We start from the raw sequence: 489422 nt of genomic DNA on the forward strand, positions 1-489422 counted from the left end.
ACTCATACGTCACAAAGACGAGGGTGAAGGACACAGAAGGCATTGAGGGTGTCAGGCAGTGTGCTATGTTCTGACTATCTGAAGGCGCTTCCTCAGAAAGAAGGGGGAAGTGGGGACAAAAATGGCTACAAGATATTGTATGTGACACCCTGTGCAGCCGAATGAGACGCGTGTAACGGCACAAGTGATATAGACCCAACGTTATTATTCTATAACGATGAACGCACGTGGCTCCCATTGGAATTAATGTATTTACAGCACTGGAATGCCAGGTGCTCTGCGATTGGCTGGCGACCAGTCCAGGGTGTACCCCGCCTCTCGCCCGAAGTCAGCTGGGATAGGCTCCTGCATACCCCGTGACCCTAATGATGATAAGCGGCATAGAAAATGCATGGATGGACGGAATGCCAAGTGGTGCTGTAAGAAAACCACTTAGCTGCGGCCTTCCTCGGCAGAGCGCTGGTCCGACTTGAGCTTGACAAACTCCTTGGCCACGTCGTCGTTGTTGCGCTGCGACAGGATGCGCAGCACGGTCAGACCCGTCTCGTCCATGTGGATGCGCTTGCCCAGTGGCAGCCAGCAGGCCACGCTGCCCTTGGAGGCCACATCCTTCAGCTGTAGCACAGCCATGCCCACCGTGCGGTCCTCGCGGGCAAAGCAGTAGTCCTTGACGCACACCTGCAGCTCATAGCACTCGGGGCCCACCTCGCTGCTCAGGGTGCTGATGGGGGGAGGACAAGATAAGTCATGCAAACGTCTTTCTTTTTGTACTGAGCAAAAGTTGATTCTGAAACTGTGGTACAAGTACTACTGATGGTACGCTCTAATGGTACTCAGGAGCACCAGACATTTCTTTTACTTTTAATTATCTAAACAGACGTGTACATGTGAAATAATCGTACAAATGCATCAGTCGCTGACATTTTTATTCAAATAATCATTTCCTTGACCAACTCACCTCATAAATAAAATGTTTTATAGTAGTAAAATTTTACATTTTTTCTATCAAATGTACAACTTTATTCTCGGAATACATTTATTTTATTCTTATTTTTCTCATAATATTTTATTTATATTATCTATTTATTTTCATGATGACATGCCTTGACTCTGGTACTATTTATTATTTTTAATACACACAAAAAGAATGAAATGATAAAAAAGGTTCTAGTGTAGGTATGTCCAGTGTAGGTACGTTTTTTTTACCTTTAAACTATTTAAACTTTCTTTTTAAACAATTTTTTTTTCTCATAATATTTTGACTTTATTCCAATAATATTATAACCTATTCCCCAACCAAAACTTTATTTTGTTGTGTTTGTTTCCCATAATATTACAACTAAAACATCTTTAATATTTCAACTCTATACTAATAAAATGACATGCTTTATTTTTCATAATAATACAAGTTTATTTTCATAAAATTGCAACTTTCTTTCTCTTAATATTTGGACTTTATTCTCATCAAATTACAGCTCCTGTATTGTTTTCCATTTTTGCTTTTGTTTTCCACCCCAACTACTTCAACTTTCTTCTTGTAAATTTTCCTGTTTTTAGTTTTCTTGTTAAATTATCTTTTTGGAATGTGCACCAAGCCAATAAAAAACAGCTGCGGGCCATAAATGGCCCCCGGCACGCACTTTGGACACCCACGTTCTAGTGTCAAGCATTTAGTGTGACCCAGTGGTAGGTTTTTGCATAGCGCTGTACATCAATTATCATCATTATGCTCACGACTCACAAAGTGAAGGTTTCGTTGTATTTCGGAGCCCAGCTGTTGTTCTTTGACTTGGTGGCGTACTTCCTCTTCTTGTCGCTGAGGTGAGGGCCGATGATGAAAACCTCCACAAACGGCCGGAATATTCCCTGCGTCTGCCACCTCAGGTCGTTGGCAGCCACCACTGTTACAGAGAGAGACAGAAGGCGAGGCCGGGAGGGCAGCCATGAAAGGAGAGTTCCAAAAGGTCACCATAATTCTTTTGCTCTTGTAAAAGAAATAATTTTCCTGCAAAGGTACAGTTTTATTCTCTAGTCTCTTTACAATAGTATGACTATCTGAAAATACAACAATAAAAGTACAACACTGACTGAAGTTTGTTTTATTTTCTAAAACAATTATTACTCTTATTACTATTATTTTAACTTATTTTTATTTTATTATTACTTATTATTCTTGCAAAAGTATATATTTTCTTACAAATGTTAACATCTATATAGTAATTTTTAAATGATCATCATTTCATTTTGGTAAAATAGTTCTACTTTATGCTTAAAAATTACTTTATTCTCATACAAAATACCATACTACTAAAATATACAAAATATTTTTGCAAATAACTACAATGAATTTTGCATAAATGCATATATCGTAATTTCCAGACTATAGAGCACACATACTGTATATATAGGCCGTACCTGTGTATAAGCCGCAGGTGTCCACGTCGTAACACAGGACATTTAGTACACAAAAATATCGAGGAAAAGGCTTCTTGAGACGTCATCTGTACTTCTGTGTAGAAGGTGTCGGACGTTTCGCTCCTCATCCGAAGAGCTTCGTCAGCAAACTAATAAGTGCTGGTAGCTTAGGCCTTAAATACAGTAAGAGTGGGCGGAATTGGTGTGCCAACACCCTCCTCCTATTGGTTTGTTACACTAAGCCTGGGCGGAGCAGTGGTATAATCCTATCCTGTTATTCACACCTACGATAAAAGGGAAGTGTCGCTCCCTGAATTGGGTATGAACGACTCTGATACTGGCTTGTAAAAACAGTCTTATCCCCATTGGTAGGCAACACTGATCATCATATAGAGAACACAAAAGGGTTTGTGGCGAGCATCAAAGACCTCAGATTGGAGCCAGAGGAAACTTTGGTGTCTTATGATGTGACTTCACTTTTCACATCTGTCCCCACCTCAGCAGCAGTCTCGGTGGTGAGGAAGAGACTGCTCGAGGACTCAACTCTGCATCGGAGAACAAAACTTAGTGCTGACCACATCTGCCAATTACTGGAAATTTGCCTTAACACCACATATTTTCAGTTTAGAGGGAAATTCTACAGACAAATTCATGGTTGTGCTATGGGCTCACCAGTCTCACCCATAGTGGCGAATCTGTACATGGAAGAGATGGAGAAACAGGCTCTCACATCCTTCTCAGGGACAAAACCAAGGCACTGGTTTAGATACGTGGATGACACCTTTGTCATAATCAAAAAAACAAGAAATTCAGTCTTTCACAGATCACATCAATGCGGTGGACACCAATATCAAATTTACTCGCGAGGACACTAAAGAAAACCAACTAGCCTTCTTAGACTGCAAGGTAATTATAGGAAAGGACAGACAGCTACTTACAGAGGTCTTTAGAAAGGCCACACACACTGACCAATACCTGCTTTTTGAATCAAACCATCCACTACAACATAAACTAGGGGTTATTAGGACCCTCCAACATAGAGCGGAACAAATACCAACTAGTGCTGAGGGAAAGAAAAAGGACACACAACATGTCCAGAGAGCGCTCTCAACCTGTGGGTACCCACGGTGGGCTTTTAACAAATGTCAAAAGAAGAGAGTAGGGAAAGAAACCCAAAAGCCCACAGAAGCAAAAAGGAGAGGAGTGGTAGTCCCTTATGTAGCGGGGGTCTCCGAAAAACTCCAGAGGATCTTATGGCAACACAAAATTCCTACCTATTTCAAACCAGTAAATACCCTGAGACAAAAATTAGTGCATCCTAAAGACAAGGCTCCAAACCAGAAACAGAGCAATGTGGTCTATTCCATCCACTGTAAAGATGAGGAATGCAAAGAGCACTACATTGGGGAAACTAAGCAAATGCTCCAAAAAAGGCTTTATCAACATCGCAGGGACAATGCTAGTGGTCCTCAATCAGCAGTACATCTACACCTGAAAGCTACCAATCACTCTTTTCAGGACAGCGAGGTTAAGATTTTGGCCAAAGAAAACAGATGGTTTGAAAGAGGAGTAAAGGAAGCTATTTTTGTCAAACAACAGAACCCATCATTGAATCGGAATGGTGGTTTGAGGTTTAATTTGGACCCTGTGTTCAGCAGGTTACTGAGACCAAAACCCACAGCTCTTAGTCTTGCAAATGAGGTGAAGGCAGGGCCGAGCCAGAACAATAGATGCTAACAAGCCAGTATCAGAGTCGTTCATACCCAATTCAGGGAGCGACACTTCCCTTTTATCGTAGGTGTGAATAACAGGATAGGATTATACCACTGCTCCGCCCAGGCTTAGTGTAACAAACCAATAGGAGGAGGGTGTTGGCACACCAATTCCGCCCACTCTTACTGTATTTAAGGCCTAAGCTACCAGCACTTATTAGTTTGCTGACGAAGCTCTTCGGATGAGGAGCGAAACGTCCGACACCTTCTACACAGAAGTACAGATGACGTCTCAAGAAGCCTTTTCCTCGATGGACAACTCCTGTACGACTGAGAGCCTACACAGATACACAAAAATATGCCACACAGAATTTTTTTTTTTTTTTTTACTTTTGATCAAATAAATGCATTCTTCCAAAGAGTGCCAAACAGTGTCTTGTAACATAGCTAGTTAAACGGCGCAGTGAGTGTAAGGTGGCTAAAACAGTAGCCTGCCAGAAAAGTCATTCATCGCCATCCTTGTCCTCCTCCTTCTGGGAACTAAAACCACTTGGTCATCTTCACAAGCATCACATTTGAACAGCCTCATAATTCCTTCATCACACACTTTGTCAGTCTCTCTCCCTCAAACTCCCTCTTTCTTTGTCGCTCTTTGTTGTCTGGAGGCAAATTAGCCATTAAGCTTGGCCAATCCTCTTCATTCAGTCCAGCCTTTCAAAACCCGTTGGTGGTAGTGGACGGTTGGCGGTCCGAGTAGCCCGAACAGAAGCAGTAGTAATTCTACACTTCAGCAAACTTACTTAAGATTTGTGTGAGAGATCGCTGCATAAGACTTCAAAAGGTGATATTGGCTTCCACCTCACTCGTCCAGGTCACACACGTTTTGTTTCAGTATGTTTCACCAGGTTTTTATTCCCACTTTGTTGTCGCTCCTTGAGCGTTGTGTGTAGTTGTGTGCTCCAAGACAAAGTGACAGTAACTCTCAGATACTCACATTTTACACACTCTTCTTTCACCTCTTTGTTGTTCCCAAATGGTACTGCTATGTGTAAATGCATAAAGGTGAGCTTTGATGATGTTATTATGTCTGTGTTGACTGCTAGTGTGCGTATTCGTTGTGTGTCAAGTTAATTCATGCCAGCACAATGCCTGTCACTCACACGCCAAACAACAATGTGATCATCTTCTCGCTGGAAGACAAACACCATGCTCATACCATTGGTGAGTCTGTATTCATTTTGTGCTTTTAATTTGATGTTGTTGGACGATACTTTTTTGAGACCCATATTGTGTTCAGTGGAGTCAGACAGAATGTAACACACTTTTATTGTGAAGGCTGGAAGTGTGATGTCAGTCTTTGAGCTCTTGACGGCTGTAGCGTATGATGGGAAGACGTAGATGGGTGTCAGTAAAGTGCCTCCAGAGTTCAGGAGGTCACTCGGTTACACACACATACCACTTACCACCACCACCTTGTTCCTTATTAGCCTGTGGTGCTGCATTTCACACACAGTCAAAGGACCTTGGCAGAACAAATGATCTTACCTTTCACGGTGACCTTGTGCTCTCCAGTGTTGGGGTGAGTGAAGATCTCCACATGGATGGACACTTCTCCCACAGCATCATCCACCCCAGACCCTGGTGGGGGACAAGACACACACACACAGTTAGCAAATGACTCCTTATTTAGACAACCAACCATGAACACAAGCTGCACCGTGAGCTCTGGTTCAAGTCTCCTCCTCCAAGTCTCAGGTAAATTCAGAAAAGATTCAAGTGCTACTTTTGTTAATGCATAGGGACATTTACATACATATTTTTTGTTATGGGAGGACTTTAAGAGAGTCACTGGGCTTCTTGTGCATGTGTGCGGATTTTGACAAATCAAATGCTGCTATGAGTGGTACTTCTTCACTATTCACAATATTACTTTTTGTCAGTCTGCACTGTTAAGATCTGCAGATATTAAGATTCATATTCAGCATTTCGGTCGCAATTTTAACACTGACACCCACTCATAGATGCAAAGGTGTGTGTGTATGTTAGGATGTAGGTAAAGTTAAGTAGGAACTGGAAAGGGTCAAGTGAATGGAAGCCCTGTCCCTACAGCACAGGTAAGGTCAGGACATGCTCAGATGGATCGAGACATGTGGACACACAATTATGTTCCTAGGGGAACCCAAGACGACCAAACTCTGATTCTATTACATCTACATTGAACCCGACCTGCAAACAATTCCAGGAGGATATGGCAACAGATGGATATTAATTTGCAATGTTTTAATTAGTGTCTTCATTCCATCAACAGGAGCTTTGTGGCGAATACCAGCAGCCTGCCTTTATGTGTGTGTGTATGTGTGCTGTTTCAGCCGGCCGCCCACTAAACAAGGTGTCGGTGGGAGTGAGACGGCAATGAGTGTTCCTGGCACGTTTTCTGGCGTTCAGCTCTCATCTCGTCTCTCCAGGGAGGATTATTGGATTGTGGCTCTCGCTGCCAACTTCCAACAAGACGAAAGAGAGCAGCAGGCGTCCATCTGGACCGGTTTACTTGATGGGGAATGTTCATAAGAGATGACAAAGAAAGTTTTTGGGCTGGAGAGCAGGAAGGCTGTGCCAACAAAACATAAGCATTTTTTCTTTAAAATAATAAGAAGTAATAAGAAGTGCTATTTTAAGAATGATAACAGACGTCCAAAGTACCGTTTTAGCAGCATGTCTTAAAAATAACATGCTGATGGCATCTATTAAAATATAAAATGAGAAGAAATTAAACACTGGTTTAGTTTGTAGAGTGCAGTACAGTACAGTGAAACCCCAGTTTTTGAATACCCTGGTTTTTGAATGATTCAGTTTGACAAACATTTTTGCCAACATTTTGCTGCGGTTCTGGTACCTGGTTATCGTACGATACTGCGCATAACAAACATGTATTTTACCCTTTGGCACATTGATTCTTGTGGCCTGAATAAAGATGTGGATGGACTACTCCCAGCATCGCTTGTTTATTCAGCCATCCTAGATTACACTCCCAACACCAAATCCTGACATATCCATTGTTTATCGCGGTTAATTGGTTCCAGACCCGATTGCAATAAGTGAATTTCCGTGAAATTGGATTCATTATTAATAAACAATAATATTTTCGTAGGTAAAGCATAGAAAACCTATTTAGGACTTTCAAATAGAATTTTTACCATTATTAGAGCCCTCTAGTCATGAAATAACACCCTAGAGTCACCTTTAAACTCATATTACCCAATATAGTAGATATAATCAGAAAAAATAAGCCATGTAAGACATAAATAGCACTCACGCTTCAATAAATGTCTTCTGGACATGAGGACAGGAAGTGATGTTGGGGATTCAGAGTTGAGTTTTAGCTGGAGTACGGCCACAACAGTAGCTCGTGTTATTATTATGATGATGACTATTATTACTATTATCATTATTGTTATTATTATTATTATTATTGTGCCTGTTGTGAGAGAAATCATAATATATACAATATATATACAATAATAAAAGCCTGTCATTGCCAATCAAGACTAGTACTATTGACACTTAGTATACACGCTAGTGACACTATTACTAGTGACACACTAATGTATTGCCTGAAATTGTATTTGTATTTTAGTTCATTTAGAAAAATTTTATGCTTAAAAATGCTTAAATGTGCATTTTTTTTTTACTAGTAATAGGCTGTAGTCAACCACAAAACAGGGATCGTGTATTAATTAATTTTTGAAAACCTGCAATACAATGAGGGAGCAATGTACAAACCCTGATGGAGCAAGGGACAACTGTACTTAGTTTACACAATGCTACGGTATCCTGTAAGGCACATTCATTTGGCAAACTCAAATTAGAATGTTAGCATGTGAGCCTGCTTTCAACCGCTACAGGGAAGTCATTGTCCCTCAGCTCTGTTGCCCATCTACAGTATGACGTCATCATCGGTTGACTGTAATACTTTGCTAACTAACACAGTTAGACCACAAGGATCTTATTGATCACGGCTGCAAAATAACTGACAATGGAGCCACAGAATGTTGCAAGTGCCTGCATTTTGATAAAGAAGGTGAGAAACCCTGTTGAATTCAAGAAATAACTCATGGCAAAATAGGAAGGTGTCGTCCGTGTGGCTGTCTCCCCCCTCCTCCCTTGCCGCTTTGTCATCGGCGTCACTGTCAACAAAGGTCTTCAATCAAGGTAAATGTGACATTAAATGTTCATTTATCCCTTTCATTTATCATTTATATGCATTTTGAATTGGTTTCGGCATGTAAAACTGTAATTGTTCTATATTAAGAGTGTTTTGTTGTCACATTTTTGGGTGTCTGGAACGGATTCATTGGATTTACATGGTACACAATTGTTTCACTTCGGTTTTAAATGGAGCCTTTGTAACAGATTAATCACAAAAACTGAGGTTCCACTGTACTTGCTTGGTTTAAGTGTTTTTGTATCAAGGAATGAGTCAACCAGGCTTATGGTGGACAAGAAGGCTTACCTCTCCAACATCTGTTATTATATGAATATGACACACAAATTGTTTTAGCTGTCACTAAATGTGGTCATTTCAACAATAAGCCTGAGGCATTCCACCAGTGTTACTTATAACATTCTGTTATCATATGCAGTTGATAAGCAAACATTGCCTTCATCAAATGAGTGAAGTTCAACAGACTGAATTTAACAAATTAAGATATTGTACTTTGCTGGAGAAGGGCCATGACCACACATGCACTGCGTTTCACCATTTATGCTTCAATAATGTTTCCTTCAACAAAACTGCCCTTTATGGCTCAAAAACATTGTTTTCATGTCAGTGGTCAAAATTATTATATTAGATGTAAATCCTTTAGGATCCCAACAGGCTTTGGGTCCGGTATAAACCTTTCAACTTAGATTAACTACTGCACGCAAACTCAGAGAATAAAAATAAGGGTGGGATCAGCCTATAGCTTCTTTGTACAAATACTCAGAAGACGTAAGTAATGTATTTTAAATGAATGAGCTTTTACTTGCATGCTGGTATTGTTTTTCTACCATTGCATGTCTTGTCCTATATCTTCGGTGAAGCCTTCCAATAATGTTAATCTTGCCATGTTCAAATCATTCACTTCTGTATGAACTATCCAGTGAAATACACATTATGGAGAAGATGCTAAATGTGTATTCAATATTACAGTCAATATTTATATCCCATGTCAGCATATACTGTACCAGTAAAAAAAACAACAACAACACATTCTACATCCCTATCTCTCCACCACTGTAGTCGTCTAATATATCTTGCTCCCACCTATTGTGAGTGTCCGTTCTTTTGACACCGGTCCCAAGTGATAGAAATCAGACCACATTACATGTTGGGCAGCTTGTGATTGGTTCAGCCCGCAAAGAGACTGCTGTAAACAGAGCCATCATCATATTCGTAACAAGCCTCAACAAAGCCAGTGGCCTGGATAGCTGGAACATGCACAATGGACAGTGTCACCCAACCCTCCGCTGTCCTCTCACCCACGGGCGAGCACGCACGCACACACACACACACACACACACACACTCACACACACACACATGCACACATACACACACACACACACACACACACACACGCTCTTGTTCGGCCCTCGGGCCCTTAACAATGATGTCATGCTCCTCTACGCTTTGATGCATTTCTATTGTTGCCTTTGATGTCCGCACATCATGCTTTAGTGTCTGCTCATACATACAGAGAAGGGCGTATGTATCAGTGCAGCTCCATCCATACAGACATCAGTGCATGCATGAATGCATAAAGTCCTCATGGTGTGAGTGCACTTAACAAGACGGAGAAAGGCCGAAGTAGGAAAAAAGAGGATCAAGTATGTTCAGTCTATGCAGGCAGGGAGAGTTTTGGGATGCATGGAGGTGCTGGGGGAGTGTGAAGGTCTGGACGCTTCCTGGATGTCTCAAGAGTCTGAACCTGGGTGCAACGTACCCTTGTCTGGGTAAACATCCTCACTAGTGGTGAACCTCACCCCCTTGCCGCCAAACACTGGCCCACAGACGGGTCAGGAGGAAGACAGAGAAAGCAGAAGACATGTAGAAAAGTCACAGAATGAAAAACATTTATGTGATTTAAAGGGGATGACACTGTTCTTTCTTCTTCTTCCTTCTGCAGCATGCAAAAGACACTATTCCACTCCCCCGCTTAAATTGTTTCTCAAGCAGAGGTGTTGGAGGACATTTTGTCAGCTGCAGCACCACCACAAACATGACGGCTGTTACATGGCAGCCTGACAGTCAAAGGGGGGCGGATGTGTGTCTTTTCTTTGCAAAATAGGAGCCGGGACATCTAAATCCTCTAAGGAGCATGTAACAGTTTTCAGCTGCTAGCCTCCATATTTTTACAGAGTGCTGCATCTGGGAAACACTAGACTTCCATGGCACTCTTAAAGAGTGACGTCTACATCAGAGAATGAACATGTGTCATAGACAGAAAAAGTGGTTAAAGTGGTTACCTTGTGCATTCTGTGACTGGACAAAGGTCTTAATAAGTTTGTCTGTGGCTTGTGTGTAGAGGGACAGGGCGTAATGGAGGGACTGCAGATCTGGACTCTTCTCCAGGAAAGTCTTCTTTAGACCTACACCACCAGCATGGAAATATTGCTAAAGGCAGACACAGACACAGACACAGACATCTGTTAACTCACTGTAGGACAGTCACGGAAGAGAAAACACTGACATTCATTTCAATTACCTTGCTTAGCATTTGTCTTTACAAAAGTTGAAAATCACAGAAATACTGTATATACAAGCTGGCTCTGGGTGTTCTAAACAACAAAGGCTGTTTGAATTTTTGACTCTTTAGGGTCAGTGGTTCTGAACTAGTGGGAGGAGACCCAAAAGTGGTTTGTGTATGCATTCTGTTGAGTTGCGGACTGCTGATTACTTTTAAATTTGTAAATAAAGACATTTTGATTTAGGCATCTTCCATGAAACATTATACATAAAACACCAAATTTTGTTGTCTTAGTGCATGTTTTATTTTGTCCATTACTGTATTTTTATGCATGCAATCATTTCCTTAATAATGTGCTCTGAAATGCACTGTGCACATGTAATTATGTGTATTAATCTTTAAAAGGATTGCATAGGCTATTTAAAAAAAACTAACTAACTGGCTTGATTTGACACTAAATATGGATTGCGACCATGGAATGACCATGGAAAAATGTAGGTACCCGGGTGACACCAGTTGAGATCCCTTGCTTTAGGTACATACATGTTCTGTGTGATAGAATCTAGCTGCTGAACTTTTGTTATTTTGTGATTTTCCTGTTCAGCACTTTGCTCAGTGGTTGATGTTTTTAAAAAGTGATATACAAATAACGTTGGCTTGGCAATTATTCTAAATTCCACCGCAGAAGGGTGCAAAAGATTGCAAACAAAAGCACAAAAAAAACCTGCCATATAACTGAAAAAGTGAGAAATTGCTACTTACACACTCTCTGACCTGGCTGCTCATTACAATATGGCTGACAAAAATAATAATGGTAAAAGAATTTTGACCTGATGGTGCAGTGAAACATTGTTTAACTTCTCTTTAGATATAAAAAATGAAAATAAAACAATGCCTGTACATTTAATAGAGGTTTTATGATGGTTATAAGTTTTCATCTAGAATGTTTTATTCATATTGCTGTTGTTTCTTAAGCGGAAGATTCATCTTATGATGTCTGGCATTGAGGTCCAGTTCATGCAATTTCATATATAACCTCTTCTGACGTGCCAAAATGTAATAAAGAGTCTGCACCAATCAGTGCTTCCCTACTTTGATGGTGTCCAGCGCCAGTTCTATGACGGCACACTGCTTGGGTGTGAGTGCTTTGGCCTCCTCACGAACCATGTGCTCCTGTGCAAGACGGCAGGAAGTAGACAGCAGTATAATTAGGGTCAAACTATTTAGTATTTAAACAGACAAGCTTATCGTACCTTCAGTTTGGACAGCTGACCCAGCTCTTTGGCAGCATTAAAGATGAGCTGAGTGCCCTGCAAGAAGACACAAAAAGGAAGAGGACAGGAGGAGAAAGTTGTGTTAGCTATCCGCTGAAATTGTGACTCTGATCATGATTGTACAAGGCAGGGTCACATAGAGGACAGTGACATTTCCAACACGCACATACAGTACATAGACAGTCAGCTCTTTACACAATGTCATTGCACTTTTTTTTGTCTTCATGTGCCGTCAACACACAGTCAGTACAACGAAAGGTTGACATCTACTTGCGTTCTTGAACACAGACACACACACGCATACACACCCCACACACACACACACACACACACACACACACACACAACTAGCCGCTTCGCAAGAGTGTGGCACAGGTACAAAAGTACATTCTGCTACGTGAATAAATCACTACCACCTTCCCTCCCTCTTAAAGCTGAACGTCTACACCTCCATCACATCTTGATTGCTTCATTTCAAATCCATTGTGGTGGTATATAAAGGCAAAATCATAATAAAAACTCTCATTGCACAAGTATTTCTGCACCTAACTGTATGTCAATGTAAGGAAGGCATCTAATATGGTGAATATTGTGTGAAAACAAGGTAGTGTGGGGGATCAATATTTCCACGGCTTTGTTTGAGTGAGGAGCTCAGGAATAGAGACAAAGACACGGAGAAGACATATAGAAGAGATAGACGAAACACATTGATCTGAAGGGGTTTAATCCTTACATCGCTGTGAGAAGCACTCTTCAGCCTCCCCTGGAAAGAGAGCATGATGTTAAAAACATAGAGCAGTGGTAGTTATAGTAGTAGCCATTTGCTACTTCATTCTCAATGGCTAGATGCCTTCAACAAACATAAATGCCGGAAACATAGTACGGGTGTACCAATTCTTATTAGTTTTAAAGGGGGCAAACTGGTTCATGTCCTGTGATTTGAACTCGGATCAAGTCTCGAGTGCTAACCATTACAGGATGGAATCTGGGGGGGTGTAGGAGTTTGGGGGAGAGGACACATGAAGCTCTAAAAAGATGATCTGCAAATGGTTATTTTGACTTTTTTGGGAGGTTATTTTTTTTACAGTTATCCAACACTCCGGAGAGTTTTCTGCCTAAACGTGCTGCAGAAGCAATAAAAAACAGGGAGTTAAAAAGTACATGTTTGGTGCTGACACAGTCAATAATGTTTAAACAGCAGTCAGAAGGCAGGACTTGCTTTCTCATGTGTAATATAAATTATAATAATTTTTTTTTGCTCACACGAGTAGTTCCATATGTTTTTTTCTGGTACCAAAACTAAGTCAATTAAATAATAATGAAATAATCCTGGAAACAAGATTTTATGATGTGGTACAAATATGCTTTTTAGCATTTGCTGTCTATTTCTTTAAAAATCAATATACAAATGAATTATCACAATAATTTTTAATTTTACTGGTTTGTGTTTGTCAAATTATCCCACCCCTGATTTAAGTGTACATCACAGCTTTAAGGATACTCTATTAAGAGCATGTTTTTTGCCCAGCACATCCAATACACCTTCTTTAACCATAAACAAATCTATAAGCCTATATAGCTCAACAATTTCTTACAATAAAGCGAACTGTGTTCATGAACAATACTGACATGAGACCAGCATTTACAGTCACCCTAGTGAACAACAGAACATGAAACCAAACCAGGACAGACCAACATGAAAGGTCTTCAGAGAGACAAACATCACAGTACAGCATAGTACAATTTACTGAGAGAAGATTGCAATGTTGAAGAGAGATCAGATGCAAGCAACAAACCCACAGTGGAGGACTTGGGAGGTGGGGGGCACAGTTCAAACAGGTGAGAAAGGTGTGAGGGATAGGTGGCAGAAGAAGGTTGGGAGACAAGACACCTCAGAGGGATCACATTCCCCCTCCCCAGCACCGAAGGTCCCAGTTGCAAAGGAAAAGGAACAAGGCTACATCAGGCACAAGCGAGGAGTGCCACTTGCTGTTTGAGGGGTGGGCTCAGGAACAGGAGACAGCAGAATGACGGCAGTGATTGGTAGAAATTGGTTTTGAGGAGGGAGCAGGGCCTATCACAACCAGAAATGCACCATGCCTCTGTCTTGTCAAAAGTCAAGAGTTGAAGGAGAGAAGAGGACGGAAGAGCAGTGTTAACCTGATAATCTAAAATTATGATGGAAATGTAGCGCTTTCTCTTTTTTTTTTTTTTTTTACATATGTGTCTGAATAATGTTTTTTAAAGTTTGGGGTAATATTTTAAATCTGTCAGTGTTATTTTGAAAAATCAATGTGTGCATGTATCAAAATAAAAGAATGAGTATATATACTGTATGTCCCAAGTGTTAAAGGAAAACTGCACTTTTTAAAAAATTTTGCCCATCATCCACAAACCTAAAATGAGACATGAACACGCATGTCTTGCTCTTTTCTGTGTGTTCTAAAGATATAAAAACAGATAAAAAGAGAGCAAATTATTGCATGTAATGGGGCACACCTATGTCGCCTACAAAGACCGCTATTAAACCTCCAACAAGGTTTTATGGTTTTATATTTGGGATGCTCCGATCAGGATTTTATGCTGCCAATACTGATACCGATCATCCAGGACTGAAATCGTCCGTTACTGATCACATGGATTAATTATACATTTTTCAATTTATTTATAAGGAGTGCTATTGGCCAGCGGTGCCGTCCCTTTACTGCCAGGGGACTCAAAAAATAGGTAATTACTAATAAAATGAGTAATTAATTAATAAAGGGGAAGAGGGAATGTGACTTTTTTTCATGGGACCCAGAATTTCTGGCTGCACCCCTGCTACTGGCTATATGATATGAAAAAAGAACCATAAAATCATGTTCATTTAGACAAAAAAATATTTTACTTACTTTTTGAAGAGAACATATATCACTGCATGGTGAAACTTCCAGAGGATGACGCGCCTTCTTTAAGTAGACTTTGGATGTGAGAGTACATTGGTGGACCTTCCAGATATGTCATAAAGCACTTGGCAAACTCTGTGTCTTCCATTGCTGAGAAAGGCTGGTCATCTCATCCGATGAATTAAATGATTTTTCGGGTTCGCCTTCTGACTGTCATGCACATTGACAGGCATTTATTGGCATTTTGCCGATACTGATTGGTGGCCGATCGATCGGCGCACCCCTATTTTATATACATGCTGTGACCATGTAATAACAGGTACATTCATGATAACATGTAATACAGTATTTTGTCATATTTTGGTTCTTTTCAGCATTACTGGAACTTCCTTCTTGGGGACATTGATTTCACATAGCAACATAGAAACAAACGCCTACACTGAGCATTAACTTTTCCAGATTATATATATATAATACGCTTAATAATATAATATATATATATATAACGCTTAATAACAATGTCGCTGTAGCTTGGTGAATATGCATGTCACATTATATGAAAATGGAGCGTTGTTGGTGCTTTTTGGAGTTTTTTTCAGAAGACTTTATAGGCGGAATAAGTGTTTCCCATTACATGCATTCTTATTATTTGTTATCTATTTTTATATCTTTAGAACGCACAGAAAAGACATACACATACAGTATGTGCTCAATGTCTCGCATAAGGATTGTGGATGATGGGCAAAATTCTTTTTCCACTAATTTGCTTTGTCACCTATAACACAAAGCTTCGATGCCAATGTATTGTTTAGATAGCTTAGCACATAGTGGCCCACGCATCCTTTTATATTTCTGTATGCGGCTCCCTGTGGAAAAAAGTTTAGACAACTATGAACTACAGTGAAAATTCAGTTGGTGAAGTAGCTTTTAGTAAAAACTTGCAAAAACAAAAAAAATTCACAACAAATATACAAATACAAATATATTACTTTTCTATTTTTTAACATTGCAAAGCTGGACATTTTTTGACATTTTCTGTAGATATTGGATTGATGTTAATGACACAACATTTATAATTATGCAGAATGTGAGTATATAAACAGGTGTAAAATTTCTTGCTGATTGTTTAATTAATCATATTATAATAATTAAAACAATAAAAAACAAAGCCCTTTTTGCAGACCATACAATTGTCACTGTGTGCGTATTTTTTGCCACAATTTTCGTTACCACTGAGGGGAACTAACACTGCAGGAAGAGAGAAGACGTAAGAGGCTGGTGAAGGTGAGATGCGGGGTCAAAAAACTAAAAAAATTAAATAAAACAGGGAAGATCACAGCCACATATAGCAGAGAACTAAACCACCGCAGACGGACAGACAGACACACACGCAGGAGTGCTGTACTTACAATCATCTGTGGAGGGAGAGCGGTGGGAGCAGAATGTAATAGTAATCACAACAACCAGAAAGAAGGGTCAGTCAAGCTGCAAAGAGCCCCACATCAATCACAAATAAACCCCAACCAAATCCTGGCTTCAAAACTGGAGGAAACAATTGACTCCTCTGTCTGAACCAGCAACTTACAGGTTGAACTCTTACCCTCTTATCACTGATATGAGGCTCTTCCATTGATATCCAAACACAAAAAGAGCACACATATATAAAATAAAACAAAAAAACAATTACAGTCTGCTTTCCAAAATGTATGCTACTTTTCGGAAGAGGGCCACATCCTTTTGGGACAAAACTGGCTGACATAGTGGAGAGCAGACCTGAGCTGGTGTAATGATATGATGCACTTTGGAGTATAATACAGTATGTGTGGGTTGAGCGCAGGTTGCAACACACTCAAGGCGCCTTTGTTCCTCCTTATGCACACTCTGCCCCCATCTTTCTTTTGTTGCCAACTTAGCAGCTGGAGATGTGTGTGTGCATATGTGGATTCATGGCATTGTTCTATAAGTTTCATGCTTATTTCAAACAAAACAGACCCTCTCGATGTGATTGTATGACTATGGGTTACAACTGTTTTTCATGCTCTACAACATGGTGGCATAGTGCCCCCTATTATGTGTCTCTGCATGGCTGTTGTTTATGCATGCCTTGATTAGTGCACTCACCGTTTGATCTGTAAGTGGTGGCAGAACGATCGTCTTCTCCATGGTGTTCATGACCAGCTTCCACAACTCCTTCAGTACACGCTTCAGCACGGTCTTCTCGCAGATCTTTGCAAACAGAGTCAGGCTGACAGAAAAAAGCAGAACTTATCTTGATACAGGTCTCAGATGGTATCTCATTATATTGCAACTCCTGCAGTGGACTATGCAACCATGGTTTTAAGATGCAGCTAAACATAATAGATTGACTCACTTGCTGTCCAGGAATTCCATGATGGGCTGCAGGACGTTGTCAGCATCCTGGGCAACGCTGCTGGCATTTCCTACATTTGACGTTCCTTTTACCTGAGCTAAGATATCTCCCATCTGCTTCACATTCTCCTCAATATGAGGCTGGAAACTAAAAAAAAAAAAAAATCAGATGTGACATGTTTAATGAATGTACTGTAGACATGTCTGTGAGAAGCATTACAAGTGTTAGCGCGTCTCCGTAAGTACCTGACTGAAAAGACCCTGCTCAGGTCATCCATAACATTGTTGAGTTTAACCTGCAAGTCCTTCAGGATATCGCTGGCCTCCACACACAGCTGAACATGCAAAAAAGCACACAAAAATGAAATAAAACAAGTTTTCTGGATCTAACTGTACAGGTATGCACCAACAGTGCGAGAATGAACTCACATCCTTTCCCCCCATGGCCTCAAACATCTTCTCTAGCTGAACCCTCAATTGTTGGATGTTGTTAATAAGGATGCAGGGCTACAGAACAAAAGATGACACGTTTTTACAAGAGCATGATCAACGAGAAACACAACACAAAGTCTCAGAGTGTATTAAGCCACTCACCACTTTCTCCATCGTGACATAGTTGGCAAACAACTTAGAGATGATGTCAGCATATGACAGAAGCACGTTGCTGATAGTCTGAAGAGTGGCACAAGAATTGAAAGAGTTGGAACAAACTATAGTGGTGTCCCTACTGTACCTCAAAGCTCACTACTGGGCCATTAACTCTTTCAATACCAAAGACGTATTTATAAGTTTTTATAATCCCAAACACCCGATCCCAACAATGCATTTATACGCCTTACATTTTTTTCTGCGAGAGGCAAAAAGAGGTGATGATGCAACTTTGCGCTAATATTTCAGAGCACTTTTAAGCCATAAAAACAGCCACAAGTTGGCAGAAGTGCATTTGATGAGAGCTTATCATTTAAATGGAAGAATCACACATGACAGGGAGGAGAAAGTGAGAGAGCGTGGAGGTGTGCATCGTGCAGAAGGCTGCGCATTGTAGAGAAATTTTAACGCATGCACACGCAGACACACACACACACGCACACACACACACACACACACACACGCACACACACACACACACAAAGCTGTTTTTCTAGTGCTGATTACTAAAGAACGGAAAAAGGTAGAAAAAACTTTTTTTTCTGATGATAGACGGGAGTCTAATCTTTTGGTAGGTTCCATGTTTAGATAGCCAAAGAACAGAATATTCTGTGTGCCTTCAAAGATCAGTCAAAATCGTCTAAAATGACCGGTACTAAAGTGCTTGTCTTATGAAAAATGGCTGGGATTGAACGGGTTAAAGACAATTTTAAACTGTGCACGACTTACCTTTGCAAATCGTTTCATATAGTGTCCAACAATCTGCGGATCCGGACACTCTAGTTTCCTGATGATCTCAAAGCTCTGATTGAGCTGGGAAAACACGTCCACCACGGAACATGAGAAGAGGGCATGCTCTGATGTGACCTGGAACTGTGGGATGGAAAAGGCGAATGAAGACATTAGAAACTAAGACTAGCAATAAAAAGAAAGGGGAAAAAATATGATCGCTAAGTAGTAGGGAGAACTTTTATCCATAGGAAAAATTACATTAGGGTCAGGACTCAAACTAGGTAAAATAAAGTAAGCTATTTTATCAATCATCAAACAAACTCACATTTTCTTCCCAAAGCTCTTTATTAATTCATTATAATAATTATATTAATAAATATTATTCATTCATTTTGTCTGCCACTTGTCCTCACTAATAATTATATTAATTTGTTATACGGTAGTAGATTCCTTAGCATTAGTATAATGGGCTCCACACAAGAGAAGCAAAGCTGCCTCCAGACCATTAAATTTCAATGGAACCTGCACGACAGGGCGATCACCGTCCAGCCAAGCGACATGCAAATTTTGTGCTTGTGCATGTCAGCGTGCACACGCTGGCACGATCCCAGAAAGTAAAAAAAGAAAACAATCTGTCAACCAGACGAGGACCAATCAGCGGGTGTTTCATTGACCGACCAATGAGCAGACAAGATGCTATGCAGTACTGCCTAAACATGGAGGAAAAAATAATACTTGCCCTGTCAGATTTCTATTTTACATATCTAAAAAACAGATTAAACATATCAGAGTAAACATATCAGGTAAGTTTACATTACAAGTTTATCCTCGATACTAGCAAGATTAGCAAGATCTGGGACTAGCAAAAGTACTCGATCAACACCGACCGCTTTTCCTCATCTGAACTACTTTGATACCTCAAAATTCCCTCCAAATTTGACAGCCAATCAAAATTGTGGGAGACTTGTAATTCGCTCTGGATGTGAGCACGTCGCTTACCGGTGTAGCTGGCCACAGCCGCTTGTCACCTCCCGTGTGCAAGGTTTGCTACGCGTTGGCGATGACTTTCACCAATCGTGGTCGTTTGTCACCTGCCGTGTGTGGAGCCCATTAGTGAGCATTATGGTAATACATGATGCTCTTTAGTAACTTTGGGTCACAGGATGGAAAGTCTGTCTTATACTAGGTAATTATACCACCTGTATGCTTTATAATGTGTCACAACTGGATGCTATTTAGTATCTATTTCTGCTCCGGCACCCTTCCAGGGTGTCTCTTAATAATGAGGTAAGAACAGTTTTCCTGCTGTGAAATCTCTGGGATGAGGTCTTTAATCCACAGCATTTCACAGTTCCGTAATAAGCAACCTCCTTTAAACAACTCCCAAACACAGCTTTTTGAAGGTTACAAGAACACTACACATTGCTATATCTGTGCTATTAATGTTGAGGAGCCTTTGAAGAAGGAAGGGGAGAGACAGTGGGAAGTGCGTTTGCAGGGAGTTAGCTAGTTAGTGAGGCTAGTGATAGCTTTGAGAAATCCCAAAGTGACAGATTACAGTAATTCTGCATGGACAACAACTCTGCAATTCCTTTGAAAAGGTGTTTACCCCATCTTTCTTGTCTCTCTCCAAAGCACCGTGCAGAAAGTCCCGAGATACTTCCTCGTTTTCATCCAGCCACTGGATCACAAAAGGCTCAAACCACCTACAGGGTTTTTAAATACATTTTTTCGCACATTTTTATATTTACCACTAAATTTCTGATTTCTATTGCTGCAGGCTGCAACTCACGCAGGATATTCAGGCACTCTGCTCTTGAAGAAAGGCAGGTCTTTGCAGTACTCGTTGTAAAGCCACTTGACCTTGAAGTGCAGGTTCATGTAATCGGCACTCTTGCACAATCGGTTTTTCTCATGCTCTGAAAAAAAAAGACAGCAGGCAATGGATAATGGCTTACATTTCTTCCTGTCGTATGTCATCTTACAACTATGACAGATACTGTATACAGTATACTGAGCATAATGTTAGATTTAAGGGGATATTTGCAATATATTCATTAACATTATGAAAGCAATAATTGTGTTTTTGCTGGTTCTCATGTTTTACCATTGGTGGCCAGTCCTGTTCATCTCATAAATATTTTATTAAAACAGACTTTTGGGGGGTTTCGTACCTTGGCTCGCAAGAAAAATTTACAGTAAATCAGATATAACCGTAAGGTTGACATAATTACTTTAGCCTATCATAAAGACTAATGCAGTGGAACCTTAAAACTATTTCCCACTGAAAATAATGGAAATCAGCAATAATCTGTTTCACAGCCAAACTGTTTCCATCATAAAACCCACTGTATCAACTGTTCAGACACCGTTAAAGCAACATTTTAACATTCTTAACTGTCATACAAGTGTAAAAATATGTAAATTAGGGCCCTATAATTTCCGTGTTAACAAATTCTCAGGCAGCCAATGAAAACGGAATCTATCGTTAAATGCGGAATCTCGCGGAAATTGACAGTGTGAACGAAATGCTGAAACCGTGTGGGGAAGGAACGTTAGTGTGGTGAAATATTTCACCAGTGCACCGCTCATTCATAGCAGCCTGTCCTCACAAACACTAACCAGCACCCTACTGAACTAAACATGTCGAGGCGGCAACCGGAAACATCGGCTATGTCCTCGGAAAAACTTTGAAACTCTTACTTGTCACCGGGCGTGAGCTTTCATACAGCGATAGCCAGTGTAAGCTAGCTGGGTTAGCTTGGTTTAACGGAGCACGCTAATGCAGCTGTGTGTATGAAACTCAGGCTGTATGAGTTGTGCTTTAGTGCTGAATTTGAAAAAAAAAAATAAAACAGATTTGATAGGGCCCTAGTTAATCCACATGTAATAAACCCCCCCCAAAAACTCATCACCCTTTCATGACATGGCATTTGGCTTTTCCGCATGACATAGGGAAAAATTTAAAAAATACAAACAAAAACAATAGTATACCTAAAGCTCACTATTTAATGTCTATGCATACGTATGCAGTATCGTATGAATCATCAATTGATATTCCGGTGGAGTTGGTGTTCCCAAATCTTGTCATCAAGTTTGTAACTTCTATTTTAGACAGGTCGAAAATCATAGTGGAGTAATTTAGGCTGATGTCGACAGAATTAAATAACACATCATATTTTAACGTCCCCAAAGCAAGGCATTAGTATTGCTGTTTTTAATGGCCATTAACACTTTCAAACAGCAGTAGTTCTACAAAGAGCAGAAGCTCAGTACTGTATGCGTTAACTCACCTTCCATAGCATATTTCATATCCTGGGCAAACAAATTCCACATCACTTCAGCACTGATTTTACCCACATTAAGTTCCTGGGGGAATCTGGATGGTGAAAACACATAAGAGCGTCATGGGGGGAAAAAAACAAATATAGATTAAAATAAGAGGGTAAAACATTTCATAAAGGCATACTGGTTCAGACAGGGAGTGTAAGAGTTCTTGTCTTCTTCAATGATGGAGACAATAAGGGTGATGAGTTTGGACCAGAAGTCCAGGTTCTTGATGCTGGGGCCCTGTTCCTCTGGAGGTACTGCACCCTGCTTAGCCTGGAAAAAAAGAGAAAGAGTGAATGCTTGAATCATACAGATGCACACACCGAAATCCCATTCATACAGAATAACAAAACATGGCAAAAAGCAGGACAGTATAACTGGCAGTAAGATGAGAGTTTAAATGTGTTTCATTTTGAATTACAACACATATGGATGCTAAGGAATTAAGGTGTGCATGTTGTCATGGTTAGACTATAAACTCCTTTTGCCACAAACAGAGGAGGCAATATTATTGGCTAGGATGCCCCCAAGCACATATTAAAGTCAACCACGTCAACATTAAAACACTGCTTACAGGGTCTGTCTGATACTCGCGGCTGTAGAGCTCGTGGCAGTTGTTAAAGATGTACTCGTAAGTGGAGTTGAGACAGGCTTTCACGCAGTCCTTCACCACCTGGCTCGCTCTGGGCGGAGACTGTAGCTCTTGGACCTGACAGAAAGCCTTTCAGTTCTCACACACACACAGAGGATATGAAAAGATGAATGAGGAAGAGGTGTCACCTTCATCCTAAAAAAGGTGATACTGGTGAGTAGGTCCACCGTGGACTTGAGGTCCTGCAGCCTCTCAGGGCTGCTGGCTGGGAAGTTGTTCTGCAGGCAGAAAAAAAGCACATGCAAACTGCTGAGTAGTGTCCCAACACATTTGTTCATAATGTCTGTTCTGTGAGGCAAATCTCCCCTTCCGATGACCCCCTTAAGAACAATAATTCCATCCACCTGAGCAAACAAGTGGATAGAGAGCAATCTTACTCGGTACATGGAGAGGTCGATCCTCAGGGAGTTGTGCAGCTGATCAAGCAGCTTGACGAATCGCTCTTTCTGTGGAGATTATAAAGTGAAATATAGGAACTCAAACAGCAAACATCCATCAAACGTATTGTTTTTTTAGTTATAATGATGCATTGCAAATTATTCTATTATAATATTGCATATATTATAATATATACAGTATTATATCATAAAACTGTATTGCACGACATTTTGAGAGGTATTGCTAATATTTTGCCCATCTAATGTCTCATTAATACCTCTTTTAATGGGCAGAAGATTTGTTTTCAAGTGTTGTAGGTGTACCTAATGTTCTGGTCAGTGTTCCAATAGTAGACATTAAGTGAAAAAAAAAAACGTTGCATTTGTTTGCCGAGACTCACCCCAAAGTTGGATGCAGCAAAGCGGTCCGAGGCAGAGACGTTGTTAGTAGCCTGGGTGGTGTGAGCGTAGTACGCGTTGATGTTGGCCAGCAGGGTGCTCATGACAGCAGGCACGCCCGGGCACATGTACTTTGATGACAAGCAGGCAAAGTGACTGCAAAAAAAAAGAGGCATGCTCATGCATTATGTGCTTTTGCACCCAACCCACTGTCTTTTAAGGTTAGGTGACCAGCAGAAACATACGTCATGGCCTGGTAGATGGACTCCACTCCATAACGCATTGCAAACTCATCAACAATCTCCTGAGGCGTCTCTTCATAGTATACTTTCCATGCATCATCCCCTTTAGCATCAGGGATCTTCACCACACCGTTGTTCTGGATGTCTGTCACAAAGTGGAAGAGGTTCTACAGGAAGGAAAACAAAAAAGGAGCGAGGGAGAAGTCAAGGAAATGATCATTCACACTTCCCTTTATTTTGTAATCAATACTTATAACCTCAAGGGTCCCCAATAATATAATATAAAATGTACTCTTAAATGATATTATCTCAGTAATATGTGTCCCAAGAGCTTGTTTATGAGCACCAAACATGAGAACATGAATATGATACCTCCTCTGACCCGTCTCTAGCTAGATGAGCCCGCCACATGTATATTCCCACCATTTCACGGAGGACAGTTTTGTGTGTAAAAAAAAAAAGAAGAAAAGCTCTGCAACAGTTAGCTGCAGATATGGGAGTTGTATGTGTCATCATTTTTCTTCAAATAGGCTAACCTAGCATGATGTTGTGACTGTAATGTTAGCACTGTAGCTCACATAGCTATGCTAGTGTTGCTAATGTTTGTGTCCTCCTGTTCCGCTCCTTAATGCTATGTTGTATTATGTGACATATGCCATCTATGACATTGGACGAGTGCAGAGTTAAAATGTATGCTGTATGTCAAAAGCAGGGTGACGGGTGCATGCTGCTGGCTACGTGCGTGCGACTGTGGTGGCCCGTGGATACTTCGCCACAGCATCTTGGGGCGGGGTCTATCTGGGGTGCAGTGCTCTTTCAGGTGCTTGGGTGTTTGACCCAGTAGGTCCTACTAACACTTTTAAACTAAATTCCAGCATCACGGCTAGATTTTGGCACTTCCAATAAACTGTTGTGGGACCTCTGAGACTTATTTGTTGAAAAGTAGCGTAATATGGGTACTTTAAAGGTTTCATTGTGCCTTGGCCAAGCAACATAAATCTCTATTAAACTCCATAAGAAGGCAAACACGAAGCAGCGCCTTGCCTGTGAGGCCATAAAGTATTGTGCTGCGTTAAAACATTCCAAATTCACCGTGCGGTATACGACCACTTAGGCACCGCAATAATAACAGTCGTCATTTCTTGTTTAAGAGTCAGCTGATATGCTCCGCTGAGTAATTAGCAGAGTAATGAATTCATTCCGGGCAGCGAATGGTCTACAATCAATCAACGGAGTTTTCCACAGCGAGAATGAGGGGAAATGCCTTTTAGGTGTATGCTGTCAAGATGTGCCCTTTATCTCGCTTGATCAAAGACATCTCTCAAGTGAAGTGCATTTAGTAGAGCATCCATCACAGTACTGATCATTAGTAAAGAGCTGTACTGATGAATAGACTCTTGTGGTTCTGTAATACCATCCATCCATTTTCTATATGCCTTCTCCTGTGCTCAGGGTCACAACAAGGGCTGCAATCTATCCCAGCTAACTTACAGCGAAAGGCACACAACACCCTGTAATACGCAAAGGAACCCGTTCTCTCAGCCTACACAAGTCAATAATAAAATAGTCTTCATTTTTCATAAACAGTTGTTGCAGGTAAGTTGGCAACCATAGTAGAAATACAGAGATGTAATTGTTTTTATGCTAACAGAGTAAAGGATTCACAAAAATGACTTAGGTGCTAACAGCAATCGTAAAAAAAGAGTAGTCTTACTTCATGCAAACAGGTATATTGAACGTGGTATGGCGCAACCGTCTCCTCGCCCTTAATCTCTACATTGATATGCATCCTGATGGCCCCTGACACTGCTGATTTGTCCGTGCGCTTGTCTGAGGAGAGCAAAAGACAAACAGAGGGATGTTGGTAGTTGGTAGAAGTCAAACACTTGAATGACATAATGCCGTACAACTCACCCAGGTTGTACCACACATCCATCTCTCCGCTCAGAGTGCGGACCTCGATGATGGTTTGCCCCAGGAAGTCGTCAGACTCCCGCTTGAACTTCTGCTTCACGCGGGACTTGATGTCGTCGTCCTCATCCCAAACTCGCACCTTGATCCGGTCGGAGGAATTGTGGCATTCGCTAAACGCACACGATCAAAGAGTTGGACACAGTTTAGCAATACAGTATTACATTGATGTACGTAAAAGATCCACAAGTTTTAAGTGAGGACTCACAAATTGAAAGTCTCTTCCCAGACAGGATTGAGGTTGCCATAGATGGTTTTGGTCCTTTTTTTGGTCTTTCCTACCTGGACGGTGACATAAGGATCACTGGAGCCAGTTTTATCCTTAGCTTGTAAACCCTGTGCACACAACACTAGAAGAGAGAATAAGAAAAGTCAGTTTGTGTGTGTGTGTGTGTGTGTCTGTGTGCGTGCGTGTGTGCGTAGTGTCACAGAGGTGACCACCTTAACTCCAATCCACCCACTCACCTGTGATGCTGATCTTGGCAGACCATTTGGAGGTGCCGTCAAGCACACTCTGTTTGATCTGCTTCATCTGCGTGCCATGGGTGGCCTTGGGGACAGAGAAAACCTCCTGAATGAGCTCAAAGATCTCAGGTTTGTTCCTCTCACGGATCTTCATGCGGTCTTTGAGGACCATGATTATGTTCTGAGTTCGGTCCTCAGCACCGTGTTTGGAGCTCTTTTCTGCAGCTCCTGGTCAGTGGGAGAAATATAAGAAGAAATATTAAAAACAAGATTTTAAATGAGCAAGTCCTTTACATAGTCAATCAAAACTAAGTATTTGAAAATAGCCCTGAAAAGACTTTGAAAATGCCTATCGGTAATTTTTTTTGAACACCTCTTGTATTGGATCTTATTAGTTTGTGATAGCAGGCATACCTAAAGTTGTGGCCAGTGAGTGCATTTAACTGTCTGGTGAAGTACATTTCAGAGAACAAGGAGAGGCAAACAAATTAAAACATATTTCATGAGTGACATCTTTGGAGAGCAATAAAATGCTGAGTAGCAGAGGAAGATGACAGCAAACGATGAATAGCTTTTAATATCGTCTCAAGAAGAGAAACAATAAAAATGAAAAAGTCAAAGTGATAGAATAGGTGGTGCAGATAGGATACGAGCATTAATGAATAATTCATATCTGTTGTGTTAATATTTTTGTTATAGTCTTACTTTGCAGACAATCGGCGTTGAGCAGGTCCTGGCACTTCTCGTGACATTTGACCCCGCACTCTGTGCAGCGCATTCCCTGGCGAGCAATGCCCCACAGCAAACCCTCGCACTCATAGCAGTACGTGGGAGTGGTGGCTGTCCACACCTCAAAATTGTGCGGAGTTGTGCAGGAGATGGGATATATGAGAGCCTGGAGGGTCTTCTTGTAGACGTGACTCTTCTGCAAGGGGAGACGGGATGGGCAGCAGAGTTAAAGCAAAGCAAACTTGCGGGACTACAGCTCAGTGTGCATCTAAACTTCATACGTTTTTTTGTTTGGCTTTTATTTTGTTTTGATTTTTACCAGGGAAAAAGGGGTGACAACCATAGAACGAGAAGTGAATCTTATTCTGACATAGCATCACAGTACAAATGTTGGTCAAGTACAATATGGCAACAACAAAACAAAAGAAGGATGCACACCGGGAAGTCAGCAGCATTTACAACAGTTATTCTAGGTACAACAGTTTGAACCTAGGAGAGATTATTTCTTTTGACCAGCATTCTGGAACCGATTGCCCATAAAAGTTTGCATGTTTATTTTAATGATGATGTACTGACCAGTTCTTCGTTATGCAGTGTGCTGGACGTTAGGGCTGAGGTGATGCCAGCCTTCCTGGAGTTCTGGACTAATGACTGATTAACAGGAGAGGCAGGGGTTCAGCAAGCATATTTAAGTTAAGCAAGAATAATGTGTTAATAATGAGTGGTTGAATTTTTCAGGAAGCAAGCTACTCACCATAGCCTGTGCATTGACGTGAAAGTGGGAAGAAAAAAGGAGACTATTAGGCAATATTTGTTGAAAATACCAAGCTACGGCAAACATTGCAAACATTATAGATTATATACAGTATTGCTGTCTTCCTGAGGTCTGGCATTTTTTTTTTAGATTTGTTTAACTACATAGTGCAGTTGGCTAAAATACAGAGTGGAGAAGAGTGGAGGAAGTCAAGAAGGGTAGCAATGACATACTACAGATGAAATAAGATCACGAAGAGAACAGTTCACTGCTGAAGCTGAGCAATAAATGGAGATGGGAGAATATAAAGAGATTACACACACCAGATCTCTGACCAGAGGCATCGCTTTCCTCTTCCTGAGGTCTGGCATACTGTCGATGCTGTAAAGAGCACCACCCATCCTGAAGAGAAAGCATGCACCAATCAGGATTTGCTCAGTTGTAAACCTGAGTGTGTATGACTCTGTTAGAAAGGTTAATAAAAGGTTTGGCTCTCTGTGTCATGGTTTCCAGTACTCACCCCGCTGATAAAAGTAGAGAGGCGATGCCAACACTCTCTCCTCGGGCCTGCAGAGAAGACAAAATAACTAAAGTGGGAACACAAAGTGTATACGGTGCAAGCTGGGTGCCATTAGAGCAATTGCTAAAATATTAACAGTATTATTGTGTCATGTGTGGCATTTTAGCTTGAGTACACATAAATTATTATTAAGTGTGCTGTTCTGTGTTCAATAAACTTCTTCCACATTTAACAAAGCAGTATATGGAGATACTGTAAGCGGTATAGCTAAATTGTGTGTGGGTGTTATTGGAGATGACACTTAGCATCCCACCATCTCAATGAGTTGTACAAAAAAAATTAAAGGTGGCTTTAACACACAACAGGCTGTACCTACCTGAGACTCTGCTCCAGCCAGGGGAGAATCAGAACGGACTACATGCAAATCGCTATGAGGATGGCAAACAACTGAAAAGAAAATAATGAAATGGCAAAAACAAGGCTATAGGGGTAAACAGAAACGACTGAATAAACACAAGACAATATAATCCACTGTTGTAAAAAAACAAAACTACAGGAGAAACACTGGACCATTCCACAAAAGCTGGTAAAAACCATGCAGGAACAGAACTTATAAACAAACTTATGACAGAAGCCAATCACTCAAGAGGAGTGCATGGGTTTTTTCTGTGCACACACTGATACAGTGCACACAAACACACTCAAGCTGTACCTCTTGCAACTGTAGCCGTACTCTGCTGAACAATCGGAGCCAGTTGGCTTTGGCTCTTGCAGGACCGGGTTCCATGATTTCCCGCTTTGGGAAACTGAGATTTTAGATGAGTGACAAATGTGTTATTAATTGTGATACATTACAAGTAAATTTTGTAATGGCAAAATATAAAGGTCCCCTATTGTGCAACACTTCTTAAAATAGAGTCTGGAGCTGTGCCAACTATCAGTCAGACATGGGAGCTGTAAGTTTGATTATTTTGTTTTCCTTCAGCGAATAGGCTAACTTAGCATGATGTTGCTGTTAAAATGTGACTGTAGCTCACGTAGCTATAGTAGCATTGATAATGTTTGTGTCCTTCCCACCTTGTTGCATGTAAGAAATGGAATCTATTACGTTGGACAAGTGCAGAGTTACCGTATATATGTAAAACATAGATTAAGTACACACACATGGAGCCACACATTCACCATGGACAGACTCAGCTCATTAGCATTAAAGCTACAAACACACAAAACGACATGTTCCCAGTCAGGCTTACTAAAAGCACACCTAGATTTCACACCTCCTGTATTGTACACAATTGTGCAAAACAGTGTTCACCTTGGGACAGGAGGTTCCTCTGATTTCTCCTCAGCAGCCGGTGGGACGCTCTCCCCAGCCATTTCTTGCTCAACCGGTGGGGGTTCCACCAGGGGCAGCTCAGACTTTGACTCAGACTCTTGGAACGTGACATCAGGTCCTGGAATCTGTGCTATCGTTGTGGTGGTGGACATGCTGTTGATGGTAGTGGTGGTGGTAAATAAGTCTTGCGGGGCGGGTGCAAAGGGAGCGGATTCTGCGGTGAAAGGGGAAAAGGTGTCATCTTGTTTGAGAGGAGGGTGTATAGTTGGAGCGGTGCTTGAGGGTTGGAGCTGATCGAAAGGTAGCTGCTGCTGATGATGCAAAGATGTCTGCTTTTCCAGTGGAGGCCTGCTGGAGGACACGCTATCAGACGGTGTGAGGAGGGTGGTAGCGGTGCTCACTGAGGTGTAAGGTGTCGCTTTCTCCTCAGTGAGACCACCATCCAGTGGGTATGTATCCTCATCTACGTCATATGGTATCTCCTCCTCATCTTTGTAGTTGTACTCCCCTTCCTCCTCATACATCTCACCCTCCCCATCATCATAAAGCGCCCTGTCTTCGCCGCCATCTTTGACGTAGCTTCCCTCATCGCTGTAGACACCCTGCTGATCCTCCCCATCCCAGCCCGGGAAGTCCTCCTTGCCATAGCTAATGGAGGAGTGGCAGGAGTGGTATGAGTCATTTTCGTCATAGAACTCGGAGCCTCGCAAGCTCTCGCCGTCCTCGGGGATGAACTCCTCGCTGAGCTGGGAGCTGCCTAGACTCAGCTCGCCTGACGATGCGTAGCGACTGTCTGTGGGACTGAGGGAGAAACACACACACAGGTGTTATATTTAAAATAAAGCTAAGGAATGAATAAGCAGCAGCATCCAGGACTTGGTGTGTTAGTGTGACATTTATAGGGACTTGTGTTGAGGTTGAGGCCAGAGAGGGGAGACTGTTAGCTACTAGAGGGAAAAGGAGTGACTGTTAACCAAACCAGCAAGCTCAAGTGAAGGTGGGAGGTGATGCATCTATGGTCTTCACACTGCAGGGAAATCCGATTTCTTACTCAAATCAGATCTCAAGTGCTACTGCTGTACGCAATAGCATTTGCAAGACAACAAAATTGTTGCCTCCGTACATAAGAGCACTGTGAAGCAGAAGTGCCGCACCCCACATAGTGTTGTTTTTTTTCATGATGTATTTGATCTACAATACAGAGGAAAAATTTGATAGAGCAGTTACATTGTATGGAAAACCTGGTTCCTAATATATTGTTGTTTATAAAAAAAGTTTCCTTTGTGTTAATGTGTTATTTTTTCATCGGCCTAAGATGCAGTTATATGATAATGGTCCAGGAATTCTGCCTCGCAACAACCGTAAACATGATGGGGAAAAATATTTCTCAACATTAAAAACACTGCTGCGGCTTCTGTGGAATAATTACACTTTTAAGTTTTGTTGTCCATCCATCTTCTATGCCACTTATCCTCACTAGGGTCGCTGGTATGCTGGAGCCTATCCCAGCTGACTTCGGGCGAGAGGCAGGGTACACCCTGCACTGGTCGCCAGCCAATCGCAGGGCACATATAAAGTTTTGTGATACACAGGTAAATATTTGTGATGTCTGTGCAGCTTAATATATTGATGATAGAATAAAAAAAATAATCAAGACTTTGGCAAGTAGCCTAAAGTGGTGTTGCGAAGTATTTTTTTTTCCTGGAGAAACATACAGCTCTATGTGGTTGTTCTTCAGTCAACATTTACAGCATAGGTAGTTTTATTAACCTGTTTTTTTAACAGTATGAAAGTCGGCATGTATTCCAAATGCAGAATAACACAAAAACAGGCATTAACAATAGAGTCAGAGATCTGACACAAACACTTACTTTCATGCATGGACACACACTGGCACTTTATTGTATCGCTGCTATTGATTCGGGTGATGTCAGTTCAATAGGACACGTTGTAGGAGCGTTTGGACTTGTGAGAAGGCTTTGGGCTTTGAGGGTGGATGAATGGACACATAAACATTGACCCGTGTTCCTTTTTGTTTAAGAGCTGCACAATCTCTCTCACCCAACGTAAAGACTGACAGCAGCACTGACAAATGCTTACCCCATGTTTAACTGTAAATTTAATACATGGGAAATGGGCTTTTATGGCCTTTCAACTGACTAGCAAATTACCGAAGAAATAAAATAAATAACGCTAACTTTATATTTTTCTATCATACGGTTCTATGCAGTTGTATACTAGTTCAAAAAATATGTTAGACAAATCCAAATTGGGATGGGCATATAAAGTGGTTAGTCCATTAATTGATTGTTAGGAATGATGACAAATGAATTGAATTGAATGGAAGTGATTTTTCATTTTCATTTTTGCAAAAATGGACTGCAATACTTGGCTGCAACCAGCAGTCGCGCTTTCAATTCAATCACAACTCCAGCATTACCCGATGAATAAGAGCAAGATGACGGCTACGGCCCAAACATACATGCAACGCAATACAACATTTTCATGGAAACAGGAATTCAGAACATTGAAAGAAATCCTCCTGTAGCTCAGTTGCAACCTTACGCACTAACGGAAAGTGAGTAGAACAACCTCCCAATAGCCAACAAGGAAATTACCCAACAAATGCCCACCCAGACGCAAAAATAAGAATTTTTTTGTGTAGGACAAAATACAATTGTATGAAATCGGTTGAAATAAAAATAGGGATGTCAAAAATAACTTTAATAAACAAATTTATTTTATTACCGGTAATTACGTTAAAATGTTTACCATCATTAACACATCACCACACACCAAACCTCTCCGTTATGGCAGATGGAGGCAAATTTCGCATCCCCACAGATGTACACAGAGTCTTGACACTATTTTTTAACTTTATTCCTACTTTAATACATAGACAACAGTGCTCAATTCCAACACCATTGATGTACAGTAATCCCTTCTTTATCACAGTTAATGGGTTCCAGACCCAACCCTGAGAAGTGAATTTCTGTGAAGTAGGATTGCTTCTTTATAAATTGAATTATTTTGTAGTTAGAGCATAGAAAACCTGTTTACAAACTTCTACATACGGTTTTGACTTGAAATAACACCCAGTCACTATTTATACTCGTAGTACCAAATAAAGTAGACATAATAATAGAAAATAAGACATCTTAGACACAAATAAGATATAACGTAGACTCACATAACACAGACTCACACATTAGCATTGACAGCATACTTCCAGAGGTGGCTATTGTCTCATCAATGAAACATGACTGACACCTAGTGACCAGTGTAGAATACTACTGTAATATCGCTGTGGTTGTGGTTAAAGAGAGCATGACGATGCACTTCGACTGATTTATTAACCCGCAGAGAACAAATATGCAGTCAACATTCATACAGGAGCTGCTGTCAGCCACAACTCACGTCAGTCACTGCAGTCATAGATTTCACTTCCCAGGCCCTGCTTCTTAAAGGCGCAAACAAGTCACAGATATTGCACTAGATATCACGTCTTCTGAATGCCTTGTATTTGTATTTTTGTTCATTTAGCCATTTTTATCCTTGAAAATGCTTAATTTTGGACAAGAAAATGTAATATTTGCTTAAATATGCAAAAAAAAGTTTCTCATAATAGGCCGTTCTCAACCACGAAACATTTATTAATTAGTTAATTTTTGAAAAACCTCTGAACAACACTCTGAACTCCAAATATTAACACAGCGAAAGCAAATCGTAGGAGACTGTTGGACGTCAGAGGGTAACAGCTACTGAAGTTCCGCCAAGCAATCTTCTATTTTCCACACAAAAAAGAGCTATGGCTAAGATTGCCCAATTTAATTGTATGAGAAAAAACGTTCCTGCGTTTGAAAATTACAATACTGTTCTAAATACCTGTAAATAGCCTAGTTCACAGGAATTGCAGAGAGACATGCAAGAAACATTGCAAAGAGACAGACAAATTATATTGTGCTGTGTAGTATGTTTTCGCTTTATTTAAAGTATCAGTTAATTTGGATCTGTTAATAAACATAAATTATGATAAAAATACATAATTGCGTCTGTCATTCATCTTCCTGTTAAAAAAATCAATAAGGGCATATTTTAGACAGAGTTGCAAATAGAGATCAATCATGATCAATTAATTTATAAACAAATTAATATGATTAAAAAAATGTCATTTGACAACTCTAATAAAAATATTTAATTTTACAAGAAAATGTCCAGTTATTGCACATCCAGTTACAGTTTTGATCCAACACTTATGACTGTGATGCTGAGATTTAACCATTTAGGGAGCAAAGAGATCCCGCCAAATTACAGCATCAGAGCCGCGTAACAGAAGACCTGGCATTTATTCACCTTTGCCTTTCACACAGCAAAGTGCAATATTAGCGCAACTGTGCACACTATTAAACAGCGACATGGCGTCCAGCAATCAGATAATTAGATGCATGACATCATCAGCGGCAGCGTCTTGTGTGATGTATAAAATACCAGATCGACAGCGACAATCATTTTCAACATAATAGGACGGGAGAAGTCAGTCCATGGCGTTAGATTTAACACGTCAGTCCCAGTAGTGAGGACTTCGCTTACATACGGGCCTGGTTCCACCTCCTCCTTTTATACAGAACAGCGACACGAAAAAAGGCAGGAAACAAACTAACAGTGTCCATACTGACTTTTTTTCATCACCACTTATCCTGACGATATAAGAAATCATTTGTGTTTTATGATATTTTTATTATTCGTTTATCTTCCAGATTTAATCATTTATTTAATCTTGCTTGTAGCGATCCCATGTAAATATGATTACATCCTTCCTGCAAAGCTGCTGTATGTCTGGTACAGTGACAATAACGTCTGATTAGATTTGAAATGTCTCACATACAGAATGATGCTGTAATGACAGCCTGTTCTACTAACACATTAGAGGTCTTCCACAGTCTCTTAACAACCGACAATTAGTAGGTTTCTCTGACTGTGCCTGTAGCAGAGGAGCTCACACATACAGTACTGTATGTGCATTTAGCAAATCGGTTGCTTGCCAACGCACTACACTGCACCAAAACATGGATAAGATCACCATCATTTGTGGGATTCATTTGTGATTTGAAGATAGATGCAGGACAAGCATTAATAGTGCTTTTAAAATAATACGTACATATACAGAGAGATAGGGTAAAGAGCGCATGCATGCAAGCACAGTGAGCGAGGAGGACGGGACAAGTCCACCACTGACGTCACAGCGAGACGGAGTCACAGGCTGGAGAGCAGGAGAAAAGAGGAGGAGTTGGAAGGAGTTACAGAGACCTACCTATCGGACAGCGAATGCCTACTGTCTAGAGAATACTGACGACTGGTGCGCCGGCTCGACCCTGAGCCTGAGTCGATATCGCTGTGCCCGTTGGTGGCCGAGTCTAAACTATCATAGCGTCTGGTAAGGGGAGCAGGGGAGGGGAAAGGGAAGGGGGAGAGGTAGGAGAGGAGCATCAGTAGAGCTCAAATGATACAAAGAAAGTGTGCTACTAAAGGTGAGCACTTATTTCAGTCACCCACATCCCATTCATTAAAAGGATCCTCACATGCACACATAATAAAATCACCACCACAGCCCACTTCATACACAACCTGTATACAAGAACTGTATGCCCCCAGCGTGCTTGTATACACTGAAGCCTCTAAGGGAGGAGAGCACAGTGGGGACAGCATGTTACCATGTACAACAAAGTGAAACAAAACATGGCCGCCAAGGCCAAGCCTTCTCAGGGGCGTTGCGCTTGCAGACTTCAAAGTGACTCATTCATGAAGAAATGCTGTTGTTTAAGTGATTGTACATTTTCCACATTAAGGCAGTCTTCCCAGCAAAACAAACACTCACAGGCCACTTCATTGGGTACACAATCTTAAGCGATACTGTACAAGAGCTGTATCAAATATTTTGTCTACAGGGTTCCTATGGATTTGACATTTCAAAATTCCATACTTTTTCCAGACTCAGTATATAGATGGGTATCATTAGAACTACAACAATTAATGATTACGATTTTGGTATTTGATGGGTTTTTTTATTTTAAAATGTAAATATCTGCTGATTTTAGCCTCCTAAATGTCAATATTTTTTAATTTCCTTAGTCACACACATCAGCTTTGACTTTGAAAACAGTGATCAACATGTTTGCATCTTTTCTGATATGTTGTGGACCAAACCAAATATGTTGTGTTTGATTCATGTTTATTTGGCCCATCTTGGGCCTAACAGATTACACGATTAATCAAAACAGCAATCTCGACTAAAAACATGTGTTTGTTAGTTGCAGCTCTCGTATCATGTAAATAAATTAGGCAGGGACAATATATATTTTTTCAAACCTATAACCTCCTGCTTCTCCAGACCGATACCGATAACCAAAAGCTTTTTATATGTATTATTTTTTTAAATTTTGATTAACTGTAGTTTGTGAACACCTGGAAGTAAGAATGACTCAAACAAAGTTGGATTTGACAAACTGTATCTGTAGATTTGTCCTAACCAAATATCATGACATGCTACTATTAACAAATTTTTTAAAATTTTTTTGAAATTGCGTAAGTACAAACTGTGGCTCCAAGGGTTTTTTCTAGCCAACAAAAGCCGGTACAAACTTTTTTGCACTTTTCGAACGCAGCAGAGATAAGAACAAGCTCTGGGCCCCGGACGTTGTAGTGGTGCTAGCGTTTCAGATGGCTGATAAGGTTTGGCGTGCTGCGGCTCAATGTTTTTTTTTCCCTCATTGCAGAATGTTTGCAGAGCATTTGGCGAAATGTCTTCCCCTGAAATACTGAGAAGTCCCACACGATCGACAGCATGTTTGATTTCTTCTCAGGGGAAGCCTGTTGCAGCACGTGACAGAAAAGGAGCGCTTGATTTGCTTATGCCAAGCCACCTACAGCACAGTACGGGTAATCTCATCTCATTGAAGCATTTTTTTTTCTGAGCTATTTTTTAATGTTATCAGTAGAGAACAGGAACCGGGCTACAAGCTGGAACTGTTAATGCTGCACTTTAGGCAATAAGGAACTTCCATTTATTAAAAATATATATTTTTTATAATTCACACTGTTAAAGCAGTTACAGAGTTCAATTGCACTTTCCTATAAAATAAATGCTATAAACAAGGGATGACAAAAGTGCCATTTTCAGCCCAGAGCTTTTTAAAACTAACATTAGATAAAGTATTAAATATTACACTAATTTGTTTTGTCACCTATAACACAAAGCTTATATATAGGTTATAATGCATTTTTCTTTTTTATTTGAGAATTGTAATTTTGGAGAATTACCTGCAAGCATATTGCATTTTTGTATGCTTCATTTTAAACTACAAAATCTAAGCAGTTTTATGTTTTGCATTTTGTTCCAAAATTGTACCGAAAACTAACCGAACTGTGACCTTAAAACCAAGGTACGAACAGTCATTATGCTGTTCCGTTACACCCCTAGTTTTGAGTGATACTAATTTAACAATACAGAATGATTATTATCATGGTTGATCATTATTTTGACCTTTTGAAGTAATTAACTAAGGTAACCAAAATATAAGAAACAGCTCTCCTTAAGATGCAGTGCAGGCCTCTGCCACTGCAAACTACAACCACGATAATAATCATACTGTATTGTTACATTAGTATCACTCAAAAATGTCCTAAACACCGTTTAGGGGAAACCACTAATGTAGCTTGTGCATAATCTTACTAAACTACTAAGTAACCTTCAAATGGCAAGAGAGGTATTATTTTAACAATGTCAAAATATGAGAAAAAACTCTCATTATGATGCAGTTCTATACGACAGCAAACAACAATGGTCACAATAATAAACATATTGTTAAAATAATACTTCTCTTGACCTTTGAAGGTTATTGAGATTTTGCACAAACTACATTAGCAATTTCTCCAAAACTGTGTTGAATAAAGGTGCAGATCAAGGAATTTACTGGATTGAAAGTCCACTAGCAAGTGGCGCAATGACACATTATATCCAGGAGATGCTGCGGTGAAAAAAAGTTTGCTGTATGTGGCACTTTTTAATGTTTATGACAGCCACCCACAGGACTGGAATAGAACAATGCCTCTACTTCAGTCAAACGTCTCTACTGAATGACATACAGTACGTATAGACGTAGAGACTCTAGTTTATTTTAATTGTACAATACTACAAAATTAAAAGTGCACATCACAGTGTATTTAAAGCCATACCACCAAGTCACAGGCAAACAACATAAAAACTGCTGATAAATATGAATAAATATATTGGACTTAGTATCTTTGCAAAGTCATCGTTTTTGATACAGCTCTCGTATCGAGTCTTACAGTATTAGTTTGTGTGTATGTGTACCTATTGTAGTAACCAAAGAGTACATTCTTGTATATCTGTATTAACATTGCCAACAATCTCCATAGTAACCTGGAGGGTGTGCATTAAGAAACTCCTGGACATGCAATGACAGCGACAGTTATGCGTTACCTCATGTCTCTGTGGTCATAGTCCATGTCGTGGATGTCGTCATTGTACGCGTGTCTGTAGTGGTGTTGCCTGATGGGATACTGATGCATGGAGGCATTGGGCTGAGAGGTGGTGTAAAAGGGAGGAGGCATGCTGTTGCTGGTCTCGCTGCGGTAGTCGCTGTCCCTGTCATCCACGGCGCTATCCGGGTCGTCATCTGTTTGCACAACACAGAACGTGTGAAGAAGAAAAGGACTGGATTGTGTGGTTTTCACATGTTACTGTAACAGCTTTACTTTCAAAAATTATAAGTAAGCTGAAAGAAACTTGAAGTGAGGAGGGGAAAAACATTTTCATAGTAACTAATGGTGTCTTGAGGGACAAATTGCACAAGGAGATCATTACATCAGGTGAGCCACAGACAGTAAATGAATATTTATTAGCAGAAATGCAAAGACTTACTCTGCTGATCTCCCCACAGACTCCAATTACCTGCGAGGAGATAAATGGATGCGGAAAAACACATTAGGACCATAAACTAAGCATATGAGCAATCCAGAAGCTAAAGATGTCTATAATACACAATTCTTAGTCATCAGGAGGCAGACAGGGAGGAAGAAGGCTGTGTCTGACAAACTGTGCCACTTCATATCTGTCACACAAGTCATCGTAGGCCTGCTCTCACACAGTTTGTCAGCATCACTCTGTTTTATGCCTCATTTTCAGTCTCTCGTCTAGTTGACAAATGAGCAGGGGAATGAGGGAGTGGAGAGGGCACCCAAAGGACACAGCATGACATGCCACAAGAAGAGGTGGATGCGGCGCTTTAGGCTTGGTCGGTTCACTCACAGCATTGTGTGGATGGAGCATGGAGCGGCCTCTCTTGCTCCTCTTGGTAGGCATACTGATGTAAACGCAGAAACACAAAATTATAAAAATATTAGTATTGAGACAAATATAACACAGTGTTTTTTCCCTAGAAACAAGTCAGACCTTCCTATATTCAGGGTTAATATACACTGCTCAAAAAAATTAAAGGAACACTTCGAAAACACATCAGATCTAAACTGAGGGAAAAATGATCTTGAATATCTTTACTGATAATAAGTGGGTGATGTATTAGTAACAAAATGATGCCACATAATTTGATAGAAATGAAAATGATCACCTTATAGAGGGGGGAAATCAAAGACACCCCAAAAATGAAAGTGAAAAAATTATGCAGCAGACTGGTCCATTTTGCCAAAATGTCATTGTAGCAACTCAGAATGATTCTCAGTAGTTTGTGTGGCCCCCACGTGCTTGTACGCATGCCTGACAACGTCAGGGCATGCTCCTAATGAGACTACGGATGGTGTCCTGGGGGATCTCCTCCCAGATCTGGACCAGGGCATCACTGCGGTACCTGGACGCATGGAGGAGATTCCATGAGACAGGTAGTTACTCCAGGAGAGCTGGGCAGAGCTGTGGAAGGTCCTTCAACCCTCAGCAGTATCGGTATCTGCTCCTTTGTGCAAGGAGGAACAGGATGAGCACTGCCAGAGCCCTACAAAATGACCTCCAGCAGGCCACTGGTGTGAATGTTTCTGACCAAACAATCAGAAACAGGCTCCATGAGGGTGGCCTGAGGGCCCGACATCCTGTAGTGGGCCCTGTGCTCACTGCCCAGCACCGTAGAGCTCGATTGGCATTTGCCATAGACCACCAGAATTGGCAACTACACCACTGGTGCCCTGTGCTCTTCACTGATGAGAGCAAGTTCAACCTGAGCACATGCGACAGACGTGAAAGGGTCTGGAGATGCCGTGGAGAACGTTATGCTGCCTGCAACATCATTCAGCATGACCAGTTTGGTGGTGGGTCAGTGATGGTCTGGGGAGGCATATCCCTGGAAGGACGCACAGACCTCTACAGGTTAGATAATGGCACCCTGACTGCTATTAGGTACCGGACCCATTGTCAGAACCTACACTGGTGCAGTGGGACCTGGTTTCCTCCTGGTCCACGACAATGCCCGACCTCATGTGGCTAGTGCATGTAAGTAGTACCTGGAGGATGAAGGAATTGATACCATTGACTGGCCCCCACGCTCACCTGACCTAAACCCAATAGAACACCTCTGGGACATTATGTTTAGGTCCATACGGCGCCGCCAGGTTGCTCCTCGGACTGTCCAGGAGCTCATTGATACCCTGGTCCAGATCTGGGAGGAGATCCCCCAGGACACCATCCGTAGTCTCATTAGGAGCATGCCCCGACGTTGTCAGGCATGCGTACAAGCACATGGGGGCCACACAAACTACTGAGAATCATTTTGAGTTGCTACAATGACATTTTGGCAAAATGGACCAGTCTCCTGCATCATTTTTTCACTTTCATTTTTGGGGTGTCTTTGATTTCCCCCCTCTATAAGGTGATCATTTTCATTTCTATCAAATTATGTGGCATCATTTTGTTACTAATACATCACCCACTTATTATCAGGAAAGATATTCAAGATCATTTTTCCCCCAGTTTAGATCTGATGTGTTTTCGAAGTGTTCCTTTAATTTTTTTGAGCAGTATATTTATATATGGCGACTTCTAGCCAATGAAATCACTGCTTTTCTTCTTGTCACTCACACACACCAGTACCATGGAGAGATGTAGCCAAGCTTAAAAAAAACAAAAAAAGAACTGATGCACATTGGAAGGGGGGGCTCATTTTCCCTAGCCTTTTGTGGATAACAAATATTGAACACAAGAGGTGAACAAATTCATTGCTGTCACACGGAGAAGGAGTAGGACTGAATAAGCTGTGCTTCTTCCTACTCCTGTTTGGGCATGTTGAATTGTGAAAGTGTAAATATGAGATGTTCTCCAATGAAACCTTCCTTGTATGCATGTTTGAAATAAACTAAACTAAGCAATACAGGTAATGGTGTTACAATTTCTGTGTTGGGGACTATAAACATGGCTAATCATCCATCATAGCATATTACAGTTTTTTTTTAATTGCTTACACACAAAACCTTAATGTAGCACACATTTCTAAAACCTTTCACTCAAATTTCACAACTCCACATCAAATCAGCAGAACCATAAGCTACTGTAATTCTCAGCCTTGACAAAGTTTTCAAATTAGCTTTTAACTTTTTGCATATCAATGCACACAATTCTCTACCTGACACTCCAAAATCTATCAGGAAGTAACTTGATTTCCTATTTCAAACACAACCAATCAAAATGCCACACTTATTCATCAGTGCCTCAGACTCTGCCCTCACATGTGCAAGCAATAGTTGCTTTACTGAACACCAACCAAACACTAACTTTAGATGAGAGGCGGGTTACCCCCTGGATTGGTCGCAGGGCACATATAGACGAACAACCATTCACACTCACATTCATACCTATGGACAATTTAGAGTCGCCAATTAACCTAACATGCATTTTTTTGGAATGTGGAAAGCGGAGTACTCGAACAAAACCCAAGCACGCACGGGGAGAACATGCAAACTCCACACAGAGATGACCAAGCGGAGATCAACCATCCAAGTCATAAACTTGCCTCCATATTTACCTTTACTAAACCCAATTGAGGAATTCTTTTCAACATGGCACTGGAAAGTGTATGATCGCCGTCCCTATGCCAGCCTGCCACTTCCCCAGGCAATGGAGGAAGCATGTGGTGACACTGACGCTGCCTCTATCCAAGGTTGGATAAGTCAAATAAGGCGGTTCTTTCTTCAATGTTTGGCAAGAGAAAATATAGCATGCAAGGTGGATGAAGAATTGTGGCCAGATCCAGTCCGGAGGAGAGATGGAACCTAAATACACACCCAACTAGCTCTCTCTCATCAACACACGCATGCACACACACACTCTTTTTCATACAAATCTCTAATTTTTGGTTCCAGTATTGCTTGGGTTGAGTTCTATTTGCATGTTACTGTACTTTCACTCTTATATGGTAATATAGTTTTAAAAAATCCATAAAAACATGTGAATGACATACAGTACATAAGTATATAATACTATGGAAAATGTGTTTATGATGTGAGACAAATGCTTGCTTGTCAGATCTGTTTAGAGTATTTAAAATACTGTGTTTCATTTTTCAAGACATAGGGCACTTTTTGAATTTCGTTTGAGCAATAATTGAATTTGCATGTAGAGCTTTGAGAAAAACAGACAGAGCTTTGAAATTGTGCGTAAGCAATTGAAAAAAAAACGTAAAGCCATTTCCAAATACCATGTAAATAAGCCCCATAGAAGCTGACAGCAGAACTGGAGTGATGTAGAAGTAATACTGTAGCTCACATGTACAGATGAGCCACATATTTAGTAATCCAGTTAGCATTTCTGTTGGAGAATGTTACAGACACAGACAGACACAGATAGACACAGATAGACAGACGGATGGACAGACGGACGGACAGACGGACGGACTGACGAATGGATGGATAGATGGAGGGATGGATGGATGGATGGATGGAGGGATAGACAGATAAGATAACAAGACATAGAAAACTAGATGATAGATCTTACATCTTGGTCTCTCATAGCATTGAGTTGCTCAAGCTTCTTGGCCCAGTATCTGGCCTCATCTTCTGGAATGTCTACAGTGAATAACACACATCATGATTCACACAGTTGAATTGACAATGAGCTGTGTTGCTGCAGAAATTGAAAAACACAAAGAAAATGACGAAGAATAAGACCAAAAAGGCCAAACCTAGTGGCAGTTCGAAGCGGGTGTCCAGCAGTAGCCTGTGAAAAGTCGGGTCTTTTGTGCCGCAGATCTCATTCTCAGCCATGATCACGTTGGAGTCCAGGGTTAACCACTGACCTGGACCCTCCTGGAAATAAAATAGGAGAAACAATGAAAGAAAAAAAAATACTCTGTCATTTCAAGCCAAACTGGTTCTGGTGGTCTTAGAAAAATTATTTCAATACAATAGATTTTGATAGACCATATTGCCCTGAATATAGGACAGTATTTATTTCCCTTACACAAAAGTCTAAAAAGGATGAGTAGTTTTATATTTCGGTTTAGAGATTAATATATGCAAACCTTTCTTCTTGTCTCACACACACACACAAACGCACACACACACACACACACACACACACACACACACACACACACACACACACACACACACACACACACATCAGTGTCCTGCTGGAAAGAAGTGTTTAGTTGTTAGCAACTTAGCAAACAACAGAGGAGTTATGATATAATTTTGAAGTGGTCCTATCCTGCTCATTTCAGGGCCATTTGAAACGATATTGGATCCCAGTGGGGCACTTTTTAAAAAAAATAAAATACTCCATGAAAATCTGCATTCTTCTCCACTTAGCCGGAATGCTCAGATTCTGCAGCCTGCTGCACCTACCACGCCTACCCTGTTGCAATCGAGTATAAAAAAAAGAAGCGGCCAATGACACCAAAACACATGTTAATCTTGTCACTTTTGCTATGCAAAATAACATCAAAAGCCATATTTCTGGTGCTCAAACATTTTTACCCATTTTTATATTTTTCACCACGGAAAAACAATCTTGTCGGAGACTGTAGAAGGAGGAAGAAGTGAAGTATTTTTTTGGTGTCATGAGCTCTTTAACACTGGGCAAGCGGCCATACAGTATATGGACTTCCTAAAGTTGCGATACCAGACCATTCACAAGATTTAGCAGTGGCATAAAAATGAAGCACAGAGCCACCACATGACACTTCGGGAAATATACACATCAATTTGTAGAAAAAAGTAGAAAATGTAAGATTAGGACCCCTTTAACATAATGGTGCTCAATGAAGTCAATTTAAAAAACAACAACAATTTCATTGCTATTGACAAAGCAGTTCAAAGGATTCATTTTGTCTTAAAAAATATTTTAAGAAAACAATTTGGAAAAGGTGTCACCTTATATTCAGGGTTGTCTTATACTCAGGTTAGTACGGTTTCACAGACTGGGGACTGTACTTTTGTGTTGTTCACAATACTTTTCAAGCATACACATCAATAACAGATGATATACCTCATTGGACTGCCGTATGCTACTCAGAGGGATCCACAAAGTGCCCACCATGGTGTCCCAGATCAGCCCTTTGTTCCACACCTCCACTGTCAGGCCCAGGTCCAGCCGGTTTATCTCACTGTACAGCACAATGAGATAGAGAAGGGTTAAAACTAAGAACTGTAACAACGTCATAAATACCAGACAAAATAAATCTTGGTTATTACATCTAAACCCGGACTGTTTACGGTTACGAATGTTTCAGGCAGATGTACAATGAACGGCATAAGGATCTGCACTTAACTTTGTTGATGGATAAAGACTGTGATTGAATCTATAGCGGTAGAAGAAGCTTTGAAAAGGCATGATGATTGTCAAGTAGGTTACCGGCAGGATATAAGAGGCAGCAAGCAGGAACACTCTGTACAGTGTCTGTCTGACAAACAGCAGTGAACTCAGTGCCTTTTATCTACCTAGCAACAGTAACACATACACTCACTGGACACTTCATTAGGTACACCGGCGTTCACCTAACCACAGCCAGTAAGTATTCATTTAAAACGTTTACTATTGTGGCTGTAGTGCCGCTCATGCTGAAAAGGGTTTCTGATATTTTGGTGACCTTATTTAGCTAGACTAGAGGGAGAGTAGTATGAATTTATAATTAACATTGTAGAAAAATAATAACAAATAGACAATATTGTACTTCGTTTTTTTAATACAAAACTATAAGGGCTTAGGGTGAGGAGCTCAGTCATCCGGGAGGAGCTCAGAGTAGATGTAGTTGAGCTCGGGGATCTAGCCCGAATGCCTCCTGACCGCCTCCCTGGTGAGGTGTTCCGGGCATGCCCAGCCAGGAGGAGGACCCAGGGCAGACATAAGACACTGACTGAAGACGAGAATGGATGTAAATAGTAGTAGCAATAGCGCTAGCGAGTCACCGCACAAGAGAATACATCAGCTAAACAAAAATCATTGGGAAAAAAGTTTGGAACCGCTTTGATTTTACAAGAAGAATAAAAAACTTGACAAAAGCCATGCCATTTGTAAGCTATGCAGAGCAGCTCTGAAGTACACTGGTAGCACAACAAATCTTGACCAGCAAGACGGCCGGTATGGTACCCATTTTTCAAGGGCTGCTGCTTACCAAAAATCGCACTGCCAAAAAATCGTACATCTGGTTGTGACCTAGACTTTAGACAACATTCTCACTGGACCCACGTGTCATGTAGTGCTATTTACTTATCTTTGCTTGGACACATTTTTGCCACTTTTAAAGAAATGTGTCATTATTTGAGGGGCTTTGCACTATTTATTTATTTATTATTAATGATTGGAATACAGGCTAAGACTGCCCTGAATGCAAACTTGAGAATATAATGTGGTCTTTTACACATAGGGTAAAATACGGTAAGAATGTCACTTTTATAGAATTGGCTTCTTTATTTGATAATGTAACATTAATGTCTACATCAACAAATGTTAACCGTAGAATCGTATGGAATCAAATCATATTGAAAACATATTTTTACATGCTCAAATTGTATACTTATATAAATATTTATATATATTTATATTTTCTCATATATAACATTATTACTTTTGCAATTGTGACAATTTGATACAGATTTACCTAATGTTGTGGGCAATGCGTGTAAAGAGACAATCCCCACTGGAAATTACATTTACAGTCAAACCTGTCTATAGCGACCACTGAAGGGAAACGGCAAAACTGGCCACTATAGACAGGTGGCCGCTATAGACAGGTTGGCGGCCATTTTGAATTTGTGCGCACACATATTAACATGTATTCACAAAAAGACTGTGGAGCAAAACCAAGACACATAGGGGAAAACGCTTTGTTGACACATAAACCGGTAGGTAAATCTAGGCAACAGCTCTGGTGAGGAAACTAGTAAAATCAATAACAACAATGAACCAGCGCCGCACATTCGACGGCGCTGGCCTTTTATCCACCACAAATGTTAATTGACCGCAGCTGCGCGGCCACCAGGCATAAAGCGGCTGCCTCTTCTTCCCCGGAGAAGGCACAGCCCACCAAATAAGAGCGCAGGACACGGGATGCTCGCTCCTGTCCTGCAGAACGTCACAAATTTCCATCTTTGATTTTTTTTAAAACCCGATTTTAAAAGCAAGAAATAAAAGTTTTAGTGAACGAGCCCGAGGATATATGTACAGGATACGCGTGAAGCAGTCATGAATGTGTGCGTGCGTGAACAATTGAGTGTGGAGGAGGTGCGAAGATCGTCGTAAACTAACAATACCATCACTCCTTTCTTACTGAATCGGCTTCTAATCTCTAATTAGTCAGCAATTAAGTGATATTTTAGATGTTTTATTTAGGTGTTTTGGCTATTTTAGAATCTATTCACGGCATTGCAAAGTGGGAAGATTACAGTTTTGGCCGTCATTGAATCTTTTCAGGGCGGCATTGCAAAGTAAGAAGACGGCTTTTTTATGTCGAACTAGGACTCAGTAATTAAAGTCTACACACGACGGCTTCATTGCTTAAAAAACAAAACATTTTCGTGAAGCTTCTGCTTGAGTCGGCATTTTGGCCGCTATAGATAGATATTCAGATATTGACCAAGGGATACATAATGGGTGGCCGCTGGCTGCGTTAGACAGGTGACCGCTATAAACAGGGTCTATAACACGTAAATTTTCTGCGGGGAATTTTTTCAGTGGCCGCTATAGGCAGTTGGCCGTTCTATACAGGTGGACGCTAAAACAGGTTTGGCTGTATTTGCAAAATGTAAAAATTTCTATATGGATGGCCCATTTCAATAAAGCTATTTAATTGCTTTTTTCTTGTTGGCTCATGCAAACTACTGCAATTTTATAAACTTTGCAAATAAATGTAATTTACAGAGGGGGTTGAATCATTTTGAGTGTTTTGTCTAGAAAACCCCAAATCAGCTGCCTTTAACATCCCTTGTCAATAGTCGAGCCTTCGCAGGCAGGGCTTGGCTGGCAGTTTTAACTGATTCAAATCCTAATAATAGCCTTGATATGAAAATGCATCTCCGTTTCCCTGGAAGCCGAGGATATAATCTGGCAAATGGCAGCATTGGCGTGCTGCTTCATAAAAGGAAGAAAAAGGGAGAAGAGGAAATGAGCAGGAGAGGTTGAAATGAAGGACAGAGTCAGGTATTTAGAGAGAAAGAAATCTTATTTTCCTTTAACTCCTCGGATGAGTCAACTGTTTTTGCATTTGGAATTTTATAGCCATAAGACGCGTTCTGTTTTTAGCTGGTTTATCACATCATTCAATCATATTTTAACCAGTACTAGATGGCAGTAAATACAAACATGACAGATTATCCATCATGAATTAGTCATGAGTTGACTATATACTCAATGGCCACAAAAATGATGCTCAGTGTTTATTGACGAAACACTGACACTGGCAAAATGCTTATTATTATAGTTTATCATGGTACAGAATTTAATATTGCGTCATTCATGTACTACAAATTCTTCTTGATTTAAAAGTGAACATAGTCCAAACTAACATAGAGGCTTGCATAATCCATCCATCCATCCGTTTTCTATACCGCTTCTCCTCATTAGGGTCGCGGGGGCATGCTGGAGCCTATCCCAGCTGACTTTGGACAACAGGCGGGGCACACCCTGGACTGGTCGCCAGCCCATCGCAGGGCACATATAGACAAACAACCATTCACACCCGGAGAAAACCCATGCACGCACGGGGAGAACTTGCAAACTCCACACAGAAATGTCAAGGGGAGAATCGATCCCTGGTCTTCCTGTGGCCAACATGCTAACCATGCAGCCACTTGCATAATCATAACAGCAATTCTAGTTTCGTTAGTGTCATTAGCCTGTTTTGTGCTCTCTGTTGCCTTTTTTGGAGTTGCGAGGAGGAGCCACTGCTGCAGCCTGCTGCACACCTGTTTCACAGTTCCAATTAGGCCTACTTAAGCACACTCCTGAGTGCCCTCAGGTGTTGGACTGTCTTCTTGTGCTGTGGCATTTCATGGTCTTTGTCTATGCTTTTACAGAATACCTTAGAACAGGGGTGTCCAAACTATTTCCACTGAGGGCCGCATACTGAAAAATCAAAAGATGCGGGGGCCGCTTTTCTTTCTTTTTTTTTTAAACCAACCCAAACTAAATATTTAATATAATGTACAGTATATATATATATATGTACACATATAAAATATATTTACTCATTTTATCAGTGACAAAGCGTATTATTATTATGAACTGTTTCTCCTTATATTACTTTTGGGCTTTTTTTTTTTTTTTTTTTTTTTTTTTTTTTTACAATTTTTCAATGTTCTACTTGTACATTGTTTTCTCATACTAATATGACTTATTTTATTAGTTATTTATAAAATTTTTATTATTATTTCTGACAAAAAAAAGAATATTGTGGCATATTGATTTTTTCCAAGATGATTATTTAATGCAAAAATAACTTATTTTTCTGGGAGGATAAAAGAGAGGCAATACACTTTATAATGAGTCACTGCAGTGAAGTGCCTATAGCAGACACTTGTGGTTATGACCACAGTTGTACCTGTTCATCATGTTTACAAAAGTCCGAGTTCTTTCTAGAGCTCCTTAGTCATGTTGATGAGTCACTTCTAAATAAATCACACAGAAGTAGCTGTCCAAGCCAGGCTACTCAACAAGAGGAAATATTGCATCTGCTCACGCCCACTCATCTCATTCTCCCAGTCATTACTCAAAGCGCAGCAGCTGAACATAAATACACGACAAAAGTTACACACAGACTACTGTTTAATAACTATGCATTTGTTAGCCTGAAAGTTCAATGCCAATGATGCAAATGACCAAAAATATTCAGGTAGACTATGTCTCTAAAGTTGCCCATGGCATATTGACTGAGAACTCAGCGAGCATCAAAGGCCTCATTCTGTGTGCATTTTTTTTTTTTTTTACAGTACTTTGGCATTTTGGGGCATTTTTTTGTTAAGAGAAAACATTGTGAGAACAGAAGTCAAATTAAAATGCAATAGCAATCCAGCAGCTCCTCCCTGAGCTACCACCTTATCGTGGTGGAGGAGTTTGCGTGTCCCGATGATCCTAGGAGCTAAGTTGTCGGGGGGGTTTTATGCCCCCAGTAGGGTCACCGATGACAAACAGGTCCTTGGTGAGGGGCCAGATAAAGAGTGGCTCAATAGACCCCTATGATGAAACAAACCATTGGAACACGTTTTCCCTTGCCTGGACGCGGGTCACCCCGGCCCCGCTCTGGAGCCAGGCCTGGAGGAGGGGCCCGATGGCGAGCATCTGGTGGCCGGGCCTACACCCATGGGGCCCGGCCAGGCACACCCCAAAGAGACGACATGAGTCCCCCCTCCAATGAGCTCGCCACTTATCGGGGGGGCCAAGGGGTCGGGTGCAGAGTGAGCTGGGTGGCAGCCAAAGGCGGGGACCTTGGCAGTCCGATCCTCGGCTACAGAAGCTAGCTCTTGTGATGTGGAATGTCACCTCTCTGGTAGGGAAGGAGCCTGAGCTTGTGCGCGAGGTTGACAAGTTCCAGCTAGATATAGTCGGACTCACCTCAACGCACAGCAAGAGCTCTGGGACCAGTCCTCTCTAGAGGGGCTGGACTTTATTCCACACTGGCGTTGCCAGCAGTGAGAGGCGACAGGCAGGGGTGTCAATTCTTGATGTGACCCGGCTTGTGACCTGTATGTTGGAGTTTAACCCGGTGAACGAGAGGGTAGTTTCCCTCCGCATTCAGGTGGGGGGATGGGTCCTGACTGTTTTTCGTCATTTCTAAATGAGACGTGCACGAGAAAGCACTGTGACCAAGCTGAAGAACCATCCCGGACTAAGAAGTGTACACATACATTGACGTGAGGAGCCATTCCATCAAGTGTGCCTCGTGTGAGCTCCGATTGTTTTTTCTTGAGGACTGTGATTGCACTTGAATCTGAACCGTGAGGGTTCAGTGGCGAGCCAAACCCAGGAACAGACAAGGGGACAGGACGGGGCCGTGGTGTGGCCAGCTGCGGCATCTGCCCTGAGGACATCAGACTACAAATTCACTCCACACGTGATTCAGATAAGACACACAAAAACTTCCCGGGTAGTAGTAGGAGTAAGAGTAACATAAGTGTGCATACAAAAATTCAAAAGGGACATACCCTCTTTTTTCCCCCCATTTATTTTAAGAGCTCGACGTTTTATTTTCATGTATTGTATATATTGTTCACGTTGCCAAGGTACTGTGTTTCATTAAATGTTAATATTGCTCAACTTTTCCACAACTCACTTGTCCGACTCGTTATGGGAGTCATTCAAATGAACAAGGGTATCCAGCTCTTCGAACCTAGCATGAATGTAAGTGTCATTAGCTTTTTGGTTATTGAGTAACACTAAGGCCGCTACACATGCAAAAAAAAAAAAAAAAAGAAGACGTCAGGAAGGGGGGGCAAACACTTTTTCACACCACTGTATATAGCAGGCATTAACCTCTTTTTATACCTTCATGGCAGTTAAGAATGTTAAAATGCCGCTAACAAATTGCCTGGACTGTATTTAAAGATTTTATAATGGCAACAATTTGACTCTAGAATTTCTCTTTCCAGTATTTCTTTAGGAAACATCGCTGCAGATGCTAAACGTGCTAGCATTTCCTTCCACAAACTCTGCAGACATTTCATTAGGTACACCTGCACAATGTAGTACGCAAGATTTTGCACACAAAACTGTGTCCTTAATTGTGTACTTGTGTCCATTTGATTGACAGCACGTTAAACGACAAACTAAAGATAACTGACATCTCTCACCATGTCAATCAAAACTCAACATTATTATTTGTCTTTGTAAAGGCAGAATTTGAGACACAGCACTCGTTGGAACCTGTGGCTGGAGCATTTCAACCTGCCTGTCATGCAGTTCTAAAAATAAATAGAGGTACTGTTATTAAAAGCCCCAAAAACATTTAACCCACAATTTGTCACAATACATAATAATAAACACTATTTTGGATTGTGCAAGTGTACCTAATGAAATGTCCAGTGAGAGCATATACAGTAATGCCTGCTAAGCTAAATAATGTGAAGACACAGTCTTGACTGGGTGATTGAACTCTAACATCTCCTGACACGCACATGCACGCACACACACACACACACCACATGCATGCAGTCTTTAAAAAGAAATGAAAGGATAAATAGCTCCTTTGGAATAAGTTATAAATGCCACAGCTGAGCACGCCTGCTGAGCTCTCCCCCGGGGTGACATTTGTGTTACCGTGATCTATAGCTTCCACACTTCATCTTGCTAACAGTTGCCTATATCAGCCATCTGGTGTGAAAGCTAGCCGTAGTTAACAGAGATTTCCACCTACACACAGTACAGTATGTAATAACCATGTGATACACAACACACAATAACAAGAAATCCCTCCATTTCCCCCTAAAAAAAGAACACTATTAACATTTGTATCTTGAAGCAATGCAAACATGTGGCTTATTATATGACAGGTGCAGCGGCAATAAAGCTGCAATAGGGAATGACTCACAACATAAAGTCCTGCTCCCAGCACGGCTGACTGCCGCGCACGGCGATGGTCGTGCTCTTAACATTCTGCACCTTCAGCGTCACGTAAGTGTTGAATTTTTCTGCAGGAGGCAAAAAATACACAAACAAAATCAAGTCAAAGTTATGGCACAGTGCCAGCTTATTGTAGCGCCGCTTTGCCACTGCACAGTACTAAAAAAGACCATCGCATGTCATTCATTCTCAGCAAAAGAGGAGAATGAGGGCAGTGGCTAAACGAGTGTGGACATATACTCCTGCAGTGACATGGTAAGCTAACATTAGCATGCATGTTATGTTGGACATTTCCTGTGGCGTATCCTCAAATGTTACAACAGCGCCAATTGTGAATGCAGGCATTGCCGTACGTACCATGCAGTGGAAAAAACATACAAGTGAGGAGGAGCTTACCTTGGGGTCCATCAAGCTTGGCTTTTTTCACTGCAAAGAAAAAGAGAAAACAAAATGTATCAAAATGAGCACATATGGAACTCATTAATAACAAGTTTAAATATTTTTCACAAAATTTTACATCAAGGGAAAGTAACGCTTCCTCTGCAGCAATTGTAACTTTTAATGTCGATGACCAAACCATTCAAGTGAGGTAGCTGAATCCTGTGGCCAGAGTTGCCAAGAAAACCGCATTGACCATGCATCATTTCCAGGGATAGGTGTCACAAATCAATCTAGCCCCACCTATTCTGCCTAGCAACAAGTATGATGTGATCAGGTAAAGAATCCAGAGCACATGCGTTGAGTTCCATTGCTGTGCCTATTTGCTAGCTAAAATGTTACACATCATATACTGTAATCAATGCGATTGCTCACACGACTCAAAATAATCCACAGTCAGGAAGGTTTCAGTAATAGAGTGTATAATGAAGTGATAGCAAACATAAGAACAATAATACGGTAGAGCACGGTGACCGTGATCACCCAAATACAGCAGATAGAGCTGTGGTGGGTGCTCATATGATTTAGTGCGATTAATTTTGATATTGTGGTGGGGTGTCCAAAGTGCAGCCTGATGGCATTTGTGGCCCAGAGCTTGTCTAGTTATCAACCTGGAGCATTTTTTTTTTTTATGTAATAAAACAGGGCACACATTTGTGCATTACAAAGGAGGATTAGGTTCACACTGAAAAGAAAAACAATTTGATTAGTTTATTAGTGTTTATTTATTTATTAGTGTTTAATAAACACATGGGGAAAAATATCAAAGTGGCACCTGCAACTTAAAATTATTCTGTATGCGGCCCTCACTGAAAAAACTTTCAACACCCTTGCATTAGATTCTGCCCATCATTGACCACATTTTACATTTGCAGATACAGCTTTCAAAAGGGAGCGGGAGACAACCTGCTTGGCTGGCTGAGGGTCAACACAAGTACTGCATCAAAATCTAAAGTGAAATGATACCGCCCTCAGTACTCCTCCATGCAAGGACGTCTGGTGGTCGTAGAAGGACTTTTTAAACCACAGTTTGAAGCCAAGCTACAGCCCTTTTATTATTAATTCCATCCAGCGCCATGCCGATACCCTTCACTCCCTGCATTCAGAGGTATGGCATTAATATTCACAGCTCTTCATCAGCTTTTCATCCCCGCTGCTTCATTGATGTTACCTTTACATTAAAGACAAGGCTTGTATTATGTTGCATGGCATAAAAACAAGTGTGGGACTGGCATGATACCGTGACTGACTTTCATTGCAACAACTTAATTTGAAATCTCTCATTGTTTATTGTGACTAATTGGTACAACTGCAATGTCTTTGGTAATTAAACAAAAAGTACTCACTATAACCTTCATGCTAACGTGCAGTTTTGTGCATAAAAATCTCGCCTAATAAGGGAACTTTCTGTAAAAAAACGAAAATAAGTCATGGTGTAGAAGCATAATGATTCATCATTAAATATTATTAAATATTATTAAATATGGGTCTAGTGGTTAGCATGTTGGCCACACAGTCAGGAGATCGGGAAGACCTGGGTTCGAATCTCCGTTAGGCATCTCTGTGTAGAGTTTGCATGTTTCCGTGTGTGTGTGGGTTTTCTCCGGGTACTCCGGTTTCCTCCCACATCCAAAAACATGCATGTTAGGTTAATTGGAGACTCTAAATTGTCCATAGGTATGAATGTGAGTGTGAATGGTTGTTTGTCTATATGTGGCCTGCGATTGGCTGGCGACCAGGGTGTACCAAAGTCAGCTGGGATAGGCTCCAGCATACCCGCGACCCTAGTGAGGATGAGCAAAATAGAACATGGATGGATGGATTATTAAATATTACATGTTATTAAATATTAGCAATAATAATACACTTAACGATTGCATCAGAAGCATACAGTACAGTATATTATTTAGGTTTTTGTTAACCTAGCACAGTATAAACACCAACTTTGAAGTATGAAAAGCAGATCTGAGTACACCATAAACTGTCAGTTTTAACAGTATTTAAACTAAAATATGTATTCACAGAAATGTCTGTGGCATGTACACACACACCAACCGTATTGTATCGTATGTATGGTTATGATAGGCTATACAAGAAATCGGCAACCCGCGGCTCCCTTCACAAAGCTCTGTATTTTTTTTTTAACACCGAAGTGGAGGAAATCGGCATTTTCGAAAAGAGTTTGAAATATCCAACTCACCGCAAGCCATGAATGCATCGATGTTTTGACTGCTGATTGGATGCGCATGGGAAGGGGGGGCCAATGTATGAGACAAGCGAGACAAGAAAAAGACGTCTTGTTGAGTGCGCCGGCCCTGCGTTAAGCAAGCCACACCCATGAATACGTCACTAAAAAGAAAATTCTCAGAAGACAATAAAGAATTTATGTCTGAATGGACATATACCTTTGCCTTCACTGCCAATGACACTGGCTTACCCGCCCGTGTGCTTGATATGTGGCGAGAAATTAGCAAGCGACAACAAATATAACATTGAAAGACCTTTTCTAAAGAAGCACTCAGCTTTTTCTGAGGACCCAACTGCAGATAGGCATAAGAGATCCATTTCGGAACTACTACAAAAGAAACTTACTTTCAAGAAGAGCCTCCAAGGCTCCAAACTCAACTACAGCTGCTCGTGTTGTGGCTGCACTGGAGATCATAAGGAGGGGGAAGCCGTTTCACAGATGGAGAATACATGAAAGAATCGTTCATAAACATATCACAGCAACTATTTTCTGAATTAAAAAATATACAGGAAATTATTCAGAAAATTAAAGAAATACTGTACCTCTCTCTGCAAAGACAGTCAAGGACAGGACCAATAGAATGGCAATAAACATTACCAGTAGGCAAGTCGATTAGATTAATTCAGTGCAAGCATATTCAATTGCCTGTGATGAGTCAAGTGATGTAAACGATATTGACCAGACAGCACTGATATGCAGAACTATGATTGGCTGCTTTATGTTAAAGGTGGCTACATTTTGTTTTAGTTTTACCCAAATACGGGAACGACTCAAAAAGGCATAGCTAGTTCAATGTTTAAATTATTTCAAAGTAGGCCTACACATGCACACTGCACTTCTGTTAGTTGAATTTTATTGCTTAAAATGTTAAAATGTTTATAAGTTGTGTAATGTTTCACGGTTCTTCTTTCTTTACTAGAAGAGGAGGCAAAATGGCTCTTTTGATGGTAAAGGTTACCGACCCCTGGCCTATATAATTAATGATCGCTAACGTTAGTAGGTAAACTTAGACACATCGCTATTAGTAGCTGACAACAAACATACATAACTAATGCATGTGCCTGTGTTACGTCTTACCTCCACCAAGTAGGAAGCGGTGGGATATAATGCTATTCATACGTTCGAATGTTGGTGCCCACTAAGCAGCTGGAGGCAGCTGCATCCAGTCCCCTTGAGGACTGCACATGACCTGTGATTTCCCCGAAAGAATTGTTGATCTCACTCATCGAATAAAGTATTAAAAATGAGGTTGGGGGGATACACTGCTGGCTACAACCCAAATAGACCAAGACAAAGAAGCTCATTGTGAGTCATTCTCCCGGCGGTGACATCATAATAATCATTGTGGACAAACTGGGGCTTTCTTAAAATAGCAGTGTCACCCGACAAGGCCCTTGAGATAATTAATGCCCATCAGATATCCCTCTGATTAATGAGTCAAGTGGTGTGGTGGAGCATGTGCTTGCATAAAAAAACAAACCCTCTTTCTGTTAAGTTAAGCATTACATTATGTTGGGCTAATAAGCGTGGCAGTACGTTATTCAGTAAAGGGATTAGCATGGGAAACAAAAATATGATATGATATAGCAGCGGTTTCTTGAGATTGGTGCCAATTCCTAATTGATCTGTAAAGTGCCACAAAAGCCCAACCCCCAACTCCTGCATATCCCGAAAGTGTGAAGACAAGTTAAAAGCAGCATTCATTAACAAGCAAAGCATAGTAGCTGTATGGTTGGTTTTCAAAGTGTGGTACTCTCAGGGAACATAAAAGGGATAGGCCCTCTCTGACTCCCCGCAAAACTGAATTTGTGCTGGATAATTTGTGGAGTTTTCTTCTCACCTCAGACTCTGTTTACTCTCTTACTGTAGGAACTAAAAATCGATTCATTTTGCCTTAAGCATAGCTCATTGGAATTCAAGTTTCCCCTTGATGATGAACCACAGCTCCCTCCGTGCTGGCAGCACTCATGCAGTGTCAAATGATAATGCTACCACCACCATGCTTGGCTGTCGGAAAGACACAATTACCTTGGTACTCATTTATGTTACAGTATGTTTAGACAATAATACTCTCGACTAGGGCTCTCTTCCACTAAGGATTTTCATAGCTAAATCCGATTGGTTGGATTTAGTCAACTGATAGTCGATTATAAACAGATCTCATTTCTGACTTTTACATAGACAAACGACCTGACGTTAACGCTAGTTAGCCAGAAAGTTGACCAGACCCCACGTTAAGCGTTACTTCATTCACCGTACTTGTTTGATATTCTCCATGCAGGTTAGTAGTCGAAAAGTCTCTTACCTCGAGTGATGTGGAATCGTAACTTGTCAATTTTATTCATTAAAGACCGTACATTAGCAACAAAAATGATTGGTAAAGAGAGTTTGTGCGGTGTGCTAGCTTGGTGTTAGGTTGTATTCCACCGCGCCTTCCTCAACTTTGTTTACTTCTCGATGCGGCTTGCAAGCACTTCTGTCCGGCTGGGTGGTGTGTGTAGACTCCAAAAGTTCTTGTTGAGTGTAAGATGTTAAACCAGACCCGAACAAAATAATAACTATAAAACTGCAAATCTGGAAGAGACGCTGGGCTTTGCTGTGTGTACGCGCCACCATCTTGCATAAGTAAAGGAAAACTGCACTTTTTTGGAATTTTGCCCATCATCCACAATCCTCAAATGAGAGATAAACACATATGCCTCTCTTTTCTGTGTGTTTTAAAGATATAAAAACAGATAAAAACCGCTCAGTGGTGCACATAATAGGATACATCTATGCTGCCTACATAGACCGCTATTAAAACACCTCCAAAAACTTCCAACAATGTTTTATGGTTTTATATACATGCTGTGACCATGTAGTAACAGGTACATTCATGATAACATGTAATACTTGCAGTGTTTTGCGTATTTCGGCCATTCTAAGGATTACCGGAACTTCCTTGCGTGGTGCATTGATTTCAGATAGAAACGTCGTAGAAACAAACGCCTACGCCTAGCGTTAACTTTTCCAAACTCAGAAATAAAAACACAACAGCGGTGGCGGCATCTCGGTGTGGTATGGCCAAGTGTCAATACGCCAGTAATGTAGTTCAATCGGCGTAACAATGATAATAATAATAATAACAATGTCGCTGTAGCTTGGTTAATATGCACGCCACATTATATGTAAATGAAGCGTTGTTGGCGCTTTTTGGAGACTTTTTCAGACGACTTTATGGGAGGAATAGGTATGTCCCATACTTGCTGGCTCTTTGAATCTGTTTTTATATCTTTAAAATGCACCAAAAAGAGAAGTGTGTTCATGTGTAACTGGTGCCAGCCTGTGAGGTTGCTCAAGTGTACGTTGGTAAAACCTCACTCCCTCTGCCTCAAGAGCTGCGCTGAACGCGCGGCCAACAGTCTGGGCTTTTGGCCGTGTGGTCAGCGCTCTCGTCTCCCGTCATGAAGGTCCTCTGTTCGAGCCCCGGAGCGGGCAGTGTGAAGTAGGGTGGTTTACACATGTCTCACATAAGAATTTTGGATGATGGGCAAAGTTTTTTTTAAAGTGCACACATCGTTTAATTCAATTCTTACATTCTTATAGTCTTCAATTCTTTAATAACACAAATGAGGCTGAATTTGTATCAAAATACGCTATAACAAAAACAAAGACATTCTATGTAAAAATGTCTGTTCAGCGGTTACCGTGGGAACCCCCATGTAATCAGAATGATATAATCTTGATCACATGACATTTTCATATGATTCAATGGCGAGATTGATAGTCGAATCACACTCCTCCGAATACAATCGTCAAATAGCGGACTATTTTAAGGCACACCAACTATCTACTTTTAATGCCCTATTTTTATTTATTTATTTGCTTCCTTTATTATCTAGTTTCTCATCTGTCAATACTACTGAACATGCTATCTAGAAACTCAACAACTGGACGAGGGGTGGCGAACCCGCGGCTCTCGAGTCGCATGGAGCTTTTTGCCCGTTTTCACACAGCTCCTATGAAGGCATGAAAGCATGTCAAAGTTTAGTTCATTATGATATTTGTGTGCGCGCTCTGCTTGAGTTTATTACGGTATTTTTACTGGCATGCACACTGAATGAAAACAGCTCGAAGTTTCCCAGTCGGATCACGATCTTTCGAGAAAGTAATTTGTCAAATTCTCTCTGAAATTCTCTCTGCAGGGAAAAAGCACAGTTCAACGAAAATATGTGGATGAACACAGGACGTTTTTACCAGAGTGGGAGAGCTCATATTTTTTTGTTGAGCGCAACGGCAAGCCACTCTGCCTTTTGTGTCAGGCGTCTTTATCATTTCAAAGCATTTCAAAGCTTCAAATCTTCAACAGCACTTCAGCTCACTCCACGCCAACATCAACCTGGAATTTCCGAAAGGGACTGAACTTCGCAGTCACATACATCAGGCTGAGCAAAGGTACTGTATGTGTGTGAGGATAGTCCAGTTACTGGACTATCAAACATCTTTATGGTTTTTCATTCACTATTACAACAAATGGGTAATGTGGTACAAATTAAAAGAAAGGAAGTGCACAACTTACAGTAAATGCTGAAAAATGGGGATGGGGATGAATTAAATAAGCTTTGCTTCTTCCTAGCCCTTTTCGGACATCTTGCAAATGTGCAAGTGTAAACAAGTGATGTACTGCAATGTAAATGATGTACAGTATGTTTGAAATAAACTAAACCACTACCTTTGCCATAATGGCTTTGTGTTGACTCATTTTCAGTGGATAATAATTCGATACTGCAATACAAGGTGTGCTGCTAAGTACGATATGCGGTATTCAAGTTACATTTCTATAGTATTGTCCCATGAGGATATATTGTAATACAAATGCTTGTTAAAATTTTGAAAAAGCTTTATTTAATGTTCAAAAGTAAGTGTAGAATGTCTTCTGTGTTCATGAAAACCTATGTTAGATTCTCTCTTAGCTCCAAAACCCCCACCTAGTCTAGGCTCCAGCCTCCAAATGATATTGTAAATAGAAAATGTATGGCTGGATTAATGGAAACCACAAACTTCCACTTTTACAAATTACTGTACATGTGGAGTACATGACATTTAGCATGAAATCCTACTAAATTCTCATGAGAACACAAGCTCATTTGCTGCTGAAGTGGTCACACCCCTGTGGGGGAAGGACCGTCTATTCCCTAGAAGCTCCTTGCTTTGCCTTCCTTCCCTTGAAACCCTCAGCAAATGGCAGATGCACCTCGGTTGCACCCTTGCCAACACTCCTTCTCAAACGCTGCTCCCTCCTCTTTCGGTTCATCACCCCCTCCCCAGCATCCTCCTCACCCTCAGTCATTCGCTGCCGCTGCTGCCATGTGGCGAGCGTGCACGTGTGCGCCTGCATCTCCCTTTCTCTTGTGCTCCATTAATCTCTCTATGTGTGTGTGAGAGAGCAGGCACAGTGAGCTGCATCCCCAACTCTAAAAATAACCACTTCAGCGTGACAGGGTTGGGGGGTGCCAGAAAGAGGGATGGGGGGTTTTGGAGAGGGAGGTGGTGGGTTTCTGTACTTGCAGCTTGCAGGCATATAAAAGACTAAACCAGCATTATAGAGGAAGCAGAGAACAGATGAGGCATGCTAAATGTTTTCCCCAGAAAAGGCTGATTGTGAAGCACAGTAATTTTCTCTCCTAAAGAGAAAATCCAATGGCAACAATGTTCTGACGTAGACATGCTCCAGTTAAGATGTTACATCCTAGACACTCTCCCAAGCTGCAGAATTCAGGTGTAGAGCAGGGATTCTCAACCGGTGGGTCGCGACGCAAAAGTGCGTAGCTGAGCCATTTTCAGTGGGACGTAGGTTTCTACCAAAAAAATAAAAATGTAATGACCCAATGTCCCTGAGCGCCCGGGGAAGGACATCAAGTGTGGCCTTGACACACAGCTGCATATATAGTATCTGCTTGAGAAGAGATTGTCATGAAAAGAAACCACATCTCATCGTTTTAGTACACGTTGAGTTGCATGGGGGAATTGCACCCAAAATGTAGACTTCCAGGTACAGTATGACGGGCTAGGAGGTGTTTCATGCCCGATTTGATCCATTGACCTGGGCAGAGGGGTGGTCTACAGAAGAAATTATTCTCCTATTATTAAACTTACCTGCTGAATTATCAGAAAAAAAAGTTACATTTGTATATTTAAATCTTTGGACTAGCACTTTTTAATCTGAAGAGTTGCATCAGAGCAGCTCGACTCGCTTGATTTTCTTGAATGTTATGTGTTATGTGTTTCTTGAACGTTATATGCTAAGTGGTTTTAAAAAACAGATTTGACAGAAAAAATTATATTTATCACAATTACAAATTAAATTGCATAGAAATGGTCTTTCGGCCTGAATAAGATGACTGAAGTTTATGATTGGCTCTTACACACACACATGCGCGCATGCACACAAAAGTAGTCCCAGATATTAACTTAAATGTTTTACTGAATTTGTACTTGTCCTTTGCATTAGATATGAGAAATACTAGAAGGATGTTCTACATCTACACCTTCACACTGCCAGCGTTAGCAAAGGCTCCTGCCTCCAGTTACTTTGGGCATAGCTTACATGTTCGAAGCAGGAAAATGGCGGGGTATAATGCTTGCAACAAGTTCAAAAGTTAGCGCCCTCTAGGCAGCTGTGTAACCCTTGCAAACAGTCCCTATAAATAAAAGATATTTGAGAAGTTTGAGTGTAAAAATGTTCTGCAATTTGTGTCACCGCTTGTCATTGAGGGGTGATGGTGGGTCCCGCAGCCAAACTTCAGAACCACTGGTCTAGAGCAAAGATGTCCAAAGTGTGGCCTGGGGGCCATTATCAGCCCACAGCTTGGTTTTCATTGGCCATCAACATATTGTAAAAATGTAATAAATTCATGATTAATGTTAATGACACTAATTTTCCTTGTCATCTACAATACAAAGCTAAGATGTGGCTGTTTTGTTCAGTTAGATATACTGACCTACGTTGGATTGGTGTTAGCATCTTTAATGTATAAAAAGTGTCATCCTTCAGTTTTCTATCTCGCTGGAAAAACTTTGGACACCCCTGGTCTGGATTCAGTATTTTCTCATTTAAAGTTACTAAAAGCTTCACTCATCCAGATTTATTACTGCTACTATACAAAACATACTATTGGATATGAACGCAAGATCGACAGGCGGATTGATGCGGCGTCTGCAGTGATGCTGACTCTGCATTGGTCCGTTGTGGTGAAGAGGGAGCTGAGCTGAAAGGCAAAGCTCTCAATTTACCGGTCGAGCTACGTTCCTACCCTCACCTATGGTCATGAGCTTTGGGTAGTGACCGAAATGACAAGATCGCGGGTACAAGCAGCCGAAATGAGTTTCCTCCGTAGGGTGGCTGAGATCTCCCTTAGAGATAGGGTGAGAAGCACTGTCATCTGGTAGAAACTCGGAGTAGAACTGCTGCTCCTCCGCATTGAGAGGAGCCAGATGAGGTGGCTTGGGCATCTGGTTAGGATGCTTCCCTGACTCCTCCCAATGGAGGTGTTCAGGCCTCCGGGAAGACCCAGGACACGTTGGAGAGACTATGTCTCTCAACTTGCCTGGGAACGCCTCGGGATTCGCCGGGAGTATCTGGGCGAAGTAGTTGGGGAGAGGGAAGTCTGGGCTTCCCTGCTTAGTCTGCTGCCCCTGCGTCCCGATCTTAGATAAGCGGAAGAAGATGGATGGATACTGTTGGATAAGCATGCCAAGTACCACCAAAAACCCTTTTTGCTTGGCAAGTACCACCGTTTCCGCTAGCCATCATGCATTAGCTTGGAACACTTGCTGGTACTCGCAGGTAAATGGCTTATGGCATATGGGACCAGTTAAACATAGGTGTTCAAAGTGCGGCACAAATGGGCTTCCCCTCAATAAACATAATACAGTCCGGACAACCTTTTCTGTTTCTGCTCACCCCAAACTCTAGGAACTAAAAAAAATCAATTCATTTTGGCTTTGACAGAACTGCAGTTAGCTTAGCAGGTTTGAAAACGATGTTTTGTTTTATTTTGTTCAAGCTGCTGTGCCTCTCCTCAAGTCATCAGCTGTCCCCAAGGGGAGGGCCACCTCACATTCTAAAGTAAAAATTCATTTGAATTCAACTTCAGCAAATCTTGGGTTAATAAATTTGTATTTGTACGATTATTTCAATGGGGCAGCATGGCTCAGGTGATAGGTTGTCTCTCAACCTGAGGGTTCGATCCTCCGTCCACCCGTGATCATGTCGAAGTATCCTTGCGCAAGATACTGAACCCCCAGTTGCTCCTGATGCTGCGTCATCAGTAGGTAAATGTGCTAACTGTGTCAAAGAGCTTTGAGTGCCTTGAAGGTGGAAAAGCGCTATACACGTGAAAGGCCATTTACCATTTATACATACAGTATTTCATGTATACCATTTCCAATACAATTGAATTTTTATTAAAAAATAAAATAAAATCTTTGGTATTCCTGCATACCCACCTACAATGTTTCCAACAGTCTGAGAATGCTATTTTTTTTTTTTAATACAGATCTTGTATTGGACCTCAGTCGTGGCTAATAAAGTGGCAATAAGTGTATTTGCAATGTATGACTTCTGCTGCTACAGTGTGTACTGTATTATATAGTCAGGAACTAATCAGATTTGACGATTGTGTTTGAATTAATATATCTCTATAGGCCGTACCATGCCTTTATCCCTGCGTCGGAACATGCTTATTCAGCATCTGTGCCAACACAATCCATCATATCACAGCCAACATGTCGTGTCGCATCACTGACCCAATCACTACCGCTGCCATGTTTATCACCTCAACATAAAACACAATTTAGCTTAGCCTTGGGCTTATACAGTGGTGTTCTTAATGAGAACATACCAGTGCAGACTGAGTGTTGGTTGCCATGACAACATAGGACATAAAGGGACAAGGCTGTGTCTCAAACCTGACGTCCACGCAACAACCTGTACAAACACAATGATCAAACATCAATGCTGCTGGGTTTATGGATACAGTATATAACAATTACTGTAGTGCTATTGTCAATGAACTCCTAGATTATATATGTATTTTACATTATTAACTATTATACAAGAATGTAAATTCATCCAACATTAAGATGTGAAAACAGTTTTAACTTAAACGACAAAATTGTAAAGCATAGATGACTCGCGTTAATTTGTCACACAATTGTAAAAGGAGGTTACCTGCTTTACAAGTGCTTTATAAAAGGCATAATGTGTAGTTAACTTATCAAGCAAGTGTAAAAAGAAATTAAGCCCTATTTCTTCTAAGCATAGAAACACTGCAGCACTTTGCAAAGGTGTAATGTGTACGTCACACATACGTAACTTGTCACACAAGTGTAAACAGAAGTGCTTGTTGTATTGTATCATATCTGTTTCAGAAGCAGTGCATGTACAACAAAAACTCAACAAAAATATAAACGCAACGCTTATTGTTCACAAATCTGTGATAGTGAGCACTTCTTTGTCCAGCTAGTCTATCCATGTCATAGGTGTGGCATATCAAGATGCTGGTTAGACAGCATGATTATTGTACAGGTGTGCCTTAGGCTGGTCACAATAAATGGCCACTCCAAAATGTGGGGTTTTGTCACATTGCACAATACAGGTGCATTTTATTGATGGCATTTTGAATGCACAGCTATGTCGTGACAACATCCTGAGGCCCATTGTTGTGCCATTCGTCAACAACCATCATCTCATGTCACATGATCTCACAAGATTAAAACGTGACAAGATTTGTTGTTCAGAAAAATACTATCTCGTGGGAACTAGGCCTGGAATGACAATAAATTAATTAATTAATCACATGAATGAACTTGATATATTGCCATGTGCATGAATGTCTGTTTCCCTCGTCTCCCACCTCCAAACAGGAAAGGTAGAGCGTTCACTCTGTCCATTGGTTTCAGCACCTTGGTGCAATTGCTTCATACAACAATGGCATGAACAGAGTGAGCCCTTTTGTCAGTCATACAGTCGTTATGTCTCGGTGGGTGGAGGCGGGGCCAATAGCATACACACAAGAGTGCAGAAGAGTGCAGCAATGCAAGGTAACGTGTAGAAAGACTGCAATATATGGTCCCATATTTTTAATATTTTACATTGTATTTTTAAAGTAATGTTAAAATCACATCTCGTCCTCGTAGACCCAATCTTGTGTATCGTCTCATCTCGTGAACTGAGTGTCTTTTGACACCCCTACCTCATGTTGCAGCATGATAATGCCCGCCCCATGTTTTGGATAAGTAAACATGCAGCGGGTCAAACTGATGAGAGAACATTATTGCTGTTCTCAACAAATTAACATAATAGGGGGGTTACACATAACAAACACAGAGCACGTTATAAAGGCGTAATGTGCAGTTTATTCGCATTAACTTGTCAACCAAGTGTAAAAAAAAAAAAGTCTTAACCACCATTGTTTCTTAAATGTAAAAACAAGACACTTCTTTACAAAAGGTGTGATGCCTGGTTGACCGCTTTTCATAATCGTAAACACTTTACAATGAGTCCACTTAGACTGTTGTATAGTATGTATAGTATATGAAAAACATCCACAAAGAAGACAAAGAAAAAGCAAAACACACACCCAGAGCTCATTGTTAGATTACGCGCCAAATATGAAAGGTTTAGTGTCTCATAATGCACAACAGTAGTTCTAAACCTTTACGTTTTGTGCACTTAAGAGGTGCATTTTCCCCAAAATTTGGATTGAATTCTGAATTGCATGTATGTTACTTTTATTTTTTTAAACCGGGCAGAGTATAAACCAACCAAAACTAGCATGAGCTTTGACTACAATGAATACTAATCAATGTTTAGCAGCCAATTATAAACCAGGAATCATTGTGGAGCAAGAACATTATGTCACGTGATGACGGACTCTTCAAGGTATCATTTGTGTAGTAATGAAAACACAATTGTAAATACCCCATAACAGCTGCCTGGGGTGACTGAGAGTGGGTTACATCTTGTTTTACTGCCTTTGACAGAAGCTGCCGGGACCTACTCCATAAAGTAAATCAATGTGCCATTCTCTTTTTCAAATAATCCAGTTTATAGTGATTTGTTGGAACTTGCTGTATGACACATGAAGAAATATTGGTGGTGAATTCCCCAATAAATGTGATGAGGTGACGCTAACACCAAGTGCAGGTGAGTGTCTTACCTCCAACACACAGCAATGACATCTCTCGAGGGCTCCTTTAGTGCAATCCCCGGTCTCTTCGCTACTTTCCTTTGGGTGTACAACCAAAGCCTTGCCTGGCGATGGAAGGAAGCTGTGAGATGGACCACTCCGCTAGCAGCACCGCGGCCTCACAGGCGTCGTGACGCAACACATGAGTGGGATTTCTTCACACTTTTGACTGTGAACGCCGGCGTCGAGGTCCTCTCTTAAATATAAAAAGGGCGCGTCCGTGTTGAAAATCAGTTCTTCTCCTTCTTCTCTCAGCTCTCCACTCCCCAGCGTTCAGCCATCTTGTTGGCTTTCAGAACCAGCGCGGCGCGGACAGCTCCCCCCGGTGGTGACGTCACAGCGGGAGAAGGAAAGGTAGGCGGGGCATTATGGAAGGACAGATTTTCGACCCCGCCCCCCACCAGTTTTACTACACACCGGTACAGTCCTTAGTTTGTTGCCATGTTATTTTTAAGTTTCTCTTAAAAAACGAACAATAACTATTACCTTAAAAATAGTTTATTATCATTAATAATACAGAAAAAATTTTTTTGCTCTTCTAATTAAATTCTATTTTTTGGGGAAAATGTACTAAAATAAATAATACAAAATAAATAATACAAAAGTACAATATTGCTGGTGTATACAAAACCAGTTTTAAAAAACAATACCTTTTTTCACCTCTAATTAAAAGAAAGAAAAAAAAGAAGTCATAATTACTGAAAACTTACTGGTAATTAAAAACAAAATACTGCCAAGACTTACAAAAATCTACAAAATAATAATAATAATAATTAAAACAAATAATTAACTTTAAAAAATATATTTTACACCTGAATTGTATGCCATAAGAACTGCAATACAGCATTTTGTATGTCTGAATGTGTGTCAGAAATAGCTTATAAATGCAACATGTGTCCCTCTCTCTTTTATAAAAGCCTTTGAGCATAGCTATATGTATAACGATTATATTGATTCTATTCATTTTTCCAATTGTTTATCACAGCAATGATGGTGTTCCGGTCCTGCAGCTGGATCACTTGTAAAAGCAAATCAAAATATTATCTGAACAAGTATTAATGCAAATTAACTGGTTGCATTGAACTGCTTTGCTTTAGCAAATAACAAAAAAGCGAAATGTTGTTGTTTAAACAGTTGAAAACTGTATGTCCCATGTAGGCCAATAGTGCCATCTGTTGAAAGATTTCATGACTTATAACTGATCAATGACCTACTAATTAATTTACTTATTTTACCGGGTTTCTGCAGGTTCCAACAAGTCAAATGTAAGACTTTTAAAGACATTTTTTAAGGCCATAATGAATATAATTTAAAACCCATTTCAGATCCATACTGCCAAAAAAGCACAAAAGACATGAAGGAAGCTCAGTTACAATGTATGCTATAACGTTGTTATAGCAAGACTAAAGTTTAAAATTTGTTTTAAATACAAGTACAGTAATGTCAATACATTTTAAAGACCTTTTAAATGTCGCATTTAAGACATTTAATACAATTTTAAGAGAATTTTAGACATTTTAAGGCCTTAAATTTGAATGACTGGATTTTCCCTGGCAAAAATGATGACATCACCAGTCTCGGAGAATGTTCATTCAGTTATTTTATTTTGTAGAAAAAAAAGCAGATCACACACATGGCACAAAATTAAAGTCGTTTCAAATGGCAACTTTCTGGCTTTAAGAAACACTAAAAGAAATTAATAAAAAAAAGTGATAGTAACAGTTACTTTTTGAAACCAAGTAGAGGGAAAAATTATGGAATCACTCAGTTCTGAGGAAAATATTATGGATTCACCATGTAAATTGTAATTCCCAAATCTAACACCTGCATCAGATAAGATCTGCTGGTTAGTCTACAGTTAAAAAGGAGTGATCACACCTCAGAGAGCTGTTGCTCCACGTGGACTGACATGAATCATGGCTCCAACATGAGAGATGTCACTTGAAATGGATTATCAAACTTCTTAAAGAAGGTAAATCATCATGCAATGTTGCAAAAGATGTCGGTTGTTCACAGTCAGCTGTTTCTAAAATCTGGACCAAGTACAAACAACATTGGAAGGTGGTTTGAGGCAAGCACACTGGTAGATCAAGGAAGACATCAAAGCATGAAAACTTTAAAGCAGTATGTCTTGAAAACAGAAAATGCACAGGAAAACAAATGAGGAACAAATGGGATGAAACAGGAGTCAACGTCTGTGACCGAACTGTAAGAAAGCACAGAAAAGTTAATTGAAAGACACCAGTAACACCTGAACAGAAAAAAACAATGTGGTGGACTGTGGATGACTGGATGAAAGTCATATTAGTAATGAAACGTCAATCTGCATTGGGCAAGGTGATGATGCTGCAACTTTTGTTTGGTGCCATTCCAATGAGATTTATGAAGACGACTGCCTGAAGAAAACATGCACATTTCCACAGTCATTGATGATATGGGGCTGCATGTCAGGTAAAGGCACTGGGGAGATGGCTGTCATTACATCTTCAATAAATGCACAAGGTTACGTAGACATTTTGGACACTTTTCTTATCCCGTCAATTTCAAGGATGTTTGGAGATGATATAATCATTTTTCCAAGATGATAATGCACCGTGCCATAGAGCAAAAAAAGACACACATGGTCAATGTCATGGCCTGCAAATTGCCCAGATCTCAATCCAACTGAAAATCTGTGGTGAATGTCGAAGAAAATGGTCCATGAGAAGGCTCCAAACTGCAAAGCTGATGTGGCAACAGCAATCAGAGAAAGTTGGAGCCAGATTGACTAAGAGTACTGTTTCTCACTCATTTGAGTCATGCCTCAGACTGCAAGCTGTTATAAAAGCCAGTAGGTGGTGCAACAAAGTACTAGTGGTGTGATGAAGTGTTCTTTTTTCATGATTCCACAATTTTTTCCTCAGAATTGAGTGATTCCATAATTTTTTCCCCTCTACTTGGTCTAAAAAAATAAATGTTGCAGACTACCAATGCTTTATTTTTTTTCTTGCTTTCTTTTAGTGTTTCTTAAAGCTAGAAAGTTGCCATTTGAAATAACTTTAGTTTTGTGTTGTGTCTGTGATCTGCTTTTTTTTTCCAACAACTGAATGAACATCCCGCGAGACTGGCGATTCCATAATTTTTGCCAGAAATTGTATTTAAGACATTGTGGATAACTTGTTTATGTACTGGCTACACCAGGAACACATGCACAAATGAATTAGATCCCATTTAAGAGCTAATCAAATACAATAATACCAATCAACTCTTAGCATTATTATCATTATCTATGGAAAGGCAGCCATTTTCATATAGAGCATTCACTGGATCTCTGTAGTACATTGAGTGTATGTTGTTTTGGAATTAACATGAATAGTTGTTTCTAATTGTTTCACAAGAACAAAAACACAAACTCGGTTTTACCTTCTGGTGGAAATATTTCCAGCATGGTTCAATCAGCATTTGGGAAATAAAAGTACAAAGACACTTTCACAAATATAAAATGACATGACAGTAAAATTCCATTATCCATGTTAGGTCAAAAGCAAATTCCTCAGCATTGAATGTGTATTTATCTACAGCTAAATAACTCTGCGTACACATTATCCCATCCACCAATGCCAAGCGGCATTACTTGTAAACTTAATTATAGCCCCACTGTCGGCTTAATGCATGTTCAGGAAGTAAGCAGACGGAACATAAACGTGGAAATGTTGTGTGCACACATCATGAAGTCACATAATTTTGACTGAATGCACCGCCCTTTCTTTCCTTCAGATGTCCACATCCTCAAAAGGTGCCAATTTGACCCAACAATGCCGTGCATTACATTTGTGCGCCTGGTGCAGGAATGACTCGGGGTGGGGGGCTGGGGTTGCCCTCCTATAGCTTCTCACTGGAAACATAAACATGTTGTTTGGGAATAGAGCACATTTAAACATGTTAGTGATAAGATTACTGACATATTTTATGAAACATTGGTAGGGTTGGGCATCGAGTCTTGAGCATCAATGGGAACCGGGACTAACATCAATTCTCCTGGGATAGTTAAAATTTTTTATTTGGATCCGTAGTTTCAATGCGCACATTGCCGACCAGAAGAAATAGTCGCAAACACAACAAAGACGAAACCAGCAAGCGCCAACGAAGAGGAAGCGGCTAAAAAGTTTGGCTTAACTTAATAAAAAGAAGAGTAGAAAGAACAAGAGTGCCTCGTCTTTGACGAGCTACTTCGGACTTCCTCTAAGCAGCCAGAATCAGGGAAGTCAAACAATAAATGACATCGGTCTCATGCTAATATTACCGAGGATTTCAGGTTGCTCACTGATGTCGTGGAAGTTTGGTGAACATTAAATAAAGGACGGGAACTATGGCTACAGCTTGGCAAGTTTATTCACGTGCACAGTCCGGCTCTATTAGCAACAGTCAAGGGAGCACACAAAACACTTCCGGTCTCAAAATAAGAACACTTTGGGCATCCTGTTTACATGTGTTAACAAAATAAGGGTGTTATTAAAAACTGCTTTGAGGCAGCAAACAAAATTACTCATTTTCAAAAGTAAACATCTTTTGTCAAAGTGCACTCCTGTAAAAGAAACTTCATAACATTTATATTCAAGCTGAATGGTATGATATTTAAAATAGCCCTGTGAGAAATTCATAGTAAAGTTGATTAAAAAAAAGTTCCTATCATTAAAAAAATTCAGACATTTCATCCACTAAGAATCGTTGAGAACCGGAATCGGATTCATTCAAATTCAAACGATGCCCAACCCTAAACATTGGCATCTGTTCTCATAGACACCCTGCCTCACCTAATCCTGGAGTGCATCCACTACTACTTAAAAAAAAAAGAAAGAAAGAAAAAATAAAAATGTTGTAATCTAATCAAAGTTAATTCTCGCTAAAAATATTTCAAATTTTAACGAGCATATATTGACCTATAGTGGATTGGTTTTAGCCTCTTTAATGTACAAAATGTATCAAAGTGGCCTCAGTCAGCATCCTTAAATTTTTCCTTATGCGGCGCTAGATGGAAAAAGTTTGTACAGCCCAGACCACGGACATGTAGTTACGCAGATCACATTTCAAATAATGTCAAATTTTTGAGACACCCTGTAAATGCCTCCCCTCAAACAGACAAGATCCATGTGACTGTGTGGAAACGCCAAATGCAATGCCTAATATTCTCTGCTGTTTGGTAAATAAATATCCTCTGCACTACAGTATTTCAGGAAATATAGTAATTAGAATAGTATGTGCCAGTTACGGTGTGTAGATATTTGAATGTGCTGGATGAACTGAATGAAAAAATAGTTTTTCGTGTGCAGCTTTTCAAGTTTAGCTTGTGCAAGAGAGGCATGAGCTACCTGTCCACATGAGAGAGGATGTCGCAAAGCTGCGTGAGCAAAGCCCGGTGCTTGTGAGGGTTGCCTTCCAGCACTCCGCTGAGACGACTGAGATACGAGTCCAGATTTCCGAGTGATGCCGTCTCACCTGTGCCTGTTAAAAGACAAAAGAAGAAAAGTGAAAAATGTGGAATTCACAACAGTTGTTAATTGTTGAAAAATAGGAATATAAATGCAACAGAACCAAAAACAATGATGGATCTTAAGGTTCTTAACATGGTTAGGTTACGTCACAATGCAGGCCTTATAGATGCTGTAGGACCCAACAACTGGCAATGCTAAAAAGAACCAATAGGGACTAAAATAAGTTATACAGTTGAGCTATGCTATGCTTTTCGTTCCTGGACCACCAGCAAATGGACAAAAAATTGAAACGCCCATCTATGTTTGGCTCTCTCTCCCCCCCTCCAAACCCTCCTACTGGCTTGACGCTGACCTTTTCCTCCAATTTTCTGTTAACATTTGCAATAAAAGTCACTGTTGCAATTATTAGATTGGATTCAGTTCGAGAATACTCCTCTCTTTCAATTGCTACTGTTAACTCAATACACACACTTATTAAACACATTTAAAAGTATCAAATGTATAGGTACTAACCACTATTGTGTGATAATGTAAGACGATCAACAAACAGATGGAATTAGATTCACAACTCAACCAAGTACCAAAATATCAATGCTTGATGAAATATATCAGTGGAATGTAAATATATAAACGTAAACATTGTGGGCTTTCTAACAGTGGTACATGGAAGTTGTATATTTTACTATTATTATAACATATTCATAAATGATTACTGACATCTGTTGAATAAGATGGGTGCTGATGAGTGTATTCTTAAAAACAGGGTCTCTGCAGGTTTCAACAAGTCAAATTTAAGACCTATTTCACATCCATATTGACAAAAAAGACATGAAGGAAAATCGGAGGCCCGACATTACTTGAAAAGTATGGCTATGTTCACACCACAGGGCATGATGCCCAATTCAAATTATTTGTTAAAATTTGATTGTTTTATGTAGTCATATTTGTGTGTAAACACTACATCACCCACGAATGTGCTTACGGAAGTAAACATGGCATCTCAGTCCTGGCGTATTTGTGGTAATTTCAGGAATTTGTGCAACCGGAGTTAGCATTTTCTTAGCCAAATTATTCTGCGTAAGAAATTAAAAAGGAATAGGGAAAAATTTTAGCTACGGCAGTTTGTGGAGAACTTGCTGTGATGTCTGTTCCTGTGTCGGAGCCAGGAACGGTGGGACATTGTTGAAGTGAGCCTCTTCACTGACACACATTTTTTAAATAATATCATTAGATTTAATAAGAAAAGATGAACTTGTGCCTACATCTGAGTAACTTTCTCTAACTCTCACTCGGCAAAACACGCCTTTCGCTGGTGTAAAGGTCAATGTACGCAACCCGAACATTCAGGCTGCAGTAGCATTGGATACATATCAGATTAATATTTACATACAAAAGAGGCCATTGTCACATTTGAAAAACAATCTGAATTTTACTGTTCACGCTGACATGAAAAAAAAATCAGACAGGTCACATATTATTTATTTATTTTAAACCAACAACCTACAAATTTGTGGGGTCATGAATACTGAATCGCAAATGTGCGAGTAAACTTGTGTGAAGTTACGCAGAAAAGTGAAGCTAGTGCATCATTTCTTACGCCAAACTGCAGCTTCTATATGTTCAGAAAGGATGTTTTCATCTTGTGGAATGACAGTCATGACGATGTGGGTTAGTTTATTTTGTTACATCTGGTTTTTATGAACATGACAGCTCTGAGCCTCAAGCTCCATTGCCTTTCCATTTAATACTAAATCAATCAAATCAAGAAATTTTAAATTGGACCAGAGTATTTGGAAAAAGAAAATAACTACAACAAGTTATTTTCCTACAACTAAATAAAACTAAATGTAGTGATGTCACCCTGGCTAACATAATAATTTGCATATTTTTTGTCCCAACTTGTTGCTGCAGTTTGTTCAGAGTGGATTTGAACAGGCTGTCAAGGTACTGCCAGTTACTATTGTGCATTTGAATGAATGAACATGTTCGCTTTTAATGGTGAAACTGAATCTAAGAGAGCCAATTTGATAAATGCGCCACTTGGAACAAGAAAAGAACTGCAATACAAGATATGTTCCTACAACTACAAGAAAAACATATTGAGTGAGGTGACCCAGGCTACTATTTTTTTCGCCACACCGGAGTTGTTGTATGTTCAGGATGGGTTTGGACAGACGAGGCTGCATGCTACTTTTTTAGTAACAGTTGGCTTTGTGCATTTCAAAGTGAACGTGTTAGCTCTGCACCTCAAGCTCTACTGCCTTTCCATTCTATGGACTTAATGTTGACACTAAATCAGGAGACCATATTTGATAATGTACCATTTGGAACAAGAACGTAACTGCAATAAGGCATATAGTCATCATATGGTTGACTATGGCCTGTTATTAGTAAAAAAAATATTGAAAGACAAGTCATATGTAGTATTCTGTTCATTAGGTGTCAGTAAGGTTACATTGAAGAGACATTATCTTATACACTAAGTCCCCAACCAACGAACACAATTGGTTCCAGACGACCATTCGCAAGTCGATTTGTTTGTAAGTCCAACAAAAGGTAATTTACCAATTATATAGGTACTACATGTATGTGTATACATATATACAGTACATATATGCGTATGTATGTAAAGATGAGTTTGGATGTAGTAGTAATATTAAACGAGGTTAATTAATGAAAAAAAACAATAATAATAAAAATGATACAATAATACGTAATGATAAATGTTATTTACCTTTGAAGAGAAGTGGTCGAGCATACGTCGTTGTGGTGGAGGAGGAGGAGGAGTTATTGAAAAAAGGACAAGTTGTCGTCGTTAGACTCTTCTAAAAGAGGTGGTGTTCTGTGGGTGGTGTAGAATTAAGCAGGCCTATTAACTCTTCAAAAACTTTAATCACACGCTCTGTCCGTGTTGTATCATACAACAACAACTTAGCCTTCCTCTCTCCTCTTCCTCTACCTGTTGGTCCCATTAGCAGTGCCACAGTGCCCTCTACTGGTCAAGCATGTACTGTAGCAGTAGAAATACTGATGGAGTTACTACAAGGCAAAATACATGAAAATATAGACCAGTCACCTTGCATTCGTACCTCCGAATGTTCGCATGTCGGATGTTCGTAAGTTGGGGACCTAGTGTATTACAATACCTTGACACTGCATGGAGTCAGCCATGGCAGGGTGAAAACAAGTTCTCCCCCCATTCTGTGTGGAAGTGATAGGTTTTTGGCTTTTTACTTTGTCCTTCTTCTCCACTCCATTTGAAACCTTTTCTTAAGTTTAGGATAAATAAATTGGAGGCTAACTAGTTAGCTTGGTAGCTTGTTAGGAGCGGAGGCCATCTCTTGCAGTGATCCCGTAGCCTGCACATACTGTAAGTGTTAAGCAATGCGGTGTAAACAAAGAATAATAGATGTGTAAAGGTGACTATATGGGTGTTATTTAATGTCTACAGGGCTCTAATAATGGTAAAAACCACATTTCAAAGTCAAACAGGTTTTCTATGCTCTAACTACAAAAATATTCAATTCATTATTATTAATATTGAATCCTACTTTGCGGAAATTTACTTATCGCGGTCCGGTCCCCAATAAACGAGGGACAACTGTATACCTACAATACAACTACAATGGAGTGAGGTTACCCTGGCAAGTGAAGTTCTTCAGTTCTGTATTATTTTTGTGGCCAACATGCAGCTTTTTTATCTTCTGAGTGGATGGTTTACTCTAGTGTAGTGGACAATTCTGCAAGTTACTTTATTTTTTACAGTTGTCTTGTGCAATTGAATGTGAACACAGTTATTAGCTTCATGTCCCCTGTCTTTCCCTGCTATGCTTGCACTTATTTACTTATTAAACTTTGAATGGCATCCCGAGTCTGTCACTCAAAGCAAGCACAATGTTTTAAGCTGTTTACCTGGTAGCGGAACTGCAGACAGACTGTTGACCAGAGTGTGTTTAATGGCCAGCAAGTGCTGATGAAGAACCTGCGTGCGCTTCTCGTCCTGCCCCAATTCAGCCTCCAAGCGCTCTTTGGCGGTGCACATGTCCTTGATGTGCCTCTGCAGCACCGCATTCTGCTCCTCAAACTCAATATTGGCCTTGCGAAGTCGACGCAGCTCCGCCTCTCGAGCTGCAGAAAGCAATGATAAAATCCAATTTTCTCATTGTCTTCAGAGTCCATACATACATTTTCTAAGTGTTGGAGGCAGGGGCTAGCTATGTAGTGATTGAATACACTGAGTACTAGCTAGCAGTTAGCAAGCAAACGCTAATATGAATGAAAACACAAAAGTGATTTTGTGAAGTTTCTAAGCCGAATGCCACAATTCCAGTTCATGTCAGTGTTTGGTGCTGTGGGGCATTTGTCCCGGCGGTTGGCGCTTGCTGGGGCGTTTGATCGGCAAAGTGAACGTATAGTGCCAGGTGGTGCAATACCCAGGGTATGTGAAGTGGTGGCCCCGCGATTCGTAAGTGCTGTAGTAGGCATCTTCTGTGCCTCACACAGATACACTACACTTGAGTACCATCTAGTGGCTCAAATGTGACATGACACAGTGATCACTGAATGATAAACTTAATGATAATATCGTCTAAAAAAAAAAAAAAGTCAAAATTATCGATTATCGTTGATAATTTATAGCACAATTATCGACCAGCAAAGTTTGCTATTGTGACAGGCCTAAGCACAATTATAACATATCCATTTACTCTCTTAACTTAGTCAGTATGTACTGCTCCTCTTGCTGTGACTAGGGTTGTTGTACACATCCCGCTTTCCTGCAGGGTTTGACTAACCTTTCAGTGATTATAGATCCATTATGGTACAGAACAGACAATAACCATGATAGCTGCTGCAGCAATGATAGGTTGTGATGTCACTCAGTGTGTGTACATGTTACGCATGCAATGCCTGGCAAATAAATATATTTACAGATGTCAAAAATAATGTCTTAACGGTGGTAACTACTTTAATTCATTAATTATGTTACATGACTCTCTGTTACGACGGCAGACGGAAGGAAGCACAGTGGAGCATCCCTACACAGTCACAGAGTATGACGCTCTTTTACAACTTCATTCTGACCTGAACACATCAAATGCAGTATACACCACATACTGTATGCATCTCCAACTCACACACGTCTGTAGTCCGTTCATCCTGGGAACGACACGTCCTCATTCTCATAACAAGAACGCAAGATGCATTCAGGGTTAATTCGGATGTACAATTTGCTACCTTTAAGTAGCGCTAGGCAATATGGACCAAAACTCATAATCCGATATATTTAGGTATTTAGGTAATATCAATATATGATATATATCCCCATATTTTTTTAAGCAAAATGAGTTTAGACAAAATCAAAGCCAAATATGCGTGTCAAGTTGTATTATTTTGATTTTTTTTTATTTTAAAGCTGCACATAAAGAAATTGTATCTAAAAATAGCCTCTAAAATAAAGTAGGCCATTCTCTTTTGAAATAAACATAGAAAAAGTCAAATGTAATCTTTTTTTTAATAACAAACCTTGAGCTATGCTCAAATCCTCAGCTAAAAAATAAAATAACACTATATGAAGGAGTGCCCGGTTTAAGAGGAAATTTTAAAATGTCAGCAACTCAAAAATACTAAATTGAACAGTAGTGCAGTGTAGAACAGCGAAGCTCGCTGGACATTGCAAGTCCATTGTTTTAAACAGATTTTTAAAGCCATTTTTCGTCTGCTGCAACGGGGACCACAACTAAACAATGTGATAGGACACCACTTTGCGTTTCCTTTCATGAGGATTGCAACAGGAGCGCAGCAGACAGTGCGCAGCTTCACACATTCCTCATATTGGGAGTTTGTACCAAGTTTTGAGGTGGTGAAAAATATTTTTTTATGCTCTGAATTTGAAGTACCTCCACATTACTGAGCTACCGCTTATTCCTTGCTGGCTAATTCTTCCACCGTAGACGCTTTCCCTTTGACTGGAGCCGCAGGGATGAGGGAAATACAGTGCAAATCCAGTCTACATCGATATCAACAATATGGCTGATTTTGATATCATACTTAACGTAAATATATATATTTTAAAAATATCGATATATCGCCCAGCCCTAAATTTAAGTATGCTGGGAAATACACCAAAAGCAAGTCAATTTACCTTAAATTATGTGATGACTTTTAAGGCAGCCCCTCATTGCTCATAATAACAAAAAAGTTTAAAGTGGGATTCCAATGTTCTGCTACTATTCAAGAGACTAATGTAAGACAAATTGATTTTTAGACTTGTGTGGTATCTTTTAGCTTGATAGACATATTCAATACATTTGGAGCAGTTAGTACATACAAACAGATATAATCCCGTCCTGTCATTTATCTTTCAGTTAATTAAATATAGTAAAAATAGGTATGTTTCAGACATACCATACATTTAGTAGTTGCTAATGGTGATTAATCATGATTAAGTAATTTTTAAAAAGTGATTAATCTGATTAAAATTTGTAATCATTTGACAGCCCTAACTATATTATATTTTTACTCTACATTTTCTGTTTGAAATTAGTTCATTTTGGCCCCAATTAGCTGATGTTTGATTTTGTGAAAAAGTACAAAAGATCCATTGAAAGTAGCATAACATTAGTTTTACTTGTAATGTATAAGTGGTACGTGCAATGAATGTATTAAATATAAAAGCCATACTGTAGAATTCAGCACTTCAGCACTACACAGAAGTAGTGCAATACATTACAGTTCAGAGAGCAGTCACAGTCGTAACTTATTCCAAATTACTCGACATTTTGGTCCAAGACTGCATGAAAGTGAACCACAACATGAAAAACATGTTTACCTTTGTTCTGATCAAGGAACTCCTCTGTGAAGATTGGGATGTCAAACCTGCTTGGGAGCTCAGACGCCTTCATAAGAAAAAAAATGTTTAGAAAACAGGAAACAAATTCATACAGATATAATTTAATGCAATCAAATACAAATGTGTCTAATAATGCTCAGGTTTGACATTGACAGTCATTCATTTGCCAATATGTTTATTGAGGCGTAGAACTGCACTGCATCATACTTAGAGCTATTTGCAATATTTTGCTTCACTCATGTAGCTAAATGGGGTAACCAAAATTAGGGGTGTCAAATTAGTGCATCGACTGTAATTATTTAGTCATATATAGTGTTTTTTTAAAATCACATTAATCTAATCAATCTCTAACATGACAGTTTCTGTATGCAAGTTGCCTTTTCATATGAATCCGGTTTTATGTGTTGGGCTTTTTGTACTTGAGTTGTTAGTGGTGGAACACAAAGGTCAGCCACAGCCTGCAATGGACTGATTGGCTGTCATTGTGTTTGGGCTTGTTTAGCCTAAGCTTTCAGGCTCCTGTTGTAGTTGGGAGGGCAAGGTGAGGAATGGCGAGTTGCAGCGAGGAGAATTGAAAATGGAGGTGCATATGAGAGTTGTCTGTCCAATGAATGGCAAATTTACATTTCAAAAACGCCCCGACGGCACCACTGATAAAGGTAGAGTGAAGTGGCTTCTTTGTAAAACTGAGTTTGCTTACTAGCGAAGCAGCTCAATTTTAACCTACCACATCAATGCAAAGGACCCAGTCATGAGTGCAGCCACATCTAACGTTAGCAGCAAAGACGTTAGCAATTTAGCGAGCCATAGCAAAGCTCTTCGCCAAACTAAACTCAGGGACAACACCCCAAGTATGAGCACGTCTGCGACCAACAGGGTGACGGATGTTCTTTCCAAGTGGATCGTGATGAACTGTATGCCATAGTAGAAGACAAGGGGTTAACAGAGGTGTTGCAAACTGCATCCAATGACCCATCATACAAGCCATTGTGCAACACTGCAGTGATGATCAAAATCAGCAAGATGTACGACGACAAAAACATAAAAATATTAAGATTTTGGTAGAGGATTCGCTCACCTATGTTGCTGTAACAGGAGATCACTGGACCTCAGCTGTTTGGAAGTGACTAAGCACTTTATTGATGGTGATGGCCAATAATATTTTTGATGTGGTCACTGTGACTGTTTTTTGATGTGTTAACTTCAGTACTTCATATGGATCTTATGTTTTATTTTATGTTTATTTTGTAATTATTTGGAGATTGGCAAAAGAACACAGCAATAGTCATCCCTCGCTACAGCATGGAACATCGCTCCTTCACTCTTTCAAAAATTAATTAAATGATCGCTTTTTCGTGGTTGACTAAGGTCCATTTTTAGTCAAAATATTGAACAACAAGTTATATGTAGTGGTCTGGTCACTAGGCGTCAGTAATGTTACATTGATGACACATGAAATTAGATTAGATTACCTTCACACTGCATGTAGTCAGCCATGACATGTCCGACATGAAAAAAAGTGAAAAAAAAGTTCTCCCATTCTGTGTGGAAGTGGTACGTTTTTGGCTTCTTCCCCACTCCGTTTGAGATGCTTTCTTAACCCTTTAGGCGCCAGAGTTTTTCAGTTTTGACATTACTATTTCAAAAGTTTGTAGCTAGAAAATGGTTGGAGATAAAGGTATACTGTAAATTAGAAAAATCGTCAATATGACCCAACGTTTGTGATGGGAGTAAATGTATCTAATGTGCATATTAGGACGTCAATTTGTCAGATCCCTGTCTCCACAATACCAGCTCATCAAAATGTCTGATCCAACTATGATACTCTTCCTCATCTCTCAAGCAAATACAGCCATCATCATCGTCATTTACAGCGGGATCTTGAACACCACTGCTGCCTGCACCGCCATTATTACTTTTATTATTACATAAATAGATAAAAAGTATTTAGCTATCTATTATTCCTGTAAATATTCTCATTTACCCTGGTCATTGTATTCTCAGGTCATATCTATCTATTAGCAGTGTATTTTTTTATGCCGAGGAATCTCCCATGGAGGTTACCACGTATGCTGCTATTTCCGAGTTTTTTTACATTCCCGTTACCCCCTCACTATTAGCAGTGTTTTGACAACCCACCACATCCCGTCCTGCTACCCCAAACACGGTTTAGCAAAGCATCAGCTCGATTATGCTGTGTGTGGACTGTCATGGCGAGCGGACACGCTGCCGCATGCACAAGGGGCTTCAAAGTCTATAAACTTAGAAACTTTGCATATAAACACCCACAAATGTTACCTAAGGGTCTCAGCAATTTTTAGGTGACATTAAAAAAGATTAATGAGATCAATTAATTACTGTTCATAAAATAATGTCTCCACTTTTTAAGTCTCCTGACAGCACTAACCAAAAATATTAGAAACACTTTTGTGTTCTGCATGTGGAGTTCCATACAAATTATTTTAACTGACGGTTAGGATGGTGTTATGAGAGTGTCACACACACCTTTGGCAATCCTGAACTTGCACTGATGATTACAGATGGACTGTCCTCTGTAAGATAAAATACTGATATGATGCAGAGTAAAAGACCACAATGCAAAGGGGACCACAATGAAGTCCACCTTTCTTAATCCTCTTGTCTTGTATCTTGGCGCTGGTGATCTGATACGCCTCAGTCTGATGATATTCCTTCAGCTCCTGAGCATACTGCATCTTCTCACGCTCCGCCTCATCCAGGTACCGCTGGTTAAGAAAAACAAACTCTTGTTGACTATTTATATAACTAACTGTTATATAACTTTACAGATATGCCACCCTCAGCCAACAGGATTTGTACCTGTTTGTCATTTGGTGCTAACCGCGTCCATTCTGCTCCAAGTCGCTTGGTAATTTCTGGGAAAGGCAGGTCAGGATATCGGGCCCTCATAACTTCGCGTCGCTCATTCAAGAAGCGGACATAGCCGGTGACTGGTGCCTTTGGGCCATTTGGAAGCACCTTCTTTCTTTTCTTGCCCTTTGGCCATCCTCTCTTCTTGGGCTGCAATGATGTTAAGCAATAAGCAGCTGAGTGTAATAGGGTGGTATGTTTTTCATTCATCAAATTGTGGCACAAGTAATCGAATGTAACATGATGAATCAGCACCCACCTCCTCTTGAGGGTGCTCTGTTGACTGTGAAGCTTTAGGCTGCTGCGGAGCATCATTCTGCTCCTGTTTTATCCCACCCATGATTCCTTGTCAGTCCAACTGGGTGTTCACCAAGTCAGACAAATTCCGTCGAAACTACGCTGTGACGGAAACATCTGCACAGAGAGACCAGTCAACAAAATGTGAATTTGAAAAAACAACAACGTCCCCGCATGGAAGATGCTTGTCTTGCTAGCCTGCCCGCTAGCAAGCCAATGAAGCTAATTACGAGACAGTTACACAGACAAAAAAACACAGACGGGGAGAAAATAGCAAATAAAATCAAACATAGTAATTTTATAGTTACGCGTAGGTGCTTACATGAAGTCGACCGATGAATATTATATATTTTTTTAATTCCGTTTGGATAAATATTATTCGTCTCACCGGAAAAAACAGGAAGTTGAGCCGGAAGGCAAGCCAGATCTGCACGCGAGTCGTCAATAACGTGATTCATGATTGGCCAATTCATTCTTTTCGTATGGTCAGTAACGTCACTGCTCATTGGTTAATACGATCAACCGTGCCTTTTCATACTTATTTTGAACAGGAGCTCAACGTCTTTTAAGTAGCTACTAGAGACCCTGCCGCGTTCGAATTGAGGCGATCTGCAATTTATAGATTGCCATTGCCATCTTTGCACATTTTAAATTGAAGGGGGAAAATATATAAATAAATAAATAAATATAAATATATATATATATATATAGGGCGTTTAAGGCCAATGGAAGTAGAGTCTGAGTGAGGCTGGGCCGCATCAAGTTTTGGGAGTAGGGCTGGGAATCTCAGGGTACCTCATGATATGATACGATACATGGCTCACAATAACAATAATATCTTGATACAGTAATAGGGTGGATCAAATAAATAAGTTATTTATTTACAGTTTATATTTTGCTGCATTCAGCTGGGATAGGCTCCAGCTTAACCGTGACCCTCATGAAGACAAGCGGTATAGAAAATGGGTGGAATTTTTTTACCACATTTTTTTAAGTGACTCACTCACTCTTAGTTCAGTGTAGGCTTATGTGTGCATCCTACGCGTAACACTGGCTTGTCGCAGGCCATATTACAGTAATCTTTGAAGACAAGTCGCGGGCCGCAAAATGTGACTTGGCGGGCTGCAAATGGCCCACGGGCCACGAGTTTGACACCCCTGATCTAGAAGTACTGGCTGTGCCATACATTTTTCATTGGTCTTATAAGTTGATACCTAAAATTTTATAGATGGCCAGTATATATATATATATATACTGCTCAAAAACATTAAAGGAATATACAGTATATATACTGCTCAAAAAAATTAGAGGAACACTTCAAAAACACATCAAATCTAAACTGGGGGGAAAATGATCTTGAATATCTTTCCTGATAATAAGTGGGTGATGTATTAGTAACAAAATGATGCCACATAATTTGATAGAAATGAAAATGATCACCCTATAGAGGGGGGAAATCAAAGACAACCCAAAAATGAAAGTGAAAAAATGATGCAGCAGACTGGTCCATTTTGCCAAAATGTTACTGTAGCAACTCAAAATGATTCTCAGTAGTTTGTGTGGCCCCCACGTGCTTGTACGCATGACAACGTCGGGGCATGCTCCTAATGAGACTACGGATGGTGTCCTGGGGGATCTCCTCCCAGATCTGGACCAGTGTGCTGCATCATTTTTTAGATCATTTTTAGATCTGATGTGTTTTCCAAGTGTTCCTCTAATTTTTTTGAGCAGTGTACTTGTCTCTATTTACATAAGGGCTATCTAGCTGTCCTTTGATATTTACAATAAAATAAAATATATTTAAAGACAAATCTGTTTTTATTAGTATCAATATCTTAGCTTTTTTTAGTTACATTATGCCTTTTGGCTCTATTTTTCCACTTTTGTTGAGTTTTTGTTAATTTTATTTCTGCAAAGAGCCACGCTCTAAGGATGGCCCCTGCGCCACACTTTGGGACCCATGCGTATTTCACCAGGAAGGCAAGGTGCTGGTAGGCCATGGAGGACTATGGCCAAGCTCTGGCTTCTTGGTTTCATCATGGTCAGGTGTTGGGTTGCATTTTGGAGGGGTTTATGTAGCTTTCAGACCCGCACTGCACGGTACAAAAGTGGCCAAGGTGTACAAAGGTGAAATAAGTTCAGTCTGTTAGTCGTTTGTGAAATGTACTTCTCCTGTGCATGTGACATGCTCCAAAGGGTTAATAGCGTTCTGCTAGTTCTGCACGTTTAGTTACTAAATGTAGCTATCATTGAATGTATAGCCTATCCTAACCACACAACTACAAATCGCTGGTCTCTGAGACCTCCACTTGCACATCAACACAAGACAGCAGTTGGTGAGAGCCATGAATATCATTCAATCCATTCTAGCCAAACGTAAGACGAATTTTAGTTACATTTTTAATTGACAAATACATGTATTTTTTTTAATCACTATTGGTAACATGCTAGACAGTGGTGATATATTTTTTGTTTTTAAATAAAGTGTAGCGCTGAAGAGGGACAGCATAATTACATATAGGTTAAAAAGCATTAGTTTGGGGTTTCTCAATCGGATATTTCAGACTTTGGGTTGCACTAAGAAAAAAAATCTGATTTCATCGGCCTCCATCTCAAATCGGCACTGATACGAGTAGTCCATTCCAGACTCCAGCTATTGTCATGTGTATCCCCCACTTGATCACGGTAACAGTGCGCTAATGTTCCAGAGGAGCAAGATAGGAGTGGTGTCGGTTGTTTTATAAGTCCCAAGAGACGTTTCAACTGAGTGCAAAACCGGGGAAGTTTAATACGACCAAACTCATCACACATTTGAGGATGTATCACACACACGGGTGATTGTCCCGTGACACTATCATTGGCTACAACCAAACAGCCAGCCTGTCAGTGGGGAGTAAAGCCAGGTTTAAACATTAGGTATAAGGAAGAGGTTGTGCAAAAACTGCCAGTATATTGGAGATTATATAAAAAACACCAAAACTATAGCCCAGCTGTATAAAGAATTAAAATGGTGCACAACTGCTGTTGCTAATATCACCTGATCAAGCCTTTTCTAACATTCCACGCTACAAAATAAAATGTTCATGCTGATATTGATATAGACAGATGCTTTGTAATAGAAAATGCACGATCAATACATTACATGTTCACATTACTATTTCCTTAATCACATGAATTTATATATCTTTAGAACAAATTTGAAATCAGACAGATACAGGGTTTATTTCCTTTTATTAGTTTACAATTTTTGTAGTTTATCCATTATATGTCAATCCTTTTGGCAAACTTTAGTGCTCACTGTGTTCTGTACAGTCCGGTCCCACAATGTGGACTAAAATTGTTGGAGGAATGAGGCAAAAAAAGCCAAAAACAGTGGTCCAGGATATTACAATTTGTCCAGGTAGTTGTCCAAGGCTGGGATTCCTTCCTTAAGACCCTTGCGTTTACGGGTATCAGCAACCACAATACCGGGCTTGGAAGTAGGATCCTTAGGGTCTCCCGGAAGGATCTGCCAATGGTCAAAGACACACTGGGGAAAGGCCTGGCCACCGGTGTTGGAACGAAGGTCAGCGGTGAAACCTGTGAGGGGACCGATGTTGCATTAACCTCTTGCCACAATGGGAGAATTAGGAAAAAACCCCAAAACAAAACACCTAGGCGTCGTTGGTACAAATATGCCAGTAGTTTTTCCACATTGTACCTCAACTAAGCAGCACCATAGCACAAAGTTACAGCTGCTATGCTGAATAATACTTACCAAAAGACTCATTGACAGGCAGATGGGCCTTGATAACACGCATGGGTGTGCCCATGACACTGGATTCATCAAAGACGTGACCACGCCTCTTTGTCAACACACCATAGATTCCACCCATTGCTGCCTCGGGACACTATATAAAAAAAGAAAAAAAAAAGAAAAAAAAAAAAAGTGTGAGGGAAACCATTCATGTAGTTTTAGTTTGGATGTTTTGTTTGTAGCATTCTTACCTGGATCTCCACCAAGTAGACTGGCTCCATCATTCTAGGCTCAGCTGTAAGTTCACAAGCATACAGAACTCTGCGAGCAGTGGGTATAATTTGACCACCACCACGATGAATAGCATCTGTATGTAGGGTGACATCATGGATATCAAAACGGATAGCACGCATGTTCTCTTCACAGAGGACACCCTGGGGGAGAGGGAGGATAAGAGTCCGCTAAGTTGTGGACCAAGAGTCACAGGATGCTTGTGTGATAGTCTTGCGTACCTCCTTGACAGCCCACTGAAAGCCAGCAACAACGCTGTCCTTGATCTCATTAAGGTACTGCACACCCTTAGTCACATCGACCAACAGGTTGGGGCCGGTTCCATCAGGTCCAAAGCACCAAATCTTTTTTGACTCGGCAACATCCCAGTCAAATTTGTCAGCAAGGTAGCGGGCACGGACCTTCATCTCCTGACGTGCAGTGACCTCACCCTTCTCAATGTCTTCGGCCAAACCGTCTTCAAAGGGACGGGCCTTCATAAACAGCCGGTTGTGCTTGTTGGGGGACTTTGACAGACACATCACACTTGACTCTGATTGAACAGTCTCTCTGTAGGACACCACAGGATCAGATTTCTACAAAAGAAAATTGAATGAGGAATGCAAATTCATAGTAGCAAACTAAATTTCTAGTCAGTTTTATTTTTTAAAATATAAAAATTCACCTTCAGTGGGATACAAGCGTGATCCTCCTCAAGATCTTTGAGGCAGATCTCCAGATGTAGCTCTCCAGCTCCAGCAATGATGTGCTCGCCAGACTCTTCAATGATGCACTGCACCATGGGGTCAGACTTGGACAGACGCTTCAGGCCCTCCACCAGCTTGGGGAGGTCAGCTGGATTTTTGGCTTCCACAGCAACTCTCACCACAGGGCTGACGCTAAACTTCATCACCTTCATGTTGTGCGCATGCTCAAAGGTGGTGATGGTCCCAGTCTTGACCAGAAATTGATCCACACCAACCAGACCCACAATGTTTCCACAGGGTACATCTTCAATGGGCTCAGTGTAACGACCCATCATCAGAATGGTCCTTGAAAAGGAAGGACATTTTAGTCATTGGGTGACAAGCGGCAACAACAGACACCACAGGAAAAACCAACCTCTGAATAGGTTTTAAATACAGGTCGTCTTTCTTTCCAGGAACAAAGTTGGGTCCCATGATGCGTACTTTAAGACCAGTGGAAACGCATCCAGAGAACACACGGCCAAAAGCATAGAAGCGCCCCTTGTCACTAGTAGGTACCATCTTGGAGATGTACATCATAAGAGGACCCTTGGGGTCACAATTTTTGATACCTAAAAGAAATGATCAACCATTAAGAAAAAAACAAACAAACAAAAAAAAAAAAACTACACACCCAGTGCTGTTTTCTTGCATTAGCCAAAACTGAATTTTGCATCTTACCAATGGCAGCTTCATCATCGTCCGGTCCTTCATAGAGAAGCTCACAACGGTACTTCTGGGCCGTGACAGGGGAAGGAAGATGGATGGTGATCATCTGGAGGAGAGCCTCTCCAGCTGGGAGCCAGCGACGCATGACAGCCTTCAGAAGAGGTTTGCCCTCTTTGTCCTTGTCTTCAGTATCCAACTTGATTTCCAGCTTCTCAATCAGTTTGGCAGTCTCTTCCTTCTTGAAGTTCATGATTGCATCAAACACCTGAAGAGTGATGAGTTCATTTGTCAATATAAAGTCAACCCATTGTTTATAAACAAACAATGTGTGCCCCGCTCAGAGAGATGGCTATCATCACTAATTAACTCAGGTCAAAGTGAAGAAAGTTAAGTCATCACTTGCAGGTATTTAGTAGCAACATGTATTTCCAGGGTCATTTTACTACAAATAAAATTGACATACCTTGTAGATGGGATCAAGGACAAGCTGCACAAAGCTGCGAGGGATCTTCTTGCCATCAGGTCCCACAGAAGACTTAGAAAACTTTCCAGTGTCAGGGTCGAAGAACCTACAATGTATAGAAGATCATACATCAGTCTGGAGACATATTTGAAAACTACTGTGAATGTACAACTAAATGACCACCTAGTAAAATTGTAATTTCAGTTAAAAATACTTGCTAGGAGACCCACCTGTCACCCCACAGCTTCTTCATCATGTCTTCCACTTTCTTGCAGCGCTCAACTGGAGACATCTGGGTGTTACCCTTGGCAGCAAACTTTGCAGCATACATCTCAGCAAACTGCTTCAGGGTGAAAGCCCATCCATGGAGGCCAGAGCCAAAGCCAACAGTACCTTTGACTGGCTCAATCTGTTGGGGGGGGGGGGGAATCCTGACTTAATATTTTTCGGCTCTAGACCAATTATATATTTGGTTCCACTCCAGTACACCATAAGAGTAAAACTGCACACCACACACACCTGGATGTTGCCCATGGGACCATTCTCCTGTTCACCATAGGTGGAAATGATGACGTTGACATTCTCAACAATACGCTGGAACGCTTGGTAAAGGTCCTCTGCTTCAAGTTGGAGCTCCAACAAGGCACGGTCCATCTTGTTCATCATCAGGACTGGCTTGATGCGCTCACAAATGGCCTGACGGAGCACTGTTTCCGTCTGGACGCACACACCTAGTATGAGCAGACATTTGGTTGAGAAGCCTGACGCAGCCCATTTAAACTGCAAATATTCGTTCTCCCGTTAATGCTTAGAACTTGCAATGTTAACCCTAACCCTAACCCAACTTGACTGTTCTTACCAGACACGCAGTCGACCACCACTAGAGCGCCGTCAGTAACACGGAGAGCAGCAGTCACCTCAGAAGAGAAGTCCACATGTCCAGGTGAGTCAATCAGGTTGATCAAGAAGCCAGAGCCATCCTTAGATTGCTTGATGAAGGCCAAGTCATTTTCACTCAACTCGTAGAACATGGAGATGGCACTACAAAATGGACATATGTAAAAATGGCACATTCAGGAGGTAGAAAAACCGCATAATTAGTAAAAAGCGTCACAAATCTCTCTTCAGACTCCTGAGATTTTTTTTAATATACACTGGAGTGAGAAAAATGTGCATTTCAAAAGAGTTTGAAATATCTGACAGTGTTTAAGACCATGAATGCATCGTGGCTGAGTTCTGACTGGTGAGGGGGGGCTGGCGTGTAGTCGACTGCCTGCATTCTGAGAGACATGAAAGTCCCTGATTCCCACGTTAACAGAATCGGAAAATTAAAAAAAAACGAATCTACTCTTTCACATGGAATCGACAAAATTGACATGTCAATGACTGCTGTCATGTGGAGAAGGAATGTTTGTGCTTACTACTCAACCATGGTGTATCTCCTCAAACACCAACCTGCCCCCTACTGAACTAGACACGTCTAAGTGGCCACCTGAAACACTGGCTAAGTTGTGAGGGAGAACTCTTTTGTTTTTACACTGTCACTAGGTGTCAGCAATGTTACATTGACGAGACAACCATCTTAAGTTTTAGCAATGTTCCAGAAAGCTACCCATTGTTCTGAACCGAAATGTGCACTTACGTAGACTTGATGGTAATACAGCGCTCTTGCTCATCCTTTCGTGTGTCTGTGAAGCGTGTCTCTCCAGCACGAGCTGAAGCGATAATGCCGGCCTTCGACACCAGGGAGTCAGTCAAGGTGGACTTGCCATGATCAACGTGCGCAATCACAGACATGTTACGGATGTTGGCCTTCTTGTCCATGATGGCACGGATCTGGTCGACTGTAAAGTTTACCTGCAAAGAACACCAGTAACATTTACACCCACAGGGTTTCCGCTCCATGCGATTGATAGCGGTGCACCGCCACGACAAAATAAAAGCTGCCACCTGCCTTGTGTTGATGTTCACTTTTTTCCTTATCGTGAGAATATAGTCCGTAAAATGTGGAGTCAATTGACGACAGCTTGTGACAGGCAAAGTGTATCTATGCCAGCATGTGTGATCACTCGTGTCGATCTCATTCAACTTTCTGGCATCTTTAACATTTTGACTGGCTCTCACGGCCTCTAATGGCAGCTAGCTAGCTCATTTTTGTCCAAGGCGAGCTACTAGTGTCAACTTTTTTCAAGTCACTTAATCGTGCTTGTGACAAAACGATATGTACAAGCGTGGACTTACTTTGGCTTTTATAGTGTGGATGAGACAAAAGAACACAATCAGCATGACGAACATGCATACTAGTCCTAACAAAATAAAAGCACATACAGCGACAGCCAAGGAGAAATGTCGCTTTTAATTCAAGTGGATTTTAAGTAAGTTTAACGCTATCCTCATGTCGTACATCACTGGGTGTGCCTTGTTATACATTGGTGCAAGACACTTTCTACTTGATAAGTCAAGTTTAAAATGGTGCGATTATCACACAGTAAAAAAACAAACAAAAAAACAACAACAACCTACTACTACAACAGTGTCATTGTTTGTATTCTGGATAAATGTTGCAAAATTTTAAATGTGAAATGCAGAAACCTCTGTTTTACAATGTAAACTTCATTCCCAGGATCCTTTAGTACAAGGTGTAGAGAATAGGTGCACGTACGCTCTTTACCTTGTGGTCCCATTACAAACGCAGCCTATACATTCAAGACATATTGGGAACAATTTGCTCAAAGCCAACTAAAAAAAACAAAACAAAGTTTTTTTTTTTTTTAACAGTTTCATTAGTGGGGGGAGTTTTGGGTCAAAACTGAAACATTTGAGGTCCTAAAGCATTCTGTATACTCAAATTTAAGGAGAAATTAAGATAACGTGCCTTCATTGTTATACATTACTATATATTTATTACTGAATTACAAATTTTATGTGAACTGCTCCATATTTATTCTTATTCTGTTTTCTCATTCTTTTATCTCACCTGTCTTGCTTTGGTTGTTTTACTTTGTGATTAAGTTTATTATGACATTTTTGCAGAGCTGTTGGAAATGTGAATGTGAACATTAATTATCCATCTAGTGCAAACTCAAGTACTCCCATTTAATTTATTCGTTAGATTAAGTGCTATTGCATAGACCTGCCGTTTCACTTTGTAAACTGATTTTCGATGTAATTTTTGAGCAGATAAAGCATATCTGAGGCTGCAATTATGGATACATAATATAGATTATTCAATAGAGTTTCATCATAGATCTGACGCATCATTGTATTATTCAGGGCGTTGGATCTGCCAGCACGTATTCTGCAATATGTATTCTCTCAACAAAACGTATACGGGCCTAGGTTCATACATAAAACATGTCAAGAACGGGTGTACAGACATCTGACGCCTGGTATCAAGTGCCGGTGAATAGGCCACGTGTACAGACTTTGACACAAAGCTAATTGCTAACATTAGCTTGGAGTCTAGACGACGATAACAACCGGCCGGAATGGCATTTACTCAGACTACCATTAACCCCTATAGTTACCTTTAAAATACCTGTGATGATAGAATGTAACTTTAGTCATCCTTGTGCTGCGCAATACAGACACCGCTCTGAACAGTCCGTTGAAAAACGTACTGGCATGAAAGGGAAACCGCCGGTGTCAGCTACCAAACGCTTAGCACCACTCTTACTATGCTTCCCTTATAAGAAAATGTGACAATACACATTTTTATCTAGAACGAGCCTATAATATGAGAACATTAGCGTTTTAACAACTATGTGGCCTTCAGCAAGAATCTCAAGATGGCTGCCATTTTCCCACCCATCGGTGAAATCTACGCCCATCCTGTCCAAATATAACCACTGCAGCACTAATAACAATGGTAACCACACCACGTCAGCTGCTTTTCCTCCATAGCAATTCGCTTAAGTCGGATCAACTCACCATTTTGACGGATGGTTTTGGATTCGCTCGGTGGAGAAAGCAGATACGAAATTTTACACTGCCCACCACACGAGGGCCGAGGCAGGGAAGAGAACGCTGACGTCAGACAAACATGTTTTATAATGCCGGCGTACAACGTCTACGTCATCACGTACACCGCTTCTTCTTCTTTTTCTTCTTCTCCTTGCTTTTTATTGGCGGTTGGCAAGCAACGTTTGGTGTGCATTATCGCCACCTTTTGATAAGAAAGTGTGGATTCCAAGAAAATCAAAGACAAAACAAACAAAAAAACGGCAATACAGGTATATATTTTTAAATTTAAACCTGTCTTGCGGATCATCGGGACACGCACCAAAATAACTCCTGCACCGCAATAAGGTGGTAGCTCAGAAAAAAAACTTGGCAATAAGTTGTAATAAAGAAAGATAAGATAGGCTGATTCTTAATAAAGAATTAAGTGGTAATATTATGAAAAAAAGTTCCAGTGTTACCAGATTAAAGTAGTAACATTTCAAGAAAAAAAATCTTACTTACTTCACAAGCTTACTTTTCACAAACATGTCATTTTACAAGAATAAATCTAAAATATAGCCACCTCAGAGCCCAGAAATACTAAAGCGGTTAAGGCCTATTCATACTTGAAGTATGACAATGTCTTTATTTTATTTGATATTGTTTTTTTTGTTTACCCTTCTTGTGTTTATTTAATCCCCTGGCGTATTTTTGTCTTTTCAGTTTGTTGGATAATAGTTCAAGTTGTTAACATAATAACTGATCTTTATCTAAATTGGCATTTTCGTGTATACTTGTATTGTACTGTGTTCTAACCAATAAATCTTAAAAAAAAGAAAAATACTGTAGTTGAGTTAGTTAGTTCCTGGTAATTTATGTTTTTATCCAGCAGGTGGAGAGCTAGCTTTAGTTATGCAACCAGTACAGTCATTTTATAAATCCATCCCATTTATTCCCATCTAAGATAATAAACTTTGCCTTGCGATCTTAAAAGCCACTTTATTCAAAATAGGTCAGTGTAGTATACTATATTTATGATTGCATCCTTATTATTCTGTCTGTAGGTAACATTTCCATGCATCCATCCATTTTCTATGCCCGATTATCCTCATTAGGGGGTATGCTGGTACATCGCCGGGGTATGCTGGAGCCTATCCCGGCTGATTTTGGGCGAGAGGCTCTGGACTGGTCGCCAGCCAATCGCAGGGCACATATAGACAAACAACCATTCACACTCACATTCAAACCTATGGACAATTTAGAGTCGCCAATTAACTTAAAATGCATGTTTTTGGAATGTGGGTGGAAACCAGAGTATCCAGCATGGGGAGAACATCCAAACTCCACACAGAAATGCCCAAGCGGAGATTCGAACCCTTGTCTTCCTGATCTCTTGACTGTGTGGGCAACATGCTAACCACTTGGCCAGGTAACATTTAATTTCTCCATTTTATTTTATGTAGCGTTAATACTAGTGATGTGACGCATAGCATAATAGAGTAATAATAATAACAGTAGTAATAATTCTCACAGTAAATTGCCTTTATTCTTCATTAATCCACATGCCTTAATTATACAATATTCATAATCCAGACTATTGAAGCGTAGCTTGCAAGGCAAGGCAAGTTTATTTATTGAGCACAATTTATACACAAGGTAATTCAAAGTACTTTACAAAAAAGCAGGGTAAAATTACTTCATAAAATCATTCCATAAAACTTAAAATCATTCTAAAATCATTACATAAAATTCCATAAATCATTCCATAAAAAAATATTTAAAAAATGAAGAATGCAGATAAAATACTTTCAGTTGTCATATGCCAGTTGAATAGAAGTGTTTGCAGCCTGGATTCGAAAATTGCCAAGGTTGAGGATTGTCGCACATCTTCTTGAAGACTGTTCCAGATTCTGGCAGCATAAAACTGAAACGCAGCGCCGTGTTTAGACTCTGGGCACCCACAGGTGACCACTACCTGAGAGCCTCATCTCAGAGCCCGAGATGGTTCGTGTGGCTCTAACATGTCAGAGATGTACTTTGGTGCAAGACCATGAAAAGACTTGTACACAAGCAGAGCTGTTTGAAAGTCTATTCTTCGAGCAACAGGAAGTCAGTGCTGAGTACTGAACTAATATGCTCATATTTCCTGGTTCTAGTCAGGACTCGAGCATCAGCATTTTGGATGTACTGCAGCTGTTTCACAGCTTGTTTAGAGAGCCCGGTGAGAAGGCCGTTACAGTAGTCTAGCCTGCTAGAGACAAAGGCATGGTCTCTCTAAATCTGGCTTAGACACTATTCCCTTGATTTTGTCAATGTTTTTTCGGTGGTAAAAAGCTGATGATGTTATTGATTTAATGTGGCTGTTAAAGTTCAGATCTGAGTCCATTATTACCCCTAGATTTCTAACCTGATGATTACGTTTTAGAGAAAACCTCTCAAGGTGACTGATAACACTCTCTTTTTGTTTCGGTAGAGAAAAGACAATGATTTCAGTTTTGTCCGAGTTTAGCTGGAGAAAGTTGTTTTACATCCACACACTGATCTGTTTGATGCAGTGACAAAGTAAATCTGCAGGACCATGTTCATCGGCCGTCAGTGAGACGTAGATCTGTGAGAGTGTTGCGTATTAGCTGGCCTTAAGGAACCATGTACAGATTTAACAACAGGGGTCCCAGGATTGACCCCTGGGCAACCCTACAGGTCATAGCCATTTGGTCTGAGACAAAGTTACCCATTCTAACAGTACTTCCTGTCCTCCAGATAGGACTTGAACCAGTTTAGAGCAGCACCAGAGAATCCCGCCCAGTTTTCTAACCTCTGTAATGAGGTCACATGGTCAACAATGTCAAAGGCAGCGCTCAGGTCTAGAAGAACTAAAAGTGAGACTGTGTCTGCATCTGTGTTCAGACAGATATCATTTGTCACCTTGATCAGAGATGTTCTCAGTGCTGTGGTGGGGCCTAAAGCCTGATCGGAAAGTATCAAACACATTGTTAGAGAGGAGAAAGTCACTAAGCTGTTGGTATACAACCTTTTCTAAGACTTTCCCCAAGGATGGCAGGTTTGATATGGGCTGATAGTTGTTCAGTCCTGTGGCATCAAGACTGTTCTTCTTCAGAAGAGGCTTAATGGCAGCAGTTTTTAGGGCCTTTGGAAATGTTCCAGTCTGAAGTGAGATGTTAACTAGATTAGTGAGTTGTGGTAGCAAAGTGCTCAGCACAGACTTTAGAAATCTAGTGGGTAACTCATGAAAGCAGCGCATTGATGAACTCAGACTGCAGATGATCTCTTTGACTTTGGCTGTTCAAGCAAGCAAAGACACGTCTGTACTTGACAGAAGAAGGAAGCCTGCCACACCTCAAAGCCAAATCCTTACACAATTGGCTATTTCTGCCCCCAAACATTCCAAATAATTTATTATCAAACTGTGGTAGGAGCAGGGGAGTGTTTAATCATTTGGGGGCCCAAGCCAAACCCTGTCATTGGGGCCCTCCACATCCCTGTAGTGCACTGACAAAAGTTTTATTCTATTTTGAATGTATTTATTTGATTTATTATTACCTGCAACCCTAATGAGGATAAGCGGCATAAAAAATGGATGGATGGATGATTTATTATTATTAATTTATTTTAAAACAATTTTTAAATATTAATGTTTATCATCTAATACCAAGCGTAAATATGGGAAAATTCTCCTGTTTCCTGACCTAGATAAAGTCTTAAAAAAAAAAAAAGTGAATAATCTCAAACCTTTTACTGTAATTGATAAGAACATTACGTTTATTAACATTTAATATAGTTTATCGTTTTAATACCCACATATTTGTGATGAAAAGCGTCACTTTCAGTTTCATCTCTAGAACTACTGCATTCTCCGTGGCTGACACTGACAGCAGTGCAGCTGCTGTCTTCCAGTGTCTTCCAATCTCTGCTGTCTACTGTAAAAATGTTTTTTCACAGTTTTTTTTGTTTTCCTCTCCCCTTCTCCTCTTCTACTCTGCTTCATTTTTCTCCACACCGCGCCAAAAAGTTTGTTTTGCTACCATCTTCCTGAATCTATCTGCGCATGCGCAGTAACATGGAATAGTCCACTGCATGAGAAGAGAGGGAGGAGCAGTAGATTAAGATAGACTACGCATTTTTATGTAGTTTTAAGCACGCAAATTAAGACTAAAACACTAATATATACTTAAAAAAATTAATAATAATTTTTTATGAGACGTTTGGGGACCCCTGGATATCTCTGGGCAGAATAAAGAAAAAAATATATATTTTATAAAAAATTAAAAACATAAACTGCAATATTAGAAATATCATAACCTATGTATATAATAAAACACATTTATGAAGCAAAAAGTAGCTGAAATTCAACTTTCCTGGAATAATGTTTAACTCACCTCATATGCCACAAGCCAACGAGTACAAACTACATGTTCAAAGCTAAACTGTCATGGTTAAGCATAAGTAGCAAAAATGGTTGTACTTGCCAAAAATAAATATTTTTGGGGTGCTACTTGTGAAAAAAGTTTGAGAACCTTTGTTCAAAATAATACTTTTAAAAATGGATGCATCCTCTTGTTAGTGGTGGCCACTAAACAGAAGATGCTATACACTGGTCAGAAGTGACACCGAATTTGTCACTCTCATGCTGAATAATCTGACAGTGTGAACGACAGCTACGGGAGGAGAAAAGCACATAAACCTGCATAGAAAAAAACCTATAGAAATCTATGATTATATCCTCTTATGGAAAAGTTGTCATCCATGACTGAATCATAAGTGACACGATTAAACAAGGCCGTAAAGCTTGAAACCAAATTCACAGTTTGTTCTTAACAATTGGGCATTCGGTGGAGGAAAACTAATACTCAAGGAGTTAGGTCAATAAAACTACCTTTGGCATGTTAATACAAAAATAATAACGATATTTGTATGCAGAATTTAGTTTTTGTTTCAATAGGTTTTTTTTAACTGTCTACAAATCAGTCTTTCATGAATTAGTGTACTTTAGTTAATTAGTGTATTTTTCAAGTGGCTTTGCCACTTGAAATATAAAAGGTATGTGTAAATATATACATTGCCTTCAACTGTGTAAAAGGGCAAGTGAGTTAACAGAAGTAAAAACTAACTAATTAAAAATGGCCTTGTTTAAAGAAAAACTGCACTTTTTTTAAATTTTCCCATCACCCACAATCCAATGTGAGACATGAACACATATATCCGTTTCTTTTCTGTGCATTCTAAAGATATAAAAACAGCTAAAAAGATTTAGGTAAGAATGCACGTAATGGGAAACACTTATTCCACCTATAAAGCCTTTTGAAAAAAAACCCCTCCATAAAGCGCCAACAACGTTGACTGCCAAAGACGTCTATTGACGTCTTTTGCTTTTTTTTCGTGGGAAATACAGATGAAAGTCTTATTCATTTTGTGTGTGATTTGCTGACTTGTAGGCAATGCATTTCTGTCCCAGTAGGGGGCAACAGTTGTCTTTTCCTCCAACTGGCAGCTACAGATTGTCTATGAAGAAGACGAATTGTGGTTTGAGAGAGGAAAATGGCGAAACACATGCAGAAATCGAGCAGAGACAAAAAATACAGGCAGCTAACACCGTCACAGAGCTTGCCTGGCGGTGGATCTGCCTGATGTAGGTCAGTGGTCCCCAACCTCTTTTGACCCACGGACCGGCTTGTGTACCCACAAATCTCCCGCAGACCGGTGGGGTGGGGTGGGGTGGGGGGTTGTGGGTGGTTTCGTACATTACAGCGATCTAATTTATCTTATTTATTATGTATTGTGTAAAAGTAAGACATGAATAACATCAAATTAAAAGCACAAAATGAATGCCGACCCACCATCCACCAGTTCAAGTTCCAGCCAAGTTTTTCCAGAGAGATTATTACATCACTGTTTGACGTGTGTGGTAAAAGGCAGTGCACTAGCATGAATTAGCTTGAGACAAATGTGCACATTAGCACTCAATAAGTCATCAAAACTTACCTTTATGCATTCCCACATAGTATCAGCATTTGAGACCAAATATGAGGTGAAAGAAAAATGGTAAAAATACAGTAGTAGTATCTGTGTACTAGAGAGTACTAGTAGAGAGTACTATCTGTGCGGCATGAGATAAAGTTAGCACACGCACAATGGACATGCGTCAAGTGAGACAAATGTAACAGAGAGAATCCGGCCACTTTTCAAAATAAAAAATTTAAAAAAATGAAATAATGGAAATTATTTTTTCTTTCTGTGCGGCCGGGTACCAAATGACCCACAGCCTGGTACCGGGCCGCAGCCCTGGGGTTGGGGATCACTGATGTAAGTGAAACGCAGTTGACAATGGCAGCCGAAGCAACAAGCTAGTGGTTAGCTTTGCTGAGCCATGTGGTGCGACACTGGAGCCTGACACTGGAAGCAGTTCAGAGTCGAGTGACTCAGAACCCGACCCTGATTCTTCTGATGAGTGGCTGCCGCCTGGATCGGTCAGCAGCAGGAATTGACCCACACATCCAGCAGACCCCAAAGTCACTCTGCTTGAATTTGCTTCTCTGCAGAAAAAGCTCTTTTTCTCTGTTTTTTGGTCAAAATCAGGTGTTTTTGCTGAAACTACCCTATGTTCTACCGCCAATATCTAAAGAACCAAAAAGGCTAGAAACTAACTTTTTTTTCTGATGAAAGAAGAGAGTCTAAATTTTCTTTAGATAGTTTCAATCACTGATCTAAAAAAAAGACTGGATCGAGCTTCTATTGTTTTATTTTTGAAGCCAATGGAAATTTGCGGCGGCCATCTTGGTGAGACCACTTTGCTGTGAGACAACAGTATGGCAACGCACTGGTAAAACTTCGATTGATCGTATAGCCACCAAAATCAACTGCTAAAGGTTATAACTACTCAGATTTATACGCTTTTGTGTCATTTATCAAGCTAGTAAGATGTATTTTAGCTTCGAGACGGACGAAAAATTGGCTGTGTGACAGCCTGCAAACATTGTTTACGTACGGAATTTAAAGTCTATCTTTGTCTAATTATTTTCCTACGGTAAACCATTATTTTTTTTTATCTCAGGATAAGGTTAACGCAGGAAGAAAGCAGAAATTTTGTCACATGTCTTCTACCTTTGCGTGAATCATGTGTGGTATCAGAATTAATGTAACTTGGTAGTTGTGGTAGCTTTTAAAAAAGCTGTTTTTTGGTACAAAAAGACATTAGATAAGTGCAAATACTCAAAGCCTACTGTAAAAAACTGCATAGAAATAATTTTATCATTGATTGCTAGGCTAGGCACCAAAAAAAGGCCTAGTTGTTACAGGAAGGTGTAACTAGAAAATTCTTGCAAAACCAAAGTTCATACTTTAACTTTTGGTTACATTTCGAGAACTTTTCAAAGCAAAGCCGTTCAAGTAGTGGCACATATATCAGGTCAAAAAAAGGTGCCAAGTAAAAGTACTTACGAGTGGAAGGTTCTTGGGAAGTGCTTTTTAAGTTGTGTTTCCTCATCCTCGCTTCCTTCACTGGCACTCCTGATGTTTTTGATGATTTTTCACTAATTCTGCGTTCGTATACCAGCACAATCACAAAGCTGTGGCGCGTAAGGTGGTCTCACCAAGATGGCGGCGATCGAAAAAATCTGGCTTCAAATTTTGGCGCGTGAAAACAATAGGTTGCTCGATCCAGTCTTTTTTTTAGATCAGTGGTTTCAATGTTTATGTACCGGTAGTCCTAAAACTCAATATTCTGTGGGTCTTGAAATTTCGGCAAAAATGCCCCAAAACTCTGGCAGTATGGAGCTCTCTGCTCTGAACATGGCTGGCAGTCAATCAGTTAACCAAGCTACAGAGACATTGTTATTATATTAACATTGTAACGCCAATCAAACTAGTTACTGGCATGTTGACACCTTGCCACACCACACCAACTAGCTATTAGCCGGCTAGCGACTAGCTTCACCACACACTCTCCTGCAGTGTGTCAGCGTCGCGCTCTCAGTGCCCCAGGCCACTACTAAAAGGTAATACTACTTATTGGAGCTGCTGCTACTGCTGTTTCTTTTTTGAGTTTGGAAAAGTTAATACTAGGTGTAGGCGTTTGTTTCTATGTTGCTATATGAAATCAATGCGCCCAGGAAAGAAGTTTCGGTAATACTTAAGGACCAAAAATACAGCAAAACATTGTAAATATTACATGGTATCATGAATGTACCTGTTACTTATATGGTTACAGCATGTATATAAAAGCATGAAACTTTGAAACCTTGTGTGGAGGTCTTTGGAGGCGGCATAGGTGTGTCCCATTAAATGCAGTAATGAGCTGTCTTTTTTTTAATCTGCTTTTATATCTGTCATGTGTGTTCATGTCTCACATAAGGATTGTGGGTGATGAGCATAATTCCAAAAAAAGTGCAGTTTTCCTTCAATGTCCGTCATACCTGATCTGCTTATCCAGTCTTTTTCCATTGCTCCTATGGTACGTTGTCATATGTGAAAGCGCTCTGGCAGAATAATTGACAGAGACAAAAGTCAGGCAGCTCACCCTGAGTAATTAGCATGAATTGAAATGACAGCATGATACTCCCTGTAGAAACTCAATGGCTCTGTGCTTTGTTTCTGAACAGTCTACAAAATGCTGTTTGAGAGGCTTATGATGAAGGAGTATTATGTCCTCACAAGAAAGTGAAAAAATAGTAAAGTTTCAAGAAAAAAATTGTAATGTCCAAGAATAAAGTGGGAATATCATAAAAAAAAACACCCAATGTTGCCAGAAATACAGTGAAACCTGGTTAGCGTTATTAATCCGTTCCAGAAGGTCAGACTCTAACCAAAACGTATTCTTAACAGAATCAAATTTTCCCCAAAGAAATAATGTAAGTCCCATTAATCCGCTCCAGAAAGCCAAAAATCAAGACCGGCGGCTTCTGCTAACATTAGCCTATTGTTCCTGCTAGTTTTTTCAGCAGTGTTTTATGTTGTACTTTCTATGCTAGTTTTTGGCAGCTCCCTTAGTTTGTATTTTTGTCGTTCTCTCCCTGCTATTTCCGTTCCGTGTACAGCAGCGCCTTTAGTTCCAGTGTCCGGGTGTCTTTGTGTTGTACTTTGTATTTATTTTTTCATCTGTGTATTTTGCCACTTCTGTGGACACTTTTTGTAATAAATTTTGTTACACGGACTGTCTCATCTCTGCGTTTGGGATCCACCTTTTCGGCCTGTGGCCAAGCCTAACAATGTACCTGTTATTACATGGTGACAGCATGTATGGAAGACATTGTTGGAGGTTTTCGGCTGTTGTTTTTAAAGGGCTTTATATGGTGAAATAGGTGAATCCCTATTATCTGCATTGTTAGTGGAAAAACTACCAGCACTAGGCAACGATCTCGAACGCACAAAAGGAAAGACGTGCTAGTCTCACATAGGGATTGTAGATGAAAAGCTTTAAAGCTTTCAGTATTTCCGTTGTAGTCAAGTCAATTCCTTTTCCCTTTCCATGACTCAGACTGCATATTGACGTTTGTCCTTTTAATAATTCAAAATATTCCTCATCATTTTCCATTTCAATGTTGGGTGGTAATCCTCTTTGATCATCGTACAGCTGCTGAATGTATTCCATTCATCATTCTACAAAATCATCATCTTCAAAGAGCATTTTGCCATTTCTACCTTCTATACACTTGCTACCATTTTTCTTTTTTATTTTGCATGACATTGCTTTGACTTTCCGGTGCAATTCTTTGCTGCGATGTTGTACATAAAGTTTTTAAACCTCCTCACACTTCTCATCCCACCACTTTTCTTTGACTTCTTTACAAGTTTGTCAAATTTCATTGGTATTTTTATGGTTCTACTTTTGTGTTTTTCGTCTCTTTTCCATTTTGTTTCCAATCTCTGCTGTCATCCATTCTTTTTTGGCTGGTTTCGGAAGAATGTTTAAAGCTGCTTCAGTCATAGATTAGATTGTCTGATTTTATTCAATTCATGCCCAATTTCTTTTTCTTCAATTTGCATGGGATTTTCACCAGTCAGCGAGTTATCTATTTCAACTGCATATCTTTGTTTAAAGTCTTCATTCAGGAGCTTATCAGTCTATGTCTGATGTCTTATTTTCATTATGTCATTATGTCTCACTTATCACGACTGGGTCTGAGTCTTCTTTCCTTCTCATAACTGGAGATTAACGAACACGTAAAGGTGACGTGAATTTGGCTTAATTAATTTTCTAAAGTGGTCCTTTGACCTTTTAGGAGGTTGCGGAAAATGTCATCTCCAACAGTTTCTACCTTCACATTACAATCCTATTGTCACAAATTCTTCCGCTGTACTTTGCTACGATTTCTTTCTTGAATTCAATAGTGTTTTTCACCTTGTTTATCAAAGTTAGGGCACTTGCACCTCCATATTCAGTTAAAAAAAAATACAAATTCATAACACTCAGAAATATGCACTGCTCTTGAACACCTCATTAGAGCATGCCACACTGCTTATGAGGAGGAAGAAAGGAGACAAATATAGAGTTCTCCATCATTCTGTGTGCGTTCTTTGAAAAAATAAGATCTTTGTGACAAACTTGTATATCACATAATTGCGATGCGCAAATGGGTTTAAATGTACATCACATTGTGATTTATACACAACAAACACAAAGAATGTATTCAACACTGTTTCCCCTGTTTATTCAATATATTAGCAGTATGTTGTCATGTGGCTATAGCTTCAAATCACTGTAGTCTGTGTGTCATGCGCCACTCTCTCTGGTACCCCTTTCAGGGGAATCACCCAGATGTTAATACATAAAAATACTATACAGTATATAATTTTGCCCTGTCATTTATCTTTCTGTTAATAAAGTACAGTAAAAATGAGCATGTTTCAGAAATAGTTGCAAATAGTGATTAATCATGATTCACTAATTTGAAAACTGTGGTTAATCTGGTTTAAAAATTGAAACATTTGGCAGACACACATGGTGACACACATGGTGAAAATTTTGAATTTGTGTCAGAATGTGCAAAGCAAACCAGAAATATCTCGCTTCCCTTTCGCTTTAACGAGATAAATATTGCTTATAGTACATTGTGACACATACCATATTGAGCCAAACATTAATTGAAGTAACATGCCTACAACGCAAGTATTGTGTGCTGTAGTTGCTAGGCAATGATAGCTAGTGCAGCTTTTAAATACACAGTCAGTGCTGAAAGAGGCTTTGGAAGTCATTCTTTCTACCTTGTATTTCCTGACAGCAAACCTGCATTGAGCCATTTTTATTTTTTTTAAAAGGTCACACTTCTTGTATTCACTCGACTTCTGCACACGCCACGCCTGCTCCCTGCATCCGCTCTCCTCTTTTAAGAGGCTCCCTGGTGGGGCTGCTCTTCAGGTTAAATGTTTGCCTCGCTCTCTACATTTATGCTTCAGTTATTGCTGCCATCATTGAACTTTTATTGCCTCTGGGGTGTTTGTTTATCTTGAAAAAAAGCAAAAAGCTATGAACGCATTTTGATGAAATTTTGTGCAGGAGTGGGCCTTTGATCAATGAAGACTTGATTTATGAATGGAAGATTTGTGTTTACGGCTTTGTTAACATTGAGTGTGAAGGAGGGCTCACATTATTTAGAACTAACATTAAAATCAAAGCACAGCTCTTCAGAAAAAAAAACTCAATATGTTTTCAGTCATGCAGGCAATGTTTTAAATACTATTTTTTCATTCTTTACTTTTATGGAAGTATCGAAAGAACTTAACCACTATTTCAGGAAACAAAATAAAAGTAAAATAAAGTCAAACTACCCACACTTGGAAGCTGTAAAAGGTGTTTGCAGTGTGATACTGTCACATAGCAGTATTAGTAAAGCCTTGTATAATGGTAAACTCTGCAAATTCACAGTTCGTTGAAATACATGACATGACATGACATGACAAATACCCCACTATAGTCACCTTTACACTTTACTTATTACCCAATATAGTACACATTCATTCATCCAGCTGACTGGACTCGTTGCCAGCCAATCGCAGAGCACATATAGACAAGCAACCATTCATGCTCATATTCACACCTATGGACAATTTAGAGACTCCAGTTAACCTAACATGCATATTTTTGGAAGCCGGAGTACCCGGAAAAAACCCACGCATGCACAGACACATGCAAACTCCACACAGATGCTCAAACAGCAATACGAACCCAGATCTTTCAGATCTCCTGACTGTGTGGCCAATATGTTAACCAGTAAGCCACCGTGCAGCCCTAACAGACATAAGATGAGAAAATAAGACAGAAATGAGACATAATATAGACTCACACGTTAGCATTAGGAGAGTCACAATGTCACCAAATACATCCTGCGGTGGCTCTTGTCTAATTAATGTAACATTACTGACACCTAGTGACCAGTGTAGTATACTACATATCATTACAACACGTGTACCCATAGCCTACGGTTTCTATCATTTAATACGCTTACTACAAGCTTATATAGCAATAATACTAACAACTACTCACAACCACTAACTTGTGAAAGTACTACAGCTTGTTCCATGATGACGATGATAATACAATGTGTATACTTGTACCCAGTCCTTTGTCTTTAAATGGGTGAGTACAGTATGTCTTCTGGATGCCTTATATTTGTGTTTTAGTTCATTTAGCCATTTGTATACTTGAAAATAATTAATTTAAACCAAAAATACATACCACCTTATCAGAAATGCTGGCAATAAGAAACCAATTGATTCCAATAGCCTGCCAGCTACTGTTTTTATAAACTGTGCTTCTGAATTATCTGTTGCTTGGTGTTCTATATTTCAGATATGCCTTGACTGTCACACTATTCCACTGCTGTGGAAAAAAATCCACAATCATTCCTGTTCTTAAAACACCTTGCCCATCTGATAATAGTGACTTCAGACCAATTACTTTTATAGCAGTGGTCGTGACGTGTTTTGAAAGGTTTATCGTGAACCTGCTTAGATGTGCTTCATTTTGCTTACAGGTGTGGGCGGAGCACTGAGGATGCTGTCGCTAGTCTGACACATCTCATGTCCAAAGATCTTGAGAACCCTACGGCTTATGCCACGGTTTTATGTGTAGATTTCTCTTCTGCCTTCAAAACAGTGCAGGCCCATCTGCTTGTTCACATGCTACCTAACATGAATGCTAATCCATTCATCATAACATTGCTATTGTCACGATCTATGAGTTAGCCTACGTGACAGTTTAGTGTGTTTACACTTTTATGCCTTAGTTCCTGTTCTATGCTCTTATTTTGGTAGTACTTCCTGTTTTGCCTGGTTTGTGTCTGCCTGCTTTGCTTTCTCCTTTATCACTGGCACCTGTTGCTAATTTGAGTTCTCCTTCTATTTAGTTCAGGTGCGTGCATCTTAGTTTGTTGTTGCATTGTCTGTGTCTGTGTAAGCCTGACACGCTACTGCAAAGCTTTCTTTATTGAGTTCCTGCCCCTGCGCTGCAGCCATCATTAAAAGATACGTTTTTCCTGCAACTAGTGCCTGCTTTCTGCATACTGGGGTCATTGCCACTATGCCAAAAACAAGACGTGACAGCTATCGCAGTTTTTCCAAAATAAATTATTTAATAAATGATCGCTGATCGCAAAATATGATTGCAAAATATTTCTGTCCCTCAGTGGGGGCATGACAGAAAATTAATGACAACCACTGCTCTATAAAACACTTATTTTGGCACCTAAATTGCATTTAGAAGAAAACAGGACCAAATTTCACATAAATAATAAAATGTTTGACTGTACAAACAATGAATGAACACGAGGCTTATTTTTAAGTTAAAACTGCATCAGATTCTCTGAAAAAAATCATTTTAAATAATAATTTAATAAGTGTCTCTTTAACAGAAAAGCTGCAACAGTACATTTTTCACCTTTGAGTAAGATCTCTGCAACAGAAGCACTCCACAACTCTCTCGGTAGCAAAACATGTTTTGTTTTGCTCCAATATCCATACAATCCTGAGTGCAATTTGCACGTTGCTGTGCTGTAAATTAATGTGCTATGACTATGATAGATTTTTCATACAGGGCTGTACAGTTTCAGAGCATATGAGACACAGCAAAGCACTGGATTCTGGAAGAATGGACATACAGTATATTGGTCCATCCTTTCACTTTTAAATGTTCGATTTTCTCGATCAACTGTTGTTGCATTTGAGCAAGCCATGGTTCTCATTCGAAGGTTAAGCACCATAGAAAATGTATGGCTGGATGGTTCCCATTCCCTCGGCAAGTACACAAACGATTTCATTGAGTCATTTTGAGTGACGTCACCGCATTTGCTGTCACCATAATAACTGAAGTAATTACGCAAACTGCCGCTGCGATCGGTCCGCGAGCATTATAATATGTTATAATATTTCCTATTTACATTACTTGGTCAGGGGTCAGTAAAGGGCCATCACTGTGTCCGGATCCGGACCAAGGTCCGCCATGGCTGTCATATGTGGTAATTCTGGTAACTAGGCATCAGTAATTACATTGATGACATGACATTATATCACATTACCTTCACACTGCATGGAGTCAATCATGGTATGTCCGTCATAATAGAGTGAAAATACCGTGTGGAATTGGTATGTTTTATACCAATTAGAAACACTTTCTTAAGATAAGAACAAATAAATTGGAAGCTAACTAGTTAGCTTGGTAGCTCGCTATATACAGTACTATGAGCCTCTTATATCCCTGCAGAGATCTCGTAGCCTGCACAATGTGGCGTAAACAAAAAATAATAGGAGTGTAAAGGTGATTATAAGGGTGTTATTTCATGAATACAGGCCTCTAATAATGGTAAAAACTAGGGATGTAAATCTCTTTGTGTTAGATTTGATTTTAATCTAGGTACACAGTTTACAATGCGATTCAAAAACGATATATTTTTAAAAACAATTCAATACGATTCGATATAGTGTATACAATTCTATTGTATTCTATTCTATTCTATAATATAATATTTTATATTATAATATTTATTTTATAATATAATTTTAATATTTGTTGATGTAGACATTAATCTTACATTATAAAATAATGATGACAATCATTAGGAATGTAAATCTCTGTGCTAAACAATTTGATACGCATCTAGATACACGAGTTACAATTCAAAACCAATATATTTTGAAAACAGAATGATTCGATACGATTCGATACAGTGTACAAGCGATGCGATTTGATACGATTCTATGGTTACATTTGATGTAGACATTAATCTTACATTATAAAATGAAGAAGCCAATTCTATAAAGGTGGCAGTCTTATAGTTTTTTCAAATGTGTAAAAGAGCGCATCATATCCCCAAGCATGCTGTAAGGTGGTGGTCCCCAATCGCCCAAACTTTCAGACGTAATAATAAAACAAAAAAAACACAAAAAAATGTAAACTACATCAGATTTGATGTACATGGATATAAATTTTGGAAATAAGGGCCATTATTTCATTCATAAAATAATATACAATTAGAAATCCCCCAATTTTGCATATGTTGTTTGTTGCGAGCGGCAATCTGTCCCACTTTGTTCGACGCACCATCCAACTTTCTCCTACGCTGCACACATAGACTTCTATACTGTACTTTTCCTGTTTTTCTTTCATCTCATATTTGGTCACAAATGCTGATACTATGTGGGAATGCAAAAAATATGTATATGTATGTAAAAATAGCAATCCAATACAGCCTATAATAATAAATGTTGCAGCCCCCTTTTACTTCCTCCGTGTTGGATGATGTGCTTGAACAGACACGCTGAACAAAATACTGCTGCTATTATAAAAGCAGCTATTATAATAAGCAGCTCCGATAGTAATCAGACCAAACCAGGATGACAAATAGATACTTTGCATGTAGTAAGTATGATTGTAGACTATAGCTTGTTAGACAGCATAAGAAAGATAAGAAAACGCGAGGACCAAGCCTGCACCTCTCAGCTGCCGAAGGTAAAAGGAGGCCACAGCACATTGTCCAAAAAAGATGGTTTCCAAGCTTTTCATCTCTTCTCCGACCCCACATTGACAAGGGTGCGCCCTTTAATACTTCCGCACACGCCCAGCAATGACCATGTGACCACGTCCTCCACACCTCTGCAGACAGCGACCTAAACTTGGCTCCTACGATGAATGTATCATTGTTGTTCTTGTTGTGCATAATTCTGTGTTGTCACAAAGTGTTGCTGGCTCAACAAATGAGAAACCAACCACCTTCTTTTTCCTGTCCATATTATTTACAATGCCCTCTTCTTGCAAGGCAGAGTATATGGCCCTGAACAGGAACAGGAAGTCAGACAGATACATAAAGGGAGTCAATCCAAAAACAGCCCTACTAAAGATAATGCAAGACAACATATATTTTGCAATTGTATCACTGCTCTGTATTAAATATAAAAACAATGTAAAAAGGACAAATTTACAGACAAAAGGACTGAAAATTCATCCCGTACAAGTGGCATTTTCGGTCATTTTGGGGTCACATGTTCATGTCAAAGATTTCTTGGCCACCCTGGCCCTAATGGGGCCTGTATCAACGCCTTAAAAAAATGTGGTTCCACAGTTTTGTTGTTCCCTTCCGCTCTATCGCTAATGCTTAGACATTTTGTCCAATGTTGTTTTACTTACGTGAATTTCCCTCATACTTGATGGTGTGCACAGTCCATTGGTAGCGCTGATGATGAGAAAATAGATTTGGCGACAAAGCTGATAGATAGAATCACTACATTGGAACACGGATAACAGTTTTATCCCTGTGTGTCCCTGTGTGTCACTGAGTGCAAATAGATTTAGCAGGCAGACAGCTCTCTGAACTTGTGACGAGTTAGCTCTTTTTCATCTCACTGCTTGGCCTCCTAATTGAAAATGAAAGATAATGGAACACAATTTTCACAAATCAACAAATTTAAATGCAAAGGGGCTTTTGTTTTTGGCTTAATGATCCAATAATTAGCAAACATTTTTCTGCTGTATTTCTGTCATTTTGCCAAACTAGGCTTTCTGAAATAATGGAAATAAATGAATAATGAAAACACGTAGATGCGTTTTTGAAAAATAGTTTAGTAAATAACTACATAAAATTGTATGTAAATGCATGTCTGTTTTGGAACTAAGGATGCTTATTTTTTTCGAAATATAATATGACGTCACATTTGTGTCAAAGTTGGACTCTTACAATCACAACCGGCAATTGCGAAAATGAAACTAAAGTAACAGAGCTTTCTCACCTCACTCGGGATGCTGAACAATGTGACAGACTACTACTCAGGATAATGTGGAGACAAGAAAGAAACTGAAATGAAACAGCAACTACTTAAAATACGTTTTTGCCGCTTCCATGCTAATGAGTGTTAGTTGCTTTTCCATTTTGGATTTTGAAGTTAAAATGAACTACCTGGGATGTTCCACAATAGCATGTTGCTATTCAAGTTTAAGAAGATGTTCCCTGACTACCAAACATTGGACGCAAAAAACACACTGCCTGTCACCCTCACATCAGACAACAATGTTAGAATTGTCTCCATGGAAAACAAACACCCAGCTCATATCGATGTTGAGCCTGTATTTATTTTGTGCTTCTAATTCAATATTGTGTTTGTCTACTAAAATATACGCCCCATACCCCTGTCACAAAGCGGATATTTGACTAGCGTAAATATATTGCTTCTGTTTCAGGCTATGCCCACATGAACACAAATATCCGGTGTAAAAAAAAAATCTTCATCCAAAGGAGTAAAAAAAACTTCGGTCCACATAAAAACACATTTACAGTCTAATCAGAAGCCTGAAAAAGCAACTACGGCTGACTAGGTCGCGCATTATTACGCCTCTGTTCATCAATACTCACTCACCACTCACTCACTCACCACTTGCGGTTAGAATTTCACGGATCCACTGTATCATGGTTTTTCCAAAATAAATTTATAAATTATTGCAGTTTCATAGTTGACTATATAATTTGTCAAAAAAAAAATTTCTAATCCAATTTTATGTAATCCGGGCTTAAATTAAGTGTTTTAAAGCATAAAAATGGCTAAATTACCAAAAATCCAAATATAAGGCATTCAAAAGATGCATTCAAAGACATGATATGTGGTATTCTATAATGGTCACAAGGTGGTCTAGTGGTTAGCACGTTGGCCAACACAGTAACAGCTTGGAGATCGGAAAGACCTGGGTTGTCCTGGGTTCGATTCTCCCCTGGGTATTTCTGTGTGGAGTGTGCGCGTGGGTTTTCTCCGGGTACTCCGGCTTCCTCCCACATTCCAAAAACATGCGACTCTAAATTGTCCATAGGTATGAATGTGAGTGTGTTTGTCTATATGTGCCCTGCGATTGGCTGGCGACCAGTCCAGGGTGTACCCCGCCTGTCGCCCGAAGTCAGCTGGGATAGGCTGGCGACCAGTCCAGGGTGTACCCCGCCTGTCGCCCGAAGTCAGCTGGGATAGGCTCCAGCATGCCCCCGCGACCCTAATGAGGAAGAAGCGGTATAGAAAATGGATGGATGGTGTCAGTTATGTTACATTGATGAGACAATAGCCACTAGTACGCTGTCTTGAAAAAAACAACAAGGAACTCTCCCAATGCTAATATGAGTATGTTATGTTATGTTCTATCCATTTTCTATACCGCTTCTCCTCTTTAGGATCACAGGGGCATGCTGGAGCCTATCCCAGTTGACTTCGGGCGACAGGCGAGGTACACCCTGGACTATTTATGTCTAATCTTATTTTCATTTATTATGTATATCAGATTGGGTGATATGCATGTAAAAGTGACTATATTATATTTGTGTTATTTCATGTCTAGAGGGTTCTAATAATGTTTCAAACCTTATTTAGAATGCCATAAACAGGCTTTCTATGGAATAACTAGGAAAATATTTCATTGATAAAACAGGAATCCTACTTTGCGGAAATGTACTTATCGCGGTCGGGTCTGGAACGAATTAACCACACTAAACGAGGGATTAGTTTAGTGAGATACTTGGTGTACAAGCATGTGTACATTATCTTTAAATCAGCGCACACTTACACAGAGCTCAGGGAACACCATGAATGCTTTTCTTAATCGGCCCTGCGTGCACAAAATGAAACCAAACCCCATACGTCAATAACTTCATGTTCTGTTGAATAAAATATGGTTTAAAAACAAGATCATGTGACGCATTTCTTATGACACAAATCTAGAACTTGTCCTTACTGTCACAAGGAAGCACAGTTGTGTAATGGGACGGACACAGAGAAGTAAAAATACCAAACTATATGGGTCAGTCTCCTGAAAGGGGTGCCAAAAGCGTTCCATAGTGCGAGATAGCAAGCAAAATTGAAAGTTATTTTCTAATCAATTTGCATTTTAAAATACAGTATATATATATTGCTATATCATCTAGTGTATATCTATCACTACAAATGCTTTAAACTTACCATAAATTGTCACAAACATACTCCGAAATGGTAACGTATCTTGCACATATCACAGAGCTAGTGGATGGGCTCCGCTTCCAACTCTGTGTGAGACTCAACACTGGGTTCTTTAAAACACTGTTACCGGTAGTTAGCACTGCAGTAACACACTTCACCTCCCATGGAAGCATGATGTAAAAAAACAGTTCCCCAAAGTGTACTGATAAGAAAAAATAGATCAGTAGAAATTCTGAAGGTGACACTTATCCGGGACTGATTTTGAATCAGTGTCACTTTCGTTATTGTCAAAATTTTGACGAAAAACCGAAAAAAAGCACACAAATACTCTGAAGTGTGTCAAGGCAGCGGTCAGGCCTTTTGCATCTAGTCTTCCGCGATTATATTTTAGTTACATTGTGTGTGGACTACGCTGGTTACGTTTGCAACACGTGCACATTTTGTCTAAGTTTGGTCAAAGTACAGGTTTTGGATGCAGCAAAATGTGTTTCTTGCACAATGAGGTGTTATGCTTTGGAAATCGCAGTAGCTGAAACGTAAGTTCCACCGTTTCTTCCATCGTCTTTGTGACACACCTTTGCATGGGGGATGGGCAAACACACTGAAATTGACATCAGATTGTGTTTTACACACCAGACCCGAAGAAAATATTCAGATTTGTTTCCCTTGTTTATTCAATGTGTTTGCAGTATATTTTTATTTATATATTACTCTAGTCTGTGAATCATGCCCCTATCAGGAGACTGACCCATTAACAAAAAGCGCACTGTTGCAGTGGATGAAAGCAGGTCAGAAAAGGCAAAAACAAAACACAACAGTGACATAAGGTCACTGTGAAAGACAACAGCAAAGTACAAACCAAAAACTAGGCAAAGTCACACAAAAAGAAAACCTAAAGCACAAAGGACAAGGACAAGAACCCGTGGGTTGACACAGGCACAAGAAGAAAGTCCAGCATCTGAGTGCAGTCAGGAGTGATCTTACAAAGGCTTAATTGGAAATGCTCTGCTGGTGTGTGTGCAGCAGCGGCTCTGCACAGGAACTCCAAATAGGCACTGTGCAGAACAGCAAAGAAGAGAGCGGCAGCACAGAGCACAAAACAGGATCACGACACACACGACAGCTGAAGCCGGAGTTTCCACTCTGTCTGGATTTTTCCACAAGCCGAGTAATTAAGGACAAAAACCTATGTTTCCATGTGGACGAGCGTTCAAAAAGTTCATTTTTAAAATATCCGTATTCATGTGGATGCAGGCTTAAGTTATGAATACATTTGTGACTCTGGGCAGATACATTTAGCCTAATTCCGTTGGTTTTACTTTCACATTGTGACAATCTGATGCCTGTTTTGTATCATTAGAGTTGCTATGGACAAATTCCAACAAGCAGAGTCTACGTCCAACTGTTTCTCCCACTGGCAGTCATTTGTTTCTGTGTAGTGCTCGCCTGACGGCGTCTTTCGTGACATTCAGTGATTCTAAAAAGAAAGAACCCCAAACCTTATTTGAAAAGCCTAACTGGATTCCGAATTCCATAATATTGAACACACCAGAGAATATCATACACAGTGCAGACATATGCGGCTTGATCACAACTAATTAGGCAACAAATGCAATATATTGAGGTTTAAGATGCGCTCATCATTAATGTAGTGACAGACTCCCAAGTGGTTAGCTGTGTGTGCGCTTCCATTGTCATTTCATTCTCAAGTATTCAGCAGGGGTTTTATTTGCATCGTCTTGCGTCATATTCATTGCCTTTGTCATTCTCTGCTTAATAAGCCATACTGAACACTGACAACGTGATGGAAATATTAAATGGGTGTAGTCTTATGGAGAGAAATTTGTGTCTTTTTATCCAATGAAACAAATAAAAAAAAAAAACGATTTGCAAAGAAAAAACTTATTTGCAAGCCAAAAAAAAAAGAGTTGCAAACAAAAATAATGGATTTACAAAAAAAAAAAAAACATTTGCAAGCAAAAAAATAACATTTGCAAGCAAAAAGGAGCTTTTATTTACAAATCTGGAAGTTTGGTTTGCAACTCTCAAAGCTTAGAACGCTGCTCTCAACCTTTCCTTTGGATGCAAATCTTCTGAATTTGCAGCTAACTCCCTGTTGTGGGCGGGGCCTCCTCTGGACGATGTTACAAGCCTTTGTATTGGTCAGTCTCGAATGCTGGGCTGACAACTTCTGTCCTCAAGAGAGACGAAAGGTAGTGGACACAAAACTGCTCACCACCTGAGAAATTGCTACTTATATGGTTATTCAGAGCTTTCATTTTAGTTGTATATTCAATGCATCTCTTATTATGCAAACTGTTGCGTCGTCTGGTCCCTGTTACCACTCAGAAGAGGCCGAAAACGAGACGAGCGAATAGCGCAAAGCTAGCATGCTAAATAATGCTTGCTAAATAAATAATACATGCAAAATAAAGCACAGGATAAACAACAGATCCTGTGCTGCGTTAAAGATATAACTAAGAGGAAAAAGTTACGAATAAACATAGCAATTTTTACGGTGTTGAGTAGGTGTACACCGTGTGTTGCTGGAAATAGAAAAGACGGAATCTGTCTTTCTTGCATTTTAAGCCCTAATAATGTTAACTACTTTATTACCTGTGGCATAATGTGGTCATTTTTTTATATATAAATATATATTTGAGTAGTAGTCTGTAAGTGAATTTCTGTGAAGCAGAATTCAGTATTAATAAATTGAATATTTTTATAGTTCGAGCATAGAAAACATGTTTATGACTTTTTAAATATGATTTTTACCATCATTAGAGCCGTGTAGACATGAAATAACACCCCTATACCTTTACACATCTATTATTTTTTGCTTACAACACATTGCTCAGGGACACAAGAGACGGTCATTGCTCTAAACATAGTATGCTAGCGAGCTAACTAGTTAGCCTTCAATTTATTTATTGCAAACTTAAGAAAGCGTTTCAAACGGAGTGGGGAAGAAGAAAAAAGTAAGAAGCCAAAAGTTTACCACTTCCACACGGATTGGGATAATAACATTTTTTCACTATGTCATTTCGGACATGCCATGGCTGACTCCATGCACTTTTAAGGTAATGTAATCTAATGTCATGTCTCATCCATGTAACACCTAGTGACCAGAATCCTACATAACTTATAACTACAACTTGTCTTTCAATATTTTGACTCATTATACTTGTAGTCCATAGTCAACCACAAAACAGCAGTCATTTATTTATTCATTATGCATCATGACAGTTTGATGACCATGGCATTAAAGGTAAAGTAAGTACAGTGATCAAATTTTTCTACTATCTTCTCTTTTGAATTTCTTAGAGTATGTTTTGTGGTTCAATCTAACATGAAAATGACCAACACGGATACACCCAGTCCCCCTGTAACAGTACAAATTCTTCACTTAGTTCAAAGAAGCTTCATTTTTGTCTTATCTTCTACATTTCTAACATTAACTGAGTCTTGTAGGTTTTAGCATAGGCCGTTGCTAAATAACAAATATTGTAATTTCAGTTGAAGATTAAAAAAAAAAAAAATCCAGCCAAGGACATGAATATCTTGTGTAAACTGAGTCACCCGCTTACCTTGCCAGGATGTGACGTTGGATCATGTAAAGAGGGGAACACAAACAAGCACTGACACAGATGCATGTAAACAAAAAGTCAAAAACCCAGAAGATGTTCGGCCATGGAAAAGCTCTCTAAGGTAAATTACATTTTTTTTCTACTACATATATTCTATGAATCTTATAATAATAATATGGGTTTTCATGCCGAGAAGCTAAACAGCGATTGCTGCTCACTGTCTTATATCATGCAGTCCATCTGTCAGTGTCAATCACTGCCAGTCAAACAAAATTCCTGTTGTGGCCCATTTTTTTGTGTTTTATATCATACTCATCACAACACAATATCCATCCATCCATCCATCCATTTTCTATGCCACTTGTCCTTACTAGGGTCGGTATGCTGAAGTCTATGACAGCTGAGTTTGGGAGAGAGGCGGGGTACACCCTGGACTGGTCGCCAGCCAGTCGCAGGCAACACAATATCAGTGAACGTTATTGTTGTGTTATTGTTGTGATGTTTCTCTTTTTTCGCTATGCTGTGCGTCCTCTACTTGATGTCACAGTCAAGATGGCGGGAGTTCAGAATACTCGCTTGAAGTTAATCTCACTTGTAATTTTATAGTTGTTTACTGGTGGATGACAGCAGTATGATACAAATATTTATTAACTGAGAACTTTAATTTGCTTTTTCTAACTTTTTTTGGTGAGACGAGCACTCGAAGCCTTGTGGCTACACTCACTATTTGCTAGACTGTTTTTCTGCTTATGCTATCCTGTAGGTATCTACTTCATGTATTTCCTTATTTCCTGCAGAGCACCTTTTGGCCTTGCCATTTAATCTGGGAGAATTGTGATTATTCTGGGTTTTGATTATTATTCCAGTTATTCTGGGTGATGATTAGCAAGATTGGGCATCTTGACAAACCGGTGGATTGGAGGGAGGGGTTTCATCGAATACCCTCCTCGTTCACCAGACCTAACACCACTAGAAATTTTGTTATGGGGACACCCAAAAGACAAAGTCTACGCTATGAGATCTGCAACAGTCGCTAAATTGTCATTGAACGTGAACGCATGCAAATATCAGTGGAATTGTTTGCTGATGCATTCGATTCCATCGCTTTGCGTTGTCAGCAGTGCCTGGACCAGAAGGGATGTCAGTTTGAGAAAATATGCATTGACAAAACAATAAAGTGATGTTTGTAGATTCCATTACATTTTGAAAATTTAACAAATTATAATTAAAGTTTACAATGATTTAAAGTGTGTATATGTTTTTTTGGGACACCCTGATCAAAAAAATTAGAGGAACACATTCAATGATCTTGAATATCTTTCCTGATAATAAGTGGGTGATGTATTAGTAACAAAATGATGCCACATAATTTGATAGAAATGAAAATGATCACCCTATAGAGGGGGGAAATCAAAGACACCCCAAAAATGAAAGTGAAAAAATGATGCAGCAGACTGGTCCATTTTGCCAAAATGTCATTGTAGCAACTCAAAATGATTCTCAGTAGTTTGTGTGGCCCCCACGTGCTTGTACGCATGCCTGACAACGTCGGGGCATGCTCCTAATGAGACTACGGATATGATAATACATTTTTTTCAAAATGTTCTCGCGATCGACCGGCAAAGTCCCAAAGATCGTCTAGTAGCTCACGATCGACGGGTTGGCCACCCCTGCTGTATATGAATATAAATATGAATGTAACCTCATGATATTTTTATACAATTGCCTATGCATTTGATTATTATATTTTTACAAACAAATTGATGGATAACTTGCTTATAAATGAGAAGTAAAGTGAGAATGTCAAGGTAACAAGCAGATAGTCAAGTATTTATTTTTGACAACAAAATATCTTGTTGCATGATCAGATAATATTAACATTTAGAAGAACTTAATGCAGCACAATTTTTCTGTCAAAATGAAAGAATACATACATTTAGAAGGAAAAAGGTGACGTGCATGATTTACACACATTATTCCCAGGGTTTGTGACTGTGTATTACAGTCACATTTTAACAGTGACATTATGCTAGGTAAGCTTATTTGCTGAAGGAAAAACATGATCAAACTTACAGCTCCCACGTCCCACTGACGGATAGTTAGCAGAGCTCCAGGCTTTATTTTAAGATGTGTAGCGAAGCCTGCTTCTTTTTTTTTTTTTTTTTTACAAAGCGGAGGGAGGATACATGGGGAGGTCTCATTTAGCTGAGGGGCGAGTCGGAGGCGGTATCATGTGCATGAGGAATTAGGTTTTTCCATCATAATGTAAAAACTTCAAAAGCGATCATCTAAGCGCTTCCTCTCTCAAAAGTGGAGCAAATGAGTGAGGGAGATGATAGATTTTTCTTCACATTTGGTGGTCATAGATAGGCTCTACAAATTACTTTTAGAACATCATTAAAAAGCCATAATTGAATAATAGAGCACACAACAGAATACAATAATAGAGGAGTTTCAGTCAAATTTAATAAAACGACAACAAAATAATCTTTTATTTCACACAAATGACTGATAGGCCATTATACTCATTGTCAATCACCAAAAATTTAAAGCAACGCTTTATAAAATAATGTGACATTAGGACAATTTTTCCACCAAACCAGCTTGCCATCATATGTCAAGGCAGTGCTCTGTTGTACGTGGGAGGGAGATGACAGGGTTGTACACAATATCTGCTCTCAAGGGTTATTGTAGCTGCAGGGTTTAATTTTCATCCAGCTGTAAAGCGTGCTGAACTCTGCAACCTGCACTTCTTTGGTGGGATAATTCTGTAAATAACCTTCAAAAATAGTAAATAACATCTACTGCAAGGCAATACATGCATAGAGTTTTCAATTTTCTCATGTCAAAGCCTTTGAGATCAACACAGACAAGCAACAATGTGACTTGTGTATTTCATTCTCTGATGACACTACAACCCATTTGTTTTGCTGCCAGGCGCCTTAACTAAACGCTTGTAAGAAATGTGTTTTTGGGCCAGTCTCCCTGCTGTGGTTGATAAATGTTGATAATCTTTTTTGATCTGTAAGTGTCATGACAGCATGTGATTAAACGTAACATTTCACTGCCGGCAGGCCTGGGAGGAGCCACCTGAGCACACCTGCAGCCAATTTCCCAGCCACTTCTTAAGCAGCACACTCTTGTCTAATCATTGCCAGATTGTTCCTTGCTACTTTCCTGGTCCCGGTCCCGGTCCCGGTCCCGGTCCATGTCGCTCGTGCTTACCTTCTTGTCAAACCGTATCTTGTATTGTTCCCTGCTTGGCTATTCCAGCAGCGGTATTTTCTATTGAACTTTTGCTAACAACATCCTGCTAGTTTTTTGCATTGAGTTTTTCATTCTTGTTTCTCCAGCCTCGTAGTTCCGGTGAGCATTTTGTTTTCTATGTTTCCCTGCTAGTCCGTGTAAGCAGCGCCTTTAGTTTTTGTATATTTTTTCCCGTGGCGTACCTTTTTGTGTTTTTCTCCTTGTGAGTCACATTTTGTTAAATAAAGTTTTTGTTACACGGACTTGTCTCTCCTCTGCTATTTGGGATTCAGCACCTTGGGGCGAGGCCAATCCTGACAATAACTCCACACAATAAGTTAGATATGGTAATACCAGAGAACAATAAAGAGTATGGAGTGATTTTTGGTCCAGAACAAATTTTGCTTTATTCAGTATTTGAGGTGTTTCTTGCCACATTATGTTGTATAATTTTCATGTTAGTTTTCTAGTTCAAATTATCATCTATCATCTATTCATTTGCGCAATCAATGAATTCTTCAAGCCGTTATATACTGAGAACTCCACTAGGAACGCCGGCTGAGGTGGCATAACTGGCATCTTCTGGCATCTTCCTGCATCTTGGGTGGCCCCATGGCTGTTAGCGGCCCTGTTGGTGGTAGCATTCTTTCCAGATGGCCTTTTCAAAGAATCTAAACCTGAGGTCTCCGCTCCTGAATCAAATACTTTTTTTTCTAGCCCTTGTTGCTAAGCAACCGCCTTGAGCTTTGGCAGTTAGCCGGTTAGCTTGCCTTGCTAACGACTGTCGCCGCTTATACTGTAATTCGTTTATTTTGACGAGTCCATACCTCTCACCAGTCCAAGTTGAAGTTGGAGATGTCAGCACACTATTCTTGTTGTATGATCACAAAGTGTAGTTAGGAAGACGCCAAAATAGTTGAAAACTCCGGTAGCAAAACTAGAGCTCCTTCCATTAATGTCCTTTCCGGCCAACAGGAATTGATGTACCTGGTCGACCAACGCCATGAAGCCACAATTTTACTCGTAGTAGTGTAAGCTATTTTTTATGACACTCTTATTTTGTTACCATGTTGAGAAGGTCTCTTCACTGCTAAAGAGATGCTAAAGAGATAAGCTGTGTACGTGAATAAACGTGCCGATGCCCCCATCCTTTATTTATGCCGAACTTCCACGACATCAGCGTAAGAAATAGGTGGAAGCAGTCGCCACACATGTTTTGGTCGCGTGCAAGCCTCATCAGTTTTTGGCGTCAGGTTTATGACACATTTGCAACTGTACTTGACATGGCTCTCAGTCCTGAACCTTGCACGGCTCTTTTTGGTTCCCCTCCTGATTTCTCAGTGACAAAGCTTTACATACAACTCTGCTGGTGAGTCACCTTATTTTATTCAAGTGGAAACATGTTCTCTCCCAGAATAGCGGGCTTAGGGAGGTCTTATTTAATATCAAATCAGAAAAAATTACAGTACATTCTCTCTCTGGCTCTAATAAGATGATTGCTGTGTTTGGCCGAGATCCCACTTATGTCCCACTTTCTTAATGTAACCCTGCAGTGAGTTATTCAGTGAGAGTATTTTATTATCAAGGACATTGCACACCACTCCTCATGTCTATAAAAGGGCTGTATAACAGTCCTTGACCACAATGTACTGTACTGACGCATTCACAGACAGAAACATTTCGCAAAGTCGCAAAGCGAAGACTGTAAAAACGGTGAACATTCAACCTCAGTGATTATACAAGAAGCAAACTGTATAATGTTTATTATCAAGCGTCTTCATCATCTCTTGGCAGAAAGCGGCCACACGACAAAAAGAAAGTTGTATTTATTATTATATCCTGTCTTCAGATATTTGTCATAATCCGAAACAAATTGCGTTCTGTTTCTTCCAGAGAGAGCTCTCTGATCAGCCATGTGGACATGATTCAATGTTTTGCCTGATAGCTTTATGCTTTCGATTTTTTGTTTTTTTCTTTTCAACCCCGCCAGTGACTGTCATCTGCTCCACTTTAGTTTGCCTAGAAAAGTCATCTTCCTGCATTCACTCGTGTCATGTTGTTGAGATTCTCAAGAATCCTGTTGATATTTGGACTGGTTAAAGCAGGGGTGCTCACACTTTTTCAGCCTGCGCACTGCTTTTAAAATGACCGAGTCCCAAAGATCTATATCCTACTATAAACAAACTGAATATTTATATTTAGTGTATTTATATTTGTAAATATGAATATTTATGTATTTATGTACATTGTACATGTACGTATATAAGGGGTGCAACAATTTCAGCATGCAAGGTATAAGTCAAATGATCTTACTCTTACTATAATATACCGTAAAGCAACGTGTATAAACCGCACTTTTTTTCCACTGGTAAGAAGCAAAAAATCAGGTGCAGTTTATACACGATGACAGGTCTGTGACCAGACGCAGAAAATGACGAGAAGCCCATTTTAGAATAGCCGTCTGTGGGTCAGACAGTTGCTTTGACTTTAGCGCCCTCTGCTGCACAGTTGCTGAAAATGCTCGTGTATGCAACTAACTTATCTGACGGCTGTCTGTATTTTCACAAAGTGAAACCATCTCTATATACACTGAAGCTAACCTAAGCTTCCAATGTAAAATACAATACAATGTGGAGTTCATTCAAATTCACACTGAAGCAATGCAATAAAATAATAATAGAGAAAAAGAGAAGCAGTGAAAGATAAGATATCAAAACATCTCTGAAAATGGCTAATTTCTTTATTTTGATTTGTTATTATTATTATTATTATTATTATTATTGTTATTATTAATCTGTGCTTAGCCATAATATTAAAGATCTAGATGCCGAAATTCAGATTTCTCCTTTATTCTTCTTTTTGAAATTGCTTAGTACCTTTACGCATGTTGATTTGAGATCAAAGAGTTGGAAAGCATTTATGAACTAAAATTTTTTTTTTCCTCGCCGTGAGCCTGAAAATGGGGGTGCGGTTTATACACGCCGCTTTACTGTATATAAAATGTAACCCCTAAACTTTTAAACTACTATGCTAAATACCAATGTTTAGTATTTCACATTCACAGCTTCAAAGTTTACAGGTCATCAAAATAGTTGAAATCATTCACAATTCAATTCAATATGGCAATAAAGATAATTACACATTACATAATTACATATATAATTCCTTAATAGTTCTGTACATAAACTGAGCATTATGTCAGTCAAAATAGCTATGTGGTGTTCATTACACGTACAGCTCATGTATTATGTCCGGTCAGCATTTCCTATCAAACACTACAGACATAAAAATGATCTGACACATTTGTAGGTTAAATAAAAGGCAAATAAAGTAAAGAAACAAAAAATCATTTTTATTTTGGAAAAGTACATATAATGCCTTTTTTTTCATATAATGCCATTTTGCTTTGTTTCTTTATAATGCCATTGTTTTTTGTTTCTTTTTAAGTTGCTGCCATGAATTGGACTGGTGAGCATCACGCTTTCATTGTGGAAACGTTCATCAAAACAAACAAATCTGTGACTGCAACACAACGAGCGTTCCGTTTGCACTTCAATCTTGGTAGACATGATCCCGTACCAGCTCGAAACAGAATCTTGTTATGGGTTACCAACTTCAGAGCTACTGGATCTGCATTGAGTATATGGATCCCATTTGACTGATTTAATTTTTAAAACATAATGAAACAGAATGGCACTATATGTACTTTCGAAAATAAAAACACTTTCTTGTTTCTTTACATTATTTGCCTTGTATTTAACCTACAAATGTGTCAGATCACTTTGCCTGACCCTGTACAAGAAATGAAAATTATCATGCAAAAGACAATGCAGCCGAAGTCAAGGCAAAATATTAAAAAGGTTTCAGCAATGGGCACACTTTACAATTACTCATGAAATAGCAGAATCACAACGAAAGTGAAGAAAATACAAATTTCTATAGTGGAGTTTAGGACGTGAAGCGCAGCCATCAACAATTGACTTTTTTCCGACATAACTAGCCGCTAAACCGATAACTTTTGTTATAGTTATAGGCATCTTACCGCTGAGTTAGTTTATCTGTAATTGGAATAACAAAGATGAAAGTTGCATAACTGTGTTGCTGGAGACATCTGTTCAACACTTACTTTGCCGTTGAGGCGCAAGAGCGAATCAGGAGGGGAGCTTAATGTCAGCTGACTGATGTCATATGACGTCTACAAAGTGACATTTATGATGTGGGTGACACACACGATCAACCCATACTATCTTGGGTTAAAATCTTCAACTTTGGCCACACTTGAAAACTAACCACCAGTGGGACTTTCTTTTAACACAGACTTGCTCTAATGGAGAGTAAAACAGTTGCTCATTAAAGTGCGAAGATTAAAACTGCACTCACAGCTGTCTGCGGTGTCTCGTCATGCTACTTTGCAACCTAAGAGAAAAAGAAAGCCACTGTAGCATGAAGAAGCAACGGCCCTACTCGGCCAGGTTGCATTTTTTTTTTTTTTTTTTTTTAGCTCAGTCCAAAGTTAAAAGTCTCAAGAGAAAACAAGTTCTATTCATGCATTTCTTTCTTAAGCTTTAGACTTTCTAACTTTTTTTACCTTACGTTAGATTACCTTAACACAGCATGGAGCCAGCCATGGCATGTCCGACATGAAAAGTTCTCCTCCCATTCCAAGTTTTTGCCTTTTTACTTTTACCTTTCCCACCCTTTTTGAAACCCTTTCTTAGGGGTAAATTGGGGACTAACTAGGTAGCTCGGTAGCATGCTATGCTTAAAGGAAAACTGCACTTTTTTGGGAATTTTGCCCATCATCCACAATCCTTATGACATGAACATGCATGTTTTTCTCTTTTTTGTGCATTGTAAAGATATAAAAACAGCTTAAAAGAGGCAGTTAATTACTGCACGTAATGGACACACCTATGCCGCCTACAAAGACCGCTATTAAAACACCTCTAAAAACCTACAGCAAGGTTTTATGGTTTTATATACAGTACATGCTATGACCATGTAGTAACAAGCACATTGATGACAACATGTAATACTTACAGTATTTTGCTGTATTTTGGTCTTTTTAAGCATTACCGAAACTTCCTTCCTGGGCGCATTGATTTCACAAAGCAACATAGAAACGAACGCCCACACCCAGTATTAACATTTCCAAACTCAAAAACACAGCAGCAGTGGCAGCAGCTCCAATATGTAGAGTTACCTTTTAGTAGTGGCCTGAGGCATTGTGAGTGCGGCGCTGACACACTGCGGGCGACTGTGTAGTGAAGCTTGTCGCTAGCTGGCTAGTAGTTAGCCGGTGTGGTGTGGTGAGGTGTCACTATGCCAGTAATGTAGTTCTTCGGCGTAACAATGTTTATAACAATAATAATAATAATAACAATGTCGCTGTAGCTTGGTTAATATACAGGTCACTTTATATGTAAATGGTGCGTTGTTGGCAGTTTTTGGAGGGTTTTTTTTCAGAAGGCTTTATAGACGGAATAGGTGCATCCCATTACGTGCGATCTTAGCTGCTTCTTTTTAGCTGTTTTTATATCTTTAGAATGCACAGAAAAGAGAAAGACGTGTGTTCATGTCTCACACCAGGATTGTGGATAATGGGAAAAATTCCCCCAAAAAGTGCAGTTTTCTGTCTCCTGTGTCCTTGCAGTGGTCCCCCGTAGCCTGCGTGTAAAAGTTGCGCAATGTGTTGTAAACAAAGAATAATAGGACTGTAAAGGTGATTATAGTGGTGTTATTTCATGTCTACAGGACTCTAATGAATCGCAAAAATCTTATTTATAAAGTCATAAACAGGTTTTCTATATTCTTAACTAGGAAAATATTCCATTTATTAATATCAAATCCTACTTTGCGGAAATTCAGTTTTTGCGGTTGGGTCTGGAACCATTCTCTGGCTTTTGGAGTGAAAATTTAATCCACTATGGGACGATATGGGTGTAATAGTGCAACTTGATAGAAGGCTGGAAAAAAAGCGCTTCAAGCAGTTTATTGAAACTCTACAAACTTTCCCCTGTGTGTGAGCAAGATATCAGGGGAATAGAGACTCTACGTAGGAGTCAGATGCTATTTGCAACGTTTAATTAGCTTAATTAGTCCTCCTTTAAGAAGATAAACCTTGGAAAGATGCAGTCACTTTTTCTTAAATTGAATTCATGAAGGAAGTTTCACAAAAAAACAGGGACTTCATAAGGAGGCGTCTACTTGAAGCAGCTTGGCTCCTTACATGTACTGTATAGGGCATATGTCGCTTTAGCTGCATGGGCTCTTTTAAAAGCTTTCATCATTATTAACAAGCTCACCTGCTTCCAAAATGATTCCACTTACAGCTGAAAAAGTCAACCCAGCATCTGATGGCCTTGTGTTGTCACACTAATTAGGTCTAATTCATTATTCCAGTAATGTAGGTGTTGTTAGGCCTGATCGTTAGGCCTCAGAGAAAGGTCAGCATCGTGAAGCCCCTGCTATCGCTTTGTGTCCTGGGGGAGCTGGGCTGACTATTGATCAAATGGCCTGATGTGAAGTGGATGTTCATGTCTATGTCTTGCTACTTGCTCAAATTGTACATTATAATCTATTTGTCCACAAATTTGTACAAACTCTGGCCAGTGTCTGCTTTTTCATCAGAATTTCAGTGAGGCATAAGAGCAAGCAGCATATCAAGTCAAAAACCTACGTAAAAGTGGCATTAAAGTAGGCCCATCAACTACTCCAGCAGCAATGTGATGTGATCCATACCTTCCAGTTCAATCATCTGACACCAGCATAGCCACACTTACAGCATATCATATTATAAAGCAACACAATGTCACGCTTGAATAAAGAAGCTCATTAGCTTAATAAGCACTAAAGCACACCTACACTCTCGATCCAAATTTTAAGACCAGTCGAAAAATTGCAAGAATTTACGTTTTTCACTTTTGGATGTTAAGGAGGTTCTAAGTAGAGCTCAGTAATGTGTAGCTGCACCATTCTTGTTAATCACCTCAAAAATGTATTTCGGCATGCTTGTGACGGGATTTCCAGGAGGCTCGTGTGAATGTTGCACCAGGAGGTGAAGATAGCTTAACGGAGGGCATCCACTGTCTGGAACTGTCCGTTTTTGGAAACTTTCCTTGCCATCCATCCCCAAATGTTCTAAATTGGACCAGGGGAACACGCAGCATGGTCCAAAAGAATGACATCATTGCTCTGGTAGAAGTCCTTTCACAAGCAGGCATTATGAGTTTCAAATGGCTGTCTTCCTGCTTCCCCCCTCAGCAGCAATGGCACGCTGCGAGAGGCCTTGCTTATGCAGCTCAACAATCCGACCGTGTTCAAAGAGAGAAAGCTTTTTTGCCTTTGCCATCAAATGATCATGACAGTGTGAATGACAGAAAATACCATTTAATCCACAATTTTGGCTTTTAAAGGCTGCGTTCTTAAACTTTTGATCAACTGCTAAACAGCCTATTTCACTTGAATGGTTGTTTGCAATAAATTGTTTACTCAAAAATGTTCTCCCAGCATTTGGAAGGTGAGGACAGCCACCAGTGAAGTGTTTTATTTACAGCACTGAAGGTGACATATTATTTTCCTAGTTTTCTGTATTGGTGTTTATAATACAGTATGCATTGCTGTTTCTATTAAGTTGTATTTGTATTTGTACTTTATTTATCCCACAGGTGTGCAGGTGTGTGTGATTGGCTCCGCCCCAGCCGGCAAGGTGGTGTACTGCAACACATGACAGACAGGCTGCATCAGAGCCACAAACACAGATCATGACAGGTTGGTTGGTTTAATTGATTTTGAACATGCATACATGTTACATGTTACATTGAACTACATGCCAAAGTACAATTCACTATTCCACTATTCACTATTCTACAAAAAGGAGTAGGAAGTAACAAAACTTATTGAATCCTACCCCCTTTCTGTTTCACATCAACTGCCAATACATTTGTTCAGGTTTATAAATCGACATGCAGTAAATAATGTACTTGTATATGACATTCAAATAAATAATAGTGAATATATAGCAATAATTGATGAAGAAATTAGTAGCTGACAGTAATGTAGTTGGTTCATGACTGAGTAGACAATGTAATACTTCTATAGTCCCTATAAATGTGAAGTAAGTAGTAAGTGCCAGAGTGATTAGACATACACGACCGGTCAAAAGTCTTAGAACACCCCAATTTTTTCACTTATTTATTGAAATTCAGGTCGTTCAAGTCCAATGCCTAGCTTGAATAGCCGGATCTATGTCATTGTCCAATTCCAATCGCTTGTGGTGCGGGAAGCAAAAGGTCTCCAATTCCGGATCCTCCTGTCCTGTTGGTGGTTGCATAACTCACTGTTTTGGTGCGCTGGTGCATGGATGAACAATTTGTCATGACGTAGATAAGCGATGTCTCCCCTTCCTCTCGCGGCTCTCACTCAGCTCAGGCATCAACTCCATCATTTTCCTCCTGACAAAGTCCTTGTTTATAAAGACGTTTGATCCCCCGAGCGATTTTGTACGCTTTAATATCACCTTTCCCGCTTTGTACCTAAGCAGTTTCACCACAATGGGTTTTCCCGTTTGGTGTACCGTCTCCACTTCCACATCCCATTGTAGCTGCAGCTAGTTAGACAGAACATTCTTTAGCTTATCCTCAGTTTTGGACCAGCTCTCTCTGGGTGATTCCTCTATCCCATCGAATGCAAGGTTGTTTTGCCTGGACTGCCCCTTATCTGTGATGGACAGCAAGCTGTCAGATTTTGCAGATGCCTGCTTGCATAGCGTTGCTGTGTTCAGTCTGCTTAGTGATTGCTTTTCATATCATCTACATCATTTTGATGTGGATGACACAAACGGCTTTTTGCGTATATTGAAGGCTTGTCTTAGGCTGAATCCCAATTCTATCCCGTAGCCCTTCCTCTTTGTCTTACCGCTTGTCTTACCGCTTGTCTTACCCCTTCCTCTACTCCTTAAAACCTTGGGCCGAGAGGAAGAAGCCACTGAGAAATGGGACACCATTTGATTCTCATTACATCATCAGACTTCACCCCTTGCTGGCTGTGACATAGCCAGATGAGATAATTAAATGGTTCATACTACATGTTTCCTTCCATAAAGTAAGGTGCATACATTTCTACATGATTTCATTGTTATATAGCCTACCTCACAACACCTTTTTTAAATAAAAGGCACACATTTTTACATAGTGACATTTATTGCAGAACAACAAACAACTCTAATAAATAACAGCTTACAAGCAGCACGTAACAACATTTATAAAATTATAAAATGTATCAAATATACATATGAAATTGAAATATCACAAACTTCAACAAATGTATTAGCCTTATCAAGCATCATTTCAAGGTTTAAAAACCTCCCCGTTTTTGCCTCGCTCTCCTCCTGTCGTTGAGGTTCTCCCTCAGATTGTTTTCTAAAAAGTCCAGAATTGTATTGTATCTGACTCTTCCATACGGAGATCGTAGCTTTTGAATGGTACTGGGGTGCTGTATTGTGTAGCAGAGGGCTGACTTCAGTTGGCTCAGCATCTCCTGCAGGAATGACACACGTGCTTGAATGATGGGCTACAACTATTAACTCATTGGAAATCCAATAATAGTAGTATAGTGACAGTGTGCCAAAAACAAATAGAGTGATGGTAAAACAAATAAATGGGACATTAGTCAACAAAAGTTGAATCAAGTTTGATCATGTGGTCGCCATAATGTTTACATCTTTTATTTAGCTCACTTCCTGACTATCCATACTGTATGCTGAATACAGTAAACATCTCACCATGACAATCGTTGGTGGACTATGGTGGCTGTAATTCACAGCAAGCAGACTTCACTACTATGTGCTGTGTTACATGAATGGTTAGATTAGAAAACGCCAACGTCACTGTACACTCTGGAGCGGGGATAGCCACCTGTCATGGCCGGGCGAGGTGCATTGTATGCGGACATATGTCCGGGCAGCAGTCCCGCGGAGCTCGGGGGCGCTTTAGTCGGACACAAACATGGCACTCTCTCGGCCAGTTCAGTAATGTAGATTCTTCTCGCTAGTGAGCGATTTTAAAATACAACTTACAATTAACAGGCTAATGTGGTTGCTATCTTTAGCTAATCATCTGATCATTTATGAAATGCAGTAGATTGCAGTGAAGTTAGATATTGGTGTGAGCCCGGCTAGTAAAAACTAACAAAAACAAACAATTCAAAACATGGCTAATATTTACATGGAGTAGCAAACGATTGAATATATAATAAAACATGAGTGACGTTACTGTGAAACTCAATAGTTATGCATAATTACTTACATTTATATGTTTCTTTCGATCTCTGTGGTTCTGTCTTCTCAGAGGGTGTCGTAGCTTCGCCTTTCCCTTCGTTTCAAGTGTGGTAGCCTATCGCACTCGTTTTCAAGGGGCATATACCGCTTAGCACATACCCCTCACCCCTCGGTTTTAAAGGAGAATTGGGACACCACTTGATTCTCGTGAAAACCTAGGGGTAAGGGGTAAGATGAGGGCTAAGGGGTAAATTGGGATTCAGCCTTAATTTCCTGCATGTGATGTCAAACCTTGGAGGCTACTGTTACTGTGAATTCGCTTTTTTTCAGTTGTATTCTGTTACCTAGACAAAAACAATAAATGAGCACAGTAACCATTGTCATTTAAGGACTAGGCTAAGCCTGGGAGGTGGACATGGGGGATATTTCAATGGGTCCGATGCCATAGTGACAAAACACTAAAACATTTTGACTTGCAGTGCTTACACAATGCCAAGGGTACAATGTATTTTGGGACCACTGACAATTTATATGGGAAAGAAATGTAGTTTTGACACATGAGTGAAGTGTTTAGGGAGATATGTGAGGTTTTGCAAGTGAACCATGGTGTTGTGCTGAACCACCCAAGTTATTTTGCTTAAAGAACCAAGAGTGTTGAGAAAGCCTGTTTCAGGAAATGAACCAAGGCAATTGAGGAGGATTTTTGCATTTTGGTGGGACTGTATTTACAGTACATGAATTAGCTTTGAAGCATGGGTGAACAGTTTTGGGATAATATGAGCTTTTGCAAGTGAGCTATGGTGTTGTACTGAACTGTTAAGACTGTTTGGCCAAATGATCTTGAGTTTTGAAAATGTAACTTCTGTTTCAAGAAATGAAAAACTACGGCTCGAGGAAAACACGACAAACACACAATCAGGAGCTAATGAGTGTACACAAACTGAAAGTGAACTTGAAAGAAGCAATGTTCGATCTTAAGTTCGATCACTAAGTTTAGTTCAAGCACTGCCCACAGCTAGCTAGCGTGGCTAGCACAACATGAAAGCTGTCCAGGCATTGCTATTATGTTGGGTCGCCATGAAAGCCACACAGACACTATTGTCATCATTACAAGCCCACAGTGGATCTGAGATTCTTACTTCAAGGTTAAAAATGATCACATACTGTGGCTTTAGTTGAACACACTGGCTGATGTTGTGGCAAACCCTGACAGGGAAAAACCGAAAATAAAAAAATATATACAAAGTCACAAGGACAACTGAAAGAAGCAGAGGGCAATATTTAATGTGTGGAAATTCTTTTTGAGCATGTGGCTGTCCACATGTAAACAAAAATAATGAGGTCAAGAGAAATACGGGTCAAATTTTTTTTTTCATCTCATTCCATTGTCTAAGGAGAGTAAATAATTCAGAGAAACATCAGTCCTTAGCCATTCCCCACAACTAATTCATGCTAATTCCTTTTGCTTTCAAGCCATTTTTGCTGGAGGCAAGGTAGCCTGTCGTCTGCAATGCCTGCTGAACATTTATTACGGAGAGTTCTTTAGAATCACTCAGGTACGGCAAGTTCCAAAATAGAGGGAGACAACAAACGACAACTTTTATTTGGGTTGTTTGTGCAGCACAGTGCATGCTGCTGATCATTCTCAAGAGTCTCAGCTGTAGAAAAGCAGAAAAGTCTTGCAAAAGCAGTCAAGACAAAGGCCAATAAAATCTTTCGTGACACATCAGATGAGGATGTCGCCTGTCAAGGCCTTTGTCTCCTTTACTTTCTAACTGCCATTGTGGAAAGCAGACAGGCATGAACCCACATCCTTTAATATTCAATACAAGAACTGTGTTAAAAAAAAGCCTTTACAAAGATAACTAGCATTGCACTTGATGGAGCACAGACCTCAACAGTGTGAAAACAAAAGTGGACTGTCTTTGCTGTGTGTTTGCTTGTTAGTTAGCACGATTCTTGAAGAAGCCATTTTAATTCAAGATCAGGGATCACTAACTAGCGGACTGTGGTCTAAGTCCGGACCCAGACGCTGTCCAATACGGTCCTGGACTGACAGTCAATGAATTATTTATGTATTTTAAGTTTTGATGGGGCACTTCTAATTATGACTGGTGCATCTTTTTAAGACTTTGTGCTACTGGTTGGTCAGCACAGGAAAACCACTGAAATCCACAATGACCTGCGAGGTAAACCACCCCATGTGATGTAACTCAGCCAATCGAATCTGTACAACAGAGACAGATGAAAAAGGAGAGAAGCGAAGCGAACGACAGAAGATAGAAACAAATTATAAATACAGATAAAGAGGACCATGGGATGAGTGAAATTTACTCCCGCCCTCTCGCGCCCTGGAGAAGGCGTTAAATGAGGAGTGAGAGGACAGCGAGACAAGTGAGCTGGAGACAACAGAAAAATAAACACACACGGCGCTCCAAGAAGAGAAAAGTTGACAGTGTTCTCAACCCAGAATGGACTCATTTGTGTTCGTTCTTCTCACTGAAAGCACAAAACCTTCTATGCTCAGAGACTGTGGCACTCCAAAAAAGTGCCAATGAGAAACTATGAGACAAAGTTTTTGACTGAAAGTCTGAACTAAAGTCACAGAAAATAAGCAGTCTCAGAGCACAATATGAACAATCCACCCCAAGCCTGATCCTGTAGGTTGGTGGTTCCCAGTTCTAACCCAGGGGGGTCCAAAGTGCGGCCTGGGGGCCATTTTCCGCCCGCATTTTGTAGTTGTGTGTGTGTGTGTGGTGGTGGTAGCTTAGCTTGAGTAAATCTCAAATCTCCATTTGGACCTATTTGAGTTTTACCTGACTACCCCTGCTCCAGAGAGCGGACTGTACCATTCCGAACCTGCTAGCTAACTACACAACTGACTAAATAATCAACTGCATTTCACAGTTTCTCACATTTTGCCCATCTAGTTTCGTGGAAAACAGGCAAAAGGTTTGACAATCTTTGCATCAGACTAGTGTTAAGATATTTTAGCATAATGTAGTTTCTAAATACAGTATATATATAACCAGTTGTATGCAGTCATCCATTGAACTGCATTCTAAATGTATTTTTCTGTATGATACCAGTCGTTTGTAACATTTTCAACGTTTACGTAAAAATGCGCATTTCCAGATCAATACAGGGCAGAAATCTGAGGAGGCTGCCGCAAGCTTCTCTTCTCAGCTTCGTGCGCAAGCTATACCAACCATCTGAGTGCGCACTGGGTTGGATCATGGCGCATGCCAGTTTGTTTGTCGGCATGTCACAAATAATATGTTGCAGAAACATTTATTATGCACCATGACTTTCTACCAGACACATGCACAGACATTTTAGGGGGCAGGTGCTCAAGCAAGAAAAAAAGGGCACCCATCGAAAAAATAATTCTTTAAATTATTATTATTCTAAACATATGTGTATACATGTATGTTTTTTTATTTTTATTTTTTTACATTTTTAGAACACGTCGGCGTAGTTGCGACATGTTTTCAGTGGCGCTAATGTTGTGGTTAATTTAGCAACAAACAACATCAGGGAATTGCAGAAAAAACAGCTGTCTTGTTATTACTAGTCTGTGGGTCAGAGAAGACTATAGCACTGCACGAGGAGGGGCGGGGCTTGTGTCGCCGAGCAGGTTGGGGTGAAAAGTCTCACAAGAACTCAAATAAATTCCCCATCAGAATTCAAAACATATTTTGGGGCAATTGATGACAGATAAAGTATTTTTTATTCTTAAAATAATAATAAAAACAATTGGGCTCCAGCAGAAAGGGCACTTTTCTCATGCAGGGCAAAAGAGCTGGTGCTTGAGCACCACGAGGGATCTATCTGTGCATGCACCTGCTTTCTACATCCCGTGTAATGTCTTTAATATAAGTGTGACATACAGTAATTATTCTTGCAAATAGTTTAATAAAATACAGAGAAATGTCAAACGGGAGGCACTTGCAGGACCGCTTCATCCTGAGAGTGTGCTGGAAGGTGCTTGTCACTGGCATTCTTCCATAGAGATGAAAAGCCAGAGTTGTTTTTGACAGCTAGAGGGTGTCCAAAGTGCGGCCCGGGACCACACAAAAAGCATGTGTTTTCAGAGTCCCTCATTAAGGTTTGTGTTTTGGTAAATGCTGCTTTCTCTCAACAGCGTAGTCAGGTTTACTTAAGCAATGTATACTGCGTTGATCAGTTTGTTCAAGAACGCTTTCTTGATCTTTTAGAAATGCCAGTCTGTGGTGGTCTCTGCTGCAACCACTGAAGACGCGTACTGGACGGTTGGAACTATAGTGGTGGTTGCACTAACCTCTCTCTCTCAGCCTGTGGGGTGTGGAATTGGGATCTTTTGTGGTCCAGGTTACTTTTGGTTCCTAGGATAGTTTGGATACTTCTTTCATCAGATTCTGTGGTAGCCGCAGGCTACACAGGCTTGAGTTGTTTCAGTCACCCGTTTTTGCAGGTCGTCCAGGTGTCATTTGTAGTCATCATGATTTACATCAGCAGGGGATAGTCACTTGACTATGTCACATTCTTTTTCAGCCCTTCAGATTACAGATGTAAGGCTACGCTTCATATGATTCGTCATTAGACTGGCCAGGAGGAGGTCCTTAGCTTCCTCAACCTTTACCTTTGCTTTCCGTACGTCATCTCTTAAGTGCTCTATAAGGGCTCACCAACCTTTTTGAAATCAAGAGCTACTTCTTGGGTACTGATTAAATGCGAAGGCCTACCAGTTTGATACACACTTATGAAATAGCCAATTTGCTCAATTTACCTTTAAATATATGTTGTTAATAATTAAAGATATTTATCAATGGGAAGAAACTGATCATGGTAATGATTTCTCACAATAAACAATGATTTCATAAGAAAAGAAACAGATAAATCAAGTGTTCAGATAGAACATTTTCAAATGATCACTTCTACAACAGTTATAGGAAATCACAATGTCCAATGTCCACTAGCCACTAACATTTTGTTACAAATCATGAATGACTTTGCACCATGTTTGTACAAATAATAAATCGTGTAAAACATCGCCTTACCATTGTAGTTACCCCCAGTTGAAGACCGGAGAGAGTGGAGATTACATCAGTTCCATATTTCTTGTCTTCAAGTACAGTTTTAGCAATTAGCATTATTACTTCTTTGGCAACCTCCCTGTCAGAAAAAGGCCTTTTTCTTAATCAAGAATTGCGTAGCTCTAAATGAGCTGTCACGCCTTGGAAAGGCGATGTGGGTGAATCCCAGGATGCAGACACAGGAGAGTTCCAGCAGTGAGAAGGGTTTAATAATAATTAGTCCAAGTAAGTGAGACAAACAGCAACTGAGGGCGACGGCGCACAAAAAGCAGAAAAGGCGCCGTGGTTACTCAAGAGGCACGAATAACCTTCGGCTACCTCTACCGTGGGAGCTGGACGGGCTACTGGGGCTGCAGGACGGCAGCTGGAGGGTTCCTGAAAGGAGGTGAGTCCAGAACATGAAAAACACATGCGGTTGCAGTAGCAAACAGAGACAATAATCCAGCACTGGCTAGGAGCAGCTGAGAGGATGATAAAGGGTGCTTAATGATGAACAGCTGCAGGAACCCAGTAGCTCCGCCCAGCTCAGGTGTCTGCTTCTGCACACAAGCACACAGGGCATGAGGAGACAAGACAATATAGTAAATAAACATAAAGCCGATAAACTTAAAAAAGGTAACAAACCTGTGTCACATGAGGCTTTGGTTGCTTTTTTGGGAGTTTTTAATAGCTTTTAATAGTGTCTGTGCAGACATTACACTGGTGTCAGAAGTGAAACACCGGACGGCATGGCTGCACAGCGTAGTGAAGGCGATGGACATTGTTGCTTACGGTATGTGGCAATGAGAGGCAGAGCTCAACCGTTCTTCGGAGCACGTTGCTTGCTTTGGACAGACAGCCAGGCGGCTCGCTTCAGATGCCGGCTTCGGCTCATTGAGCGCTAAGCGGTGTGCGGGAACGGGTGGTGACGAAGATGCCGACGCTCGGGGGGTAATGAAAGACCATGGCGGCCAAACCCAAAACAGTCAGACAACCAGAACACAAACATGTACATCAGCATAACTTCAGGGTTGCTACAATATTGTCATTTCTAGTTGACATGTAAGTGTGATTTAAACAAGAATAGCAACCAAAAAAAATTAGATGCAGCTCACTGGTAAGTGGCGCTATTTGAGCTATTTTTAAAACGGGGCAACCGAGTGCCCACGGCACAGTGTTGGTGACCCCTGCTATAGACGTTATGGTCTTTTGCCTCAGCTTCTCCATCAGCAGCTTCGATTTCAACAAGTTCAGTTCTGCAGTCTTCACTTGTGTCACTTACTTTCCAATAGTATCTGGTCAGCGTCGCAAATTCCCCTCAAAGCTCATTCTCCGTCATTTTGTCCGCCATGTTGTGAATTAAGTTCGTGAAGGAGCGTTTAGCAGAAGCTCATATCCTCTTAAAGGAAAACTGCACTTTTTTTGAAGTTTTGCCCATCATCCACAATCGTTATGTGAAACAAGAACACATATTTCTTTCCCTTTTCTGTGCGTTGTAAAGAGAGAAAAGGAGTTAGCATTAGGACGCTAACAATGGACATCATGGGACCCACCTATTTTGACAATAAAGCCCTCTAAAAAAAACAACAAAGTTTTATTGTTGTATATACATGTTGTGTTCATGCATTAACAGGTTCATTCATGATAACGTCCAATGCAGTGTTTCCTCGTTAATTGCGGGGGATAGGTTCCCAAAACAGCCTGCAGTAAGTGAAATCCGCAAAGTAGCCAACTTAATTTTTTAATTGTTATAAATGTTTTAAGACCGTAAAACCCCTCACCATACACTTGAAACACTTTTCCCAGACAGGCATGAGCATTTTCTCAAATTTAGTAATTTAGTAGTTTGATTAGTGACTCTTAAAAGACTTATAAGACTTCGTTGGAATGCGGATGTTTCAAATCTTAACGTTTTTGGTGGGGGGTTGTATATTGTTTTCCATAAAATACATTGACGAATGGCGTAGATTACACATGCCTAACATGTTATTTCCGAATCCCAAGCTGACCGGATGTAGACACGCTCTGCACATGCGTAGAACTGATTGCGTTTCCGGTATTGCGCATTTCCGTATTGCGTACCGTATGTCCGTATTGCGTAGTGACAGCGGTTAGCAAGCAGCTCACACAGTTAGCTAGTTTGCCAGAGATGACCAAACAGGAAATGGCATGAAAAGATGGATTGACAATGGTCTACAACCAATCAGGATGCAGAAGACAATGCACGGCGCAGACAGAAGAGAAGGAAGAGAGAGAGACACAGCAACCTTGTGCTAAAGCACAGAACTACAATCCAATCCAATCCAATCCACTTTATTTATAAAGCACATTTTATAAACACTGTTTCCAAAGTACTTTACCGACTAGCAAAACCACAAATAATAAGTAAATAAGGGAATGTAAATGTAAGTGTAAATAACACTCAACTTCGCACAATGCATTTCATCTTAAAGAGCCAGGCTCGGCCTGTAACAACGTTCATACCCTGTAAACCCCCCCCCGACTAAAATTGCAACAAAAAACAATCTGCAGTACAGCGAGTCCGCGAAAGGTGAACTGCGATGGAGCAAGGGAACACTGGGCCTCATTCACGAAACGTTCTTACGCACAAATGTGTTCTTAAAGCCTTCTTACGAAGATTTTTGGCATTCACGAAACGTGTTCTTAACTCACAGTTCTTAGATCTAAGAACAAGTTCTACGAACGCTCAGGAGGACTCTTACGCACAAGCAAAGCTTGCACTTTCAATGCGCAATCGCCCTCATGATGGATTTTGCAACCTGATCCCAAAAAATGTAGTGCAAATAAAATATCCCAACAATTATTTATCATCAAAACAACTAAAATATACTCCATCGATAAATATATATTCAAATCCCAATTCATCAAAAAAAAAGTAGCTGGCTGGACGTGCGCTGCGCAGAGAGAGAATGTAAAGGGACCATTAGATTTATTTGCTGAAAGCCACGAATATTTGATGTCCCGCTTCAGGCTTCAGGCTTCCCTCTCTGTTCTTGCAGGTGTGCAGAATCATCAGAATAACATCGCAATGAAACGTGGTGTGTCTATTGCGCACGTAGCACCCCCAGATAACGACATGCGCCCCCAGCCACGTCTTGAGACAGAGCATGGGACTGCTGTATTAATTAGGCAGCGTCTAATCAAATGTAACCACAGAAAAAATAAATTGTCACACACAAACTATGTATTTTGACTTTATTTTTCAATCATGATTGTGTAAATATTTTCTAGAGTTTCCCAAATGGTTTGGTTTCTGATTGATGGCCCGCCTCCCGTTTCCTCCAGATCCCTCTGGTGCAGTTCAATCTTTTTTTTTGAGTCTATTTTAAGTCAAACCACTTCTTTTTAACCTCTGCGGTGGTGCGTTTCTCCGTGGAAACGGCATTTATGTTTCCTGCAATGGTGCTCCATGCCGACTCTTTTTGGATGGCCTGATGACCGGTGGATACACGTGAAAATAAGGTGGTCTTGTGTTCGCTCACTCCTTGTAAAAGCAACTCTATTTCAGTAGAATTGAAGTTTTTCTTTTGTTTGTTGTCCAGCTGCTCCTCAGTCTTGCCCTTGCGCGTAGCCATCTCCGCCTCCAGCTGCCTGTTGCGCATGGCACATTTTTGACCTTATATAGGAAATAATAGGCGGTGACCTATGCAAATTAGGGCTCACATGCACGTGCATCGCAGTTGGCATTCATCAACCTAAGAACACCGGTGCGAACGATTATCCCTACTTAAGAACGTGTCGTGAATGTGGTGCAGTTTCCAACCCGTGCCTTCTTAAGTACACTTCTTAAGAAGACTTTTAAGAAGATGTTCGTGAATGAGGCCCACTGTACTTAAAGTATTTTGCCTTATTTTGAGCATTTTAAACATTACCGGAATTTTTTTCCTAGGTGCATTGATTTCACATAGCTGATTTCACATCGCTAACGCTACTTCTGTCAACAACCGCAGTATAGAAACAGCGTGTCTGTGCTATTACTAATCATGGCAGACTTTGTGAGAGCCGCCGCCACAGACGACTACTTTTGGACAAATGAGGAACCAGAACCTTATCTTTTGAGCCTGAATATACGGAGGATGAGCTACAGGTTATCAGGTAAGACGCCCCGTTAGCCCCTTAGCGCCATTGTTAAAATGTTACATGGATAACAGTATAATGAAAACAATCACTTACAATGTTTGTTTTCATTGGGATACCGACTGTTGGGACTTGTACTCGCCGTTGAGCTGGTAAATTTAGCATAGTCTTCAGGTAAAAAAACGAGCTTCTTGTTGAGTCTTCGTAACGATGTCATTGGGTCGTTCAAACTCACAAACAACACAGCTGCTTAGGTCGTATATGTAAACAGTGACTTGAAGTGTTGAGTCCAATCCAATCCACTTTATTTACGTATATAGCACATTTTATAAACACGGTTTCCAAAGTGCAAAATAGAAAACCAGTAAAAGTACAAATTTAATACAGTAAAACTAATATAACAAATAAAAACAAAAACATTTAAGACATTTAAACAACATTTAAAACAACAATAAATAAGAAAAACAGGTAAAACAATACAAATAAAAACGAGGATAAATAAAACCAATTAAAACTAAAAACAATAAAAGACACAGAGGACCACACAACTCACGCTCAGTTAAAAGATAAGATTTAAGATGACACTTAAAGCATTCAACTGTGGGGCCCGTTTCTACATGAGGGGGGAGAGTGTTCCACAGCTTGGGGCCGACTACAGAAAAGGCCCGGTTTCCTCTGGTCTTAAGTCTCGTCTTAGGTTGGAACTGGCCTTCTGACCTCAATGAGCGCGATGGGAGTGTAAATTTGGATGAGGTCCGAGATGTATTGAGAGGTCAGCCCATTCAATGCCTTAAAAACAAACAAGAATATCTTAAAATCACTTCTAAAATGGACAGGCAGCCAGTGCAGGGAGACTAGAATTAGGGTGCTATGCTCCCTTTTTTTGATTCTTGTTAAAAGCCGTGCTGCAGAGTTCTGGACTAACTGCATGTGAGAGAGTGATTTGTGGCTTATTCCAGAGTAAAGTGCATTACAGTAGTCCAGACGTGACGAAATAAAAGCGTGCGTGACTTGTTCAAAATGTCGCAAAGATAAAAATGATTTTTAGATAAAAGCCAAAGATGATAAAAACAGGATTAAATCAACGGCGTTGATTTGTTTATTAAGCTTAAGATCACAGTCAGTTTTGATGCCAAGGCTCGTGGCTGTGGGACGTACATGGTTGTGGGGGGGGGCCCAAATCCAACAGGGTACTGGTGTGACTGAGCAGGATCACCTGTCTTCCCGTCATTAAGCATTAAATAAATTTCAGCCAACCAGACCATTGAGGTCGCTTAAGCACTCGGAAAGGGGTGTCGGGGGGCGTGGTCATTTTTTTGTAAGTGGTAAGTAAATTTGGAAGTCATCTGCATAAAAGTGGTAGGAGATGCCATGTTTTCTAAATATTATACAAAGTGGGACCAGGTGTAGAGCAAATAGGATGGGCCCAAGAATTGATCCCTGGGGGACTCCACAGTCAAGGAGTGACGATGAGACTAGCTAGGCATTGTGTTACTTCGCCAGATAAATATAGTTCATGTTAGCTGCTACAATAACAGTATCTCTGTAGCTTGGTTAATATACAGGTCAGTTATGTAAATGGAACATTGGTGCAGTTTTATTGAGGTTTTTTGGGGGGGTTTTATCGTTGAAATAGGTGGGTTCCATGATGTCCATTGTTGCCCATGCTAACTCGTTTTCTCTTTTTAGAAAGCACAGAAAAGGGAAATAAATATGTGTTAATGTTTCACATAAGGATTGTGGATGATGGGCAAAATTCTAAAAAAAAGTCCAGTTTTCCTTTAAGTATTGTGAGTTCTGTTACTTGATCTTCCATTTTGATAGATCTCAGCCTGGTCAGCAGTTTGGTTTGGAACATTTAAGGAATTTCTTTTCCATCCCACAACTGCACCGTGGTTATCAAGTTCTTCTGGACTTAAGCCAGCCTGCACTTGACAAGGCCGAGAAGATCGTCGAGGACGCTTTATCAACTCATCTCCGGTAATTTTCTTGAGTTTTATTTCACACTTCAACTATTTACACGTGCTTGTCAGGTTAGGTTGATAACCTTTGAATCAAAGAGGAATAGCATCAAATGACGACTAATTACTACACAGTTGTAACTTAGGAACAATAATAGTTGTTACATGCCAGTGGTCTCTACGGTCTTTTGTTACAATCATTTGAACAGTCGTGACAATGATATTTGACCAGTCTTAGTAGTACTTTCTGTACTTTCATATAATGCGTGTCATAGTTATGTCACATGGGTATTGAGCAAGTCATCATGATTTGTATCAGGGGTTTGAAAGACATGCATTTTTTAGCATTGTAATTGTCATAGCAATTGTCATACTCTTTGATGAATACATGTACAGTCCTGTGATGCTTACTCTTTAACAATATATTCTCAAAAAAGCCAAATTTAACAGCCATTTGCAGCCTGCGGCTGGTTCTGTATTGGCCTGCAGGACACTAGGAAATTGTAATCCAATAAAAAAACAACAACAAAAAACAACAACAGCAAACATGAAAAGATTAGCAATGACTTTACATGAATAAAGTCAAAATATATATAAAAAAAGTTGTAATCTAACAAGAAAAAGTCCTAATTTTACGGGAATAATGTCATAATGTTATGACAAAAAGTAATGTCATTTTGGTAGCACGACGTTAAAATGTTGAAGAAAATAGATGTTTGTTTTTTTTAAGTCGTAATATTATGAGAAACAAACAAAACAACCAATAATTTTTTGAAAATTAGGTTGGTCAAAGAGTTATAATGCTCAGAGAATAAAATATCATGGGAATAAAGTCATAGTTACGAGAAGAAAATTTCCAAAAGGAAAGTTGAAAACAACAACAACATCAGAAATGGAAAAAAAACAGCTGTACTTGATGAAAATAACAGCAAAATATTAAGAGAAAAATGTAAACTTGTAATATTATGAGAACAAGAATCATGTCATTTTAGTAACATAGAGTTAAAATATTAAAGAAAACTATGTTTTTTTTTTTAAAAGTTGTAATATTATGAGAAACAAAACAAAATAAAGTTGTAATTTTTGGAAAGTTAGGCTGGGGGAAAAAGTTCTAATATTATGGCAATAAAGTCAAATTGTTATGGAAATTAAGTCTTAATATTACAAGAATAAAATTTACGAATATTGTTGAAGCAGATAGTTGAAATATGTGGAAAATTGAAAAGAAAAAACAACAAATATTGGAAAAAAAAGATCAAAGACCGAAATTCATACTACTGTAATAATGTTTTTTTTCCACATATATCACAAAGATGAGATGCTGTTTTTTCTTGAAATGTACTTGTATATAACTTCTTAGCATATCTACATGTGTTGCTTTACAGAATACAGTGGCCCTTGCATCCTTTCATTTTTCACTATGTGGTCCCAGGAAAAAGTTTGGACACCGCTAATATAAGTCAACAGGTGCCACTAAACAAATTCTTCCCATTTGAGTCAGAGCTTCTCTACCTGTCAGTCACACACACCTACACACGCGACAGTATTTTCAGTATTTCCACTGCAGCTTTGTATTACCATATTGACAGAATATAAGACATCATTTTTTCTACAAAGTAATAATTTTAAAAAGCAGGGGTCGGCAACCTTTACCATCAAAACAGCCATTTTGCCTCTTTTTCCAGTAAAAAAATTAGTCCGGAGCCACAAAACTGCTTATAAACTTGTAAAAATTGTAATCTTTTTAAATTGTTACCTGTTACAACCACAAAATTCAAGAAAGAGAAGTGTGACTACATGTATATGCATACTTTGAAATAATATAAGCACTTAACTCTGTAAGTCTTACTGAGTGATTCCCATATTTATGTAAAATTAAAACAAAATGTAGCCAACTTTAAGATAAAAACGTCCATCAGAGTTCACATACCTGCTCATCAGTGTTGTTTGCACAATACCGTTTATGCCTGCGCTGAATTGTCATCAATAACCACTCTATTGGTCCTGTCTTTGCAAAGAGAGGCATTCTTCCATTTTCTGAATCAATTAATTTGGAGAATAGATGCCCTGACATTTTTATGAATGATTCTTTCATGTATTATCCATCTGTGAGTGGCTTCCCAGCTCACGTGCAGCCCAGTGTTGCCAACTTGGCGATTTTCTCGCAAAATCTGGTAACTTTCCAAACCCTCTTGGTGACTTATTTTCTCAAGCGCGATTAGTGACGAATGTAAAGACTTTTCCTGACGTTGTTGGGAGATTTTTCTGGTGTTTGGAGACGTGAAAGTGAAAGCGGTGAGTGTACAGCCAGCTGTAGTGGCACACTATGTGCCTCTCCTGGAGTCCCCATCTCGGCGTTTAGCGTGTCACGAGCTCCGAGTGCATAGCTACAGCACGCTTCTCGTTATAAAACATATCGCTATGCTCCCATTAATTACACAGTGTTATTTTACTGCGCAGTAACTTGCATCAGACCCAACTCAAAACGCCCTCACCTTTTTTTCTCTCCCACGCAGTGAGACTCACTGCATACACTAGCCTCCCTCCCACTCCCTTGCTCGTCCAATCAGCAGTCAGAATGCAGTCTAGATGCATTCACAAACATGCGGTGAGTCCGTGAATGCATTCATTTAGAAAATGCACATTTCCCCTGCTTCGGTGTTCAAAAAAATTACCGCGCTTGGCAAAGGGAGCCACAACAAGGAGGCTGAAGAGCCGCATGTGGCTCCGGGGCCACGGGTTGCCGACCCCTGGCCTAGCGATTTCTACATTTCTACATTCTATATTTCTAGAAGGTAGTGCCAAATAACTTTCTTCCAAGCAAGTTAGAGTTATTCTTTCTGGCACACATGCACACACAATGTTCGTTAATGAAGCAGAATCATCCAACAACTTTAATGCGGCTAAAAATGTTCATGTAGTTTTGTCTTGCAATCTACCAGTTGTTATTTCACTGATATTGAAAACATAATGATTAATCTTGTGTTGAAAAAGATGGAGCGTGTTATGATTGGCATCGTCTTATATTCGGGTCAATACGGTATTCTGTTCAACATTTCCTGACTCTAGTGAAGATTTTTCTTCAGTACTTTCTTACTTGACAACACTTATGACTGAATGGGGACCATTGACTTTGCCATTTGCATCTGTTTCAAACATTCTCTTTTTAAAATCAACTTTCAGTTATGGGTTATGGGTTGTGCTGCTAGATCTCACAACATGAAATAACACACACCAAGAACAAACACAAGCAAACATCAGGACACCTTTCCGACGCTTACATTTCTTTCCCTCCATCACACTGTACAGTATGAGTCATGACTTCCCCATTCATGTCCCATCAGCCAGAAAGCTTCTGCTGTAAAAAAGCCTGTTACCTTTGCTCTCTCCACTCACTGTGTAGCAGATTACAGTACTTAACATCATCCCAGACAAGTGGCAACTTTGCTAAATGTCATTTCTGATTGACGTTTATACATATTCATGTTTGCATTCCGGAGGGGTGATGCTTGTCAGAGGGACAAATAGACAGAAAAGATCAGAGGTTATATAAGGAGTACTCGGAGGAAGCAGGGGGGAAAGTGGGGCACATCCCACTGCGTCTAGTATGTGTTTATTTGCACATAAGAGATATACAAGTATAATTAAAGATGTGCTGCTTTAGCAGAATTGAGGTGAAGGCATCCTTTCGCAAATCCAGAACAGTCTTCACCCTCTCCTTTAAAATGTCTTTTAGGGTCACACATCCATCTGGACCAACACCAGGACAGGTGGTGCCTCTGCCACTTTGCCTTTGCGCTGCAGCAGATGTGTCAGACCCCTGAAGGATGGCGTAGTGTGGAGGACAATCTCCTTGAGACCTGCTCGGAACTCGCGGCGAATCAGGCAATAGAGCACGGGGTTGAGGCAGCTGTTGGTGTGCGCCAGGCACACCGTCAAGGGGAAGGCATAAGCTTGTGCGTTGTAGAAAGCCTTGCTGAAGGGCACCAGGTCGAATTTTATGAGCACCCCCCACAGCGTCAGTGCCTGATTGGGAAGCCAGCACAGAAAGAAGGACAGAACAACGATCACAATGGATTTGGTTACTTTGGAGCGCCGACTTTGGCGGCATTGCTCCACTTCTGGACCAGCAGCCCCTGAAATGCGTCGGCTGAGGACGAGGCGCAGGAGAAGCAGGTAGCAGACGGTGATGATGATCAGTGGGATGAGGAAGCCCAGCAGGACCTTTTGCAGATGGTACAAGCCTAAAAGAAGCTGCGGATCCCAGTTGGCCGTGTCTGGGAAGCGCACCAAACAGAGCTCCTCATCCGACACTTGGGCAGTGGTGGAGTAGATGGCATGCGGCAAAGTGACGAGCAGAGACACAGTCCAGATGCCCAGGCTTGTCCACTTGGCTCTGGCTGCTGCTGTCTTCCTGCTGTGCATCTTGAGTGCAGAGGAGATGGAGTAATAACGTGCCATGCTCATTGCCGTGAGGAAGAAAACACTGGCGTACATGTTCATGGTGGTGACGGAACTGATGATTTTGCACATGACACGTCCAAACGGCCAGCGGAAATCCAGGGCCGTGTCCACCGCCCAGAAGGGCAAAGTCAAGACAAACTGCAAATCCGTGATGGCCAGCCCCATCACGAAGCAGTTGATGGACGATTGCTTCTGTCTGTAGCGCGAGTGAAGCAGATAGAGCGCCAGCACGTTCCCCACCAGCCCGAGCGCGCACACCACAGAGTAGACGCACGCTATCATCACACGCACCACCACGCTGGAGCTGTCTCCTTGGAACTCCATGGTAGATTCCCTGGTGAGCAGCTGCAGCCAGCAGTGCAGCGAAAGGTTACCGGTGGAACCAGTGCTGCAATTCCCAGCGCCGTTGTCCAAATCTAGTTGGATCTGCTGGTCACATGGCTCCGTAGCCAGAGTTTGAACTCCAGTCTCATTCATGTTGGATCCTCTTGGTATCACATATCTCCAAGCACTGCAAAGTTGGACAGATGCATCATAAGCAAAGAGAGAAGAAAACCAGTTGGGGAGGCTGCATATTCCATGTGTCAGATTGTCTCACAGGGTGCTGTAAATGCCGTCTCCCGCCTCGCTGAAGATGATGCTCCTCTCCTCCTGCCTCTCCGCTGCTGCTTGCCGCTCGGTTGTGCTCTGCCGCGCTGACGATGCTCATCTTTCGCATCCAGCTGGGTGACTGCTGTAGAGAGAGCATTTACGCTCTGATTCCCACTGCCACGTCAAAGTCTCCTGGCATGTCCATTACGGGGGAGGGGCGGTGGGGTAGGGGGTGTGGTGCGGGCGTGTAATGTTTTGGGTGACGCAGGCTCATATCTGTGCCTTTCAGTGGGAGCGCCTTTTAGCTACTTCCAAAATGTACTATTAGTTACTGCCATTTGAAAGTAGTTTGTTTAATTACAACATTGCTGTCTGTGAATTGTAATCGCTTTACTGCTTCTGCATTACTTTTGAATTACTCACAAAAAACTCACATCACCTTTGCTATTACATACAGACATAAACTTTTTTCATTCTTGACTCTCATTGAAAAATAATGGTAGACCTATCTTGCAAATGTAGAACAACAGAAGCCTGCACTGCACAAACTGAAATCGAAGCAAAATTACTATCTGGTTTTTTTTTGTTGCCTTGCCAGGCACTTCTAAGGGCTACTTCTTGGTCCAAGTACCTTGACTTGAATATGTAAGATGACCTCTCTTTTTCAAGACGCTATCATCCATTCATATCCATAATTTTTTAATTTTCTTATCCTGTTCAGGGTCACAGGGACATAGAGCTGCTGCAGTATATTGTGTACAGTATAAACAGACAACATCATGTTTTCAATGTCAGTGAAATAACTGGTAGGTAGGAGATTGCAAGCAAAAAAAAGATAGATTTCTGAGCTGTTGGACAGTTGTTTGATGACTCTGCTTCATTGATCACCATTATTTTAAAATTAGCATCATAACTCCTCCTCTGTTGTTGTATTTTGTATTTTATTAACAGCAAGCTAAATGACAGGACATGATTATAAATAATTGTAGGTATTAACAGCTCCAAATGAACTGAACATTTACTGTAAATCAAGCTAAAAGACCTCACATGTCTGAAAGTCTATGTGCCGAACATTAGTCTCTTCTTTAATCGTAGCACAACATTTGAATCACTTAATCACGAATCACTTTAACTGTAATTGTGAGCAATGAGGGGTTGCGTTCAAAGACACCACATAATTTAAGCATGCATTCATATGCTTTGAGTGTATTTTCCGGGCACAGTTAAATGCTGCAAAGTTTATTTCCGCATTCAGAGTTACGAAGTGAGTGACAAGAATATTCATCGCTGTCATTCTGTTTATTTTAACCACACATGTGCGCATAATTAAGAGGTTATTTTCGGAGTGTCCTTGAATGCATCTTGCGGTTGTGCGGCGAGAATAAGGAAGCGTCGTTTCAAGGACGAAGGGACTATAGAAGTGTTTGTGAGTTGTTATGATGCTAGAATTGGTCTGCAGTTGCTGTGTTCAAGTCAGAATAAAGTCATGAATGTGGATCAGACTCTGTGTGACTCTATGGCAGGGGTCGGGAACCTGTGGCTCGCGAGCCATATATGGCTCTTTTGATGGCTGCATGTGGCTCTCACACGTCACTGAGAGGTCATTGAGAAGTAAACTTCCCGCCTAGCTAAATCTGTAGCTAGCGCAAACAGTTTTGATGAAGAGGATGGCGAAAAGAAAGAGGCGTACCGTACATTTCAGCATGAATGAACCTTCGTGGAGAGAGCAGGTTTGGTGATGTGTCTAATATGCAGTGATAAAATTTTATCGATGGCGGTCAAATATAAAGCAGTACTTCGACACACGGCGTGCTCCATTTGCATCTAAATATCCAGTGGGGGACAGCCGGAAGAAGGCTTGCCGAGAGCTACTGTCCAGATTGAAAGCTCGTCAGCAGCAACTCTGTGCATGAAGCCGACAAAGCTGACTGGTCTTCGGCCAGCTTTGCTGGTTCTTAGGCAATATTGAGGAACGGGAAGCCATTCACAGATGGCGAATTTGCAAAACATTCATGCTTGATGTGGCGAATGAACTTACCATATCTTATCTTAACTTATCATGAACCACACACTGCAGCGTGTGGGTATTGCTGTATTGACCAAATTTGGCTCCGCGTATGCATGCAGCAACACAAGTCACATTAATGGTAAGAAGTATTTTATTTATTAATTAGCTTCAGCATAAAAACATTATTAAAAAGGATAAATGCAGAGACTTACTATATTCTAAAATTGTTGGTCTTGCCTAATAATGTTAAAGAAAAATATGATATGGCTCTCACGGAAATACATTTAAAAAAATGCGGCTTTCAAGACTCTCTTAGCCAAAAAGGTTCCCGACCCCTGCTGTACGGTGAAATGTCATAGTGCATTGTGAATTTTGATAGATTTGAAAAAGACAATGCTGACATTTGAAACCAATACAAATGGCAAAGTCAACGGTCGTCATGCACTCAAAGTACAAAACAAAAGTATTCGCTACAGTCATGAAAAGTTGTTGAACAATGCTCCTAAAGACAGTATTGACACAAATGACCCTGAATATAAGACAACACCTCTGTTATTTCTGACAAAAATTATACCTTTTCAAAAGTAATGTTTTCAATATCAGTGGAATAACAAATGGTAGCTTACAATCAAAAGTGACATATTTGTTCTGCTCGACAGTTGACTGATTCATTGTTCATCTTAAAATGGAATCATGAAATATTGTTGAACGATGCTGCTAGATATCATACTGTCTCTTGTATCTTGAGTATAAGACGACCCCTCTTTCAAGACACCTTTTTTGAAAAATATTTTTTGAAGACAAAATCAAAAACAAAATGCATCTTTTTCAAAAATCATCTTTTCAATATCTGTGGAAATCAGGGTAGATTGCAATTAAAAAAAGATTACCATATTTGTCAGCTGCCTGACAGTTTGATGACTCTGCTTCATTGATCACCATTATCTTAAAGGGAGCATATGCAAGTTGCTCCAAATGACAAAAATTATCAATAGTGGTATAAAAGAAGAGATTGTCCAAAAAAATGTCTATCCAATTCCACTTCAGGCTTTGACTTTTGGAGTTTCACATTTTTCAAAAATATATTAAATCATAAATAATGTGGTTTTGTAGTGGAATAGGGCCTATTATTAGTAAAAAAAAAATCATATTTAAGCAAATATTAATTTTTTTAGCCTAAATTCAGCATTTTGCAGCACAAAAATGGTTGAATTTGAAATTTCTACTTTCTGATAGTTTGCGGATATATGACTATGGTTGCTTTGGCGTTGTTGTTTGTTTCAATAAAGTGATTGTTGATTGGCCACCTCTTCATCATTCTCTCAGTGTCTCAAAAAATTCTCATTCTCTCAAAAAAAGCTACAGTATTTGTTACAGTTTGCATCTGTGGAATGGGTAGATTACGCATTCCCCAGCATGCTTTGTTGTAGTTAAAATGATCACTTTTGACTGTTTTATGCCTTTTTAAGGAGTTCCTTTGTACAGACAGCGTGTAATAGTGAAAGTGTTGCCGTTTTTAGTCATGTACCGTTAAATTATTTTGACTTTTGGTCTGAATCTGGCAACCTTATTAGGAATGGTTGTGAATTTTAACTTTTTAAATCAAAATGCCAGAGGAGTAGTTAATTCTGCAGATCAATGTAAGCACTTTGTTTGATAAGGTCCAAGAGGTGGGCCAACTCGATGCTATTTTCCAAACAGTTCCACGGGCTCGACAAAACTGCAGTGCTGGCTGGATTTGGCCCCCGAGTCTGAGTTTAATACTAGTGGATAAAAGGATCTGACTTGATCGACAGAACAACAGGCTTTTACGGCAGGCAGAATTATCACACAACAGGCACAATAATCCCTCACTTTTGTGGCCAAGCTAATACTCAACTCTGAACCCCGGACGTCACTTCCTGTCTCTCCTCTAGGCAACACAGATTGAGTCTTATTTATGTCTTAAATGGCTTATAAAATGGCTTCTATTTATTTTGCTTACTATATCGGGTATTACGAGTGTAAAGTTGACTATAGGGATGTTATTTCATGTCTAGAGGGCTCTAATAATGTTGAAAACCGTCTTTAGAAGGCCGTAAACAGGTTTTCTATGCTCTACATACAAAAATATTCCATTTATAAATAAGCACTACTACTTTGCGGAAATTCACTTCTCACGGGCGGGTCTAGAGCTAATTAACCGTGATAAATGAGGGATTACTGTATTTTTCACAATTACAAATTAAATTGCATCTAAATTTTCATTCAGTATGAATAAAGTAACTGACGTTCATAGACGCCCTCTCGGCAGCTGGAGGAAGCCACTGCATACAGGCCCTTTAAAATGAGCAGCATAACTCCGCCTCTGCTAACAGCTTTGACGCACTTTTTTTCTCAGTGGGTCTCTTGTGTCACGACTGCATCTCTCCAGGTCTCCTGGTGTGTGCGTATGGGAGTGACAGGAAGAAAATCTTTGACTCGTACGTGGAGAAGTCATTTGGTCCCACCCGTTTGCATGTATAAATCTCTACACGCCTACAAGTATAAGATGTTTGTCGTTTTGTAGGGATTGGATTTGGGTTAAATCTAAAATGTATGTCTGAAAAATAAGCAAATCATTAATAATACACTTACGATTTTACTTGTTTCAAGCATTTTGGCAAGTCAAAGTCTTCATTTTAATCTTTATCTTAGTCATCTTATTTATTTTTTTATTTTGCTGTTTTTGTTGGATATCATTACTGTATATTACTTATTGCCTAAGGCTTTTAAGCTATACGTGAGCCGGTGGTATTCTGTCAACCCATATTGTTGCGGTCCTGACAGCTTCACGGCAAGAAACGCTTTGCTATTTTTTAATTTTTTTTATACCTTGCACGTCAGCTTCCACTTTTTGCTACGAAATGGGGTTGTGTGTACACCTGTCAGCTCAGCTTATTGGTTCGCGCGCACACAAAGATGAAAGCCTTGGGCAGCTGACACTGGATGTTAATCCTTCAATGTAAGTTTTGTTGGGGTAAAAAATGCCACACTTTAATCCATTTTGACTCATTTTTTGTTATCTTAGCAAACCTCTCAAACCTCCAAATGTGCGACAGGGTTCAATGTCACAAACAGACATTTCACTGGGCTGGTACATAACAGACCGCTTCTCATCATATAACCTCAATTATGTGGCACTCAAGGATGCCACAGAGTTTTTCTACCTGCTGGAATGAATGGTAAAGCTCCTTGTAACAAGAATTAGAATATGGTTGTCCCTAGCGTTCGCGTTTTTTTTTAAATGAATTATTAAATGATCACTGTTTTTTGGTTGGTTATGGACGATTAGTGAAAAAATACTGAAAATAAGTTATGTAGTATTCTGGTCACTAGTATTGTTACACTGATGAGACATGAGGTTAGATTACATTACCTTCACGCTGCATGGAGTCAGCCATGGCAAAAAATTCTCCTCCCATTCCGTGTGGAAATGGTAAATTTTGGGCTTTTTACTTTGTTCTTCTTCCCCACTCTGTTTGAAACCCTTTCTTATGTTTAAAATAAAGAAGTTGGAGGCTAGTTACTAGCATGCTATGTTTAAACAAATAATAAGAGGAGTGTATAGGTGGCTATATGGGTGTTATTTCATGTCTACAGGACTCTAATAATGCTAAAAATCTAATGTAATCAGATTTTTGATGCTGTAACTGTGAAAATAGTCTATTTATTAATATTGAATCGAAATTCACTTATCACGGTTGGGTCTGGAACCAATTTACTGCGATAAATTGAAAAACGTGAGTTTCTCTTGGAGATTAATAAACTATCTATCTATCTATCTATCTATCTATCTATCTATCTATCTATCTAAGCGAGGCACAACTTTGTCTAAAATGGCGAGTCTCAAGGAAGACTTCATATCCCTGCAACACCTCCTTTATGTAGTCATCACCCATAATGATTGTCACTATGACAAGGCTGGATGGCACCGGATGTGTCAATATTGAGGTTACAATGTGTGACCTGCATTTTGTTTGTCCTACTTTACCTTACAACAATGGCTGCTTTTACTGAACAACACGACATGGTTAGTTATTATTCCAGGGATAAAGCAAAATGATGATACATCAAGTCGGCGTGCATTCGGGGATAAGTGTGGATTAATGATGAGAAAACAAGATGTATATTTAAAAGAAATAATCATGAAGTGGTGCTCAGGCCACGGAAATTGATGGCCACCGCTGGTCTGTTTTTTAACTCGTCGTCTTGCTATCAAATCAGTCTACTTATCACACTCAACTGACAAGTGTGTAATTACGGAGGGTGGGGCCTTATGATTCGGTTGCCTCAAGTGTCACTTTGGCAGAACAAATTTATTTGAGGACGCACAGAAATGGACTGGAGTCACACATCGGTGGGTCAACCATTAGTAAGCGTTTAGACAGAGCCATACACTGTGGGAATACTGATGGAGTGACAATTTGCGTAAAAAAAGACTGGTCACAAACACTATTTTACCAAGTCAAGTCAATTTAATTGCTTTAGTGCCGATATCTCCATATGAGCAAGCACTTTGGAGGTGGAGGTAAGGAAAAACACCCTCTCAGGAAGATATCTCAAACAGAAATGAGGTTGATCAGTGTGAGGCAGGTGTCTGCCTTGAGCATTTGGGTTGAGATAGAGACACAGCGAAGGACACACATAAAAACAATATTCTCTAATACTGCAACTTTTCCTGAATTTGTTTCTACTTCTGTTTATTCGTATTGCGCAGGGTGGCAGTTGTCATTAATAACAGGTGGGAAGAGTGATTACATTAATTACGATCCATATGTTGGCTGCACACATGGGCGAGTGATTATAAAGTAGAGTTAAACTTTGTGATTGATGAGAAGTAAAAAGTGGTTGTTATCATTAAGAACCAGCGAGAGCAGTGGTTGCACTAACTACATGTGGAAATACAAATGTGCTTGTGAGTGAGCGAATGAAACACGAGCTATAATTCTGTGGATCACTTAGTCATTCAAGTTTATTGATGTTGTGAAAGGTGGCGTTTGTCATTAATAACTGGTGGGAGGAGCGATCGCATTAATTGACATTCATGACATGTACAGTATGTTGTGTTGGGCATGGGCTTGTGAGTGAGAGTGCTTACTGTGGACTTTAACTTTGTGACTTTGTGGGTTTTTTATCTCTATGGTGCAAGGTGGTGGCTGTTATTAATAAGTTAAAATGAGCTCATGAATAAATGAGTGATTGCATGACTTATATTACATCTATGTTGCGTATGCATGCATCCAGATCCAGGTATGCCATGCTTGAGTATGTATTGCAAGGGTGTCCAAACTTCCAGCGATGGCCAAATATTGAAAACTGAAAGGATGAAAGGGCCACTTTGATATTTTGTAATAGATATGCTAAGAAGTTACATATATTTCCCGAAAAAAAAACAACCAAAAAACATCTCAGCTTTGTGATATAAGTGAAAAAGGCCATTATTACTATAAATTTCGCTCTTTACTCTTTTTTTTCCAAATATTTGCTGTTCTTTTTTTAAATTTTCCAAATATTTAAACTTTTTTCTTAAACAATCTTTGTAAGTTTTCTTATCTTAATATTATGACTTTATTCCCATAATATTTTCACTTTATTCCCATAATATTATAATTTTTTCACAAACAAATTTCCCAAAATTTACAACATTATTTTGTAGGGGTTTAACAATTCGTTTTAATAACGATTCGATTCGTATCACGATTCTTGGTTGCCAATACTATTCAAGGATGGTATTGGTTCATTTAGAACGATACTATCCAAAACGATTCAGTCACTTTAAATTGATTCAGTAACTTTTTAGCCATAAATTCAACCAGTGTGACTGTGAAATAAATACCTGGATACTGGATCACCAACTTCACACAGATCATGAAAAAATAATTCAATAATAAAGTCTTACAGATCACTTATATATAGCTGAATAATAAATAATAAATATCGCAACCTCTGATCAATCCATGTCAATTTCATACTTGAAATAATGTACTGATGTAAGCCCCACCCAGTTCCGTGTAAACCACGCCCACTTCCGGTTTATGCCTTCGTAATTTAGATAGGAGAACAGATACAGCTACAGATACAGATACTGCTAAAATTACATTATATTTCCTCATATTACAAATTTATACTTGTAAAATGTCGGCTTTTTTTCTCAATACAACTCTTTTCGCTTCATATTTTGACTTTATTCTCATCAAATTCTGGACGTTTTTCCATTTTTAAAAATTGTCCAATTATTTCAGATTTCTTCTTGTACATTTACTTCTTGTAATTATGAGTTTATTCCCATAATATTTTCACTTTATTCTTGTAACATTATAACTTTTTCCACAACCTAATTTTCAAAAACTTTTCAACTTTTCAACTTTACTCGTTTTGTTTTTTTTCTCATAATGTTCGACTTAAAAAAATATTTAAAATATTTAAAATATTTAAATATTTATTTTGAATTTTATGCAACTAAAATGACGTTATTTTTCCTTTATTGTAAATTATACTGTATATTATGATGTGATCCTTGACTTTTACTTTACAACTTTTTCTGGGGACATTACAACATTTTTCCTCTAATATTTTTACTTTAATATCATAAAATTACACAGCTGTAACTTTGCATCACTTTCATCACTGAGGAGACTTGAACGACCCCTGAGTCAAGTCTGCTTGTTAGACAAGGACATTTAGTCGGTGACTGCTCATTAATTGTAAATGACAGAATATTTATCAATGACAGAATAGATCGACGTTGCTTGATGGGCAATGTGCTCGAAGCGCCGCCTGCCTCCTTGAATGAACGAACAGTTTGCCCGCTTTGTCCCACAGGAGCCTCAAGTAGTGCTCAACGTGCACAGTCAAGTTTTTGGAAAGTATCCAAAATGACCTTGAGCCTGAACAGCACAAACTGGTTTAGACTGTCATCTATTAGCCTTCTGCTTTGTACCCCCAGTTTTTAAATTACTGATGATTTATGACACTCAATTATTAAGGTCTACTTTGTTTAATCCGAGCACTAAAACTGCTTCTGGTTGCCACTGGCAACGAGGATCAAACGGATATGTCCTCTAACACCTTTGTGTAGAGAATTATTGATTTAAAGAGTGCTGTAAACATTGTCACCGTTATTCCACTTAATGATTGATGATGATATGATGATAACATTTTGCACCGAGTACGTGTGTGTGTTTGGGCAGACTCCCACACTTTCCCAATCTCCAAATTCACGTTTATCACATAGCATCTGAGCGAAACTAAGGTGAAATCCATTTTATTCTTATCTCAATTTGCTTCTTAACACCATCCCTTATTTAACAATAATGAAAAACAGACCCATTTGTTACCCTTTCGTGACTTGGCTATTAATCGAAGAATCAGACGATGCCAATAGAAGAAATAATTTATTTTTTTGTATCTGTCTTCTTTAAATTCTCTTCTGTGCCACTTAGTCCTCACTAGGGTCACGGGGGTATGCTGGAGCCTATTCCAGCTGGGCGCGAGGCGGGGTACACCCTGGACTGGTCGCAAGCCAATCGCAGGGCACATATAGACAAACAACCATTCACACTCACATTCATACCTATGGACAATTTAGAGTCGCCAATTAACCTAACATGCATGTTTTTGGAATGTGGGAGGAAACCGGAGTACCCTCAGAAAACCCACGCACGCACGGGGAGAACATGCAAACGCCACACAGAGATGCCGAATGGAGATGGAGGGGAAGTTGAATGTACAAAATAATATCAGAAGTGCTGCTTATTTATTTTCTCTTTTATTCATCATTCATCAAAGACGTTCATCTCGAGCTGTAACAGCTATTAGTCTTGTCTATTGCAAGGCGTGCTGTTCCATGTTATGATTACTCCAACTGAAATTCTGCTTTAACAATAATGCTTAGTATTCGAGGTGTAACGCTGTGACGTGTGGTGAGGTTTATGGCTGGCGAGGCACTGACTCCTTTGGAGGTTTTTTTTTTTAATGTAAATGCAGTTGCTCATTATGAGGATAACCAAAGAGGAGAATAATCCACTTTGGTGAAAACATGTTAAAGAAATTTCAGACACTTGTTAGACCCATTTATTTATTTATTTATTTTTATAAACATACATTTGTGTTCTTACCCTTGATTTATGAAGTACACGCAGCCTTTCCTTCTCCAGCAAAAGTTTTGATGCTTTGTTGTACAAGTCTGATCACCTCCTGGTGAGCGTGGGTATATGTAATCCTCCATTTTAGCAGTCACATTCATTCGTTCATCCAGCAGATCATATCTTGATTGCATTTTAATTTGAATGAAGAAAATCACAATGAACGCCAGCAAGAAGGTAAGTGACAAGCGCCTTCCAGCTCACCTACGCCCCCACCCCATGACATTTCTACTGTATGTATTTCATTGTCTGATTAGCAAGAGTAATGACATCATACCTACATGAAAGACATTATACAGGCTGTAGAAAGTCATGGTGTATAATAATTTCTGCAACATTGTATTATTGGCTACATTGGCTGGCAAACACAAACTAGCAGGTGCCACGAGTCAGCTCAGTGTGCACTCAGACAGTAGGCGGGGCTTTCTCACTAAGCCGAGAGGACACGCTCAGGGTGGGTTCACCTTAAGTTTCTTCTTTCTTCCCTGTTTTTGATCTGGAAGTCTGCAAATTCAGCTAGTTTGACCATTAAATGTAATTTACTTGAAAATGTTAAAAACGACTGGAATCATACAGAAATACATTTATATTGCAGTTTAATGTACAAATATAAATATTTATTTTATGTTGTTATTTGTTTTTGCGGCTGCTGTTCTGGCTTGAATGACACTCTGGGTGGACAGACGCTGTGGCTATGGAATCACAGGAGTGCCAAAATTAAAAGGGCAGTCATGTTCTTTTTCCATTTTGTCATTGCTTTTTCCATTTGGTCATTGTTTTTTCTGTATTGTCTTTGTTTTTTCCATTTTGGCGCCGCTTTTCCTGTTTTGTCTTTTGTCTTTTCCATTTACTTTTTGTCATTGCATTTACTTGACGGCTCAAGCGGGCCAGTAAATGCAAAGACAGAAGATTGACCCGCCCACAGCAAAGCAACACAGCAAAATGGAAAAAGAATATGACTACATTTGTATAATTTTCTTATTATTGATTCTCTTTGTATTTCCACATTTATTCCCTTTTAATATGTCGCATACCACATTCCATAATGTAGTGTACATAAAGCGATGCCATAGCTCCATACCTCTATCTTTGATCCGATTCTCCACTTGTTCTTTCCTCTTCTTTCTAAATTGTGCACCTGATGACTCCGACGTTCTCTTTTCAATGTTTTGTTGACACTAATTAACGACACTTAATCATCATCGCCCACCGTCACTCAACTAGCAGTCAAGGCTAAACCAACACATATTGACTCACAATTCCCTCCTTTTTATTTACCATTTTAGTAGCGAAAGAACATTTGTTTGAGACTGTTGGTCTGCGATATAATTAACATAATATTAAGAATAAAAAATTTTTGATTTTTGAGCAATAACTGTGGTAATTAACTTTTTTTTACCCTGTAATTAACCTGAGGTCTGAGACCCAGCAGCGAACTCAACTTTGCCGAAGCGGACCTTAAAGGTATAGTTCCGATTTTTTGACATGAAGATGTATGACAGCCCCATCAGCAGTGTAGTCCATCAAAAGTGACGTACCCCGCTCATAGCGCTCATTATGTGACGTTCTGCAGGACGGGAACGAGTGTTCCCTGTCCTGCGCTCTTATTTTGGCGGGCTGTGCCTTCTCCGGGGAGGAAGAGGCAGCCGCTTCTCGCCTGGTGGCCGCGCACCTGCGGCCAATTAACATTTATGGCAGATAAAAGGCCAGTGCGTTCGAATGTGCGGCGCTGGTTCATTATGATTGTCTTTGTTATCCATGCTTCTCGTCTCCAAGTCAGTGCGGTAACTTAAACAATTTACTTACCTGAACTACTTGCACCTTTGTCACAGAGCCTTTCCTCTGTCGCCTTTTGTTTCTCCTGCTTATATAATTAAAGTACCCTTACTTTTTGCACTCCGTGGCTTCGTCTCTGCATATTGGGGTCCAAACCACACCGAGAACGTGACACATTAATACGAATGCATTAATACATTAATAAGCCAAACACTTTACTGAAGTAGCCCAGCAACTAACTGGAAGTACGTTTCTCATCACCGAAATCCGACCAGAACTGTGCTCATGGGACCAAAGTGTGGGGTAAGTCACTGATGATGGACTACACTGCTGATGGGGATGTCATACAACTTCATGTCAAAAAAAGGTCAGTGGTGTCCAAAGTGCAGCCTGGGGGCCATTTTCGTCCAGCAGCTTGTATTACAACAGTCATTTTTCTTACTATGTATATCAGACCTGGCAACATTGAAGAAATGTTATACATACTGGGCGCCATCCCCCAAACCCTTTTGTTTTAAAGGCTAATTTTGTAAATGTATTTCCGTGAGAGCCATATAATATTTGTTATAACACTGAAACACAAATAAATGCTTGCATTTTTAGGCAAGACAAAAAATTTTAGAATAGAGTAAGTACGGTGTTCCCTCGTTTAACACGGGGGTTAGGTTCCAAAAAATACCAGTGTTAAGTGAAATTCGTGTAGGAGAAGTTGATTTTTTTTCGTTTTTTATATGTTTTTTCTTTCACTATATATTTTTTCATTTACTAGATATGTTTTTTCATTTATTTTTTTTATGTTTTTTTGTTTAGAGTGCATGTTATTTTGTTTTCTGGATATATATTGTTGTTTATTGTATGTTTTTTTCCTTTACAGTATCTGTTTTTTCATTGATTATATATGTTTTGCGGCTGTAAAACCCCTCACCACACACTTAATACACTTTTCTCAGACATGACAAAATATATATTTTGCGCATACAGAAGGCCTTGAAAGCACGGATCACGCCTTGGTCAATGGGCTGAATCAGCGATATAGTGTTTCCAAAATAAGCCTGCCTCATCCATATTAAAAACTTGTTCAGGCTTATATCCCCCTTCTTGATGATGGATTTAAATTTGTTTATGTATGCCTCTGCCCCGGCATCCGCAGAGGCGGCCTCTCCACGGTCTTTGAAAAGTATACCGCTGCAGTTTCCTTCACTTGTGTTTCCTCCACTTGATTTTCCATCATGATAGTACGATCGTGAACAGCTCTTGCTGACAGAGGCATGTCTTTTATTTGTTTGATTATCTTGTATTTACCCAAAAAGTCGTCAAAAATTTCATTCGTCGCATCAAGCATGAATATTTTGGCAAATTTGCCACCTGAGAATGGTTTCCCGTTCCTCACTGTTGCTAAAGAACCAGCAAGGCTGGCCGAAGACCAGTCGGCTTGTCCGCTCCATGCATGGAGTTGCTGCTGGCTCGCTTGCGCTTTGGAGTAGATGCAAATGGAGCGCGGCGTGTGTCAAAGTGCTGCTTTATATTTGACCACTTCATCAATGAAATTGATCAGTGCGTATTAGACACACCGCCAAACCTGCTCTCTCCACGAAGGCGAATTCCTTTGTCCATTCGTGCTGAAATGTACGGTACTCCTCATCTTTCTTTCTTTTCGCCATCTTCATCAACAGTGTTTGTGCTAGCTACAGAATAAGGTAGGCAGGAAGTTCACTTCTTGACCACTCAATGACCCGTTAGGCTACGGCATTGTCCAATTATAATCGTGTTCTGGCGTCTGACCCGGAAACGGAAATCAGAAAACGGAAATCGGAAGCACAGTCATCGAGAAAATGGATAGAATGGATAAAATGGATAGAAAATGGATAAACGGGTTAAAATACTTTATAATGTTTTATATTTTGAACATGTTTTTAAACACTATAGTTAAATCATAGTGTTAAGAAACATGAGAGAGCCAGAGGCAGACATCAAAAGAGCCATTTATGGCTGGCGAGTGATAGATTCCCAACCCCTGTCCTAGCCATTTCACCACTTTTCTAACTGTCCCCCACTGATGGGATTTCTAATATTGTTACAGTATGTTTCAGGGGTGGGGAGTCATGCCCGATTAGGCAGCCTGGAAATAATGAGACAAGGCCATCTCTCTCGGCAGCTGTTGAGAAATCTTTGCATTTTCTCAACACTTTTTTTAGATCATTGTTGGGTCATAACACGAACCTACCTTTTTGTCTTTAATGTTTCTGGGAAAACATGACAGTTAGCATACTGTACTTTACACTCGCATCAAATAGATGAATGGGAACTTTGACCAGTGGCTCACAATATCGTTGTGTAAAGTCAGCATCTATATTTTACCTTTTGAATGCTGTTTGAATTGACGGACAACAAGGGATGCAGGTAAATGAAACTGAACACGCCTAGCACTTGCTATGAGTGGCAGCTGAGAGAGCTTTGAGAGAGCTTGTCACTCACCTACGGGTACCTGGAGGGCAACAAACGTACTCAGTCAAAATGCATGTTGAGTACCAAAAACGTGTACATGTTGGCAGGTCTGCAAGTTTATCATGTCATCAGTTTGAGCCTGGAACAGATTAATACTACTTCAATTATGTGAAATGACTAACATTTCACTGAATTTAAATTTGAAGTCACATGTTGGATTGCTATACATTTATTTTTGACCTGTGTAGGCTACTAAATAAAAATCCCAGTCCATACATCTTATGACTGCATCCATTCAAAGCTCATTTAAAACGCTTCGCTCTCCCATGAGGCATCTTTTGTGTTCGCTGGCTGACAGGGGCGACATTGAGATCAGAGGCAGAAATAATTAAAGTGACTCGTAGACGTCATCGGTCTGTCAGTGCCTTTTTTTCCATTTCTCCATCCATGCTTATGTGAGCTTTTATTGCGGTTGAGTGCTGTGTCAGAGACAACCATCCAAACACTTCAGAAAGAATGTGTGGATACGTAAAGAATCAAAATTACAAATGGGGTGTCAGTTATTTCTCACACAATTGAATTGCCTTATATTTGTATTTTACTTAATTTAGCCATTTTTATGCTTAAAAATACTTAACTTCTGCAAAAAATAAGTAACATTTATTTAAATATGCATTTTTTTTTACTTATAATAGGCCATATTCAACCAAGAAAGAGTATGATTTATTAATAGAGCAATCCCTCATTCATCTGGGTTAGCTGGTTCCAGACCTTGCTAGGTGAATTTCCACGAAGTATGATTCCTTCTTATATAAATGGAATATTTTTGTAGTTACAGCATAGAAAACCTGTTTACGATCTTCTAAGTACGTTTTTAACATTATTAAAAGCCCTGTAGATATGAAATAACACCCATATAGTCACTTTTACACTTGTATTACCCAATAGTAGACATAATAATAGACAATATGACACCTCCGGTTTTTAATCCGGCCTTTCTGAATCACGACAGCATGGTTTTGGTTGTCACTGAAGACCATGCTTTGTCGATACATCCAATGACTTCCAGGAAAGTTGCATGGTGCATCCTCCCGGTTGCTGTGAAGATGTGTTCTCCATCCGTCATCCATTGCTCCCACAGCTGACGCAAAACTGGCAACTACCTGGGCGTGGAGACATAACTGCACTGTTGACAAGCCTTTCCCAGCAGCACGTTGTTTAGGCACCCACTTGTCCCCAGTGTTGCCAACTTGGCCATTTTGTCGCTAGATCTGGCAACATTCCAACCCCCCTTGATAAAACATATTTTCTCAAAAGCGACTATCTAGCTACTTTTTCTGGCATCTTTGGGGAGTTTTCTGGTACGGTGAAAGCACATTTTGTTCTGCATTTTGTGTTTTTGCTTATGAAAATATTTCTGGAATTACTTCATTATGATAAGACAACAAAATATCAGGAGAATGTCGACTGAGGTGAGTCATGTACGGCGAAATATTCAGATATTATGTTGGCTTGTGTCAAAGGTCACTTCTGGTCATGTGACGGCGACGAAGCGATGGTGGGTCTGTGGCGTCATCGTTCTCATATCACCTCTACAGGTGTAGCAGATTCTGGCTGTGATATCTTCATATATCAGCTAAAAAGAGATAAACTTATCTCTTGTTTGGGTGGCTTTATTTCAGAGTGGACGGCAACATCTTGTCTCTAGCATAGTGACAGCACAACTGACAGCTCTTCCATACAAAACACAAATTCCAAGGATGCCATATTAGTGCCCTCAAGGGGCATTGAAGTGTAACAACACACACAAATACACTCAATGGCACACAAGTATAAGTCGCAGGACCAGCCAAACCATGAAAAAATGCGGAAAATACGGTATTAATTTTTGAAAAACCGTGATGGAGTGAGAGTGTGATTTTCGAACCGTGGTATAGTGAGAGTGTGATTTTCGAACCGTGATATAGCGAGGGACGACTGTATATTTAAAAAAAAATAACCTGATAGAATGAAATTGCAAAATTCAAAGCGTGAAGTGGCGAGGTACGGCTATACTGCTATACACTCTGAAGTATATCCAAGTTTACTTTCTAAAGTATTGTTCTTTGTGAAGAAACATTATAATACAATTCTTGCTAAAACCCATGTAAGATACTGTGTACATTTGGTCAAACTGCGTAAACGTCATTCCTCATTCTCTCAATACTCATGCATTCACGCAGTGATGAGATAAATGTGTGAACTTCTTGAATGTTACAAATCCTATGTCAATGTTACTGCAGTTTGGAAGAATTCACAAATTCATTTCCTGCATTGGACAGCTTACAGAGTTTAGCAAAGATGATAAGTGGCATCCAGACAGCAGACAAATGAGGTAGCAGTTAATACCCGCACAAGACTAATGAGGCGATCTCTCCCAATTATAAAATTAGCTCATAATTACACTCCAAGCAGTCCAAATCCTGGAAATCGAATTGGCGTGTGTGCAAACACTACTTATCCACGTTTTAGTCAAAGGCAGCTGCAAGCCTATAAACAAGACACAACAGACACTTTAAAATGGTGAAACACTTCTTTCAGGTGTTCTGCTCTCTTGTCTGAGGTTTCTTTAATTTCCTCTTTTGCTGAATGACATTGGGGGGTAAGCAGGGAAAGCAATGTTATTTTTGAGAAAGCTTGTGTCGGTCTTGAGTTTAGAGGTTTTACTGGGTTGAATCCCATTAGTAGATTAAAAAACTAAGATGAGGCTTTTCTTTTGATGCGCATAATTCCTTTTATGGCCCACCTGACCTGGAGGGAGCTCACCTCTGTGGAAAGGCTCTTCAGAGATTTTCCTTCATCAAAGCAATGCATTAAGGTACTGATGGGAGATGCTGATGATCCAGACACTTTCAATCTGATTAAAAAGTAAAAAAAAAACAAACAAACAAAAAAACTTCCATTCGTGGGATTGATGTAGTTTGACAATCAACTATAGATTATATGATGAAAAGTACATATGAAGAAAAGTGTCCTGTCAATGAGCAGTTGGTGAAACAGGGCTTTAGAATGTTCTCAGACTCATTCAATCATAATGAAAATCTTGCCACTATGGAAGCCCGTTTCCGCCGAAAAAAATATAATTCTGAGATAAAAAGTCAACATGAAAAAATGCGATTTCGCGACAAACGCGGACCTGAAAAAAAACGGACGAAAATTGACCAGTTGGAAAAGTGGCCTTTTTTGCCAACTTCGGGTCAGTGGCAAACTCCAAATTGTTTGAAGGAAGTGCTCTTTTATTTGCAGCTTAGCAAATACTCACCCCGCACAACGCAAAAGAACAGAGGGTCATCAACTCGAACCACTACATCACTCGCAGTGCAATCAACACAAACACAAGGCATGCTGAGAAGCCCACACGAACACTTTACCAAAACACTCTACCTTGTACTTCCTGCTGGTGGCGCTCCACTTCAAGAAAGCAGCACCAGAAAAGGTAATGACACTGCAAGACAAGGAACTTCTGCATAACAGAATAAATTAAATTGTAATTTTGAACTGGAGTCGGTGCTTAAGTGGTGCCAAAAACCAGAACTTAAAAAAAGGAAAACATCTAAATTATGTCCAAAAATAATGCTTGTTTTGTTTGAAAATATCTGTTTTTTTTGTTTGTTTTTTTTTTACAGAAAATTTGTAGTTTTAGAATTATAGATCTGCCATATACCTGTACTGTGCATGCAAAATAGTCATAATAATCTCAGAATACATTTGTTGGGGAAAAATGTTCTTATATACAAGTATTTTATATTTTTTTCCTGCTAAAATTACTTTTTGTAACTAATGCTTAACAAAATCCTCAAAGTTTGTGGATTTCACTCATTGCGGGCTACTTTGGGAACCTATCCCCTGCGATAAACGAAGGAACACTGTACTGCGAGGGACGACTATACTACCTTAAATAATAAATTATGATCGAATTAACAGCTGGAAGTTTTTCATCTCATCAGTGTCTGCTGTAAAGGTCAGATAGGCTTCTCTAATAAGAAAATATGTCAACATGTCAATAAGTGAGCTGTAGGTCATGTGATAAGCGGCTGTTCAAGTGACCTTTGGCCTAGTTTTCTCCCTTTTGTTGTCCCTACTTACATATTTGCCTTTTGAGAGATGCCTTGTCGAGACGTTCGATCACTGCTTCACAGACAAGCATTGAGTCCTGAAGCCTCCTGGGGGGAGAAGATGCCTTGCTGGCACAGCATTTGGACATCCTGCCTCTTTGTGACATCATTTATTTCAGGCTATTTTCTCCATCAAAGAAAGCATGCATTCCAAATTCCTCTCAATAGTTAAGAAATTATCCACTGAGATCACAGTGGCACCACGCTATTGGCTGCTTTCTTTGTTTTTGTTTTTTTTTCTCAAACGCTCCTAAATCACGCTGTTTGCTTATGAAATCTCATGAGGCCAGCTGACAGGCAATTTCATTTTAACACACAACACCCTGATACAAAACATATTCATGACAACATGATTAAAACCAATGGATGAGGACAATTGGTTCTACATGTCATCAGCATTCGGAGGCAGCCCAGCAGAGCGTTTAGGATCCAAGGTGACTGTGGCGACATGGCCAGTGATAGGGTCCAGGTGGAAATGACCCAGGCTTTCTTCCTGGCTGCTGTTTCGGGACACAGCGTCCAGTTCTTGCTTCAGCTTCATGTTCCCCATCAGACTGGTAATTTCCAATCCCGAATCTCCTGGGAAATGCAAGTGTGCAGGCTTCGCTTCGTCTTCGGTCAACAACGTGGAGTCGATAGCGTGCAGCACACGGGAGGATTGGAGGTTCTGCAGAGACCGTGACTGGACTGTAAGACAGGGAAGAAGCCATAATAATAAGCAAGAGCACACATGTGTGAAAAAGATGATTATGCTTTTATTACCCTTCTTTTCTGTAAAGCACTTTGAATTTCTATAAATAAACTTGCTTTGCCACTGCCTATGCTTTTTAGGTTGTGTGTACTAATTACTGTACTTCCATGCATCTTCTAAGCCTCTTATCCTCACTAAGGTCGCAGGTATGCTGGAGCCTATCCCAGTTGACGTCGGGCGAGAGGCGGGGTACACCCTGGAATGGTCGCCAATCGCAGGGCACATATAGACAAACAACATTCACACTCACATTCATACCTATGGACAATTTAGAGTCGCCAGCTAACAGGCATGTTAGGGAACCTAAGGAACCTGGAACCTGGAGAAAAACACCTGGAGAAAACCCAGGCATGCATGGGGAGAACATGCAAACTCCACACAACAGAGCTTTGAACCCAGATCTTCCAGATCTCCTGACTTTGTGGCCAACATGCTAACCACTCGGCCACTGTTACATTTTTCAAAAATATGTATCTTACGAAACATTTTTTACAGAAATAAATGTAATTTCGCTAAAACAAAGTTACTACTGCTACTACTACATGGTTTTGAAAGAAGTCGTCATCTTAGGAGAATAAAGTCATATTTTGAGAATCATATCTTTTTTTACAATAAAATGTAATCTCGCAAGCATAAAGAACAACAAGGCAACAAGAGTTGCAACAGGAGTCACAATATTGCTATGAAAAGTGACGTTTTTTATTGCGAAAAAACACAATATTTTTTTTTTAAAAGACGCCTTTGGACTTTCTTTGTAAAAGAAAAGTTGTAAATTACGATAATCGTATTTCCTTTTTTAATGTCATGATAAATGTCACAAGAGTAAAGATGTAATATCTTGACAAATATTTCAGAAAAATCGTATTCTCAGGGAAAAAAAAGGACCTTGCAAGACTGAATAACATTTTAATATTTTGAGTAAAAAGTAGTATTTGGGAAAAAGATTATTCTAAAAGGCATAAATTTACTGTAGAAAGTTGTAATACGACCCATGAAATAATATAAAATAAATAGAAAATGTAATATTTAGAATGTTTTTTATTCTTAATAGAATAAAGTAGTATTTAAAAAGTCCTAAAGTTGTAAGAACAAGTCTTAATCCCAGTTCTGTGTGAACAGGGATTGTTTTGACGCTGTTGTACAGGAAACTTAACAGTAAAAGTCAATTACTTTTTAAAGCGATTAAATTAGGTGCTGTGGAGTTGACAGCAAATCCTTGAACAGATGAGAATCTTCCCTGAGCTGGCCACATGTCACTCTTACTAGTCCAGGTCCGGGGGGGGGGTCACTCACAGGGGAGGTGGCTTTAGGTGTCAGGCGGGCAATAGGAGCTATTTAATTCTGAAGGTTACTCACTTCTGACTGGGCTGAAGTCTCCTTGGCTGACTTTGGTGTTGGCGTAGGGCTTGAGGCTGGGAAAGAGGATTAGGGAGAAGGACAGCAGAAGCACCTAAGAAGACAGGGCATAAGAAAAAAAAAAAAGGGCGTTAAAAAAAATGGCTTGAATTTTCATACAGTGCTTATTTATCCAATTATCCATCAAGTCAGATTAGAAAATAACATTTTAATGGATTATTTTAGGGATAAATTAATGTTGGCGACCAGTCCAGGGTGCTCAGGAGTCTGGTCAGGATGCCTCCCGGACACCTCCCTAGGGGAGGTGTTCAGGGCAGGAGGCCTTGGGAAAGACCCAGGACAGGTTGGAGAAACTATGTCTTTCAACTGGCCTGGGAATGCCACAGGATCCTCCTGGAGGACTTGGACGAAGTAGCCGGGTAGGGGAACACTCGGGCTTCTCTCTGCTGAGGCTGCTTCCCCCGTGATGGATGAAGATGGATGGATGTATAAAGCCAATAAATTGACATTTAGAATTTTTGTTTTAATAGTATTTTTATTTGTTATTTTGTCAAATAACTAATGAGTGAACTATAAACTATAAAAACATTTTATTGAACCTATTTATTCTTTTTTGAATTTCCTGACCAATACTTTTCTTTCTTTTCTTTTGATGTATTTCTTTACCTTTTCATTTATTTATTGATGTTGTTATTTATGTTGTGGAATTTCAAATTATTTTATGACATTTTATTTATTTAATAGGATTCTAATTATATAATAGCATTTTTATCCATTTCAATAAATACAATTAATAACAATAAATTGATCAAACTCTCCCATCAAAGAGGTGATTGGCAGGATCACATTATGATTTAGGGGCAATCTGATAAATTATTTGACCATTTCATTAATACATATTTTAACTATGCAATTGTTGTTATATTTATTTAATATTGGCACAAAACCCCTCGATAACAGTGCATTCTTGTATGCTTTGTATGTAGTTCAGTTCATGTTTTTTGTGCACTCTTTCTGTGCTTTCTTAGTGGACATTATAATGTATTCAGGGACTTAATACATATTCTCATTCATTAAAGCTCAAATATTGGAACACCCCTCAAGCCTGGTTGCCGGGGTGCAGCCCGCTGTTCTATGGCCATGATCAAAGGCGACACATGGCGTCCATTCAAGAAGCTGTGCTTTTATACAGGAGATTGTGCTTTTGTGTGTTTTGTCATGTCAATATAGATAGAGATTGCCTTTTTATTTTTCTCTTTCACGTTCTGGCTGGCTATCAAGATGTGTCGCATCTTGATGTCCGTTCTTACCAGCAAGCACGTCCCAGTCTGGGCCGGTTTGTTAGATGTATTCATAACCAGAGCTTGGAGCTTGCGCAACTGTTCCATTAGTGACCTGTGGAGAAAAATACGTGTAAAAACTATCAGAAAGAAGACCAAACAAATAAATAATTATGTTGGAGGGTAGACAGGAATGGATGTGAGGGCACAGTGAAATGTCAGTGAAGTGCTGCCACCATTAAGTACACAGCGTGCTCACAGGGAGGGGAAAAGAGAAGTTACATTTTCTAATCTCTTACATGTTGCATTTCTCTAGCTGGGACACTTTGTGCTGCAGCTCGTGGTTATGTGCATTGCATGCGGCCATCCTGAAAGCACAGAGAAGCATCAGCAACAGTAAAAAAATAAGCAAACACATGACCTTTTGCTTATATCGTTCGAACACCATTAAACAAAGCTAATTCAAATTGATACCAACACTGCATTCTACCTATACCTACATTCTCAAATATCTTTTTTATTCAGCAAATGCTGAATTTTAGGGATCGTTTTGAGACAATTATATCTGTTCTGTGATTATGAAGTTTATTTAGATCTGGGGTGCCTTCTCCTTTAATGGAACAATGCTGCAATGCAATGCAACAATGCAGCTGGCTGAGTGGAGATGTTGCAGGGCGCATCCCTCATGACTGAAGACCCCCGTCTGTGTGGTAATGACTGGGTTTTTCAACAGGACAACGCTGCAGTTCAAAAATTATTTTGTGTGGTATGCATGAACAATCACACTGTGGTGCTCAACTAATTTCTTCAGCTTTTTTGGTTAGTGGAATTCTACTGCAAAGGAAAAACCACCCCTAAAACGGATGCAGCTTTGGGTGTCATAACAAATGGCCCACTTGGCTGTGATGGATCACTCAGTGCAAGCAGGCCTCGTGCTTCTGTGAGCAAATTCTTAAAGGTTACTTTGTGACATTTGTGTTCGTGACAGTCGAAAAAGACATTAAACACGAGGGGTGAACTATGGAGTTGTGGCTGCACTGCAATCACACATACACAATGTAACTTAAACTATGTGCCTTAAACTATGTGTTGGCAAACGGTGAGCCGTAAAGAATATTGGAATTTGTGTAGATGTGCTGCATTGCCTCAAGCAATAATCATCCCTGCTTTGGATTGTTACCTGCTCTCCAGTCCATCAATGTACTCTTTCTTCTTCTTGCGGCTCTCCTGGGCCGACTGCTTATTGCGAATCTTTCTGCGTATTTTCTTCAGGATCCGTTCTTCATTCTGCTCGAGGGGAAAAAAACGTGTAGGAGTTGCTGATTGTTTGAATGGTTTAGGTCAGGGGAGGGCAAAGTTTGTGAGTAGCGGGCCACATTGTCTTAAAAAATTTAGCAGCAGAGCTTGGCTATAAACTGCACATACTGTATATATATTAGGGATGTCCAATATTGGCTTTTTTGCAGATAACCGATATGCTGATATTGTCCAACTCTTAATTTCCGATTCCGATATCAACCGATACAGATATGCATAACATCACGTAGCTCCTGTCGTGGAAGGACTGGACTGGACAGGACTGGACTTATTACCTTATTATGTATGTATGTATTATTATTTATTACCTATTATTGTTATTTATTATGTATTATTGCACTACCAATTTGACGTGATCTATTCTGTATTTATTTATTTATATTCTATTTTCTTATTTTTCTTCTCTCAGGTCTTGCCTTGGTTGTTTTGTTTTGTGATTAAGTTACATTTTTGACATTTTGACATTTTTGCAGAGCTGCTGGAAATGTGAATTGCGCTCAGAGATTAATAAAGTATCTATCTATCTATCTATCTATCTATCTATCTATCTATCTATCTATCTATCTATCTATCTATCTATCTATCTATCTATCTATCTATCTATCTAAACATATATCTGTTGTGAAGCTAATGGATACAGCATCAGCAATTGCTTTCTCGACGTTGCTTTAAACATTGTACAACTTGCGTAAGCTAACATCTGAGAAATACTTGGATGCTCGCATCTTCATCTGCGACGGAGCGCTGCGGCCATCTTGGCCACAGCCATAGAAAATGCAAGCGTCTTCATCACATACACGCAAATGCACGTCACACACATATCGGAGAGTGTTAGCCACATGGCTGCATTAGGTGCCGTGACTGTGGGCCTCCAAAACTCAAAATACTCTGTCGAGTGTTGTTCTTGCCGTATTAAAGCTTTTTAACGTGCTACCCCCACCCGGTATTTTTTGAAGCAAATGTTAGCATTTAGGTTTTGAAGGAAGTGGGAGGATGACACTGCCAAAGGCATTATTTAGATCAAGACACTACACTGCACGGAAGGGCGGCCGACCGTTCAGAACATCCCAACTATAAATCATTGAATTTCAAGAGTACTGCGTGTGAACATCCCTCCTTCTACTTCCGAGATGACCTCCTCGGCATATTTTGCAATCAAGCAAAAACAACAAAAAAGCATCAAACAAAATGGCCAAACACAAAAACTAACCGCATAAAACACCCACTAATTATAAAATAGCACTTTTCTGAACTTGTAGAATGCATGCTTCTCTGACCCTCTCCGTCACACAGGGTCAAGCTGCTCTGTACACAGTGCTTTCTATCAAAGCCCCATCTTCCCGGAGTCCCTACGATTACCATAATGACCCATATATCACTTGAAAGCACAGACTCTTTTGCTTCAGAAACCAGTGGAATAATTTTCATAGTTCAAGACTTATGGTAATTAAAAAATAACAAGACAACTCCGGCTTTCATGTTAAGGTTTTAAAATAAATAATTTGGAAACGTCCGGTGGATCATATCAAAATTCTTAACTGGTTGTGTATGGCCAAAGACCATAGTTTGCCCATGTCTGGTTTCGGTGATAATAACCAACCTTTGTGAGCGGCAGTTGGCTGGGTAAAGTCACGCCCTCCTTGGCTAAGAGCTTCTTCTCATCTTCATTGAGAATCAGTTCTTGAATATACTGCTGGAATGGCTGGGGGGGCTGACAGAAGGGACAGAGGAGAATGCAAATACTTGAATCATCACAGCCAGCGCTTGATTACATTTCCACTTTCCACTGCACTATTCGCCCTGCATCTTCATGCCGCTCTCCGGTGAAGCCTTGCAGGGAATAGTTGAATTAGCAGGCCACTCGCTACCATCGCCACTAAGACTCCAGCAATTAGGGAGCGAGGAACTTGAGTGCATTCTGCCACTCCTCTTGAATGGACTGCAAAATTCAAATTGATACTCTGCAGTTTCCTAATTGCCCTTGTGCCCAGATAGTTAGGACAAAAATGATAACATATCAGAGTACATCCACGAATAGTGGCCTTGTATGCCACTCACTGCATCTATGTGTGGCAAAACATAAGACCTATACAGCCTACGAATACAACCTATTAAACCAGGACATTTACAATTTATTACGTTATGATATTCTTGTGAATATGTTGAAATTGTACTTAGATAGCGTTATCTACTTACACATTGTTTAGGTAGCTGCATATCCAGGTAAAATCGACATCCACCCTATTGCGCGAAGGGCCGCGCAGTAGTGGCAAAACACAAGATAGTAATGGAACAGGGATTACTGTGAAATTTTGACAATGACACGGTTACGGTACAGATTTTGGGATACATTGGAAAAAAACATTACTTCGCAATTATGTAAAGTGAAGAAGGAAAAACTTGTAGAAACACATTAAACATATAAACAGCAAACACACACTGCTTACCGGTAATTTGCCTCATGAACTCGTTGTCCTGTTATGTTAATTTAGCCTATTCAGCCTCCCAGTATATTCTTTATGCTATTATGTAGCCAATTAGCTATTAATGGTTTTCAATAACATAAGGATACCAATTCAGCCTGTTGTTCTGTATACTATATTGTGGAGTCTGTTCTTGGAGGTAAATTTGATTTTATATTATTTGTCAAAAAATAAAAAGACAAAGGTATATGTGGTATTCTGGCCACTCGGCGTCGGTAATTTTGTTATTATTGAGACAAGACTGTCACACTGCGTGGAGTCAGTCACGTCATGTCTGACATGATAGAGTGAAAAGAAGTTCTCCTCCCATTCTTTGTCCTTCTTCCACACTCTGTTTTAAACCCTTTCTTAAGTTTAGAATACAGTAAATAAATTGGAGACTAACTAGTTAGCTCGCTAGCTTGCTAATGTTTAAAGCCATGGTCATCTCTTGTGTCCAGTGATCCCGTAGCCTGTCAAATATGGTTGAGGCATACTTTGAATGTATTGAAATTACAAGGCATCTTTGAATAAACTTAAAGTATCATTTGAGTATCTCATTGCCGGGCGGAGTGTCCTGGTTTTCGGTAAACGAAATATGGTTACCCTAAGTAATACCATATTGACGCCAATATAAGATCATATTTTTACCCATAGAACAAAGTCTGAATAAGACTGTTATGTTTATGTTAAGGTTTGGGTGGCGCCCAACAACTTCTCACCAACAGAGTCAGAGCTATTCTTCTTGTTACTCACTTACACTTACATACTAGTGACAAGACCCACTGGAAAAGTGTCTTAACAGTTGTATTACGCCATTTTAGGATAGTAGTAATCAATGATGGTGAGTCACCCAACAGCTGTCAAGCTGCTAAGAAATATAATATCCTTTTTATGGCAATCTACCAATTGTTATGTCACGAATATTGAAATATGACAAAAAAAATTTCCAAAATCGGAGGGGGTCGCCTTATATTCAGATCAAGATGGTAAATTTACAAAAAAAAATATCCATCCCTGTCAGCACACAGACAGTGCAGTGATAAGCATACATCCTATAAACAAAACAGATTTTCTTGACAAGGCTCGATAATGCACAATACGCAAGTGTAGTCGTTCACTTGCATGTGCAGCTTACACCCTTGATCAAAGCTAAAGCTAAAAAGGCCAAGTCAAGCAGCATGACAGATTATCAGCCATCATCCTCCCCTCCTGCTCCCTACCACCACCACCACCACCGCCACACTTTGTCTCACTTACTGGCTCTGCCATGCCAGACAGCAGCAGATCCTTAACAGTCAGCGGCAAGCCAGAGGATGACTGCACTCTGTTTATATCCGAAGGATATTGTGGCGCTCTTGTCTTCTCCGTGGGGAGCTCGGCCTTCCAGTCGTCTTTTCACACACACGCATACACATACACACACGCACACGCACGCACACAAACAGGGACGCACATAGTGGACATGCATTACTTGTGTAGATTTGTAACGTAATCACAAATGTCATTTGGAGGCTTTCCAAACAGTGCATATTTGAACAACCTTTGATTGTGAGTGTAGCAGCAGTTGTATCGGCATTGATTCATGGGCTTTAATTCATAAATTATCAGCCTAATTATTGCATTAAATCATAAATATATTGGGTTTATTGTGGTATAACAGTGCATTGAAGCATATAAAACAGAGCAAAATTACAAAAAAAAAAAATACAATTTATTTAATGCACCACAAGTGCTCAGTTAGACAAAAAGAATTATCTCTACATGTTTTTTTCTTTGACTTTTTACTTGGCTTTCTCTAATGTAATATACACAGAAAGTAAGCTGAGTCAAATTTAAAGCCATGCCCAACTTAATTCACATTGGCTATTGTTTTTAGATCTTACTATATGTAACTACTGTATGCGTTTTATTTTATGTCTCAATGTTAGCAGGGGTTCACTTATTTTTACACTTGTAAGGCTGTTAGTGGCGCATGAATTACCTTTACACTCTGTCTTTGTTAAAATTAAGACTGTTTTATTGCTTTTATGTCTAAATGTACTTAACTGAGGCTTTTAGTGTTTTTATGTCTCAGTGTTTACAATGGTTGACTTATTTTTACATTAAAGAAGTAAATCACATTTGCAATACGTTTTTTGGCATTAATGTTAAAGGCTCCCTGGAATGATTTATCAACTGTGCTTAAATGTGTTATATATTGTTTGTAATTATGTTGTCCGTTGTTTGATTTTTGAAAGCGAATGTTAAATTTGCATAAATTACATTACACACAAAGGCTTCTTGCGTTTGATCGTCGACTTGGTTCAGAATATTTTTTTAATCAAAAAGGTATTCATGCCAAAATGTTGTGTTGCTGCTGGACGTTCACGGTATCTGCACTGTAAGTTTGTTTTCTTTCCCAAAAGAGGATCATTTAAGACAAAATGGACAAAGTGCAGAGAACGAGAGACATGGAAGCCCATCTCAAGTTCTTTTTTTTGCAGTGTTCATTTCACTGATGAACACAGTTACAAGAAGCATTTGGCTTGAAAGTATGTATAAACGGATTTTGAAAAAGAATGGCTACTGGCTGGTACACAGGAAAAAAAACAAGACAAGAACGACCACTACGTCAAAATTGCCAAAGAACAAGTAAGTAAGTCATGTCTTGTTTACATATTGTATTCTAAACACTATTCCACCATAGTGACAAGCCTGCACAGCATTATACATGTTATATAAACATCTTTTCACAGCAATATGTTGACGGTGGGGGCTGCCCATTTAAAACAAGCCGATTTAAAACAATATTTGATGGAGAAGCAACTCCAGAGTAATTTGCACTTACCATTCTGTGTTTTGAAGACAGCCAATCTTCAACAAAGACTAATAGGAGTGTAAAAGTGTGAGAGGTGTTCCTAATATTTGGGTTATCTAATTTCGCCTCATGACAGCTGTGGTTTGATGCAGTGTGGTTCTCCACCACTGTTTTTACAGGTGTACCTAATGTGGCCCGTCCATCAATGATTGTGAGTGACTTACTGGACTTGATGGCCACTCGGGCCTCCAAGGCTGCTTTGCTTTGTGGCCTCAGACTCAAACAACGGGCATCGCCGGGGGGGCTCTCGGGTCGCTGTGGGCTATCCATCTGGTCCGAGGGCGGGTCCTCGCTGATCCCGCTGTCGCTGGGCGAGGGGGCCCAAAGAGGTGAGCCCAACATAGAATCACTTCCACTCAGGAGGGCGTTGAGGAAGTCGGCGTCCGCCTGTTCAGCCAGCTGGAGCATCTGCGTGGGAGTGTTAGCGAAAAGGGGGTTGTTGTTTTTCTTGTCTTTCCCACAGTGACAATATGCTGATAGAAGAATAAACATCTATTTGCATTTGACTGACAGTCCAACGCACATTCGGCTCCTGCATGGGCCAGTGGTGTTGCTGGTTGCCTGCTTGTCCCATTTTGTCGTGCCGGAGGGTGCCGTCGTTTTGATCAAACAGCCAGTCGAGCAGCTCCATGCCATCATAACCCTGCTGTCATTGTGACATTTAGTTACAACACACTTTGTACGCATTCAGAGGCTCACAAAGAGACAACAAAAGGTCACCAACAATGCCACAGCTGCTGTTTTTACCACTTATCACCGTTCTGTGTGAACAAAGTGTATGGTGCAATATGTTCCTGGCTTGTGTACTGTTCGACACTTAAGACACTTTTGAGGGTGAACGCAAGCCAATACAGGTTCATTTTAATGCTTGCTATCCACAACTGTACGATTCATCTCTTACAACAACTTTTACCAATAGCATACAGTGATTACCTGATCATGAATATAGTTAAAGAAAAGCATGTTGGAGTCACTGTAATAGGCATGTTTTTAAAGAATGGAAAACCTTTTGTGGAAAAACTCAAAACAGGATTTGATATTTCAGTATTTTACCACCGATAGTTTACCAATTGTATCATATGATCACAAGAGCCGTATCGAAAATTCTATCTATAAAGGATAGTCAAAAGTCTTCTCTTATGTCAGTAGCGCTCTGCTGTTTTTAAGGGCCCACTGCAAAAACACTAGTCAAAGATTCATTATATAACAAGAGCACTCTGCCGTTTATAAGGATCTAATGCAACAATAACAGTCAAAGATCTTCTACAGCAGGCGTCTCAAACTCGCTGCCCATGCAGGGAAGCCGTAAGCACCCCCAGTGATAGGAGTAATGTTGGCTCCCAGCATGCCCTGCGGTTACTTGTTTTCCAGTGGGTTGACAATGTTGCGAGTTCCCTTTTGGTTCATAAAAAGCAAATTCCTTGAACCAACCTGAAGTACCTCTAACCATCTCTTGAGCAACTCAAGAGTACCACAATAATTATATTTTTTACTTATATTATTACAGCTTTCAGTGGTGTTTATTGACAAGTTAAGTCATCTGGTTGAAATGGATCAAAGTCAATACTTGATGCGGCCCAGCGTTTAAGACCTGACTCCACAAAGATCCTCTAACTTGCTATATAAACATTAGTCATTCCCAAGCTTTGAACAGACCTAGCAGGCTGGTCCGATGTCATTCAAGTGCTAGATTTGGTCCGGGGGCTGCCAGTTTGATAGCCCTGCTTGTACCATTGCGCAGTTAGGCTAATACTTTGCTCTTTTTGAAAATACAATCTTAACTGACTGAACCACAGTTTTACGTTCACAATATGGTTATGATATTGATTCTATTGTCTATTTACCTGATCAGGATAGTACTCCATGGTTTCCTTGCTTGGGTGGCAAAGCCCCAAGACAAAAACCCCCAACCAAAATATCCCGTTTTGGAGAAGCGTTTGTCTCTGAAGAGTTTCTATATTGTATCACTCAGCTGAGCTCTTCTCTGGGTCCAAAGTTGAAACTCCAACACAACACACCCCACTGTAGCCAGACTGCTTTACCCCCATTGGCTCACAGCAGCTTTAAGCACACAACATGGCTGCTCTATCTGCAGAGTGTCTCCGCTATAAGATGAATCACATCAGAGAGGTCAAAGTCTGGTGCTTCATTTATTTTTGGTGGTTTACTTGATATGCAGCCATTTGACCTTAGCCATTCATTATTTTATTCAGTATTTCAATATTCATTTTTTGACCATACATTCATTAGACAATATATGGAATGTTCTCATCTAGAATAATAGCGTACCAAAGTAGCTAAAAAAGTTACAAAATAACCATGCGTTAACGGTGATTTAATTTTTGAAAATGTCACATTGAGACAATTTTTTGGTTTAATGTCAGTTTGTAAGAAAATGGGATTCTAGTCAGAATCATGCATTAGCCATCACCTCGACCCACAGTTTGAGTTCTGGAACCAAACTCCTAGAGAGGGCCTGGACCTTGCTCTACTCTGGAGTTGCTGCAGGGGAGAGGTGGTGTGGGCTTATTAATAGCCCCCCGGCTCGATGCCTCTGTGTTGGAGTCATCCCAGGTTAACGAGAGGGTCATTTCCCTACGCTGTAGGGTTGGGGAAAGGGTCCTGAATGTTGTTTGTGCGTACGCGCCGAATGGCAGTTCAGAGTACCCAGCATTCTTGGAGTCCATCAGAGGGGTGCTGAAGAGTACCCCAACTGGTGACTCCGTCGTTTTACTGGGAGACTTCAGCGCCCATGTGGGCAATGATAGTGTGACCTGGAGGCGCGCGATTGGGAGGAACGGCTTCCCCGATCTGAACCTGTGCGGTGTGATGTTGTTGGACATCTGTGCGAACCTCAGTTTGTCCATCACAAACACTATGCATGTTCAAACATATGGATGTCCACAAGTGCAACAGGACAGCCGAGGCCACAGGTCTATGATCGACTTTGTAGTCGTATCATCAGACAGTAGTTTAGCATAAATGCTTTATTGGACATTCGCACTCCACTCGCACAAACCAGCTACTGTAGCTATGTTTTGTGTATTCCTGCCAAAGGACTGCCAAAAACAGATGACAAAACACAGCGAGGGAGAAAAGCACAACCTCCTTGGCAGAGGTAGAATTTAGAAGGCAGCCAATGTGTGTTTCCATATTTATCTTCAGAACGGTGCCAGGACACGTAGGAGGAGGTAGCAGAAGCAGCAGCAGAAGCAAAGTGGCAACAGATGATATGAACATGGAGTCATTAAGTAGGCCAGCAAGTAAGTGAAAAAATGAGGATAAGTAAGTTTGTAAGATGATGGAAAAGACACTGAAATGGTGTCTGGACTAGTTTATCCCACAGAAAGAACATTACATAATTGCTTTATTATCTACCGCAGGGGGAGGTTTCCAAAGGGCGCTGCAATAAGGAAACAAAAGCACTACAAACTTTATTACATTGTTTTTTACTGTCATGATTGCTTTTTAACAACAATGACAAAAATCATAATACTATTTTCTTGCATTTAATTATCATTAATAATGATCATTATCTTTCTTTTCTGATTGGCTGTGAGACATCACAAGGTTCTGCTGTTTTATAATGAGACACATGGTTGTCGCGACCAGTTGAGTGCGGCATCATTTTGGAGTGCAAGAGCTGCACCCTGCATGGCGTCCATGCCTGGGCCTGGGCTCCTCTCAGGAGACATTTTTTCAAACAGATTTTAAAGTGAGAGGTCGACAAGTCAAATGGGGTGTGAAATATTCATTTGTGGGAGGAAGCAGTCAAGTAGTCTTAATACCACACCATTTTTCATGCATGTACTGTATGTCACACTTCCTAAAGAATTTTTAATGGTGGCATCCTAAATATGCATCATGATGGCATTGTTATCCTGCCTGTCGATGATGACATGATGTGACATTTGACTGTGAACTCCCAATTCCCCGTCTGTGCATCACTCCCTGCGCCGTTCTAATCCCAGATATGTAAAATGAAGGTCAAACGACAGTGGCGTCCTAATTGAAAATTGGGAAACAGATATGCTAATGTGCCTTAGGAGCCTCTGGAAAACAACATCATACTGAGATGCAGAGATGCTGAGACCCAAATGCCATTCATTAGCACAAATGCCAGCCTGACAACAATGGCAGGGTGCATGACCTCTAAGATGCATCACTTTGCCACAAGAATTCCCAACCCATCATTTGGAATATCATCTAGATAGACTACAATAGAGCTCCACTGTGACATGTGCTTTGATTGTTACACAACAGTGGTTATACATGAGCATGTTATTTATTTTTAGTTGATTACACAATTCCATTTCATATTCTGCTCATATCATAAAAAGGTTTAGTGTATGCACACGTCTAAAAAACAACAGTCCAGCATCACTTAACATCAGTGTTGTTATAAGGCGGATATGCCGGTGTTTTGGACCCCAAAACAGAGTCAGACGGAATAGAATATGCACAAGATTTAACAAACAAAAGCGCACTAAGAACAGTGGGAGAAAAAATACAAAAGCACAACAAAGATTTTTTGTTGCTGAGAAAACACAAAAATTAAAAAGTACAAAAGAAAGTAGCTAAATGAAAAGCCAGATAGAAAGCTAGATAAAGACACAGACAGGGCCACCCCTGGCCAAACTGGACCCCAAAGCAGAATTTTATTTGGAAGCCAGCCCCCCCATTAAAAATGGCACTGCCAAGAATTCTGGGCCCCATAAAAAAATCACATTGGGCCTCCATTGGGGAGCTGTGGTCACCACATCTCTAGGACCTTACTGACCCATTAAAAGCTATTTTTATACTGTTTGACCTGAGTCTGAATTCTGTTAGACGCATGTTTTGGAGTAATATGACTAAATGGGAAACAAACTGTTCAATAAATACATTTTGGTGCAAAATAACAAATTAACCAAATTTCAAAATAAAAAACATCCATTCCCTCTGCCTACAGCAGCTGTACCATTACACGACGAGGGACTGACAGGTGAGTGGGTGTGGCAGTGAGTGAGGTGAGTGGGTGTGGCAGTGAGTGTGGTGTCAGATTACACATCTTTTTATCTCTCCTGCCAGACCGAGAGATCTCAGTTCTTCTTCTTTTCCTTTCGGCTTTTCCCTTCAGGTGTCTCAGTTAATCTCAGTTATGTTTTAACTGCATTTGGTGTTCATTTGTGTTGCCATTGGCTAATATTTAAATTTGTTTGATGATGTGGAACATTTAAGTGTGACAAACATGCAAAAAAATCAGGAAGTGGGCAAACACTTTTTCACACCACTGTATATAATAGAGCTATCAAAGTTAACACGCTAATAACAAGTTAACGGAAATTCCCTTTCAAACCCCTATTTTTTTTTTTATGCACGATGAACGTGTGCATTTGTTTGACCCTTGGCCCACACCATAGTTTTGAGAAAATGCAGCAAATATTGAGCAGGAATGGATAAAGAAAAGGGTATTTTGCTTTAGCTTCAAAGCCCTAGCACGCGGCCCCCTCAGCAATACCAAAGTTATTTTTATCTATTGTTGCTGTTGAATTGTCACTGGAGTACGTCGAGTCTCAAATGTAACTTGCTGAAGAAGCTAGAGAATGTGCTGGAGCACTGCAGGTATTTTTATTGTCATTTATACAGTGGTACCTTGGCATACAAATGTCCCAACTATCGAGTGTTTTTTAGATACGAGCCATCTTTCAGCTGCGAGCTAAAATTTGGGTGACGAGCTTCTAGTTACTGTAAGTCATAGCCAGCTATTTGGAGGACTGCTGTCTCCTAAGTATGTGCGGACAAAGGCGGAAGTGAGTGAGCACACACACAGCGCTTATTGAGACGGTAGTAAAGACTTGCGAGAGAATTTATTGGCGTTATTATTTATTAGCGTTGAATTGCTGTGTTTGTCAAGGAGGACAAACAAAAATGCTGCAAAACCTGCAGTGTCATAATTCCACCTTGTTGAAGATCCAAGAAAAGTGTGATAAAGTGCATGTAAAAGAGGGTTTGTTTGTATATACCTTTCCAAAAAATTAGAATGTCATGGAAAAGTTGTTTAATTTCCATAATTCCATTCAAAAAGTTAAACTTTCATAGATTATAGATTCAGGGCCCACAATTTAAACGATTTCAAGTGTTTATTTGTTTATTTTTACATAATTTGGGCTTCCAGTTCATTAAATCCACGAAAACAGGAATTCAAAAAATTAGAATACTGTGAAGAAATCAGCCCAAATATTGCAGGGCATGAATGTTTTAAACTGAGTGTCACACACTAATCATCTACTACACTCAAATCACCTGCACAGGCTTCCCCCGGTGTCATTAAATTGCTTCAGTTTGGTTCAATTGTCTCATTTCGGTTCAATATGGGGAAGACTGCAGACATGACAACTGGCCAGAAGACCATCATTGATACCCTCCATAGGATGGGTAAGCCACAAAAGTTCATAGCTAAGGAGGCTGGTTGTTCACAGAGTGCTGTGTCCAAGCATATCAATGGAAAGTCGAGAGGAAGGGCAAAATGTGGCAGGAGAAGTGCACCAGCAAAAGAGATGACCGTGGGCTTCAGCGGATTATCAAACAGGGAAGATTCAAGAATCTGGCAGAGATCCAGAAAGAGTGGAATGAGGCGGGAGTCACAGCTTCAAAAATCACCACATCCAGACGCATCCGGGAGGTGGGCTACAACTGTGGGGTTCCTCGGGTCAAGCCACTTCTGAACCTGAGCCAACGTAGGAAGCGTCTCCACTGGGCCAAGGAGAAGAAAGACTGGACTGTTGGCCAGTGGTCCAAGGTCCTCTTTTCCGATGAAAGTAAAGTGTGCCTTTCATTTGGGAATCAAGGTCCAAGGGTTTGGAGGAAGACGGGTGAGGAACAGAACCCAAGCTGCCTGAGGTCCAGTGTGAAATATCCAGTCCGTCATGATTTGGGGTGCAATGTCCGGTGCAGGTGTTGGTAAACTCTGCTTTCTTAAATCCAAGGTCACCGCAACAGTCTACCAGAATGTTTTAGAGGACTTCATGATTCCTTCTGCTGAGGATCTGTATGGAGATGCAGATTTCATCTTCCAGCAGGACCTGGCCCCTGCCCGTACCGCCAGAAGCACCAAAACCTTGTTTGATGCCCATGCCATCACAGTGCTTGACTGGCCAGCCAACTCAGCGGACCTAAACCCCATTGAGAATCTATGGGGTATTCTCAAGACGAAAAAGAGGGGCACCAGACCCAACAACAAAGAAGAGCTGACAGCAGGCATCAAGGAAATCTGGGCTTCCATAACTCCCAGGCAATGCCACAGGCTGATTGCTTCAATGCCACGTGGCATCGAGGCAGTGATTAAGGCAAAGGGATTCCCAACCAAGTATTGAAGATTGACATATCGTTTTGAAAGTACCATATTTTGATTGATTTGATGTGATCCTAATTTCATTCTTTTTTCCTGCAAAAACTGAGAAGTAAATGGCGATTTCTTCACAGTATTCTAATTTTTTGAATTCCTGTTTTCGTGGGTTTAATGAGCAGGAAGCCCAAATTATGTAAAAATAAACAAATAAACACTTGAAATCGTTTAAATTGTGGGCCCTGAATCTATAATCTATGAAAGTTTAACTTTTTGAATGGAATTATGGAAATTAAACACATTTTCCATGACATTCCAATTTTTTGGAAAGGGTCTGTATGTCTCTGTAAAGGAGTGTTTTGAAGTGAAGTATAAGCTATAGCATGACTGCACTACTGTACAGCAGTGGTCCCCAACCAACGGGCCGCACAGAAAGAAAAAGTAATTTCCATTATTTCATTTTTTTATGTTTTATTTTGAAAAGTGTCCGGATTCTCTGTGTTACATCCGTCTGACTTGACGCATGTCCATTCTGTGTGTGCTAACTTTATCTCATGCTGCACAGATAGACTACTACTGTATTTTTACCATTTTTCTTTCACCTCATATTTGGTCTCAAATGCTGATACTATGTGGGAATGCATAAAGGTAAATTTTGATGACTTATTGAGTGCTAATGTGCCCCCCCGCCCGGTCCGCGGGAGATTTGTGGGAACACAAGCCGGTCCGTGGGTCAAAAAAGGTTGGGGATCACTGCTGTACAGTACAGAAGCGCAGTCCTAGTTCTGTAAAATACTAACTGTTCTTCAGCACTTTATTTCTTGTAAGTTGGCAATATTTATTTTCTTCTGTTTATTTTTCATTTCGCTGAGTTGGTGGGTGTTTTTGCAAAACTTTATTTATGTTAGTCACAATTCAATTTTGTGAGATTATTTGCTTGAAGAGAATTATATTTGAGTGATGGACAGTTAACCTTACCAATGACTACTTATTGTACATTGTGTTTGTTTTGTATACATTGATGTCAATTTTTTGTTGTGTGTTAAAAGACCTGAATGTTTAGTCAACAAACATTTTCATAAAGCAAACATATTAACCAGTCTCATGTTGATAGGTATACTAAATTTTTAAATGATCTTTTAAAAGGTAAAAACTTCTTTCTATCTGTGATGAATTGTGATTAACTATTAACTAACTTAATTGTTGGCAGACAAAATGTATTGTACGATTGTATGTTTATTTACAGTATTGTATATCTACTCTAAATTTATTTTTTTTAATTAGATAACCATTTATTTGTGGAAAAAGCCCCCAAAACTAATATGATTTTGTATTTCTATGAAAATGCATTTCTACAAATAAATACCTTGGCCCTAATAAAACTTTATTAATTCTACAATAACGAAGACCTTACTATGCATTTTTGCAGCTTGTCAGTCCTACTTGTTTGCAAAAGTAGTTGCATAAGTGTAACCCCCCCCCCCCCAAAAAAAAACACTCTAGCGCACATGTAGCAAGAATGTCTTTGGAGCGAGTCAGGTGTTACATTCAAAAACTCTCATTTGAGAGAGTCTCTGCTTCAAGGAGACACCTAGTGTGTGATGTCATACTTTGTAAGAGTCTCAATACTGTTTGTAGAAAGTTCCACGCATGTCTTGAATAGAGATTAGAAAAGAAACAGCACAGAAAGAAAAAAAGTTAAAGGTATTCATGAATTGGGGTGCCAATTGCTGTGGTAAGGTGATTAAACAATTACAAGAGTGCTAAATATTCCACTGTTAGAATATTAAAGTTGCTGTATGTCACACATTTTTGATGTTCCTTATTGTAACTAGTTAATCATGTCTGAAACAAATAAACCATACCATACCATAATACCATCGTCCTTTGCTATATCGTGGTTCCAACATCGCGCCCTCACTCTTAAGTGTTTTTTAAAAAATGTATTCATTAATAAATGATCACTGTTTCGTGATTGAATATTGTGAGGAACGGAGCGTGCCGCGGGTTGGATCCCAAGATGCGGGAGGCGACATGTGATTTGGACAGGTGTTTTATTTCCAAATCAGCAAGGGCAAAAGTGTAACAAAAGCAAAAGCACAACAAAGATGCAAAAAGACAACTAAAGAAGTAGCAACAAAAGGAGACCCGGATACTACACGGGAAAAAGGGTAGAAACAGAAAGAGCTACCAAAAGGGTAGGACGAAAAACAAAAAACACTGATGTGGGAGAAGGCCAATCGACCACCGCCTGAATCTTGGCGGGATCGGCTCGCAGTTTGCCCTTCTCCACTATGTAGCCCAGAAAGGTGACAGAGGCGGAGTGAAATTCGCACTTCTCGGCTTTCACAAACAATTTTTTCTCCAGGAGCCGCTGGAGAACTTGTCTAACGTGTTGCACGTGTTCCTGCGGAGAATTAGAGAAAATCAATATGTCATCCAAATAAACGAAACAGTATTGTCCAATCATGTCGCGCAAAACGTCGTTGATGAGTGATTGGAACACGGCGGGGGCGTTAGTAAGCCCGAACGGCATAACCAGATACTCATAATGCCCCATGGGTGTGTTGAAGGCCGTCTTCCACTCGTCTCCCTCCCGAATGCGGACCAAGTGGTACGCGCTTCTAAGGTCCAGCTTAGTAAAAATGCTGGCAGTGTGTAAGGAGGAGAATGCGGAGTCCATTAAGGGAAGCGGGTGTTTGTTCTTAACAGTGATGTCATTAAGGCCCCGATAGTCAATGCACAGGCGAAGGGAGCCATCCTTCTTGGAGACAAAAAAGAAACCAGCTCCCAGGGGAGAGGACGAGGGTCGAATAAGACCCGCGGCGAGCGATGAGGAAATATAGTCCCGCAGCGCATCTTGCTCGGGCTTAGATATATTATAGAGTTTAGCGCTGGGGAGGGACGCATCAGGGACAAGTTTGATGGCGCAGTCATAAGGTCGGTTAGGAGGAAGGCTTAACGCGGAATCCTTGCTAAAAACGGCCTCAAGGTCGTGATAAGCTCGGGGAACCCCCGAGAGGTCAATATCAATAGCGCGCCTCTTAGGTGGAGAGCTCTGGGGCACAGCGGAGCATAAACAGCGAGCGTAACAGTTACTTCCCCAGTTAATTACTGTATTAGCTTCCCAATTGAAAGTGGGGTTGTGAAGGCGCAACCAGGGAAGCCCTAACACGACCGGGGCAGATTGTGAAGGAATGACGTAGAATCTAATGTGCTCGTGGTGGTTGCCGGACAGCTGTAAAGATAGTGATTCAGTTTGGTGAGCGACTATGGCTAATAACTTCCCAACCAATGAGTAAACCTCCTTGGGCTTAGGTAGCCGAATAGTAGTTAGTCCGTGCTTCTTCACGAGGTCCGCATCTAAAAAATTGTCGTCGGCACCCGAATCTACAAGCGCGACCACGGAAATGCGCCGCCCCTGCCCTGTTATAATCCCCGCCAATTGGAGCCATAGCTGACCCGAGGAAGGCGTCTTATTGGCTGGGGCCCTCTCCACATACTCACACAGCGGCGATTTGGATCGATCCCCTCCCACGGATCGATCCTGCGGGGATATTGGACTCTCGGAGCTCACTGAGCCCGGGGGTGAGTCGGGTCGGCGTCTCGGCCTGTCAGGGCACCTGGACAGTTGGTGATCCTTTCCGGCGCAGTAGAGGCATGAGCGTTCCGCCGAGGAGAGGCGTTGTCCCCCAAGCTGCATCGGTTCCTCGGTGGAGGAGGAGTCCCAACCTGAGTCTGTCGTGCTCCGGGCGTCCCTCTCGAGGGGGGTAATCCTGGTACGGCGTATTGTAGTGGCAGTGGATCCTTCGTGAGAGGTCTGTTCACGATGTTGGCGGTCCCTCTCTCGGAAGCGCTCATCCAGGCGGATAGCAAGGTCGATTAGTTCATCGAGGGAAGTGGTATCGTCTCTAATGACCAGCTCGTCACTGACACGGACATTCAGTGCCTTGCGGAATATGCCGCGGAGGGCGTGGTCATCGTAGCCGCTCTCTGCCGCCAATACACGGAATTCTACTGAGAACGCGGCCACCGATTGGCTTCGCTGCCTGAGATCCAAGAGACGGCTACCCGCCTCACGGTCCCGCACAGGGTGTTCAAATACTTTGCGTAATTCAGCCAAAAATAGTGGTAGGGAGGAGCGTATCGCTGGCTTAGCCCTACTCAGTGCAATCGCCCACGCAGCTGCCTTGCCAACCAATAGGCTCATGATAAAAGCCACCTTTGCTTGGTCTGAGTAGTAGGTTTGGGGCTGCTGGTCAAACACCAAGGAACATTGGTGGACGAACTGATCACAGGAGGTCTCGTCACCTGAGAAGCGTGGCGGTGGAGGAATGATCTCGACGTGAGGCGGGAGGTGAGCGTGTGGACGAGGTCTCGCCGGCAGAGGTAGTGTCGGGGGAGGGGCTGGCATTTCCGGCGCCAGTGGCAGCGAGCACCTGCTCCATGCGCTGGTCCAGTGATTGGAGGTTGGCGGACATGGCGGCCAGTGCCTCCATGATCTCCCTAAGGGATCGAGAGTGTTCCCCTACGAGCTTTCCCTGGTGTGCAAGGGCGGCTCGGACACGGTCGAACTCCGCGGGATCCATTTCTTTGGCCAGATCGTTCTGTGAGGAACGGAGCGTGCCACGGGTTGGATCCCAAGATGCGGGAGGCGACGTGTGATTTGGACAGGTGTTTTATTTCCAAATCAGCAAGGGCAAAAGTGTAACAAACGCAAAAGCACAACAAAGATGCAAAAAGACAACTAAAGAAGTAGCAACAAAAGGAGACCCGGATACTACACGGGAAAAAGGGTAGAAACAGAAAGAGCTACCAAAAGGGTAGGACGAAAAACAAAAAACACTGCTGAGTACTCAAAGCAGGAAAGCACAGAAAATCGCTAACGCTGCCGGAGTGGCCGGGCAGGTAATAAGGAATACAGGTAGGCAGAATGACTAGCAGACAGAGGGTAACTGCTGAGCAACAGGAGCCTGAGTCGGGAAGCGAAGGGCAACGATCTGGCAACGGCGGAAGGTGTGCTTGCTTCTTAAGTGATGCCGTTGCCCATTAGTCCCAGGTGTTGCTCATCTGCTCATTATGGTGGTTTAGAGCGTGTACTGCAACAGAAATACAGGAGAGGGCAGTATCGCAGCACACGAGACACCACAAATATGGTCTATTGTTAGTTTTTAAAAATGCATATTTAAGCAAATTATACATATTTGCAAGTATAAACATGGCTAAATAAGCAAAAATACAAATACAGTGAGTTTATCACGGTTAATTGGTTCCAGACCTGACCGCGAAAAGTGAATTTCCATAAAGTAGAATTCCTACTTTATAAATGGAATATTTTCATAGTTATGACATAGAAAACCTGTTTATGATCTTTTAAATACATTTTTAACATGATTACAGCCATCTAGACATGAAATAACACCAGTATAACCACCTTTACATTCGTATTACCATTATCCACCTAACATGCACGTTTCTGGAATGTGGGAGGAAACCGGAGTACCTGGAGAAAGCCCACACACGCACGGGGAGAACATGGGGAGATGCCCAAGCGAACCCAGGTCTTCCCGATCTCCCGATCCTCACCGTGCGGGCCGTGACTTGTTGTGTGCGCATTTAAGAAGTGGGGCCTGGGAAGCGACGTGTGTGACATCAGTCAGCTTGAGTTGGCTTTTAGCTGAGTGCTAGCAGCAGGTTAGCAGTGTATAGTGTTGAGAATGTTCACTGCATATGAGTTCTCTGCTTGTTAAAGTGCTTGAAGTGCATCGTGAGTCTCTCTTTAACCACAAACAGTGTTCTGCGCTGGTCTCTAGGTGTCAGTAACGTTACACTGCCAGCGGGAAGTATGCTGACAATGCTAATGTGTGAGTCTATCTTATTTTTTTTATGTCTACAATGGCCTATTTTCTATTATTATGTCTACTATAAGAATACAGGGTACAGGATAATGCAAGTGTAAATGGGACTATAGGGGTGTTATTTCATGTCTACAGGGCTCTTTTAATGGCCAAAATCATATTTAGGTCATAAACAGGTTTTCTATGCTGTAACTACAAAAATATTGCATTTATATATTGAATCCTATTTTGCAAAATTCACTTACCACGGTACAGTCTGGAACCAATTAACCGCAATAAACAGGGACGACTCTATACTACGATCGACCACAGTTTGTCGTATCTGTGACGCACAAACACACTAGGAGCCTGTATAAGACAAACCCAGCACATCCTTGCTGTGTATTGAACTGTTTTCTTGTATTGATTCCGGCCACAGCAAATGACTATGCCCCTTACCATTGCCTGTCTCCATTCATTTTGGACAAATAGTCTGCACAAAATAAATACAATATGTCTTTTCAGTGACTTTTATTTTTCATAATGGCCACATTATGCCCTGCGGCAAAATAGGCACATATCTTGTTTAGTATCCACGTGTCCACACCTTTGTTAGCCACGGCAACCAAGCAACTTGAGCCAGATGGAGTCTGTCTGTGGTGTGTTTATAGGTAATTTGCACAAGGTCACTGCCATTAAACAAGCATTTTTCTTTGTGCTATTTGTACAAAAAGTCAGCCATCAACACAGGAAAAGTGCAATATTTTTCTTACCGTCTGCTGTGCTACTTTTTGTTATACAGCGAGCTTGAAGGCAAATTATTTCAAACTTATTTCCCCATTGGAAATTATGAAAACGAATGTAACTGTATTTCTTATATTTTTATAAACTATAACATAATAATAATAGGCATTTTTATATTTAAGACTATAACCAAAATAAGTCACACATTGTTAATATTAGGATGTAAAAACAATAAAACATTAATTCTTAACATAATTGCAAAGGTCATTTGTGCTATGGATGGCATTTCATTTTTCAACATTACTTGTCACAGAAGCGTAAAAAGAAGTTAACCCCTGCAACCGCCAAACTATCTTAATTGTTACACTGCAAAAACTGAACTTTAAGCTAAATTAAATCTGAATAAAATAGCTGAAATCTACGGTAGGTAAAAAAATATTTTCACCTCACAGTATATTTTTATTACTATATATATAAAAATCTGCTTTTTAATAATGCAGTATATCACTCAAAATAAGCAAAATAATTTGCCTACAAAACAAAAAGGCTTAAAACAAGTAAATGGACATTTTGTTAAGTCCATTTCTTTGTTCTGTTGGAAGGTTATGCATTTTTAAAGTATATCTAAAATCATACTGCATACAGTATTACGACAAGCAAATTGGTAAAACGTCCATCCATCCAGCTATCCATCTTCTTCCTCTTATCCGAGGTTGGGTCGCAGGGGCAGCAGCCTAAGCAGGAAAGCCCAGACTTCCCTCTCCCCAGCTACTTCGTCCAGCTTTTCCTGGTGGGTACCGACGCGTTCCCAGGCCAGGTGAGAGACATAGTCTCTCCAACATGTCCTGGGTCTTTCCCGATGCCTCTTAATGGTCGGACGTGCCCTGAACACCTCTCCAGGGAGGCATCTGGGAGGCATCCTGACCAGATGCCCGAGCCACCTCATCTGGCTCCTCCCAAAGTGGAGGAGTATCGGTTCTACTCCGAGCCTCTCCCGGATGATAGTTCTTCTCACCATATCTCTAAAGTTGAGCCCCGCCACCCTATGGAGAAAATAAATTTCGGCCACTTGTACCCGTGATCTTGTCCAGTCCAGTAGGCAACTGAAGAGGAGCGCGCCAGAATGACAGGAAATGACATCACAGCGATGTCAAAGTTCACACAACAGAAAGGAATGCAAATAAAAGAAAGACTGCCCATAAAATGGTGCATATAACAACAAATACATGTGGGAGAAATGAAAAATGAATTATTGGTGAAATAAAATGAACCTATTTAATTTGTAGCTCTCTACCAACTCTATGTCCGTTCCGTGGATGTTCACCGGTGTGAAGAGAGATGTTTTCCTCTGGAAGTTAATGATCATCTCCTTGTCTTGCTGGTGTTGAGCTGCAGCTGGTTAAGCTCACTCCAGCTGACAAAGTCCCTGATGACCGTCCTGTATTCCAGATCGTTCCCCTCTGAAACACAACCCACAATGGCTGTGTCATCGGAGAACTTCTGGATGTGACACTGTGTGGAGTTGTGTGTGAAGTCCGAGGTGTAGAGGGTGAAGAGGAAAGGGGAGAGCACCGTACCCTGAGGGGCACCTGTGCTGCAGAGTACCATGTCAGACATGGTCTGTTGGTGAGGTAGTCTATAACCCATGCAGTCAGGTGTTGGTCTACTCCCACACTCTCCATCTTCACTCTGAGCAGTGACGGCTGGATGGTGTTGAAGGCACTGGAGAAGTCAAAAAACATGACCCTCACAGCGCTCCCGCTGTCCTCCAGGTGTAGCAGTGATCTGTGCAGCAGGTAGATCACTGCGTCGTCCACTTCGATCCGAGGCTGGTAAGCAAACTGCAGGGGGTCCAGCTGAGTGCTCACCATGGGTCGCAGGTGCTGCAGGATAATCCTCTCCATGGTCTTCATCAGGTGAAGAGGCAACAGGCCTGAAGTGGTTAGGCTCCTTGGGACACGGTGTCTTTGGTATCGGGACCACACAGGAGGTCTTCCACAGGGCCGGGACTTTCTCCAGGCTCAGGCTGAGGTTGAACAAGTGCCTGAGAACTCCACAGAGCTGGTCAGCACAGTCCTTGAGGATTCTAGGGCTGATGCCGTCCGGTCCCGGGGCCTTCCTTGCCTTGATCTTCTTCAGCTGACTCCTCACCTGATCATCAGTTATGGAGAGGGGGGTAGAGGATGGCTGGGATGGGAATGTGGGGGTGAAGAGTGGTGAGTTGGTAGGGGTGGGAGGGGGGGCAGACTCAAATCTGTTGAAAAACAGATTGAGTTCATCTGCCCAGATCTTGTCCCCACTGGCTTGGTCTCTCCCCACTCCTTTACCATGGCCTGTGATGGTCTGTGATGGTCTGCAGGCCTCTCCAGACTTCCCTGGCATTATTCTCCTCCAGCCACTTCTCCAGTTTCCTCCTGTAGCAGTCCTTCCCCTTCCTGATCTTATGCCGGAGTTCCCTCTGGACTCTGCGCAGCTCCTCCTTGTCCCCCGAGTTGAAGACCCTCTTCTTCTTAGCGGGGCCTTAATCTCAGAGGTCACCCAGGGTTTGTTGTTGGGAAAACACCGCACCAACTTGGAGGGCACAGTGTTCTCCACACAGAAGTTTATATAGTCTGTGATGTCATGCTGTCAATGTCACTGCCATGGGGACTACAGAGCGCTTCCCAGTCTGTTGTCTGGAAGCAGTCTCTGAGCCTAGCACTGCTCTCCTCAGACCACTGCTTCACAGGCCTCTTCACAGGGGGTTGTCTATTCACTACTGGAGTGTAGTCTGTGACGAGACGGACGAGGTTGTGATCAGAACGACCCAGCGGGGGGAGGGGGGATGAGGTGTATGCATCCTTGATGTTTGCATACAGGAGGTCCAAAGTTGTATTGTCTCTAGTGTGGCATTTGACATACTGGGTGAAGGTGGGAAGAGCAGAGGACAGGGAAGCATGATTGAAGTCACCGGAGATGAGGAGGAGGGATTGGGGGTGCTGGTTCTGAAGTTGAGAGACGATGGTGTGGATCTGCTCTATAGCTGCAGCAGCGACCGCTGAGGGGGGGATGTACACAGTCATAGCAATAACATGTGAAAACTCCCTCGGAAGGTAGTACGGCCGCATGCTAACCGCTAACAGTTCCACGTCTCTGGTGCACAGTTGCTCCTTCACACACATGTGTCCCGGGTGGCACCATCTATCATTCACAAACACAGCGATTCCCCCTCCCTTCTTCTTACCGCTCTCCGTTGCCTTCCTGTCCGCTCGTACCAGCTGGAATCCGTCCAGTGTGACGTGTGAATCTGGAGAAAGCTCACTCAGCCACGTCTCCGTGAAGCACATGAGGCTGCATTCCCGGTACTCCCTCTGCAGTCGGGTCAGCGCCGTTAGCTCTTCCATCTTGTTGGGGAGAGATCTTACGTTCTCCATGATGACAGACGGTAGACATGGCTTGTACCGTCTTTTCCGCTTCTTACACTTCACTCAGGACCTGCATCCTCTTTTGCTCCTCCGCAGCTCCTTGGGGATCTCCGGCCTCTCCGTGCAGAGACGGGGTGTGTGGCACAGGGCTAACAGCTGATCCCGGGTGTAAACAATGGAGCCTTGGTTGAATGGGGAGCCGTGGCTGAAGAGGTTTCCCACAGTTGAACTGAAAAGTTCAAAGAGCATCAAGGCGCAGACTAGAAAAGTAACAATATGAACCTCCATAGCTGCACACTCGACCAAATGCGACCAAAAGAAAAAGTAAGAAGAAGACTAAAATACTATAAAAACACTAAAAGGTGGAAGAAAAGTACAGAGCTGCTGTAACCGGCAGCCACTCACACGGCGCCATTTTGGAAAAAAAAAAAAAGTTCACTTGTGTAAGGCGTTTTCTTTATTGTTTCGCTGGCTGTCTAGCAGCATACAGCATACAGTTTTGTAAGCACAGCACATCCTGTAGACATGAAATAACACCCCTGTAGTCACCTTTAAAATCCGTATTATTCTCTGTTTACAACACATTGCTCAACTGTATGGCGCAGGCTTACGGGATCACTGCAGGGACAAGAGATGGCCACCGCTTTAAACATAGCATGCTACCGAGATAACTAGTTAACCTCCAATTTGTATATTATAAATTTAAGAAAGGGTTTCAAACAGAGCTGGGAAGAAGGACAATGTAAGAAATCAAAAACGGAATGGGAGGAGAACTTCTTTTCACAATGCGTCTGTGTAGGCTCTCAGTCGTACAGGAGTTGTCCATCGAGGAAAAGGCTTCTTGAGACGTCATCTGTACTTCTGTGAAGAAGGTGTCGGACGTTTCGCTCCTCATCCGAAGAGCTTCGTCAGCGAACTAATAAGTGCTGGTAGCTTAGGCCTTAAATACAGTAAGAGTGGGCGGAATTGGTGTGCCAACACCCTCCTCCTATTGGTTCGTTACACTAAGCCTGGGCGGAGTAGTGGTATAATCCTATCCTGTTATTAACACCTCTGATAAAAGGGAAGTGTCGCTCCCTGAATTGGGTATGAACGACTCTGATAGTGGCTTGTTAGCATCTATTGTTCTGGCTCGGCCCTGGCTTCACCTCATTTGCAAGACTAAGAGCTGTGGGTTTTGGTCTCAGTAACCTGCTGAACACAGGGTCCAAATTAAACCTCAAACCACCATTCCGATTCAATGATGGGTTCTGTTGTTTGACAAAAATAGCTTCCTTTACTCCTCTTTCAAACCATCTGTTTTCTTTGGCCAAAATCTTTACCTCGCTGTCCTGAAAAGAGTGATTGGTAGCTTTCAGGTGTAGATGTACTGCTGATTGAGGACCACTAGAATTGTCCCTGCGATGTTGATAAAGCCTTTTTTGGAGCATTTGCTTAGTTTCCCCAATGTAGTGCTCTTTGCATTCCTCATCTTTACAGTGGATGGAATAGACCACATTGCTCTGTTTCTGGTTTGGAGCCTTGTCTTTAGGATGCACAAATTTTTGTCTCAGGGTATTTACTGGTTTGAAATAGGTAGGAATTTTCTTTTCACAATGTCATGTCGGACATGCCATGGTGTGAAGGTAATCTAATCTAATGTCATGTCTCATCCATGTAACATTACTGCTGCCTAGTGAGGAGAATACTACAAATGACTTGTCTCTTAATATTTTTTCACTAGTAATAGTCCATAGTCAACCACGAACAGCAGTCATGAGGGATACGTTTTTTTGATGATTTTCATGTGTCTTGTGTCTTTTTGTGCATACCGTATTTTGTGTCAATCAGTCACACACATGTATTTTCTAACCCTCCAGGGGGCACTATTTAGCCCTAAAATATGTAAACCTTTGCCAAAATACTCATGTTGGCAAACTTTGGTTACTTTTCAAGTATGTTAAAGCCAACAAAAAGGTGGTTTGTTACTGGAATAACAAAAATAATAGTTACAAATAATCATAAGAAGAAACAAAGCAATTCCAAGTGGGTATTTGCACCTCTATGCTCAGACCCTTAAAATCGTCCAGACACACTTACTGTGCAGCTTGATACACAGGGCTCTCCTGCCCAACACAGCAAGGAAAAGATAGGGAGGTTTGGCAGACTAAAGAGTGAGGGGGTACTCATGGTATGACAAAAAGGCTCTGGGGTACACAAGACAAAAAAGGTTGGAAAACACTGTTGTAGATGAAAAAGCAAATCATTAGCATATCATAGTAAGTAGCATCAATCGTTGCACGGTGGCTGAATGGTTCCGCCTGGGCATCTCCGTGTTGGACTTTGCATGTTCTCCCGTGCGTGCGTGGGTTTTCTCCAGGTTCTCCGGTTTCCTCCCACATTCCAAAAACATGCATGTTAGGTACCCCGCCTCATGCTCAAAGTCAGCTGGGATACGCTCCAGCATACCCCCGCAACCCTAATGAGGATAATCGGCATAGAAAATGGATGGATGGTGATATCTTGTGACATTCAAAGATTTCCCACATTATTGCAACTTTTCTTGTGTAAGCGTGGCCCTAATCCTCCTTTGCAATATTTATGTTTCACATAAAAACTAGTTGCGGACGACAAATGACCCCCAGAGCCGCACGTTGGATATCCCTAGTCTCCTAGTCTGTATGTGATGGAAATTTGTCATTGTCCACAAAGAATTTGGTATCTGACACGCCTAAAAAGACATAATTCATTTCATGAATAGAGCCTAAAGAGGAGAAGCGGTAGAAAAAAGGGATGGATGGATGGTGTGTGCTTTCTGGAATGGCTTTTTGGGGTAGTGTCGTAATTGACTTCTGTCAGACAGGACCTGATGCACAGATAGGACCTGATGCTACATCTCAGCATCCTCACATTTCAAAGGCAGAAGTCGGGTTGATGAGACTTTCATGTGTTGCACCAATTTCCTCAGTCCACCATTGAATTCCCTGCTGAACTGTGCTTCCACAGAAGAGGAGGAACTTCTCATCTAGATAGTTCCCGCCTGCATGTGCCCTCTTCAGCTAATTTTATTTCCTAGGTCTGATCTATAGCACATGTAGTATCTTTTTGTTCAACCATATTTCACCACAGTGCTGAAGCCAGGAATTTATTCAGAGATCAAAAGACGCAGAGAGTCCTTGTGTCAGGATTATGCATGAGATCCTTGCATGAGTCAAGTTTTTGGGCTAAGTTTGGGCAGAACATTTACACTGCAGGTCTTAATGCCAAATTCCGATTAGTGCTTCTGCGATTTTTCTACTGCTTGTTAAAAATTGACCCACTTCCACTTACCGAGAGGAAGCAAACTTGGCACAGCTATTAGTCTTTCTACACATACGCTGGGTACCACCAATGATGACACACTTATCCTTTTGCTTAATGCAGGAGGCTTTCATGAGTAAATGACAATGTTGATTAAATGGCAATTGTTAAACTGTCACTGTGTCATTTTGTAATGAAACATGCATGCACACCAAGTGCTCCCAGACAAAACAGTCAGTTTTCCTTTTTGTGTGGCTTTACAAAGTGACATGGCCAACTACTGGCCTGGCATGCATATGACAGCTTTACAGATGCCATTTTGATAACTCTGTTGTATATATGTGAAAACGTTTTTTTCCCGAGTGGACAAGCACTCAGTGTGCATTTATGTGTCTTTACAAAGTGACACTGCCAACTACTGGCTTGGCATGCATATGACAGCTGTACAGTTTTGATAACGTTGTCATTTATACGTGAAATTTTCGAGGTCGCCACAGCATAAATCTTCTCAGACTTTTGGTGCAAGCTGTATTTGCGCACATAATGAATGCACTGATATAAAAGTCAACACATGATGAGACCAATTACACCACATTTATCTTGATTAAAGCTGTCCTCTATTTTTTGGTCTGAATGTATTACTGAGAACTGTTGGTAAAAGATTAAACAAACACAGCGGGGGCTTCTCCTTGAATAAACACAGAGTGAGTGACAACAACACAACTGTGTAGATTACTTGCTGTGATAGCTGCCAAACAAAATGACCCAATTCAAGATCCAATTCATGTTTGGTCTCCAGCTGATGCCCCCCCACTACCAAACTCTTTCATGAATGTAATCTACAGCTGAGTAGAAAACAAGCTCACACACTGCTGTCACAATCAGTAAAATCACACAGTTATTTCTCTCTCTCTCTCTCTCTCTCTCTCTCTCTCTCTCTCTCTCTCTCTCTCTCACTCACTCTATATACTGTATATATGTGTATATATGTGTGTATATATATATATATATATATACAAGTATATATATATATATATATGTATATACACACATATATATATATATATACTGTATATGTGTATATACACATATATACTGTATGTGTATATACACATATACACACACGTGTATATGTATATGTACACTAAGTCCCCAACCAACGAACAAATTGGGTTCCAGACGACCGTTCGCAAGTCGATTTGTTCGTAAGTCCAACAAAAGGTAATTTACCAATTATATAGGTACTACATGTACGTGTATACATATATACATATATGCATATGTAAATATGAGTTTGGATGCAGTAGTAATATTAAACAAGGATAATAAATGAAAAAAACAATAATAAATAATGATATAATAATACATAATGATAAATGTTATTTACCTTTGAAGAGGAGTGGCCGAGCATACGTCGTTGGTGGTGGTGGAGGAGGAGGAGTTTTTGAAAAAAAGGACAAATCGTCGTCGTCGTTACACTCTTCTAAAAGAGGTTGTGTTCTGTGGGTGGTGTAGAATTAAGCAGGCCTATTAACTCTTCATAAACTTTAATCACACGCTCTGTCCGGGTTGTATCACACAACTACAACTTAGCCTTCCTCTCTCCTCTTCCTCTTCTTCCTCTACCTGTTCGTCCAATTAGCAGTGTCACAGTGCCCTCTACTGGTCAAGCATGTAGCAGTATAAATATGGAGTTCCAAAAGGCAAAATACCTGTACATGAAAATATAGACCAGTCAGCTTGCGTTCCTATCTCCGAATGTTCGCATGCCGGATGGTCGTAAGTTGGGGACTTAGTGTATATATATGTATACACACAGACATATACAGTAAAAGCGTTTTCGTACGCCCGTTTTTGTATAATTTGGTTTTTGGTAAAAAGGTCTTGTCAAAAATGTGCCTCAGTTTTCGTTCACTGTGTTGGTTTTTGGACAATATTGCACGTGTTTGCCCTGTACTGTATCTTTCTGTAAAATTGAGTGCCCAAACATTGAACCATAAATGTTTCTGACTCACAGTGCATTTTTTATTGAGTGTGACTGCTAAATAACATAGAAAGTTGAGAGTGCCAACACTTTGATAAAGAAGGTAAGAAACTGTAATGAATTTGGTCTCTTCGGGAGGGATGTACGGGAAGTCCTCATCTACAATAAGTTATATCCATTTGTCATTTACAGTATAATTATTTTTGCACTGTTTTCTGCAATTAATACGTAATAAGTATTCTTTATCAAATTTATTTTTTGTATAAGATCATATTTTGTAATGTTTTCGGGTGTCTGGAATGGATTAATTGGTTTTACATGATTTCCTATGGGAAGAGCTGTCTCGGTTTTCATGTGTTGCGGTTTTCCCATCTGACCTTTTGGAACAAATTAATGATGAAAACCGAGGTATATGCGTGTGTGTGCGTGTGTGCGTGTGTATGTGCGGCCACAGACACATATATAAATATACTGCTAAAAAAAAATAGAGGAACACTTCAAAAACACATCAGATCTAAACTGGGGGAAAAATGATCTTGAATATCTTTCCTGATAATAAGTGGGTGATGTATTAGTAACAAAATGATGCCACATAATTTGATAGAAATGAAAATGATCACCCTATAGAGGGGGGAAATCAAAGACACCCCAAAAATGAAAGTGAAAAAATGATGCAGCAGACTGGTCCATTTTGCCAAAATGTCATTGTAGCAACTCAAAATGATTCTCAGTAGTTTGTGTGGCCCCCACGTGCTTGTACGCATGCCTGACAACGTCGGGGCATGCTCCTAATGAGACTACGGATGGTGTCCTGGGGGATCTCCTCCCAGATCTGGACCAGGGCATCATTGAGCTCCTGGGCAGTCTGAGGAGCAACCTGGCGGCGCCGGATGGGCCTAAACATAATGTCCCAGAGGTGTTCTATTGGGTTTAGGTCAGGTGAACGTGGGGGCCAGTCAATGGTATCAATTCCTTCATCCTCCAGGAACTACCTACATATACTAACCACATGAGGTCGGGCATTGTCGTGGACCAGTAGGAAACCAGGTCCCACTGCACCAGTGTAGGTTCTGACAATGGGTCCAAGGATTTCATCCTGATACCTAATAGCAGTCAGGGTGCCATTATCTAACCTGTAGAGGTCTGTGCGTCCTTCCAGGGATATGCCTCCCCAGACCATCACTGACCCACCACCAAACCGGTCATGCCGAATGATGTTGCAGGCAGCATAACGTTCTCCACGGCATCTCCAGACCCTTTCACGTCTGTCGCATGTGCTCAGGTTGAACTTGCTCTCATCAGTGAAGAGCACACGGCACCAGTGGTGTAGTTGCCAATTTTGGTGGTCTATGGCAAATGCCAATTGAGCTCTACGGTGCTGGGCAGTGAGCACAGGGCCCACTACAGGATGTCGGGCCCTCAGGCCACCCTCATGGAGCCTGTTTCTGATGTTTGGTCAGAAACATTCACACCAGTGGCCTGCTGGAGGTCATTTTGTAGGGCTCTGGCAGTGCTCATCCTGTTCCTCCTTGCACAAAGGAGCAGAAATTGCTATATGGTTTACTCGTATGTGGTAGTCCTAATAAGACCTGGCGGGCACAGGAAATAAAAATGGAACATTGCTGTCATCTGGTGGTTTGAAACTGTAAAGGCATATTAACTTTTGCTGCTATATTGATATGAATGAATACTGAACCATTTCAAATACTGGGACCATACACATTTTGCACTGTATTTGTACATGTACTGCGTGCATTAGCACAGACTATTACTTTTACTTACTAATATTTTGATGATGTTATTATTTGAGTCGGGTCTTCAGGTCTTCAGTAAAAATACCCAAATACTAATAACGCAGCACAGTGAAAACATTTTTTACCCCCAAACCCGCTGTAGTCAATTTCCATATGAATGAGCTACTAACACTCTTAATATTTGTTTCAAATTGGCACCTCCAGTATGCTGTATATTGTCTTTAAACTGCCCCTTAAGCTTGATTCAACAAGCTACATATGAGCACCAACTAGGGTTCCCGTATTTGGAAACAAAAGTATGCCTCCCATATTGAGCTGAAAAGGGACACGCTTTGTCCTGTATTAAAAAATAGTTCATAAACTAGTTTGTAAAATGAGATTAATGAATGACAGGGCGCTTCATATAACCGTTGTGTCCGGACAGAGGCACACAGAGTCTGACGCTCTTTTTTTTTTTTAAACTTTGTTCCAACCTTAACACGTCAACAGCAGTGCTCACTTCCAACATCTACAACTTGTACACCATCTCTGTGCCCTGTCCACACGTCCTCATTCTCCCTAATCACGCTCACGCGAGATGCATTCATGAAAATTAGGGGTGTCACAAGATCCAAAAGGAGTAGGAAGAAGCAGAGCTTATTTAATACTACCCCTCATCCATTTGACATCAATTGCAATACATTTATTCACTTCCTGTATTTCGATGTAGTCTTTACCAGTTAATACATGGGAAATTATACACTGGAAAATGACAAGGTAGTGTAATAATGTAGTAATATAATTGTCAAGGTTTTCTTCAATCATAATTCCCTGAAGTCCCAAAGCTTTAGAAATGGCCTCATAGCCTTTTCCAGACTGATAGATCTCAATTAATCTCCGGTAAATTATGTTTTAATTGGGGGGGAGGAATCACTTTTTCGCACAGGGCCATTTATGTTTGGATTTTTTTTTCTCCTGTAATAATAAAATATTTCATTTAAAAACTGCATTTTGTGTTCAGTTGTGTTGTCATTGACTAATATTTAAATTTGTTTGATGATCTGAAACATTTAAGGATGACAAACATGCAAAAAAGCAAGAAATCAGAAAGGGGGAAAGCACATTTTCACACCACTGTATATGTATCTGCAAGTAACTGATACGTTCATGAAAATGTCTATTTCTGATGCGCTGCATTACTGATACCGACAGCAATGATATCACTGATACCAATACAGGCAGCAGATTTTCCCTAAAATAGAATCGTCAGGTCACGTCTTGTGTAATATAGCAATATGCAATACACGTTATGGAAAAGTGCCATATTTATTTCAATCATTTTGTCAGGATTAGCTTGCTGCTCTGCTGCCCCCTTCTGTTTTTTTCGTTGCAGCTCATCCTCCTCACCTCCTGGGGTCCTAATTGACGCACCTGCAGCTCATCTGGCACCTTCTCTTAAGCCTCTAGCAGACACCCGTTGGTGCCAGATTGTTGCCAGACTTGCCTTATCGGCCTCGTCGCTGTAGTGCTCCTCGATTCCAGGCTTGCTATCCTAGAACATTAGATTGCTAATCCTGCCATCTCCCGGTCCGTTGATTTCTCCGGCAGCGTGAGTGTTTTTCTGTTTTGCATCTTACCTGCTTGGTTTTCAGCAGTGTCTTTTTGTTCGTGGAGTTTAGCTTTTTATTCTGCCCGGTTTTCGGCAGCTTCCTTAGTTGGTAGTTCCTCTTTTTCCCCGTTTGCTTCCGGGTGATTTTGTGTTTCTTTTTTCCCATCTTTTGCTATTTATTACCCCCTACTGTTTGTAATAAATAGTCTTGATACAACCTCCTGCTCACACGTCTTGGGATCCGAGTTCCGGCTTCTGCCGAACCGTAACACATTTTGTCTCAACAAAAGTCATTAAAAGAATCATGACCAATAGTCAACTAAAATAACATGTTCTCCTTCTATCAACATGTAAGACAGTTTAGTCTTCATAAATTCACAAATAAGAATCCAATTAAATAATGTTGGCTGTGATACAATTTGAAAAGCTGCACAGTTCTATGTGGCACAGGATTATGCATAAGAACAAATTAAAGTGAAATGTATGAAACTCTAGACTAATACAACAGTGAAATTATAAAGAGGGCTCAATCAGCACTTCACCCATGAATACAGCTTACTAATATCGGACATCCCTCAAAAACGCAAAAAAAAATAATTCACCGTGCCGGTGGGGAGAAGACAATTGGGTCGGCCAGCCCTGCCAACAAGGTGTCCCTTATTCATTTTTCAGGGAGTTGGCAACACTAGCGCCAACGAGTGAATGTGCTGCCAGCAGAGTAGCAGTGGACACTAGAAATAATTCGTTCTGGAACTTGTACCGGTGGTGTGCAGTCATGGCCAGCAAAGCCTTCACTGCTGACCTAAACACTATCAGAAGCACTGACCTACATTTAAATGTTCAATTCCGGTCGTAATTCCTTGAAATTGTATTCATTTATTCTCAACAGTCCGTTATCTTCATTTTGTGGCGTGTCTCTTGGCTGCACTGCTTCCAGTAGTGTATATGTATGTTAGATTTTGTCAGATTTCAACTTCAATGTGTTGCCATGTCAGTCTAATCTGCCCAGGGTCTTCAGAATCAGGAGTTCTGGGCCATTTCACTTAAACACTTTTAACGACTGTTCTTTACCCAATCAGACTTCAGATTGGCTTCTCAAGGCCTAGAAGCACGTCAGCATTTTTCCGCCCTCTGATTTGTTGATCAGAGCAAAACAGCTGTACAACAAGTCAGGTTATGTCCACAATGGCCGGCTGAGGTGAAGAAATTGACATCTCTGGTGAAATGGTAGATGTATTTTATTTAAAAGTTTTATGCATTTTTGTATTTTAGACAAATCTTGATTCTGACCTGCTCCAGATTATGTTGTAGTGTAGAGGTTTGGAGTTGTCTGAACCCTTTGTCACCAGACCATTCCATTTACACTTGTTAAATTTGACTGAACACCAACTTTATAAGCATGACCAATCACCAGTGGTAATGCTCAAATTTACTAGCAGAATTGAAAGTCACGCCTACAGTGGATGACATTCATAGAAGGGTTTAGTGAATGTCTTGCTTTAATAGTATGGTAGCGACCTGGTAGTTATTTATCGTGTTATTGTGCTTTTTGTTTACAGTTGGGTATGCATCTGTGTGGCTCAGTGGGCACCAATCGTGACACTTAGCACAGTGGGCTATGTTTTAAATCCCATTCAAAGTAAATGCCATATTTATTATTCTAATTTTTTTTAACAATACTGGCCCTCGCAGTGTCTGCTGAGAATAATTATATTTGTTAAGTCCCGACTGTAGGCCCATGTACTAGATGCACTGTCTGCCACTTGTAGTGTGTACAAATTCCCCAGGTAAGACATAAAAACATATTTTGTGGACCAAATAAAAATCCAGGGCCACCAACATTTGTGTGTTTAATCCAATAACAAAATGTTCAGGATCCTTGAAGAAGAGAGGTTAGCTGACCCACGAAGCAGAGAAAGGAGTAGTGAGCTGGCAAGATGAATGTACCCCCAAAACAGCACTGTAAGAGTTATTAGTTATTAGTTTAATCCACAGTGTCACAATTGAATCATTGCTTCTTATGTATAAAAAAACTTACTGAAGCTACATAAATACCAAACTTTGGTAAGAATCTTGAGGTTCACCAATGCATTGTGCTTACACGTTACAGAACTTGCTCGTTCAGCTGTAAGGCAATGTCCAAGAAAATTAGGGTGCGATATGATGATGGCTTATCACACCGGAGAGACACCTTTATGGACCACTGACTTAAAATGCTGATGAGACGCGAGACGAGCCAGATGAAGGAGTGCAGCGCACCTTTTACTTCCAGGCCTTTGGCTGTCTGGGAGGAAAGTAGTACAAAACTTTTGCACGTTTGACGAGAACTTTTGACCGAGTGGATGGTCATGATGTGCTTCTTAAAAAGATTTTAAGATTCGGGTCTTAAGATGAAAAACCAGTTGAAAAATTGCTAGAATTTGCATCTCCTCATAGCATCTTAATGAGGTTTTAAGCAGAGCTACAATATGCAAAAGCAAGAAGGGGGGTTGAGACAAAAAGCATTTGGCACTTGTAATAAAAAAAACAAAAACAATCTGAAATAGGTTATTTATTACTTGATCAAAAGTTTAAGACCACAGGCTATAAAAGCCTAAATCTGCTCAAAATTTTCATTTTCTGTCAGGCATTCACACTGTCATGCCCTCCTGATGGCTAAAGCTAAGAAGCTTTCTCTTTTTGATTTGATTGAGCTGCATAAGCAAGGCCTCTCGCAGCGTGCCATTGCTGCTGAGGTTGGGAGCAGTAAGACAGTCATTCAAAATTTTTTGAAAGATTCTGAGCATTATGGAACAAAAAAGTCAAGCGGTAGACCCAAAAAAATCCCACCTATGCTGAGCCGGAGGATCAGATTAAGTGTCCATCAAGACACAAGGCGGTCTTCAACCCAAATTAAGGCCCTTACTGGTGCCGACTGCAGCGCAATGACCATCAGACGGTATCTGCGGGAAAAGGGTTTAAAAAACAAAAAACGAAAAAAGTTTTATTCTCTAATGAGAAAACCTTGACGGTCCAGATGGCTTCCAAAGTTGCTGGCATGACAAGGAGATCCCACCTGAGATGTTTTCTACCCGGCACAGTGGAGGGGGGTCCATCATGATCTGGGGTGCTTTTTTATTCAGTGGAACACTGGAGCTTCAGGTGGTGCAGGGTCGTCAAACGGCGGTTGCTTATGTGCAGATGTTGCAGCGGGCATCCCTCATGACTGAGGGCCCTCGTCTGTGTGGTAACAGCTGGGTTTTTCAACAGGACAACGCTGCAGTTCACAATGCTCACCTGACAAAGGACTTCTTCAGGGAGAATAACATCACTCTTTTGGACCACCCTGCATGTTCCCCTCATTTAAATCCCATAGAGAACATTTGGGGATGGATGGCAAGGGAAGTTTATAAAAATGGCCATCAGTTCCAGACAATCGATGCCCTTCGTGAAGCCATTTTCACAATGTTCCCACTAGCCCCCTGGAAACACTCGCATCAAGCATGCCCAAACGAATTTTTGAAGTGATTAACGAGAACAGTGGAGCTACGTACTCATTACTGAGTCCTACTGAGAACATTTTTTGTTCTGGTTTGGAGAGTTTTTTTGTTATTTTTTGAGCGATGGTTTTAAAGTTTTGATTAGCTGATAAACAGCTTATTTTAGTTTCATTGTTGTTTTCAATTAATTACTTTTTCAAAGTGCTTTTTGTCTCACTCCCCCTTCTTGCTTTTGCATCTTGTAGCCCTACTAAAAACCTCATTAAGACCCAAATGTGCAAAAACAAATTCTAGCAATTTTTCAACTGGTCTTAAGATTTTGATCAGGAGTATATATATATATAAGAAAAACATATTTTGCATTAAAAATAATGTAAATATCAGGTGTATAAGCCTCACCCAATAAATTTAGAGGAAAAAACAGATTTGTACATATATAAGCCGCACCTGTGTATAAGCCACATGTGTCCACATCATAAAATGGCATATTGTGTCGCACACGAGTCCGTGAGGACCAGGCAGCTCTTCATGTGACAAGAGCCAATCCATCAATTGTCAATCCATTGGAAAATGCTGGAGGTCATTGCTCAATATAACAGTCTGACTCACTGAACTCATCGCACAGTAACTTAACACTCAAAAGGTATACCTCAGAAATATACAAACATGTACCGATACGAGTAAAAAACACGTTTTCCGAGAATGCATTTTGTTTGAGCAAAACATTTAATTGGAGGACAAGCAGCATAGAAAATAGTGGATGGCGGGGCCCAGAGATACTGTAGATTGATGCATTGCGTCTGAGCAAAAACGTTACAAGAGTTGTTTTTTTCATTTTAAACTCTTATTGGTGCATGTTTGTATATTTCGGAGTTGTACCTTTTGAGTGTTAAGTTGCTGTGTGATGAGTTTAGTGTTGTTAGCAAAGTGTTCTTTGGAAGCTGACATTGTGACACTGTTATGTTGTTATACTGTTATATATAATGACCTCCTGAGTTTTCCAGTTGGTTGACAAGCTTGTTGTGAGTGCACTGAGAGCTCGTGATTGTCTCCTGCCAAAGAAAGAGCTACCGTTTCCTCACTACCTTTGGAGCAGCACAGTATTTAAACAATTAGTAGTAGCTCTAAAGTAAAGGGCATGTCACGAGATTAGAAGCCGCACCGCTGTATAGTAAATTTTAAGAAAATCTAGCGGTTTACATGCTGGAATTCAAGGTAATAAAATAAAATCTTTGTGATGCAGGGCCTATTTGTTTGATTTACAAAAAAAATCTATTGTTGCATTTAAAAATAAAATATCTGTGATATTTTGTGTAATGTCTTTTAATTTTTTTTCAACTAAAATTCAAATAACATCCTTGATGTCGTACCTCACCAGTCGATATCATTATGACGTATTTGCAGCCATCTATAGGAGTCGCTAGTATATAGAACACTTAAAAAAATGAGGCAGCTTGTCTCAGTGTCTGCATATCAACAAGTACACTCGCACACAATGTAGAATGACCTCCCTCAGGGCCGTGAAGACTTCACGGGCTTAAGAGATCGACACAGGCTGCCTTTCCACTGGGCGGTACAGTCTGGTTAACAAGCCAGCAGACTAAAACGACAGCCAGTGAGATTGTATGTAACTTTTTAGTTGGCTCTAATAGTGTGACCTTTATTGATTTCTTGTCTCCGCCTTGGGCCCGGCGAAACACTAATGACATTGGTCAATAAAAACCATGAAGTGGAAGTTCTCTCCCGCCTGTGTGCTGACCACGTCCCTAAAAATAGCCAGAGAGACAGCTCAGGGCTCTTATTCAATTGGAGGGGCCTCAGCTTTGTTGTGGACAGATGTAAGCATGGCTAACATGTTGAGACATCCGCTTAGTGCTTATTTTGCTTTCAGCCCATTCAGAAGGGCCTGACACATTCAGCAAACACCCTGCCTCTTTTAATCAATACATTTAAAACACAGTGGACCTGGCGCAAAATAAAGCTGTAAGTTGGGCCAGCAAATTGCTTATTTTCTGCATACCAATCTGGGAGGGTGCAGCTAAAAAAAAAAGTTCATGCCTGTCAAAAATAAGACATTTTTTCACATGAATGTAAATAACATTTGTGGTGCCCCTTATAGGTTGTGGTCAAAATGTTGCTAGCATACATGTAATACAGACAGGTTCATGGCTAGTGAGGCACTACTGGACTGCCATGCATATGCTTCTTCTGAAATAGTGGGGCAAGCCAAGGGGGGTGGCGTTGGGGGTCGTGTGTGGTGGAGGGGGGGAACATATTCATAAAATTTCTTCAAGGTTTGGTAGATATGTATAAGTGTTTGTCTCATTAGTATTTCAAATCAAACGGGTCGTACGGGGTCTTTCCCTAGGGGGCGTTACAGAAAATAATCGAGAACCACTACAAAACTACAGTATAACTACAGTATAATCTTGCAAAAAAATTGTTGCAAAGTATTGGTGAAATTGGTGAAATATTAATGGGAGAATTGTTGGACATTGTGAAACAATGTGCGACCACCAAAACACATTCCGACTGGTTTTGCTTTGAAGTTGGCACTTTAACAGGCTCAAATTAAAATGTTTTCCTTATTTTATAAAGATGCTGCGCTTCACACTTCACACAAAACTGGATCTGTCTTTTTCTGCCTTGCTCTCTTAAACTGTAGAAATCAAAATGACCACTGGGTGTCGCTCCAGAGCGTCTAATATCGCTTGTATACTCTCAGTGCTCCACCATTCCGCTCGTCATTGCCTTGTTCTCTGCCTGTGTGTGTGTGTTATGTGTGTGTTTTGTGTGCGTGTGTGTGTCGGCTAGAAAGTCAGCCTGGTTTCCAGCTGAGTGCTTGCTCTCTCTCACACAGTGTGTGTGTGTTGTCATTATTATCCACTCTGCTCCCAGCTCAGAATGGCCAGATTCACTCAGACTGAAACAAGAAGGCAGCAGCAGCAGCATCCTCCTCAGCAGCATCCTCCTCCTCAGCAGCAGCATCCTGCTCCTCCACACTATTCCAGCCTCTTTCTCAGCGGACACAGTCAAGCTTCACTGCTCCTGATCCCGCACCAGCAGCACCAGTACCCGCCGATCACGTTGCCCAAACCCATGAACGGCTCGGAACCCATTTCACTTCATCCGGAGAGCGGCGCCATGAAGGACCAGGATGCCATTAAGCTGTTTATCGGGCAGATTCCGCGCAACTTGGAGGAGAAGGACCTGAAGCCTCTCTTTGAACAGTTTGGGAAGATCCACGAACTGACGGTGCTCAAGGATCGCTACACCGGTATGCACAAAGGTACCGTGGCGACCCTCCAACTCCATTAATTGCCTTTTTAATTTTTTTTTTACAATCACATCACTTTATCACTTTTGCTTACGAGTAACTGTAACAGGGTCAATTAAGTCATTGTAAATATGATCATTTAAGCCATGATGATGCGCATTACGCATGCTCGGTTTGTCCAATTACGCGCAGGTTCCTCCCGCATTTGGTGATCATTGTAGCTTTATGAGCAAGTGTTATTTATTGCATTCGCACCCTTCTAAGTGGGGCAGAGGCGCTTGGAAGGGATGCATTTTTAAAGAGCCAGTGCCATCTTTTCATCATTTATTCATCCATGCTTCCCTCAACATCAGCTGTACATACTATAGGCGCTAAAGCGACCAAAATCAGTTCAAAGCCTCGCTGACCCACCAGAGGAGCATAGTAGCAGAGGAAGAAGAAGGCTCCCCAAAGTATATGACAACATGACGGATGTGTCCACGGAGAGTGGACCCCCCCCACCCCAGCTTCTCTCCCAGTAGGAGGCAGTGGGTGTAAATCCACGCTGCTCACTGTTCACACTTGACAACTTCCACCTTCCGTAATGAAGTTGGTTACCAAGGGTAGGCCTCAGTGCGTAAATCACCAAAGGGAGGAATTCATTTCTTAAAATGACTTCACCCTTTGCAGTCCATCACAGAGTTCTCCATCCGCCACCCCCATCACCATCATCACCACCATCATCATCAGCTCTTTCATGATTTGCACTTCCCTGAAGCTAACGTTGCAAAAGTCTTCACACAATTGAGATGCATTGATGAGGTGATGGAGTTTCTTGGTTTCCATAGCAACCATTATTATAAAATTTCAATCAAAGAGTGAAACGATGTAAATGAAATGCATGTATGTCCATGTATTATTGGTTTTTGGATACCCTCTCAAAATTTGAACAAACATGCTTTTCATTGGACAGCAACAATACCTTTCATTTAGTAATTTAGTTTTTATGACAAAGTAGTTAGTTTTCCACATGTTTCAGAAAAAAAACTTTCAAGGTAGGTGTTCAATTGGGTTCAAGTCTGAATGAGGCATACTTGGCCACTCCATCACTTTCAGCTTCCTCAGAAAGGCACTTGTCGTGTTGAAGGTGTGTTTGGGCTCCTTATTGTGTTGTAAAACTGCCATGCGGTCCACTTTCCCAAAGGAGTGAATCTTGCTGTGCTTCACAGTTTCACAGTACATGTTGGAATTCATGTTTCCTCTCAATGACCTAGCTCCCCAGTGCCGGCAGCACTCATACAGCCCCAGACCATGACGCTACTACCACCATGCTTGACTGTAGGCGAGATACAATTATCTGGCTCCTCACTTGCGTTGCCAGCTATTTAGACAATAGTGGTTGAGTCATTTTTAGTTGGTAGTAAATCTATACAAACTGTACACCGGCTACTTTAAAGTGTATCCACATTTACTTTCTGCAGAATCGTCTCTTGAGAAAATATACATTTGGAGTTTTACAGCTTTGAATGTGAGTCTGCTTACTTGACGTTGTACAAAAAAAAAAATAAATAAAACAAAAACAAAGAAAAAGCGAACTGGGTGAACATCATCTACAGGTCTCATGATATTCTTAGATGACATGAGGTTCTAATTTTATATTTGCTATTCAAGACATGCACAGGGCAATACTTTTTATTTATTCATTCATCCGTGTGTGATTGTGCTATGGAGTGTGTGCAAACACGTATGAAAGTGTCATTACCCTGTGTTGTGTAATGATTGCAGTATTTAACTGTGGAGTGATTGTGGCTCAATCACCAGCGGGCTTGGGTGGCAGATGAAGTAGCTTTGACATTCTAATTGCATCTCACCTTGGCAATTAAATAAACAAATTGTAATATTATAAACTATTCATTGTCAGTTGTGATTAATATAAAATAACTATCGATAAAAAAAAAAACATTTTTATTAAGAAAAAGACCTTCATGTACCACCATGTATCCCTTAAAATTTAAAAACAAAGGTACTGGACTTAAGAAAATAATATATAAATATAGCATATATTTATATATGTTGCTGTAAATTCCATTTGCACAATAGCATTACATGACATTAATTGTCAATCTGTATTGCTTCCTAAGTGGACAGGTCGATTTCCCAAAGGTGTGATTGATTTGGAGTTACATTTTGTTGTTTAAGCTTTCCCTTTGTTTTTTGAGCAGTGTATATATACAGTAATTATAAATATATATTTGTATACCGTATATTCCCTTGCTATACCCCTGTAGAAAATTGAGATGATAGCAGTGTGATTGTATTTTTGTTTGTGTTCATTTTATCAGATCTTTACATGTATATATTATTGATCTATTCATCTAAAATTGTTATTTTTAAATTGTAAGTACATCCGCTAATTATCTCATATTACATACTACTACGGCTAATCTTATATTTGCTATACAGTAATCTCTTGTTTATTGCGGTTAATTGCTTCCAGACCAAACCGTGATAAATGAATTCCCACAAAGTCGGATTCCTGATTTATGAAGGGAATATTTTTGTAGTTAGATCATTGAAAACCTGTTTATGACTGTCTAAAGACAGTTTTTAACATTATTAAACCCTCTAGACATAAAATAACACCCATATAGTCACCTTTACAATATATATTACCCAATGTAGCTGAGAAAATTTAAGATATAAATAAAACTTGTGCTTGTGTGTGTTGCTGTAAATGTGTTCCAGACGTGTGGAGGGCAGGAAGTAACGTCGGGGGTTCAGAGTTGAGTTTTAGCTTGGCACGGGTTACGGCCGCAACAGTATCCCATATTATTATTATGTTATTATGATTATGATTATTATTATCCATCCATCTTCAGCATACCCACGACCCTAGTGAGGATAAGTGGCATAGAAGATTGATGGATGGATGGATTATTATTATTATTTTATTTTTATTACTGTGCCTGTTGCAAGATAATTCAAACCTGCAATAAAAGCCTGTTGCTCCAGCAATCAAGTCTGGTGCTTGGCTCACCGAACATTACAGTAACATTACTGACACCTAGTGAACAATGTAGAATACTACATATCACAGTGACTGTGTCTTCTTAATGCCTTATGTTTGTATTTTAGTTCATTTAGACATTTTTATGCTTGAAAATGCTTAATTTACCATGAAACAGCATGATTTATTTATTTATTTTTGAAAAGCGGTGAGAGAGAGAAGCTGAGAAATTTAAACCACAATGTGGAGAGGGACGACTCTACTTGAATGGAGAGAAGGTCTTGCATATCAAAGGAGGGACTTTCCATTCTTGTTGATAAAGTTACATCTTATTAGGTTTGCACAGAAGCATTTTAGCCACTTAGCAATCTCCCAATTAGTGATGTGATTAACAATACATAATCAATCTGCTATGTCACTGTCCATCGCTGACATTGTGTTTTTGTACAGTAAATTATGTTATTAAGCAAAATGGATTATGAGGTATGGATCGTGATGGAAATGTGAGTTATCCCCCTCACAAGGACACACACACACACACACACAATTCATCAGCAGCTTTTGATTGCAGTTTGCTCCATCTTGTCCTTTGTCTGTTATTTCCTTGCATGTATTTTGCCCGTGGTAATCCGCGAGGGAGAACATGGAATTAGTTTGTAAAGCGTGATAATAATGCATGGCCATAATAAGTTGACTCAAGAGGATTAGCAAATGTGCATTGTCTGAAGCGGCGCGTCCCTTGGGTGATCAGCTGGTTGCCTTCCCTAAACAGTGACTGCCTCTGCCAATTAAAAATTCCGTCTAGTCTGCCTCCTCCTCCTTCTTCAATGATTAATTCTGCCCACGATGTCTGAGGCCTGCCAATTATTGTTGCCCAATTGGTATTAATAGGTAAAGGCTTTCCTCATGTACAATACATTACAGGCACAAAACTTTTCCCTTCGGCTTTAATTAGAAAAAGTTTTTTTTTTCACGGAATGCAGATGTCACACAGTGGATGGAGTTTATAGTTCCGCTGGGATAAACATACATGCATACTGAGACAGACAGATACTGCAGATAGGCTAGGTTGCAGATAGACATGCAGGTAGAAAGACAAAACTAGCAGAAGAACAAGACCGGAAGTCAGACCGCCATTAAGGATAGCTAGATAGACAGGTTGGCAAGCAGATGCAGCGAGATGGGCAGCAAGAATAATAGAAGGGCAGCATGATGAACAGACAGGGAAGACAGGAAGACACAGACAGGTACAACCGGTAGGCTGTTGATAGGTGGTGCGACAGACAGGTATAAAAGCAGACAAACTGGACGCCACCAGGTGGGTAGGGAGGTATGCTGGCAGACAGGTGTTGACGGTGAGTAGACAGAGCGGTGAGTAGAGAGACAGACAGGCAGAGACTCAAGCTGTCAGTCTGACACCCAGTCATTGCCAACATACTGTAGAGCCAACAGGCCGAGCAAAGTGATGTTTGCATCAGTATGAAGGCAGCGTAGTTTTAATGCATTAGGAAAACTCAGCAGAGATATTGCCTTAGACTGCAGCCAAGCACGAGCATATTAAATCATAGAATAAGCTAATCAAATATTTATTCAACTTTTGACTTTTTTTCTTCGTCCTTCTCAGCTTGAAGGATACGGTATATTGGTAGCTCATGTGACTCATTTAACAAACGGACTTTCAAAATAATGTCCTTAAATAACTTGTATAAGTAAAGGTAAATGAAGTTTTAGCCTTTAGCCTTAATCAAAAGACATATGTGTGTGTAATTGTTCAGTCAGGCATGTGTGAAGGCTGCCAGTTATAAATAGAATCTGTGTGGTATTTCCAAAAATAGGTTAAGCTGCCATTGCTGCGCTGCTGGCATGACATCACTGAGTGTGCCCGCCCCTCACCCCCACTTTCCCCAAAAAACACTGCACTATGTATCCATCCTACTCTGAACAGTATTCATTTTTAGATGATTTTGAAATATGGACCTCATGTATGCAATTGACACCTGCAATTAACAACAATAAGAGCACAAAAAGACATGAGATAATAAAGCAAATATGACCGAAAACAGAAAATACACAGTGTAACAAATAAGTGCGACTTTCTTTAGTGTGTGTTTTTCCTCTCACCTTTCTCACACGATGATCCTCCTCCCATCTGAGCAATTGTCGTTTGAAGCGTCGTCTTTGAAAAGGTAGCTTTCAATTTGCGGAATCAAAGCCACTGAGCACCTGATCCCTTTGTTAGCAGACAGTTTGACGCCCGCCGGTCAACCACGATTGTGTCTTTGCGCTGATCAATCGATCTTCCTCAGAGGTTTAAACGGCCTAAAAGAAGGTGAGCATTGACAGGAGTGTCACGTCTAATATAGCTACAGTAGAACGGAATACACTTTTCCCTTTGCAGGGTGTGTTCACATTGCTGTTTGTTGTTGGCTTGCAGGATCATGCAAAAAAACCCAACAGATTTATATGAAACGTTGTGAAGTGAGCTTTTTTTTTTTGCAACCAAATATAAACTAAAAGAAAAAGCAGTATCCAGTTTTTGCTAATCTAAGCTGTTTCATTTGCGAACGACCCATGACTAAAATGTGCAGTTTCATGGCATCTGTTTTATATTTTTTACTGTACAGTGATCCGTTTATCATGGTTAGTTCTGAACCTGACTGTGATAAGGAATTTCCGCAAATTAGATTCCTTCTTTATAAATGGAATATTTTCATTGTTAAAGCATAGAAAACCTGTTTATGACCTTCTAAATATGGATTTTAAACATTATTAAAGTCCTCTAGACATGACATAACACCCTTATTACCCTTATTTTTTTCTGAATAGCGGTCTCATCAAGGTAACATTACTGACACCTAGCGACTAGTGTAGAATATGTCATATAATATTTTGCCTCATATTTGTTTTTTTGTTCATTTAGGCACTTTTATGTTTTATGTTTTTAAGCTTAATGCTAAAATGCTTAATTTAGGCCAAGGCCAATAGGCCACAGTCAACAACAAAACAGCTATCATTTAATCATTAATTAATTTTGAAAAACCTGATAGAGTGAAGCTATGAAATTCGAACCGTGAAATGGCGAGGGCTGACTGTAAATTGCATGAGCACATGCACAAGCACCTAATATTGAATGAGCAATGCGATCGTTCCTCCCGCCACTTATTAATGATAACCGCCACCTTGCTTAATAAAAATAAACACAACGACTTGAAAGAATGCACTATGTCAATTCGTGAACCCAACCTCAATGTGATTGTGCCTCCCACCAGCTACGTTAACAATCACACAATAAAATTAAATAAAATGACTGTACATAATCCACAAAATCAGGGAGGATTCCGTACTATAATGTCAAATCTCAAAGGCAAAGTTTAAGAAATGTATGATTTCTGTTTATGTTCTTGCGTCTTTTCCCAAAAGATGCCGTTTTTCGGCATTTCCCCTGCAAAGGTTGGAGGGTGGTGCGGGGTATTGATTTTTGTGGAAAAAAAAAAATCCTGCAAGAGCTTGCTCGTTTGTAGGGAGGGAGTGACATGTCGGGGCTGTAGAGACGGGACTTGGCAGGTTCACTCTCTTTGGCCTCCCAGAAGTAAAACAGCAGGAGGCGCTAAGTGGCAACCTCCACATTATTTACAGCTCTGAGAAAGTCCATCCATTAACTGTGTCAATTAGCTCCCTCATCGGGGGATGCTGGCCATGAGATGTATTTATAGAGCTGGCGCTGACTTTAATAGAAGAAGCAGGACAGAGTACTCGGAAAGTCGACAACAAATAAAGAGCAAGGATCGGCCAACGTGCTCTCAGGGCTATAGTCACAGATTGAAAAAAATTCTGGCCGACTTGACGACGGATGACCACTTGCAATCTGTCATGTCATCTCTCAAAGAGGCAGCAATCCCCCCGGATAACTTTATTAGGAGGCAGTTGGAAATGGAATCCAGTCGTGCTATAATGTTGTTATACCCGCAGTGTATATAGTCTTAAGTATTGGGAGAATTACTCCCTGCCTCACTGTGTCAGTGCATCCTTCTTTTTTATGATGGCTTCTTTACCCCAATATTGATCCTCCTCGGACCGCGGAGCATCTCAAAAAAGAATTTATTGCCTTTGTCAGCCTTATTACACCACGCACGCCTCACCCTAACACATGTACGGCATGTAAGTACACGACACGGCGCTCCTTTGGGATGCGCCGCCTATGGATCTGCTTGACTGCTACTGGGAGGCAAGTGTAGTGAGTGTAGTGAGTGAGTAGCAACAAATCAATGGTCCAGGTCTTTTCTCTCAGGGGTCAGAAAGGGTCCCACAACTATTGCTGCATTCAAGCCTGCCCAGAGGTCAGAACTACTACTCTAAGGCCTCATGTAGTGGATATTTACTCAACCGCAAGGAGTACCAGTCGTCTATAAAGGTAAAGCGTTTACTGTACGAATGCAGTTTTATAATAATTATTTTTGTAAATGCTCTAATGAAAGCCAGAACATTTATTTACCCAAACCGCAAAGAGGACTTCAATTGGAAACAGACTGTTACGTAACTCATTATACTGTATATACATACTTATTTTTAAACTTCAGTAATGAGTTGCAGTGCATGAGAAAGTGGAAAGAAAAACCTAGCTCATTTATTAACAAGTAGATATACTGAACAACACAGCACATGTTGTAATAACGGTAAGGAGCAAATTACTCAGCCAGCATGAATAGCGCTGATGAGTTCGTTGTAAACAACAGTACGGCAAGTGTAACATGCATGAGTTTCACACCAACAGCTGAGTATAAATACAAATAAAGTTGTAGTAGAAGTTCCACAAAAGAAATATGAAAAGTCATTATATATAACAAGTTATTTTGTTCAACTTTAATAACAATTTGGAGTCAATGGGAAAGTGGAAATGGAAAACGTAGCTCTCTTTGACCACAAGATCATTTATTAACAAGTATATTGCACAACACAGCAGCAACAGAACCAATATTGTAATAGTTTTAAGGAGCAAACTGCTCAACCAGCATTAATTCCGATGATGAGTTCACTGTAAGCAACTGTTCGACAAGTATAACACGCATGAATTTTACATCAACAGCAGAGTAGTACAACCAGCATTTTAAAGCACATGCAGAGGTAGATAAAGGTGCTAAATTCTGACCACTCGTAATGCATCAAATACAGCTACTGCCATCTTGAGGTTGCCTCAAGCCACAGCTGTTAATGCCTTTTTTTTATAGACAGACACCCTGGCAGTTATTTGCTTTTGTAGACCATGCATCAGGCAACGGTAGGTTAATTGAATAGAGGCATTAATATAATATTATTTTACGGTACTTTTTTTTGTAATCATATTTTCCACAAATAAATAAAACTATATTCTGACAAATATAATATATAACATTATGGATGGTATTACACCCTGCGATTGGCTGACGACCAGTCCAGGGTATACCCCGCCTCTCGGCCAAAGTCAGCTGGGATAGGCTCCAGCATACCCCCGCGACCCTAACTAGGATAAGCGCCATAGAAAATGGATGGATGGATAGTATTACAGTCAATCACTGAAGGGTTGCGCTACCTTCTTAGGACTTGAGGCTGTCTTGTGTCCAAACTCATACTTGTTTCTTAACAAATATTTAGCAAATATTTTCTTTTAAAATGCTCCATGCAGAAAACAGTTTTTTAAACTACAGTGGAAAGGTCGGCTTTTCTGATGCTTTCGAGTTTGCCACGTCGATTTGGAAGGCGGTGTGCATTGTGGTAGTAAAGAATGTGGAGACCCAAGGAGGTATCAGATGTCGTGTGTTTTGGTGTGTGACACCGTATGTAATCTTTTCTTTGAAACAACAAATATAGTATAATGGTGTGTCTATGTGCTCATACACCCTTGATGGATGCCCGTGCTCCATTTTTTGTGTTCCGCCATGCATGTTCATTAATTCCAACCATAGCTCAAGGTGAAGGGTGACTGGGAGGGGGTCAGTGAAAGGAGAGATGGGGGAGGACTTTGGAGCCTGAAGCTTGAAAGATGAGTGGGCTGGAGTGATTTATGACGCCCTGATGGAAGGATGTAGTGGGCTTTGAGATCAGGCGATGGTGACTGAGCTGTGCTACTGACCCCTCCTTCAGCCCTCTTTTAAGGTGGCTGTCTGACTTCATTAAGGTTTACAGGTTACGCAAGGCTACAGCTTATATTACAGCGCTCATTACAAGGCCATTAGGCCCAGGCAGAGAAAATATTGTTGTCAGAACAATGAGTGAGAGCATTTCGGTGGGCCGGGGAGGACCATGCTCCTCTTCTTTTATTACACTCCTACCTTTACTCTTTTTGGGACCGTGATCAGTTCGGGAATATTTATTCTTCCAAGGTAAGCGAGTGATTATAGGAGTTAAAAGCTTCTCAGAGACCACCATGATTACGCCCCTCATGGTCAATCTGCACCTCTGAGCCTCCCTCTTGCTTCCCCTACAGCCAATGATTCAGGTCATAATCACGTTCTTTCAGTGCTGATGATGCGTGCTTGGGCTTCGATCTATCTATCCATCTACTGTATCTATCTATCCATCTATCCACCCACCCAGCATCCCACCCCCCTATCTGTCTATCCATCTATCTGTCTATATACCTTTACAGTATATGACAACTCTTGTGCTGGTTGTCTTTTTCAAATCTTTATGTAAATACTCTATATAGCTATCACTTCAAATTAGTTGCACATTTAGTCAAATAACATAGAATCTGTATCCTACTCAAAAGCATTGTAACATTTGTCAAATACATCCACACAGTCACATTTTCCTTATGCTCTTATAAAGCTCCCCCTCACCTGTAATGATGAAAAATACAAAGACGAATAATAATACGAATAATTATTCGGTTACGTGCGTAATGTGCCTCCTGCTAGATGACCTGGATTATTATTTAACAAAGTGCAACACAAGTCATCTAGCTGCACTGATAGCATTCTCCAAAGATGGCAAATAATGTCTGGAAGGGGAGGAAATGAGCAACATGCGTTGCCAGCAGGACCGCTTCACTTTTTTTTTGCTACCTTCACACTTTTACCCCCATGTAGTGAGGAAAATGGCACGGTATGAGCGAGTTCACACTTTTTTTTATTACCTGGGGCAGCTTGGCTCTCTGCCGGCCTCTGGAAGGGGCGGTCAACAAAGGGAGTGGAAAGCAGTTCAGTCTGCCCGAGAACATTTGACAATGCTGTGCTATATAATTTATGCTTAATTATAGATGCTATAATTATACATCTGTTGTGGAACTATATTGTATATTGTTGTATAACTATTGTACAACTATACATTCATGGAAACATTATTAGACAACCTGTGTTTTTTCAGTTTCATGTTCATTTTAATGCCTGGTACAACGAAAAGTACACTTGTTTGGACAAATGTAATCATGACAACAAAAATAGCTCAAGAGTGACATTTTTAGCTATTGATGTAAGAACTGATATGATTTTGGTCACTATCAAGAAAACCATGGAATTTGCTAGATATCGACTCTTAAACCCTCATGAGCTATTTTTGTTGTCATTATCCATTTATTTTCTATGCCGCTTATCCTCATTAGGGTCACGGGTATGCTGGAGCTTATCCCAGCTGACTTCGGGCCCTTGACTGGTCGCCAGCCAATCCAAGGGCACATATAGACAAACAACCATTCACACTCACATTCATTTCGATTCGCCAATTAACCTAACATGCGTTGCGCACACGGGGAGAACATGCAAACTCCACACAGAGATGCCCAACGGAGATTCAAACCCAGATATTCCCAATCTCCTGACTGTGTGGCCAACATGCTAACCACTAGGCCACCGTGCAGCTGTCATCATTATATTTAATTATATTTGTCATCATTGTACCTCAAAGTGTGCATTGAGCTGTGTGAGAAACTTCAAGTCAATGACTGGCTTTGAGTTTGGTTTCAAATCTGGATAGAGAGAAAAAAAAAGAATTATTTTAAATAGACTAATTCCCTTGACACAGAATGCAAATGGTTCCTGTCTGTCCAATTTCTAATTAAAAATCTGATAAATTAGCAAATACAAATTACAAAATTTAGCCTCTCTTGATGCCTTTTGACTTACTATTAAAGCCCCCGACCCGCGCCTGAATAAAAACCCATTATCTTATGACTAATTTGTGTTATGGAGTTGTTTGTGTTAACGTGTGTTGACCATCTACTATCTTGTTATTGTCAGAGCGCACGAAACAGCAACTTGCCGCAGCATGAATGTGAATTTCTCTTGGAGATAAATAAAGTATCTCTCTGACACGTAGCGCTCCATGTTTATTTTTTGCAACTAGTTAAACCTTGGCAGAGGTCCGTCCATCTCTAGTTTCCTAATTGCTCGATATACAGTATTTTATAAAGCTTGAGGCTAACGGAACCTCACATAGACAAGAACCAAGAGATGCTAGTAAACTCTTCTAGCATTGCTTCTGTGCTAGACGTGGTTTAGGCTAAGGACAAAGCAATTACCAGAATATTCTACATGCCAAACTTTGCTCATGGTGAGCTTACAAAGGCCTCCCTGGCTGCATGCTTCGTCTCACCGCGCTCCCTCTGTCTCACTCACTTATTCACTTTTTAATTACATGGCAATTCAACAGTGGAGATGAAGAGACTCGGCCCTATTTCCCAGTACCACACACACACACACACACACACACACACACACACACACACACAGTGCGGTGCACATGAAAATATATCATTAGGAAGCTGGGGCGCGTTGCAAGGAAGAGATAGATTTGGCAGCTGCAAAGAGAAAAGCAGAGGAGGAATTTGTGAAATCAATGTGGTAGATAAGGCTGTTTAAAGGTTTCTATCAGACGATGCACAGGATCATCTCCTCACAATAGGAAGGTTTCCCCGTTGCTTTGTCAGCAGGGTCCCGATGCCGCCGTGGCTTTCTTGTTGGATTTCAAACTATTTCATCATGCCCCCAGCCCCTTCTCTCACACTTTGCTATGCCATGCAGCACTGCGCCTGTTTGGCTTCCAATTATGCTGTCGTTAAAGCAAGTTTGCCTGTGGCCTGCCAATTCTTATCAAGCCATATATTGAAGAGCACAGAATCTCATGTAAATGGAGTTCATGATTTTGCTTTGTTTGCGGCTGTTAATATATTCTCTGCACAACAAATACAATATGTTGCAATTGTAATGCAAAGAGCGAATGTAAATTCCCTCCCCTTACCCTCAGCCATTTGAGAAACAACCCTTATAGCAGGGGCGCCCACAATTTTTGCACTGAGGGCCGCGTACGGAAAATTTGAAAGATGCGGGTGCCACTTTGATATATTTTGTACATGCTGAAACCAATCCAATATAGGTCATTGAAGAAAACATCAATATCTTACCTTTAGTTTTATAGGTGATAAAGCAAATAGTGTAATATCTTATTAGTAGGGCTGTCAGTTGATTAAAATATTAAATTGTGATTAATCACATTTTGTCCATAGTTAACTCATAATTAATCACACTTACATTGCAGATAGAAATACGTTTTATCCATAATAAGTTGGGATGTAAATCTCTTTGTGGTAAACAATTTGATACGCAACTATGAATACTACATCACATTTTATGTAAAGGGACATACATTTTAGAAATATGGCCCATTATTTTATTGAGTGAATAATATACATTTGGAAATCCCCCAGTTTTTGCATGTTTAATGCGAGCGACACTTTGTCCCATTTTGTTTGACGGCCCTTGAACGCACTATGTAACATTGTTCTACGCTTTACAGATAGACTAAGTAAAAAGTAAAAATACAGTATACTTAACAAGCATACTGTTTTTTACCCTTTTTCTTTCCCAAATGGTGATACTATCTGAGAATGCATAAAGGTAAGATTTGATGCCCTTATTGAGTGCTAATGTGCATATTTGTTCGGTACACAACCTCCCTGAAAAACAGTAATATTGAAAGACCAGGCTTATACTGGAGGATGGTGGGTCTGTATTCATATTTATTTAATTTGATGTTGTTCCTGTGTTAGTTTTACACAATACATAATGAGATAAATTACATCGCTGGAATGTACGTATGTTTTACTGATCATCTTTCCCGGTGACTAGCTAGCCGCTGCTAATGCTAGCATTGCTAGCTCTTAAGCCATGGTACCACCATTGACATAAGCCCCTACATAGCTGTCCTTGGTTATGCCTGCCGTTAACTAGCAACTCGTACCCAAATTTTAGCTTGCAGTTCAAAGCAAAAAAATCAGTCGAGAGACGGCTTACATCTAAAAAAAACACTCGTTAGTTTGGACACTCGGATGCCGAGATACCACTGCATAAATGGCAATAAAAAATACCGGCAGTGCTTCAGTACCTTCTCGCAGCTCGCTTCTGTCTGACAGGTCGACATAGTCTGTGACAATTCAAATCACAGCGACAGTAGATACAAATAACTTTGGTCTCGTTGCAAGAGCCATCTGCCAGGACTTTGATGCTAAATTTATGTTTTTTTTGTCCATTTCTGCTCAATATTTTTTCTCCCTTGCGGCTCCATTGTTGCAGCTACTTCCTCAAACTACGGTGTGGGCCGAGGGTGAAACAAGACGTGTGCACCTTAATCACGCATAAAAAAAATTGTGCCGTTTGACAACCCGACTTATTAGTAATGTTTTAATGTAACTCTCAGAATATCCAAGCACCAATAAAAAAAGAAAAAATCTGCGGGCCACACTTTGGACACCACTGCTCTTTTTAATGTTAGCACACACAATGATGCATACAGAGGAGGCAGTGTGAGGTCGAGTGTGAGTGATTGAGTGATTTGCATGGCGGCCATTGGAAATCATTAGGTTAGGGCTGCAGTGACATTCTGGAGGCCACCCTGACACCACTTTTATAGGCAGCCACCTCAAAGGTCATGACCCTGGATGAGGGGGCGTGTCTGTCTTACCCAGTCATAGCAAAGGGGAAAGGTATATTGGAAAAGTGTTTTAAAAAATTCAATCTCCGGGTGTGTGGTACACTTGACTGATGATATGAGTAAAAGCATTAATGAGCTGTGTTTGTCCATTAGCTTGTGACTCCAACAGGCGTTATTGTACACTTTATCCACTTTTTGCATGTATTGTGTAGCTCTGTACTTGGCAATAGATGCCATATATCACATACAAGAATATAACTTTAAGGAGTGGAACAGGAGGACACAAACGTGAGCAACGCGAGCACAGTGCTAACATTACACTCGCATTTTAACAGCAACATCATGCTAAGTTCACCTATTGACTGAAGAAAATAAAAGTAAAATAAAAAACTTACAGCTCCCATATCTGTAGCTGACTGACGGAGAGTTGTACAGCGTTATTTTAAGATGTGTAGCGAAGCCATTTTTTTTCTTCTTACCAAGATGTCCTTCCGGCCAGACTGTGGCCGAGTGGTTAGCATGTTGGCCACAGAGTCAGGAGATCGGGAAGACCTGCGTTAGAATCTCCACTTGGGCATCTCTGTGTGGAGTTTGCATGTTCTGCCCGTGCGTGCGTGGGTTTTCTCCGGGTACTCCGATTTCCACCCACATTCCAAAAACATGCATGTTAGTTTAGTTGGAGACTCTAAATTGTCCATAGGTATGAATGTGAGTGTGAATGGTTGTTTGTCTATATGTGCCCTGCAATTGGCTGACAACCAGTCCAGGGTGTACCCCATCACTCGGCCAAAGTTAACTGGGATAGGCCTCAGTATACCCTCGCAACCCTAATGAGTATAAGCGGCACAGGAAATGGATGGATGGAAGGTGTGTGGTATCATGTCCATGTCATAAAAAGCCATAACTTCAAAATCGACCACTTCTTTCAAAAGTGGAGCAAATAAGTGAGATCTTTCTCAAGTTTGGTGCTCATAAACAGACACTAGGGACATCTACTACTGTTATAACATCATTAAAAAGTCACTTTTGCATAATAAGGGACCTTTAGTACATTACCACCTGCTTGAATGCACTCGAAGGTGGAAAACAAGATCCAGTAAAGCATCATCAGGAGGGGCAGAAAATCTGATGCACGGTAACCCATGTGAACCTCATTAGTAGAACACAAGCAAATCTATTTATTCAGACAGTCACGAGGAAAATGATTGCCTCAATACTCCATCTGGTTTCTCCTCATCGCTTGTCTCTTCTGTGACAGATGTTGTGTGGCGTGTGCACGAGCGTCCATTAGTGAATGCACGCATACTCTAGCAGCCTTCGCGACCCACTTTTAGAGAACTAAAACCAAGCAAATTGATCCATTTTGAAACATAAATAGACATGTTTGTGCTACTGTATTCACACCATTTACTATGTATCATTGTTGTGTGGCTTTAGCAGGTATTTGGGGCTCTGCTGAGAGCTCTTATATGACCCTTTTTGCTTATTTTTGTTCTTAACGTTGTGTTCCTATTTTACAGGTTGCGCCTTCCTCACCTACTGCGCCCGAGAGTCTGCCATTAAAGCCCAGAACGCCCTCCATGAACAGAAAACACTCCCAGGGGTAAGTGCTGTCTCCTCCACCTCTCTGCTCATAAAATATATGAGATGAGAAACACTGGAAAGCAATTCAATCAGCAGCTTCAGCCTTTGAAGGTCTTGTTTCTACGATTGCATTGTGTCTTGTTCTCTAGAGGACATATGCTGCCTCATTCTTGTGAAGCCATTCAATACAGTGATTCTGTGCTTTTCCAGAAAGGTTATGACAAGGGTAGAAGCATGCGACAGAAATGCATCATTTGCTCAAGAGATTTGCAATGCTACACTTCAACCCCGCGTGGAGGCTCAAGTCGGTTGCGAAGCCACATAGTAGGAGAAAAATCTCCCATTAGCCATATACAACACTTTCTAATACAAATAATCAAGTGAGAGGTGTGCATCTACGGATTCACATTTTCAGCTGACTGGCGAGAGGCGGGGTACAACCTGGACTGGTCGCCAGCCAATCGTAGGGCACATATAGACAAACAACCATTCACATTCAACCTAAGGACAATTTAGAGTCTCCAATTAACCTAACATGCGTGTTTTTGGAATGTGGGAGGAAACCGGAGTATCCAAAGAAAACGCACGCATAGACGGGGAGAACATGCAAACTCCACACAGAGAAGCCCAACAGAGATTTGAGCCCAGATCTTCCCAATCTCTTGACTGTGTGGCCAACAGGCTAACCACTAGGCCACCGTGCGGCCCCCTTCAATAGGATAAGGTGTGCAAACCTCATACTGCCAGTTTTCCGTCGGTGGCCACTTACAGTACTGCAGTAAAAGGATAAACGATTTCATAGAATAACAGAATAGAGATGCATATTGACACATATAGACACATTTATGTCTCTAAAAATGTTGGACAGGTAGCTTACGACAGTCAGATGCCCTTTTTGTGACATTATTATTTTATTTTTCTATGTACTGTGTGTAATGTTAAGTGACTGCTTCTCGACAAGTTCTCCATTTTTAATGGAGTGATATCACTCTTACATTACACATGTTTATTTAATTTGAAGGTCACCATGATGCCATTTTTACACCGCTTTGTTTTCAAATATAGCTTTGCATGTTACACCCAAACACACACACACACACACACACACACACACACACACACACACCCTACACCGTACACACCTTAGAAGACACAACATTGACAGCATGCAGTTTGAAACCCTTTTCATGTACCTTGTTCAATCGTGCTTCATATAACCTTTCATGCTGACTTCTCGGACATGTCCACACCTCCCATCTCCCCTCTCTTGCTGAGCTAGAGCGTGTCATAGAAATAGAACAAGCCGACGTTGAAGGCTGTCGGAGGGTTCACGTGCTGTATGAGGCTACTTCGCTGTAACCGTTCTTTCAGCTTCAATTAGTGTGCACAGGAAACATGAGGCAGAATGGGCCATTAATATCATGTCATTGGGCTTTTTGACCTGGGGTCTCCAATACTGTCGGTAGACCCCGGTCCGGATTTGGACTCAGATGCCTTTCTATAGGAACCCCGACCATATTTAATGCTGTAACTAGCGCAAATGTTTAAGGATTTTCAGCAAAGTCACATGCTTTGTAGCTCCTCCCACGTGTCCCCATGCACTCCAGCCAAGAGGAGTTTTGTGAGTGGTTATTTTGGTGGCAGAAGAGAAAGAAAAAGGATGAATGTTGTGCTTTAACAAAAAGAAAAACAGTGAAGAAAAAGCTGCTTAAAGCACTGTAGTTGTTCATATTAGTTCATCTTGTTGATAAAAATACAATAAAATAGAATATAAACTAAGACTATCCATCAATTCATCCATTTTCTATGCCGCTTGTCTTCACTGCGGTCGCGGCGGTATGCTGGAGCCGAGACTTTGGCCGAGAGGACAGGTACACCCTGGTACACCCTGGACTGGTCGCCAGCCAATCGCAGACTAAGACTAGTGGAACAGTTTATTTTTACGTTGCCAGACATTTTAGAATGCCTTTATTTATCATACATTCAGCAATGGCTTTGCTAGTCCTTCCATGTGAGTGTGAAATAGGCTTAGAATACAATAGATCATGTTGGGTTGACAGTTTTCATGTCACATATTGTTTCTATGAGGAAAATACCGTATTGTCGTGCATATAAAATGATCCCTAATGTAAAACGACCAAGACCAAGGGTGTCAAACTCAATCACAAATGTGGCCAAAACTCAAAGCCTACTTTAGGTTGTGGGCCAAACTGGACATTACCCCCCACCAACCACCCACATGGACATTTTTTTCACATCGGAGTTGGGGAAATGTGCATTTTTTTGTGTCCATGTCCATTCAGCCAGAGGAATAGTTTATCCAGGAGGAATCACTTAATTACGCAGTTTGCTGTAAGCACTTTGTTTCATGAGGTCCTCAAGGCGAGCCAACTCAATGCTATTTTCCAAACAGTTCGGCGGGCCGGATTAAATTGCAGCATGGTCCGCATTTGGCCCCCGAGCCTGAGTTTGATGTCCAGCATTTTCAAGATCAGTTTAGAGAAACATATTTTTAGCCACAAAAAACACATTCATGATATTTTATTAATCATATTTTGACAGTTGTCTCATTGCTTGATCATTATTATGCTAAACTTGGCATTATAACTCTGTGTTGTTTGCCAACTTGCTAACCTTCATGACACTTTATTTTACCTTGGCTGCATCTCTCCGGGTCATGCCTAAGAGACCGGAAGAAAAGCTCTCACTCACATGAGCAGACATTGTTTGACGCCACATGTTGGTTTGCATGTATAAGTACCTACAATTTAAGATGACACGATTCATTCAGACTATTTTCAGGAGACAAGAGAAGATGACAATAGAAGACAATAGAAGCATTACTTTTGATGATTTGCTTTGTTAAAACCCTCTTTCATAGTTCATAACCTCATCTAGCAATCCCATTGTCTGTCAATCAGCATTAGCCACGGTGGCCAGAATGAACAATATGTCACATAGCACAAGTAAGAGACAAGTCGACACGTTTTTATTGTTGGATAACGTATTTGCTGGATACCTACTAGGTTCTGTCCATATGGAAACCAGAAGGCACAGATGGTTTGATCCAAAACATGAAGCGGGAAGCGTCCTTTTGCTGACAGGAGATCTGATAGCCTTAAAATAGATGTTTGGACCCTGCTGGGAGTTCTTGGTTGTGCCTTATTTGTGTTACCCACTCTGTAATCTTGTTAGCCGCTGAAAGGAACAGCATGGCCTAATGAACATGCATTGGACTGGAATATAGTTCTGATATCATGAGGAACCCCAGGGACGCCAGTGCCTGACATGTAAGTTTGGCTGCAAAAAAAAACAAAAAACAAAAAAAGAGAAGCTCTGACAACTGAACAGGTGTGTATGTGCGCACTGCTTCAATCTATTTGCAGCCAGTGCGGCTACAGACAGGCAGGGAGTAAAACATGCACATGTGGCAGCTTGCCGGAATGACACACCACCCACCACTTTTGAATACATTATTTGTCTTTGTATTTGAGCTACTTTTTCCATTACGTAATAACTGCAAGTGTGTTTTCATCCTCCTGTGGCAAATTAGTGCATGAAAGTCTTTATTCATCGAATGAACACAAAACCTTGGAATGAATATAAATAAGAGCAAGCTTCTGCATGAGTCTAGAGCCTAGCATCATGACAAAATCATCCATCCTCTGAGTGTTTCATGTTTTTTTTTTTGGCAACTTCCTGCTAGGGCACCAACCACTTTGGTGCGGTACCTAAAGTGTACATCCAGTACAATGGAAAGAAGAAAATGATGGTACGGTTTACTTTGGTTTAGACATTACACTGACACCCATTACACATTTTTATTAGATTTGACCATTTTCAAATTTGGTAAGAACTTTTAAGGATTATTATTCTCACACTGAAAATAAAAAGACAAATTATATTATGAAAATGAAGTCATAAACCTATGAGACATAACTACTAACACGACAAACATAAAAACATAAAACTAACATAAAAAACATTTGGAATTTCACTTTTGAAAAATAAAATTTTTCCTTCTAAAATATGATGTTTTTCCTTGAAAAATGCAGAAAAAATATCACATTTTTAAACAAAAAAATCAATTAACACAATAATAATAATAATAATAATAATAATAATAATAAACATCTAAAAGATATTACTTTTTTTCTTAAAAAAAATTATAAAAATAAAAATAAATTCTCATAATGTAATTTATACATGAAATTATTTGTATGGCTCTAATACTTTTTAATATTATTACTTTTAACACTTCAAGGTGTATAAAAAAAGTTGTAAAGTTACAATTTCATATTTTCATGAAATTTCTTTATTTGCATATGTTGGTATGGACGTCATCCTTCGGTCCACACCAAAATGTATTGCATAATTGCATGCATGACTGAACACAGGCCTGTTTTCCGGTGGACAAAAAAAAAATTCTCCAAAAAATTAAAGGGTTAAAATTTAAGGAAAAGTCATACATTTTTGTTCTTCTACGCTGTGATACCCAGATTAACCGTTATTTGCACTGACGTACTGGATGTTTTTGTCAACTTAGTCCTCAACATGACCTACATTTCTTTGGATGCGCAGTTGCGCTCTCCTGTGCTTGTCCTGCACTGTTCGCCTGATCATTCCCCTGTCCCTCCGGAGGATGTTAACTTCAGCTCTGTTCAATGTCGTCGAGGTCATGTGGTGGTGTCACATACACTTTTGATTTGAGATGGACCCACAGAAAAAACGTTCAGCGGTGTAAAATCAGGTGATCTCGGGGGCCATTCCATTGGGCGGTTCAAAGCAATAACATGGTCACCAAAAAGCTCTGTCAGTCGATCAGTTACAATTCTCCTCCGCTGTGGTGAAGCACCATCTTGGGCCCACCAAGCATGTGCCAACCGTCCATTTCCTTGAAGACGAAAACACGGCATTCCTCTGAGAGTACGAACTTGTTGCGGAAAAAGTACGGTCCAACAATTAAACCATTTCCGTCAAGATTGGTCTTGTCGGAAATGGCTTAATTGTTGGACCGTACCGTAATCTGGGTATGACAGCATAGAAAAAATGTCTCATTTTGCGTCACAGTTTATGACTTAAATTTTTTGGATGAATTTTTTTTTTTGCCCACTGGAAAACGGGCCTGTGTTCAGTCATGCATGCAATCATGCAATAAAGTTTGGTATGGACCAAAGGATGATGTCCATACCAATATATGCAAATAAAGACATTTTATGAAAATATTCAATTGTATTTAGTGGCTACTTTTTGGAGTCTACTTTTTTTTTATACACCCTGTATTGCAGAATGAACATTTTACCGCAGACTGACTGTATAAAGCATGTGTTATTAAGCTTTATGTACAGTATATATGTTTTTGTATTAGTCTTGTAAGTGCAAGAACTTTACAGTCGATCGACAATTTTAGAATTTTTAGAATTTTTTAATTTTTAAAAATTGAATTTTACTTGTGAAAAATACAACTTTTTCCCCTCAGAAAATGTATAATTTTTTTTTCTAATTTTCTTTTATTTTTTTCCTCTCAAAAGTACAAAACTTTATTTTTGAAAATAGTAGGAAGAACATCATGCAAATTTGACTTGCAACGTCAAAACAAGGAAAATAGACCTGTTAACATGTGAGAAGTTTTCTTTTTCTTTTTCTTTTTTTGCGATGCCACCACAGAAGGGTGGCAGTGATGTGTGATGATAACCATCGGGACACAAATAAAGGTTCCACTGTACACATTATGGAGTCGCTGTATTTACATGGAAACATTGAAGTGCAACTTACGGATTTAGTGTTCTTTACCGTGGCGAGCTGAACTAAACCGTACCGCTTGGTGTAAACGTGGCTCATCTCACCCATAGTGTCCTCACGCCCCCAAATCCTGGTGACTTCAAGACCAACATAATCTCAGTCACATCCGCATGTTGGCTCCACATTGCGGGGCTTTTGTATCATCTAGTACACTATTAAACTGTTTCTGCTGCATACATTCAGTAGCAGGCCTTTTTATTATTATACTCGACCTAGGATGGGGGTGCAAGTGTAAGAGTCTGGCAGTGATGTAGGAGGCAGGTTTATGGAAATAGCACCCGCATTAAAACCCCAATGAGAGCAGGGAGAGGATTATGTTGTGACACTAACATACACACATACCCAGCACACACACACACACACACACAAACCATACACACATAGCCTCCTGCAATGTCAACACACTAAGTAGATCCCACGCTCTCAATTGCCTCCCTCTTCCACCATTGCTCACTTTTTTTGTGTCTGGGACGTCTCCCTAAAAAGCTGCATACAGGTGCACGAGTATTACTATAGGTGGTACTATGCTGATGTACGAGGGAGCTATACAACAAGGCTACAAGGGAGTGTGGCCAACCTTGCAGCTGGGGGAGACGATGCTGCCGCACCACTGAGCTGTTCCTCGACACGCTGTCGAGCTTTGCTCTTGGAAAAACATTTAAAAAAAAACAAAAACGTAATCTTGCGTGCTCGGCGCCGTCCATCTGCTTAGCCGTCACATGAGCCAAACTTGCACTTGCTCCTCCGATCTGCTGCAAAAGTCTGAATTATTCAATGGTACACTGTGTGAAGGTTGGAGGTGTATGAGTTTGGATTGTGTGTGTGTGTGTGTGTTGAGTGGGGGTGGGAATAGAGCGGACTGGTCAGCATGAAGCCAATTGGTGCTGGCAGGATGTGAAGCCTTGTAGCAAGAGAGGGAGAGAACTCATTAGAATTTAGCCTTTGGAAAACAGGAGTGTGTGTGTGTGCATGTGGTACAAAAGTGTGTGTTCCTATCAGTAAAGTGATTGTGACAAAGAAGCATGGTCTTTCCTTCTTCTTGAGATTTGTTCTCTGAATAACAGCGGTAGCGTGTGTTTTGAATATAATATTGGTGTTTAAACCACAAAGCCCATCTTTACTGCTCAACCATGTTTGAATTTTTCATAGCGGCTGCAGTGACGTCTCTTAGTTTCTTCATTTAAATATTTTATCCCTCGGTTCCTCCTGGCAAGCATCCTAAAAACAGAAGCTGGACCCCATAATTGGTGAGAATTTGCTCCAAAAGAATGCTAAAGGTCTGTGTATTAAGGAACATGCATTTGTGAGATGCACAGCATTTATGTGAATTGCATTCATGCAAAATGTCCGGAATCTTCACAGCTTACTTCTTTTAACTCTTGTTTGGTATTCTTTGTATGAGTTGATGGTGGAAGTCTTACTAATAACAAAGAAGAAACTAGACTTACAGTATTGGCAATTTTAAACTGTCCAGGGCATCAGTAGGTTATGATATACAACCTTCTTTTAGGGAAACACTTGGAAAACACAACCAATTTTCTCAAAAAATCCAGCAAAAAAAAAAAAAAAACTTTTTTTCTTTTAAAAGTTACAACTTTTCTTCAAAATATACAACTTTTTTTTCCCTCAAAGACATTTTCTCATGAAAATATTTTTTTTCTCAGAAAAAAATACTACTTTTGCCTCAAAAAAGAAATTTTTCTTGAAAAAAAAACCACGTCTCCTAAAAATATCAATAATTTTCCTCATTACTTTTTTTTAAAAATAAAACTTTTATCTCAAAAACCATTTCTCATAATATATGGTAAATGGTCTTTCACTTGCATAGCGCTTTTCCACCTCCAAGGAACTCAAAGCGCTTTGACACGTGAGCACATTTACCTACTGATGACGCAGCATCAGGAACAACTGGGGGTTCAGTATCTTGCCCAAGGACACTTCGAAACAATGACAGGAGGACAGAGGAGCGAACCCCGCAACCTTCATGTTGGGAGACAACCAAAAAAACCAAAAACCGAAAAATGTAATTTATTAATTTATTTTTTGGTGTGATCCTAATACTTTAAAATGTCACCCTAAAATGTATTCTAAAAATATTTTATTAAGATATATGTACTTAAAGCTAAGACGTTATTATAGTCCATTTACAATTGTACAATTTATTAAGTAGCCCAAAGCTTCGGTAGCATGTGGCATGCAACCACTTCCTCATGCTGGTCACCCACTGGTCACTCCACTCTTCAACCAGGAGTTGTTGCATGCTAGCCAGCGTCATCATATTGGTCACTCGATAATGAACTGCACACAAAAGCTGATCTCAGTGTCCTCTTGGAGAATGGAGTTCATTTTCAGACTGTAGAGATTAATTTAGTGATGATAAGCCTTGCTTTTTCAGTGATGGAGATGTCCACACTCCTGGTTGGAGGAGTGCCATCCCACAGCAGTGTGTGACCGGCATGAGGAAGATGTGCTGGTGAGGTCTAAAACGTATTGGCAAATATAGTGTTAGAGCAGAAAAACACAAATGACTCATCTTTTAGTTTTGTGATTATTTCCCATCTAAAAGGGTTACATTACTTGTCTTATTTGTTGATATGCTACCTGTAAACCTGAATTTATTAGCTCCGGATGAGCAACGCATTGATGTTACTGAAATTATTTGCAAGGGAGCCACTATGGCACATTTCCTGTGTTCTGCTATATGTGATGCATGTGGCTCTGTGCGGCACTTTATGACAATGTGGCAACAGTGACAATGTGTAAACACAACCATTCCTCTGGTGTGTATGTGTGTCCGTGTGCAGCATGACGGCTGTCGTGGCATGTTGATGTAATGTGCTGCTGAGGCGGCTTGCAGTGTTGTGCTCCTCAGAAAACAGATGAATCCTCACACACACACACACACACACACGCGTGAGCACACACACACGCACGTATGCACCCGCTGGAGCAAAGAAGCAGCTAGAAATAGACTAGAGCAGATATATGGTGAACTGTTGGTGCCGTCACAATGTCGCAATATTTTCTCACTGTCTCGACATTGCTCCTTTTTGCTACACTACTGTGGCACACAAACACACACACATGCACACACCCCCACACACACACAAAACAATAGCCACATATTTAGAGAAGCCCCCTCTGGGGATTGACTTCCCTGTGTTTTTCAGATGGGGCAAAAAAATTAAAGGATTTGTTCCCAGTGCCTAGTCAAAGACCTTCTATACAGTATGACAGGAGCACTTTGCTGGACCCACTGCAAAATAGCTAATCAAAGATCCTCTATATGAGAGAAATCGTTTTCTGTTCATAGAGACTGACTGCAAAAGCACAAGTCAAAGATTGTCGATATGATAGAGCGTTATTATCTTGGTAAAGGCTGTTTTGATATGCAGGCGTACCTAATGAAGTGTTCAGTCACGATATGCCGTCTTTGCAAGTGTTTATACTGTTAAAATGCTCTAATCCGCACACCACCGCCTTCCCCACCCGTTGAGCCACTTCATGGCGAGAAGTGTGCTATTTTTTTCCTGAGGTACAGGTTACCAAAAGGGCTGAATTATTAATGTTGATATTTTTAGCCCATTTAACCTATTTCTGGTTGTGGCTGGAGACCGCTCGCCCATCTGTCTGCGAGATTCAATCATGTGACATGCCTGCGATCTGGGTTAGGCAGCTCACTTGTGTGAGTGGAGTGGAGTGGAATGAGCTCGGCAGGAGGGGAGTTTTTGGATGTGCACCTGCTACCTGTAGGAATATTAGCTTATGTGATGTCATGCAGGTCGGACTAGCTAATGTTAGCAAAGCATCACTGCGGAACCAGATGAGTCCGGTTTTGTCAGGACTTCAAAATGGACACAGGCGGTCGATCCATTAGCAGGTTCGTGCACAGGAGGCTTGTACTGGTGTGCCCTAGCCCCACAGGCACAAGAGAAAGAACATGGTTGATAAACTCTGGCCTTGAACGGCAGCTTGTCCATGTGTCTCTTGTGCCAGCGTGTGTGTGTCCTTGTGTGCAGAGTGAAGAGAAATGATTAGCCTACAAAAAAACCACACACACACAAACAGACAAGCCAGCAGATTAGCTGGCAGGCAAGCAGAACAAGCAACTTCTTGCCATAATGAAGGAAACATGTACACTTACAATACCGTGTCACTCAATACCAATAATCAGAAATGACATCTGACCTTGGGTGGGGGGGTGGCGAGTGTTGACACCTCAGAGTCATACCTTCTGAGCTGAAATAGCCGAGCGTGCGTCGTATATCTGACTGAAATGGCACACTTACGGTGGAACCAGTAGGGAGCTCATTTGTAAGGCTGCCTTTGGAGTGTGCAAGGTGGTGGTGGTGGCAGTGATGGCAGGAGGGGGGATGTTGCACAGCACGACAGCCAGCGATTGTCAGCAAAAATCAGGACTAATGAAATACAGTCCACATGGCTCAGGGCGTGGGGGAAAGGAAAGTAGAGGAGTGTGACTGACAGGAGGCGTGAGTGGAAAAGAGCCTGAGGAAAGCCTCCAATCTTTGAGTCCCAGCCCCCTTCTCAGCCGGGATAAGGGAAACAGCATGAGGCATAGGGGAGAAGATAGAGAAGAAGGACTGTGTGTGTATGAGGGTCCCCGGGGGGATATGACACGGAATACAAGTGCATAGGGAATGCTACTCATGGAGCCTGTTCATGTGGAAGTAGATATTATGATGGCAGAGGAGAGCTGTCAGTAGCGCTCTCTCAGGAAGTCAGTGTCAGGGCCGTCGCCGGCGGTGAAGGCTTCGTCTTGTTCTTCGCCCCGCAGGAGACCACAATGCTGGCTTTAGCTGAGCTAGCAGCGGTCACGTCGGGCACATCATGACTCGGAAAGTTAGTTTTCCCCAAACTTACATTTTTAACTGCCATTTCATTGTAGCGGCTCTGTCACAGTTACTAAGAGGTACAGTTTCTGGTACCGGGTCTGATTCCATACGGGCAACGAGAGATGCTTAGAAACCCCATTGCTGTTGTTGTTGTCAGTGCCTCTGGATCCAGCTGATACATACGTTCAATGCAGCCCGGTTTTCACAGTGCACAGCAGTGCTATTCAGAAGTTGAAAGCTACCCGAGCTGAAACGTTACTGTGGAAAAGCGTTGTTGACATAGCTTTTCATCCATACATCCATTTTCTACAGAGCTTACCCTGTTGAAGTTTGGATGAAAGGCAGACCACACCCACACAAGACACATGGAGACACAGACAACTAGTCACACTCACATTCACACCGTCACAGTCCGGTCAGATTTCAACTTCTATGTGTTGTCATATCAAAGTAATCTGTCCAGGGCCTTCAGAATCAGGAGTGCAAACACTGTTAGTAATGGGGCTATTTTTTTATCCAGTCATACTGTATTTCATATTCGCCTTACACGGCCAGCTTGCAGGCATACAGTAATGTCAGCAGTTTTCCGTCATCTGATTGATTGATGTCTGCAAGCCTATTCCCGAACACTCAGTTACCAGTGCACTTGAACGAATCATCACACGAGCAGCGCAGTGCTTAGTTGATCCCGGGTCGACAGAAAAAAAGCGCAGACACAGCGTTTGCTTAGTAATAATGGTATTCATCCGCAATTCTTTTGATGCCACGCATTGTTATGAGTTTTTCTATATTGATGGTTTTATACATATATGATGGTTACATTGATGGTTAGTATAACTGTGACACGATAGTGGTGATACAGTATTAACAGGTGGATAGGGTTGCTTAAATCATCACTGAAGGCCCACGTACGAAATGCACACCCGGCACTGGTCTATACAGTATGTGCACTGTGATTGACTGATGACCAGTCCAGGCTGTACCTTGCCCCTCACCCCAAAAGTCAGCTGGGATAGGCTCCAGCTCTCCAATCACCCTAAACAGGATAAGTGGTATAGAAAATAGATGGGTGGACTCTAAACACACATTTTTTAAAAATGCCAGCGCCATCAAATAGAAAGAGGCTGGGGATGGCTTGCAAGGAAATAAGCCCTATATATTTCTTTTTATATAAAATGTGATTTTTTACATTATTTAAAAATATTATTATTGAAAAAATAAAATAAAATAAGCCCAATAGTTTCATGCCAACAGCTATAAAGTATGGTCTTGGATGCACTGAGATGCCGCTTTCAAAATTTCAGAGTAAAACAACATTCTTGTCGACAGTAGGATAAAGCACAAAACCCTAAATAACACAGGGCCTTTTATCAAGGTTAGATGTTGGGGTGCTTTAAGTGTTTCTTTAGATACAGTAGACAGGCAAAAAATAAATAAATCTGCCTTTACAAATATAATAATCATCAGTTTTGAATAAGACTGCATTAACCTAATGACATGCTTATTGTTTTAGATGTACAACTGCGCTGTGTCAATCAAAATTGATTAAAAAAAAAATTCTTAACAGAGGTGTGGACTCAAGCCATGCGAGTTGGACTCGAGTCAGACTCGAGTCACAGTTTTGGTGGCTTTGGACTCGGCTTGACAATATCGTCAAAGACTTGCAATGGACTTGGACTTTGACGTCAATGATTCGGAACTTGACTCGGACTTTACAAAATACTTGAGATTTTCAGTGAGTGTGTTGAGTAAAATGTCCCCTTTCAAAGTATTCAACTAATGACACAAACAACCATTCACACTCACATTCATACCTATGGACAATTTAGAGTCGCCAATTAACCTAACATGCATGTTTTTGGAATGTGGGAGGAGACCGGAGTACCCGGAGAAAACCCACGCACACACGGGGAGAACATGCAAACCCCATACAGAAATGCCCAACGGAGATTCGAACCCAGGTCTTCCCGATCTCCAGACTGTGACTGTGTGGCCAACATGCTAACGACTAGACCACCGTGCGGCCCTGCATCTATTAATTATTATTAATCTATTAATGTCCAGTCAAATTTAAGAACAAACAGCGAGGGTGTGTGTTACATTTCTGTTAGCGCCACACTGATGGAGACTGATTAACACCGATACGTGTCAACATGCTGCAGAGGATAATTTCATTAGCATTTGCAAATTACAAGGTCATGGCGTTTTATTTGGTACAATCAACAGTGCCTACGTCTTACTTGTAAGGACTCAAAAATTCAAAATTTATAACTTCAGGCTTGTCTCAACCTGTCTTGTCTTGAGACAAGACACGGACTTGCACGTCTTTACTTGATACTTGACTTGGGATTAAAGACTTGAAACTTGCAAAACACTGCCTTTCTCTCACCTCTGTTTATTAATGAATCTGCAATTCACTAACCTCCCCACTAGCTAGGGCAAGTACACTTTGCGCTTACATGCATTTGATGAGAGAATTCACAAGATGCCCTTTGGCTTAAATTGTGGTTGTCTACAGTACCACTCAAAAGTTTGGACACACTTTCACTACTACTGTACACTCATTCCAATGAGCGTAATGTGTTTGCAAAAATAACTAGCACAGCTGTGGCACTCGTGCACATGTGATTTGTTCGACGGTTCCGGGTCACGCCACCCTGTTGGGTTGTCGTGCTACCTCGAACAGGAAGATAGCTTGACTGAAGAGAGTAAATGGAAAACAGGGAAGATGTGGATTAGACAGCAACGCGGGGGGGGGGGGAAGCAAAAGGGAGGAAATATATTTGAATCACTGAGTTGTGAAGATTAAAAATGAGATGGAGACAGAGGGGAATGGAGAGTGGTTGGTATTGATGGAGGGTTCTGGCTGCTTCATCGGACTGTTTTTTTCCACTTCTCTCTCCAACCTCTTCAATATGAATCAGGAGAAAAGTAGCACAGCTGCGGCCTGTCTGTCGTAGAATCCCACGGTGAAGTCCAAAGGCATCCCAGAGGTAATCATTATGTTGACAGTGTGGCGCTCACAAGCTGAATACAACACACGCATTTATAGGCTTGGCTGCAGAGAGAAGAGAAAAAATGGATTAAAATCAAGCAGGGAGAGTCAAAATGAACAAAAGATCTGTAGAAGCAAAGCAATCATGCGGCTTTTATTCCCGCCACATCCTGGATAATCCATGTTTTTCATAAAGAACCGCAGCGCCTGTTTTGTCAGTATATTAATACATAGTATTGATGAGGACCAGAAGACAGAAAAGAAAGCAAAAGTCTCCTTTATTGGCTGCCAAGGCAACGAATGCCCTTTTATCTACATGTCCTTGACAAATACACAGCATTATGTCTTACTGCATGTTCTGTGCTAATTAGTTTTATATTCATGTGCCAATGTGTCAGGGAGTCCAATCTAAAGTACAGTACTTTAGTTAAATATGACTGTTTTTCTAAGAATAATCAAGACAAAGAAAGAAAAAGTCCTGAGGATTTACTGTAATTCCTTAAATAAAAGCCTCTTCTCTAAAAGACTCTATGGATCAAGTAATTGCTGGGTGTGTCTCTTCTCAAAAATATGCCACTCTGTAAAAAAAAAAAAAAAAATGAGGGTAGTAACTATAATTACCTAATTTTATAGACATTATTGCTCACACACAAACATTGAAGAGTATTTAAACTATTTTGCTAGCCAAAACAGCAAAACCTACTGATGCAAGAAGATGAAGCATGGTGTCTAACTGGCTGCAAATTGGATGTTGTAAATGTCTAGTTTTCTCTACAGTTATGTAAACAAACACCCAGTTGTATGACACAGTGGCAGGATATACAGTATCTCCCAAAAGTCAGTACACCACTCACATGTTCATCAATCCTCTCAAGGGACAACACAATCGAAAACAATATAATTTAGAGCAGTCCGTCTACAACTTGTACAGCAGCATATGTTTACTGTGCACTGGAAATGATTCAACACACAGCCATTGTTGTCTAAATAGCAGGAAACATATGTGATCAGCAAAATAATTGTGTCAAGCATAATGGTAGTGTCATGGTCTGGGGCTGCATGAGTGCTGCCGGCACTGGGGGAGCTGCGGTTGAGGGAAACATGAATTCCAACATGTACTGTGGCATTGTGAAGCGCAGCATGATCTCCTTTCTTGGGAAACTAGGCTGCATTCCAACGTGATAACGAGCCCAAACACGCCACCAAAATGACAACTGCTGTAGCCTAACCAAAACAGCAGCACCTACTGGGGTATGTGAACTGTCTTATCGTGGCTGCAAATTGGGAGTTGTAAATATCTGATCCTCTCTACAGGTATGCAATTAAACACCCCAGTCATTATATAAGGAAAAAACACAACCGTTAGTTCTTAATTTAAGATTAATGAGGAATTATCAAACTGTATATAGCACAGTGGTATCAAACCACATCAACTACTTTTACTTTTTGTTCCCGCAGCTAATCTTCTTTATATTCCTTCTCGTCGCTGACATTTTATTCCATCCATAAAACATTTGGAATTACAATAATGACTTACAAATGTATATGAGATTAACGTAATGGGCTCAGGTTGTACCCAATAGCCTCGCGGGCATGCTTTTATTTATTTATATATTCCTGAAAGCATACACTTCAGTGGCCCTCTTCCAAGTCTGGGCAAAAGGGGGTGGGAGCATCCATCCTGCCATCGCTCCTCCTGCCTGCTCTAACAACCTCTTTTATCCCGCCAACTCCTTCCAAGTCTTCACCGCTCTGACCATTTGACAGGCTTAAAGGTACCCTGCGGACATGCGGGTAACGAGTGGAGATGTCTGTAAAGCACAGGTCTGATAAGTGGACTCTGTATTGCTTGTGTGGCATGTTCTGACATCACACAAAGCCATGAGCAGGTATGCTGGAAATAGGACAAGAGGGAAGCGATAATGGCTTGCAAAGCAGGGAGATTCAGCCCCACACATTTGTTGGGGCCTTAAGGATGCGCAAGGCGTGTTAGTGAAAAATGTTGTATATAAACAAAACCATGATTGTTGGCAGTTTAAACTCTACCGGGAGCCATTAGCTGACTTTAGCCAAGATGAATAGCAAGTCATCAGTGGGCCAGTGGACGTCTGTCATGTCCTCTGACACATCTAAAAGCACTTAGGCTGAGTTTGCTGAATGACCAGAATCTGGTAATGCCAGATTTATGATGGTGTCCGTCTGTAGCGCGATCCCAGTGGGGTATATGTGCCGCCCAGCTATAGTTACACTGCCTCCAGTTGATTTGATATTGTGGCAAAGGAAGAGAAAATAAAAGCCTTTTCTGTTGCTTTTTCCCTGACATTTCTGCCCAGACCTTTATTGAAGATGCTAGATAGTGGGCTGGTTATGGTTTGCAAAAATGGGATATCATTTACAGGAAAGAATCAAAGCAACAGCATGCAAAAACCAAAATGTATGAATTTATAGAAAAAATAGAACAACTGATCTATTTATATGTGCTCTGTCAATGAGGGTTCTCAGACAAAACTGTCAGGTAACGTATACATATTTACCAAAAAATATTTTCCCTAGTGCTGTCAAGACATTATGAAAATTGAGAGATTATATAACTATGATCTGTAATGAATTAATGAAATTAATGTATTTTGCAACCTCACCTTAAATTTGCTGACAAAAGCCCTCCCCTTGAGGTATTTTCATTTCAATTCATTGTATAATTGTAACAGATCAAATATTGATATATAACAAAAAAGTGGCTTTATCAAGTAATTCATTTTTTTTAACAGACTTGAACAGATGCAGTCCTAGCCAATGCACTGACAGCCTTTTTTTGGCTTGTCTTTGAAAGACAAATCATTGCAGCATACTTTGATATAAAAATGCATAGAGGTTGGCGGGGTTTGCATCATCTTCTAAAAAAGTGAAGCTAAATAAAAAATAAAAACACTATAAATAATAAAACTGTCGTCCATATCTTTAAGGAAGGTAATAGGCATGAGTCGGATACTTGTTTTAGACAAGTATCCGTTACGGATAATGCATTTTTGCTGAGTATAAGCATGAAACGAGTACAGCTCGTCATTATCCGTAATTGTGATGAAGGAAAATCCTCATTAGGTAACTACTTATGTATTCACGCTTCATGCTCTGCGATTGGCCAGTCACACACATCGACCACCCTTCCCGAGACAGACTCCCTACAGCCAGAGAGAGGAGCCATGCCTCTCACTCTTTAACACACAAGCACAATACAGACAGTTACTCTCTGCTTGCTTGGCTCGACTCCAGCTCACATTCTCTATTTCGCTCTATTTTGGTTTGTACGATGTTTAAAGTTGGTTGGTGGACTTGTTTTGTTACGTACGCGGAGTTGAGAACAGCTTGTGTCGTGTTGGTCACTGCCTCCACTCCGGACTGTTTGGTTTTAGGTTTTCCTCAGCTCAGCTTGTACCCAAAGTTACTTGGTAAACTTGTTTCGTTACATACGCGGTGCATTTGGCAAGACCGAGCCGTAAACGGCTCGTGTTGCATGCCGCTGTGCTTTTGAGAAAACTACAGTGAACAAGGCTGACAGATTATTTCCCTGTTTGCCATCACTGGATGTTTGCATGAATCACCAACTTCACACAGATCATTTAAAAAAATAACAAAATAATAAAGTGTTAGTACCAATTTAAGCCCCACACATTTTTGGTTAAACCACGCCCACTTTTATGTCTCGCCCCCTCTGAGTACAGATACTTAAGATGGGTGAAAAGATACAGATACAGATACAGATACAGATACAGATACAGATACAGATACAGATAGTGGTGTACTTGCTCATCCATAGAAGGTAATTTATGTCTCCTCACCTTGTTTGTTTAAAAGGACTGTATGCAACTGGCACAAGATTACATTTTTCTTAACCAAAAAATATAACACCACCACTGGCTAGCATGCGTTACCAATAGTGGTTTAAAAGAACAGATTGTATAAAACAATGTATATTTTTTCACAATTGTGAATTAAACTAAAAAGAAAAATTGGAAGATGATTGGTCACTCACGGCTGTCTGGTATTCACGTACAGTAGATTTCCGTAGTGCGTACACACAAAAGCAGTCTCGGAGAAGCGATCACCAATTTGCAGTCATGCTATTGTTACGATAGGTTATATATTCAGTGATAACTTTAACTAACTTTAATAGCTAAATTTAGCCAAATCGCGAACATAACTGCGCGTGTTACGTCGGGGGTAGAAGAAAGAGAGCAGAAAGCAGAAAGAGGGATAAGCGGGATATAATGCTTGCAATACATTCAGATGTTGCCGTCCCATAGGCAACAAGTTATCTCACAGATAACATAACATTCCTAAGGGTTTTAACGTTAAATATTGGTATAGAAAATGGATGGATGGATGGATTTCCCCAAAGTTGTCAGGTTGCAACTTGAGTCAAAAGAGTTTCCAAAGTTGACATATTAGATACCAGGATTGATCAAAAATCTTCTTCTTTTGTTATTTTTTTAGATCCTATGTTCTGCCACATTTGAAGGCAAATTACACAGCAGATAAAATTAACACCAATTGACATTCTTCTTTGTGTATTTTTTTCAATATTGTAGATGCTGCTGTTACACTTACTTACTGCATGATTACCATTGAAATCACAGACTTTTTTTTGCATAGTTTTAGACACGTTGTATTGTTTTACTTCGATTTAAAAACAGAACTGCATTCTTAACTGTCATGTCATGCGCCCCAATAACTCAGTTAGCATTAAAAAATTGTGTGACTTTAGAGCAATATTTGTCCAATTCCAAACTGTAAAACCTCGGGGGCTTTCAAATTCATATTTGCTGTAAACAGGCAGAAAGTTTTCTTGCAAATAATAATGATAACAATGACATATTGTGCTGTGGTTCGCTGTAGATGCATCAGGCAGATAGAGTGATATCCTGCCATGTCAGATAAGACTCCATGCACAGCGGGTCAACATATTTCCACAGCGAGGGGAGCCGAGAATCACATGGAAGCTACTGCAGCACGACACACATCTCCAACAATGTTTTTTTTTTTTTTTGCCTCCCAAAGTCTAGTTTGTGTTATTTCAGAGCTTGTAAGACAAATCCTTTCTAATAGGAAGCCTGGCGGAGTGTTGGAGCAGCACGGTCGATACAGAGGGCCTTTGAAGCTGGCCTATCTCTTTGTCTGCGTCCAAATAAAAAGACAAGAGAGGGGCCCACAGGCGACAGCGTCAGGCTAAGTTTCTATTAAGGGTATCTACATAGCACCTAAGATGTCCCTTTGTTTGATGTGACAGCATCCAGATGAACTCCCATTACGGAGAACAACAAAGCCTCAGGGGGATGACGCGTGGATCACAAAGGGTGTTTTTTCCCAATTGACGAAGAAAAATTCTGTCAAAACATTTTAGTATGTTATTTAAAGTGTCTTCCTTTGAAACATACATTTGGACAAAACATAAGCTTTTAGATGTTAGCAGTAATCACCACCAAAGGCGCAAACTGTGCCCGAGCTTGGAACACAAACATCTTAACACCCTCTCTTCCCTCTTTGGAGGTTTGTGCAATTTTCAAGACAGACAGGCGGCATTCTCTGTCTCTATTTGAATCCATCACACTGTTGTGAAACAGATGATGTGCTACATGTGCGCTTGACATCCTAAGTACCAGCGTTCGGGTTCGGCTAATGCATTTGCTTTGACAGCGAGCTGGATTGGATCGCTTAGTGTCACCATGTGAATTGCAAACGGAACAATGAGCAAATGCCCCCACTCCCATGCCTTCTAAGTGAGTGTTATTCTCTCGGTAGCACACTCAGTGATGGGTAGACATGCATATCTTATTATTTTACATTTGTGTGCATTGTTATGATGCTTCAGCTTGACATATCATGCAGATGATGCTCAAAACACATCCCCTGTTGATTGCTGTCACAAAGACAACACCGAAAGCTTCATTCTTTGAAAAGTGATCAGATCACAGAGTCTTTGATACAAATACTGCAAGGCTTTTACCTGCACTGGGTTCCCATCTCTGCATCTTGGGGTCATTACCACACCAGTTCATGGTACTCTAGACATGAAATAACACCCATATACCCAATACGTATAGTTGACATGGATATATTAGACATAAATAAGACATAACATTGGGCGAGTTCCTTGTTGTTTTTTCTGGACAGTGTACTTTCTGCGGTGAAATTTTAACCATGAAGTGGTGAGGGTTGACTGGGTTGTAATGGTTTATATATTTATTATTATATTATTGTTTATATACGAGCCGCACGGTGGTCTAGTGGTTAACATGTTGGCCACACAGTCACAGTCTGGAGCTCGGGAAGACCTGGGTTCGATTCTCCCTTGGGCATTTCTGGGTGGAGTTTGCATGTTCTCCCGTGCGTGGGTTTTCTCCGGGTACTCCGGTTTCCTCCCACATTCCAAAAACATGCATGTTAGGTTAATTGGCAACTCTAAATTGTCCATAGGTACGAATGCGAGGGTGAATGGTTGTTTGTCTATGAATGGTTGTTTGTCTATATGTGCCCTGCGATTGGCTGGCGACCAGTCCAGGGTGTACCCCGAAGTCAGCTGGGATAGGCTCCAGCATGCCCCCGCGAAGCTAATTTGGAGAAGCGGCATAGAAAATGGATGGATGGTTTATATACGTAGAGCTTAAAGCAGGGGTGTCCCAACTTTTTCTACTGAGAGCTGAATACAGAAAAATTGGGGGATGCAGTGGGCCACTTTGATACATTTTGTGCATTAAAGATGCTAAAACTGATCCAATGTAGGTCCATATATGCTAAGCTATTTGAATAAAACATCAACATCATAGCTTTGTGATGAATACATTTTGTTTTTAGAGGACGCCGAAGACCAATAAAAAAATGCATTGCAGACCAAAAATGGTACCCGGGCCGCACTTTGGGAACTCCTGGCTTAAACAAGCTTTTAATCCATATGAAATAAACTCATGAAAATGTACAGTAACTGTGAGCTGTCACAGAGGCAATGTAGACTGTGTGTCCTGTCTCTCTAAGCCCATTGAATTCCTCCTCCAGGCCCTTTGGCCTCCTGACTGTGAGCCAGTCGGTCACATCGAATCAAATTAAAGATCCTTGCTTCCAATGAAACGTCTTTGTTTGACTGCAGAACACAGTGGAGGGGTTATTTCGGATTGCCACGGGTTACAGGATGAAGCCGTTTTTACGCTCCCGTTGAGAAAGTGTGGAAATGGCTTTTCCCCTTGAGTGGGCTCTAATGCATTGCCTCTTGCCTTTGATGTCGACTATAAATATGAATGGACCAGGGGCTGTGGTTGATATTGTATAGATTTTTTTTCTACCCCTTTTTGAGGAGATGTTTGCCCATGTTTATGGAGAGACCATGAGGAATCTCTTTGTACTGTTGTTTTCAAAAATGAATAAAATCAACCACTGAATTCCTCGCAAACTGGGCTACATGTTGTGGGAAATGTGAGGAGCCTTCCAAGTGCAGGAGACTGTGGATGTAAATGCTCCAATTAACACCTATATTCAGTTAATGGCAGAGTCTCCTTTAGTTGCTGGGTGCATGGTCTACAAAGACAAATAACAGTTGGGGTCTCTAATTAGCGGCGGGTTAAAAAACACTAGCATTTACAGCTGTGGTCATGGACAACCTCCCGAGTTGTTTTGTATTAATGCCACAGAATGACAGTATTGCATTTGAATTGGTCAGCATCCAGTGTCGTTATCGCCATTTACCTCTGCATGCGCTTTACAATGACTCATCAGCACTTTTAATGCTGGCTTTTTGCAGAGATGTTTTCCCATGTTTATGGATAGGACATTAGGAATCTTTTTGTACTCCAAAATGAATGAAATCAATCATTTTCACCAGGAATCTGTGCTACGTGTTGTGGGAAATGTGAGAAGCCTTCCGAGTGCAGGAGAACGTGGCTGTCTTAAACATGGCGAAGCAATGCATCTTGAGCTTCTCGCCAGCCCACGCGCTCCCACGTCAAGTCCGTATATTTAGCAAAGGAGAAAACAAGCTTCATTTCTTCTCTGCGGTGCAAGAGGTGCACGGGGGTTCTGTAATGTTTGTCTTTGTTCTCCTGGCAGAATTTTCTGCATGTGTGGGCGTTTCACAGTTTCTAGGAGCACCTTGGGAATACATGGCAACAGATGGAGGCTTTAACTGGAGTTGCAAACACAGGCATGTACGTGCTTTTGGAGCGTGCTATTTTAATGTGTTTGTGTTGCTTTGCTTTAGTTAGCAAATAAGACGCTTCTAGCTTCTGCTCAAATATCTGTGACCCCCACCTCCCAACTTCAAAATGTGATCGTTTCATGCCTCATTCAATTCAGTGTGGTGCTTTAAAGACACAAAGTCTCCATAGTGCTGTCTTTGCCACTGTCCATGGTGCTGAACCTGCCCGCAGACATTTCTTCTGCAGTGGCACGTTGCATGGATCTAATGACAGTTGCCAATGTTAAAAAGTTATTTAAATACCCATGTGCTTACTTAATGTTGTGTGATGGTGACAGTTTGACCCTGGAACTGAATATTCCTATTGCCATTATTTCTTGTTTTGAAATAAGAAAAAAATTGGCAACCAGTGACGCATTCAACCTTGGAAGTTCCACTGTGTGTGTGAATTTGTGTCCATCTCAGTGACATGTATTGATTTAGCAGCTTAGCTTATGTAGCAGCAACACAAGAGAGAGAGAAACAACATGCAGCAGAAGTGCAGCGTGCAATACTAAAAATGCAAGATAAAGAAAACATTTCATTTTTTTGCAAGGTAAAACAATTCCTGTCACCTTGGGGCCCAAATCTGCCGTGTTTTATGACAACCATCCCCGTCGCCTGCTTGCCGTCGTTTTGTCTCCAAACACATTCATTATTCGCTTTGACAGCCCCAGAAAAGAGTAATTGCTTTTCTGACCTGTAATTTTAGCTCAGTAGAAATGCATACCTTTTTGATTTATGTATTGTCATGCTTTGGATTACCTTGTGGTTTTGGCTTTAGCACACTCTTATGTGTCAACAGATGTGTTTTTAGGTGGCTTAATGAGTGTTGTCATGATTAAACATCACACAGCCTCCCATAGGAAGTGAAATAGTAAGGGAGAGGAGTGTGCCTGTGTCTTATTTCTCTCCTATATTGTCTTCTTTTCAAGTGCCATCTCGCTCCCTCTCAAAGCCATTTTTCTCCTCCGTCAGCAGTGGTGGTGCTTTACCTGGGATGATGGGTGCTGGAACGCCGCGGGCTTCCCTGGAGCCAGAGCGTAACCTACAAACACTTGGCGTCATACCACACAGTATGCCTTTGTATTAGTCCTGCTGAAATGAAGTAAGGCCATACAGCAGCAGGATTCTGTATCAGTGGGGTGCTTCTGGAAGAATCTGTTCACCTATTTAGGACCACCTCATGATCTTTTAAAAAAAAACAAGCTGTGTGTGTGTGTGTGTGTGTGTGTGTGTGTGTCGATGCATACATGGATATATGGATAAAGGTATTGGGACTGTGGCTGTGGAAATAGAAGACAATACAGTGGAACCTACAAAATGCACCGAAACACATACAGTTTTCAAAAGTTTCTCCTGTTAATTTGCATTAAAAGTCAAATCTCGTGAGACTTCAGCTCAGTGAGCATCTAAAGCAAGGTTGGCTATTTTAGCCACACAGTTTGTTTTTTTACCGGCTCACAACATATTATAAAAATAAAATGAAACAGGAGCCGCATCACTGCATTAAAGAAAAGCATTAGGGCCGCAATGAAAACACATTGAATGTCACAATTTTAATAAATAAATGTAATTCATTTAATAAGCAAATGGTGAAATATCAAAGGTTGGTGAAACCTGTTTGGACACCTCTGATCTAAAGAATTAAATCCAGAAGTGTGTTTCGGTTTTGTTTGGCTTTTTTGTGTTTTTCGTCATCATCTTGATGCAGGATTGTATTTATGCTTGTAGACTGATAAAATTTTATGTTGTACTTAGTTGTTTTTTCTTTCAAATATTACAACTTTCATCATGTAAGGTTCGGCTTCTCAGTTCAGTATTAGCAGTACTGTTAGTTAAATATTAATTGCATACAGAAATTAATTTCACCAAACAAATGCTAATGTAAATAGCATGTAGCTGAAGGCATAACGTCCATTGAAAATAACCAGAGAAAACTGATTAGTTTTATAGTACAACCTTGGTTATCGTCCACCCTGCATCTTTTTTGCTTAATGTAAAAAAAATAACGGCCGCATTTGCCTCAGTTTGCATCCATTTGACGGTTTGTGTACAATATGGCGCACATCTTCTTGTGTTATTAATACGCTGCTTGAGTCCAACTATGTTCCTAATGTATTTTTAGCACAAACGTCCACTAACAAAATGGCAACCGGAGCCAGAAGTCAGTTATGTCACCCGTATGTAATGCCATCAAATGTTAACAAAAAACAAATTTTTATAGCATTACAATTATAGTTTTACATGCATAAACAATTTTAAATGCATATAAGTGACAAATGAAAGGTACAGTACTTATAAGTGAACATTTAAGGTTACTTATATCTTCATTAAAGACGTTACTCTTCCCAAAGACACAGTGTGGCAGCGAGACACCACACGGACACCATCTTGCTGTTCTGTCATGAGTTGTTTCTTGAATTCAGTAGGGTTTCTCACCTCAATACTGTAACCCAAAATTGAGCCAAAGAAAGCTGTAAGTGCCAGCATTTTGATAAAGAAGGTGAGAAACACTCTTGAATTCAAGAAATAACTCAGCAAAACAGGAAGGAGGTGTCTATGTGGTGTCTTGCTGCCACGTCGTGTCTTTGGGAAAAGTCATGTCAAGAATCACATCTTCAATGAAGGTAAAAGTATTTTTTTGCATGTTTGTCACACTTAAATGTTTCAGATCATCAAACGAATGTAAATAATACTCAGTGACAACACAGCTGAACAAAAAATGCAATTTTTAAATGAAACTTTGTATTATTAATGGAGAAAAAAAATCCAAACCTTCATGGCTCAATGTAAAAAATGATTGCCCCCTCGTTAAAACACAACTTAACTGAGATTAATTGAGATCTATCAGTGTGGAAAAGGTTATAAAGCCATTTCTAAAGCTTTGGGACTCCAGCGAACCGCAGTGAGAGCCATTATCCACAAATTGCAAAAACATGGAACAGTGGTGAACCTTCCCAGGGGTGGCCGGCCAACCAAAATGACCCCAAGAGCGCAGCGACAACTCATTCAAAAGGCCACAAAAGACCACACAACAACATCCAAAGAACTGCAGGCCTCACTTGCCTCAGTTAAGGTCAGTGTTCATGAATCCACCATAAGAAAGACACTGGGCAAAAACGGCCAAGACCAAAACCACTGCTGAACAAAAAGAACATTAATGCTCGTCTCAATTTTGGCCAGAAAACCTCTTGATGATCCTCAAAACCTTTGGGAATATACTCTGGTCTGACGAGACAAAAGTTGAAGTTTTTGGTAGGTGTGTGTCCCGTTACATCTGGTGTAAAAGTAACACTGCATTTCAGAAAAAGAACATCATACCAACAGTAAAATATGGCGGTGGTAGTGTGATGGTCTGGGGCTGTTTTGCTGCTTCAGGACCTGGAAGACTTGATGTGATAAATGGAACCATGAATTCTGCTGTCTACCAAAACATATTGATGGAGAATATTTGTTTGTGACCTCAAGCTGAAACTAATTTAGGTTCTGCAGCAGCACAATGATCCAAAACACAGCAGCAAGTTCACCTCTGAATGGCTGAAGAAAATCAATATGAAGACTTTGGAGGGGCCTAGTCCTATTGGATGCCGTGGCATGTATTTATATGCATTTTGAATTGTTTTCTGCATGTCAAACTATAATTGTAAAACGATAAAAATGTACCTTGTGTTAACATTTTTAGCTTCTGGAACAGATTAATTGGATTTACATTATTTCCTATGGGGAAAATTGGTTCGGTTAGCGTCCATTTCAGTTAGAGTCAGACCTTCTTGACGAATGAATGACGCTAACCAAAGGTTAGGAAGGTTGAAAACTAACCGTAAAACATTCCTGTACAGTTAAGAAAGACACTTTGAATTTGAAATAATCAATTGACTTCACCACCTTCATAAAAATAATTGTTTATTTTCGTGTGTTGTTTGGAGGTTCCGCTATATGGAGAACAACTTCCACTCGTCTGGGTGGAGGTTGGTGTGTGTCTGTGAGAATTGTTGTCCATTCATCCATAGTGTTGATGTCCATATAGTGCACGGCTTGCCCTCAGAAGTCAAACAAATAGGTCACTGTTATGGTAATGTGCTATAAATAGTTGTGTGTGGGTGGATGGTGTGTGCACGCATAGTGCATTGCTCTGGTTGTGTGTCAGGGATGTTGTGTCTAAATTGAGGCTCTCAGGAGGATGGAGAGACTAGGAGATGAGGAGAGTGAAGAAGGAGAGAGAGCAACGTAGGGTTTAGTGTTTTTGCAATAACTTCCACTAATATATGTGCACCATCCATGCATTACGGGGGGGCACAAGCTATAGGAAGACCTGCATTTATGGATATTGTTATTAAAATGTCTACTCCCAACCTTTCTGTTCCAGAATGCAGCGGTGGTTAAGTAGTTTCTGATAAGAATGAATGCAGACAGGAAGGGTAATTTATTAATGTACTTTCCCCAACCCATTCTCCATCATCCCTGCACATAATTTTAAGATGGGCTCATTAAAACCCAAATTTGCATAAATGGAGCAGATAGGAACACAGACAAGATGCATCCACCGGACTGCAGATACAAAATAATCGCTTTGGTTTCCAATTAAGCTTGTTCTTCATAACTAGCCATAAGAGCTGCTTGGCTTGATTTCATTACTGCAGTGTTTTTGTTTTTACATTATTTTTTTTAAACTCCTTACTCACTCTTGTGGAAAGGCCCCTTTTCTGGTGCATTGAGTTCTGATGCAGAGAGACAGCGCTGTCCTTTTCAGTCATGCCGTGCCCCTGACACATAGACCCCCACGCACATGCACAGCCAGTTGCTGTGCTCTGTAAATACCCCTGCACCTTCAGTCCTTATGCCGAAGAGTAGGCCAAGAGATGCCCACTGGTCACTTTTTATACCTTTGTTCTTTAGCTAAGACAAACGTAAAGTTAGTTACGTTAAATGATCCAAATGTTAACAACAAGGTTCTTTTATATTATTTGCTGGATGAACAACCCACAAATAATTGTATATGTATTGTGGCTAGCTATAGCTAACCAGCTAACTTATGGTAGCCAATGTGTAACCCATTCAAAGTTATTTAATGTAAACTGTTAACTCTGCTATCCATTTACTTGCCAAGTCTCCGATAGTCCGATAATGAGCGCATGCGTTTCATACACTTGTTGCGCTACTCAGCTTTTCCTTTCCACTTTCTCATGCACTCCTAAGTATTATTAAAGTTACAAAATTAAACTGTCATTGATTTTTGTCATTTAGCAAATAACAGCCTCTTTCCAATTATCGCCTGCTTCCAATTAATGGCCTGGCTAATTATAAACTGTAGTTAATTGATCAAAATAATGTTAATTACATGTCATGTAAAAATTGCTGAGAAGAGCCTTCGCCTTGAGGTACTTTCATTTAAATGTATTCCATTATTGTGGCAGATCAAAATATTGAGGTATAACCAAAAAGTGGCTTTCTAAAGTCATTTATTGTTTTTAACAGACTTGAACAGATGCAGTCCTAGCCATTTATGTACATGCCGCTGTATTTGAGACTAGTCCCAGGTGCCTGCCACATGTACATTCCCCATTCATTGGACGGGTAACTCTCACATGCTCGTCCATTTTCACGTCTCCACACCTTGCCCTCCCAACTACAACGGAAGCCCACACAACCTAAACACTTTGACAGCCAATCAGTGTCCACTTCATGGTGTGACTGACCATTGTTTTTCACCTCCAACAACTCAAACACAAGAAGCCAACGCATAAAAGCAAATTTTATAAAAAGGCAACCTGCATATAGAAAAAGTTAAGTTAGAGATAAAAAAATTTGATTAACGCTTTAATTTGACAACCCTAGTTTTAGTTAAAGCATTTTTGGTAGTTAAATCAACAGTGCACTCCATCTTCTTTCAGATCCTTCAAGACACAATCAAAACCCAATGCGTAATAATCAATAATCATTTAATCAATTATTATGCCCATCCCTTCACCAGAAGCAATGACACAATGACACCTCATGGTATGCTATGAAATAGGGCTGTTCTAACAAGGAGTGAATGAAACAAGAGATATGAAGATGCAATTCAAAGAACTCAAAAAAACCTTCATGAAAACAAACCGAAGCTCAATCTGCACGTCATAAAGCAGTTTTTTGTACACAAGTGTGTGAAGTTAAAGCGGTTAAAGGTGAATATCATCCTCCGTGACTCAGTGCCCACACACATAAAGTCTACATTTGACTTTATTGCTCATCTTAATGATATCCTGCTTTGTCAGCACCAAACACTGCTTTAGCGCTGGAGTCTGACCCAGCATACATTAAGCTTTATCATGCTGTAGAGCGTCTGTGCTTGTTCATGGCTCCATGCAGCAGCCTGGCATGTTTCAACGCCTTGCTCGCACAGCGAATAGCGCCGGGAGGCTCTGCTCTCGCTGCTAAAAGTCATTTCTCTCTTGACCCAGCGGAGACAAACAGCACACATAGCTATTTTCCAAATACTTTCTCAGTTACCTTGTTTTGCCAGAGCAAAGAAGAACCATTAATATTATCTTGCCGCCACATCTCACGCTCTGATAATGCAGCCATTGCTTGGAGATGAAAAGAAATAGTGCATTACTGTCACCCCGGCAGACGTGTGGTTGCTCACTTTGAAAAACCATAGTGTTGTTCTGATGAGGGAAATGGGCAAATACGCAATAGCAGAGGAGGAGGTTAGTTTGATAAAAGATGCTAAAAAACAAGGAAGGCCAAAATGGAGGTGAGAGACATTTTTACGCACAATACGCCATAAAAATGATACAGCTTTATTACTTAGCCACAGCCCCCTCAGAGTTGTTGGAGAGCTGTTTTAAAGCTGCGGAACCAGCCTTAAACACCACTTCTATAAGTAAAGCCTTGGCTTTTGAGTAATATGTTGTTAGTATTATTAATTAACAGAGTACACAAAACGCTCAGATGTCAAACACAATCTTTTCCAGAAGGCAGGAGCTACATTTTTTATTTTTTTTACTTTGTAACAAAAATTCCCATAAAAAATAATGGTAATAAAATGTATCCATCCCCATATTGACAATTTTAATTGATTTCATTGATTTTCATTAAAATTGCTATCTCTGTTTGGCTCGAAATTACACTTTTTTAAAAATAAAAATATAAGACCACCACTACCGGCTAGCAGATGTTACCAATAGTGGTTTTAAAAGAACAGACTGAACAAATAAATGGCTATATTTGTCACAATTTGAAGTTAAACTTTGTAAAAATTCTGTTTGCCCTGAATAAGAGGCGAATGGTGTTCATAGCTTTCACTCAGCGCCGTTTGGTATTCACATCAATGTTGTGGTGCGTGGACATACAAAACAGCAGTCTCGGAGAAGCCACCGACAATTTGGTGTCAGTGTGTGATTATGATTGGCTACGCATTCACGCTATATACATTCATAGCTAACAATAGTAACGCTATTGGTATTGTTAGCTGACAACAGACAATCTAATGTGTGTGTGTGTGTGTGTGTGTGTGTGTTGCACGGGGCGTGGCTTGCAGTGTAGAGTGCAGAATCGGAAGTGGGCGGAAATATACACTAGAGATATACAAATAGAAATATGCAATACAGAGTGGAGGGTTAGCACCTCATGCAGTACCTAACCAAGATGGACAGCACCTTTAACATGTGTCTAAATCTTTGTTAGTAAGCATTCATAATTCCTAATCCATCCACCTCCTCGGTGTGGCATGTCAAGATGCTGATTAGACAGCCTGATTATTACAGCGTTGTCTTAGGCTGGCCACAATAAAAGGTCACTCCAAAATGTGCAGTTTAACTGTGTAGAAATCATGTTTTTTTTTGGAGTAATTTTCTTCAGGTTCCATGTAAAATCCCTAGTTGTTTGATAGAAATGATAGAAATTAAGGAAAAAAGCTGCCAAACACGATATTTCACATGCAGTAGATTGCACAGCTTGACCTCCGATTTGTTCCGGTTTCAAAACAATATTTCCCATAGGAAATAAAGGCGCCTCCGACACTACTTCCCAGCCTTCTCCCTTAGCTGATTGATTCTCATTCAGTTGCCTCTGATTGTCTTTTACCTTCATCCCCTCCCGTTTCTCTTTTTAATTACTGGCAAGGTTGCTTTATTTAATATACTCACTCTTCACTCTGCACGCAGTATGTCATCGCATTATACGGCGTGTCACCAGAGTTGGATGACGTGCTTGGCCACATGGCCTGCTAATATACAGTAGGACATCTTGCTTTTTAACGACATTTTGAGGTAATGCTGCCTTTGTGGATACTGTGTTACCAGCACGTTCGAAACGCACCGAGTTATAAAATAGTCATGTGCCGATCGCTCTGTTCCTCCTTTGTAGCACATGGAAGTGAAAGGCAGCTTATGATGTTGTTGCGTACCAGTACATTTGATGCTTCTGTACATTTGATACTTCACTTTAATAATACAGGCTGGCTGACATTAAAACATCAGCTATGTTTTTTAAAGAATAAAACATGTTTTCTGTAATGTTGTAGGATTAAAATATAAGGTCCATTTTGTGCATACTTAATGTCTATGAATCTACATAAAAAATAATACTAATAACAATAATAATAATAATAATTACTATTATTATTATGGAAATTGTTCCACTTTAGGGCCAAACTGTTGCCATTATGAAGCATTTTTTAACTGTACAGGCATAATTTTAACATTTGAACATGCAATGCAAATGTATATTTTATAAAGTTTCCTACATTTTAATTTTATATAATGTTTATATATTTACAGTATAGATTTTTATATATTTTCTCCTTCTATTTTCTACTTTTGTTATTTTGTTCTGTTAAGTGTCTTTGAGTGTGTTGAAAAAAATAAGCTCAAAGCATTATGAAGAATGCATTCTGGTATACAAGCGTAAAAAGAAGTTAAAATAAAACTCCTCACCCCTTTTGAGGTGCGTTCAGTGAAGAGGAAGATAAGTCAACTTCATGTGGTTTTTTTCAGCATTTTTAACTGTCATACAAGCGTAAAACAAAAGCCAACTGCGGTTTAATTAAATCTGAACTTCAGGTTCATTTTGGGGCATATTCATATTAAACATATTAAACATTGTGCATGGTTAAACTCATCTATATTTATCTGTTTTTTTTAGCTGCTATGATCTCTCTCACTCACTTTCCAGCTGTGTCTTGCTGTATCTCCCGACACATAGAGCTCACTGCGGGCTTGTGGGAAATGTAGTCATGCTGCCCAGCTAAAAGCCTCCCCAAAGCCTCGCAGGAAACTGTGGAACGACCATAAAATGTCTAAGTGTAGACGTGTTCAAGAGACTTTGGCTGTGTGCGCTCTCATGCAATAACACTCATGTGCGCCACTGTGCAACATTTTCACTTCAATTCCTCCCCGCAAGCTTTGTACCACTTCACTTTCCGCACTCCCTGCCCTCCCCATTCTCCTCACTTTTTGCCTCACTTGGCAAAGCAAGGTTTATTTCCCTGGTGGAAATATTGGACTGTCACTCAGATCAATTGCCAGAGTCCGGGGCACTTCATGGTTCCTTTAATTATAAGCCTGTGTGCGGCTGGCATGGGCCCACGTAGCTGTGGGGCGGCCATTGTAATAGAGGCATCAGTGGGAAAGAGCGGATGGAGCGGCGAGGCGAGGCGTGGGCCCAAAGCCTGGCAGTCATTGCTTGCGTCGATGGAGAGGCTTTACTCCAGCAAGCAGTCGGAGCAGGGGCCAGAGTGTCTTATCTGGCTTCTCCATGCGGCTCATTGTAAGCTGGGGGAGTGCATTACCATTTTCTCTGTTGCCCTCCTTGCTCTTCTTCCTCCTCACTCCACACAGGCATGTGAGGAAGCCAAGCACTTGGCCATTTTTGCACAAGCAGACATGGACTGCATTTAAACAATAACATTCATGTTTTTCTCTTATTTTGCCACAAGTCGGCTCCTAGAGGCTTGATGGCATTATTGTAAATCCCAATGGACAGACTTAAGACTTCAGCCAATGAATGCACAGGCCTGTAGTGACAGTATATAACCACAATAGAATGTCAATCAGATAGTTTGTTGGTTAGCAGGTACTTCCTGCTTTATGGGGGATGATGGACAGTGACATGCAGTCACATGCAGTAGATTGCCCTACTACACATCGATTTAGTGACCCAATGAAAAACAGGACCTTTTCATCACTTCCCCCCCCAAAAAGGACACATCTTGAAAGGCACACATGCTAACATTAGCATACCCTGTTGCCGTGCCTTATCTCTGGATGCTGCACTATTATACCGCACGGTCTTCACTTTGCTGCAGCTCCTCTTGAATAAAGCTGGTCTCCTTCTCTGCATTGATGTTGTTTGTTAGGATGTCTCGTTCTGACTGATGCATTCAACACAGCCTAGTATTTTGCAGGTTCCTGCGGTCTTAGTTTGAAGTGCTAAAAGTGATGCCTACAAACCTGAGGCGAGCACAACTGAGCGCGTACTGTGCAGAGGCTTTATCTGCACATTTGTCCAGATCCTCACCAAGGTTAACCATGAAAGTAAATGATCCAAAGATGCGATTGCATTGGGTCACCATTTTGGAACTGCTACTTTAAGGTTAAATCAAACTTCAGATTCAGGCGAAAGAAGCCTCTGAGCAACTTTGTTTTATGTATTTACTTGACTACACTTACTTTTCTTCCACCAAAATCACCCCCATTTTTGTGACATGCACATGTATTCCCTCCCCAGACCGCTGCAGTGCGCTGTAATATTCTTAACAATTGCGTAACCAACCCCCACACCTGCCACTGGCGTTGTGCGATACCCGTCTTCACATGCTGAAAGAGGTGTGAGGAGGAGACAATGCAAGGGGACGGCCCGAAAAAAAGCCGGCAAAGATAGAGAGTGTGACATGAAGGAGTGGAGATGAACATGAGAGAAGGAGAATGAGCGCAGACAGCAAATAGGTGTTTGTGTGTGTGTTTGTGTGCGTGTGTGTGTGTTTGTGCATGCGTGTGCATGTGTGTGTGTGTTCCGGGGTGGTGTGATGGCGACAGAACGAGGCGACAAGATGAGGAGGAAACAAAGAGAAAGAGACAGTCGTAATACAAGACGACGCTGAAATGAGAAGGATGCACAAATAGGGACAAATGTGACGTGTATGTCATGTGGGAACAGCCGAGACAGGGAGGTATGAAAGACAAACAAGAAAACAAAGGAAATTAGGAATACCTGGAGCAAAGTAGCTTCTCAAATACACAGAAAAAAACTGTGAGTTATATAATCAGATGTTGCTGCTAGGGAACTGTGGGGAGGCTCTCTGTCAACAGAAGGGAGAGAGTGGAGACAAACATAAGAGGCGATGGCATTACTTACTTATAGAAGCAAGGAACGGAGAATATCAACTGTAAGTGAATAACGGACATCATATAAGACAAACTTTAAGACAGGCTGCACTCATAATGGGCAAAGAAATGATATTAGCCCTGTCACGATAACACATTTTGCTGGACGACAATTGTCCCACAAATTATTACCAATTATTGACGATAAACAATATTATTAATCGTATATGTCAACATTATTTGGATACATTTTTTTTTTCATTAATGTAATGATAATAGATGGCATAATAATGCAAGTACAAAATCACACTTACATAAAAATCACAATCAATCACAATATTTCTTTATTTATTTCATTGTTGTCTGGGTATTGACAAACCAATACAACACAAAAATGGAGCAATAACCTGGAAATAACAAAATAAGATCACATTGTGTGTCAATGCAGACATCAGCTCATTTGCATATACACTTCCTTGATTGACTTTCGGCAACGTTGTGTGTGCAGTACGCTGGTTATGTTTAATTGGGTGTAACATTTTGTCTGTGTTTGGTCAAAGTACATATTTTGGATGCGGCAAATTGTGTTTGGTGCACAATGAGATGTTATACTTCGGGAATCACAGCAGCTGTTCCACCATATTGTATTATTTACTTCATTGTCTTTATCACAAACATTTCATGCCACAAAATGACAGTGTGCAAATCGGCTGAAATTGACATCAGATCGTGTTTTATACACAGCAGGCACGAAGAAAGTATTCGATCGTGTAGCACATGACACACACAGCTAGCGAGTGCACACTTGCTAGCGACCCACCTTCCCCCACTGGGACGAAGAGACTGAATGACTGGCATGAGGGTTCCCTCATTCCGTTCATTCTGCTATAGAACCAATGCGCCCAGGTGTTGAGACAGATGCACAGAGTGAACTCTCTTGTCGTCCCACCTGTTAGGCAGAGAGAGAGGAGGAAAACTAACACGCAGGTCAATATATCGAGGCCGGCAAAATTATTTTTGTGACAGGCCTAAATGATATGCAGTACAAACTATATATATTTGGCCTACGATAGCCAGGTCATATTACTGGGATAATGCATTTTGATGACGCAATCTGAGAAATTGCAGGCTGCAACGCATCATCAATGTAAACAAGGCTGAAAGAGAAGAGGAGGGGCTGGTGAAAAACATTCATAATTTGGATTTGGTTCTAATTTAAGCCGTCTGACCCCCAGCGGAAAAGTATACCCTGCAAAGTGTGTGGGGCAACAATTCCAGCAAAGAGCGGTAATACACCAGTTTCTTTTACCATCTCAAAAACAAAACATGTCACTTGTGTCATTTAAGCAAATAAAAACAAAGCCAAATTGTCTGCCTTCTGCGCTGTTTTGCACTTTTTACTATCTATGGCATGGCATTATCGAAAATAAACTTTTAATCTTGAAATATTTTCTTTAGTAGAAGTATGTGTGCCTTATATTGGAAGTATTTTTTTTTTTTAATTTAAAGTACTCAGTATTTACCTAATTCACAGCATCTGTTCCTTTATTAGCAAGACACCATTTTTTTCTGTTTTCTGTGGGCCAGTTACGGGTTTCAACATACTGTACACTAAGGATCCTGAAGATCGGATCGGAACCGGCTGCCGATCCGCTGTATTTGTGAAGATCGGATAATATCGGCTTCTGCCACGAGATCGGCCGTATTACGTTCGTAACTCTCAGCCACACTCCAACATGGTAGGTGCCGTATGCGCTGGTTGCCATTTGACTCGCTCGCGGTGAAGTTAGTGTCACGTTGGACGTTAGATGTTCAGCTCTGTAGCTACAGCGGTAGTTCCCTCTCACTGTGCCCGGACTGCTCTAACCGCGCTAACCGCTGGTTGATAATAGGGACCTCACAAACACTACTAAACATGTCGAAACGGCGATGAAAAACCTTGGAAACTCCTCTGTTACGGAGCGTGAACGGAAGCTAGCGGGGTTCGCTTAGTTTAGCTAGTGCAGCTGTGTGTGCGTGTGTGCGGCTGGATGAGTATATTTTCACTGTGTTGTGTTTTACTGTTTTAACGTAATTCCAGCCTTCAAAATAAGAGTGCTCTTTGTCACATTGTGTCTCATTGTGTAAACAAAATAAGGGTGTCATTAAAATATCTTACATTAATAACACGATTGGAATTACATCTGTGACATTTGTGTCACTAACCCAAATAGCACACACTCTATGCTGGTAAAATAAGTGAAATAGGTTAAAAACTGAAAAACCTTTATTGCAGGTTTATTATCTCACAACAGTAACAATAATCCCTAATAAAAATCCCTAATAAAAACACAGGCTGCTGTTTCTGCAGTAACCCTTGCCAAGCTAAGGGAAGACATTTATATTAACACGCATGATCATGAGTCTTATTTATGTCTCTAAGGGCTTATTTACTCTATTATTTCTTATTCGCTTTATGGTAAGGGTAATAGTAATGGTTAAATTTTATTTGAACATGCATACAAGTTACAATGGAATACATCACATAATTCACAGTTCCACATGTCCAAAAGGAGTAGAAAGCTTATTTAATCCTACCTCCATCCGTTCCACATCAGTTGCAGTACATTCAGTATATTCACTTCCTGTATCCCCACCACCCCAAGTTGTTAATATTTTGTAAATATGTGATAATAAACCATAAAATGGACATCATACATAGAGCGTAACATACTCCCGACTTGACATCAGTGCAAGATGGCGGTGCCCTGTGTGTGTTGCTACAGCAGCACTTTCTTAAACTTTCTCAAAATGCGGCCTCAAATCTTGCAGGGAGGTGAAACACAAGTTAATAAATGATTGGAATTACAACAGGCCACCAGCGGAGATTATGTACACACAGCTTTGAGAAACGTCTCCTCCGATAGCTAGCCGAGATGACCCAGTGGCCCTGCGGGAGGGGAGATTGAGGCGGCCCCGCAGCACTTCCCATGTTCATTTCATTGGAATGAATATTTGGCAATGAATCCACCAGAGGACGCTACTTTGAATCTAAATGTAGCCCTTTTTTTCTGGTACCTTTGAAAGCCGAATGCCCCAGCTCTCGTACAAATTAGAATTCAACCAAAAATATTCACGGAAAAACATAAATACCCCGAAAGAGAACTGCTGTCAAGAATGAAACAATGAAACATATTTGTCAGGATATTGAGCGATACGTATGCAGAAGGTTACACTCACAAGACTTTTTGTTTTTACAAATAATTTTGGGCGTCTTTTCCTTTTTCTTTGGCTTTTTGTGTATCTTTGATTTGCAACCTTTATTCCAATATGCTGCGACGGCTGATGTGAAATGTCATTTTACCTCCCAAAATCACATGCCTATAGCAGCTGTCATGTTTTATGTTTGTGTTTGACTGACGTACTTTAAGGTCGGACCCAAGTGAGACATTTCCTTCCCACTTTTAACATATGAAGCATTTATTCTTACGAGCTCGGAACAAAAGCCAGGTTTGTACATGTTTTTATGAAGTCTTTGTATCGCTTATTCCTCTAAGAGATCAGAGTTCCGAGCAACGGGGGGCAAGCTGTAAAGAATAGTAAAAGAGTGAGATGGTCTGCCTATAGAAGCCTCAACCATCCTTTCTCGCAGTGTGAGAGGGCGTATAATCACTCAGCCTTACCACAGTAATGACACCATCTGGGCCCGGGGAAGACGGCAGCTTCAGCTGAAAAATGGATAGCATAGATCAGGGAGATTAGAGCATCTGCAGTATACCCAGTCCAGCCGCACATTCCCAATGAATTCTTTGCACAGCTAATAACCACAGCAAGGACGACTCTGAACTGTAAATGTAATAGTTGGCAATATATCCGAAAAAACAAATATATATATATATATATATATATATATATATATATATATAAACATCTATGAGACAGGACAACAGGATATATTTTAACCCATAACGTTGCATGAATAAAGTTGTAAAGGAGTTGTAAATGTAATAAGTAAATGTCCAAATTTAAACAGAAACGTTTTTCCCTTTCTCGTAAAATTGTTTTCTATAATATTATGACTTTCCAAAACGTAAGATGTTTTTTCATAGAATACCAACATTTTTTTAATGTAACTTTTTTCCACAAATGTATGACATTTTCATATCAGTTGTTTTAAATAATGACTTTTTTAAAATTAAAAATCAAAATTACAGTTATTTTTCTTTCAACATTACAAAAATAGAAAAAAAATGAAGATGTTTTTACTCTCATTGTTACAACGTTACAACTGCCTTCTTGTAAAATTCAGCTTTGTTCTCGTTAAATTATGACAAGACAGTTATATATTATATTATATTACTTTATGACACTTACATCTTTGTTTCTATATTATAACAACCTTCCACCATCTTCTACAAAGATGGTCACCTTTTGAACATTCTGTGTTTGTCTTGTAATATAACAACTATGCTCTCCTAAATGTAGGACTTTTATTTGGAACATTAAAACTTTATTTGCATAAAATGACGACTTCGTTCTTATTCAACATTTTTTTCTATATTATGATTTTACTTTTGAAAAATTCAGACTTTTTTTGTCACAATATCACAACTTTACGATGCAAAAACGACTTAAATTACAACGTCTATTCTTTGAAGGAACAGGGAAGCCTGAAAATCATAGTTCTCCATGATGTGTTGCCATAGAAACCTATTGATCCATTTAATTCTCCCTCCTCTTCCTCACTTTGCTCTAACTTTTCTGCCTCTATCACTTTTCCCTTTAGTTTCTTTCCCCATCATGGCCTCTCTCCTGAACTTCCATCTGTGTGCATGTGTTCCGTCATGGAGATGGATGCCTCGTGGGCCGACGCTAACCTTCACCTGCTTCTTGCATATATTCAGTTCCAATCTGTCAGATGCGACGCGGCGCAATAGCTGTACCTGCCTCATTCATGCACACATTTATTCCCGAATTTAAATCCTCACCGCCCGGGGCGATGATTCAGTAAATACTTTGAAGAGCAACTGCGTCGTGTGATTGCATTATTAAATGTTCTTACGCCCCAAATATAGACCGACTGCAGGCCCAAGGAACAAAAAGGAACTTCATGCTCATTTTCGAGCTCATCTGAATTCACTCGGTAATCCGATTTTTTGCCCCCTGACACACACTGCTGACAATATGCCATGCACATTTTCTTTTTTTTTTTTTTCTTTTGCGCTTGCATCAAATTGCACACTCACTTTTCAAACTATGAATAGCTTGGAGTGTTCTCAGCCATTCTTGCAAAGACGCCACGCACATGGCAACAAATAAGTCGAACGTGAATGTGAAACGAGAACAACTTTACAGTGTAGCTGTTTTTGTGTTCTCTCAGTAATCATCTAATATAGCCAAAGAACGCAAGACATCTTTTACTATTTATTTATACATTAGTGAATATTTCTTAATCCTGTATTTAAGTTTACTTTTTGTTTCTCTTTCACCTGTCCCTATGCTCACCTTTCCGGCACTTCACCCTTCAGTGTGACAGTCCTTTAATGAAAACAAGATAAGCACGCTGTTCAGCTAAGAAAAAAAAAATACACAAGAAAAAAAAGCCACCCTGACCTAATCATTGCTGTGTTCCTCGCTAGCAGGAGCAAATTTGATTGTGTCCGGATAGAGGTGGGAGAATGGCAACCAATAAGGGCCTCCAAAGTGTCGCCAAAATGGAGCGCGATGCAGCTGGAGATAAGGGCCACAAAAAACGCAATTATGCCGGCAGCATTTTCGTATCACACAAGCAGTGTTAGGACGCCAACACCTTCCTTTCCTACCTTTCTGTAATTGTCTCATCTCCGTGGTGACTTATCTCGCTCGCGCTGAGGTCTCAACACTGTTATCCTCACACGGTTCCGCCCTCTATTCAGATGGGCTGATACAGACACCACTGAAGAAGAATTTCCACCCACCTGTCCCTCAGTGGAATAGACCAGCACCCCTGTCAGCTCGGAGATGGTTACGCCTCTTTTCTTTTCTCATTCCTACTCTGAGCATTTTTGTGGAGACTTGAAATGGAAGTGCACACCTCGTATAGCAGTATAGATTTACTATTCAGCAATGACTACCAAGATAACTGGTGGTTGTGGTAGCGTCGTCGTCTGAGGCTGCATGAGTGCTGCACTGTGGGAGCTGTGATTCATTGAGAACCGGGGAAACAGTTATTTTAACATGTACTGTGACATTGTGAAGCAGATCATGATCCTCTCCCTTGAGAAACTGGGCCGCATGGCAGTTTTCCAACATGACAATGAGTCTAAACACACCTCCAAGGTGACAAGTGCCTTGCTGAGGAAGCTGAAGGTGAAAGTGATAGAGTGGCCAAGTATAAGTATGTCTCTTCCAAATCCACCAGCTCAACCAGTGATGTCATGGAGGAGAGGAAGAGGATTCTAGTAACAACCTATGCACTGAATTTCATGCCCAAGAGGATTAAAGCAGTGGTAGAAAACACACTGGTGTCCATAGTAAATATCGGCACTTTGGACACAATTTCGATGTGTTCACTGTGAGGTGTACTCACTTGTGTTGTCCGCTGTTAAGACAATAATGGCTGTGTTGACTCATTTTCAGTGGATAGTACATTTATTCTGCTATACAAGCTGTACCCTGACTATTCTAAAGTATAACCAAAGTTTCATTTCTATAGTATTGTCCCTTGAGAAGATCTAATAAATGCTTCCTGAAATGTGAGGTTGGGTGCTCACTTAAGTGAGATGCTACATATTCACGGTGTCTTTCATTAGAAAAAGGCTGTAGTGAAGCCATGGTTGCTCTTGTATTCTCCTGCCACATAGTCACGACCCTGTCAGGGAGGCGGTCGCCGGGCCTGGAACATTCCCTGCTAATGACATAGGGAAGCTTCCCCTCCACAAAGCTTGCTGTCATTGCAAATGGACTCTAATTATAATAAAAGTGAAAGTCTACCATTATCACAAACATGCAAGATCCCAGTGGCAATCTATTAAATGTTGATAAAAACGTGCTAATGTTTTTGAGGTGGTTTCATGCGGATGTATGGTGGTCTATAGGGATAAATTGGTGGTGGTGGGGGCGGGCGAGATGGCCAACATGCTGAATGGTGCTGTTTCCTGTTCTCCAGCTGTGAGGGCCATGACAGCCGCAGCGCTATTAGGGGGTCTGGGTCACCGCCCGCTGAGTGCTCCATTGTCAGCTGCCCGCTTAACAGGCACAGGGAGGCGGGAGCTTGCTGACCTCTATAGTGGCAGCGTTGCCAAACAGCAAAGGGGATGTTTTGGGGGGGGCATATGATGACTGTATAATTGCATGGTGAATGCAGTCCCGTCCTAACCAGCGTTTTTTGGCCTATTCATTCTTTTTCTTTTTTTTTTTTGTAACAGTAGAGTGTCTGCTAATTAAGCGCTTCCATTAGGCAGCCTGTAATTGGCTTGAAAAGTAATGACATGCAAGTTTATTTACAAGGTAATTAAAGTAAAGCATAGTGCTGATAATAATCATTAAAAACTGCACAAAATGCAGCGAGCCAATGTAGGACTAATGTTAGGTTGATGGACAGGCAGTCCTTTACTCATATCAGTGTTTTATCCTATTTGTTCACACACTCCACACATGGGTTGCACCTCACTTTGCATCCTGCTGTTTTCTTGTTTTGCTTGAAAATTTAGGTCTTTCATAGATGCGGTATGTCAGGTACAAGCAGGAGTTTCAAGCCATGTTCACACAAATACAAGTCTCACAATTTGGAGGTCATGCAAACTGCATTTTAGGTTACTATACAGATACACTGTTTTGTAACTTTGCTTTATAACTAATTTGATTTTTAAGTTCATACCCACGTGTAACCTTCCAAAATTCTGTATTTCCTCAAATATCGTCCTCAGCTGTAAGAGAAGCTGTACCACAATCGTTGATTGAGGCGTTTGCTTGAAAAAGTAAACAGCACATCCAACGAACACTATTCACAAATACCGTATTTCTTCAAATAGTGGCCTCAGCCCTAATAGACACCATCCCTTTATTTAATGTGCGATTAATTGATTTATTGATTATCATAATGGGCCTATGTGTCCCCATTCAAAGTATTCAACTAATGTGATCATCATAATGTCATTTCCAGCAAGACAACGTATTTTCCCTTTGAGTCTGCATTTATTAACATCCAATCAGGTTTAAGAGCAAACAACAAACATGTGGATCTGTGCACTGACTAAATCCTGAACATGATGTCAGCACTCTTATTCAGTCAGTCAGCACGTCTTTACTTGAGACTTGATTGAGACTTGGGATTAAAGACTTGAGACTTACTGTTGGACTTCCACACACTGATTTGCCCCCACCTTTGCCATGTACGATTCGAATGTATGATTCATGCTGACATTGTATCGGATCAATACTCAAGGTTGCAATACTGGTATGTTATCGGAAGTGAAAAAAGTTGTATCGGGACACCTATACATATAGCAGTATCCTTAACGATGACATCTGTCACCCCCATGTGTTTCGGGTAGACGTCCACACACCACCTGCAGAACAGACATGGCATCTGTAAAGCTTACTTGACGGGAAAAGATTTAGGCACATTTGATGTCAGCTAAAAATATATATTACACTATATTATCATTGAGCTGTTTTTGTACTAATAAAGACCTCCCACACAATAAACGCCCTACCCCAAATATACACCTAGTACTGCCTAGTACTGTTGATAACTGCTGTCAGCCTTCCAGAATTACACATTTTACTGGCAGGTGGATGCTGCAGATATGCAAAGCCTTTACCGTCCATAGACATCTCTGCCCTTCACTTTCCAGGCAACAGATGGAAACGGTGTATTAAGGCACCCGGGGGCAATGCAGGGCACCATAGCCGAGGCATGGCCAGGTTCGGGGGGGAGCAGGTGGGCATCTGTTCGGTGCCCTTAATCGCTTGCCACACCCGCCATCCCTGTGGTGAACTTGGCTTTTTGTGTCTGAGAGTGTGTATGTGTGTAATGTATTTATATCCGGGCAGTACCGGCCCTCTGTTGGTCACCCCTCTGCCGCCTCCACTCAGGAGTAAGGGGGATTTAGTGTGGTTTTCACTGCCTGATGACATTCTGTACACACGTTATTGTACCTTTAGGGGTATGCTGGCTTGTCAGTGTGGTGGTGCCCTCAAAGTTACTGCTTTTTTACCCTTCACACAGCCTTGAAACGTATCTATAGTATGTCACCAAAGTGAGTACACCCCTCACAACCATTTTTATTACAGTATATCTTCTCACGGGACAATATTATAGAAATGAAACGGGACACAAGAAACTACAGATACTCCATCACCTTCACCTTCAGCTTCCTCAGCAAGGCACTTGCCATCTTGGGGGTGAGTTTGGGTCATTATATGTTGTGAAACTGCCAATTGGAATTGGAATGCATGTTTCCTCTCAATGAACCACTGCTCTACAGTGCCAGTAGCACTCATGCAGCCCCAGAACATGACACCATGACTACACTACTTGACTGTAAACAATCAACTTGCTACTCACCAGCTGTTTACACAATAATGGCTGTGTGTTAAGTCACATTTCAGTAAATTGGAAATTGTTCTGCTATACAAGCTGTCCACTGACTACTCTAAATTATACCCAAGTTTAGCTCTTCTCCCTTGAAAAGAAGCACTGTAATAAAAATGTGAATATGTACTCGCTTTTGTGAGATACTGCTTTCAACAATCCTTCATTTCTATTGAATTCAAATTTACTTTTGACTCTCTAACAATGGTGGAAATTACATTAGGTGCTTACATTCCCTTCTTGTTGCTGTTAAAGGGACGGGCTGCTGTTGTGTTGAAGTGAAGATTGTCAGCTTCTGTATATAGCCTTTAAATATATTGAGCAGGGCTCTATAGCATAAGAAGCTTGCCGTGAGTATGATTGGCAGTCATGTTTCAAAGGCAGGCTAATTCCATTAAGCTATTGATTTCTGTCTCAGCGTTGGCCCACTATCGGCTATGAATACCTGTTTACTTTGCTCTGGCCTTGGGGCTCTACAGCGTGAATGCCGCCTGTCCGTCTGAGTGTCTATTCTCTGTACTTGCAGCAACAGAATAACTCCTGTGCAAAGCGGAGAGACAGACAAAGAGCAAGCATCTTGCTCTCACCGAGCAACACAAAAGTGAGGAGATGCTGACCGAGCCGGTTCTTGCAAAAAGGGGGTGGCTGCATCTTGACGCAAATGGAAATGACAATATTTCTTATTGCGTGCTACAGCTACTCATGCTAATGCTCCCATGCACATCACTGCTGTCATCGGGAGTCACACTGGTTATCTCCTCCATATTGGAAAGAAATGTCACATGATTCCTTCAGTGGATTGCATTGCATAATAGAGGTCCAAATGATGTACACTAGGCAAAAGCTGACATCATGTTGTGCTTTTTCACACAGCAAACTAGTTGAGACGCAATCAACAATGCCTCTGCTGCACCCTAGCAGACCATTTGTGAGATCAGAGGTTACTGATATCTGACTTGAGAGAGGGATGGGCTGACAATCTATGTTGTAGTTCATGGTAAAGGGCGTTATTGGAGATAAAGTCGAGTTCTTCCCCACCAAACACATCCACATGGAAGTCAGAAGGACAAATTGTGCAATTAATTTTTTTTTTTTTTTATTTGAGCGGAATGAAATCCAACACCTATTTTGATTATGTACTGTATAGATCAGAATATAAGACGAAAAAATCTGTGAAAATACTAGTTGATTGCAATGAAAAATATTGCAATAAAAAATAATATATTTTATGACAACATGGATTAATTGCTAAATGCTTATTCCCCTGCAATGGGCGCTTCGACCCAAATATAAAATCACCACTTATTTAAGACCTGTTTTTTTTAAAGTAACAACGGGTAAATTGGAATAAACAGGATATCACATTTCTTAGCTGTTTGGCAGCTGACTGTGCTTCATTGGTCACCATCCATCTATTTTCTATACCGCTTCATCCTCATTAGGGTTGCGGGGGCATGCTGGAGCCTATCCCAGCTGACTTCGGGCAACAGGCAGGGTACACCCTGGACTGGTCGCCAGCCAATCCCAGGGCACATATAGACAAACAACCATTCACACTCACATTCACACCTATGGGCAATTTAGGCAATTTAGGGCAATTTAGAGTCGCCAATCCACACAGAAATGCCCAGGGGAGAATCGAACCCAGGTCTTCCCGATTTCCAGGCTGTTCCTGTATTGGCCAACGTGCTAACCACTAGACCACCGTGTGGCCCTCATTGGTCACCATTACCTTAAAATTAGCATAACTCCTCCTCAGTTGTTTGACAACTTGCTTGTGGCTTCATCTCTCCAATTTAATGGGGTGTGTAAGTAACAGGAAGAAAAGCTCCTTTGGGGAGAAGCCGTTTGGACGAACTTGCTGGTTTGTATGTAAACTATCTGTAGCGAAAAAAAAATATTGTCTTATGTTTGGGTCAATACAGTAGACGGATAGGCGTTTCTCTATACTTTTGTGACATTGCATTAAAGACATCAGGCAGGAAAGCCGCAGAATATTCCCGGCCTGTTTAACTGCTAACTTAACTCGTACAGTGGAGCTGTGAGGAGTAACGAAGCAAACAATGAGTTCCCCCAGTGCATTGTGGTTCTGCTGGCCTGCTTTAAATGTGAGCCCAGTCATCGGCACTTAAACGCTTGATGGATGGCACACAAGTGAGGATGATTGTGGGATATGCCAGCTCCCAGTGACAAGCAATTACTCATTTTGTGTAATGAAAACCTTAACACCAATCACCGAAGCTTTACACTTGGTGTAATATTACATGTCGCCTTCACCCCAGCCCCCCCCCCCCCCCGCTGCCGTCCCATGGGTGTCGCGGTGTAGACGTTTACTAAATAAGCTCATTTGTAAAAGCTCAAGTGATGGTACACAACAGGCCTACTAAGTGGATGAGCACAAGTGTTGACTTTTTAAATGCAAGATCTACTGTATGGGCAAGACATGCAAGCCATTACGTCTTCTGATTCTTGCCAAGCGCTAGCCTCGCTCCGTTATCTGTCAGGGAACGATGTTGCTGTAGCAACTAAGACTTAATTACGGTTTTTATGTGGATGCTGCTCTTCATCCTTAGCTGCTATTTGTGCACTTCTTGTGTGTGGTGCAAGATAGTGGAATAAAAGTGCTGTCCGCCCGCCTTTTTTCTTTGCTTTTCTGTGCCAGGGCTACTTCAATTAACCCTGCACCCCTCTTCTGTGCAAAATCACTGTAATTATCTACAGCCTACATCATGGGCACACTGGCTGGCAACAGGTGCCATGTGAAGGCTAATGCCCGCCTTCCTGCTGGCCGCACGCTATTCTTCTGGCTGGCCTCTGACAAGCCAACTGTCACAGGCAGAAGGGAGGATGCTGCATGGACAATAATTAGGCTGTCTGCTGGTTGGAAGTTGCAAGATGTCAAGTGCTGCTAAAATGCAAGGCTTTTCTGCAGGGCATGTACAGTGGAATGTTTGTTTTATGGTGAAATACTATTCGGCGTTGGAAATAATGAAACCAGTGATTTGGGCCACGATTTAACCTTTATTAACTCACACAATTGTAAAAATACATTAAACACCGAAAATCTCAGCTTAACATTAGCATCACTTTAAAGTGTAAACATAACAAAACACTCAAATGAGTAAACGAGCACTCAAACGAGCTCTACATAGTGCCACATAGTACACATCTCGCACTTGTGGTGCTTTTCTACGCCCCTCTGTTCTCTCCTGCTCATGGATGTCTTTCTGTGCGTGGATGTCCAATTCTGTGCACATTTAAAAATGGGATTTTAGCCACTTTGAGGCGGGACCCACCAAGAAGCACAGAGCTTCTTGTGATTGGTTGCTTTCCATGAAACCCAGCCGCCGTGACCTCTTCTCCTCCCCGATTGACAGCTAGCAACCTGTTCCATCATTGAACTAGAGAAGTCGAGGGGGGAAGTGCATTTATCATAAATATATCGTATCATGGATTTAATAGCTGCAGTCATGTATATGTGGTGGAATAGAATAGTGTATAAGTCCGTAAAAACCTGACACAGGCTCTAAAATGAACGTAATGTACACAGTGCACATCCGCACGCAGGAGAAAACAGAGGGGAATAGAACAGCACCACATGCACGTGACGTGTACTACAGTATATGGCGCTATGTAGAGCTCGTCATTAAATCTGTGCGCGTGGACATGCAAAGTGCTCATGGAGAGTATTATGCTCACGTGTGAATTTAAGCAATCTACTCGTAGTTGTTTTTTTTGTGCCTCTCTACTTTTGTCACATTTCTGATGCCACACAAGTCAAGCTCCGCCAGAGGGTTTGGCGGGGGAGGAGCCAGCCAGCTGGCGTGATGCCTTTATGTTCAGGTAACTGCTTTTTTTGGAATAAGTGCAAAAAGTACATTAAAAAGCACATGTTAATTCTTTCGCGAGGTACACTGCGGTCTCTGGCTTTTAAACTCCTGCCACATAGAGGATCTTTGACTTGCGATTTTGCAGTGGGTCCTCGAACAGCCGCACGCTCCTGTCATATAAAGAATCTTTGACTTGCGTTTTTCCAGTAGGTTTTTAAAAACAGCAGATTTCGGCCTACCTTTTGAATATAGAAAGCTAAAGAAAATGCAAAGTTTATGCCAGTCCTTTGATGCTTGCTGAACTTAAGTCTGTGTATATTCACGACAGCAGTTTGTGTGATGTGTCCAAACATGTCCAATTTTCCCAGAATTGTTGTCAAAACCCGAATGTCCCGACCTCAGGGGCCTTGAGCCTTAGACACTGTTGGTTATCAATTATTTTCTGTCATGCCCCCAGTGAGGGACAGAAACGTTCCCCACCCCCATCCCCTGATTTGAAATACTTTTGAGAAACTGATCACATCTATTTATGTATCTGTACTGTAGAAGACTGAACTCAAAACTGAAACCAACAAAATACAACAATACGGAGAGCAGTGAAGCATACAAGCTGATTCAGGAGTGCTGATTATGCTGATTATGACAAATTCATCCATGTTGGCAGTAATATGTAAAGTCCTCCCTGCCTCTCACGCCCTCCCGACAGTTCACTGCGCACCCCCAGGGGGGCCCTGCCCCACTATTTGAGAAGCACTGAGTTACGGCACGACAACCCTCCCTCCCTTCTTTATGCTAGTGTTTACACAAGAGCCTGCTTTGCATAGGCGGAAACACAAGTGTGCAGAAAAAAAAAAAACCTTCACAGATTTGACATCAATCCATGGCATTAAATGAAGTGTGAAAAACAGGTCAGTGAGGACTTCCTGTCTTTATAAACAGCCCAAACACTCTCCAGATGTTCCGTGCCTCTGCTGTCCCCAACAAAATCTGCTCACATCAGCGCTAAATGGCAAAATATAGCCTCTTTAAAGTGATATACACCGACTGATGTGGGTGGGGGTGACATCAGTGCCTGTACCAGCTTGACTGCTGCACTTTGACTATGGTCTGGAGTAAAAGTGTCAGCCTCTCTACCTGTATTTATAGTGCATTTCACTGTCTTTGCTTGAGTGCCATCCCAATGAAAATGGGTAATATCTCTTCATTTTTCTACCTTTGCCAAGCCATCTGTGTGCTGGGGATGAGTTGCGCTTTTTACCCAGTAGATCTGACACGGATCCACACGAGGACCCACTCCGGTCCATTTACTGTTGAGAAAATATGTACTGAGGAAAGGAGGCTGTAATGTTAGGAAAACACTGGGAAGGGGGAGGGCCACAGCACTGGTACACTGCAAAAACGCAAGTCTAAACAAGGTTACGTATCTAAAATGAACTAAGGAGACATTTTTTCTTGTTTTGTTAGATCAAGTTACTTTTTTTATGTCGTGTTTACTAAAAATACCAAAATACAATACTACGTGATTCAAAGCATTTTGGCAAATCAGTTTTTGTTGTTCTTGATTATTTTGCAAATTTTATTTTGCATACAGTATTACTGATAGGGGCCCTATCCTGCTCATTTTTAGGGATTCACTAAAATGGTATTGGAGCCCAGATTGGGCACTATTTTAAGTTTATTTGAATAAATACTAATATTAATATTCCATAAATCTCAAGTGGCGTACATGGTAAATCTGCATTCTCCTCCCCCAGACCACACCTTCTTTGTTGCGACTAGTCAGGTGTTGAGGGTCGGCTCCACCCCCCACCCCCTGCAACCACTCAGGGCTGCATTGAAAAATGCCTCCCTTCAACCAGCTACGTGCTAATGGTTATCAACAGTAAAGAAGAATTGGATATTGAACATAACTGGATGAATATTGGAGAATCCAGCATTGAACTGTGCTTTGTTCATGAAACATCTGTCCTTGAAGTGGCGACAGCAGAGGAGCATTGTTTTTCAGGTAGGTCTTTAGCTCCCATGAAAACAAAATATGTGTCCATCACGCCATCGTTGTCAGACAGCTGCAATCGCTTTCAACACAACAGGCCGAGAAAAGTGAGAGTCAGGTTTTAAACGTCTCACCTCGGCCCTGGCATCGTGGAATATCCTTACACACAGGCGTCATCCTACTTCTCTTACCGCTCTTATTCTTGTGCCAAAGTCGTAAAATAGCTGTGTCGACTTCATTCCCCTATTCAGCAACATAGAAAAAGGCTGAAAATGGCAGTATAATGCAAATGCATTCTAATATGAGAAACAATCATGGCGAAGAACAACATAAGTGATGGTGACCTATCAAACCAAAAATGAATAAGTCATGATGGCTTTTACCATCCAGGAACACAAACAAAACAGTCCAGTCCGACATGGCGCCCCCCATTCTGTTTCTAATGGTCACCCTTCCCACGGGCTTGACCTTTTTCCCCATCCCTACAAAGCAGCACACATGCTGATAGAATTTTCCCTTTTTTCCTCCTCCTCTTCCCTGTTAGTACACCCGTTATTCTGCACATTATCTTTCTGACACGGGGGTAGCGGGGGGGACTATGTTCAATGTTTAATGCTGTTTGTTTTATATTCCTGCCTCATTTCCTTGTATCAAAATTTATGATGACATTCTCTACCGTCCATAAAATATTCATAAATGTCATTACTAATAACTTTCATACATCATCAACTGATCCTTCTGTCCGCTTTTGGCAACGGAGGTTTGAAAAAAGGCACACAATGTTTTTGTATAGTAGGGGTTCATTTTTGGTACAGTAAGGGGACAAAATGCAAAACTTAAAACGGCTTAGCTTAGCTTAGCTGTTTAAACAGCTTCACTGATTTTTAAAATAAAACAACAAACTGCAAACAGGCAAGTCTCCAAAAAATGATATTCTCAAATAAAAATTAAGAATTTTGATACAAAACAAGGTTGAACAGTGTGAATTATGATTGTATTTTTAAAGAATTAAAGTTCCTCTTTGCCTTTGTGGAAGCCACAATTTGCACTGCTTCAATAAATGTACCTATCTCGTCACATCTTTGATTCATTTTGTCCAGCATTATGCTGTTCACTCTGCCAGTCAGAGCCATATATTGTGTAATTCATGCTTTCACTTCCATTTCATTCAATCCAACCACTCAAGTCAATGGACCACTCACAATTATGCCACCAAAATCACACCGACCCTTTCACATTTTTGAGGAGGTGATGCAAGTATCCAGAATCACATACTATCAACGGCCGAGTATCTCAATATGTTCAGCTAGCATCTGCTATCAAACATTATGAACTATAAGAAAAAGAAAAGAAAATTATTATGCAAAAGGACAGTGCAGCGGAAGTCAACATATTAAAGGTTTTAGCAAAGGTTTTTCCAATTAATTGTGAAACAAAAGTGTAGGAAACACATTTCTATAGTGGAGATGAGGATGCGCAACGGCACCATCAATTGACTTTTTTCCCCAAGTGTTTAAAGCCACTGAAGATAATGAAAGGATAATGTTTGTGATAGATATATACATCTTACCGCTGAGATAGTTTGTCCATAATATGGATAATAAAGACAAAAGTTCCATTTCTTTCAAATGGCTGCTCTGATCAGGTGCGTCAACAGGTAATTGATGATACAATACCACATTTATTTGCTGAGGAATTTGCATAATGACCCTTACCTCTGGGTCAAAGTGCAGGTTTGGATTGCACTATTTAAAGTAAATAATTAATCATGGCAAACGATACCAACCTTTGTTCATTCTGATTTTGGATTGCATTTTTAACTATTTTCTTGTACTCATTGGTAATTTTTCTCAGCATTATTAACCACTCATACCTGATTCCCTTACAAAAAAACAACGGGGATCTTGGAAACTTCACCGGCACTGTCCAATATCCAAGTATTTATTTTCCAGTCATACTGGTTGAATTTTTGGCTAAAAAGTTATTGAATCGATTTAAAGTTACTGAATAGTTTTGGATCGTATCATTCTAAATTGTCCTTGAATCGTATCGGCAACCACAAATCGTGATACGAATCGAATCGTTATTGAAACCAATCGTTACACCCCTATCACATTGTTAACTGAAAACCTGAATGAAACCCAGACTTGTGGGGGGGTAACCTGTTGCCCCTGGCCACCGCATTGGTAGCATTAATAGTTCCTGCTTGAAACGCTGTTCCTCATCAGTAATACCGGCACACCGCTTTCATCTTATCCACTTGTCTTGGTCTGTTTACAAATTTCACCGAGAAGGCAAAATGTTCCCAAACTGGAGACTTTCGCTAGAGCCGTGACTCCCTGGGCTGTACTGTATTTGATTCCGGAGTAGACGTCTCTGTATCATTCTGCCTGTGTACCATACAGAATGTTCTGTACCAAAATATCCGATTATACGTGCTCCGCTAAACCCTATTGTATCGTGTAGAAAAAACCTGATGCAGCAGCTTTCTAATGAAGGCGTTAATTATATAGCGGATGCTAATGATGAAGCCTCATGTTCTTTGTTGACATGATACTGTACTGTATATGCTAAAGCTATCTCAGCATATAAACTCGGTGCATTGCAGCTCCAACTGTTTCCTAATGTCACGCTATTAATACAAATGAGTTCCCATGTTGTGGTTTGGTAGAAAGTAGCGAAGGTGTTTTACATATTGCATGATATAAGCTGCCAATCACACTCCAGTTGCCTTGTGGACATTAAACCTGCCCCACATCTACTCTGGCTGTATTACAAGGGAAAAATAATGAAACTAAGGGTTGTAAAAGCAGCCGATTAAAATAGAAGTAGTGATCGTCATTGAGCGTACGCCGATATTTTCAAAGTAACAGCAGGAATTCCCCGTGTCTTTTAAAATAAGTTCTTCAACATAGAATTTTTGAATACAGCTCCGTATAGGCTGGAGTCTGCTTTAATTAATAATTAGCATATTGGCTAATTCTCCATAGATGAGGAGGAAACAGCTTATAGTGCCCAGCCTTGAATCCTCATCCTTCTGAACTTTAATAGATTCCCACTCTTTGCCTTGTGTTGCCTGTGAAATTTGATAAATGGGCCATTTAATCATTCCGATCCATTTCACTTACAGTACATGCCATATGCATTTGCCTCCATGCCAAACATATACTGTATGGATGATTTTGTCCAAAGACAACAGCCACGATAAGTATATATGTTTTTCTTTTGCCTGTATGACCCTTTAATTTAGTTTTTGATGATACTTCCTTGTTTTCTATCAGTCTTACGCACTTTAATCATACGACTGCAACTTGAGGTTATATACACTGCTCAAAAAAATTAAAGGAACACTTCGAAAACACATCAGATCTAAACTGGGGGAAAAATTAGAGGCATGCGTACAAGCATGTGGGGGCCACACAAACTACTGAGAATCGTTTTGAGTTGCTACAATGACATTTTGGCAAAATGGACCAGTCTGCTGCATCATTTTTTCACTTTCATTTTTGGGGTGTCTTTGATTTCCCCCCTCTATAGGGTGATCATTTTCATTTCTATCAAATTATTTGGCATCATTTTGTTATTAATACATCACCCCCTTATTATCAGGAAAGATATTCAAGATCGTGGGTTTTCTCCGGGTACTCCGGCTTCCTCCCACATTCCCAAAAACATGCAGGTGAGGTTAATTGGTGACTCTAAATTGTCCATAGGTATGACTGTGAGCGTGAATGGTTGTTTGTCTATATGTGCCTTGCGATTGGCTGGCGACCAGTCCAGGGTGTACCCCGCCTGTCGCCCGAAGTCAGCTGGGATAGGCTTCAGCATGCCCCCGCGACCCTAATGAGGATAAAGCGGTATAGAAAATGAATGGATGGATGGATATTCAAGATCATTTTTCCTCCAGTTTAGATCTGATGTGTTTTTGAAGTGTTCCTCTAATTTTTTTGAGCAGTATATATACAGTATGAGGTTTTATTTTCCAGAAATACCTCCTCAAATAGTGGCTGTATGTCACATCCGGCAACAATAAACTGTTGGGACTTTGGTCTACTTAAATAAATAGATGCCAATACTAATGTGTGTGCAGGCATAACATCTGTAAAGCTGAAGTTTACAGTGGAATTTCAAAAGAAGGTATAATTATGTGCACGACAAACACAACCATTAGTAGTGTCTAGTAAAATGATAGAATGGGAACAGATCTATCAGCCAGCGTGGCTGTAAGTAAGGGCAACAATTAGTTGTATTGTTCTCTGTGGATTTGCTGCTTGTTCTTTTCAATGAAAGCTTTGGTCATCAGTGTGTCCTTCCATCTGGAGTTGACAACCGCACAACCACCCAGCCTCTGCAACCACCCTGGAACAGAGATGAAAGATTAAATGGAGATTGTGACTGATGCAATTATGCTGCAGCTGATTGAAGGAGAGGGCCAAATTATCACCGCCCTGATTGGGCTTTGTCTGGACCGCGAGCATGCCACGCTCTGATTAAAGTGTCGCACAAATGTGTGTGTGTGTGTGTGTGTGTGGATAGAAGAAAGACTGAATTGTAGAAGTGAAAAAATCATGAGAAAAAAATATCCATGACCTTCCCACCTGAGGGTCCTTCTGGAACAGAACCAATGCATCTAGTGCATCAAATGTATTAAAAGTAGCTGCATTGAATTGTAATGCTTGGATGGATTTTTGGTTCATTAGATTGGCTCTTAGTTTGTCTAGTTTACTGTATTTAAAAGCTGAAAACTGCCCCCCCTCGCCGAACAGAATCAAGTCAAGCACTGTAGTACTAATGGTACCAATGGTATTGCAACATCAGCATTAATGCTAAGGTTGGTTCAGCAACGTAATGGGGGTTGCCATGGCAATGACAGATGCTATTCTCCCGTTAAACTGCTACATATTGTTACTGTCACATAGAGCCTTTGTTTTCCCATTTTTGTTTCACATCGGCTGTGTAAAATGCTTGCTGCAGCACACACTTTTAACCACCGGAGGCATCCTTTTCTTGCCACAGAGTTTCTCTCACCGTAGCTGTCTGTTTTTCCTGCCCGCCAACCTCTCTGTACCTTCCTCCCTGCCTCATCTCCTGCACTCCTCTTGCATCAGTCTTTTTCAAACTGCGCATTCAGCCAAGCCCCAACTTCAAACATGCATTTAAAAAGAAACTCTCTCATGTTCGGGAGGAGGGGAGGGGGAAAAAAAGAAAATAAGCCCCAGAGTCTTATTTGCCCAGCACTCCCTTTCCTCCTGTTCTCCATTCAGCCCTCCATCCGTCCCTCCCCATCCAAAATGTTGTTTGTTTATCATCATCGGAGCATTCTAGCTCCAGGTTGTTGCATCAGAATTAGCAGCTGCTTGTGTGTGTGTGTGTGTGTGTGTGTGTGTGTGTCGGTTGAGGAAGCTGCTTCATCCTCGTGGCCGATCCCAGAAGCCAGCTGCGTTGGTTGTGCACTACTGCGGTTTCACAGCAAACATGGAAGTCTCACACTTCACGTATGAGCTGCACTGGACCAACTTAAAAGACTTTATTTGCATCCATCTATCCGCCTCATCTCAGCCCCTACTGTATGTAACACGGGGGGGCCTTTAAATCATTACACACAAGTCCTCTAGAGCGCCGAACGTGGAGCAGTTGGCTTTAACCCCTTCGTGATATGTGCTTTCACAGAGCAGGATGGATAATCATTGCTGCGGTCCTCTCGTGTGTGCATGCCTGGCTGCTGCTTCAAGACTAATCTAGTCTCTGTATGTAATCTAATGCAGTCTTTAGTGACAGCATATATTAGGACATACTCACACTAGGCCAGTGGTACCGTGCCTGAGCTTCACATCTACAGCATGTTACATTTGGCTAGTGCGAGCGCACTGATCCCCTCCCAAGCATAGAGCACTTTGGGTGTACTTGCACTTAATATTTTTATTATTATTATTATTATTTGTGTAATGTTCCGGCTGTCATAAATTACATGCAAGATGAGTGATTGCATTCCTGTCAGTTTATGACTTGACATTTCATGCAACTGTGCTGTGCCCTGGCCCACCTCTTCCAATTGCACAAAAGCTGGGGAAGTGAACCATGAGTGCTCAAACTTGCAGGACTTTAGGTGTGTAGTGGCCCAAGTGAGTATGAATGGCAGTATGATGATACCATTACCCTCAAATCCACAGCCTAGCCTGCTTGTTCATCCGCAACTACATCCATGTGCATAATAAATTTAATTTTGAACTGGAAGAGGTGGGCCAGGGCATGGCACACTTCCATGATCACACCTCACTGGTTCTTAATGATAACTGTTACAATTCACGCTAGGAATAAAATACAGACTCAAAATAAGCTAAAAGTCAAACCCACAGCACACTCTTTCACCTGTTACGACATGAATTCATGTGATCACTTCCCTCGCAAGTAATTTATGACAGCCGCCACCTTGCACAAGGGAAGTAATCTGAACAAATTGAAATAATCCACAAAGTCAGTGACGTTGTCGTAATACAGCAGAATAGAAGTGATGAGACAAGGAAACGAATGCTCAGTGGATAAAGTGACCAAATGTCCTGTTTTCCCAGGACATGTCCTGTTTTCACATTCTGTCCTGACTGTCCTGTTTTTACTACTACTACTACTACTACTCCTACTAGACTACTAGACTATAAAATATGAATTTTACCTGACTATGCAGCCATCCAACTAATGTCTAAGTACATAACATTACTGAAGTACATTTTTTACATTAATTGCATAGATATATATATTAGGACTGTCAAATGATCAAATGTTTTAATCAGATGAATCATAGTTTTCAAATTACTTAATCATGATTAATCACCATGTCACACTATGTTACCTCATATTACCGTATCATATTATCATATTACCTTATAATTTCACTATGTATTTAAAATGAGCAAAGAGTACATTTGGAATACAGGAAGTGAACAAATGTATTGCAATTGATGTGAAACGGATGTGGGGTAGGATTAATAAGCTTTGCTTCTTCCTACCCCATTTTGGACATGTAGAACTGTGAATTGTACAATGTGGTGTATTCCAATGTAACTTGGATGCATGTTCAAAATAAATGAAACCATTACCATTATCATGTTTGAAATATGACAATTTTTACTGTATTTTATTGAAAGAAAGATAAATGACTAATTATATATATTTGTAACTTTTAAATTTATAATTTATAACTTATACTTTTTTAATTTGGCTTGAATTTAAAAATGGAAAATTTAATCCAGTTAAGAGACGGCACACATGTCTGGAAATCAATTAAAATTGACCCAACAATAGTTTCTTTAATAGCAGATTATTTGAATCAGACTTTAACTGTGTTGTTATGAGCAATGAGGAGTTGCGTTCAAAGACACCACGTCATTTAAGTTGAATTCACATGTTTTGAGGGAATTTTCTGGGATTTCCGAGCATACTTAAATGCATGAAATTGTACTTCCGGATTAAGAGTTACAAAGTGAGTGATCTGTTTATTTAGACCACCCATACACACATAATAAACACGCTGTTGTGATGTTCGGAGTGTCCATGAATGCATCTCGCGGTCTGTCCAGTGTCAATGAGGAAGTGTCGTTGCAATGAGGAATATTCTAGAGACGTGTTTGTTTGGAGTAGGAGATACATATATGGTGTTGGAATTGCACTGCTCTTGAGGTGTTCAGGTGAGAATAAAGTTATAAAAGAGCGTCAGACACTGTCGACTGTGGGGAGCTACACTGTGCTGCCATCTGTTGTCATAACAGAGAGCCGTGGCGTGCCACAATGCGTATGCATTAATTCCCCTAAAGAAATTACATAATTAATGAACTATATTAGTTACCGCAGTAAACACAGTATTTTTGACAGCCCTTATATATATAAAATTAAAATATGGTTACCCTACCATTGAGGGCCAGGAGAAGGAGGGGGAATTGCGTCCAACTCTAACGTGGTACGAATGAGCTAGGCTGGTGTGAGTATGACTTTATCTGTAAAGAGAGAGACTACAAAAGGTGCTTCTAAGTTTGGATTTCCCAGCAGATAATCAAAGCCACTCATTGATGATGACATAAAATACATGTCTACAGATGCTGCTTTTGTTGCCCACACCTGCATACGTAAAGCATTTATATCTTTATCCGACAAAACTACTCAGCAGCAGCAGCAGCAGCAGCAGCAGCAGTTTGGTCAATAAAGACATCTTCAATTCGCGGTGCCATGCTGTGCCCGTTTTACTTACAGCAAGAACAGCTCCATTAATTATTGAAATCGCAGGCTGGCTTCTGGAGTAACTGTAACTGATGTTCTGCACATTGTTTCCAAGTCGACAAAAACATTGTGCAGACAGTCAAGCATTCAGCCTAATCCTTCTAAAACGAAATGTAACCACGTCACTGTTTCTCTGTAGGTACAAAGAATATATTGTTTTGTTGATAAGACAACATAATCTATTCGTTTTTTCTTGCAAGATCATGAGTGAAATCAAAGTCTGAATAAAATGACTGGTTAATCAAGACAGTCTGGTATTCATGTACATGTTCGCAGCGCATACACACCACACACTCAAAAGCAGTTTCAGAGAACAATTTGGAGTCATTGTGTGGTTATGATAGTCTATACATTCAATGATAGCTAATGTTTGTGGCTAAACTTTGTCAAATTGCTGAAAGCAAACACAACTAATGGGCGTACACGCGCCATGTAGGGCATAGTTTATGTACTCAAGGCAGGAAGAGGGCAAGATATAATGCTGGCAGTACTTTTGAAAGTTAGAGCCTTCTTGGCAGCCGCCAATCTGTGACATACAGCAGTGTTCTTCAATTTGTAATCACACAAAACCCAACCAATATGCCCTGAATACAGAACATGCGGAGGCATCTCGAACAAGTAATGTAAAAGTATCACACTCCCACTAAACTTCCCAAATTAAGATCATGTGAAAAAAAAAGCTGTATATGTAGAACGGCTGTTCTCTGCTTTCCCGTCATCTCGGCTGCCAAGTGTAGGTTGCTCTTGCTCGCATTTCAGCTTGGGCCGCAGTCCCAATGATATACAGTATTCGAAGAATACGAAGAAGACGGGATCGAGTCCCACCAATGCAGATGGCGCCTTCACTTCCACTATGACAAAGCTTGCAGTGCCAATGAATATTGATGCCTTTAAAGCTTACTTGTGGTGGGTGGCTCCTGTGGATAGTTGAGTGAGGCTTGGACTCAGAGACCTTAGTGAGTGTCAGGGGAGGAGTGTGAGGGGCTATTGGAGTGTGGCTTATAGGGATGAGGGTTCCTATTCAGCTGGCTTTATGGCTTAAAATGTCTTTGTCTTCATCGCAGCGACCGGAACGCGATTAAACAGCATACATTTCCTGTAAAACCGAGTAGGCAGTATCACACCACATTATGTAATAATGGCACATTATATAATAATGTAATAAATTGTCACCTCATTATGTAATAACGCCCCATTTTGTAATAATTGCCGCATTTCGTAATCAAATTCTTGAACCCATTTGATAATGAATTTTGCCGCATTTTGTAATAACTTCTGACATATTGGAAAAGTTATTACCAAATGCGGGTGCTGCACTTTTTTCGGGGGAAGAAAATGTAACAACTTGGTGCATTTTGTAATAACCCATTGAAATTGATGCCTTAATTAGGAAAAAAAACATTAAGCATGTCATCTTATTTAGAATTCATTTTAAGAAGCTAGAAGAATGTTTCACCTAAATCAGATGTAACTGTGTTGATTATAATGGAGAATAGGTTTGCAAGTATTATTGACATGAAAATTAACAGTGCACTGAAATGTTGCAGAACATTCATACTTCCAATATGGATTATGTTATGCAAATACTATACATAACATAACACAGAAAAAAAAACACAAAGACAAATATGGAACAGAAAAAAAAAAAAACGTTATTGCATCAATGACCAATTGCATGTTATTGTTGTTTTTTAAAAGATGTTATGATGTTGGATTATATAACAAGCAAATGTTTCCCTTTATCCATACACAAAATTGTATGTTTAATAATTTGGACAAATTTGAATTCTTTAATTGGTCTGTAATTTAATTCTGTAATCTACTAATCACTGTTCTTTTGCTCATGTCCTGACAGTATAGCTATGGTAGAATGCAGGACACCAGTCATTATTTTATTAAGATACATAATTAGAGTGCCTCTGCCATAAATGGATGTCATAGCAATTAATGCCATTTACACATGCAAGCAAGTACACAGACTAAAACTGCAGCGAAGGGAAAAATAGTAATAGAAATGACTGGACAAATAACCACAATGATTATCTTCAATCATAGCTTAAAAAAAAAAAAGCTAAAAAATCTGTTAAATTGAAATTGATACATACCAAAGTAAATTTGTATCCACGTTTAGCAGTTTGGCAGGTGTTGCTTTAAATTTGAGCCGGAATTTATGCATGTACTACAGCCAGCCACGTCAGGGGAGGCACTGACATTAGTGACGTCAGGGGAGGCACTGACATTAGTGACGTGCGATACCACAGATTTCTTTTCCGATCTTGAGTAAAATTGCAAACTAAAATACAAAGTAAAACTGCATATAGGCCTGTCACGATAACACATTTTGCTGGATGAATGTTCTTGGCCTAGTGGTTAGCATGTTGGCCACACAGTCGGGAGATCGAGAAGACATGAGTTTGAATATTCGTTGGGCATCTCTGTGTGGAGTTTGCATGTTCTCCCCGTGTGTGTGGGTACACCGGTTTCCTCCCACATTCCAAAAACATGCATGTTAGGTTAATTGGCGACTCTAAATTGTCCATAGGTATGAATGTGAGTGTGAATGATTGTTTGTCTGTATGTGCCCTGCAATTGGCTGGTGACCCCGCCTCACGCCCAAAGTCAGCTGGGATAGGCGACAGCATAACCCCCGCAACTCTAATGAGGATAAGCATCATAAAAAAATGGATGGATGGATGGATAAATGTCCTACAAATTATTGCAGATAAACGATATTATTATCAACATTATTTTGAGACCATTTTTTCATTAATGTAATGATAATATATGGCATAATAATGCCACTACACCGTATCAAAAGCAAAAAACTTGAATTTTTCGAGAGTATTTAACATTGAAAATGTCAAGAGATTTTAAATAAAATAAAAACAAACAAAATAATACATTATAAAACTAAAAAAATAAATAGACTCTCTTTTAGAAAAAAATGCACTGAAATTCTAATCATAACCAAAAACAATAAAAAATATACCCTGTTTCTGTTAATAAAAAAAACACTCCAATAAAAACCACACACAACAATAAAAACAATAAATAAAATGGAGTATCAAGTCTGTAAACAAAATTGCACTTGAATAAATAATGAGCATTGAGTATTACTCCTGGGCCGCACCAGTGGTTAGCATGTTGGCCACACAGCCAGGAGATCGGGAAGACAAGGGTTCGAATCTCTGTTGGGTATCTCTGTGTGGAGTTTGCATGTTCTCCCCGTGCGTGTGTGGGTACTCCTGTTCCTCCCACATTCCAAAAAAAACATGTATGTTAGATTAATCGGAGACTCTAAATTGTCCATAGGTATGAATGTGCGTGTGAATGGTGCCCTGCGATTGGAAGCCGACCAGTCCAGGGTGTACCCCGCCTCTCGCCCGAAGTCAGCCGGGATAGGCTCCAGCATACACGCGCGACCCTAATGAGGATAAGTGGCATAGAAAATCAATGGATGGATGGGTTTTACCCCTTAACAGGAAGGCTTAACATGTAGCGAGTGACACTGTCTGTGAGCGTGCACCATTTTGTGCTGTTCTGTTTATATTTACTTCGCCAACAAAACACCTCAGTAAGCTTTGACTGTCAAGACGAATGCTCCGCGGCACCTCGAGCAGCAGTTTTTTTTCCCATTTGGAAAAACTGGAGAGGCTGTTTCTGGACAGAAACATACTTATTTTGATCCATCAGTTCATCATTTTCTATGCCGCTTATCCTTATTAAGGTTGGGGGGGTATGGTGGAGACTATCCCAGCTGACTTCGGGCGAGAGGCGGGATACACCCTGGACTGGTCGCCAGCCAATCGCAATACACTTGTTTCTTAAAATTAATACTAAATGAGCTGACATGCTCAGTGTTGTTTTTTTTTCTAATTAAGGCATCGATTTCAATGGTTTATTCCAAAATGCACCAAGTTGTTACATTTTCTTCCAAAAAAAAATTCTACATATTGTATCTGTTGCAATATGACACTGTCAGTGTAACAAGATGTTTATTACTGTGGTGTACAAATGCAGTGCATCATACTTAGAGCTGTAATATCAGGGTTACCCATGGAGTGTCTTCATTTTTCTCCACATGGCTGGATATATTTATTTGTGCAAGCCAACTTTTCTACTCCTGAACCACTGCACACAAAAGGGTGAAAATTGGTCAAAATATGCACCCCCACTGTGTAGCATGTGCTATTATTTATTTGACAAATACACAACATGGTGGCGCTGTTATTAAACCCCATAAGTGGGATTGACATGACATTCCTCACACAGCTCAACGCACTGTACAAACCACACACTGTAACTATAGAGTGTTTAGACCAGGGATGTCCAAGCGGATCGACGCAGTGTCTGCAGTAATGCGGTCGCTATACCGGACCGTCGTGGTGAAGAGAGAGCTGAGCCGGAAGGCAAAGCTCTCAATTTACCGGTCTATCTATGTTCCCACCCTCACCTATGGCTTTGGGTGATGACCGAAAGAACAAGACCGCGGATGTAAACGGGAATGGGTTTCCTCCGTAGGGTGGCTGGACTCACCCTAGGAGATAGGGGGAGGCTAAGCTAGGTCAAAGTGGTAGAAGTGCCTCAGACTTGCTCCTGCGCTCGGTGTAGACTCCTCGCAGCTGTGTATCATTCCTGTTACACTAAACTGTTCTAATTGAGCTATCGTTTCCGAGGCTTATTTGGAAGCATTAAAGATAATGAACCAACAGTGACAACAACCTTCAAAACAAACAAAATAACGAATGAAGTTGTCATTTTTTGGGAAATTAGGCTGCAGAAAAAGTTGTCTCACAAGAATAAAGTCGAAATATTTTGGGAATAAAGTCATAATTACAAGAAAAAAAATTCCAAGAAGAAAGTGGAAACAGTAGAAATGGAAGAATAGCTGTAATTGTATGAGAATAAAGTCTAACTATTACGAGGATAAAAGTTGTATTCTAACCAGGGCAGTCCAGTATTTTGTTAGAATGAACTCGTAATATCATGAAGAAAAATAATGTAATTTTAGTAGCATAGTAGCAAAAAAATCAAATAAAAAATAGTAAAATACAGTATTTTTGCGAAGTTGTAATATTATGAGAAACAAATCAAAATAAAGTAGTAATTTTTGGAAATTAAGGTTGAAGAAAAAGTTTTGGGAATTATGGGAATAAAGTTATATAGTGGTCCTTGCATCTTTTAATTTTTCAGTATGGGCTCCTCTATGGAAAACGTTCAGACACCACCGGTTTAGACAAAACCACGGCAGAATTTTGAGGGGACTGACAGGCACGTGTTTAAAATGTCAGCAAGATTGGTTGAAAAACATGCATGGATTGCCCTTGGCAACTAATTGTCATAATTCTTTGACCATTTGTCTAACAATTGTACAACTCTTAGGATATCTTTATTGCATCCAGCCTATGCTAGCATGCCTTCCAAGCACAACAATTCAATAGTCATGACTGCAGATAAGATGGACAAAATATTCTGTACATTTCCCAGTACGAGATGCATTATAAGATGTGCAAATATGTGTTATGGCGAAAATCATGTTGCTTACCATTTACCTATGAAGGTAAACTCGATACCCTCTCTGTCGTTTAGCTCACATGGTCATTGTTTTTCAATCACTCCACCACTTAGGTGAAACCACAGAGAAAATGTTGAATTGATTTTCAGTGTGGCGTTGGCTTCACTTCGATTGGAGTCATGTAATGACAACAATGTGTCTCGCCTCAGTATTTCCCTACTGAGCATGTTTGTGTGTACAGTACAAGGGCGACGCTAATCAAATTCTCTCTCTCTCTCTCTCTCTCTTTTTTCCTCCCATGCTGTTGTCTCTGATGCATCTCCAACATCAGGTAAGAAATTGTTCTATCATTCCTCCAATCAATAGTAATATGGCCTGTAGCGAGCTGCACCACGGACACCCACTCCCCCGCACGAGATTTAGACGTGTGCAAATAGCGGCGGTGATATTTCACGCCTGGCGCCGACAATATTATCAGAGCCCTGCTGGAGCAGCACACTAAATCCGCCTCTTGTGCTTTTTGTTTGGATCTTTTATCAAGAAGGATACTTTTAAGCGTGTAATGAAGGGTGTTTGGAGAGAGAGTGCTCCTCACGGGCCCTGACAGGTGTGGTGTCCCCACTGTGACAGCTCCCCCCGGTTTATGACAAATGGTGGGGCACTAAGTGGGCTAACAGGGAGGTAACGCCTGTTCGTTCGTTAGTAGGCCAGGTCACACAGGCACAGGCCCGTGGATACTGTATATGTGCAGTTGTGGTCAAGAGGTTACATGCACTCATAATGGGCATGGATGTCATATTAATTTGGGGCTTTTAATGATTTATTTTCACCATTCTCTTTACAGGGTGGAATGATTATACAACAAATGAGTTTAGATTTACACAAGTTGGGAAATTCCTTTGGAGGAATTTTCCAAAAACTCAAACCTGCTCCCCTCCTGAAAGTAATTTGTTTTTAACGAATTTGAAATCTGAAATACTATTGAGAACCTGTAGTATTTATTTATTTATTTATTTATCTGTACAAGCCATTGTATGACTTGTTGACACCTGCATCGTTCAAGCCAACCTTGAAGAAATGTAATTATAGCGGTTAATTGGTTCCAGACCCGACCAGACCCGCGATAAATGAATACGGGATTCAGTGTTAGCAAATGGAATATTTACGTCGCTAGAGCATAGAAAACCTGTTATGACTTTCTGTTTTAACATTGTTAGAGCTCTGTAGACATGAAATAACACCACTACAATCACCATTACACATTGTTTACACCAGATTGCACAACTATTATGCAACAGGAATGCCAGACGGCCACTCACTGGCAAGCCAGCAAGCTAATAAGTTAACAAGCTAACCAGTTAGCCTCTAATGTATTTCTTCTAAACCTAAGAAAGGGTTTCAAATGGAGTGGAGAAGAAGGACAAAGTAAGAAGCCACAAACTTACCACTTCCACACGCAATGGGAGGAGAACCTTTTTTCACTCTGCATCCATGGCTGGCTACATCGAGTGCAAGGTAGGGTAGTGGAATAAGGATGGATGTCTCATCCATGTAACATTACTGCTGCCTAGTGACCAGAATCCTACATATCACTTGCATTTCAATATGTTTCGAATAGTCTACCACGAAACAGAAATCATTCATTAATTTACTTATTTCTGGAAAAAAAACGTGATATGGCGAGAGAGCGATAATTGAAGCGCAATTGCAAGATATGATTGTACAGTACTAAATAGAATAGTGCCCCTGACTCTCATGCCACCCTGACACCTCACCGTGCCCACCCCACTCTTTGAGAGGCACTGACCTCAAGCATTGACCCTATAAACCTTAGCGGCTAATTTTCTAAATAAATATGTGTCTCTCCCTTTAAATCATTTTTTATTAATAATAAAATATTGCTTCAAGCTAGTAAGGAAGATCTAACACTCACTTCTCGCTGAATCTTTCAATCAATAGACTCAACATAATTGCCTCTCTTTCTTTCATTAGTTCAGTTCCTGAGTCCTTTCCCCCGCCATTGTTCTTTTTACCTCCTCGTCACTGACACACACACTCGCTCTCCATCCTGACTAAAGGCTCTCTAAGGGCCGAGGTCCAAACTGCTTGGCCCTGTCTTGTCTATTAATAAATGGCATTAACCACCTGGTCCGTCGGGGACTATTCATTTTGAAGATGAAGTGCCCAAAAGTACCAACACAATGCCGTCTCCTTTTTTACGGCTTCCTCATTACTGCTCGGGGCAGCTAAAGACTCATCAGTGACCTGTCCCTCTGCCTTTAACCACTTCGCTGCCCTCATCAGCAAAGAAGAAAAATCAATAGTATAGCAAGACAAATGATTATGATCACAATGGCATGGAAGTTACCTTTTGTGAAACCCCCATCACCTCACCGGAGAGCTTTAAATAGTCTCAAATACCTGCTTTTAAAATGCTCTAATAGCATTTGTGATGCTGCATTTATATAATCACCATTCTAATCAACACTATAGTAGAGTGGCATGCAATGTGCGACTAGGGGCGTTTAATTTGGAGTCATTTCAGTCCCAAACATGCTACATTGACTCTGGAGCTGCCCACACCAATTTACTGTGATGCACAACAACACTAATTGGTTTAGAGAGCGTCATGTTTAGGGCCTGTGCTTGGCTTTAATGACTTCCACTGTAAATAACTTGAGATTCAAGCTTACTAATGCCACAGTAGGCAGCTCAGGTTAGACTCAGCAGAGCGCAAAGCAGTTCAACAGAATTTACGGTACTACTTTTGTAGATTGATGGATAGAGAGACACTTTATTGATGTCCAAGAGAAATTCACATTTTTCCAGCAGCTCTGCAAAAATGTCATGATGAACTTAATCACAAAAAAAACAAGGCAAGACATGAGAGACAAGAAAAATAAGAAAATAGAATATGAATAAATCAACAAATTAATATGGAACAGATCATGACAAATTTGTAGTGCAATAGTACATTAATAATAATAATCATTATCATCATTTTTATCGCTTCGCCTCTGTTGTGTTGAAAAGCCGCATGGCGTGGGGGGCGAATGACCTGCTCAGTCTTTTGGTGGAGCAGGGTAGTGACAGTCATCTTTCACTGAAACTGCTCTTCTGTTGGGAGATGATGCTGTTCATTGGATGATGCTGGTTGTCCATGATGGAAAGGAGCCTCCTCACTGTCCTTTGCTCTGCCACACATGTCAGGCTGTCCAGCTCACTGACATGAATATAAGATGGTAGGTCTGAAAAAGACATGTTGTGTTTATATTCAGGGTCTGGAGATTTATAACCAGCAGGTTGTTTTCACAAGCGATCTTGTCCTTTCGGTCACTACCCAAAGCTAAACAAAGCCGATATCCCATACTCCTGGAGCACTCCCCACAGAATTCCTTGACGAACATGGTCGAATGCCTCCACAAAACAAATGCAGACTGCTTCGGCAAACTCCCACGCACCCTCAAGGACCCTGCCGAGAGAGTAGAGATGGTCCACGTTTCCACAACCAGCACGAAAACTACACTGCTCCTCCTGAATCCGAGATTCTGTCCAGCGGATCCTCCTCTCCAGAACCCCTGAATAGACCTTACCGGAAGGCCGAGAAGGATGGGAAAAAAGGGGGCCCACCACCCCGGTCTGCCAATCCAGACGCACTGGCCACGATGTCCACGCGATGCTGCAGAGTTGTGTCAACCAAGACACGCCCACAACATCCAGGGCCTTAAGTAACTTCGGGCGGATCTCATCCAACCCCGGGGCACTGACACTGAGGAGCTTTTTGATAACCTCAGCAACCTCAGCCCCAGAGATAGGAGATCCCACCGTGGAGTCCCCAAGCACTGCTTCGTGCCAGAGCCGCAGACCGCTTTGGCCTGCCGGGACCTGTCAGCTGCCTTAAAGGAAACCTGCGCATTATTTGGAATTCTGCCCATCATCCACAATCCTTATTTAAACATGAGCACACATGTTTTTCCTTTTTCTGTGCATTCTCAAGAGAGGAAAACAGTTAGCAATAAATAATGCACGTTATGGGACAACCTCCAACAACTTGATATCGTTTTATATACATGCGGTGACCATGCAGTAACAGGTATGTACATGACATCATGTAATACTTCCAATATTTTGCCGTATTTTGATCATTTTAGACAATGGGCTTTGGTTTCACATAGCCCATTGATAGGAACTAACACTACTTCTGTCAAAAATAGCGGCATAAAAAGCAACTATTAATCATGGCAGACTACTTTTGGACAAATGAGGACCCAGAAACTTATCTTTTTTTAGCCTGAATATAGGGAGGATAATTTCTCTCTTTAGAATGCGCAGAAAAACATGAGTGTGGTCATGTTTCACAGAAGGATTGTGGATGAAAATTCCCAAAAAAGTACAGTTTTCCTTTCAATTTTCATTTAGCCCTTTCATTCATAATTTTTATGCATTTGGAATTGTTTTGTGCATGTAAAACTTTAATTATAAAACTGCAAAAACGTGTTGTGCCAACATTTTTGAGAGTCAACAGCTGATGACCCTCCAGTTTCGGTTGCCATTTTGTTTGCTAGCTAATAGGATGCTAACAAGGAAGGACACATCGTACGCTAACCGGAAAATGCACGCTGGACTGTACTAACTTTGTAGCGGGGACCATCATGAAGATACATGAACAATGGGATGGATATAATGTTGGATGAATGAGATTGTGCCATTTGCCGTTCATTTAAAGCAATAAAATTCACATTGTTATTCCCACTGGCACCAAACTTTAATGTGTTCTTTCTATCCATAAAGTTTAATAGAAAGCGCTGCTGTAGTTTTTGATGAATTCTGCCAACTAACTAACGAACAAACGGGTGAAAACCATTCCCCTCTTTCCCTTGATGGAGGTAACTTCTCTTTAAAAAGTTTTTTTTTTTTTTAGGATTTCGGAGTGGGGTGGCACATGAACCAGATCGCTAGAACCCATCTGGATGTGAAAATATTTGTTCCAAATATGTTTTTCCGGGCCCAGCAAATGGGTGACGGCAATGGTTTGTGAAGTGGTAGAGAAAGCTTGCCTCATTATACACACCGAGTCACACAGTTATTCTGTATGAAGTGCAGATAAAAGCGAGGGAGGGGGTTGGGGGGGGGAAGCTGAGAGTGAGAAGAAATAAAAAGAACACTAGGAAAAAGAATTGCGTTGGAGCGAGAACAAACAAGATGAGACTTTAAGGAGGAGAAACGTGGAAACAAAAGGGTCTGAATCAAAAGGCGTAGGAAGTAAAGCACCGTGTGGTTTTTTTTCCTTCTTTTTGCAAACTACAGTGCAAAAAAAACCCCCAAAAACGATCAAATTATTGCAAGAGATAGCGACACTACTGACTGGTTTCGCAATAGTTTTAGTCTTCTGAACTCTGTAGACAATTTAAAATGACTCCACGCTGATATGGCTAATGTTAATTAAAAGCTCAGTGCTTTTTGCCCTGACTGTCAGCATATGTTCGGAGCATCAGGGCCTTTTCTTTACATGATCTTTTCCTTCTTTTCAATCCCATAACAACTACTGTACAAAATAGTGTAAATACCGGGCATACAACTATAGAATGGATTACACTCAGATCATTTATAGCCATCACAATATGAGGAATGCTACGCATAATTCTACTCATAGATTAGCAGCCTAATCGAAAATCATACAAAAAGTCAAGCACGATTCAAATGAAACCACCATCAGGCATAACAGCACCCAAGACTTCATGAAGTTTGGTGAACGGATTAAACGGATTAACGTAATCATGTTCCGCTTTTGGGGGGTTTTGTGTTGCTACCACAGAAGGGTACCAGTGACAGCAAGAAGGGAAAACAAATATAACCATAGAACCCGAAATTACCCAATTGATCCTAATACAAGACAACAATGAAAATAAGATGGTCCCTCTTTTTGGAGATGCATTTTTGGACAAAATTTAAGACAACAAAACCCCACAATAATTGTCTTTTCAATATCAGTGATGTAACAACTGATAGATTGCATTTGTATTTCTAGTTTCTAATTTATAGTATATCTATAGTATATCTGTCTTGGTAGCTCAGTACAGCAAGGCTAAGTGGAGGATAGAAAAAAAAAAGCAGAATGAAATTCAAGGTTCAATCTTGTGAAGCGACTCTGCATGTAAATTGACCACGCGTTTTAGAACTTTCTTTTATACTTTTCCTTGTACGCTTTTAGGACTTACACTTTACACTTTTAGGACTGTTAAACATGTTAGAATGCCACTTTCACCAGGACTTTTGTGGTTCCGCTCTATAAAAGGCTACCACAGCACATGCTTAATTACATAACGACCATGTGAAATCTTTATTCTTAGCATATCTGCATTCTGTAGACAGGTATGTGCTTATTAGCTGCACCACCCTGCTACTGGTGCACCTCCCTGCCTGACAGTCATGGCCTTGTGTGCGGCCCAAAGTGTGCTTCTGAGGACGACGTGCACGTGCTTCCGTCTCGCTACATTCCTCCAGTGCCCACACAGTCACGCGTTGCTTCATACAAAGCGTACATCAAGCTAAGAAAGAGATAATACACATGCTCAGATGCATATGAACACACGCATAGACAGGTGGTTTTAAACTAGTCAGGCTTCACTGGCTTGTCTCGTCTGCTCTAGAGGACAGAAATGCTGTATGTAGAGTTCTGTTTTTGTCAGCTGAGATGCGTCAATCATAATCCCTTAAACAACCATCTGGCTCTTTGGTATGCACAAGTACTGTAAGTAGTTGGTTGCTAAACAAATTTTAGCAACCATTTTTTGAAATAGCTTCTCAAGAGACAATATTACAGGAGGTAATCTTGTACATACTTCAGAGCAGTGCTTCTCAAATAGTGGGGCAGGCAAGGTGTTGGGAGGGCGCAAGGGGCTGGGGGAGGCTCAGGGGGGTCACTTTTGATCTCGACTTGCTAGCTCAGGAGACAGATAATAGGTTCTCAATGAAGACTCAAGTTGAGTTCCATTTCCGAGCCTTTACTTTGAAGCCCTGTAAAAGTGAACATACAGAAATAAAGCATGCCAATGATGACTGACATTAGATACAAATCATTTCTCTGTAACATTCAACATAAATGAAATGCATTTAAACAACACTAGCTCGATGCTAATTTATATTAGGAAACTCATTTAGCTTTAACTCAATTAGCTTTAGTGAATTGCATGGCGATTTCAAACACCTCCATACATGACCGCTAATTAGACATTTAAATGTGCATTCTACTTAAACAGATGATGCATAATGGGCATTGCATTTTTACAGGCAAACCTTTTCTATGGCTCAACAAGAGACAGGACTGACACATGGCACGTCTCCATGGCAGTAGCTACTGTACTTCCTGACTATGGCAATATTCCTGAGGGTCAAACTGAATGCAAATGCATACTGTACTTGCAAATCGGGCTCAAGAGCATAAGAAAACAAGATAGACAGCACCAGTGTCTTCATGCATTGCCTGCATATGCACGGTATTCAAGCTTCACTGATATGCAAGCCTCCAGCTAGGTAGCAGAGGTGCCACAGTTACAGTTTTTAAAAGTTTTGAATGTTACAGTGTTAATGTCTATAAAATGCACATTCCTGTGAATCATTTGCACTTTTTTCTCAGATTTGAAAATCACACAGACAGTAACAGAGCACCAACAAACAATAGTTAAATGTATTTAAGTGACTGCACACCTGATGATTGTTTAACCATCTCTTAATTTAAGGAATTAAGGATGACCAAAGAAAGAAGAGAATAATTCACTTCGGTTAAAAAAAACATGTTCTCTGTTTTTTTGTCAGTCTATCGCAGTTCACCTTTCGCGGATTTGCTGTTTTTTTGTGCTTTTTTTTTTATTACAGCGTATGAGCGCTGTTAGAGGCCGAGTCTGGCCCTTTAAGAAGAATTGCATTGTGAGAAGTTGAGTGTCTGTCTCTTCTCTCTCTCTCGTCTCTCTGCACAGTCCATTGTTTTCTGCGTCCTGATTGGCTGTAGACCACTGTCAATCACTCTCCTTCGTGCCGTCCTGCCATGTCTCCTGCATCATGGCTAGCTTGCTTGCTTGCTAGCTTATAAATTAATCTTTGGTTGTCTGCAGCAATATGTTTTAACAAGGATACAAAAACGCGACAGTAGAGCGTAATGGTGCCAGGACAAAAAGGCACGGTCACAGGAGTGAAATATGCGGGAGTGACTTAATAATTTATTGTGTTGATCATTAAGGCTGATCATTAAGGTTTGACCTTTTTTGAGAGTGTTTAAACAAGAGAGAATGTGAGAAAATGTTATTGCCTTTATGAGAAAGTGTGTATAAAGTGTATGGTGAGGGGTTTTACAGCCTTAAAACATATCTACTGTAATAATTGTAAAAAAAAATTAAGTTGGCTACTTTGCGGATTTCACTTATTGCGGCCTATTTTGGGAACCTACCCCCGCGATAAACGAGGGAACACTGTATTTTATTGTCTGATTAGCAAGAATAATGACAGCACACTTACATTAAAGACATTACACAGGGTGTAGAAAGTCATGGTGTATAATAAGTGTTTCTACAACATTATATTATTGGTGGCATGCTGACAAACACCAACTAATCTAGGTGGGGCTCGTGCACTAAGCCGAGAGCCCACGTTCACGGTAGCCCTACCTTAGATTTCTTCCCTGTATTTGGTCAATCTGCAAATTCCGTGATTTTTACTTGAGAAAATGTTAAAAAAGATTGGAATCATACAGAAAATACATTTATGACACAGTTCAATGGACAATTACTAATATTTATTTTATGTTATTATTCGTTTTTGCATTTTTCATCCGAGGCTCTGCGTCACCTGCCTCCCCCGACTGCATGTCACCGACTACGATCAAAATTTGACAGTCTCCTCTGGAACTGCTTCGTCACATGATTTGACAAACTCTCTGAGCGGTGATGCTGCAAGCACGTGAAAAATCGTATACACTAAACCGCATGTGTGAAACTCGTGCCATGGAGGGCTGAGACGCTGCAGGTTTTCTCTCCAACCAGTTTCTTCCGCAGGTGATTTAATTGATGAGCTCCTTCCCTCAAACTGAAGGTGTTGATCATTAAAATCACCTGTGCTTGTTATCATGTTGCCTATGGTGCAAGTTCCCAAGGGAGGGCATCATGTTTGGCTTCACAACGTCACACCTTGAACCACAGCTCGCCAGCCCTCATGCAGCCCCAGACCATGACACGACCATCCACCATTCTTGACTTTGTTAACACAGTTAGACAATAATGGCTATTTGTTGAATCATTTAGAGTGGATAGTAAATATATACTATAATAACGACTATAACGCTATACGAGCTGTACACTGACTACTCTAAAGTATATCAAGTTTCATTTCTATAGCATTGCCCTTGAGAAAATATGCTGAAACAAAAATGGTTGGTTGCTGAAGTGTGAGGGACTTGAGGACACTATTTCAAACCACTCACTTTGACTAGAAGTGACACCTCCAAAAAGGCGTTCTGACACACCAGCGGGGGTCTGGCTGCGTCTCCGATTGCCGCCTCGCTTGACATTCTATCATGTTTGCATCCACCCACTTTGAATATGCAATCAAATTCCCCCCCCCTTCCCCCCACCCTACCCCAACAGATGAAATGGCATCCAGTTGACTCTCATATCCCGCACACGTGTGATGCGAGGCCGGCTCACAGAGCAGGGATGTGTGATGAGGCACCCCTGGGATGTGCTCTGTGATGAAAGATTCAGGAAGAGTTGCCAGAGGAGCGCCTTGCCACGCCAAGCTGTAAAATGAAGCTCTGCAGAAGCAATCTACACTCACAGAGACCCATTGCTTTCATTACCGTGGAAGCCCCGCGCATCAAAGGCTGTATTTTAAGATAAACGTTCTGCCGCTATTCTTCTACAGTGGGCGGGACTTAAGGCTCATTTGCATACCGTACACGCTCGATGAAAACATGTAATCTTTCAGTTTCTCATTGCACCTCAAACATATTACCTAGGGTGTTTGTACTATATATATATATATATATATATATATATATATATATATATATATATATATATGAAATGAAGATAAATAGATTACATTAACAGTACAGTATCTTCGCAAAAGCATCTGATTAATGCAACTGTTTGCTGATTCAGAGCGCCCAATGATTTACGAGCACTTTTATAGCTGATTGCGTTCCAGCGTGCTCATGTATTTAAGTGTGGGAACAGTCCTCGTGAACGTTTACAGAGGTGGGGGATTTAGCATGGTAGCTAATCAGGCGAACCAGCCTCAGAAAGGAAGCAGGAGTTTGGTACTGGATGTTCTCCACCACACGCATACACACACACTCTTGCACACGCACGCACACACCATGAATTGACTGACCCGTCCTGCACATAACATTTGAGCAATTAAACACTGACTGATGTCCTGCCTGATCAAGGATACTGGGCCAAGGTGAAGCCCAGTGAACAGTGTCACATTGCTTTATGGTCCCTGGCCCACAAGTCCTAGATCCACTTGCAAGCTCCCTCATGTAAGCTGATGCTGCCCTCAACAGAAAAATGTCAACATTGATCTTGCTCAAATAACATGAAAAAAAAAATGCAATTTTCTATATTTTTCTGACTGCCACACATGGGAGGTCCAGCAAACATATGGTGCCACCTTTGGAGAAGCACCAGTATTGGTTTTGTGATAGCTAAACTTCCCTAAAACAGTGACTTGATTCATTATAACCTTCAATTTCTCTATTAAAATCTGCAACACTCGTTTCATTTGGTAATACTTCAAAACGAGTTTTCCAGTTGTGGAAATAAAAGATAATCTGTTGCTGTCTTAGCTGTACAAACACTGTTTTAAGTAACAATTTGACATTCTTAACTGTCATACAAGTGTGAAAAGAAGCTAACCACTTTTCATACAATTGTTGAACCATAGAAGCAATGAAACGGTCTTCATTTTGATGATGAATTACAAAGTGATACTGTCAAAGTGGGTCGCACGGTGGTCCAGTGGTTAGCATGTTGGCCAACACAGTAACAGTCTTCCTGGAGATCGGGAAGACCTGGGTTCGATTCTCCCTGTGTGGAGTTTGCATGTTCTACCCGTGCGTGCATGGGTGTTCTTCGGGTACTCTGGTTTCCTCCCACATTCCAAAAACATGCATGTTAGGTTAATTGGAGACTCTAAATTGCCCATAGGTATGAATGTGAGTGTGAATGGTTGTTTGTCTATATGTGCCCTGCTGGCGACCAGTCCAGGGTGTACCCCGCCTGTCGCCCGAAGTCAGTTGGGATAGGCTCCAGCATGCCCCTGTGACCCTAAAGAGGAGAAGCGGTATAGAAAATGGATGGATATTATAGTGTCAAAGTGGTATTACTGTCATAGAAGTGTAAAAAGAAGTTAACCGCGATTTATGCGAGCGTACAAATGATTTGTCCACATCTAATAGTGAGACATGAAAACAATGAAGCAGTCTTTGCTTTGGTGATGAAGTTAATAATAATGCAACGATGAGCTTACCTTTTAACATTCTAACATGTCATACAAGCGTAAGAAGAAGTGAAGCACTTGTCATACAATTGTAGAAATATCCTGTCTTTCAGTGAAACAGTCTTAACGTTGATGACAAAGTTACAGTGTAATGCAAAGGTGATCTTACCTGTCTTTCGTACAAGTGTAAAAAGCTGTAACACATTCTGATATACTCGTGGCGCTGCAGCTTTTTCCCACTTTCAAGGCATATTTTTGTACAACTTCAGAGTTTGTACTGCAAATTGATAGATAAATATTTTTCTGTAACGACTAAACTACCTGAACTGTACTTACAGTTATTGAAATTATTTGCAATGTTTAAGTGTTCACTCTGCAGGTAAAATGATTACATATCTTTATGGAGCTTTATAGGTCATGCTGAAGTCTTCTGCCAAAGACACAGACTCCACCTAAAGGGGGGGTGTTGGTAATCAGACATGTTGGTCGGTATTAGTGTTTACTTGCAGGGCACTGTTGGAGATAGTGGCAGTGTAATAGACTTTATTTTTTCTTGTGACTTGGCTATTGATTCCTGATCGGGCCTGCTCGCTGCAGAGACAGGAGTGATAGGACGAGGAAGGAAATGCTTTTCTCAGGGCTGATGGGGGCCAAAGGGGCAATGCTGAAGGGTACGACCGGGCCAGGATAAATCTCTCTTGGACCTGCACTGTCCTCAATAGGTAAATGACTCATTTCATTAAAATGATTTACTTGAAACCTCTTCCTGGCTTGCTGTCATTGCATGACTTTTTAACTGTCTATGGCTATCAGCTGCAAGCCCCTCCCAGCCCTTTCTCTCTCCAGCGCTTCCTCCGCAGAGCCTATCAGAGCGAGGGCCATAACTCAGGTCAGGTCTATAAAAGCGTCAGGATGGCAGCACGCATGGACCTTGCATTATAGGGTCTGCGTGGACTTCATTACCACAATTAGAGCAAGGTGCCAGTGGTCGCCTTAATGGGTGACTGCGCAACCCATTTTCTACTCTACCTTGTCTCTCTTTGACCACAGGAGTGATTGCGAGCCCACAAAATGCTCCATTAGACAGTGTGTTCAAAAAGCACTCTTGTTAGCGCTGCCAAAAATGTCGCTAGCAAACAATGATTGCAGAGCTGCATACAACTGACAAATTGCTCTGTGACACAATAGTTCCAGATTACTACAGTCAGTAGCATCAAATTTCAGGGTGCGTTTGCACTTATGTTGTGTTTGGTTCGGTTATAACAACCTCTGGTACATTTGCTTTGCTGGTGCGGTTCGTTTGGTCACGTGTGCATGCGATAATCTGAAAGCTGGCGTGCACTAAACAAGCGGACCAAGACTGTTTGAGAAATGGGTCACAGTCAGCTTGCTTGTTCTTGACTGCACAGTGTGAACGCTAAGTTAACCGCACCTACAGTACTGTAAGTACGCACCAAGTATCTTTTTTGTTGCTGGTCCGGACCAGAGTGTGAACGCAGCCTCAGAGACAATAGCCTGGACTTAATAAATAAATAAGCAAAAGCTAAGCCTAATATAATATATGAAAGCCTGTCAGAGGAATGGAGGGGGGAGCTCTGAGGGAAATATTGTGCAAGTGAAAGGCCTTTGGAGGATTAGAGCGAAAGGCCAGACAGGGAGATGGAGTCTAACATAATAAAGGCAGAGCAGCTGTTCAACAGAGGACAAATGGGGAGATGAAATGAAAGAAGTGTGAGGGAGCCCGAGAAGGCGAGAGAGATTGCGGAAAGACGAGCGAGAGCTGTGTTTTTATTTAGGAATTAAAGATTTATCGAGAGGTGAACGAGCAGAAGTGATGGAAGAGAAAGTGGGTGGCGTATGGGAGAGAGAGATACTGCTATACCATTTCAAGAAGACCTCAGAAATGCCATTTTAATCTGTGCTTGAACGTCTCTCAATCAACATGATGATGATGATGATGATGGAATATACTGTATGGTAGTGGCTTACTTTACTTCCAAAACATGAATCCGACATGGACGGAGAACGATATTTTCATTACTTCATAAAGTAGTTGATTTTGTCACACACAAAGGGTGCCTGTCGAAAGAAAAATCATTTGCAATCTGAGGATGTGCTATGAACAGGAGTGTGGCATGGAGCGGGATGGCGTCACCATGACTCACTGCTTAGAGGATGTCAACTATGACCTTCCTTCCCTTCAGTGTCTTTGTCACTTTGAAGCTCTTTCCACGCATATTCTGTGTTTTCCACATTGTTCCCATTCCCTGCGGTTTAAAAAAAATGTCCGTCCAAAGCAGTGTGCAGTGTGCCAAAGTCATTCACAGAGAGGGTACAAAATATAGGTATTCATTTATTTTTAAATATCGTATGGAGCGGTTTCCATGCCAGTGTCGCATTGAGAACAATAATGCTGTACGGAGGAGGTCTTTGTGAATATAGCTCAACTTCTCATAGCTCACCTTGTTTTTCTTTAAAGGCTGAATCAACACCGCCTCTACAGTGGTACATGATTTTGCATGCCAATGAGTAAATTCGTTGTAAACAGGTGTAAAGGAACTGTGGGGGGAAGCTGCGTGCCAGTGCGCAAAGAAAGACAATTTTGAAATGTTCAAATTTCCTGCACGCAAACAGTGATGCAACGACAATGCTAAAATAAGGACAGACTGTCTACGTAGCCGTAATGTGAAGCGACTTGCCTCCCAAGCAGTAATCCTCCCTCATCACTGGTCATCAAAGTTCCAGTACATGTTGTATTACATTTGCATTTTACTCTTAATAACTGTTAACTTATTTCTACACGTGCAACGGTTAGCTTATTTGTGCACATGCCAGTTCAGAATACTCAACTAATGCAGGTTTTATGATGATGAACAACTCAGATGAATTCTGTCTTCATTATTTAATTTTCTATGGGAAAATGTGTTTCTAAATTCCAACAAATTGGAGGTCAAACAGGCTCCTAAAACAAAAATGCAAGCCAAAAGAAACTACTCTACTTTTTCTATCGAGCCCCCAACAGTATTTCCGCAATCCTCCGTGGTGCTCGCACCAAATCAGAATTTATTCCAATTTGCACAGCTGTAGTTCATGTATTATGCAGCATTAATTGGTACTTCAGTAGTCATTAATAAAGATTTGGCTCTCAACAGTGATCATGCTGAGGTGAGAATGCATGTCCTTCACACTGTTATTTATTCACTGTTCTGTGTACAGAAAAAAAAATTCAACTTTTTTTCGCAATACTGTAAATGCAATTTGTGGCGCCCCCTGTGGTTGTGCTCAAAATGCTTTAGCCTCCTAATTATTTTACAATCATTAAACAAAAGGCCATTGACTCATGGAGAATCACTTGCTAAGTCTAGCCCATGCCCTTGTAAAGTTGGACGGCAGTTGCTCAGGAGGTAGCGCAAAGTGTCCAGAAATCGGAAGGTTGGCGGTTTATTCCCTTCACCCAGTCACTGTTATTGTGTCCCTGGGCAAGACACTTCACCCACCTTGCCTCCACTGCCGCCCACACTGGTGTATGAATGTAAATGAACGTTTGGTGGTGGTCGGAGAGGCCGTGGTTGTGCAAATTGGCAGCCAAGTTTTTGTCAGTGTACCCCAGGGCAGCTCTGGCTGCAGATGTAGATTACCACCACCAGTGTGTGGCAGAGGAGTGAATGAATAATGGGTTCACTTCCCTGTGAAGCACTTTGGGTACTTTGTAAACAGGCGCTATATGAAATCAACCCATAATTATGTTTTGCTTGTTGACGGCCATCTTTTACAACCAATCTTGCTCAAATTTACAGAAAAGTGCTTGTCAATCTCCTCAAGCTGTGTACAAAATTTGGTGGTGATTTGGCTAAACACTCTAAAGTTAAGGTGGTCGTTTTTGTAGGATCTATGTGAGAAATGTTAAGTCAATCCAACTTATAGGGTTTAATAACAGCACCACCATGTGGTGTGTTTGTCTGAAAAAGAATAGCACAGGCAACACAGTAAGGGTGTATGTTTTGACACATTTTCAACCTTTTGTGTGCAGAAATTGGATTTGTTCACATGACTGTATAGACCATGGGGACAATGGTGTACGTAATTGTGTATTGGAGCTGTATGGGAGTTGCCTCTCACCTTAAAAAAGTTTGTGAGTGAGCCCTGTGTGCCCTCTATTGAGAGCTCTATTGAAATATTTGTTTGCACACCTCAGTGGCATTTAATCTCCTGTTGTTCATCAGTTTCCGCTTGATTTATTTCTTCACCTTCGCCAGTTTATTGAATTTAATTACACCTCAAATCCCAATGCAAAGCCGCTGCTTTTAGAGGCTTGAGGGAGGCGGGTACAGGGGGAGGGGTGGGACGGTTGGTAGGAGGGAGTATAAACAATGATTCAGACAAATAGCCCGGCTCCTTCCCAAAGACATACACTACGTGCCCTCTTTTGTTCAAGCTTGCGTTCAGCCAAATGCACGCTCTCATGCACGCACATGGCTCCACAAATTAGCCGCTGGGGTCCGTAAATCAGCGCTGGGAGCGGCTTCAGTACAACGTACATCCTCCAGAATGCTGGCAAATGATGTGTAGTGCAGTGCGTCTGTGGCCTCGCTGACCGCATAAAATATCGGCCAGTTAATTAGGCAGTAATTGTGCAATGTGCTCTTCTTTTTAATGTGCCACGCACTAGGCCATAAAGAGGACATGTGTAGTAATAGTGGTGGTGGTGGAGACAGGGACACAGACATAGGTGCTGGTCCACATTATGGCCGTAGGTCACTGAGAGAGGAAGAAGCCCCGCCCCTTTGCTTTATGCCTCTGAAAGGGCTCATGAAAGAGGCAGTCACCTTTACCTTTACGGTGTCTTTTACTCATCCTGTTTTAAATAGCAGGTTAGTGGTTCAATGATAACATAAAATGTACCTTCACTCTCATTTATTTGCACTATAAGCACTTTTGTGGGGGGCAAAAGATGAACAACAGAAAGATAGTTTTAGACAGGTTTAGGCATCGCGTCCGCTGGGGTCACGTCCACTTCTGAAACATCACTGGGCTTGACTTTGTGCTTGTAGAAGCACAAAAACTTCCAGACAAGATTCTTTGTGTGCATATTTGCTGAAAGCAGCAGCCAGGCTGAGACAATAGAGGCCCAGCACTTTAAATGTGGCTTTTGCAGTAGCAATTGAAGGAGCCTGGATAAGCTCCTCAGTGGAACCTGCATGACAACAAAACACATGTTCATTTTGTTATTTTTGCAATACAAAATAACATTTAAAAGGCATATTTCCTGTGTTAGAAGTGTGCTTGATTTTTGACATATTTACCTTTTTTTTTTATTTTTCACCATTGAAAAATATAGCAGTCGGAGACTGGTGAAGAAAGAGGAAGTGATGTAACTTCAAAAAGCCTCCCTCTCAGATTGACACGTGCATTGTTTTGGTTTGGTTTTCTGTTGTTGTCATATATGCAGGTATATTTCATATAATGCCTGCTCGTTGTGTGCGAGGCTTTTGCTCGAACCCCTGAGCAAACGGAGTAAGCCTGTTCACATTTCCAAAAGACGCCATTCGCAATGTAAGTTTTTATGGTATTATGTATTTTAGTAGGTATTATGCCACATTTCAAGGCAGTTGTTTTGATACCGTGCCTCAGATAAAGGAAAGTTTGGGACTGAAGCTTGCTTCTACTATTAGCTGTCCTGACTATCTTTCCTTGACCCAGACTAGGATGTGTGAGTGAAAACACAAGCACTGACGCATGTTACAAACCCAGAAGTTTGATCATGGATAAGCGTGCCAAGGTAGAAGTAAGTAAATCCCAAAATTTTCTACTGCATATATTCTACAAATATTGAAATAATAATATGGGTTTTCATGCCAATTTTCAAGGCTAGGGACCGCTTTGTCAGATGATCAATGAACTGCTTTGTCATCAAGCGGAGGTAGCTCTGGCTTCTGAATCTGGTATATTGGCAGCCAACAGTGCTTATTCTGTAAATGCTGAAAAACTACATGTACATTGTACATGGTTGTAGTAACAATGTATAATCTATTAGTATCTACTCATCATTCACAATATCAGTGAATGTTGTTATGTTTTATTGTTGTCAATACGGTGGCCAAGTGGTTAGCACGTTGGTCACACAGTCAGGAGACCTGTGTCGAATCTCCTCTTGGACATCTCTGTGTGGAGTTTGCATGTTTTCACCCTGCATGCGTGGGTTTTCTTCAGGTACTCCGGTTTCCTCCCACATTCCAAAAACATGCATGTTAGGTTAATTGGAGACTGTAAATTGTCCATATGTATGAATGTGAGTGTGAATGGTTGTTTGTCTATATGTACCCTGCGATTGGCTGGCGACCAGTCCAGGGTGTACCCCACCTTTCGCCCGAAGTCAGCTGGGATAGACTCCAGCATATGGATAAGCAGCACAGAAAATGGATGGATGGATGTCGTGAATTTTTCTTTCTTTGCTTTGCTTGTTCTCAGCATGACGTCACTTGAGCCAAGATGACGGCGGTTCAGAAAACCTGCTGGGGGGCGTTTGATAACCCCAAGTTAGTTTCCAGGTAGACGAAAGGAGTATGATAAAATGATTTATCATGTTTAGCATTTACCAAAATACTGTTTTTAACATTAGAGCCCTCTTGACATGAAATAACACCCCTATTGATGCTTATGGACAGCAAACACAGGTGCATTTTACTGATGGCATTTTGAAAGTAGTGAACATGTTTGGGATGCTCTGGATCGGTGTATACGGTATTTGTAACAAATGGTGGTCACACCAGATAATGACAACCCCCCACCCCCCAGGCCACCCCCAGTACAGTTAAATTGAACATTTTGGAGCCAACCTAAGGCACACCTGTGCAATAACCATGCTGTTTCATCAGCATCTTGATATGCCACACCTGTGAGGTGGATAGATTAAGAATCATGAATGATGAATGCTCAGTAACACAGATTGAGACAGAATTGTCAACAATATTTCAGAGAGATAGGCCTTTTGTGTACATAGAAAAAGTTTTACATCTTTGAGTTCATGAAAAATAGTAACAAAAACAAGTGTTGTGTTTCTGTTTTTGTTGAGTGTATTTAAGTTGATGTATTGTGGCTTCAGAAATATTGAGCACTACGCTACATCGCAGTGAGCTCCATATGGTTCTTCTGGTGTCTCCTGGTAACTCTTTCAAGCTTTGGACACTGTGTTGGGATACACTAATATATATATAGTGTTGTCATTCCTGTTGTATAACGCAAAAAGACAAAGAAAAAGCAAAAATACTTAGTCCATTACATGCTCCCTGAGCTGACTGTGTTTTTGTCCAACTTTAGAGGCCTGTCTTGTTAGGAAAAATAAGGTTCCACTGTATTCTATAGTTAGAGCATGCACACTTTAGTACTCCTCTCACATGTGAGTCTCCATGTGGTGATGTGTCCTGAGGTCAGGCTGCTTCTGTGTGTGTGCGTGTGTGTCTGTGTGTGTGAGTCAGTGCTGTGTAGCTGCCATGCTGCGGGCGTCTGCAGCCAAACAGCACTGAGACAGAGATGTGACAGTGATAGCTCCTTAGCCCGGGGCTACAGCTGGGAGGCCCGAGACACACCCATGCGACTGACCTTCACTGTCACCACGGCCGCAAACATGCATGCATGCACACACACTGCCTTATTTCTATAACTTTCGAGGGCATTACATTACAGTGGAGAGTAACTGCAGAGCCTGTACTCATATGAATGTTGAAGGATTTTGTATACAATGTATAGTATTTAGGAAAACAGTAGTAATATAGTATTTAGTGTAATATATTCTTGTGTCATTATTTTTAACTAGAACTTAATTACCGACCCTACCGTCCTTCCGGTAGTGTTAATGCAGATAGCAATCCTGCTGCTGAACTATTGGCCTCCTATGGGTCCCCTATACAACTCTCCTCCTCGTCTGTCTCCCGGTATCCCCTCCATGCTCTTGACACTGTGGAAGCACAAGGTATGGTGTTTTTTCTAGAAAGCAGTCCAGGTCTACTCACTTGTGTTGCCAGCTATTTAGACCATAATGGCTGTGTTGACTCATTTTAATCTTCCACGCATCCATTTTGTATGCCACTTGTCCTCACTAGGGTCGCTGAAGCCTATCCCAGCTGTCCACAGGTGAGAGGCGGGGTACACCCTGAACTGGCCGCCAGCCAATCACAGCGACTCATTTTCAGAGGCTAGTCAACCAATGCTGCTGTACAAGCTGTACACTGACTACTCTAAATTACTCTACATCCAAGTTTACTTTCTATAGCATTGTCTTTTGAGAAGATATACTGCGACGAAAATGGTTGCTGACATATGAGGAGTGTATGGACTTAGATACTGGAGTCATGTTTTTGTTCATACCTGTCCCATACGTGACACAGTTTCTCATGATGTAGCCACACACACACACACACACACACACACACACACACACACGCGTCCTCCATTGTTATCCACTCCTCTCAGTCAGTCAGATCTTATCATGCAGTCCACAGTGATTCACCAGCGGTATGAGTAAGTTACTTTATGGCTACAACACGCACATCCAACAGACCATATTCTCTTTACTCTCCCCTCCCCTTTCATCTCACATCCCCACATCATGAACTGCTTCCAGCCCCCGAATGCTACTGACAAGCTGTTTAATTCATTTCGTATTATATCTTCTACATCTGTCAAGTAACGCTGGTGATGGTGGTGACGATGATAAGCAATATTTCCACATGTCCCGCACCAAGTCATGATGATGACTCTCCTTGGCCTCGCTGGCTTTGCAGATAAATATTAATGCTCATAGAGGTTACAGTTCGTCAGGTTCTGCGCTGGGTTTTCTTTTGTCAAATCAGTTGACAGATTTGAAGCATGATGTGCATAAGTATGCAGCAGGGCCAAAGGCGGCAGCAGCAGCAGCAGCAGCAGCAGGAGGAGGAAAATGATAAATTTAACTCGCACAGCCACAGCCAACTTTTGAACCCAAAAATAAAGCTTTATATTGTGGAGTCTCGGGGGCTCTTGTCTATACTTTAACATTTTATCTGGGCTGCTGTTAATGAAACGTAGAGCAGATCCTATCCGCTGTGCTTAGAACTTTGCTCATTGCTACAGAAGAGCTCAGCAGGCAGTGAAAGTTTTATACAAATCCCCATTTATGTGTAAACTCACCAGCCACTGCATTAGATACGTCGGCACCTGATACTAGGACTGTATCAAACAATGTTCCTTATGTTAATCTTAGGTCGTGTCATAGATATTAATTTGGGAGGCTCCGATTGATTGGCCACCCATCAATATTGGTCTATTTCCGTAAAAAACACGTGATCGATAAATGCCGTTGAAAGCCATTCATAAAAACTGATCGGCGTGCAGGGGCAAACGCAACATGCGTGCTGTGTCACGTAGGGTTGCCAACACCCATTTAGAGCCGAAAAAGGATGCACTTTGTCCCGTATTGACACAAGAATCAAAACTAGTCTGTAAAACCTCATGGCTTCACTTTGACAGCTTGACACAGGCTATGGCAATCGCTGCCAGCGTGTGTGATCACTCCCTTATTAAACGTATTGCCATTCGACTTGTCATGCATCTTTGTTGACAAGCTTTGCGTAGCTGTCACTGGCGGCAGACTCCAAATGTGACTTTTTACCACAGTGACATTTTGTTTTGAAAACAAACAAGCAATACGGTTAGTTTGGGGCTCGTTTTTGTCCCACAAGAGAGCTACAAGTGGATATCACATTCATGGGGTACTTACTAACTTTTTCAAGCGATACTGACAATTTTGCTTTCTTGTTGTCATTATACTAACTATGTTTTGTCTCCTGGCACAATATCACATAAATAAAATGAAAAATCTAATCCATGTGATTGGTATCGGCCGAGCTCACTCATGAATGATTGGTATCAGAATCGGCAGCATAAAACCCTGAGCATCCCTAGTATTAATTTATCAAACCACATATCTGTACTGTATCTCCCCCAATTAGCAGGAACTGCATACAAATACACATCCTTACTACAGCATACACTGGAAATAATGGAACTAGAAATTATCTGTTCCAGGGTCAAACTGGCACTATCATAAAACCTTTAACTCTAAAGCAGTGGTTCTCAAATACTTTTGTGTCATGCCCCTCTGTTGGGAATGGCGTCAAGCCAGCGTTTAGACCCCAAAGCAGAGACAAAAAAATATGGCGAAGAAAAATAATAACACAAAGCGCACTCAAACGGAGTGGAAAAATACAAAAGAGAGAAACAAAGTACAACATAAAAATCAGGGCAAACCCACACAGGAAAAAGTACAACAAAGGGAGCTGCTGAAAAAGCTAAGCTGAAAAGGTACTCACAAAAATACAACTGGGAGAAAATGTCCAGAGAGCTAGAAACAAGGTAGCAAGAAGCAAGGTAGCACAACACAAGGAAATGGTTGCCCATTGAGGTTGCAGCGATCTGGCAGCATGTGAGTGTCCAAGCATGGCTTATGAAGGCCTCATGACGATTGCTCCCAGGTGCCTCTGCCCCGGCAGGACCAGCAGTGCACAGCAAAAGAGAGCAGATAGGCGGCAGCAGAGCAGCTCCAGCAAAACATGAGACCCGCCAGGCGACACACTGAATAACACACTAACAGACCTGCCAACCTTGAAGACATTTTTGAGTATAGTTCGCCCTGACCAGGGGCGCCCAACCCACTCTTTGAGAAGCACTGCTCTAAAGGAACCTTTTGACATTCTTAGCAGTCCTACAGAATAGGAAGATAATTTACAAAACACTCAAAACACTGAAAGCCAAAGAAAAAACAAAATGCATGCCCATGCTTGCTTACGTCATACATGACAGCAGATCAAAATTGTACTTTTTAGTGTAGCCCGTCTGATTCAGTCAGCTCATATTCGGGTCCACAACCAGGGTCCACAAAAGGAGAGTCGAGAGCACTAGCCATCAAGGTAAAAGCCTGGACTGTCATCTTGATGTCCAGTGCGACTCTTAAGGTGTCGGGGAGTGAGGATTGCCAACATACTTTTGCACAGTTGCACCTCCTGGCATCTGTTACACTCACTCCCCTAAACATCACTATCATCCCCGTCATGGCAGCAAGCTTAGCGTCCGGTTCAGCCAGTCCTGCGAACCACCTGGGTTTGAACCAGGGTTCACAGAGATCCTAAGGTCCAGTGATCTTTGGTTACAGCAACACTGTTGGGCAAATCCACCAAAACTTAAATTTGTTTTTCTTTTCACCAATGTACATCTTGTTGATTTTGGTTGTCTGTAGTCCTGCACCTTGGCTTGTATGATGGACTTTGGATGCAATTTGCAACACCTCTGTTAACCCCTGGTCCTCCACGATGTTTATAGGCCTGCAGTTCATCGCTATACTCTTGGCAAGAACATTCGTCAGCTTATCAGTCAGACTCGTACAAAAGCGGGATGTTCTCGTTGAGTTTAGTTTGGCAAAGAGCTTGGCTTTGGCTTGCTAAATCGCTAATGTCTTTGCTGCTAACGTTAGCTGTGGCTGCAACGCTTTGCGTTGATGTGGTAGTCTAAAGTTCAGCTGCTTTGGTGTTAAGCAACCGCCTTACAAACAAATCATATCACTCTACCTTTATCACAGTGTTTTTAAAATGTAAATTTCCCATTCATTGGACCGACAACTTTCACATGCTCCTCCTTTTTCACATCTCCTCTCCGCTGCTCACCGCTCCTCACCTTGCTCTTCCAAGCACAATGGGATCTGATCTGCTGATGCTAACCAAGCCCAAACACAATGACAGCCAAACAAGGTGTGCCTGATTATTGTTTTTCACCCCCGACAACTCAGGCACAAAGAGCCCAACGCATAAAATCAGATTTTACGAAAAGGCAACCTGTGTACAGAAAAATTAGTCATAATCATTAAAAAATAACAATTAATCACAATTAACGCACTAATTTGACACGCCTAGAGATTTTAAGTCGACCCATTGCGATGCACGTTGACGTAATCTAGCCGCGACCCGAAAAACTGAGATTGAAACGAATATCACAATATGACTTTTAGGCCATATCGCCCATCCCGAGTATGATGCAGTTCAGTTATATCCACCGTAAATAACTAGCAAACATATTATAAAATGAGTAGCAACCTAAACATCCAACTCTTACGCCAGCAATTATATTCCCTAAGTGGTTGTCCATTGGTGGATAACCTCCAATGTGCTTGATGTTGTTGTTGGTTTGCCGGGCTGTGACACAGCTAGCAAGTGTTTAATGGTGATTCTATTATGCTCTGCGGGGGAATATGTCAAGTGGCACACAGAGGAAGAGTAGAGGAGCATCAGCAGTCACAGGGCGCAGAAGGAGATTATATGTGTTTTGGGGTCTTTTTGTGTTTGATATGCATGTAGGTTGTTTTTTTTCCTTTATAATGCTTTCTCCGGCAACTCTATGCATCTAATTGTGACTTTGTTATTTTTTCCTGGCGGGCAGTGCTAATTAATGTATTCTTGTGGATATTCTTGAATGAAATCTTGATCGCGCTGACCTTCCCGTCTACATCTTATGGCTAATTATCTCCGGAGAATCCTTGAAAAGGGTGCAACTGCAGTGAAAACACAAATTAATCACCTTGGTGTGGATTTTTTTTCTCTGCTCGGAGAATAAATGTGCTTTTTGAATTTTCCGCAAAAAGCACTTGAAGTAATAATGAGGCCAACAAGTTCCTGCATTGGACGTGCGTACTGTTCAGCTAATGTACCATCGTGAAAAGGACTGTGTCTTTTGTAGTGCTGAGCGAGGTGACAGGCAGCCACATTGAAGCCACGTATTATGTACTGCATTAGCGTATGCATGTAGCATTGTGCATGAATGTGTGCACAGCGGGTACATGCACCTGTCAGCACAGTACATGGATGTACATCAGGTCCATGCGGCAACATTAGATCACTTCTATGACATGTGATTTACAGGTGCTGTCAGGTGCCCCACTGAGCCATCTTTCTCTTCCTGGAATAAGCCGTGCCTCACTCTGTAAGAAAAAGAAAATGTGGAAACAAAGACTTGAAGGCGAAGGTGGTTGATGGGAGAAAAAGTGCAGTTGTAGCAAACCTTAATGATTTGTAGGCCAACTAACTATAGCAGAAGTTTGAACAACTAGAATGACATTCAGTCTAGCACAGTTCATACTCCCACCTTACAATGTTAGCAAACGTAAATAAATAATCTTAGGCACTAATCTATTCTTCTGGACTCTGGAAGAATTGGTGGATGTGTTCTTCGTAATTATGAAACTGCTATGTTTATTATTATTATTGTTATTATTATTATTATTATTATTATTAATATTAATCCTTTCCTCTCATTTTTGATGGTCTTAAGATGAATGAAAAGTCACCAAAATTTGCAAGTGCACCAGGTCTGGCGAAAAAGTTATTTAAAGGGTCCTGAACACAAACTCCCAAAACTCACTCAGTAGCGCCCCCTTTGCATTTAACAAAAATTAGCCACTGCTACCATTTTCATGGATAGTCACGGAATTTGCTTGTGACGTCAGCCATGACAGGACGCACAAAAAAGTCTCAAGAACCCATGTTCCAAAACAAAGAGGAAGTCGGCCATTTTGGTTTGGCGAAAATCAGGGTTTGTTTTTCGAAGTAGTTCTAGGGACTTTGACCAAATGAGCCCAAATGAAAATCAAGGACTACTGTAGACAAACGGGCGGTGATAATTTGCAGCATGGAATGCATTTTAGGCTGGTCCATAACCACGCATGTTATACGTAGGTCGCTTCCTGAATTTGTCTCAGTGGCGTGGCGGTGATGTTTCTGCCTTCGCCACTGACCATCAAAGTGTCATGATTTGACTGTGGATGGTTACGTCTTATCAAAAACTTATACGGCAAGTAAGAATCCAAGCCTGAGCAATATGGTGCAGGTCCCAAAACCACCTCAAAATGACTGGCTCGCGCCCCCTATCATTTTTGAAAAAAATATCCCCTGCCACCTGTTTCACAGATCTTCACAAAATTTGGTGAAGACATCACTCATTAAAGGAAGCACAAACAAGTCTGAAGAACTCATGTTTGAAAACAAACAGGAAGTCGTCCATTTTGATTTGAAGCAGCCATTTGGGCCAAAACCAGGGGTCGTACTTTGACGGACTCCTCCTCGGGGCTTTGAGGCCACATGAAAATCACAGGTACCAGACAGATGGGCGATGATAAATTGTCAATCAATTTAGCCCACGCCGTAGGATGCGGGCAGAGGCTTGGAGACTCGCCAAGCAACACAAAACTCAAATAACTCGACTCCACAAGGTCAGACTTCTACAATAATTGGTGTATATGATGTAGATGACGCCCTGAAAAGATCCATATGTCACTTCCTCAATTAATAACAGTGCCCCCTTGTGGCAGCAGAAAGTGGCAACAAAACCCAATACACGTTGCGATAACTGGCTTGTGGCGGCCAAGCGCTCATAGCGACGCCGCATTTTGATGCTTCGCTATCGGCTTTTCCTATCATTTTGAAGCAGAAATCACCAAGCATCGGGCTCGTCACCCACTAATAGGGAACGGGAGCTGGGTTTACACCGTTGTGAGACAAGTTAGTTTTACCCTACTGATGATGTGTTGTCGCAATCAATCCTGCACTTTGGACACCCCTGACTTAACTGCTGCATGACACTGAAAAACACATCAGCAACCACCGACATGCGGCTGAATGGTGTTAAATTCATGCGGTAATATCTGCGGAATTAAAGAAAATGTCTGAAAATATCCTCACAGCATTGACAAAATGCATGTTTTTATGGTGCTGCTCCTAAACAAGACGTGTCCTGTGACCTGAATTTTCATGGTTATCTGCATAGTCGTTTTTGTATAAATAGTCCTTGGCTGGCGTGGATCTTCATCCATTCACAGAGCGCTCCTGAGCAATGATGAGTGGGAGTTTGTTGTTTGTCTATCCCTGCTTTAAGAATAATGATGTGATGGATGAAGAGAGAGAGGGACAGATTTCCTGGTTAATGCCTTGGGGGATGTCAGACAAACCTGCGTATGTGTAATAACCACAGAGGTTAAAATGCCACACGGCGACCAGAGATGGCTGCCAACTATTTTGACATCCACTCTTACCTCCTCCGCACAGCTGCTGCTGCTGGGGTTGAGGAAGAGAGGGATGATTTACTGCAGAGTGAGAGATGGATTAATGTGAGTGAGATGAGAGGGAGGATGCTGGAATGTGAGAGTTTGGTGGGCAACAGAAAAAGCTGCCCCTCTTCTATGAGTCTGTCTTCCAGTGCTATTTGCGCCAAGGTTGCTCTACATGTGACTGATGTTTAAAGCCCATGTGCTGTTTGCTTTGTTTCACATCAGTACGGCTGAATGGAAGCGTGCACGCTGAAGAACAACAGCGCTCAATGATCCACATGGGGGCTTTACACTTGGTTATAATCTCATACGAAGAAAAGCACAAACTATACCTGTATAGTTTGTTTTGGAATGCTGCCGCACAACACAGTTATGGGCGATCTGGCTTACGTTTGTCAAGGTTTGGGTCCTCTTAAATCCCAATTGATGCGATTTGTTTGGTCAAGTACCCGTATCGGACTGAATCAACTGCATGAAGGATGGTAATTTGCTTAAAGTACACTCGGCTAATTGCTTCTGTTCGGTAGAATGTTGAGTGGTGTTTATGTTTCCCTCAATCAACCGCAACTCCCTAGTGCCGGCAGCACTCATACATGCCGCAGACCATAACGCTACCACCACCATACTTAATTGTAGACAAGCCACAGTTATCTAGTATCTCGCAACACAAAAAACAACACTGAAAACTAATTTTCAGTGCATAGTAAATCCATACCGCTATTCAAGAAGTACACTGACTAGTGCACTGCATACCCGGTTCTATAGTATCTGTGAGTGTAGACACACCCTTCGTGTTTATAACCACTTGAAATAGGTGAGGAAATTACTTTTTTGAAGGTGCACATGCACGCATGTGCGTCTGCATGTTGCCCCTATAACCCCCCTAAGGGCTGTATATATAGATCGTGTCTGTCATCGTCTTTTTATTCTGGTGTGGTATGGATAAATAACTCCTGTTCCCTTTAGATTAGCTGCGACCTTTCTACCCCCACTATATGCACCTCGGAGGCCCCCCTACAAGCCTTTATGCCATGATTGCATTGTGAATCCTTCACAGTAACAAATGTCAACCTCATTGATTGGCCAAAATAACAGAAAATGAAAGGGTAAGAGGTGGGGGGCGGGGCATCACCCTGCCACTGCAGGGTCTCCGCGTTGTCGCGGGATATTGTGGGTGAAAATAAATAAATAAATGAATAGCAAAGCGTAGTCATTAACTCGAAGTCCACATCTCTGAGATTTCATGGATTAATCAATGCTAACCTACTTTATCAAAGACACTTATCTTCCACATACAGAAGTCTATGCATGTTTCTTGCCGAGAGGTCGATAGCAGGAAATACCCCACATCGCCCACCTTTTTATTTGTTTTTTCTTATTTAACCAGCACTAATTCTCCTTGCTGCCTCTCCCTCCCTGACCCTCATTTCATCTTCTTCTTTTGCCTAAATGTCCTTGGGATTGCAGCGAGCGCAAAGGAGGGGTACTCATATCACATAACTTATTGGTTCATTTTGCCCATCTCTTTCCAATAATGTGTAACATTACCAGTGTTATTAGATAGGAGATTAATGGTGCTTGGCCCTGCTCCTCCTCTTGGGGATGGGACATGGAGGAGAGAAGGAGAGAGTGAGGGAGGGAGCACCACACCACAGGCCTTAATATCGGACTTAGCGCCATCACGTTAAAGGCAAGGGACATGCAACTCTTCTTTTTCCGCCTACAACCCATCCGTCCAGCGCCTTCTTCACCCGGCTCCCTCCCTCACCATCTCTGCATCTTCTCTGCCACCGGCAGCCTTTGATCCTCCTCCTTCACATCAATCAATGCAGACAACAGGGAGACGGGAAGGAAAGAGCGAGACGGATGACTCGTCTTCCAGTGCTTCAGGTGTCGTGTCAGGCAGAAGTCTGCTGCGTTGTTTATCTATGCACTTATTTACCTATTTATTAGGCAGCTCAGCTCTCCATTTGCCTCCCCGCTGCGACCCTTCCTCCGCTCCCTCTGAAGCACAAATAGGCAGAAGGACAAAGGAGGCTGTTGCTTTCGTCAGTGTGGTAAAGTCGATTGGACAAGTTCTCCCCAATGACTTTTAGTGTCCAATTAAATCAATTACGTTAAAAGGGCTAAGGAAGGACCCATATAATTTTGGTGCAGATCCTGTTTTTTTTTTTTTCATTTTTGTTTGCATTGCAAACATTTTGAGAATAAGCACGAAGTCCAAATTGACAAGTAACGGAAAAATCTATGAGGGTGCGCGATTTGGTGCTACTCCAAAGAGTCTTTCACTCTGGGATCCTGCAAAATTGGCACATCACAGCCATAACTGCAGATTTGGCATTTTGTTCCCCTGTGCCTTTTATACAGAAACCATCTAAGTAGCGCCTGTTTGTTGGAGAACTGGAGTTTTTGTGCATTTTTACTTAAAAAACAGACCCATTAAATTGTAGTCGGACAGCGACAATTACTTTCAAAATGTCAAACGATGCTCCCGACATTGCAAAATTTCCTTTCACACAGGCACTGTTCTGCCTTTGTTACAGCATTAACCACGTCGCTCCCATTCTCAGCTGTTTATACAGCTTGTATAAAGTATGCAAGAGCAACAAGTCGGAAACACTGCAGCTTTAATAGGCTTTTTTAAACCAAACAAAACGTCCAATAAATGATGTTTTGGTTTAAAAGAGAACAATGTTTTTGTCAACAGGAGAAGTTCATGAAAAAAATCGTCACTTGTCTGTGAAAAATAGCGCATGCTGCAGTTTTCAAACATGACCTGTAGCCATCAGAGACACATTACTTCCATGACTCAAATTATAGTGTTTTTCAGCCATTATTAACAGACTCAATATGTAAACCAACAAAAAAATCCTATTTTTACCAGTAGACTCTCGTCTAAATGTACCTCAATGTATTCCTTTCCTGTGTCCTTCCATCCCCCACTTCTCTCCTCACTCCCCCTCACTCTCTCTGCTGCTCCCCTCCCCTCCTGTGTTGTGTGGAGTAATAACTTGCTCATTATTGGATGTAAGAAATATCTACTTAGAGATTATGCTAGATATAAAAAGCTCACAGGTGATAGGAGCTGCGGACCACTCCGCATCACTAATGAGGCACAGGGATTGCCAAGCACGTTTCGCTGAGGCTGAGCCTGAGTCTCTCAACGACGAGGCCCGGAGTCAGCTTTTGGAGGAGATGACTCTGACTGGCTCTGTTCAGTTCTGCCTGACCTCGACTGGTGTAATCAAGTATTTATTGCAAGCTCAATCGCTCTCAGATTGTCAGTTACTGGGACTTATTGGAGTGTTGTGACTTTCTGCAGCACCTCCCGGCTGACTTTTCTGCTTGAGAATTCCCGGTAACGGTCCAATTTGTAGTTCATTCATCCATCCATTGTCTTTTGCTTATCCCAGTCCATGTCGCGGGGGCAGCAGTCTCCGTAAGGAAGTCCACCCTCCACCAACGTTTGTGTAAATCAGGTTTGCTAGTTTTTGTTCCCTAAGAGACACACAGGAGGCCCACCAGATCAACCGATGGATAAACCAACCGATTAACTGACAGACGGACCAGCCTAACTAATTAACTACCCAGCTGAATGTGACAAAATTACTTTTTGAGTTAAAAATGATTAAAACCCAAAAAGCTGGATAAACCTTCATACGAAAACACACAGAAGAGTCTGAGTGACAACAAGGATTGGTGTAGGTGGGACAGGCTCTGTGAGAACTCCAGAGAAGACAAGAAACATCTTTTGGCCCACCACAGGAACAGCGAAGGGCAAATGTTTGAATCATTTAAAACTCCAGAGACGCTGGATCTGTTACATTGGCCAGTGGCATCAGGGTCTGTCTGCTGGAGAGCGTGGTATGCCTGGGGCCATCCTCCTCCTTCTTTCTGTCCCGTCATATCACTACCTCCCCATTGCTTACACTTAATTGCCGAGGAGTGGAGGAAGGACAGGTAGCAGTCAAGGAGTGCCGAGGCCCACAAGGGATAAAAAAAATGGGGCAAAGTAAGAAATTGGGGAGTTTAAGGAGAACAGTGGCATTTGCACTATTATTTCTGCAGGCAACAACCACTCTATCTCTCTTAGCCAGCTGCACAAGGTGGGAATTTTCTTTTCTTTTTTTTTATAGACATCTGGCAGCTCGGATTTGGTGTTTGTTACCCTCTGTGACCTGTGGGGACTATTAAATGTCACTCCTCTTTAAGTGAGAGAGAAAGACAACTTCACCTAACTTTGTGATGCCGTTAAAGGTCAGACATGGCTGGGGTGACAACTCCAAAACAAACACACTGAAAAACCAACTACTATCCTTTGGCAAAAAGAACATTTTGTACAGGATTTGTATTTATTTATTATTTTTCATTCTAGCATAATTGCTATTCACTTTAATGATACGGGGTGACTGTTTTGTGTCTTCACATCATGCTGTCCCGTTATATATGAGAAATTGTCAAGTATGTTTTATCATCGTCATAGTTTAATTAGGCTAAAACAACTTCATTGATTGGGAGTGGTAAGAATGAGGCCTTATACAAGACACAGGATTGTTTTCAAAGTGTTGCAGCTAAAAATGTATCAAATGTCATGACAAAACGAATATAGGCATTTATAAAGTTGCATACATTTGTGCTACTCCAAATGAGGATCATTGTTTTGATCCCCGTTTTTTGGTTGGTTTGTTGTCAGGATTACACAAAAACACATTTCCAAAAGCCTTGGAAAACTGAACCAGCACCTTAACGTTTTTGGTACTACTCTAATTAAAAATTCAGATTCAAAATTTATGTGCCAATGGAACAGAATGCAAATGGTAGACTCCCATTTGTCTATTCCTTCCGTACTGTTCCACCGACAGGCTGACCGATTCAACGTCCAGGAAACTGCAATTTTTCTAGGTTTGCACAAAATAATTTATTTCTTCCTTGGCCCACCACTCCACAAAGGGTTGTGAATATCGAGCTAGTGAGTTTTTATGAACTGACTGATCGACTAACCAACTGATTGAACTACCAACCAGAGATCCTCCCATTTATCTGGATCTGTACAGTAATAGGTACAGATAAATCAACAGACTGATTGACTGACCATCCTGGATCCTTACATTTCACATTTACGGATCGTGCCAAATTTTAAAGTGCATACATTGTCCCATCAAGGTTTGTGCAAATCTGGTTAGGTACATTTTCTCAACCAATGAACGGGCTGACTGACCGGTGTGTCGACCATCTGACCGTCCAGGATCCTCACATATTTTTCCGGATCCTACCATATTTTTCCTCAACAACTGATTGAGTTACAATTAAAGTGTTTCCCCCACCCCAAAATCTTAAGTGAAATGGTCCTGTCATCTTATGTCAACCCTTGCTAACCAAGGCGCTGTGTGTTTTATTTATTTTACAATAGCTGTATCAAAAGCTTGAATTAAGCTTTTCAAGTCTTTGTTTATAGTTGTTAATATGATTGACAGCTCCTAACTGGTCATCTGCTACAACAATTGGTTGAGTTTCTTCCGAAGTAGAAATTTGTTTGTAGATATTGGTGTTTGTTGTTTGTCTTTTTACGCCTGTGTGGCTTTCCTTGAGTTTTGGACATAAATCAAAGGACATTTTATAAGGGAAGCACATTGCATTGTTATTAGCATTGCTTTTAGTATAAGCATTCAGAGCTCAAAGACGGCTAAAAGTGTTGACACCATTCGACAAGATTTAAGTGGAACAGCATCAACCCGAATGTAGATTGGTAGTGGTCAAGTCATGGCTCTTAGTTGGTTCATGCTGTGTGAGGGCTTCAATCGTTAGCTTTGACTTAACTTTATGGGCAATTAACCTGCCTAGTTTGAATTTAAAAACACAGTGTGCAGTGTTTACACAACCTTATTAGAAAAACATAAGATCTTCTGTCTCCGTGCCTGGCCAAAGGATGCTTTAATGTGATGAAAAGTAGCCTGCTTTCCTATTCATCCGTGAGTCCAAATGTCCATGTTAAGGAGGCCTTTGTGGAGCCTATTTGATCACCTTACTACAAACAATCCTGTCAGACTGCTTTGTTGTGTCTTTCTATGCCCATTAAGATGTTCATTAAAGAGCGGCCATGTCTCAGCCTACAGGGTGAGTGTGTGTGCGTGTGTGTGTGTGTACAGCACTAGCTTACTGTATATTAGTATGCTCCAGCGGTCTGGCTTTGTGTAGGTAACTACATGAGCGTATATGTTGCCACACAGGGCCCATTATACACGCTTTGCGGCACCATGAGGGATGCAGATTTGTTTTTTTGTCAAGGTTATTAAATTAAGAAATCAAGGTGAGGCTGTCTGAATCTGGACGCAAGGACATATTGAGTGTGGGGGTGGAAACAGACATCCAGCTGGTTCCTCTGAAATTTTAATTAGAAACCCTTACTTCATTTCCCTTCCCAAGCCAGACGATGTGCTTGCAGACAATCAATAGAGATACCCAATAGAACAGCAGGTGGTCCAGTTTGGTTGAATACATGGAATTGTTGTCATTATCAAAATATATGAAGGGTACCATTGACCGTCAACACACAACAAAACATAGCTCTCATTGACCACGTGGTCGTTTATTTACAAGTGCAGTGGAACCTCGGTTTTCGTCATTAATCCGGGCCAAAATGTCCGAAAAAAAAACAACAACATTTTTTTTTCCATAGGAAGTCATGGAAATCCAATTACTCCGTTCCAAACACTCAGAAAGATTAACAATAAACACATTTTAGAGAGGCTATTTATTGTTTTACATGCAGAAAACAATGCTTTTAACTGTTGACCTTATGTTGAGCAAAAACTACAATTCTAAAAGTTTAAATTATGATGCTGGTTGTAGCTAGTACTACTAATCATTTATGTTGACGGTAGTTATGTAAAGACACATGTAAAATAGATTGCAGTCGATTCACTTTATGTTTATGCTAAACGAACTACAATTCCCATGCTGCTTAGAGTGCACCAGGAAATAGTGAATGTTCGAAACACACTACCATCACATGTTTTGATAGAAGTTATATGCGGCAATCGTGTTTGATCGTGATCAAATCAATCGTGATCTGAAAAATGTTAAGTAAGTTTGATCAAATGAAGAATTACTACAGCTTCTGCTCAAACATTAACACCGTGGCAGCTTTCGAACTCCAAAGAAAAAAACAACCATGCAAGCGTCACAAGAGAGTGACACTGGAAATACTGAGTGCAGGTTGGATTGTAAGTTTATAGTGTGCATAAAGCACTTAATGTGCGGTTCCGATCAGACTTGCGCACTGCCACTTCCGTATTATGTATATTATCATTCACAGTCGCAATGTTCAGTCTGACAGCTTTTGTCTAAATGAGAAATATTGTCGTGTTTTAATCTCACCAGATCTCATGACGCCCCAAATAAATGAACATTTAACATCACTTATCTTTATTGAATACTCTCGTTGGTGCACACTTAAACTTCATTGTAAACTTCAGCAGCAGGTACAATCATCATTATTTATTACCGTGACGGGCCTACCGCTGATGAGTTCATTGTACAACAGGTGTTACACGCATGAGTTTTACACCAGTAGCTGAACGCAACCAACATTTCAAAGCGCATGCAGAGGTAGATAAAGCTGCTTGACGCTGACCACTCATGATAATTTAAATGCAGCTACTGCCATCTTGTAGAATTGATAAAAAAACACATCAGGGGGCTGCCCAGAATAGAGACGTTACTTATCAACTTATCAGCCATATTGTACTGCGCAGCCAGGACAGAGATGTCATTGCGATATATTCCATATCCTTTTCCTAGGGTGTCATCACACTTTGACACAGTCCCTTCTGCGGTGGTATAACCAAAAATGTTTTTAAAAAAAAACACCAAAAAGTCAAAGAAAAAACAAAACTCTGAAAGGTTTTCTGGTCTGGTTTGTATGTATCTAGGTATGTATCTTTCCAGAAAATGTTGGTCAAAATCATGAATATACCACTGGCACTGGGCACTGAGTTCTATTCCGGGAATTTTAAGCAACTAGACATTACTGTATTTAGCTTGTGTACAATATATAGCTTGTGTATAGACTCCCATTTGAAGCATGGCTACTTTATTATGAAGTCACACTGGAAATATGTTCACCGGTCTCTGGTCCCTGTTAATGGCACACTTGGCTCTGACAGAATGTAATTTTTCCTGAAAATGGCCACAAAACTGTAGATTTTAGACGCAACCTGTGTGTGTTCATGTGTGTGCTTGCGTGTGTCCAAACAAATCACATTTATGAGCCACGGTTCCAGCATGATTTGATTATATTGGCCTGACAGTTGGGAAGGAATTGAACAGCACAGTGAAGATAGCACAGTGGAGACAATAGAAATAGTAATGTAATGGTGTGTGTGTGTGTGTGTGCCTATTACACTTTTTTTTAGTCAGTAGCTTCACAGTGGTGCTTCATGGTATGATGCATCCTCCTAATAGTAACCCTTTATGACCCTTTTACACCTTATGGATGACTTCCCTATCACACAAACACTCTGATACACACCCGTAGTAAAAAAAAACACACACAACATACTGTAGATATAGTACTGATGAAGTTGTAGTAATATCTACAGTGTCATTATCATGACACAGGATAGAAATCAGGTTAACATCAAAGGCATGTTGTCCATGAATAAATTACGACACATGAACATTTTAAGGCAATGCAAAATACAAAAGCAGCGCAACCACCAACATCAATATTAATTTTAACTATAATCCTACTTTAATGAGTTAAGCAGAAACTGGTATTTATAACACCTTACGTACTCTCCGTTAGACAGAAAGCCAACAAAGTACTTTTGGCAAATAAAATGGTACAGATTCAAATTTGGACAGGGATGTTTCCCAGGATTTTTACAGGTGTATTATTATTTATTTATTTTCTGTTAATCATTCTTACAGACATTTGCTCTGTTATCTTTTAAAATTCTTATCGCTTCTTTTATTGATATAATTTTATGAAATGTGTGTACCTCTGCAACACATAGCCAAAGCTTGCCCTCGGTTGATTTGAGATCTTGTCTTGCACTTTTACAGCCTTTGTTTATGTGGTTACCGTGACCCCGTACTTAAACTAGAAGTGAGAAATAATAGTCTTTTCTTGTCCGTGTGCTCCCCCTAGTTGTAATATGACTGTAGTAAATCATGTATAAACATTTACAGAGGTCAGAGGTGTGGACTTGAGTCAGAGTCGAGTCCAGTCACAATTTGTATGACTTTGGACTTGACTTGACAATATCATCCAAGACTGGCAACTCCGACTTGTACTTTGACACGAATGACTCGGGAGTTGACTCTGACTTTAGTGTGATGACTTGAAAATACTTGAGATTTTCAGTGAATGTGTTGAGTGAAATGTGTCTCCATTCAAAGTATTTACAATAACTAACATGATTGCTATTACGTAATTTCCAGTAAGACAACTTCTTTTCTCTTTGAATCTGCCTCATTGAATGCATATATTCATTTTGGGAAAAAAATTAATTCATCAGGTTCAAGAACAAACAACATGTGGATTACATTTTTCTCTAAATCCTGAATGCAATGTCAGCGCTCTTTTTCGTTGACTAAGTCTTGTCACGCTGGTCTTATTTGATAAAAACGAATAAAACAAAAATGCATTCATTGTATTTGTCAAATTTAATAGATTGTTACATCGTTAAAATTGAATTTCATTTGGGGGACACTAAACAGTGCTTAACATGACTTCAGCATTGACTAGACCTGTCTTGTCATGACTTGAGATTTGACTTGGACTTGTACGTCTTTACGTGAGACTTCCATCGAGTCTTGAGATTAAAGCTTTGAGGCTTTTTGAGAATTGCAAAACACTAACTTGCTCCCACCTCTGCCTGGGGTACCTTGAAACACTCAAATGCTCAACACCAGCCACAGGAGATCCAAATCATTTCAATTCAAAGCCATTTGTACACAAAAAGCAGCTCCATAAAGTCATATTAAGCCAAAATCTAACAGTCTAGTGATTCATCATCCACATAGCTACTGGCCATCATCTCCAACCCTCATAGCACGTTCAAAAATGCTAGACAAAAGTACTGGGACACTGCCAATGTCCATATTTACCTGCCAATTTTCCCTGCTTATTCATCTCATTAGGAGAGAGAAGTTGTGCAGGAAGTGGGCAAGGCATGCTCCATTATTTATGGCAGTGTAATCATCTATGGTGTCACCAGCAGGCAGAAATTTACTGTACAGGTCCTCAGTTTCTGTATCAGCAAAATGGCTCGGTAATGAAGTGAACCAACCTCTAGGCTCCTGTTGTTTTTTGTTTCACACAGATTCACTCCATTTGCTGAGGGAAGCTTGTATGGTTTGAGTCTTATTAATAATAATCATAATAACAACACAAGGCTCAATATTAATAGAAAGTGCACAAGATTGCTATGATAGTCGTAATTATGATTGATTGCCAAGAAGTGGTCTCCTGAAGTGCTGAAGCAATTAGCTGATTGAACAATTACTTGATCAACAGCGCCAATGTCAGTGCTTGCATAGATTGAAATATAGGATAGTTTGTCATCTTATTGAATAGAAATACATGGAAAATGTTTGGTCATTTTTGTCCCTTTTGAATGAACCTGCGCTTTTTGGTTAAGGCTATGTTCACAATTTTTGGTTAGCGTTCACACTTGTATTTTTGTCATGGGACCGAAGGCTGCACAGCAAAGCAGTAACATATGCATGTGCAAGTAACATATGCATAAAGAAAGGGCATGCCTGGACAACCTTGGTGACATATAATGTGATTCAACTCAAATAGTCCAAACCAGAATGTCTGCTGGGTTGAATATGTTGGTTCATTTTATATTCTGCTATATTCACTCCACTTATGTCCCAAAAAGCATCTAAAATATACTTTTAAAGAGTGCATTGTCATACACAGAGAAGAGCAAAGAGACAGCACTTCCAACACATTTTCTCTTATATTTGTCATTTTTGCACGATTGTTGTTGTCATTTTAACACTAATCTGAGTCTTTGGTCTGTGTGGCGTTCACATTTCAGCTTAAGTGAACCGAACCGCACGAGAGTTCACTTGCAAACGGGCCATGACCAATCTATCAAGTGGTCTCCGTCCATTTGTTTGGTGCACACTAGGGTTCGCACGATCGTGTTCACACTTGACCAAACACAGAGCAACTGTGTGACACTGTAGGCTATAATACTGTAGCTTGTGATGCATAGCAACTAAGTTAATCTCACATTGGTATGTCTCGTTATTGTTGATGTTTCTGGCTGTGTATCCTCGAATGTTCCAGTGGTGTGATGTTAGTGAATCTGCTTGACCAATGAGCAGACAGCAGTGGTTTATGTCACCGATTTGATATCACCTTAGCACGCTGGGAACCCCAACTAGTAAAAGTAACTGGTACTACCGTCTTTTGCCTATGGAAAAACATCAGTTTAAAGGGTTATAGGTATGCTGCCAGAGAAAAAGTCCAGCATCGGCTAAATGGTACAAAAGAGAATGAGGAGGGTTGGATCAGGCGGACCGGCCGGCTTCCTTTCTCTGGCGTTCCGTTCCGGCCGTGTGTGCACACACACGACAAGAAGCTTCCTCACGCAGCTGCTGCAGCGCCAACGGGATCATTTACATATAAATGAATGTTGCCGATCACACGCCGCTGACCGCATTTATTCCTGCAGAACGACAGACAGACAGACAAACAGGCAGGCAAGCAAATGCTAGCAAGTAGCCGAATTACTCCAAATTACCACATTTCCATCTCCACATCAAGCCTGACAGACTGTTGTCCTGCCATTTTTCTTTACCCTCCCTCCCTCCTCCTCTTTGACTGGACAGCGGCTCTAATTGGAATTGGTGAATTTTAAACGGGCCTGTTAAATAACACTGTAAAATAACACTGTTAGCTTGGAGGAACTTTTTGCCATAAAAGTTTGTGCACATATATACAGTACGTACACCCCATGGTGTGTCCTAATTTTGTAGGTATTAGTTTATTTGTAAGCTACCTCTTCTACACCTGAACCGGTACACACAAAAGGATGAAAATTTGTCGAAACATGCACCCCTACTAAATTTCTCAAACAGCCCACTGTGCTGTCCAAAACACACACACATAACTTTAGGGTGTTTAGCTGACTCATTGTGGAATTTGGAACACACTTTTAGTGGACTGACAATCACATGTGTATCAAATTTGAGCAAGATTGGTTGAAACACATGGTCGTCATCAAGCAAACCAATTTTTCGTAAATCATTGACCATGTGTCTGATGATCATAAATCTTTGAGGATATATGTATCTCATGTCTTCCAAAGCATTTTCCCCACAACCAATAGGGGTGCCATTTACAGTCACTGTATACTAGGGTTATCATGGATTGTTTTTTAAACATGGCTACCTCCAATTCAAACCACCACTCAATCCAATTGAAATTACACTTATCCACCTCCTACATGTAATGTTTCATCCATTCACACGCAGCATTGAGACTTGAGTACTATCGCTCGCGAGCATCTCCATCTTACATGCAACCGCTCTCATACACGATAGCTTTAAGTACCATACTACTCTAAAGTCTTTACAGCCCAGATTATGCTACAGAGCTGCATGATCCTAATGTGACAGCTGCGCCCCTTTCTCCAAGCTGTAGCTTCACACAGACAATATTGCAAAAGGGCCATGAAGCTGTGATTGTGCTTCCATCAGCTTCGTTGGCTGCTAAAACAGCCTCTTCTTGTTAATTATTTGTCTATTTCATGTCTTGTATCTCGGTGTCCTTACGAGTTCATTAAAGGAAGCGTGAGCATCTCGACCGTAAGCCAGCTAAAAAGCAGGATAAAAGTCGAAACACGTCTAATTACGGGAGATTGATGCATTCCACGAACATCCCAGTGATCAGCGTTGGTTTTATTTGTGTAATAGCAGGACAGGGATAAGAGGCTGCCTGACCCTCTGTGATCATTAAGAGAATTAATGTAGGCATGTGCCGTACTGGTGGATTTTAAACATGCTCATGTTGAATTTTTTACATCACAGAGGACCAACATAACCAACCAGCCGTGCAAATGGCAGTTTAGATACAAAAGATGGATCATTTTAGATGTAATCACTCCCCAAAGCACCTAAACTGCTGCTGCTTCATTTAATGATTAGTTTATTTCTAAACACAGAATGTGTTCATTTACTCAATAATTGGTAGAATGTACACAATTATACAGTCATCCCTCGCTTATCGATGAATTGGTTCCAGACTTGACCGCGATAACTGAATTTCCGTGAACTAGGATCCAATATTAACAAACTGAATATTTTTGTAGTTAGAGCATAGAAAACCTGTTTATGACTTTGTAAATATGGGTTTTAGTATTATTAGAGACCTGTAGACATGAAATGACACCCTAACAGTCACTTTTACACTTTTATTAGCAAGCTAACTAGTTAGCCTCTCCAATTTACTTATTCTTAACTAAAGAAAGTGTTTCAAACAAAGTGTGGAAGAAGGACAAAGAAGCCAAAAACTTACCAATTCCACACGGAATGAGAGGAGAACCTTTTTTCACTTAATCTCAGCCATGGCATGTCAGCTCGGCTCTGCTGGCTCCATGCAATCTAACTTCATGTCTCATAACATTACTGATGCCTAGTGACCAGAATACTGCATATAACCTGTCTTAAAATTGTATTTGGACTAATAAAAGGCTATAGTCAACCACCAAACAGTGATCATTTATTAATTAATTCTTTTTTTTAAAAAGCTGATATAGTGAAGGTGACTTTACTGATACCAGTGTTCCTGACTCTATCGATACACATATTACAATATCAGTATGCTTACTGTCTTTGACACTTTTCACTTTTCACCAGGTCACTGCAGTGTGTGAGTGACTGAAAGAAAAGGTCAGACTTACTTGGGGAGAAGTCATTGCGGGGTTTGCCTGTATAAATCTCTAAACCCCAAATATAAGATCAACAAGTCTTATATTGGGGTTCAATACGGGCTCAATACGAAACTCTATTTATACTCAACGAAAATATAAAAGCAACCTTTCTGTTTTTGCTCCCTTTTTTCATGAGCTGAACTAGAAAATGTTTTCTATGGACACAAAAGGCCTCTCTCTTTCAAATATTGTTCACAAATTTGTCTAAATCTGTGGTAGTGATCATTCATAATTCATAATCCATCCATGCCACAGGTGTGTCATATCAAGATGTTGATTACACAGCATGATTATTGCACAGGTGTACTTTAGGTTGGCCACAATAAAAGACCACTCAAAAATGTGCAATTAACTGTGCAATTAACAGAGCATCACCTGCTCAATGTCAGATGGGTATTCTGGCTATGCATGAACCGGGATGTTTTCAACTTCTAGGAATTGTGTTTGTTCTTTTGTTGTCCATAAGATGCACCTAGCCATACCGTAACCCCACCGCCACCACAGGCCACTTGATCCACAACATAGGTGCATTTTATTCATGGCATTTTGAATGCACTGAGATACCGTGACAAAATCCTGAGGCCCAGTGTCATTCATCCATAAGCATCACCTCATGCTGCAGCATGATGTTGCAAGGATCTGTACACAATTTCTGGAAGCTGAAAACACCCCAGTTCTTGCATGGCCAGCATACTCACCAGACATGTCACCCATTGAGCATATTTTGGGATTTTCTGGATCGGTGTATATGGTACTTGAGGCAACGGTGGTCACACCAGATATTGGTTTTCGGACCCTCCCGGACTGTGGATTTTTTAATCTTAAATTTTCTTATATTAATAATATAATTAATAATCTTATATTTGTCAAATATATTATATTAATGAAAAGACTGTTTGTATTCAATGATAATTAAAATAAGTAATAAAATCGTACACAGTAATAGCCTTTGGTAGCATCTTTTTAATCACAAACTTACAGAGGCTTACCTCAGTGAATGTCTTTCAGCATGTGCTCACACGACTCGACGGCTTTATGCTCGTCTTTGCCAATACCTCGCCACACCCAATACATTGGCATGTCTGTTTTCTGCAATAAATACTCGTGAGGTTACTCATCACGCCTTGTGGGTTGGAGGTGAGGGTACAGTTTTGCATGAATGTTAAAGTGTAAGCATGATTTTGATACCTGCATAGCCATGTGGGGCAGTTTTCCATTTGTGTGGACTTGTTGCTTTTGTTTGCATTGCAACTTAGATAGGCTTCTGTGTTGATGACGTCATGCCTGTTTGTGCTATGTTGGAGAGTATTCAGTTAAAGAGTACTTGGTTAAATCAAGCTGAAGCCATTTCATATGATTCACAAGCTCCCTGCAGTATACCGACAAGCTTTGTCGGATTTCTTCTACAAAGCGGGTTTAAACTCGCACTTCAGAGTGTTGTCGCCACCTTAAGGTGGTATTAATACACAACACCCTGCTGCATTTGAAAAAAGCCTCTTCAAAACAAAAGCGTATGATTATTTTTGTATTTTTTTTTTAATTTACCCAGCCAAAGACCCGCGACACCCTCAAAATGCGTCCCGGTAGTTGAGAATCACTGCTCTAAGAGATGCTCCTCTAATTTCACTGCAATTAATGAACATACCTATCTCCCTGGGGGCTGACATGCTGTGTGACCAGTAAATGTCATGACTTATTAGCCATGCTTTTAGCCATGGCTTTAAATGCATCTCTGCAAGCATGTAGATTCAGTACAGAAGGTTTTTGGGGGGTCTTTTGCAGAAAGTTACAAAGGATGAAAATAACAAACTACACCAGAGTTACAGTGGAAAACACAGATAGAGAGTAAAGTCGGAGTAAAATATGCAAAGGTCTAAATCCTCTCTTCATCTTCATCAGGAGCTCTTAAGGCTCTCTGAGACATGTTTCCTCTGGTGGCCATGATTTTCCCCGCACTCATCACTCACGCATACATTCATTCTGCTGTATGTACACTGTACTATTTATAGCCACTTAACAGCCCGTCTGTATAAGTGGGATATATGAAATCATATTTTTTTTTCATGGCTACACTGCATGGGCTCATGAAGTCCAAATATTGCAATTTACCTTCAAGTAGGAAAGTAGGGATGCATTTTAGAAATGCAAAATGCAAGCGGGAAAGCCTATTAATCTTGTTTAAGAGAGAGGCAAAGATTGTAATGGAGCAGTGGATCTAAATGGAGGGCAAGAATGTTACAGGCTGCTTGGCTTTTTGTGTATACAACATCATGCAATTTAGTTGACTTTACTGCAGGATAATTCCTCCCACCTAAGCACACTTGTAATTGCTATAACTCTTCTGTTATAGAAAAACTGCTTTGCAGTTTGCAGACAAATTACAATGGTAGAGAATAGACATCCGGACAAACTATCATTATTACTACCACCTTCATAGATACGCGTATCCTTCATATGTGCATGGATTTGTCAGTAGGGGGCATATACCTTATTCAGTGCAAAATTACATTAAATAGCAAAAAAATATATATATTCCTGTAAAATTAATATAAAGGAATATTACTGTAGGCTGTTGACTGCATTTCTTTGATTTATAATGGGGAAATTGGCCATCTATTTATCAAATACTTGTTGTATATTTCATATTATATTTCTGAATGTTCTGATCCCCTGTTGTTATGCTAATGCAGAACAATGCTGAACAATGTAGCTCAACTCCCCATAGCTGACGTATTGTTATCCTTTAGATCAGGGATGCTCAACAGGTGGGTCGCAAACCAAAAGTGGGAGCCGTTTTCAGTGGGTCGAGGGTCTCTGCCTGGGAAAAATAAAAAATAAATCACGTAGTGACCTGATGTCTGTCAGTGCACCTCACGTTCTGTGCTATTCGTTTGCTATACATTTAAATTGCCTATTTTTTTAGAAAAATAAAAAATAAAATTAACATTTTTTTTGGACCACAAATCCACAAATTTACGGGATCGAGAATGCTGAATCGCGAGTGTGCAAGGATCCACTGTGTTTAACTTCTTAGCATATCTACATGGGTTGGTCGTAGCCTGTTTGAAAAAAAATTAAATCTCACTGCTTGATCCACGCTGGAAAAAAAAGGCCATTCCTTGTTTAGAACTCAGCATTTTTTAAATCAGGCAACACAATGCATTTTAGTCTCATAAAATTGATGTATTTTTTCGCGGACACTGCTGCACAGGCACACACTTATATATCTATCATGAGACCACTTTTTTAAAAAACAGTGTCTGTCCCACTGTCCTACCTCAGGCTCACCCCGAGCCGACCTGGCGATGTAGTGTCAGCAATGACATTGGGATTCTATTAGCAGGTTGTGCAAGGCCCTGGCCCCCTGCCCTGTGGTGAGACCTACCATTGATCTGTCATGGGAGATGGCTGCTCTACGCTCCACGCTCCCATTGGGCTCAATTTGAACCTTTCCAAAAAAAAAAATAGAGGGGCCGAACCCTCTCTGCTTGAAATCTACCTGGGGAGAGGACAGAGGGAGTGGGGCAGGACGAGAGGGGGTCGCTCAAGGTTAGACTTGTCACTGGTGTGTGGATAAAGACGGCTCGGAATGGTCGACAGCAACGGTAATAGCCAGTGAAAGTAAGGTTATTTGTTATTGATTCCCGATGAGGGAAATCACCAGTTCTATATAGTGCTCTTTATGCTTGTGTGTCACATGGTCGGCGAGGCGTACAGACACAATGCTCTGAAGGACATGAACGTCTACCTTCCCCAATGGCTTTCCTCTTCTCCTGCTCTGAATGATCTGTTTTCCCTGCCAGCCTCATTTGTATTTTTACTGAATTATGTCACATAGGCAACCTGAACCCACTTAGGCATGTCACTTAGCGTTTGTTGAAGTCAGCCCAGACAGAACCCTCGTCAGGTTTCAGCCAGGCGGGCCTGTGGCTAAGTGGCCACTTGTTATGTTTGTTTATTTCTTTATTTTATTGCAAATTGATACGTGACGCCACTGTTTGCTGTCCAAGATGCTTAGAAAGGCATAGTAGCCAGTCTGGTCTGTAATATTTAGTATTCTATTTAAACACAACTTGACAATCAAGCTGTCATAAGCAACAATAAAAACTGTCACATATATTACAACAGAGGTACTAAAGTACGGCCCGAGGGTCATTTTGTGACCCATCAGCTTTATTTTAGCGGCGTGCAGCATATTCTTAACATAAAATTAAACATGGGAAAAAGCGAAATTGTTAAATATGACAAGGTGTCACACTTACATTCAAGATTCAAGATTCAAGAGAGTTTTATTGTCATGTGCATGGTAAAACAGCAGTTATACCATGCAATGAAAATCTTATTCTGTTCATTCTCCCAAGAAAAGAAAGAAAACACAAGAAATAAGAACATAAGAAACATAAACACATAAACATGCAGTATATACCAATAAATTAAGCAACAAAAACAGAAGAGACATTAATACAAATAAATAATACAAATAAATAAATAAATAAATAAAGTGCTATGAGTGTGTGCTTGTGTTGCGTGTGGCATGTGTGAGTGCTTCGTTGAGAAGCCTGATGGCCTGTGGGTAAAAGCTGTTTGCCAGCCTTGTGGTCCTGGACTTCAAACTCCTGTAGCGTCTGCCTGACGGCAGGAGTGTGAATAATGAGTGTTGTGGATGTGTGCTGTCCTTGATAAGGTTGTGTGTTCTGCGCAGGACTCTAGTTTTATAAATGTCTTGCAGTGAGGGGAGGGCTGCCCCAACAATGTTCTGTGAGGTCTTGATCACCCGCTGGAGTGCCTTCCTATCACGTGTTGTACAGTTACCGTACCAAACAGTGATGGAGGCGGTAAGGACACTTTATTTATATTTACATGAATAAATATTTGTTTTGTCACCAACTGACAACACAACGCGCAAATATAGACTTTTTTTTCTTAGTAATTGCTTATCATGCAATGACCAACATTGGATTGTTTTTAGTTTAATAAACAAAGGGTGAAAAATCTCAAAGCTATGTTTCCATTTTGTTACTGTAATTTTAGGTATTTTAGGTATTTTTGTCTACTTAGCTATGGACTGTACAATACTACTAGTATTGTACAATCCATAGCTCCATTGCGGTTCAAACATCGCTCCCTCACTCTATCGCATTTTTTCAAAAATGTATTAATGAATGACCACTGTTTTGTGGTTCAATGTGGACTATCATTAGTCAAAGACTATTGAAAGACAAGTCATATGTAGCATTCTGGTCACTAGGTGTCAGTAATGTTTCATGGTGAGACATCACCTTACATTACATTACCTTAATTTGCACTGCATGGAGTCAGCCACGGCATGTCCCATACGAGATTGTTAAATATAGTTCTCCTCCCATTCTGTGTGGAAGTGGTATGTTTTTGGCTTCTTATTTTGTCCCTCTTCCCTACCTCGTTTGAAAGTCTTTCTTAAGTTTATAATAACTACATTGGAGGCTAACTACTGTACTTATCTCTGTAGCCTGCTATGCTTAAAGCGGTCACCATCTTTTATGTCCCTATAGAGACCCTGTAACCTCCCTCCGTAAAAGATTTGTGCAATATGGTGAAAACAAAGCCAACTGCTACAAGGAACTTGCTTATCTTGTCTTCTGTATGAGGCAACGCGAGGTGAAAAAGGTAAAGGTGATACAGGGGTGTTGTCTTACGTCTAAATGGCTCTAATAATAATAATAAACTGCTTTTAGAAGGTCATAAACAGGTTTTTTTATCTTCTAACTACAAAAATATTCAATTTATTAATATTGAATCCAAATCCACAGAAATGCGGTTGGGTGTAGAACCGATTAACCGCAATAAACGAGGTTAAATGTCGAGGGGCGACTGTACTTTGCTGCTTTCTTGTTTCAATTTGTTACTGAGTAAAGAAATATGCACAAAAATGCAGCTATACAAATTTTGTTGTTTATTATTATTAAATTTCTATTCCAGTTAGTTTGTTTTGTTACCTGAAAAGTAATTAAATATCTAGCTCTAAGTATACTGAAAAAAGAAAGTATACTGAAAATTGGTTACTTATTTCTTTCAGTAGTTTTTGGACATGAAAGTTTAATTTCTACTTTGGTAAATTTCATCAAAGTACTCTAATTTTGTAAAATATAATTTAGTACTGTACAACTCAATAAACACAGCAAGGTTTACCTACAAACCAAAATTGCAACGCACGCTAACTCTGTCTCCAGTGAAATCTCAGTTACCATCATTTATCCATTCCAGAAGGTCTGACTCAAACTGAAACATATGCTAACTGAATAAATTTTTCCTCTAAGAAATAATGCGAATCCAACTAATCCAGTCTGGACACCCAAAAATGTTAATGCAAAACCATTTCATATTGAACAATTACAGTTTTACGTGCAGAAAACAAATCCAAATCTATATAAATACATATAAATGATGAAAGAAAGGGATGAAAAACATTTAAGGTACCTTCATTGAAGACCTTTGATGACAAAGACAAGGGAGGCAGCAAGGGAGGAGGGGAAGAGACCTCCGGTTCCCGTTTTCATTTTGACAACATGCTAACATGCTAATATTTTGTAGATATACAAGATGTTACAAACACAGTTAGACTCACGCAGGTTATTAATAACATGACAAGATGCGCAACATATTCTACGGTAACTGGAAAATGTATGTGAACCAAGGCAAAATTTTGCCTACATTTTCAAAGTAAAACACGCTAACCAGGGCGTAAGCTTTAAGGTTCCACTGTAATATGGAATGTGGGTTTTGTTGATTGCTACCCAACTAGTCGCTATTGTTTCTATACCAGTGTGTTTTTGTTCAATTCTGGACTTCTGGACTTGTGTGTGCATGCAGGTTGTTTTCGGTGTTTAGTAAATGTCAAACACAATGGTCATAATTAGATAAAAGGAAAAAAATACATATAGGCACTATTGTGCCTACTATTCTGACATTTTGTGCAGAATTATGCAAGACACTACCCTTAAAATAATTATTTTTCCAGTGTTTTTTTTTTTTTTGGGCCAGGATTTCGATAGGTCAGTTTTTGTCTGCCACAATTTAATAAACTTGTTGTGAGATTACATAACTATTCTTCTCCCCATGCTGCTTTAAATATGAAAAAAAGTCATCCGGAGGTATTTGAATAATGATGAATTAAAGGCTTTTACTTATACTTATAAAGCCTTTTAGTTCCCCCCAACTAACACAGACACACACACACACACATAAAGCAAATAAAGCATGTAGCACTGGGGTATATGTGAATTAGCAGTGTGACAGTACAAACAGAACAGAATGCTTTAAATTGCCCCCACTGGCAATGCAGCAAGACGCTTCCTTGTGCCCGCTCCATTTTTTTTTTAAATGTATGAAAAAAATTCTCTCACGGATCCATGATATACATTATAGATGAGTGCTCCCGTTCTGCACTCCAGTCACCCAAGCTGAATTTTTCCATGATATGCACTCGCCCACCACCATCAGTGCCATCATGCTGCCGCCCACTCCTCTCCTCTCTCTCATCCCTCACTTCTCCTCCCAATGGAGACTTGTTTCATCCCTTTCATCCATCTCCAGCCTTTTGCTCTCTTCTCATTCTCAACCTTACATCTTTAAGGACTGAGCAAGAAATGCAATGTACCAATATGAGCCAGCTGAAGCAGTACAAACATCCAATGTGTGTGTTTGCCTGTCTATTAGAAAATGGTAGCATGTTAAACACAGGAAGTGAACAAAGCATCAGTAATTGCTGAGACATGGAAAAAGGGTAGGAAAATCCACTTCTTCCTTTGTTCCTTGAGAAGTTGAATTATGCAAGTGTAGATATGTAATGTTCCTTAATATAACTTTGTTAAGCACTTTTAAAACAAATAAAACCATGACCTTTTCTTCCACCAGTTTCTTCCAAGTGATGTTGTAGCCTGCTGTACCTCCATCAGCAGCGACACCGTCCGTTGATTTGTCTCTTCCGGTTCTGTATCGATTTAATTTTAAGGAACGGAAAAGCACAAGAAGAATGGGTTGCCTGAGGTGACGTGGAATTAAAAAAAAAGAAACAAGACCAAGAAGTAGAGGAATTTGTGATGTGATAGAGGTCCCTACAGTGAGAGGAGTTTATTTATTTAAATGTTATTTTCACACTCTTTACATAAACGGTGACTGCATCAGTCTGTGTCACGCCGCAGTTCCTGCCTTCAAATGATTCCCCGCTTGGTTCAATTTGAGTTGTGTGCAGAATAATCGATCCCCCCCACCATTAATTCTACTTAGCTGAGCCTCACAGTACAAGCCCAGGCTGAACTGGCCCCGCCAAGGCCAACGCTGCTGAATGGCTGACCTTTACGTGGCTCGGACTGCCATTGATTTTCACCAGGACTTATTTCATGAAGTGGGCTTTGGGACAGGGTGCCGAGATGAAGATGAACTATGGGGCCTGATCACTTTCTTTGCACGTTCTTTTCCACTGTCTCCTTTCTCTCTTTTTAATAACATCCTTCTATTTAATCTTCTTTTCCTGCTCAAGAATACAGTGGAACTTTACAGTGGATACTTTTTTTGGGATGCCACTCGACCGCCAGATGTCAACAAATGTTCTCAATGAAAATAATAAAAATAGAAAACACGCTGTTTATTTTTTTAGGTAAAACCTAGTAAAAGTACAGTAAAAAAAAAAAATGGTTCGTATATTCAAGCATTTCGGTCATTCAAGTGTATGAATGTGGATGACCTTTTGAGTACATTGCTTTGATCGATTATTATCATTTAAAAATATTCTTTAGATATGATTTTTAATAGGATGGGATAATCACTCTTTCTGAATGTTCTGAAATCCTGTTTCCATTCCAGTGTTGCATTGTGCAAAATAATACTGCCCGTACAAGTTGTGCCGTAATGGAAATCTGCATTGTTGTTCTTCTCAACCAGTCTAAGGTGTACCCCGCCTCTCGCTGAAGACAGCTGGAATAGGTTCCAGCATACCCACGACCTTGAGACTAAATCAACAGCGCCTCTGCTGATTGTAGTCAACTAATGCACTCCATGATATCTTCAAGAGGCAATTCATCAATAGGTTACACCATTATTGGCATATTTTAAACAGGCACTTAATCATGTCATTAATTAATCATGTAATTAAGACATAAAAACAGTCTGAGTCGTCATTTAATAGTCTTAAAGTGTAAAAAGAAGTACTGTACTGTAAAAACAACAATAATACTTAGCTTTGAGATCAGATGCTGCTTTGAATGTGAGCCCGCTTACCTCGTGTAACTTCCTGTGTATATTGTTATTCTTCTCTTGACACCCTTTGTTGCAAAAAAGCCAAAGAAAAAGCTTGTGAGGTTTGCTAACAGCATTTTAAATGACGCCATGCATGATGGCAGTTTGAACGCTATATTTGTGTGCTACTTTCGAGGCGTATTTTCCCTGGATATGGTCAAATTCCCACTTGCATGACCTCAGGGGCGTTCCACTGTACCGTACAGTACATGTTGGCACCCCATGTGTCCTCTGTCAGTCTTTATACTGTATGTGGGGCTTTAATAGCAGTGTGGGGGTATACTGTATATAGGTTACATTGTTAAGTGCTTTAGGATGCCTCTCTGTGTCACACATGTTCCCATGGCATTTGTAGTTAGGAAATAACGCCAGACAGAGATTGTGAACAGACCATTAGAGCTGCTCCCCTATGAAACCAAAGAATGGAGCAAAACAATCATGACCCCAGGAAACCTCACACACATCACGACTCAAGGGAATGAACCTGAAATGCCCCACATTTTAAACTCACCTTTAACTTGTGAACGTTCGAAGAATGAGTTCAGATGAGCAGTATTAAAATGAATAAATAATAAAAGCTGAGGCAGGAAAAAAGTGGAGTAGAGGGAGGGGGTTGGATGTGTAGGAAAGCTTGTGAGTGTGATTTAGCTCCAGTTCATGCAAAGTTCAGCCAGAGACTCCCTCTCCTCCTCTGTCACTCTGTCTGCACTCTCCCTCCTCTTGGCCTGCATTAGCCGCATTTCAGTGACACTGTAAAGCAATATCTTTGCATTTAGCACACATGCATACAAATGATGGCGGGGCTCGGAGGCTGTATGGATGTTCACAGGCCTTCAGCAATCCCATCCTCTCAATTCTATGACAGTCAAGAATGTTAACTTAACAATTAGGATTTTTGAAGCCATTGATTAAGAAGTGTGTCCAAAGACCTAAAAAATGACACCCATGGTGGGTATCTGGGCCTCCTGTTTATTCCCTGTATAGGAAAGGTGTTCTTCGGTTTTATGCAGTCATATAGATATAAAATGACATTAAAAATGGCACCCCAAACCACATCCACTCACACCCTCCACAATGAAAAACGCCACCCAGGGCAGCGTTTTGCGCTCCAGTGGGTCTTGTTCTCACATGCTCCCTGTGTGTTTATTGCAGTTTTGGGAAGAGCGGTCAGTCAGGCCGGCTTCCTGGTTTGTTCCAGGCCCTCGGGTTCTGTATACGCCGTTCAAGGTCGAGGCAGGCTGACAGCTTTTAGGCGAATGATGTCTTTGTTGTTTAGTGCTGGATGTCCTTATAGGCAAGTGATGAAACATAAACAAGCTTTATAGTGAGTGTGATGCAACCAGCTGAAGTCGCAGGTGTGTGTGTATGTGTGTGTGTGTGTGCGTGTGTGTGTTTGTGTGTGAGGTATTGATATGCTGGGAATGAAGCATTGAGCAGATGGACAGAACAGGCTGGCCGGCCAAGTGTCGATCCTGTGAGCTCTGGCTTCCTCTTGCCATCCCCCTTTGATAGACACACACACATATACAGCAAGCATTTTCCAGTAAGATAACAAATGGTTGACCATCTTATCATTAATAACCAGTGTGCCATAGACCCTTTTTTAAATATCCAAGCTGGCACATAATGATGGATGACATGTTGTGAGAAATTCGTACAATTTGGAGTTCAACCATCATTTTGCAGAAAATATGCCTCAGAGAAGTTGCACAAACTGTCGTCATACACTACTGACACCACACTTTGCATGTTCCATGGCCTTTCCCTGGATACCAGTGATGGGCTGAAGTGGGATGATAACCAAAACAGGACATAGACACGGCGAAGTGGTACACTTTTCTGTCCTAAGTTGATACCATTGATAAAAGAAGAACAGAACGTGCACAGAGACTGGGGCCTCCCAGGGACATGGGAATTCCATGTATAGGAATACCTGTACATGGAATTAACGTTAGACAGTACCAGGTTGTTTCAGGTAACCGGAGGGAATTAACAAACTGGCGTTCAGTCGTATCTAGTAGAATAAAGAGCAGAAAGGAATACATGCACAAATCACAAGCAATTAACTAAACAAGCAATGTACCGGCACCCTCCTGGTGCTGCCTTTAATTACTAAATTTGTGACAGGTGTGTACAGGAGTCCATAGACAGGAGTGTAAAGCCAAAACAGGAAACAGCGTAACAAAATAAACGCACCACACAGAATATAATGGTTAGCACTGAAATAAGCTACATAAAAAAGTCCCTCTGTCAAGTGGAGCATGACAATATTGCAGCAGTTACCTTATGTTGAAGTTAATGTTAAAAAGCGCTATATTAATTTGTTAACTCGGCTTCTGCAATCCCGTGCCCTCACTTCCATGTTTTCTCTGGCGTACAGAGGGAGCAATTTGTTTGTATTTTAGTTGCATTTAGTTTTATTGCACAGTGCTTAACTTCTTTTATACTTTGAAGTATTTCAAGATATTATTTAAAACATGCCATACACAGTTAGTTATAAGGGATAAATGATGGTGACAGTTTGACTCTGGAACAAATTAATTTACTTTCCATAGTTTGCTATGGGGAAATCTGAACAAATTGGAGGTCGACCGATGTGTTCAGCCCGTACATGCTTGGAAAGAGAGGCGAGATGACCCCTCCTCACCTTTCATTTTTGTCAAAATGCATTTTTGTTCTGTTGTTTGTTCCTTTCGCGCTCCCTGCAATGTGAATCCAATGTGCTTGGCTGCCTCCGTCTCTATCCTCTCCTCACCTCCCAGAGGGAGGTGGGGGGGGGGGGGTGGCAGTGTGATGGTGAGAGGGTGACAAGCAAGTGTTGCCAAATTGCTTACAGGCAATCATAGTGCATAAAACAAGGATGCCTAGTGGAGGTCCCAGGCACGTTAAGGAAATGTCAACACGGCATAGGTATGCCAAGAATTATGAATCAGTGGTAGCCAACACTTCTTGGCTTCTATCGGTCAGGGCAGCCAGCCGTAATCTGTCACAATCCTAGAGTTGCTGTGACAGCAGTGGGAGCATTCCGGGCTCAGCTCAAAAGACGGCAAAAAAGGAGACACGCCGCTAAGAATGCGCGTGCATGTGGCCGTGGGCGTATAAGCCTGTACAAGTGTGTTTTGTTGCATGAGTGCACACGCTGAATAACAACAATGACTGAAACCAGCATCATGGCTTTAACTAAAGGCAGGTTGGCATGTTCGTTTTTTTTCTTGCACTTTCTACTTTTCATGCAACTAAAATGATGGCAAGTCGACCGGGTAGAACCTTAAAAGTTGAACACATTTTCTCCAAATTTATTTGGCTTCAAAACTCTTTTTTTCCCCATTCCAGTCCCCCATCACCTCTGTTGTCTGTACAGGCGGTTTTAAATAACATTTTAACATTATTAACTGTCATGCAAGTGTAAAAATACGTTCATACAAGTAAAAAGAGAAGTTAACAAGTGTAAAATTAGCACCAAAAGCACATTTTAAACAATCCCTAAACTGTAATGATGAATTTGCTAGTGTAATAAAAGTACCGATAGTAATAATGTGTGGAGACGATTGTGTAGAATCGATTGTTAATGAATTGTTTCTTGAAGCAATTGAGGCACAATGAATTGCTCAACCAGTTTGCTGTCTCAAGGAACACGAGCTACGGGAAGCTGATTTACACCCACACTAGGGCACAACTCCTTGCATGGAAACAGGAGTTCAGAACATTCTAAGATCCTACCATCCCATTTAAATAATATTTTTAGAAATTAATGGTTTCCCCCACGGATGTTCAAAGTGTGCTGAAATGCTAAAAGAGAGGTCGGCTTCAGCTTCGTCTTATATTCGGGCCAAGGCAGTAATATTGAGATGAAGGCAAGGTTGTGTGTGCACGTGTTTGCCGGCGTGTTTGTGCGTATGCATCCGTTAAAATGTCCCTACAATGGTAACTTTCTGCACGCTATGGTCCTCCATGCTCTCCAGCTTCCTCCTTCCTGTGGTCTGTGTTTCCTGCATCATCATGAGCACCATGATGAGCACTGCCAAGCTCTTATCACATACACTTCTGCCACCTAGTGGCCGTTTACCTGTTTTTGTCTCTTGTGCAAAAAAACCATAAATGACGTATAAATAGGTCTTTGGGATAGGGCGTTCGGCTTTTTAAAAAATGTATAAATACGTCTTTGGTATTGAATGAGTTAAGAAGCGGGGCCTGGGAAGTGCTGTGTGCGATGTCAGCTAGTGAAGTTGACTGTTAGCTGAGTGCTGGCAGCAGCTTAGCAGTGTAGAGAGTGGCCAAAACAGCTCCTCTGTGTTCACTGCATGTGTTCTCTGCTTGTTTATAAAGCCATTGAAGTGCATGGTGAGTCTCTTCTTAACCACAAACAGTAGTAAAGTAGTATTCTATACTGGTCACTTGGTGTCAGTAACGTTACATTATTTTTTATATTGAATTTATTCATATTGAATCCTGCTTCGCGGAAATGTACTTATCACGGTCGGGTCTGGAACCAATGAACAGTGATAAATGAGGGACAACTGTTCAGTAGCATCTGACTCATTCGGCATGTGTGCATTTACCATTATATGTTCTTATTTAACAGTAAGTTACCATATTGGCCACTCTTGATTCAGGTTAGCTTTTTTTTGTGTTTTTGATTAAAAAGTATTTTCCAAAAAATGCATCTTGACAAACACATCTTACAGATCAAATGCAAGGGCAATTACATCATATAATCATAATATGGAGATGCACATACACATAGTGTGCATATGCATATACATTTATAGGGTTTCCTGGTTCGAATCATACCTCTGAGGACAACCATAACATGACACCCCTGCCTAAAGCTATGCTTAAGCTATTTGAAGACGGTTATTTTTCGATCCTTAGATGTGTCACGATAAGGGTTCACGATCCGACCCGAGTGCACATGTGTGATATTTTACATCATTACAGCAGCTCCAACTTGCCAACGGCCAGGAAGGAACCTAATCTTCAAAGCAAACATCAAGGCAGACTTGTAGATGTGGAAACATGTCGTCAGTGCACGAGGGCACCTTGAAGCAGTGAAGACATCTGTAATTCTGTCACGGAACATATCCACCGTTTCATTACACCCCTCGCTTGTGCACGGTACATGCTGGTATTGCCATGACGCGGTCCCTCTGTAGCTGCTGCTTCGGTCGGGCCCGTCGCGGCTGCTGTGTTCTTATATTTTGGGACAGTTTCTCAAAAATCAACCGCAGAGTTTAAAGCACATCAAACTGTGAGGCCGACAAGAACATATTAGTGTGTGCGTGTTGTAGAGTCGTGAGCCCACCAAAAGCTTAAGCCTCCAGTGTGCTGTGCAGATAAGATTCATTAGATAGGTTGGGAAATGCAAGAGGAAGGCAATGGGAGGCAAATTTGGAAAGAGAGAGGGAAGGAAAGAAGGAGGGCAAGGGGAGGAAGATGGAGCGCCACTATTTGTTGACATAGATTTACAATGAGTCTCCCACTGCTTCACGCATTACAGTAACACACCATGTCAATAGCTGTCTGTGCTTGGGGAAAAACAAGTAGGCGAAAAAACCAAAAAGTATGCTGCAGAGAAACATTTTGCTATCAATGTGAATGAGCGTCATGACCACAAAAATACCTAAAAAAATGTTTCCTCTTCTGATGAGGCATGTTTAAACATATGCAAGCGTGTACAGTGTTCCCTCGCTACCTCGCGGTTCACCTGTCGCGGGTTTGCTGTTTCACAGATTTTTTAAGTGCAACTTGGGATAATTTTTTAACACTGTATGAATACACATTGTGTTCTGTGTCCTTGTAGTTTATTAGAGGGATCTATCAGTGCTCTGTTGTAGGTGTCTGTTATTGTATTTACTACTGCTACCAGAAGAGGGTGTTGTTTACTCATGCGAAAGTTGAAGACGGGTGCAGCTCTACCTAGTCTCAGTATGTGTTTACGTGCCTGTATGAGCATATTAGGAACCCACAGTGGACAATAGCTGGCTAAATACAGAGTCACAACTGTCTTTAGTTGCTAATGGAGCCAGCCCATCGTGTTCTGAGTCCTGATTGGCTGTAGACCATTGTCAATCAATGTTTTCCGTGCCCTTTCCTGTCGTGGTCAATAGTTGCTAGCAAACTAGCTAACTGTGTCAGCTGCTTGCTAACCGCCAATCAACAACAGAAGAAGAGGAAGCTAATCGGCTAAACAAATCTTTGCAGTACGACGAGGACGATGGACGGCAGGAGCAATATGTTTTAACAAGGATACAAAAACGCTGCAGCTGAACGCCACCAGGATGAGGCACGGTCACAGGGGTGAATAAGCATGAGTCAACCAGAATTTAAACTTTGAGAGTGTTTAAACAAGTGAGAATTGCTAGAAAATGTTAACGCGGGTCTGAGAAAAGTGTATAAAGTGTGTTGTGAGGGGTTTTACAGCCTTAAAACATACTGTATATACTAATTGTAAACAAATAAAGTTGGCTACTTTGCAGATTTCACTTATTGCGGGCTATTTTGGGAAGCATACATGTAATACAGATATGCTGAAAGTTTTATATAGGGGTGTCTTGATACGTTTTCACTTCCGATATGATACTGATATTGCAGCCTTCATTATCGTCCGATTTAATATCAGCATAAATCACACATACTTTTATTACTTGTTTTATAGTGTGGAATGTTACAAATTTAAGTGATATTACAATAGATAAAACAATAGTCAGCAACAGTAGGTATGAGACAAACTGACCCATTTACCTCTTTGTGGGTATAGTTTTATCGACAATGTAGTATCTCAGTGAAGCGTTAAAACCCGATATTACTCAACACCGACAGGGGCTGGATCTTTGCTCATTGCTTTGCAATACGTTGCAATGTATTAAACTTCCCCGGTTCTGTGCCACCACGAGAAACTTGTGCATGACAGTTTTTACTTTTTTTTTTTTTTTTACTTTACTGAAAAACACTGCTGCCACATGGCTGACATCATTCCTTTGCCTTGCGATTATTACCACCTTAGTACACACAGTTGTTGTGATCCTGTGGGCTCTATCTGGGCACTACCGGATAGAAGTGCCATAGCGTAGTCTGGAATGGACTACTTTTATTGGAGTGCAAATATCGGTGAATTTAAGTCCGATATTAGCCGATACTGGGGGATTTTTCTGATATTGGATGATTATCCAATATCAATACTGGATCGGGACACCCCTAGTTTTATAATCATTAGACAAATGACTTATTAGCAATTAGTTGCCAATTCGTGTCCCTGCAAAGAAGTTTTACTTGATGTCGGGAATGTTTTTCAACCAATCTTGCTAAAATTTTGCATACATGCTGTTGCTTGTTGTTCCCCTAAAGTTGGATACCAAATTTGATTGAGCTAACACCCTAAAATTAAAGTGGCCGTTTTGTAGAGCAACAGTGAGCGGTGCGAGAAATTCCAAGTCAAACCCACTTATGGGGTGTAATAACAGTCCCACCATGAGGTGTATTTGCCCAGAAATAATAGCATTTGCAACACAGTAGCAGCCTATGTTTTGACAAATTTCTATGCTTTTGTGTGTAGCGGTTCAGGAGTAGAAGCTTACGCAAGCAAATACATACCATGACTGTATACGTTTTAGTCGTCCCCTCTGTGATTTTAAAATGTGTCCACACGTCAGAAATTTGCTGGTGGCAGCAGTGTGGTGGATGTGATAAGAAGACGCCAGTTCCTGCTTTAAGAAGATGGCAGCTATAAGCGTCAGGATTCCTATCACAACCAACAGGATTTAGTTGAATCGCTGACTTGGAATGACACCTGCAGGCCTACGTTAGCTGCTATCCCATAATGTCACCATGAAGAAAACGTAATAATAAAGAAGAAACTTAAAGTTAATCATCATCCTCTAGGATAATTGCAGAGATGATGTTCCGGAAAGGCCACTTTTGATGATCAGAGACAAAAAACTGCTCATTTTATTTGAGGAGGTGCTGCTATTTACAAATGCTGAATAGCTCCTTTTGGAACATAACTGTTGATATCCATCTGTTCCATTGCTTCTTGTAATACGACAATTAGCATTCAAGGCCATAGCAAAGTCGCCGACACGTGCGGTCTGTAGCACCATTACCGCTAGCACCACCACATCCCTGATGAAGGCCATTAGACCTTCTGTTGTCTGATGCCGTCCAAGTTTTTTTCTGCTTTTCTTCTCCCCAAAAAACACTTAGTGCTTCCAAGGAGCAGCCTGAAGTCCATCGACTCTATAGCCCCTGTCTATTATTCTCATGGTTTCACCCACTGAGGAGGCCAGCTGTGTGACGGCCGCTGTCCTCATTACAGCGACAGCAGACCTCAGCTCTCATCAAGATTTAATGAGGGTGGCACCCCATGACTCAGCACACACTGTGGCACGTCACAGGTCTCGGAAAGGTTCTCACAGCAGAACACTTTTGTGATTTTGTGTAGTTTGGAAACACAGTTAACAAATATATAGGCTATATATATAGGCTGTATATCTGCAGTTGCACGTCAGCTAGCTGTACTGTTAGGGTCGTCTTATATTCGGGTCAATAATCTCGATACATCAGTTTGTTGGTCCAAAAAAAAAGTTGCTAATCAAATGCAAGGGCAATTATGTAATGTTCTGGAACAGCTGCGTTGTCACGGTCACATTCTGCTGTCTTGTTGGTTACATCTCCCTGTCTTGTGGCGTATACGCTTTACAGCAGCGCCGCTGTGAGAGCGCTACATGACTCGTGCAATGGACTAGTTGTGTGGGTGACAGAAACAGTGTGCAATCATGAGGAGTGGTGTGTGTGGGGAGGGGGGGTAGATAGAGGGATTGAGCTAATGCCTAAAGCCTGTCTTACTGAGCCTGTAGTAGGGGGAGATAAAAAGCAGTGGGAAAAAGGTGGAGGATTGTAGAAATGGAGCATGAAGAAACAAATGTAAAGATGAAGTGTTTTTTGTGACTTGTGTGTGGCCAGCTTGAAAATATACATGCCGTCTGGACGGAAACATAGTGGCAAGGGAGGGTTTTAGAACCAACAAATTGCAAGCAGTCGGCGTTTTATTACAGTTACAGTACCACCAAAACTTCTCAGCCAAAGTAATGATGCATAATGCAAGCACACAACACATGACCCAGCAGCAACCAATTACATTTTGGTGCAAATTTGAATCAAAATGCTGACAAAGAGATGCCAACCCTCACAATTCCCCGGAAGGCGGAAATCAGTAAGGAATTTCAGATTGATTCTTTTGATTTCTAAATAACATGATACGTGTGCGTCTCACAATCTATGGTTACACATGCTGTACATGCATTGTGTAACATACTGTGTTTAATAACACTGCTCCAATGTTGGGAATGTTGATTTCTGGGAAATCGAGATGATTGGCATCTCTCAAAATGTGCATATTTCTTAAAACTTGCAACAAAAAGTTAAATATTTGGCATCTCTATACAGAACTTCAATGGTTTGGCAGGAGAATGACTAACATTTTGACTGTAAACATGAAGTATTTTAGCATTACTACTGTATTAGTTGTATTATTATGTAGGTGGTTGTGTAAAGCATGAATGGTTCCGCAGTCCAACTTTTAGTAATTTGACCGAAAAATCATTTTGATGTTACTATTATAGCACAGTGGACCCTCAGAATTGGAATGTTTTTTTTACGAATGTCCGATATTGGCTTTTTTGCAGATAGCCGATATTGTCCAACTCTCAATTTCTAATATCAACTGATACCGATATGTGTAACATCACATATCTCCTGTCGTGGGAAGACTGGACTGGACTTATTACCTTATTATGTATTATTATCACTATGCATTATTATTATTATTCATTTTGTATTATAGCACTAGAAATTTGACGTAATCTGTTCCATATTTATTTATTTATTCTTATTCTATTTTCTTATTTTTCTTATCTGTCATGTCTTGCCTTGGTTGTTTTATTTTGTGATTAAGTTAATTATGACATTTTTGCAAAACTGCTGGAAATGTGTATTTCTCTTGGAGATTAATAGTATTCCTTCCTTCCTTCCTTCCTTCCTTCCTTCCTTCCTTCCTTCCTTCCATCCATCCATCCATCCATCGTGAAGCTAATGGATACAGCATCAGCAATTAGCTTCTCAATTTGGGTGGATACAACATTTTACAACATTGTAACACATATGAGAAATACTTTTTTTTGCAATTAGGCTTAGGCTGTGACATTTTTTTAAAAGTCAGCAGAGTATCCATTTGCATTTTTTTGATCATCAAAAAGTCCGGGGAAGAAAATCAAGTGTCATAATTTTCATGTATGTCGCGCACTCTTAGTGCAGCAGCATGCAGAATTCGTTTCCATGCTACATTACAAATATCGGTAGTCCGATATTATCGGACATCCCTAGTTTTTTTTGTAGAACGAGTAGTACTTTTATATTACTACAATGGAACCTCGGTTTTTGTATGCCCCAGTTTTTGTAGGATTCTATGTTTGTCAAAAATGATTGATAAAAATATGTTTCTGTTTTTGTCAAATTGGTCAATAGTCGAGTGTCCAAACAAAGCATCCACACATTGGTGACTCAGTTTATGTGAAGAATGGATCATGATTCTTTTAGAGTTGGAACACTATAGACAGATTGCAGCTAGCGAATCCTTTAATCATTTTTATTAAAAGTGTGTGTGGGTGGTTTAAGGCAGATCACAGACAGAACAATGAACAACTCTTCTTCAACTCCTCTCTTCGTCCCCTTCCTTCCTCCTAATAATAAGCACAGTGCAGTGATGGTTGGTAAGGCATTCAGGTGCCCTGTGTATTTCTGTGTATTAGACCAATCTGTGCTTTTTAAAGAATTAAATATGAATGCAAAAAGTTATGGCAAAAAGTGCCATATCTTTGACACAGACGGTCAGAAACACTGTTGAATTCAAGAAATAAGTCATAGCAAAGTACGAAGGTAATGTCTGTTACAATAGGATTGTAACATAAAGGTGGGAACCTTTAACACAGATTGCAGGGGACACAACAGAAAGTGAGGCGGGCCAGTCTGTGTAATGACCAATGTACCTGTTGCTGAAGTTTACAATGAAGTTAGCAAGAGTACAGCTCTAACCATGCACTCTTTTAAAGTTATGTTTGTAACACACTAGAGTGAAACAGCGTGTGCGTGCCCCCCACCCCCACATTCCCTCCACTCATATCTGTTTGCTATTGTCCTCAATAAAGGTCAAATTTGTGTTAAATGATCATATATGCATTACATTCACCATTTATATGTATTTTGCATTGTTTTCTGCATGCAAAACTATAATTATTCTCTATGTTCATATGTTCTGGTGTCTGGGACGGTTAAAGTGCTTTCTTATGCGAAAGATTGATTTGGTTGTTGTGTTTTTTGGGTTTCTCTGACTTTTGAATGGATTCATAACAAAAACGGAGGTGCTACTGTAATTACTTTTATATTACTTTGGTAGACCTTGACACTGAAATGGTCAGTTAGTCACCAAATATCAGCAATATAATTTTTAGAAAAGATTAGTCAAGATAAAACCAAAGACAAAAAATGGCAATAACCGAGGCAGAGTCAAACATTGTGAACTTTGTGCCAGAAGTGGTTCTGTCAAGGGTGTGGTTCTGTATGTTTCATTGTTTTGAAGTTTAAGTCTCATTGCAAAACAGGTAAACAATGACAGCTGATGTATGCTTATTAAATGGTGTGTAAACCCTTTGCACTCACACACATTCTGTGATATTTTTTGAAAGAACATGGCTGTAAATTCTTGCTTCATGACTCCCTCAGTGCCCACTTCCGTCATCCGACTGTACGTGCTAGATTTATTAGCGGACAGCTACCACTCAGCAGTAGCTGGGATCAATGATATGGGATATATTCATTCTCTCAGCAGTCAGAAGGGGGCTGTTTATGCCGCTGTTACTGAGCAGTGCAGCACATAAGCTTTGATGGCCCACTAAAATGCATTAATGATCCCAAGACAAGCATTACTCCATATTAAACCTGACGTGAATGCCAGAAGACATCATGCATATTGTATGCTTACTTTATTGCAAATACTGTAAGTAAGTGCCATCGACTTTTACAATAGACGGAGTAGTCGTTACTAAACCTCAAATGTGATTTATTGCCTTTTTCCCCTCCTCCTTAATGACTTGTCCGGTTTGCTTGAATTATAAAAAATACAACAGCTATTAGAATTCTCTTCAGTTTGGATGTAGGGTTTGATATCGATGTGCTTCGGTTGCCATGGCGTTGTCCTCTTGTCCACCAGTGACTCGTCCCCTGTCTGATTAGTGCTTTCAGCTGCCTCGTCCCTGTCAGCCCTGCCATGTTCACCCTGTCCACTGCTGCCAGCCTTCATGTCCTACCCACCTGTGTCTCATCGGCTCGTCAGTGCAGTGTTCATCGTTCCAGCCTGGCTGTCCCGTCCTGTTGGCTGGCCTTGTTCCTCCCCACTTGCATTCTTGTGTTTTACTTTGGTCTGGTCTACATTTTCCTTGTTAATTAACTGTTACTTTGCCTCAGCAACGACCTTTGAGTTTGAGGTGCATGTTTTCCATGTTTGGCAACTTAAAAGATTGTGCATGTAATTTAGCAGAAAGTACAGGTAGTTTGACTGATACAAAACTGTGTGTGTACCTATTTCTTAAACTTATAATGGAACATATTGAAGCGTGGGCTTTATGTGAATGTGCCATTTTTACCTTGCTAGCTATCGTTACAAGTGGAAAGAAACATTAATGAGAGACTGAGCTTGTAAGTATCTTTTTTCAATAGGAATAGTTATTACAGAAGGGCATTGTCTCGGGTTCTTTCCTTAGTGGGAGTTGTTTCTTGCCTTCGTTGCCAAAGTCATTTTTTTACTCCTTTTTAAAATGTATTTATCTTTAATATCCATCCATTTTCTATACCACTTCTCCTCTTTAGGGTTGTGGGGGCATGCTGGAGCCTATCCCAGCTGACTTCGGGCGACAGGCGGGGTACACCCTGAACTGGTCGCCAGCCAATAGACAAACAACCATTCACACTCACACCTATGGACAATTTAGAGTCATCAATTAACCTAACATGCATGTTTTTGGAATGTGGGAGGAAACCCACGCACGCATGGGGAGAACATGCAAACTCCACACAGAAATGCCCAAGGGAGAATTGAACCCAGGTCTTCCCGATCTCCAGGCTGTTACTGTGTTGGCCAACATGCTAACCACTAGACCACCGTGCTGACCTTATCTTTAATATTTTAATTTTAATTTGTATTTGTTTTATGTTCTATTTATTGATTTTTGAAATACATTTACTTACTTGTTTTTTAAACTTATGTCTTCTTATGAGATTCACCTTTATCTTAAACTTGTTATGTTCTTCTTATGTTTTTTCCTTTTTCTTTCATCACTTCATAAGTATTCATAATATATCTATTGCTATATTCTCTATTCTTTCATCTACCTATTAGAAAATGGTCATCTTTAAACACAAAAAGCGAACATGATCAGTTTCTGCTACTTCCTACTCCTTTTCGGACATGATGAATTATACATGTTCCTTACTGTAACGTGTTAAGCATATCCAAAACAGATATAAACATCACTATGACCGAAATGACGATATGCATGTACTGTATGTATGGACGGCAGCAGAGCATACAGATCCCAACACCCAACGGAATCAAGTATCCTAGTTAATATCAAACAAGAACGATTTAGTTCCTATATAAATTGTGTTGGATTGTCATTTCTCTTTTTTTCTTTGTTAAGTTGCCAAGAAAGCCTAGAAAAAAGGTCAGATTTAAAGACAGGGCAGTCCAAAAAAAGCATGACATGTTCAAGGAGAAACACTGTAATGGGATTTTAAAATGTCTTAATAACATGCTGATATATGGGGGAGAAGCCCAGGCCTGATTCATTAAGTGCTAAACGTATCCATTTTCACCTTGAGGAAGTGAGTAACCTTCCCTCCGCTGGAATTATTCCATAAATGTAGCTGTCGTAAATAATAACTAGCACCACGTACGTCTTTGTAGGGAAACAGGGAGGGTGTGTTATGCTAGTGAGGGTTGTGGTTTGAATCCTATTTAAGTGTTCTGTCTTTACCGTCTTCACTGTCTTTGAGTTTGTCTTAAAAATATTTTTTCCCAAAAATTGGGGTGAGCCGGTACTTAATGTTGCTTGTATTATTTGTTTAGGATGCTATGAAAGAGCATCTTTACAGTCAGTCATTCAGTCGGTAAGAACAGTTTTAGTCCATGTGTAATTCTTATTAAAGACTGTCTGAAATGAGGCAATAATTTTTTTCATTTTCACCCTTGTTTGTTCGTTAGTCAGGATTAGTCAGAAACAAGCACATTTCCTGATAACTTCCTGGTAATTTAAATACAAATAATTGTTTAGTTTGTTGCATCTGCAGCATCTGGGCTAATTACTTTCATGCTTTCTCACTGATGTCGTCTCTTGATGTACCAATATGGTATTTTAAAAAAGATAGACAGGACACAGTGCTGCAGCTGCATGTGCACATGGATTTCGTGGTCGACAGCGACAGTGTCACACACTTCTGGATGCGAGGCAAAACATCCTCAAGACATACAACTTTTACAGCCCTGCTTATAAACAACACCGGAAATCTTTGTCAAATGGACAGAAGATGTCAAGGTGGCACTGCATCAGTTCCGTGGGGTGTCTGTATGTGTGTGTGTGTGTGTGTGGGGGGGGGGGGGGGGGGGGGGGGGGTGCGCGTGTATGTCTGTGTGTGTGAGGCGGCAGGGCAGCTTGCTGTAAAGCTAGTTACTGTTCTCTCTCCAACATACCAGCTTAATGGCCTATTTAGGTGTCTGAGAGCAATGCATGATGGTCCTTAACAGCCATTACTGATGGGTTCAGTTTGTTCCATCTCCCTCAAAGCTGGAGTGTTTTCACAAATAAATGAGCTGTCCGTCACATCCAAGCTGCAAACCAATGTGCACAATGCTCATTAAGCCTGGCGCTGATAAGACACGGTACGGGGCTTAAAGGCCGATGTCATGGCAACCTTTACAGATCGGTTGGACAGAAATGAGATAATTAGATATTAGACGCACACAAAGCAGATTTCCATGACGTTTCGTGGATAGGTGGCACATGGAATGTGCTCACTCTTTGTACATGTTACCAATGACAACCAAAAGTTGCAGTAATGCAGTGTTATGAAGCGATGGCAGTAAACATGCTGACTGGCAGGTGTGCGGGGCATTGTTTCTCAGTAAATGCATGTTTTATACATGCAACAGTGTGAATATTATATAATTGTTTTAAATTTATTTCTTGTGTGACCACCATGAGCAAAGTGTTGCCCAGTCGTTCCGTGGTAAACTACAATTACAATCAATTGGACTGTCTTGATCTGAGCAATATGGTAGATCAACTAATCAAGTTTGGTATGTCCACAAGTATTGGGGTGTAACTGCACGCCATAATCATGGTACGGTACGTAAGGTCGTGGTTTGGTTAATTTTCGGTACAGTAAGGAACAAAATAAAGAATAACAGTCCAAAAAAATAAAGCATCAAAATAAATTGTACTACCAACTATAATTACTACTATACTAATCTGTATAGTTAAGCCTGATCTTTGACATAGAGCGTAGCATAGCGTCTAATATTTATTATATGGAAAATAACTAATATTGTATGTATTTTTCCAATCAAAAACAGTGGTATCATTGAATCAAATAGGCATTTAGAAGGTTAAAATAATCAAAAATATTTACAGTACATGCTTGGGGTATTTTTTTTATTATAACTGAAGTTGATTGAGTGATCTAAACAAAAAATGTCCCTCTAGGGACCCAAAAGGATGGGAAAGTAAAGGGACTCCAGAGGGTTAATATAAGATAAAAAAAATGACCTGGTAACACAAAAAAGTATTTTTAGCCAAAAATAAGCACAAGATGTGTGATAATTTATTACACGGCTTGACAGGACGCTGGCCCACTGAGTTTGTCTTATCCACTTTTCTGTTTCCGTATTTTGGGAAGGAGATGTGGTTCCAAACAGAAGACATTAACGCTGAAAGGTTTTCAAGCTCTGGCTTCTCTTTGGCCTCACTACATTGCGAGGCAGTTACACTTCCTGTCCCTTACTTAATGTGTATCGTGTAGGAACTCGGTATGCTGCTGTACCCTACCGAATGTTCTGTAGCAAAAAATCAGATTCCAAATACATGTGCACTCTTTATAAATATGTATATACTGTATATAAAAACTGTGCCATTCCAGGCGTTCACAGTGTGGTATTTAGTGAAGTGTAAACTCTGTTAGGGTTTTCTATAAAGTCTTTTAATTCAGTCAGTGGCCTTGAAGACGTCGGTTGCCGCACTGCAGTACACATTGCTGCTTAGTGCAAACGAGGTTATATTTTTATTACAGTATGTAGGCTTTATACTGACTATAAATGACTATATAATATTCTCAACTTGTATGACAGCAATATTGCATACATGCAATGAAATAAAACGTAAATGAATAAAAAGGGGTTATAATGTAAATGATAAAATGGCACTTTCATAGTGAGTCATAATCATGTTGACGTAAATGCAGAATGATTCATTCTGAACCAAATGAGCTCTTGGATGACTCACTTGTACATCTTCAAATGGGTTAGTCTTAGTTGAGTTGGAAGTTTTGGAGCTAAAAGTCTCTGTGCTGCTGCTTCCACGGCTTGGGGAAAATCTATAATTCCATATGCTTTCATTGAGCCGCCTCATTTGCTCAGTTAAGCCTCCAGTCGGTTGAATTAAAGCTCTTAGCACTAACACACTGCTGTTTTATATGACGGGTGAGGAAAGAAACCCTTGAGCCAACAGGACGTAATGTGGTGTGTACATGCCTGGAATATACGCTCATCTGAACTCACTCCAGTTTTAAGACGGATGGGTCAGCTAGTCTGGGGTTGAAATATTGTAAATGGACTGCAAACTGCATTTATAATGGTGCATTAAGGCAAGGCAATTGAGGCAAAAAGGGACACACTACTTGCCTGCAAGTAGCATAGGCACTGTTGATTCATTGTCCACCCATACCCCATACCAGAGTGACCTGAAAAGACAACATACATTAACATTCCGTTAACTCATTATTAACGTGTTCAGTTTTATGTTAACATTTTTGCCTTTAATTAGATTTCTTATGGGAACATTTGATTCGATTAGCGTCCGTTTTGGCTTAAAACGCTAACCAACGTTCCATCTGTAAGTAATGTGCAACTCCAATAAAGGTATTAAACACATTAAAAGTGTTTTCTTTGAGAACCTTCTACATTCATTAAACAGCTGCTTTTTATTGTACGCGTATACCGAAACAAAATTTGGTTTATTTCAGCTTCTGTAGCTTTGGCTGTTCTTGTTGGTGTAAACATTGCTCCTTCTGCGTCTTCTTCTCTTACTCCGTGACACTTCTTCAAAAAAGCTCACTCTGATGATAGTTTGATCAGTATTTGATAAATACCGGTAAATGCGACTTATAGTCCAGTACGCCTTTTTATTTTATTTTTTTTCTTCATGACACATTTTTTAACTGATGCGACTTAAGCTCACTCAGGTGCGACTTACAGTCCGGAAAATACGGTAGATTGAAAGCGATATACAGTATAAAGCTCTAGACAACCAGTCTTTTTCAGACTGTTTTCTCCGGGGGAAAAATATACCGTCTTCGATTTGGCTCAAGACGGTAGTTTGAAGAATATGACATCAGCTATGGGACGTTGAGATAATGTAAACTTTGTTTGTCTGTGTATGAAGACAAGGCTTCCAACTTTTGGTCCAAGCAAGTCTGTTCCAAGTGTTGAAATATGAGTGAGGTGAAAGTGTGAGAGGTTGAGAGTGTGACACAAAGACAGTGATGACTGAGGTGTCTAATCCAGGCGATGCCATTCCTATCAGGGTCCAGTGGATTAGAGTGAGCCTCCTCACCACACAATCCTTCCCAGACAGACACTCTCCACGGCCCAAGGGCCCCCGATCGATAGGCCTGGGATTGATCCCTCTCTTTCTCACTTGTCCTGGCGCGAGATTCACCTTTATTAAGGCTGCTACAGCCCTTGCAGCCTCTCCATGCACCTTTGGTGGACAAAAAATAGTGTCAGTGAGGCTTTGCTCTGTTTTACTGCAGTTATTAAAATGGAAGAGAGGATGTTAACAATGCTAACTTGCTCTTTCTTGTCTCCTGCTCTATAGATGACTCGCCCCATTCAGGTGAAACCGGCCGACAGTGAGAGTCGTGGAGGTAAGCGACTTCTTTTTAATTCAAGCAAGGAGGTTCTTTTAAATTGTTTATTTGCTAATAGGCAGACTTGCTAGTTCTGTTTGTGAATTGGATTTTGTCTCTCACACTTACAAATGAACACCAACCACATCGGTTCTTCAGATGTGGTTTCAGAGGTTTACACAGGTCAACGCAGTGGACACACAGCAGATAGATAGCCACTTAGCTGGTTCATTTGCAAGTTGCTTGCATGTTTTGTGCTTTTAATAACACAGTATGTGCCTGCAGTGATTCATTTCCCTAATTTCCTCATCCCGATTTCACCCACAACGAGGTATAGAGTGAAATAGTCCCTTATTGCAGCGATGTCAGAGTTTCTTGTTGCCCCATCTTTTTTCTTCCTGCTGCCCATGCCAAGTGCATTATTGCAGCATTGTGAATTAAATGGTGATTAAGCTCAATATTGGAGTTATGGCCGTGCGAGGAGCCCAGTGAAAACCTGTCGCTGCTCCAACCTGAGCATAAACAGCGAAAAAGGGGGCGGAGGACTTGGAAGCAGGATCCTGTGCGCACACAGCTTGGCAAACAATCAATAAATTTGATGGGTGCTCGCCAAGATCCTCATGACTCAGCCTTAATTCTGTCGCCTTTGATCGCTCCTGTTTTTTTTGGAACAATTTATTTACTCCCAGGCGCACATGCATGTTAATGGAATGAGAAGTTCAGGAGCTGTACTCAGGAGTGGTACTTTTAACAGAGCTTTTGTTGTTTAATTTTAAAAAAGGAACAGCATTTTTACGCTGGGAAAGAGAGAGAAAAGATGCAGAAGTGATGCCAAGTGCGTACAGCTGCTGTCCTGCCACTTCTGAGACTTTACCTCAAAACCTTTGGCTGCATTTAGTGTGAAATAAAATGGCTGGCTGCTTGGCCGCCTGTCAAACAAGGCTTCAAAGAACAAGGGAACCCGGTAGAGAGTTGCTCGAAAGGCCAATAGAGATCACAGAAGATCTTTCTTTCTTTGCTTGCTTCCCTTCTCTCATCACATTACAGAAGTGATGAGACAAGCCAAAGATTGATGTCCCCTATAGCTCCATTGATTTTACCATTGTGTGTCCACATTAACAGTGACACTCAGCAGCGTCTTTACCTTGCTCGCGAGTGGTATCTTTTACAGTTCTCACAACGCTGGTGTCCACTGTGGAGTCCACCGAGGAAGGAAGGAACGCTGGGGTCAGAGCGGAGAGTAGCACATCATCTTCAAGTGGTCTTACAGGGGCCATCAACAAGTTAAAAAGGACTCTGTAAACTGTGTTTTCACCAAGCAGGCCACTCCAGTCCAGTGTTAACTAAGCAAGAACTGGAAGAATTAATTAACTCCTGTGGACCTGTGCACCTAAGGGAGGGACACAAAAGAAGGACCCAATCTGGCCTCCGTTCTCAGGGGCCACCCCTCTGCTCCGATATTCCCCAGTGCATGAAGTTATACTAATTAGTGCCTTAATCTCATTATGACAAGGACAGTTCAGATCACCTTCATTAACCCTTGAGAGGTCTTTCAAACTCACTCACACGTTTGTTCCAAATGACACAAAATGTCAGCTTCCCCAAAACAGCTGTAGAAATATATAAAAAAGACCAAAATTCCACTTAAAATGAGTCCGTTTTTTTAAAACTATGTCAGCCTGATACCTACATATCAAATATTAAGAGATTTTAAAACTTTAAAGGCCAATACATATAGGCCTGTCACGATAACAAATTAACAAAAAATAATAATAAAAATAAAAATAACAAAACATAATGAGGGTAAATCATATCAAAAGCAATAAACTTTAATTCCTCAAAAGTATTTAACATTGTAATTGGAATGTCAAGAGCTTTTAAATAAATTAAACAAACAAAAATGACACAAAAAAACTCAATGAAAATAAAATGAACTCTAATTCTCTTTTAGCAAAAATTGCACTTAAATACAAATCACAATAATAACCCAGTTATGTCACATGTATGTCACATGTACATGTACAGTATACATTCTCCCAGGCAATTTGTACCATCTGTCAAACATTTCCCGAAATGTTGGCTTTCAACTGTATTAAAAGGTTTCATTTTTTTTGCAATGTGCTGACCGAAAGTGTCTGTGAGTGCACACCATTTTCTGCTGTTTTGTTTTATATTTACGTTGCCGATCAAATGCCTCAGTAAGCGTTGCCTGTTGGGACGAAAGCTCTGCTGCACCACTCACTAGTAGCCCTGCCTCCACGTACGGGGGGACAAAGACGCTGAATGACAGGAGGGTTCACTCTCTCCATTCATTCCACTATAGAACCAATGCGCAAAGACACATGCAGAGTGAACCCTCTTGTCATCCAGCCTGAGTGGAACAGAGACGACGAAAACACACAGGCATACACGCAGTTTATTGAGTCGGCAAAATCATCGACTTTGTTTTTTTTATCGTTCGATTAATCGATTTATTGATTACTGTGACAGGCCTATTTACATATTTATTGAAAAAAGAATGCAATAATTTCTGCAATATTAAACTACATTTCAAGCAGTGTTTGCATATATAATAATATTATTCTTAAGCACTGAGATAGGTCGATGATTTACAGCAATATTTATTTTCATGCATTTTTTCTACAGTGTCAGAATAAAAATATATATATTCCCACTATAAACAACAGATTTTAATAATTGTTTAACCCTTTAAATGCCGTATGTTTATAGTACAACATAATAGTGACACACTTATTTTAGTATCAAGGTACCAACAGCATGAAGTGAGTAATTTTGCTGCAAGCTTTGAATGGATAAAATGTAGCGGTGGACAAATATAAAAAAAATTTAATTTAAAGGCCAGTAGTCAAATTGAAATGGTACAATAAAGAAAGAAAGTGTGGACTTAACAATGGCATTTTCAGTGGTTTTCAATTGAACATTTGTGGTCTCGAGGAACAAACGTGTCCATTTTTGCATAGCGTTGGCATTTTAGGTTAATTTAAGGAACCAGGGATGACAATTCTAAAATGCCGTAAAAAGTCAAAATGGCTTGGGGAAAAGAAAATTCCGACACAAAATGTCCCCAGGATCTTTTACGGGTGAAAGGAATGACCTATTCGCTGTATGTTTCACCTGGTGGACTTCAACATCTTCAGGAAGTCTCAGCAGGTAAACACCACACGGGCCTGAAGGTTTGCCAGCTTAGTGATGCATTTATAAATGAAACGGACCTTCTACGGGAGTCTAACACAACCAACAGCGCTTGCTTTAAGATGAAAGTGAAATTCTTCTAACAAAGTCCCCCTGAATATTTCATCACACTAGGACATTTAATCCAAACAGAGCTGTTTTCATCTGAGGGAGGCAGGGGGATCCCCGTGGCATCCCCTTAATCTGACACCACCAAACAGTGCAGCACAGAAGCCTCAGAGTGCTCCATCTCTTGTACACAATCAAAGGGAAAATATACGCTAGAGTAAATTCATCCAAACACTCTGTCAGCCCCTGCTGTTGTTTAACAATGACACACTGTGAAATGAATATTAATGGCCAATCACCGACCTAATGTAGTAGAACGACAGCCCCTTCACATTGTCGCCAAACGCCTCCGTCACCGATGACGTTTACCGTCGCTGGATGCCTCTTTTGGGGACGTCACAGGTGATGCTGCGAGGAGGCAACAGGGCTTTTTATCTCCTCACATTGATATAAGCTAAATTGATTTTCCATCACACATGGCACTGACAGCTGCTGATATTTCAATTTTTAAGGGCTGTTCAGAGAGCTTCCTCAGAGGCGCTAGGCGTCCTCACACTGAAGAAATCAGCGCCCACCGCTTTGGCGCTTTCCTATCACCCCGTCCTTGCTTCTATTTCTTTTTATTAAATGGTCTTGTTTTCACGTCTTGTTTTGGTGCAGACCATCGCCTTCCTTGCAAATGATTATTAGTAAGAAAATGACCTCCACTACAGAGCAAAATGTGTCACGCCTGCTTTAACGAGAACACTGAGAGCAAGGACACATTAAAACCTGCTACGCCATGCATTTATTGGAACAGATAGAGTTGAACACCAGCAGCTCTGGGGGAGTCCTTGAAGAACATCAGTTGATGTATATTTGACAGAAGTCCTCTTCTGTTTTTAGGAATCTGCTATAGTCAATGATCCTTTATAAGACAAGAGTGTGGTGCTGTTTTTAGGAATCTGCTTCAACAACAACAACAAAAACGCTAGTCAAGGATCATCTATATGACAGGAACACTGTGCTGTTTTTAGGAATACCCTGCAAAAACGCTAGTCAAAGGTTCTTTACTGTATATGACAGGAAAGCACTGCTGTTTTTCAGGACCTACTGCAAAATCCTAATCACTGTGCTGTTTTAGGAATCTGCTGCAAACATGTCAAAGTCAAAGGTCCTTTATATGTCAAGTGCAATGTGCTTTTTTTAATGACCTATTGCAAAAAAATGCTAGTCAAAGATCCTCTGTATGACAGGAACACTGCTGTATTTAGGAATATGCCGCAAAACCACTAGTCAAAGATTCTCTACTGTATATGACAAGAGACCTCTGCTGTTTTTAATGACCTACTGCAAAACTCTGAGTCAAATATTGTCTGTATGACGGGAACACTGTGCTGTTTTAGGAATCTGTTGCAAAAATGTTAGTCACTCTCACATTTAGAACTGGAGTCCCTGGTCTCGGCCGTGAACATGCACAAGATCTACGATCTCACGATTGACGGGTTGGTGACTCCTGGCTTAGCCCATTTACGTGGTCTTCCTCTGCCATGTGCAATCATTTTTTTCTTTGTTTTGACTTTGGGATGATAAACCATCAAGGAGCATGTATGCCAAACGCCTTGATTTTGACCCTCAGCAACCTTCCTCCCATCTTTTTTGCAGCTAGAATTCCAACAGTAAAGTTTTGAGCCGACGAGCAGAAAGAGGAGCAGGTTTGCTGTCAGCTGGGGCTCAGTTGGTGTTGTAGCGGGCCCGCCGAGCACAGCCGGAGCCTACAGCCCACTGAGGAGGGCCTGGATTAGAAACAGGCACTGGCATTATGGAGGCAGGCCTGCAACCCACTCAGCCACCCACACAGACAGGACAAATAGGCAAACATACTGTACATCTCATACAAACACGCACTCACACACTGTAGTAATCGCATACTGTAGTAATAGGAACTGGACATGTCCAGCATTGGGAATGTGTTTAAAGACACACATCATGTACGTAACATAATACTGTAATTTTTGTGTGCTGCAGTGTTGTGTCGTTTTTCGTCAGTTCACTAAGATGTGACAGAGGGATCAGAGGGAGAACCAGAGCGAGATGCAGTAAGTTTAAAATGTACAGCGAGTACAACCAGAAGAAAAAAGTCTAGATTGAGAGAGAGTGCCGGTCTACATGCTCGGCTGCTGTTTTTTGATGATGAATTTATCTTGCATAAAAGACAACAGAACAGTCCATGTATTAAACACCAATGGTGTTCTCCTTTCTTAGAGAGACGAAGCTCAGTAATGAAGAAAAGCAGGATAGGCCTCCAAGGCTGGATTCACACTTGTGGTTGGATACTCCATTGGGACCAAAAATAAGAAAAACATACTTGGTGCGCACTTTGCTGTGGCTGGCTTAGCATTTACACTGGTATTTTTGCCAGGAGACAATTTGTATAACATTTGTATAAGGTAAGGATTTGATTGGGCAGCTTTTGTTCCATATTTCATGACATTACTCAAATATTCCAAACCAAAATACTGTGTATATGTAACAAATACATAGGTTATTGTTATATGTTGCTATATTTACGAGCTTAGATTTGACAAGAAGTACTTTTGAAGAACGCTGTTAGAAGAGAGACATCACTTATAATGCATTTTCTCCTACATAGTTGTCATTTCTGCATGCTTTTTGCTGTTATTTTAACACGGGTTCATGGCTTTGGTCTGTGTAGCATTCACATTTGAGCTCGAGTTAACCGAACCACACCAGAGTTCACTTGCTAGCACTTTTTTGGTGCACACCATGGTCACGCTCAAAACCCACAGTAAATGCACCAGAGTTCCTTTGTGTGAAGTGAACGTACAAGTACCCTAAGCTACTGTATGTGGGAGAGAAATGGAGAAACGAGAGGGGAAAAGTCGGTGTGTCACGAGACTCTCAGTTCATGGGACGAGACTGGATCTATGAGAACAAGACAAGATGAGATTTTAACATTATTTTTAAGAGCACTACAATGAAAAAACATAAAAAATATGACACTATATTGCAATCTACAAATTAAATTTTTCCAACATTACCACTCTTCTGCAATTTGTGTGTATGCTACCGGCCCGGTAGGGCTCACTCCGTTCATGCTTTGTTCTATGGAACAAACACCCCAAGGTGCTGAAAGCAATGCACAGAGTGAACCCATTTCCTGCCTGTTTGGAGGCGAGAGACAAAGAAAACAGACACGCATGCACAATACTGTAATGTCCGCAAAATTATCAAGTTCATTTTCATTTATTATGTGATTGATTGATTTATTTATCGTATTTTATCGTCCCAGGCCTAGTGCCCGCGAGACATTTTTTTTTCTGAACGAGAAAACTTGTCTTGTTAATCTGACGAGATCTTGTGACACCCCTAGAGAAAAGACATTGGGAAGTATAGAGAGCTGAAAGCAGAGAATTTGTTCCCAGACACTGAAGGAGCGTGTATGCTGCAAACACTAGATGGATTACAGTATATAACTACATAAATGACCAATCACAATGTGCTTGGCTCGACACAAATGGAGAGATTCCAAATAGCAGGCAGATTGTTCAGAGGTTGTCGGGATCAGGCAGGGCTAATCCAACACTGAGGCCCCCTCGTCCTGATCCTCTCACAGAAACAACAGTCCAACACGAGCAGTTCAGTCCGATAACTCCAGTGAGCAGGTGTCAGGTCAGCCAACACATCAGTGTATGTGAAAAGGAGGGACCATGTCAAGACAGGAAAGTTTCCTGCAAGTGGTCCTAGTCCTGTCATACTCAAGGACACCAGTGCTCAGGATGAAAGCCTTTCTCAGCAACCAGTTTTCATATTTACAATACCAGCTGTAGTAAGCAGCACTCAGGTCAGTCAGCAGCCCTATAGACTGAGCTACTGTCCATTTGTGAGCCCCAAGGTACAATCTCCATTAATGTACCCCATAGTGCTAATTTTGGAAGTCCTGGAACTGTTTGTACATTTTCTAGGAATAAAGAGCTTTGAGCTTCGAATGCAAAAATAACTTTTAGGAGCATGCTGGCTGTTCTGCAGGGAACATTCAGCTGCTGTCGAAAGGTACAATTACATGCCGTATTGACCAAATATATGACGGTATTATGCCCTCCCCCACCCCCTCGTCTGAAAGAGACGAATCGCCTTATATTCAGGGTCGAGAGATTTATACCAAGAGGTGCTGTCAAACAACTTATCCTCAAGCGAGTCTGAGCTTTCCTTCCCATCACTCACCAAACATATGATATCCTGTTAAATATATGCAGTATATACTGTGTGTATATACGTATATATATATATATATATAATGTATAGAAACATTAATTATCCACCATGACTTTTTACAGCCCGTGTAATGTCTTTAATGTAAGTGTGACATTGTTATTCTTGCTAATCAGACAATAAAAGAGAAACAGGAGGTAATTCTAGTAACGCTGCATCCTGAAGGAGTGGGGATGCGAGTGAGTTGGAAGGTGCTCGCTACTGCCGTTATTCTATAGAGGAAAAGCCTGCATTTTTTGCTTTTGTTTTGACAGCAGCAGCACCAGCTAGCAGAAAGTCAAATGAATTCAAGATATTTTAGGCTCTGCTGAATCAATGAATGAATTTAACTGCCAAGATGCAGGATTATATACACAAGCTCACCAGGAGGTGATCAGACTTTTACAACAAAGTATCAGAACTTTTCCTGGAGAAGAATAGGGTGCATGCACTCCATATGTACTTCAATAACACAAGTTAACACAAAAATAAATTAATGGGACTAAAAAGTATTTGAAAACTATTTTAAGATTATTTTAAAACAAAAGTGAGTCATTCTCTTCTTTTTCTTGTTATCCTCTTAATGAGCAACCTGTAAAAGAGTCAGTGGTCACCAGCCGTGAACCTCGCCACACGTCACTGATTCTTTCGGAGATGTCGTTTCCTGCCGTCACCTGCTGGTTTGGATGTATATATTTCTACACCTCAAATATAAGATGACCCATCTTCTTGACACTTTTTTTCTAGGGAAAAATAACACCTTATATTTGGGTCAATGCTGTACACCTTACAATATAATATGTAGGTGAAGCCCTGGAGAGTCAAAAACTTTAACTGAAGTTAAACTAAAGTTGCAAGTCTTTTGTGTGCTGGTGAATAGACTTAAAATCAGGAGAGCAGCAGCAGACAGAGAGAGAGGACGATGATGATGAAATCATTTCTGCAGGGATGTGCTTTGCTCCTGAGGCTAAGATTGTGCTGAGCCTGTAAGAGTTATGCAGAGTCAGTTGGAAGGAGGAGCATGCACGATACGCTAATACACCGAGCTAGGTGGAGATCAATTAGCCTTATCTAACAAACTACTAATGATAATGCCACCGCCCAAACTTGCTGACGGCGGCCAAGAACAACAAGAAGAAAAAGCAGAGTGATGATGTCGTGAGTTTAAGCAAGCCGGATTACTCTTGTACTTTTTCTCTTTCTGGAGAAAATACACTGCTTTTGACAGTGCAGATGCTAACAGCAGAAGGCATCACATGCTCATAAAAATGCTGATGTAAAAACAACTGTTTTGACATTCTCAGCTTCAAGTCTGAGATCTAATTTCAAGTGACGATGTCACCTTCACCCTTGGTACTGTATATGGATAAATAACACAGTCAAACATCATCTATATGACAGGAACACTGTACTCTTTTTGGAATCTGCTGGGAAAAGAGACACTCGGCAAATATCATCTACCTGACAGAAGTGCTCTGCTGTTTTTAAGAATCAGTTGCCCTGCGATTGGCTGGCGACCAGTCCTGGGTGTACCCCGCCTGTCGCCCGAAGTCAGCTGGGATAGGCTCCAGCATGCCCCCGCGACTCTAATGAGGAGAAGCGGCATAGAAAATGGATGGATGGATGGATAAAATCCTGTAATGACAGGAACGCTCTGGTGCTCTGTTGGTAAAAATCTGTTGTGAAAAAAGACGTCAGTCAAAGATCCGCTACATCTTAGGCTCCCAAAGTGGGGTACAATTGTAATAGGAGGTACGTGAATAAAAATTAAAAAACAATTAGCACCTAACACGCTCGGGAACGGAGAACGGAGCAGAAAGCAGGAAGGAGACAGCACACAATGTTGTTCTTTGCTCTGTGTGCATCATATGAACAAATAAGTAAGTTTGACGATTATTTTGTGCATTAATAGTGTTTAATCTCAAAGAATTTATTCATATTGGTGTTCCAATCCCCACTCGGTGCAGCGGTGAAAACCTGTCACTGTGAGTGGAGCTTTATCCTTGGTTGTATGTATTTATGTACTTCAGATACTGCTTTATCATGATTGTTAAACTTTCCCCTTCAATTTGGTAATAAATTATCATGCAGATTTAAACCATAGCCATCATCAGTGGGCAAAAAAAGTGATGCTCAAATTCAAGCCACTCAAACAAAAGAATGGCAACATCAGACTGGAATAAAAGGAATAAGGGAATATGTAGGATGATTACTCATCTATTTATCAGTGCTCATGTGAAACTTTATCAAAATGTAACCATGCAAAATATGCAATTTTGACACAAAGTTACGATAAAATTAATACCAAATATCAAAAGATGTACTGTATGTTTTTTAAGTGTGGAGGAGTAGGGGTACAAGGCTTCAGGTCAAATGTCTCAAGGGGTACACCACTGTAAAAAGTCTGGGAACCACTGCGCTACATGACAGATGTACTTTGTTGTTTTTAGCAATCTGCTGCAAAAACGCTAGTCGAAGCTAATCTAATGGCAGAAACGCTCTGTTTTTAGGAATACATTGGAATACAGATCACACACAGGATAGGATACATCAGATATTGTCAAATGGTGGGTCACGACCCAAAAATGGGTCACAGATTCCGTTTTCAATGGGTCGCCAAAAAAAAAAAAAGTGTAATGACCCAATGTGCATGAATGCACCTCACGTCTGTGCGATTTGCTGGCTATGCCACCACGAGGTGTTCATATGATGCACACAGAGCAATGAAAAACTTCATGCTCTGTCTCCTTTCTGCTCCGTTCTCAGTGCGCCATGAGGCGTTCAGGCTCACTCGTTCTGTGTGTGTTAGGCGCTAATTGTTTTTCATTTTTATTCACATACCCCCTATTACAATTACGCATACCCGCTTTGGGAACCTAGGCTATATATGACAGGAGTGCTCTGCTGTTCCTCACTCTTTTTTTAACATTTATTCCTTGTTCATTGTTTCCCAGTGGCTCAGCAAAGGTTACACTTGTACACAGGAAGGAAAGGTCAGGAATCATGTTTAGTTTTCCCGCAGCCGGGAGGTAACTCCAGCATGGAGACTGCATTCAGACAAGCAGGCTGGCAGGAAGGCAGGGCTATTCGGGGCATGCAGATAGGGCCGGACAGGATGGTGGCGGTGGAGATGCTGGTGCAGGAGGAAGCCAAAGCGAGGCAGGGATGACAGGGTGAGTGAGACAAGGTTAGCCCAGTCAGCCGCTCGCTGCTTCTCAGCTCCTCCGCTGTCACCCTTAATAACACCCTCTCCCTTATCACCCCGACAATCACCTTGAGAAACAAACTCTTTCAAAGAGCGACACAAGAAGGGTAGGGTGAGGGGAACGACTTCTTTGGGGACGGATGGAGTTCAGATCAATTTAGTGCTTTTGGTCACTTTATAATTCTTTCTGTGGTGCATTTGTTTTTTGTGAAGTCATGAAACCTAGCAGGAAGTTCCATTGATGTGCAGCAATCTTGACTACAGTGGATCCCGCTCTGCATCTATGTAGCTGTGTTATTCCTGATGTATTTTTTATGTAATTTTAATTAGCCACCATATGATACTTATCTAACCCGGTAAGCTGTTTAACATATGTTTTTTTCCTGTAGGAATATAATGATCTGTCCCACAGTCAAAAACCTTTATTACTCTAACATTAGTAACTGTCATACACATGTAAAAGGATCATCATCTTTTTGGGTGTTTGGCTTTCCCCTACATTTAAAACAGTGTTTAAAAATGGTATTGTCTATTTGAGCACCAACTCATGTTAATAATAGTGAAGTGGTCCGTATGCTGGTGTATGCATGCGTGTGTCCCTTCCTTGATTGCAGTGGACCCAAAAGAGGTCAAACAAGGTCTGTGATTGGACGGCAGAGTCCACTCTCAACCTCTGTCAAATCACTGCAATCACCCGTTTGCTCCTTTGTTGCTGCTTAATGACTCCACTTCATAAGAAACTAGACTGATCATCAAGCACATAGTGAGGTCAGGCTAGGTTGATTGGGTGGGGCACTGCAGGCCTCAGAGCAGGGAAATGGTCCTTTAACTACTGCTTTCAATTACATACGTATGTTGTGCAGTATTGGCTTTTTATGATAAGGTCCCATACTATAATATTTATGTATTCAGTCATGGAAAAAATATTATATATAATATAATATTATATATTATATTATTCTCTTCAAGCATGGAGCAAACCAGTGAGGGAGATGATAGACTTCATGTTTGGTGCTCAAAAACAGGCTCTATAGGGCAGGGATGTCAAAACTTTTTCCCCGACTGACACACCCTGAAAAATGAAAGGATGCAAGGGCCACTTTGATATTTTGTAAACCAACACGTAGATATGCAAAGAAGTTATATATACTGTATACCTGTATTTATCAAGAAAAAACGGCATCTCACCTTTATAGGCCAAAAAGCGTATTATTAGTATCAACTTCAGTACAAACGGTGTTTCTTCTTAAATAATTCTTGGACATTTTATTCTTGTAATTGTATAAATTCATTCCCATAATATTATAACATTTTCCCCAACCTAATTTTCTCAAAATACCAACTTCATGTTATTTGTCTCTCATAATATTACAACTTATAAAAAAAAAACATTTTTTCTTAAATATTTCATCTCTATGCTACTAAAATGGCATTATTTGTCCTCATAATATTATGAGTCTATTCTACCAACTTGATGGATGATGTTGAGGACAGTGGAAACATGCACCAGTCCACATGATGTCCCAGAGACAGACACAAGACATCTTTGCTGATGAAACCCATACAGCAAGGCAGTCATACTCAGATAATATTAGAAACACATGTTCAGTAATAGTCACTGTATTTTCATTCATGTCAATTCAACTGAATTCTATTTTCTGCTGCTGCATCTGTTTTATAGCCGCAGCACATACATTTACTCCACCACCAGTCATACTCAGATAATATTTGAAACACATGTTCAATAATAGTTACTGTAAGGTGTAGCACTTGCTGCCATTTGCTATGTAAATGATTGTACTTTACACTGTACTAGCACTGTAGTAGAAGATGAAAATCACAAGAGCAGTAGTTTCAGCACAATATTTACTCATTAACTTTGTACATATTTACTTATTGTACGTTTACTGTATATGCTTGTGAGCCTATGCAGTTCCTTCAAGACTGCGCTAAAGACAAAAGCAAGAGAAATGTAAACACAACATCACATTAACACAAGTACATTCATAAAAGTTAACACACATCATTTCCCAATAAAACATGTACGTGATGTACACAAACACAAATAATTACTTCATCTTGTTCCATTTATGGAGGTAATATGAAGTGTTATATATTTACATAATCACGGTAGTAAGATCAAAGTCAACTTTTCCACGTCATAGAAAGAGTGAAGACTTTACATCCAAAGGCTCCGCACATCAAAATGTTTGCTTGCACAAATAAAGAAATACTTACGATTTACAAACACATCCTCATGAATTAAACTATACATACACTTCTCCCCGCTTTGCACCGTAAAGTTGACATTTTTTAATTGCCGGACGAAAGCGTGAAGAATCTTGGGGTATGATGGGCCACCAAGGATGGTTTGAATGCAGACTTCCATCCAATGGAGAAGGAAGACACATTCGGCCGCATTTGGAGGAGCCCTTGCTGACTTTTTCCTTCTTTATTTGACTTTTTTCCTTCCTTACAACGCTTAACAATAACATACAACATAAAAAATAATAATACTTATTTTATACAGATAATTCACTTGGAGTATTTACACAATACAACATTTATGTCAGTAATGGCATTATTAATACATTCGATATACTAATCATCATCATCACTGTCACAATATACACTTCTTATAAATCTACAACACACATACCTTTTTCTTTGTTTACAATGCAATGTTTGTGGATTCTGCTCACCATCATGGTGACCGAACCCCTTCAAGGAATACTACGGAAGTGGATGCCGAGTTGACAGTCCTATTTAATTCTCGTATCCTTGATTTGTACTACTATGCATGTGAAGTCTACGTCATCCGTCACTCTATTTTAAAGCAGTTACAGAGCGTCAGCGTCAGGCACCAAGATTTCTACCACACATGTGCAATATACATCACCCCCCGCTCCCAAAAAAACTTTAAGATTTGACAAATTACAACATAATCTTTTTCTTTTATTCTTATATCATATCCATGGTGCAAGTGGATAAATTATAAGGAGGAAGAGATGTAGGTCTTGCACATGCGCAGAACCGTTTGCGTTTCTGGTACAGATTGCAAAATGAAGGAGACACCAAATTTAACTGGTGCGTGATCGGTTGCGCGCGTGACCAAATGACATCACACAAAACTATCGCAAGATTGAACTGACAAATGGGGAGAAATAATGTGGAGAAATAAGGATACACAGGCTTTGCACAGAATTTGTTACCTGGTAACACCTGCCTCTGCCCTGTGCACTTTCGTCTGGCCTATTTGTGAGACCTTTGCTCACTGCGCTCTATGTGGAAAGGACATGCCCAGCTTGTACGCGGATGCAGGCCAAAGTGCATTGAGAGCTCTGCTTTCCATAAAAAAGGAATACGAAAATATAATATGCTCTCTGTTACAGCTCTTCACTAAAGCAACCCCCTTCAATGATAAACTGAATTGCTGGTGGTATGGAGGCTGTTGGATCACACAACACACAAAAAGAATGTTTGTCAAAATAATGACAAAACATTCGAGCGGTGCTGCCTTCACCTCAGGGTGGGGACAGAAATAAACGTCTTTCTATCTGTCTCTCCGATGTATGCACCACCGTCCCTATTTATTTACACCGACACGCGGCAATTTCACTCTCACAGTATTGTGCCCTTGCACTTAAGTGAAGGGAAAATGGAATATCACATATAGTATGTAACGTCTCCAGATGGATGGAAATGCCAAAATATAAAATCCAAATTTTACCCTTTAGGGCCGTATGGAGGGATGGATATGATGGTGGAGTACATTTATGTGCTGTGGCTGTAAAACAGATGCAGCAGCAGAAAATAGAACTCACTTGAATTGTGTTGTGATACCATTAAACTGACTGTCACTGTGCCACTGTGGCCATTTAATGATACTGTTTATCTATATGACATTAAATTGAAATTGAAATTGTTTTAATTTCCTATACCATAAATATACCATAAATGCTCCAATTAACACCTTTATTCAATTAATTGCGTCTCCGTGCTGGATGGTCTACAAAAGCAAATAACCACCAACGTCTCTTATTAGCGCCAAGTGAAAAAATTAACAGCTGTGGCTGTAGGCAACCTCTTGATGTTGTTTTCATTAACTACGATTATCACCTGTATCCAATTAAGGTCCCATCCTTTTTGCGATTTAGGTCAACAAACGTCCCGGATATAATTACAGCATTTACGATATTGTCTTTATCTAGTCTTCCTTAGTTCAGCAGAGCACAGCAGCACACAGTATCATGGGCTGTCTTGGCTTTAGGAGCTTTATCCAGTGACGACCAGTCTGTTCATTTCATACACTGTAAAATCCGTTATATGATGGTGTTAAACTTACCTAAAAAAAACGTGAAAAACCAAGTAAATGGAACTTAATGGTTATAGTTGACCACAATTGATGTTTACGTTTTACTTGGTACACTCAACTGAGATGAACTTTAAAGTTTGTTCTACTTGTTCATCCAAGTTGAGAGTGCTATTGGATTTTACAGTGTAGTTTTGATCGCTTCATGACAGCACAGCGCCACCATTTGTCAATTTTGCGCATTTTAGGGCAAAATCAGTCCCGAATTTATAAACCATACACATCAAATGAGCTTTTGTGCCACACCTTTCTGCAGTTTAAAATGTGTCCTTCAGAAAGTGACAATTTGAGAATGGGCGTCAAGGTCAATTGTCTAAAATCAACCATTGCTGTGCATGAAATGTACCTGATTTGTTAACAGACAAGGGCGTAGTAGACATGACGAGACGTAGCATTGGTTGACTTGTGATGCATCATTAGATTGGTGGTGGTGGTGATGGGGCGGGGGATGCCAATGCTGCATCAGTAGGCAAATAGAGGCTTTTCAAGTAGGCTCAGCCACGCCTCACCTGCCGCCGCTACGGTTGTGTCGTCTCACCTGTGGGGACGACAAATAGTACTGCACGCATTGCTAACGCTCTCGTGATTACCCACACGCCCACTTGTCATCCCCTCGTCTTTCCACCCATCTGCCTGTCAAACAAATAGCAAGGGGTAATGGGGGGACAATTTGTCCTTCCGTGACTGAAAACCTCCAGCAGGCAAAAGGATGATTGCTGGCAAACTTAGGTGTGCTGAATGAAGGGTAATAATGTTATTTTTATTATTAGCATTTCTGATAGATGTAAAGTAGACAATAGATGTTAAAATGTACAAAACTCATTGCCTTTATTTATGAGTTATGAGTTAAACTAAATGAGAATTGTCGTTGGGCCCGAAAAGCAGAAGTGGCTCTCATGGATGTCACACAGCTGTCTCTGCAGTGACTTGTTTGCGTCCCAAGTTTGATTTTTTGTTGTTTTTTTTTAATAAACCTATCAGCAGCCATCACCAAATGGTGGACCTCGGTTTGGATACGGACCCAGTCATGACCCTTTACGGACCCGTGACCAATTAAAGTGAATGTGAAATCTAATAATAACATGTAATCGCAGCGGCAGTTTGCGGCCGTAATTACTTCGGTAAAAATTGATAGAGAAAACCAAACATTTCCAAGTGAATATATGTTCATTCTTCCAGAATACAGTGGCAAACCGCTGTGTCTCATATGCTGTGAAACTGTAGTGCTGGTCAAAAGCGTTACAGACTATCTGATATGAATATGAAATGAAATGAAACCCTGCACATCCCCCTATTGTTTCAGTACTGTGATGTGAAGGGTTTCATTACAATTCATATTCATATAAGCTAGTCTGTTTGATGCAATTTAAGGCAAAATGAGGTTCGGACCTTCGCTGTGAAAAAATTGGGGTGCTATTCGGACAAAAATGTCAAATTTGTCAAAAAAATAAAAACAGTAATATATATATAATGATGAAAAATGTACACTTTGAAAGTGGAAACAAATATAAAATGTATACAATTAGTTTTTTCTGGAGCACCCCAGTCTTGAATAAAGAAGAGATTGTAGTATGACTGATCGACTGCTAAGCCAGCCTTACTTTTATTCAAATGTATTACTTAGTTTGATTTCATGATACCAGCAGGGTGCTGCTATTTGTCCTCATGTTTTTCACATTTTGGGTCAAACTCAGTCCCAGTTTTGAGAAATAAGGCCGTCACCAGAATGGAGCTCCGTTTTATAGTACTGAAACATACACTTTCTGTAAATAGAAGCTCACCAGCACTGATAAAATTAATTGTACATACAGTAGCATTTCTACCATTTGGTCTTTAAGACCCATGTAGATCCTTTATAGCCTGCATTTATGTTTGAGTTTCTATATTGCTTGCTGACTTTCTCCGAGTCTTTCATGAGACAGCCGTCGTCCTCGAGTAATGATTGGCGTCTCAGTCCCAGTACAAAAGCTTGCAATGACAATGACTTCCTCGAGCTGGTGACCGAGTCCGAACACTGATTGCCACTTTAACATGAAGAGGGCCCCCACCTTCAACCCCCGCACAAGAACACAAAGGTTGCATCCAACAATAAGGCTTCAAACGACCTTTCTGGCTGCTGGAACTCCGACATGAGACTTGAGCCAATTTTTACAGAAGCTGTACTTCAAAGAGGGCTTTGATGAGGAGGATATTGGATGAGATCTGAGGGAGACAACTTGGCTAAGCCTTTATGATTCTAGATTAGACCATGTCCACACTAGCATGTACAGTATATTATTGAAAAACTATATTTTTACCACAATGGTGCGCTGTGAAATTCAAAAGCTTGGCTACGGAAACATTAGCAGTCATTCCTCCCTGGAAACTTGCAGCGAGATGAAGACAAGTAAATGTATTAACATACAGTGGTGTGAAAAATCCTTCATGATTTATTTTTTTTTGGATGTTTGTCACACGTCAATGTTTTAGCTCATCAAACAAATTTAAATATGAGTCAATGACAACACAGCTGAACACAAAATGCAGTTTTTAAATTAAACGTTTTATTATTAAGGGAGAAAAATTATCCAAACTTACATGGACCTGTGAGGAAAAAGTGATTGCCCCCCTGTTAAAACATAATTCAGCAAAGATTAATTGAGATCTATCAGTCTGAAAAACTTTATAAAGCCATTTCATTAAAGCCATGATACACAAATGGCGAAAACATGGAACAGCGGTGAACCTTCCCAGGCGTGGCCGGCCAACCAAAAGAACCTCAAGAGCGCAACGATGACTCATCCAAGAGGTGGAAAAAGACCCCACAACAACATCCAAAAAACTGCAGGCCTCACTTGCCTCAGTTAAGGTCAGTGTTTATGACTCAAAAACGACCTTCATGGCAGAGTTCGAAGACGAAAACCACTGCTGAACACGAAGAACATTAAGGCTCGTCTCAATTTTGCCAGAAAACATCTTGATGATCCCCAGGACCCTTGGGAAAATACTCTGGGATCTGACGAGACAAAAGTTGAACTTTTTGGAATGTGTGTGTCCCACACGTGTGTCTGGCGTAAAAGTAACGCCGCATTTAAAAAAAAGAGCATCATATGTACCAACAGTAAAATTTGGTGGTGGTAGTGTGATGGTCTGGGGCTCTTTTGCTGCTTCAGGACCTGGAAGACTTGCTGTGATAAATGGAACCATGAATTCTGCTGACTACCAAAGCATCCTGAAGGAGAACGTCCGGCCATCTGTTCGTGACCTCAAGCTGAAACCAACTTGGGTTCTGCAGCAGGACAATGATCCAAAACACACAAGCAAATCCACCTTTGAATGGCTGAAGAAAGGGAGTGGCCTAGTCAAAGTCCTGACCTACATCCTATTGAAATGCTGTGGCATGACCTTAAAAAGGCGCTTCATGCTCGAAAACCCTCCAATGAGGCTGAATTACAACAATTCTGCAAAGATGAGTGGCCCAAAATCCCTCCACAGCGCTGTAAGAGACTCATTGTAAGAAGAGAGAAGGGTTCTGAGCCAAATCTAATGTAATTATTACAACACTCACTTTTATTGTAAATGTTGTTCCAAAATCAGAAAAGAACGCCTATGTCAAGCTATCAGGAGCGTTGGAGGAAAATTGTCTCTCCCATCTTTCTTTGACACCCAATGCTGTTATTGTGTCTTTTCTGGAAGTAACTCTCTTCAGGCGAATGGCTGATCTGATAGCTTCAACGGGCCGTACATCCTGACGTACGTGTTACCACACGCATGGACTGCACAATTTTTGGGAAATTTGTTGGCCGTGGCCAGCACATAGAGGAATTAGGGTATCGGAGGGGTTGCAAGTGTGTCGTACTTATGGAACAAGTGATTCGTAATACCCACCTCCTCTGCCTTGCCCTTGCAACCTGGCTGTGTGCAACGTTTTCCTAATTTGCATTTCAGTTTTCTTCCTACGGGTTTGCGTGCTGTCTGCAGGTTTGAAAATCTGTGCGGGTCACATGCGTGTCTCTTGCGAGTTTCCCCATTTTTGCATGTAGCCAGCACGTCGGGATGTCAGGCCCACTTTAGTTTAAAGCGGTAGCTCTTGGTTTGGCATATGATTTACAACTTGCACATTTAACGCTTTTGGTATAGACTGCATAGACATGTAACGTTTCCTTACTTATTATCTGTTTCTGCCATAATGCTCCACCATTAAGGATGTGATGTTCAGTCTTGAAAATGAAACGAAATGTGCAAGGAGCAAAGACAGGGAATGGGGTCTAGGAATAAGGATACAAACTCATGCACTCGTTCAATGACATTGGCCCAACATGACTGTAATGTCATCAGGGGGACAAAAAGTGATTTCTGAAACTTACTACCGTGGGTCTCATCAGGTGTCATAAGTGGTGGGCTCAGCTCCACGAAAACCAGGAAGGAAAAATAGATAATGACAGGTGGAACATGTTTTTTTCTGACCTGTCAGGTGTGTGAGGCAGGAAGGCAGCCTCTTGTGGCTGCGTTGTGGGTATAATGATAGCATGTAAAGCTATGTTATAAAGACTCCCTATTCCTCACGGCAGATGGGAACAATGAAGCCTCCGCTTCACTTGCTGTTTTTTGCTCATTACTATGTCCTTCCATCTAAATAGCATAGTTTTGTTCTGGTCAGTTTTTATTGGGTTGTCAGTAGTCGGTTGGTAAAATAGATCTCACAACTTAAATTAAACTTAGAGTTCAAAGTTAAAGTCTTTAGACACATTTTTTTCATTTTTTCATTTTTTATGGCACCTGTGAAGTAGGCAAAATATAAGTGTGATGATAACCGTAGAACCAGAAATTGAACGTCCTGTAACATAGACTAAGCTTGAGTAGTTTTGCTTTATTATAGTTGTATTTTGTTTGCGTGGTGGAACAGTGGTTAGCATGTTGGCCTCACTGTCAGGAACAGCCAGGGTTTGGATCTCTGTTTGGGCATCTCTGTGTGGAGTTTGCATGTTCTTCCCTTGCGTAGGTTTCCTCACATTTCAAAAATGTGCATGTTATTTGGAGACTCAAAATTGTGAAAAGTGTCAACGTCAATGGTTGTTTGCCTTGAAATGCGTGGTGATTGGCTGGCGAACAGTCCAGGGTGTGCCCCGTCTCTTGCCTGAAGTCAACTGGGATCGTGACGACTACTTAGCTCAATCAATCCTAGGCATTTTTCAAAAGACAACCCCTTTAGTACCGGCCATTTTAACTGACCTTTCAATTCACACAGAATATTGTGTTCTATGTCTATATAAACATGGAACCTACCAAAAGAAAGATTAGACTCCTGTCTTTCATCAGAAAAACAACTTAGTTTGTACCTTTTTCCATTCTTTAGTACGGTAATCAGCAATAGAACATAATTAGGTTTTAGGAAAATATCAGTTCCCCTCTAGAAAAGGGAGAAAGCCAGCTTTTTGGGAAAAGATACATTTCAAGCATAACTTTCACTTTGAACCAAATATTTTTGCTTTTGTGACAGCTCAAATATGTAAACAACTATACCAACATAAACAACACAAAAAAAGTTGGGGTTTTTTTACATCAAAATAATTTATTTACAAATATAACACCATCAACTATTTACAATTTTTGGAACTGAACTAGTGTGTGTGTGTGTGTGTGTGTGTTAAAATTTTCCTATAATGCGTAACCTTTTGCACGCTACACTCCTCCACGCTCTCCCACTTCCTCCTTCTTGCCGTGTGTTTTTTCCATCCACATGATCTCTGCTGACCTCTTATCAAATGCACTTCTGCCACCTAGTGGCTGTTTTTATGGTTTAAAATGTCTCTGAAGCCAAAGGCATTAGTTGCATCATGACCTCTTTTTTAGGCTCTCGCGCAAAAAAACATTGGGATCGGGCATTTGGGTTTCTAAAAACTTATAACTACGTCTTTGGTATTGAATGAGTTAAGAATGTTGAAATGGTCCTTAAAACTGTCCAATAGGACTGATTTTGTATAGTTTAACATACCTGTTTTTGCTGATTGGCCATGAAAAATCACATGGCTTTACTGGGGTTTATTTGAACCTGTTAGCAAAAATGGTTCCCTGGTCTATAAAGCATAAAACATATTTATCATCGCCTTTTACAGACTTTTTGAACACACAACTGATCTTGGACAGTTTTCATGGACCGTGCTGTACACTTCTAACAGAAAATATGAATATGAATCATCATGAAAGAGGGATTTCCGTTCCTCTCCTGTTCCTGCACAACACGTCTGAATGTGCGTGTGACTGCTTGACACTAATGCGTGCTTTGCCAAGTTAGTCTCTCATTATTATTGTCGTCCTGGCTGACAACGACGACAAATTGCTTATTTCCTGTCACATCACGTGAGCAAAAGAGAACAAAACAAGATAAAAGCTGCAGAAATGTAAAATTCTGTGGGAGTGGGAGCGGGAGCAGCGGTGGAAGCAATGTGGTGCTGTCAAGTCGGCAAACTCCTCCCTGTGTCTGCATGTCAAGCTGCCTTGGCTTTTATCTGGATGACATTAACTACACAGGCAATAATCAAAGATCAATCTGTGCTTGACATTGGCGCATGTTCTCTGGCTGCAGGTTGCAGATATCCTCACTGCTCCCCTCCTCATTTGACATTACCTTTAAGGAGTAGATGTTGCATTTCTACCTCATATCCTCTTCCTCTTCCCCCTTCTAACCCCGTTCATGCATCCCGATTTCCTTGCTTCGGCTAAAGGGTAAATGTAGCTTAGGGGGAGTGCACTATGCCTTCTCCAGAAGCACCACCATGTGACCTGGTCTCTCCTCCTTCCTCTCTTGCTTTTTCTCTGCATCACTTTATCTACGACCACCTCGCTGACCTGTTCTTTTGAGAGTCATAGAAGACACTGAGGAAAACACAGAGAGCCTCTCTGCTAAACATGCTAGTTCAAAAAGTTCACCCTTTTATTTTTTTGCAGAATATCACCAAAATATACATACATTCAGTGGGGGGGCGGTGCATTTGATACCTGGGCCTTGAATGAGGACTTAACCATCCATAATTTTTCTCTGCAGGCACTGTGAGGGCCAGTTTTGTCACTGGCTGCACCATCCAGCCTCTTATATATATAAAAAAAACTCAAACTCTATATGTAACTGCAAGGTTGGTACAATACCATTATTAATAATTTAAGACACCCGGACAACTCCTAGAGAGTTCAGACAACTCCAGACCTCCGCACTACATCATCTGCAGCAGTTCAGAATCAATATTTATCTACAAACATGACAAAAACATAAAACTTTCATAAAAATGATCACAGATTCCCCCTCCTCAGTCAGCCATTGTGGGCGTAACTTGGCTTGCTGAACAGTTTTGATCTGATCAACCAATCAGAGGATGGAAAAATGCTGACATCACTGTGGACCAGCTAGCTGGCCCTGTGAGGTAACTCTGAAATCAGATTTTTTTTTTTTTTAAGTCCCATTGCTCATAGTGTGTATGTGACATGGCCCAGCACTCCTGATTCTGAAGGCCCCGGGCAGATTAGATTGACATGGCAACACATAGAAGCTGAAATCTGATTGGACAAAAAAGTCTAATATACGTATACACGTACTGGAAGCAAAGCAGCCAAGATACACAATACGAAATTAAGATAAACTGTTGGGGAAAAAAAAAATTAACATTTTTTGGACGAAATAAAATAATTTCAAATCTAAGTGCAGGTTATTGCTTCTGATAGTGGTTAGGCAAGCAGAGAAGGCTTTGCTGGCCCTGACTGCACAGCACTGTATTGAGAATGAAAGAGGTGTGAGCTGGTGCCTCTGATGGAGTTAAATGCCACGCATGTTATCTTCAACCTCATGACATTTAGCGTTATGCAAAACAGAAAGCAATATGCTGACCTTTTCATTCACTTGTATTTTTCAAAAACATATAAAATAAGAAACAATAAAGCATAACACCTATGGTAGTTAAAGCCAACACACGTTTAACGGTAGCAGTAAGTACTATTTTATTGCTCGGGAGTGCCCCCTTGTGAAATGTGATTTGATGTGATAAATACAACTTGACAACGATAAACAGGCAGTTTTAAAGAAACCGAGCCAATAAATGTAATATAACATTATCAGTCTGTACTTGCAAGTTCTATTGTGTGCCCTGTCACCATTAGGTGGTGCAGTCAGTAATTACAGAAAGACACATTTGGGTCTCTTTCGCTTATAATCATTAGACAAATGGTCAGTGACTTATGGTCAATTAGTTGCTAAGTCCCGTCCGTGTTCCTGCAAAGATGTTTTGCCTGATGGCAGCCATGTTTTTCAACCAATCTTGCTCAAATTTTAAGTAGTAAGTAAGCTTGTTCTTAAAGGTGAAAGCAAAATTGTGTGGATGCTGAACCCTAAAGTTATAGTGAGTGTTTGTAGAACACATTGAGCTGTGTTGAAAAATGTCAAGTCTATGGGACTTATGGGGGTCCAACTTTGGGATTTAAAAACAGCGCCGTCATGTGGTGTATTTGTCCAAAAAAATAATAGCACAAGCAATACGATAGGGGTGCATGTTTTGACAAATTTCCACCCTTTTGTGTGCAGTGGTTCAGGAGTAGAAGACTTAGCCTTCACTAGTACAAATATTGAAATGGCAGGAATCTTAATTATTTACTCGACCCACAGTTCCTTAATTTTCATGATGCATCCTAACTAATGACTTTGCTAACTTGCTATTCTAGAAATTATGTTTTGTGCAAAATTGAATGTCGTTTGCCCATGTGCTGTGCATGAGGCTGCACAGCCTCTTTCATGCAGAGTGGGGGCGAGACCATGTGGTCTGCATTGAGTGCTTTGGACAGGGACAGGCGGATCCAGCTGGTTCAGAGAGAGCTGCTCTATGGCCAGCCAAGACGGCCCCGCCGCGTGCCAACCACACACACACGCACACTGTGGATGCTTAGAGAAAGATGTACACAGAATGCATAGCATATAATTCCCCTAGTGTGTTTGTGAAAGGTCCCAACCGAGCATTTGCAAATAACACATTGAAGTGTATGTGTCCAAGCTTTTCTTAGTCTAGTGTGCACCCACGCAGCTTTACATCACTTCAGCTAACCCGCGACCCGCATTTGGAGAAAATGGCCATCGAGCGCCGACAAAATTGTTCAATATTTTTGAATGCAACACGGTTGAAAGGAGGGGGAGGAGAGAAAAAATGTATTTAGTTGGCAGGCAGGTGCTGGCCCTGCAAATTATATATGGCCGCAGGTCTTATTATTGATTTTCTCTTGCTTTTCTGTCTGATAACACATTGTTAGATGAAAGCCAGCACTGTGGACTCTCACAAATTGTTTTGTAAAGTTGGAGAAAAAGAGATTAGTCCAGAAGCTGTCACTTTCTTTTGTTGTTGCGGTATTTGTTTGTTTTTAATTTGAGTCTATGAAAGAACATATCAAGAATTTCTCAAGCAAGCTTTCTTCTATAGGGCAAGGAACCATGTTAGGTAACTTGAAATTAAGTTACATTAATGCTGTAAATACCTCTCTATAAGCCCTATAGGGCCCTATGGAATTAGTTGTTTGTTTGTTTTTTATTCCATTTGGTTTAAAAAGGTTTTTTTGCCATTTTAATCTTTTAGTTCAGTTTTTGTTTTCCTTTTAGGCTCATTTTACCACCATAGAGTGTATGCTTTTTGTGTCATTGAGTAAAATGTCTAGTATTTCAGAAACGGTTGTAGCTTTGCTAACTTTACTAATGGGATGTCAGCCTCTTCACACATTGCTACAAAATCCCCATGCTTGTAGTTAAGGAAGACAGAGTTCCGGATGCAATTCCAATCGCTTTGTTAAGAAGCGGTAAAACCCAACATGGTGTAAACAAACTGATGCTAGCACCTAGCATGCGCTGCTAAACTAAGATAACCCAGCTATCCCAGAAAATACACTCAAAACATGTGAATTCAATTTATGTGGTGTCTTTGAACGCAACACCTCATTGCTCATAGTTTGTGTGATTGAAATATTCTAAGTTCTGTTAAATTGACAAGTGTGCAAATGGGTTTTCAGACAGGTGGTATCTTTTAACTTGATTTAAATTTCACTTCATTTGGAGCTGTTAATACATACAAATATATATAATCCTGTCTTGTCATTTATCTTTCTGTTAATAATGCTCTTTCTTTCTCTAAAATACAGTATCAATTAGCATCTTTCAGGCATAGTTGCAATCATGATTCATTAAATTGAAAACTGTGATTAATCCGATTTTAAAAATGTAATCATCTGACAGCCCTGCTTTTTCACATTGAAGCCGTAACAATTGATCTGGAATTTATCCACCTGTGCCTTTCACACAGAACCCAGTTGAGGGGGATGTTTTCACACAGTGGCACGGCATCTTGCTATAAGATTGTTACACATGAGACGACATCCATCTTGTATGACATATAAAATACTTGGCAGCTACAGGGTTTTTGAAGCTGTGGCGGTGGGCTGCATAGGAGGGCACATCACTCTGTGTGCTCATTTGTCATTAAATAGAGGCAACACAGTTGAATAGAACACATAAAAATACTAAAAAGTGAAGCAAATATTCTTTGGTGAACTACTCAACATCAGCTGGTGAGCTAATCTAGCATACAAGCTACCTGTTGAAGACCCCTGTGATAGCGTCACTATCTTAAAGCTGGACACACTGCGTGTTTAACTTCGGCACACAACTCGTGTTTTGAAGACAAGCCCAAAGTATTATAATGATAACAAGAGAGGAAGATTGTTAAGTGACACTTAACAAAGTAAGTTAGCATGTATCCCATGAACGCGATAGCCACTTGTAGCTCGTGCGTGGGACAAAAAAGAGCTAGCTATCTGCTGCCAGAGAGGCAGAGAAAGACAGGCAAAATGTGTAAACAAAGATGCCAGAAAGTTGGCTGAGACTGAAACGTGAGCGATCACACATACGACAAGCTGTCTTCAAGTAACTACACATTTTACGGACTATTTTTCATTCTCACGATAATAAGGAACAACTTGAACATCAACACAAGACGGGTCTCGTACTTTTATCTGGTCACAAATACGCAAGTGCCAACAGGGCAGACAGGCGATTCCGGTGCACGTTTATCAAAATAAAGTGCGGTGCACCACGATTAATTACATGTGCAAATAGCCCTGGCGGATAGCAACAATTGCATTCAACACTAAAAGACGTGAAGGTGGGAAACGTGAGTGTCAGTTGTTAAACTCCAGAATACCCTTTCACACAGGTGGTGTCCATCCTGTTATGGCTTTGGTGCAACTTCACCCACATGTATTTGTTGATACAGAACAGTGACATGGAAAAAGGTGGAAAAAAGCTTTTGCAGGCTGTGTGAAAGAGTGTCCTTTAAAGGGTTAAAGCTCTTTTTGTTCATTCACTTCTTGAGCTTTGGAGGAGAATGTTAACTGGAACAATATGTATTTAAAGCGTATATCTCAGGGGCTGTTTACAGCAGCTGTATTTATTCCGACCTCCATCCCATCCCCGCCTGCACACACACGGCCCATTGATTCTTTAGCGAAATCTGAAGTGCATCTCTAAATTATGTGCGGTGCAAGACTAGCTGGACAAAATTATCAGCGCTAAAGTATACCGTTGACGGAGGGGAGGCGGCTCACTGGAGGCGCTGCTTATCTGAACAGCGCAAACGTGGACGGAATGATGAGCTCAGCACCCCCTTGCATGAACATCTTTGCTACTTTCCCTATAAAGCGCTTTCTCTCTCTTGCAAGTAGTGCAAAGGTTAAACCTAACCAGGGGGGCTCCAATACAAGGACTCTCAAAGTAATTTGTTTTCAGTTTGGAGAGAAAGTAAGCTTTTCCTTCTCATTCTGTGTGTTACCTGTAAACCCGACTGTGAGCTCCCCAGTTCCTCTATTAGAGCGGCAGCTTGGAATTGGGAGGGAGTAATTGGCTGGACAGGGCTTCAGCAGGCTTAGCCGCCATGCTGGCACAACAAGATCGCCTGTCCCCATCCTTGGCGAGGTGGGAGAGCAGCCAGGCTCACTGTGCTGCCACGTCCCCCCCCTTCAAAGCCTGACGACAAGCCGGGGATGGCAGCAGCTGTTGTCCCGCAGGAGCCAGAGGAAGTCCGCTGGTCATTAGTGGGAACTAGTGTGCTGGGACGTGGCTGGGTCTTAGACAGCTGGGAGAACCCCTCGTCACCTGTCATCTCTTCGCTCCCAGATCCCTGCCAAGAAGGCTTGTGTATTCTCAACTGGCTTGCTTCTCACACAAGGCTGACAACTGCTCGGCCCAATGACGCGCTGTGCCAAGAACCAGGAAAGATAGTTTAGGCATAGAACAGGATGCTGTGATGCTTTTGCTCCATTGTGGGACTAAATTTCATTTAATTCCAGCAGAAAGTACACATTACCAAGTCAAACACCAATAAATATACAGTCAAACCCTGGGTTTTATACGGCCCATGATTAGGTTTTTATCTAAAATTTTCACAAATAATGTTGCCTCGGTTTTAGTACAGCGCATACTGTGTCAGTTTTTGTACAATATTGCATGTAACAAACTAGTCCGTTTGCCCTGTGCTGCATCGTTCTGTTCTATGGAGTGCCCAAACAAAGCAAACTACGCGTTGTTGACTTGCTATCCGTGCATTTTTTTTATTGTGCGCGACTAAGCTAAATAACCCGCCAAAGAAAGTTACAAGTGCCAGCACTTTGATAACGAAGGTAAGAAACGCTATTGAATTTGATCTCACCAGGATGTATGGGAAGTCCACATCAACAATAAGTGCCATCCATTTGTCAATTATTATTATTATAATTCATTGTTTATGTAAAACAATAATTATTGTCTATAAAATCTCTTTTTTGTAAATATTTTTGGGTGTCAGCAACGGATTATTTGGATTTACACTATTTCCTAATGGAAACATTTCCTCAGGTTCCGAATAATGAAAAGAGAGGTACCAAAGTATACTGTAAATGCTCCAGTTAACACCTGTATTCAGTTAATTGCTGAGTTTCCAGAGTAGCTGAGTGTGTGGGATACTAAAGCAAATAACTGCCGGGGTTTCTAATTAGCACTGGGTCAAAAAACACTGGCAATAACAGCTGTAGCTGCAGACAACCTCCAGATTAATTTTTTTTATCCACACCACAACATGGTGGTAGCTGCTGTTGAACTCATCAGCAGTATTAATGCTAGCCGAGGTGTTTCCTGTTTCCTGCTATTACAACATTGGTTCTGTTGCTTCTGCTGTGTTGTGCACTATACTACTATACTACATTTTCCTTTCCACGTTCTCATGCACTCCGAATCATTATTAACGTTAACTTACTGAGACATAGGAAATGTTAGTGTAAATACTACGCAACACTTCCAGCTGTGAGACGCCACTAGGTGACAGTAGCACTGTTTGTCAAGTGTGAGTAGTTTTTTGCTGTATTTTACTTGTACTGTATATCGAGCATGAGCCTGGAACAGATTAAATCACTTTATATTACTTTTTATGGTAATCTTTGTTGCTGTTGTTGTGTAAAGGTGTGCTTTTAGTGTCAATACTTTCAATTTCAGTATGGAACTTTTGTGCCACTGACAATTGTCTGCTGAGTGGACAAATAGCGTCTCTGCATGACAGGTTATGAATATCTGCAGAAAGCCAAGCTCCCTCTGTACTGAAGTTATCACATGATTATCCTATTATTTAATATGGGTCCATGCATGGGGAATCCATACATAATGTATTGGCTACATCAATATTTATGCATGCAATATTTATATGGTGAAAGGATGCTGAAAATGAGGAGACTTTCTGTATGGGTATACAGAGGACAACCCCTTTAAAAGGGCACTCAATTCTAAATATGCTAATAAGAAAAGGCTATAATAATAATAAAGATACATATAGAATAGTGTATATATTCAATGGTAAAACTGGCATTTCCTCAGCATCCACAATAACTTTGCACACATGGGAAAACTTTCCCCCCCCCCCGGCATTGTATGCATTGTTAAGTGGGACTGATGGAGACAGCGTGGCCATTACTCACTGCGTCGCCTGGCTAATTTCTCTGCTCTTACAAGTACAAAGATGTCAAGCGGGAGCAGCAGCCTTACCTTGGCTTCCCCCCCGGGACCATTAATCCTTCGGCTGGTGTCGTCCCTGCTATAGCGCTGGCTGGCTCATCCGCTCATGGCATTGCCAGCAAACTGCTGTTCCCAGCCCTTTTTTTCACCCTCTCCACCTCGTTCTATCTATTTTGGTTCCAAGTAAGCTCCCATCACAGACACCTTGTGATTGCGATGGAAGAGCTGAATATTACAACAAAACCCAAAGTTGTGAAACTTCTAAACACGAGTATAAACATAAGAGATCTTTCTTAACGTAACTACCATTATTTAAAGCCAGTATGACATTTAGACAAACAGTTAAACCCAAAATGCATTCATGGGATGGAGTGAAGGTAGATTTTTCCAAGGTTAATGGTCATGTTTTAGCTGAAAATGACAAAAGAAAGTGGCAAAAGGCTGTAAGACATTGCATTATGAGATATTAAAAAAAATATTTGGAAATTATCATCATGTCTAGTGGTTAGCACGTTGGCCAACACAGTAACAGCCTGGAGATTGGGAAGACCTGGGTTCGATTCTCCCTTGGGCATCTCTGTGTGGAGTTTGCATGTTCTCCCCGTGTGTGCGTGGGTTTTCTCCGGGTACTCCGGCTTCCTCCCACATTCCAAAAACATGCATGTTAGGTTAATTGGTGACTCTAAATTGTCCATAGGTATGAATGTGAGTGTGAATGGTTGTTTGTCTATATGTGCCCTGCGATTGGCTGGCGACGAGTCCAGGGTGTACCCCGCCTGTCGCCCGAAGTCAGCTGGGATAGGCTCCAGCATGCCCCCGCGAGGAGGCATGCTGGAGGAGGAAAAGCGAAGCGGTATAGAAAATGGAAGGATGGGTGGACTTTAGAATGGTGCATGAGACTGTGTGTCTCAAAATCACCACACATCAGAATCAATTTCAAAATGCAAAAAAACAAAAAACAATCAAAATTCACTTAACCTCAAAACTAAGAGTGTTCTAGTGTGTTTTACTGCAAATATCCCTCAGCCCATTGCCTTGACTATTATATAGATACTGTATATCACAGCCACTTCCTCCACTTTAACATATATTACATCAGAATCAGCTGCAATTGTAATAATTTGTCCACAAGCATCCCAAACACAACTATACTTACAATATTTTACCACTTTCTTTTCTAACTTTTTTTAACATGTCCTGTCCAGCCAATAATGTAATTGTTATTGTTGATGTAGATGCCATTACTGGCTAAACAGATTCAGTCTGCAGGGAAAAGGGTTTAGTGGTTTTTACACTTGCACGCATTTTGCCTCGAGTTGCCGTGGCAATGCTTGTTGTTTATTTATTTATTTACTACTTTTAATACTTGCCGCATGCCTGAAAAGCGTAAATACTAGTTTGCACATCGTTTGCTTTCTGTTTACACATAAATTATGCACTTGGTACGCATTACATGACTAAAAATGGTGCGCATTGGAAGAAAATGACCCTGCTCCCACACGACTTATTTACACCTCGACAAGTACTGTTTACGTCCAGTACACGACAATAGTACTTGTGACACATATGGGTATGCGTCACCACCACTTCCCGCATCCGTGAAGCAGTCGTGGCATTATTTGGTCCTGTTGTTCCCATGCTGGAACAATGAACGTCGAACGTACTATTGCCGTGCACTAGACGTAGTACCTGGGGGAGGTGGCTGAGGTGGTGTTGGACAGCTGTCAATCACTGAGTGGACAAGCGCAAGGCCTCACAGACAAGTTCACAGAGCTGGAGGCCCTCAGCATCGTCAACATGGTCCTCGCCTCTCTGGTCAAGATGCCCTCGCTACCCGAGCTGCGCAAGCTGGAGCTTAAAGACAACAACCTGTCGGGTTCCTTTGAGACTCTGTCGGAGAAATGTGCCAACCAAATCTACCTCACCCTCAGCAACATCGGCATCAAGGAGCTGAGCAACGTGGAGGTGCTGCAAAATTTGAAGAGCCTGCATAGTCTGGACCTGTTGAACCGCGAGATCACGTCCGTGGACAACTACGGCGTCAGCGACCTAAAGCTTCGACCGGGACGACAACGAAAATAGTCAGGGGGCGGAGCCTGAGCTTCAGCACAACTGTCATGTGTTTGACGTTGATTGAACCTTTTAATCCAGCAAAGTAGATTTTTTAAAGAATTAACAAGTATTTATAGCTTTTTACAAATGTGACAGATGAGTTAGTTTTCATTAGTTCTTCTTTCACAACTCAAATGCTGTAAACTTTTTGCTTTCCTGTCATTTACACTGATGGCCAAATAAATGTGAATATTTCAATAAGAAAAAATAACGCATTTCTATTGCAGCTACCATGCACTTTTTTGTCCATCAAGGTCATAGTGAAGTTGTCCGATTACCTGAGGTTTAAAGAACCGCCCACTTTGCACCCTGTCCAACATTTTTTGGGGTGCAATACTTTCTGACTGACATGGATTATTATTTTAAGTGTCCCTGTCATGCTCGTCATGCTCGAGTTACTTGACTAAAGGTGACAAAAGCCAGACATTTTGAAAGGCGTAATCTTGCAAAACTGAACGGACATGATGCTAATATTCAAGTAGCGTAAGGAATACTGCAATAAGGTGTAGTTTTGAGAACCCCAGACCCGATTGTACCTCAAACACAAATGCTATATTAAACTTAAACTCACATTTTACCTCTCTGTCGATCTTCTACATCTTTTTATCTTGACAAGTAGAACACATCTTTGTCAATCTGTGAATTGAGTGTGGAAGTAGGAAGGAAAGGAGGGAGGTGAACTACACATTACCTTTGCAAATGAGAGAGAGGGGGAGAATGCAACTTATAATGATCCAGGATGTATCCAGGAAAAGGTCAGCTGAAATTGCAACAAGCGTAATTAGTTGCTTATCAATAATGTATCCGACGTTTCAGTATGTGGTGCGCAGAGTGTGTGTGCGCGCGCGTGTGTGTGTGTGTGTTTGTGTGAACACGCCTCCATAGGTGGGCTAGGGTGTGAGTACATATACACACCTTTCTCTGACATCCGTTTACATAAAAAAACACCTCCATGTCCATAAGAATTATTACCATGCAGATCCTCTCACTTGCTAACCACACTACAGCAGAAAACTATGAGCGATGCATTAATCACTAAGTCAATTGTTATTGATGGCAGAGGCAGAATTAGGAGCAGTAAAGGTGTCAATATGGGAGATGATGGTATATTTTGCATGCGGGAACTATAGGAGGATTATGCAGAAAGGGTATTGGCTCTGGAGCAAGCAAAGTATCTCAGAGAAGAAGGCATTCATACTATAGGTGAATACCAAGTGCTATCATACGGGAAGTATAGGGGTTCCTATATGTCGCTCAGCTTTATGAACAAGACACTTGGCATTTTGAAAGAGTGTTTGGGCTCCTTATGTTGGAAAACTGTTTCACAATGTCACAGTACATGTTGGAATTCACGTTTCCCCTCAATGAACCATAGCTCCTCGGTGGTGGCAGCACTTATGCAGATCATGATGCTACGACCCTCGTGTTTGACTCTATTGAAGGCAAATAAGGCTTTACACTGACTACTCTAAGTGTATCTATACATTATATCAAGGTGGAAGCTGCCTACGTGAACTCTTAAGGCATGTTGGCTGTGTGTATAAGGTGTCTGTATTTGTGTCGTTGCGTGTGATGTAACGATCCTGGCTCCTTTGACCCCTGCCAGTTGAGAAGTTAGCGCAGGTGAACAGAGAAGGCAGGGCAAGCGAGGAGAGGAGGAGCGAGATGAATGCGATCAGGTTGCCGGGCTGAGTGCCGCGGTCCTCTCCCATCTGTCTCGGAGTCTGCCATCCCATCTCACAGGCGGCAGGAGGTAATTGGGTTCATTGTTCTCACTGCGGGATGCAACGGATTGAAAGCTTCATTATCAGGATAACCAAGAATGTAAATGAACCACACATGTACCGTACTGTATGCTGACTAGAGAGAATATCAACAGTATATCAACACCACGACAACAGGAAGCATATCAACACAAACACTGCATCATTTTGACTTTGTCGTGAAAATGTACCTCCGATGGCTCCCTGACATGCAACTCCTCAAATGAAACCTTGTTGGAGATCATTTGGCACCATATCATTTGGAGTACATGAGATACCGGCTGTAGTACTGAAATATGAATGACGACATCATCCCTGAGAAATTCATACATCCTCTTTTAATATGATAGTTTGCTGCACAGTTTTGATTTGATTTATATTTAAGTATTTAGATTCAGCGACCCGTGACCCGAGTGAGGACAATCCGCACAGAACATGGATGGGCGGAGATTCACCGATGAAGCTTTGTGATTTGTCTGCACTTTGTGCGAGTTAAAACTTTGCCGAAAATGGGAGCAAAAATAGCGTTGGCACAGACAGAACCGTGCTGTGCCATTATGTGTTGCGCCGTCATCGTCAGAGGTACTGTCAGATAGTGTTTACTTTCCTGAAGGACGTTGCACCTCTGGAAGCCGGCAAATGAATGGAAAAACTCATTTCTCCAATGGAGACTTGTCAATCACTCGCTATTTATTCTGCTCTTATGGAGCGACCTCTCTCCAGCTAGGCGAACAGTGGCATCCTCGAGGTTGTGACTGTTGAGGACTTTCTAAAAAGCAAACAATCGATGAAAAAATACCTTTAATGCAAGGTAAAGGTCAGGGTAGATTTCCTTACTGCGCTCTATTGAGCAAGGTATTTGGTAACTTCATGTGGGTGTTACAAATGTACTTTGCTCGGCTTTAAGAAAGGTGTCTCCTAACCAATTGTTCGGAAATTTTTCCACAGAAAAAAGTCTGAAAAATATGGGTTGTCCTAAGATTTATACATGCCTACCATCCTGGGCCTCAAACGCCTCTCTCATACACCAGTGACCTGGGGAGATGCAGCAGCTACAGTACATAGGGACTCTCAAAGGTTGTTGCAAATAGAGAAGTCATGATGCTAATTGCAAGATAATATTGATCGATGAAGCAGTACTCAAAGAACTGTCCAGCAGCTAAGAAATATGATACAATGATTTTCAACAAAGACGAAAAATATGAAAGATATTTTTTCCAAACAGGTTCTCGATGTGATTGTGTGTTTGCCGTCGTATTCTATTTTATTGTTGTATTCTAGTCTATGTGTTCTATTTGTATCGATATTTAATATCAGTGAGTACAAACCACAGAGAAGAGCAAGTGCGTATCGCTTGTGTCATTAAAGTGCGCACGTGTTTTCTCGTTAGGACACTAGAACGTGACGGATGGTGGGTCGAGCGGGTCGGTTCATGTAAAACGTGTTTAAAGCTTTAGCGTGGCTGCGTGGTTCATGTCACGACTTGTGTCTGGCAGATGGCGGGAACAGTTAGGGATCTCATTAGACCAACCAAGCGGCTATGCTATGCTTGTTGCACCCATCCTTTCATTTCGGTTTGTATCGCCAGAGTAGCGCTTGTTCACACACTGCTGGTCAAAGTCAAGCGAGGGTCGAGCATTTGCATGTTAGCAAAGACAAGGAGAAGTATGTGTGTCTTAGATAGGAGGAGGGTATATGCTGCTAGCTGGAGTCTTCATATCTGCTCGTGCTAATGTGCTCGTGTGGGCGTGATGAGTGATGCATCCTTGCTGAGCATAGTGAACAGGATTGCAATGGTCACAGAGCACATTTTGTACCATTTGCCTTGTAATTAACTGGAATTTGTTCAGCACAAATGCACTACAGGCATGGGAATATACAGAGCAGAGGGGGGAAAATCTAGTGCAAATCATGACAGTTAGTAATTATTTATTTGTGTCTTCATGTTAACACTTATTTTATTTGTATTATCTTTAATGACACGGAGGCTAAATGGAGCGTAGAAGGAGCTGATTAGCAGCACCCTACGGCCTCGAGTCAATATGGGTGTTTTATGATTTTTAAAGGGCATATAAATTCATTTTTATATATGGTTCAAGGCTAATCACAGCCAGCAGTATGTGCCGAATGATGCAGTGCATGTTAAGTGGTAGGAACATGCAAATCTCCAAAAGAACGAGGTTTTTCAACTGATACTTGAGGCTGTGTTCACACTTGTGGTTCGGTACACATGTCTGGACCAAAATTAAAAGAAAGATACTTGCTGCGCACTTTAGTGCGGTTCACTTAGCGTTCACGCTGGGCAGATTTCGTGACATACTGTAGTACTCGTACTGCCATGATTCGTCGACTTAGGCTACGTTCACACTGCAGGTCAAATCAGGTTTTTGTGCCATGCGACCCAGACCTATTTCCTATGTATCCAATCGGAACACGTACATACGACCAATACGTCATCGAAAGATTTGTTTTGCCCTGCGAAAATGAGGGAAGTGTATTCACATTTGTAGGCAAATGTTCTTTTTGTCCAGGATTGCCCCTTGGATTTGTTTAAGCTGTGGTGGTGGGCTGCATGGGAGGCGGACTGTCGTGGTTTTTTCATGCCACTGCTGCGTCGCTGTGTCAGCATTTTTTTTTTTTATATTTACATTTACTGTTGTGATATTGTCAACATGAGGGTCTTTTCACAGGCTAGAACAAGAAATGCATTAATTAACTTTAAATACTTTTCTCTTGATGTTTTCTTCCTCTCCTTATCTGTCAAGTGCACGGTTTTCAAAATAAAGCCCAGTGTAATGTTTTTATGATATTTGATATTGATATTTGAGATTTGATTTGATATTTATTTCAAACTAATTGTGGTCAATAAGTAAATAATAGGCTATACATGTTTATATATAAGCTGGGTCGAATCTCTGTTGGACATCTCTGTGTGGAGTTTGCATGTTCTCCCTGTTCTCCCCGGGTACTCTGGTTTCCTCCCACATTCCAAAAACATGCATGTTAGGTTAATTGGGGACTCTAAATTGTCCATAGGTATGAATGTGAGTGTGAATGGTTGTTTGTCCATATGTGCCCTGTGATTGGCTGGCGACCAATCCCCGCCTCTCCCCCGAAGTCAGCTGGGATAGGCTCCAGCATACACCTAGCATACCCCTAGTGAGGATAAGCGGCATAGAAGATGGATGGATGGATGTTTATATATAAAATGTATGTACGTATACAGTATATGCAGTGGTTTGAAAAAGCATTTGCCCCTTCTTGATTTTTTTATTTTTTTGCATGTTTGTCACACTGAAATGTTTCAGATATAATCGATGATCTGAAACATTTAAGTGTGACAAACAAAAACAAAACAGAAATCAGGATGGGGGCAAACACTTTTTCACACCACTGTACAGTATATGTTTTGTCATTTGGGCTTGAGAGCCAGCTTACTATGCTTGCAGAGGCACAGGCTTCCAATACTTGCTTGCTCCCTTACGTGAATAGAGATGGTTCAGCAATAATGAAACAATACCATCATGATACGTGACATTATGAGATGCTTTTTGACAGCCTCTGAGCTTATGTTATTTGAACTAAAACTTGATTTTTCCTTTACACTGTAAAGCAGGAGTCTCAAACTTGCAAGGGACCAAAGTGGGGTGCTCGGCAGAACACGTACTACAATTAACACAAACACGGAAAAGGAACAATAAAGAACAGCAGTGGCGTTGAACCTTCAACAATATAAAATTCGATATTTAAAAAAAAAAACTGCTGTTCTTTTTAAATGTAAAATAGTTGACTATTGTTGTTATGTATGACCATATTTATAAGGACAATATTGTTTGTTTTTATATACTGAGAGGCTATAGGCCACTACTGCTCTTTTTTTTTTGTATTACCTCTTGGCAACTGCTACTGCAATTTAAATTCTGTACAAAAAGATGTTGAAGCACAATAATCTTAAATACTTGACAGTTTGAAACAATTTTCAATAAAGTAGTTAATTTAAACATACATGGGTTCTGATTTTTATTTCTATGTAGTATCGTAGTATCGTAGTATCAATAATTGTGGAAATTCACAGGTATTGGTGTCGACTACTGAAATTCTGGTATCGTGACGACCCTGACATAGTGTGTACACAATGTTTTTGAATAGTTAATGAGCTTCTAACAAAAGTAGGTAAGCTATTCATATTCACATTTGTTACGGTGCAAGTGACGTTTTATGTTTTGGCCCTTGAGTTGGATTCAAAATAACAATGGGCACAATGAAATAACAAACAAATTAGTCCACCGTGTGAAAAATGAGTCGAAAGGTTAGTCAATAGAAAATGTGTTGTTCGTGTCAGTTACTCGGGGTGTCAAATTATAGCATGTGATTAATTAATTGCAGTCATATTTAGTGCGTTATTTTTTAACAACCATACCAGCCACTGTCCTGGACTAGAGTGACGACCATTTTTTTAAATATTTGTTTTATTTATGTTTTATTATCTGAATTGTTTATTTTATCTGGAGCAGATGAATTGATACAAATTCAGTGTTCAGTGCTGTATTGCTCAGACAAGTGTTATGTTTTCTGGTGTGTTAACTTAGCACTTTATATGGGCCAGATGTTTTATTTTATCTTCATTTTGTAATTACTGTATTTGATTGACAAAAGAGCACAACAATATTCCCCCCTGGGGGTCAAAACTAAAGGTTGCAGAAAGCACTTGGGACTAATATCAAGTAAGGAATGTAAAAGGCTAGGGCTGCATCTCTTCACGTCTGTTAAAAACAATTCATTATTTTATAAAGTTATTCATTCATCAATTGATTACACATCATAATTAATTCATCTCTAAATATTTTTATGACATACTAACTCAAATATTCCAAACCAAGATGCTGTCCGCAGGGTTGAATATGTTGGTTATTTTTATATTCCGTTATATTCATTTTATTGTGTTTTCTTTTCTTTTTTTTTTTGAATGAACAGAATAAGAGTTTCATTGCGCAGTATAACCACCTGTTCTGCTGTGCATATCACAATAAAACTCTTGAGTCTTGGCGGGCTTAGATGTCACAGAAACCTTCTATAAACACAGAGAGGGAGAAAGCAGAGCAAAGAGATGCTTTTTCTCTTGCACATTTGTCATTTCTGTATGATTTTTGCTGTCACTTTAACATTGATCTGTGTCTTTGGCCTGTGTAGCGTTCACATTTGAGCTCAAGTGAACCAAACCTCACGACAGTTCACTTGCAAGCGGGCCGAGACCCATCTCTCAAGCGGCCACGGCCCGCTTGTTTTTCCCACACCAGGCTTTGAACGATCACATTCACACCTGACCAAATAAACCACGCTAGCAGAGCAAATGCATCACAGTTCTTTTTAAACGAACTCAACATGACAACTCTTTGTGGTTTTTAATGTTTTTTGTGTTCTCATCAGAGCAGTATTGCATAAAAGACTCTGAATTCTCTGAAACTTCTAGCGCATCAATGGGTAACAGCATCAAACGCACAATGAGAAGTTTGATCTTTCAAAGGCGAAGGAGAGGGTACCCTGGATGCCTTTGCCCTCGCAGCGTTGCATCCAGTTAAGTTGTTGCGAGCATTACTGATCAACACCTTAGGAAAGCAATCGACAGAACTATTATGTGGCGTGATTGAGCACGGCAGCCCCGTGCCCACAGCCTTCTGCTGGATTGCACTTTGGCAACAGAAAAGCGAGCTATTTACAGGGGGCGGGGGTGGTGGGGGTTTCAGGGCTACAGCAAGCTCAGAAGTAGGTCCTGTAGCCCAAGGGTGCAAAATACTTGAAAATAAGCTCCTGGTCTCTTTGATGTGAGGGTGCACATCAAATCTACAAAAAACATTTGAAGTAGTGCTGCATTTGAGCCAAGGACAAGTCCAGATTGTCTTCTTGGAGTTGAAGGAGGGTGAGGTGTGCAAGGAGGATAAATGAAAAATCAACAAATATCTGACTGCTCTTTACACGCTTGCTGACAGGAGAAATGCCAGAAGGATATTTTATATCTTGAACACCGCAGCTTCGTTGTTCATCTGCTGATGAGCAAAGACAATAATCTGTGGTCTCCGCTCGAATGGATGTCATGCCTCAATTAGTACCTCCTTCTTTCGCTGTAATCTTGAATTGTGCATTGAAGCACTGCCACGACATCACTGCCATATCGTTGACTTCCCTTAAATCTTGCCAAAAAGTCACAACCAACCGATGTTTGGACTGCAAAAATACATAGCACTCCTCTCCCCAATTAGCCATGCATTATTTACATCCATTTTCTATGCCACTTATCCTCATTAGGGTCGCGGGGGTGTACCGCGTTCCCTTGTTTGACGCGGGGGTTAGGTTCCAAAAAATGCCGGTGTTAAGTTGTAGTAGAAGTTGATTTAGTTTTTTTAGTTTTTATATGTGTTTTTTCATTCATTATACATTTTTTTGTTTACAGTGCATGTTTTTTTGTCGACAGGATTTTTTTTTTGTTTATTATGTTTTTTTTCTGTTTATAGGATATGTTTTTTCGTTTGTTATAAATGTTTCAATTTTATATAATAGAATGTAACCAAAGATCAAAACCTGTTTTAGGCTAAAACATTTATTTGAGGAATAAATATATAAACGTCCCTACATCCATTTTCTTCCGCTAGATCCAAGGTTCGGGTATAAACATTTTCCGATAAAAAGAAAAATATGATAGCTTTTAGAACAAAAAGACCGTGCGTCTTTGGCTTCGTCCTGCTGTAGCGTTGGTGCAGGTGTCTTTTTCCGAATGAAGAACGTAGTTATGGGTGGTTGTTGGCAAAATATTCTTATAAACAGACATGCCCCCTTCGATTATATTTGAGAGCTGTAATGAACGAAACATCAGAGGGTTCCATTCTTGTGCAGCTCGCTGAAGTTCATTGGTCTTTCTCACCATGGTTGCCAAGCGATCAAGTGGTAGTCCATCCTCCTCGTCTTTATCAACACTTGTGTCCTCTTCTTCCTCTTCTCCCTCATCCTCGCTTGGTGGCTTCGTCATCTCTGCCAGGTCTTCATCAGTCAGCGGTTGTGAGTGGCATCAATCAGGGCATTAAAGTCATATCGTCGACATTGTGAGTTTTGTCGGGGAGAAAACTTGCAAACATACAGCACTAAAGAGCCACACTGCTAGCGATTGAACAATTATGTAAATTAGGCAGTCCCTACAGTCCCTTAGCCAATCAGGACGCAGAACACAATGCGTGTTCATACGCTGTAAAAAAAAAGCATGCTACACTGTAAAAATTGCACATAAAAAATGCCCAGTGTAACAGCAAGGCCTTGTAAAGTGAAGCGCGTTGTAGCGAGGGAACACTGTATACCAAGGAGAAAGAAATTAAAACATTGCTCAATTTTAGTCGAAAAAAAAACAAGTCAGACATCAGTTTTATAACACATATTTGAATGTAATTCTTGAATAGCCCTTTGCGACGCACCCAGAATGGATTTGCGACCCACCAGTTGAGAATCACTGTACGAGCATAATCTAAAACATCCACTATACTGTAAAACCATATATAGTAGTTCCTCGTATCAAGCTTAACTGGTTCCAGACCCGACCGTGATAAGTGAATTTCCGCAAACTAGGATTCCTTATTTCTAAATTGAATGTTTTTGTGGTTAGAGCATAGAAAACCTGTTTACGACCTTCTAAATAACATTAACAGTTAACATTATTAGAGCCCTCTACACATGAAATAACAGCCCTATAGTCACCTTTACATTTGTATTGCCATAAATGTGTTGCCTAGGGGAGTGGAGTGGCAGGCGGACAGGAAATGACGTCAGGGTTTCAGAAATTACTTTTAGCTTGACGTGAGTTATTGCAGCAACAGTAGCCTGTGTTTTTATTAGGGATTTTTACTAAGGATGCCGATCACGTGATGTATTCACGGAAATTGGCCCGTACCGATCGGTGGCCGATCGATCGGAGCAACCCTAGTCCGATCACAATGTCTTAGTCTTTTTCCACTTTCATTGTGTCATTTCTACCCATTCACCAAATAAAAATTCTGCCTGTTTTACTTTGTTTGAGCAGCGAATGAGTCATTTTGGACTAAACTGCCGGTCTTTAAGTGTCTACATAGGAACCAGAACTCAGTATATCACTGTTGTCAGTCAGCAGGGTGCAAGATGAGCAGATGGTCTATATAAGTGTATATTTGTGATTCATGGTGTGAATAGTTGTCTCCCAGCATCCCCACAATGAGCTTCATATATAGGGGAGACATAACCCCCCATTTAACAGCCCTAATATGATGGAGGGAAACTGTTTTGGAGCACATTAAGTGAGCACTTTATACCATGTGTCTCACAGCTATTTCATTTGGTGACCGCTGCAGCATTAGAGGCTCGCCTCTGGAAGGCAATCTGCTGTTTTTTTTTTGTTGTTGTCGCAGCTCAACAGTTATTTGTCACTGCAGATAAGGCATCTAGCAGCCCAAACACTGATTACATGTCCCAGAGCTTGTAAATTACACAGCAAGGCAATATAACATCCACAACGACAGCGTTAAAGAAAGCTATTGTAACACATCGGGGAGATAAAATCGTCACGCGTGAAGGAATAACTTTCCAGTATACTCTAGCTAAATTTATGTGTCTTTTTTATGTATTTAAGATGGATGATGAAAGGAAAGGGTAAGAGGGGTTGGCGTTTAAAAAAAAAAAAAGATCAGATGCCAAGCGGTGCTGGATGGTAAACTATGGGAGATAGAGATGGAAAATGTGATGTACTTTTGGAAAATAAAAAAAAAAATGCAATTTGAGCTTGGCTGTAAGACCCCCCACAGGTGTGAATGGCTCAAAATATGTGAAAAGAGCTCAATTTTTAAAATAGGACGCTTGCTAAACTGCTGTAACCACGGCTTTTTTCAGCTCGCCTCAAAGAAGAGAGCTGGAAAAATAACATTTCACCATCTCTGGACTCCTGAAAGGTTCTCTTTGCTGGGAGAGTAAAAACGTTCAGACGTTCACGCTTGAACAGTTATTTGGACGCTATTTTCTGTTCGGAGGCCGAGGAGTCACCTTTCCCCAGTTTCTTGGAAAAGCAGGCTTTGAAGGAAAGGTTAGCTTGCGAAGATGGGTGTTGGTTGAAAGGCATGTTTGAGGATAGGTCTGGAGTAGCCTACAGTATGTTCCCTTATTTGGGATTGATGTGGCCTGGGTTAATTACCTGTATAACACTAAAGCATTGTTCTTTTTAGCTTTTATTCAAAATTAACATCGGGTACGGACTATTCTATATTATACTCAGTAATACTCAAATCTATCAACTGTGTTTACTTGTTGGTTGATTTGTTTGGGATACATACTTTATCATCAAGTTAGCAGATGGAAATTGAGGTTTAAAGCCACATTATAGGAATTTCATTTCTGTCAGGCACATACACAGAAAAGCACAGAAAACCTGTCTTGGTTACTGCCCACTTGTGGATCGTAAAAGCTCCAGGATTTCACTGCTGATTCATTTATACGTCTTTGTTCTTTGTTTCCCACCTGCCTGTAAAAGGCATTTGTGCTGCCCCCTATGGGTTGTGTTCAAAATGCTTTGGAATAAATGCTAGCATACATGTACCATCATTAGACCAGTGGTCCTCAATAGTCGGCCCTAAAGCTTTTTGTTTTGTTTTCCCACCAAACATCACCCAAATAATGAAACCATTCAGTCTAACTAGAGAAGTGAAAATGCTGTTTTGGACTCTTTCCGTCCCACTATCCCCCTGATTATTGACGAGTGAGGCGGTTCTGGATTTTAATATTTGGACCCGTGCAAGACTCTGGACTAGAGTGGCTTGCTGCAGTACATGTAATATACGTATGTTAACTCTGACAAAGTCTGAAAAATACAATATAAAATAGTGCAATACCTTGGTTGTCATGCGCCCTGGTTTAGGACCACATCGAAAATGTACGCAACATTTTTGCCTCAGCTCGCTTACGCTGTCTCGTTAAAACACCGTTTCACCCTTTGGTACATGTAATGTACAGTATTGTGCTGAATCCAGTACATAGTTAAGGCTGTGGCCATCTCTTGGTTTTGCAGAGCTCCCAAAGCCTGCACATGACGGAATACATCAACAAAAATGATGACGTCAACGTAAATTCACGGAAGCCATGCAGCCATGTCCATTACCCCACATCTATAGTATTGCTTGTTTATTAAGCCATCTTCGATCACACCCCCAAGACCAAATCTTGCAATACTCAGTTCACATTTTACTACGGCATCCTGCAGGTGTGTCAAATTCGTTCCGCGGAGGGCGGAGACACTGCAGGTTTTCTTTCCAGTCGGTCACTAAAGCAGGTCATTTTAATAGGCACCGCAAAATTGAGTGCCCAAACAAAGGTCCCTCGGCAGGGGTGACGTACTGTGAGTGTGACTGCTAAATAACTTGCTTTAAGGTTTCGAGTGATAGCAATTTGACAAAGAAGGTGAAGAACATTACTGATTTCAAGAAAGAAGTCATTGCAAAGTACAAAGATGGCGTCCGTTTGCCCGATATCGCCAGGATGTACGAGAAGAACTCATGACCAATGCAATTCCATCCTGAAGAATGCAGAAGAAATCAAGGAAGCTAATATTGTGGAAGTGGTAAAGATGTTAACAAAACAGAGGTCACAAGCGATCAAACATGTTGAGAAGTTGTTGGTGTGAATTCATGAAAAACAGATCCTGTTTCAGGGGGCATCATTTGTGAGATGGCAGTGTTCAATAAAACTTAAGAATGGTGTTAAATATTCATTTATTCAATTCATTTGTTATTTATAATTGTTTCACATTGTTTTCATTGTGTAAAACTACAGTATGCATGTTAAAGCGACCTCTCTGGTTATGTGCTTTGTGCCACATGAGTGCAGTAACAGTTAAAAACAAAGAAGAGATTCCCCCTCCAAACAATAACCTCCCCACCTGCTCCTCCCTCCCTTCTCTCTCTGCACCACTCCACCCCTCCCCTTTCTGGTTGTTGTGTTCGCCAAGAACAGACTTCAGTCAAGTAAAAAGTGATGTTAAATGTTCATTTCTCAATAACATTTGCCATTCTTGAAATGATTTTTGCATTGTTTTCTGCATGTGAAACTATAATTTCTGTATTATTCGTGTATTTTTATTAATTTTTGTTAATCTTTTTAGGTGTCTGGAAGAGAGTAATAGGATTTACATTATTTCCTATGGGGGAAAATTGCCGGTTTTCATCGGTTTTCCGTTTTCATACGTTCCAGTTTTTGTCTGACCACTGACCATCTGGAAAGGATTAATGACGACAACCAAGGCTCCACTGTGTACGCTAACAGTCAAAAGTTTGGACACACTTTGCCATTCAGTTGCATGAGGAAATGTGTCCAAACTTTTAACTGGTATGGTAGAACAAATGTACCTGACGTACATTGTTACTGGTACTGTATAGTTATTTTTAGTACTACACTGCTGAACCCAGTAACGACCGACGCCATCTTTACATCTTCCAAGAGGTTTATGTGTTCATTTTTTATCTTTTTGTTCAGCTTAACGTATAAAGCTAGCATTCATTTGTTGAATGGTCATTTATACGGACTTTGAGTCATACCACTATACCACCAAGTAAAGCTTTCCTAAGTTCAAAAGTTCTGTTATTTTCCATGCTACTATCACCATTAATACTGTTTGTTGGCCCGTAGTGATACAAAAATTACATGATCATATTTTTGGACTTTACAAGCCAGATGAGCCTCTATGGGCTGAGGACAAAGCAACTGGAACATTGCAGCCTCATTAGAATTGACTTTATTCAAAACGCTTAATCAGGGGCTGTTTTTCTGCAATGCAATTAACTTTATTTAACAAACTAGTTGGATTAAAAGCTGCTCCACTGTGAGTCCCTACGACAAAAATAAATAAACTAAAATCAGCTGCAGGGCAAAGACGACAGCAGCATAATTTCCATGCCTATCAAAGACAACATGGGGTAATTTAAATACAAAAGATATTAACCCTGAGCACAGCATATGCAAATTGGGGCCAATTTTGCACTCCATCAATTTATGCGGGTATTTCCATCACAGATGCTAAGTACACGCTAGATGCCACTTGTTTATAGGAGTTGGTTACAAAATAACACAACCTGATTTCATCTAATTTTGACTTTGTATTATTTTTGTGACTTTGAAAATAACATAACATTGTGACCACCGTACTATACCAAACAATATCATACGTTTTAATATAAATTCAAGTTGTTATACAGTTCTTCCTCCGCTCAAGTCTCAAACTGTCAAAGAGGAACTGTTACTTTTTAGCCCTATTTTCGATATTTTAACTTTTAGATAAAAAAATCATGTTTTTGTCACTCCCGTATGAATTTTCCCAAAAAACAGTCTAATCCAAAAGGGGATAAAATTTCTATTTATCTCCTTTACTAAGAGGGTGTTTACAATGTATCCCTCAATAGAATCTGAACATTATCTCCCATTATTCCCCATACACAGCTGAATTAAACAGAAGCACTGCATAAATTAATTATGGTGGACGGAGAAATTGTTGCTTGTTCAGTTGCTGAGTAACTTTTGTTTTTTCGGCGAGTGTTGAGGGGGTTGCCTGAGATGTCTAACTCCCTTAACAAAGCAAGTGCTGGATTAAGTATCCCCTATTGGGTACGGGTGGCATACTGATCATTAATAAGTCAAGACAAGTCTGATATGTTTCTGGAAGCATTCAGATCTAAACTACAGTGGAATCACATTTTAGTAATGTAAGTAATGGCATAAGTAATTACATGGTTCATCCCAATACAAGATGGCATTTTTTCCCTAGAAAAAAAATCCGAAAATGACAAGGGAGAAAGGGTCGAAGAAACAGAAAGGAAAAGGTTATCTTATATTTGTGGTCTAGAGATTTATATACAACAGGTATATAAGCAAACGGGTGGTGTCAATTGATGTCTCCCCAGGCAAATCAGAGCTTTTCTTCTTCCCACTCACACATGCAACAGGAACTTGGGGAGATGCAGCCAAAAAGTGTCTCAAAGGTTGTTAGCACGTTAGCAAACAGCAGAGTAGGAGTTAGGATGCTAGTTTTTAGATAATGACGATCAACGAACCAGTCATCAAACAACTGTTGAGTACCATAGACATTTTTTTTGTTGTTGTTGCAATCTATCATTTGTTGAAAACATGATCACATGGAGAAAAAAAGGGGAAAAAAAGAGAATACACTAGGTCCCCATTTAACGAACACAATTGGTTCCAGACGACCGTTCTTATGTTGAATTGTTCTTAAGTAGGGGAAAAGGTAATATTACCAATGATATAGGTACTACATGTACGTGTATACATATATACAGTATATGTGTATGTATGTAAATATGAGTTTGGATGCAGTAGTAATATTAAACGAGGCTAATTAATGAAAAAAACAATAATAAAAGTGATATAATAATACGTAATGATAAATGTTATTTACCTTTGAAGAGGAGTGGTCGAGCATACGTCGTTGTGGTGGAGGAGGAGGAGGAGATATTGGAGAAAAAGGACAAATCATCGTGGTCGTTAGACTCTTCTGAAAGAGGTAGTGTTCTGTGGGTGGTGTAGAATTAAGCAGGCCCTTTAACTCTTCATAAACTTTAATCACACGCTCTGTCCGGGTTGTATAATTTAGTTTTTCATTTAGCTTTACACTGTATCTCCCCAGCGTCTAACTCTTCCTCTGTTCGTCCCATTAGCAGTGTCACAGTGCCCTCTACTGGTCAAGCATGTGCATTATCAGTATAAATACTGATTGAGCGACTACAAGGCAAAATAAAATAAAATATAGACCAGTCGGCTTGTGTTCGTATCCGCGAGTGTTCGCTAGTCGGGTGTTCGTAAGTTGGGGACCTAGTGTATATATATATATATATATATATATATATTTTTTTTTTTTTTTTTAAACACGTGTGTACCTGTCTACTGTATATGTGTGTATTGTATATGTATATACAGTATGTGTGTACTTGTGTATGTGCATATATATGTATGTGTGTGTATGTATGTATACACATGTATGTATTAGCAATTGATGTGATATGAAGAGGGGGTAGGATTAAATAAACTCTGCTTCTTCCTACTCCTTTTCGGACATATGCATGTTCGAAATAAATTAAACCAAACCATTTTTTTACCATTAATTTTTTTCTGTGAAAAATATTTTACCCACAACAGGACTTGGAAAAGAGGTGTCGTCATGTATTTAGGTTCATCTTATGTGTGATATGCGGGGGATACTTTCCAGGGTCTAACTATCACAATCGTGACATGCTTTCGATGTATGAAGTAACATTTACCTGTATACACGTGCAAAAAGGAAGTTCAACATTATCATTCAGTTAGTCTTCTTTCATTCATCATATTGACTTATAGTAGACTCAGCCATCTCGGACTGAGACGTGTGTATCGCTTTCCTACATCACAATAAGTTTAATATAGTTCCTGTTCTACAGTCATCATTACAATTTCCCCATTTTTGCCATCACTGGTATGCATCATAGCCAGCCGCCAAACAACAAGTGTTACTTTTCATGCAAATGTTGGTTGAGCGGCTTTCCTGTACAAAACTGCCTACTGTCTTCAGATACGAAGTAATACACCTCCAGTTATGGTTTCTCTGACTGTTTATAAACCGCTGAGCTGTGCCATGTCATAGCAACCGTAACTATGGGAAATAAAATGTTCATCAGAGGTCAATGCCTCCGCTTGGCCTCACTGTACAAAAACTCCTACGTTAATTTTACTAATTAAAAAGTATACTTCCATAGACCATTCACGACCACTTTTTGCATTAATAACTGATGCTTGTTGAATTTCATTGGGGTCATCCTCCACCGCAAGGTGCATATGATGAATCAATATTTAATATTGAAGGAATATTTTTACCCAAATGTCAAGATTTTGGGCCGGACAGACAACCATTTTGCCGCTGCTTCTACTGCATGCATTTTTCATTTCTTTTTTTTTTCTTATTTAGCTTTTCCTATCCTGCTAAACTTCTTTGCGGCGTGTGCTGACACAGTGTTTTTCTGCCTTGCAAACAAAGCCCTCTGGTGCTCAGTGTACTGGAGCCAGCAGCCGATTGTGTGTGTTTGCAGCCCCGTTTTAGTGTTTTGTATCAAGAGACAATGTGCTGGCTTTCGCCTTCACGTCAGTGCGACTACTCTCACAGAGTCCTCAAACACCCCTCCCCACCCTGCCCTCCACCCGCCCCTCATCGAACATCTTTAATTTATTATTCTGGGCTGAAATTGAAATTTCATTTTGTTTTGGCCCAAAGCGACTGGCAAAACGGCTCTGGTTGATATGAGTAAAGGTCAGCGGGAATTAAAATGCTTACTGTAAGGTTTGTCAGTGGGAGTTAGAGAGGAGCCAAAGGAAAAGGCCATCTGCCTGAGAGTTGAGTCAAACTTTTGGTAAGAGTAATAAGTTCAGATTTGTAGCGGAGTAATTATTCTCACGGAACAATACACACTGCTACGCAAAATGGTGACACTTCAATCCCATATTCAAGATTTTGCTCAAAGTACTTCAAGACAACGAATATTGTGGCTTAATTGTTTGTATATCCTCCACATGCCTGTATGCACTCCCTACAGCATCTGGTCATGTTCCTAATTAGATCATTTACATGATAGAAATTATAAATCTTTTTTTTTTAAAGATTTTTTCATTGGAGATATGGCACTTCTTAACTGCTTTACATTCAGGATTTTCCTACGCTTTGTGCAACAAACCAATCCTGTCAGTTGCGATCACACTGCAGTTTGCTGCTGTAGCAATCATGCTTGGATTGTTTTGCTCCGGTCATGGCCTATTTCTGCGGCCCCCTTGTTGCCAAGCTGAACGTATACGTTGTAATTATTTGCGCCAGCCACTGTGTCTTTTATTTACTTACAAATAACTTAGCAACCGATTCAGCAGGGTGACGCAAGTAAAATAAAAATGCGTAAATTAATTATTTATTTAAATGCTTGGGCCGCACGGTGGTCTAGTGGTTAGCATGTTGGCCAACAGGAGATCGGGAAGACCTGGGTTCGAATCTCCGTTGGGCATTTCTATGTGGAGTTTGCATGTTCTCCCCGTGTGTGCGTGGGTTTTCTCCGGGTTCTCCGGTTTCCTCCCACATTCCAAAAACATGCATGCTAGCTTCATTGGAGAATCTAAATTGTCCATAGGTATGAATGTGAGTGTGAATGGGTGTTTGTCTATATGTGCCCTGCGATTGGCTGGCGACCAGTCCAGGGTGTACCCCGCCTGTCACCCAAAGTCAGCTGGGATAGGCTCCAGCATGCCCCGCAACCCTAATGAGGAGAAGCAGTATAGAAAATGGATGGATGGATTTAAATTCTTAATTTGTATTTGATTAAATTATAAAATCAATTAATTTAAATTAATTAAATTATAAATTCTATTTAAATATAATGTTTTATTAGGTTTTTTTTACAAACGTAATGTATTGTTATTAATTGGCAGCACGTTTTTTCTGCCGCACGTAGCAGAGAGCAGACAAGTTGCCTTTAATTTATTGGTATTGATGTTTCTTCAGCTCTTATTCATTTTCTTGTGTTTTCTTCCTTTTTTTAGGGAGAATGAACAGAATAAGAATTTCATTGCGTAGTATAACTACCTGTTTTACTGTGCATATGACAATAATACTCTTGAATCTTGAATCTTGAATCACACGCTTAAGGACATTACTCCAACAATAGCACTATACAGACTTGGCGAAATGTTCATTTATGCACATTACTTTTGTCGTTACTAATGCGTATTAGAATGTATCTAAACAAATGGTCATAATGCATCGTGATGACTGTGCTTATATATGTTGTGATGCTTTTAGCTGCAGGCTCACTATGTCTGCATATGTGCTCTCCTTTCCTAATCATACATTTGATTTACTACTTTCTGTGGCCAAAATCAAGCATGCCGGCGTTACCGTCAAGCAATTTCATTCCGCATATAGCAGGGCGCCAGATGACAAATACAGTCAATCTAACGCATGAGGCAACCTGCTAAGAGATGAACTCATATGCGATCATTTCCAATTCCACCCATATCCCCCCCTTGCGTTATTTGTTCAATAGATTTCATTAGGTATCAAGCAAAAATAAAATGAAATCAATGAGTGGGTGGTAGAGGCAACATACACTGAGCACGATTGATTTTCAAGGCCATGTGATGAATACAAATCTCCAGAATGCATTGGTTAAGTGACAAGGGACAATCCGAAACTAATGATTGCTTTAAACAACTATGTCCTTCTTTACGTACTTGAAAATTTAACAACACAATTATTTATTCAGACGTGAGAAAAACTGGCTTGTGTTTTGGGAAAGATGCAGGTTTTGTTATTGTGGAAAAAGTCCCTCGCTGCAGTAACGACTGTCACAATGAATCCTAAACAACGACACATCTGAATCCTTTGTCCTTTTGCTGACCCTACCCCATCCGAAACCTACCTCCTCCCCGTGCTCGTTTTCTTGCTGTATGTTGATGTCACTTGAACAATAATAGAAACATAATGCAAAATATGTGTATTTTTGGGGGGAGCGGCAGTACAATAACATTGAAACAAACATTCTTGCTGCTGCTTCTCATATACTGTACATTATATTGCAGATTTACACCGGTTGTGAGGCTGTAAATAACTTGAATGCGTCAAGGGACAGAAAGATCATACAGTTTCCATAGAAAATAAATACAAATAGCCAGTTTCAAGGTCAATCTTTTGCCATTATAAAACCTGGATTAATTGTACAGGCAATTTAATATAGTAAAATGTTAATGGACTGAATGTGCTGGTTTTCATATCAAAATATGGTCACCCTACTTTATACCGTATCGATCCAAAAATAATATGCAAGACAAATACATTTTCAATAATTAAAGGGGACCTATTATACTAATTTTTGGGCCTTTGTACTGCTTTCTGGACTCCTATAGACCAACACATGATAACCCGCAGAGAAAGCTTTCTAGATCTTCCAGACTCTGCACCTGTTCCTGCAGTGTTTCCTTGGGTTTCCTGCCCCCCGCCCAAACGGTCTGTACTTGACTTCACCCCCGGCCCTCCTCCGCTAACTTGAAAGCATTTGTTGTGTGTGAGTGACAAACAGAAAAGCTCTAACTCGTGTGGCACCACCTGCTGGTTTGCATGTATACATTTCTATACCGTGAATGTGATATGACTCGTTGAGCTGCAAAGCAAATGGCCAGACTTTATAGTCTCCACTGTACCACATATGAAAATAAGTGTTCACATTGTGTTCTTGTCTTTGCAACATCCTTTATAAGCATTTATTTCTGAGAAGACCAGCTCTTAAACATCCATGTCCAAGTTTTATAATAATAATAATAACATGCAATTTTTAGGTGGGTGCATCTTAATGTGCAAAGGGGCTGTTTAGCTTGCTCGCTATTTAGCAAAACGTAGCTCTTTTCAAAGCCAGGAACATCATGTTATAATACAAATTCAAAAGTTCAAAAGCAACTTTTTCATTTTCAGTATGTGCCGCTCTGAAATTATACACAGCGTTGCCCTCTGAGTGCTAAGTTTCCCGGTGTCACTGAAGCTACAATTACTTTAGGAAAAAAAAAACAACCTAATGCACCTGCATGGGACGACTCAAGGAGGAAGCCAATTTGGTATTTGAGGCTAGAGGTTCTTATAACATTGTCCCCAACCAAATAGGAAAGCACTTATCGCAGCGAGGCGTAGGAATCAAAACAGGAGCTCTCAAAGGCAACATATTATTTCTGTCTGTAGCTGTTATTATTCTCGCTGCTAACCCATCTGATGTTCCACCTCAAATTAATGACGGCGGCCGCACATTTCCACCTTTCTTTTCACATGGAGAATAAAGGGCTTCTCTTTCGAGCTCCATGTTTTTTTTGTTCTCCATTGACTCTCATGTCGCTAACTTGAAAGTGCGGCTGGAAAGCGAAAAGGTTCTTGCAGTATTTGCTGTAATTGGTATCATACTTTGATGTGTGTGCTTTTTTAATATTTTATGCCACCGCAACTAAAAGCAACTAGTTAGTATGCTATTGTGCATTAGCCAAAGTGGTGCAGTGTCTTATCTGTATGCAATAATGACCCGAATATAAGACGGTATTGTTCCTCAAAAAAAGGTCTGCAGGAGATATGTTTTATATTTGGGGTCTAAAGATTTCTACATACAAACCAACAGGTGGTGCCTGTCAGAGCTTTTCTTCCTGCCACTCACAAACACCATTTGTTATTGCTTGATCAATGCCACCCCTATTAAAAAACACCAATTAGCATGCTACCATGAATCAGCCAAACTAATGTAAAATGTCTTGTCAGTAGTAATCCCTCGCCACTTTAATAAACAGAGCTTTTCTTCCTGCCACTCACAAACACCATTTGTTGTTGCTTGATCAATGCCACCACTATTAAATACACCAATTAGCATGCTATCATGAATCAGCCAAACTAATGTTAAATGTCAATAGTAATCCCTCGCCACTTTAATAAATCAAGCTGTTTTTTATTATTAGTCAAAAAATATGCACATTTAAGCAAATGTTATGTATTTTTTTGCCTAAATCAAGCATTTTCCAGCATAAAAAATGGTTAAATTAACTAAAATACAAATAAAAAGCATTCAGAAGACACATTCAAATACGTTGGGAAAATATGTAGTATTCTACACTGGTCACTAGGTGTCAGTATTGAATTGAATCTCACAAGAGGCACAATAATCACTAAAAAAGTCCCTAATAAAAGCACGGGCTACAGTTGCAGCCGTAACCCACACCAAACTGAAACTCAACTCTGAACCACCGGCGTCACTTTCTGTCCGCCAGCAACACGCAAGAGTAAAAGTCTCATTTATGTCTTAAATACCTTATTTACTCTTATTGTGTCTACTATATTGGGTTATACGAGTGTAAAGGTGACTATAGGGGTGTTATTGCATGTCTAGAGGGCTCTAATAATGTCCAAAAACGTATTTAGAATGTTGGAAGCATATTTTTTATGCTCTAACTACAAAAAGATTCCATTTGTAAATAAGGAATTCTACACTGAGGAAATTCAGCTATCACGGTCGAGTCTGGAACCAATTAATCAATTAAACCAATGAGGGATTACTGCATATCAAATATTAGACAGTATTTTTCACAGATAAAAAAAAGTCTTAAAAATACAAATAGATGGTGCCAAATAACTTTTCCGAGCCACAACTTTTCTTCCTGTCACTCACACACAGCTTGATGAATATCTTGCGCCACAACATCAATTTGCATCCTATCATGAATCAGCCAAAGTAGTATAAAATGCCTTGTTAATATCTTGTAGTGACACAAATATAAAAGTCACTAGAAAAAAGTCTTAAACTTTATAAGTGGTGCCAACTGACTTTTCCCTTTTCCCTTATGCAAGTCAGAGCTTTTCGTCCTGTCACTCACACGAACCTAGGGAGCCCCTGGAAAAAAAGTGTTTAAAAGTTATCAAACAGCATCAAGTAGCTCAGGAATGTCATACCACTTTTTACATTGGTAACTACTTGTTATTTCACTGATATTGAAAGCATGATTGTGTTCTTTTTTGTCTTCAAATACAGAACAAAAAGAGGGGTTGTCTTATAATTAGGCTAATCTTATTTTTAAGTCAATACAGTACTTATCGGGTGTGACACCATCGTAAAAGTTGAGTTGGACGGACAGGTTTTGGCTTGATCGGCCTTGGTGGAGGTCAGTGCTCATTGAATATAGTGCAGTAAGTGGGCTTTCGTTTCGAAAATGATGTATGAGACTAGCTGTACCTTATGATGTCACAATTCCATTATTTTGGAGTGAAAATGTCAACTTGACCTGAATTTATCAGCTTTCAGAGTAGAACCATACAGTAAATAGAGTGATTCATGAAGGCGTTTTCAACCATACAAATGTGCAACACTGCAGTAAGTGTTGTGTGCGGGAGGCTGTGGTTGCATTGCTGCACCCAGGCCTTACAGGCAGGCAACGCCAAATACTGTATAACGAGCACATAGTCTCACAGGAAAAGAGGCTTCAAGGGGAATTTTGAATCTGCAGCAATTGGGAACACTATCCTTTTAGGGTCTCATAAATGGCATTTGGCACCCAAACATAGTGACTCCACGTACATGCAGCGTGCACACCCAGGAGGCGTCTGTCACTCATTATCTTCCACTGATGTCTTCGCACGCTTTATGAATCAGTGCAGTTTAATGGCCGCTGTGTTCCATGCTCCTGCTTTGGTGGTTTTTAGCTGCATGTCTGCACTGCTGCTACTCTATATAACCTTCAATGCACAATTGGAGCCTACTCCAGACTGTAAAACCCTCCTCCCTCCCCACATCCTCGCCTCCCTCGCCTACAAGCACATCAGCTGAAAGGAGAAAAATTGAGGGTGAAATTGCTTAAATTATTTTATCTGCGGCATATACATCTCAGCAGATTTACACCCAATATGATAACAAAAGTGAAATATTACTGTCGACTTGGCTGCATTACGGCTGTGCTCATAAATCTTGAAAAGTGCTGTGTGTAGCTACTGTATATAAACATTTACAATATGGCAGTCCTATTTATATTGTCTGCTTTCATATAATGCCACCTGAAGGGCATTTTGGCATCCGTTATGATATGGATTTTTCTCTATATTGCCTTTCCTCTGCATCCAGATACAGTCGTCCACCTTTGGCAGTATTTAACACAGAGCTACAGCCTGTTTCTTAATTATTTTCTCATCGCTCAGCTGACACTGATTCATGAGTCTTATGTTGGACGCACCTCCCAACAACACCCCCACCTCCCCATCTCGAAAATGCCTTTTTTTTCTCTCGTTTTCCCCTTCCAGAGTACTCCTTTTCTTTTAACTGCGTTTGGGTCTTCTGCCCGCAATTTCACCCTTTCTTTTGTTTGACGTTTATATTTATTTTGTTCTCATGAGAATGTGTTAGAGAACTGTACAAAGAGTTGAAAACTATATTACCTACTGTACTAACTGGACTACCTGCCAGAAACATCAGTGCACCCCTTGCTTTAAAAAATGCCAATTCCTGCTCCATTTTCAGGACATTCCTGCTTTGGAATTTTACAAACCTACCTCATCTTTTCAGCCATTTAACTCTGGCATACTTTAACATTTGAAAAAGATGGGTCTGCAAATTTATACATGCAAACCAACAGATGGCGCCAAATAACATCTCCCCCAAGCGAGTCAGAGCTTTTCTTTCTGTCACTCACACACACACACACACACACACACACACACACATGAGTGATCTGGATAGAAACAGCCGTGACACAGAAACCCACACTCTCCATTAGAATCACAGCTTTATTCAAACTTGTCCCGATACAGTCACATATTACACTCCACTTACAAAAAATCATCTATTTCTGTTGTAAAACATGTCTTTTTATCCATCCAGGTACAATTTATCCCAAACTTTCTACACATCCTTCAGAGTAACAGGAGTGACACGGCTGTATGCATTTGTTTTGTGTAAGCTAACTTTCCTGCTCCTGAAACGCTGCACGCTGTTAGCGTGGAACTCACCAAGCACGTGTCAATTTCAGATCCACCGTCTTAGTTATTTACAGTGTGATCGATTGAAGCAACAAGATAGAATCTTAGGCGGTTTTGTTAGTTGAAAAACAAGCAACATGCACACAAGCAAAATGTCTTTCCAGATGCAGTCTCTGACCATTTGTCTAATGATTATAAATCTTCAAGGACCCAGTGTGTACCACGCTGAGGCTTTGTCTGCTGGGAGATGACTTTGCTGCAAAAAAGAAGCATAGAGTCGAGTCTTCCCTTCATGTCAGCTTTGCCCTTCCAAGGGAGCAATGCCAGGACCCAGACACGGGGAGTCAGAGTTGGCCCTCCCTAGGTCCAGACTGTAATTTTTACACTTGCATTGTTACTTTACCTTCGCTGTAATTTGCTACGAATTAGTCATAGGTAGTGTAAAGTACTGATGTGTCTGAATGGATGTCAGACCTTTGAGTACCAGACATCCATAAAAAGTATAAATAGCCACTTGATTCTTGAGCATGGTTCGAATAGAAGTCCATGTTGTTTGGCTTTGTTGTGAAGACTGCACAACAGGCATCATAGGTTTTAACGGCTCTTGGGTAAGAACCACCGCATTGTTTTCTTAGTGATGCATGCAGTCACCCAGCAACATGTCTGAAGTTGCATGCGCTAATAAGCCACCTCATTACGGCTAGAAGCGTGTCGTGGGCCTCACTGTCATCTCAGTGGGTGAGCGCACCCGCTTCAAAAGACAGCTGCAAATACAATGCTAATTTATTTTTGGAATGGGTAAACAAAACTGTTCTAACCAAAGAAGAACGGCTCGGGCACGGTGACAAAAAAAATGTCTGTCTCTCCGCTGATGATGACATAAAAAGGCTCATTATTCAGGCATTAATTTGGCTCCCTGAGGAGGCGCCAAAAACCTCCGGACGCCTTCCCCTCATTGGCTGCACCCCGCCAGTGATCCCTAACATGCTTAGCATCCACTGTGGCTGTCAGGGCAAACACATACCCAGCCTCTCATTAACATAAAGCAGTTAGATCCCCATATATGTCATAAATTGGATTAAATTCCACTGGCTAAGCACTGTGATCTCTTAGGGTTAATTAATTTCATTGCGTTCTGTCTGTGTTTTTACTGCTTCAACACATGCTGACACTGTTATTGTGTGGTATCCTGCTTATTGGGGGAGTATAATAGGCTTCTGAAGGGGGCGGGTGTTTGGTATTCTGGACACAAAGTGATTTGATTCTTGCGCACAAGGCTACAGTAGCCGCATGGCGTTGATACGCTGGATCCATCCTCCTGCTCTTATCTTCTTTTAAATGAGGAGAAAAACTGGATGTCGTCTCTTCACTTTCAGCGTCGGATGCTATCTCATTTCATATATTTCTCCATGCAATATTGTTATCAGCCAAGCTAATACTGGTCATAATTTGTTGTTATCGCCGCCACCGACAGTCACTTGTACACGTGCAGGAATGACCCTTTTTCAATGCATCCTGTTCCCACGACTCTGCATTGGAACATGACTGACAGCCCTGCTGCTGTATAAGTTGTTGTCATAGCAACCACCCTGCCGCTTTGTCCCAGAATCTCAGCATCGTTCCTAAAACCTCATCCTCCTTTCCCAACTTCTCTTTCATCCATCCCAGCTTATCGAGGACTGCATGCTGCAATTTACAGTACGGGCGCATCCGTCCGTCACTTTTCTCACTCGCCACTCTTTTCCCTGCTTCTTATTCTTTGCACCTTCTTTCTTTCTCTCGCACTGCCCACATTGCTTTTCACTGAGTCTCATTGTGCTGTCCAAATCCTTAGCAGTCTGCTGCGCTATCGCGCCAGAATACAGTAATAAGTCTCTGTGTGACTCGGTTGGAATACAGATGGTCTATGCATGCTGCATGCATGGGTACCAGGATAGCAAGAAAAGGCATGTTTGCATGTGTTTTAGCAGCTGTAAGTAATTGTATATTTGAAACGTTCCCTATTATGCAATGTTTACTTTTTAATGGCGTTTTATTGGTAATATGTATCTCTAAAGTCTGTTCATGAGTACCAAACGTGATCAAAATTCATCATCTCCCACACTTGTTTGCTCCACTCCACTGAAAAAGCGTACACTACAGTCGCTTGTGAAGTTGCGGGTTTTCATGACATAGTGAAGGAAAAACCTTCCTCTAGCCTGACTTGCCCCTAGCTAGATGAGTCTGCCCCATATATGCACCCACTACATCACGGAGAACAGGCTTCACTACACATCTTCAAACAGAGCTATAAGTTTGATCATGTTGTATTATCCTAAGATAATATCCAAGGATTGCTGTTGATGTGACTGTAATATAATAAGGCTGACTTTTGATTGTCATTACTAACATACAAGTGTAAAAATAAGTTAACCATTTTATATGATGACATAAAAACACTGAAGTCATACGCTCCCCTCTAAACGTTTTGTTTTATGTAACTTCCACTGTGTATTATGCTTCTTCTCTACTCACATTCTTCTTTTCTTGACATCCCTTATTGAAGCTCCAACTTCTTTGTGAATATGACTGCAGTCACACTTCTGTTCTTCAGCAATCAAGTGTAGTACACTTCCCTGGCCACAGCATCCTTGAAAGAGATGTGCCTGGACCCAGCATGATTGTTCATCGTGTGATAGAAGTACAGGTGTGATCCTTGGTTTATCGCTTTCCGAGTTTCGCCGTTTCATGATTATGTACGCGCTCCCATAAATTAACTAAAAACTTTATTTTGGACCCTAAACACGAGACTCACTCGAGAACTAGTTACAGCAGAAAAATACACTATGTGTGGCTCACACACAGCCACACTACTCTCAACACTGGACTGTCATGACCATCCTTTAGGGTAAAGATCATATTGTAAAGTCTACCCGGATGTTGTAAGGATGACGAGGAGCTGGTCGATCAACAATCTCTTTATTGCATAAACAAAAACAGGCTACTGTTGACTGCAAGCCAAAACAACATCAGCAAACTCAGCTGTCCTCTCCGCACGAAGCCATCCTCCTCCCGCACACACATTCAGGACCCAAGTCACGTTCGCAGACAGAAGGACAAAACTCTAACTGTTATGAGGCAGCGTGAGCCGGTTTTGGAACCCACGATGCAGAGACAAGATCCATTTCCAAAAATAAAAGGTTTATTATGAAAAAGTGTCCTTACAGAGGAAAAAAATGCACAATACAAAAAGTACAACAGAAAGAGATGGCAACGCCACTGCAAAAGGGCACTACAAAAATATACTACTGAACTAGTAGGCAGAACACAATGAAAAGGCAGAAATGAAAAACACTGCTACAAAAACTAGAGCAGGAACAGCTAACCTGAGCAGGAACAAAAAACACAGCTGAAGCAAAGCGGGCAGGTACTCACAAGTATGGTACAAAAGATAAAAGCCAGAAAGCGAGGAGAGGGTAGCAAGCAACACAAGGCCGGGCTGAGCGGTGAGCGTGTGGAGCATGAGGGTACAATCTGGCACTGGTGTGCTGTCGCTGCCGTGCTAATAAGGTGAGGATGATGATGAGGTACAGGTGTGGCTGGAGAGCTCTGAGAGCACTGAAATGAAATGGCAGACAGGCGGCAGCACTAACACTACAGATAACTGCCGGGTTGCTACGGTATGAGCATGTTAAAGGTTCTGCTCCTCTGAAAGCAGCACAGTGGTCTTCTTATTGAGATGGAAAGGTTGCTTTTTTATTACTTGTTATTTTGTATTATGTTTAACTTTATAACAGTTTCGTGTAATTCTTGTTTTTAGTGGTTTATTTCTGTATTTTATGTCCTTCGTGTGTTCTGTGTACAGTGTGAGCTATAATTTAGGTATAAGATTTGACATACAGCAACACTAAACTTGCATCACAGTATAGGAACATCTAGCACCACCTGTAAAAAAAAATGACTCTAAATAATCTGCAAAGTCAGTTGCAGTCATGTTGTATAATGAAGTGATGTATGAAGTGTATACTGCGGGCCAGGGGGTTCTGTTGCACTTTTAGGAGTAGCTTATTGGTCCCTTTCAGCCCAAAGTGACAACCTTGCTATTTCAACGCATGTTTGGTTGTGTATTTAAACACGTCTATCACAATTCCATCATGTTTTTGAAGGACTAGAGGTAATGCAAACGGTGGCAACATTGGTGGACGTGTGCAGAAGTATATGTCGCCCCTCCTCAGAATTTATATTCACCACCCCCAGCAAAAAGGAAGTACCATCTTGGCCTTTCATTTTCCGGTTCAGGGCTTTCCTGCACACATTTTTTTTTTTGCAGATAAATGCTCACCAATCCACCCTGACAGATGTCACATTGCATCACTACCATTTTGATATATGGCCTCTGATCCTGCCACTTGCAATAAGGAGCGTGCACCAGGGACATTCCCTACCCCTCCCTAGATAACACTGTGACAAGCTTGATTATGTTATAGGTGATCATTTGTGCTGTCCAGTGCGTACACACTGTAATGTGGGTCAAGGACCAAGCAATATGACAGAGTGTGTAGTAGTCACAGGTAGTGAGGGGCATGATGAGATGATTCTTTTTCTATCATTGAGGATTTGTTGTGCAATTCAAAGAAAGGAAGCATGCTAGCACTATTTTTCAACCAGTTAATACAGTCCTAACTAGTTTGCTGCCGAAATACGTTCCTGAGACAAACAGGAAGTAAGCAAGAAGTACAAAATTTCAACACAAACAACTCCTCAACTTCAGCTTAACAGATGCCATATCTGCTGTAGTACATTTACTTTATAATGGCTGTATTCTTCAAAGACCTCTGTAAATTGCAGCTTTACAGATGCCCCCATGTTTTACTCCCTGTTTACTGTAGAAAAACCTACATGTTTACACTTACATTTTGACGCAGTGGTACGGAATTTTGCATGCCAATGGCTACCATTGAATAAATTCCAGTGCAGCCACAACGGGAGCAGCTGTATTTGAGTTTTGGAGCCTTCATCCACTTCTTGAAAGTATGTTTGTTCTGCTCAACCTCCTGTAGTAGTTCCGAAATCGCTCCCTTACGCCCATATGCAGCTGGGTACTTTTCAGCTGAGTGCTGAAAATGTCTTTCAGCATCTTATATTTTCTGTTGTTTGCAAATTTCTCCCCACATATCAAGCACACGGGTAAGCCAGCATCATTGGCAGTGAAGGCAAAGAAATGTGTCCATTCAGAATTACCCTGTATATTCTCTATTTTGTACCCGATTTTTCTTTTTGGGTACGTATTCATGATTATGGATAGCTTACCGCAAGGGTAGCACACTCTCAAGACATCTTTTTTGTGTCTAACATGACTGAACACACTGGCCCCCCGCCCCTTCCCTTGCTCATCCAATCAGCAGTCAGATATTTCATACTGTCTTTTCAAAAGTGCGGTGCCTATCAAGGCGTGTCTCAGCGTGTCTCATTCACTCACTGAATGGGTTAACTTTTCCACCACCTCTTGGAGCAATTGGGCGGGATTCTCAAATAATTTCTGTAGCCTCTTGGATCTTCCTTATGAATTTCTGTTAATAAGTGATCATAATGCTTAAAGCGATGTCTTCTAGTCAGCAATTCCTTCTCCCACACTTCCCGGGCCTCCTTTTTTCTAGTTTATGCCTCCTTCCTGCTCTTTCCTCATTCTCTTTCAGCAACTGCGCGATAATTTAGACTTACCTTTCTTTTCTGCAATGAGAGCTTCTGAGAGTTCAAACATCTTGTAGGTCTTTTGCAAATAGAGGAAATAATGAAGCTAGGAGTGATGCCTGCTGTTGTGTGGCGTCATGCAGGACAAAGCAGGTCCAAAAAATGCCACGACTGCTTCACGGATGCGGGAAGTGGTGTTGACAATGCATACCCATGTGTGAAAAATGCGTCGTGCGTACTATTGTTGTGCACTAGATGCAAACAGTACTTGACAAGGTGTAAATAAGTTGTGTGGGAGCGTGGTCAATTCATGCCTAAACAGAATGCAAATAGTGCGCAAACTTGTCTTCACGCTTTTCATGCATTCTATAAATAAATAAACACGCATTGCCATGGCAAATTCTGGGACAATACGGAGGCAAAATGCGTGAAAGTGTAAACACCACTTAATGGCACCATGCTTTTTTATTCCCGGTGTGGAAAATAATAGGCATCTATATCATTCTTGTCAATCTTCCTATTTTCACCTGGAAACGGCCATATTAATAGTCAGAATTTCCCTTATTTCCCCTCATTTCCCCTCATTTTTCTAGGACATTTTCCATATTTTATAATGCAGATTTTGGCAGATATGGTCTATATGAGCTGTGGCATTTCTTTATTACAGTGACCACACCGGGGAATTAATCTAGAAATTAAGTCTGTTTGAGCATAGCCTACTATTTGAAGTCTTTACCAACAACACAGTGGAAAGTGAGCAGAGGTTCCACAGGCTGGTAAAGTTAGCGCATCAAAACACCTGCATCCGTTGGTCACATGTGTAAATAGTTATTTCGTAACAGAACAGAGACACTGTTACTTTAAAGTTAGCCTGTGTATTTGTATGTGAACTTGTTTAGCTCAGACCCTCAGGTTTCAATTCTATTCTGTCTCAGATTGATGTTTTTTTGTTGTTCTAACAAAGGGTCAAAATCATTGTTTGAATACAGTTTCTTTTGGGGGAAAAAACCCGGTAAAACATGCTGTATTGTAGTATTTTCCTGCAAGTTAATATAAAAAATAATACCTGATGGATCATTTCTTTGCCCGGCCATAGTTACACATCACCCTCTGACGTGACCTTGCCACTGCGTCGTTTTGTAGAAATAATCGGTCTGTAGGCAAGGTTTTTCGTGCTTCTTTTGCCAGCCTGCAGAGATTGTCGCGTTAGAGTTGTACATCAGTAAACACAGCATGTCAGGTCAAGGTAAAGATCAGATCCCCACTGCGCTTAACAGAAGTCAGCAGCGTGCGAGGCCTATCTATTGAAAAGTCAGCGTTATTCACCATGCCATGTCTCGGCAGTCACTCTCTGGAAGGATAGAAAAGACGAGACTATTGTTCGGCTGAGCGGCACGCTGAAATATTTCTCTGGCGACACAAAAAAACACTGGATCAGCAGCAATTAGTCGAGGAGTAAAAAAGAGAAAGATAAAGAGTGGACGGCAGTTGGGAAAGTGCAGGGTGGAAAATGTAGAATCAGCGTTGAGGAAAGAGAAAGAGGAGGTGAATAGCGGTGGGTAGGTGTGTAGTTAAAAAAAAGCAAAGTATTAAATGGGGGAGAGGGAGAGGAGTTTGCAGCTAGTAGAGATCACTTTGAGACTAGAGAGGTCCATGCAGGCATTGTTTCCACCAACTGGCATAGTTCAGTTCCGCTTTGGAAAGGTAAACTCTGCTCTGACATCATAGTTGCTTCTAAGTGCAACAAATTTGCAAAAAAAAAAAACTTAAAATGGCCCACGGAAAAAATATCTGTATCCACAAATTCGACATGGATGATCTTGGTATCAAACTAAAGGGGAGACATTGATGGTGACTTTAGATATGAAAATGTGCATATCTATCCTACTATATAATTGCAAATTTTTGCTAAAATGATAGTGTTTAAAAGGTGAACTGTATTTTTCTGCTTACCATTACATTCTTGCTGTTGCACGATAGTGATGATTCACTGACCAATCAATGGATTGCAGTGTGTTGAGCTCCACGCTTTTTTCACACCATTGGTCGGAACCCCCATAAAAAAGGTAAAAAATGGTACCAAAGATGACTTATTTTGTTGCTTTTTTCCAACTTCTGACAATGGAAAAGGCGGGGTTAAAAGACTCACACAGCTCATGCAAGAGGTCACAAAGACCCCACAACACATCCAAAGAACTGCAGGCCTCACTTGCCTCAGTTAAGGTCAGTGTTCATGACTCCACAATAAGAAAGACACTGGGCAAAAAACGGCCTACATGGCAGAGTTCCAAGATGAAAACCACTTCTGAACAAAAACAACATTAAGGCTCGTCTATATTTTGCCAGAAAACATCTTGATGATCCCAACACGTCATGAAAATATGAATGACCTTAAAAAGGCTGTTCATGCTGGAAAACCCTCCAATATGACTAAATTACAACTATTCTGAGTCTAGTAAGAGACTCATTGCAAGTTACGCTTGATTGCAGTTGTTGCTACTAAGGGTGGCCCAATCAGTTATTAGGTTTACTGGGCAATTACGTTTTCACACAGGGTAGGTTTGCATTTTTTTCTCCATTAATAATAAAAAAGTTTCATTTAAAAACTGCATTTAAGTTTGGGCTGCTGGAGAGGGGGCAGCACGGACAGGGACAGGAGCAGGATAAATAGACTGATCAGGCGAGCTAGCTCTGTCCTGGACGGTCCTCTGGACTCCGTGGAGGAAGTGGGGGAGAGAAGGATGTTGGCTAAGCTGACATCCATCATGGACAACACCTCTCACCCGCTACATGACACTGTTGTTTCCCTGAGCAGCTCCTTCAGCACCAGACTGTTACACCCACAGTGTAAGAAGGAGAGGTTCCGCAGGTCCTTCATACCGACCGCTGTCAGGCTCTACAACACCTGCACCACCTGAACCATGTTGTAGACACTATGCTTTCTTTACACTGTTCTCTTTACTTGTCTTGCTGCTGTAACAAGTAAATTTCCCCGCTGTGGGATAAATAAAGTACATACAATACAATACAATACAATACAAGTGTGACAAACATGCAAAAAAATAAATAAATCAGGAAGGGGGCAAACACTTTCTCACACCACTGCATATCTATCACAAAAGTTATCCGTTCATTTGTTGTGTCTAGTTATGTAAAAAAAAATAAGATAAATCTTTGGCGGCATCAACTCTACTATAGAAATACATGTTTTCTACACTTGTGTTTCTTAAACTCATCATTAATTGGAAATTGTGCTTTTTTAATATGTTGCCTTGACTTCGGCTGCTTTGGCTTTTGCATAATAATTTTCATTTCTTGTATATCGGTCATGTTTGATAGCAAATGCTAACTGGACGTAATTCATGAACTGTGTGTTTAATGAACGCTACGTAGCTATTTTGGCTGACATATTACTGGCACTCATGTTATGTACACAGCTATTGAGTACTTCATGTGTAATTATCTCTATTGCCATATTGATTTGAATTGTGACTTATTTGTGAATGACATCAACTACTTTGAGGCTCCAGCATACCCATTAGTATAGGAGTTTCCAAGTAGTACCGGTTAGATATATATATATATATATATATATATATATATATATATATACACACACATATATATGTATGTTTTATAGTAAAAGATAAACCATGTCGACTTGTAACTTGCAGGCTGAAAAAGCACACCTGAGCTAAGGTAATCCCACACTGCCATTGGTTAGTTGTGTTGTGCAGGGTTTATTCATATTTTAATTCGAAGTTATTTCAGACATAAACCTGTTCAGAAAATGTCTTTTACTTTTATGCATTGGCTGAATGTTCTGAACTCTTGCTTCCATCCCGGTATTGCATTGAGCAGAATACTACTGCCCAGAGGGGTTGTGACATAGTGTGGATGTAGCTCAGCTTCACAAAGCTGACGTCATGCTGTTCTTCTTTCAACCGCAGACTGCTTGAGACTGAATAAACAGCACCTCTACTGGTTGCGGCCAAGTAGTGCACCCCATTTTGACTCAATTGCTTCAGTTAATCAAAAATCAATTCCATACAATCAACCAAGTATGCCTCGGGCTTGCTTTTAATATTACATTTGTGTTTGGATACATGACTGTAAATATGTAATTGCATGCTGGAAAAGTGTAATGAAAAATCCTCTTGAAAGTGTTGAAAAAGTGGGTGTGTGAACCCTGTATGTGTGTAAAACCTCCTCATTATTGCCCCTGACCACTCTACTGCCCCCACTAGCTGCAACTCATATGGGAGGAGGCTCACAGATTAAAACAATCAGTCATGGAAACAAAGATCATACACTGTGACCCAAATTTGACCCGGGCTAGATAATATAATAATAATTATATAAACATGCGTGTGCTAGCGCTCCACAAATGACCACTACTGTTTGTTTGACCATTTTTCTTGATAGTGAAGGTGTAATGGAATTCTCTTTTGGTTTGTTCTCTTCTTTTTCCAGAAGACAGGAAGTTGTTTGTGGGAATGCTAAACAAACAACAGACAGAGGAGGATGTTTACCGCCTGTTCGAACCCTACGGAGTCATCGAGGAGTGCACGGTCCTAAGAGGTCCAGATGGCAACAGCAAAGGTAGGTGCAGTGACACACTTGTCTGCAGAAATTTAGGTCACTGACAGAGTGAAGTGACGACGTGAGTGAACATCTCTGTCATTTGAGGGTAGAATGTAGAATGTACTGTATGTATAGGTCAAATAGCCATTTCACTTTATTATAACAGTTTTATGCTATGCATTGTGATGGCTAGACAGCTTTAGGAATTGATGAAAAATGTCAAACCACTTTTGTAAATAAAAAATATCAAACCACAATAAATAATTTCAAAACATTTTTCCAAAATTAATATAAATTACAACTTCCACAATTCAATTGAAAAATGTATTTATTGAGGGAAAACATACATCTTGATTGGGTCAGGTCACCCCACAACTTTTCAACTAAATTTGGATCTGGAATTGAGTTGGGACATTCCAAACTTTCATTTTCTTTTGGTGAAGAAAGTCTCTTAGTAATTTGGATGGATCCCACTTCTGACACCAGGGGCACTGATCGATTAAAAACTGGACTTTGGGATCAATGTGTGAATCCCACTGCAGGAGTCACAACTCTTTGTTGGAGAGATGCTGCTTCCTGACTACCGTTTAAAATATAAATTATAAAATATACTCACTACACATTTTCAACACCGCACAGCAAAAAGAGGACAGAGCCATTTATCAGTAATTGTAATCACATACAGTAACAGTGAACACGTCATTTTAAAATGCTGACTTTGCCGTCTAAAAGTCTTCTCTCAGCATATAGAGAGGTATCTCATATCTGGAAAAAGAAAAACAACTTCTGCATTGCAAAACCGAGATTTCAATCCCGCACTGTCCTCATTTTATGCAAAGCTAATGTTAATGTGAAGCAGTTTTTTATGTTGCTGTGTGGTTCCAGTGGTGAGAAGACACCAAAGACCCTTATCATTTGTTTTTGTATGTATTTATGTGTCTATTACAACATTGTACGGACATGTTTTTCATCAGTTGGTGACTGTAAAAGCAAATAACGCAGTTCAAATTATTACAAAATCAGTGTATTGAATTTTAATGAAAGTGTGTGCTGCTGCAAAGCCTGCTTTTATGGTCAGTGAACTTAATACAGTACTGTATATCATAAACAATTACAGGATGTCTGGTGGGATACATTATGGCCATCTGTAGCGATGCATTTCTATTTATAAGAGCATGTAACATGCATTTTACATATGTGATATGCAAATAAAGATTTTTTAAGCACTAAAGCCTTTAACTTAAAGATAGCTTTGGGTTTTTATCATTAAATAGCGTCCATTTTCATAAGGAGATGATATTTAACTTCCCTATATGTTTGCTAGTTCCCAAAACAAAAGATTGTTGAACATGTGGTGGACCTTATAATTGCATCTAATTGTCCACATCAGTGCACAATTAGATCAAGAGTGGCTCCCTTCTGATGCAAAATCACAACAGGCTGCAGCCAAACAAAGTCATTAGGATGACATAAGACAATAAGTGCAAATTGTGCAGCCTTCCTACCCATTTACTGTCTGTCCTTTGAAATAACATGGGCAAGGAGTATAACCCTCACATTTCAGTACCGTTTTCATTACAGTATATCTTCTCAAGGGACAATACTATAGAAAGTAAACTAGGATGCAAGTTCATAAATACACAGAACTTGATGGAAAAAGTCCTTTGTGCCAATAGATGGTAATCACATGAGGCGTGGATGTTGAGAGTGGTGGGAACTTTATCTCAGCCATGGGAAGGATGTAAATTTTGGGACACATCATCAGTAGTGTACCTTTGAATCAGTGGGTGTTTCGGCCTTTCAATAGTAGACAGCCTCATCAAAGGCGGCCAACTACAGGGTGATCAAGCCTGAGCCTGTGTCCCATGCCCAATCAGGAGTAAAGTAGTGCCTGGAAAGTGGAGGGAGATGAGCTAGGCAGTAAGGTCCAGACCTGGGATAAAAAAACTGCCCCGCCCACCAGGTCATTTCTCAGCCTGCCCCCTTGCTGCCACGGGAAACCCCTGAGTAAGGGCAGGAAGGAAGGGGGTGGGTTTAAAACTTCTTTAGGGTCGTCAGGTGGGGACCCTCCTTCTTTGGTGTTTTGATGATAGGCCCATGTCACCTCCATAGAGCTCATCGGCGTCCCAGGTGTGTGCCCCTCTGCTTTGAGCCTAGCAAGTGTCCTTGATCCACTTGATCCATAGCCACAGGCTGCTTCTTTCGGCCGCTTCAGAGACTGATCTTATTGTCTGTCGCAGACCCTGTCCATGAATGCCAAGGTCTTTCATAAGCCTGATGGTAGAAGAAGCCACAAAACCTCTGCATCCTACTTCAGCTGGATAGACCTTGGCCTTCCATCCACGTTGATGTGCATCTGCTGCCAGATCTTTGTAGCTATTTCTTTCATTCTTAGGCCTCTTCCGCAAAATCCTCCCATGGGACTGTGAGCTCTATGATGTAGACCACCTTTAATGAAGGGGACCACAGCACCACATCTGGCCTGAGGGTGGTGGTTGCAATCTCTGAGGGAAAGATTAGTTGCTTGCCAATATCAACTAGCATCTTCCAATCCCAGGCCATGGCTGGCTGTCCAGTTTGGTAGCTGGGTGGTTAGGCAATGTCTGTCCCTCTCGAATGAATGTTGTCACAGAGATAGAATTGGCAGCTCTCAAGGGCAAGGAGTTGATGGTGTCCCTCTTGCTCTCAAGGGCTGCTGCCAGACTCTTGAGGACCTGATTGTGCCTCCAGGTGTAGCGGCCTTGTGTGAGGCTGGTCCTGTGTTTGAGAGTCGCTGAATTTGGGCAGAGGGCGCAGGTTGGGTCCTCTCCATACTACTGGTGAAGGTTTTTGAGGGATGGGAGCACATTATATGTAGCTCTTACGATGAAGCTGATGTTTCTTGCTTCCATTTCCCAGAGCTGGACATGTCCCACAATGTCATTGTGCTTCAGGGCGTATGTAGCGTGCTGTACTGCGTCGGATGGTGTCCATTTCCTTCTCGTTGACAGAGGTGGTCTCTGGAGTTCTTCAATGTCATCTGTAGTCTCACTTTAGAGCACTTGTATTCTTCAGTGATGCTCGTGATAGGTAGTTCAAGGACTCCTTTGCCATAGATGCAGATGTTGGTCAGACAGCTTGGGACGCCAAGCCACTTCTTCACATACAAAGTTATTTTTCGCTCCATTTTTTCCACCGTTGTTATTGGGACCTCATAGATTGTGAGTGACCACATTACCCTAGGGAGAAGTCCAAATTGTAGGCACCAGAGTTTGAACTTCCCTGGCAGCAGTGTCTTGTTGATGGTGTCCAGACTGGTGGTGATGTCCTGCCTTAATACCTGCACTTGGCATCTGAATGCCTCACGGCACAAGGAGAACAGAGCAGAAAGGAGACAGAGCATGACGTTGTTCATTGCTCTGTGTCCATCATAGGAAGATATAAGTAAATTTGAGAAATTATTTTGTGCATCAAGAATGTTTTATCTTGAAGATTTCATTTATATGTTCCAGTCCCCGCATGGTCTGGGGCTGCATGAGTGCTGCTGGCTCTGGGGGAGCAAATCACTGCGGGAAACATGCATTCCAACATGTACTGTGATATTGTGAAGCCAAAACTGGGCCCCATGGCAGTTTTCCAACATGATAAGGACCCCAAACACACCTTCAAAATGACAAGTGCCTTACTGAGGAAGGTGAAGTTGAAGGTGATGGAATGGCCAAGCATGTCTCCTCAAGACCTGAACCCATTTTAGCACTTATGGGGCATTCTCAAGTGGAAAGATGTAAGAATGCAAGGTGTCTAACATCCACCAGCTCCACCAGTGACATCAACAAGGAGGTGTGAAAGATGATTCCAGTGACAACCTGTGCAGCTCTGGTGAATTCCATGCCCAAGAGAATTAAGACAGTGTTAGATAACAATAGTGCTCACACATGTTCACTATCAATAATGGCTGTGTGTTGACTTATTTTCAGTGGACAGTAAATATATACTGATTTCCAAGCTGTACCCAGACTACTCAATGTTGTATCCAAGATTCATTTTTGCAATATAGAGGCATGAGATGATATAATAAAATGATACTATATGTCCCAACATTCACCTCACCTCATATAGGAAAGAAAGTTTACTACAATGCCACTGGAAGTTATTCTTACCTTAAGGCATGCACGAGGCAACCCAAAAACTTTTGCAGACATCAATTTCCTCTGACATATAGCAAAGTGCAAGGGGGGACTAGTTGTTTTTCATGTCGGTGCAGCCTATTCCCCAGCTAGCACTTATGGAAATTGTTGTGGAATTATATCTAAAAGGGCTGGAAGCCAGAGCATTGTGACTCTGCAGTAGTTTGGAAGAAGAGGAGGAGGAGTAGGAGGAGGAGGAAGGGAAAGATGGATGTCAAAACAATTCACATATCCCTGCCGTGAAGGTGCACAGGGCCAGCCCAGGGAAGCTTTATTTCTCTTTGTATAGCTCTGCAGTGTGTGCTCTGCATCCAGGTAAATTAGCGCTATATATAGTAAAGTGAAACACACCAGAACATCACTTTTTTATTAAATTTGAGCTGTCATACTGTGATTGTCATCATCTTCTATCATCTACAATCTATTTCTACTTGGCCTGCTGGTTGTTAATTGGTGGTGCAGATTGTTATTGAAAAATTTGAGAATACAAAGAAAACAAACATACATGATAAGGTTAGCTCACTCGTTTTGCAGGGCCTGAGATACGTCAGTATTATACTTCTGGGAATATATCTGAATAATACATTTATAATATATATGTATAATATGAAAAATGAATATATGTGACACTAATGTGCTCCTGCCGTCTCTTCTTATCCTTTTCTTTTCCAAATAGGCCTCCCTAATTATAATACAGTCAAACCTTGGTTAGCGTCTGCTCCGGTTAGTGTGAAAATTTAGGCCAAAATTTTGCCTTGGTTTGCGTACATTTCCCGGTTATTGTACAATATGGCGCACATCTTGTCATCTTATTAATAAACTGTGGTCTAAATGGATTTTTATGACAAAATGTCCTTAGCTTGTAATAAAAGAGATACCTTGCTAACAGAATGGCAACCAGAATCGGAAGTCAGCTACATTGCCTGTCTATGATGTCATCAGCAGTTGACTCTCCAAAATGTTAACACACAACACATTTTTATAATTTTAAATGCATAAAACAATTCTAAATGTATATAAATGATGAATGAAAAGGATAAATGAAAATGTAAAGGGATAGTTCAGATTTTTTGACATGAAGTTGAATGACATTCCCATCAGCATTGTAGTCCAGTAACAGCAACTTACCCCTCACTTGGTCTCCTAAGTCCAGTTCTGGCCAGATTTCTGTGAATGAAGAACATAGTTCCACTTAGTTGCTGGGGACAATTAAGTAAAGAGTTTGGCTTCTCAAAACAATATGCGTTCAAAAGATAAAAACATTTTCATCACAAAAATGGCTTCTCAAAAAACTCGTACCTCATAAAACGCTTGGCGTTATATCTGTCTCCCGCCGTATCCCTGCGCACTGTCGCCTGTGTGTTCATGTGAATGTGACAAAGACACTCGCATCTTCTTCCGCTGTAGAACACATACATAAACAAGATGGCCGCGGCGCTCCGTCGCGGAAGTAGATGCAAGCGTCTTTGTCACATTCACATGAACGCACAGGTGACAGTGACAGACAGATATAACACTATTTCATTCAAGAAATAACAGGTAGGTGGTGTCTGTGTGGTGTCTCGCTGCCACATCTTGTCTATGGGAACAGTCACGTGAAGAATCACGTCTTCAATGACGATAAACTTTAACTTAAATGTTAATTTATCCCTTTCCTTCATCATTTATATGTAGTTATATACATTTTGAATTGTTTTGAGCATGTAAAACTATGATTGTAAAACTATAAATATGTGTTTTGTGTTAACATTTTTGGCTTTCTGGAATGGATTAATTGGATTTACAATATTTCTTATGGGGGAAATGTATTTGTTTAACATTCTTTTTGGTTTTGGTTAGAGTGACACCTTCTGGACTGAATGATGCTATTGTACTGTAATAAGTGTGACAAACGTGTTTTTCATTTAACAAAACACATAATTGTAATTTTATTTCAAAAAATATGTGTTGTAACTTCAAAAAGATGGCACTCTTGAATATTGTAATCATTTTACTTCATATATCAAAAAGATTTAGTGGAATACACTGTGGTTCTCTACAATTATAATAATTTGGGTGGGGGGGGCATATTTTCCTTCATGACAAACACTTTTGTAGGCTTTTGTCACTTTAATGACTGAATAATTTATGAGCAACAGTTGCTGTTGATAGGCATCAATAATCTATGTTTTACCACAATGGTCTTGAAGGACATTAGACTTGAGAGTGTTGGTTTATTGATCTGAACATCCTGCTCTATGCGTTGTGTGCGAGTCTTGACTACGAGTCTAGCTTGAATTTAATATGCACAGACAAGCGTGCGCAGCTAAATAGTACACTTTTCTGCTTCATCCGTACAGCTTCAGCCTGCTTGTCTGCCCACCCATTGTGAAGTGAGCCGCACAGACCCCCTGTCTTTTTATTGTTTTGTTGGCTATACTTCCACATTCTTTATTTACATCCAGTCGACTTTTTACCTCACTTGAATGATTGCACATTCATAGCCTGTGTGTGTGTTTGCGTCTGTCTCCCCTTCAGGTTGCGCCTTTGTCAAGTTCTCCACACATACCGAGGCTCAGTCTGCAATCGGTGCCCTCCACGGAAGTCAGACAATGCCAGTGAGTCCAGCTGAGTACCTTACACACACACACACACACACACACACACACACACACACACACACACACATGCAAATGAGCCATGTACATCATATCCACAACTTAAAATGATTCAGCAACAAATTGCACATAAACAATACAAATACATATCACAGCCAAAGGCAATTTTGTTAGGGTGGGACAGTGCCCCTGGCACAGGCACTGTGGTGAAAAAGGCATACAGTGATCCCTTGCCACTTTGAGCTTTGAATTTTGCGGCTTCACTCTATAACGTTTTTTTCAAAACTATATTAATTAATGAATCATGCTGTTTTGTGGTTGAAAACGACTTATTATTAGTTTTAAAAAATGCAGTTTTGAGCAAATTGTATGTATTATTGCATAAACGAAGCATATTCAAGCATAAAAATGGCTAAATGAACTAAAATGGTAATATAAGGGATTCAGAAGATGCATTCAAAGACGTTGTGATGATATGTAGTATTCTACAGCAGTCACTAGGTGTCAGTAATGCAGTGCAGGGTGGTGCATTTGGTACCTGAGCCTACAGTGGGGACTTCACCAGCCAAATTTTTTATTCAGCAGACACTGATTTAAAACAAATATGATAAACAAGTGGTGTGCCTATGTTTTCAACCAGGATTGCCCGTGCTAGTGTTTGCCAGATGGCCACGATACCAATACTGCAATGCTAATAATCTAACAGCTAATACTGTATCTTTGAATACATCGTCATCAATATTCCTGACTTACATTAATGCGTTTTACTTCAAGTTAGTGACTAATTTTTACCGATGATCAGCGGTACACCAGGGATAGCTAAGTTGGCTCTCAGGCAAATATAACAAGCGTAAATAGAACGGCTGAGGGATTAAGGGTTCTGACAACTCCAAACAGCTACATTACAACATCATCTGAAGCCGCTCAGAATCAATATTTATCAAATAACATGATAATAATATGAAACCTTTTAAGTAATGCTAATGGTTTCATTTTATTTGAACATGCATACAAGTTACAATGGAATACATCACATAATTCAATTCACAATTCCACATGTCCAAAAGGAGTAGGAAGAAGCAAAGCTTATTTAATCCTATGCCCCCCCCCCCCCCACACACACACACACACACACACACACACACATTGGTTCCACATCTATTGCAGTACATTTATTCACTTCCTGTATTCCATATGTGATTTTTTTAATACATTGAGGAGTGATAAGGTAATGTAACAATATGATGATGTAATTGTTAAGATTATTTTATAATAAATAAAAATCATATATAACAGTGTAATAATAATGAATAGAGACAAGCATAAAAAAACAAGTTCAAGACTCTTCTTCCTCGTATTTTGCAAACATCAACTGTTTGTATTGTTTCTTGAATTTGCTCATCTTAGTGCATTGCCTGCAATCCTTACTCAATCCGTTCCATAATTTCATTCCACATACTGAAATATTGTGGGTTTTTAGCGTTATTCTCGCATATAAGTGTTTCAAGTTGAGTTTTTCCCTAAGATCATATTTCTCCTCTCTTGTAGAAAAGTATTGTATAACATTTTTGGGTAATAGGTTATTATTGGCTTCATGCATTATTTTAGCTGTTTGAAAATGTACAAAATCAGCTAATTTTAATATTTGTGATTTTAAAAATAAGGGATTTGTATGTTCTCTATATGCGGCATTGTGGATTATCCTCACTGATCTTTTTTGCAGTACATTTAGCGAGTGAAGATTGCTTTTCTAGTTATTACCCCATATCACCACACAATAAGTTAGATATGGTAATACCAAAGAGCGATGAAGAGTGTAGAGTGATTTTTGATCCAGAACAAATTTTGCTTTATTCAATATTGACGTACTTCTTGCCACCTTATGTTGTATATTTTTAATGTGAGATTTCCAGGTCATTTTTTCATCATGATCCCCAGAAATGTATTTTCGTTCACCCTTTCAATGACCACTCCATCTATTTGTATTTGGTTGTACATGTCCTTTCTGCTCTTACCAAATGGCATTATTTTAGTTTTACTAAAAGTTCAAGGATAATCTGTTTTTATCAAACCATCTTTTTAATACGGCCGTTTCATCTGTGACTTTTTAAATTCATTCTTGTGTGCTTTCCCCAGAACACAAGGCAGTTGTATCATCTGCAAATAATACCAACTTTAAGTAATTCGTCACTTTACAGATTGATATACAGTCATTGATATAAAAGTTGAACAGTTTTGGTTGTAAAAGTAATCTACTACGTAAGTATCTACTCACCAGAGATGTCAATTTCGTACGTACATAACTTGGCTTGTAGAACAGATTTGCTCTGATGAATCCATCAGAGGACAGAAGTCCTGATGTCGCTGTGGGCTGGAGACCTGGCCCCGAGAAGCGAACCTGAAGTTTAATCGGCTAAAAAAGAGACAGCCCCATTCCTAATAGTGTGTATAAGACATGGGCCAGCACTCCTGATTCTGAAGGCCCTGGTAAGAGTAGATTAACATGGTAACACATAGAATCTTAAATCTGATTAGACAAGAAAGTTGAACATGTAAATACACTGCTGGAAAAATGTATGTCAGTGCTTCTGATAGTGTTTAGGCCAGTGGAGAAGGCCTTGCTGGCCCTGACTGCACACCACTGCAGTAATGTTACTGTAATATTCCATGAGACACACAAGCACCAGACTTGATCTCTGGAACAACAGGCTTTTATTGCAGGTTTTAATTATCTCACAACAGGTAGGCTCCAGCATACCCCCGCTACCCTAAACAGGAGAAGTGGCATAGAAAATGGATGTATGGATGGAGGTACAATAATCCTTAACACAATCTACAGATGCAGCCGTAACCCACGCTAAGATAAAACTCAATTCTGAACCCCCATCCATTGTCACTTCCTGCCTGCCCCACGACTCAGCTCCCCGAGGCACCGGAACACGTGTACAGCAACACACGCAATCATGAGCCTTAATTATGTCTTAAATAGCTTCTTTTCTGTTATTATGTTTACTATATTGGGTAATATGAGCGTAAAGATATTTATAAGGGTGTTATGTTTGTAAGTCCAACTACAAAAATATTACAGTACATTTATAAATAAGGAACCCTACTTCGCAGAAATTCACTTATCACGATCAAGTCTGGATGTGACGAATCAGTGATAGCCGGGTCTGGATCCCAAAGTACAGAACGACCCCAAAATGAAAAGATGACTATTTGATACAAAAAGTGTCCACAAAGGTAGAAGCCTCAATAATAAAAAGGGAAACCAAAAACAGAGTCCAAACTAAAACTCTTCATATATTACACAAATTTTGCAATACACGCATAATAATGATTTGTTAAATGTACATTCTGTACTAACTTGCCAAATGAATATATATTGCACAATTGTTTTTCAAACCAAGCATTTTTGCATCTTTTTTCTTAACATTGGGCACAAATTCTGCCTAACAACAAGTGACCGCTCAAATGTGTCGCCTGACTGGGAATAAGAATACTGTACAAGCTAGTTTGGTGCGCTATGTCTGTGCGCTTATAAGATAGCTGTAAAAAAAATAATCATTTGTAAAGTTTTATCATGTTATCTGCATGATAACATGTTGTCATGTTTGTATATTTTTTAGAAGATGTTGCAATGGGCTTTTGTGTGCATTAAAAACAGGTTGCAGTTTTATTTCAGTCACATTCAGATTTGATGTGTTGTAACAGCACTTGCGATATCAGCATGGGCCAAAAATAGTAGTAATAATAATAATAATAGTCTTTTTCCAGTTATGTCATATCATGGATGGCCAAACGTATACAGTATCATGAATGAGTGCAGGACACATTCTACTCTTCTGCATTTCTATAGTCCCTGGTAGGAAAAAAAAAAAAAACTTGACACAGCTTTGAAAAAATGGAGGACGTGTAGCACTCTGTCTCTTTAATTAACATGATATTTTTTTAAATCTCATTTGAAGATAAAACTGTTTAGAGCCATAATTGAATTTCAGGCGAGTCATCAATCAGCGCAGTTCTGCTTGCATAATCAGCGACTATAACTCCAGTGCCAGATTACATTCGCTTGTTACGTAAGGGTGCCCGTGTCCTCCGAATTCCCTTGTGCGTTGGATTCGTCCTCAGATGCTTATTTTCCACGCGCACCCCCCCACCCCCGTGTTCAGGCGGAATCTGCGCTCTTCACCTGAATGGATCAATTGAGCGAGCCTGCAGAGAGACACATCTCTTATTTCCACAAAAGCCTGTAGTGTGTGTTGCTTTCCTTCTCATTTTTGTTTTGGAAACTCTTCATCTCTGAAAAGCAGGGACCCTGAACTCTCTTTCTCTGTCTCTCTATCTTCCTACTGCGTCTCCTCACAGGGTTGCTGTTTGTCCTTTATGATTCCATTATTAATGGTCGCCAGTGTGTTGCAGCTACAGAGAGGCACTAGAAGCCAGCTGTGCCATTTTAGCGAGTCAATCTAAGTGCAAATGACTGCAGGTCGCCAGGAAAGACACTTGATGTCCATTCTCCATAGATACTGTCCCTCCCTATCGCTCCGGTCCACTATCTGCGCTAGCTCTTTGCCCCTGCTCATCTCTCTTTGGCATCCTCTGGGGATATTAGGCAATAGACTTGTTTACTCCACCTTTCACCACATCGGCTGCTGAATTATTCATCAAACTATAAGCAAGGGGCCGAAGGGGGAGAGAGAGAGGGGAGCAGGGTGCACAAATTGGAGAGAGAGAGAGAGAGACAGAGAGAGTGAATGGACAGGATTTATACCTCCTGCTCTGCTAAATTGATTATAGAAATATGATCAGCATCTCATATCCTGAGGCTGCTGGCAGACAGAGCTCATCAGCGTAGATACTTTACAGCCCAACGGGTCACTTTCATGTTGATGACGAAAAGAAATCAAGGAAGCAATGATGACTAGAGTTAGCATAGTATAATAGTGCATGAGTGCATATTCAATATAGCAGATTGTTGCTGTCGGATGAAAACCACATATCTCCACTTTGTGATGTTTTCAACTTGTTACCATGATTAGATTCACTGCCATGTCTTCAATACCCTGTTAAAACCATGTTGCCGAACAACCAGCAAAAATATATCATTTTAAAACGTCATATTTAAAAGGAAGCGTTTCCATTAATGCCTCGACTTTTCAACTCTGGCTGTGGGCAACCTCCTGATGTATCTGTTTTGGTCAAGTCCACATGATGGCAATCATAAAAATCCTTAATGTAATTATTATTTGGCAAAGACAAAATAAAAACAAATCCCTGGTGGTGTAATGGTACATGCTTCTACCTTTCATGGCAGAGGGCACGCGTTCGATTCCTGGCCAGCGTTGCGTAAGGAAGGACATCCGGCAAAACCATTCATGCGATTGACTCACTGTGGCGACCCCCTGACAGGAAAAAAACAAAGACCAAGTAAAAACAGAATATCTAAACAATAGCAAATATCAATAAAATGCTAAATATTTTGAATACAGTTAATATAAAAATTATATGAAATCATAAAACAAATACTTGAATCATTGTAAATGCTCCAGTCAATGCCTCCAATCAGTTAACCGCCAAGTCTTCTAGAGAACAAAGGCAAATAACTGCCAGGGTCTACAAATTGCGCTGGGTAAAAAATGAATGGCGTGTCTCCTAATGTGGCGTTTTGTATTCTACTCTACAAGATGGCAGTAGCTGCATTTGAAGTATCACAAGTTGTCAGCATCCAGGAGCTTTATTTACCTCTGCATAAGCTTTATAGGAAAACTTCACTTTTTTGGAATTTTGCCCATCATCCGTAATCCTTATGTGAGACATGAACACACGTCTTTTTCTTTTCCGTGCATTCTAAATATTGAAAAACTGCTAGCACGAGGCAGCTAATAATGCATGTAATGGGATTCGCCTATTCCGCCTATAAAGCCTTCCATTAAAACACCTCTAAAAACTCTCTGTTTTATCTTTTTATATATATGCGGTGACCATGTAGTAACAGGTCCATTCATGATATAATATAATACTTATAGTATTTTGGCGTGTTTTGATCATATTAAGCATTACCGGAACTTCCTGGGCGCATTGATTTTACAGAGCGCATAGCAACGAACGCTGCTTTCGTCACCAATAGCAACATAGAGAGAATGTTTGCTCTCACTACTCATGGCAGAGACTTTGTGTGAGCCGCTGCCGCCGCCACCGACAACTACTTTTTACTTTTACCCCGCCCCAGGCAGAGAATAATGTTGCTGGGTGCTGGGCTGATCCAGCTATAGTGAAACACTGAGCCATTCTCATCGCATTAGCATGTAGCACTAGTGCTAAATGTTTAATAATATAAACAAAATAAAACGGTCACTTACAATGAAGACTCTCACTGGGATGACAGCTGACTGGATGGCCGTATGTATCTTTTAGCACAAGATGTCTGCTTCCCGTTGAACTGGTAAATTCAATTCAAACTCACAGGCAACTCCAGTACTTTATGTACCTCTTAGTTGTAGCGTGAGGCGTTGTGAGTGAGGCGCTGTGTCACAGAGAAAAGTAGTTCTTTGGTGTTAGCTCCTACAGTAACAATGTCGCTGTAGCTTGGTTAAAAAGCGAGTCACGTTATGTAAGTGGAGCATTGCTGGAGTTTTTTGGAGGGTTTTTTAAAGGGCTTTATAGGTGTGTCCCATTATGTGCATTGTTAGATGCCTCATGCTAGCTGCTTTTCTCTCTTTAGAACACACAGAAAAGCGAAAGACGTGTGTTCATGTCTCACATAAGGATTACGAATGATTGGCTACATTTTTTCCTTTAAAACGTTGGCTGTGCTACTCAGCCGTTGGCATGTACACTGATTTTTTGTTGTTTTTCACATTCACGTACTCAAACCTTTGAATTCTTACTGCCTGCTTTTGATCTTATAAAGTCTCTTCTGCAGACACTTAAACTTGGTCTTAATGCAGAGAAAACCAAAGTCATGGCTGTCTCAAGGGCTCATGAGTTATCAGAGACCATCCCATCAATTGTAATGGCTCGGGGAAAACTAATTGAACTGGTCTACAGTTATATGTATCAACTCCGAAACTCTGGCTGAAATTTGGCTAGAAATGAATCTTGTTTTTCCCCCGGAGCTCAGAAACTGAAACGTTTTTTCGTTAGCTTGATTATGGGAACGTCCTGTACATGAATGCATTAACAAAATGTCACCAGCCCTTAAAGACTGTTTACCATTGTGCTCTGAAGTTTGTTACTGGCTGTGCTCACCTTACGCACCACTGTGAACTGTACACCAAAGGTAGGTGGCCCAGTCTTTGTGTGTCCAGATGTATACTCACTGGATGACATTGATCTACAAGGCTCTCCTTGGCCTGTTTCCAGCTTATTTAAGCTCTTTCCTTTAAAGGACTAAAAGCTCATATGTCCTTTCTTACTATGACACTGTCTGTCTGTTCCTCGGATTGGAGCCTCGAGCCCACCCCAGCTGATTTCGGGCATCACGCTGGATTGGTCGCACATATTGAGAAACACACGTAACTAATGTACATGCGTGTGTGTTATATGGGGTGTGGCTTGCAATAGAACAGGAAGAGGGCAGGATATAATGTTTGCAAGCGTATTTGAAAGTTAGCTACAACCAAGGCAGACAGTACCTTTAATGAATGACCATGTGGTCAAAGAGAGCTTTGTTTTCCTTTGCACTTTCTCATGCAGTTCAAATCAGTAATAAAGATACAAATGTCACAAGTGGCCACAGCCACGGTGCAGGATCCCAGAATGTGGCGACAAGTCAGTCCATGTAACAAAAGTTTATGAAACAAAAAGGTGTCCCACAGGAGAAAAATACCAAAACAAAAAAACTAAAGATGCTGCTAGCCACGGGAATAGCAGGGGAGAGACTAGAAAATAACTAACGCACAGCGGCAATAAGCAGGCTGGTGTAAGAACAGGAAGCAAAAAAAATCACTGCTGAAAACCAGGCAAGAAAAACGTGCTAAGAGAAACAAAAAGCACTGCTGAAAACCTAGCAAGAGATACAAGGCCAAAGTACTTGTACAATACAAAAGATACCACTGCTGGAATAGCCGAGCAAGGACACGGTACTCACTAAAAACGCTGGGGGACCTAAAAGTAAGCTCACGCGAAAACACAAGGCAAGGGAGAGCAGGAGACAGACGAGCAGCAGGGAACAATCTGGCAACGAGTAGGCATGACAGTGCTGCTAAAGTAGTTGTTGGTAAATTGACTGCAGGTGTGTTCAGGTGACTCCTCCCAGGCAGCCGATAGTGTGCTGCAACAAGAAACAGAAAGGCGGCAGCAGAGCAGCACTACTGTACAAATCAAGACAACAAAATTAACTTATTATATATCATGAGGGAAATAACATTCTCTCTCCAAGCCTGCTTCCAATTAACACTTCTATGAGTTTTCGGTAAATCAACACAACAGCTATAATAATTAATACATGTGTTTTATCACACATATGATCAGCCACTGGCATTGTAACGGTTCACATAAGCCCACTCGTCCACCATGCAACCGGTTGCAAACTTGTTTATTCAATTATACAATCTTCATTTTGATATGCTAAGCTATGAGAAATGGACAGTATTTTGAACATATTTACAGAGGGACTTAGAGGCAGTGACCCAAAACAACCAAGTCTGTGGAAAATAATCGATAAGCTGGCGGATCTAAATGTAGGCTACACGCCCAAACAAATTGGTGAAAAGCTAAAGAAACGTAAAGGCTGAAAAACAAAGCTGATCATATTTCTATAATCAACAATTTTTTTAAAAAAATTTTTTCGACGGCACGAGCCATTCCAAAGTTTGGACATGTTCAAAATTTCCTACGGACAGCTTTTATGGCTGTTGGGTAGACGAACAGCTCGTCTTCCTCCAACCATGGAACTCACCATGTGCAACCTGACAACATCTTGACACGAGCATACAAAATTAAATTAAATTGCAAAATTTTCATAGCCATGACATGTTATATTCCGTAATTTCCAAACTATAAGCGGCTTCTTTTTTCACACATGAACCCTGCGGCTTAAACAATGATGCGGCAAAATTTTTATGGCTAAAAGAACCACATTTGCCATAATGCTTAGAGCACCGAAAGAGAAAGTAGTGCATTTCCGTAATAGAAGCTAATATCACATGTTTTGATTGTGTTTTGATCTGACAAATCTTGAGTAAGTTTGATCGAGTGTAGAATTACTACAGCTTCTGCTTTGACCGCTTGGACCACAGCAGCTGTCGAACTCCAGTGACAAAAATAACGTCTCACCAAAGCTAACGAGTGACACTGGGAACACTGAGTGTAGGTAGGATTACACGGTTTAATGTGTCTTTCTGTGTAAATATCCCCTATTACAATGTGGACAAGTACAACTTATAGACAAGTGCGACTTATATTCAGGTGTGATCAATATTCTGGAATTTACGGTACTCACATATTTCATGTAGGCAGCCCGCTCATCGTCCCACTCCCTCTCCTGTAGGACAGTAAGTCGCTTATGGGACTCAGCACGTTCCCTGCGCAGGACCTCGAAGTGTGATAGTACTTCAAAATAATAGTACCCAAGATAATTGTGATCCAAATTATAGTATTCCAAGATAATGGTGCTCCAAATATAATTTCAAAAGGAGAGGTATGAACCATCCAGGAACTACAGCTGTTGTGATGAGGCGATAGCCGGAGCTTGGCCTTTTAGAAGATGCACACTGGATGTTGATAGACGTACCGTAATTCAAATATTTTTCAGCTGTTTTGTTTGTGACTCATACTTAACTAGACGTTACTCAGGCGTTTGATGTTTCGTCTGATGTAAATATTTAGATTTAAACAACATTATGGGACAGAGGATAAGATCTTAAGGAGGATAATAAGAAAAATGGGTCCGACCGCTGTACGAATGTACCAACAAGCAGGATGACCACCTCAGCATACTGCAGGAACAAAGCACTTGGCGACCTTGTTATTTACTTACACTGAAGTAAGAAAATATCTGTTTATTTGCCTGTTATTTACCTGTAGAAATATACCACTCCCTCATAAGTCCCTAGATTGTTTAATATAAATTACCCTGAATTTTGAAGTGAAGTGGAAAAGCAAACCATACAAGGCCACGGGAACCTTTTAGTTCCAGGAACTAAAAGACTTGTGGTAAAAAGGGGCTAAAAGTTGCTGGCTAGATTCCACATTGTGCAGGACCCGAACTAAAAGTGTTGTTATGAAGTATAATTTGACTATATAACTGAAAGTCAACGCCAACAATTAAAGTGCTCACATGATGTGTTCGGGTTGTCACTGTCCTGTAGATAGCGGTAATGGACACAGCAAACTGTTGACCAAATCATGATAAAGCATGTTCTGTGCATTCGAAATAGTAACAATAAAGCATATGTCAAAGATATGCTCTTCTCTTATCATTTGTACCTCCACCTTTGCTGAAAATTCAATATCAGAAATACGCATACAGTATATGGACAGTATTTCAAGGTCAAATTACAGTACATTGTATTGTTGCTTTAAAACCTCAATTAGCTACAGCAGATTTCTCCAGGAAGGCTTCATATTCCCACATCTGCAGATATGCCTTGATGGTTGCGATAGTGTGTAGGCATACATAAAACAGAGCTACACTGAGGGCTGCAACATATGCGTGAGCACACACACTTTTTATATCAAACTGGCTGTGTTTCACTCTCACCGGCAGCCACGAGGAAGGGTCAAAGGCTCCCTGACTGATCTTATTTTCCAGCTCGCAGGAGTCTAGATGAATACATTGGTGCTATTCGGGAGCCACTGGGCATTTTGTTTAGAGAACATGTGCGAGTCAGGTAAGAATGAGAGCATCCGCACCACGGACAATATGCAGATTTTGGAAATACGTGTGACTCGATGCATATATATGGCTTATTTATGTGTTAGCACGCCATCATCCAGAGGGAGCGCATGTTAAAAGAGTACATTAGTACATCAAAACTGAGCCCTCAGCTGAAGTGCCATCATGTTTCAAGAGGCGTATATGTACTGTATGTACACACACACACACACACACACGCCATGGTTTTAATGTTGCATAGGGAGCATTGTTCTAAATGTCACTTGTGGGGACCAACACAAAATACAGTACGTGATATTTAATACAACATAGTAATTATTTTATACCACATACATACTATTTAATACATACTATATCATATTTAATTTGACAGGGTAATACTGTAAATTCTGTAATTATAGCTGGGGGCATCGATCTAACTAAACCACAAAGAGGACAGGGTATTAATTGGAAGCAGGTAATCGGTAAGGTGATAATTGGAAAGTGGCTGTTATTTCCAAATTTTGGAAATTCAACAACTAACAAGTTAATTTTTTTTTTACTTTAAGAATTGGAGCGCATGAGAAATTGGAAGGTAACCACTGTAAATGCTCTAATTATAGCCAGGGCGTTTATTTTCCTAGGGCCCCATTCTCCCCTTTGCACTTAAGTGTTTTTCTACACACTTGGAGTTAAGCACGTTTCGCTTTCGCGTATTCTACCATCCAGATTCCTGACACACCCGCCGCATGTAAAGCAGACATGAAGGTGGGCTTATGTGATTCATTTAGGAGGCGGACTTTGTCATGTTGTAATTTTTTTAGGCTGCTTCGTATATGGACTATTCTTAGCAATGGTGAATGTCATTGAAATATGTGAACAAGATAAAGCACACTTTTCATTTGAGAAAGTATTATCCATTGAAGGAGAATGTACCAGCCTTAATTGATTAGTGCATCTGGCTACATTGCACTCTGTTGTGGAGCCTTCTTGCTTGTGCTTTTGTGTGTGTGTGTGTGTGTGTCGTCATGGTGATGTGAGCTCGCGGACACTACAACCAGAGCGTCTTCTTCCTGCCTGGCTGGATGTAAATAGCAACTCCGATGAAAGTTTTTTCACATTTTGTGATACTGTACAATTGAACCTCGGTTAGAGCATGCCCCAGTTAGCGTGTTTTTAATGTAAAAAAAAATTCGGCAACATTTTGCCCCGATTTGCATACATTTTCAGGTTAGTATACAGTATTGCGTGTGTCTTGTCAAGTTATAACACTGCGTGAGTGCAACTATGTATAATTTCATTGATTTTATTTTAATTTCTTTTTATCACACAACGTCCTAATGCATCCTACGATGTCATGAGCAGTTGACTCTGTTGTTAACCCAAACTGTCTTCTTAACACAAAGTATGTTTTTTATAGTTTTACATGAATAAAACAATTCTAAATGCATACAAATGATGAATGACATGGAAAAAATGAACATTTAAGGTTACTTTTACCTTTATTGAAAATGTGATTCTTGCCAAAGACACAATGTGGCCGCGAGATCAACACAAACACAACCTTTGTGTTTTGCCATGAGGGCTTTTCTCCCTTACGAGCATGGGAGAATAGGGCTACAGTATACATGAGGCAGTAAGCAAGTAATAGTCATCTCTTCTCTTAAGCAGAAGATACAGCATATGTAGTCAAGCAGCTTTTTCTCCTTTGTTTACATGAAGTGGGCTCCTGGGAATATGAGCACGCCTCCTCCTTATGAGGTGTAAAGGGGCAGAAACTCTTTTCATACATAAGCTTTTTAATCCCCTTCAACCTTTTTATCACATACCTGACAAAACTCCATAACCACAACCATACCTGGTTAAAAAAAAGAAGAGATAATCAAAGATATGATATCAATGCATGCATGTCAATATCAAATATCATTTAAGTTAGTTGCAGTCAGTTTTTTCTGACACAAAAACTGTGTGTGTGACACTGCCCTTTGCTGAACACTCCACCTGTTAAACCTCACAATAAAGGCAATGGTGCCGCCACTAAAAAGTCGGACAGGAACAATAGATGAGGCCTGTGAATGTACAGCGGTGTCAAAATTAACCTTGGAGTGGCTGACAGTGGTCTTCATGTGGTTGGCTTACAAATGGTGCAAGCTTCTTTATAGTACAGTATATGTTTGTGTTTTTGTTTTGTTAGTACAATTATGCAGTTTCCACAAAAATGTGTGGAGGGGGTGGAGCATTGATCAATGATTTTTTTTCATTTCATCATTTACTTTTAAAAATGCTCCGAAGAACCGCTGACCCTCCAGTAATCATCAGTTGTGTGGTCTATAAAAGCATTGGCATAACCAACTGTAGTTGATGTAGTTTTATTTTTTTATTAACTTCACAAGATGACAGTAGCTGCATTTGAAGTATGACGAGGTGCATCAGTATTCAGCAGCTTTATCTACCTCTGCATGCGCTTTAAAATGTTGCTACTCGGCTTTTGGTGTGAAAGTCATGCGTGTTATACTTGCCGTGCTGTTGTTTATGATGAACTCATCAGCAGTATTAAATGCTGAGCTGTTTGTTCCCCCCCGCTATTACAACATTGGTCCTGTTGCTGCTGTGCTATACAATATACAGTACTAATAAGTGACCATGTGGTCAGACAGAGCAACGTTTTCCTTTCCGCTTTTTCATTCACTCCAAATCATTGTTGGAGTTATTATTAAGTTGTTATGTATCATGAGATTGCATAAATAACTTCCTCTCTCCAATTATTGCTTTGTGGTTGAGGTAAATAAACACCTGGCTAAAATTAGAGCATTTATGCTACTTCTTTGGCCTGTGTAAATAGTCCCAACCCCCTTAGCATCACCGCTGCTCACTGCTGTGATTGACGCTATTGACAACCTTGCACCAATTTCAAGGGGGGCCATCTTATTGTGAGTGACACACAACCTTTCCACACCGTCAGATCAGAGTAATATTTCGGCCTTTTATGTGGATCGATTGGCCACTTTCGGGGCGTGGCACACAGGAGAGACGGAGCGCACAAAAGGTCAACTGTACCGCTAAATCATTTGAGGATTCTTAATGAAGGGTGTGTGGCCAGCTCACCTGCTGGTTGGGTGATGTGGGCCACAGAATGACAACAACAAAATGTGTATTAGCAACGGCCAGGTGGAGCGGGAAGATTGAAACATCGAAGGCAGAATGAGAGAAATTGCACTTTTCTTTCAAGCAAGAAGTCAATGGGTGCTTGTTGAAAGTGATTTCATTTGTAGTTTTTACTTGAAATCAGTCTAAATGTTTGAGGGCTCAGGGGATCATGGTGACATACAGTAAAATATAGCACAGGCGTTAAAACTGGAGGAATGTACTGTATAGTAATCCCTCGTTCATCGCGGTTAATTGGTTCCAGACACAACCGTGATAAGTGAATTTCTGTGAAGGATTCCTTATTTATACATGTAATATTTTTGTAGTTAGAGCATAGAAAACTTGTTTATAACCTTCTATATGTGGCCTTTAACATTATTAGAGCCCTCCAGACATGAACTAACACCCCTAAAGTCACCTTTACACTTGTTATACCCAATATAGTAGACATAATAACAGAAAATAAGCCTCGCGCTGATGTGTGTTGCTCTAAATGTGTTCCCTAGGAGAGAAGAGTGAGTGGCGGACAGGAAGTGATGTCAGGGGTTCAAAGTTGAGTTTTAGCTTGCTTACGGTAACAGTAGCTCATGTTTTTATTAGGTAGTATTGTGCCTGTTGTGAGATAATTCACAACATTACAGTAACATTACTGACACCTGTTGACCAGCATAGGATACTACATTGCATCAAAATCTTGGAATGCGTCTTTTGGATGCCTTATATTTGTATTTTAGTTCATTTAGACATTTTTATGCTTGAAAATGCTTAATGTAGGCAAAAAATATGTAACATTTGATTAAATATGTATATTTTTTAACAATAATATCTATAGTCAGTCACAAAACTGCATGATTTGTTAATTAATATATTTTTGAAAAAAAAGTGATCGAGAGAAGCCACAAAATTCAAAGCGTGACATGGCGAGGGACAACTATATACATACAGTATATTGTCCTGTTGCCGTCCCACTTCTGTCTTCTGTCAATTATCTTTTTAAACAGTAGGTTTTTTGTTGTTGTTGTTGTTGTAGTAAAATTAGTACTAGCAATGGGAAATGATAACCGTACTACACTTGTATACAATTATGTATAACACTATAGGTTAAGATATGAGTATTGTAGATTAAAAATGAAACCCTAGTGTAACCCAAGAAACACCACTTTTATAATATCTAATTACATCAGTCATGCATACGGCAATTTTTTGCTAATTTTAAACGAAAATCCTACAACTTCCCACTCTGTTATATTTTCCGTGCGTTCTTATAAGAATACTATTATTTATATAGTGCCGATAAGAAAATACCACTGTGATAGCATGTCTTGTTTTGGTCTTTTTTTATGCCACTTATCCTCACTCGGGTTGTATGGGTATGCTGGAGCCTATCCCAGCTGACTTCGGGTGAGAGGCGGGGTACACCCTGGACTGGTCGCCAGCCAATCAATAGACAAACAACCATTCATACCTATGGACAATTTAGAGTCGGCAATTAATTAATTGGAATGTGGGAGGAAAGCAGAGTACCCACGCATACACGGGGTGAACATGCAAACTCACACAGATGCCCAAGTCGGGATTTGAACCCAGGTCTTCCAGATCTCCTGACTGTGTGGCCAACATGCTAACTACTTGGCCACCGTTCAACCCCCTTTTTTTGGTCATTTAAAATTTAAAGCCTGTCCCTTTTTATATACTGCTCAAAAAAAGAACTAATAACTGATGAATTAATGAAATATTGGTCTTTACATAGTTGAATGTGATGACAACAAAATCCACAAAAATTATCAGTGGAAATCAAATGCTAACCCATGGAGGTCTGGATTTGGAGTCACACTCAAAATTAAAGTGGAAAACACACCACCTGTTGTCTATTCCATTTGCTCAACAGCATGTGAAATTGGTTGTCAATATGTGTTGCTTCCTAAGTGGACAGTTTGAATAATGGCACAGCAGTTTTGACTGAGTGGGAATTGAGTGTTCCCTTTATTTTTTTGAGCAGTGTATATTTTTGTGTATACAGTATTTGTCAAGCATTGCACACATTGATAGAATTAACGGTTGTATATGCTTGTCATGCTTTATAGACAAATTTATTTATGACTTTTAAGTATTTTGTGTCAAGTATTCTTTCAAATCGTATCATTCCAACAAACCACAATAATTTATAAAATATTTGGAAGAAGAAAATTGTGGCCTGCAGATTGCTTAAAATCACATGCACTTATTCAACTTTTCACCTCAGTGATTTTTTCCTGACATTTTTGCCCAAAATGCGGGTAAAATAACACCTGAAATAGAGCATGTAACAATCAGATAGATATTTAAAAAAATATTAACACTTCCCACTTTCCTTGTACAGGGCGCCTCGTCCAGCTTGGTGGTGAAGTTTGCAGACACAGACAAGGAGCGCACCATCAGACGCATGCAACAGATGGTTGGCCAGTTTGGCATCTTCAACCCAGCCATCGCCCTTCCCTTCAGCACCTACAGCTCTTACGCACATGCGGTGAGTTGGAAAAAGGCAACGTTTGAAGCGCACACAGTTTTACACATCCACACGCACATATACCGCCTGTTAAGCAGTTGGTGCATGTAAAAAGCAACATGCACTCGGCGTAAGATGAAGATGAAAGTGAAGTACAGCCATTCTAGTTTGGAACTTAACTGAGCCAGCTTGAGAGAGTCTCGGCCCACTTGCAAGTAAACAGTTCACTGCAGTTCACTTGAGCTCAAATGTGAACGCTACACGGACCAAAGACATGGACCAGTGTTAAAATGACAGCAAAAAGCATGCAGAAATGACAAATATGTCCAATCCAATCCACTTTTTTTATATAGCACATTTTATAAACACTGTTTCCAAAGTGCTGCAGACTAGTAAAACCATAAATAATAAGTGAAAGAACAAATTACTACAGTAAAAACTAAAAGATCAAATAAAAACAAAGAAAATTACAACAGTAAAATATTTAAAACGAGTACAAATAATAAAAGCAATAAATCCAAGAAGTAGGTAAAAAATAAATTAATTAATTAAATAAATAAATAAATAATATGAGACAAAGCTTTCAATTGTGGGGGCCATTTTTACATGAGAGGGGAGAGTATTCCACAGTTTTGGGCCAACTACGGAAAAGGCCCGGTCTCCCCTGGTCTTCAGTCTCGTCTTAGGCAACACCAGTTGCAGCTGGCCTTTGGACCTCACTGTGCGCGCTGGAGTGTAAATTTGGATGAGGTCTGAGATGTACTGAGGGGCCACCCCATTCAAAGCCTTAAAAACAAACAATATGTAAGAGAAAATGTGTTGGAAGTGATGTCTCGCTACACTGCGGTCTCCCTCCTTGAGTGTGACAAGGGTGGTCGATAGAAGTACATTTTAGACGCTTTTGGTAAAATCTAAGATAGTAAACAGCAGAATATGAAAAATAACCAACATATTCAAACCAGCAGACGACATTTTGATTAGGAATATTTTAGTTTGTCACGTAATATGTCACGAAAGCTGTCCAATCAAGTCCTTACCTTATGCTTATGTTCTTTAATGTGCAGTCTTTGCTCCCATGACCACACCAAAGTGTGCACCTCGTATCTTTTTGTAGCTTTGGGCTGGACCAGAGTACCCAACCAGAGTACCCAAGTGTGAACGCAGTGTGAAGAGTCAGGGCTAACCTCCTTACAGACTGCCACCCTTAAAACATTAGCATTTGGACACATTTCCTGGGAAAGGGCCTGCATTTCATGAATGGTAATGAAGGTGAGAGCTTTGCTGGAGAGAAGAGATGAGATGGACCTCGCAATTACTTTGGGATGGTCCATTTGCACTTTTCATATGGGGCTCCCCGCGGTGCTGATATGAAAATGAAATGGGGGCAATGGATAGCCCCCTTAAGACCGTATACATATCGTTTACATTTCCTTTATAGCCAAACAAGTTGTGTCCTTGCTTAATAAAACTGACTAAAGTTGTGGTCAGAAGTTTACATACACTCATCATGGGAATGAATGTCATATCAATTGTGGGCCCTTAAGGATTTATTTCAACTGTTATTTTTCCAGGGTGGATTTTACATTTACAAAAAAAAAAACAGCACTGGGTGCACACATTTTTACGTATTTTATATTTTTTGACAAATTTACACAAGTCAAAATTATACACACAGGTTCATTTATACAGTATATAATGTAAATACTGTCCATTCAACTAAATCATTTAGAAGGGATCCAGAATATTATGACATGGACAAGCCCTATTAACCCGTTACTGATCATGATTGATTGCAGCTGTTAGTTTATCTTTGCTAGCATATAAAATATTAGTTTGACAGCAATCACTGGATTGGAAGTCCAAAGCTAAGACCAAACAAAATCAGTTCCTGACTGACTTTCAAATTTGTTCCGATTTCGAAACCCATTTTCCTCATATGGAAATAATGCAAATAGAAATTGCTATTTTTATGCCTTAACTTGTAAAATCTCTTTTTAATCTTGTTTTTTAATATCCTTGGCACGTGTCAAGTGTAAAAAAAAGTTACCCACTGCAAAACATAAAAACAACAAAACAAGTTGGACACATTTCAAACTTACCACTTCCACACGGGAAGTGGTAAGTCAGCTGGGATAGGCTCCAGCATAGCCACGCGACCCTAACTAGGATAGAAAATGGATGGATGAATGATTACTTATCTATTTATCAAGTACAATACAATTTTTTGACACAGAATTACTTTTAAAAGTAATTAACCAAATAATAATGTTAATTAAGTTAATTAAGATAAAAAAAGTTTATGTTTTTTAAATGTGTAGGAGTAGGGGACACATGGCTTCAGGTCAAATGTCTGAAGGGGTACGCCACAGTAAAAGGTTAGGGACCTACTGCTCCGTAGCCTAGGTTCCCAAAGTGGGGTACCCGTACCCACAGGGGTACACAAATTGTCCTTGGGGTACGTGAATAAAAATGAAAAACAATTAGCGCCTAACACTCACAATTACAAATGCGCCTGAATGCCTCAAAGCGAAGAGCGCACAGTCAGAGCAGAAAGAAGGGAGGAGACAGAGCATGAAGTTGTTCATTGCTTCGTGCAGGTTATAAGAACAAGTAAGTAAGTTTGATGATTATGTTTTGCGTTAAGAGTGTTTAATGTTTCAAATTTAATTTATATTGATGTTCCCATCCCCCGCACTGTGAAAATGTCAATGTGTGTGTGTGTGTCAGGATGAGAAAGTGAGGATTTCCCCGAAAATGAGGCTTTATCACTGGTTGTATACACAGTATTTTTATACTTTGGTTACTGCTTTATCATGCTTGTTTCACTTTGGTATCAAATGAATATGCAGACTTAAGTCATAGCGATTGCAAATGGACAAAACTGGCTTCAATGGTTTCAAATCAAATGTATGAAGGGGTACGCTACTGTGAAAGGTTTGGGAACCACTGTTCTATAATATTACCCCTTGAAAAGATACACTGTAATACAAATGGTTGCTGTGTACTCACTTTTGTGAGATATTGTAACCTTCGACTGTATCTCATGATTCCCTCAATGTACAAATTTAGAATCCACAACAAAATGTCATGGGTACTTCCTTGGCCCGTGCCCCACCCCTCAACTGTGTAAATGAGTTCAGTTGTTTTTGCATAATCCTGCAAACTAACCAACCATGATGAAAACATAACCTCCTGTGTGGAGGTAATTACAGCACAGTGTGCACTCAGGTGCACTTAGAAAAGTTAGTTCAACAAAGACAAACATTGGCAGCACTGGAGACACACTGTAGTCGAAAATGCCGCATTTTCCGCAGCACACTGTTGCTCCGGCAAGTTGTGAAGCGCTTCATTAAATCATCACCTCTCATTCCGAAACAGCTAAACACAGTGGGGCAACATTAACATTCATTTGGAGTCGTCCTTTCTGACCGCCCTGATAAATGAAGCCAAGTATCCGCACTCTCTTTTTTTTTTTTTTTTTTTTTTTTTTAGTTGGCGTTTGCACTTCAACACTCCTGAGGGAAATGTCAGTGTGTGTAGCTGCTAAACGCTCCAATATATTAATTCAGCAGCTCTTCTGCTAAGTTTGTCTGCCTGACTGATAAGAGATTTGGAGGGAAAAACTGCTGCTTAAATGTCATATATTCACTGACTCATATACAGTAATCCCTCTTTTATCACGGTTAATTGGTTACAGACGCAGCCGCGATAGATACATTTCCGTAAAGGAGGATTCTTTATTCATGAATCAAATATTTTCATAGTTAGAGCATAGAATACCTGTTTCCGAAATTCTACATATTGGTCTTTAACATGATTAGAGCCTTCTAGACATACAATAACACCCCTACAGTTACCTTTACACTCATATTAGCCAATATTTTAGATATAATCAGAGAAAACAAGCCATTTGAGACATAAATAAGACTCATGCTCGTGTGTGTTTTAATAAATGTCGTACAGACGTGTGGACAGCAAGTGACGTCGGGGTTTGAAAGTTGAGTTTTAGCTGAAGTATGGCCACAACAGAACCCCATGTGATACTTATGATTACGATGATGATTGTTATTATTGTGCCTATGCTGAGGTAATTCAAACTGCAATAATTGTTGACAGCGATCAAGTCTGGTGTGTGTTACTAGTGACACCTCGTGGCCAGTGTAGACTACAATTCATCAACATCCTTTAATCTCTTAAGATAATACATATTTTAGTTCATTTAGTCACTTTTAACTTAATATGCATATTTTTGACTAATAATAGACCAAAGTCAACCATGAAACAGCAGTCATTTATTTAAACAATCTAATATGTTTGTTAATTAATGTGATTGTTATTCATGGAAACGAAAATAAACAGAATGGTCTGAAAAGTCTAAACAAAGTCTGAAAAGTTGCAGTAACACACGTCTGAATGCTGTAGAGCAGTTTGAGTGCATCAGCTAACAGTGACTCAAGCTACTACTGCACGCTGTAATGTTGTGGAAAGGTTAGCGTAGGAGTCTAGCTACTACGCTGTTGTGATCATTAGCCTTCGGTGCCAGTTGTGTGCACACATGGCGATTCCCCAAGTCGGCACAGGGAAAATATCTTGACGTGAGAGACAAAGGGCATATACAGTGGTGGTTTGCGTGTTTGTCACACTTACATGTTTCAGATCATCAAACAAATTGAAATATTAGTCAATGACAACACAACTGAACACAAAATGCAGTTTTTAAATGATTTTTTTTTATTATTAAGTGAAAAAAAAAGTCGAAGTTGTGACCTGAATCCTGTTGAGATGCTGGGGCTTGACCTTAAAAAGGCTCTTCATGCTGGAAAACCCTCCAATGTGGCTGAATTATAACAATTCTGCAAAGATGAGTGGGCCAAAGTTCCTTCATAGCACTGTAAGAGACTCATTGCAAGTTACGGCAAACGCTTGATTGCAGTTGTTGCTGCTAAGTGTGGCCCAACCAGTTATTAGGTTTAAGAGGTATATAGTGATAAATGGATCATCACGGTGCTCATCGGGACTACATCACAGCAGCAGTGCATTTTTTTGTTTCTTCATGTTGTTTGGCGGTTTTTTTTTGCTGTGTTTTTCCGTTATTGTAAAACATGTCAAGAAGGTTGTCTGGGAAGTAAACAAGAGGGGACGTTCACATTGTGTTGTTCATATTGCAAATTCCATATACTTTATTTATTCCGTAAAAAACTGTCAAATTAAATTCAGTTTTTTGAGGTGCTCTGTCATAACATTCTTAGCATTCAGTAATGCAAAGCAACCTCCAGGTGTTTATAGTTCCCCTGAAAAAAGGGACCCAAGCACATAAAACAGATTGTATAACACTTTTACAGCTAAAATAAGAGAAATAATTCCAGGTGGACTGTTACACTTATAGGTGTTACCCTCCTGTACACCCCTCCTCTACAGTGACACGACAAGGCCTTTATCTCCAAAGGCCGACTCTCCATACATCCTGGCCAAAAGAGGAGGGAGGTGGCTTTCACGTATAGAGAGATGGTGTATATAACTGTAACCAGTGAGTACGGTAAAGTGCTACCTCTCCACTACAGCTGTGGATAGGATTAGTGTGTTAAGTTGACAGCCAGTAAATTGGATTTTAGTCAAACCAGGAGGAGGTGGCTGCTGGCTGGGTGGGTGGGTGATCTCTTTGTATGTGTTATGGACGGAGGTGGGCTGCGGGGGTGCAACACTGACCAAACTGTTTTGACGGATGCAGACGCTGGCAATCTCTGACGAGAGACATTCCATTTGCAAAAAGGTGATTTCATAAAACACAACAGCCCAAGGTGGAGAGCCATACAGTCCACGTTTCCATACAGTGTTTTTATATTAAGCTGTAATAATCAGACCATAAAAACGAGTCATAGCTGCAGCTTTTATTGGCGTTTGTACAGTGTAGTTACACGGGTGTCACATTCAAGTGTCTTTCAAAAGGCATCATAGTATTTTTGTACTATTTGTACAATTACACTGTTAACATTCCATCAAGCCGAGAATCATATTTGGTAACCAAGGTGTTCAAAATGTACTATTTACTATCTGATGGATTATTGCACTATTGGCTAGTTTGGTTTTGCTCGGCCAATCAGCAAAGAAAGCTAACGAAATTTAGGTGAATGTAAGTGTAATTAATATACTATAGAGGGAAAGGCTTCTTGAGACGTCATCTGTACTTCTGTGAAGAAAGTGTCGAACGTTTCGCTCCTCATCCGAAGAGCTTCGTCAGCGAACTAACAAGTGCTGGTAGCCTAGGCCTTAAGTACAGTAAGAGTGGGTGGAATTGGTGTGCCAACACCCTCCTTCTATGGTTCTTTACACTAAGACTGGGCGGAGTAATCCTGCCATTAGCACCTCCGAACAAAGAGAAGTGTAGCTCCCTGTAGTTGGGTATGAACGACTACGATACTGGCTAGTTAGCATCTATTGTTCTGGCTTGGCCCTGGCTCTACCTCATTTGCAAGACTAAGAGCTGTGGGTTTTGGTCTCAGTAACCTGCTGAACACAGGGTCCGCCCACTCTTACTGTATTTAAGGCCTAGGCTACCAGCACTTGTTAGTTCGCTGACGAAGCTCTTCGGATGAGGAGCGAAACGTTCGACACTTTCTTCACAGAAGTACAGATGACGTCTCAAGAAGCCTTTCCCTCGATGGACAACTCCTGTACGACTGAGAGCCTACACAGACTTAATATACTATAATTGTCACAACTGTTTGCTGAATGTTCTGAACTCCTATTTTCATGCCAAATGATATAAGAATAAAAACTTCCCACAGGTCATACATAACCAAGGATGTAATCTTACTTACCTTAGCTGACATGGTCATGTTGTACTTATTCAACAGCACCTCGAGTGCACTCAATTTTGGTTCAATTGAATAAAGACGCAATCATCATTATCATTATCAAGGCCATTGCTAGTCAAGACTAATTATAAGCTCAGTAACCACCTAAACCAAGCAATAATAAATACAATTATTATCTAAACGTGTATAGTACAAAAGGCAAAAGAAATACATCAGTATTTTCAATACATTCTAAATTAAGACATACATTTTAATTAAGTCAATTATTAACTAAAAATACAAACAACTGTCTTTGGAAAAAAAAAAAAAAAGCAAAAGACCCTACCGGAATGTCGAATTGACACTGTAGAACACGTTATACTGTAGATATACAGTATATGTATATGATACATGTTACAGTTCATGTATCAGTTTGTGCCTACTGCTATGATTATTCTATTTTATTTTTTATTATATACAGTGGCACCTCAGTTAGCATCCGCCCCAGTTAGCATGTTTTTTGGTTAACGTTTAAATTTTACGCCACAATTTTGCTTCGACTTGTGAGCATTCTCCTCTTAGCGTCCAATATGGCACACGTCTTGTTGTGCTATTAATACACTGCGTGAGTCCATTCGTATTCTTAATATTTTGTTTTTATCAGAAAATGTTCTTCCTTGTTAGCATCCTATTAGCTAGTGAACAAAATGGAACCGAAAATGACGTTGCCTATCTGTGATGTCATCAGCAGTTGACTAAATGTTTTTATATTTTTTACAATTATAGTTTTGCATGCATAAAACTATTTTGAATGCATACAAATTAAAGGGATAAATGAATATTTAAGGTTACTTTTACCTTCATTGAAGACACCATCTTCCTCTTTTGAGTTATTTGAATGAATTTGTCTTTCTCACCTTCTTTATCAAAATGCTGGCACTTGCAACTTTCTTTCGCTCCTTTTTGGGTTCCAGTATTGATGTAAGAAACACTATTGAATGCAAGAAATAACTCATGTCGAGACAGGAAGGTGGTGGTGGTTGATCTCGCTGCCACATCGTGTCTTTTGGGGACAGATCACATCAAGACTCACGTTTTTTATGGAGGTACAAGTAACCTGAAATGTTATTTTATCTCTTTCACCATTTATATGTACAGTATATATACAGTATATACATATATATATGCATTTTGATTTTGTTTTCTGCATGTTAAACTATAATTCTAAAAGTATAAAAACCTGTTTTGTGTTTACATTTTTGGCTTTCTGCAAGGATTAATTGGATTGGATTCTTATGGGGAAAATGTATTTGGTTAGTGTCATTTTGGTTAGAGTCAGCCCGTCTGAATGAGTTAATGACGCTAACCAAGGTTCCAATGTATTATTCTTATTTTATTTTTATACTTATTTTATGTATATTTGATCTTTTTTATTGCACAATAAATTATTTTATTTAATTACAAAGTTTAGAAACTTGCAGTAGTTTGCATCAAACCAGTGGTTCTCAACTATTTTCTGTCATGCCCCCACTGGGGGACAGACATTTTTTATTGCTAAACTGACAATAGCTATTTATTTATCTCAACTGTACAGACTGAACTCAAAACTGAAACCAGCGAAATGCAACAAAATGGAGAGCAGTGAGGCATACAAGCGTATTCAAGCGTCAATACGTGCTGAGTACGACAAATTCATACATGTTGGCATTTCTGCAATCATGTTGAAAGTCCTCCCTGCCTGTCACGCCCCCCCTGACAGTTCACCCCAATATTTGAGAAGCACTGCATTCAACTAACAAAATATAAATATGTAAACACAAACATCAAACAATATTACAAACAACTTGGTCATTTATTTAAAGTTTGGACATTTTGAAAATGAATGTACACAATGGGGGTTGGATATTTTTGAGTGCAACTATGTAAATGGGAAATACACTACCCTCAGTGGCAAATACCTAGCATTGGCAACACAGCGTGTCTGCCATATTTGTGGTGTTACAACATCATTCGCCATTTTTCTCACCGAGTTGGCAAAATCTAAAAGCAGTGGGCTCCCTTTATTTAAAAAGAGGCTCCAGCCTAAGCTTGAGAGAGATAGATGAGAGGAGAGAAGACGCTTTAAGCGGCTGCTAATAGTGACAGCGTGTGGGTGGACGAGAAGGAGGGTTGGGCGACTGTAAACTGGCATTAGGAAACATCTCCCCCTGTTGGATTCATTCTTCAACAGGAAATGACGCCGGCGTTTGTGTGACCTGGTTTAGCTGTGCTTGCGCACACATTGCAAAGCGCATGAGAGATGAAGTAGCTATTAGAATATTTCAGTGCTAGTGCAGCACACTAGCTAACAAATTGGGCCCTTGAGCTCCCATTCACTGTCTTCTTTGACCCCACCCCCCTCCTTTTCTTCCCTTTATCCTCCACTTTACACTCCCTTTGTCTCCATCTCCATCCCGGGTCGAGGTTTTACATGTGACAGTGCTGAGAGTCACAGAGCGGAGCTACGCAGATAATTGCCATGTGATAAAGAGGTGATTGCCTGCTGGCACCCCTGGAGGAGCAAAGCCATCAGGTTGCAATAAAAAAAGCAGATGCCTGACACTAAATGAATGCCGCTGGAAGCCGCACAACTTTCTTTGCTGCCTTTTGTTCACCCTCGTCCTGTTTTTTGTTCGCCTTCAAGAGAGAAAAAGAAGGTAGCGTCACAGTCAATGTCATGATGGAAATATAATGATTCCAATACAAGAAGTCTGACTTTATGACAGCTACCAGTGCATGGTTTTACAGTAGACCACAATGTGTCCCACCAGACATCTTCTGGATTGTCCACATGCATTCAAGTGCATAATAGCAAAATTGGAGTTGCTCTTTTTACAAAGTTGTCACAATGACTGTTACCTTAATTAGCAACATAAGAGGACCAAAATATACTCTCTGTATGATGCAGTGTAGTTTAACAACACTGCAATCCACAATAACAAACATATTGTTGAAATGTTGTACGTATTCGACCAGGGCCATTCAACTGGTAGCCTGTGGGCCAAAGCCAGCCTGTGAATGACATCAGACCAGTCCACAAGTTTAGTTCCAAACTTGGTGTTATGATTGGCGAATATCCGGTGGTTGGACCCCAAAGCAGAAACAACGAAAAATGTTTAACAACAAAAAGCACACTCAAAAGGAGTGGAAATAAGTACAGGAAAACAAAGTTAAACACAAAAACTGGGCGAAGTCACATGGTACAAAAATACAACTAAGGGAGCTGCTGAAAAAACAAAGGAGAGCTTGCACATGAACTCACAAAATACCGCAGTCAGAAAATGGCCAACGAGCAGGATACGCGCAGGGGAGCACAACAAGAGGAGCTGGAAGGGAGTGTAGACGTTGCAACAATCTGGTAGCGAGTGAGCGTGCAAGCATGGCTTAAAGGAAAACTGCACTTTTTTGGGAATTTTGCCCATCACCCACAATCCTTATGTGAGACATGAACACATGTCGTTATCTTTTTGTGCATTCTAAAGATATAAAAACAAATAAAAAGAGGCAGCTCATTAATGCACGTAATAGGACACACCTATTCCACCTACAAAGCCCGCTATTAAAACACCTCAAACAACGTTTCATGGTTTTATTTACATGTCATGACCATGCAGTAACAGGTACATTCATGATAACATGTAATACTTACAGTATTTTGCCATACTTTGGTTATTTTAAGCATTACCAGAACGTCCTTCCTGTGCACATTGATTTCACATAGCAATATAGAAACAAATGCTACACTTAGCGTTACCTTTTCCAAATTCCAAAATAAAAACACAGCAGCAGCATCCAATATGTAGCGTTAGCTTTCGGTAGTGGCCTGATGCGCTGTGAGCGAATGTGTGGTGAAGCTAGTCGCTAACCGGTGTGTCGCTAGTGTGGTGTGGCTCGGTGTCACTACGCCAGTCGTTCTTGAGCATAACAATGTTAATAACAATAATAATAATGTTGCTGTAGCTTGGTTAATATGCAGGTCACATTATGTAAATGGGCCGTGGTTGGCGGTTTTTGGAATTTTTTTTTAGAAGGTTTTATAGGCGGAATAGATGAGTCCCATAACATGCATTTTTAGGTGTCTCTTTTTATCTGTTTTTATATCTTTAGAATGCACAGAAAAGAGAAAGACACGTGTGTTCATGTCTCACATAAGGATTGTGGATGACGGGCACTTTTTTTTTTTAAATGCAGTTTTCCTTCAAGAAGGCTGATTGTAATTGTTCCCAGGTGCGTGCAGGTGGCTCCGCCCCGGCAGGACCAGCAGTGCACTGCAACAGAGAGCAGACAGGCGGCAGCAGAGCAGCTCCAGCGGAACATAACATTTGGGAAAGACTAACATTTTTGCACTACTGTACCCCTGTCATATGGCACACCTTTGATGAGTGTTTTTGCAATAGGTCCTTAAAAACAGCAGTGATACTGTCATAGCGGATCTTTGACTGGCAGCCTTAAAAAAAGCAGAGCGCACAACCTTGCATTGACATCGATCCATCCATCCATCTTCTATACCTTAGCTGCAAACGTGACGTGACAGTGTTTTGTCTACTTTACCATCCTGGACTTCAACCCTGCTAACATCCATAAAGGAGGTCAGTTGCATTCCTTTGTTTCTTTGTCTCTGCTTTTGTTCACTTCTTTGTTCCCTTGCTGCCTTTTGCCACGATAACCCCCCTTTAAAGACTCTATTCATCTTATTGGTGAAAGAAACGGATGATCCCCATTTGCCACCTTGATAAAATTATGCAAATGACAAAAGGCATTAATAGATAGAGGCGGCAGGGAGAGGCACGTGGCTAATGGATGAGATGCCAAGCGTTGGGGATCCTGCAGCAGGACAGCCGTTTTCAAGTTACCTGACAGCAGCACTGAGAGAAAATAAGTGGCTTTTTTTTCTTCCCTCCTCTGTCGCAGGGTCCGCCATGCAAATACAGCCGAGGCGAGCGGCGCTCTATCCGGCCTCTGTCTGGCAATATCGTCATTAGCATTAGCGCCAGTGGCAGAGGAGTTTGATTTTTGCTTAGGCTTGGACCACAGCCATCATCATCACCACCCCCACCCCCCTTGACAAACGGCAGCTATGCGAATTAAACAGGACAAGAGGCACAGCCTGCAAATCATTATTGATTCCGTGCAAACTACAAACGTGCGGTGGCTTTCATTCTTAATTGGACATTCAATTTAATGTTATTCATATAACATCAATTAACAATACAAGTCATCTCAAGGCACTTAGGCTCAAGGTTCACATGAAGTTGTTATACGACCATAAAATCACCCTTCAAGTATGTGAGGAGGCCATCTGCCTCTACTAGTTAGGCTGCGAGACACAGTACCAAGGAATGCGAGTGGGATGTATGTATGTTAAAACTTCTCAACCAGGAATTAGGAATTTAGGAATTTCTTGCATTTACAGGAAAACTGTATTTTCATCATTTTAAACATTACCAGAACTTCTTTCCTGGGCGCATTGATTTTGCATCTGGTGCTACTTCCGTCAACAACAGCAGCGCGTCAAGCGTGTGTTTGTTTGTTACTACTAATCATGACGACAAATGAGGGTCCATGACCTTATCTTTATGAGCCTGGATATACGAAGGATGAGCTACAGGTTTTAGAAGCTGAGCCCTCAGGCACAGAGCGTGAAACTTTGGAGGTAGCAGATGGGGGGAGGCAAGTCATTTCACCGGCATGACTTGGTGTAAATGTGGAGATTGTCAAGCCATGCTGACAGAAATGGAGTGTTTCTGCTGCACTGAGTGGCATACGGTGTTACCATCTATGGTGTGTGTGTGTGTGTGTATGGCGAGGAGGACATTGCTCCAAGACATTGCATCACAACAAAAGAATTGCTAGCGCTAACAAACCCTTCAGTGATAGAAACTTTTTTCCACCTACCCAAAATAAACTGGAAAAGACACCCCAGACCAGCTGGACCAGACGGGCAACTGTCCATCGAGTAAGTCACCATGATATTGATTGTTATACGTGGAGCACATAGCACATGATATCACAACACAGTCCATCTAGCCGTGTATAAACAAAACATGGAATGTACGCTAATACTTTACAGATAATTTAGTTGTGTATTTGTAGTTGTTCATATGCTTGTTGTTGTTTCCTAGTCGGTACAGATTGGTGTCCCATTGCATTGTTTTGAACATTGCCCTATTGCATTATTTTGAACAGCGCTCAGTAGTGGCGTGAGGCGTCACGTCACTACGCCAGTAAAATAGTTCTTTGTGTTAGCTGCTTCAATAACGATGTTGCTGTAGCTTGATTTACAGTATATGCAGGTCAGTTATGTATAAAAAAAAATAGTTGCCGTTTTTTTTTTCTTTTTTCTCTCTTTTTAGGGCTTCATGGGTTTTTTTTTTAGCTGTTTTTTAGCTTTAGAACATGCAGAACAGAGAAAGACGTGTGGTCATGTTTCACATGAGCATTGTGGATTATGGGCAAGATTCCAAAAAAAGTGCAGCCCCAAATTATTCATCCACGGGGCATATTTTGAGCTTTTAGCTGCAAATAAAAAAACCCAAAAATGGCAAAACAATGTTGTGTCTGCAGTTTTGGAGGCATGCATTCAGCATGTGTTTTACATGGAAAATGTATGTACTGTATGTTAAAGCATTGAAAGGGTGGGGGTGGCGGTTATTATCATGCAGGGTGTACCAGTGCACGCAAGCGTATGAATAAACACTGTGGGCTGCATTTAATGGAAGCTGCATTCACCTCGTGCTAAGCACCAATGCAGTGTCAATGAAGGCCTATTGATTTTCATCTGTTGGTGGGGCTTCTTCGTCCAGGGGGTGGAAATTGACGACAGTTTCTTTTTTGTGACACATCTACTAAATAACTAACATGCTGCCGAATCTGAGTTGCTAGTTATGCCTGCTTAAAAATACTGTTTTATCGATAAGCGCCTGAATTCAGGGTCATCTCAGAGCAATGCAACACTCAACACTTCTGGAATCCACACCTTGGCCTCATTAAGATGATAGTGCCTCACAAATTCTGTTTCGCAACAAGTGGCAGACAAACATATGACTTACCTAATCAGGAAAAAAAAAAATGGAGCAATATGTAATACGACACTGCATTTATGCAAGTTTTCTCATTTGTGGATTATTTCCGGTTTACAGTCGTCCCGCACCACATTCCGGTTCAAATTTACGACAGGAGTGTCTACTTTGAGATCACACTGATTCGCTAGCATTCCCTGATTAAATTCTCTATAAGACATAGATTTTCAGCCGAGAGAATATGCTACATTTGCTCATGTAGCCGGGATGGCTACAGTTTTGAGCGGAAGTAGAATGAGCACAAATCCGAGAAAGACAAAGTAAGTTGATAACCACTGTCGCTGTACCGTTTAACTCTGTTTGGGGAATTCAGGTTTTGTTGATCTCCATCTTAGCACAAAGCCTGGGTTTGTTGGGCCACTTTAGCCGTATAACCCCTAGAAAAGGCTTGATCAAGTGATATTACTCAAACAGAAAACTAATCAGCAACAGGAGGTATAAGAAAAAAGGACCCATTGACTTCTTTAAGCGTCTGGGGTTTTATCCACAATGTAGTGGCGGCTAGGCATAATATAGCAAGGTTGGCGGTCCTCAGTTAAGCGTTTCAACCTCACCACAGACAGGGGCTGGTCATCTTTTCTGTTAAAGCTAATGACTTCTTGTCATCCCATGGGAGTTTCTGGTGTAACGCTGCTTCAAATGCACGATGAGTTTCAGCGGGAAACTTGTGCAAGACAAGTGTTGCACTCAGCTACAAACGTCTTTCCCAGACTTTTTTTTCAGGCTCTAATGTTAAAACAAAACATTTTGAAGGTCGTAAGCAGGTTGTCTGTGCTATAATTATGACAATATTAAATTTATGAAGGAGGTATCCTACTTTGAGGAAATTCACTTATCTTGCTCAGGTCTGGAACTAAATAACGGCGATAAACGAGGGATTGCTGTGCGTGTGAAAGTGCGCGTATGTGTGTGAGTGTGTGTGTGTGAGTCCTGTGCGGGGCAATACAGTGTACAACGGTGTCGCTGTGAAGTTTCCAAGGAGAGCGCACTGCAACTCTTGTGCAAACTTTGCCTGTTCCCTGAGCGCACAGATAATGTGCACATGTCAATGTGTTGATTTGTATGAGAGCAGGAGCAGCTGGTGACAGGCTTCCTGCTGCCAGCCCAGACAGATGCACTAAACATAGGCTGACAGGCTTCTTCTTCTCCTCCCCTCTTCCCTTTCTTCTACTCTGCTCTACTTTCCATTTCCCCTCCACACTCCATCCATCAACCTCAACATACATCCCACCCTTGCCTCTCCCCTCCCTCCCTCTTTCCTTCCTTCCCAACTTTCTATATTTTTCCATTACTGTCTGTCCTCCACTCACCCCTTCCTATCCCTCCATCCTCCGTGTCCCTCTTCTTTAGCTCATGCAGCAGCAGGCGGCCATCATGGCGGCGAGCCACGGCGGTTACCTCACGCCGAGTGTGGCCGCCTTCCCCGCCACGCAGATCCACCAGATGGGGGCGCTCAATATCAACAGCCTCCCGCCCACTCCCATGACCCCGGTGTCGGGTGAGTTTCATCAAGCCTTGGGTGAGCACTCAGTTTCATTCCCTATCCTTGTGGTGTGCACGTGTGTGTGTGTGTGTGTGTGTGTATGGGATTTTGTCTTTCCATCTTTTTGGCATCCCATGTTTATTATTTGGACCATTTTTCTTTGTGGGAACATTTTAGCGGCGCCATATAAGAAAATATAAGAATATATGATGAGCTAAACCACCCATTATATTATGTTTGCATGCATGTGTGTGTCAGACGTGTGTACTGTATATACAGTGTGTGTGTGTGTCTGGAGGCTCTTGTATTTCTATCTTTGTGTGGCATTTGACACCCCATACAGTAAAAATAATATACAGTAAAAAAAAAAAAAATGCAATGATGAGCATGTCACACCATTGGACTTTGAGTGTGTGTGTGTGTGTGTGTGTGTGTGTGTGTGTGTGTGTGTGTGTGTGTGTTCTCATCTTTCTGTCTCTATGTGGCATTATTCTTGGCTCTTGGCCTTTGATTATGGGGATCTTTTTTCTTTCTTTTGGGCGACATTTTGGCTGGTCCACATAAGCAAAAATGCTGTGATAAGCTCATTTCACCCCATTAGACTGTGTGTTTGTGTGTGTGAGTGAGTGTTCTTGTCATTCTATTGTCCTGCGACACAAGTATTGGCATCCCACATATTTTGACGGCCTGTTTTTCTATGTAGTAACTATTTGACAGTTTTAAAAAAAATGTGTTGATGGACTCATCGCACCCCATGGGACTGTGTGTGTGTGTGTGTGTGTGTGCGCGTGTGATCTTGTCTTTCTGGCTTTGTGTGGCAACACCCTTGACATCTCCCCACTATCATGAGGACCTTTTTTTTTTTTTCTTTTTGTAGACATCTTGGCTGGTCCATCTTAAAAAAAGGCTATAATGAGCTCGTTTGACCTCATCGATGTGTTTGTGTGTGTGTGTGTGTGTGTGTGTGTGTGTTCTTGTTTTTAAATTTTTCACTACATTCACACTGCAGGGTATGATGCTCAATTTATATTTTTTGTTAAAATTCGATCTTTTCTGTAGTTGTTCACATTACCAAAAGAATGTGACTTTTAAATGTGAACGCAGTGAGTCTGGTACGTGACAAACATGACGTCATACGCGGTGCCATGTGTTTGCAGAAGTAAACATGGCTCCAATACATGGTCTCAGTCCTGGCGCATTTATGAAAATTTCAAGGATTTTGTGTGACCGGAGTCATTTTGTTCAAGAGTGGAGCCAGGAGTGGTAGGGCATTGTGAGCAGCTTCACTGACACAGATTTAAAAAATTGTTTTTGGAAAAGAAAACAAGAAAAACTGTGACTACCTTTCCCCAACTCTCGCATGGCAAAAAAACGTCTTTTGAGGACGTGTAGGTCGGATATACACAAACCGAAAGTTCAGACTGAAGTAGCATCGGATTAATATCCACACACGAAAGAGGCTTGGGTTGCATTTGAAAAAAACGGAAATTGTACTATTCACACTGACATTAAAAAAATCAGGCCACAGGCCAAGGTCACAAGATCACCTTCTTACTGGAAATCAAAACTAATTCACACAGATGCAATGGTGTATGCAAAGATTTGAAAAGGGAGTGACTTTGAGCATCTCTGCATCGCTTTCGCTTATTCAGCTTTTCCTTGAGAGAACGAAAGAAAGAAGGGAGAATGATTCTTCCCTCAACAAAAGCAGAGAAGAGAAATGAATAATAGAGCATCTGAGTCTTTGTTGTGCTCCACTCACCTACTTTGTCAACACCGAAGCACCGAGTGATCTTTTGCTAACTTTTAACCAATCCGTGTCAGCCAGTCAGAGGTGCTATCACAACAATCCAGCTTGCTGCAGTTTATCAAATTATTTTTGCTCTTTTTTTTCTTTTCTCTCTCTCTCTCTCTCACTCGCAGGCATTTAAATTGAAATTCTGTTCGCCTCTCCGTGAGAAGGCAGTTTGTCTTTTATTCAGCGTGCCCGGTGGTCCTGCTTCATTTAATTCAGTACAGTCAGTGAATTTGAATTTACAGAAGAGACACAATCAATGCAACACGACCCCAATTAACCTTTTTTTTTTATCAAACGTGTGGTCACCTGAAGCCAAAAGGGGGAAAAAGTGCACTGTACATAAAGAAAGATGCTGCCTGTGTACCCGCTTTACTGTATGTGCATTCCCGCTCGGTGTTCATCAAGTGTGCATTTTTGGATGGGAGCGATCCATCACAGAAAGTGGTTTAAAAGTAACGTCCAAGTCTTGCGAAGAAGCCTCTCATCCTGATGGATAAACCAGGGACTGTATTTAGGCACTGGCACTCCCTATGGTTGTACTCTCCATGCTTTGGAATACATGTAATACAGATGTCCTCAAAGTTGCATAATCATTAGACAAATGGTCAATGACTGATGGGCAGTTAGTTGCGAAGTCCGCCCATGCACTTGTAAAGACTTTTTGCTTGATGGCAACCACGTTTTATGACCAATCTTGTTCAAAAATGTGCTTGTCAGTCCACTCGGGTGTGTTCCAAATTCCATGTCTAAGCATCCTAAAGTTACAGCGGTTGTTTTTTGTAGCTTACATGAAGAAATACAGTACATACAGTCAAAAAGTATCCTCATGCAATTGCCTACCTCTGTATATGTGTAAGACAAGGCAGGTTGACTAAGTGTCCTTGATTGATTAACTTTGTGAATTCATGATCAATTTATCTCTCTGGTATGTTTATGTTTATGTGTACAATGGAACCTCAGTTAGCATTCGCCCCAGTTAGCGTATATTTTGGTTTACGTTAAAAAATTTTGCCTCAGTTCGCACACACCATTTTGGTTACAGCCAATGACTTCCGGACAATGACAGGAAACTTGTGCATGCATGTTCACTCACGTTTTTTTTCGGACTTTAACAAAAATCTTCACCCCTAATCCTTGTTAAACATTCTTACAGTGCTGTTGTTGTGATCACACGGGTTCTGCATGCTTAACAGAAGGGCTGCTGCTGGATAGAAGTGCTGGTGTGGAGTCTAGAATGGACTGCTTGTATCGGCGTGCCAATATCGGAGATTTTAAATGCAGGGCAATATAATCCAAAACTGTTTTTTTGGCTGATATCTGACTGATATACGATATCAATATCAGATCGGGACGCCCCTAGTGGGAAACACTATTGAATTCAAGAAGATTCAAGATTCAAGATTCAAGAGAGTTTTATTGTCATGTGCATAGTAAAACAGCAGTTATACCATGCAATGAAAATCTTATTCTGTTCATTCTCCCAAGAAAAGAAAGAAAACACAAGAAAGAATAAGAACATAAGAAACATAAACACATAAACATATATACCAATAAATTAAGCAACAACAACAGAAGAGACATTAATACAAGTAAACAATATAAATAAATAAATAAAGTGCTATGAGTGTGTGCGTGTGTTGCGTGCGGCGTGTGCGAGTGCTTCGTTGAGGAGCCTGGTGGCCTGTGGGTAAAAACTGTTTGCCAGCCTTGTGGTCCTGGACTTCAAACTCCTGTAGCGTCTGCCTGACGGTAGGAGTGTGAATAATGAGTGTTGTGGATGTGTGCTGTCCTTGATGAGGTTGTGTGTTCTGCGTAGGACTCTAGATGTATAAATGTCTTGCAGTGAGGGGAGGGCTGCCCCAACAATGTTCTGTGAGGTCTTGATCACCCGCTGGAGTGCCTTCCTATCACGTGTTGTACAGTTACCGTACCAAACAGTGATGGAGGCGGTAAGGACACTTTCGATAGTGCATCTGTAGAAGCAACTCAGGATTGTGGTGGGCTTGGTTATGGGAAAATTGGATTTATTTAAATGTATTTAATGTTAGTGTACGTTTTGGGTTACGTCTGACCTTCTGGAACAGATTAATGATGCTAACCGAGGTTCCACTGTCTGTGTTTCAATATTATGTCTTATGTTTTCTTTAAAAAAAACAAAAAAAAAAGAAGAAGAATGTTGACATAGCGCAACTTTCTGAGATGAATCAACAGTGCTGGTTCCAGTGAGTAGTGCATTCCACTTCATGCACAATAATAATCAACAAATCCAGCAAAAGTGTGTGAGTCTGATGTCAGTGCGCCATTCATCTCCCTTTGAGCCAACGCCTCCTGATTACCTTTTATTATTCAACATGATGTACCATTAATCCTTCAAAGAAAGGCGGGCTTATTGTTTTCTTTTTTTGCAAGACTTCAAGGACTAACATAAACATGAAATGTTTTATTTCCCTGTTTTACTTCACTGCGTTCATTAATTTTAGTCATGCTGCCTCAGGAGCAGCTCTCGTATACTACATTTGTGTGGCTATGACTTATTTAGACTCACTTGAAGAGATACAAAACATTACTTACAAGTCTGTCTGCATAAGTAGGCCAAGATAGTGTGACACTACTGAGAGATACTGGAGGATGTCAGTCATGAGTCAGAGGAATAATTCATTTCCTTATCCGTTTTGTATTCTCTTTTAGGGTCTCGGGTTTAATTTATGCATTAAGTGAAAGCAAGGTAGACTGGCGCGTGTGCATTAACATGAAGATCAGATCGTCGTTTAATAGGTGCCCGGTTCCGAGCTCTGCGTGTGACATTGATCTTTGATTGAAATGATCCGCGTAACCTTTGTGAAATTAAAAAAAAAAAGAAATGAGTGGGCGACAGCAGGCCGGAGTACAAAGAGACGCGTAGGTTAAGGGTGTTACTCGGAAAACAATGAGGCGTCCGTTTGATCAACAGATGCAACGCATTTAAGCTCGATGGTGCACGAGCCGTTAGCCAGATGGTTGGGCTGATTAGCGCGTGTATGCTCACAATGATGCATGGTGATGCTTTTTGGAAATAATGTTAAGCAGGTGCCGCTCCCACTCTCCCATCACTGGGATCCAGCTGTGATAGGATGCTTTGTTCGGATGTGAGAAGTGTGTCTTCTCATGTTCTGTGCACACAAACGGAACTGCAGGCCTTGCAAATGTTCATGATGCCGCCACAGATGCCTTCTATATGGGAAAAAGAGTTTTTATGCAAAACTGACTTTTTTTTTAAATGATATTCTCACAGTAAGAAAAATGTATCATCCACCCCACTTATTTGCTCTACTTTTGTAAGAAGGTGCTCAAATGCTTTGAAGTTGCCACTAAATGAGCCTGCGTCATTCATACACCCAACACGTCATGGAGGATAGCTTTTTTTTTAAAAAGCAGGCTTCGCAACACATCTTAGAAGCTATGGCAGTCAGCTACAGACGTGGGAGCTGATTCTGTTTTTTTTCAACTAGACTAAGCTAGCATGGTGATGGTGCTAAAATGTGACTCGATGTTAGCATTGTATGCGAGTGCATATGCATGTGTTGCCGAAGTTTGTGTCCTCCTGTCCCACTCCTTAATGTGGCATTTTTGTGATATACCCTATGATCTATTACATTGGACAAGTGTGGACTTACAATGTACATGTAAAGTGTACAATGGCGCTTCTTGGAGCTACACACCGTGTTGGAGACAGGCATGAACAAACACAGTACATTAGCATTAAAGCTACAGACACACAAAATGGCGTTTTGCCAGTTGGGCTTACTAAAAGCTCTTTTAAACTTTAAATTTTGGCCAACACACTTCCAATACTACTGTGGGACCTCTCAGACTTATTTAAAATTTTGAAAACTGGAATTAACTTGCCTCAAAATGTAAAGACATGCGCTATATCATTGATGTACAAACTACGACCCACGGGCCAAATGCGGCCCGTCATCCGTTTTTAACTGACCCATATCTAAAATATATCATAGAATAAAATTGTTCAGGTCAACCAGAAATGACAGGACCAAAGAAACCCTCTGTGTGGATATGCTTCCCTGAGGATGAATCTGTGGATGACATTAGTCCCCTTCCACCGGGCGATGGCTCAAGCCGGGGGAAGGTGTGGCGTGTCCGTGACAAAAATCAGTACGTACTGCGATATTGTTCACGTCAATGTCCCAGCGCTCCAGGCTCCGACATCCATCCACATGCTCCTCGTAACAGACGTTACAGCAAGTTCGCCATGAACTGTTGTAGCCCAAATTCTTGCCCTCTTCTTTCTTAATGTCCCTCACAAAATAATTTGCTTAAGCAAATGTTCGCTCCGGTTGCACAAAATCCTTGAAATTGCCACAAATTTAGAAAAAGTTTCGACACCCCTGCACTATATGGCCCATTCCCTTATAATTACTTATTTAGGAGTTGGATTGGAACCAATGATTAATTCTGAATTTTAATTCTTCATCTGATCAAGACATTTTGCTTCCAACTTTCCATCCCATTAAAGACATTCAAGAAACCCAACCAAGCCCCACATCAGCAAGAACTTTTCTGTCAAAAATGGCAAGAAAAAACTCTAGCTAAGGAATAAAAACCTTGAGTTTATCATGGAAGAACTCCATCATACACCTTTTAAATAAGAAAGTGTGAATTAGAGTTAGTGTCATAAATGGCGGTCGGAACGAGTGTTCACGCTATGCATACAGTTGACAAATAGAAATGTAATCGAGTAATTCCTCGTTTATGGCTTATTGTTATTATTACCCAATATAGTTGACATAATAAAAGAAAAAAAGTCATTCAAGACATAAATAAGACTTGTGCTTGTGTGTGTTGCTGTCAATGTGTTCCGGTGTTAGGGAAACTGAGTGAGGGGTGGACAGGAAGTGACATCAGGGGTTCAGAGTGCAGTTTTAGCTTGGCACGGGTTACGACCGCAACAGTATCCCATGTTAGTTATTATTGTGCCTGCTGTGAGATCATTCAAACCTGAAATAAAAGCCTGTTGTTCAGGTGATCAAGTCTGGTGCTTCTGTGTCTCACCAAACATTACATTAACATTACTGACACCTAGTGACCAGTGGAGAATACTACATATCATCATAACATCTTTGAATGAGTCTTCTGAATGCCTTGTATTTGCATTTTAGTTAATTTAGCCATTTTTATGCTTGAAAATGTTTAATTTAGGCAAAAAAATGTAAAATTTGCTTAAATATGTATAGTTTTGACTAATAATAGGCCATATTCAACCATTAAACATTATGATTTATTCATTAATATATTTTCTAAAAACCGTGATGGCGTAAAGCCACGGAATTTGAAGCGTAAAGTGGCGAGGGATTATTTTAGTTCTTTCTTGATGTCATCCACGTTTCATCTTTCCATTTTTAATGTAATACCAAACACACATGAGGAAGATCATTATTTAAAAATAAGAAAAACCCTCCTGTTGCTCGATTAGCATATAATCTAAGTATGTGTCAGAGACAAATATGCACCAAAGTGGCTATTAGTATTCACATACAAGTAGTTCTTCTTGGGGGTGTCAGCTTGTCTAAAAAAGCTGCTCTGTTATTCATTTCTAGACATTTTCTTTCCTTTTGCCCCCCTCCCCCCCAAAAAACATGCATCACAATTTAAATCAGTTAGATGAAAGCATCTGTTTGGAGTGCTTATTACTTGCTCCAGCGGCAGACAGTCCTCGTTGGCGGTAATGACTGCACTCTCGGTTCCTTGCTTGATTTGAATGTATAATTAGCATAATAAATACTTCTGTCGCACGCCCAAGCTCCTTTTCGCCAGGCAATCACAGCAAAGAGTGGATCAAGAGTTTTTCCTTTCCCCATCTTGCGTCTCAAAGTAATTTTGCTTACACAAAATGAGCACAATACAGTGTATGAGGGCTTACTTCAGTAAAGGTGGGAAACCTACAGGCATTTGCCATGTGTGACCCGGAAGACCATTTAATGTGGCACGGTATGCACTTCAAAAACAAACAAAAACCTCAGAGTAACCAGAACAAAAAAAAAAAAATTCTTTGAATATTAATATTAGGTATCCACCATGAGAGGCTTGTGATACTCGGTCAACATGGTCATCAAAATCATTGTAAAGTTGTTATTTTACAACATTAATATGTATATAAATATTTCAGTGCTCGCTACAATATCCATGCTATTACTTGCTCCCAGCGGTCAAAAATAACGGAACAACCCCGTTTGTCACAAACTCCCTTTGGAGCCTGCCCCTTGCCCCGCATGTCATGCTGGCACTTATGTAATTGCATGTAAAGGACATCCCCACCCCCAAAGTACCTTACCGCAAAATGAATCCACCTGATGATGGAGAGGCTACATTATACGGCACAAGGGGTTGGCGTGCATGTGGCCTTCCTTCCTTTAGCAGGCTAGCCGTCACCGGTTAACGAACGAGAGCGGCGCTCTCCAGGGTACTGGCAGTAGAAAGGACGGAAGCTGTAGGCTAATTCATCATAGTCCCACAGAAAGCAAGCAATGGTGGGGAGCCTAAAGAGGGGGAAAGAAGTGGAGAAGACACAACAGCTCTCACCGCACACTGTCGTGAGCCCTCTAAAGACTAACGGAGCTTTTACACTACATTGTTTTAAACTGACAGGGGATTTTAAAAAAGTGTTATTTTGTTTGTGAACATTACAGACATAAAAGCATTAGAGCACAAGTTTTTAAAAACAACACTTTCATTTCCATGCAAACGTCAAATGGTAATCAGGCCAGTGACGTGATAAATGTTGGCATGTGAGTGAATTTTACAACCAACAACAAAAATGCCGGCCCTCAGAGTTGCTGTTCTCCATCAAAACGTACATTTATTACACCGCTACTGCATACGTCATAGTCACCACTACTCATACGTCAATTAGCACAAACCTGCATAGACGCAAAAGAAGGGTAGTCACAAGACGATTTCTGATAAAATCTGGGTGTGACGTTGCAAATACTTCATTACGTTTTTTCAAGTAAGTGCTCAAACTTTCCCTACAGGGAAAAATGCAAACCAGTTTTATCCATTCCACACGCTGAACCGATTGGTGATGCAGACTTCCCGTACATCATGGCGAGATCGAATTCAATAGCTTTTCTGAGTTTTTTTTTTTTTAATCAAAATACTGGAACCCGCAACTTTTTTTTGGCCCCATGTAGGATTATTTAGCAGTTGCATTCAATAAAAAATGCACAGACAGTGAGTCAGCAACACGTAGGATGCTTCGCGTGGGCACTCAATTTCACAAAGTATTGAATTAACTAGTTTGTCACATGCAATATTGAACGAAAAAGGCAGTGTACAAAAACCGAGGCAAAATTCTGGATGTACAACATGTGTACCATCACATTTACGTAAATGCTGATACGTGGACCACTTGTAACATGCTCTGCCAAGGCCCAGCAGTATGATGGAAATATGATGTGCTGTTGCGTTTCCGTGACAACCACACAAACCTCCCCCACCCCCAAGCTCCCTCCTTCCCTCGTCCAATCAGGGCTAAGGTTTCCAGATTGAGAGGTGGTCTCAGGGGAGCTGTACTTCAGTGAGCACGGATGCTTCACCACAGAGGCCCCTTTTTTAGAGAGGCCATCACGCCGTGAGATTCCAGCGCAAAATGGGTACTTTGGTGTTCCTGGCATAATTGGAAACACTTTCCAAAGGAGGGCCCTTTTAAAATGCATTGCATGAGAGGGGACGGCGAGCAACCAATTTCCATTCCGCTCATGAACTATCCTGCTGCTGCCTCTCAGGCGTGCATCAAATATGTTATGACCGGCGCATTTGTCAACCTGCCAAAGGTTGTGGTGTGTGTAACGGACATTTTTTTTGTTTCTGCTACCTGCTTCTCCAGGCAAATGCCTCTCTAATCATTTCCATCAAGTTTTTTGCTTTATTTCCCTCAGTGGTTTCATGGTAGTTTCATCATGCTGAGCAGCAGGGTGGGGCTTGCACAAACACGGCCTCATTTTTCACAGGTTGGCTTCCCTGCGATGTTGCCTGATGTGTCATGACAAATAGCGGATGTTTGACAGGCGCGTATCACACCCGTGTCCTTGCATTAGCCAGGAAATGTGGTGTAGCCCGGCATGGTCATGCAAGCCTCTCTGCACAATGCTGACAACGTATGTGTGTGTTTGTGTGTGTGTCAGTATGCCTGAAGTGTTTTCTCAATCAAAATGCATCACTGTGCATTAAAAATGTCACAATTGGAGGAGCAGTAGGAGTCTATATAGTCCCCTTTAATGAACACAATGAAAATGAAAATGTTCACATTTTCACAATGAAAAACACAATGAAAAACGCAAACGTAAAACAAAACCCATACGTTTTCACCAGGATAAACCCATCAATCCCTTTTCTATGCCGCTTATCCTAATTAGGGTCGCGGGGGTATGCTGGAGCCTATCCCAGCTGACTTCGGGCGAGAGGCGGGGTACACCCTGGACTGGTCGCCAGCCAATCGCAGAGCACCAGGATAACCATGTTTGAGAAATGTGTTTTTTGAGTATATTTAATCCCCCAAAAGGCAATTTAGTTGCTAGAATAATAATAATAAACGTGTGTACTCAAATCCGAAAAAATTACAAAAAATATAAACACATAAAACATGTAAATGAATTGGCAAAACAAAGGTGGTAAAATTAAAAGTTTATTATCAGCAACCTTCCAACTCTCCCTGTCCTTTTTGTTGCAGTGTAGGTGTAACTCAGCCCTATGTTGCCAAGGAAACAACATAGTGAACATGCCTGCCAAATGTGACATGTTTAAAAAATAAAAAATGACTTGAGGACACAATTAATGGCGCCCTACGAATTCTACCTTACAACAACAACAAAAACAAATGGTGCAAAGACTTCTACTATGTGTAACAGTGTCGTGTAGATGAATTCTCAGTGGTCCTCCCTTCGTCCCCTCAGGCCTCAGTTCTCCGCCAGCCAACATCACCACCTCCGCCGTGCCCAGCATCGTCACACCCATCGTCAACGGATTCACCGGCATCCCTCATCAGCCAAACGGACACCCCGCCGTGGAGACGGTCTACACCAACGGCCTGCCACCGTACTCCACCCAGAGCCCCACGGCCGCCGACACCCTGCAGCAAGCCTTCACCGGAGTACAGCAATACACAGGTGAGCGCCCGCCACTACTTTATTTACAACCAGCTTTAAATGTATTGCTACGGCCCCCCTATAAGAACACCATCAGGTCTTGCGTTATGGACCGTAGGCCTTAGCGTCACACCATCCGCATTTTTCTTGTAGCGATTTACCCGGCCACCACGCTGACTCCCATTGGCCAGACGCTGCCCCAGGCGCCACAGGTCATCCAGCAGCAGCAGCAGCAGCAACAGAGAGAAGGTGAGGGTGAGAGAACATTATTACTTTTGTAGATTTATAACAAAGATAAGCATGAGAGGACAATATTGCTCTGGCTCGCTCATGAAGAAGAGGCCAGAGAGCAATATTAACTTGATGCTGCACACATCTCATTCTCTGTGTAATAGATAAATAAACCGGCCTCATATAATGTACGGTTCACAGCTCATCTCAGAAAATAGATACATGCAAGATGTGGGTGATAAAACACTGTTAGTGGCACCTTCCTGCACGTACAGTATAGACCCATGGCAGTTGAGGTGTATTAGGGCTGGTTATCATGTTGGAAAACTGCAATACAGCCCAGTTTGTCCTTCACAATGTCACAGTACATGTCGGAATTCATGTTTCCCCGTCAGTGAACCGCATCTCCCCACTGCCGGCAGCACTCATGCAGCCTGAGACCATGACAATACCACTGCCATATATTAGTTTTTTTAAAACTTTCATACATTAATTTTGTCTGCACCAAAGATTTAGGAGATATTTAATGAAATATATCACACAATGGTCAAGGCAGCTGAGAAACTGTTATTTTTAAGATATTTTTCTTTTTTTTTGTTTACCCATTTCCTCTGAAAGGTTCTACCAATCATCTCCGATTTTTTTAGGTGTTATTGCATTAGGTCACAAAAGGAATCCAATTTGACACACGATAAGAAGTAGAAGTAGCTTAGGCCCAAAGGTAAAATCAGGAACCCTTTTGGTTCTGTTTCGCAGTATCTAAAATTTGTAGTCATTGCTGTTCAGATTATATGTTTGGTACAATTAAATCCTCTCATTTTTAATGCACTGGTTTAACCTCTTTGAAAAGAGCTAACATACCACTAAGATACTGTAGCATGCCCTCCTCCTAATGAAGTGGCACACCTCATCTTAATTAAGTCCACCTGAAAGTCTGCATTGAGAAGAGACGAAATAAAGAATGCCAATTCCCAGCAGTCAGTCTTGTTTCTATCTGCAGGTCCGGAGGGCTGTAACCTGTTCATCTACCACCTGCCACAGGAGTTTGGAGACAATGAACTCATGCAGATGTTTCTGCCCTTCGGCACCGTCATCTCCTCCAAGGTCTTTATGGACCGGGCGACCAACCAGAGCAAGTGTTTCGGTGAGTTCTTCAATCACGGGACAAGACACACAGTAAGCCTAGTGTCAGCAGGCTTGGTAACGGTAATGGTTTAATTTTATTTGAACATGCATACAAGGTACAAGGGAATACATCATATAATTCAATTCACAGTTGCACACGTCCAAAAAGAGTAGGAAGAAGCAAAGCTTGATTAATCCTACCCCCCGTCCATTTCACATCAATTGCAATACATTTATTCACTTCTTGTATTCCGATGTAGTCTTTCCCAGTTGATACATGGGAAAATGATTCAATGAAAAATGATAAGGTAATGTAACAATGTAGTAATATAATTGTCAAGGTGTTTCTTCAATCATAATAAATAATAATCACATAATTAATATAATAGTAAATAAACAATAATCACTTTAAAGATAACTGACCTTCGCTGTAATAATAGGTGTGTACTGATGGTGAACTCGCAAGAATGAAGAGTAATGAGTGTTGCAGTGATTAGACATCACATTTTGTACACAGTTGGTATTTTGCAAACATCAACTGTTTGAGTTCCTTACTCATTGTGTTCCATAATTTCATTCCACATACTGAAATGCTGTGGGTTTTGATCGTTGTTCTCGCATATAAGTGTTTTAAGTTGAGTTTTTCACTGGGATCATATTTCTCCTCTCTTGCTGAAAAGTAGTGTATGACATTTTTGGGTATAGCAGGTTATTGTTTTCTTTATGCATCATTTTAGCTGTTTGAAAATGTACTAGATCATATCCGAACTGATCTTTTTTGCAGTACATTTAGCGAATTAAGATTACTTTTATAGTTACTACCCCATATCGCCACAGAATAAGTTAGATATGGTAATACCAAAGAACGTGAAGAGCGGAGTGATTTTTGCTTAACAAGGCTGTTATAGGGGGGCTAACATTTTATTGTTGCAATAACTTCATTTTGGGATGTGGTACTTAAAATTACTTTGACCACTATACATTTGTATTTTGTTATTATTATTATTATTATTATTATTACTATTATTATTATTATTACTGACTAATGCTGAAATGATCTGAATGATCCTTGATTTGAATGAAATGGAAACTAAACTAGTCTTAGACTGTAAGTGTTCCAGTTAATGCCTCTATTCAATATAGTCTACAAAAGCAAATAGCCGCCAGGGTCTCTAACTAGTGCTAGTCCAAAAAAAACATTAACAGGTGTGGCGGTAGGCAATCTCCTGATGTACTTTTATTCTGATGGGATGATGACCTTGGGCAAAAATATCACAGGTTCACGGTATTTTAATTTCAGCTCTAAAATGTGTTATTTTGAAATATATTCATTGAAAAGCAATAGAATGAAATATTTAAACCATGTAATAGAACACAATCAAAGTGGAGCATATGTATTAAAAATAACAAAAAAGAATAACTGAATTCTGACTAAATAAATAACTAATAAATAATGCTAACTAGGCAGCTAAGGCCGGTGCTATCTATGCCCGACCTTTGGCCAGACAGCACACTCCTGTGGTTTCACCGCGTCAAAGCCCAGTTCCGACTGCGAGGAATAACACAGGACGTGACAAAGTATTTCCATGGAGTAGCCAGGCTGGACCTCCACTTTTTTTATACCACAGGAACGGTATGACGAACTATTTTAGTGGTTTTGAAACGGTGAATTTTTCATACGGTGGTATACCTTGAAACCGGTAACCGACCCATGTCTCGTCACGACAGTCGAGTGTTGAAAGTAGTGCGGCCGTGCATGAGTTGGACATAGTGTATTCTTCCTCTGTAACTACTTCTTGAGCAAGTCTTGTGTTTACAGACCAAAATTTAGTTTTTCATTAATTTATGGGACCGCGTACGTAACCACAAAACGTCGTAACACAGAATGCCGTAAACCGAGAACCACCTGCACTCCAAATCATTATTAAAATTAAAAAATGACATTGTTTTACATATATTTTGACATTTCAGAAATAAGAGACTCTCTCCAATTATTGCCTACTTCCAATCAACACCCTGTCCTATTTGTGCTTTAGATAAAGTAAGATTCAAGATTCAAGATTCAAGAGAGTTTTATTGTCATGTGCATGGTAAAACAGCAGTTATACCATGCAATGAAAATCTTATTCTGTTCATTCTCCCAAGAAAAGAAAGAAAAACACAAGAAAGAATAAGAACATAAGAAACATAAACACATATACTGTACATAAATACCAAGAAATTAAGCAACAACAACCGAAGAGACATTAATACAAGTAAATAATACAAATAAATAAATAAATAAATAAAGTGCTATGAGTGTGTGTTGCGTGTGGCGTGTGTGAGTGCTTCATTGAGAAGCCTGATGGCCTGTGGGTAAAAGCTGTTTGCCAGCCTTGTGGTCCTGGACTTCAAACTCCTGTAGCGTCTGCCTGACGGTAGGAGTGTGAATAATGAGTGTTGTGGATGTGTGCTGTCCTTGATGAGGTTGTGTGTTCTGCGCAGGACTCTAGTTTTATAAATGTCTTGCAGTGAGGGGAGGGCTGCCCCAACAATGTTCTGTGAGGTCTTGATCACCCGCTGGAGTGCCTTCCTATCACGTGTTGTACAGTTACCGTACCAAACAGTGATGGAGGCGGTAAGGACACTTTCGATAGTGCATCTGTAGAAGCAACTAAGGATTTTGGTGGACATGCCAAATTTCCTCAGTTTTCTCAGGAAGTACAGTCTCCTTTGGGACTTCTTCAGAATTTGTTGGGTGTTGTGAGACCAGGTGAGGTCCTCGCTGATGTGTGTGCCAAGGAACTTGAAGGTTTTCACCCTCTCCACCTCAGTCTCACCAATAAACAGGGGTGTATGTGGCTCCTTTTCCCTTGTTCTTGGGTCGATGATCATCTCTTTAGTCTTATCTGTATTGAGATGGAGATTGTTATCACGACACCAAGCTATGAGGTCCGCCACCTCTCTTCTGTATGATGTTTCAACACCACCAGTGATCAGGCCGATGACTGTAGTGTCATCCGCAAATTTAATGATGCTGGTGTTGTTCTGGGAGGCCACGCAATCGTAGGTGAAGAGCGTGTAGAGGAGTGGACTCAGCACACACCCCTGTGGGGTCCCAGTGCTCACAATTCTTGAGCTGGATGTGCGGTTGTGGACTCTGACTGACTGGGGTCTGCCTGTGAGAAAGTTAAACACCCAGTTACAGAGGGAGGGAGACAGGCCAAGTGTGAGGAGCTTATTTGTGAGTTTGTGGGGGCTGACTGTATTAAAAGCAGAGCTATAGTCTATAAATAGCATTCTGACGTATGTGTCCTGGCCCTGTAGGTGAGAAAGGGCTGTGTGGATGGCAGTGTTGACTGCATCATCCGTGGACCGGTTCTGGCGATATGCAAACTGTAGAGGGTCCACGGTTGCCGCCGGGATGCTCTTTTTGATGTGGGTCATGACTATTCTTTCAAAGCACTTCATAACAATAGGAGTGAGTGCTATAGGGCGATAGTCATTCAAGCAGGTCACGTTGCTCTTCTTGGGTACAGGCACTATGGTGGTGGACTTAAAGCAGGTCGGTACAGATGCTTGTGCAAGCGACAGGTTAAATATGTCAGCAAGCACATCAGCTCGCTCTGATGAGCAAACCCGAAGTGCACGTCCTGAGATGTTGTCTGGGCCTGCTGCTTTTCGTGGGTTTGTTTTGTTTAGAACCCTGCGCACATCAGCTGATGTCACCATGAGAGGTGAGTCCTGTGTGCTCCCCAGGTTCAGCCACCCTCTCTGCTCATCAGGAGTTTGGGTGTCAAAGCGGGCATAGAACTCGTTCAGCTCATCTGGAAGTGTGGTTTGGCTGGACGTGGCTACGCTACTCTGCTGTCGATAGTCTGTGATGTGCTGGAGCCCCGCCCACATGCGCCGAGGGTCTGAGGTGGAATAGTAGCCCTCCAGCTTCTGTCTGTACTGTCTTTTGGCCTCTCGTTTGGACCTCCTCAGGTCATATCTGGCCTTTTTGTCGTCCTCAGCGGTGCCCATGACAAATGCAGTCGAACGAGCACGTAGCTTAGCCCTTACATCACAGTTCATCCACTGTTTTTGGTTAGGGTATTTTCTGTAATACTTGGTGGTGGTAACTCTCTATACATGTGCTAATGTAGCCAGTAACAGCAGAAGCATATTCATCCAAATCAACAGTACAATCACAGCAGCAACAACAGCAACAAATAATTACAGCATTTGTAGTAATTCTGCCTGGCAACAAGTCTATGTGCAAACGTTGACATGATAATGAAAAATAATCTGTTTCTGCACCTGCTAGCCAAAACGGTGATACAGTATTTAGTTGCAAGGTTTTTCTAATAAAACATAAATATGTTTTATGTTGTAAGGTTAATGAATGTTTTGTACCATTCTAAAGGTTGAGAGCGTCTCATCTTGCGCAATCTTATCAACTGTACATTTAGAGCATTCGGTGTGCTTGTATTCAGAAATTAGTATGAATCCAAGAAGTATGAATCTATTTTGGAACCTCTTGTCAAAAATCTAACAAATACTGGAAATATGATATTTTTTGTGTGTCTTTTGCTACTTTTTTGTGTCATTGCCAGCCAAGGAATTGCCATTCACTAAATAAAAATGCACATGATTTCAAAATTTGACCAGGGCATGAGCAAGTTTGGGGTAACTGTTTTAAAAAAATGCCACTGTGGGGAAAAAACACAAAGCAGCAAAGAAAAATGAATGAAATGCTGAAAACGGTCATGCCCCCGACTGACCTCCATTTGCATCTTGATGACTGTTGTGTTTTGGCATCAGCACTGTTCAAAAAAAGGTATATAATGAACAAATACATTGAGGCCACATTGGCCATGATGTCGTCGATCAGGATCTATGTCCTTGTTTCCTTGGAGCCGCTGCGTGACCTGAACACCCTGCTGCTGCTGCATCAGCATCACCGTTCTTTCACCCCAATATCTGTCAATACTCTCACTACTGAGGCTGATTCACGCACCTCCTCACCGCGCCTCCTCTTGTCTCATTTACCTCTGTCAGCCTACACATATAGCAAACCTGCCCCGAGGCTTATAAAAACTTTGACCAGGCATGTTGGATGTGTAAGTTGGGGGGGTGGAGGCACAGGACAATTATAGATCAGCATTTGTTTTCACTTCAGGAGCAGAATTGATCGCCGATCCCGCCTCCCCAGAGGGGCTTGATAACATATAAATTCATGAAAGAAGACCTATTTGTGGTATTGACGTATACGCTATGCATTTACAGCATGATGTTCGGCCTGGGGTACGAGCAGGAACAGTGTAATTAATCTGGAAAGAGGGAAGACATTTAGACTGATGCTGAGCAAAAAGGCAAGGGAACAACGGAAGGCAGGGTTGTCCAAAGTGTGGATCGGGGGCCACGTTTTGTCCACATTTTATTGGCACTTGGTATATTCTCCAAATATAATCAAACATGGTCTACATTAGAATCACCTGCATACCAAAATGGCGTCTTACAGCATACGCTGTACTGATTTAGGTGCACCCTGTCACAATGAACAATCCAGATTTCAGAAGTCCTAGTCCCCCAAAAAGAGATGGCATGGTTGTGTATAGTGAGAACACATTATCACACCATCAATTTATGTTTGCGCTTAAGTATCCTTCCTGCTATTACTATCCATCATCTTCTATGCCCGCTTATCCTCACTAGGGTCGCGGGTATGCTGGAGCCTATCCCAGCTGATTTCACGCGAGATGCGGTGTCGCCAGACAATCGCAGGGCACATATAGACAAACAACCATTCACACTCACATTCATACAATTTAGAGTCGCCAGTTAACCTAACATTTTTGGCAATAACTCGTGACAAAACACAAAGGTGGTGTCCGCGTTGACCTCCCTGCCACATCGTGTCTTTCAAGTCTTCAGTGAAGGTAAAAGTAACCTTAAAAGTTTGTTTATCCCTTTCATTCATCATATTTATGCATTTAGAATTTGTTTATGCATGTAAAAATGTAGTAGCAAAACAATAAAAATGTTTTTGTGTTAACATTGTTGAGAATTGTGGCGTAGCTGTGTGAGTTATCAAAGAAAATACAAAGATTCACATAGACTGGTGACGCAGCTGATTTCCGGTTTCTGTTTCCACGTTGTCGCAAGCTAATAAGGTGCTAACAAGCACGTATTTTGATAAAAATACATTAACAACACAGTTGGACTCACGCAGTCTATTAATAACACGACAAGACGTGCTAATCGAGGTTTCACTGTAATTACTTAGCATATCGTGATTCACAATGAAATGGAATATCAAAGAAAGAATATCAAAGTGGCCCCTCCGCCTTTCAGTTTTTCTATAAGCAGCCCCCAGTGGAAAAAGGGGACAGGAAAAGGCTCCTCCAATGTGTCTCCTTTGCCCTAAACGGCCTGAGTCAGACCCGACCGAACAGGCCTGAGCAGACACATCTCCCAGGTGGCCGAGGAGAATCTCCTGCTGTTTTCCACGGGTCACGGAACCTTCCTAATGACACCCCAGACACAGGGGAGCGCGTCAAGCGGAGACACAGTCCACTGCAGTTTCTGGTCACTGACTTCTCAAGGCGTTGTTTATTTATTTTTATACATTTGATGGAAATAGGATGTTTAGTGCAGGTTAGTATAAGGGGCCCCTTGGGGGTGGGGGGTCTCAGGCAGAGTTATCATGTGTAGAAACACACCCTTGCAATCTAATGAGTACCCAGTTGAGTCCAGACATCCACTAAGGTGCAAAGATTGTGGTCTGCATGGCAACACTTTGGTTTAAAAGGGTTGTTGACACTGTAATTCACCAACGTGTCCACTCGTTACTACACATTAAGGCCGTACTAACACTAGCCACGTGTACCTTGCTGGGCTTGGACGTAATTCCCCCTCCCTCTCCTGGCCCCCTGCAATGCATCCAAGCCACAGCCCATTTGCCGTCTCATCACTTCTATTGCGCTGTATTATTGCAATTTCTCCAACTTTGTGGACTATTTCCAGTTTTTCATAATATATTCTGTGCAAGGTTGCTGCCGTCATAAATTTTTGTGAGAGCAGCAATTGCAAGAAATAAAGGGCACAACCTTTACTACGCACACAAATGTAGTCGCAGGTGAATGAGCGAATGTTACAGTCCTCAGGTTGTGATTTGGACGATTTAGACGTGATTTAGAATGTGCCCAGTGGAGACACATTACGATTGAGAATCAAATTCTCAACCCAGATATGTGCAGAGAAATACACGGTACTTCTGGCTGTCAATTTGTAGATTATCTTTTTTTTTTTTTTCCCTCCAGGCTTTGTGAGTTTTGACAACCCGGCCAGCGCGCAGGCAGCTATCCAGGCCATGAACGGCTTTCAGATTGGCATGAAGAGGTTGAAAGTCCAACTAAAGAGACCGAAGGATGCCAGCCGCCCTTACTGACACAGCCTACCTTTAGTATTCATCGCAGCAGCAGCAACAGCAGCAGCAGCACAGGTGAGTTCCACACTACTACATTAAGTACACTTGCACAATCGAATCACATCCAATTACATTAACAATGTTGCCTTTACAAAGATAAAACTGCTCGTTTTTTTCATGTCACTGGCACTGTCTGAGGGGACGTCTTGGTGCCAAACGTAGAGGGCCACTGACATGATTTATCAACTTTGCTTAAATATGTTCCATATTCTATGTAATTATGTTCGACGTTCGTTCGTAAATTCGTAAAAATGACATTTTTGAACTCCTTCGAAAAGGGGCTTTTCCCAGGTGACGTCGGCGAACGCCCAGGCAGCTCGTCGACTTCGTTCGGTATATTTTTCATCAAAATAGTAGTCATGCCAAAACGTTGTGTTGGCACTGGCTGCTCACAGCGTCCGAGTGATACTCTGGGTTTGTTTTCTTGTCCAAAAGACGACGGTTTAAGACTACAATGAACGAAACAAGTACAGGGAACAAGAGACAAATGGACCACCGCCTCACGTTCGTTTCACTGAAGACTGCTATGGAGGAACACCTTTAGAGAAGCGTTTGGCTTGAAAGTACCATATAAACGCATTTCGGATACTAAGGTGCTACTCCTGATGCTACACAGGAAAAAAATAGGACGGCGGCATCAGTTGCCACAGAACATAGTAAGTCACTGGGGAAACGCCCCTTTTCTAAGGCGTGCAGACCATAATGGCGCCCGCTACGTACAAAAATGTAATTTTTACAAATTTCCCTTTTGCTTTCAAAAAAACGAACAACATAGAACATGATTACAAACAATATAGAACATATTTAAGCAAAGTTGATAAATCATGTCAATGACCTCTGAAACATTTAGAAATCTAATTAAACAGATTTACAATTACAACATACATGTACATAAATAGTCCACTAATTAGATTAAGTGTGTATTATACTTATTTATTTCACACACAGTGTGTATGTTTAATGACCATTTTATTTACATAATGCTTAATTTAACTCATGTTGCATTCCATGGAGCATGCATTAAGTAAATGAATACATATTTTTAAATATCATGAAACACCTAAATTGGTCATAAAACAAATCTTTAAAAAATAGGTTCAGTATAATTATTTAAAAGTCCAGTAAATAAATGAAAAGGTTATAAATAAGTACATTATTTATAAAAGAAATAAATGTGAAATAAAACATTGAAATATTATTTAATTATTTTTATTTTTGTGTAGTTTTGGCCTCCCAAAAAATCCCGCATTAATCACGTGACCATTGAGTTTACATGCAGTCATTAATTTGAACCTGAAAATGTTCTAAAATGGTTTGCCAACATGCAATAGTTTTAGGTGCAGATTTGACTTTTTTTTTTTAATGCAGTGCAGCCAGCATGCTAATTAGGAGAAGCTCGGCCAATGTGTTGACTGACAAAGATCAGTTGGTATGCCAGTTCGGGTTAGCCCGCAAAGCGTTAAGCTGATGTAATACGACCATATTAAAGTGTTCGTGGATGAAGAGTTTGATCTTTCAAAATGACGGTTTAATGAGCAATATGATGTTTTAAAAAAAATAAATAAATAACGCTCTATTTTCCAGGTTCTAGAGGACACGTGACGATACCACGGAGGGGCTTATCTTTCTTTTTTTTTTTTTCTTGGAAAGCAACATCTTTTTTTAAAAAAAAAAATCAACACGTTAGGATTTTTTTTTCTGTTTTTTTTTGGAAGACATATCAGCATTTACTTATGAAGACGTAAGTTGGAGCGAGACGTGGAGGTGCGTCGCCGGGGGACGCTAACAGATGGCACAATGTGAGGAAGGAAAAAACTGATGAAAACAAAAAACACTGAACAACAGAACTTTTTTTCTTGTTGAGACTTGAATCATTAATTAAGCAACAAACAAACAGGAAGAAGCAGCAACAAATAGATTTCTATATACATGTTATATAAGCATATATATATATATATATATATATATATATATATGTGTGTATATATACATATATATGTGTGTATATATATATATATATATATATATATATATATATATATATATATACATATACATATATACGTATTTTATATATATATATATATATATATATATATATATATATATATATATATATATGAGAGATGCGCTTGTGGCTTTTACTACACTGGACAAATGAGGGTTCAAACTCGAAGACAGACAGTGGCAAGACAAAAAGCTCTTCTCTTCTCCGTCCACTGGAAGTCTTTCTCTTTTCCCTCTTTTTCTGATATTGTCACCCAGCAAGCGCCGAGGAGGAGGCTACTAGCCCGGAGGAGGTGATTGAGGAGGTTAGCAACAACTGAAAGTCTTTCACCCAAAAGGGACCACAGGACCAAACCTGTTTGTATTGTTCTGAGCAGTCATGCATAGTATTAATGAATTAAAAACTACTACTGATGATATTACACGTTAAGGAGGAAACACTAGCTTCAGGTTGAAACACAAAAAAAAAAGGAATGGGGTTTTTTTGTAGCTACTGGGTTTGAGAATATACTGTACGTATGTATGGAAAAAATTAAAAAAAAAAGCGATACTATTTTAGTGGCGTAGAAAATGGGGGTTGGATATTGTTACGGGCATGTTCATTTCATCTACATTTCATCTACAGAAGGCCGGCATGGTTTAATTTTATTTTTTTTAAATATGCGTTGTGAGCCACACGTGGCCCCTGAGACAGATGTTGGACATCTTCAGCCACCAGGGGGCGCCAACTTCTTGCCTTTTAGATGGTGAATCCAAGCTAAAATATCAAATATAATTCATTTATTCCTTCATGAATTTTGTATACCACTTGTGAGCTGGACGGAAAACGATGAATTATATAAAAGAAAAATGATTTAATTTTCATCAAATCACAGCAGCGCCATCCCGAAACAGGAAAATTCACTGATTATTGACGCAATCTCTTAAAGCGGTTTACCCTTATTGACGTATGGAATTATAAGCTAAATTCACCAAATTAAAGTGATCTTTTTCATGGGAGAGGTCAGTGTTAGTGGGGGTTTATGGCCAATGAAGTCCAAACACCTATGAACAGTGGCACAACAGCATCATCTTTTTTTATATGAACCAGAGCAGCGCCTTCCATAAAGTGAACAACAGGAGCAGTAGTCCTTCCTCTCCGTCATTAAAGCCTTGATATTCCAGATAATCTGACCGTAAAGTAGTGTGCTAAAAGTGCCATCCGGCTGAGCAGCGTGTGCGCGAGGCAGTAAAAACAGCACAGTGTCTGTAACTGCTTAATAAAATATACAAATGAGCCTGACAGTGGTTGTAAACATTCCCGCAACGCCGTGCTGCAACAGCGGTGCCTGTCGGGTCACGGCCTCTCCTGCTGCCAAGCCTCTCCAGCTGCTCTCAGCGGGAGAGGGCGTCCTCCCGATTCCCTCGCTTCTGCCAGGAGCCAGCATATCTCTCTCTTAATAGGAGCCCTCAGATCCGAGGGCTTCATAATGAGTTAATATTGATCAGATGGGCAGCAGATACAACCAGTATAGATATAGAATTATCTAATCTGACACGCCAGATGGTGGGATTCGCAAAGAACGGGCAGAAAGTGTTTCGAAAAGGCCACCTTTGGAGGTACGGTGGTTTGTCACTTGGCAGGGAAGGATGGCAAACGTTTTTCCACCACCTCCAGAGAAATCCATGCTTGCCAACCCTCCCGATTACCCAGAGAGACTATTTTACTGCACTCAAGTCCTCCCGGCTTTAAGGTGACAGTTTTAAGTTTAATCATCTAAAATTAGGCTATATTGTTTAGGTTTTACAAGACACATGACAATATGTGCCAACCCTCTCGATTTTTCAGTCTTTTCAAATGGCAGTATGAAGAAAATTCTATCAAAATTTACGCCCTTTTTTTAGGTTTTAGACGAAACACGATGACATGTCAGAAGGGCTTTTCTCTTTCAATTAGTTTGGCAAAGAAAAAAACAAGCTGCAGGCCACAAATGGCCCTCAGGTTGCATTTTGAGCACCCCTACTTTAATGCATCTACTTTGGAATGCATTAGCATAGATTTTTACCTCAAGGGGCCGAAATTATCTGCTACTTTATCCTTTTAGTGCATCCTCTAAGGTGAACCAAACATTTTTTTCAAGACTGGTTAACTTCCAATTTGTTTGACTTTGGAAGCAATTATCCTGATCCAAAACACAAATAATCCGTTCCTGGGTCAAACTGTCGCCACCATAAATATTTATTTGAAACATTTGAACATTCCTAACAATCAGACAAGTGGAGTTTTAAGAACAAAGGCGCAATACAAATGTAATTCGTGCTTCACACATTGCATTTTTAAAATCTTCTTAATTGTCATGCAAGTGCAAAAAGAAGTTAACCAAACAAAACCTCAATTAACCCTAGTAAGCGACAATGCCTTTGGTGACACTACTGCTTACATCTGAGTCTGTTCCCAGGGTTCCTACGCATAAGTATGGAAGGCAACAAAAGTATAGAAATTGAGTTTATGAATTTTCAGCTCTGGAAAAGTACTGAAAATGGAAACACAAGTATGAAAAAATATTTATGCTTCCAAGACTGTAAACAACAATTATGAATAACTAAAAAAAACAAAAACAAATCGATGGATCTGTTTTTCTAAGGCACTTTGCTGGGGCAGCGAAGATGCTTGTGTGAGGACACACAATGGGCGACGCGTCCCGGAAAACATTTGTGAAGATTGACAACCTGAATAGCCTCCAACTCTTTGTATGAGCTACATTACCTAGCTATAATCTCCAGGAAATTGCATAGTAACATAATGGCATACATGTTCAAAATTCACAAACAAACATGATACTAGGGCCGAGACTAACGACTATTTTCTGTCCGATTAATCTGAAGTTTGTTGTTTCCATGAATCAAGTAATCGGGTAGGCCCTAGAAGAACCAAATCAACATGAACCGAACACAAACAGCTAGTGATTTGGTCGGCAACATATTAGAAAAGAGGCAAAAATATTGATCCCTGTTTTCCAGAGTCGAAGCTGATGTGTGTGGATATCTTGTTTTGCCTAAAACACAAAGATAATAGGTCCGCTTTCATGGATTACATCAAAAATGTTCACATTTCAGAGGCTGAAATCAGAGGATATTTACATTTTGTGTTTACTTCACGTAACTTCAGGTGTCTTCTTAACATCTCTTGTTGAGGCTGTGTCACAAAAATTCACAAAAGCCCATGAAAAAGCCAAATTTTGGTCAAATTCAGAATTCTATGACCTCAAGGGCCACTGGATTTTGGACAGTAGGTAAGCATCCTTCACTGCTCTGATGTGCTCAGACTAGTTGTGATAAAACTGCTCCTACTGAAAAATACATTCTAAACCGTTTTGATGGGGCGCTCATTGTTTACATGTTATTAATTTCACATTTAGCACACCTTCTCATTATGAAAGAATACTGATTGGTCCATTTACGGACTATTTACCCTTAGTGTCGCTAACCCACTTGCTGTCGGATGTTTTTGCTGCCAAGAAACATATAAAAGTGTTAATGGACTATCTAACAGTGCACATGCATGTTTAGGGAGTCGACTATATGCTGTTGTTCGGGGAAGAGCAGCTGTATTTCCTCTCCAAAGGCAATAATAGCACAGCGAGAGCGCGCATTAGCAGCCTTAGGAGGTCAAATTAAGAGCAAAATGATCCATCAATTAGACAGCAGCAGGCCTGTAGGTGTAACAGCCGCAGCTGCCACCGACAAAACGACCGCTTACCATTAGCGACGGTCATACATGGCCGCCATATATCTAAACTAGCGTCACTTTACGATGTGCGCAAAGATGTGACATATTCCGAGATCAAATCATTTGCTTTTTTCATACATTCTTACTTTGCTTTCTCCGATTACTGCCTTTTTGTTTCTGAGATTGCGGCTTGATTATACAGTGAACGAAAGAATTGAAAGTAACTTTATTGTTGTGCTCAACCAAAAGTAAATATGTTTTTGCTATGAATCGCCAAATTTAAATTAGCATTCGACCTTGAAGTACCGTATTTCCTCAAATAGTGGCCTCTGTTTTAGTAGATGCCATGTCTCAATTAATCCAGGTGTGTTATCCACTTTAAAAATGTAAGCCCCTTTCCCTTGAAGTGACACCAAATATGGGTGGTGACAGTACAGCCTCAACCTTATTGCTACCCAAAGCAGCAGCACTCAGCGAGGCACGTTACAAAATTTGAAAACATCAATTCTCTCCTAATGTTCTGAACTCCTGTTTCCATGCTAGTGTTGTACTCGTCAGGGTAATGTTGCCCAGGGGAGGCCTGTAAGGATGTAACTGAACTTAGGTCATGTGTTTGTAATTAGACAGCAAACATCGTTGAGGCTGGATCAACAGTGCCTCTGCTGGTTGCAGCCAAGTACTGCACTCCATTTTGCCTCAATTGCATCACGATGCAATGAATCAGCAACCGACATGAATTCATTTATTGATTATTATGCCTCTCTTTATGTCCACACGACTGGCTAACTCTTAATAGATGTCTGGTACTCTCTGCAGTTGATGCGTTCCCAGCCACTATATGAGGAAATACAGTATTAAGGTACATAGCCCGACACAGTAGAAGGAAAGTAGTTTTGCTTCGCTGAGTTACCGTTCCTGTTGCCGTCCTCCTGTCTGGTGAAGCTGTGATAGATGCCCTCTTTTTACTCCAGGCCATACAAGGCCTTATAAACCTGGCGCTTCCAAAAAAAAAAAAAATCTTTCCTTATGGGATTTTCTGCCAGGGAGAGCGGCGTGAATTATTAAAATCAAATTAAATTTGGCCTTCACAACAGCTCGGGTAAATGCAAATTAAAGATGCCAGCTGTGTGTGGCTGAAATGTAATGAGTTGGAGGGAGAGGGGGGGACGGGTGGGGGTGGGACGAAATTTGATGGAAACACAAATGAACACAGCAGGAGAAGCGTCACTGTGTATGTTGCGACACGGTGATGAAATGAGGGAAATCCATCACGGTGGAGCGATAGAAGGCGGCCAAGCTGTAACATATCGTTTTTATTCGCATCCTTTTTTTGTTATTCTTTAATATTCCACATCACGTTCTAGGGTTGTAACGGTACGCCATATGGTTTTGGTTTTCTGTACAGTAAAGGAACAATAGGAGAAAAATGCTTAGCTTTAACAGATTTAATGACGTGTAAAACGAAATGCGAGCAGGTCATTCTCCACTAAATACAATTTGCAGGAAACAATGCAGTATAACGGTAACAGAATGATACATTGTTTTATTTTTAGGAAATTCAATGCATTGCCTAAAGTGCAGCATTATCAGTTCCCGCTCGTAGCCCTGTCCCTCACTCAATGTTTTCCGTGTGGGAACTCGGAGCGCCTGTGTACTTTATGGAATGTCCTTTACCAAAAAATTCTGTTGTACCGTTACAGCCCTGCTACCATAGTGCCCTTTGCAATCTGAGCATGCTCAACAGGGGAGGGTTTGACATTATGACTATTGGTACTACTCCTATAATATGGTTGGAATGCTAAGGATAGTAGCTTATAAATATGATGAAAATCTGTATATTATAAAAATCAGCACAGGATCTTTTTTGGAGCGGATTTGTAACAGAAGAAAGGGGAGGGTTTGTGGGGGTTTGTTTTTCTTCTGGAAAGATATTCTGGTTTGTCAGCACAAAGCAAACAAATGAACAATATGACCCGCAGGGGGCAACAGAGGCAACTCAGTGCTGTTATTTCAACGCTGTTTACAGGTTGTATTTTTCTTCTTTTTCATTTAATTTTCTGTTTTTCTAGTTAAATGCCACCTATTTTTTGTGGCAGTGTCGGTACAGCATGACAGGGAAAGCAGTATCTTTTTTACATATATATATAAACTATATTCATGGGGGAGGGGGGGGAAAGGAAGAAAATGTGTTCTGCATTATTATTGTTGTTATTATTAGCCTGAGAAACCAAACAAACATTCCCCCGTTGAAATTTCTTAAGACTTGCTGCTTAGATGACTTCATATTAATGATGATTAATGATTTTATAATTAATCATCACTCAAGTATGTGACATGACATTTTATTTATTTATTTATTTAAAATTAATTTAATTTGCGGTCCATGGTAAAGGCGATATAAATGTGTATTTTAAAAAAAAAAAATGAAATGCTTATTTAGGCTTTTCTCTCTCTCTCTCTCTATCTCTCTCTTTCTCTCCTTTTTTTCCAATTTTACAATAAAAAAAAATCAAACTGGATGTTGTTGTTGTTATGTGTCGCTCCGCTACGCTGCGAAGACGGGGGCTCCTTGCTGCTGACACCGCTTCCGTGTCACAGCCACACCCCCTTTTGAGCTCTTCAAATTGAACGCTGATGATGTCATCGCACCCTTAAGGATACAGTAATAAGGTTACAAACACACACGCGCGCGCAGTAGAGCTCGTGAAATAAATTGTCCCAATTACAAGAAAGTGTGGCTCTTGGTCAGCGTGCACAGGAGGCAGTTCATCTTTATTACAATCAGTTAATGAAAATCAATCCCCTCCTGATAAACTCTTATCTCCACGCCCTTTGCGCACCCCCCACCTCTCGTCTTGGCAGATAATAAATTAGCCTAATATTGCCTTTGTTGAGCGACTGAATTGCAAATTATCGTAACTTACCGAGATTTATTATGCAGATGCTTCATTTCCAAGCCCTTCGTTAATTTGCACCTTCAGAGGGCAGGGGGGGAAGGGTTGTTAAAAGTTTAGTGACTTGTGTATAAATACAAATACAAACACTTAATACAGGCAGATGTTTATCTACGCAAAGGGAGGAGATGTTTTCATTGCACGTGGAAGTATTACGCTACAAACTACTGCCGATTTCCAAAGGAGGAGGGGTAATCATTTGTTTATATTGCACGATTTTTCCTTTTCTTTTTTCTTTTTCAAAATGCATTCATCGTCCTTGTCAAATTTAGGCATATACAGTAGGTGGGGTTCTTTGGGATAGGTGTGGATCCAGGTTTGTTTTTTTTGGTACTATTATAGATTTCTTTTCTGATTTTACTTTTTAAATGCATTAATCATAAATACATAACGCTGGCATATACAGCAGGAAGGTGTGTCCACCAAACCTGGATATGAATAGACATTTTTTTTAATTTTTTGTATTATTTGTTTTTTACAATAATTAAAAATAACACACAAAACTGAAATATATTTAAAAAAATAATAATAAGTGGATGAATTTGAAAAACAAAATTCACCAAACCCATCATGAAGCCAGGATTTATTTTATTCTATTTTATTTGATCTTTGCTATAATTAAAATCAGTTTTAGACTACTCGTTTTATTTTAAGCTAAACAATTATTTACATTTAGTTCAGAAATCCTAATTAAAATTGTAACCATAATATTTAGGGATATGCATGCACGCGTGGGCTCAACATTTTTGGTACCCTTGTGTGAAAGAGGGTAACACCTACAAGAATCACTGGAATAATTGGAAACTGACAAACGTAAGAATACAGAAAAAAAATAGCAAAAAAAATACATGGAAATCTACTAATGAAACTTGTTCGGACAAAAACTTTTGTACCCTTAACCCAGTTCGTCTCAGATAGTGGGGTGAACTGGCAGGGGGAGAGCGGGAGAGGCAGGGAGGACTTTCAACACAATGTACACAGAAATGTACAATACATCTTTATTTTTGAATGGCTCAAAATAATGAAGCAATTAATCAGTCAATCGGTATTAGTGCAGACTGCCAACATGTATGAGTTTGTCGTACTCAGCATGCAATTTGACTCTTGAATACGCTTGGATACTCTTTGATGCTTCACTGCTCTCCATTTTGTTGCATTTCGCTGGTTTCAGTTTCGAGTTCAGTCTCTACAGTACAGATGAATAAATAGATATAATCCGTTTCTCAATGGCCGGGCTGCTGCGTCATGGTGTAGGGAGCTCGCACGGGAAGTGCCGCTCTAACCGTGGTTGCTTATAATAGGGACCGCACAAACACTACTAAACATGTCGAAATGGCGGCGAACAACCTTGGAAACTCTGTTACGGAGCATGAATGGAAGTTAGCGGGGTTCGCTTAGTTTAGCTAGTGCAGCTGTGTGTGTGTGTGTGTGTGTGTGTGTGTGTGTGCAAACTGAATGAGTATATTTTCATTGTGTTGTGTTTTACTGCTTTAATGTAAGGACCATTTTGCAATGCCCACTGACGACGTGCAGGTTCTGAGTGAAAAAAGACGAGAGTCGCTATCCCGTTCGAAAAGTTGGCCAAGCTACATCCATTTCTCATTTAAAGGACAAAATGGTCCAATGATGTATTGCATCAATAAATGGAAGGATATTTGCATTTTATTCACTAACCCAAATAGCACACACTCTATGCTGGTAAAATAAGTCGAAAAGGTAAAAAACTGAATTCTAACAAATTAAAGCGGAAAAAAGGAATTTGGGAAAAAATAAAACAGATCTCATGTCACACCTTGACGATTTAGGCAGCGCATGCCTGACGTGATCATTTTGATGGCATACGTTGAACTGCCGACGTTTTTTTTGCAATTTTGGGCGTATACATAGCGTATTCATAACGAGGTCGACGTAAACATGACGTATTAGTAAGTTCTATAGAACGTTTCTCTAACTTATAGGCAACTTATATCAACGAATGCGTCGCATGTTGCTGGCGTTCACAACTTATGCCCAACGCCTGTCACACCTTGACGATTTAGCCAGCTTACGCCAACGTACGAAAAATTTGGCCAATACGCTGGCATACGTCGAATAAGTTATGGGTAAGTTTTGTATATGTTAAGAGCACACGGAAGCACGCCAGCATACGTCGTAGTACGTCCAAGTCGTCCAAAAATTTGGTGCATGAACCAAACTTTTCGACGTATGTCAACGTATGATTCATACGTCCCGCATCCGCGGGCAATAAGTTATGCAATCGTTGACACCCGTTCACACACGTTATTTGTAAGTTACGTACATGTCCTAATACGTCAACATACCTTGAGACAAAACTGTATCTTCTTGGCAAGCGTTGGCTGAGAGGAGATGGAGGCTGTTGTGTTTGCATTTGCAGATAAGTTTGCAGCTTGATCACACTGTGACACTGGGAATGGAACCAACTTTTTTGGGTTTTTTTCAATCAACTTTATTAATGCCTTACAAATTACACTAACAGTGCATCAAACCATGGGCATTAAGAATTAACAGTTGGATAACAAAAACACGGAATGGAACCAACAGGAGGGAAAGGCGTTAGAACCTGTTTTATCTATTATTGGACTTTATATGGACTTTTATCGGATTAGGGACCTGACTCACAGAGGTTTGTTACAAAAGCCAAACAATAGTATTGGCCATGATGTGTAATAAAAAAGTTAATTCAGCAATACTTTGGTTGCATTATTTTTAATGCTTTGGAGAGGTATTTTCATAACCATTTTCAATCCCACAAATTCATGTTTGTAACAAAAGCTTATTATTGAAAAAACGAGGAAAAAAAAGATCGGTATCAGATCAGCTAGACTATGAAAAAAATCGGATCGGATCGGATCGGAAGCCAAAAAGTGTGGATCGGGACATCCCTAGGTGGGACCATTACTCACATAGGGGTGGCAATAAGTTGATACTTGAGATGTCTAGATGGCCAGCGGGGTGGCTGGAGAGTGACCAGGGTTGGCCACGACCACCCCAGCTAGATGGCCAGTTGGCCAAGGTCAATCAGTCCTTTTAGCAGACTCTACCATCGTGTTTGGAGAAACACCTGAACACCTGAAGAACCCCAACAAGGTCAGCATATACAGGGCCATCATATTGCCCGCCCTCCTGTATGGCTCCCGGTCTTGTGTGACCTACAGACATCACCTCAAACTACTTAAACACTTCCATCAGCGTTGCCTCCACACCATCTTCAAGATCAATTGGAGCGCATATGGAGATGACCAGCATCAACACCACACTGCTGTGCTGAAGACAGCTGCATTGGGCAGGAGATGATTCCAGCATGGAGGATCATCTCCTGCACAAGGCCAAGACTTTTGTCAGTTTCGATTCATTTCATTGACGATTGCGGGTTTTTCTTTCTCTCACAGGGGGGTACTAACAATTTTATCCATGTTTGTATTTGTTTTTTGGTTCAGATTTTTAAAAACATGTTTTAAATATTTTTTGTTTTTATTTTTCTTAAATGAAAACATATTTATATTTTTAAGAAAAATTAAGGTTTGCTAAAGTTCATTCAATTACAAATTTTTTCCCCAAATTTAAGAAAATAATGCATGAATTTTAATTCTACATGCAATATTTTGGCATATGTAAAATATATTTTTACAACTTTTTAACTAATCATTTTAAAAATACATGTACCGTGCTTATTATTTTAATTGTGATATTATGCATAATATGTCAAATGCAAACCTGTCTCCCTGATATAGATTCAGGATATGTTTTTTTCCCATTCTTTACAATGTTGCCATATTGTGTTCTGTCCTTTTACTTCATTTGACTGAAGCACAAAGGTTATTGACAAAACCCCCACTATAGTAGTATAGTATGCTGTAGGTGGGCATCTATGTACAATCTGGTATTCATATACAATAGGTTCATGATCGTTTGGACTTGGTGGATGTTTAAATCCTAAGCATTACTGTATTGTAAGCTGTACTATAATGTACATACAGCATTTCTGCATCATTTGTTTTGTTGATGCTGTATGCTTACTGATCAATCAGTTATATTCTAACACCCCCACACACAGCTCCAACCTGATAGCAGGATCCAAGGAGCACATGATTTGATATGTAGGTCAGTGTGCACTGTAGTGTGGGCCAGTGGGTGAGATACTGTACTGTATGTCCACTTGCTTGCTGTCACTTTCATTATTGGCCAGACAGATTGAGTTGGTTAGGTTTGATGGAGCCTGCGGTGGGAAATACACACACACACACACACACACGCAAGCCAGAAAGGTCTGAGAAATGAGTAAGTTCTGTCTGATGACCCACGTAACATAGAGTATGTTAAACGTCCTATGCCATGTACAACAATCAGTGCATCATTAGGCAGGAAGCTGCGATGACAAGGTTATGGTGGTCCTATTTGGCCATTTTTGGGAGCTGTAGGAACAACAGAGGGACCACCATTGTACGCAAACAGCTAACTGACTTTACAAGCACAGCTCACCGCTACCCCATGCACCATTTAACCTGCACACTTGACATGCTCTAACTTTTGATACTTCATTGGAAGCCTGATCACCTCCTGGTGATCTGGAGTATACAATCCTCCATCTTGGCAGTCAAATTCATTCATTCATTCAGCAGAGCATACAAATATCTTGCATCTGACTTGCTGCTCTCAAGCTGCCGTCAAAAAACAAGTCTGCATTTACTTCTCTAGCTAGTACGGCAGTGACAAGCACCTTCCAGGATGAAGCAAGTACTGCAAGTGCCTCCCGTGTGACATTTCTATGTATTTTATTGTGAGATTGGCAAGAAGAATGATGTAACAATTGCATTAACGACATTACACAGGCTGGAGAAAGGTGTATAATAAATGTTACTGTAACATTATATTATAGGCAACATGCTGACAAACAGAAACTGGCAGGCACCATGATCCAGCCGTACTGCACTCAGACGGTAGGCAGGGCTTGTGCACTAACCCGAGAAGAGACGCTCGCGACATCCTCAGCGAAAGGTTCTTTCTTATTTGATCAGGTAACTCAGCTATTTTTATTCAAGAAAATGTTAAAAACAGAAAATACTGTACACGTATAATACAGTTCAATTGACAAACATTTATATTTATTCTATGTTATTGTTATTGCCATTGTGGTTGGTTGGCGACCAGTCCAGGCTGTACCCCGCCTCTCGCCCGAAGTCAGCTGGGATAGGCTCCAGCATACCCCCGCGAAGCTAGTGAGGATAGAAAATGAATGGATGGATGTCATGATGATTAGTTTTTTTATTTTTCATCATAACTGTCATTTTCATCTGCCTCACCTGTCTCCCATGACCGCTCGTCACTGCCTGTTTTGTAACGTTAACACGGACACTACTTGCCACCAGAAAACGTATCTGACACGTTGCCTGTTGGTGAGCGGTTAGCTAATCAAGAACCTCCAGATGTATACTTGAGATTAAATTTTAAAATCCAGTGCTCAAGCATCCATAAAACTCGGCCAAAATACTTTTTTGCCGAAGAGTCATAGACTGTTGCGTCCTTCCGGTAATGGCACCGGAAAGAGCCCACATTTACCCTTTTATAAAACAAACAAGCAGTGTGCCCTTAGCACCCTCTACTGGCCAAACAACATAGTGAATAGTAAGAGAAAAATACAGAAACAAACCTTTTCCCATTTTGACTTTAGCAGCAATAAAATTGTTCCATCCATTCATCCATCCATGCAATTAAATTTAGTTAATTCAACACAGATGAAAAAAGCTGTAAGGTGCAGCCTATCACCTTCAAGCACTTGTTGCAGGGTTGATGAGTCCAGTTGCTACTTTTTTCCCAGCCGTTTACTACTGTTAACGTTGCACCATTAGACTTCGTAGTCCTCTGCACCTTTGCAGGCCTCTTCGGGCAGCTATTTCCCCG

The 489422-nt window shown here is 40.5% G+C and overlaps 7 protein-coding genes and 1 non-coding gene across 22 annotated transcripts in view; 2 read left to right on the forward strand and 6 right to left on the reverse strand.

Moving 5' to 3' along the window:
- The window catches only part of unc13a (unc-13 homolog A (C. elegans)), a 69946-nt gene extending 4097 nt beyond the window's left edge, over positions 1 to 65849 (reverse strand). Inside the window, exons 1-42 of the mRNA XM_054788549.1 lie at positions 65492 to 65849; positions 52001 to 52030; positions 51573 to 51672; positions 44042 to 44159; positions 42735 to 42858; positions 42548 to 42618; positions 38867 to 38921; positions 38480 to 38509; positions 38039 to 38234; positions 34850 to 34969; positions 29518 to 30339; positions 28915 to 29008; positions 28203 to 28249; positions 28006 to 28084; positions 27505 to 27579; positions 26905 to 27124; positions 26200 to 26427; positions 25943 to 26084; positions 25678 to 25847; positions 25478 to 25593; positions 23767 to 23930; positions 23524 to 23677; positions 23123 to 23191; positions 22874 to 22963; positions 22668 to 22802; positions 22233 to 22366; positions 22057 to 22142; positions 20556 to 20682; positions 20373 to 20469; positions 18761 to 18904; positions 17978 to 18055; positions 17813 to 17890; positions 17630 to 17718; positions 17385 to 17531; positions 17135 to 17258; positions 12108 to 12164; positions 11947 to 12027; positions 10634 to 10781; positions 10111 to 10167; positions 5673 to 5765; positions 1742 to 1901; positions 1 to 721 (exon numbers count right to left, since the gene is read on the reverse strand). The exon at positions 1 to 721 is cut by the window's left edge and continues 4097 nt beyond it. Coding sequence (XP_054644524.1) covers positions 433 to 721; positions 1742 to 1901; positions 5673 to 5765; positions 10111 to 10167; positions 10634 to 10781; positions 11947 to 12027; positions 12108 to 12164; positions 17135 to 17258; positions 17385 to 17531; positions 17630 to 17718; positions 17813 to 17890; positions 17978 to 18055; positions 18761 to 18904; positions 20373 to 20469; positions 20556 to 20682; positions 22057 to 22142; positions 22233 to 22366; positions 22668 to 22802; positions 22874 to 22963; positions 23123 to 23191; positions 23524 to 23677; positions 23767 to 23930; positions 25478 to 25593; positions 25678 to 25847; positions 25943 to 26084; positions 26200 to 26427; positions 26905 to 27124; positions 27505 to 27579; positions 28006 to 28084; positions 28203 to 28249; positions 28915 to 29008; positions 29518 to 30339; positions 34850 to 34969; positions 38039 to 38234; positions 38480 to 38509; positions 38867 to 38921; positions 42548 to 42618; positions 42735 to 42858; positions 44042 to 44159; positions 51573 to 51672; positions 52001 to 52030; positions 65492 to 65513 — 5460 coding nt within the window. The 5' untranslated portion in view covers positions 65514 to 65849 and the 3' untranslated portion in view covers positions 1 to 432. The remainder of the gene's footprint in view (positions 722 to 1741; positions 1902 to 5672; positions 5766 to 10110; positions 10168 to 10633; positions 10782 to 11946; positions 12028 to 12107; positions 12165 to 17134; positions 17259 to 17384; positions 17532 to 17629; positions 17719 to 17812; positions 17891 to 17977; positions 18056 to 18760; positions 18905 to 20372; positions 20470 to 20555; positions 20683 to 22056; positions 22143 to 22232; positions 22367 to 22667; positions 22803 to 22873; positions 22964 to 23122; positions 23192 to 23523; positions 23678 to 23766; positions 23931 to 25477; positions 25594 to 25677; positions 25848 to 25942; positions 26085 to 26199; positions 26428 to 26904; positions 27125 to 27504; positions 27580 to 28005; positions 28085 to 28202; positions 28250 to 28914; positions 29009 to 29517; positions 30340 to 34849; positions 34970 to 38038; positions 38235 to 38479; positions 38510 to 38866; positions 38922 to 42547; positions 42619 to 42734; positions 42859 to 44041; positions 44160 to 51572; positions 51673 to 52000; positions 52031 to 65491) is intronic.
- A 477-nt stretch (positions 65850 to 66326) lies between these two features.
- Positions 66327 to 81457, reverse strand: hmg20b (high mobility group 20B). Of its 2 annotated transcripts, none has more exons than XM_054790742.1 (9): positions 81417 to 81457; positions 80991 to 81145; positions 80681 to 80881; positions 80466 to 80586; positions 80348 to 80394; positions 77822 to 77888; positions 74905 to 75120; positions 70870 to 71002; positions 66327 to 69395 (listed from the first exon to the last, which is right to left on the reverse strand). In XM_054790742.1, the coding sequence occupies exons 2-9, from the start codon at positions 81069 to 81071 to the stop codon at positions 69383 to 69385; spliced, it is 879 nt and encodes a 292-aa protein (XP_054646717.1). In that variant the 5' UTR covers positions 81072 to 81145; positions 81417 to 81457; the 3' UTR covers positions 66327 to 69382. The 2 variants fall into 2 exon arrangements, with proteins under 2 accessions (XP_054646717.1, XP_054646718.1); XM_054790743.1 differs by having other exon boundaries at positions 81351 to 81442.
- A 2785-nt stretch (positions 81458 to 84242) lies between these two features.
- On the reverse strand, positions 84243 to 90986 carry LOC129189197 (elongation factor 2-like). The gene is made up of 13 exons (XM_054790632.1): positions 90843 to 90986; positions 88555 to 88769; positions 87772 to 87953; positions 87432 to 87643; positions 87143 to 87321; positions 86913 to 87018; positions 86462 to 86714; positions 86157 to 86352; positions 85720 to 86086; positions 85277 to 85630; positions 85016 to 85198; positions 84786 to 84918; positions 84243 to 84607 (listed from the first exon to the last, which is right to left on the reverse strand). Exons 1-13 carry the CDS (start codon positions 90843 to 90845, stop codon positions 84414 to 84416), a joined length of 2577 nt encoding a protein of 858 aa, XP_054646607.1. The 5' UTR covers positions 90846 to 90986; the 3' UTR covers positions 84243 to 84413.
- Positions 86785 to 86852, reverse strand: LOC129189376 (small nucleolar RNA SNORD37). The gene has a single exon (XR_008572796.1). It is a non-coding gene; the product is annotated as a small nucleolar RNA SNORD37 (small nucleolar RNA).
- Positions 90987 to 136843: 45857 nt separating the features above from the next.
- rxfp3.2b (relaxin family peptide receptor 3.2b) lies at positions 136844 to 143696 on the reverse strand. The gene is made up of 2 exons (XM_054790958.1): positions 143564 to 143696; positions 136844 to 143476 (listed from the first exon to the last, which is right to left on the reverse strand). Exon 2 carries the CDS (start codon positions 143440 to 143442, stop codon positions 142240 to 142242), a length of 1203 nt encoding a protein of 400 aa, XP_054646933.1. The 5' UTR covers positions 143443 to 143476; positions 143564 to 143696; the 3' UTR covers positions 136844 to 142239.
- Positions 143697 to 161176: 17480 nt separating this feature from the next.
- On the reverse strand, positions 161177 to 174137 carry creb3l3a (cAMP responsive element binding protein 3-like 3a). Of its 4 annotated transcripts, none has more exons than XM_054790981.1 (10): positions 173975 to 174134; positions 172642 to 172773; positions 172295 to 172538; positions 170531 to 170664; positions 168409 to 168519; positions 166672 to 166778; positions 165791 to 165859; positions 165522 to 165606; positions 164212 to 164305; positions 161177 to 162791 (listed from the first exon to the last, which is right to left on the reverse strand). In XM_054790981.1, the coding sequence occupies exons 1-10, from the start codon at positions 173993 to 173995 to the stop codon at positions 162487 to 162489; spliced, it is 1302 nt and encodes a 433-aa protein (XP_054646956.1). In that variant the 5' UTR covers positions 173996 to 174134; the 3' UTR covers positions 161177 to 162486. The 4 variants fall into 4 exon arrangements, with proteins under 4 accessions (XP_054646956.1, XP_054646954.1, XP_054646957.1 ...); XM_054790979.1 differs by having other exon boundaries at positions 161178 to 162791; positions 172642 to 172776; positions 173975 to 174137; XM_054790982.1 differs by having other exon boundaries at positions 161182 to 162791; positions 172654 to 172776; positions 173975 to 174137.
- A 30170-nt stretch (positions 174138 to 204307) lies between these two features.
- celf5a (cugbp, Elav-like family member 5a) lies at positions 204308 to 476777 on the forward strand. 11 transcript variants are annotated; one of them, XM_054788697.1, is made up of 12 exons: positions 204308 to 204815; positions 220209 to 220291; positions 350648 to 350696; positions 416367 to 416495; positions 423161 to 423249; positions 439566 to 439712; positions 454954 to 455122; positions 465833 to 466045; positions 466178 to 466279; positions 467256 to 467399; positions 474667 to 474848; positions 476418 to 476777. In XM_054788697.1, exons 1-11 carry the CDS (start codon positions 204431 to 204433, stop codon positions 474792 to 474794), a joined length of 1638 nt encoding a protein of 545 aa, XP_054644672.1. In that variant the 5' UTR covers positions 204308 to 204430; the 3' UTR covers positions 474795 to 474848; positions 476418 to 476777. The 11 variants fall into 11 exon arrangements, with proteins under 11 accessions (XP_054644672.1, XP_054644675.1, XP_054644680.1 ...); XM_054788700.1 differs by having other exon boundaries at positions 466178 to 466273; XM_054788705.1 differs by having other exon boundaries at positions 454954 to 455101.
- On the forward strand, positions 353805 to 389375 carry LOC129188389 (acidic leucine-rich nuclear phosphoprotein 32 family member E-like). The gene is made up of 2 exons (XM_054788820.1): positions 353805 to 353849; positions 381486 to 389375. Exons 1-2 carry the CDS (start codon positions 353805 to 353807, stop codon positions 381879 to 381881), a joined length of 441 nt encoding a protein of 146 aa, XP_054644795.1. The 3' UTR covers positions 381882 to 389375.
- Positions 476778 to 489422: the final 12645 nt, after the last annotated feature.

Source organism: Dunckerocampus dactyliophorus, chromosome 10 (assembly GCF_027744805.1).
Source record: "Dunckerocampus dactyliophorus isolate RoL2022-P2 chromosome 10, RoL_Ddac_1.1, whole genome shotgun sequence".
Lineage (NCBI taxonomy): Eukaryota > Metazoa > Chordata > Actinopteri > Syngnathiformes > Syngnathidae > Dunckerocampus > Dunckerocampus dactyliophorus.

Coding starts and splice junctions, on each gene's coding strand:
- hmg20b (XM_054790742.1), bottom strand. CDS start 81,071: ATGGGTGGGATAAAACAGGAGCAGAATGATGCTCCGCAGCAGCCTAAA. Junction 80,395..80,465: donor AGACAAGAGGATTAAGAAAG/GTGGACTTCATT, acceptor TTTATCTTACAG/AGGACAGTCCATCTGTAATC. Junction 77,889..80,347: donor CAAGTTCAGGATTGCCAAAG/GTGTGTGTGACA, acceptor TTTCTTATGAAG/GCGTCTGAGCTCCCAAGCAG.
- LOC129189197 (XM_054790632.1), bottom strand. Junction 87,644..87,771: donor GGTGGTCGACTGCGTGTCTG/GTAAGAACAGTC, acceptor TGCTCATACTAG/GTGTGTGCGTCCAGACGGAA. Junction 85,631..85,719: donor ACGCTTGTATCCCACTGAAG/GTGAATTTTTAT, acceptor TTTCTTTTGTAG/AAATCTGATCCTGTGGTGTC.
- rxfp3.2b (XM_054790958.1), bottom strand. CDS start 143,442: ATGAATGAGACTGGAGTTCAAACTCTGGCTACGGAGCCATGTGACCAG.
- creb3l3a (XM_054790979.1), bottom strand. CDS start 173,995: ATGGAGTACTATCCTGATCAG. Junction 170,665..172,294: donor CCGAGTGGCCATCAAGTCCA/GTAAGTCACTCA, acceptor GTGTGTGAAAAG/ACGACTGGAAGGCCGAGCTC. Junction 166,779..168,408: donor GCCAACTGCCGCTCACAAAG/GTTGGTTATTAT, acceptor CCCCTCGAGCAG/AATGAAGAACGGATCCTGAA.
- celf5a (XM_054788697.1), top strand. CDS start 204,431: ATGGCCAGATTCACTCAGACTGAAACAAGAAGGCAGCAGCAGCAGCAT. Junction 204,816..220,208: donor CTACACCGGTATGCACAAAG/GTACCGTGGCGA, acceptor CCTATTTTACAG/GTTGCGCCTTCCTCACCTAC. Junction 416,496..423,160: donor TCCAGATGGCAACAGCAAAG/GTAGGTGCAGTG, acceptor TCTCCCCTTCAG/GTTGCGCCTTTGTCAAGTTC.
- LOC129188389 (XM_054788820.1), top strand. CDS start 353,805: ATGTTTCACCTGGTGGACTTCAACATCTTCAGGAAGTCTCAGCAG. Junction 353,850..381,485: donor TCTTCAGGAAGTCTCAGCAG/GTAAACACCACA, acceptor CACTAGACGTAG/TACCTGGGGGAGGTGGCTGA.